Source organism: Ambystoma mexicanum, chromosome 12 (assembly GCF_040938575.1).
Source record: "Ambystoma mexicanum isolate Mex_15411 chromosome 12, UKY_AmexF1_1, whole genome shotgun sequence".
Classification (NCBI taxonomy): domain Eukaryota; kingdom Metazoa; phylum Chordata; class Amphibia; order Caudata; family Ambystomatidae; genus Ambystoma; species Ambystoma mexicanum.
This window is the reverse complement of record NC_090936.1, coordinates 448,643,931-449,220,646: the sequence shown is the minus strand read 5'-3', so window position 1 is coordinate 449,220,646 and position 576,716 is coordinate 448,643,931. Positions and strand designations below refer to the sequence as shown.

General features: G+C 46.9%; 1 protein-coding gene across 1 annotated transcript; it reads left to right on the top strand.

The window, feature by feature from the left end:
• Window positions 1–94,121: 94,121 nt before the first annotated feature.
• Window positions 94,122–545,784, top strand: ATP6V1E1 (ATPase H+ transporting V1 subunit E1). The gene is made up of 9 exons (XM_069628660.1): window positions 94,122–94,413; window positions 147,616–147,681; window positions 227,768–227,877; window positions 246,663–246,729; window positions 334,504–334,593; window positions 383,728–383,796; window positions 384,333–384,427; window positions 489,175–489,262; window positions 545,250–545,784. The coding sequence occupies exons 1-9, from the start codon at window positions 94,381–94,383 to the stop codon at window positions 545,310–545,312; spliced, it is 681 nt and encodes a 226-aa protein (XP_069484761.1). The 5' UTR covers window positions 94,122–94,380; the 3' UTR covers window positions 545,313–545,784.
• Window positions 545,785–576,716: the final 30,932 nt, after the last annotated feature.

The window sequence follows — 576,716 nt, the reverse complement described above, 5'->3', positions numbered from 1 at the left end:
AAGCTGCAATGGAACTACGCAGAGTATTAAAGCAAATGAAAATGCTACTAATAGATGAAGTGAGAATGGTCTCCAACCTAATGTTGGCCTTGATTCACCTCAGATTGCAAGAAGTACTTAAAACAAACTATGAAGAACTCTTTGCAGGAAAACACATTATAGTTTTCGGAGATCTTCTACAATTGACAGCAGTGAAAGGTGAACCTATCTTTAAAACCTTAGGACACAAACTCTGCCGTAAAACTGTTGGCAGCATAGGAAATGTCAACCTTTGGCAACATTTCCAATACAGAGAATTAACAGAAAACATGCAGCAATCTGCAGATCTCACTTATACCAACATCTTAAAAAGTATTAGAGTTGGTGTACTATCGCAAGAAGCACAGGCAATATGTAAAAACAGGCACATTCATGCACTTTATGTCGATAATGTATGTGCTACTGATGTTATGGAACAATTAGTGCACAAAAATGTCAATTGTATGGCCTTAATGCCAACTCTTGTAAGCTGTTTCAAATTCAATGAAACAATGTTAAATAAAGAAATGCAACCAATAATAGAAATTAGCGCCACAGACAAACTAGACGTACATGGTATGACACTACCCATGTGTGAGCAAGCCACAACAACACTAAATAGCTTAGAAAATTCAATCTCCAACACAGCTGGGTTGGAAAAAATATTAAAATTATCCTTAAATTGTAGAGTAATGCTTAAACGTAACCTTGATGTGGAGCAAGGGCTAGTTAATGGGGCACTGGGTACAGTTGTTGGCTTTCAATCATAACCACGTGACAACAACATTTGGTTTGTCAATATTCGCTGCGACAAACTTTCAGAAGTGAAAAGGATAGGGCGATCAACTGCTCGATTCCTTCTCTTCAAAGACATGTATGTACGTAGAGAACCATTTTTCTCTAACTCTTGCATATGCAGTCACCATTCATAAATCCCAAAGTCTTACCATAGACAAAGCATTGATAGATATAGGAAACACAGGGCCTCATTACACGGATGGCGGTAAGGATTTACCGGTACTGGTAAAATACCGGTACCGGTAAATCCTTACCGTCTTACTACGAGGTCCCTTTGCGGGTTGGGGGATTTAACGCCTGCTTTTTGCAGGTGTTAAAAACCAACCCGCAAAGGGACCCAGGGAGCTAATTATGGTACCACAATTTGCGGTACCGTAATTAGCGCCTTCCCCATTCCCATTAAGCCCTATGGGGCAAAAATGGGAATGGGGAAGGGCAATGGTGGAAGGGGGAAGTACCGCCCTGCCAACCTTGGAATCGGGCGGTAATTCCCCTTTCCGCCAAGGCGGTGCCGGTATTTTACTGGCATGAACCATGGCGCTAATAGTGCCATGTTTCTCCGCCATCCGTGTAATGAGGCCCACAGTCTTTAAAGAAGGCATGAGCTACGTAGCGCTATCACGCTTACGTACACTTGACGGTCTATTTCTAGTGAACTTTGATGCAAGTAAAGTGAACGCTGATATTCCTTGCATTTTAGAATACAATAGACTGCGTTCACTGTACACCCCACATCTGAAACAATATCCTGTTCCAGAAAAAGTAAAACATGGTAAAAGAAAACTAAATCAAACAGAAATGCAACAGAATCTGACAGCAAATCCTTCAAAGAAAACAAAAGAAGCTAAAGCTTCATCAATTACCACAAGCAAAGAAGAACCTGCTAGGGAAAGTAAACCAGGTACTTCTTCAAAGAAGGAACAAAAAGGCCAAAAAATGCACTCAGAAACAGAACTAGCTGGTCCATTCAAATTTTCAAATGAAAGTGGTGTAAGTTGCTATGCAAATGCAGCAATGAATATTCTATTTCAATTGCCACCAATTGTTAACAATATTTACTTACACAGTACCGACCAATTGTGTTTGCAAATGTTAGTCCTGCATAGAAATGCAACAAACAACCCTGACAACACGTACACTGTGCACGGAATAAGACAAGAATTGGACTACTGTGCTGGAATGGTGAGATTCACTATAAACACACAAGAAGATCCACAAGAATTTCTAATGTACTTACTACAAGTACTGGAAAACAAAAGCATACCTATAAATTAAATCTTCCAGATTTCATACATGTGGAATGTTCAATGTGATACAGGAAGAAATCCCAAATGAGCGATTTGTGTACGTATCCATACCTAATTGTGAATCCATTCCATTTCAGCAACTTGTACAGAATGCAAACCATGGCAGATTATGTACTATGTGCAATTCAGACAATCGCTCCACCTTACTGATACAAACACATAGTAACTACATAATACTTATGCTTCTACGTTATAATGCAGATGGTTCCAAAAACAACTGCAAGCTGATTGGATACACACACGGTCAAGTGTCACTTGGAAAGAAAACCTTTACAACAATAGGTATAATTTACCATGCAGGAGCTACAACCAATGCAGATCACTACACTGCATACATTAGAAAGAAATGTGGATGGTTGGAATGTAATGATAGTACCATTACTCTTATGCAGAGATTGCCAGCTAATCTTACAAATGCGTATTTAATCTTCTTAAAGCCAAAATTGAATAACTAATGTGTATTTCAACATTACCAAAAGAATTAAGAGAAAGACTACAAACCCAGCTATTTATTTAATTTTTGCAACAGGTTTAATTGACCAGGACCGGGAGTGCGCGCATAATGCTATGGGAGTCCCGGGCTCCAGAGGCAGCGCCGCGGGGTGACTGTGCCCCACTTTGGAGAATCATAAAGATGGTTCTCTCCCCTCCCCCAAATTTGGGAAGGACTTGTGCTGTTGGAGGGGTGTCGGTTGCTGGTCACCTGAACAGAAAAAAACTTTTCACTACAGCTACCACAATCCTTAGAGTCTAATTAGTTACACCTGCTATAGAAAACACAGCCTCCCTGATGATTATTTGAGATAAGAAAGCGCTTGGAGGAGAACAACTACAGACCACAGAACTGCAGCTGATGGTATGTAACCCTGTGAACACTGAGTACCTATTTTGCAGCAGAAGGGATCTAACCCTGTGAATACTTGTCCATTTTGGGATTTGACCCAGCTATTTATTTAATTTTTGCAACAGGTTTAATTGACCAGGACCGGGAGTGCGCGCCTAACCCTTCTTTATTTTTGCACAAAGACTATAAACAGTTAGAATACCCCAAAAGGTATCTAACTGCCCAAGAGTGTATAACGACGACACATATCAATGAATATCATAGATCCATAACCAAAAATTCACAGTTAGAATCCTCCAACAGGTATCTAACTGTTGTTACAAATAAGCAGCAAGGCACCAAACATAACAGTAATCAGAAAGAAGAAGGAAACACTCAAAGAAAACAAAGAAATAGTGTGTAGCATAGCAAATAAAGTTTTTTTTTTAATCTGACAAGGATTTTTTCCCCCAGACCCAAGGATTTCAGAAGCAAACACAGAAACTGAGCAAAATGCACAGTACACTGGTTTGTAAACTAAATATGAGGGTAAAAGAAAAAGCTAAACTGTCTATTATACAATGTAATAAGTCTTCATAAAATGCAAACATTAACATGCTTTTTTCTTTTATCACAGAAATTAAAAATGGATAGTTCCGCCAAGTACTAAAGTCATGTAAGACATATATGGATTCTGAACAAAGTAAACAGTAAGTATATTACTGTCATCTCATACATATGTGAATCTACATGTGTAATCTATGGCACTAGTAGGCTGCAGCGGCTGTAGCTCTGGCAGCCTGGCATATGCAAGATGAAAGCATGTTGATATAAGAAAAGCCCTGGCAGGAGAGCACACTAGGCAGACACTGCAAGTTGCAAGTATATTCATGTGAGAAAGCCCTGGCAGGAAAGCATACAAGGCATCAAGTTGAACAGTATGTAATATACAGTATTCAAGGAAGTCCTCAGAAGGACATATCAGGACTAGCAAAATGCTGTGGACACATTAAAGGAGAGAGAAAACATTGCAGGAGAGTACACCAGGTATTTTAATAAAATACAGACTAACAGTCAAGTTGATTTGAATACCAGTTGGGTTGTTGATCAAGAGAAACTTGGGGAACTGATATCTTTTACTTTACTTTAAAATATTTGTAACACGCCCCACAAGGCCCAGGGCTTAAGGGCACAGACAACAAGTAAACACTAGAGACAATCAAGACCGGCCTAAAAATCAAACATATCACACATGAACATACGGGACGGCACTCATACCGCCGTCCATCCATTACGATAGCATTATCTAAACAGCAATGTTTTCAATCTTTTCCTAAACACCACAGTGAAGCTTAGCTCCTGAGATCAAGCAGAATGGCATTCCAAGCTCTCGGTGCCACCAAAAAGAAAGCACCTTTCATTACATGGGTCAGTTTGCAGGCTGGGATTTTAAGTTGACTGTAGTTGTTGGATCTTAACGTCCTGCTACTCGATTTACACGCCAATGCCGCACTCAGATACAAAGGGCTAGACCCATTGAGACATTTATCAGCAATCACCAGCAAACGAAAGTTGGTTCTTGCCTCTATGGGTAGCCAGTGTAAATGAAACCTGGTCTCGGATATATGATCCCTTCTCTGCAAACCAGTGATTACTCTCACTGCACCATTCTGAATAATTTGCAGTTAAAAGTACATTCTTTTTTGGCCATGGCCACAAGCAGGCTACACCAATAGTCAATGTTTTAACCACTTATGGCTCTTACCACGGTTTCACAATTAACTTTTGAGATAAAAAGGACGAAGCTGCACTAGCAGCTTAATGTAATATGCAGTAGAGGAGACTAGGCAGCTCACCTGGGTCTTCATATTTAGTTTCTGGTCCAAGTACACCCCCAATGTCTTAACTTTTTCTTTTGTGGAGATACTGCATCCTGCTACTTGTAAGTGAGTGTAGTCATCTCCCAATTTGCAAATCTTCCCCTCAGTGCCAACCACCATCAGCTCTATTTTTTCGTTATTCAGTGCTAAGCCATTGTTAATCATCCATGACTGGATGGGTCCATATATTTTATTAATGGTTTCCTCATCATCTTAATGCTTACCAGTCGAGGTGATGACCCATTGCGTGTCATCAGCATAATTGGTAAAGGGCAACATTATTTTTCATCAATAGGCCAAAAAGTGGCACAGTAAAAATGTTATACAGTAAGGGAGAAAGACAAGCCCCCTGAGGCACACCATATGTCAAAAGTACAGGCTGAGCTTCAGCAATCTTACTACAGAATATAGCAAGGCTACCGGCAAAATGGCAAAAAGGAAAGAAGAGGGATCTTTCCGTCAGGGTACAACACAATCAAAAATATCTAAAATGTTGGAACCACTTAGTGAGGTTAATAATTCAATCTCTGAGATTAAGGGGTTTTTGTAGGACATAGAGATTATTGATGTAGTTTAAGATTCAAAACAAAGTCATAAAGTAAAAACAGGGGAGGAAGGGCAGGTACAGCCACTGTCTGCAGCTGGAAAAGGTCCCCAGATTGTAAGATCAAACTATGTTGTCTCATATGATAATGTAGACTTCATAGACTTTTGCGACCCTGACCCAATTCTAAAATAAAATTCTTCTGGTTTCCCAACAAGCCAGGCAAAAAAGGTGGATTTGTTGGCCCCTTTTGAAGTGTCGCACCTCCCGAGACAAGAGGGCAGTAAAAATTATGTTTTTCCCATTAAAAATACTTCTACAGTCTTGGGATCCGAAGGGGGGGACATTATCGAGGAATATAATGAAGCTCTAACTCTTAGCAAGCCTGGACCTGTATGCAAATTGACATCTAAAACTAGTTCCAAGGCTCCTGCAGTAATAACTCAGGGTTCTAGTTGTCTGACTCCCGGAAAGAATGGAAAGGGAAAGGTAACTCCAGATGGATGGAAACAAAGCTCAATTACAATTTCAACAGCAAATCGCTTTGACCCACTCCTAAAACCAACAGCTTCCATCAGCATGGCCCCCTCTAAAACAGGAATCCCTGCGCTTGGTGATGGCTTAACAGGAGAACCTAACTCTGGACAAGCTATTCAACGTAAAGGAAGGACGCAGTACAAACAGAAACGTAAGACTATAGTCCCGGTACAACAGAAGCACTTTGGGCCATTGCAGTGCACAGCAGGTATCCAGACTGAGTTTTTCCAGTTCCTGACTACAGTACCAATACTCCATGTAAAAGTTCTCACACAGATTCAATGGCTGAATCAGTAAGAGACACTGTGGCCACTAGAGTGGATAGTGTGATTAATTTGCTTAACACTCCAAATGTTGATGTAAACGTAACCTCATGGAACGGAGCAAGTCTACGACCATAAAACCCTCACAAAACACAGTTAGCAAGGCCCCGACAGGGAACCCGATGTCTATTAATAATTTATGTAAGGCTAGTTCCACAGGTAATCTGGTAGGAATGGCAAGGGCCTCTGATTTAACTCAGAGGAGGGCTCCTGAAATACAAACACAGGGTTACACAAGCCATGTTCAATAAAACTGATTACCCTTCCAATCATGGGGCAAAATGAGGGGTGATTATGCACACAGATTCCCCCCGACACCAGTCTCATGATACAAGGAAGGGTATTCCATTGACAGGTTCTAATTTGAAGCCAATACAGAATCCCATTCTTTGTGTCATAAATGTAGTGAAAGAGCACATTGAGGCAAGGGACAGTCGCCCTATTGTGGTCATGATTAATATACCAAGACTAATGGCTGAGCAGTTTGAATAACAAGAGAGCCTGAAAAACAAGTGTTCTCACTGGATTAGGCATGGGAAGGGATGCCTCTCGGTTTTGCATGATGACATTCAGTCTTGCTAGAGGGCTAACACACCAAACTCACAATGGGATCATATTAGAATGTATTTACGGTCTTGAGATTTGGTTGAGGGGTTGAGCATTGACCGAGGATTTCACTCCTCCAATGACACAAGAATTATATTACGATCGCCGGAATTCCTATGTTTAAGAGGCCCAATTACAACAAAAAATCAAGAGGTGCTGAATCACCATTCGGAAGCATTAAAATCTATAGCTCCATCTGTGAGCAATACTCAAAATTTTGAGATTGGCGAACTTGAAGATGTTGAGTGACTCAGTGTAGAAAGGAACCGCTATAAAGCGGATAATGGGACCATTAAGCTCCTATCCTGGAACATAGCGGGATTAAACAGAATGTTGTCAGACCCACTATAGGACTCATTTATAAGAGGTTTCAACATTATAGGCAACAGTTCCTGTTTCGTTCCAAGGGTTTTAGTCGTAATGTGTCCCAGCTATAATAAACCAGAAGGGCAGGCCCAGTGGATGGTCTCCTGTGATAGAAGGTAGTGCAACATGAGATGGGCCCCAGACCTTCAATCTTTAAGTATCACCACTGGAGAGGGGGAGGAAATTCTCCTAATGAACATCTATAATAGGCCCTGTAATCCTGAGGGAAAGAAGATCTTAACCCTTCTCAAGAACATTGTAGATCAAGATCATGAGTCTGGGCATACAGAAAAATTTATTTTGGTGGCAGGTGATCTGAATCTACAAATAGAACCCTTGGGTATCTTAGCGGGACTGTGGGAGGATCAGAATTTGGCCTGGGACATCCCAGAAGCAGTGGTAGCAGCCCCAGTGTACGCACCAGCTTGCAATTGAATCTGCCTGCCTTTTATCGAAGCTCAATTTAAGGGCATGCAATGGGAGAACCCTAGAGGACCAACCCACAAAGAAAACATTTGTGAGGCATAATGGGTCCTCTTTAATAGATTATATAAGGATCTCGGCAGCATATTGGGCGAGGGTGTTCTATTTTGAGGTACTAAATAGGACAGAAAGTGACCACTACCCAACAGCACTTTACCTTAGGGGAACAACGCCTTCTGCTTTGGGAGACCTGGGTGAATATGGGACACACCTAAACCAACCACTGGAAATAGTCAGTCATTCTTGCAAGTCCTTAGAATGGGCAAAAGTACTTGAAAAAGAGTTTAAACCTTCTCTTTATGCTGCCATAGTAGGGAACACTGTAGATATTTGTGACAGTGAGGCTAATGACACATTGATTAGAGAATCATATGAGAACCTAAACAGCAAAATACTTCCCTTTATCTCTACTACTATAGGCAATATAAGAACTAAATCAATCTATAAAGAGGATGGTTCGATTAGGACTGTTGTAAAGCCAAAAGAAAGGTTATTGATTGTGCTACAGCAAAGGAGGGGGTGAATAAAGTGGCCCTGTGATAGATACGGCTAGAGTACAAAAAACATATTCAAACAAAGAAAAAGGAACATGTGTCAGACAAATGGAAGGCCTTGTTTGATACCCTGCAGTCTAGAAATAATGTATTATTTTGGAAACTGGTTACAGACAAAGGATTACATGGCGATACAAAATTTGATTGCTGTAGTGCAGCAGAAAACTGGTGGCAGCATTTTTCGTCTCTTTGTGCCCACCGGAACTCAGCAGTAGTACAGCTTTTGCCACATGCTCCTGTGCCCGTTCATATGTCAGGCCATCTGAGTATTACCCTGGGGCAAATAGAAAGTGCTCTCTCTGCCCGAAACGTGGTAAATCCACATGCCCAGACCTCATTCCGGGGGACCTTTTTAGTGAAGAGGGAAAAATATGGGCACCTGTCCTTTGTAGAGTTTTTAACTGTATCATTAGGAGGTGTAGGATACCTGAGTCCTGGAGGAAGACCGAAAAAATCACACTGTACAAGAAGGGAGGACGGGATTAACTGGCAAACTCCCTTCCAACCTTACTCCTGGACAGGGCAGGCAAACTATTTGGGAAGGTTTTGTTGTCCTGGCTCCAGGACTAGGCCGATGATAACAATGTCATCACAGACCTTCAAGAGGGATTTAGGAGGAAAAAGGTTACGCTGGATCAATGTTTTGTGCTATATTTGTTGATCCAGAAATACATCGTATTGAATAAGATGAAATTCTACGCAGTATTTCTGGACCTCAAAACCGCTTTTGATTCAGTATCCCAGGAAAAATTGGGGAGCATCCTCACCCGCCGGAATGTCCCCTCTGATTTGATAGAAATGATTGGTCTATTGTACTCAGAAAATAGTGCCTCTCTCCATTATGGGGTGGGAGGGGGAATCAACAAAGCCATCCCTGGTTACTAAGGGGTTGAGGCAACGGTGTACCCTGGCCCCCATATTATTACCTTTTTATATTCAGGAGGTCATAGATGCTCTAGTGATGGGATGTTAGGATTGTCTGAAAATGTCCCCCAACAAATACCCTGAATTATTCTATGTAGATTATGCAGTTATTTTGTCTACTACACTGCAAGGCTCAAAGGCAGCCTTGGAAATATTTATCCAGAAATGTAGGGAGTTACAATTGGAGCTTAACATTGACAAAGTTTTGTTTTTCCGGCCCCAATTTGCAAAATATACCCCCCTGTTAGTAGTGGTGGATGGAACTCGATTGGCCCAAGTCAAATTCTTCCACTATCTCGGCATAAGGTTCCAAGATACGGAAGGGTGGGTAGAACAGGTGAAGGATTCTCTTATCACCCTGCAGAAACTTAGTGGGTCCTTTAAATCATTCCATATTAAACATGAAGGTGGAGCAATCTCACCCGACCTGAACCTATATGGAAAACAAGTGTTACCTGCAGTCCTCCATGGGGCTGAACTCTGGGGTCATGCCAATGTGAAAGAAATGATCACAAGGGAACATATGTTCATAAAAAAGTTGCTATTACTGCCCAATAGTGCTCCCTCCACTTTTGTGCTCATTGAACGTGACATTATCCCTGTGGCCATTCCGTTCAAATTTAAACCTGTAGTATTCTAGTTAAAACTGTGGTTGGAAGAAGGCCTAGAAAATGTACGGTCTGCATTGAGACATCTTGTGTCACTAGACGGCGGGAGCTCGATAGCATGGCTTCGTCATCTGAAAAACATCTTGGTGAATGTGATTTGTGGTCCAACCCTGAGAGTCAATGGGTAGGCGCCAAGAGAAGAATTAAAGTGGCCTTGGTCAATAAAGCTCAAGACGATCTACTGTACTCGGCCATGGATCAAAAAAAGGGGCCGGATTATCTTGAGCTTCCTCCCTTTGGCCATAAAGCCTATTTGGATTAGGTCTGGCCGGCTTTTGAAAGATTGCGATACGTACGCTTAAGACTTGCCACTTTACCTGTGGCATCTGTGACCCAATCATGGCACGTCTCTAACACTGCACAATGTCCTTTGTGTGTGAATTCAAAAGAATCAGTCTTACATTTTATGTTACTGTGTCAAAATTCCCTCCACCCTAGTTGACTGTATCTGAGGCCAGTATTACGAAAACTGGGAGTTTAGGATACCAAATCAGCACTGACTCTGCTAAAAGTGAGCCCAGACCCCTTTGTAGTGTTTGGGTGCGCAAGCTATATCCATAGCACATGGTATTTGGGTGGCAAATTAGCAGTTTTAAGCACATCTTATTCCCTGGCACAACATCAGACAAATGTTTTGGGAGTATACAACCCTTACTTAGAGGATTCCCCATTGTCTTAGAACATTGGTTTAACTGCACCCTGAGGCTGCGAGCATGCTCTCCCCAGTGGTATTATTGATTACCATTTAATATAAATCGGATTGTTCTATAGACTTATTTATTATTAACTTTGTATTAACTTCTTTTTTGTCTTATGTACCTGGATATATGTATCTGCTGCGTAGCCTTTTTTATGCTATTGTAAATGGATGGATGTAATTATTTTACTTGATGGTGCACGCCAAATAAAAGTATATTAACAAATAACAGAATATAGTGAATATAAAACAGAGTGAAAGAAGTGAAGATAAATCAAGGGGAAGGGAACAACCCTCTGGAGCAAGGAAATGTATACAGACTAACAGCCAAGTTATTTTGTATACCAGATGTGTTGTTTATCAAGATAAACTTAAGGAACTGATATTCTTGAATATAAAACAGAGTGAAGAGAAATGCATGGGCAGGGAATCACCCTCTGTAACAAAGATCTCTATCCTTCTGGAACTTTTGTGATAGAGTTACTTATTTCCTTCCTGAACATTTGTACACTACTAAAGGCAAAAGATTTTACCCTTGCAAGCCAAGAGTTTACTTTTGTTAGAATGTGAGGCCCAGAATAGTACTTTTTTTTCAAACCTTGCTTTATTCAGCTTGATAACACACAAGAGAGCATGCAAAGGCCCAACCAGGGCGAGCATTGACAATTGCAGTACAAATCAGTGGGTCACAACATTATACTTTAGTTCTACAGTTTTAAGCGTGGAAGGTGTGGCAGGACAGGAGGAACTTGAGCAATCGAGAGGACAAACCCTGGTAGATGTGGGAGAGTGGGAAGCCTGGGATGCAGCTTCAGAGTCTGTGCCAGCAGGTGCCATATAGGAGCGAAACCTCAGCCAGATGTTCCTGCGCCGAGAGTGTGTTGGTTGTTGGTAAGACCACGCCTCTTCAGTTTCTGAGGCCCAGGTCACTGCCCTGAGCCATTGCGTGTGTGAAGGTGGACCAGGGCGGAGCCAGCATTGTAAGATGCAGCGGACGGCAAGAAGCATACAGAGGCCAGCCAGCTTTTTGGAATCTCGACCCAAGTCCGGGAAGTCTTGGAAGAGACATAACAGTGGGGACGGGGTGATCACACAGTCTAGAATAGCAGCCATAGGGGCACATACCTCCTCCCAGTACTGCGCCAGTTTAGGACAGGACCAGAGCATGTGTATATATGTGGCGCTGTCGGTTCCGCACCTGGGATATCTGGGGGAATGGTCCTTCGACATGTGGTGTAATCGAATTGGGGTGAGATGTTATCTGTGCAGGTCTTTGTACTGGATCAATTTAAATCTGGAGTTAAAGGACACATTGTGAATGTGTGCGCACATATGGTTCCAGCATTCGTCAGTCATTTCCAGCTCTAAGTCCTCTGCCCATTTGTATTTCAATTTGTCAAAAGGGGGGATAGTTCTGGCTTGCAATAGGGCGTATAGTCTGGACACTTTTCCCCTGAAGGAATCAAAGTTACATAGCTCTGCAACAACTGGGTCATCGGGAGGTATCGTGGGGAAATCAGGGTAACAGACTTTGAGAACCTTTCGGAGGGAGGAGTATTGGAGCCACGCATACGGTTTCTGTCTAAGGGCAGGCGGGAGATCAGGCCACTCGATGAAGTTACCATTTTCAAAGGAGTCTCGGATAGTTTTGTGTGCTGTTACGGCCCATCGGTGTATGATGGATGGTGGTAAGCATGGGACCCGTGGGAGAAAGTTCCATAAAGGTAAATCACCATGGAACGGGTGGGGCACATTTAATAGTTTCCATATTTTAGAAAGGGCAAGAGAAGTGGTAACTACAGGGTCTAGTGACTCTAACAAGGTCGGCAGGGGAGAAAGGATCAATGAACGTACGTCTCGGTCGCTGATTGCCATCCTCTGTAGCCTAACATAGGGAGGGGGATCCTGTGTGTTAATCCAGTGGGAGGCAAACTGAGCCTGCACCACCAGCCAGTATTTAAAGAAATCCGGGGCATTGAGTCTCCCACCCTCCAGAGAGGTGGCCAAAGTTGTCCCAGAGTGCCACAAAAAGGTATTAATTGTTCGAGTTAACACTTGAAAGAAAGCGTCTCCTGGCCATAATGGTAGGTTGATAAACTTATATTATAGTTGGGGGAGTAGGACCATCTTTAGGATACCGATCCGGCCAGCCAAGGAAATCAGAAGTCTAGTCCAGCTGGAGGCTTTTTCAGTAAGTTTCGTAAGGTACTTCTGGTAGTTCTCCTCAAACAATGTCTCAGGGCGACGAGTCACTTCTATACCAAGGTAGATAAAGTTTGACTGGGACAACGTGAACCCCATTAGGTCTGGAGGGGGAAGTGTGCATTCTGTAAGCGGGAACAGGGTAGATTTGCCACAGTTCACCTTGAGCCCAGAGATGCGCCCAAAGTGAACAACATCCTCCAGTATCGGGGCAAGGTTGATAGAGGGGGATCGGATATAGAGCAGGGCGTCATCGGCATACAATGAGATGATATCCGCTTGGCCCGCTGTACGTAGCCCTCTGCGTGCGTGGCATTGGCACATCCTGTCAGCAAACGGCTCCATGGCTATGGCAAAGATTAAGGGAGAGAAGGGGCAGCCCTGCCTTGTGCCTCTGGCGACTCGGAACAGGGAGGAGCATCTGTCCTCGGTACGGACTCTGGCCACCGGGACGGAGTAAAGTAATAGAACCCAAGTGCAAAACATGGGTCCAAATTTACACTTTTCAAGGACCCAACACAGGTACCTCCATGACACAGAGTCGAAAGCTTTTTGCATATCCAGTGTTGCTGCCACTGCCTGCACGTTCGGGCTAATTCTACTGATAATATTAAATAGTCTCCTCAGGTTCAGGGAGGTGGAAATTCCCGGAATAAACCCTGCTTGATTGGGGTGAATGATATGTGGCATGAAGGGGGCTAAGCATGAGGCTAGCAACTTGGCAAAGTATTTTACGTCGCAATGAATTAGTGATAGAGGACGATATGAGCCACATTGGGTACGGGGCTTGCCAGGTTTGAGAAGGACCGTTAGTATAGCTTCCCAAAGAGAAGGAGGGAGCCTACCTACTTCGCAGGCCTCATCCCACAGAGTCATCAGGTGTGGAATTAGGAGCTGCTTAAAGCGTTTATAGTATTCTACTGGGAGGCCGTCAGAGCCAGGGGACTTGCCAGATAACAGTGAGTCGATGGCCTCTGAGAGTTCTTCAGTAGTGAACGGCCCCTCGAGGGAGCCATTAGTCTCATGGGAGAGGACCGAGAGGGGAAGACTATCCAGGAAGGTGTCAATCTCAGCTGTAGGAGTACTCTTTTCTTCAGAGTAGAGGGCCTCATAGAAAGCCAGGAACTCAGTGTTAATATCCTACAGGAGTGTGGCTAGTGTGCCTTCGGCTCTCCCTATAGCGGGGATGTTGGGAGAACCAAACTCACGACGGATGAGTCTGGATAAGATTCGGCCTGGTCGCTCACCCTCACCATATTATCTTGCGAGTTGGGGGTTGTCAAGAAATTTCACCTTGCGTTTCTGCGTGGGCTCAAAACGTATCGAGTTCCCCGCCCAAGGATGCCAGGATCTCAGGGGATTGAAGAAGAGCATATTGGGACTCAAGAGCAGCAAGGGTTGACTCGCTTTTTCGGATATTACTTCGGATCACTTTAAGGATACTGCATTCCTTAGAGTTGGCGATACCCCTAATGTAAGCTTTAAATGTCTCCCACAGGGTGGAATGTGTAGGAACCAAGTTAGTGTTGATTTCAAAGAAGTCTTCAATAGCCGTTTTAAGTTCTGAGGCAAAGACCGTGTCGAGTAGGGAATATGGTTTCATTTTCCACCCCGAGTTCTTTCATAGCCTGGGCCCCAGACGAGAGAGATAGTTACACGAGAGTGGTCAGAAAGGGTTCTAGGGAGGATCGACAGCTGTGAGACATTTCTCATCAGTATGTCCGATATCAGCCACCTGTCGATTCTAGAGTGTGAGTCGTGGACTGAGGAGTAGAAAGAGTATGTCCAAGACACGGGGAACAGCAGTCGCCATGCAGATATGATGGCCAGCCGGGGGAGGGATGACAAAATGGTGTAGCCTGCTCTAGAGAGTTGGCGGGGTCTGGAGCCCGACCTGTCCAGGACAACGTCTAGTATTGTGTTGAAGTCACACCCCCCCCACAGTATCGGAACCATCAGAAAGCTGGCTAATAGAGAGGCTAAGTGAAGGTAAAAATCCGGGTCATCTACATTGGGACCATAGACGTTCAATAACACCAGTACTTTATTTTGTAGAACACCATGGAGTAGTACGTATCTACCCAATGGGTCTGTCTGTGAGGATTTACAAGTAAATTTGAGGCTCCTATGGATCAAGGTCATAACCCTGCCACTCTGGCTAGAATAGTTGGTATAATATCTGTGGGGACCCCACCCCTTGGCAAATTTCTCACATTGTTCAGCGCATGATTGCGTTTCTTGAAGAAATAGGATTTTTACCCCATGGCGCTCAGCATGTAGTTATAGCTACCGCATTTTCTTATAATTACCCAGCTCCCGCACATTCCAGCTCATTAACATTACATTATCATCGACATTTAGAGTAGGGACACTGGATAGACTTTGGATTTCGGCGGGATAGCAAACAAGGGCCGAAGGCCCAGGGTGAGGGTGCAGGTCCCCTCTCAGTGTGTGACCGACCTGGCATTGATTTGAGCTCTGCCCTCTTTGTGAACATCAAGCCTTTTTTAACATAACACCCATCCCAATCCCCCCATCCACATCCCTACCCCAATCAGAGGGATGACAACCCCATTACCAAATAACCAGATCCAAACCAGTGGCATTAACGCCTGGGGGCCTGCATGCTGGTCTGGCGGCGATGCTCCGGGCTAGAGGTACGATAAGGATTGACAAGATGCATTGGAAACATTAACATGAAGATTTGATTGAGTCGTATGACAGGGAGATCAAAACATCATAAGGTCGGAGTAAGTTGTACGCATATAGATGACGGATGGATCTCCTACACCCATAGGTCAGGGTACACCCCTCATGAAGGCTTCCAAACTTGTAGCAAACGGAGACGGAGCGATGCAGCCATGAGAATTTAACCAGGGAAGTGCTCATCTATAAATTTGGAGACTTCCTCTGGAATCGTGAAAAAGAAAACCTGATTGGAGTGTTCAATTCGCAGCTTGGCAGGATATAGCATGGAGTATTTGACCTGCAGATCATGTAATCTTTTCTTAACTGCCAGGAAGGTTTTGCGTTCCTGCTGAACCACAACTGAGAAATCGGGATATAGGTGGATCCTGGAGGACCCCAGTAAAAGCTCTCCCTTGGCTCTCGTGGCCCTGAGAAGGGCCTCTCAATCTCGAAAGTTCAGAACCCTGGCTATAATGGGGCGCGCCGGGTCTGGGTTTCGCTGATAAAGCTCGATGGGCTCTTTCTATTGCGAACTGTGGTGAGAGCCTGGGTGAGTTAAGCAGTGAGAGTAGAGTGCGCTCTAGGTAGTCTTCCATAGGCTCTTTGATGCTATCCTCGGGGAACCCAATTATGCAGAGGTTATTGCGCCTAGAGCGCGACTCGGGGTCCTCATTCTTTTTGGCTGCCTCCAGCACCTGTCTGGACAACAAGGAAACCTCTGCCCGGAGTGCACCCAAGTCATCCTCTGTGACGCCAACCCTTGTCTCGATTTCAGCTACTCGGCTATCGGTTTTCTCAATGTGTGCTTTAATTGAGGATATGGAGCCCTTCATATCATCCAACGTGGAGTGGAGAGTGGTGAACCCTTCAAGGATATATTCCATCATTTTCTGTGTGTCTATGGAGTCCGAAGGAGTCGAGGTAGTGGGTGCAGGGTCCGTCTCCACCTCTGCTTGTCTAGACGGCGTCTTAGTGAACATATTGATGGAGCTCTGTCTTGCACCTGCCATTGTCTCTGCGTTACTGAGAAGATCTTTCTTCTGGCAACACAGCGTTTCCTGACAGATATTGACAGACCCTTAGTTTTGGTTTGAGGTAGTGTGAGGAGTCAGGAATGAAACTCGGACACATTTTAGCCATGATTTTGGTTAAAGACGTTTATTGAAAATAAAAGGGGTTGGGACAATGCCTCTCTGACCCTGCTCTAAGAGGAAGTTCCTTCCCTAAACCAAAAACGAAGGATCTGTCTGCGTCCGAACAACCAAAACAAAACAGTCCTGTGTCCAAAGTTATATTCTGACCCTCACACTACAAACTAAATTCTAAGGTGAATATGGAAATGTATTTAACCCTGGGTGGTTTCGAAAGTGTTCAAAAAAGAAGAACTAATGGCTCCTTCACAAAGGTTAATCAAGAATAAAGGTCCTTGTGCTCCAGAGGGTGGTTGCCTTACCCTGGATTCCTCTTTATTCTCTGATGCGTCCCAAACACCAGTTCCTTGTACTTTTCTTGGCCAACAACTACATTGATCTTGGCTAATGCAATCGCTTTTCCTTGTCTTGATGTTTCTTCTCAGGACCTCTTTATTCCACACAGTTGTAGTTGCCTGGTACTCGCCTGCCCGGAATTCTTGCACTCACACAGTTGTAGTTGCCTGGTGTCCCCGCTGTCTCTGGGTGGACTCACCGGCTCTTGTTGGCATTCCTGGATACTCCAACACACAGCCGATAAAGCGTTTTCATCTGCTTTCTTTCCGCGACTGCTTCCTCTTGGTTTTCCCGTCTTTCGCAGCCTTCACCCTGCGTGTCTGCTTCGTTCCAGGGTCCAGTAAGTGAAGCGCTGCTCTCTGTCACCTGCAAACACCCAGGAATCTCTTGCTGGTTCCTGGCACTCCTGCAGCGTGTCCTTCTTGCGCAGCAGATTCTTTCTCCTTCATTGGTGAGCCGCCTGGCTCCTCTGCACCACTTTCTGCCTCTCTGTTCCTCGAACCTCACAGAGAGGTGCAGCTCTCTCCCACCAGCAGCAGACCTCAACTCTCTACCTCTGCCATTTAAATATCTTGGGAACAGGTGTATGTGAGAAACGAATAGAGCAGTTGCTGCGCTTGTGTCCTCCTTCGCTCTGCATTGCTCGATTCCTCTTCCTCATACAAATATTTTGGTAATTCTGGGAAAGGAAATCCAGTTTTGACAATTGGTTTGAAAAACTTGGATAAACATTCTCAATGGTTTTAAACAGCAAATGCGCCCTGGATGATTGATAGGTGGAACTGGAGAGGGTGTTTCATAAGTCTCACAAGGCAGACCAAAGTTGGAAGGTTGGCCTATGGGTCTGAGGAAAGGGTTTTCCCTATTCTTCATAGGAGAAGGAGTAGATGTATGACAGTAGGCCATTAGAGTATTAGATGTGCGAGGGTTAATTTCAAGGAAAAATGGGGGATACCCTGTCTCATCTGCCAAGTCACCCTGTTAGACCAGAAACGACCCTATAGTATGTATAGTAGGTATATTATGTTAGCCAGAAACCAATCGCATCATGTGACAAACATCGCAATCGCAAAATCGTCAATGTAACCAGAGGGCATCCATTTTGTGAAATGTCAGCCATTCGCTTTTTTCTCCTTTCTGTCAAAACGCTTTGCAAAATGTATTCTATGCTTCGAAACTCACACACGGTGCAAGGCCACGGCCTGAATACTGAAAGACTAACACAGACAGGAATATCAAACGATAAAGAAATACATTGTTTTCCTCTCTCATGAAGTCCTTGAAGGCGAGCAGAAGCTGCATCTAATCAGCAGACCAGGTGCCGGCATGTCTTGTAAATGCTGTAGTAAAAGGCAGTTAAAGCATGAATGATATTCTTTTAGCAGTACTCCTTCGCGGAGACTGGTATTTTCTGCTTCAGAACTGTCTGACCCGACCCTTAGTTTCATGAATCGAAACACATAGATAACGTGCTAAGGAATATTTCTCTCCTACGAACATGATATCCTTGCTGAACAAAGAGCTCTATGTTCCCCATAACAGAGAGCTGTCTCTGCTACTATTGCTAGAATAACTATATTTAGACTGAATAGAGACTTGTCATAACGTGTCATAATTGTCATGATTGTCAATCACCGAACCCTAGCCTGAACGATACATTTATGGGAGGATTGATTTGCCTTCAAAAGATTGCATGTTATGTATATATATTGTTGCTTGACCGTTGCTCGCTCTCTTGCGTCTCACAAGGTCTGGGTACACACGTTGTGAGACGTTGAGACCCCAGTCGGCCGACTGAGAATACTTTGAAATAAACCAGACTTGTTTGGAAATCGAACCTCGTGTCTATGGTGTCACTAGTGTATATGGTTATTGTGCCTTAGTTTCCATATGCAGTCTTTATGGCCTAGCAACCCTTACTTTCATGAGGGTCATCTCCCCCTCAGTGATCCTCCCTCAAATAGCTACCCCCAGTGTTCTGATGAGAGAGCGTCTGCCTCACCCTGGCCACATTAGGGGAGGTTCCCCCCAAAGAAGTAGTGAAGACACTGCCAGATTCATCACAGTAGGGAAACACCTCTAAGAGCAGAAACAGAGAGCCATTTCCCCACCCCCTTTATTTAAAATAAAGGTTTATGATCAAAATCCTAAGTCTCTGTGTCTGTTTCTCATTCTTGGTTCCTCACATAGTGCTAATGCCTCCATTATGTCCGGCAGAGTTTTTTCCCAACCACTCAGACGGGGTGTTTTGTATTCTAGCCCCTAGTTCTAATGGCGTTTCAGCAGATTTTAGTCTAATCTCCCGGAACTTATAATGGTAGAAACCCTCAGTTTGTCCTACTCTGTGTAGTAGATCTTGTGTTATGTTATCAGAGATTATACATGATTCCCAGGAGATTAAGGGTCTCCTAGGACACCTGGAGTTCACCCCCTAACAAGGGAGCGAGATAACAAGTCTTTATCTCTTCACTCCAGAGCAACTGTTGAGCAAACCTCTCAACATTTTTAAATACATTTCCTAAGTCTTCCCCTTCCCGATAAGGCTGGAGAATCTCATGTTGTAAAATGGGTCTTAGCTGGGTAGGCGCAATTTTGTCCAAGCCTTCTTAGGATTTTATATCGCCTGGATTTGGTGGTTGACCAACTGGTCCAGTAATGCCTCCAGGGGATTCTATCAAAACGTACAACTTCCCCTTTCTCTATGCCCAACTACTCCTCACCTGAATCTCCGGTAGAGCTAGTAGAGTCGACCAATCCTGTCTTCTTCGGTATTTCTTTGATGCCTTCTTCTTTTTGGTTCTTTTTCGACGTAAATAAGGACGTGGCTCTCTGAGGCCACCTTGACCGGATGGGTACCAAATCCGGTGATCTCCCAGGAGCCAGTCCCAAAACTCCAGGGAAAAAGCCATTGGCAAAAAACCCTGTGTAGCGGATCTTCTCAATTGTGGGAAGGAGTATCCAATATGTTAACAGTGATTCTGCTGTGGTGACAAAGGGTCTGTAGGGGTAGTAGATATGCTGAAGAATGTCAAGCAATCAAGGACACGAACAGACTTGTAGTATGGAGAAACTACAAGATCCAGCATGCACCGCAGGAGGCAGACGCTGTTCGAAGAGAACTGTAATCCAAAAGTCACCGCAGAAGGCAGACGTAGTCTGGGGATACTGCAAGACTCGGCAGGTACCGCAGAAGGCAGGCGTTGCGTAGGACCAGCGGCTTTGTAGGAAACTACGGTACCAGGAGCTGCGGCACCGTAGTAATATCGCAGCAGTGACAGAGTTCACTGGTAAAGGAACTGGAAGCAGACAGAGCCTCAGAAAGGTGAAAAGGCAGAATAAAAAGGAATAATGAGAAAAAAGGTAGTAGATAAGGCAGAATCAGAAAGAAAGTAAAATACAAGTAAAGGAACAGAAAACCGAAGTAATGAGAAAAGAAACTCCCGTGAATTTACCAGAATAAACCGCTGATGAGTATACACCTGAAAGGGGTAGCACCGCGAGTGAATGCAGAAAGGGAGAAAAGGCTGAGGCAAGAAGGAGAAGGTAAGGTCTTCTGTGTGACAGAAAAACACGAGCAAAGGGGCAACGAACAAAGTTCGAAATTAACGATGATACAACGCACCGTTGTTACTGTGCGTGATGCGTATATACGCTCCGGACGCCATCTTGGAGGAAGGCTAGACTGTTAACTGGAGATAGAAGGCATCCATCTTAGGTGTATCTCCACCTATACCATAACTTCCATGGCTGGTGCATAACATTATGCCCCCTTCGATAATGGTTTAAATTCCAGTCGCTTCTGGTGATATATCCAGAAATACTGGATTTTCACAAAAGTGAAACCTAAAACCAAAGAGGAAACGGCCAAATTTTAGTACCACACAATATAAACTGCCTACACAGATCTCTTAATAGGAGGCTGTAAGTGGCAAAAGATATATTTGTGTACCTAAACTGATCTATTCCGACTTTAGATAAAAAAAAGTTAGTATCAGTCTAATAATCCTTTCTGCCTATTCCTTCCACTTTTGTGAAAATCCAGTATTTCTGGATATATCACCAGAAGCGACTGGAATTTAAACCATTAGGCGAACCGAATGGGGTTCGCAGGTATGTTCTTTTATGTGTGTTTTTCCTGAATTGTTGAAGTAAGACATAGGGGGGGCGGTGGATGCCAATGGAAAGGATATTTAGCACTTAAAAGCATATGTGCTAATAAGCAGGAATATGGGAATAACTGTATTCCTTTTTGAACCCTGCAGCCCTAAATGAAATTGGGGGGCTGCTTATGGGTATACGAAAATAGATTGATTTGGTCGGTTGAGGGTTTCGCTAAAAATAGCTGCATTAAAACGGTACAGATATGACTGGGGCTAAAGAGATATTCATTTGGACTTAAGAGACATTTTTGTTCTGATGTTCAATGTATGATCCTAATTGTTAGAGAGAGTTACTGATAGAAGGTTGACAGCAGCATGGTTTTAACTATGTTTTTATTGTACGTTTGTTTGTTTTTAGAATGTTGCTATTGTTCATCCAATCCTGATGAAGACACACCTAATATGTCGAGTCGAAACTATTAACCAACTGGGAAGCCTTTATTACAAAGAAGATTGATATTGTTAGGCACCAATAGTCGATATTTTATCTGGAATGAACTATTATCAACAATGTTAAGATGTTGTGATTCACTAACAACACAATGAAAAGAAGTAGATTAATGAAATGATTAGTTGTGGTAATTTCTTAGTACCTTTTAGACACTAAATTAGTGAATGAGTGTATGGATGCATGATTAGTAAAAAGATTTTTAAGAATTAATTAAATGTCAATGTTTCTATATGTTTTTTAGACAAATCTAAATAAAATTAATATAATGATTTGAGTTTCACATTCTTCTGCCCACCTTCTTTAGTCTCTCTCGTCCTCCTGGTACAATTCTGTTATATTATATGTTTCTACCTCTAGGTACCAGTGAAAGTTGAGGTTCCCACCTTGGGTTTGTTGGTTAAGTGCAGCAATTTGCTGTGTGGGGAACAGGGCCCTTTGGTCTTACTCCTTTGTGATTTTACAGAAGCTTTTTCCTCCCTGTATTGAGGTTCAGTCCACTCATTGCTGGACGGTGTTTGCCCTCCTTGGTACCCAGTTTGCATTATGTCTGCTTCTGATTCAGTGTCATTTAGTGAAGAACAGTTAGCAGAGGCCATTAAGATCCCTTCGTTTTTTGACAAACTGCAGTTAGATAACGTGACGGGGGACTATCTAAATATAACCAGTGATAGTATTCTACGTTTAAAGAAAAAGAAATTTAGAACGGAAATGCACAGTCACCTTCTAACAGAATATTTAAAGAAGAATATCATTCCTACGGGATTACTCGTTCGTAACGAGCTCTGCTTATTTGTGGATGACGCTGAATACAAAAATGCGTTCTCCGGCATAGGAACGAAATGTAGTAGGGACTCGATGTTACTTACTATAAACACAGCGCTAAAAAAGAGCATGGCTGTTGGGGAAGAGATTCAAAAAGCCGAATTGGCATTTAAGGCAGACAATACCATTTTGAATATTAAAGACAAGTTGGAACTAATTGAGAATAAAGTAACAGATTTCATTAAAATTACCACCTCCAAGAAGATGGAGAAATTGATTAAGGATGTGAAAAATTTCTCTAAAGAGGTGGCATATCCATATTTACATGTGGATTACCAAGGTCCAACTAATTGGAGCCATCCAGATAATACCTTGGGTACACCGATTCGAAGAAAAGTCACTTTTTCCGATACTTCATCGGAGGAAGGGGATGGTTACCAAAGAGGGAGGAGAGGGAATATGCAAAGGCAAAGAAACAGAGGGTTTCAAAGAGGAGGCAGAAGAGGGAGACAAAGTATGTTTTTTCCATATCCCCCCTACTTCTATCCACAAGGATTTGTCCCCTCAGGACCCATGCAAACTTATCCATCGCAAGAACTCCCTTTTCCTCCACCCCAAACAGGCCCTCCGCCCTTAGGAAACATATTCGAAACAAGAAGGCGAGCATACAGAAGGTAAATTCCCCCTCAGCTGTGTACAATTTGTCTGAAAAAATTTTGACCACCAAGGAAATATCCATATTAGAAAAAGGGTTTTCCTTCATTCCGATGAAGGACCCCAGCAAAATGGATGTGGAAACAGAGTTGAGGAGTTTCTTTCGTAAAATTAGACTTAAAGATTTTTTTGGCGATTCCCCCTCTGAATCTATTGAAACAGTGGCTAATACTCCGTTCAAACCACCATCCTCTTTCACTCCTTCTCTTAATATGATCTCTAAAGAAACTGCCACATTTGAAAAGGCAGTACTTCGAGACTTTAATGCCATCTATGAGAAAAAAGAGAAAAACAGGCGAGATACCCAATGCTTTAACTTCACCAAAGACGATTGGGTAGGATTAAAGAATTTACAATCAGACAGATCGGTTGTTATCAAGAAAGCTGATAAGGGAGGAGGAGTTGTAGTGTGGGATGCTGTTAAATATGACTGTGAGGTTATGAGACAATTGAATAACCAAGAAGTTTATGTTAAACTGCAGGGAGATCCCTCTCAGAGTATACTGAAAGAAATAGAAACTTTGGCTAAGGATGCTCTAGAAAGGGAAATCATCACTCAGAAGAATTCTATTTCCTTGTCCCAAAGAACGCCAGGACTCCCTTAATTTATATGCTGCCTAAAATTCATAAAAGCATGGCCGCACCGCCTGGTAGACCTATTGTCTCTCTTAGTGGGTCCATTCTTGAACCTATGGGGCAATATTTGGACCATTTTTTGAAACCTTTGGCGAAGAAAACTCCCGCCTACTTATCCGACTCCTCTGATGTTATTAGAATTGTGGAGGCATTTCCTTTCAATAGTAACCACGACATGCTTATTACCTTAGACGTGGAATCACTATATTCTAACATCCCCCAGGGGGACTCACTGGGGATTATGAATAGGTTTTTACAAACCAGGACCGACATTATTTCTGTCCCTAGTGAGTTCTTGGTTGAATTATTGGAAATTGCTCTCACCAGAAACTTCTTTAGATTTAAGAATGCATATTATATGCAGATTAAGGGGACGGCGATGGGGGCATCTTTTGCTCCCAACTATGCAACCCTTTACATGTGGGATTTCGAGGAATCTAATATTCTGATAGACTCGAACCCTTTCAGACCAGCTCTTAAATTATATAAGAGGTATATCGATGACATACTTATCATTTGGGACAGTAGTAGGGGAGGCTTTAACGCGTTCTTTTTATGGATTAACAACTTAAACCCCAATTTGAAGTTTGCGATTCAAACGAGCAATAAGGAGATTGCTTTTTTAGATCTCCTTATTAAGGTAGATACAAATGTTCTTGCAGTGGACCTTTACAGAAAGGAATCCGATAGGAATACAATACTGCACCACGAAAGCTTTCATGCCCAATCTTTGAAATCGAATATCCCTTATGGGCAGTTTCTGAGGGCCAGGAGAAACTGTACTAAAATAGAAGACTTTAATAAACAAGCTTCGATTATTGAAGAAAGGCTGGCTGAGAGAGGATACCCTAAAAGATTACTTAAACAGTCAAGAAAACGTGCTAGGTACCAGCATAGAGATGTCCTCTTAAAAAAGGATATCAAAGAAAGGAAGTTGGGGGGTGACCAACTAGTATGCGCCCTTACGTACAACACCCAACATAACAAAATTAAGAAGATCATATCCAACCATTGGCATTTACTTCAGCTTAATATGCTGAAATTTGCCAAACCCATTTATGCATTTAAGAGAGGCAGAAATATTAAGAACTGGGTCTCCAAAGCTGACAGAAATACGGCTCAAAATAGCCAACCGACCATCACTGCCACTTGGGGTATGTTGCCCGTTAAGGGACACTATCCATGTGGTAATTGCTCGAGTTGTGCCAGTACTTCTGCTACGGCCTCTATTAAGATTTATGAAAGAAACTGGGATTTGAGGCATCACACCACCTGCCTCAGCACCAATGTTATACATGTTATCATATGCCAGTGTAAAAAAGCTTACATTGGGAAGACGTCCAGAGCTGTTAAATTACGCATAAGTGAGCACAAATCTAAGATTAGAACGGGTCAGCAGAATGCTCCATTAACCACGCATTTTTTTTAACTGAGCCATAGGCCAGAAGATCTGAAATGGTGGACATTAGAGAAATTGTTGGGCACTGACGCGGCCAATACGGCCGCGCGCCTAGCGCAAAAAGAACAATGGTGGATATATCACACCAACAGTCTAGAGATGGGCCTGAATCAACGAGAAGAATGGAATTGATTTTCTTTTTGCCTTTCCCTCGTTTACCCTTGGGATTCCAATCGTTAGGAGTTCACTCTATTCCATCTTTTGTCCAGGATGAACGTCTGTTTTAGTCCTTCCTTTGTGTTTATGCCACCTTTTGGAAATAAAGAGGGGACTATGTTGGACGTTTTCCTGTCCTTCGGTTTCCTGATGCGCACAGCGTTGACATCACAGGCTGCGATTGCTGCAAATAAGGTAAGCGGGCTGTAAGTAGGTGTTGTTGTTTCTGGCCGTAGTGTTTATTTTAGCTACGGTTGACTGGATCTGTTTATTGCAAAACAAAAGAGTTGATGGCTGGAAGGTTTAGAATAAATCTTGACCTCTGGCATTGCTCTGGGCAACCCTCCAGACCATCGTTCTTCGCCTGCCAAGCCATTACAAAAGGGGAAAGACCATATGCAAATCAGGCTTGGTCCCACCCCCAAAGGGGTAGTCCAGCCCGAACTGCTAGCTCACATCCCTTTTGCACAAGACCACAAGCATCCCCAGACATGTTTCAGCCTTGTTGGGCGTCATCAGTGAGGAGTAGCTTGGGTCTCTAGGCCCAGCAGGCAAGGGACCCACATCTGGGCATACCCTTCCCACTCGGGGTGAGAATAGCAAAACAAAAGAGTTGATGGCTGGAAGGTTTAGAATAAATCTTGACCTCTGGCATTGCTCTGGGCAACCCTCCAGACCATCGTTCTTCACCTGCCAAGCCATTACAAAAGGGGAAAGACCATATGCAAATCAGGCTTGGTCCCACCCCCAAAGGGGTAGTCCAGCCCGAACTGCTAGCTCACATCCCTTTTGCACGAGACCACAAGCATCCCCAGACATGTTTCAGCCTTGTTGGGCGTCATCAGTGAGGAGTAGCTTGGGTCTCTAGGCCCAGCAGGCAAGGGACCCACGTCTGGGCATACCCTTCCCACTCGGGGTGACAATAGCAAAACAAAAGAGTTGATGGCTGGAAGGTTTAGAATAAATCTTGACCTCTGGCATTGCTCTGGGCAACCTTCCAGACCATTGTTCTTCGCCTGCCAAGCCATTACAAAAGGGGAAAGACCATATGCAAATCAGGCTTGGTCCCACCCCCAAAGGGGTAGTCCAGCCCGAACTGCTAGCTCACATCCCTTTTGCACGAGACCACAAGCATCCCCAGACATGTTTCAGCCTTGTTGGGCGTCATCAGTGAGGAGTAGCTTGGGTCTCTAGGCCCAGCAGGCAAGGGACCCACGTCTGGGCATACCCTTCCCACTCGGGGTGACAATAGCAAAACAAAAGAGTTGATGGCTGGAAGGTTTAGAATAAATCTTGACCTCTGGCATTGCTCTGGGCAACCCTCCAGACCATCGTTCTTTGCCTGCCAAGCCATTACAAAAGGGGAAAGACCATATGCAAATCAGGCTTGGTCCCACCCCCAAAGGGGTAGTCCAGCCCGAACTGCTAGCTCACATCCCTTTTGCACGAGACCAAAAGTATCCCCAGATATGTTTCAGCCTTGTTGGGCGTCATCAGTGAGGAGTAGCTTGGGTCTCTAGGCCCAGCGGGCAAGGGACCCACGTCTGGGCATACCCTTCCCACTCCGGGTGACAATAGCAAAACAAAAGAGTTGATGGCTGGAAGGTTTAGAATAAATCTTGACCTCTGGCATTGCTCTGGGCAACCCTCCAGACCATCGCTCTTCGCCTGCCAAGCCATTACAAAAGGGGAAAGACCATATGCAAATCAGGCTTGGTCCACCCCCAAGCCTAGAGACCCAAGCTACTCCTCACTGATGAGCCCCAACAAGGGCGAAACATGTTTGGGGATGCTTGTGGTCTTGTGCAGAAGGGATGTGGCCTAGCAGTTCGGGCTGGACTGCCCCTTTTGGGGTGGGGCCAAGCCTGATTTGCATATGGTCTTTCCCTTCTGTAATGGCTTGGCAGGCGAAGAACGGTGGTCTGGAGGGTTGCCCAGAGCATTGCCAGTGGTTAAGATTAATTCTAAACCTTCCAACCATCACCTCTTTGTTTTTGCTATGTCACCCCGAGTGGGACGGGTATGCCCAGACATGGGTCCCGTGCCTGCTGGGCCTAGAGACCCAAGCTACTCCTCACTGATGAGCCCCAACAAGGGTGAAACATGTTTGGGGATGCCTGTGGTCTCGTGCAGAAGGGATGTGGCCTAGCAGTTCGGGCTGGACTGCCCCTTTTGGGGTGGGGCCAAGCCTGATTTGCATATGGTCTTTCCCTTCTGTAATGGCTTGGCAGGCGAAGAACGGTGGTCTGGAGGGTTGCCCAGAGCATTGCCAGTGGTTAAGATTAATTCTAAACCTTCCAGCCATCACCTCTTTGTTTTTGCTATGTCACCCCGAGTGGGACGGGTATGCCCAGACGTGGGTCCCGTGCCTGCTGGGCCTAGTGACCCAAGCTACTCCTCACTGATGAGCCCCAACAGGGGCGAAACATGTTTGGGGATGCTTGTGGTCTCGTGCAGAAGGGATGTGGCCTAGCAGTTTGGGCTGGACTGCCCCTTTTGGGGTGGGGCCAAGCCTGATTTGCATATGGTCTTTCCCTTCTGTAATGGCTTGGCAGGCGAAGAACGGTGGTCTGGAGGGTTGCCCAGAGCATTGCCAGTGGTTAAGATTAATTCTAAACCTTCCAGCCATCACCTCTTTGTTTTTGCTGGATCTGTTTATTTACAGATTCCTGCATCAACGAATGCGCCCATCAGCGACAAGCTGTTTTTTCCTTTTCCCCTTCCGTGATTGCAAGCGCAAAAACAGCGTTGTGAGAAGGGAAACAAGTGCTCCTTCGTTTGGATAGTTACCATTACGAAGGTAAGAGGACTCAACACTAAGGAGATGGCGGGTTGCCTGTAGTAGCACACAGGTCGCATTTGAATTTCTCCGGTTCACAGAGGGTTCTATTTTTCTCCTAGATTGTTCCGTTTAAATTTGAGAAGAGTCATCTTTTCTTCCCGCCCAGCTGGACTAAGGAGCGGTAAAGTCTCCAGCGAAAACCAATGGGAAGCTGCGGAATAGGTAGAAAGGATTATTAGACTGATACTAACTTTTTTTTTATCTAAAGTCGGAATAGATCAGTTTAGGTACACAAATATATCTTTTGCCACTTACAGCCTCCTATTAAGAGATCTGTGTAGGCAGTTTATATTGTGTGGTACTAAAATTTGGCCGTTTCCTCTTTGGTTTTAGGTTTCACTTTTGTTAAAATCTCGTATTTCTGGATATATCACCAGAAGTGACTGGAATTTAAACCATTAGGCGAACCGAATGGGGTTCGCAGGTACGTTCTTTTATGTGTGTTTTTCCTGAATTGTTGAAGTAAGACAAAGGGGGGGCGGTGGATGCCAATGGAGAGGATATTTAGCACTTAAAAGCATATGTGCTAATAAGCAGGAATATGGGAATAACTGTATTTCTTTTTGAACCCTGCAGCCCTAAATGAAATTGGGGGGCTGCTTATGGGTATACGAAAATAGATTGATTTGGTCGGTTGAGGGTTTCGCTAAAATTAGCTGCATTAAAACGGTACAGATATGACCGGGGCTAAAGAGATATTCATTTGCACTTAAGAGACATTTTTGTTCTGATGTTCAATGTATGATCCTAATTGTTAGAGAGAGTTACTGATAGAAGGTTGACAGCAGCATGGTTTTAACTATGTTTTTATTGTACATTTGTTTGTTTTTAGAATGTTGCTATTGTTCATCCAATCCTGATGAAGACACACCTAATATGTCGAGTCGAAACTATTAACCAACTGGGAAGCCTTTATTACAAAGAAGATTGATATTGTTAGGCACCAATAGTCGATATTTTATCTGGAATGAACTATTATCACCAATGTTAAGATGATGTGATTCACTAACAACACAATGAAAAGAAGTAGATTAATGAAATGATTAGTTGTTGTAATTTCTTAGTACCTTTTAGACACTATATTAGTGAATGAGTGTATGGATGCATGATTAGTAAAAAGTTTTTTAAGAATTAATTAAATGTCAATGTTTCTATATGTTTATTAGACAAATCTAAATAAAATGAATATAATGATTTGAGTTTCACATTCTTCTGCCCACCTTCTTTAGTCTCTCTCGTCCTCCTGGTACAATTCTGTTATATTATATGTTTCTACCTCTAGGTACCAGTGAAAGTTGAGGTTCCCACCTTGGGTTTGTTTGTTGGATCTCAGCCAATGTTTTGTCCACAGACAGCACCGTTGTATCGCTAAAACCGATCTTGGGGAAGGAGCGAGGGTGATAGCCGTAGGTACACAAAAACGGACTCATACCGATAGAAGTGTGATAAGTATTGTTGTAAACAAATTCTGCCATGGGGATCAAAGAATCCCAATCGTCCTGTTCGTTATTACAGAAACAACTGAGGTATTCTTCAAGAGTGGCATTGAGTCTCTCCGTCTGTCCATTTGACTGCGGGTGATACCCTGACGACATTGCTCTATGAATTCCTAGCTCCTTACAAAGTATGGACCAGAACTTTGAAGTGAACTGAACGCCCCTATCAGAGATGATGACTCGAGGTAGTCCATGTAGCTTTACTATGTCTCTAAGAAACACTGAGGCAGTTTCTGCTGCCGAGGGTACTCCTTTCAGAGAAGAAAAATGGGCTTGTTTGGAAAACGAATCGTTTCCATTATTGCTGTCTTTCCCTGAGAAGAGGGAAGGTCCACAATAAAATCCATAGAGATGTTTTCCCAGGGGCGAGTGGGCAGCTCGGGTTGTTGTAGCAGACCGATAGGTTTCTGCCTAGATACATTAGCACTGGCACAAACAGAACCAGACCGGACATATGACTTAACGTCAGAATTTACCGAAGGCCACCAAAAACTTCGAGTAAGTAGGTCATGTGTGGCTTTCTGGCCTCTATGTCCAGCCAGTGGAAGATCATGGCATAAACTGAGTGCTTGTTCTTAAAGTTCTGGAGTGGGTAAAAAAAGAGCTGACTTGTAAAACCATAACCCTTCTATCTCTTGTAGATCCTTGGAGGTAGTTGTCTGTTTAGTGCAGGATTTATAACCTTCCTGTACCTTTTGGAGATAAAGATTGATCACGGCTATGAATCTTTGTTTGGGTAACAACTTCTCTTCATTGACCAACACAGTCCTCTCCTGTCCGGGCTCAGGCCAGCTTCTGGAAAGAGCATCAGCTACTCCGTTCAATGTACCTGGTATGTAGGTAATCTGGAAATCAAAAGTCGAAAAATAATAGGCCCAGCGGGCATGACGAGAGTTATGGCATTCCATCTGCTGAAGGACTCTTAGATTTCTATGGTCGGTACGTGTGAGGAATGGGTTGGTTGCTCCTTGTAAGAGGTGTCTCCACTCTTCACAAGCCCTTCTCATGGCCAACAACTCTCGCTCAAGTACAGAATAATTCCGCTCACAGATGGTAAGAGTTTGTGAGTAATAAGCGATAGGGTGTTCCTGTCCTTCCTTGTCTTCCTGTAAGAGTACAGCTCCCAGAGCGCCGCCGGAGGCATCAGTCTCAACTATGAAAGGCTTCGACTGGTCAGGTTGTATAAGAACAGGGGCTGTAGTAAACAGTTCCTTTAGTGTGGCAAATGCCTTCTGGGCCGCTGGATTCCAGAAAAAATGAACTCCCTTCTTAAGGAGTGAGGTAAGAGGTAACACTATCTCAGAGAAATGTGGAATAAAGCGGCGGTAGAAATTCGCCAGTCCGAGAAAGCGTTGAACCTCCTTGACAGATGATAGATCAGGCCATCTGAGAATGGCCTTAACCTTATCTGGATCCATCCGTATACCTGTAGATGAGATTATGAATCCAAGATAAGGTATCTCTGTAACCTCAAACGAACACTTCTCAGGTTTGGCGAACAGATCGTTCTCTCTTAGTCTACGAAGAACCTCTTTAACCTGAGTGCAGTGTTCATGTAGTGAATTGGAAAATACCAGGATATCATCCAGATACACTACAAAAGATATGTTGAGCAAGTCTGAAAATACTCGGTCCATGAATCTCTGGAACACCGCTGGGGCATTAACTAGACCAAAAGGCATTACACAATACTCAAACAACCCCAACGGTGTTCGAAAGGCGGTCTTCCATTCATCGCCATGACGTATCCTTAGCAAATGATAGGCTCCTCGTAAGTCAATCTTAGTGAAGATTTGTGAGTCCTTAACAGCTTCTAGGATATCCCTGATGAGGGGCATAGGGTATCTGTCCCGAACAGTAACACTGTTCAATCCACGGTAATCAATACAGGGGCGGAGTTCTTTGGCACCCTTTTTTGCTACAAAAAACAAAGATCCACCGCCTGATGACTTCGAACTTCTTATCAGTCCGTTGCTGAGGTTGGAATCGAGATATTCCTTAAGCACAGTCTGTTCCAGTTGGGATAATGGATACATCCTTCCAAATGGCAAGGGTACGTCTTCTTTAAGCTCGATGCTGCAGTCCTCGGGGCGATGAGGTGGGAGGAGTTTAGGCAGAACATTTTCGAATACGTCCTCGTATTCCTTGTATTGCACTGGAATAGTTGATATCGTCAACTGAGGTTGGGCTACCAGGTTGGCGGATTGTACCTCAGGGTGTGGTACCTTGATACAGTTGTTACCGCAGAATTCAGAATCAAAACTCAATCGGTTGGTACTCCAGTTGATGCACGGGTTGTGAAGTCTCAACCAAGGTATTCCTAGTATGAGAGGGAAGTGTGCTGCTCTAATCACATCAAAAACAACCTCTTCGTGGTGGTTACCCATTGCTACCTGCATGGGTAGTGTTTCCATGGTGATAGGTCCAGAGGATAAAGGACAGCCATCTACTCCCTCTACTGGTATTGCCTTCTTCCTGGGTTGGAGAGTGATCATATTGTTCTTAGCCCAGGAGATATCAATAAAGTTGCCTGCTGCTCCACAGTCCAACATGGCTAGGACCGAAATACAACTTCCTGTTGTTGTGGTTAATGATACTTGAAAAATCATTAAACTGTTATCCTCTACTCCCTTTCCAGATCCTGTGGGGTTGCAAGGACTTGTGCTACTCTCCCCGTTACCTCCCTTGCAGAGGGACGAGGTTGAGCGTTTCCCGAACGTCGGATTGGAATCTCAGTACAATCCTTCAATTGATGTTTGGGGGAACCACAGTACATACACAAGTTTAATTCTCGCCTGCGTCTTCTTTCGTCTGATGTCAAAGGTCCTCGAGTAGCACCGATCTGCATTGGTTCCTCAGTGGAGGATCTATCCTTTGGGGTTGAAGGAGGGTTATAGTTCAGCTGACCTCCTCGGACTCTCTTCCTCTCATGGCGTCTCTCATTTATTCTGTATTCGATCCGTAGAACCAGGGTTACTAGTTCCGCAAAAGTGTCTGGTCTGGCTACTCGAGCTAATTCGTCTTTTATCTCCTCTTGGAGACCTCTACGGAATATTGTCTGCTGAGCCGTATCCGGCCATCCAGCCAAGGTAGCCAACCCTTGGAATTGAGATACGGTGGATTGCACATCTTGATTTCCCTGTCTAACATCCAACAGTGCCTCATATGTTGAGTACTGGACTTCTGGCCTTTCAAACCGTGTCTGTAAATTGTGAACAAATAAGGCATAGTCGTTCACTGACGGATCGTCAGCCGTCACCAAAGGTGTTGCCCTTCTCAAGGCATTACCAGTCAGGTTGGAAATCAAGAACCCTACCCGGGCTCTTCCGGACTCGAAAGCTCTCTTTCTGAAAGAAAAGTATACTGAGCAAGAATCAAGGAAATCTTTTATACCTTTTGGGTTTCCGTCGTACTTGCGCATAGAAAAGGGCATTGCCGGTAATTCACCTCTTCCTTCATCCCTGATTGCGGCTTGATTACGCAATGCTTGGTTTTCAGCCTGGAGTGCTTGCATATCGACTCGTAGGCCTTGGATGGCATTACACATCTCCTGTATCTGTTCTGGAGTAGCCATTAGGGTTTTCTCTTGGCATTGTATACTGTCAAAACGTACAACTTCCCCTTTCTCTATGCCCAACTCCTCCTCACCTGAATCTCCGGTAGAGCTAGTAGAAGTCGACCAATCCTGTCTTCTTCGGTATTTCTTTGATTTCTTCTTCTTTTTGGTTCTTTTTTGACGTAAATAAGGACGTGGCTCCTCGGAGGCCACCTTGACCGGATGGGTACCAAATCCGTTGATCTCCCAGGAGCCAGTCCCAAAACTCCAGGGAAAAAGCTGTTGGCAAAAAACCCTGTGTAGCGGATCTTCTCAATTGTGGGAAGGAGTATCCAATATGTTAACAGTGATTCCGCTGTGGTGACAAAGGGTCTGTAGGGGTAGTAGATATGCTGAACAATGTCAAGCAATCAAGGACAAGAACAGACTTGTAGTATGGAGAAACTACAAGATCCAGCATGCACCGCAGGAGGCAGACGCTGTTCGAAGAGAACTGTAATCCAAAAGGCACCGCAGAAGGCAGACGTAGTCTGGGGATACTGCAAGACTCGGCAGGTACCGCAGAAGGCAGGCGGTGCGTAGGACCAGCGGCTTCGTAGGAAACTACGGTACCAGGAGCTGCGGCACCGTAGTAATATCGCAGCAGTGAGAGAGTTCGCTGGTAAAGGAACTGGAAGCAGACAGAGCCTCAGAAAGGCGAAAAGGCAGAATAAAAAGGAATAATGAGAAAAAAGGTAGTAGATAAGGCAGAATCAGAAAGAAAGTAAAATACAAGTAAAGGAACAGAAAACCGAAGAAATGAGAAAAGAAACTCCAGTGAACTTACCAGAATAAACCGTTGATGAGTATACACCTGAAAGGGGTAGCACCTGCGAGTGAATGCAGAAAGGGAGAAAAGGCTGAGGCAAGAAGGAGAAGGTAAGGTCTTCTGTGTGACAGAAAAACACGAGCAAAGGGGCAACGAACAAAGTTAGAAATTAACGATGATACAACGCACCGTTGTTACTGTGCGTGATGCGTATATATGCTCCGGACGCCATCTTGGAGGAAGGCTAGACCGATAACTGGAGATCGAAGGCATCCATCTTAGGTGTATCTCCACCTATACCATAACTTCCATGGCTGGTGCATAACAGATTCATCATGGGTAGATAGGGAAACTTAGTGGGAAAATCGGGTGGTCTCTTTCTTATGGGGTTCACCTTTCTCTTCCCCTCATTTTTTCTCACTGGACTTAGGGAGTTGTCTGAAGTTGAAACGTCCTCTCAAACCCCGGATCTTTTTTTTTCTTATTCTTTTTCAGATTCCTCTGACAGTTCTAATTAAGGTGAAAAAGGGGATTTCGGGGATTTGTTATAGCTCTTCTCGCTATTGAGAGGGGAGCTTGGTATCTCTACCGGAGTTCCTCATTTTTTATTCCCTTCTGACCCGTCTGAGGATTCACTCTGGGTCTTTGAATAACTGGAGGGTGAGTCAGAGCTTTTTATCGGTGGTGCTCCCATGTTTAATATTTTGGAGGTTTTGAGGGTAGATTCCTCTGGATTGTCTGCACTGTCTGAATCATCTGGTAGAGAGAAGTGTGAGGAATCCTGTGAAATCATCAGCCCGGATATGGAACTCCTCTCACATGGCCTGACCCTGGGGCGGTATTATGAGGGAGGATCAAATGGGGAGAGCCCCCTATCAAGGGAAGGTGATAACTCAATTTACACATGAATCTTCCCTTTGCCCTAAAGCTCTAATGACATATGGTAATGTGTAACCAAGAAATGTTAATCTACATAATGTTAATATAACATCTGCTGTTTCCTCTAACCATCAGTTGAAACAAAGTGAATTTGGGAAACCTAGAAACATTATGGACTTCAATGCCCAGAATGCCTATAGTTCTGGGACGAGGAAGAGGCGGGGTTGTGATGAGGATCACTGTTAATGTCAAACAGACTGAGCTGTCTACTTGTTTCAATTCTAAATAGCTGAGTGGGACATTTAAAGCCCAGCCATAGTTGACGAGCAGAGAAAGGAGAAGGAGAGCAGCAGAAGCAGAAGCAGAAGCTGAAGCGGAGGTCACGGCAGAGGTCACAGTCGGAGAAGAAGTCACAAAATTCAGCAGTATGCGCAGCGGGAAGCAGAGGCGTGGAAGAATGCTGAGGTGTGAGAAGCTCAGCAGAGAGGGAGAAGCGGTTGCAGTCAGAGAAGAAGTCACAAAATTCTGCAGTGTGCGCAGCCGGAAGAAGAGGTGTGGAAGAACGCGAGGTGCAAAAATCCCAGCAGAGAGGGTGAAGTGCTCCCGCATGACGGACAGCTGTCCCTGCAGACCGGCGTACCTGAAGAACCGGTGGAGCCTGGCGAACTCCTGGGAAGTGCCACGAGAGCAGCAGCAACCACTGGAGTACTGTCAGCAGCTCTGGCAAACCGGGGAGGGTCTGAAAGTGGCCCAAGGTCCTGCCTGCATTGAAGTCACACCGCAGCCCAGTGAAAACACCCAGAGATGCCGAAGGAAGCCTGTGAGTTTACCTAGAGAGAGAGGTAACCCTGAGGTACTCTACAAGGGACAAATACAATTTAAAGACAACTGTGAAATCCGACTAAGTAGAAAATGAGGGCCAACAGGGTACAGTTCTCCTCCCATGTGACATCAGTTTGGGGAAACCTGGAAACCACATTGTCATTGCTACAAGCAGAGAAACCATTGAAAGTTGTGTGAAGTTAAAACCATTCCTGGCAGGCGAGTAGACCAGGAAAGGAACAGTTACAATTGCTTTAAAAAAGAAAACTCTGTGGTTATAAAAAAAGTTGTGTGTGAAGTTGAAACCCATTCCTGGCAGGCTAGTAAACCAGGAAAAGAACTGTTTTTTTCAAGAAGAAAACTTTGCTATTCTGAAGGGTTTGTGTGTGAAGTTGAAACCATTCCTGGCAGGCGAGTAAACCAGGAAAGGAACAGTTGTCTTCAAGGAGAAATATTTATTGCTATAAAGAGTACTGAGAAAAGAAGATATTTACCTTATCATTTACTTTATCCTTTTGACAAACTATTGTGTAACAAGAGACATTTGCTGTGCATCTTGACAAGAATCCTATGGAAATAAGGGTTGTGACATTACTCCAAAGTAATCATTTTTGCAACTTGAAAGAACACTTTGTGGAAGAAACGGGTGCCTTGGTTTTGAACAGGATTTTTGTGGAAAAGTCATTTTTTTCTTTACCTATTTTAAAGAAGTGTTGGGTGAAAGAAACCTTTTTCATTGAAGTGAATAGAACATTGTTGAAACATAACTCTTGTAAATGTCGTCCTGAATTGATTCAGGAGAAGGGAATCAAACCCTAATCACAAGGATTGTTTTATGGAAAGTCTGAGTTTGACCTTTTGCACGTTTTGGTTAAACTAAAAATAATCATATTCACCTCATGCACTTTGATTGTATGCACTAGTGTCAGGGTGCGATACATTTGGACACAAAGTCATCTTTCTTTAGCTTTTAGTTTGTTAGGCAGGAACATTTTGGTTAGGATAGGGACAGAATAGGGACAGATAGGTGTTTACCCCATCCCCTTTTAATTTGAATCAACATTTTGAAAGTTGAAGAAAATACAACTTTGTGTCCGTCACTCATTTCTAACCCCTCACAGGAGGTAAAATTAGTTTTTTTTATTTTTTACCAACTTTCTTTTCTTCACATGGATTCAAGTTACAAACATATGTATGAGCAACAGTGTAGAGTGTTCATGTCATTGTTCTCCTTTTCCAATTCTCATCTCAGTCCTACACATGAGTTTTAACATTTATAACTCCCCACCACCCTGTGTGTACCATAGAACTAGTAACATATGTCCCCTTTCATCCCTCCCTCCCTCCAACTGGGCTGGTCCGTTGTCTACGCCATTAGTTGATGCAGATTCAGTTCGGGCGTTGTCGGCCTGTGTTAGCGATTACTGTGGGCCCGTTCAGGCTTCCGTCATTCCAGGAAGTTTTAGATCAAAATCGTTCTCATCAAGTTTGGTCTATGGAAATAGGCTTCCCTATCTTCTACAAAGTCTATGAATGGGGCCCATACTTCCCTGAATTTCAGGTATCTGTTGTCTTTTATGGCCCCCACCTTTTCCAATGCCAATATGTGCCATATTTTAACCCACCAGCATGCGACCACTGGGCTCCCGGGGTTTTTCCATCCCTGGGCCAGTGTTATTTTTGCTGCATTTAGTAGTTGCGTGATCAGGGTTGCATTGTTGCCTGTCTCTGCGTACACTCCTTCAACTGCAGTTCCCAACAATATTACCTTTGGGTCGTGTGGGAGTTGTCGTCCCGTGATTTCTCTTATGTGTCCCAATATTTCCTTCCAGTATATTTCAGCTTTAGGGCAGGTCCAGCACATGTGGTATAGGTCCCCTCTGTTACCACATTGACTCCAGCAATTGGGGGGGTATGCAGGGTTCATTTTGTTTAATCTGTGTGGGGTTAGGTACCATCTTGTGTGTAGCTTATATGAGGTTTCTTTAATTGTAGTGCATTTGGATGCTTTCTGAGCCCTCTTCCAGATTTGCCCCATTCCTCCTCCGTGATTGGGGTTCCCAAGTCTTTCTCCCAATTGTCTCTATATGAGATTTGATCTTCGATTTGTGCGTTGTCTAGCAACTTGTATATTCTTGTTATGGGTTTGTGGGTCTAGCCTTCCTGTAGGGTCAGCTCCAATCCTATGGGGGTCCTGGTGGCTGCTTCCTTAAGTCTTTCCTGTGAGATCCAGTGCCTAATTTGTATATACGTGCACCTATCTTTTTCCCCTATCCCTAATTTCTGCTTGCATTCCTCAAATTGTAATGGGGTTCCTTCCTGGTAAAATTATTTCAGGTGAATCGGGTGAGGTTGTCCCCAGTTTGCCCAGAATCTGTCTCGTCCACCCGGGGTGCAATCCTGATTATGTGCCATCGGTGTGAAGGGACCCAGTGCAGGCTCTATGTGACGTTTTCTGAGTGCTGTGTCCCATGCTTTTAGTGAGGTGCGGGTAGATTCTAGTAGGTGTCCCTCCACCCCTCTGGCTCCTGCTCGTAGGGCGTGCAAAGTCCCTAGTGGAATGGTGGTTTCTCCTTGTTCAATTCCCACCCATCCCTTGCTTGCATTTTCCCCCATCCATTTCAGCATAGGGGATATCTGGGCTGCTAGTGCGTATCTTTCTACATCGGGGAGTCCCAGTCCTCCCACTAAGTTTGGCCTAGTTAGGATCCCTTTTTGGATTCCGGGTTTCTTCCCATTCCATACAAAGGTTACTAAATCCTTTTGTAGTTTTCTACTCATTTTCGGGGGGATCTCTATCGGGAGGGAGCTAATGAAATACAAGAGGCGGGCTAAGAGGGTCATCTTGAGTGCACTTATTCGTGCGAAGCATGAGAGCTCCTGGGGATCCCACCTCGAGAGGTCCTCCTTCAATTGTTTCCATAGTGGTACTATGTTCTCCCCGTGTAGTTGTTTATATTCCTGTGTTAGTTGGACGCCCAGGTAGTCTATGGCCTTGGGTTCCCAGATCAGTGGATATTGTGTCGTCATTTCTTTGGGTATCTCCTCTTCCTCAGTTATGTTTAGAGCTTTGGATTTCCCGTAGTTAATTGTAAACCCTGATACCTTAGCAAATTCTCGTAGTCTTTCTAGGGTTTTGGGTAGTGATATGGCGGTGTTTCTCAAGAATACTAGGATATCGTCTGTGCATAGTGCTATTTTATGCTCTGTCCCGCCTGCTAGCACCCCTTTTATTTCTAGGTCCTGTCTTATAGTTTGTGCCACTGGTTCCATTGCCATTGCAAATATAAGGCCGGATAGCGGGCAGCCCTGTGGCATGCCTCTCCGAATTTGTATTGTTGTGGTGGGTCTGCCATTGACTATGAATGTTGTTGAGGGGAGTCTGTAGTTTGCCAAGACCATTCTTATGAAGGTAGGGTCGCAACCGTATTTTTCCAAGGTTAGCTTCTGGTACGCCCAGTCTAAGCTGTCGAATGCTCTACGTGAGTCCAAGGCCGCTATAGAGAATTTCTGTTTTGTTTTGTTCCCTACTTCTATGATGTCTACCGCCCGGCTGATGTTGTCCTGTGTGTCTCCCTACAATGAATCCCGCCTGGTCTTTGTGAATTATTTGGGGTAGGATCTTTGCCAACCTGGTTGCTAGGATCTTTGCATATAATTTGGCATTGCTATTAAGTAATGATATTGGCCTGTAGCTTGTGCAATCTGTGGGATCTTTCCCTAGTTTGAGGATTAGGACTGTGGTCGATTTGCCCATGTCTGGCGTAACTGCCCCAGTTTCTCTAATGTAGTTGAAAAGGTTTGTTAGCGGGCCCAGTAATTGGTTCCTGAAGGTTTTGTACTACCCATTCCCGAGTCCATCCGTCCCAGGTGTCTTATTGAGTGGTAAGTGTGTTATGGCATCGCTTATTTCTTGGGCCGTTATGGGGGCTTGGAGTTTCAGATTGTCTTCTTCCGTTATTTGGGGGAGAGCTATTTTGGCCATGTATTCTAGTTGGAGTTGTGGGGATAGTTCCTCTCTTTCGAGAAGGCCTAGGTGGAACTTTTCCATGATGTCCAACTTTTCATCCTCTGATGTGCTTGTCCCCCCTTTTGGGTTCCTAAGGCTCACTATGTAATTAAGGGTCTTTTGTTTGTTGAGTTTAGCTGCTACGAACCTGTTAGCTTTGCCTCTGTGTGCGTAGTATGACTGTTTAGTGCGTAGTAGGGATTGTGCTGTGTGATCTGCCATGTGGGTTTCTAGTTGGGCTCTCACTTTTCAAAGGTTTCGTACTGTTTTGGGTGTTTGTTTGGCCTTATGTTGTGTTTCTGCTTCCTTCAGTTCCAGCTCAAGTTTCTGTTTGAGTAGCTTTCTCTCCCATGTGTATGATGTAGTTTGTGATATGAATTCTCCCTGTATTACTGCTTTTCCTGCGTCCCATATCACCCCCCAGTTTGTCTCGCCGTTGGCGTTGTCCTGAAAATAGGTGTTCGGCGCTGTTTCCAAGTAGGCTCTAAGGGCGATATCCCTGAGTATGATCTCGTTCAGTTTCCAGGTTCTATTAGTACAGGGTGCCTCTTTTGTGGCAATCAATTTTAGTATGACTGGGGCGTGGTTGGTGATGTATTGTACTCCTATTTGTACATCTTCGATTTGTGGGATGAGTGTGGATGAGGTTAGGATCATATCTATCCTCGAGTAGCCCCTGTGAACTGGCGAGTAGTGAGTAAATTCTTTTTCCGTGCCATAGAAGAATCTCCATGTTTCTATTAAGTCCCTGAATAGTTTACCTAGCACTTGTCTGTTCCTGCCATCTGCCACAGTAGGGGGGGGTCTTATCTAGAGCAGGGTCCATTACGCAGTTAAAGTCTGCCCCTATTATTATTTGTCCCTCGCACCAAATACGCAGGTTCTGCAGGATTTCGCCCAGGAAGATGTCTGGTCAGTCATTCGGGGCGTATAGTGCTATTAGAGTTTATGTTTGATCATGCAGGGTCCCTTTCAAGAACAGGAACCTACCCTCTGTGTCTCTGTGTACGGCCTTTTTCTTAAATGGTAAGTTAGCGTTTAATAGGATTGCAAACCCTCTAGTTTTGTTCCCCCTTCTCTGAAAGCGAAGTACTGTTTAGGGAATGCCTTATGGGTCATGCGTTTCTCGTCTATCGTGAGCAGGTGTGTTTCTTGCAGGAACACTATTGCGGCTTAGAGTTCCGTCAGGCGTGTCAGTATACTGCATCGCTTCACTGGTGAGTTTAAGGTAAATGAGTTTTTAAAGGAGATCTGGTAGACAATCTTCTTAAACTAGGTTGTACTCCTAAGGAGCCTATGGGTGGTAGATCTCTCCCTGCGCTAGGTATAGACTTTGGGGAGTGTCAATTTGTGTCAATTGAGTCAACATCCCACTCCTGACATCATATGTAAGGGTGTCAAAGAAGGAGCTTGACACAAAGGTGGCATGATTTTGATTATAGAATTTTATTTTAGAAAATGGAAAAGCAGACTGTGCTATCCCTAACTTCCAGGAGGGGGTTGCCTGCCTCAAAACTAATATTAAAAGGGTCAGGATGTCCATCAAAGAATAAACCGCTGTCCTTTGTCAAATCCTACTTCTATACCTCACGCTATAAAACTAAACAATAAACTAACACAAACTTCCTTCTTTAAAGAAAGTAGCTCCTTTCTCCTGTTTCTGGATTGTTGCTTAACCACTGTGCTCCTTCAAAAATGAACATCAGGGGGAATTACAAATTTCTCCTGATTTGTAGGTTTCAAAACAGTTTTTACAAAATGTTTTCTCCAAGTGAGTGGCTCTCTTCTCCTGGTAGGATTCTGTACAAGATCCAAAAGAACCAGGGGGAATGACTCCATTCCCCTGGTATATCTTGATACAATGCACAACAAGGCCAGGGGGAATGACTCCCTTCCCCTGGCATCACCATCTTGACTTTTATTTCAGGACCAAGAGAATGCCTCGCTTCTCTTGGTCTGCTCTTGACACGCAAAGCCAGGGGGAATGGCTCCCTTCCCCTGGCATCTCTCTACTTCTGCTTTGTTACCAGGAGAATGACTCCCTTCTCCTGGTATTACTTGACATTTAGTGCTTTCAGACTGATACACATTTTGCCTTTGTAACTTTCTTTCAATAATGTCCCGAATCTTCTTAGGATTCCATGTCCGTCTCTTGTGACTAGTGGGCTTAACTCTTCCACTATGCTGAGGAAGATTTCCTCTCTGCTTTAATTCCTCTTTATTGGGGTCCCAGACCCTTCTTATATCACCAGTGGTTTCCTCTTCCTGTCATGATGCCTACCCCGAGGCATCCGGACCAAGCCCATCAGCCCCGGGAGCAGGCATCTAGACATTTAGTAAAACCTCAGCAGCCTAGGGGCTATCTGGGTTCAGTCCTGGCGCCTTAGGCGCCAGGCTCATAGTAGGAATCAGTCCTGGCGCATAAGGCGCCAGGCTCATAGTCATTACTTACCTCAGGACGACCATGCTGCAAATGACTCCAATCCTACATGAAGCCTGAAAGGGACTATTTTTCTACAGGGACTATTTTTTACTCGGGTGTGGTTCTAGGGACTTCTTACCTGGGACTACTTTTGAGGCTTTTTAAACCACGCCCGACCAGCAACACACGCTTTGCGTTATTCTGCATCCAGCAACGTAAACTCACCGTGCCTGCAGCCTGCATCCACTCTTCTGCCACGCCCGCCTCGAATCCGGAGCTCCTAAAACAAAGAGGAAAGAAAGGGACAAGGTTAGAAAACGAACTTATTTCTATTCGACGCCTGATTCTGGATCCATCTTGTCTCCGGACCTGTAAAGAACATCATTTCTGCACGCGCTGCACCTCCAGCTGCAGCGCCGCGCCATACTCACCAGTCTTCACAGCATCCTTCGGGTCGGCGCTGCCTCCATCATTTCTTCGCCGCACTTCGGCACCTAGGAGAGAAAAGAAAACCACAAGGTGAGCCGAGGGAACAAACAAATATAATTCTTACCACCATAGACTTACCTAATTTACCACCAAAGGCATCTTTTTGTGTCTCTCCATATTTTCACGTGCCTCATCTGTAAAGAGAGACAAAACAACACATTTTCCTCGTGCAAAATTTACCGGACAGCGCCGGGTAATACAGACTCTTACCTGAGCGCCACCAGCTGCCACAAGAGCATCTTTTCACAAGCCAGCTGCAAGACAAGAAAGGAAGGGGGGAACAAGAGTGAACATCGAACATATTGAACTCTATGAACTTAATACTTATTGGTCCTCACCAGGAACCTCAGAGTCGATACTCTCCGGAACTCTCCCGTGCCTTCAAACCAGTAAAGTAACTGGAATCGACGCGCCCCTGCAAATCCACGCAGGATGGAGAGCTCATCTTTCAAGAATATAAGGTGAGATTGCTGTGAGGGCATTTCGGAGGTGATTAGTTGGGGAGGACTGTGGGGGTGCCATCACTTGAATCCACAAGTGGCTAAATCCATCTCTCCACTTGCAGGAAAATATTTCTACGGGTTAAGCAGACAAGATTAGGAGGGCAGATCCAGTCAGTCATCGCTGCACTACGCATCACGTGGGTGGAGACCGCAGCTGTCCGGGTCCGACCGACGCCCCTGTGGGAGCCAGGTGAACGTAACACTTCCCCACTGTTTGTGATGGACTGGGACCCAGAACCTTCCCTTGGGGCCGGTGGGCTCTTCTTCCCCACTGCAATTGTGGACACAGTCCCAGACCCTTCTCTGGTGGCCAGTAGTCTCTTCTTCCCTACTGTGAGTGTGGACAGGGTCCCATACCCTTCCGTGGTGGCCAGTGTAATTATCTCTGCCAATGTCGTGAAGGCGGCTCCCTCTGATACTTGCTTGGTTTTGGTTCGGGTCCCAGACCAAAACCTTCCTTTCCTCCCCTTTTCGCTAGGCCTACTTGGTTCACTCTCCTGCCACGGCCCCAGCTCCAGGTTCTTTGGTCCCACTTGCCGGGCCAGTGCTGTAGGTGCTGTTGCAGGACCACGCGGTCCACCTTCTCAAGCTCGCGCCACTGTTTCGTAGCCTGCAGCCACGTTCCTGACCAGCTCCACACCACCAGCAAAGGATTCTCGCTGCCTGCTTCTCATCTTTTGCTTTCAGATTCCCCAGAGTGTTCTCTGCTCCACCTTTGATTCTCCCAGCTGGACTATCACCCATGCTGCTTACCTTCTCTGCTTGCACGCATCCAAGATGGTTCACTCCGCCCCTGACTCCTTCATCTGAGTTTATGTTGTTTTGGCGAACACTCCCCTGAAGAGCACTCTTTATAGCTCCTTGGGGCCACCTCTTCTCAGTGCTTGCACTGGGGTTGCCCTTTGCTTTTCGGGAAGATCTTCGTCTCAGTTGATGAAACTGACATGATGTTACATTTTACATCTTGGATAATCTTCTTCATCTCAGTTGGTGAAACTGACAAGATATTACAATAGCACATGGGTATGTCAGTCAGATGAGGTGTGTGAAAGGGTCCTAGAGGTTTTCGGGTATGTTTGGGTTTGGGTCTTGTACCATCTATCATCCAGGCGGTCGTCCTTATCCCCAATAGGGGTGTCCCCACCCCCACCCCCATGAGGTCCTCCAGCATTAAATGACCCCTAACGCGACGATCGAGTAGCAGCATCACTGTCATGCCCCGACCCCTTATATGGCACCCCTTATATCACCTGGGAAATCCCCTGGCGTCTTGGTCAATGCCGAAAGTGCGGCGGTCCTGTTCAGACTACAACTTCCAGCATTCTGTGTTAGTAGTTTAATCAGACACTATGGTCACATGAGGAGCACAGAACGTCTTCCAGTGTCCGTACGCGAGTAGTCTATTTATTGTTAACTCAAATACGGCTCGGGTGCTCCTTAACTGTGTAATTGTTGCCAGTTTCGTAGTGCTTTTGTATCCTGATACTTACGTCTTGATTCCTGTTTGCTTTCTCTTTCTACCCCTGACAAAGACTCACCTTTCAATCTTCATTATATTTTTGGGACGCTTTGCTGAATTTTCGAGGACATTTTTTCCTTGACATACGGGTGACCCCTCTGGACGCTCTCCTGATTACTTCGCTGGTCACTCCTCTATCTAACTCTGGGACGCTGTGCAGAAAGCTAAAGGACTGCCGTGGAAATATTTGTGGTTCACGCCCTCGTTCAGTGCTTCAACCTCTACTCTTCTATTGGGATCTCAGGACTTCCTCTGAGGATTTGTTACCTTGTTTTCACCTTGCTGTATCCTGTGGGGCCAAGTAGGTTTCGGGTCTTTTCCTTCACGGAGCAGGTAAGAGTGGGAAGCAAGGGGTGGTGGCTGTCAAGGTTGGTATCCTTGATCATTGTACTGAATTGCTGTTGTTGTCTTTTCCTCTAGCTCTGTTGCTGCTGCTCCTGCCTTTTCCCTCAAGCCCCTGGTCTGTCAGTTATACTATATTCCTGCAGACTGCGCTTTTGTGAGGAAAGTCTGGTTGCAATTAGCTCCAGACTAAGAGGGGATTGTATGGTAGAACTGTCTAGGTTTTGACAGATTAAGGAGCCTAATTACACGGCTGTGAACATGGATCTGGCACCGGATCCAGTGCAGGCACTCATGCAAGCTTTATCAGCCTTGCGCACTGATACGGCATCCGCCCATACGACTTTACATCAACGTACAACCACTACCTCCTGATGAGGAGTTCGGTGAGGCTGCAGCAGTTGCCAACCCTCCAGTACCCCAAGCTTCACCTCCTGCTCCGACTCCCGTTGTATTGCCTGGGCCTTTTCCTTTCGTCCCGCCAGAACGCTTTACGGGAGATCCTAAAGCCTATCGCACTTTTGTGAACCAGTGCCGTTTGCATTTTCTCTCTCGACCTCTGGCATTTCCAGATGCCACAACTAAGGCTGCTTTTGTTCTGTCCCATTTGGGTGGGACGCCAGCCGCCTGGGCTAACCCTCTGTTGGAGGCAGATGACCCGGTTTTGTATGATTTTGAGGCCCTGATCCAAGCCATGAACGCAGTGTTTGACATGAGACATAAGGCGCAGGCCTCTGATCTTGAGTTTCTTGCCATCACTCAGGGGAGAACAGACCTTGTAACCTATCTTGCCCGCTTTAACCAATTAGCGGTCGAAACCACGTGGCCAGAACAAAAGAAAGCTGCCATTTTCTACAAGGGTCTCTCAGACGAACTTAAAGATGCTTTGTCAGTAGTACCAGCAGTACCGTCCGTTTTTTTGGAACTGGTGGACCTAGTCTTACAGGTTGATGCCAGACATCGGCAGAGACGTGGAGAACCCTGGGTTCCGGATCTCCGCATCTCAGTTAAGTCGGACGCTGGTACTTCTAGCTCATCTGGGGAAGCAGAACCCATGCAAATAAGGGCTACCAGGGGACCCTTATCCAAGGCAGAACGGGAAAGACGCATGGTCAACAACCTCTGTTTCTATTGTGGCCAGGCAGGTAATTACATTTGTGTCTGCCCCAAAAGACCAGCTAAGTTGGCGGGAAACACCAAGACCCGTCCTTAACCCGAGCCTGCAGGACGAGTCAACAGCTAGAGGCCTCAGGAGACAACTATTCTGCCTCTCATATGTTCCTTTGTATGTGCTTTTCTGCTGCTGGTTCTGTGTCCTTTTCCAGCCCTGTCATGATTGATTCTGGTGCTAGCGGAAATGATATGGATGTACAATTGGCTAGTCACCATGGGTTGCCTATTTCCATCAAAGAGATTCCTGAGGAAGTACATGCCGTCAATGGTTCCCGCCTGGTTTCAGGTCAAGTAACAGAACAGACTGGGCCTCTTCGGATGTCAACTCCAGAAGGTAATTCCTAGTACATTACTTTTGATCTCATCTCAGCTCCTCAGTTTGGGATTATACTCGGCCTCTCTTGGTTGCAGACTCATAATCCTGTCATTGATTGGACACAGCAAACTGTGCACTTTTCTTCTGTGTTTTGCAGTCGGCGATGTTTTGATTCTCTGATCGCTTCCGAGCTCTCGCCTTGCTTAGCGATGGTTGCTAATGTTTCCTCGATCAGTGCCATATTGCAAAACCCCACCTCAGAACTACCTGTGGTATACAAAGAGTATATTGATGTATTTGACAAGAAACTATCTGAAAGCCTTCCTCCGCACCGGAGTTATGACTGCCCCATTGATTTGGTTCCTGGGGCAGTCATTCTGCATGGTCGGGTGTACTCCTTAACACAAAAAGAGGAGGACCATCTGCGAGAGTACGTAGACAAAGCTCTATGTCTGGGGCATATCCGGCCATCTCGGTCCCCTGCAGCGTCCCCGATCTTCTTTGTACTTACGAAAGAGGCGGACTAACGCCCTTGTGTGGACTACAGGGCTCTAAATAAAATTACTGTTAAAAACCAGTATCCGTTGCCTCTGATATCGAAACTGCTTGACAAGTTGACCTCATCCACCATCTTTAACAAGTGGGGACGAGTGGAAGACTGCATTTAAAACAAAATATGGTCTATATGAATACTGTGTAATGCCCTTCGGGCTCTGTAATGCCCCGGCCACTTTCCAACATTTCGTCAGAGACATGTTGGATTGTTATGTGGTGATATATCTGGATGATATCCTGATTTTTTCTGACACTTTGCACCAACACAGCCAGCATGTCTGCTCTGTTTTACAATGTCTCCGGGAACACTCCTTATATGCAAAGCTGCAGAAATGTGTTTTTCATGCATCATCAGTCGAATTCTTGGGATTCCAAATATCGGCGAAAGGGTGCATATGTGTGCTTCCAAAGTTCAGGCAGTGCTTGATTGGCCTGTCCCAACTTCTGTGAAAACCCTGCAATCCTCCCTGGGCTTTGTGAACTTTTATCACAGGTTTATTGTCTCGTTTTTGAAAATTGTGCCCCCCCTTACATGCCTTACCAGCCCTAATATTCAATTTTTGTTGAATTCTGATGCACAATTGGCTTTTCAAGCTCGAAGGAGGCTTTTACAACTGCTCCTGTTTTGCAACATCCCAACCCGTCTCTCCCATTTATTGTAGAGACTGACGCCTCTGCTATTGCAGTAGGGGCTATCCTCTCACAAATCTGCCCCTCTACACAGCAAATGCACCCAGTGGCGTTCTACTCTCGTAAATTATCATCTGCTGAACCCAATTATACAATAATGGACAGAGAGTTCTTGGCTATAAGGCTGCACGAGTCTCTTCCGACGCCAGCGTGCGTTCAAAGTTCCGGGATGCAACGATCCAGGAATCCGGGAAAGTAAGAGGGTGCACTACACAGCACACGAGTCCAGGAAGTAAGAAGGAAAGCAGAGGCACTAGGAATGGAGTTTAGAAGGGACACAATCAGGGAAAACAATACCGCAAGCTATGGAGCACACGTCTGGTCGCTACTTCACAATAGCATTGAGATGCGCGGAGCCGTGGGGGGTGTGGTCAATAAATAGAACACGCTACGTCCAACGTGTGGAGCGAGGAAGGTGTTTCACACTGGACGGCCATGTTGGGAGTACCAGGGAGTATAAGCCCCACTGAGACAAGGACCAGGAAGTCCAAAAGGGGTGCGTTCTGTAGGTCATGACAGCATGCCTCCTCCAAAGACCCGTTCCTCCAGGTTTGCCCGGGTGTATGAGGTGAAATTTTCTGAACAGTCGAGGGGTCTTGAGATTAGAAAGTGGTTCCCAGGTTCTTTCACTAGGAGGATATCCCTTCCATTCAACCAGGTATTGAAGCTGACCCCGTTTATACCTGGAATCTCATATTCTGGACACTTCATATTCCAGTTGGTTGTCGACCAGGAGAGGAGGGGGGTCTGCAGGATTTCCGGGAGGATTGGATGTAGGGTTTTAATAAGGACGTGTGAAACACTGGGTGAATTTTCTTCCAGGAGTCTGGTAGTTTGATCCGGTATGAGACTGGATTTATAATTTCTTTGATGGGAAATGGACCATAGTACCGAGGGGCCAATTTGTTTGGCCGTAGATGTCGGGGTAGTAATTTCGAGGACAACCAGACTTGATCACCAATTGCATAAGAAGGCCCTGGCATTCTTTTGGAATCCGCATACCTCTTAGTTTGTGTTCTGGCCTGCTCTAAGTTTTCTTTGGCCTCCCGATGTACGTTGATGAGGGTTTCGATCCAGGGGTCGACAGTAGGTACCGGCGTGGGATGAGGGAGAACAGAGGGTAGAACCGATGGATGGAAACCTTGGCTACAATAAAAGGGACTGGTCTTGAGTGCTGAATGATCGGAATTGTTGTAGGCGAAATCAGCCACGGGTATCAGGAGCGATCAGTCATCCTGAACCTTGGTGGCGACACATCAAAGATACTGTTCCAGGGTCTGATTAGCACGTTCTGTGGCCCCGTTGGTTTGGGGAAGATAACCTGATGAGAGGGCGCGTTGGATTCCCAAAATGCGACAAAGATGTTTCCAGAATTGTGAGACGTATTGAGGTCCTCGATCAGAAATGATCTTGGAAGGAAGTCCATGCAGACGGAATATGTGTTCCAGAAAGATTCCAGCAAGTTCGGACGAGGATGGTAACTTACACAGGGGTGTAAAATGAGCCATATGAGTGAACAAGTCAATGGTAACCATGATGGTTGTGTATCCTCGGGAAGCTGGTAATTCCACAATGAAGTCTGTAGCAATGAATTCCCATGGCCTTGTTGGCAGTGTAGGTTGCAGTAGAAGACCTGCCGGTCTCTTGTTATCATGTTTATTTTGACTACAGATAGCACAAACTTGGACGTACTGCTGTACGTCGGTCTTCATTCCAGGCCACCAAAACTGTCTTTGTATGAGGCGGAGGGTGTTGGTTATGCCACGATGTCCGGAGTGAAGGGTATCATGACAGAGGTTTATTATTCTTTGTTGTAATTTCTGTGTGGGAATGACCAGTGCATTGTCCTTAAATAAATATCCTTCCTTGACTCTTAGATTCCATTGATTCTTCCTTGTAATATCCTTCCAGAGATCAGAGGATTGGGTTTGCACTCGAATTTCTTCCAGGAGATTGACTGCTTGAGCTACAAAGATCGTGTGGGGAAACATCTTAGGGTAGGCTCTATCTTCAGTAGTTACATAGTCAGGACGTCGAGATAAGGCGTCAGCAATCAGGTTTTGTGATCTGGGAACATGAGTGATGTGGAACTGGTACTGGGCAAAGAAGTATGCCCAACGCGCCTGACGACTGTTCCTACACTGCAATGACTGTAGAATTTGAAGATTCCGATGGTCCGTGCGGACCTGAACTGGATGTCTAGCCCCCAGAAGTAGATGTCGCCATTCAGTGAAGGCTTGGCGGATAGCTAACAGTTCCTTTTCCAGGACGGAGTAGTGTGTCTCACTGGGAGTCAGGGTTCGTGAAAGGTAAGCAATGGGGTGTTCCAGTTTATCCTCAAATTCCTGCTTCAACACCGCTCCTATGGCGTGGTTAGAGGTATCCGTTTCCACTAGGAATGGTCGATTTATGTCGGGTTGGGCTAAGATGAGGGCTTGCGTAAACTCTGCCTTTAAACGTTGGAATGCCTTATCTTGCAGTGTAGACCAGATAAAGGGGGTGTCTTTCTTGAAGAGAGCAACGATCGGCTGAACGATCTCGGAAAAGGTGGATATGAACTTCCGGTAGAAATTGGCAAGCCCCAGGAAGGATTGAACTTCTTTCACAGATGTGGGAGCGGGGCATGCCAGTATGGCCTTTACCTTTGAAGGGTCCATACAAATTCCTTCTGGGCTAAGGATGAATCCTAGGTAGTGACTAGAAGTAACGTGAAACAAGCATTTTTTGGGTTTGGCTAAAGGTTTGTGTTCACGGAGTCGTTGCAATACTGCCTTTACATGTTCTTCATGCTTTAGAAGGTCCTTGGAAAAGATCAATATGTCGTCCAGATAGACAATGACGAAGAGGAATAACATGTCTGAGAACACCCTATCCATGAAACGTTGAAAAACTGCGGGGACATTAGCTAGTCCAAAGGGCATGACTAGATATTCATAGTGACCAAAGGGTGTTCTAAAAGCTATTTTCCATTTGTCTCCTTCCCGGACATGGATCAAATGGTAGGCACCCCGGAGATCCAACTTCGTGAATATTACGGCGCCTCTCACAGCTTCCAGGATATCCGAGATCAAGGGCAATGGGTACCGGTGTTTGAGGGTGCATTGATTTAAGCCACGATAGTCGAGGCAAGGTCTGAGTTCCTTGGTGTCCTTTTTGGGAACAAAGAACAACGCAGCACCCGCTGGAGATTTAGAAGGTCTTATGGTGCCATTTTCGGTTGGTATCCAGGTATTCTCGGAGGGCCTTCTTTTCAGGTTCGGAAAGGATGAACATTCTGCTGAAGGGAATCACTGCTGAGGGATCTGTATCTATGGCACAGTCTTCAGGTCTGTGAGGGGGTAAGGCCTGGACTATAGCAGTTGAAAATACTTCAGCATATCCTTGATATGCCTCAGGGACTTGTATGATATTGGAGACAATGAGTGGTGTTTGCTGGTCTCTTGGTGGTTCTTTAGGGGGTGTCAAGGAGGGATCCAGGAATAGACAGTGAGACATACAATACTCTGAGCCTAGGGATAGTGATACTGCTGTCCAGTTGATATACGGATTATGCTTCTGTAACCAGGGCATACCCAATACCATGGGGTAATGAGCTGACTTAATGATGTTGAATCTGATCCGCTCTTGATGATGGTTTATAGAAAGCTGAATCTCTTTAGTCTGCAGGCTTATGGGCCCTGAAGTGAGGGATCTTCCGTCGATTGCTTCCACCGGCTGCATGGTACTTCGTGTCTCGTATGGAATATGATGACCAACAACCCAAGCTTGATCAATGAAAATTCCCATAGCTCCGCAGTCTACCAAGACCAAGATGGAATAGGTCTTATTCTTGGAGGGCGATAGGAAGGCCTGCAGTATCACCAAATTGTTTTGTCCAGGAGAGTTCAAGGATGGAATTGATGTGGAGCAAACATCTCTCTCCCGAAGCTCTGCTCCATCTAGGATCAGGAGCTGGCGTTTCCCGAACGCCGAGCAGGGGCTAGAGGACACTCCCTAACCAAGTGTTTATCTGAGGCACAATACATGCACAACCCCGTATGGATCCTTCTCATCCTTTCTTGCGGGCACATAGGCCCACGGAAGGCTCCTATCTGCATGGGTTCTGGTTCAGTGGCTGAGCCTGGGTTTGTGTCCGTCTTGGTGGTACTCTCAAAGGGCACTTTTGGAGGATTTCGTCTGGATTTCTTCTTCTCTGCCTTCCTTTCCTGGATTCGAAAGTCTATTTGCATGGCAAGGTCCACTAGTGCCTGGAATGAGTTTGGGCGAGCCACTCGGGCCAACTCATCCTTAATCTCTGCATTCAGTCCTCTCCTGAAAAGGGTAAAACTCGCCTCAGGGGACCAATCAGATTCCTTGGCTAATTGCTTGAATCGGGTTACAAAGGTGAGCATATCCTGGGATCCCTGCTGGAAGTCTAACAGGCGTTCCTGGGCACTATAGACCTGCTCTGGGCGATCAAACATGGTTTTAAGGGCCTGTATGAACCCATCATAGTCATCTAGGAGGGTATCGCCGGAATTAACGAGGGGCGTAGCCCAGGTTAATGCATTTCCTGAAAGGTGAGAAATTATGAATCCCACTTTAGCTCTGGGAGTCGAAAAGTAGTAGGGCTTAAAGGTAAAGTGGACCAAACATGAATTCAGGAATCCACGAAGGGTTTTTGCCGACCCATCGTATTTGTCAACTATGCCGCCCAGCAACACACTTTCTTTTTTAGCAGAATCACGGGATAGAACCAATTGCTTAAGAGCAGCGTTTTCCACTTTGAGATTCTGAACCTCGGTTGATAGTTCTTGCATGCCACGCATCAGGTCCTGAACGGCCGCTTCCATGTCCATATCGAGTTCGGTCGGGTGGCGTCTCAAACTGTCAAGGAGTTCCCCCCTTCTCACCTGAGTCCGATCTTTGCTGGATTTCTTGGTCGATGCCTTCTTGTGGACGGATCGGGCCTTGAATAAGGCTGCACGAGTCTCTTCAGACTCCAGCGTGCGTTCAAAGTTCCGGGATGCAACAATCCAGGAATCCGGGAAAGTAAGAGGGTGCACTACACAGCACACGAGTCCAGGAAGTAAGAAGGAAAGGAGAGGGACTAGGAATGGAGTTTAGAGGGACAGAATCAGGGAAAACAATACCGCGAGCTACGGAGCACACATCTGGTCGCTACTTCGCAATAGCATTGAGATGCGTGGAGCCGCGGGGGCGTGGTCTATAAATAGAACACGCTACTTCTAACGTGTGGAGCGAGGAAGGTGTTTCACGCTGGACAGCCATGTTGGGAGTACCAGGGAGTGTAAGCCCCGCTGAGACAAGGACCAGGAAGTCCAAAAGGGGCACGTTCTGTAGGTCATGACATCTACAAGTCCTATCTCAAGCAAAATGCACTAATGCCCGGCAAATATATTGGCACCTCCTCTTCACAATGTTTGACTTCACTGTAACTTATCGCCCTGGTCCGCTACACGGAAAAGCAGATGCTTTGTCCCGAATTGGTATCGATTGCACCACTGAGAAACCGGTAACACAGATTTTACCATCTGGGTCAGTGGTCTGTGTATGTTCGGCCTCCTCGTCTCTTTTGGACCTGGTGCGACAGTGGGCCAAGGATCATGTTTCCTCTCTCGAGGGATTGGGGGCTACGCTTGTGTCAGGTCTTCCTTATGTTCATGGTCTGCTGTTTCTTCCGGACAATAAAACGAGAAGAATGGCTCTCGAATGGTTCCATGATTCTAAATTGGTGGCACACCCAGGTCGGACTAAAACTTATGAACTATTGCGTCGATGGTGTTGGTAGCCCGGGATGAAGAAGGAGACGGATCTGTACGTCTTCATGTGTGCCATCTGTACTCAGTGCAAACTTCAACCAGGGAAACCAGTAGGACTTTTGATGAATATGCCCTTGCCTCGGCACCCGTGGTACATTGTTACCCTTGATTTTGTGGTGGTCCTTCCTATGGTCCAGGGTATGTCGGTCATACTGGTGGTAGTGGACAAATTTACCAAGATGGCCCGGTTTATACCATGTCCAGGTGTTCCGACCGCTTCCCTGTTGACCTCCCTATTCTTTGACAACATAGTTTGATTTTTTGGACTTCCCACGGTGATGATATCTGATCGGGGGTGACAGTTTACATCACGCTTTTGGCGTGCATTAACCAACGCACTGGGCATCGATGCTCGTCTTTCCTCTGCTTATCACCCGCAAACAGATGGTCAGACAGAACATACTAATGCCACCATGGAACAGTACCTCCACTGTTTATGCCTACAACACGAGTCAAATTGGTTGTCTGTTTTAGGGGCTGCCAAGTTCGAATACAACAATTCTCGACATTTGTCGGTGGGTTGTTCCCCATTTTATGCTCTCTATGGCCTGCACCCAAGAATCCTTCCAGCTATTATTCCCTCTTTGGACCAAGTTCCTGCTACTAAAAATTTTAGGGATTCTCTACTTGCTATCCGTATATCTGTTCTTTGCCACCTCCAAGCCGCTCAGCGACGAACTAAAGAACAGGCGGACAGGCATCGCTCCCTGGCCCCTGTTTACACTCAGGGTGATCGAGTATGGTTGTCGACTAAACACCTTGCCATTCGGGGAAAGAAGAAGCTCTTGCCGTGTTATGTGGGTCCCTATGAGGTCTTGCAGTGCATCAATTCTTCTGTTGTTCGGTTACGTATCCCTTCTCATTGGTGTGTTCACCCTGTGTTTCATGTTTCTTTGCTCCGCTCTTTGGTTTCTGGTACCCGGCTCCCAATTACTCCGGCTCCACTGGTGGTGCAGGGGGAGGAAGAATATGAGGTGCACGCTATCCTGGACACCCGAGTGCGGAATGGGATATGTTCCTATTTGATCGATTGGAAAGGATAAGGTCCTGCGTTCTGGGTGGCGGAGCGCTTTGCGGGGGGCGTACTGTCATGCCCCGACCCCTTATGCGGCAACGACAGCGTATGGGCACCCCTTATATCACCTGGAAAATCCCCTGGCATCTTGGTGAATGCCGAAAGTGCGGCGGTCCTGTTCGGACTCCAACTTCCAGCATTCTGTGTTAGTAGTTGAATCAGACAATAAGGTCACGTGAGGAGCATGGAACGTCTTCCCGCGTCCGTACGCGAGTAGTCTATTTATTGTTAACTCAAATACGGCTCGGGTGCTCCGTAACTGTGTAATTGTTGCCAGTTTCGTAGTGCTTTTGTATCCTGATACTTACGTCTTAATTCCTGTTTTCAAATTCTTGGCCTGTTATCACGGACTATTCTCTTGGATTACCCTTTGGTTCTTGGTGCCCGGCTCCCTCGGACTGATTCCCCGGTTTCCACACACTGCATTGCTTACCTGGATTGCCCTCTTGCTTCGTGTTTGGTTACGTCGATACTTGGATTCCTGCACCTTGGTGTTGCAACTCCTGAAACCTTGTAAAGTACTTCCTGATTTCCGATTGGGCCATTTTGGTCTATCTGTGTTTCCCCTTCTTCAGTTTTCTTCTCTTTACCTTTCCCTTCTTACGTTTGCTTTCTCTTTCTACCCCTTGCAAAGACTCACTTACCTTTCAATCTTCATTATATTTTTGGGACGCTTTGATGAATTTTCGAGGACCTTTTTTCCTGGACATACGGGTGACCACTCTGGACGCTCTCCTGATTATTTCGCTGGTCACTCCTCCATCTAACTCTGGGACGCTGTGCAGAAAGCTTAAGGACTACCGTAGAAATATTTGTGGTTCACGCCATCGTTCAGTGCTTCAACCTCTACTCTTCTATTGGGATCTCGGGACTTCCTCTGAGGATTTGTTACCTTGTTTTCACCTTGCTGTATCCTGTGGGGCCAAGTAGGTTTCGCGTCTTTTCCTTCACAGAGCAGGTAAGAGTGGAAAGCAAGGGGTGGTGACTGTCAAGGTTGGTATCCTTGATCATTGTACTCAATTGCTGTTGTTGTCTTTTCCTCTAGCTCTGTTGCTGCTGCTCCTGCCTTTTCCCTCAAGCCCCTAGTCTGTCAGTTATACTATATTCCTGCAGACTGCGCTCTTGTGAGGAAAGTCTGGTTACAGTTAGATCCAGACTAAGAGGGGATTGTATGGTAGAACTGTCTAGGTTTTGACAATCACCTCCCTAGCCTCATGAGAAGGGGCATTCTCCCCTGGGGAGAAATGACGACACATAGTGAATCATCACAGTAAGCACATAGGCTTCATAGAAGTCAAACAAGAAGGCTCAACAGAAGCCTGAACTAAATCTTCATCAACATCCAAGTTCATGATCTCCATCCGAGCCAAAAACAAAAGCGCCTAATCTCTTTTATTTTCTTCTTAAACATTTCTTTGTGACTCCTTGAGACAGCCTATTCCCCCTAGACAGGTTTGTTGGTCGCCCACCAGATAAAGACAGCGTTACTGCTGACACAGAGGCTGACTGAGATTCTGTCAGAGTTGAAGGTGAAACTGGAATGTTCAATTGAACTCCTAAAACACCCACTTCCAATTCCTGCAAATCCACAATTGTAATAGGTAAGGAAGGTCTTGAGTATATGGTATATGGTTTGTCATAATCATTTTTTAAGAATCGGGGCGTGGCTAGGAGTCCATGCGGTAGGAGGCAGAGCTCAACAGCTCCTGAGTGATCCTGAACAATATCCGCATAAGCTGGCACAAACCGCTAAGAAAATACAGCCAAAACGAAGATAAAGGTGTCAGAGTACCCAAGGAACAGCTGGGGGACTGGCAGCCGATAACTGGCGAAGGAATTGCGCAGAAACCACGGATTGAAGAGTTCGCCCACCAAATCCAAAATGGTGGGCGTAAACTGCGGGTTCCACAGTGGAGAGCAGTCTCATTGACGGTCCTGAGGGCAGCCGAGGGGAAGAGGCGCTGCTAGAAGACGGGCCGCCACTGGCAGCAAGGCCGCAAGAACAGCTGGTGCTGCACGGTCCCGAAGAACGGAGGACCAGGAATCGGGCTGACGAGAGCAGCCACAGTGCCAGTGAGACCGCTGGTGCGGGGCACTGTACGGACCAGCGGAGCACTAGAGGAGAAGGTGCCAGAGTACAAGGCGACAAAGCTTCTGCCCGACGGGCTCCGCTGCGGGGAGCCATTCGCCCCAGAGCCGATTCGGCAGGCCGACTCAGGCAAAGCAACGAGTCACAGCACACACACACCGGGCTGTAGGAGATCAGCGGTTCCCCATCCACGGGAGGGGCAGACATTATTCTGGGAGGACCCTCCGGGCTTTGGCGGCCCGGGTCCTACCTGGGGGCCATGGTGTTGTGTGCAAGGCTGTGAGGATAATACACAGCAGCACTGTCTGCACGCAATGAACAAGCCCCGGAGGAGACACAGCAGGGACCCAAGTCTCCAGCCGTATCGCGAGGTTGCTGCGACACACTGAGGATCCCGGCCTGGTTCAGCGAGAAGAGAGGCGTTACTCAGGTGAGGCAAGGAAGCTGAGAGGAGACACAGCAACAGCAACAGGGGCCCGGACCCCCCAGAAGGGGTACGGCCAACATTGGGGTTGAAAGGTCACTGGGCAACCCCCCAGGCATGCCCAGAGGTAAATACAGGCAGCTAATAGTTAAAGATACAAACAAACAGGCACAAATGCTTAATTTAGGTGGGAGTGGGGAATATAACCCACAGAGGCCCAAATGCTGAGTTGCATGGGCCAGAGCTGGATACCACAGGACACACGCACATAACAGGCAAAACCTCAAGAGAACAAGGGGACCAGCGGCAGAGCACAACAGGGGTGGTGCCATCATATAAGAGCCACCCAGGAGGATTCGAAGGAGTGGCTGGAAATGGGTGACGTGGGAGAGCACAACCCACTATGAGACAATACTGGGCCCCAGAACCACTTGAGGGCTCGGAACGCCACAGCAGGAGGGCCTGACCCACCCGCCCGCGAGGAACAAAGGCTTACCAGACCGGAGACGTGGGAGAGCACCACCCATCCGCTGCCTACCAGAAGGGGGTCAGAGCAGAAGGGGGAAACCCAGGAAGGTGCTCAACAGAACCAAGCCAGTGAGTGGATCTGACATAGGACATCACACGGCAGACTCACTACCCAGAAGGGTCCATTGCTGGGCCTGCCAGGACGGACGCTAAGCAGGCAGTGCCGCCTAATTTATCAGGCTACAGCGGTCAGCATTCTGAGACCTCCTCCCCCCCAAGTGGGGCCAACGCCACAGAGGAAATAAGGACAGACAAATCCACACGAAGGAAGGAGACTGGCCCGCAGTGCTACGGCTGCACACATACAAGAGGGGCGGGGCACCCAAACGAGGGAAGGGCATCGAATATTAGGCTCTGAGAGAAATCAGCAGGCGCACAAAGGAAACCCAGGTAAGTCGCCTGACAAGGAGAAGCAGAGGAAGACAATATATAAAGCTACACAGAAAAGCATGCCAAGTAAATCAAAGAGGGGAAAAGGTAGACAAGTCAGCATTGATTCTTTCGCCAGGAAGCCAGACAAAAGCCAGCCCACATCATCGGCTGCAGCCATGACTTCACCTAGCTCCATGAGGCAGGGGGGAGACAATGGTGAGAGCTCGATTCTGGGAGCTATTGCAGCCTTGAAGGCAATACTGGAAACAAAGCTGGATACAGCTATAGCTGCCCTGAAGACGTCACTGGAACACAAGATCATGGTGATTGTGGGCCTACTCCGGCAAGGCGTGACGACCCTGGCGGACAGAATGGGCACAGCAGAACAGCAAGTTCAGCAAAACACCACTGATGTCGCGACCACCCAGGCCCAAATGACAGATGTGCTGACAGAAGATCCTGAAACGGAGGGCGGAGGACGCAGAAGGGAGGGCCCAAAGGAAGAACATTCGGATTGTTGGACTGCCGGAAGGTAAGGAGGGCGACGACCCCACGAGCTACATCGAGAACCTGTTGCTGTAGAAGATCGTGGTAGGTGTACTGTCCCAAGGCTGTGTGGTGGAGAGAGCCCACAAGGCCCGGACCAGGAGACCCCACCCCGAGAGCTATGATCGCAAAAATATTGAATTTAAAAGATCGGGAGAAAATATTGACATTTTCATGGGAAGGGGGAGTGATAACAAGAAACTCCTCCGGAATAACGATATACCCGGACTATACAGTGATGGTATAGAGGCAACGGGTGCGATATGGCCCCACCAAAGACCGCCTTAGAGCAGCGGGTATACTCTACATGCTGCTGTACCCAGAAAAACTTAACGTCATACGAGATGGCAGATCACACTTCTTTGAGACAACAGAGGAGGCCCACGCATGGATGGATCAACAGGGTATCCAGCAACAGAGACCCAGGAACGCCAATAACAATGAGGATAATCCGCCTTGCAGACAGCAGGAATGAGGCATGGATGGACTAACAGGGTATCCCGCAAGGGAGACCCGGGAATGCCGATATGATGCAAAAATACCCAGTGGGCAAGGAGAGTGAGACTGCCATGGAAAAGATGGTCCGACACCATATATACTACGTAAGCCAGATGGAATATAATTAAAGGAGCAACGAGTGATGGGAATGCTGCAGATGGCGACGACACGCAACCCCAAGACTTTCATTAGTCAGGATCCCAGTTTTAAGGCATCACGCTGCTGTGGGCTGGCCGCACCTTGGTGGGTGAAGAAAGAGAAGCAGAGGAGCCCAAGCAAGGGGAGGGAGGCTGGGCGTTTGTTTAATAGTTATGGTTAGTGAGTGGTTATTTAGGAAGAGTGAAGACACAAGTGCGGGAGGAAGCACCAAGCAACAGGAATGAAGCGCAAATGGCAGGCAAACAGACACATATCCCGAAGATGGCTACCGGGGAAGCACAACAAGGTGGCACACTCGCAACAAATCCAAACGTGTAAGACACAGCAAGGACGGGGAGGGTCAGACCCACCCCAAGAGGGAGAAATCAGCAGACGATGAAACAAGAATGCCCACCAGCAGACTCAAGCTGACAGGCAGGCTTATGAGAACAGATGGGCCACGGGACAATGCAACTAAATGGGCCAGGAAAAAGCGGTCATAGCCACCTGGAACGTCAGGGGACTGAACGCCTACGTCAAGAGGCTAAGGGTCTACGCCTGGCTGAATAGAGCAAGAGTACACATTGCTATACTGCAAGAAACACACTTAACGGCGGAAAAACTAATTAAGATAGCTAAGAAATGGGGAGGACAAATGTACAGCTCAACATACTCGAACTATGCCAGGGGAGTTCTGACATGGATAGCCCCGGGAGTTCCCTTCAAAGTAATAAGACAAGAGAGGGACATGGAAGTCAGAATGGTGATCGTACACAGAATGTTGGAGAACAAAGAGGTGTGCCTGATAAACATATACGCCCCCAACCACGACGCAACAGAGTTCTTTAAGACGATTACACCCCGGCTAGCCCCCTACAGAGGAACGTCATTCATATGGGCAGGAGACTTCAACTGCATGCTGAACCCACAGGTGGATAGATCCGACAGCAAGGAGAAGCAACCAGCTCTGCTGGCCAGGGCCCTCCAGAAGACTCTAGATTAGCTGGAATTGGAAGACGTCTGGAGGAAGGTACATGTCAACACCAGGGGATACACACACTCTATAGCGCCCCACACTGCACACACACCCGCATAGATTACTTATTTACGGGTAGGGAGTCCCTCTGGGAATTCAAGGGGATACATACTGAGGCAAGAATGCTATCCGACCACGCCCCGATAGTAGCAACATGGACATACACATACAGAGGAGCCCCCATACCCACCTGGAGACTGAGGGCGGAGGCACTGACAGATGAGGTCTTCCAAGAATATATTAGAGAGATGATAGAGGAATATTTTGACCATAATGTGGGGAGTGTGGACAGCACTGGCATGGTCTGGGAAGCTTTCAAGGTGGTGGTCAGAGGAGCGGCGATATGGAAGGCGGGTGGACTCAGGGGATCCATTATGGCTGATCTGGGGGAAATAGAAAAGGAGATAGAACGGGCAGAGGTACGGGCAGGGGAGAAGGGGGAAGAACCGGAGGAGCCTACTGCGCTGCGATTGCAGTGTTGCGCAATCTGGGAAAAACTGGGAAGATTAGACTATGAGAAGTATGTACAGAGACTACACGCTGAAGCAGACAAGCCTGGCAGACTCCTAGCCTGGCTCACTAAACAAGAGAACAGACACAAACCAATAACCGCAATCAGGGATGAGCGAGGTGAGGAAGTGAGGACCCAAGACGGGATTAATGGGGTGTTGTCGCGGTTCTATGAAGAACTGTACTCCAGGAAACAGGAGGTGGTAGCTTAAAATATAACTGATGCCCATGGTGAGATTCCCCTCCACAGGCTATCGAAGGAGCAGGTGCAGACATTGGATGCCCCCCTTCCGCTTGATGAACTGACCGCAGTGATAGCCGACCTCCAACAGGCAAATCCCCGGGACCGGATGTGTTGCTCTGGGAATTCTATAAGAAATACAAACACACCTTGGCCCCAAGGTTGCTAGAGATGTTTCAGGAGGCATGTGAGGAGGCAAGGTTGCCCAGAGCTTATCGGAATCGGTCATCATACCCATATTGAAACTTGGGAAGCCGCCTATCGAGTGTGGCTCCTACAGACTGATTTCCCTAATCAATCAGGACTCTAAAATCCTGACCGCAGCCCTAGCGAACCGACTCAAACGGGTCATATCCACGCTGGTGCACCCAGACCAAACGGCATATGTACCAGGGAGAAACACGACGTGGAATCTGCGCAGACTCCACCAGGTTATTGAGAGCATGAACCAAGAACAGGGGGAACGTGTGGTGGCATCACTAGACGCCATTTAGACATTTGATTCAGTGAATTGGGACTGGCTCTTGCCCATTTTGGGATAGGGGAGGGGTTCCTCTGCTGGATTCGGCTTCTTTACAGTGATCCCAGAGCAAGGGTGAAAACGGGTAGGCACCCTTCCGAGATGGGTGGAAGATTGGCAGGTGTACGAAGCAGGGATGTCCACTATCCCCGATGCTATGTATACTGGCTCTGGAGCCATTTGATGTTTTCCTCAGGGCAGAGTACGGGAACACAGGAATAGAAATAGACGGGGCGTAACACTTAATTTCGATATATGCAGACGACATACTCCTCTATGTTGGGAACCCAAGGGAAAACATGCCAGACCTGGCGGAAGCACTGGGGGCATTTGCCAGACTGTCGGGTATCCCGATCAATAAGGAGAAATCCTCGCTCTTCCACCTGGCAGGCTTGAGGGAGGCCGTCCCGACCAGTTACCGAGCCTAGGATTTACATGGACACTAACCAATTTCCACTACTTGGAAGTGGACATACACCACAGCACCACAGCAACGTACACGGCTAATACACAGGCGGTCATAGCCAAAATAGAAAAAGCTATAATGTTCTGGAAGACACTCCCACTGGGGATGATAGGAAGAGCAGCCCTATTGAAGATGACGGTCCTGCCCCGCTTACTGTATTACTTTACTAATATCCCATATAACATTCCCAGGCCCTTCTTTAGACGGCTACACACACTGGCAAGAGAGATCCTGTGCGGCGGGGACGAGGAACAGGATAGCGCTGAACACACTACGGAGAGATTATGAATGGGGGGGGATCAAGCTACCAGACTTTGAACGCTACTACCTGACCGGACAACTCCAATTCATTGTGAAATGGTTGGGGGATGACACATCTATAGGTACATTGCTCTTTCAGCCAGCAATACAACACTATTACCTGAGGGAACTCCCATGGATGGACGAGGCTCTAGCCAAACCACTCCCTACTATAGTTCAACTGGGCCTGACTCTGTGGAGGAGAGCGTGGAAGATACAAGGGACACAAGACCCCTACTCAAGAGAAATCCCCCTTGCAGGACTAGTCGACACTCACACGGCGTCCCTTACCATCTACCCCACGCAGTGGGAAGACAAAGGAGTGGCACAGACTGGAGATCTATGGAAAGAGGGACAGTGGGTGGATTTTCAGACCTTGATGGATGAACTAGGTGTACACAGAGGACAATTCCTATTGTACAATAATTTGATACAGAGGATCAAGAAGAGGTGGAGGACATTGTCGGGAGAAGGCGACAGTGAGGGAGTATTGGATACGTGGTAGGAAGTGTCGGAGGGAGGACACATGATATCCAGACTCTATGATCAGCTCCTGCGTAGCAATAATGAAAGGGCATTGCAAGCAAGAGCTAGATGGGAAGAGGAACTCCACAAGACCCTGACTGATGGGGAGTGGAGCAGGATACTTCAGTATGCCAGAAATGTCTCCAGAAATGCAAGATTCAAGCAAATGCAGCTGTACCTCATGCACAGGGCGTACTTCACACACAAGAGAATGTCATATATGGGACACAAACAAACCCGAAGCTGTCCACGTTGTGCGGCAGAACAGGCGGATATGATACATATGTTCTGGTCCTGCCCGGTGATACTCAACTTTTGGGACACAGTGAAAATGAAGGCGGAGGCAGGAGGGATCCAAATGCAAGCGTGGTCGCTGGAGTCTTACCTCCTGGGGCTGTTCCCGAGGGGTGGCAAACAACGGACACATATAGTGAAAATGAAAGACCTAATGTGTATTCTGGCGAAACGCCACATAGCGATGGAATGGAATTCGGTATAGGACGATTTTACCAACAAAAAATGGACGCAATGACCAAAGGTTCTAAAAATGCTACCACCAAAGGTTTGAACACCAAAAGTTCGAACCTTTGGTGGTAGCATTGTTAAAAGAAAATGGGGGCTGCAGGGGTGTCCTCCGCATTGCCCCGCTCACTATACTTCATGGTATAGTGAGCGGGGGTTGTGGGGAACACCCCCGCAGCCTTCTGTTTAAAAAAATAATAAACGGGGTTGCAGGGGTGTTCCCTGCATCGCCCCGCTCACTACACTTCATGATATAGTAAGCTGGGGTTGCGGGAGACACCGCCGCAGCCTTCAGTTTAAAAAGAAACCCCAAAAAAAAAAACGGGGCTGCAGGGGTGTTCCCCGCATCGCCCCGCTCACTATACTTTATTGTATAGTGAGCGGGGGCTGCAGGGGACACCCCCTGCAGCCTTCCGTTAAAACAAAAAAAGAAAAGAAGGACCCTGCGGCACCGGTTCCCGATCACGGAAGTGAAAGGGAACTGGCGCTGCAGGAACCCAGCGTGAAGATGAAGGTAAGTGGGGTTTTTTTTATGTTGGGAGTGTCGGTGGGGGTGTGCTGAGGGTGTAGGTGGGGGGGGTGTTATGGGTGTGTTGTGTGTGTGGGTGTGATTATGTATATGTGTTCGCATGAGAAAGGTGCAAACTTTTGGTAGTTTGCACCTTTCTCATGCAACCTTTCGCCCGCGGTAGTTTCAGCCCCGGGCAAATCACTTAGATTCTGGAATTCAAGCACAGGGCCATCAGCAGAAATGTGGTGGGCAGACCTGAAAAAATTAACAATAGCGGAAACATCAGTGTGGACCAGAGTAGTGCACAGGGTAGAGGAAGAGAGTGGGGCCAAACTATTTGCATGGAACTCTCTCATACAGGACCTGTTTAACAGCACGGAAGGGCAAGACACGACAGGCCCTAGTGGGCCGGAGGAGGACTGAACTCCCGGCGACAATGTGAGCGAGTCAACTCGGAAGGGGCTGTGGACAGGCCGCAAGGGGCCTAACGCGGGAGCCAGGGATGATCAATACTAACATGATGGACAGACAATGAGAGAGCCAAGCCTATGCGCCAAGGAGACAGAGGATAGAGTGTGGATCCCAACACAAAGTGCCAGTTGTAGTGTAATGTTTGTTGTTGTTGATGTTTGTTTGTTAAGTGTTGGAAATTAATAAAGAGTTTTTTTTAAAAGAATCCTTAATTTCTACCAGCATACCTGTGTGTGATTTAACCTCAAAACTGGCATTCCGTACATTCTGAGGAGGACTTGCAGCACGGGATTGAGGGCTGCCAATAGTGACCCCCTAAAGATGGGGAGAATAGTGGAGGTTAGTCACATCTTCTATCATAGAACTGATCGAAACTAGTCCGAGGTACCACAGGCAATAAGTGAATTCGGAGGACTATGCAGAGATGCTTACGAGTTCGGTGGGCTGTGCAGATCCTCTTGCAAAGTCTGAAAGAGCCATGGTGAAGCACTTAGATTCATGCTAGGAATATTTATTTCCCTTATTTCCCCTCTAAACTAATGCAAGCATAATAGCAAAGTATTTTGGATACGCGCCCCAGGTTAACGGATATACCAGCGAATTGCACATCCCACAGAGATCCAGCTTGCGCAGTAGGATCCAAAACAGGATTTAAAACCACAGTTACAGCGGCCTCTTCCATAGTACACAAACAAGGTCCAATGTCAGTTTGGAGAACGTGGTTGTACAACGTGAGCTTGCTGCTGGAAAAAAACCAGGGACAGGCACAGGGAGGAGTATCTTGCCTTCAACTCGACTAGGGGAGCAATGTGAAAGTGTTTGTTGGTCTGACGCTCACACAATACCAATAAGGTAGTCTTCACCAGACTTGCACAGTCAACACCACAGAGAACAACCGAAAATCAGTTACTGAATGTCACAGACCTCACAGGCGTCGCAAGACTGCAGGACTGCACTTCTGCCCTTCTGCACGTCCGTGCTGGCGCTTTGCGCCATGGCCCTCTTTATAAAGACACCGCTCCCCCAAAAATCTGTTAAAGCACCAGACTGCAGGCAAACAGTTCCATACAAATTGCTCCTCCAAGCTCCCAGGACAGACTGCAGCTCGACTGTACTTCTGCACCACGGCGCTCTTTATAAAGACATTCCTCCTTCAATCTGTCAAAGCACCAGACTGCAGGCAAACAGTTCTATACAACTTGCTCCTCCAAGCTCCCAGGACAGAGTGCAGCATGACTGCACGTCTGCCACTTCTATACCTGTTTTTAAGACCGCGTTGTAAACACTGACATTGTTCTGCTTAAATCTTTGCCTGAACACCCCCATCTGCAAACCCAGTCTTCCTTTTTAGTTTAAAATATGCCTTACGCTGTGTTTTCTTTTACAGTGATGGACCAGTCTTTTTCTTTTTTATTAGTGGTGTGCATTTTCTTAGTTTAATTAAAGATCCTATTTTTAGAGAACCTTGGTTGGATAGTCTTTTATTTTGGAACCAGAGTACTATTGTTGTATGGATCAGATCTATACCAGCTTGCACCCCTACTGAAGAGTATAGCCTGCCCATGGCCCATGTTACCAAAATAGGTTAAGTGGGTTTATCTGTCAGGCTGTGCCTGTTTCACCTTAATGATTAGGAGCACTGCTGTCTTAGTAGTAGTGTGGGGATCAGTAGGCGCTTTAGCCAATACTCATCCCTGTACTACTTCACAGCAGTAGACACATATATGAATTAGCTGAACATGTGTAAGCAAAAGCAGATTAAGAAGCACATCAATGGCAATTTGTAATATTGCAAACCATCAGAACAATAAAATAAAGCATCAAAATTGTACTGGAAAACAGAAGAACTCTAATAGTGAAAACTAGCCGCACCACCTGGCGTTGCACAAGTCTGTTGGCAACATGCACGTGGGGGTCTGCAATAGCCTTGTGTATGTTATATTGTCTCATAACTTCCTATTTTTGGAAAAATTGCAAAATCGCCTATATTGATAGCACAGGGCCAGACCCTGCTCCACCCATGGGCAGGGCAAATGGGTGGGGTTAGTCAGATATCAGTATTGCCAGTACACCCCAGACTGGTATGCCTACCTCACGCCAACATTTCAGACCACCAACTATTTTGGCGCTGGAGGCAAGAATCACAAAATTGGCAATCTGCCGAAATCACCTATACCGATAGCACAGGGCCGGACCTCGCTTCACCCCTGTGCAGGGCGCATCGGAGGAGTTGGTCAAATTTCACCATTGCCAGTACATCCCAGACTGGTATGCTGACCTTGTGTCCTAACTTCCTATTTTTGAATAAGTTGCAAAATCAGCAATCTCCCGAAATTGCCTATACTGAGAGCACAGGGCCGGACCCCACCCTGTGCAGGGTGAATGGGTGGGGTTGGTCAGATTTCACTATCGCCAGTAGACCCCAGGCTGGTATGCTGACCTCGGGCCAAACCTTCAGCCCATCAACTGTTGTGGGGCTGGAGCCAACAATCACAAAATGTGAAATCTCCTGAAATCGCACAAACTGATAGCACAGGGCCGGACCCTGCTCCACCCATGGGCAGGGCAAATGGGTGGGGTTGGCCAGATTTCAGTATTGCCGGTACACCCCAGACTGGTATGCTTACCTCACGCCAACATGTCATACCACTGACTGTTTTGGCTCTGGAGCCAAGAATCACAAAATTGGCAATCTCCCGAAATCACCTCTACCGATAGCACAGGGCCGGACCTCGCTTCACCCCTGTGCAGGGCGCATCGGAGGAGTTGGTCAAATTTCACCATTTCCAGTACACCCCAGACTGGTATGCTGACCTTGTGTCCTAACTTCCTATTTTTGAATAAGTCGCAAAATCAGCAATCTCCCGAAATCGCCTATACTGATAGCACAGGGCCGGACCCCACCCTGTGCAGGGTGAATGGGTGGGGTTGGTCAGATTTCACTATCGCCAGTAGACCCCAGGCGTGTATGCCGATCTCGGGCCAAACCTTCAGCCCACCAACTGTTGTGGGGCTGGAGCCAACATTCACAAAATCAGTAATCTCCCGAAATAGCACAAACTGATAGTACAGGGCCGGACCCCGTCCTGTGCTGGGCGAATGGGTGGGGTTGGTCAGATTTCACTATCGCCAGTAGACCCCAGGCTAGTATGATGACCTTGGGCCAATCCTTCAGCCCACCAACTGTTATGGGGCCAGAGCCACTCCGAAAATACAAACTTTCCCAAATATATATATATATATATAGATGTGGCGTTTAAAGTGTATTATCACCAAAATACCACAGGTTCTGTGTTCATTCATCGTCTGTTTTTTTTCGCTGCACTTTTTGCTGAAAATGTTTTGCTGAAAAAAATCATTGAATTTTGTTTTTTTTATTGGGGGGGTCCAATATTACTGAAATACTACTGCTAAAAGCCCAGAAGGAGAGAGACACAAAACACTGAAACCAATCTCTGAAACTAGCACCAGGAATTTATGGGAACCTAGAAACAAGAAAAAACGAATTCTGTGTCCAAGAACAAAATAAAAATAAAAGTTACTGGTCCTGATACTTACTTAAGAGGAGATTATTTGCCCAGCTGATTGTTGTAAGCAAATCACATGGTCAAGAAGATGTAAGGCTCTAGGAATGATCTGCTGTACCATGATCACTCTATTACGATTATGGAAATAGGCATCTTTGCCAGCAAAAAAACAAACTGATCGATATCTTGAAATCAGTCTCACCGCCAACACTGCAAAGCAGCAACACAAACAGAAAACAAACAACTACAACAACAGCAATTATGTGGTAAACCTCCAAATTAACGGTTATCATATAATGCAATTGTTGATGCCATGGCCGAGGTACAAGCTTTCGAACAGTGGAAAAGCATTCAGACATGCAAAGATCTGGCAGAAGCATTCACCAAAAATAATCAAAAGAAGTACTGGGAGTGTAATGAAATCCACGAACGTGTTTGACATATACCAAGAAGGCTCAAGAGTATGACAAGGTAAAAGAGGCTCCAGGGAATTGTGCCAACCCACTACACAATCATGCACAGCAAAGGCACCACTAATGTTACTAGAGAGAAGCCACCGTGCCACATTAACACCAAAGGTTAATTAAGTACTTACCTAGCCCAGAAAATAGTTTGGCAGGCATAATGACCAAAAAAAGACTTTGTAGTGACATGGCATCCAGAGGAAATCACCTGCCTCTGTTCTTTGGACTGTCCTAGTAGCACACAGGAAGAGGCAGGCATGATGTTAAGTCGTCATGCCATCAATGATGCAGAAAGAGGAGCTACAAAACTCTGTATGTTTGCACAAGACACACGTTTTTATTCTTGCTATAAGAAGGCAGTCATCCGAGTCTTACTTTGTGCCTACTTCAAAGTACATTATTTAATAGCATTTTATATTTACCACTATACGCCTAGAAGGATTTTGCATTACCCGATGCCCACACCTTATGTGGATCGGACTGAACAGGTTCTTTGTCAGGGAAAGTTCATATTTCATACTGGAATGCATTTACTGCAGAGACTGAAGGCCCCCTTTGGGCACTTAATTCTCTGGGAACTGTGGTAAGTCAGACTTGGGAGGTGGACAAGAAGTTGTGATTCTCAAATCTTCTTTATTAAGAAAGGAAAGAAGGCCTAACTTTTCCTAGTGCCTAACAAAGTCTTTTCCCTAGTGTATAACAGAAACTAATTTTAAAAAGGTGCTTGTCAGGATGTCTTACAATGAAAATCAGTCCTGTGTCAAAAGCCTAATTTACCCTAAGTCTGTCACTACCACTAACAAGAAAGGATCAACGTAAATTGTACCAGAACAAGTCTGGAAAGAGATTTGTTCTCAATCATATAAAGTCTTGGCAGATTTCTGACCCACACCCAAATGTCTATTGGAGGCCTTTCCATCTACACAGTTCAAAGTTCCCTACAAAAACTGTCTCTTTACTCAGTTCCCGCTCAAGCCACATGCTTAGTTCTACAGAGCTAAATTCCGATTTGGGGTTTTCTTCACATCTTGGGTTTTGTTTTCCGGTGCTCCGCCGTAGACCATTGTGATTCTCACCTGCTCTTGTAGCAGAGAACCAAAAATGTACGTTCAGGCAACTAGCAACCCATACAAAAGTTACTTGCCACCCGAATTCTATACATACAGACAACCCACCATTTCGTACTCGCCACAAATGAAATCTCATTAGCCTATGGCTAGTGGCGAGTGCACATTTTGCACCCTGCTTGCAGTATAGTATTTCTCATACATTCCAGAATTGTAGTATTCCTCAATCCCTCTAGGGATCTCTGGGCTTCCACCCCTGCTTGGAGTACTAACTCTCCTACCCCTGCTTAGGGTACTTTCTCTCTCACCATTGCTTGATGCTCTTTCTCTCTAACCTCTTCCCCTTGTCAGGCACGTTAAAGCCCTGTTGGCGAGAGCTGCCTTATGTAGATACCAGAGATCCTCAATTCTGCATGCCGTCGACATGGTGCAGTCTCTGGGCTCTGCCCACCAGTGGGACGTCTCTTCCTGCTGCTCAGTCTGTGGGAATTCCTTCTCCCTTTTTCTTTCTCTCACAAGTGTTTTAAACTCCAGGTTCTAACAGGATTGGATAACCTCCTGTCGTTGTTAGTTGGACGTTGTTGTTAGCATAATGGGGTCAGAAACCATATCAGCCATGTCTAAGGGGACTTGCATACAGTTATCAACTTTAATTCCTGTATAATTGATAAATAAATGGGACTTTTCAGATAAGGGAGTATGAATAAAACCCTGTTTGAGGATTCCTTGTCCTCCAAGGTGGGGTCACCCCACCAGTGATCCTCCTTGCCTGGTCCCCTAGGGGGTGTTAAGTGTAGCGGGTTCACCTCCCTGGTCCCAAAGAGGGTGGCCCTGCCTTGGGGAGAAGGGACAAGTTCCATGCAGGGTTCGAAATTAAAATTCAATGAGCAGGAGCTAAACCCGCTCCTGTGTGTCTTACTCATTTAGAGACATTTTTCCATTGCCAAAGGCTAGTGAAGAGTGATAATTTTGAGGCCTGAAAATATGGAAATGTTTGAGACACCATTGAATATATATACATTGATAGAATCCATTTTCTGGGCTGAAAATATATTTCAAATGAGATTTTAGAAAACTGCCCATAAATAACAATGTATATCGAAGATGTTATGACCTTCACTGATGACCATCCTAATTCACCAATCCTACTATTGGTACTTTCTGAGGACACAAGATCAGTACACATTTTTTTCTCACTAAAACTGTTAAAAACGTACAAATGCTAGCCTATTGACAATGTTATGACCGTGAATGATAGCGAGAGAAACAGAGTGCCAAATTGATTTTAAGAAATAGAGTATGCTCTCTTAGCAAATCCTTTGAGCAAGTGATATAACAGATATATGCCAATCAAAAGAGTAAAGGGAGACCAACAGTCCTACAGCATGCACTAAAAACGACTAGTTTGCAGTCATAGGCTTCAAATCAACCTAAATCAGTGGTCACTCACCTGCAGAGAGGCGTGCTTCTGGGGGCTGCCCTTATGCTCAGAGACTAAGCAGTGATTTCTTCTATTCCAGCAGGCTCTTAAAACCTAGCTCTTCTCGAGAGCCTTGCCCATCCACCTACAGTGAATGTACCCAGGTGGTGTTTTTATAGCATAATTCTGACACAATGGTTTGTTAGGAACTGCTGTTGCAACCCCTTTTATATCAGGCACGTTGGGAATTCTGTGTTTGTATACCCTATAATTAATTATATAACAAAACGTGACAATATTTGGAATCCACACTATTGAAACCAATTACAATTTTGATAAGTTACAATGTACAAGTAGTACCCTACTGGAATGTTCTCCTGCTGGTATGTTTGACAATCAAATGCCAAGCCATGCAAACCATTCTAGACCTTCACCAATGATACATTCCAACAGACATGCACACGCCTCTTCCACTTCTGGGCCACTACACAGATCACAACGCATCCTCCTCATACTGTACCCAATAACAAAAATGATCCATTAACATCATATGCCTTACATTCCTACCTACCACACACACCATACATTACATACAGCACATTCATGATTAAATGACCAAAACATGTTTTACATAGCAAATAAAATTCTTAAATGTGAGAGGTGCCACCTTTTACTGTGGCAGTGTAAAATCCAAAGGTCTTCGTCTGCACAAGCCTATCCTCTCCCGTTGGGTGATTCTCTCTTTGACCTATGTCACTGTAACCCAGGAATATCCTTGCAACACTAGAGTGGTTTATTCTTCATCTCACATAATACTACTTGACTGACAGATCAGTTTGCCTTTTTATTTTAGGTGTGTAAGCATTCTTAACCGACTCAGTCACAGTACATCTGGCCAATCAATTCATATTCCACCTTTCATCATCCTTTAGTAACATATCAGCAGGTTGCAATAACCCGACTACTTTTAAAGGTAGGGAATATCTTTTTCATGCTGGAATGGTTGCTTTTTTCTTTTTAGGTGTAAATCCTACCCACAAGCTGCTATGCCTATCACCTATGGATATTACATGAGATATTTCCTAGTTACAAATAGGAGAGCAGTGTGCAAAAATACTTAAACATCACATAGCATTTCTCAGTAAATGAGCCAATGTCGGGAATATCTTTATTGTGCTTAAAAATGTATTTTATTAGATTATAAAACATATACAATAAAAACAGATACTGATTTTTACAAGCTGTTATGAATCAATACAACTTGTACTTATAAGCGCCACTGTCTAGTTGCATTTAGAAAAGCACCATCCAAATATACATTTAAAAATAACATTCCATGTCTCAACACTCCACCTAAATGGTGCAGAATATCATGTTGTGCTGAACAGGCTTGTTTTATGAGGTGCTATATATTATACAACCAAAATAGGGATTCTAGCTATTCAATAAGCGTCAATATGACTAGCGGGATTTCAACAAGACGTGAAGCTATATTTATGAGAACAATATCTGCAAACACTATAAAAGTAACAATTTAACCTGCACATTCCTTTTAAAATAGGATTCATTTAATTATGGAAGACCAATAACTTGCATAAATCTAGATTAGCCTATGTCTAATAGGTAGCTGAGAATTAAAAGGGAGGAGGGTGAAGTGTTCAGATTTCTTAGTGCAATTGTGCTTCCATAGATCACAGCTGCTGACTCAGGCCCATAGGCATTAATATTAAAAGTGATGGCCGAACCCAGTGGCATTTGAAGGTGTTACATAAAAGCTCTGAAAGTGGGGAAGGCCGTACTTTTCCAAATGTTTAATCACAGCTCATTCTAACCTCTATAGACTACATTTTGACTATAGGGTTAAGAATGCCTTGACACCCCCTTAACTACATACTTTTGATATTTTATTTGCACTAGGTTACCTAGACCATTACCTCCAAAACCAGTCAATTTTTCATCCCATGAATTTCCATTCTGAATCAACTATATAAAGGGTTCTTATCCACCACTAATACGTAATGGGGAACTTTACTTCCCTGGTTAGTCGCTTGCTAAACTACATCTTCAAGTTTTCAGACGTCCTCTCCCTTCTCCCACAGACGTCATTTAGAGGTTGCCACGGGTCGCAAAAGCGACCCCTGAGGTCTACCCCTAAAAAAAAGAAGGAAAAAATAAAAATAATTTATGAAAGCTCCGGGGCTGGGCCCAGCACCATGTAGCTCTTTGTTTCTGGAGTGGCTGACTTTCTTGTTCAGGCTTCTTTTAAAAAAAACAGGGGCTTCCACAAGTGCACCACTTTGAGTCCTGACCGTAAATAAGAAAGAATAGGAATATCAAATCATTTCTCTTTCTGGAATTCTATACAATAATTGCTATACTCATTAAAGGCTTATTTCAGGCACACTTCAGGGGGTGAGTCACTGATTTAGTGTGTTCTTAAAGACCTCAAAGTCACAATGCAGACACAAAATTCCAAAAAGCATCTAGAGTAGAATAAGCATCCATTTGGGACTATGTATTTTGCTTTTTGCATGTTGCAGTTATAACATGTTTTTTTCTGCTGTCGACTCTGTTATGATCATCACAAGACATTCCATCTCAGTGTCCTAGGTCACTTGACAAAATCCTTGTGCCTAAAAGCTTGTGTACAGTGTGGAAATGTTTGACCATAGCACATCAAGTGACCCTTGATTTCATTGTGCCACAATTAAAACCTTGTTGTAATGTGTCTATCTTTCCTATCTGCATTGCATGCTGTTCAGGATGTTTGTTTTCATGTATGAGGTAACGAGTGCCCAGAGTACGGGATGCTGTGTGTGGTCAACCTCTGAAGCCTGAAAAGTAGATCCATGCAGGCTTGACATGTGGCAACTTTGCACCACACCTGCAAATGAACTGGCCTTCTGTTAAATCTATTACCAGTTTAATGGTATTACACTACTGAGTGTAATTTGCTTTCTGACTTTGAGAACATTCAGACATGCTCATTTTACTATAACCAGTAAGATAGCTATAGCCGGTAAGATAGCTCAGTGGGGTTAGAGCTTGCTGCAGCAATGTGTGTGTGTGACGGCTAGTTGCAGGCTCGAATCCTGGCAAGGCCAACTCAGCCTTGCATCCGCCTGAGGTTGATAAATGAGTACCAACACAGGTTAGGTGATATTGTATGTATATTCGTTCTATATAATGCGTGTAAGTGCTATATAATAACACATCATTATCATTTGGCTTTGCTTGTATTCACAGTAATTTGATAATATGGGCCTATACAGACTGATATTAGCCATACATATGGTGATCCATTCTTGTATGAAATGTATTCAAATTACAGTGATATCATACCCATATTTTTCAGTTCCAGGTGTTAATATCCCAGCAAAAATATGGCGATACAAAAATATCGCCATATTTTTGCGGCGATATTGACCCATGGACCCTGCGGGGGGACACCCCCGCATTATTTTAAAATGTGCGGGGGACACCCCCGCAACCCCTGCTCCCACAATTCATCCGCCCAAAAAATATCGCCTATGGCGAGACAAACGGCCATATGTACGGCGATATTTTTGGTGGGGATATTTTCTAGGGATACATATTTTTCGTAGTGTACTTAGGAACAATGCTATGTGATGCCACTTCCTGTTTTGTCAAGGGGTGAAAGCTTGTGTTCTGTCGGTTCCTGTGATGTCATTTCAGGGTGTGGTTAAATGACATCACTTCTTGTGATGTTATCAGAGGTCAATGGTCGTGTGATGTCACTTCTGCTACCCTGCCATTTTGGTGAAATGACGTCCCTGCCTTCTCCTCCCAATTATCTGTCACAGACTTTTGCAAAATGCCCCCTCTTCCCACATGACCTACATGTCATATTTGCTGCAAGCCTTTTTTTAATTGGCCAGACGTCGGCGACTTCCACAACGATGGCACGCTGGTTACCCAGCATTCACTTTCACAAATTGCTAATCTTTTCTTTGTGAAACGGACGTCCATGCTTCTGACAAAAACTCTCCATTTTGTGCATTGATATTCTTGAGGAATTCACGTGTTTGTTGCAGTCTGCGAGCTATCGTTAAGGCTTCATGTTAAGTAGGATTTTTTCTCTGCAGCAGGGGAATCGGACCTCTTCGCTATTGGTATTCAGTATTACTTTGCCACAAATTAATTCTTCTTTACATTCTTTGAACTGGCAAGTGGAAGCCAAGTCCATCAGATCTACCACAAAGCTATCCACAGATTCCTTATTTCCCTGAACTCTTGAATATAACTTGTATCAAAAAATATAAAACACTCACACAGGGATTGAAGCGACTGTCCAGAATTCGCAACACTTGCTCATACACGTCCTCATCCACTCCAGTTTCCGTTCTTTTTTTTTTATTGGTTTGTTCAACCTTTAAAAAGAAAAAAAAACAACAGAAAACAACAGAAAAACAAGACGAAACAACAGTTGATAAAGTCAGCCTTGTCATTTCCCTCCCTCCCTCCTCATATCTTAGTCTCATCTCCAGTTCGGAAAAACAAGCCTTTATACATTCTGGCCTTATTATTTGTCTCTAACACTTAAGTTAGTTCCTGTTCTTCCAACCTAGTTTTTAGGACCTGAAGAAAGTTTGTCAGAGAAAATAAGACTGCTCTATTAGATCCTTCAAAAAGAGCTTTCCACCACTCTTGCATACTCCTTGGACAGTAGTTGTTAATGACTGGAGCAAAGATAAGTCCTCTTTGATTCTCAAAGTCCGGGCATGACATAGTCAAATGTTTTAAGGTTTCTTTGGCAAGATTACAGAAACGGCACATAGGGTAAAGGTTTGCGTACTTTGGCCAAATACATATGCGCTCGTTTGTGCGGAATGCATTTAGTCTAAAGCGCTCTTACATGCTGGTTTGGCAGGTGAGTTAAATAAGCATGACGTTGGTTAAAGGCTTTGGCCTCACACAGAACTTCATGCATTATTTTAGATTTGGCTCTTAGATAGCAGTTCTTGATCCAATCCAATCACCAAATTTTCCTCTTGGCTGACTCTGGATTTTCTATTAACATTGTGGGAGTGATGTCATACTCTCCTAACAAGTCTTGACAAAGCCGATTCCATTTAGAAAGAATGGTATTGACTTTCGCAGAGTCAGGCATATGCAAGATTGAAAATTGTGGTGCTGGTGTCTCCAACATCGCTTTGTGATACAGGCTCAAAAGATTCCATGAGACTCTTGCATGTATTGAAGTTAGGCCTAGTTCATATCGTATACACACAGTTGCAGTACCCCTCAATAAGTGAAGGACTCGAGTCCAGAAGATGTTTTCTAGTGAGTTCCATAACTCACTCGAACAGCCAAATGCATTTTCGCCTCCATTGATTAAGCTAGGCACAACATTTTGTTGGAAAAACATGATAATAGGTTTTAGAGAGAATTTTCCATATTTGTTGTTAATCAAGCAGGCCTGACACGCCAGCTGCCGACACCTACTTTTCGCTGCTTCTCATGCCCAAGTATGTTGTATATTTTACAAGCTGAATTGGCTCCTTGCCAATATGCATGTTAAACTTCCGCCCCCTTCTATGTGGGCCTGATAGTTTCTCCAAAATCAGGATTTCAGATTTGTGACTGTTGATTTGCAGCCCATTCGATGTTATGTAAGTTTGTATAAGATTAATTTTACGCTGAAGACCTATCGGTGTCTGGTCTATTGGGAACAGGTCGTCAGCGTATACTAAATAGTCAATGGGCGATCCATGCATTTTAGGGTGGAACGTGTTGTTGCCGCAGAATACATCCTTTACGTCTGATATAAACAGGTTAAATATTGTTGCTGCCAATGGACAGCCCTGCTTCACGCCATTGAATGTCATGATTTTAGTTGACAGTGTGCCCTTCATGTCAAGGCGGACCCTTATGGACGTTTCCGTATGCAATTCCCGAATTGCGCCCATTAGGCTAGGCGGGCAGTTCCACTTGGCTAGCTTTCTCCACAATAGCTCTCTGTTAATTCTATCAAACGCCTGAGAAAGGTCTATCAGAGCCAGATAGATTCTTGAGTTAGATTTAATTGCCTCCATTTTTAAAGGTTCAGTAGGAGCAGATTTAGGCCGCAGCCAACCCCCCTTACAAATCCTGCTTGTCTCGGGTCTATATGATTGGAGTCTTTGGCCCACCTCAGGATTTTACATTGGAGAAGAGTGGCATAGATCTTCCCCACCACATCAAGAAGCGCTATGGGTCGATAGTTTTTAGGGTTGGTTCGGTCCCCCTTTTTAAAGATAGGGACCACAACAGCGCTTTTCCAAGAAGTGGGGGTAGAGCAGCTCTTGGTGATGCGATTGAATAAAGTGACACAAAAGTCTGCCCATAGTCCCGGGTTACGTTTGATTGTATAGTTCATTAAACCATCGGGGCCTGGGGCTCTGGATTCTCGCATACTTTTAATTACATGTAAGATGTCTTCTCTTTCGAATTCCAGGTCCCATTTAGTTATAGCCGGTGGGTCACAAGAAATTGTTAGTTCATCTTTACAGAATAGGGCTGAGTAAAACTCTACCCATGCTTTTTCGGTGACAGCATTGGCTTGTAGGGCATACTGTGGTGCCAAGCTGTTATTTATCAATTTCCAAAAGTCTTTTCCCTTCCATTTTTGCCAACATCTTCTCTGAATTGTTTTGCATCATGATGGATGCATGTGACTTAAACCAGTTCTTATACTTTTGCTTAATCACCCTTATGGTCTGTTTCATGATTTGATTTCGTTATATGGCCCTTTTATTTTCCTTAGTTCTTGTGTTATCGCTCTTTTTCGTTGTAGAACGGTCAAGTCGAATTTATGTTTTGGTTGTAATTCGACCTGATTCAATTTGGATCTTCGCTCTTCAAATTGAGCTAAGAGATGTTGATATTCTAGACCCTGTGTTTTCTGTGAGGTTTGCTGTTATATCCACTACTTTCGTGTCCAGGAGGTTTAGACGAATCCTGCTTGACCCTGTGCTTACCACGTAAGGCCAATTTACTTGAGCACAGTCAGCCTGTTTGTAAAATGTGAGTTGCACCATATAGTGGTCGCTGTAGGGCATTTGAAGAACGTTTAGTTGTTGCACTCTCTTGTGAAGGTTTTCTGTGACGAAGATGTAGTCAAGGACCGAGGTTTGATCCACTCTTCTCCATGTGGGCTGGGCTGGCGTATCTCCCACGGTGTTGCCGTTCAACATGTGCAGACCACATATGTCCATTTCTAAGCACCATTGAGCTGCTTTTTGTTCCAGATGACTTTTGTCATTCAGACAAACGATGTTTAAATCGCTGCATACGATCAAATCTAACAGATGTTCTTTTTCAAGGAGTTCATTGATTGCAGCTGTCACTCTTTCTAGAAATGACCAGGCGTTTCTTGCCCGATGATTCCAACAGACATTAATGATGTATAGTCGACCACCATTTATTTCATTGGACTGTGTTACACCGATTGTTGATAGCTGGATGAACGGTGACAGTTTCTGTGAATCAATGATCCTGAAGCCTGCAGCCCCTCTCACTGCCGTCAACAAACCGGCCATCGGTCTTCCCTTACTGTGACGTATCGCTGGGTTACATGCTATTTCAAAGCCTTCTAGAAGCGGACTTGTGCTTAACCATGTTTCTTGTAGACACAGAAGATCCAAGTTAATTGCCCATGATGTTTTAAACAGATGGTTAAAGCCTCTGGTATTCCAGGATGCCATTAGGCAAGAACTTCGCTTCTCTGAGGCCTGGCATTAATTGTTCGAACATCAAACAACAAGAGTAACAGGGGATACCAGGGATATCTCAATACTGTGACCTGACCTGGATAGAACACAAGAATACTTAACAAAGAAGGTCAGAGTACTCTCTGTGTTTATATAGTGAGCATCAATGCAACCTATCCGTCTCTAAGCGCCCATTAAATCATGGCAAGAAGATACAGTATACAGCAACGTGTCTTATTACAAACATTATGTTGGATAGAAACAAATTGAATTCAATCCAGTCGACACACCAACACTATTCGAAACCTTATTTAGAGTACCTGCCAACCAGGACCAATCGGTCACCCCATGGGTCGCATTGGTCGCATTGGTCTCCATCGTATCGACAACTCCGTGCTCCATTAACTGTAATCCTTATCAGCTCCCCCTTCAGAGTTTCTTCCGCTAACTCCGCCACATGTAATGATGGCTTTACTGAAGGTGTTGTCAATACAGCAGATGTTTTTAGTTCAGGCTGCTGAGACCAGACTTGACTTATCGCAAGGTCTGATGTGATGCCGAGATCGCCTTTAGACCGATGGAGGCGAGAACATTGGTTGCTCGTGTTATATCAAACCCCAATGACATCAACACCGGACCAGCATCGAGCAGTGCAACTACAATGAGTTTTGACTGCAGATGTAGGATGACAGCATCATTTTTCTTCTCATCAAAAAATTCTACAATTCTGAAGTCATCTGATTCAATTGCCCTTAAACTCGGAATCAGGTGACACAGCCAAAGTACATTGTGTCGATTTAAAATTAAATCGTCTGAGGATTCAATGTGTTCTAATATGAGCCGATGCAGGCTGTGATGACCTTGCTTCTGTAAATGTCCCTCTTTCTCGTTAGCAACGTGATGATTCATCTTCATCGGTTTCCGCCTATCAGGTTGCGTATTGAACTGGGATTTGGATGATGGAGACCTAGTGACCACTCTAGCTTCACTTAATAAGGCAGGCAAACCAAGGGGCGCTGCCTCGCCTTTCACTGGCAAGGTAGCCTGCACATCCCAATTGACTGTAGCATCCTTGCTGCACGACGATGCACTTAGAGTGCTCACCTTTGCCTCCAGCAGTTTTCTTTTGTTGTCCAAAGTTAGAAATCGTGGTCTCGGGACCACTTTTTCTGGGATTGGCCCAGTCGGCAGTTCGATCAGTTGACATATTCTTGACACGGTATTAGGGTTAACTGTGCCTTTTATCCCCTCCTTTGATGATAGCTGCCGCATCATTGAGGGCAACTTTGCAGCGCTTGATGCTGGGTTAGCCAACTGCTGGTCATTCGCAAGCTGGGGCAGTAATGATGATTGAATCACTTTTGGCACTGTAGTGGAAGCGGCCTCTTCTATTGGCCATTCTTTTTGGGCGAGCAGCTGGCTCGTAACTGGTTTCTTCAGTACACCCGACGCCAAATTATCCACTACCAACACATTGACAGCTAAAGGGTCATGAGTGGACATAATGGTCGTCTGTGCCTGGGCTGCACCTGTGCCACGGTCGCACAGCTCGTCGTCCTCATATATTGAAACATTCATCAGGGTGTCAGATACATCGCTAATGCAAGTGTAGGAGCCCTCCAGTTCCATAGCCACTTTTTTGGCACTTTGTGTCGTCTGCTTCCGTGCCAGTGGAATAGTTTTTGGTAGCACACCATTGACAGTTACATTCACAGTTTTAATATTCCGCAAGAATTTTCGCGAGTTATTGTTACCTCTCCTCGCTTTCCTTGCCGGTAAGTTTTTTGTCTTCTTTCCAGAGGCACCAGTTGCCTGTCCGTTAGGCTTACTTATCTTCTGTAAGTCTACAACAGATTTAAAGATGTCGTAGGTGACCATGGGTTTTCCCACAACATTTGTCGTTACTTGTGATAGTTCTTGTGGGCATGACTCTTGGAAAATACCAGCTGTTGATGACGGGGGCCTTTGCGGATTCTGTAAAGCTAGGTTGCCGACATCTTGGGCCTCTTTTACAGCTTTAGCAAAGCCACTAATGGTTTTGATTGGCTCGCTTCTTATGAAAGTTTGAGCCTTTGCAGTAAGCGGGCAACTGTCTTTGAATACGTCTGAAGAGGAAAGGCTAAGCTCAACATGAGGGCTCCTTTCAGGAAACATCCGGTCCTTTGTGGCAGCCACTGTCAGGATCTGCAGGTTGTTTGTGTTTTTTACGAGTTCCACATTGTCGATATGCGACCCTGTTGCACACACAGAATTGCTTATTGGGATCACACTATCAGATCTTGAAGGATACCCAGTCTTGTTCGACGAGGTCACAAGTTGGCACTTTATACAGTTTGTTATTGGTGTTTGAGCGCCATAAGCCTTGCTTTTATCATATAGTTTCAAGGCTTCCTTAGCAACCTCAGCCAAGAGTTTTTTTATCGGTATTAACATTTAAGACGTGGTCCATTAGGGCTGCATCAGTCTGGTCTACCTTCTTATTCATCTCTTGCGTAACAGCCTTATAGTCCAACATCTTCTTTTCGATGTTCGTTGAGTTATTTGTCAAAGTGGAAACCACAGTTGACAGGTCTTTAATGGTGTCATTAAGACTCTCGTACAGTTTGAGAAATGGAGCGATGGATATGCTCATAGATGACATTATCAAGGCCTGCAGGTCTTGCGTTTTTGGCACATTTCCCAGTGCAATAGACTCTGATTCTCTACAACGCACACTTCTTTTCGTCTGATCTTCGGATATGGTCGCTCCATAAATGAAGAGTCAGATGACGCATGGCCTACAAAAGCGTCGCTAGGTGATAAGTACATATCACAAATGTCTTGTTCCGTTTGCAAAGACTCCAGTGGGGGGGTCGAGTGAAGTAATGTGCTAAGCGAGGTCCTTTTGGCCTTTTTATTTTGGGAAAATCTGAGGCTAGGCGAGATACTTTCATCAAGTCTCCCGCGCTTGTTCTCACAACCAGCCCGAGTGGTTTGCGGCTTTGCCGGCGTAAGTAGAGACACAGGATCGTCGTGCTGCAACTCTTTTTCCAGAGCAGCTGTTGTATGTATAGCCAGTGTCGTACCTGTGTCCCCTTTAGGGGTTCTTTGCTTATTGATGCGAGTGAGGTCTGCTAGCAGTTTATTAACAACCTCTAATGAGTTTCTGCGCTCAATGCCATATGCTGTAGCAGAGGCGAGGGCCGGATAGGTGTTCCTTGAAGATTGCAGACATGGGTCGACTGCCACAGTCACTCGCTCCCTTGCGGTGTCTCCTGCAGGGCAACTAAACAGAGCATCCAGGTCCTCACTAAAGGCAGGGCAACATGCGGCTGTGATTGTGGACTCTTCAATAGTACCCATTGAGTCCACAGCACTAAAAAAGCAGCTTTGCGGCAACTCTTTACTAAAGACTGTTTCATGAGCCGAGCTCTGAAGATTGCATTTTTGGGTACCACAGTCACTTTTCTGACGACATAACTCACTTTGCTCTGCAGAGTTTGCTGACATGTAAACATTTTTCACATTCCCCTGATGGACACTATTTGTACTTGTGTCCGGAGTTGGACTCGCAGGTGCGAGCGAGCAGGTGACCGCCACCATCGTGTCGTTACAGCCAATAGGGTCGGCAGAGTCGGTAGGAGCCAAAGAGACCAAAGTAAGGCTCTTACTCGCACCTGCGAGTTCTGCCGCAACCGGCATCTCCGATTCACATGTCGAGGTCTCGTCGGGAGCCACAGCGAACAAATGTTCATAGTGTTTATCCTGTCCTGAGGTTGCGCAGATAGCAGCTTTGGAAGCAGGTAATGATTCATTAATGCTAAACCCAGTACAATCGTCCCCATTAGCACTTACTTGCTGTGAAAGAACAGGTGCTGCTATTGAGGAGGCAGGGGCTGTGGGAGACATCAGGACAGCCGACACAACCGCCTCAGTGCAGGAAGTATCTGAGCAGCCAGTAACGTAGCCATTTCCATGAGTTCGCACAGCCAGTGACGCAGCTTCGAGCCTTCGCTGCGCCCGTGTTTTGGAAAGTAGGACAGCCTTCTTCATAGTGGCTCAAAGGAAGACACGAGTCCACAGAGTCCACGAATTCCTCGGACTTCCTGAGACTCCTACGACTCAACGCCGACTCCGCGCCGCTCCACGGGGAGGTTGAGTCTTTGAGTCACAGAAACACCCACAATGTAGAAAGCAGTGTAAACAGACTGCTGCAGCACTCCACTCCATCCACTCCTACCAAGCTTGTTATTTTCCGTTCCTTTACTCTGTTGTTTGGGAAGAGAAGAAAAAATCGATTGGCCTTCCCTTCCCAAACAAAGGAATAATATTGCCTCTTGTCTTGAAGGGGGAAAGTTGTCAGCTCCAATGGCTACCAAATAGTTTGTAAAGTAATCTCGCCATTGTCACCAGGGAACAAGAGGTTTTCCTGGCGTTTGCAGGAAGCTAGAGGGAGGAGGGAAATTTTTAATTTCCGATACTCCTATAAAGCATTATTTTTAAATCCCAACACAAACCTGCCACTATATATATGATCTTTGCAGATTCAAAGATTTAGCAACAACATGGTACAAATGGCCAGGTCTGCTGATTTCCATTTTTGTTGATTCGAAAACAATTCTATCCACGCTCGTTCATTACCCAGTGTTTGAAAAATCATAGGTTTCAGCTGTCCTGTTGATATATGTGCAGTGGCTAGGATGCTACTGGTAGTCGGAAATCTTGCCTGGCGAACGGACAGTGGTTGGCTACCCACACACCTGCTGCAGGATAACAGTGGGAACAGATGTTCACAGCCACCACCTCACACCATTGAATTCAGCAGATGCACCAGCCCATGCAGGGGGCGCTACAGGGGCAGCTGGCATAGAAGGCCGCATATGTGGCCCTCCTGCGTTAGGCTCGCCTCCCCTCACCAGAGGGGGCCGGAAAGAGCGTGCCCCCCAGGGCCCATCCAGAAACAGCCAGGCCTGGGGAGGCACTTCAAATTCCTGGGCTGAGAGGGCCAGTTCTCTTTCCAGCCCAGGCACCAGCAGCCTCCCTCCCACCCAAACTGACATTGCATAAAATATGTAGAATGTGAAAGTTTTAACAAGGGTTAGTGACTAATTCTATTTTGTTTCTCAGTGTTTTTGGCAAAGTTTCTGATACAGTTTCAAGGGTTGATAACACACTCTATTTTGTTTCTAGGTGTTTCTGGCAACGTTTCTAATAATGTTTTTCTGTAGCAGGCAGAGTTACAAGGACGGTCCTAGAAAAGGAGGCATGCTGCGGTCTTGCCACGAGCTATAACCGCTGGCTGCATCAGCCAGGATGGAGTGAGATGGGCACTGATACCATTAGGGACGGTTGGGAGTCCTCAACAACTGATGCAGCGGCCTTGTTCGCTCCATTGAAATGAAATGGGAGTGAATGAACTGGCAGTCGTATACCAGGGTGGGCCGTTCACGCAAGAGCAGAAACCGAAGCGAGGACGCTCACCAGCTTTAAAAGTGGACTTATGTAACACGGGATTGGCAGAGCCACGCAGAAAAGGATTTTTGGGCCAGGCATACTTGTGGCCTGAGCAGCGCTATGACCGCCCGTTATGACTCCAAGAAAGTGACCATGTGTTTTTCAAATAAAATATAAAACAATCAGAAAAAGGTCTCGGTCTTATCTCATTATGTGTGGAACAATGTGTAGGATGTATTCCTGTGTTTGGGGGGCCACGGTAGAGATTAGCCCCGCCATGATACCTAGCCATCCTCCCCTGCATTACACGAGTTTGCCTACACCAGTGCTGTGCACTTACCGGATGAGCATGAGCAAAGGCTCCTTGGTAGACCCAACAAACCAACCTGTCATCATAGGTCAAACTTCTCTAGACGCAGCGGGAAGATGCACAAAATGTCTGCACTGCCCCAGGACACATCATAGAAGAAGAAACGTCCCAGCCATACCGAAATGCCCAATTCATCAGTACAGCAGAACAGTTTATTGGTTCACAAAACCAATTGTCCTTAGTCACACGGATTTGTATAGATCCAGTTAAAAGCCACAGTTCACAGATAGCGTGCCCTTGTTAGTTTACATTAATCCGTCACTCTGGAGAGGGTGGAGGATATATTGGCAGAGTATTCTGATCTCAAAATCCATCCACCGGTGTTCAATGTATCAGTAACATCCGTAGCCAACAATCGGGAAACCGTATGATTCTGCTGGTATCTCTCAACTCCCTGCAAAAAGTCACCCTTGCTTCTGGTAAAATCTAGCACTTCCTGTAAAATAAGGACTCCAGGCAAACAGGACTCCAACGGGAGTTTATTGATTAAGATAAACACGACAGCAGGCACTTTTCCGAGCAGCAGCCCCAGCTGACTCAGAAAACAACATAAGTCAGGCACATACAAGAACATTCTCAGAACCCTCTGAGCTCATAGTGGAGCTGATCTGTAAGAATGCACGCATCCCAGTTTAACCGAATGAACCCTTAACAAGCATATACGAATACATAACAGTGCTGTGCACTTTGCCCATCACAACACATCTCATCCCTTACAATTGAAACAGATTTACTTTACATAGTAGTCTTTAAACCAATTGGGTTTATTCTTAACTCTTCCTGACCTTGTTTCTGTTCCAAATTTTGTTTGATTATCATCATCAGAGTCTTCATTTGAAAACTGGTTGCTTCCCTTATCACCAAACCCTGCAAGATTGTAATTAGCTTCATTACACTTAAGATTTACATTCTCTTCAACACCAACTGGACATTTGACTATTTTGGACATCGACCAACACTCTCCTCCTTCCATAATAACCACATTGCCCCTTACAGCAGATATTTTTTTAGGACCAATATATCTGCTTTCCACACACTTGGGAACAAGTCTAGGATTTTTAATGAGCACCAGATCCCCCACTTTCCAGTTGTTAACCTTGGTCTTCTTGTCTTCATCAAACCTCTCTTTGCACACATCTTGTGCTTCCTAGATAAGCATCATAATCCTTTCACGGTCTATGTTGGCACTTTTTGCTAAGTCCAGCCAACCTGGACAAAGCTTTGTGCCAGGCTGTCTTCCTTTCAAAGACATGAATGGAGAAATCTTTGTAACTGAGTGTGGCGTAGTGCAACAGTTCCATATCATTGCTCTCAAAATACATGACCATTTCAAACCTTTCAAACCTGAGGCCATAGCAAGGTGTAAACCACCTTTCACAAACCTATTGGCTCTCGCCATAAGGCCATTAGCCCTGGGGTGATGCAAAGCTGTTTTAATGTGCTTAATGCAAAATCTCTTCAAAAAGGCAAGCATTCTCTCAGAACAACAAAATTGCACTCCATTATCAGTGACCAAATCTGCAGGGAAGCCCTCTCTGTGAAACACTTCTTCGAAAAATAACACCATTTCAGCAGTGGTTGCCTCACGCAAAGCCTCCCAATCAATCCATTTGGAATGATAATCTACTACCACTACAATATATTTATAATCATCACCAAGATTCTGTAATGGCCCTATCAAATCAATGGCAACCTTTTGCCAGGGTTCACTAGGCACTTTGACTGGAGTGATTGGCACTTCCCTAACAATCTGGGTCTTGTCGCTTCTCTCACACTCTCTACAACCTCTGACACACTTTTCAGCATCGCTATCAATCCCCGGCCACCAAAATGATTGTCGTAAGTACCTCTTCGTTCCCCCCATGCCTAGATGTCCCTGATGTGCTATGTTCACTAAATGAGATCTAACCCCGCTGGGGGGTACTATCCTGCTTCCTTTCCTGAGTTTGTACCTATCCTATGACAGACTTAGCTCATCTTTCACCCCAAAATATCTTTCAAACTCCCTTCCAACCACATTCCTGTGAGGCCATCCTTCTCTAGTCCACACCTTGACCTGTTTCAATACCGAGTCCTCCTCATCAGCACTTAGCCATTTCTCTTTATCAATGGCATCGTACTCAATCTCTGAGATACTAACATTTTGATATTCAGGCATCTCACCACTCTCACCATCTCCCACAGGCAACCTGGACAGGCAATCTGCCACCACATTCTCTTTTCCTGGAATGTAGCACACTCTGAAGTTATAGCCCATAAGTTCCACCATCCACCTTGAAATCCTAGGAGATCCTTTGGCCCACTCAGAACTGTTCATCAGTTGAACTAAGGGCTTGTGGTCAGCTCTGACAAGAAAAGATCGACCCCATAGAAAGAATTTAAAGTGTGAAATGGCCCATAAAACGGCCAAAGCCTCTCTTTCAATGACAGAATAATTCCTTTCTGCCCCTCTAAGTGGCCTTGACGCAAATGCAATGACATGTTCAACTTTACCTGAATCAAACTGAGTCAAGGCAGCCCCTAATCCTAGGGTACTTGCATCAACTGAAAGTAAAGTCTTCCTGCCTGATATAAACCCTCCTAATGACGGTGCCTTGACAATCCCTTCCTTGATCTGTAGAAATGCCTCCTGACACTCTTTGGACCACTCATACTTCACCCCTTCTTTAACAAATCTCTCAAAGGGGATGATATGGTTGCAAAGCCCCCCACAAATGTATGGTAATACTCCGCTAGTCCCATGAAAGAACGCAATTGGTCCTTGTCTTGGGGCTGGGGAGCATTACTAATACTTTCCACTTGGGAGAAATGCCTTCTTTAGAGATCCTATGGCCCAGGTACTCCACTTCCTTAACAGCTATCCTACATTTGTTCCTCTGAACTGTCAACCCCGCTTCTCTCAGTTTGCTTAAGACAGCTCTCAGTACCTTGTCATGCTCGGCCTCATCACTCGCAAATACCAAAATGTCATCTTGAAACACTGTTACATTTTTGAAACCCTTCAACACTTCCTCCATCACCCTTTGGAACACAGACGCAGCTGAAGCTAACCCAAACGGCATGCTATTGTATTTGAACGTGCCCTCAGGTTTGATGAAGGTGGTCCGGTGTTGTGACTCTCTAGAGAGGGGAACTTGGTGATAGGCAGCAGAAAGGTCGATGACCAAAAACACTTTGGGCTCACCAAGAGTGGAGAGTGTTCCTGAAATATTGGGCAAAGGATGCCTTTCTACTAATATATTATGATTGAGACTACGTAGGTCTACACACAACCTCAATTTCCCATTGTTTTTAGCCACAAGTACTATAGGTGACAACCACACGTGGCCGCCACAGGCTCAATCACACCTTTACAGACCAGATCATCCAGTTCACTGCGGAGCTGTGCTCTCATATTTAACGGCACATGCCTCACTTTATGAACAATAGGCTGAGCATCCTTCTTCAGTTTTATGTGATGCTCAAAATGTCTGAGCCTGCCCAAGTTTTCAGAGAAAACCTCTGGAAACTCCTTGGACCATACATCATCAACCTCAGCAATGGTGACGGGTTCAAGAGCACCGGCCTGCACCCTGACTCTCAGATTCCTTTGTTCCTCCCAACCTAATAGGGAGGCACCCTTCTTCGCAACTAGAATATTCGCCTTGCATTCTTTCCCTTTGTATACCACTCTTGCAGAGAATTGACCCAGAATTTCAATTGGGGACTCCCCATAACCACAGAGTTGAATGTCAGGTAGATTCAAAACTGTCTCATCTTTCTTCAGGGTTTTCTTCAAGGTGTCTTTTGATATGATGGTCCAAGGAGAACATGTGTCGACTTTCATCACTATTTCCTGTCCATCAATCATGAAAACATCCACTGGCCCTTTTTCTTCCCCTCCAATGGCCGATACTTCAAACACATGCCTGGGACTTGAGTCCTGTGTGGTGGACATTTCCTGTATATTGTAACCCAAACGAACACTTTCCTCGTTGCTGTCCCTGGATTCCAGAAGGTTTATCGATGAGCCCTTGCAGACATTGGCAAAATGTCTTCTGCCTCTGCACTTGAAACATTCAGCAAATTTCGCTGGGCAGGAAGGGTAATTTGACCCATGTCTGAGACTGCCACATCTGGTGCATCTCGTGCTCCACACTCCCTTCCTGTTCATGCTGACATTCGGTTTCCTCTTTTGATCAACTGCACACACTGCTTGAGAACCTTGTTTGTCAATTTTCAGTTCCTTAACATATTGTGACGTTTGCTCTATACTCCTGGCTACATCCACCGCCTCCTCCAACTTCATGTCTTTGGCTAGCAACTTTTCTTGAATTCTGAAATTATTCGTACACCTCACCAGTTGGTCCCTGATGAGCAAGTCAGTGAGAGGTTTGAATTCACAAGAGTGGCTTAGGGTTCTTAAAGAGGCAATATATGATTCCACTGACTCAGATGGTTCCTGCATGCGCTGAAAAAACTTGTGCCTCTCAAAAGTCACATTCTTTCTCGGCTCAAAATGATCCTCCAATTGTTTGAGGGCGAATGCATATTCATCCACCTCTCCGGCTTCAGCACCTTGATTTCTGTTTAGTCCATCAAACACAGTGCGCCCTTCTATTCCCAGATTATGAAGTAACAATGCCTTCTTACGTGCTGAACTGAATCTCTCTCCACCCATCGCCACCAAATAGTTTTCGAAAATGTCCTTCCACCTGTCCCACCTGATGGGGGGACGTCCAGGCTCATTCAGGAAAGGCACAGATGGGGGTATTGCTGCCGCCATGTCCCGACAGAAAAACTGTGCTATGTGCATAAAGCAACAGTGCAGAGAATGGAAGAATACTGGGAAGTAAAAGAGGCACCAATACCAATCCAAAAACAACTTCTGAATTATGAAAGGTGTAGACACGCTGTCAGAGTGATGAACATTGTGAAATAACACAGGAGAGCAGGAGCCTTTGATTGTCAGCGAAATTTTCCTGTAACTCAGTGTGAGCACGTCACAATGCACAATTCCCCACAGGCAAGGAGATTCCAATGAAGGAGTGTTGCCTAGCAACCCATTGAACAATGCCGGCCTGAAACGAAAGCTTCCTCCACACCAAAGGGACACGCCCCCTTCCACATGCAGTGCGCAAGCTCACAAGGCTGCAGGCGCGTGAATCAGTCAATGTTCGGTCTCGGGCTGGGCCGCAACAACGTTGCAAGCGCACGCTAAATTTGGGAAGCGCAGCGCGAAGGCAAACACGGCCCCCACCGTCCAGGGCACCCTCCTGACCTGGTCTTGATCCTGCTTCCGCCGGGCTCGTTCCGCTCTGCCTGCTGTCGCGTATGGAAGCAGGATGAGCAAGCAGTGATCCGATGCGGCCTCGGCAGGGGAGACGAAAGCGAGCCGGGTCGCACAACAATCCTCGTTGCCAATGTAAAATAAGGACTCCAGGCAAACAGGACTCCAACGGGAGTTTATTGATTAAGATAAACACGACAGCAGGCACTTTTCCGAGCAGCGGCCCCAACTGACTTAGAACACAACATAAGTCAGGCACATACAAGAACATTCTCAGAACCCTCTGAGCTCATAGTAGAGCTGCTCTGTAAGAATGCACGCATCACAGTTTAATCAAGTGAACCTTTAACAAGCATATACAAATACATACCAGTGCTGTGCACTTTGCCCATCACAACACTTCCCTTCACCTGCATTGAATACACTGAGCCGCAGAGAGCCAAGTGTTAGGGAGAATTCTCTCTAAGGGCTGAATTTCCTAACCTAGTGAGTCCCCCAGCAGCTTTGCTGGATTTCTGGAGTTTGTTTTTTTCCTCCTGCCAAGAGTGAGACTCTTTTCCTCCCACTCTTGGGGCCTCATTACACGTTGTGCGCTAAAAACCGCAAATTAGCGGCATGGCGCTATTAACGTGTCCGCCCTCGCAAGAGGGTGCTAATGGCGTACCATTACGAGTACGCAGACACGAGCATAGCACCATGCCGTTAATGACTGCTAAAGTCCCCAAAAAGTAATTTACCGCCTTCCGCGAAAGTGCAGATAGCACCTCCGCCCTCGCGCCATTAGCGGTCACCGCTATTAGCGGTGACTGTTAAATTGCGGAACCGGAAATAGCGTCATCGCACAGGAACGGGAAAGAGCACGGCGGCCATCTTTAAAAACACAATCCATTGCCATCCTCTGCACCCTGGACCTGTTTTGAGTTGGGAGCTGTGCAAATTCATCTGGAACACCTGCATCATGCCCAAGGCTTTGAAGAAAACCAGTGACAGGCAGCGCAAGGAAAAATATACCAATGAGGAATTGGTCATGTTAACACAGAACCTTGCAGAGCATGCAGAGGTAGTCTTTGCAAATGACATGCGCCGGCCAACCTTGCTGAAGAAAAAAGCCATCTGGGAGGAGGTAGCTCTCAAAGTCAGTGCTGTGGGCACCAGCACGCGCACTGTGCGCAAATGCAAGAAGAGGTGGGACGAACTCAGGCTGCGGGTGAGGGGCATCCTGGCTGAGAACCACCGCATTGCCAGTGCCGGTGGAGATGGCTCACCAATCCGGATGAAGGAATGGGAGGAGACATGCGCAAACATGATTGCCGTTGAATCCATTGAGGGAGTGGGCAGCATGGAGATCGGCGTGGGTACCACTTCAGATGGAGGTGAGTGTACACATGACAGGATGCGGTGTGAATGTACTGTTACCCCCATATGTGAGCACAGACTCCTCTCATGCATGGACACACATCAACACATGCATCCATCCCTCACCATGTCAGTGTCAGACCCAAGCACACACACATCCACACATCACCAGAGACAAGTCCCAAACACAACCATGCATGGATGAGGCACTGAACTGGCACATCACCTGTATCCACAACCACTGAGTCCCAATGGCCGCAACTGCATCATTCATGTAATCTTCATTAAGTAAATTGAATCGCAACCAATGACATCCCCCTTCTCGTCCCTGACATCACATACAGATGGGGAGGATGCCGCTGATGCATCAAAGGCACCATCTACATGCAAGAGGCCAAGGGCACAGGAGCCGGAGGATACCCCAACAACATCCAGGGGCAAGGGGCAAGCGGTGCCGCTAATAGCGGTGTGCCGGGTCGTGATCCACATGGGGATTTAACTTTACTGGTAATACATTACCGGTAACGTTAAATGCCTACCGCCATCCGTGTAATGAGGCCCTTGGACATGATTTATGGTATTCCTTTGACTGGTAATGTGTTTTATGGGCTATGGGGTCCTTTACTCCATAGGGTCTCATGTGTTTTTCCTATGTGTGTTACATAGCACCCTCCGTGCCGTAACACAGGGGTGTCATAGTGACACCCCACCATAGACTCCATACCCTGGGACCGACTACTGTCTCCCAGGGCATGTAAAGTCACCATTGGCTTTACTAGTTCCAAATTATTAACAGAAACCAGTACAAACCATCATATTGTGGACATACTGGTCGGGGCAATTTGATTGCCCCGGGGTCTGTTAGTCGAGGGGGCACGTCTCCGTCCTCCCTGATCGAGTTTTGGCTGGTGGCAGTGGAAACTACTTTTTATATTCGACCGCGAATATTTTCCTATGGGATTTTCCCATTGTTCGAGGCTACCAACTTTAATTATTTAATTCTCATAGCCTCGAACATACCGCCGGTTTATTTAATTAATATTAATTCTCTGGTTGGTATTTTTTGCCAAGACTCGATTCTAAAATGGCGTTTGTGTTCTCTTCTGTGACTCCAACCCAAGTCGAGCCCTTTGTTCCACTTTTTGGCTGGCTTCTCCACAGAAGCACCCAAAAGTGGTGCCACTCTGTCTGGGTACCACAGGGGGTGTGGGAGGGGGTTTAGGCACCCTGGACCGAGTTACCTTGGTAACTCAGGTCGCACTCTTGTGTGATTGGCCCAAGTGGTGAGCCGGCCGGCTCACCACTTAGCATGTTTGAGTGACAGCTAGGCTGAGTGAATGGGGGTTTTCTGCATAAAAGCAGGGCTATGGGGACTGGAACTTTAGAAGTCACCACAGGACCTGAGAATCCGACGAGGGAGAAGCTGAGCTGACCTACCACGACGACACCACCGGTGGAGCCCTGCAGAACCGACTCACTACTTCCCGACGACAGAGAAGATCTCCCGGCTGGAGAGGCTTCTTCCCCTGACTGGTGGGCACAACCAGTTTTCCCTTCTTTCTTCACACCCCAGCCCGGTTTGTGGTCGAACTGCCCGTGCCAAGCACCCCGGCAGCCGGATAGCCCCTCACCACTGAACCGCGAATCACTGGACCACTCCTTGTACCTGAGAAACTCTGCGGCTGGTTTCTTCCCTGGCAGTGCAACGGACTCCTGTCTTCCTCCACGACGAGATCCTCTCTTCCCCCGGATGAAGCACCGACTTGCACCCGCTGCCAGGAACAAATGCCCCCGCTGGAGCATTCTCACCACTTTAAGGTACCGTGTCCGCCAGGCCTCCCTTTCTAAAGATTGCTACAAGGTAATAATAACCCCTTAACCTTCTGAACTGGGCTGGCCGCCTTGACCCTCTAACTGGTCCCTTTCTGTGGTCCAACTCCTTTTTGAACCTTTACAAGACTTTTGTGCACTGCAACCGTGTGACCTTGGACACATTTCGTTTGGATCCTCTGAAAGTGGATCCGGCCTCCTGAACCCTAACTTCTTGTGGTGTTCTTGAAAAAGTGTTGGGATCTGTTTCAAATTGTTCTCTGCTTCTCTCCCTTTTTTTTAAACGAACTATTAGAGTGCCATCTACGTTAAGCGCTCACCGCTGTCTGAAAATAAGTGGGGCTTTACTTAAGACTTGTCTAATATTCTTTTAAGGGAGTGTATATCTTTTAGTGACCGTGTTTTTGAATTGCTTATTATTAGTGCCTGTGTGTTTTTCTAGATGTGGTTTTAAATAAATAATTATATCTCTTTTACACCAAGCCCTGGTCAGTGTTTACTTGTTCTATTGTGTACTCTTGACCTATTGTGAATACTCTGTATACTGCCTAACTCTTCTTGAGGGAAGTCTGACTGCTCAGCCACAGCTACCAAGTGAATCTGTGTGGTACAGACTGCTACCAAGTGGGTTTACCATAGCTCCCAACTCACACGCTTCTGGCGGGTGTCACCCGCCTTGTAAAAGGCTGACTCACCCGCCAAGCCTCCAGCACTCCCATTCATTTCAATGGGCGTCTCACCTGCCAAAAACAAAATCGGGTGATTTCACCCGCCTTTGCAACACAAATGGTTGAGAGCTATGGTTTACTGCCAAACACCTGTAGTCCTAAATCTTTTGCAGTGGTCCCAGAGGGAACTGCACAGGTTTCTGCCTAACACTAATGTTAGCTTATTCGTATTGCTGACTCGAGGTAATGCTACAAGAAAACCAGTTCGTCTACACTATTCAACCAACGGTGGGCTCTCTCATCATGAGAAGTACACCATAGTCAAGAAACTCGCGCGCTTTCAATAAAAAAATTGTCTGAAAATGATTCTTTGCGGAATAAGCAGGCGATACTTGAGAGTTACTGGGAGGGATTTCGAAAGGAAGACAGCATTTCCAGTAATTCACGGTAGAAGATTTGAAAGGCTGTCCAAATACTGTGTCCGCATTTCCATTTGATGGAAGACGGACTATTATGACATGCTGACTTCTTCATTCTCTCTGCCAGAGATATGTTGGCAGTGTGCTTGTTGGATACCAAGGCTTCGCCTGCTTATTACTCCAATGTAGCTGGTTGAAGTTTTAAGTGCGTTTAGGAATACATCTTGGTCCGCATTACATCGCTATGCCGTAACATGCTGGAGCGATGTCTTTCTTTTATCTCTACACTTATACAGCTCACTGATGATGCATAGGTCACGTGACGTTTAACGTAGGAGGAATGTCTTGCAGTCAGCTGACTGGCGGGGTTCAGTGACAGCTCGTGAAGGCAAACGATTCGCATCTTCCTGTGACCCCCATCGTCCTTCGTAGCGCTCCGAGTTCTTCGTCGACAAGTGATCATCCAACATTAACAGCTCCCACGCCACGTCCTCTACACCAGCCGTGTGACCCGCTCGAACAGTGACAACCTCGGACCTGCAAGCTTCAGTCAGACACCTTACCTCCAGCCCACCAGGGAAGCCACAATGGCCCTCAGCGATGCCGACGTGCAGAAGCAGGTATGGTACTGTTCGGCCTCTGCGCGGGCTAGCGTTTGCCAACCCCGTCTATGGATAGTACATTAACAGCAGCCCAACCACACTGCAGTCGCGTGTCCCCATCGCGAGCTATTAAGATTATACACGTCCGCTCAAAATAATATGTGGGTGTCACCGCCCCCTGAACAAAGCGCATCACGTCCCAAAATTGTTCACATCTACTGACTTTAATCGGACGAGCCTCTTCAAAAACAAACGATTCTAAAAAATATGCAATCGTTACCTTGTTGTCGTTTCTATAACAGTTATTCGTTGACCAATGGGAAGACCACCCTCAACCCATTTGGCATAATTGTTAGTTTCTGGAAAAGTGCGCGTGATAGAAATAATGTCTCCTTCTTTTTCCTACTACGGGGTCAGGTGACGGGAAGCACAGTGTTTCCAGATGTCCAAAAAAGGGGAACCACGCATGACTGGCTAATGTTGCATGCAAAGAACTCTCAAGTTTCCCCTTGCCTTGTGTGAGAAGGTCACCCAGTCCAGTTTTTTTCTCATCTTGAGTTGTGGAACTTGTAGTTTTTTACTTTACCATTTTAAGTTTAGGAACACTACAAGTCCAAGAATAGACAGGATTATACGGTCTTTTTTTCACCTCCCAGGTGGAAACTTGGAAGGTTTGCATCACATTATTATTCCAGGCACGTTGCAGCAATGAGCAATTCAAGCATGATTAAAATGCCAGAACGGTTGTAAGTCACAGCCAAATAATATTGTTAAAAAGTGTCGCAACGACCATTGGGCAAATGGGGCTTTAGCCGCCTCTGAAATTGTGGGTTATGTTGACTTAACCTGTCTCCCCCACATGGCTGTCAGCAGATCCAACAGGACACTGATGATAGACTGCTCCAAGGGCTCCGCTGTTAACAAAGCACCGGCAATCACGAATGTAAAGCATTTAATTGTTAGCAACTTAATTCGTATTTATACGTTTGAAATGGTTATGGCATGTTACCCCTTGCGTGTCAGGAGAGTGATGGGGAAAGTTGGGACTGGGCATGAGACTACTCTATTCTCACAGCAGTCCTTAATGTTTTGGTTTCAGACGTGAAGGGGAGAGATGGCAGCTTTTAATATTGAAGCTTCCCCAGAAAAGTCTATTTACAATGCTTAAATACGTTAGATGCCGTAACACAAGTATGTTTGCCCCTCCACCCATAGTCTCTGAAGTTAGCTCTTCTAATCATTTGAAGGGTTACCCGCTAACCCCCCTCCCCCGGAAATATTAGTCTAGTTGCACCCCTGGTGTTACATGTAGGAACCATCGCACACCACCCAGGGGATGACGCAGTGCACGAGGTTATCTTGTGAAGGGCATGCCTGTAACATATCGAAATGACAAAGTGAATTAACAAAAGAAGAAACTATCTGAAATGCTTCCAGCTTTTTTATTGCTGTAATGCAAATACTCTGATTCGGTTCCTTCGTATTATTTGAGCAACCTGTTTCCCCAAAGGTTACCATTTAAAAACATTGCAAAAATAAAGCTCACTGAAGCTATATCTAATTGCTTGTGGGTCATCTGATAACCCAGCAAGTTTTGGAAGTATAACGTGTCTTTTTGAAAATATCTTTTGTCCATTCAGGTCACCTAAAGAAGTAGTTGAGAGTATTACTTATAACAATTACTAAATTCACAGTAAATGGTGTTACATGTAATGTGCACATGTCCATATCCTAGATTTTAGTGGGTGCTTGAATGCGTGTTGTAAACCATGGGCAACAAGTTTGACTTTCTGAAGGACCAGAGAGCAAATGACCTACAACAAATGAAATATGAGCACCTCCTGTAGTTTTGTATTCAGAGAAATTGCCGAACTATTTACAAAGGGCGTCTGGTGAGCAACCTTAACACCAAAGTTAAAGATTGCAGAATATGAAAACTGGAGATTCGACCTGGGGCCCTGGAACTTTTAACTACTGGAGTACTCGTCCTAACTCGGTGGTTGAAAAATCTACTCTTTAAATCCTAACTAGTTAATACATCAAATCCATTAGTAGTTCATCAGAAGCAATAATCCAATGGGGGTTTCTCTTTCCTGTAGCTGAGTTGAATTTGTGTCTTTATTATATTTTTTGCCATTCAGTCAGTCTTTCGGTAGTTGCTCTATTCTACGTCTAACGCAACGTTCTTTGTGTGATTTCCCCGACCGTTTTTCTGCTTCTTGTTATGGAAATGTACTAGGCCTCCTTTGTGAAGTGTTTTTTAAGTTCCGCACGGGTGTCTCTCCATCTGTTGGAGGACACACAGGTTGTATTGACAGTAAACAGTCGCGTTACAGCGGATCTGCTGCACTCTGGTTTAGGATGGCGGGCAGTGCTGAGAACCAGGGCCATCTAGCTGAGGCTGCTAATACGAGTTCCAGCATCTGCAGGAAGCCTGCCGCTTCAGGTGGAAGCAAGAAGTTTTTTGTTGCAGGCTAAACATGATCGCTGGGGAGCGCCATCTTGTTAGCTTGGCAACACTTAATCTTAGTATGACTTTCATTGTTTGGTTGTAAAATTCACTTTCATCAAACACAGCCAAACTAGTTGTAAACAATAACGTACATTTCCAATACTTGGTTCAAACATCTATTTAGCGCACATCTTCATTTTGATTTGGCCAGTACACTGCTTCTCAATCTATGCATACATTGGTTTCCTTTAGCCTTCACTTCATGCATAAAATAAGTCTTCTTTCCATCTTCTCCACTTTTTCAGTTAAAATATTTTCGAACTTTAAGCCCTACTTTCAGAAATCTTATCTGTTACGTATGAACATGTTGAAGTATGCCTTTGGATGACATGCGGTTCGATCAGTTGCTACTTTGTTAAAATTGTATACCTGGCTAAACCCCACACTTTGCACTTTTCTTTATTGCCCTCTATCGTGTGGTCGACCACAATACTCCTTGCAGTGCAATGTTTTATTGCCTAGAAACTCTTGTTCTTTACTTTCGGAACTTTGATCCGTGTTCAAGATTATCTGTATCGCATGTTAACTGCTTAAAAAAAACGGCCTACATTTTTTCTTTCTGCCTAACCATGTCCGATCAATGGCATTTTTCTGGTAGCACCCTACCTCTGGAACATCTTACCAATGCAGATAAAACTGTGCATCATCAATTCTGGAAGGACTAGACGACGTTACTCTTCAAAGAACATCTTGTTGATTGATCACTGCACTCATTTCGACTCCCCCACCCTGCTAACCTCTCACCCTGCCTGTGACCCCATGAGTGCGCCCAGTATGTACAGTGCTTCTTTACTTCCCTGCTGGGATAGAGATTTATAATTCACATGCTAATGGACTGATGTAATCGGGGGTTGAAGAGTAAAAAACAAAAGTGTAAATATGTTCCCTCTGCCCCATCCCCTTATCAAGACCTCCCACCCAATTCAAACCCCTTACCTGGGTCCTTCCTTTCCTCCACTCCAGGACGCTATGTTTTACAACAGTGCTATCAATGATGAAGAAATCAAGAACTTGCATTTAAATGATTACCGTTACCCACACAGCATGCAGTCTGCCTTTCCCATTCACCCACCCATTCGTTCCTCTTGCATGACTTGCCCATGACCATACAGAGACGCTCCCCCTTCCCCCCCATCACCTGTAAAGTCTCTTGCTCTAAAGCATTGCAAAAGTAAATAATTGCAGAGCAGGGATTTTCAGTGCTTTGGCAATAGCACTCTATTCACAGTGCAGGAAATGAGCCAGAACAAGATGGAGCGGTGCTCAGAGGCTGACCAGTCCCCGAAGGGAGCACTAGAGGGACAGTCTACATAGCGGACTGCCCCTCTGGCCACCCAACCCCGGGGGGTGGCCAACACCTCGCCTCACCCTCTGAGGCGGAAGGGGCGTCCCCAGGCCCGACACATCCACTCTGGTGCTCTGGGGAATGCCCATAAGGCGAGGGCTGCAGTGGCTCTTTCACTTTTCCACAGCCCTTCTTGAGCAGTTCCGGTATGGCCGCACTTGAGCCAAAGCCATTCGAAGGGTACTGACTCCCCTGTAGGGACATTTGAGACTCCGTCACCTGAAGTCAGTGGTGCCGATATATACTGACTGGCAGTTCATAACCAGGAGCGCATGTCCGCTCTTTGCCAATGGCAAACAGAATGACACAGGTCGCCCTGGGAATTTACATTTTGTTTCACTGACTGTCTGGGACCGGCCCAATTTGTTTTGCTCCAATAAACTGTGATCCTTGTGTTTCCAAAACTTAACAACTCTTTCTTGCTGATTCATGGAATTATTTGCACCGAAAAACAGGGATTTGTGCGCCATTCTGCCCACAAATACCTGTTTAACAAATGGGGATTTGCAGGCAGAATGACGCTCAAATCCCCGTTTTTCAGCGCAAATAATTCCATGAATCAGGCAAGTCCTGGGGTTATTATATATGTAATGGAACCTGGTTTCCAGGCTTTGATCATCTTGTGAGGGTGTGGGGGGGGTGCACAGTGGGGGATCGCTCCATTATGGCAAAATACATCTTCCCGGAGCCCTGCCCTGTCCCCCAGGCCTAGGGGGTAATGCTGGACACTCCCAGATCTCGCGCTTCAACGCTGGGTCTGCTTTCAGAAGACTTGGCACAGTGCACTGCCTAGTCTGTTTATTGAAGCGCGGGTGTCTCACGTGTGTGTGCGATAGGTATGTTGAGTGCTGCCATATCCCCAAGGCCATGGGATAGCCAGAACACTACCCGCCAGATCTGTTTTGAAACAGTGTTACTGCACCCACAAGTAACCCAGAAGACCCAGACGGGAGACTGAATACAGACACATACAGTTTTGTACCTGTCCAACACTGGTATATATGTCCTGCAATTTACAGACATCTTTGTTAGGGTGAGTATTGTGATTAAGCAAGAATGAGAAGTGCAAGGGGCAGAGTGAGTGCCAGGAAGAGGCACTGAGAAACAGGGCAGCAATGCTCGGAATAAGTGCAGCACAGGGCAGTGCGGCTCTGGGTAAGTGCATAGGAAGGCAAGGGACTGTAGAGGCTACAGTTACAGCCCCTAAGTGCGTGGAGGGGCCGGAGGCAGTGCAGGGGTGACTGATCAAGAGGGAGCCTGGTACCCAGTGAGACATTGAGGGTAGCCAAGCAACCAGTCCGTGTGGCAGACAGGTAGGTCAGCGGGGGGGGGGACAGAGGGAGAAAGCGGAGGAGAAGAGGAACGTTTTGAGCTGCTTCGTGACCTTCAGGTGGTCCGGCTCAAGTTTGAGAGGGCACGGAGGCCATTCCAGTGAGAGGCACCTGCAGAGGAGGAAGATGTACCCCCTGCCCCCCCCCCCACTCTCTGCCTGGAGAAGCATCTGACCCTTAGACAGTTGGAGGTAGCTGAGCGAAAGGCTGGAGAAGGAAGGTATTTAGGAAGACATGGGACATGGCTTGCTTCTTTTTCAGTATTTTTTCACGTTAATGTTCTCACTCCTAGATGAGAACTTGTTGGCTCACAACAAATTGTCTAAAGGCACTTCACTGATACGATTGTCCTCGAAATGTAGGTCGCATCGTGGATTTCTTTGATTGCTCTGTGGATTGATACCCTGAAGGGGGTACTTCTGACGCAAATTTCGCTTCTGCTGTGTGCACAAGTATGTGATGTAAGCATTGCATCCTTGTTGATGCGACTGCTTTTGCGCTACATTCACATGTCGCCTTTTCCTTTGCGCGCCTTTAAGGACTTGCATTGCGTTGTAACACTTGTTTGATAGTCATAGCAAAGCTTTCATGCATCGTGTTTGTAATTAATTACACCATTTACTCATAAATACAGATAATGTGTATATTTTGTAGGTTGAAAGTACTATTATGTTTTTTTTTTTAAAGATATTGCTCCCACGTCACCATGTGTATGTTGGTGATCCCTGGCGAAGTCACTGCTACTTGTCGTTTCCTAGCTGCTGCGAGGTTCTAGCGAGGCAGTCGTGCCATTTGCTAGGCATGGCCAGCCTGCCTGCGTTAGTAAGGTGACATTAACTTATAGAATGGTTGCCCTTCCTATCAGTCGGGCAAAAATGTGTCTTACTGTAGAGTACATATATGCAGAAAAACATCACATGCTCCTTTAAAACCAGCAGTACCGTACGGTAATCCTCATTACTCCTGGTCTTACTCGTCATTTTCCCAGTACTTACCTGTGAGGTACATTACTTTTCCTCAGCAAAGCCCTTTTCACTTTTTATTCTTGCCTGGCCCCACCTCTTCCCTTCAGGGCATGATTTCCCTCCTCCTCTGACCATCTATAGTTATCAACTGCTTTAGAAGTCCCATCCGCCATATCCGTTGGGAGGAAGAGGGGGTCGGAAGTACTGGGCTGAGGAAGAGTAGGACTAGTAGTAATGAAGCTTGCTGGTAAGTAATCTGAGCTCTTAAACAGCGACTGATGGTGGGTACCGTTACTTTCCTCCTCTGGGAGGTTCCGCCAAAGGTGATGGATAGACTGGTTGTGGAATGGAAGGCCCAGCTCATTTCCAGGTACGTAAGGACAGCCGTTCTGATGTACAATTTAGCCCAGAGGAGTTCTTCAATGGGTGAAGATTTGGGGGTTGGGAGAAAGACGGAAGGCAGAACAATTTCTTGCAATTTGTGAAATGTTAAAACCATCTTTGGTTAAAAAAAAAGTACGGGTAGCAACTGAGGAACATTGCTTCCAGTCAAAATCACCAAGTACAGTGACTCACAGGCCAGAGCACTGATTTCCCAGTCTCCTAGCAGAAGTGACGGCCAATAAAAAGACTGCCTTGAGTGTCGGATATTTCAGAAGGACCCACCTCCCCAGGGAGGAGGGAGAATTGCATTGAAAAAGGAGGACATTACAAAGATTTAAGAACCAAGGGGCGATCCCAGGGTGGGAGACTCAACATAGTGACATGCATGGAAAGGGGAGAAACTCCTCAGTAGCTGAGCTGGCCTATTAAATCTTGCAGGTCAGAAGCATCACTCCCCTGGATTCTGAAAGAGCTGTTAGTGGCCCACTCCTCCCTGAGTCTAGAGACTGATAGACCCATTTTGAACCCTTCCTGGAGGAATTGGGGAGTGTACTTGCTCCTAGGGCCTGTGAAGATTGAGAAGCCCTGCGCCAAGCTCCTATCATAGGCCTTCAGAGTGGAGGGTCTTTTTTTCTTTTTGATGGAGCAAGCTACTACTTCGGAAAGACCCCTTACCTAAGCTTATTCCTCTCAATTTTCAGGTCCCAGGCCAATTTCTTCAGATTGGCCAACCCCCGGGGGAAAACAAGGGTTCTGGAATAATGGGGATGGGAAGCATTGGTGGTTAGCCAAGTCCAGGAGGAAGAGGAATTAACTCTTGGTGGGTCAAAAGGGAACCAATAGAATTACTTCCACCCTTGAGTCCCTGATTTTGAGCTGGAGCTTCGGAATCAGTGGGAGCAGAGGGAAGGCATAGAGGAGCCCCGAAGGCCAGATAATGGATGTTGCACTACACTCCAAGCCTCTGGGGAGGTGTTACTGGGAACTCTGGCATTTTAAGGAGGGGAAGGCTAACCGGTCTAAGGTTGACGACCCAAGGACACTGCAGATCATCTGAAAGACGTCCTCCTTCAACTCCCAGTTGGGCGAAGGAAAAACTCTGCAGGGCATGAGTGCCACTAAACTATCTTGTCCCTTGATGTGAACTGCTGACAGGCCCAGCAGGTTCGCTTCAGCCCAGGTCCCTGAACTCTGGGCCAGACTGCCTTAGGATTTCGAGCAAAAAGCCCCCTGAGGCCTTGATGGTGGTATCCGTCTGGAGGAGAACCGATTTTTCCCCGATTGCTGGAGGGCTCTGAAGGCTGCAGCCAGCTCCCTCCAGTTGTACGTGTGGGCTACCTCCTTTCCCAAGCAGTTCCTAGTATACTCGGCCCAGTACTACTGGCCCCCAGTCTGTCTTGCTGGCATTGGTGGTAACAATGGTCGATGGAAGCTGCTGCAAGGGAAAACCTCTACGGAGACTGGGCATTTGAAGCCCCCATTGTTGCCTTTGCTGGAGTGATGATCCCACAGGGATCTGGGCATCAAAGTCTAAAGAGTCTTCCTTCCAGAACCTGTGGCGGTGGATCAGCAGGTTCCACAATTACAACCAGGCCCAAGGGATAAGAAAGACTCAGGAGGCCATGTTGCCCTGCTCCTGAAGGAAGTCCTAACAGTGGCCTGAGGCTGGGACAACAATTATTTCAATGCAGTTTGTAACTTAAGTGCCCTGTCGACCGGCAATAGCACTTGCCATGGGGCTGTCCAAAACGTTGCCATATAAATTGAAGGTCCTCCGATGGTTGTAACTGTGACTTGGTCAAGTTGAGGATAAACCCCATGCTTTCTAGCATGGTGTCTTCACATACTGAACCACAAGGTCCTGAGATAGTGGTCTGAGGATCTATTGATCAGATGAATGGACCTATGGATACCCTGGAGATGGCGAGCCGTCACAATGGGTCCCATGACCTTGGTGAAAACCTGCAGAGCCAATCTTGTACAGAAGGGGCAAGGTGCTGAACCGGAATTGGTCTCTGCCCACAGTAAACCTCAGGACATGCTGGTGTGATCTCCAGATCAGAACATGGAAATCTGCATCCTGCAGGTCCAGAGAAACTAGAATGTCTTGTCTTGTACTAAGGGCATTATTCTTTGTTGACATTCCTACTTGAAATGTTGTGTTACATTGAGGTTCAGGTGTTTCAGCTCTGAGTGAACTTCCCACATTGCTTGGGCACCAGAAACCCAATGGAGTATACGCCCCCCCCTCTCTCCTTTGTGGGGACTCTCTTGATGATTCTCCTTGCCCGCAGCTCCCGGATCATCTGACACATTGCCTTCCTCTTGACACTGCCTCTGGGGAGTGGTGTCCAGATGATACCTGACTGGATTGGCAGGGATGAGAATGTTTTCGTGTAACTCCAGCAGACCACCCTGTTCACCCTGAAGTGCAGTAGGTGACCTCCAAACTCGCATAGCATCAGGACTTCTGATGTTTCGAAGGGGACAGGCACCGGTACTGCCACTTCTGTCCCGTAGTGGGCCCCCATCTCCCACCCCCCCACCCTCTTAATACTGGGTCTTGTCACCTGGGAACTTACAAGAGGCTTGGCGTTAAGGGAAGATCTGGGTCTGTGCTCCAACTTCTTCCTGAGCTTCCCTGCATGCTTTTCAGCCTTGAAGACACGATGGAGCCTATGGACATTGCTGCATCCTTTACACCATCATAGGCAAGGTCTGACAAAAACTCAACCTGGGTCATGACTGCTTGTAGAATCTGTAGCAGATCTGTTCCATCTTTGACCGCCTTTGTTGCCGATTTTGCCCCCCTTAAGGCTATCTCTGCTCTGTATGAAGAGTAGGTGGCTGATCTCAGAACTCTTATGCCTTCGTTAGCACTCAATCAACCTTCCTATTTGTGGGGTACTTTATGGCTTCTTCCAGTGCCATTGAAGACCTCCCCACCAGGCTAGGGAGGATCTCGTCAACTTGGATCATCTTTGGCATTGTTTTCTCCTTCCCCTTTAATGGGTAAACCTTGGCCAAGTATTTGGGACTGCTGTCTTATCTGTCTCTTTCCGCTCCCTGAAGAGTTCTTCTTCCGTTTCTGTGAGTAAGGGAAGCCCTACTCGCAGAATGTTTTTGAACTGAGGAGGAGGAGCCTTTGTGGTTCTGGAATCGGCCACTGCAGGCTCAGAATCTGGAAGCCTTGTGTAATGGGCCACCTGAATAAGTACATTGGCTACTGATTTCTTGTGTTGGTACTTGCCCCTTTCATCCTCACTATGGGCGGAAAGGTAGCCTCAGTATAGCTGCAAAAGGATTCTGTTTATACAGGATTAAGGGGAGACGCACCTGAGCTTGCTCCTGCTTCTAATCCCTTTAGGGTTTTCTTTTTTTTTCACTTTGTATTTATTGAATTTTTTAATAACAGCAATCACTTTGGTAAGCAACTGACAGAGGTCAAAGAACAATCCCGAGATGACAAGTAACATCCCACTACCCCCCGACCCCCACCCACTCCTCCCGATGTCCCCCCCCCCCCCCCCAACCAATGAGCTACATGGGAATCAACAAGATAAAGGAAATCAAAAGTGCACAAAAGGTAGAGCTAAGGCATAATACCAAGTGAGATTATATAACAACCCCTTTCTACCGGCAAGGTCCCCTGAAGACATTGAAAAACCTGCAGTACATTCAAAGGCCATCCACATCCTCTCATCCTCGCACCCCAGTTAGAGCCCCAGAGCTTAGAGCGTCAAGGCTTTACAGTCCTCACTTAATAGTACAATTGTCCAATCCTGTAAGAAAGAGACCATATTATCGTTGGCAATAGCTGCAAGTTTCTCGTACGTAAAAATTGCTAAAAGTTTGTTAAACCATTCTGCTTTCGTAGGGGCCTGAGGACTTTTCCATTTCTGAGCTAGGGCCATTCTTCCAGCCCTCAACATCGCTCCCGCCACCCTGGAAAAAGGCAATTCATCACACTCTGGCCTGGGGGTACCCAAAAGAATCTCCATAGGGTGAAGGGAAGGACACGTTCCCAGGATGTCCTTAATCCAGCTCAGCAACTCTGCCCAATAAACCTATATAACCGGACACTCCCACCACATGTGGAACCATGTTCCCCGACTAGCACAAGATCTAGAACACATAGGAGACACATTGGGAAACATTTTAGACAAAGTGATGGGAGCCCGGTGCCAAGAGTGGAGAATTTAGAAATTATGCTCGATGGCAGCTGTATATTTTATTTTAAAAATTTATTTATTGGCATTTGTGGTTAAGAGCGCTTTACATTTTTACTGGTCTGGGCCTTAATTCAGGGCACCTGACCGACTTATTACAGTCATGCCTTGTTCATAAAACAGAATAACAACATACATAAACAAACTTAACATTAACAGTCTCCTTGCGAATGGGTGTTTGGCGGTAGGCATTGTCGGGGAGGGTGGGTTTAGTGTCCACAGGGGAGCGGGGGGAGTTCTTCTCGGTGTAGTCCGGGGGTTGGGGGGTGTGGTTTCGAGTGTTCCTTGATTTCGTGATTAGCAGTGGGATGGATACCTGCGACATTCAGGGAGGTTTGTCATCGGGGGATCTGAACAGTTTGGTTAAGGTGTCTTTCCATGCCTCCAGTGCCATGCTCGAGTCTTCGGTAGATCTAGTTACACTGTCCTCCCAGGCTCTGGTTTCGGCATTCGCCCACCTTTCCAGTTCTCTGCGCCATGCTTTGTGGCTTGGTCCTGTGGGCTTTTTCCAGGCCATGGCGATGGTTCTTTTGGCCGTTATGCATAGCAGGTCCATTACCTTTACAGCGTGTTTCAGTTTGGCTGGCCTAGAGTAGCTGCCTAGGAGGCACTCAGCTGGGGTCCATTTGTATCTTGTGACTTCTGCTGCCTCACAGGTTTGCTGCACTTTCGACCAGAGGTTCTGTGCCTTGGTGCAGTTCCATAGCATGTGGATCAAGTCAGCCTCATCCGTCCCGCACCAGGTGCAGTGCATCTCAGTGGTCCTTTTGAACTTTGCCACCCTGCTCGGGGTCAAGTAGGTACGGTATAATACGTTGATTTGAATTAATCTAAATCTTTGGTTCCTGGAGACCTCTTTTGGGAAGGTCAATGCTCTGAGCCATTCGCTATCTGTCATTTCCTGTCCCATGTCTGTTTCCCAGCGGGTCTTTAATGCAGCACTGCGAGGATTAGGGATGTTTCTCAGAAGACTGTATATTTGAGATATCGGTTTTCCCCCTTCGCTCAAGTTATACAACAGTGTCAAGAAGGGGTCTTCTTCGGGTTCTTCCGGCCAGGTGGACCATCTTGTGCGGGCTATGTTGCGGAGCTTTTGATACCATAGGAATTGGCCGACCTGGATATCTTCTGCCGCCTGCAGCTCAGTGAATTCTCTAAATATGCCATCGGTGTATAGGTCGCCCCAAGTGTATATCCCTTTCTTTTCCCAGAGCCTGATATTGTATGGGTTGGTGTCTGTCTTGTCGAGCCCTGAGATGATTGGCACTTCTCGGGAGTATGGGTGTTTCAGGCGCAGGACCATCATGGCTCTGTGCCATATCTTCTTGCCTAGGGTCGCCAATAGTGGTGGTCTATGTGTCAGTTTCTGTGGGGCCCAAAGCCATTCTTTCAAGCGGATCGGGGCTATCATGGCCTGTAGCAGGGGTGTCTCAGACGTGGCTTCGTCCGCTAGCCATTTGGATACATGGCTCAGTTGGGCCGCCAGATAGTACTTTTCTAGATTTGGTAGTTGTATGCCACCTTGGTCGTACGGTAGGACTAGCGTGGATAAGGCTACCCGATGTCTGCCCTTTCCCCAGAGGAATTCCTTGATTATTTTATTGAGAAGCTGGAAGAAGGGGTTTTTGATGTAAAAGTGGACATTCTGGAATCCGTACAGAAATCTGGGTAGAATAATCATCTTGGCTATCGAGGCCCTCCCTAGCATGGACAATGGGAGCTTCGCCCAGAATCTTATGGATTTGCGTAGTGCTGGTACTTTGGCCTGTGTATTGTGTATGTGCATTAATTCTGGGGTATGCATTATTTGGATCCCTAGATAACGGAAGGAGGCAGTCTGCCATTCGATACCCACTTTGGGGAGATCATCGCTGTTTCTGTTTTTCAGTCCTGCCAGAGGGAACAAGCAGGATTTAGTTTTGCTAAACTTGATACCTGAATATCTGGTGAAATTGTCGAGCACCTCTAATATTGTCGGCACATTTAGGTGGGGATTGTTAACATACAACAGGACGTCATCCGCATATAATGAGATGATATGGTCTATTCCTGCTAGCCTGATCCCCGCATCAAAGAATTGCTGTCTGAAATAAATTGCTATAGGTTCCAATCCTAAGACGTAGAGCATGGGGGAGAGCGGGCAGCCCTGTCTAGTACCCCGCTGAATATCCCATTTTTCAGACACGTATTTCCCAGATTTCAGCCTGGCCTTAGGTTTGCTATACAGGATCTTGACCCATCTGATAAATCCTTGGCCGACTCCGAATCCCTCCAGAACTGCTATTAGCCATTCCCAGTATATGGAGTCGAACGCCTTAATGGCGTCTAAGGATAGTAGTGCTAGGTTTTCGTCGCAAGTGTTGGTCTGGGCTATGATGTGTTGGAGCCTGCGCAAATTTAGAGATGTATTGCGGCCGGGTATGAAGCCGTTTTGGTCCGGGTGTACTATTTCCCCTATCACTTTGGATAGTCGTTTTGCTAGGATCGTTGTTAATATTTTAACGTCGCAATTGAGCATAGCAAGTGGGCGGTAAGAGTCACATTTGTCAGGGGGTTTGTCAGGTTTGAGCATTGGGATCACTAGGGTCTCTGTCATACTGTCTGGGAGAACGCCTCTCTCATATGTTTCTGAGAAGACCTGGTATAGTAGTGGCGTTAGGGAGGGTTCGAATGTTTTATAAAACTCAGAGGGCAGTCCATCGCTTCCTGGGGTTTTGCATGTGGCTAGGGATTGTATAGCGTCTGCTATGTCTTCTAGTGTGATGTCAGAGCTCAGGGTATCGGATTGTGCTGGTGATAGCTTAGGTAAGCCTATTTCCTCTAGTGTATCTGCGATTTGTTCCGGTGGGATCTTGTCCACGTGGGAATATAAATTTGTGTAGTAATGTTTAAAAGCATCATTGATACTCTGTTGGGTCTTGTGTTCTATGCCATGCTCGTCCCTTAATGTCGTGGTTATCTGTTTGGGGTGTTCACGTTTACACAGCCAGGCCAATAACCGGCCCGGTTTGTCTGCTTCCGCGTGTGTTCTGTTGGTCCTGGCGCTAAAATCAAATTTTTCCAGTCTATTCCACGCGCCAGAGCAGGCATCTCTAAGGGTTCTGAGGTCATCTTCCCTTCCGGGGGTTTCTATTGGGGTGGCTTCTAATTTCTGGATCTCGCCTTCCTTCTGTTCGAGTTCAGTTCTTAATGCTTTTCTGATACCTCCCGCTTTCGCTATAACTTCCCCTCGGATTACTACTTTTAAGGCTTCCCAAACCACGCCGATATGTTCTACACTTCCTGTGTTTTCTGTTATGCAATTTTCTATGGATTCTTGCAGCTCCTCCCTGAAGGCTGGGTCCTTCAGGGCGTTAATAGGCATCCTCCACATGGGGATGGGTGGCCTGGGACTGTTGTGATGCCAGTCCATCAGGAGTGGGGAATGGTCCGAGATAGTTCTACCTAAATACTGCATGCCCCCTACTTGTGGCAGGTGATCTCTACTTATGAAGAGGTAGTCTAGCCTGGTGTGGAGTTTGTGGGGGGAGGAATAGTAAGAGTAGGCTCTCTCGTCTGGGTGCAATTCTCGCCATGCATCTGTCAGGTCTAATTCCTTGACCAGGGTGGCTAGGGACATGGTGGCTGTGGAGGGACCCTTCACTGGAGGCCAAGACCTGTCTAGCACGGAATCGTGGACACAATTGAAGTCGCCTCCCCACAAGAAGAAACCCTCTCTAAGTTGTACCATCTTAGCGTTCAGTGTTTTCAAGTGTGCAGGGATGTTGTTGTTGGGGAAATACGAGTTTACTATGCAGATCTCCCTTTGCTCGAGAATGCCCCAAACTATCAGGTATCTGCCCTCTGGGTCTTTTTCCTTACCAGTCAGTTGGAATGGTACTTGAGGGTTGATCCAGGTGTAAACCCCTCTGGCATATTTGGAGTAAGGTGCTCCGAAGCCCTGTCCTCCCCAGTGTTCCTGCAGCTTTGCATTGGTTTCCACGGTACAGTGTGTTTCCTGTAGTAGGGCAATGTCCACTCTTTTTCTTTGTAAGTAGGATTTTATCCGGTTTCTGCGAAGATAGGTGCCCAGGCCCCTCACATTCCAGGTTAATATTTTAATGTGCTCTGCCATCTTGGTATCGTCGGGGGGTTCGGGAGGCGTTTGCTTCTTTTGGGGTGCTTATGGGCTCGTCAAGGGCTTCGCCTACCCGCAGGTTCCAATCCTTCACGACCGCCTTTTCAGTCCGCCAGTTCGCTGATTGCATTTTGTTGTGTGGAGACGTAGTAACTGTTTTAACTGCCATTCTGTGGAATGGATTAACTAGGAAAAACAACAACAAGAAACTGCTCCCAGCAGTCGTTTCGAACTGACGACGCTCGGGGGCTCCTGGGCCTTCCAGGCCTATCCAGGTCTTTCGGCTCAGGCAGCGTGTGGGTTTTTTGCCCACACCTTCCCAGGTTGGGGGGGTCATCAGCGTTTCTGCGAGTGGGCCTCCGGTTTCCTGCCCAATCTTGGTATTTCCTTGGTGCGGCGGCGAATTTGGTCGTAATATTTAGGTGTACATGGGGCCTTCGTATGGTTTCATCTTTTGTTGTGTTCTAGGATTTCTTCAGTGTCGTCTGCGAGGTTATTGTGTTCGAGCCAAAGGTTTGCTGCTGCTGGAGTCTCTAAGAAAATGGCCTTTCCCTTGTATAGTATTTTGAGTCTTGCCGGGTATAGCAGCATATATTTGAGGTTCAATTTTCGCAATCTGGCCTTTATGGGAATGAAAGAGTTCCTTGTCCGTTGCACCGTAGGGGTATAGTCTGGGTACATGACTATTGATGCGTTGCTTCTTTTGATCTCCCCTCCCTCCCTCGAGAACCTCAGTATGGTCTCTCGGTCTCTGAAGTTCAATATTTTCGCAATCATTGGTCTAGGATAAGACCCGGGAGGTGGTCGCTTCTGGAGAGACCTGTGGGCCCGCTCTACTGAGAACCCTTGGGTGAGATTGCCCGCGCCTACTTCCTGCAACAGTAGTGTTTCTATGAACCCTGTGGGGTTTGAGCCCTCCATGTCTTCTGGAACTCCTAGAATTCGGACATTATTTCGGCGAGCCCGACCTTCCGCATCTTCTGACCGTGCTTCCAAACGGGCCACTGTTGATTCCAATTCACTAACTTTCGCTTTTAGTTCTTGTGTGGTCTCCGTATTGTCCTGTAGGGTGGCTTCCGTGGCAGTGACTCTTTCGGCCAAGTTGCGAGCATCTTGCCTTATTAGTTGTAGTTCTGTTTTTATTTCTCCTCTCATATCTTCGACTGTTGTTTTCAATGCTGCTATCGCCTGGAGGATCTGGGAGTCGTGGGAGTCCTCCGGCGGGGTTGGTGGCTCGGTCGCGGTGTCCGCTGCTTGTGGCGTCTGTGCTTTCGGACGGGCTGTGGTGAACGAGTCCATCGTTACGGCTCTGGACTTGTTTTTGGGGGGAGACATCTCTCCTCGCGGGGCGTCGTGTTGCCTCGGCAGCTTCAGTCGGTGGACTACTAATATGGGATCGAGCCGATTCAAGTCCCTCGGTGTCCCGATGCAGTGGGTAAGCAAAGGTTAGTATAGAGTGCCGTCCGTGACCTGTGCTAGGAGGGTGGTGAGGCCTTAAATGGGGCAGCCACTTCCGGATCGAGTGGTTCCACTGCTATTGCCAGGATTCTCTTGCTTGTGCCCCTAAGGTGTTCGTTCCACTACAGGGTTTGGCCTCTTTCCGCCACCCACGGGCCTCCGTTAGGGTTTTTCGGGTTGTGGTGGTGGGAGTCAACCGGGTCAGTCCCGTGTGATTTCTGCTCCGCTGGGCTCCCGAACTCGTGGGGGCAAATCTCCTTTGGGAGTGTTCCCTTCAGGTGGTGGGGACGGCGGGCCTTACCTAGTTCCCTAGTTCCCTCTTCCGGGGGCCTTCCGGGTATCGCCGTCTGTTGTCCGTCCTGGGTCGCCTCGGGCGTCCCCGTTTCCGCTTGCCTTGTGATGGCACCGCGGATGCCCGGGGGGAGGTGGGAAGTTGTGTTGTTCCACGGAGGCTTGTAATCCCGTCTCCGTCCCGTCACGTCTAGTGGGTCTCTCCGCTGCGGGCCGCCATCTTGGATGTCGCAGGGGGAGAGATTTCGGACGGTTCGTTAACCGCTTTATGGCAGCTGTATATAGCTTCCCCTTGAAAACAGACCGAAAAACAGAGCCCCATGTACGATCACCGAGAGTCGTGCCCATTCTCTCCTCCCATACATATTTAAACGCTTGCCTGCCCTCTAAATTGGCTGAAACCAGCACACTGTACATTTTGGAGATAGAGCTCTTTCTAGACCTGGCTTCCACAAAAACTCTTTCTAACGGAGTCAGCGGGCGGGAGAGCGGAGCCACCCAGTCCGCCCGAGTAAGAATGCCCTTAAGCCGGAGATGGTCAAAAATAGAAAAAGGACTTTCCGTCAGCACTTCTGATAATTGGGTGAAGTAGATACATATCCCTTGGGTAAACAATTGTGCTGCCCTCTCAACCCCATGGTCCGACCGAGACTGTGTCCCTCGAAAGCCTCTAGCCCCCAAATTAAGTGGGGGACCCCACAAAGAGGGCAAGGGGGAAGGCCAAGAAGAGATTTGCTGGTTGTCCCTACTTGGCTTCCATAGTTTCCAGAGCACTGACAGTATTGGGTGGGTCCTGGCAGCTACTGACTATGAGTTTTGGGGGGGGGGGGGCAGAGCAAATCCCTCACCTTATGAGGATGTACCTGGACATCCTCCACGTACGTCCAGTATGTCCTGAGGTCATCCTTAAATGCTCTAGCATCGCTCGCAACTGCGCTGCCTTGTAATACAGCCTGAAGTCCGGAAAGCCGAACCCTCCGAGCGTTTTTGGAAGGGTCAGAATATCAAATTTAATTCTAGCTTTCTTACCACCCCACACAAATCAGAGAATGCGCATTCATAGAGATGCAAAGAAGGAGTCCGGTATGATACAGGGGAGGGCGGAGAAAAGATAAAGAACTCTAGGAAGTACGTTCATCTTCACAGAGACCATACGCCCAAACCACGACCGTGTAAGGGGAGCCCATCTGACCAAATCATCAAAAATCTTAGCTTGCAGGGGAAGAAAATGTAACTCAAAAATCTTACCTAGATTCCTAGGTCGGTTGGTACACAGGTACCTTATACTGATACCCTCAATCCGCATACCAAACACTTCTGTCTAACCTATAATATCACGGTCCAGCTTAGTCAAGGGTATAATGCAAGATTTGGAAATATTGATTTTAAGCCCAGAGAACGCCCCCAAACCCTGAATCAGCCCTAATAACCGTGGGAGGGAGACATCAATTCTAGACAAATACACCAAAATGTCATCCGCGAAGAGAGACAATTTAAATTCATGGTGTCCGCACCGCACCCCGGCCACTCCCTCGTCAGCTCTAATCGCGGTGGCAAAGGACTCCATAGCCAGGGCATACAAAAGCGGGGAAAGAGGGCATCCCTGGCGCGTTCCTCTAGATAGCGAAAAGCCCAGGGAAGTGCAGCCATTAACCAGCACCCGTGCGGAAGGACCATTATACAGGGCTGAGACCACCCACAGAATTTGTCACCAAAACCCATCTTGCGGAGCACTTTCCCCATATATAGCCACTCACCGCAGTCAAATGCTTTTTCGGAGTCCAGCGAGAGGAGGTAAGCCTCTGACTCCTGCCTGGACACCTCATACATCAAGCCCAAGGTTTTCCTGATATTATCAGACCCCTGGCGTCCGGGGACAAAGCCCATCTGATCTCCATGAACTAAAGTGGGGAGAAATCTGGACAGTCTGTTCGCTAGGAGCTTAGCTAGTATTTTCACGTCGACGTTCAGAAGTGAGATGGGCCTGTAAGATTGACATAGCGAAGGGTCTTTCCCTTCCTTGGGAATAACTAGAATAAGGGCTGACATCATAGAGGGGGGGAGGCAGCCAGTCCAGGGCACCATTATACACCCTAGCCAGAAACGGGGCCAAAGTGGATCGATATGTTTTGTAAAAACAGACCGTAAACCCGTCGTCCCCTGGGGCAGTCCCATTCTTCAAAGAAGCAATAGCATCAGCCACTTCCTGAGAGGAGATGGGAAGCTTCAAAGAGGCCGAGTTCTCTCGTGTAAGACAAGGAAGTGGGAGTGAATCACAAAATCCGTCCACATCTGACCCATCTCCAGTATATTCAGAAGTATAAAGTTTTTCGATAATACAGTTTTAATTGCTCTGCAATTTGATTATCACCCGTCCATTTTTCACCCAACTGGTCAACAATAAGATTAACTCTCCTACTTTTACGAAGTTCCCTCAGCCTCCAGGCCAGAATCCTGTCTGCCTTTACCCCTTTCGCCATGTAACGTTGTTTCAGGAACGCTAGCTTTTTCTCCTTCTGTCCAGCAAGGAGGGTGGATAATTTCGCTCTGAGTTTTTGGAGTTGCTCGCGTTGGGCAGGACCCATCTGCAATTTCAACTTACCCCCAGGTTGTATAGCAAGGATCTGCTGCCTCAACTTGAGCTCCTCCCTAGCTCTGTCCCTCTTCCTCCTTGCTCCCATCTCCATTAGAACACCACTGATTGTAGCCTTGAACGCGTCCCACACACCTTTTTGATTTCAACCTCGCCAGTATCATTCAAGCAAAAATATTCAGTGATTGAGGCTAGAAGAGATTGACGCAATTCCTTATCCATTGACAAAGTGTCATTACATACCCATCGTGAATTGCTGTGGGCCATCGAGGGAACCCCAAGATAGATTCGAACTAGATCATGGGCAGACCATGGAATAGTCTCCACCTTAAAATCTGAGATGCAGTCGCAAATCGAGGAGTCTACCAGCACATAATCAATTCTTGAAAAGGATCGATGTATGGGGGAATAAAAAGTGTACAGAGGATCCAGGCCGCTACTATGGGGATGAGCATCGACTAAGCCCAATTCCTCATTTACTCTGCGGAAGGAGTCTGCAAACTTTACTTGGGATCTAAGTTCAGGACTTGGCCTGGCTGATTTCCTGTCTCTATCTGGGGAAAGAACCATGCTAAAATCCCCCCCGACTATTATCGCTCCTTCTGCAAATTCCCTAATTTTCCCCCCCATTTCCTGCCAAAAAACATCCTGGGCCTCGTTTGGGGCATAGACTCCCACAAAAGTGAGCAGACGACCCTTCACCTCCCCTTTCACCATAACAAAACGCCCTTCTGAGTCAGCCCTATGGGCCCTGGGGGAGAAATGCGCCTCCGGAGAGACCAAGAGCACAACCCCTTGCCTCTTAGATCCGTATGATGACCGGAACATATGCTGGATAGCCCTGGACTTGAAAGCAGGTTCCCTACCCCTCACCCAGTGGGACTCCTGTACAAAGAAAAAGTGAAGTTTTAGCCTGACAAACTCCCTCAAAACCAATGACCTCTTTGTTGGCGAATTCAAACCTCGCACATTTAGGGACCCCACCGACAGGGGATGGACAGAATCACCCATTAGAACAGCTAGATAACCCATTAGCCTCCTGTTGGAGGCCTTCCTGCGAGCCCTGCCCAAACCCTCTGTGCACACCCGTAGGCCATAGATAAACATGTTGAGTCCCACAATCATGAAAGCTCCAGACCTTCCCCTTCCCTCCCAACCTAACACGCCAACCCCCCCACCCCCCCATCCCAACCTTGGAGCGCCTGAAAGGACTGCGACATCCACCAGCCGAGCCTTCAGACCACCATGGATTGTCTCCACCTGGGCGACAAACCTCTCAAAAACTCAACATATCTGGAGCCCCCCGACTTCAGAGAGAAACAAAAAAAAGTACACAGCTAAATTCCAAGTCTCAAGCCTAGTCCCACAGACAGAAACTTATTCCAGGAGAAAATCATCATTTAAGCAATGAAAATTCTGCTTCTCATTCAAGTTTCTGGATGTCCCGGAGAGGGAGGCGTCATCTTTCTGTATTTTCTGTGACCCCGGACACGCCGCCGTCCCAGAAACCCTGAGGATTCTTTATGAGGACCTTTATTGGGCCCTACTTCGACTTTCTCCTGCTCCATGGGGGGGGGGGGTCGCTCAGCAACTCGCTCATCGCCTTCCGAATGTCAGATTCTGACGTAAGTGCATACTTATCACCATCAAGCTCAAAAGAAAGTGAGAACGGGTGCCTCCACCTGTAGCGCACACCTTTAACCTGTAGCCATTTCGTCGGTGGACCACAAAGTCTCTGGCGCGCCAGCGTGAATGCCGAAAGGTCCTGGTAGATGGATATCTTGGCACCTTTCCAATCAATCGGACCCCCACCCCCTGTGGGCCAATTCCAGGATCTTAGTTTTTTCGACGAAATAATGAAACTTCACCAAGATAGAGCGATGATTTCCCCTCCCCCCCCTGCGGCTTCTAGCTCTATGGGCTCTGTCGATGCTAGGGACAGTAGTATTTTCACCTCCACACAAAGAACTTATAATTTCCTTGACCTTCCGCACAATGTCTGCCTGCATCTCCCCCCTCCTGCTCTGGAACCCCAAAGAATCTCAAATTAGAGCATCGCTCTCGATTTTCTAAATCATCCAGCTTGAGCATAATCTTTTCCTCCCTTCTCTCCAGTTCCACCAGGCGCAAGTCAAACTGAGTCTCGAAAAGATCGGCGGATGTTTGGTTAGCCTCTAGGGCTTGGACGCGGTCTTCCACATCATCCACTTTCTTGTCAAGGGAATCCAGTCTCTTACCAATGTCCGCTCAAAAGCCTCGGATCTCCTCAAGTAAGGCCGCCATATTATGACTCGCATCTGAAGTTTCTGTTGTCTCAGGCTGGCTTGCTTCACGCATGGCGAAATCTATCTCCTGATGAGGCGATCTCTGGAACCTCTGCAATGCCTGCACTCCGTGCATCCAAGACCAGGTTAGTCACCAAGCTGAGAAACATGAGATCCTAGGGCTCCCGGGCAGAGTGGAAGAGGGCTCAACTATTCTCCTTCTCTTTCACCTCTCGGGGAACACTGCACACCTCCGATGAGTCGTCCCTACAAAGCCTCGGTTGCAGTAGCACACAGGCCCCCCTCAGCCCGCTACAGGCTGTTAAGAGTTTCAGGCAAACCAACCAAAGGAGGATGGGAAAGGGACCGGAGGAGAGCACAGGCCCCCTCCTCCTATAAGCAGGTTGGGGGAAGCTGACCAAGGAAGTCACTCTCGGCAAAAAAAAAAAAGGGAAACCCCCCCCCCCCCCCTCAGGGGAACAATGTCACGTGGCACCACTCAAGCAGGAGCCCCACCGTCCCTCTTGTAAGCACCATCTAGCAAGTAGAAAATTAGATAGGGAAGCCCTAGCCATTGGCACAGCGTGAAGGAGAGCGCTGGACAGGCCCCAGCAGAGTCCAAAGAAAACGTTCCCTTGATAGGTCTGTCCCCACCGGCATTTACAGATTCTGGCTCCCTGGAAAAACTCTGCTGCCACACACCATCGCTTCTCCCCGGGCCGTAGGTCTGCACTAGGGTGTCCAGTCCACACTCCGACTCACGGCGATGAGGTATAGGCTTCAGCAAACTGGCCCCCCAGGCCACAGTAGCGCCACAGCCGCAGGGGATCACAAACCCCCGTCCCGACAGTGGAGGCCAGGCAAGCCGCTCTCAAATCAGCAGCAGGCAAACCTCCTTCTGCAGTCCTCCACCCCGCGGCTTCCGCGCCCCTCCACTTAACGCCAAGCGGGAAGGGCAGGAAGGACCAACATGCCGACTGTCCCTACGGTACCAAATGTCTCTTTAGTGGGGGGGATAGGCCGCTTCTCCTATGTCCATGCGGGAATCCCCGCGACCGATGTCAGGAAGGAGCACAGACCGCACTCACAAGCCTGCGTCGCCTGCCGACCGAAAATCTCTAGGTCCGCAGGTCGACGCAGGATCCTCCGATGGGCTCCTCACACGATCTCGGGCCACAGCACGCCGAGGGGATCCTCTCCACTGGTGCGTGCTAGTGCTGGCGCTGCCCCTCCCCCCACCGACACTCTGGCGAGCTCGCCGCGGAGCTCCCCAGCCGGGACTGGGACAGCACTGTCTCCGCTCGCCGCCAAGGAGGCCTCGTACACCGGGTCCACGGCACCTCCGGACGCCGGAAAAAGGCTCAGGTGGCTCTCGAAGACTTCAGCACGCTGTGATGGGGGCCGGGGTTCGCTGCCAACAAACTGGGGGGGCTCAGATCTCCAGTTTAGGCGCCCCGATGTGGAGACTAGCTAAGAAACGTCTACATATCTCAGCGCCCCCTGGTAGCTCCTTTAGGGCTTTCTTGAAGATTTCCAGCAGTCTCTCTTCAGAGATCCTCTCCTATCTCCTCCTTTTATGGGATCTTGCAGGAGACGTGGAAGAGGGGGAGGGACACCTAGGCACGTGTAATTTTCTTTCTTTCTGTGTGTTTACCCATTAGCAGCTGTAAATGTACTGGAGACTTCTCAAACACCAGCATCCACAGAGGATAACTAGCGCCATTGCTGTTCTCCCTATGTTTTTATATGGAGACAGCCTGTCCTGGGGCCTAGAATGACGCACTCCAGTTGATTAGCAACCTGAGCCTGCCCCAGCCCAGGATGCCTCCGTGTGGCCCAGCAGCTGGCAAACTTTCCCCTCCAACCACTAACCTGTGTCCGACGAGGGATTGCCCTTGGCTTCTGGCAGTTCACTGAAGCGCTGCTCTGCAGTCTCTTGTCTCCCAACCATGGGAGGACCTGTTCAACTGGTGCCCAGTGCTCAACATGGGTCTCATAAGCTGATGAGCTGTGCAACAACTCAACTGGAGTTCCCTTGATCAGCAGGGCCTGTGGTGGGCAATGACCGCCGGGCAAGGTTCTTCCCACCCAGCAGGAGACTCCCGGTCCGCAGCCGTAAAGCGGGGGGTGGGCAGGGCCCTCGCTTGGCTAGGAAGGAATGTAGCAGAGAACTGCCAATATTTAAAAAGCCTACTGTGTAAAGAGGAAAAATGTAAAGCAGATCCTCCTTTTTTCTTTAAAATTCTTTTTATAAATGGGAGCTGTCAGACATTTCCTTTTTTCTGTGATGACCTGGTGACTGTGACTAATAGCTGGTGAGTACTGCTATTGTCCACGTGTTAGCGAGGACTTCACTATCCAACATTCTCAATGGTCATTGTGAGATGCAGAGCCTCCACATATAAGCTCTTTCCAACTATTCTGAGTCGTATATTTGGATCTGTTTCCTCTGGTACAGTGGGATTCGGTACATTCAGCCGATGTGAACCAGCGTGTTCGAATTAATATGTGGGTAAAATGCCAATCATTGAAAGAATGAAACAATCCTCCGGTGATGTGCCATTACCTCCACATCTCTCTTCCTTGTCCTAGTACTTCCTTCCAGGGACCTTCTTCCAAGCTCTTTTCCTTGTTGGGTCTGCTCCTCCTCTGGATGTTTAATCTCCGCTTTACCCATGAGGCTCCACTTTGTTTATTTTTCCTATTCCTGCCAGGAAGCGAAACAAGTTTCCTCTTTGTGCGGGGTACGGAAGGGCAACAGTTGGCCACCCTCGTGCATTCAGTCTCTTTGCAGGGCTTGGGGACCATAAGAACTTGAGGATGGCTGGTGGGTCCCCTCCGGGACGTTGTGGCCCAGTGGATGTGAGACTGATGCTATGGACATGGTGGGGATCAGCTCCCTGTATTGGCTGAGGTGGGAGCAGCCTGCATTGGCTTCTCAAAAAGGCCCAATAAGCTCTAGACATCTCTCCCATGGTGGGTTCCCAGGCCCACACCCGGGAAGAAGGTAAGTAAAAAATGAAATGGCAGCGCAATGTACTGGTTGTGGTGCAGCACAGAGATGCGTTAGGACGCATGAACGCAGTTGCTATGATGTTGTTGGGCAATGGCAGACGTCTTAGTGCGCCTAACTGTGTATATAAAGATGGCGTCTTGTGGTTGCCAGGCAACATTTGTGCATGCACTTTCATCATTTCTGACACAGAATGAGGACATTTTAAGAAAAGCGCAAACACCTGGAGCGGGAGAGACTTTTTTTTTTTTTCTCATCGAAACAAGTCGGGTCAAAGAGAGCTCTGTCTATTTATTCACATTTGTTGAGCGCGCAGCAGCCCAGGGGCATCGTGGCGCTAGACATTTTTTTCTTAGTTACAGAGATTGTTCATGGTTAACAGTTCAAGTAGTTCTTATCACTGGTTACAGACAATTTATATAGTTACATATAATGCTTCTTAGTTACAGTTAGATTGACTTTTGCATGTGCTGGATTGCATGTGCTGGAATGAGATTAACTGAAAAGGGTGGTTTTTAGTTTTTTATGGAAGGCGAGGAGGGAGTTTTCAGCTCTGATGTCAGCAGGTAGAGAGTTCCACGACTTGGCGGCTATGTAAGGGAAACTTAACCCTCCAGCTCTCGCTTTGTGTATGTGGGGGATGTTGATTTGGTTGGTATAGTGAGTCCTGACTGGTAGCGTGCATTTGTATTTGGTAATGGTGTCCGATAGATATGAGGGTGCAGTGCGGGTGAGGCATTTGTGGGTGAGAGTGAGGATTTTGAAAGTGATGCGTTCTTTTACTGGGAGCCAATGTGCTTCTTGTCTGGCGTGGGTAATGTGGTCTCTTTTAGGGATGCTGAGTGCTGCCCTTAGCGCATTGTTCTGGGTGATTTGGAGTTGGTTTATGTTTTTTGCCGATGTACCAGCTAGGAGGGCGTTATAATAGTCTAGTTTGGCACCAGTGGTTGCTCTTGCTATAGTTAGGCAGTTGGGTTTGGAAAGGTATGGCTTAATTGCATTTATAAGTTTAGTGGTGTGTGCTGAGGCAGAAGAGATGGCGCTGACCTGCTTTGTCATGGATAGTGTAGAGTCTATGTATACTCCTAGGGTCTTAACAGAGGTAGACACAGGGATGATGGTATTATCAAACTATGGTTTGTCTAATTTGGCTAGGTTGTTTTTAGACCTAGTATGATAATTTCGGTCTTATCTCCGTTGAGGTAGAGACCTTTGGCTGCCATCCAGGCCTGGATGGTGGAGTAGATTTTGTGGAGTGCTTCGGCATCTTTGAGTTATAGAGTGGTAGGAGTACCTGGGTATCGTCTGCGTAGTTGGTGTACGCGATACCCAAGGCGTCAAGATTATCGAAGAGGGGCTTCATAAACAGATTGTAAAGCATTGGTGCAGTGCATGATCCCTGTGGGACTCCACAGTGGATGGTGGTGGGGGCTGCGTTGGCAATGTTGGAGAAGACTTTCATGGCTCTACCCTCCAAGAAGGAAGTGACCCAGAGCGCTGCTTCTTTAGTGAAGTTGGCTGATTGGGTGAGGGGTGAGGTGCGAGGTGAGAGTCTTGTGGTCCACGAGATCGAACGCAGCCGAGAGATCTAGGAGTAGTAGGAGGGCTGGTTTCCCTGTGTCCATGATTTGTGTGATCTGATTTTTTTTAGATCTACTAAGGCAGTTTCAGTACCGTGTCCGATTGTCTCATTCCGAGGATGGAGTTATCTTCAAGGAATTGTTGGATTTGGCAATGGGCAGCTTTGTCCAACATCTTGAGGAGGAAGGGTGCAGTGGTTATTGGTCGGTAGTTATTCGTTTGGGTGGGGTCAAGTGTGGGTTTTTTGAGGAGTGGGCGAACCCAAGCCTCTTTGAGGCTCGCAGGGATGATGCCGGTTCTGAAAGAGGCATTGATGAAGGCTGTTAGTAGAGGGGCAAGGCTGTCGACGCAGTCCTTGATGAGCTTCGGAGGGCATATATCTCCTTTACACATTGAAGGTTTTAGGTTTTTGAGGATTTTGATGACTTCAGGCTCAGAGATGTCCCTAAAGGAGAAGAGCGGATTGTGGGGAGAAGGAGTGGATTGGGGCTGATTGATACCTGATGGAGTGGGTAGAGCATTGTGGTGGTCCTTAATTTTATTTTTGCAGAAGATTGATTTTATTCAGAATGGCAGCCTGGATACTAGCACACCATGCTTCATCTTTGATGATCTCATCTGGTGTGATAGGAGCTAAAGCTCTCCTCTTGAAATAATTTTATAAACATAAATTGAAGAAAGGCAAAATGACGGTCCCCTTCCTCCTTTTATTTTCTTCATCCACAATGTCATCATCCTTTTCTTCCAGCTTGTCTTCTGCTTCAAAGGATGATTATGATGACGGTGGTAAATACCTAAACTGAGAAGAGATGGAGAAGGCACTGGAACAGATTTACAAATCCATCGGTTTCTTGGAGGATTCAACAATGGGGCAGTCGCTGGACCCTGATGTTTGCTTGTACAAACCGATCCATAAGATTGGTCTCCCATTGATTTCAGACGTTCGGGTCCAGATTCTATGGCAGTGTGCATACCTGGAACACATTGCTATGCCAAGATTCATGTCAAAATTATACCCACTCAAAGGGAAGGATACCAGTGTCTGTAAAGGTGGATGATACCGTGGCCAGCCTAGTAGGACGATCCTCCATGTCCGCGGACAACATGACCTTCAAGGACTCTGGACAGAGAGAGAGACATGACCATGAATTAGTACTATGTCTGATCTGACCTGTCTCGAAGATCCAATACATATGGCTCCTATGCCACAGACACAGTGTTGGCTGGCTTTTGAAACCTCTGACAGTTGCTGGAGGATGGCACAGACTATGGACAGATATTGATGGACATTCAAAAACAGGTGGAGTTGATGATCGACCTGTTTTACAATGGGATCAGAGAAACCACAATTGCCACAGTTGCTACTGTCTCGGGAAGACGCTGCATGTGCATAAGGGATTGGAAGTCTGACGGTCCCAGAAGTCTACGGCCCTAAAGCTCCTGTTCAAAGGACATAAACTGTTTTAGGAAACCAAGGTACATAAGGTTTTCAAAGCAGACAAACATGCAGAAAAGTGAAAACCTCCTCCAGCGGTTCCCTGGGATCAAGACCATATAGGAAAATACGCTTGCTTAGGTCAAGAGGTGAGCAGAGGAAGTCTGGATTTAGAGGATAATCTAGGAAGCCCTGACAATTGCTGTCGGCCATTGGGAGGCATGTTGGTCTACTTTATGATAACATGGGCCCTATTGGTCTTAGATGCCGGGGCCTGCAGCATGCTGCATCTGCAGTACAGAATTAAATCGCCTCTGTCCCACTGGTATCGGTAACATTATGGACACATCTATCAACAGAAGTCCACCATCAAAAGAAGTCCACAAGAGAGAGGCTGTGCTAGTAGCTATACAAGCACTAGAGCACAAGAACGCAATGGTCCCGGAGCAACGAATGCAGAAGATATTCTGTTTTACTCCAGAATCCTCCTCCTCAAACTAGGATGGGACAAGTATGGGCTGATCATTGGCCCCAAAGTAGCTGAACAACTTTGTGAAGACCAGGACTTTCAAAATGGAGACACTACAAAGAATCGTTCAAGGCATTCAGAGAGGGGACTGGCTGGTGTTGCTAGATCTCCAGGATGCCTACTACCACATCCATATTTTCTGGATCCTACAGTGCTTCCTGAGATTAGCCGTGGGAGAAATGCACTTTCAGTTCGAATTCCTTCCTTTCGGCCCTGGTAGCGTCTCTGCTTCAGGTCTGGATTCAAGTTTACTCTTACTTGGACGATTGTCTGGCCAGGGCTGAGGACTGTCCTGGTTCGGATCTATGTGAAAAATCAGGATAAACAAAAGAACGAGGTGGAAAAGACGTGTGTGTGTGTGTGTGTGTGTGTGTGTGTGTGTGTTTTTTGCTAGATTACAAAAATGTTCTTCAGGGTATGAGCACTTTAAAAAAAATGTGGGGGGAGAACCCCCACTTCCCCCTACCTTAAGTTATACCCTTACCCTACCTGCATCTATTTTAATAAAAATGTGCAAGAATATGAAGAAAAATCTATCTTTACAGCCTTGTTGTGTTCTTTTTTTTTTTTTTTTTGGCTTTACCTCCTGCTACACCTACAGGAGGTTTGCTCGTCTCCAAACCGCTGTGGATTTCTAAATCAAAATTTCGAAGTCCCAACTAGTTCCTTCACAGTCCCTGCAGTTCATCGGGCCCAGTTCTGTAAGAGAGAAGAGAATTGGTCTACCGCTAAACAGTGCTTCCGTTCTGCAGTCCTTGCTACAATACATTCTCAGCAGGGAGTGTGTGACAGCTAGGGACCTGCTGACCCTCCAGGCAGGGAAACATGGCTTTCTGTGTTTTTGTGGTCCATGAGCCAGACATTATTGGTAAACTCTAATACGACACCTGCACTTCTTTTGGAACCCAGCGTTGGAGATTTAGGAATTCCAGATTCCAATCCATGGTTCCCTCAGGAAGGATCTTCTCTCTTGTGGTCCAACACATAACACCTACAGGAAGGAAGGAGTGGACTTTTCTCAGAACTGTTGCATCATTCTTACTACAGATGCCTGCCGCCTGGGTTGGGGGTCGACTCATGTGGGTCATGACCATCAGGGGAGGTGGTCTCTTGAGGAGCAGAAACGTTCATCCAATTGAAAAGAACCTGCAGACATTGGAAGCACATTTGTCTTCTTCAAAGATCTGCTTCAGAACCAGGCAGTAGTGGGATGGACAGTCAGTACCACCACTCTGTCCTATATAAACTGCCATCAGAGTGCTTTTTGAAGAATCCTGCGGACCCCTCACTGAAACCCTGCCTAAAGTCTCCTCCCAGGTGGCCAGGGGAAGGCAGACGCTTCCTGATCCCAACCCTGGGGTTGGTGTGCTGCGGGAGGATCACCTGGGTGGAGACACGGCCCAGAGTAGTAAGGAGATTCCGTGGGAAAAGACACAATATTCGTCCTGTGATAGGCAGATTCTTACCATTATACCAAAAGAGATTATGGCTTATTGTCATTTTAATGTCTCTCAACCTCCCTATTAAATCTAAGGTTGTGACATCAAAACACCCTACACGAAAATAGAGACTCGTTTTGGTGTCTAAAACCAAATGGCCTGCTCAATTCCAAGGGTACTCTACAAAGGATTGTGGAAATGTAACCTTCTTTAAACTATATTCATTATTATAAAGCTTAAAACACACATCCCCTTTCCTAAAATATGAAGGGAATTCAATCTGCCCTTATAAGTAATCAAGAATTGTAAAGAACTAACTGTTAGAACAATTTACATGTCTCAGAATCCTAGAGAAACTGAGACGAGGAAGAGGGCTGAAGAGGCATGTAGATATAGAATTCAGGCATTTAAGCCTAGTAGCCATTGCACGAGTCAAGCAATGGAAACTAATGGCTTACATCTGAAGTCAATTGTCAAACCTGTGGGGCATAAAGGGACCCAGCAGGCAAGCAGAGGGAAAAGGAGAAGAAGCTGGAGCAGGAGTTGGAAGGTTTGCTGTAGTAGTAGCAGAGGGGAAGCACGAGGCTGGCAATTCGTGAGGAAGTGGGAGCACGGAAGGAACGCCGGAACGTGGAGACAGCAGATTTCATCTGCAAGTTCTGAAAGGGTCCTGTGTTCCCAAAACCTGTATTGCAGAGGAAGACTTGCTGGAAGTGAGGTTTTCCCCAGATGAGCCAAGTTGCTTTGATTGCATAGGCAAGATAGTGCAGGAGCCCAAGGCCAGAAGTGGAAGGCAAGCCGAGGGTTTCAGGAGTGATTGAGACGCCCAGTTAAGGGGGCCGGACTGGAGAAACCTGTGCTGGAGAGGGGTGTGGGTCCTAAGGGAGCCCGAAGTAGTAGTAATAGCAGCATTCGAGAAAGTCGGGGAAGCAAAGCAGCCCGCAACCGCAGTGTCCCTGAAGCCGGTGAGTGAAGCATGGCGTTCAGGTTCACTTCATAAGCCTTGCCGGTAACTGTAACCAGCTCCGTAATTTGTGTAGTGTGTTAAGCGAGTAAAAGATGTGCGGCATCTTTAAACTGTTGATTAACAATGGAAATCTAGCACTTGTGTGTATTTATAAAGCTGGGTCATTCGTGTAAGAAGTAAAAACTACTCCATCCATTGTTTAACTTTTTCTGAATTACCAGAGTTGTCACGTGTCCTTAATTGAACAGAAGGAAAGCGTATTGAATACATCCAGAATGCTGAAGTCTTAATTGAAAGGGGGGGCGTGGCAACAGAGCCATGTAATAGGACGTGCTTCTACAGTGCTCCTGCAGATCCTGCACGATCCTGAGGAAAAGATGTGGTATATGTCAGATATGGCACTTTATTTCAACACTATGGAAGCATGAAACGGAGAACACGACGACAGCTGTTCCGTGGGAATCAGTAACGTAGTTTGCAAACGGTGAGCCGTTGAAAGGCGACAGAATCATATCGGCGGACAATCAAGATGGATGCGGAATGAGAACAAAGGAATACGCTGATGAGCCCAGACAACGAGAATGGAGGGGCCATATGGTGCAGTGAACTGTACAGGGCATCGGCCGGCTAACGTGGCAGGATCATTGCAGCAAGGAACAGTATGTGGATAAGCAGATCTGCGCCGTGCTGGCCAGTATAGAAGCCCCTGGCGAGACGACGAAGCGGACAAGCAGCCTAAGACCGAGAAGGGAAACTTACTGCGAACTCCGGGTTGCGCGGCTCTCATACTGAGGCTCCCGGCGCCGCAACACAGATATGTGTGAAGACAGACGGACTGAAGTGTGCCGGTAGTTGCATCACTCCTCGCTCGGCTCATTCTTTTTGACCTGTAGGAGAGAAGGAATAGACAAACAAGGGGCCGCTGGAAGGCTGACGCACGACAGGGGTGGTGGATCGAGTGCACGGACAAGATCCGCAGTGGAGACAACGGCCACGGAGACCGACGGAGGGAGGAGTCCAGGTGTTGACCCCACCCGCGAAGTGAACCTACTAAACTGGCCGCAAACGGGAAACAAAGTGGACAGGAGCTGCCTCCTGCTGAACTGTTAAGCAGGGCACCATCCGTGCCCGCGGTAAGGGGAGCGGGTGAGAACTCGGCCCCATTAGATCTGAAGTGGGATTCCGCTCCCCCACCCCCACCACAGCCCCAGTGATATTAATAGACGCTTTGTGCGCAGATAGACAATAATTGGTGATTGGGCCGTCTGGAGTGGGAGCTAACCCTGACTGCCACAAGTAGGCAGACCGCAGCACAGTGAGAGCCGGCGTGTTAACACGCGGGGACGGAGCAGGAAGGGAACTAGCCTACGTAGAACAGGTAAAAAAAAGAGGCGGGCGGACCGCAGTGGAAGCAGGCCTGCATTCAAGCACCTGATGGATGAACTCGGCACTGTTTATGGGGCTGGCATCTCCGCAAGCAAGACAGAACGGAAGTATTGGGGGCACGGCCTGGGTGCTTGCTGATGCAGAGCAATGTATTCTCTCAAGCTAAATAAACTGGAGTGCCAGCACTGTACTCTTGGACATTAGCACACAAATGAGAGTAAACATCGGAGGCCAAATAAAGCAGCACATAAAGAAGCCCAGCAAGGAGCAAAGGTCAGTGTAGTTGTGCAGGAGCGCACGGGTGCGTGACACTGAGGAGAGTTGCACTAGCGGCGACAGAGACATTTTAATGTTTACACAAGGGATACCAGAGAAGTGGGGCTGACAGAAGACTCTCGCCTCGAGAGGCCCTTCAGGAGACCAGTTGTCGAAGAAGACGCCTCAAAGCCAAACATGACCTGAGAATTGTGGTGCATGCGGAAAAGAAACGGAGGCCGCCCAGGGAGTACGGTGTTGCCAAGTCACAACGTGCCGCCGGTGCACCGCACCTCCCATAAAGACAGGAATGATCACAGCATTGGAAAATAAGATGGCGTCCAAGCCCAATAAGTCTAAACGATCCTCTAAGGATATTTTCTCAAAACCAGCACAGACAACGGAAGCTGGGAAAACGGTGCAAGAGGAACAGAACGCAGAAGACCCCAGACGGAGAGACCAACATATCCTTGAGGCCATTGTAGAGCTGAAAACATCCTTAGAATTCAAAATTGATGCTGTTAGTGTTGGCGTTCATCTCCTGAGACAAGATGTTAGAACATTAGCAGAGCGCACCGGTGTGCTTGGGAAAGAGGTGAAGGCTAACGCTGATAATTGCACCGCCAACTCTCAGGAAGTTTCCAAGCTACGACAGCAAGTTCAAAACTTAGAGAACAGAGCAGAAGAGGCAGAAGGGAGAGCACAAAGTAACAATGTACGCATTGTTGGGCTCCTGGAAGGTGAGAAAGGCTCAGACCCGACCAATTTAATTGAAAACATGTTGCTGCAGGAGATGGGTGCGGGGTCACTAACCCAAGGATTCACAGTAGAAAGAGCGCATAGGGCTCTGATGAGACCACCGCTTGGTTCCCCACCTCGACCAGTTTTTGCCAAAATATTGAACTATAAGGACAGGGATAGGATCCTGGAATATTTTCGGAAAGTGGGAATGATCAGCAGACCATCGGCGACCATCACGGCATACCCGGATTACACGTTCTTGGTACAAAGGCTGAAACTGCACTACATGTCGATCAAAAGGAGGTTGCGTGCAGCCAATCTTAAGTATATGCTGCTATATCCAGCAAAGCTGAAGGTCATACATAAAGACCGTGCTGTCTTTTTCGACACCCCAGAAGAGGTTACTAAATGGACGGATGCGCTGAACTTCCCATCAGAAGCAGATGATCCCACAAAGAGTGGAAGTGATAAGTGAATCCACGCTGTCTGCATAATGTACATTTGAAATGCTTGGAGACTATTGGATAATTAATATATTAATAATTTTGGAGTTAACAAACGATTGACGATATGCAGGAGCACCTGGGTCGGCTGCATGCAGGCGACGCAGAGAGCACGCTATCACCGCCAGTAGATTAGGTTTTTTGGGTACTAGTAGTGTAGTGTGTGCCCACTGCACTCTGAGTGCCGGCAGTAGAGACGGCGCAGGATCGTGATGTGGGAATGCCTGAGCTCCGTATTAGTAGCTGGGCAAATGTTTGGAACAGTTTGGGAACAGGAGGGAAGGGGAGTTGGGATAGTTTTGGGGGAGTTGGCCTTCAATCACATACCACTGGACGAGGGTGGAGGGAAGACCGGGAGGGCAGCAATAGGTGTGATCAAAGAAAATGGGTGACCTCAAACTAGTGACTTGGAATGTCACAGGGTTGAATAGTTACATAATGAGAAATGGAGTAATGACATGTTTGAAACGCCAAAAGATAGATATAGCCCTACTGCAGAAAACACACTTAACCAAAGACAGACAGGCGACCTTGGCACGAAAATGGGGAGGGGTGACCTTGGGTTCTACTTACTCAGCCTATGCCAGAGGAGTGTTGACATTGGTGGCGCTAAATGTCCCGCTCAAAGTGTTACAGACCTATCTGGATACGGATGGCAGCATGATTATATTGCGAGGGAGGGTGGAACATAGAGAAATATGCGTTATCAATACATATGCTCCGAACCATGACATGGCAGCATATTTCCGATCCTTTTACGCCAGGATAGGTCAGTACAGAGGCGGGGTGCTACTGTGGGGTGGAGATTTTAACTGTACGCTGAACCCATTATTAGGTGGATCAGATGTGAAATTTGTGCACTCAACACCTGCAGCGAAAGCATTGACTACACTAATACACACCTTCAAGTTGGACTTGTGGAGAATAATGTATGGACAGGACCGGGTGTACGCTCACTATAATGCCCCTACAAATCTATATACAAGGCTGGACTATGTGATGGTGGGTGGTGAATTGTTAGGGGAGTTCGTAGGTGCGGAATAGAACCCTCGCTTTATATTGGACCCAGCGCCTATGGTTGTCACATGGTAAGCTCTCCACCCAAGGGCCAGGATTCCAACATTGAGGTTCAGCGTTGAGGCACTCTGGGATACTGGGTTTCGGGAGCATCTAAGGAAAGAAGTGAAAGAGTATTTTCACCATAACACAGGCAGTGTCGGGTCAGCAGGTACACTGGGGGGGGGCTTTCAAAGTGGTAGTGAGGGGAGCAGCCATATCGCAGTCCAAAGGAATGCAAGATGTAATGTTACGGGAATTGCATGGTTCGGAGGATAGGCCGGAAATATAGCACAAACGGGGGAGAGGTCCCTGGAAGAGGCACAGGAAGTGACACAATTACAGCAGGAATGTCGGAAATACTGGGACAGGTTGAGCAATTTAAGTTACAGGAGATATATTGAGAGACTGCATGCACGAGTGAGAATAAACGAGAACCGATAAGAGTGGTAGCCGGGAGGGATGGAGAGTTGCAGGAGACACAGGAGGGAGTGAATAGATGCTTTTATGAATACTATAAGCAATTATATGAGGAAACCTCTGGTTGTGATGTAGTGGAAATAAAGGAAGCGCTGTTGGAGATTAGACTGCCCAAGTTGAGTGCAGAAGAACGAGGGGGATTGGAGGTTCCCATTACAGTAGAGGAATTGGAGTACATGATTAAGGAGCTGCCGAGGGGTCAAGTCCCAGGGGCAGATGGGCACCCTAGCAAATTTTCTAAAGAATATGAGACCGATATTCTACTACCACTGCTAGAAATGCTTAATGAGGTGTTGGAAATGGGCAGGCTGCCTGAATCTTTGAGGGAAACTGTGATAGTCCTCCTCCTGAAACCAAGCAAGCCAGATACTGACTGTGGCTCGTATAGACCTCTCTCGTTACTAAATCAAGACGGGAAGATACTTACAGCGGTGTTGGCACTCCGACTCAGGCCGATTATAGCGAAGCTCATACATTCAGACCAGACAGGATAGGTCCCATATAGGAATATAACTAGTAATTTGCGTAGATTGGATCATGTGATAGATTGCACCCATGGGAGATACGCGACAGCTCGTGGTGGCATCACTAGATGCAGTCAAGGCGTTTGATTCGGTCAGATGGCAGTGGCTGCTGACGGTGTTGGAAGAGTTTTATATGGGACCAACATATATTGAATGGGTGAAACTGCTATACAGCGAACCAGTGGCTAGGGTGAAAACAGTGCGATAATTTGAGAACAATGGCAGTTAAGTAAAGGTACAAGACAGGGGTGTCCGTGGTCTCCGATGCTATTCATATTGGCACTGGAGCCGCTAGCAATCTACCTGTGAGATGAGTATAGGGGCGCAGGGATAGCTACGCCAGAAGGACAGCATTTAATATCATTGTATGCAGATGATATGTTGTACCTGCAACATCCAGAGACCAATTTGAGGTTTATTTTAGATGTGATGGAACGCTATGCCGCTCTATCGGGTATAACGATTAATCCGCAAATGTCGATTATGTTCCTGTTAGGGGAATACATTGGCAGCGGAATTAGAACCATTTCGCTATCTTGAAATGAACATTTATCATGACCCTCAGTTGCAGCATACCCATAACACAGTAAAGGCACTGCCTGGGATTGAAAAGTCCGTATCCTGTTGGGCAAGATTACCATTATCTATGATGGGGAGGGCGGCGTTGCTGAAAATGGTGGTACTTCAAAGACTTCCCGTTTGCATAAGATATGTAGAGACTTTCTGTGGTGTAATTCTAGATGTAGGATAGCACTTTGGAAACTCCAACACATACGACCTAAAGCTACCAAACTTTGAGGTGTATTTTGTTGCTAGCCAGATGCAGTTTGTTGCCAAGTGGCTGTCAGATGAGCAAACACACGAGGCACGATTGTTACAAAAAACAGGGGAGAGGTTTTACTTGAAAGAAATTATTTGGATGGTGAACTCTCGCACGGTCCACTTGCCCAGATTGAAGAGATTGAGGTGGGTAATGTGGCGTAGAGCCTGTCAATTGATGGGAGATGTTGCACCATATTCCCAGCAGATCCTGCTGGTGGTATTGGAGGGAGCGAATGAACAGTTGTGGTCGAATGTAAGGAAATACTGGGAACCTAATGGAGTAATGACGGTCGGAGACTTGATCAAGGAGGGGGGTTCCTAAAGAGTTTGGGGTTTTGGTAGAAGAGGACAGAGTGCACCCAGGTCAACACCTGACACACTCCTGTCTACTACGGAGTCTCCGAAGCAGGTGGCCGGGGACTGAAGCGCAATTGCAACTAGATGAAACAATAGTCATTTTATGATGTGTCAGAGGGTGGACATGAAGTGTCGAGGATATATAAGTTGCTAATGTCCAAGTTGGGGAAGGAGCTGGGACAGACAAGGCGACAATGGGAAACCGATCTGAGAAAGGCAATGTCGGACGCAATGTGGAATAGAGCTATGGTGTACCACAAGAAGTTGTCTAGAAATTCTAGGCTCCAGCAGATCCACCTGTACATAAACCACAGAGCGTATTTAACCCTATACAGAATAGCAAGGTTTAGTCAAGTAGCGATATAAACTTGCCCAAAATGTGGAGAGGTGAATGCGGATTTGATTCATATGTTCTGGGCCTGGATAGAAGTGGGCAGGTTTTGGGGGGGAGGTGGCTCAAACATTAGCGAAAGCAAATATCATTCTGGATACTGGATCCCTACCTGACATGTTTACTGGGGGCTTTACAAGACCAAGAGGGCCAAACATGTAAGCAAACCTAAAGATCTAGCATATATATTAGCGAAGCGCCCAATAGTGATGGGGTGGAAGGCACAGTCAAGACCTCTGGTGCAGGTATGGTGGAAGGACCTTTTTAAAATGGACAAATGCAGAAACTGTAGTGTGGCAAGAAGCAGTGGACCGGACTGTGGATCAGTGGGAAGGAGTGGTGGAAGCTTGATGACAGTTGATTGAGGAGGTGGTCACCTCCATAGCAGAAGTAGGAGATTCGGTGCACAGTCCTGTAGAATGTATGGCAGTCATGTGAGTCACTGGAATATAATCAATGAAGGGTGGAATTAGGTGTGGTTAAGTAGGTCGGGGAGGGGGGGATTTGGGGGGACAAACAGACAATGATGGTAATGTACTACAGCGTATATATTCTGATGTGATATCTGTATGTTGTTGGATTATATCTATCTATATAAATGTAAATGTTCGTTTGTTCAAAATCTTAAATCTCTGAAAGTTCTTCACTGATTGCTTTGAAATTTTGACACAACGTTGCATTCGAATAGGCGTGTGTTTTTATATACCTACCATACATAGATGTCACACCTGTGACAGGCAAAAACATACCTTTTTTGAAAAACCGCGCCATCTGTTGGACGTAAAAGCGCCACACGCTGTACTAAATATTTCATGATTCCATTTCAATGTTTCCGTGGCTCAAATACTTGCCGAGGAAGCAGCAGAGCGACGTGCGGCCAGACTTCAGGATGCACGGTTGCGAGCACGGCGATCGCGTTCTGCAGCTTCAGATCTGCTTCATTCTCAACAGAATGAACGCGACAGGCTAAGAGTGGCTGAAAGACGTCAACGAGAAACAGCAGATCAGCGTCGCACACAACTCTGTGCTCAGCAATCACACAATTACAATCGCCTTGCATTCCGGTACAACCCAGCTGATGATTATAGTTTGAGCCGGCATGTTCTCATCGGCACCTTTACTGAAGTGTGTCCTTATTGCAAGGCTCTGAAATTTAATGGCGAAACAAAAGTGCCGCCGGAAAAATTAAACTGCCTCAACTTGGAGAACCCCTAGAGCCATTGTGAAATTAAACATATTAGAAACGTGCGCTTTCTCTTTTCTTTCTTTTCCATTTAACCAGACTGAGCCACAGCAACGCGTTCCCAGGGACAGCTAGTTGAAAATATAAATTGTTTCAACAAAAAAAAGTGAAAACTGCATCAAAGGAAGGTCCCATATGGCCAATTGTGTTTCCAAGTGAAGTCAGAAGCTGATTCCGTGATACTACACGGCATACAATTACATTCAACACTTTAAGGCTAAAAATCTACCTTAGAGTGGTCACGTGTGCCTAATTATGTTTTCACTTTGAAAACGTAACCTTGTACTATCCTGAATTTACATTCTTTATGTCAAGAAGTTATTATACTGAAGAGACGAACGAGCGCTCCCCACGCCAAGAGGTGATCCCTTTGTACAGTGAAACCAGTCTTGTTTAAACCCATTCACCTAATCTGTGAAGTTTCTAATAGTCCAGTGGCCTCACTAATGTGTGGCATTGTTACGTGAAGCTGAAGTGTGGCCCTAGGGCTTCTGGGTAATTACATGGACAGAAAAGGTGTGAGAAATCCAGGGAAGGGGAGCTGGGTGCTTGTAGAGAATATTCAGAAGTTAACCTTTAATGCTGAAGACTTATGAATCTGAAAGGAAGTCAGTCTTTTGGGTAGAGGCAGGTTATCCTTGCAGCAGTAGACAGACCGAATGGGCAAAGAGGCTCCCCTTTTTAGGCATTCACTAAAAAGAAGAGTGCCTTACCTACCTGAAGAGGTTGACGTGTCTTCTCAATACTTTATACTGATTGTATTCCTGTGGTAGTCAGACAGACAGAGGGAAAGAGGCTTCCACCTTGTAGAAAGCCATTAAGGGAAGAGTCCCTTGCCTATCTGAAGAGGTCCGACTTTGCCTGATCATTAAGAAGTACAAAGCAGTGGTAGAAGTATCTTAACTGTGGTGGTATATAAAGTTATCCGCGGATGTCATATTGAATAGGCTTGACGTGGTATACTGTGGAACAAAAGTGACAGTGCATAGTAATAACAGTAGAAGAGTGGTTGTTAAAAGGAAGCAGGAAGCAGCAACCAAAAGAGAAGCATCCTGACAAATATACCAAATGTACTGCAGAAGTTGTATCCTGTAGCAAAGTTGTAGTTGTAGCTGAAAAAGACCTAAAAGCAATTATTCTTTTGAAATGTGACAATCTTAAAGAAGGAGACAACTAGGATTACCATTGGTGCTATTTTCTTGGATTGAATTGAAAGGGGATCTTTTCAACTTAAAATTGTTACTGGTGGATTTTTGTTGAATGAACTTTTTAGACCTGGAACTGATCAGAACTGGTTCAAGACTTCTTTTTTTTTTTTTTTTGGAACATTTTGAAGCTGACTTTAAATCCTGGGGAAAAGGAGCTTACCCAGGACAGGAGAAGGTCATCCAAATATTGTTTGTTTTATGTTGCTTTATCATTTTCTTGAATGTTTGTTTAGAGCGAGGGCCAGTTTGCCCATGCTAGAGTGTTCCATTAGCCTTTAGACTAGGTAGGGAATTCCTCGGTACAGTGGGGCAAGCAAGGCTTTATTTGCAAACTTATCTTTTAATAAAATGTCTTATTTTGAAAAAACTACGAGCAGGTGTCAGCCTCTCATTACTGACCCCTCACAGGTGCGAGGTCCTGGTACTGGGGAATCTGGCAATGTCCATTGTTCACTGGGCAGAGACTCCTCGGTCTGCAAGTGATTCACATTGGGAATATGGACAATACAAGGGCAGACTGGGTCAGCCGGGTGTTCCCTGCAGCAGGTCCGATGAAATTCCAAAGCACGATAGTTTTGGAGATTTGCAAGAGATTCGGGAACCAAGGGTTATAGACCTGCTTGCATTTCCTCTAAATGTGCAGTTTATCAGGTTCTGCTCCACATTCCCAACATGGTTTGGGGGGACACACCTTTTAATGGTCTGGCCCTAGACCCTGGTTTATGCCTTCTCTCCAATTCCCATCATCCCACAGGTGATCAGAAAACTAAGGGAGAGCCAAGTCACGGCAATGTTGGTGGTGCCTTTCTGGCCCAGGATGGGTTGGTTCCTGGAGCTGATTGAGCTACAGTTGGATCCAATTTGGGATGGGATTTGAAAATTGAAAGGAGGGGATTGCAGAAGCTAGAACTCTTCTTTTAGGTAGCAGAGATAGTCCAGAGGGTGCATAGGTCTTCTTCACTTCAGTTATATGACCAGCACTGGGCCAACTTTGTGGCATTGAGTAGCAGGAACAATCTTTCGGCCTTGAAGTGTGGGATTCCAGTCATTCTACAATTCCTGCATGTAGGAGCTGTAAAGGGTCTTGCTTTGCGGTCCTTGCATGCATAGTGGGCTGCATTTAGGGAACAATTATCCAGGGAGTGTTGGGCTGGTATCAAGACTTCTTAAGAGCATAACGGTAAAAAGACCAGTGGAATCATCAAGTGACCCTCCTTGGGACTTACCTTTTAGTTTTGAATATGCTGCAGAGACCTCTCTTTGAGCCTATAGGGTCCATTGATTTTGAAATGCCCAACTTAAGGAAAAAAAAAACTTTGGGGTGCTTCTATGTAGGCCACCTTTTCTAAGGCCCACGAAGAGGCTCTCATCATGCTATGTGACTATTAATTTGTTGCCAAGGTATACTTCAGGTTCCACAGTTTGCAAGAGATGGCTTTACCAGCCTTCTTTCTGGAACCTCGTTCTCAGGAAAAAGAGGCTGTGCACTGTCTTGGTGTCAAGAGAGCAGTATTGGAACATCTTAACTGAATTTAGTCCGTTGAGAAAACGACCCTTGCTAGTTACCTTTTGGGGACTGGGGGAAGTAATCCGAAGGCATCCATAGCCACCATTAGTAGGTGGGTCAGGACGCTTCTCCTGATGACTTATGAAAAAACAGAGTAAAGTCCCAGGAGCCTGATTCAGGGGAGATCCACCAAAGGAGGGGGGAGAAGGGCACCTCTTAGGCCAACTCGTAGGGTGTCTATCTGCAGAACACTTGTAGGGCTGCCACTGGGTTGGTCCCAATACATTTACAAGGCACTATCAATTGAATGTGGAAGGTCCCAGGGTTACATCCTCAGGGGGTTGGAGTATTGCAGTCTGGAGTTCAATGAATCAGCACTTTCACTATGGTCTGAACGCACAATAAAACTGGTGATGGGCTGCTGATTAAAGCATATTTACTGTCTGGAGGGTTTCTTAAGGTCACTGGTCCCTTCCCCAGAGTGTTAGCTTTGGTACATCTCAAAGGTAAGCACTGGGATGAGGAATAAGGATGTGGAGCTGTGTGGATTACTTGCCGGCAATCTTCATTACTCCAGTGCTACTCTTCACGACCCAGTACGGATGTTCCTCCTTGCCCTCCCTGAATGGGGAAGGGGTCCTATGACAGAGTTTGAACAAAAACATTGGAGCCTTATGGGTAAAGAAAAGGTTATACCTTGGAAGGGCGGAGCCAACAAGAAAAGAGCTTGGAAGAAGGTTCCTGGAAGCAGGAGCAGTCTCTCAAAAGTAAGTACTGGGACAAGGAAGAATAATGGGGACAACCAGTAAGTAATCCAATCATCAAATCATTTACAATATGTTATTGTATTCCCTTTTTTTTTTTTTACTGTACTTTGGAGTCCTGCCAGTTCCATGTGTGTTGTAGTAGTGCTATGTGAAAATCGAAGTTTTTTCTTTTTTTTTTTTTTTTTTGGACTAATTGAATTTGTAAACTTTTTTTGTATTAAAAAATGTCTTCCCCTTTTTCTCTTTTCTTTTTTCCTTTTTTCTTTTGTTAAACTGAACGAACGTTTTTGAGTACTCAAAAGGATAATGTGCAGATTATTCCCACATCCCCTCTTTCTTGTCCCAGTCCTTACTATCTGAAGAACATCAGCCTTCACCCCAGACATTCTTGTAACACATTTCTAAACCATATTTTTGTATACCCTCCCCATCATTCACCCTCCAGTAGGTTACACGTCTGCCAAGGTCCCCAAGCCTTTTGTTTGTTTGGCTACACCACAGCCTTTTCATGGCAAAAGAGATGTGCTGGGCTCCCTCTCATCCCCCACCCCCCAATCTGCCTCCTCCTTGGTCAGTAGGTGGGCCTGCAGACTTGGATTCCTGCTGGGTGCATTGGAGTATCTCTGGACGGGCCAGCAGGATGCGTCTGTACGGCATGGTTTGTAGAGGCCGAAGTCTTGTGCGTTCCAGTGTGAGGGACGTCCATCCCTCCCACAGTAAGGACTGTAATGAAGAGTAGGATGGTATCCATACAAATTATCGAGGAAAAAAAACAAACTCACGAAAATGCTGAATAGGGCATTGAAGAAAAAAAATAATTCCGAAAATGTCGGGTCAAGGGGAGCGGGTTTGCAAGGGTGTCTCCCCTTGATCAACATCCCGGGACTTTGGGGGTTGCAGGGGTGTCCCTCACTTGCATAAAAAGGAAAGCTGGGACAAGTAAAGTAAAAAAGGAAAGGAGCCTCCAGCGCTGGTTCCCTTCTATGTGCGTGAGGGGAACCGGTGTCTGAGAGGGTTTGCGGAGGCGGCGGCACACTTCGCTGTGTGCCGCCAGAAGGTAAGGGGGTGGGGGGAGCGAGTTGTCTGAAATGTCTGTGGAGACAAAACCGGAAGTAACTTTAATCCTTTTCTCCCTCAGTCATTTTGGATTTGTACAAATCGTGGTAAACAGAGTAGGACTAGGTATTGTGTAGGTTTCTGGTAATTAATCTAAGCATTTTGCTCTAATGGAGTAGAATGTGTTAGTATACCCAGTCCTCTGTGTTTCAGGGTTAGCTACGGACTAACCTACAAATTATTTTCTAGGTAACCTTGAACCTGTTGTACTAATTAACTTCCTACCAGCTAATTTTCCAGATTTTCGAGGAGTTTGCTGCTCAGATGATTGTGCATGCTGTTCCTGATTCCATACACAGATTATGCGTTCCTTTTAGTATTTGTTGTATATTGCGAGATAGTGGTTATTGTTCTACTTTGTGGAAGCTTTTAAATATGAAATAATACAATATTTAAACACGTGACTCCCTCTGATAACAAAGCGCTGCCCTCTAGAGGATTTTTGTCCCTGATCTTGGTATATGGTTTCACCAAGAGTGTCCAATTTTATGATGAATTGTAATGTCTAAGAAATTAACCTCTGTGGTGCTCATGGAGTTAGTGAACCTAAGAGATCGGTGTTGCACATTGAGCCACTGTATTCATTTCTTTGCAGTGTCTAAAGGCCCCTTCTAGATGTCAAAAATGTCATCTATACATTTTAGCCAACTAATATGATCTTTAAACGGGTTGCTGCTTGCTTTCTTCAAACATGTTGACACACATGTTGCATACATTTAGAATCCCTGTATGCAAATACTGCTATGATGTTGGAGGACACCTCCAACTGACATGGTGTGTAGATGGCGTGACCCTGGACAAGACCTGCAAGTACCAATGTACCACAGAACTCTGGCTCCACCAGTGCTCCTTTTCATGGTAGAGGGCAGTAGCATTAGAGTAGCAATTCCTTAGGATCATGGAGATTTACTGCAGAGTTCAAAGCACCAGACTGCATGAGATCTCGGCAACGGGAGAAGTTGATCCCCACTTTGGCTGATGTGTTCCTGGTACAGGACCACACCTCTGCACTTCAGCAGGACAACCTTAGCAATGCAGGACTCTGAACTGGTTAGATACACTAGTTCAAGGGAGTGAGACACCATGCAAGGTCTGCTCCCTGATAAGTGAAGAGTAGAGGTTTGCCTTGTGAAGGATGGCTTGCATGCCGAGGGGTGCCTGGGGACTGCTGCAGAAACCTTCTTTGATATTCTTCAGAGACTTCTCTCCAGCTCCTCTCCTGATCCTAGAGAAATCTTGGGCTGAGAGGGGTCCGGGAGTCCAGCAAACCAACAGAAGGACCTGAAACGTCTAAGTTCTGGATGCCTGCTTGGGTACAGCCATCATGACTCGCGCAATGTTTGGGTTTGTGTATTGTAATTGCCTGCAGCCCCTACCCAGACCAAACCCCTTCCAGGCACACAACCTGCTTCCCATGCTCTGGACAGAGCCTGCAAAAAGAAATTGCCATATCTCACTTCTGCACTTGAAGACCACTACTAGGCGTGGGGCGTGGGGGTGAGTCAGCAATGCGAGGCGGACAACTTTTGAATGGTTGTTCAAAATATGCCATTTTATTGAATCCTATTGGTTATTAAATGCCTTACTATCCCTACTCTGATGAGAATTTCCCTGCCTAACAAGACTAAAGGGAAACCCTCTTAACACAGGATGTCTGTCTGGCCCTCACACTTAATCATCAAATACACAAAGAAAATATATGGCAATTCAAATAACATCAACAATTCTATTCACAGTTTCTTGATAAACGTTTAGTAACCTGGGTGAACTCCCTTGCCCAAGATTCAAGATAAATTCAGTTCCAATGTTCAACAAAAAGAAACGAGGAAATCAATGTAGATAGGACAGTCTCAATTCAGTTCTTGATATTTTAATGTCAAGGTAAAGTTGTGTTAATCAACGTTACAACAAGGCTTTTCTTCTTGGTGAAATAAGAACTTTTCACTTCATCAAAATGGCATCAATTTTATTCCCAGCCACAATGCCTTGCCACTACCTCCATTAATCCAAGAATACTTGCCACAGTTCAAAAGAAATAAGTCTGTCAATGTTAGTGAAACACAGTTCTTGGTTAACGCTTAGTTTACTATCTTGATAAGATTAGGAATCACAGTAGGTATCTGTCAGGATGACTTCATAGCACTTCTACTTCCACTTAAACAACTCCGTCTACAATGGTTTACCAGGAGAGCACACTCCTTTGCCTCATAGCACACTACTTCATTTGTGCTACTGAAGTCTCACATCTACTGACAACAAAATGCACCACCTCAGCTTCAGTACTTTGTGACTTCAAACAGATTAAGACAAGATTCAGTTTCAGATACTTCAACACCTTCAAATAGGCAAGGCACTCATCCTCTGTATATCCCTTTTCCAAAAAAGGCAGCCTCTCTTGTCCATCTGCAACAACAACTTCTAATTGCCTCTAGGACACGCTTCTCTCTTCCTTCTAGAGTCTGTCAATGTAGGTTGTATCAACTTCAAAGAATAGTTATAAGTAGCATGTTTCCCTTCCCCAACTTTGCTTTCATCCCTTTGCCATCTGTTAACCATAATAATTGCCACTTGGATTCAGGTAACGCTTGCACACTTGTGTCTAAAGCAATAAGGTCTCTTTTTGGCTCACTGAATGGTTTAAACAGTTCTCTGGCTTTGGTAAAGGCTGGTTTCAGTCTCAATTGGGTAATACTCTTGGCTTGGGCAATGCTTGCTCTTTCCAACTTCAAATACAATGTTTAAACACTTGACTTCTTTTTATGAGCAATTGTTGTTCGCGTGAATAAGGATTCAAAGTTCACTCTCCCCTTGAAAAGCGAAATTAGGCATGCACGGCTACTTCATAGGTTTTACAAGGTTTAAAGGCTTAACAATGACTTTCCGTAGCGTTTGCTCTTCACGTGAGTGAATGAGAAAATACCCAATCGCACGCGAGTACTACATTTAAATTGTTAAGAACTCCACGAACAACTTCAGCTGGCTCCTGCTTCTATGCGAGTGAATATTAAGCTGGATACTATTGCCGGCAGTCCTCACGCAAGGAATCAGAATCCCAGGTTTGACTCACTGGCTTCTGTGTTCCTTGCTCTGTGTTACACAACTTCCACTGCTTCTGGCTTAACTTGGGTCCCACACCCTTCCTCGCTGAAGGTGTCTCCGATCCGGCCACTCGATCAAGGAGCCCCTCTCTCTCCTGAGAGACACTGCTTTACTACAGCACCTCACCTCGGTCTCCAACATGCTTCTTGCACAGTGACCTCTGCAATTAGGCTCACATGGGGAAAGGCAGCTTTCTTGCATGCCTTCTGCTGCACAGACTCTGCACCTCACAGGTTGGAGAACAGGACCCTCACAGAACATCTGCTGCATCAATGTTCTGGTGTCCCTTTGGTTCTCCCGCTTCTGCCTGGATTGCCAACACTGCACCTTCTTCCTTCTACCCCTGCTACTACTCCAGCCGCAGTTCCAGTTCCTTCAAATTACCTGCACCTGAGGGGGCCTTTTATGCGTCTCAGGATCCTTCAGGTGTGGGACATTAGGATTAATTGCCTGACTACTACTTCAGCATAACTCTTCTGTCCCCTTTCTCGTCCCAGTACTTAAGGGTTTATGGGAATTGTAGTCCCCAACAACAAAGGTAATTCCTTTCAATAACTTCAGGGTTTTAAGGGTAGATTTATTTCCCTTAGAGACATTTAGGAATGACCCATTATAATTCGGTGTTACACACAAAGACAGTTTATTTAGAGTAACATTTCAAAAATTCCTTTCCTTTATACCTTTGGGAGTAAGGAGAATTTTTATCCTGAAGTACCTTACATGGCCTTTCTGTTGTTAAGGTCTATCCAGATTTGAAGGTATTTGTGCCCAGAGCCATAGATCGTATAGGTGGTTTAGATGCATCCTAATGACAATAATCCCATACCTGTTATGGCAAGTTTAAAAGGTTCTCCCAATTAAAGGACAAATACCACGTCTCATCCCATGGGATCTCCTCACCACCCTGGGCCTTGTCTCCTCCCAGGTGATCCTCCCACAGTACACCTCCCTCCCAAGGTCATGATCAGTAAGCGTCTGGCTTTCCCTGGCCACCTGCGAGGAGGCTTTAGGCAGGTATTCAGAGAGGGATCCGTAGGATTCACCACACAGGTCTAGAGTTAGAAGACTGGGTTTACACTACATGGCCAGCCATTTTGAGTACCATGTTGCACAAAAGGCTGCCATGGTGTAAAAAACGAAATGGTGCACACAAATTGCCCATAAACTGTTAAAAAGAAGGTACTGCTTGTTGGGCAGGAAGCTCAGTTACCACATGTGGAGGTAGCCCCTTGTTGTTGTTTTAGCTTTTCCTGGGTTTATGACTTGTTTCCTCCCTGCCATGCCTGATCCCAAGCTTGACAGTGTGGCTGTATGCTTTTGTGCTCTGCCTTAAAAGGCTTTGGGTCATTGAGACTCCTAAATTAGCGGTATTCCAAAAGTACCCCTTAGTCTCCCAGTGTCACAGGACAGGGGGCTGTATTTGGCCTAAAACCAGTTCTGGATGGCATATGGAGATGCCTGTCTGGGACAGTGAGGAGACATTCCTTTCGCGTGAGAGACTTCTCCATAATGCATAGGTGTGCTTGAAGGGATGGCCTGCCATTGGCTGACCACTCCTCTGTTAGAATTCATGCCTCTAAAGAAGTCTAGAAATAACCTCCTGTGGCGCTCCTTTCCACTGATCCTGTGGGGATAAATGGATCACAGCTCCTGCTCAAGGCCTCGTCTCCCTGAAGTTCCCGACTGTTCCTGCATCACTGGACGCAGATCGGGTGCCCCTTTGGTGCTAGGATCCTGAAGACCGTTTGAGCGAAACCAACCAGAGCATCTTCTCCACAGGACTCCATGCAAGCACTCCGGTTCACTCTTCTCTCTCTCTCTCTCTCTCTCTCCTGGAAAGCCCCAAAGGCTGTGCTGTCTCCAATCCTGTGACCGCACCACCGGCCTTGCCTTTCTCTGTGATCTGCCATGGCTGAATCCTCTCCATTGTGTGGTTCCTTCAACCTCTGCTCTTTGTTGGGGTCCCACCAAGCCGACCCCACTCTTCCTCCCCACCACCAAAAACAGGCAACTCCTTTGGCTGAGGATGACCTGGGAAATTGCATCTTTGGAAACTGCTGACCGCAGAAGTCTCACCTTTCTTCTCAAACCCTTGACCTGGGAACCTTGAATAACTGTCCTTCACAAGGTTTTGAGGATCCTTCTGCATTGCTGGAGTCCTGTGGTAGCTGAACAACATGCACAGTATTCACATCTGGAAACCTCCAACCGCATGTTGTGGAACTACTTACCCGGTCCCACGGTATTGCTCTCCTTACCCTCTGGCACTTCTGGTGGCATTTTTGTTAATTGTTTCTTCATCTCTCCGCCTCCTGTTATCTTCACAACTATTTGAGGGTATCCCTCCAATGAAACTCCTGGAACTACTCCATGGGGGCTCTTTCGCAGCAAGGTAATTCTTCCAGCAAAGGCAGTGCTTATTCGCACTGAAAGTGTTTACATTTCTGTTACTTTTTCAGGAATAACTTTTGACTCTAAAAAGAACTCTCATTCAGAAGTGATACTTGCTGCTTGTGACCTGTTTTGTTTTACTTAACTGTTAGTGTATTGTTTTTGTCTGCTTTTTCTTAAATATAAAAAGTATATTCTTTATACACACATAGTGTGTGGTACTTCTCATTTTCGGGATGTACTGTACATGTGAACCACACTAAACTACCTCCTTTGAGTTAGACCTGAGCTACTCTGCTATGATGTCCACCACTTGGAGAGCCTGGTGAGCTGATGGAAATCGCTAGTAGTTCCTGAATCAGGAAGACCTAACTAGGACCCAGACAACAGGGCCTTAGGACAATCTCATTGACACCACTGCCACTAGCCATCTCTGCCACAGTAGGTAGGTAGGTAGGTGGGTGGGTGTTGTGCTTTTAAAACAAAATATTTAAAGCTATGTATAAAGTAGCACTGTACACGAAGACAATTTCCTGGAGAAAAAGCCTTGCATTTGCTCCGTAAGATAGCTCAGCGGGTTGAGCGCTTGCTGCTGCAATCTATTTGTGATCTGTAGGTCGCAGGTTCGAATCGGCCAACTCAGCTTTTCAGCCTTCCGCTGTCGAAGGAGTACCAACTTTGGTTGGGTGATATTGTATGTATATATGTTCTGTGTAAAGCGTGTAGACATAAGCTCTATATAAATACCATCTCATTATTTGGGCTAAATTGCATACCCATAATCCCTTGCTGGTATGACTTGGCACCAGAGGTGAACTTCCAGCAATGGCTACTAGGCGGCATTGTAGAATGTGTGATTAGTCTCATATAGAATACCCTAATTCTATATTTTGGTTCTGATCACATTGAGGCACATAATTAAGGTGAGCTGACACTAAACAGGTGAAAGCAGCCTTTATATTTTCATAAACATTTTTGAATGTTACATAATAAGACTTTAAACATTAGCATTCATGCGTTACACTTATGTACCTAGCAGCATGTGCAAAACCAATGCATACTGTGAAGGCATCATGAAGCAAGACACAGACAACAGATTCAGAGTTCAAAATAAAACACTTTATTTACTTAAATGTCAGGATGGAAAAAGGCCTAACTTGCCCTATGTTAAGGTTGGATTTGCCTACCTAAAATGAAATTAAGGAAAGTCTAAGTCAAAGAGTTCAATTTAAGAATCTGTGTCAAATCTGTGTCATAACCCTATACCTGCCCTCACAACTAAATCTGTACAATGTGTAAGGATGTCAGCAACCAAAAGAAACAGTGTTCAACATAAAGTTCTGAGCAACTAAGAGAAACAGTGGTTTTAAAGTGATATCGTTTTAACCAATACTCTGGGTTCCCTTCCCCAATTTCCAAGTAACGCAGTTCAAACACAAAAGAACCTTGAGGCTCGGTCCTCAAGTCAGCAAATGTCTCAAAGATTCCCTTCCACAAAACTTAATTTTATTTCCACAAAATATATTCTTGTCTTTCCAAGTTACATGGACAGTTAACACATTAGTACAAAAAGAAGCCCACATACATATAAAAAGAAAGAACGTCAATTGTAAATCAACCACAAAAACCTTATTAAAAAGCACAATTTTGGCTATAAAAAGATGCACAGAATTACAAACTTGCAGCATGTTTCATACTTGGCTGCTAAGATTTAACAGCACCATGCGCTAGTATTAAGTTGGGGAACGAATGATACACGTCAGGGCATTGGTGCAATAGTGGCCAAGGAGAGCACATACTCGCAGCCTCTGACACTTAGTTGTCACTGACCATAGTACCAAGATAGTTTTTCAGACTCCTCTTTCTCACCAGCCATGCCCTATAAATAAAACATGCAGTTCCAAAGACCACATAGGGAATCGAGCATTCTCTCCGGTATCTGACAGCAGGGATTGCATGACGGATACCTGCGTTATTCAGGATGGGTCGCAGGTACATGCATCTTAAGTGGTGGGTCTTGTTGCAAATTAGTAAAAAGTGCTCAGTCTTTTCTGAGAAAACGCCACACATTGGGCAGAGGTCACCCTTGCCAGCTCTTGGTTACACAGTCTACTGGCAGAAACCCAAGCCTAAATCGAACATAGAGCGACTTCTCCATTGGTGAATGAATTGTATCCAGATAAACCTTGTATCCTCGTTCAGATATGGATTCAAGGTATACTGCTTCAAATTTCAATTTAGTGGAATCGACAATCGGGTCTTCGTACATTGACCTGTCTGCCCTAGCTCTCAGGATATTCAAGTCTCATACCTGGGGCCCTTGGGGCATATTGCATAAATCAGCCATATCCAACTGAAGGCGACAGGCCTTCACGTGAGCAAACCACTTTAAGCTTTTCCCCCTCAAGGTTCATGACCTCAGACAAGGCGTTCCTATATGTCTCTAGCCCCACACTAGCCCAGACCCTTGCCCAAAACAGAGTGTGATCCTAGCCGCTATCCTGACAATGTCAAGTTCTAGGTGGACCAATGCCGAGAGGGCTGACACGGGTAACAGTAATGGTTTCTTTAAGAATTTGTTTTCACAATTGGACAAGTCAGCAATATTAACATGGCCCACAATTCGGAGCCATACGTAGATCCCAGTATGGCTTGTTTGTGGAACCGTTTCAATGCGGGGGAAATTGCACCTCTACCGTGTTTAATAGAGGATAGAATTCTGCTGCAATATTTGGTCAAAGAAAGTGCTGACTTCCAGCCCCCTGTGTCCTCAAAACAAACTCAAAGGTAGTCGAAATGGCTAACTTGCTCAATAACAGCATCAGATCCGCTCAATCTTAATGTTCTCCTTTTAGTGCGTGGTGGCCTAAAGACCATCACTTTACATTTTTGAATGTTTAAAGACCACTTCAGCTCAAAATATTTGGTATGGAAAATAGACAGAACATGTCTCAGAGCCTGGGGCGTGGTGGACAGAAGGACTGCGTTGTCCGCATAAAAGAGCGCTGGATATTTATCTTCTCCCATCTTGGGGCAATCCTGGCACTCACTTAGCAAGGCATCAATCATGTCCTGGATAAAGACATTAAATAAAAAGGGTGCCAGGGTACAGCCCTGCCTTACTCCAACATTAACCCCAAAGTCCTCAGTCTGCTCCCCCCCAACTCCCCCCAGGCCATATCTGACAGTAGCTTTGTTGGCAGAATACAATGAACGTGTAATGGCCACCAAGCCTGTCTTGTCTTTGCAAAGTTCAGTTAATTCTGTTTTCAAATGTATATTTCTGTGGTTTGCAGCTTTCACACAATTTGGTGTTCAATACTCCTCTTTGGTTTAATTTTAAAGTTTCATTTTAAATTAAGCTTCAGTATACTTTTGTTTCGCTTGTTCTTTAAAGTTACATTCCCTTCAGAACTCAGAAAGCAGTGGCTTTAGTTGAATTTAAAGTTCTGTCCCCTTCTGGATTCAACATGTAATAGTTCTGTTTATTTTCAAAGCTTTTATTCAGTTCGGTATTCAATAGGTTTTGCCTGTGACTGACTTTTTATTCAATCCGCTGTGTTCACTTTAAAGGATTTGCCCAGCACTCTGAGACTTTCGAAAACGTGTTTTCTTAAACGCGCGACCACTCCGATATAAAGCATTCCTTAATAATCAAAAATTCGCGCACAGGGTTTCTCATTTGCCTAGAAACTCACCAGTCGCTTTAACAGTTCTTCCAGCAGCGCAGATCACAAAGCCTTCTGCTTTTGATGTCGGGGTCCCAGCTCCTCCTCCTCGGACACTCCTGTGTGGACTTCCACACAGGGGAACGATCACCTCGCACATAAGGGAACGGGATAGCCTTCCTGCACAGCTCTCTTCTCCACATTTAGTCTGCTCCATGAAGCTCCAGCTCCCAGGCCACGCTTCCACAGACTTCCTCTCTCTTCAGTCCTCAGCGTCTCAGTGTGCTGCATGCAGAGGACCTACCCGCAGCAGTAGTCCCCAGCTGTTCGTCCCTCCTCAGATTAGGTTCCATGCTGCTTGTACTGGCCTCCCTTCTGCTCCTCTTTGTTGCTTTCTCCTTCTCATTGTATACACCTGTGACCCTCAAACAGGTTGCAGTTGTGCTTTTCCAATTTGACTTGCCTGCCCAGGCTTAATGGGACATGTCCGACATTCCCAACACTTAACAGGAATCTTCTTTGTCCTAGTATCTTGTGTTTATTGCTCTCAGCTGCCTCTTCCTTGTCTCAGTATTGTCAAGTGTCACATGAAGGGAAATAAAGGGAATAACCCATAAAGGTCAGGGAAAGGTTAGGGTGATCGTCAATGGGAAAGCGGGCCACCATATGTTGTCTGGATTCACCCCGCTCCCAATCCTGAAGTACTCTCCACCCACGTGATCCTCCCTTGCTTCTCCACCCCCAGGGTTTGGATCCAAGAGCGATGGCCTTTCCCTGGTCTCCTGAGAAGCGGATCCTGGGGTCCTTGGAGTGAGCATACCCTCAGGTTTCTCACAGTACCCTGCCACCTTGTAAGAACATGCTTTCCCTGAGTGATATGAGATGTCTTGCTTATTTCAACATTACAAATGTCTTCTGGACATTGGCAAAAGTGTGAAATGTCAATAGTTGTTCTGTTGATTTTTTTTTTTCTTTTTTTTTTCTTCTTCTGTATTGTTCACTTTGTGACGTGATTTTTCTCAGCTTTTCCATTGATTTTTTTTTTTTTTTTTTTTTTTTTTTTAATGTTTTCATCCAATTTAGAAAGAGTATATTTTCTCTAACTAACTGATTAGATTTCATAAACAATAGTCTTCATCCATCCTTGAGGTATATGGGGGCTTATAAACCAGGAATGTTAAAGTATACGTGTTGTGAAAAGTTTATACAATGAGCGATGGCATGGAGTAATTGTTGGACCTCTTTCCTTGCAGATCAAGCATATGATGGCCTTCATCGAACAGGAGGCCAATGAAAAGGCTGAAGAAATTGATGCCAAGGTAACAGTTGCATTTGTTTTCAAGTGTACATAAAAAAGAGTGCAAACAGAAGAAAGGTATGTTCTTGCGCTCTTCATCCGCATTCTGGTCCACAATTCACTACCTGTGTATTTTGGTATTGTGGTGGATCAGAAGGAGTCAGACACATTGAGGACATGTTACCTTTCTTTAACGAAAATATAAGACCAAGGCCTACCTTTCTCTGTTGCAAGGGATTGCCTATATGAATTAACTAAAGGTGCTTGTCTGCCATCAGGAAGTCAAAATGTATAGGTTGTCCTCATTCCCAAACCCAAGTGAACCTGACCCTACCACTAATGTGAATAACTAACTCAAAATGGGCCAAGAGAATTTCTCTCTTCTCCTGGTTGTCTTTCGTCTTGCTTTCTTCCCAGCAGCTTTCTATTTAAGGCTATATTTTCTTTTTTTTTAAACGTGTATTTATTGGCAGAAGGTTAGGACAGGTACAGTACATATTATGCAGAAAGAGACAGTAATCACTATTGGCATACAGGCATTACAACGAGAGCAATTACAAGTAGCACAGAATGTGGGGGGGAGGACCATGGCATGGGGAGATCATGAAGTGTTCAGTTCCTGTGGAGAGTCGGGCAGCTCTGGCAGGGGGGTGGAGCGCCAGTCCACCTCGTCTCTGCTGTTCAGATAGCTGCAGAATTCAGTCCACACATTCTTGGGGCGGGATGGGGTGGGTAATGAGCCAATATACTCTTCTTCACATGTTTGTACCCAAGTAAGAGCCTTCAACCACATCTTTAGAGTCGGGGGAGATTGGCGCTTCCAACATTGTAATATACATCTTTGGGCAACGATAGTGCTCACATTTAAGAATTTTGACATTTTTTTTTCACCTTCCCCAGCCCAGACACCAAACAACAAGGCCAATGGGTTAGGGTCCACCGGGGATCCAACTATCTCTGAGAGCGCCTTCATCACATCCCGCCAAAACGTGCCTAGCGCGGCGCAGGACCAAAACATATGTATACAGTCCGCTTCTTCAGACGTTCATTTTGGGCATGCGTGGGTCAGGGTGTGAGAACATTTCGCAATTTTGAGCGGTGTGTAGTACAGTCTGTTGAGGAGTTTATATTGTATGCAGCGAAATCTAGCACTTGGAGAGACCTTGCGCGTATGTGCGCACATTTTGTTCCACATTTCATCGGTAATTTACCTCCCTAGCTCCCCAGCCCAGGCTTCAGGGATACGTCCTCTAGTTTCCCCAGCTGCATTTTGTACAGGGAGGATATAATTCCCCTACTTCTGCGGAGTTTGAGATGTACTGGAGCTCTGGGGAGTCCGGGGGCTCATTTGGGTAGGAGGGCCACATTCTACAGACTGCCGCCCTTAGCCTAAAGTATTGTAGTAGCTCCAGCGGTGAATTGGAGTGTTTGGGCCGCCACGTTAGGGGAGTAATGCATTTACAGTCCGGATATAGGTCGGTGAGTGCACGGTAGCCCAGGTTTCCCCAATGACGGATGAACTGCTGATCGTGTGTGGGAGAGAGCCCAGGAACTTGCCATATGGGAAGCCATTTGTAGTACGGGCGATGGTCCTGTTTTGAGTCGAGAATGGTATTCCACGCTCTAATAGTGGTGGCGACAGGATCCTCCGGGGCATTCGTCTGGTATGTATGGTGTAACACTAGGGTCATGATATTATTCCCTTCGCCAGCCAGTTTCTCCAATTTGACATGTGGGGGTGGGTTGCTGTGTTCGTACCAGTGTGTGGCATGTCGGGCCTGAGCCGCAATCCAGTACAGTGTAAGGTCAGGGGCTGCAAAACCACCTTTTTCGTAGGGTAAGGTCATATGTTGCCATTTTTTACGTATGGCCCCAGAGTGCCATAGAAATTGGGCACACGCCGAGTGGAGCCTCTTGAAATAGTGCTTCCCGGGCCACACCGGGACGTTAGCGAAAATGTAGAGGAGTTTGGGAACCACGATCATTTTTTATGAGGGATAGCCTGCCTGCGAGGGACAGCGGAAGATTGCGCCATTTGAGCATTTTGGACTCAGTAAGCTGTGCTGTGGTCTCATAATTCTCCGCCAGTAGAGAGGTTTTGGTTAGTGATACTTGCACGCCGAGGTATATGATACCACTTGGGGACCAGCGCAGGGGGAATTCACATGATGGCTGATGGGTCGCCTTGGTGAGAGGAAATATCTCTGACTTAGAGTAGTTAATGGTAAAGCCAGAGTACGTGCCAATTTTTGTTATGTCTCTGATGATTGGGTCTAGATATGTGGGAGGGTTTCTGACATACAGAAGCACATCATCAGCATATAGTGAGATGATTTCTGGTGCATCCTGTAGACGAATGCCCTTACGGGTGTGCTTATTTCGAACATGGTTCACCATAGGCTCGATAGCGAGCGCAAAAAGGATAGGGGAGAACGGACATCCCTGGCGCGCTCCTCTATGTAACGCGAAGGGAGAGGAGACACTGGAATTGACCAACACCCTGGCCATGGGTCCTGTATACAGGAGTTTTATGTAGGCGATCATATTAAGTCCAACATTCATTTTCTCCAACACGGCCCACATGTACTGCCAGGAGACCATGTCAAACGCCTTCAGGGCGTCCAGTGTGACTGCTACTGCGTCCGCTTCCGGGTCTATTCTGGCCATCACGTTGAATACACGGCGGATATTAAGCGCCGTGGAGCGGCCGGGGACGAATCCGTTTTGGTCTTCATGGACTAGGTGGGGCATGAATGGAAGGAACCTATTCGCTATTATTTTGGCAAATATCTTCATGTGAGTGTTTATAAGCGATAAGTGCCTGTAGGAACCGTATTCATCAGGGGGCTTGTCTGGTTTGGGGAGGATGGTGATCAGGGCTTCTCTCAAGGAGGGAGGGAGGGAGGGTGGATGACCGTAGTGATTCAGCCCAGACCCCGTAGAGTACGGGAGCCAGAATAGCAACATGCTCCTGGTAAAACTCAGATGTGAGCCCGTCTGGACCGGGGGCCTTGTTCTTGGGAAGGTCGGAGATTACCTGGACTATCTCATCTAGGGTGAATGGGGCATCTAGTTGTTCCTGGGGGATGAGGGTCATGGGGATGTTTTCTAATAAATCGTCCATGTCTTGGGCAGTGTGCTCCGGCTGAGGGCCGTATAGAGTGGCATGAAAGCGAGCAAAGATGTCAATGATGGATTGGTCGGACCAGTGTCGTGAGCCTTGTTCATCGAGAATGCTATCTATCCTAGTTCTGCCCCTCTCCGACCGGACTAGTTTAGCCAGGGTCCTCCCGGGTCTGCCCCCCTCTATCTCCTTAACCCATGCTTAAAAACTCTTTTCAAGATAGCTGGACTAATGAACATTCCCACCAAACATGCCAGTAGGTCCTTATATTGTTACAGCCTCTCCTACAGAGGGGGCTTACACCTGGATACATTTTAGAGAATATGTGGGGGGTGGCAGGGGGAAGGAAGGTTAGCTGCCATTTGAGCAAGAGTCTGCAATATATTGAACTGCTATGGTGGAGGGCCAGACCCTTGTAAATTGACCACCACACATCTTCTCCCTCATGTATGCCCAAGTCTCTATTCCATTATCCCTGTGTTTGTGGGGTCCCTAAGTGTCCCCTAAATAGTACAGCATTGTACAACTTGGAGATAAGACACTTCAAACCACTGTATGTGTTGAGGACCTGTTCAAATAATGTTAACTGGCGTTTCAATGTATCCTCCCATTATTGGTCTGTTAAGATCAGTTTTAAGTATAGTAGTGAGGGCATGGGAACCATCTGCAAGGCTTTGTATAGCTTGGTTATGCTTTGGAAATGTCCCTCCTTCCGGGTCTGCCCAGATCTAATTAACCCTGCCTCATAGTATGGCTGAAACCCTAGTGGGGGGGGGGGGGTGTGTCTATCATTTTGTCCCTAATTTGAGGGACCCATATACAGCTAGTAGAGGACGGCCATGTAGTGATACCTTCCGTCTCTTTTGATTGCCTCCATAAATGCTATAGTATCGATGGAACTGGATGTGTGCGTTTTATAATCTGCAAGAGTCTGTAAGGGACCCATAGCCATTTGCCCAGTGTGACTGGTGAAAATAGACTGTTTTCCAGACCCATCGATGATTTCTCATTATTCTCTCTCAAATGGTCTACTAGTTTTCAGAAGTCTGCAGCTAATTCCCTGACATCTGGGAATCCACCCCCCCCCCGCCATCCTTGGGCAAAATCGGTGTATTATATGCTATTTGTGGCCTTTTCCCTGAGCATGAGAACATAACAACATATCGAGTGTGTTCATTTCTTTGAAAAACAGGGCTGTTAATATTAACGGGGGAGAACTTGAAACAAAAACAATAATCTTGGCAACATTCTTTTTAAAAAAATATATATTTTTGATTTGGTTTTCAAATTTACAATACAGAAATCAAAATAAACAAAACAAATTTGTGTCCCTTCTACCACCTAACTCCCTGCCCTCCCGCCTCCGCCATCCTTCACCCTCCCACTCTCCCGTGTACACTGAATATTAATATTGTAATTAAAAAAATCAAAGAAGTCAGAATTAGCAGTTTTTGCGGACAATGCTGTTCCGTATAGACTCCATGAAGAAAGTTCAAAATCGGCACCCATTCCATTGAGAACTTACCTTGCTCCCCTTGGATTGTATATGTAATCCACTCTAACGATACAAAATTCCAGTTTATAATACCAGTCTTTTATATGTGGAGGATCCACCGACTTCCATTTCTGAGCTGTGACCAGTAGGGCAGCCAATTGAAGAAGATACAATGCTTTACTCTGATATTTTGGCCAATGTTCATTGTCCTGTTGTGCCAGGCCCAAAAGACTTTGTCCAAGAGATCTAATATATCCATTTTTATTGATGTAAAGCGGGCTCCCATGACAACGTGGTTGTAGACCATTTTTTTTGCAAATGTTTCCTGATTATGTTCCCGAGAGATTGGTAATTTGCTATGTACAGGTCTTCAAGCTTCCTCGTAACAATTTCACCCAGATTTTTAATACCATCAGTTTTTAGACATATTCCATGATTTTGTTGGAGCCAGTCCACCCTCAATGTATTTTCCATCCGGGGCAGGGCTACCAATTCGTTTACATTTATTTTAAAGCCGGACATCACTCCACACTCCTCTATGGTCGCAATAAGTTACAAAATGTTTGGTCTGTTTAATATTTATGATTTAATAAACATACAGCTTTTTGCTGTGTTTTTGTAACCCTTCCCCACGTGTGCGCGGGTTGTTTTTTCAGCGATGCAGGCTGTGTCAACTTTCTGGCACAGTTGAACAGCCCATCGCCATTGTTTACACACATCTATATTTCTGAAGACCACACACAGCGTCAAGGGGGATGTTCGACAGTCCCATGTCCTCTTGACAGGACCCGAAATTGTCCGGCAAGCCCGGATCTGACTCTGTGCGCAAAAGTTCACACATGCCGACGACCAAGTGTTGAAAGACGCACCGATGGCCCTCTTGCATTGCGATAAACAACAGTCGGAAGACACGCCGAAGACCACACAGAGCTCGAAGATTAGTGAGCTCATCAAAAAACCCATCCCGAACACACTACTAAAAGGTTGGATGTCGAAAAAATAACAAATCCTCAAAGACATTAAAAGAGGGCTCAAGTTTAGATACTATGACCCAGGGGGAGGGAACCATTTCAGGGGCTATGAGGCACAAAAAAAACCTGCACCTGAGCCAACGCCCACCCCTCCTGCCCCCTCTATTATCCCAAGTTCATCCCAATGGTCTGCAGATGACATATATAAGGTCAAGAGACGGATGTCTTCACTGGCCAACTTCTTTGACAACCACCCAGAGGTGTTGGTACACTGTGTGGAGTACCCTGAAAGTTTACTAACTAGTGGGGCCGCAGTTACACAGCCCCCCACCAAGAGAGCCCGCACAGACGGCACACAAGCACCCACCTCTCAGCAGGACCCAGGGCAGCTTGCTTATTATTAGTCAACACAGGACTTCCAGGATACTGGAACCTACACTGACTCTGAAGACCAAGGGCACATGGGGGATGTAGACCAGTTTTACGACGAGGACGTCATACAGTCACTGGATCATTCAGACCCACCAGTCGACAGTTGAATTCAATACAACGATCTGCTTCTAAAACTAGCAGAACATTTTAAGATGGATACGCAGGAGACACAGGTAGACAAGGGCCCTCATTACGACCCTGGCGGAGTGGGTTTACGCCAGCGTTATTCGCGGCGGACCCGTCCGCCCTACTACGAGTTCCCGTAGCGCCATGGAACGTTTTCCGCCTGGTTTTTCCGGGCGGAGAAATCCATGGCGCTACGGGACCTTGATGTTAATTACGCCACCGTATTTTGCGGTGGCGCAATTAACGCCTTCCCCACTCCCATTATACCCTATGGGGCAAGAATGGGAATGGGGAAGGGTAAAATGGGGAATGGGGATTTACCGCCCCGCCAAGGTCGGCATGGGGCGGAAAATCCGCCAACCTCCATGGCGCTATCGGCAGCTTTCCGCCGTGCTCCGCGGTGCATTTAGCACCGCGATTTCCGCCAGGGTCGTAATGAGGGCCAAGGACTTTGTTGAAAACATTTTGGGAGATAAAAAGTCTGCTACCCAATTCATTTCAATTCTCCAATCTGTACAGAGGCGAATTCAACCCTCTCTAGTGATTCCTACTATAACACTGGCTGTGAACCCGCGTATTGAAAGTCTTCTGGCCAGCTCCCTCTGGAAGCCGCTTTAGAGGGCAAAAACTCACAACGGGGGTCAGGGTACAACCAGGGTCAGAGATCATCCTGGGGCTCACCACAGGGACAGTCCTTGCAAGGTTTTCAAAGAGGCCAGAGAAGATCTTGCAGCAGGGGTAGATCCTCCTCTTCCAGAGGCGGCTCAACACACCCAAACAAGAACCACCCGCTACAGGTTCCCTCCCATGCCACTCCAGTAGGAGGCCGCATAACATACTTTACCCACGTATGGCAGGGAATCCCCTCCGACAAGTGGGTACTTTCAACCGTGGCGGGCGGTTATTGTTATAACTGCTACAGCAACCCGCCAACCATCCCCCGAGGCAAAGGACCATCTCCAAACAAGAACAGCGTATCTTATTGGAAGAGATGGCAGCGCTGCTAATGAAGGATGCCGTAGAAGTCATCCCTGCGAACCAGGTAAACAAGGGTATCTATTCAATGTACTTCCTTGTGCCGAAAAAAAATCTCACAATGCATCCTGTCTTGGATCTGCACCCTGCAAACACATATGTCAAGCCACAGAAATTCTGCACGACAACGCTACAGGAAGTAATCCCACTGCTAAAGCGGGGAGACTACATGGCAACCTTGGATATGAAAGATGCATACTTTCATATTTAATTGTTCCCAGCGCACAGAAGATTCTTCAGTTTCAAGATGGCAAACCAGCACTACCAATTCAAATCTGCTCCAAGGTATTCACCAAGGTACTGGCGGTGGTGGTGGCACACCTACGCAGGGAATCCATCCCAGTGGACCCTTACCTGGACGAGTGGCTGATCACAGGGGAGAATCCCCAAATTTGCAAGCAAAATACCCAAAGAACGATCAATCTACTTTTTCAATTGGGTTTTTCAATCAACAAGAAAAAGTCCAGCCTTCTCCCACCAAACAGTTCCTAGGAGTTGTCATAAAAACAGAGGGTCTAGTCTTTCCATCAAAGGAAAGAGTACAAAACATACTGCTGCAATTACCTCAGTATCTAGCTGGTCACCAGATAACCGTACGCAAAGCAATGCGTTTTGCTCGGGATGATGGCATCGTGCATTTACCTGGTCCCACACGCGCGATTGCGCATGCGCCCAATGCAAAGTGTTTGGCGAAACAGTGGTCTCAGGCAAGCGGTCAGTGGGATGATCTAGTGGTTGTTTCGCCAACCCTAGTACAAGCTCTACGCTGGTGGACAAAGGAGAATCTATTGAAGGGGAAAACCCTTCCACGACCCGGTGGTGCAAGCGGTTGTCACAACAGACGCATCTCTCACTGGGTGGGGGGCCCATCACCTTTATCTCACAGCACATGGTCTGTGGACTCAAATCACAGCACAGAACCACATCATCTTGCTGGAACTCCTAGCAGTGCTCAAAGCACTACAACCCTTCGAAGCACAACTGACAAATCAATCCGTACAAATTGTCAAAGACCTCACAAACTGCAATATTTTAGATAAACAAGCAGGGCGGCACACATTCTCTAAATCTATCCAGGCTAGCACAGAAAATATGTAAGTGTAGCATGGCTATTTGCACCCTGTGCTGTATCTCTTCCACAGCCTGTGGACATTCCATGTCGCTAATTTGCGTACCGGTTATGATAATAAGAACTATTTTGTGCAACCCGACTCTCCTTATACAACCACCCTTCCTGATGATCCATCTCAGTCCGTTCCACCCGCAGACTCCCACCACATTAACATATGTCTTCCATCCTCCTGCCCAACCAGCTCCCTCCAAAATAACTGTCCCGACTGCACCCACTGTTCCTGATGTACTGCTTCACTTTGTCTTACTAATTCAAATGTAAACTTCAACCAGCAGGGCCAACTTGCCCTAACCCTCTGCACTGACCCACCCCCCCCCCCAACCCAAGTATCCCCTTCTCTCCCACTGACCTTCCCCAACCAAGAGTCCCCTCCCCCCAGAACTCTTGTCCCCGAGCCATTTTCTCCACACTCCCCCTTACCCGTTGCCTCCATCCCACCCGTCATTGTGATCATTTCTTGCTTCCCCACCCCTATACATTACACAAGTGCTTCATCTCACTGCAAGCCATCTCCTCTCAAACTCAATCCTCCCCCATTCCAACCTCAGTCTCCCGACCGCCGTGTCGCCTTCTCATCACCATGAACTTTCAAACGCGGTGACGACGTGTCCAACCAGGTCCACACCTTCTGTGGTGATTTAAAAAAACCTGATTTCCCACCGTGTGAGACACCTGAAGGTGTCTCACCCGCTAGTCCCTGGGGATCTGGCATCCAGGTGGCTAGGACATGGCCGTCGCTTTTGGATCCAGTTGGGGGTGGACCAGTGCGGGAGGATCACCTGGGTTGAGGGGTCTTTGGTGAGTGGAAATGGAACACCGGATGGCGAGACGCGGTATCCCCTTCCCTGTAACACCTTTACCCCATCCTACTAAGTAGGATACTTAGGAATGCAACCCCTCCCCTTTCCAAACACGAACATTTCCTCACGGAAAGCTCACTACAAGAGGAAACTAACACCTGAGCCGTATACCTGACATGTCCCAATAAAATGGTCAGGCAGGGTCAGGCAATTACTGCTGACCATGACACACCCGACTTCCATTACACTTCCCCACACAGATAAAAGCTGCAGCTCAAAAGGACACTGATCAAGGCAAAGCACACGAGGAAGCAGCAGTACCAAGATGACAGTTTAATACAAGGCGAAAGACAGCAAAACCGAAGAGGATTGCAAGGAGGGAAGTGCCCTTGACATTTTCCACGAAAGACTGTTACTTTCATGAAACTTTGAGAACAGGAAATGTAAGACCAGGAATCAAGCCTGAAGAATCCTGCATTTTGTGTCTGAGGTACCCGGGCTCTCCCGCATCGATAGTCCAGGCGGGGAGAATAGTTTGCCGCTGTGGTACTGTCCTTGGCTCCTACAACAAAGAAGCACCAGTGAAGTCGGCACAGCCGGTGAGTTGGTGAGACTGATACCAGACTGGTCTGTGTTGAAGCCAAGGTTGCAAGCAGCAACATTGTATAGTGAAAATTGAAGAGAACGGTGTATGAAGTGTATGTGTTAAGCGATAAGAACACAAACACCCCTGATGCTAATGATGGAACTGTATCCTTGTGCTAGAAAGCCAGAGATTTCGCTAAGCTCGAGTGTACCGCCTTTTCCCATACTCAAAATGCGTGTAAGGGAGGCCAGCAGCCTGAACATCCTGACATATCATTTTGTAACATTGTTTACCACACTGTTTGTATTTAGAGGTAAGGATTGGCAATGGGTTTATTAGTATAGGCCCTTTTTATTTTGACAAGAACACTACTAGGACTGCGTTACATTTTGTATTAGATGGGCGTTTTTCAAACCCTTTTTTAAGTTCGATAAACACCCTTGAACTGTGGTCACTTGTGTCTGTCTTACTGTTGATACCATGCCTTTCTTACACCCGCTATAACCTTCATACTCCTACGTCCTGTCCCCTTTCCTCCATACTTTTGGACATTCCATCCATCGGGATGAGACCAGAGCACTTTTTTTAAGCATAAAAAAATACCTTTTTTTCCCCCCTCCTTCTTTTATTTTTACACGGGCCACCACACGTGACTGTAGCCCTGCCTTCATGAACTCCATCGGAGGGAGGAACTGATTCCTATTGTCCACATTACGTTGAAAAGGCTGGTCGGCCCCAAAAACAGGCCCCTCGGTACCAGCCCTTGTAAAGGTTGGTGTGCAAGAGGTGGTCAAAATAGCCGCCTCAGACCACCGGGGTTCGACCGCCATTTTGTTACTGCCTGTGGTGAACTGCGTCACAGCTGTCAGTAAGGCCATTGCCACAACAGGGGTATTGGCGGACTTTTTTCCATTTTAGCCCTGTGACGGGGAACCGCGGCAGAGCCAGTGCTAGCAGATCTAGAGCGCTTTTGCGACCCCTTAGTTTCTGCTGAAGAACTAGCCCTCAGTGAGGGAAACCTCGGCAGGGTCGGTACTCGAAAACTTAATGTGTTTGCCTTCCTCCTTTGCACCCTCAGCAGGATTGTTTTGTCCACAGGATTTTGTGTGGGAAGGCTTAGGGTCAACCCTGCCCCCGTAGCCAGAGCCCTATGAGGGGCCCCGTTGATCTTGCTGGTTTTAATTATATCCCCTAGTCTGGGATCCTCGTGGGTGGGGGGGTAGCAGTTAACCCAGGTGCTCTTAGTCGCTTTATTGGAAACCTCAAAACAAGTCTTGGTACGTTTAGTTCCAGACCTGGAAACCCCGGGAACTACCCCAGTGAAAACAGCTTCAGAAATGCTGGGGCTAACTTTAGCCCCCAGTAGGGGAACCTCTGACGATCCGGTCCTGGCAGCCCCCTTAACCCTTTAACTGCCATGGCTCACCCCCCGCCCTCCTAGTGCCAAGGTCTTTTTTTTTTTGGTGATTTCGGTATGTCGCCATTCAATGCCTTGTAACTTTTATGTTACATGAGATATCTTGGCCACATTTGGCCCCTTTTTTCCCACATATAGGGTGTCGTAAGGCCACCCAGGAATCCTAGGTTGCTGTAGGGGGGTGAGAGAAAATGACCAAAAAGGGCAAATATTTTGGGGTTTTTCCAAAAATGCAAATAAAATAATTTACAAAGAAGCCTGTGGTGTTTTCCTTGTAAGAGCTAGGAACAAATGGTTTGCTGGGCTGAATTCCCCAATTTCCTAGCTTTCATGAACAGGTGGAAATATTATTTTGATGTGGTTATCAACCGTTTTGTGAGAGGTAGGCGATTTTGGACATTTTTGCCAATTTGACATGCGTGGACGGAGTGGAAGAGAAGGGGAGGAAAGCCGAATTGGAGGACAGAAAGGCATACATGTCTGAAAAGTAGACAAAATTCCAAGTTTAGGAAGGGGTGATTTGCGCAGGTCAGGCGACAACTAGGTAGGAAAAAATTCCATAGTTTGGGGGAAAAAGCGGGAAAATGACCGAAAACAAGGTATGGGGTGGACATGGCCTGGTACGGCTATGGCTTCTATCTATTTTGAGAAAAACAATGCTCCGCTACATTCCCCCGACTCTTGCAGTTAGGAAATCGCACATTTTTTGTAGTGTTTCACAAAACAAGCAGGAGTTTTACGCTTACGGCCTGAACAGGTGTACTTAGCATGTGTAAATCAGGAAAACTAATGTGGTGAGGAAGGGCAAGCATACATTTTCTGAAAGAGCACAGGCAGACCTTTTCACGGGTAGGTGACTTGTGCAGGTTGCAAAAATGTATGGTGCCTAAAGCAGCGACTAAATGTAGGGCACATTTGGGAAATGAAAGGGTTGTGTGACAAAGGGCACCAGCAAATGGGTCGAAACCTTATGAAAACCATGCAAACACAACAAATGTTATACCTTCCCGCGTTCCCACAGGTGTCCCGACGAAAACGGTACCTCACATGTGTGGGTGCAGCTACCTGGGCGCCAAGGGGAAAGCCGAAAATGTGGCTAACCCCAAGTCTTTTCAGACAGCAGAATTTGTGGAATTCTGCTGAAGCGCACACCATACAGATATGGGCCTTGGGTGTCCAAGCCACCAAGGAAAACCATGTACCCCATGCATTTCCGAGATGAGGACACCCGTGGGAATCCGCAGATGTCTTAATTGCGCAATCCCACGGGTGTCCTCTTTTCGGAAATGCATAGGGCTCCCTGTTTTCCTTGCTGGCTTCGACACCCTAGGCCCAAATCTGTAGGTTGCCCACATGAACAAAATGTGCTGTGTGACGAAAGGCTTGGGGTTACCAGTGGGTTGGCCTTTTCACCCACACATGTGAGGTACTTTTTTTTTTTTTCTTTTGGGACACCTGTGGGAACGCGGGAAGGTATGCCATCTGTTTGCGACGTGTTTCGGTGAGTGGACAGAGGGAAATGTCTCTGAAATTGGCTGGATATAAACACAATTCTCAAACATTTCGCTCTAGCCACCCACCGAACCACGCCGCCAACAACACATGGCCTACCTTCCCGCGTCCCCACAGGTGCCCCGATGAAAACAGTACCTCATATGTTTGGGTGCACCTACCTTGGGGCAAAGGGGAATGCCTAAAACACGGCTAACACCAAGTCTTTTCGGACAGCTGAATGTCAGTCATTTTTCTGAAGCGCACACCTTACAGATATGGGCTGAGGGTGTCAAAGCCACCAAGGAAAACCGGGAACCCCATGCATTTCTGAGAGGACACCTGTGGGAATCCAAAGATGTCTGACTTGCACAAATCTCCCCAGAATGCATTACTCACAAGCCCCGCCAAAGACCCACACTGGAGAAGGGCGCCCAAGGCCAGGGACATTACTGCTGACTTTGCTGGAGCTCTGGCTGGCCTGTGTTACAGCTTCTCCCCACCAGGGCGTCCCGGCAGTGTGCCAATACCACCCCGAAGGGAAAAGCTGTAATGCAGCCCAGCCACAACTCCAGGACGGTTGAAGGTGATGTCCCCGGCCTTGGACATCCATGTACCATGTGGGTGTACCGTCCCCTAAGAACAGCAGCCGCTCCAGGGAGCACCGGCAGGATCCCCATTCCTCCCCGGAGGTGACCTCTATAACGTAGCACAGTCAGAGGTGCAGCCTGGGCTTGCAGACGGACAACCCACATGGGAGACATCCGCTTCCAGGGGAACACCAGTGTTCCGCTGGCATGGGGGGCAATTTGTGGCCTGCCCCTGCAATTGTGTCCCAGCCCACCAAAATATCTGCCCAGACGGCCTATTACCACCCACACCACCAACAATCCAGCCCCAGTCTCACCCACCCCACTGACAGTGGGCCCTAACCGTACAATAATAAAAAACAGTACTCGCATAACGTTGCAGCTGCTCATGTAGAAAAAGCTGTAAACAAAACAAAAAACATTTGTTACCTCCGGTCATCCCAGCAAAAACAAATCTACACTCGTACTTTCCAATCATGCCCCCCCTTGCAAGCCATCCCTGGGGAACCTCACCCCCCCAGTGAAAACACATTTGCCCCTTCCTAGGGGCAGAAATCTGCCCCCAGGGAGGGCTGCACGAGGTGCCCCCAACACTTCATTTGGGGTGTGGGGGAGAGGCCCACCCCAAAATGTCAGACAGGCCCCCCAATGGATGGGGCAGTAGAGTTTGGGCACCCTGGGGGCAGATTGGCACACCAATGTGCCCATCTGCGCCAAGGGAAGTTAAAAGAAAGAAATTGAAAATGGTAGGCTGCACTTTTGGGGGGCTGAGGGACACCCAAACCGCAGGAGAATTTTGTAATTTAAAGGGGGCTGCACCTCTCCACCCCATCCTAAACGGAGGGGCAGGCCATCTCATGTAGCCCTCCCCGGGGGCAGATAAGGGGGGCCCGTCATGCACTCCTCACTGGGGTCAGGTGTCCCTTCCTAGGAGCAGATATCTGCCCCCAGGGAGGGCTGCATGACATGACCCCCACTCCATTGTGGGTGGGGGGCGGCCCCACCCCGTCCCATTAGAAAATTCCCCGGCAGTTTGGGGTGTCCCACAGCCCCCCCGAAAATGCTGTCTACCATTTTCACTTTTTTCCTTTTGTTTACCCAACTCCCCTCGGCACAGATGGGCACAATAGTGCGCCATTCTGCCCCAGGGTGCCCAACACCTACTGCCCTACCCATTGGGGGGCCTGTCTGACATTTTGTAGTTGCCCTCTTCCCCCCCCTCACCCCAAATGGGAGGGGGGGCACCTCATGCAGGCCTCCCTGGGCCTCCGACGAACGGCTGCGTGAGGTACACCCCCCTCCACTTGGGATGGGGGGGGACACCAAAAAACGTGTGGTTAGCCTCCCAGTGGGTGGGGCAGTAAGGTTTGGGCACCCTGGGAGCAGATTGGCACACCAATGTGCCCATCTGCGCCAAGGCAAGTTTGGTAAACAAAGAAACAAATTCAAAATGGCAGGCTGCACTTTAGGAGGGCTGAGGGACATCCTAAACCTCAGGGGAATTTTCCACTGTAAAGGGGGTGGCCCTCTCTTACCCCCCCCCACACACCAAATGCATGGGGGGGGCATCTCAATCAGCCCTCACTGGGGGCGGATAAGAGGGGGGCATCTCATACAGCCCACCCTGGGGTCACCCATCTGCCCCTAGGGGTCTCCATGTCTGTGGCCCCATGCTTTGGGGCTTTGAGCGGGAAGGGGGACGCTTACCTAGTAAGCAGCCTCCCATTTTCCCCCCCCCCGCGTTGAAAACAAATCCCTGGTGGTCCAGTGTATTGCTGGCCACCGATCGAGCGCTCTGTGCCTGAACCGTGACCAGCAATGCTGTCACACAAGGTGTTGTTGGAAAGGGGAGAATCTCCCCTTTCCAACGACACCTGCCTTGATCTCCGGCTTGAAATACAGCCGGAGATCGAGGCAGAGCAAGGTGGACAGTCACCTTGTGTTTTTACCGCTGCCCCTGTGAAAATACTTTCAGTTTCATGTCGGTGTGCCTAACGCACGCCGACATGAAACTGAAGGTAATCCAGCCCCCGGGCAGTGAGGAGGGACCGCCCCCTCACATAACCCGGGGGTTGGATTACAGTTTTGTGCGATTCCCTGCTTTGCAGGTATCGCACAAAACAGTGTCTAAAAGGACGAGGTATCTCGTCCTTGGGAAAAGGAACCTTGGAGCAAACTCGGGTGTCCAGGTTAGATACCTTCGGGACACCTCAAGGACAACCCTTTTAAGAGCCACTAGATCCCCTCCAGGAACGAGAAGACCCTGGCCAGGGTGCCCTAAAAAGGAAGGAAATTACCGGACGCTTCCTTTTTTCTTTGATGAACTGCTGTAAATGTGGAGGAGGAATACGCTGGAACACCTCCTCCCAATGGACAAGCCGATGCTGCAGTGCACAGACAGAGAGGGAGTCGCAGTAGAAGCAAGAGTCCCACCGGTGTTCCAGGCCCAAACACTCCAGACATAGAGACGGCATAGATGAAAGAAAGAAGGCCGTGGAACCTGAGCAGAGATATGAAGGACAAGGGAACAAAAAGAAAACATTCCCTAAGATGCAAGTGCGTCCGACCACGTGAAGAAAAGGACTCGAGGGCTATTCGCGGGGTGGAGCTCAGGAAGGCGTGGCTACAGTCACATGCAGGGGCCCCACGTAAAAAATTAAAGGAGAGAAGTAATTTTTTGATGCTTAAAAAGTGCTCCCGTCCCGATGGACGGAATGTCCAAAAGTATGGAGGAAAGGGGACTATGGACTAGGAGTAAGGTAGTCACTACGGTGAGTAACTTTGTCAATTATTTAGCCAGGGAAAACATCATGTACTTAATATTGAGCTCCCTGCGTCGTCGTCTCGCTCATCATAGGTTTTCCGTTGACGTTGTACCTCCAGTGTGGAATCTGGGAAAATGTGCAACTTCGTGTTCCCCACTTCGTAGTAGCCCATCCTGTGGGACTCCTGCAAGATAGCAGCTATTTCCCTGAAATTCAAAATGTTTGCCACAATGACTCTTGGTGGTCCTCCAGGGGGTGGAGCCCTGCTCGGCACTCTGTGTCCCTTCACTCCCAAGGTATCAAGGATAAGCTGTTACACACTCAGCCCCTCCTCTCTCTCCAGGATCCCCACCAGCTGGATGTTGCAATGCCGAGATCGCCCTTCTGCATCTTGCGCACTGGATTCAAGTGTCCTAGTTGTACTACCAGGCTGGCCACCTTATTCTTGAGACGTTGCAGATAGTCCTCCACAGTCCTCAATCTCTGTTCCACTTCCGTGACTCTCACACACCTTCCGAAGGTCTTCCCTAACCAGGGATACATCCACCCCCACTCTCTTGGATGGACCGAACGAATGGGGTGGGGGATATGGAACGGATGGGATGGGGGATATGGAACGGATGGGATGGGGATATGGAACAGATGGACCGGACGGAGTACATGAGTGGATTGAATGGATGAACTAGATCGAACAGATGGAGTGGATGGAACGGATGGAGTGTATGGAACGGATGGAGTGTATGGAACGGATGGAACCGACGGAGTGGATTGAACGGATGGACTAAATAGAACAGATGGAATGGATGGAACACACAAAGTGGACGACAGATGGAGTGGAAGGAACACACAGAGTAGATGACAGGGATGGAACGGATAGAATGGATGAGGCGAACGAGCAGATTGAACAAATGGAAAGGATGAGTAGACTTAACGAATGTAACAGATTAAAAGGATGGAATAGATGGAACGGATCGACTGGATAGAACGGATGCAGTGGATGAAACGTATATAGTAGATGGGACGGAACAGATGGAGTTGATGAAACAATTGGAGTAGATAGGCACAGGTGGAGCGCATGGCACAGATGGAGCGCATGGCACAGATGGAGCGCATGGCACAGATGGAGCGGACTGAACACATCCAGTGGATGGAACAAGTGGAGTGGGTGGAACACATGGAGCGGATTGAATGAATAGGAAGGATAGAACGGATAGAACACATTAAACGGATGAGAAGGATGAAATGGGTGTACGGAATGGATGAAGTAGATCATGTGGATGAAGGGTCGAGTGGATGGAAGGGATAGAAGGACTATTGGATTAAATAAATGTAACAGACGAAATGGATGAACAGAGTAAATAAAACAGATAGAATAGATGGCACAGATGGAGTACTCAATCTCAAGTGCTTTACTGATAACCACCATATCACACTACCACACTTACTCTCTCCTATACACCACCACTCAACTAGAACACAGCGATACTATGACACATTCGGTATAGCTGTTCTCATACTAACACCCGCCACATACTCCTCATCATTCTAATTAAACACAGCTAGCACACACCGCTAGCTTATGCGTCTCCTCAGGCCTAATGCAGCCAGAAATCAGTCTGGTTGTCCACCCTCCAGAATTGAACACATATAACTGACCGCCCCAACACCACACCTACCGCTAAGAAGCAGCTATCATGCCACTGCCACACCGGCTGCACACATATCCGGTGCACCCACGAGATCTCTATCTCGTTCCCGAGGGCGTTCAACCTACCAGCGCTTTGAGATCATAGCAATGATACATAAGGCGCTATATAAATGCCAAATAACATAACTTCACTCAAGGCAAGTTCTCGTGGCTTCAATCGCTTCCATCTTTTGGTGGCCCTTCACCATTGCCGCAGTCAGTGGGTGACACGTCCCTAAACATATGTCTCTGTGTGCGCACCGTTCTCCTCCTTCCTATGCAGCACCGGATCAGGGGGAGCGGTCTCCCCCGCCAGGGTCTACAGATGTATCACTCCACTTCTTACTAGTGTTTCTCCCTAGTGTTCGCCCAGATTTAAGTTGAGCTCTCCTTCCGATTAGTCCTTGCTCCGCAATATCACTTCACACCCCCAGGACCTGGGCTATGGGCGGAATTACGTCCCCAGGTAGTCCACCACATTTTCAGGGGGTCCAGTCGAGGGTCCTGAGTGTGAGTGCCGCGTGGGCTATCCAGTTGTCAGTTAGCCCTTCTAACCAGATTAATCAGCACCTCCTCCTCCAGGGATCCTGTGGTGTCCGCTACCAACACTCTTTCTCTGCTGCGCCAGCCACTGCTGTAAATCGTCAGGGTGAAAGGCCATCCCCAGCAACCAGGACTCAGAGTGCAGAGGTGTTGTATCACTGCCCAACTTCCTGCGATGTTTACTTGTAGCCTGGGCCACAGTAAGTCTCCACCAGGGTCACAATCTGGGGGAAAGATCAAAGCCCGCTAGCTGCAGGTCCCAGACCCCTTCAATAGGCTCCCCACTGATGTGCTGTCCAATTCTCAGCTATATGGGCTCGCTGTCCATAAACCCTAGCTGCTCGCAAGGGTAGACGCTGCTCCCTTATCCCAGGTGTTCACTGTGTAGAGAGGGAGGGCCTCGGCGCAAGTTTCACTCTCCGTTGTCCATCTGTGTCAGGATGTACTATCCATCAATGCCATTGTGTTTATCATGGTGGCTCTCTCGTGTTATGCTGCAGCTCTGTATGGCCATGCCGCTCCAGTGCAGGTTCTTCTGCCGTACCTCCCTGTGCCAGAAGGGTGAAGTATTTGCATAGCTGAGGTTCCCCAGGGCCTCGCTCCTCTATGCCTTGTCAGCCGATGCCTCTTCCCACCACTCGTCGCTCGGTAGGGAATTGCTGCTGCACCCTTCCGGTGCCTGCCGCGGTTTCGGACGAAATGTCAGAATAAAAATTACTGACCCCACCAAAAGACCTAAAAAACACACCACGAAAAGTTCTAACAACCAAAAGTTTGAACTTTTTGTGGTATGTGTTTAGGTGTTTCGGTGGGGTCGGTATGGGGCTGAGGGGGGTGTCCCCCGCAACACCCCGCTCACTGCAATGAGCGGGCATTGCGGGGGATAGCCCCCTGCCAGAAGAGATGGGGGGGGGGAAGCCGGGGTTGCGGGGTTTCCCCCTTAACACCCTGCTAACTATACTATACAGTATAGTGAGCGGGGTGTTGAGGGGACACCCCCGCACCTCACCCGAGCAACAAACAAAAAAACCTGGGGGTGTCCTCCAACACCCTGCTCTCTATACTATACAGTCTAGTGAGCGGGGGCTGCAGGGGAAACCCCTGCAGCTGCCCAAAAAAAAAGAAAGGGAACCGGGGCTGCAGGGACACAGCGCGAAGGAAAGAAAGGTAAGTAGGGTGGTGGGGGTATTTTGGGGGTGTGGGGTGTATGTATGTATGGTTTTCTATTGGATGTTCGCATGGGGAAATGCACAAACATTTGTAGTGCGTACATTTCCCATGCAAACATTTCAGTCGCAGTTTTTTCCGTGACGGAAATATCACGCAGATCCCCCTGCTGCGTCAGTCACACGTCCTCTGGGATGCCGCTCTACACTGTTCCTCAGATGGAGCCCGCTGTTCTATTCTTCTGTGCCAAGTATGGTGCATTGATCCCTTCCCCCTGCCAGGGTTCGCTATCAGCAGGTCTGGCTTCTCCATTTCACTCCAGCGGTTTCAATCAGCTACGGTGGCCATCTTAATTCCTCGTACCGCGTCAGCAGTAATTGCTCGGTGCCGGGGCCAGAAACCTGCATACCTTGCCTCAGAGGTCCCGCCGACTGTGCCACCAAGGTTCCCCTAGCCGAGGTCGGTTCAGGGCTGCAGTTACTTCACAAGAAAAGTAGGATTTAACCAGGATCTTGAATGGCAGCCCGGTAGCTTCAGAGATCTACGTGCTCATGCTCTGGTTGCTGGCCACGCTCCCAATTCTGTTTACTTAATGTCTGACTTTCATACTTGGGACATTGAGAGTTGTCTCTCTTCCCGTTGCTTCGCCACGGTGGCCTTCCGCCTCTCTCATTCTCCCCAGTACCTTTTCTGATGCAGGGGAACCTTGCAGCGCTTGGCGTGCACTCGATACTTGGTGTCTCGTTCGTTCTTCTGTGCCTGCCTTCACCGGCGTAGTGTTCTCAGCTCCTCTGACTTAAGGTGCCGCCTACGGACGCAGGCTGCATTTAGCTAGTACGATTCTCTTCTCCAGTGTTCTCTACGTCGTTTATTGGAAGTCTCAGCCACCACAAAGTGACTGTGGTCATGCCACCACCTGCACAGGTCTTAGGTCCCCATTCGGGTAACTGTTCTCCCATTGCAGGATTCGTCGGCTGTCCGGCAACTCACTCAGACGTTCCATACCTTTCTAGAAGTCACAGGCTCTGCAACGTAGCTCTGCTCAGCCTCTCCAAGGCGTAATCACATAAGGGGGCTCCCCCTGCGTGCCATACTCTCTACCCTCACAAGAGTCACTCGTCCCAGTTAAATGCATGTCGCGTTTTAAAGAGACATCTCGTCTTTCTTGATATGGCTGTTTTATTGCCTGAAGCCAGATAGGATGACTGGTTGATCTTCACGGTAGGTTGTCCCATATAGGTTAATATGGTCTTGGGTCTAGGGAATTCCTCCTCCGAATGGGAGTACTTGTCCCCTAAGGGAGAGTCACTCCCATTGAGGTCCCACTGGCCCATACCCCTTGGGAGGGTCTTGTGGAGCGGGCTCACATCCCTAGTCTCCAAGAGGGTGGCTCACCCATGGGGAGAAGGGATGAATGCCCTTGATTGGTCACAGTATCCTCTAGGATTGGTCATCGATGATGCAAAAGTAAGAACTATTTGAACTTAAACTGCTATTGTGTTTGCAAAAACATGTGTATTTTGTTTTCCGAAATAAATAGAAAAATGTATGGACTGCAGTGAAAACTAAATATCTATTTAATATACAATTGTTCTACAGCTATAAATCCCAGGTTTTTTTTAAGGGATAACTACAATCTAAATAGGCATACATCATTATTTTCTGTGTGGTCAATTTTACAGCCATTCTCAGTATAGTGTCATTCAGATTATGTACCATTGCTGCCTTTAGTTGCCAACAGTAACATTTTAAAAGTGGACGAAAGCTCCAAAACTATATTTCTCCTTGTCTCTCATACTGTTCCTGAAGATCCATTGAGCTGCAGATATGTTACACCTCCTTTATTGCTTTACACGAATCGTGGCTACAACAGTCAATGTTGGGAGGAGGAAGACAGTTGTAATTTGTTTTGCTGTAATTTGGCGTACGGCATGCACTTTCAAAGTGACAATTTTGAGTGATAAAAATTATGCGGGGTTTGAAGTCCCTTGTAGCCCTATTTGATTAAAGTTCTATTTAGTCTGACAGTAGCTTTAGTCTGATATCCCAGATCTGTAAACTTAGATTCCTTGAGGGTGCTGCTTTAGATTACTGAATTGATTTCCTAGTTTGTTCTATAACTTTCCAATTTCTTTTGTTGGACTATATCATTCTCTTGAGTGTTCTATAACCGGTAGGATCTTGCTCAGGATACGTGATAAACTGACAGAACACAGGATTCGTATGCATACTTGAACATTGTGGTTTTTTTGTTTAAAAAAAGAAAGAAATTAAGACCTTCACTTTTACTGGCATTTTGCTTATTGATTCGGGGTACGTGGTGCATCCTTTAAAAGAGCTCAAATGGTTTAGCCCAGTTTAAGGTGCACTTTCTCATGCCATATTTGGAAATGACCTTTCTACTGAAACCTTCCAGTAGTCCTGCACCTTGTGATAACTATGCCTGAGACAACCCCGTTAACATCATGACTGAAGATGAACAGGTCACACAAAATGAGTGTGACTTGAGATAGTCTGTTGATCGTCCGAATCTGCCTGCGAACGAGGTCAGATTTGCCATTGCGGGAAACAATTTATCCAGTTCAAAGAACAATAGACCTGACCCTAGAACCTTCATCATTTGTAACATTTTCTGTGAAGACCATGACCTGTGGATTAATAGAACACACTTGTTAAATGTACTGCTTACAATTCCTCAACTATGTGTATTAACAATGGGAGAATGTTGAAATATATGATCACTCAGAAATCATGATGTCGACAGTCCACTGTTATTCCAGAGATACACTGGACCCGACTAAGCAATACATAACTAATCTGCATAGAATGGATGGGCTACATCACTGAGGAAGTTACATATTCTGTTGGCTTAAAGGAAAGTCGTAAACCATGGCCATCTGGTAGCGATCTGAAAATGCATCTCCAGAGCAGCTGGTAGGGTTGTACACAGTGACAGTATATGTGGTGAAAAATAAGTAGGATGAAAAGGGTGACTGGAACTTGCTCCCAGGGTTCCTTCCTGTGAAACCAGATGGTAGACCATGAACTCTCACAATAACATCTTGGAAAACCAGGGGACAGTGCCATTTTTTCAAAAAAGAGGGTTCACTGAAAAGGCACGGAGGCAGATGTATTCGTAGTACAGGAGAGTTTGCTCATGGACCACTTTATTTGGATGGCTATAATGTATTTTGTAATGTGGCCAGCAAGGGTGAAAAGGCCCGTCCTTTTGGCGGCCTAATGGTTGGTGTGGATCAATGTTTTCTAGCTTGCCAACTTGAGGTTGTGTGTGTGTGTGTGTGTGTGTGTGAAAAATGTGGTGGAGGTGAATATATACTCTTCTTACTTCGTGTAAAAGGCTGCCATGCTCCTGGAGGCAAGCACACGGAAAGCACTCATGAACTAATAATGACATTGCTGCTCAACTGGGCAGAACATGGTAATGGAGTATGGGTACTGCTTGGGGGCCCTTAATGCACACTGTAGACACTGCGTTTACCTAAGAGACCAGATCTGTTCAATCTATAAGTGCAATGGTGCAAAATCGCCTTAATGCTTGAGGTCGCAGTTGGTTGGGCTTGACTTATGATTGTGAAGTGACAATGTTTCAATGTTAAACGGTCGGACTGAAGGTGACATGCCTGGAAATTTCACTTGGCAATTGGGTGGTGGGTGGTCCACATTAGATTATCTTTTTGAGGGCCGTGATTTGGTGAAGTCTGTTGTCGGAAATGCAAGTTGGTGCTAATCAATATAATGATCACACCCCAATTCAACTAATGCTTGATAATAATAGCAGCAAAGTTGTAGACCATAAGACTGGAGATGCTGAGATTAATGGGGAGGTAACCGGATCTATTGGTCCGCTGGCACCATCTATGCCATGAGTGAATTTGTGTTAATATTTGGCGAGAATGAGTAGACCCAGTTAATGGGTATGTCTGCCAATGAGATTGAAAATTGGATTAAAACAATAACATTTGCTGTCTCTGTCCAGGGCAGTGCACACTGCACTTGTGATAGTGGAAGACCATAAGCATAATTTTGATGAGCAGATTTGCGATGCTAAGTGCCCATTAAGAATGAGATTGCGTGCCATTAGGCAATCTGATTTGGGCAATCTAAGTTTTGGGATGGAGGTCAAAAGACTCAAAAAGGAGCATTATGGTTGTGTAAAACACATTCTGAAGATTGCCTGATGGATGGCAAGAAATGGTGGCAATGCTGAATAGCTGGAACATCACCTGCATGTGGGCATTAATAAGGCGGAGAAGTGGCGAGGAGAAGTGGTCCTTCATGGTGTCAGTGAAATCTGTCAACAGTTGTTTTTGCTGAGAGGAAACAATAAGGCAGACAAGAGGGAGCGTGAGGAGCGCATTAACCCAATAAGTAGTAAAGTCTGGTGTGACCACATAGGTGCAATTCAATTGCTAAAGAGTAGGCACAATGTGACTGGCCTCCACACTCACAGTGGGATGATTTTCGATTGATATGGACATTGATCGAGACTTAATACTGGCAGAAATTGACAAGCTGAAGAGTTCCAAGGTGCCTGGCCCTAATGGACTCGAAAACAATGTCCAAACAAATGATGGGGAAGTGTGGGCTGATATCTTAATCCTCTTATATTGCACATTTTGGCAGGAAGGTATTATCCCCAATTCTTGGAAAGAGGCTGTTTTGGCCCCAGTTTTTAAAGAACTGTAGTCTCGACCCTATGAACAATAGGCTCCTCTCGATGCACTGTCAATGGCAAGGTTTTTGCTACTATGTTATTGAGGGAACTTAATAGTTGGGCGGAAGATATGAAAATATTAAGCCCTTTCCAGACTGGATTTCGTAGAGGTTCTTCGACCTCCCATAACCTATTAATTCTGAATCTACTAATGCAAGCGGTAAAGAAAAAGGTAAGCCTTCATGTGGTTATAAGTGGATTTCTGAGCCGCTTTCGATTCTGTAGATCACAATCTGTTGTGGCATAAACTTGACAACTGGGGTGGGGGGGTTACCACCGGCCCTGTTAAGAATGATTAAGCAATTTCATCAGGATACAAGCATGTGGGTGTCCAATTGAGTAGCATGGGGGTTGGAACATCTAACATTTCTACAGTTAAGGCTGTGTGCTTGCCCCCTTGCTTTTTAATTTGTATTTGGTGCGACCTGCGTGATAGGATAGCTATGGTTCACAATTGTCGCTTGAAGTTGGGCAACACCCACCTAGTGTGGCTGTCCTACACGGACGATGTTGTTTTGGCTAACCACACTTAAGTGGGATTAAGATCACTGCTGTGTGTATATTTCTGAGGCTTGTGGATCTGCTTAGAATCACAGGCTTTGCAAAGGCAGACATATAGACATCTAGTGGAAGTCGCAGAGGTTTGCACAGGAAGTTTTCGAGGTTTGAAAAAAAACGTCAAAAGGGGTGACTAATACTCTCTCTAGTGTGATGTGCCCTGTACTCATGATCACTCGCATCAAGGTCTCTCAGATTATTTTGTTCCGCCATCGTGTCAGAAATACGATTACGTTGTGTAATGTAGCATATATATTTTACAGGGCCTGCAGTTGTGGCCTGTAGTTATAGTTGAGTTGCTCAACTCGTAGAGCACCTTTTGGGCAGCTTATAATGTTGGCCCCTCGGAAGGATTCTGCAAAGTTTGGTGCGGTTACGTCAAGGTGGTGTGGGGGGTCAAAGTTATAGAGGGGTCCTAAACGTTTTGAAATCTTCATAGAACCAATGGAAAAAAAAATGTTGCTCGTGCCTACAGCTCAAACCGCTGGACGGATTCGCACCAAACATGCACGTGGAGTGGCGGTTTGGTCCTGAAAGCGTGCTTTTGCAAATTTGTTGTAAATCCGTCTAGTAGTTTAAAAAAAAAAAAAAAAAATTCCAAAAAGCAGGGGAAACAAATTAGTGATATCTGGGTCCGTTCCGCTAAGTCTTTTCCTGATTTGGAGTCCGCAAATACCCACTGGATCAATCGGAGAGCAGCGAGACGTTCGCGGACATCATACACACCTGTGATTGGTCAATTAAAAACATGAGGTGCGTCAAAACCTTTGAAACGGACGCCATGTTGGATTTGCGATCAGCGCCAGTAGAACGCAGACATAGTAATAAAAACACATTAAAAATCACAACATTGCACTTGTCAAACAAATGAAACAATCTCCTGGGTGATGAGGATGGTATGGGATATGGACATGAAAAGCTAAACATCTGGTTTATTTCGTCTCTGAAGTACACGAACATCTCAGATGCTCGGGGACATTCCTATGATGTTCGCAAACATCTTTGGGGGCATCCATGTGCATTTCTGCATTACAGGGTCAGTGAAAAGCAGTTTTTGGATGGCTTATAACTTTGTCGCCACTCAATGAAACTGCATAAACTTTTGCAATATAATTTTAGAGCTGGCACTGAATGGGTTTGCTAAGTTTGGTGCTGTTTTGCCAAGAGGGGGCAAAATTAGAGGGGGGGTCCCAAAATATTTGAAAGGCTTATAAATTTGGTGCCGTTTGACGAATCTGCACAACAGTTTTCAGAAAGATTATAGACCCAACCTTAAATGTTTGTGCAAAGTCTGAATGGATCTTGTCAATTGGGGGTTAAGTTATGACTTTTATTTGTACATAACATTTTGACACTTTTCAAAAAATTAAACCTGGACTGATTTGTGGCAAAACGCGTGCAAGGAGCATTGGCAAGGACTCGAAAGCATGGTTTTGCTAATGTTTCTGCGTTTTTTATTTTTTGAAAAGTGTCATAATGTAGGTACAAAAAATAGTGATATAACTTTGGTGACGGAGGTATGGCTTGTGGCCATGGGCAGTGGCCAGATTATCTGACCATGACCATGAGTTTAAAGATGGCCACCAGGGATTGGCTATGTGGTAATGTTTTTCAAAATCGGGGTAGGGTTGACTGCAGAAAAAAAATACTGCCTGTGTCTGCAGCCGCGGTGCTGGACAGGATTGCAGCAAACATTCGCGAGGAGCATCAGCAAGGACCTCAAAGCATGGGTTTGCAAATCTGACATGTTACTTTTTTGAAAGTGTCAATTGGGGGGCCTATTTGGGAATGTGGCATGGTCGAAGCCCATGCCCCATGGTTGGTGGAGTCTGGTCTTGGCTGCTAGCCATGAGCAGTAGCCATTGGTCACATTATGATGGTATATTGGACACTTAACTAGGATGCAAGGTAGGTGCAGTGGATAAACAGGGGTGGTTTGGTAGGGCTAGGTTCATGGTCGAGCCTCATGCCCTAGGCAATTCAACCATGACTTGCATGTGCTGCTGATAACGACACATATCAGTATGCGTTCAATAACTTATATACAGTGTTGTAGATACATGAAACATTTTCACTTGTAAAAACCTATGAAATTCAGTGCAAAAACTGTTAAAGGGACGTTATGGTTACAAGTAAAACCGAAAACCCCCAGGAATTCACCAGTTATGGTAAGCTAAGCAGATGTAACTCGCGCCACCACTGTGCACTGCTAAGACTAACACCCAGGACATCAAAGATGACATCACAAATGTCATTGATGACATCGCATATGAAACTAATTTTGATGAAAAGCCCCTACAAGGGATTGTGTTTATAATGTTGGTAACAAGATGTTGGGGGTGATTGTGAGACCTATCATGAACTACTTAATGTATTAAAGAATGTTCTTGCCTAAACAAAACATATTAAAATGTTGTTAATACAGGAACCTAATCGTACATACTGCTAGGCAATGGCTGCAGCGTATATCGTAGAAGTACAATATTTCGAATCTGGTAATTTTGGATAATAAAATAATGAATGCTACCTTTTCACAGTTTTGAGTAATGTTAAACATTAAATAAATAGCTAATAATTCAATACTTACTACACACTTCTGTTAGTACAAACATTTCATACAAAGACCCACAATATGTACAAATCAGAGGCGCACACACAGGGAAAGCAAAGTAAGGAAGAAAGAAACATCACCAGAAAATGTCAATAACATTAAAGTTCATTATCATGTATACAAATGAATTGTGTCTTTGAGGCCTGCTCTATTGCCACATGTATGTGCACCATGAGCTGAGACCAAACCCAGGGAAAGTACTTTAAGAACATAAGACAAGGTTAACGTCTAGATATATAGTACCTTTTTGAATTTCCATGTTCCGACTGTCAGTGAACAAAAACACCTGGCCTAGATATGTGATGTTATAAATGACATTTGTGATGTCATCTTTTAGTCTTAGTAGTGCACGGTGATGGCACGAGTTATTGTTGCTTAGCTTACCATACCTGGCGAATTTCTTGAATGTGAACAAGACTAAGTTCATGTACTTAAGCCAAGGGAAGGTTTGCAAACATACAATGGGCTTCATTATAAGTTTGCCGGTCCAGAAGCAAGGGTGCCGGTATGCTCACCGGCACCCTTGTTTCCAGGCCGGCAAACTGTTTGGCTGCCGTGGGCGCTGTGCCCGAGTGCAGTGGCCATGGTAGGCAAACTCTTAACGCAAGCACCGGCACTGTTGGCAACAGTGCCAGTGCTTGTGTCCCCCACTCCCATAGAGTCCTATGGATGGAGACTTACATTTTACTGGTGCCTGACTTCCTGGGCCGCCGGACTTGTAATCTCCTTGTGGCACCGAGAAGTCAGGCGCCGGTAAAATATTAAGAGTCTGGCGGCAATCCGCCGGACTCGTAATGAGGCCCAATGTCTTCACCGGCAGATTCAGTTCAACGGACTGACAACTACTGCTGTTTGGGCTTACCAGTCACTCCATCTAATGCCCTGCTTGAGGTGACCATGTTCAAGAAAAAGAAAGCATTAGTTCTAAGTAATATATGATTACAAATATATCTGGTCAGAGGGCAGGGCTTAGCTTGAAGGGAGTAATGCTGGTCTATAAGCAAGTCTATTGTCCTACCCTTCAGTATGGATTGGGCAGGCTACTCGCATTAGTGGTTAAAGTGTGGGGATGAAAATACCTAGGGAGGACGGGTTTTGTGGTAGAGTAGAGAAGAGACACAGCAATGGAGACAAATCAGTATGTTAAGAATCTATAGTAGGTTTGTAAGTGACTTTAACAGTATATAAACGGACATGTTTTGGAGCTATTGTCTTAATGCTATGTCTTTTTGCTTCAAGATCAGCATTATATAGATTCTAGGTACAAGTGGAAACTATGCTTACCTAAAATGTATAGACTGGCAGTTAAGCCCTACAAAATAATCTAGGTACTTGAAAAGAACTGCAAAGTTCTTGTTTATGTATATATGAATACAACAACCTATGCCTTGGTTGTTCTGAGGGTGTCATTGATAGGCTAAACATTGGTTTTGGTATTTTTTTAATGTAATTTATTATGTGTATATTTGTAAATAAGTTGTGCATTATTTTATTTTGATTTGTGAAAAGTTCATTGAACTGAAACACAATAAAATATATTTTTTTAAAGTGACCTTTTTTGGTGCTACGAAGACAGGGGAATTGATTGCTTTTCAAAGTTATTGCATGCTCACTGGCTGAGTTTGTAGTCGCAAATCCTTTGTTTGCATTCAATTTTTCTAATCTTTTTGTATGTACACGTTTATCATTCTTGCAGGTATCTGGCTAGTTGGACTAGGTCATTCATACGTGACAGACTTCTCTTCATGCCTTAAGCTTTTTCACTTGCTCCAAGAACTTTTTCTTAATCTCTTGGTTGATAGTCCGATTCTGACCTGGCAGAACTCAGCCCAGATGCTTTGGGCGGCAGCAGATCTTCAGCCTCAAATTGCTGTCCTTTTGAAACCACCTGTTCAGAAATACGGCCCTCTTATGGGGGCACATTATTCCGGTGTAAATCTTTCTAGCCCTCTGATCCGCTTCACATTTGTCAAATCTAAATTGATTGTATTATCTTCCCAAATGGTCATATCCAGATCTTTAGTTTTGCACAGGTGCATGAACTGGGACAATGTAAGCTTCTGCACTGCTCTCACTTTTTGTCAAAACACGACTACTGGTATTGTCAAAAATTTTAGTATGAAAGTATTGCTCACCACTGAAAATACAAATTGGTAAGTACCCGTTCATGAGGGGTTTTCTTCCGCTGCTGCCCACTGCATAAGTTACTAAAAATAGGATCTTCATTTCAGTTCCATGTGCACAGTCAAGTGGTTTTATTTGATTACAAATGGCAAAAGCAACACAAGAAATAAAACGAGCAATATATCAATATTGTCGTAAAACATAAAGCCCTAATTAAAACCTAGGTTTTAGATACCTGTTAAAATACATAGAATACGATTTTTAAGACGATATTTTCCTGCAATGCCAAGTTTTGTATAAGTAGGTTGCGACAGCAAAAGTCATCATTGAATACTTGGTTGATTTGCATAATTTTCCTGTCTTGCTAAGATGACCGATACCAAACAAGTTCGGTATAATCTTCAGGTTTGATCCTCTTTAGGCATTGTATAATGGACAAATAAAAAAATTACGGTTTCTTTTTTAACCTAATCTGTACAAGACCTTTAAGTCGGAGAATGCCTATACAGAAATTTTACATGCTGAGTTTGTCTGCACAAACTTAAATGTAATAAAGTTTGCTCTAATAACCTGCCATTTTATTATCATTCAAGCCTATACACATGCTAGAGAACACAATGAACACTTTCCATTGTATCCTTCCTCTTTCCTTTTGTAATTCTGCTTGAGCATATTAAGTTGTTCATATTTTCTGGGTTCTGCTACATATGTCTTGTCAAAACTGGTAACTGTCCACCCTACTAGATATTGAGTTCCTTCTAATATTTTTCAAGTTAGGGGTTTACCCTCAATGGCACCCAATGCAGTTAAGGCAGGCTCTAATTTGATACCTCTTAGATAAGGTGGGGGCTCTTCAGGAGACCCGAAGGAAGTCTCAGTCAGAATGTTTTTGGGAACCTGGCGATAGCCCCATGGCTCTGCACCAGAAACTGTAGCATCAAATTAATTGTCCTAGTTTCAATTTTCTTTATGCACAATTGGCTACCACCGAGTTACAACATGCAAGGTTAAGTTATCTGGTTTAACCTGCCTCCTCCATGAATTACTATGCATATATCTGCTTTCCAGACGGTCTTCTCACGCAAGCGCATGGATCTGGATGCCATTGAAAAATGATCTACGTCACTTTTTGCCTGCTGGCAAATAAACCATAGATTTAGTTTTGGGTAGATTTATCACTATGCCATTGTGCATGAATTAACTTATTAAACTTTCATAACTGTTCACATAACCCACTTGACTCTTTAAGATGGGGGGAAGGCGTTCTCTGCAAATAATATGCTTGTTTTATCCAAACCAAGTCCGGGAGTGTCTGCACTGTGTGCTGACACTTTCTGGCCAATTTACATAAACGGAATATATTTGGGGCAAAGGTAAATCCCTAGCGAACTCCCTTCTTTACTGGGAACCTGCCTGTGTGCATAAAGGCTGAACCTGGTCCCCCGAAGATACCAGGCTGTTATGCTTTTAGGTAGTTTGGGGGATCAGAAGAAGGATGCAGCCATTGTATATTTCCCTTTTCCCAATGAAGTATACCTTGGTTTCTGTTTCCCTCAGTCTTTGTGAATTTTGCATTCCTCTGTATTCTATTAACAGTTATGTTTTAGCAACTTGTTTTCCCCTCTTTTACCATTGGTACTGGAATGAGTTTCTCAGGATTTATGAGTCCCGTTCCCCCTTTTTACCTTTTGTACTCTGGAGTAACGTCCTCTGTACTTGTGTGTGGTATCTTTCTCGGTTTCTGCTTGCTTTGCGGGGCATTCTTACCATGTCTACCTCATAGGCCAGTAACTCCAGTTTCTGCCTTCTGGATGTTGCCTCATCTGCTCGGTTCAGGAGTTGCTTTCTCCCGAGGATAGTCTTGGCGTCATTGTGCGTACCGCTTGCCCACCACAATCCTTGCATGGTCACGCCACCACCGGGCTCATTGCTCGAGCGGCTCTGCACTTCTACTCTCATCATACGCTGGTCTCCCAGCATTTCTGTGTTTCTGGCTCTGCCGTCACAAAGCTGTTTTGAATTACACTGGCTCTGTGCTCCAAATTGGCTCCACCTCTCCCAGCCGTATTACGCACAGGGTGCGTTCCCCGTCTCGCTCGGCTCTGTTCTCTCCTCCCTTTTTAACATCCTCGGCACAGTCCATTCCGATGACAGTTTGATGATACGAGTTCATTTTCTCTTTATTAAAACCATGCAACGTACAACCTCTTGATGTCAGATAAGTCAATATAAGCCATCAAGTGCAGGGCATCAGGGAGTTCCTCACAGGAACGGGAGTCCTTGTCCCCAAAGGGAGAGTCTCTTCTGGTGAGGTCCCACTTGCCTCTACCCCTAGGGAAGGTGTTGTGGAACGTGCACACCTCCCTAGCCTCACAGGGGAGGGACTGCCTCTTGGGGAGAAGCGACGAATTCCCTTGATTCATCACAGTATCTGGATAAGTACTAAGGGTTCTCTTTAAAAGAAATGGCGTGGGGGGGGGGGAGGTTGTTGGCCAAAATGAAAATATGTCTAATGAAGTACGAAAAAAAATTAAGTTGGAACCGGACATTGAATAATTGAATTTACAAGAATGTGTTTGTGCAACACTTTATCTTCAAAGGCAGGACACTGTAACTGGCTTAGAAACCACTAACCAGAGCATCTTGTGAAGTATCTCTATTAAAGGCAAACGTTGTAAGTTAACTGTGCCTTTGCTTGGTTTGTTAACTGAACACTCAAGTTTACATCTTTCCTGCGATTTATGGTATAGTTTTGTACATTGTGAAGCTTTGAGTATCATGATCATCAGTCTAATGACTGTTCCATTCACTAACTCTCCTTTTAGACTTGCTTTACTTCTCCCACCCTCTTTCCATGCAGTGAGGCTGGATCATTTAAGAGTCTTGTAATTAAGTTGTTCTTTTGTCTTCTTCTTTTTATATAGTCTAAACTTCCATTGTGCTTGGAGACCGTAGAAAGCTGTCGTTCGTTGCTTTAGTAAACTCCTATATAAATGCTATCCTGACTGTTTGGGATCGCTGATTCTCGTTCTGCTGAAAAGCTTTGGAGGAACAAAGGGGGGGTCACAGTCTGCATCCCTGTTCGCTATACGTTGGTGTTTTTTCCTGCATTGTGTGTCCGGCTACATGCCTTGTAACTGATGCAGGAGCAGCAAGCATGTCCACCAACACACTTTGAGATGGCCCTGTGCCTTGGAAAGGTTGGGAGAGAGCCAGAGCCATTGGAACTTATTGTGGGAGTGCAAGAGAAACTGCTGTGAGGGGCTGTAATAAAGCAAATTTGTGAGTGAGAGCAAGATTAACACATGTAGGCTACTGCATACAAGGTTGAAAATGCTCAGGCAAGAAGGAAGGCACTCTGTTCCACAGTGCTGTAAATGGGCATAAACTAGAAAGCATCCTGTGAAAGTATCATTCGAAGGGATTGTGTCCTCCGACGTATTCCTTATCTTTGATAATTTGTGTCCAGCTAGCTGGCCTCGGAAATTTTTTCTCTGTAGAGGGCGCTGCGCGTCGACGTCCGCTGAGTCGATGTCCCTCGACAGCCACCGTATCAGCGCCGACGTCACCATGCCCATAAATAGCCACGTGCGGCGTCCGTTGCTCAGTTCCGTTTTTCCGCGCTTCGTGGGGCCTCGGAATATCGTTGCTCAGTTCAGTCAGATAAAACCCCTTATATTTACTCGAATACCAACTCGTTCTCGATGGCTTCTTCATCGGAACCGACGACTCCGCGGTCCGGCTTCAAAAAATGTTGAGACTGCGGTAAGAAAATGTCGATAACAGATCCACCCAGGATCTGCTTGTGGTGCTTGGGAGTCGAGCACCATTGTTCGGAGTGTGAGGACTCCATGACCATGACGGCGAAAGCCTTGAAGGAGTGCAAGGGGAAGCTCGAGAGAGGTAAGTCAGTCAAAACCTCCTCGAAAGTTTCTTTGGCCGAGGCATTCGTCTCCTCGCCGTCGAAAGCATTCCCATTCTAGGTCTCGAAGTAGCTCCCACCATTCGTCGAGATCTAGACACTCAAAGAAGAGACGTCGAAGATATCCCCTTCCTAGTCATCTTCTGCTTCCCCAGAAAGGGTCTCCTGCCCCACAAAACACAGCTCTCAGGCTGAGTGGGAGGAATTCAGGAAGAAAATGTTAAGCGTCTTCGCGAAAGCGGCCTCGACCCCCTCGAAGACAGCTGAAGGTGATACCCTGGGTGAAAAACCCAAAAAATCGAAACGCCGCAAGTTGCTGCACCCGGCGAAAGAGTCCACCCGAGAGTGCCACGGGCCATCGGGTAAGAAGGCACCATCTTCGACGCCGTCGTCAAAGATCCCTTCGACGCATGGATCGGCGCCATCAACGCTGTTGTCGAAGGGTTCTTCGACACATCGGTCGATCGAATCGCCGACATCGATGCCGATGAAAGAGAAAACCACGGCTACTTCACAGCCAACGGTGATTACCAAGAGCCTACGGCACGACACTGCGACCGTCGTCGACATCCTCGAGTAGGATCCCGATCCTCTAGAGTTCTTAGAGGCCTCTTCCAGTTTTCTCGATGCCTTTCTCGGCGCCTTCGAAGCCTGTCGCATCGGCGTTGACGACATCGACGTTTTCTCGTCCAATAATGACGAGTTTGGCTCCTTCTGCCTTAGAAATGGGTTGTACACCATTTCCGAGGTCAGAGTACCCCGGATTATCTTCAATCTATGAAGAAGGGGAGGATTCTGACCAGGAAACCTTCGGGTTGCAGAGGGCCACACTACCTGTTTCAGAGGATTTTACCTCTGAGGAAAGAAGGTTGAAAGACCTACAGGAATCATTACGTGAGGCAAGTGGGCTGGACACTTCCCCAGAAGTGGAATATGTCAAATCAGACCCAGGGGAACATGCCAAAACACCCTATAGAACCCTGATGGCAAGGATTATTGAATTTATGGGTTGGTCTGCGCCTTCACCTGTTTTTCAACAGGATGACCTGACAGACATACTAGACAAAGGTCCACAGGAGGATCCTGTGGTCCCCTTCCATGCAGCCTTGCAAAGGAAGATTTCATCTAATTGGGGAAACTCCTGAGGTTATCCCTGCAGTCAATTAAAGATTGTCAGCCAAGTATAGGGTAGCTGCTGCTGACCCTGAATACTTATCAAAACCCCCGACTCCAGAGAGCCTGGTGGTTCAAGCGGCAACCTCATCAAGCAGCAGATCTGCTTACCCTACTGTCCCACAGGATAGAGATGACAAAAGGTACGATGCTATGGCCAAAAAAGTATGTTCTGCTTGTAGTATGGCGTTGAAGTCCATCAACACCACCTGCATGCTCGCCAGGTTCAGTCGCACACTGTGGGAGTGCGCTTCATCAGCGGCTGACTGCATACCGGAAGGAGAGGAAAGGGAAGCCTTCCTTAACATCATCAAAGATGGCAAAGATGCCATGTGCGAGTCACTTCAAACTGGCATCGATTCCGCTGACAGTATCAGCAGGGCCATGGCGGCAAGTACGACAATCCGCAGGCATGCGTGGTTGCGAAAGTCTGGGTGTGCTCCAGAAGTACAGGCCAGACTTTTGAATATGCCCTTTGACGGCTCTTCTTTATTCGGTAAAAAGGCTGATGACAGTCTGGAAAAGTTGCAGACATCTAAAGCAGCGACAAAATCTTTAGCAGCTGCAATCCGCCAAACTCCTTTTCGCCCCTCAGGAACCTCTGGGAGAGGAAAGTCCTTTTGTTATTATTCCGCATTTGGGAAAGGCAGAGGACAGCCGGCTCAAAGAGGCCAAAGGAGATCCACCCGAGGTGGTGGACGGGTCAAAAGTGCTAAAGCCACAGCAGAAGCAGGTGCCTCTTTACCCTCGGCATCCGCATCAGCCGCCTCCAAACCACTCTGAGGTCTTTCCACACAAAACACATGTAGGGGGCAGGTTAACTCCCCATCTGACGGAATGACAGACTATTACGTCAGATGCTTGGGCATTTGAGACAGTTGCCCAGGGTTACTGCCTACCCTTTCTACACATCCCTCAGAGTCATCCACCGGGGCACAGCTCTCTAAAAGTTCCAGATCCGCTCCTCTTGCAGGAAATTATAGACCTGCTAGAGAAAGGTGCCATAGAACCGATACCTGTAGCGGACAGGAACAAGGGCTGGTACTCCCCCCTACTTTCTCATACCAAAGAAGGACAGAGGACTGAGACCCATCCTGGACTTACGAGTATTGAACAAGTTCCTCAGGAAGGACAAGTTCAAGATGATAACTCTCTCTCAGATCCTTCAGGCCCTCCAGCTCCAGGACTGGCTGGTATCTCTGGACCTTCAGGAGGCTTATTTCCATGTGCCAATCCATCTCAAACACAGGAAATACCTGAGGATCGCAATTGGCGACTCATTATCAATTTCGAGTTCTGCCATATGGGCTGACCTCCACCCGAGGGTCTTCACCAAGCTAATGTCGGTAGTGGCTGCGAGTCTAAGGAGGGAAGGGATCCACGTCTACCCCTACCTGGACGATTGCCTGATCAGAGCTGTATCTTCAGAACAAGCTCAGATCCAGTTAGATTATGTCTGCCACTTCCTTCACAAACTGGGCTTCTTTAAATTGAGGGAGAAGTTACAGATGATGCCATCGCAGAGACTCCAGTTCATTGGAGCGGTCCTGGACACTTCCCTGGGAAAAGCTTCGCCACCAGAGGTGAGGGCTCAAGATATTCTGAAGATGGTCAACAAGTTTCAAAATGCCCAACGTCTCCCAGCCTTTGACTTTTTGAGGTTGCTAGGCCTCATGGCATACTGCATCTTCCTTGTGCCAGAGGCTCGCCTGAGAATGAGATCTCTTCAGTGGGCACTGAGAACTCAGTGGTCGCAATTCTCAGGGAAAATGACAGATCTCCTCCGGATTCCGGACAAGGTAGCCCACGACCTTCAATGGTGGGCCTATCCAGAGAACATCTTAAAAGGAGAACTGTTTTGGCAACCATGGCCAGATATAACAGTAGTCACAGACGCCTCACTCACGGGGTGGGGGGCCCATGCCAACGACTTGAACATCAGCGGTCGTTGGTCTCCATCGGAGTCCAGACTACACATCAATCTATTAGAGCTGAGAGCAATCAGACTAGCGCTGAAAGCTTTCCTGCCATCAGTACAGGGGAGAAATGTCCTGATAATGACGGACAACACGGTGGCCATGCACTACCTCAACAAAAGAGGAGGCGTAGGGTCACTGCCACTGTGCAGAGGCAATGCAGCTCTGGTTTTGGGCAATTCAGGAAGGAATCTCTCTATCGGCAGTCCACCTAGCCGGAGAGAAGAACTTGACAGCGGACGCCCTGAGCAGGCAGAGCACAGTCTCCCACGAGTGGGAGCTAGCTCAGGAAGTCCTTCAAGAGATCTTCTCCCTTTGGGGAACCCCTCAGGTGGATATGTTCGCCACCAGCACCAACAGGAAGTGCGATCTGTTCTGTTCAAGGGAATTTCCCCTGAGAGGAGCTCTAGGGGACGCGTTCGTAGTGGACAGGGAGTTCACACTCCTTTACGCGTTTCCACTAGTCCCTGTTATTCCCCAACTGATCAGGAGTTTGAGAAGATTCCGGAAAACCATGATCCTAATTGCCCCGGACTGGGCCAGGAGAACGTGGTACCCGGACCTTCTAGATATGTCCAGCTGTCCTCCAATCCGACTTCCACTCAAAGAGAATCTTCTCTCACAGAAGGGAGGTCAGGTTCTCCATCCAGACATCAGAACCCTCAACCTTCACGCTTGGATTCTGAAAGGGTGAGGTACAAGGATTGGGACCTCCCTGATGACGTCATGGAGGTGTTGCTTTCGGCCAGAAGGCCAGCAACAAAGTCTTTATACCGCTGCCGTTGGAACACATTTTGCAGCTGGTGTAGAGAAGGGAATATCGACCATTTTTCATGTGGTACACCAACAGTGTTATCGTTTCTACTCTACTTGGCAAACTCAGGCCTTCAAGTTGGCACTGTAAAAGGCTATCTCGCAGCGCTTTCAATCTTCAAGCGCACTGTGGAGGAACCATCGCGTTTCAAACTACCTCTATTAATACAATTTCTCAAGGGATTAACTAATGTTTATCCTCCAAGACCATTCCAAGTTCCCTTATGGGACTTACATTTAGTCTTAAATTTCCTAATGGATACTCCATTCAAACCACTCCACTCTTGTTCGCTGAGATTTCTCACTCTTAAAACTGTCCTATTGGTAGCACTAACATCTGTTAGGAGGGTGAGCGAATTACAAGCTCTCTTGTAAACCCCCCCCCCCCATACAATTTTCCATAAGGGCAAAGTTGTCCTACAGGTGAAGCCTAATTTCCTCCCAAAGGTGGTTTCTGAATTTCATATCACTCAGAAAATTACCTTCTCTTTCTACCCTCCTCCCCATCCGGGGAAAGAGGAAGAAAGGCTACATAGGCTGGACCCAAGGCGAGCTCTGAGCTTTTACATCAGCAGACTGGCTAGGATTAGGCAAGCAGACCAACTGTTTGTAGGATACTCCGATCACAAGTTGGGACTACCCATAACAAAACAGACCATTTCCAGGTGAATTATTTTGGCCATTCTGGAATGTTACAAACTGGCAGGGAAAGAGCCACCCCAAAATATTAGGGCTCATTCAACCAGGGGTATCGCAGCCTCTTCGGCCCTCCAAAGAGGGGTACCGGTCCGAGACATATGTGCGGCTGCCACATGGTCGTCTGCACATACATTCACAAAATTTTACAACCTGGATTCCTCCACTAGCCAAGAGACCAGATTTGGCAAAGCCGTATTACATTCGGTTAATTCCTAAGGGATACATGACATTATTACTCCAACCTCCAATTACATGCCACTGCTATGGGTGTTTATCAAAGATAAGGAATATGTCGGAGGACACAATCCCTTCGAAGAACAAGTTACTTCTTACCTTGTAACGTTCTTTCGATGGGATGTTCCTCCGACGTATTCCTTATCGCCCCTCCCATCCATCCCCGCAGTAATACTTCCCTTGTGGTTGCAGTTTACGCTCCTTCAAGGTCAATAACCAATTAAGGCATGACTTATCTTATGCTACAAAACGGAACTGAGCAACGGACGCCGCGCGTGGCTATTTATGGGCATGGTGACGTCAGCGCCGATACGGTGGCTGTCGAGGGACATCGACTCGGCGTGCGTCGACGCGCAGCACCCTCTACAGAGAAAACATTTCCGAGGCCAGCAAGCTGGAGACGAATTATCAAAGATATCAAAGATAAGGAATACGTCGGAGGAACATCCCATCGAAAGAACGTTACAAGGTAAGCAGTAACTTGTTCTTCGAGCACATGGTTTTCAAGCACAAGGCGATTACAACATGTCAGTGAATAGAGGTCCATTCTTGGTTTAGCCCCTGCCTGAAACAGGGAACCGTTGACTTACAAAGAGACCCTCTTTCAGTTGTCTTTGCCTTTTGTAGTCTTTGGCAGGGGACCTCTTTTGGTGGCCCATTCTCTTTCTCTTTGCTCGATCAAGTCTTTTGTCTGTCCTCGTTTCTCCATTCATAATTGGAATATATATTCTGTCAATAATGCATCCTTCTGGATCTTGTTTAGGTCTCATGCCTCCAGCTGAGAGCTTTGGGGGAGCATCTATGGCCAATGACTGGAATAGGATGGAAGGGAGCCTGTGTCCATACCTTTTGCCATACGTTGTCATGTGCAGTAAACCAAATAGCTGGAAGCAATTAATTTCCTGTATGTAGCCTGGAAGTGCTTTAATTTTAACCCAAACTGCTACCAGGATCGGTTGTGTGACTTCTCAGGTCAACCAATGTACTTATGTGACATTAACTCTGTGTTTGAGCCTTTGTGCAACATTGTATAAGGTAACCTCTAGAAGACATTTAAAACGTTAAAATGTAATGGGTCATAAGTAATGCATGAATAGTTATAGACTGCATCTCATGCGAAAGTTAAAATTTGTTATCCATGTTCTCTCCTTGTTCCCAAAAGTTGCTCCTTTTGACTATTTTAGACCCAGCAACCCTTTTTTAAAAAATTTAAGTTCATGGTCATCAAATCTTTATTTCAATCCCTAATTGGGAACTTGATACTGGGTATGGTTGCTGTGGAAGGCTTGACTGTGGGAAGTTGTGGACTGGACCTCAACACGATATTTGGATTGCTCTACCATTATTTTTGTTTCACCCCTCCTAGGGTGTGCTCAGGAGCTGCTTGGTCTCTAGATGGCAGCATGGAGACCCATGTGGTCAGACCCTCAGTCCCATTAGATCATCACATATGTTGGGAGATTCTTCCTTTTGTGGGCAGGCTTCAAAATGTACACTCAAGGCTAGTTGGGGACTCTCCTGGCACGTAAGGGGTAGTGGTCTCTTCTCTCTGCATGTGGTTTTTTTGACTGACCCATCACTCAACCATGGCAGTACTTTCTCATGGAATCGATCCTCCAGCCTTATTCCTTTGAGGACGCTTGCTGGTTGTCAGTAGCTGAAGCTTTGGAGCCAAGTTTTCTTCATAGCCAGTATTGCCTTTCACACCTCTTGTGATATGTGGAATGCAGCAAATGGTTAATGCTTAGCGAAGAGGTGTCTGCCTGGAGCCTGTGGTTCACCGTTACCAAGAACCAAGCTTCTGTTATAACAGTTTGAATAACAAGGTCTCAATAACTGTCCAGGAAGCATTACGCTGTGTGCCATAAACTTTGTTTTTCACCCACGTTCTACCTTTTCAGGTTTTTGGGAACATCTGTACCTTCCCTTGGAATCTTGCAGTTCCATAGTCCCAGGATTCTTTGATGTGGAGTGGAAGTCCATTTTCCCTTTTTTTGCAACTTTCTGTTGATTTCAAGAGAACAAGTCAGTATCTCAATTCGTTTTTTTTTAATTGAACTTTACTCACCTGCGCAACGCCCGCTTTGAGAGCATTGGCCACCCCTTAAAGATACCAGTGCAGGGAGATTTCTTTTTTTCTTTCTCTCAGGAGTAGTTTTGTGTGTTTATTTTTTATTTTGTAACGCAAGCCACCTTCAATGGACCGTCATAGGGACACTTTCGGTTCCATTTTCTCTTTGCCTACCAACATTGTTTACAGGTCCATGAAACAGGCTGATGGTAATGAACTGTGTTTTTTCCATTTTTATTTTTAGTGGTGCACTACTGTGTACCATCTTTTTGTGCAATAGTGCCTTTTTGAGTACTGTTTACCCAAAATGGCTGCTCCTCGAGATACAAGCCCTGCCTTTTGTGCAATCTTGTTTTTTTGATGGTCTTCCTGCCTTCTGTGGCAAGAACACCATTGTAAGGTATGTGATGAATCCTATGGATCCCTCACTAAAACTCTGCCTGAAGTCTCCTCCCAGGTGGCCAGGTAGAGGCAGATGCTTCCTCGTTCTGACCTGGGGGGTGGTGTACTGCAGCAGGATCACCTGGGAGGAGACCAGGCGCAGGGCAGCAAGGAAATACAGTGGGATGAGACACAGTATGTTTCTCTGAAGTGGAAGAACCTTTTTACGGTACCAAGACCGGTAATGGCCTATTGTTCTAATATAGATGAACCACACATTAAGCCTGTTGATGTGGGTAAAGCCACAGTGACCTCTTTAAATACATCAATGTGGGGAAGACAGTTTGAGACTCCTAAATTTAAAAATCCCCTTACTCCCAAAGGTACAGTGAAAGAAAACCTATACATATTGGCTTAAACTGCCTTCTTCTTTTTAAAACAATTCTCGTAATGTTACCTTAAATGCTTTTAAGGGAAATTAATCTGCATTTAAAAATAGGAAGTTAACAAAACCTAAATTTTGTTGTTAGGGGCTACAAGTCCCATAATCCCGGAAGTACTGAGACGAGGAAGAGGGCTGAAGAGCAATGTTGCAGCAGTAGTGAGCCTGTTAAGCTTAATGATCCACACCTGAGGGAAGCGGAGGGGCTTAAAAGGCCCCCTCAGGTGCCGGCCATTCGATGGAACTTTGAAGTCAGTGCTCACAGCAGCAGATGCAGAGGACCGTGTTGGCAATCCACGAAGTGAGTGAACAGAAGGGACACAGTGACTTGAACCAAGCAGATTCCAGCTGCCTGTTCTGAGAGGGTCCTGTTCCCCCTAAATCTGAAATGCAGAGGTTGAGCAGCGGAAGGTGTGAAGGAAGACTGCTTTTCCCCATGTGAACTTGATTGCAGAGATTGCGCAGCAGGAAGCATGCCGAAGACCGTGGCTGAAGGGTGTTATGCAGCCGAGGGTCTCGGGAGCGAGAGGAGCCCCTTAACTGCGATGTGCTTGTCCAAAAGAAGCCAGAAGCAGCACAAGCTCTGCAGCACACCGAAGGGATCAAGACAGAAGCCAGTGAGTGTTACCGAGCATTCTGATACCTTGCACGAACAATGGCAGGCAACTGTATCGAAGCAGAAGCACTCACGTCGGAGTGAAAGCTATGAGAAACTGACCGTTGATTGTCAGACAATGGATAGTCTGAAAAATAGCACTCGCATATAACTAAATTCTATTCATTTCACTTGCGGAAGAGTCGGACGCTGTGAAACTCTTTGTGAATATTAAAACCTCTGAAAACGGAGGAAAGAATGGTTGCGTGTGTCCAAAAATTATTCTGAGGTGAAGATTACCCTAAGAATAATTTATGAAGTAGTTAAAAACAATTAAACACTGAAGTTAAGTGACTGAACATTAACTTTTCTGAGTTATGGATAACAAGCATTGCCCAATCTAAGAGTGGAACAAGTGTTACTCCAGTCAGAGGGAAATAAACCTTTTCCCAAAACCAAAGGATGGTGCAAGCATTGTCCTAGGCAAAAAAGGATACACACAGTACCCAAACCAAGAATGTGCGAGCATTGCCTTGAGCCAAAAGAGACTGACAAAAAGGTCTATGATTAAACTACTCTCGTTGGCAGGAAGCAAAGAGTCAAATGCAAGGTTGGGAAAAGGGAAGCTTGTTGCTTGGAATTGTTAGCTGAAATTTGTTATAACTCACATTGCCAAAGCCAAGAAGTGGAAAGGTAGAATTACAGCCTTAAGGGCATTTTGGTGGTTGTTGCAGAAAGACGAGAGTAGAAAAGAGGCTGCCCTTCTGGAAAGTGAAGGTCAGAAGAAGAGTGCCTTGCTTACTTGAGGTGCACTAAAGTGAATTTGGTATTTTCTGTAAAGTTGTGCAAAGTCACAAAGATACAAACTACTAAGCTGTGTTAATACTTGTGGTTGTCACTCAGTGTATTAAAAACTTCATAAGCACAGTTGAATGTGGAACACTATGGAGAGGGCACGTAGACTTGTATAGTGAATTTTGTTTAGCAAATGTTAACCTCATAAAGTTGTTCAGGTAAAGGCCGAGGTTATGTGAAGTCACCCTGACAAAGATATAAACAGTGACTCATAATATTATGAAGAGACTTAAGAAGTACTGCCCGAAGCTATTTCATTAACCTTACCAGAAGTTGCGTCTGAGCTTAACAAGGAACTGTTTTTCTTCTTTGACATAAGTTGTGGCAAAGCATTTTGGACTCTAATAAAATTGATGCAATTTGATGAAGTGCAAAGTCATTGGAAAAAGAAGAGGAACTTTTCTGTTGGTTGTACATTGGTTTACAAAACTTTCTTTTGACATAGTGAAGAACCCAAGAACCAAATTGAAACTTTATTGTGAACCCAGATTTCCTTGTTTCTTTTTGTTGAACATTGGAACTGAAACTAACTTCTGGGGAAGGGGATCTTGCCCAGGCTACCAAGAGAGACTGAATATATTAGAAGTACTATTACGGACATTGTTGTGAATTGCTATATATTTTCTTTGCATATTTATGCGCAAGAGAGTGCCAGATATCCCTTGTCAGAATGTTTCCTTTAGTTTTGGATAGGCAGGGAAATCCTTGTCAGTGTAGGGAGAGTGAGGCAGTTGTTGAAGCTTAAAATTTGATAAATCATCCAAAATTTGTCCGCCTCACATTTCTGACCCCTCACAGGTAATACACTTCCACGGGGTGCAGTCTAGGATTCCCGGTCAATGTTTTGTGTGACTGGAAATGGTTGAAACTGGCATTGGCTTGTCCCAATCCACATTTCCTTAGGGAAGGACTGTTGCTCTTCATATGTAAGGGAGCTGGATGTCCATGTCAGCTGCTACCTGTTGGAATCATATGGCTCCTTACTATTAGTTGGCTGGGGCCACACACCAGCCCTGGTTTTCAGTGGGTCTGAATTCTGGAGATCGCCCACTGGAACCAATATTCAGAATAAAAATGGTACTGCTGAGACCAGCAGAAGTACTGCTGCTGAGGGAACCAGCCTGGCCAAAGCCAGTCACTATTGCTCCTCTGGACCAGGGAAGATCTTAATCAGTGCCTTCTTCCTCTAGACTGGTGCCCGCCCCTCCCCCCCCAACCTATCCTGCTGTCGGACTTTTGAAGAGTCCCTTGAACATTCTGGGGCCTTACTCTACATTAGAAGAGGCATCAATGCTGCAACAGACAGTTGTTCCTAGAAGCCTGACACTTGACATATTCTTCACTTGTGGCCCCGTAACATAGTCGCCTTCAGCAACTGCCCTCTACCACCAAGATGCGTCTGTCTGGAGCCGTTGTTTCACCCCTACCAAGAACCAAGCCTGACTGGGGTTTCTTGGCAAACTCACAATGCCTGTGGTATTCTGGGTACAACGTCCTTTCGTCGCGGGATGTTTTTTCGCTGGGTTTTTTTACCGCAAATTTTTTTTCTAAAAAACTCATCGAATTTTTTTGAAAATGTGGGGGACTTGGGAAGGACCCCCCCCCCCCCCCCAAAAATTCAATGGGTTTTTTCTAGAAAAAAAATAGCGGTAAAAAACCCAGCGAAAAAACATCCCGCAATGAAATGACATGGAACCGTATTCTGGTGGTCAACCTTTCTTGTGGGACTAGCAGTGGTCTCCGTTCAAGGTTGTCTGTCCTGCCCAGATGGTGAATCTCTGGAATTGGATCTGCTTTGGGGGATAGGAACTGCTTTTAGTCCAACCCAGACCTGACAGACATCTGTCCCTAGACCTGTGACGCCCCCCCTCCACCCTGGACCACCTGTAGCTGGACCACAAGCCTGAGTAGTTTTTACTTGCCTAGTGCTGGCGGTATTGAGAATCAGGGTTCAGAGACGAAGTGTAATCGGCACTCGTGGTGCCCCCTCACCCCTATCGGAATTCAGTAGGTGTAAAGTCCAATCCCTAACACTACCGTTACCAGACGGTGGGGTCCTGGCTGCAAATTCCTCCCTGGGGACCCCTCATTGTGTAGCAGTTGTGTTCCTTGAGAAACACATTTTCTACAAAAGTATGCTTTTGAACCTTTGAAGAACTTGACTGGTACCTTTTGGCCAAGGGTTGCTGAAGAGGGACTTTGTGACTCCCTAAACCCCTATCCAGGTACTAAACTGTTAAGTAAAGTTCCAGTGATCTAAAGGAATCAATTATCTGACGTGGGAAAGAGTGCTTACTTTTAAGGGTAGCTGCCTTTATAGTTCCAAAGCATATTTCTTTTGTTTGTAGAACGTCTTTTCTTCCCTCCACTTTACTTAAACCAGTTGCTTTACATTATTATTTAGAACTGTGTGCAATTGTAAAGTACTATGTAGTCCCCCCCCCCCCTTATGGAACTGCTTTGTGTAGTATATAGTATCCTTGAGTTCTACCTGCATGTGCTTTTGACCTTCTAAATAATATATATTATCTGCATCTGTGTGGACTTGGATTACGTATCTATCTCTGTGTTTGTTAATTGTACTTGTATATGAAACCCCTTATCACCTAAGCCTTGGGCACCCCCGAACCAGAGAACAGTGGTGATTTTCAAAATCCCTCCTAATGTGGAGTCATGTCTTTCCCAAAACATGCTTTGTTTTAGGAGCAGGAACACTCCTGATTCTCAGCACAGGTGCTGTCAATGACTCCACATGTCCCATTAGCAATTGATACTGGGATAGATATTCTGTCATCTAGAGCTCATTGGCTGGGTCTGCTGTATTTTATAGTCTTAAGAAGGGTGCATATCTTCACGGAAATGTGTTGAGGGTTTTTCAGAACCTGCTGTGGTGAGGGGCTCTGAGAAACCATCTTAAAGGTGCAACCCAAGTCTTTGACCAAACTTTCAATGGTAAAATAGCTGAGCGTTTAGGCCTAGACTCGAGAGGAGGTAAGCTTGAGGTGACGTATAGTTAACAAGAGCAAAGTATTTTAAGGAACAGAGGTCCACACAGGTAAGTACATCATATACTATTTTATTAGACATGTAGACAATCAGTAAAATGAACATGATACTGATGAGTAAAATGAACTATAAAACCTAGATGTCTCGAAATGTGGGTTAATTCTACTTTATATCGCACTGTTTAGTAGGCACTGTACAATGTTAACGGCTTAAGTGCAAGAAGAAAAAGTTGGGAAGAGTTTCACAAGTCGTAGACAGGCTATTCATAAGCAACACAAGTAACACTTTAGACGTCTAGCCCTGGGTCTGGTATAGTTTATTCTCACAAACCAGTTTCTTCTCAAGTAAGTTCTTGCAAAAAGTCACTATAGCAAAGTCCCAGATAGGCCTCCAGCTTAGGGGGGAGGAGGGTAGTCTGCACCCTCAAGCTCTGGAGGACGGGGTAGACTACCAGTCCCTAAATGACCAAGGAGCTACACCGCCTTTGGCCTTATAAGGTAGCTAATTTAAATTTGCGTTAAGGGCTTTACAACTGATAGGTCTGGGGAGATAGGGGCACGTGAAGCAGTGTCTCGACCCCCTCCGACCTCCCCGAACCACTCAAGAATGACTTGAAACAATGATGGACAGAGAATTGGTGGGGACAACAAGGCTCACCATAGGCTTTACTGTGGGAGGTTCACAGTCTGTGTGTTCAAGGCTTCCAACGACTGTTCTGCCAGGCTCAGGCAGAGATACCAGGATCATCAGGTGAAGATGGCTTGAATGTGGTTCCAGCAGCACCGGAGGAACCATCCCCACCCACAGGAGCAGTAGACTGGAGTGGGCTTTGGTGTGGCCCAGGGCCAGGTCAGCAGGCCCTCTGGAGCAGCACGGTCTGACTTCAGGTTCCAGCAGGCCCTTCTTCGTGGTGAGAGATGGCAGTAGCAGGTTGGTGTGGTCTCAGCATAGCTCAGCGGATGGCATCAAAATATCCAACAGGAAGGGGCTGTGGCAAAGCTTCATTCCAGTTTAATTTTGGTGCAGGCCAAATGCAGACCTGGTTACGAGTCTGACCTTGGAACAGCCATTGTTGTAGAGCAGGATTTCTCACAAGCCTGCCCCACCCGTCCAGAGGAAGAATGCACATAGTTGTTGTTCCTAATTGAGTTAAAGACTGGCGGGACCAATGCTGGTTGCAGCAGCAGTCAACCAGTGTTCCTTCAAGTTTGACTATTTTGACTAGCTCCAGTTCCCCTCCCCGTTATTTAGTTTTAATATTTAGATGTCCGGCTAGGGCCATTCCTGCACACCTATGGAAGAGACCTGCAATATTCAAACAGGTGGAAGCTTCCCTATCGATCTTCCCACTAAAGTGTGGGTTCGGACCATACCATCACAAAACCCAATTTCATCCAGTTCTATCTCACTCTCACTCAGAAAAAGTGAATGCTTGTTTGGCAATTCCTGACCTGGAACGGTGGAACACTGTCAATAAGGAGACACCATTTATTTTTATTATTTATTTATTGTGTGACATAATTTACAAGCGATACACACAGAATGCACATCAAACCATTATACACATCAAAATCAAATTTTATACGGAATTCGTAAGATTCATAAAACATATCACATTGAACATATTTCCAAATAAAATCATTTTAGAACGAAGAGATTTCATACAAGGTCTCGGATCGATTAAAAAAAAAAAATGATCACATTAATTAACAATCTGTCGCTGGGAAACACTAGGAGTTGCCACCAAAAGGACTCCCCGTTCAACAATGGCCAAGAATGAAAATAAGATTTAAAAGTTTTGTCTTGGATGTGCAGCTAAGACCGGACATTCCACAATAAGATGTTTTAGGAACTTGCATTCAATTCTACAGCATCGACATAAACTCTCAGGTGGAGCCAATACCCTTGCACTCAACACCTCATTGGTAGAGAGTAGGTTCAGTTTTATGCCAACCAAAAAATTCTCATACCTGTTGAAACATGTTTTGTCAAGTATTTTTGGGGGAAATTGAAAGACTTGAAATCCAAAGAGAAATGGTTGAATATCTTATAATTAAACAGTTTATCCCTACTTTTAATCCAGTCATTTTCAAATGGGGATTTCTTAACGTTTCCTGGATTGCACTCCAATTTGTCCAACAATATTGTTCTATCGATAGCAGCATAACATACAGAGTTTACCCATACTTTAAGCACAGCACATTTACTTTCTGTGTTTAATACTTTCAACTGGGCGAAATTACTTGATGCTGGTGGAAATAAGATAGATCTTAAAAGAAGAATGCTCTTCCAATATATCTTAGTGGCCAATGATATAATAGCGAGAGGGGTACGAGTTGGAATAAATAAATAAAACTTTTCCAGATGAAGGACTAAGTCTTATCCATATCCACTCCCTCCTCCCGTACCCTCACCCCATAGGAGATTCTTGGGTCTAGGACTTGGTTATACATTTTGAGTGCTGGGAGTAAAGAAAAGCGCACATATTTTCTGTCCAACACACACAGTAGTGCTATTGCAGAAACTGCATCTACCTTCAAGGCTTTGTTAGCGAGCGTAATTGATCTATTTGATTTAACCAATACCCCAAGATACTTGAATTCCGTGACCACCACTAACTTTCGGTTGTCAATATACCTGCCAAAATTATGTCTACCTGATGAAGTCTTCCTACGATTGATTCCCAGAATTTTTGATTTGGGCACATTAATGTCCAAACCAAGTTCCCTAAAGATGCTTTGTGTCTGTGCCAAAGATTTGTGTAGGCCTATTGTAGTGTAATCCCTCAGTATGAGGTCATCAGCGTATAAGAGGTATTGTATTTTCATGGATCCCAGCCGGGGAGGATTAACCCCAATGCCTTCCAAGGCTTCCCTAATGCCAAAGGAAATGTAGGGTAAACGGGAAGGGCGCTAATACGCAGCCTTGCTGTAAGCCGCGATCCACCACAACCCATCCAGAGTACATACCCTTCCTGTCCAACCTAACCTTAATTCTTATATCCTTGTGCATAAGTTTGAGCAATTGAACCAAAGCCTCAGGACAACCCCATAGTCTGAGCATTCCCCAAAGCCTGGATCGATTGACAGTCGAAAGCTTTAGATACATCCAAAAAAGAAAAATATAATATGCGCTTGGCTTCAAAAGCCTGGTTTTTCAGGGGCTGTAATAAAAAGCAGTTCAGGGCTGTGCTGGTTCCTTTGCGGAACCCAGACTGATTTGGGTCCATCTTGTTAGCCTGATAGTCCATCTCTATAGTGCTCAAAGCATAAAGGGAGAACAAATCTTGTAAGAGGCGTCCAGCAAGGGAATTATAACAATGGCCTCTCTCCAAGTTACAGGACGCCTGGCTTGTCGGACCACATTAGAAAACGGCTGTAACAGCACTTCCGCCCATAAACACAGTGCTGATTTTAAAGTTACAATTGAGAGCCTGTAAGGTTACGGCGCATTTGAAGACTTAGCCCTCCCTATAGCCACCTCGATCCCTATAGCCACCTCGATGCCTTGCAAATAGATAACAAATAACGGCCAAACCTCCCTAATCGTGCAAATGCCCGGGGGCCGTGGCTAAGAGGCCATGGAGTAGGACGTGACTCCTCAATGGCTCCTGCAGATCCGTAATGATCCTACAAAATGACGGAGTTCAGATTGTGTGCTGGTGCTCGCAGACGAAAGAATGGATGCATGAAGGTGCTGGGCGCATTCAGGTGCAGATTGGAGGCTTGATGGGGAGAACGTTCACGGAACGGGCGAACGGCAAGATTGTATCCAGATTGAAAAATGGAAACAAGATGGCCGGCGTGAACAAAGGATTGATTTGGAATTGACAGTGATACGGAGGGTTGTGGAGCCGGGCTGAGGGCTAGTGTGCTCCAGTTGACAGCTTGGAAGCGGGCCTGCGGCCGATGACAAACAAAGAAGAGACTGTAACAAGGGTGTGCTGGTTGACGCAGCTTTCTGGGAGAATGTGAGCAGTGCTGCAGCTACGCGGATACAGCAGAGAGGGGCTGGTGCCCTGCAGGCGTACAGGGTAGTCTCAGCAAAAAGCTGACTGCAGAGCTGGGCAGTGAGTCCCCACAGGAGATGTGCGGCACCATTAGTAGACAGTGCCGTATATGCATGGGAACAACGAGAGATTCTGCCTAATATGTAAAGGGCAGTATGGTTACTAAAGCACTCCAGTGATAGTGAGCGCATCGTTGAGGCTTCAGGCTGCGTATGCAGAGGAGGAACTGATGACGCTGCGAGTCGACAGTGGGGACTAGGATCCTGAACGGCAGGTGCAGTAAGGTGAGAACCCCTTGCTTGTATGGGGCGCTGTCGCTTTCAAGGCCAAGGTCGCGGCCTAGCCAGCAGGCTGGAGCGGGATGCTTCATGAGGGGCCGGACCTGCTCACACCACTGAATATTCAGTCTAAGAAGGAACATTGCAGTGCAAGACACCCGATGGTAGTGACTGGGGGGGGTGCTGTAGGGGGTAGGAGCTAGATGGGTAGGCTCACAGTGCAAAAGTAGAAGGAGGCTGCAGTAGCGTTGACCACCTGGGAGGTCAACCCTGTACAAACACTGCCCCATTTGATACGCTGGGAAGGCAGAGGTGGATTGCAACGTGTACTGGGGACCTGAAGTGATACAGAGGAGCCTTGGTGTAGCAGAGTGCGCACCGCACTTGCAAGAAGACTGGCGAGAAGTCGGGCCGAAGAGGGCCTGCCCTGAATACAATAACTGTGCTGCTGACCAGACGGATTATGACTGGAAGGAGAGGGGGGGGGTAGGGGTGGCTGACAGTACTCCCGGGGGTATCTGCACTCTACCTCAGGCACAGGTTCGGAAAGCCACAAATTTAAGACAAACCTACGCTGGCGAAGGGGTGCCAGTCAAAACTGAACTAATGGCAGGCAAAGGCAATAAAGGAAAAGGCAAGCGGACTACTATGGAAGCCTTCACAAAGGGCCTGGATGGCGCAGTGGGGACACAGACAAGCATGGGGAAAAAGGACAAACCAAGAGTCAAAAGGATGACGTGGACCGCGGAAACCAGCTGATCCTAAATGCTATAGAAGCTTCGCAGGCCACTATAGAAGCAAAGATCAATGAGGTCAGGATTGACGTTGGCCTGTTATGGCAGGATGTCCGAGACTAGCGGAGCACGCATCCAAGCTGGAGAAGCAGGTGAAGGAAAACGTCACTGATAAGAAGTTGATGTCCAAGGAAGTAGACCTATTGAGACAAAAGGTGAAGCTGCTGGAGGACCGGGCAGAGGATGCAGTGAGACGGGTGCGGCGAAACAACAGAAGGATCCTCGGCCTGCTGGAAGGAATGGAGGGGGCCGACCCCCACCAATTATGTGGAAAATCTGTTGAATTTGGCTCCGGGGTTCACCATCGAACGAGCTCACCGCTCCTTGGTGAGAAAGCAGCCAACCGGTGCCCCGCCAAGGCCCATAATAGCGAAGGTCCTCAACTATAAGGACAGAGAAAAGATCCTAGCATTCTCCAGGAATGGGGGCGATATACAGGGGGCCTCTGCAAAGCTGGCTATATACCCAGACTACACCTTCCAGGTACAAAAAAGACCCGCACAATTCATCACCTCGGAAGTGAGACTAAAAAAGGTCGGAGTTAAATATATGCTAATATACCCTGCCAAGTTGAAAATAATTCACAACGGAAAGGCCTTGTTCTTTGAGACGCCATCAGGAGCACAAGACTGGATGGACCATGCTGAGATTCCACCACTCGAAGAGTGAACACAGGAGGGAGATAGGAATGGAATCTTCGCAGCTATGCAACGTCCGGAACAGCTTGTACAGCGAGAAGTTGGGCAACCTACCACGTCAGACTATAGTGAGACTATCTACATAAGAAAGTGATGATGACTCTGATGCCATGATGGGCAATTAAGTGCAGGTGTACCGAACACAAGACGCAAGAGAGACCACTTACCACCCCATATCCTTTTTTGTGTATACAAGGTGCGCTATTGTACCAACCTGCTGGGCACTAGAAGCCCTGGTTTACTGGATGTTCCGAGGAGCGGAAACTGGACGAGTCTAAGCATGCAGTGCATTGCTGGACATTTAAAGTTGGGGGAAGTTTTGTTATATATTCGGAAGGGAGGGGGCAGAGGACGTGGAAGGGGGGAGAAGGGGAGCCTGTTATAATAAAGAATATGCTACACACTGTCCACGGGGTATCAGGGAGCAGTCGTAAAACCACACTGGAAGGTTGGGGTAATAGCAGGTGATGGATGAAGGAATAAGAATTATGACATCGAATGTCTGAGGTTTCAATAACTATGTTAAACGGCTGAGGGTATTTGTGTACTTGAGAAGACAAAAGGTTGGGATAGCTCTGCTGCAGGAAACGCACCTGAATGCACAAAAACCTAAGAAATTGGGACGCTCTTAGGGGTGAGGGGGAGATAGTGGGATCTACATACTCCACTTACGCAAGAGGGGTCTTCATATGGGTAAACCCCACTATCCCATTCAGGAGACTGGGCACCAAGATGGATGATGAGGGGAAGATGGCTATATTACATGGCATGTTGGAAAATCGTGAGGTTTGCATAGTCAACACTTACATGCCCAATCATGATGCTACCATATTTTTCAGGTCACTGTACACGCGGCTCGGCCCCTATAGGGTGGGTACCGTTATATGGGGTGGCGACTTTAATTATACCCTGAATCCATCCCACTATTGATGGGTCTGACACGAAGCATAAAAAGCCAGCCCCACCAGTGAAGGTCCTGAGCACCCTCATACAATATTTTCAGCTGGTGGACGTTTGGAGGTCAATACACAGTGGTAGAGGGAATACTCATACTATTCCGCCCCTCATAAAGTCTACTCAAGGCTCGATTATTTGTTTACAGTGCAAGAATGCGTGGGGGAATTTGTAGTGGCTGAATTTCATGCTAGGGTCTTGTCGGACCATGCTCCCCTGTTGGTGTGAAGATTTCGCCCCCTCGATCGCCCATACCCACGTGGAGATTGAGAATCGAGTCACTACTAGATGAATCGTTTTTAGAACATATTAGAAAAACCACGGCCAATTTTTATGGAAATTAACCAAGGCAGCGTGAAACGGGTGGGCACTATTTGGGAAACCGATAAAGTGGTGATTAGAGGTGAAATGATGGCCACATCGGTGGCGTGGAGGTTGGGGGGAGAGGGGGGGAGTACAGAAAGCTATCATTAAAGACCTGAATGATGCGGAAGGGAGGTTGGTGGAAATGGACCTACGGGGGTGGGGGGGGGAAGAGTTAAAGAAGGCCAACAGGAAGAGGAGATTAGATTGCAGCAGTTGTGTATAACACACTGGGAAAGGCTGGGCAAATTTATTTATGCTAGATACCTAGAAAGAAGTTGGCGCAAGGGGATAAACCGGGGAGCATGTTAGCCTGGTTATATAAGGATAAGAAGGCAAGACCTCCAATACACACCATCCGGAATGCAGATCGAGATGAGGTTAACACACGAGAGGGTATAAACAAGGTTTTTTTCAGACTATTACAAGGAATTGTACCCTGATCCATGTAGGGCGAGAGATGAAGAGCACCCTAGACCTAATCACTCTGCCGAGAGTAGATGAACAGAAGAAGAGCAATCTGGAGGAGCCTGTTACCCCCGAGGAAGTCATAGCTACCATTAGAACATTGCCTTTGGGAAAAGCCCCTGGTACGGATGGGTTACCGGGGGAGTTTTATAAGGCTTATGTAGACACGTTGGCACCATTACTAGCCAGCCCCCCCCTCCCACCCCCTCCGAAAGAGCAGTGTGGTCACCCTTATTTAGTTATATTGGGAATAAAGGTATGGCGGAAGACAATTAGAATCATGGGAATGGGACACCCAATGTGGCTAGACACCTTTGGCAGCTGTGGTGTCGGATATGAATGGACACCGGAAGAGCGTGAGGACACACTTCGAGGCCAGTGGGATAGCGACGGTAGGGGATCTGAGAAACGATAAGAGATGGCTAGATTTTACAGAGCTGAGGGAGAACACAAGCATACACGAGGGCCAATTCCTGCTGCACAGGACTATATTATGTACAATAAAAGATAGATGGCCAGCCGTCTCAGAGGAGACTATTGGAAGTGAAGACATGGAAACACTCATAAATATCTCAGACGGGGGGCATGCTATTTCTAGAATCTATGAAGTATTGATTGATCGATCCTCAGGGGCACAATTGAAATGCAAGGGAAGGTGGGAGGAAGAATTGGGAAGAATGTTTGAGAATGAATGGAAAAGGATAGCTCTATACGACAACGTTTCTAGAAATGCCAGGCTACAGCTAATCCAATTGTACATTACACTAAGGGCATATCTCACACCTGCAGCTTTAGCTACATTTAAAGGAGCGAAGAGTCAAGTGTGTCCCAAATGCAATTAAGAAAATGCAGGTTTGATTCATATGTTTTCGGGTTGTCGGTGATACAGGCCTTCTGGGGAGGGCGGCGAGTAAAGTAGCTAGAGGGGGCATTACTTTGGATATCCAATCTCCTGATGCTCGCATGTTGGGCATAGTTAGGAGAAATGCAAAGCAGAAAACCCAGGCAAAGATGAAAGACCTTATTTACATATTAGCTAAACACAGCATAACAATGCGATGGAAAGCTACTACAGAGCCGAGCATTGAGAGATAATGGGTAGATCTGTGGAAGTGGTCGATGGCGGAAACGGTGGTGTGGGAAAAGGCACTGGGGGCACAAAGACAGGAACTGGGAATTGGACATTCTCCAATGGATTGTGTTGACTGTGACATTGTTTGATCAACTGATGGTGCTACCCAAGGCACATAAGAAGAAATTGTGGACAGTGGGTAGAATGAATAAAAGTTAGAAGAACAAACAGGCAATGCGAGGATGGGGTTGGGGAGTTAGAGGAACAGTATGAAGCAATATGAAACACATGATTATGTAACTATTGTTGGTTATTGTTTGTTTTGGTTATGGAAAACTAATAAAAACATTTTTTTTTTTTTTTTTTTTTAAATCAAATGGTGCAAATGCCCAATGTCGCCGGCGCCCCCACTCTGTCAGTACAAAGCACAGAGTAAAGGTCAGAGAAATCTTTTTCCCATGCGATCAGCTGATGTTGCAAGAGGACTTGGCCATTCCTCCCACGTATGAGTCTCCAACGATTGGTCGTGTCACAAGATGCCAATGCTGTTAGCATTACTTCTGCATCTTTTTGCAGCAATAGTGCACAATGGCCCTCGACCCAGTTTCTGTACTTTTGTTTGAGCCTTGCTATGGTAACATTTGGGCCTGACTTGCGTGTTTCCTTGATGCCCCCTTCAGCTTCATCTTCTTTGCATTTACCTGCGCATTAAACTTGTGGGCTGCCCTTTTATGTTTTTTTTATCCCTTCTAATATTCAAAAGGGGATCACAGACACTAGCGTCGTCTTCAAATGAGGTGAAAAGAAAAGGAGACACATGTCTACAAAAAGTCCCCCCAGTAAATCTTCATCGATCTTAGCATTAAATCTGGCCATATACTTAGGGCGCCAGATTATTGCATGGTTGCGCAGATTAATATCTACGGAGTCGACAATCTGATTAGAGTTTTCCACTGTAAGAATATCAACCAGGGAGACCCTGAGAAGTGAGTGATCATTACAAGTGTGCGGATCAACTCTAACATTTTGAATAGATGGAAGAATATGGGCAGAGACAAAAATGAAATCCAAAGTGGATTTATAAGAAGCATCTGGCCAAGTTTCATTAGGCGGTTTGTCAGTCAGTTTTCCCATTTAACAGGACAAGATTTAAGCTGGCCAAACATGAACTGAGAGCTATCCCTCTAGCTTGGGCAGAAAGCAAGAAACGCCTAGCTGTCTCGGGGTAATACTACCGAGGGTATAAGCATTCAGAATTAAAGTCGCCCATTAGAACAAAGCCAGCATTTGATAAAAGACCGTTTGCATCAAATACATTAATGATAGATGACATAAAATCAGTTACAGCAGTCGAGATGGGGTTAAAATAGATGTTCAAAACAATTAAAACATGTAAAAGTTCATTAGAGTGAACATCCCAGGATATATTGCAGCCCAAAATATCTGGGTGGTCCAAGCCTACATTTTCAACAGTAGAACCAACAGATAGGACAAGCACAAAGTAAACCTCCATAATGCCTGCCCTTCAACCCTTTCCTGGCAGGCTCAAACATAACAGTGAAACCGTCAACTAATGGTGTATCAAGATTAAAAGATTCTTGAATACAAATTAGATCGGCTTCTTTACAGTTCCCTATTCGAGCGAAGATGGCAAAAGCCTTGCGAGTTCCAGGACACTATTCTGACCGGTGAAACTATTCTGACCGGTGAATTTCAATGAGTACCCCTTTGTAAAGGGTTATGGTGGTGTAAAGAATTTATAATATGGGACCAGTCATATGTCACCTGGCGACTTGAGGTTTGATTGATGTGTTTTGCTCCACCAGTGGGAAGTGTATTTTCAAAGGCTCACAGTGGTTATGCTCAGATCCGTTATCTCTGCCCGATTAAGTCCCCTTGGATTATCTTGCGGCCAATCATACAACCACGCATACCTCCTATTCGACAAACATTCAGCCCCAGCCACAACTAGGTTATAAATAAGTTTAGAATAAAACCCGGGGGGGCGTTAGAGAGCCCTCGTAAATCCGGCCTAATCTCCGGCGGTCTCCGTGCTATGTAGCGGGAGCTGGCTATGGGACTTGATCCCCGATTGCAGTGTGCCCTGTGGGAAGTGCCTCCGGCCGGAGTGTGTGCGGGTATTGGAGCGAACAGTGGAGAAGTGCTGCGGTCGGCCTGGCGAGTGGACCGAGGTGGTGCCCTGCTCCCGACTCCTGTGTCGGGTTCGTGAGGAGAGGCGATGTGGCGCTCCGGCAGGAGAAGGTGGAGGTCCGGAGCCCACGGGCACTCGGAGGATAGCGCGGTCCCCGGTGTTGTGCCGGGCGGTGTGGAGCTGGTGTGCGGTCCGGATTCTTGGAGCTGCGGGCCTGGGTTTAGCTCGGGTGGGCGGCCCCTTTTGCCAGACCTGAGACGCCCGCCTGGTGAGTTGCTGGAGCGCCGTTGGCAGAGGAGGGGGAGGCGGCGCCTGGAGGAGGGAGCGGATCTGTGCTGGGGTGACGCGGCCCGTGGCTGGAGGACCTGCGCGGGAGGAGGCTGCCCTGATACGCTCGGTACACGCAACAAAGGTTGGAGGTCCCTTCGGCTGCAGAGCTGAGACGCGCTGTAGGCTGAGTAGTGTGGGTTCACCTTGCTGCTCTTACCAGATCCCTACCTAATAATAAGTTACAGACAACTTTGTGTGTATGGAAAATTTGTAGGCCGTAGGCATTTTATTTTTCTTACAGAAAATCCATTATAACAAAACATTACATATACATATGCTTTTGGGCACATTGTGTCCAGTTCCGAAGCCGCTCAAGGCTCCTTCTGAGTCTTTGTTATCCCTGAGCCTTCGTTCCTGGGCACATGCCGCCTACGACGTTTCTTGAACCGTGTACCGAAAGAGTACTCGGCGTTCTTTCCTCTTGCTTATTCCTTCTTTCCTTGGACCGTGTACCGAAAGAGTACTCGGCGTGCTTTCTTCCACTTTTGCACCATCTTGTACCGTGCACCGAAGGAGTACTCAGCGTCCTGGCTCCTGCCTGCACACCCCCACCTCTTCCGTTTCTTTTGCAGGGTGGGTTGGGTGGCAACGTTTTTTCTTTCCCTTCTCCAAGTACCAAGAGCCTACCCGAGAGAGGTGAGCTCTTACCTGGTTTGTGCCGCCTCTCCTTTTCCAGGCTTACTTATACCCCCCCCGGCCTTTTGTTCCTTCCTGGGGGCGGCCTGGTTACCCCCTGACCTCCTGTTGTTATATTTCGCACCTACCCAGGTGCTGCTTCCTGCCCTTCCTGGGCCTTTGTTTCTTGTGGCGCCATTCGGACGCCCCTCCCTACGCTTTCGCGCCGTTTTCCCCCCACCCCGCGCCTAAACTCCCAGACCCTCTATCGTTCCGCATTTCATGCGGCCTGGGGCCTGGGTCATAGGCTGAGTAGTGTGGTTCACCTTGCTGCTTACATATACATATGCTTTTGGGCACATTGTGTCCAGTTCCGAAGCCGCTCAAGGCTCCTTCTGAGTCTTTGTTATCCCTGAGCCTTCGTTCCTGGGCACATGCCGCCACACCTGAGTGGGTGTCCTTTACACCCACTCAAGTCCCCCCCAAAAGCCCCCTACCTACAGCCTCTTGCTTGGAGTGCCCTAAAAATGTTGTCGGAAAAAACCCCCATCCCAACCTTTGATAGGTGCACTCCATCTTGGTGGAACATGTCCATGTTGCTCCGGTGTAAACCATGTCTTATGAAATGTAGACCTGTACTCTTGCAGTACTTCTCTACTGATTTGTTTAACTTTTTCCTCGCTGTCTCGATCGCCTGTCTCTTTTGTGCCCCGTGCCAGATCCTTCTAGGTATTATCTCTGACATAAAAATCTCTGTCTTCCACCAGCTGCGAGCCAAGCTATGCAATGACTCGCAGATCTCTCTTTGCAATTTGCCCCTGTTCGTGCTCACCAGATCGTTCCCCCCTAAATGTATAACCAGGTACTCAGGGGTGGGGGGGGGTTCCCTGTAACCTATTAAGTCCGATAGCCTGTCGTGGATGTCCGCCCAGTGCATCCCCGGGAGGCCCCACCATGACGTGATTGTGTTCCTGAAATGTAATCCTTCATTCACCTCTTCCAGCCACCTGCCTGCCCGGGTCACAAAAGAGTGCCCCACTATCCAGGCCGATTTGTAGGGTCCGACCTCTGTGGAAACGGGGGAGATAAATATCATATCAGTTCCTCCCTTATGTATCTCTTAAAACATTGCGATTTCCATCCCCCAATTCTTTTCACCCCCTTCGTCCCCAGGCCCCCCGCCCACGCAGAGGTTGCTGCCCCTATCCGGAAGGAGTGTGTCCCAAACTCGGCTGGATCCCATCCCGCCTTTGCCACTGCCTGCTTCAATACCGCTTGAAACTGATACCTGCTGAGCGCGCGGCCGTCTCTATGTATCAATAGCTGCCCGTCGGTTTCTGGTCGCAGCTCTAAAAATTCCCTGGTGATGCATCTGGGACAGTGGTCCTTCTCTCTGATGCAATTGAGATCTATCGCTCTCCCCCTCCCTGCTTGGTCTGTCTTAGATTTCCTTAGCATTATTGACATACCTTTGTCGCCCATACTGATATCTTTCCTTGCCAGGCCGTCTCCTGCCATCGTATTCCTGGCCACCAGTTCCCCTATTCTGAAAGCCCAGTAGTACGTTAGCGCGAATGCTGCCCTGAACAGCGCAGTTTCGTATGTGCTGCTGCATATATTAGGTAGCACTTTCAGTAAAATTATGAACTTCCCAAAATTGACCGGCCTTCTGCTATCTGGCTTCTTCCCCTCTAGCTTCGCCCATCCCCTCATCGCATATTTTATCTTATCGCTGTCAGTCGGGTCCGGTATGCCCGCCACTTTTGCGGTATATGCCACCGCCGCCAGATGCGCTGCTGCCCAGCTTTTCTTTTTACCATTGGCAAATGCCCCTTCCAGGAATTCACAGATTCTTACCGTTGATATTTCATCCACCACTTTTACACCTCTTTCCAACAACACATCTTTTACCATCTTTGCGTACCGCTTACCCGTCTTGTATGTCAGGGCATTCCTGGTCAGCTTGTCGATGACCCTTTCTTTTTTCCACTCTTTTTCCACCACTTTTGAGTCGACCTTGAGGCCAACCGTGCTTTCCTTTCTAGTGCCTTCAACGGGACCCATGCCTTTCGTGGCGTGGGCGTCATTTCCTTGTCGGCGTCCGGTCTCTGCTCTCTGAATCTCTCCCACTGAAAACGAGAGATTGCATCAGCCACCACATTTTCCTCTCCTGCGATATGCCTCGCCCTTATGCATGTATTTAACATCAGGCTTTCCAATGTGATTGCCCTCATCAATTCCAACACTACACTGCATGATGCACTTCCCTTGTTTAACACATGTACTACCGCCATGTTGTCCGACCATACCGCCAACTCCTTATTGCTTAGCTCCTTCCCCCATGCACATAACGCGACCCATATCGGGAAGAGCTCTAGTAGCGTTATATTCTTTGTCCATTCCGCCACCTGCCATGATTCCGGCCACTCATCTGCACACCATTTTCTCCCCGGTATTGCTCCAAAACCAAAACCCCCGGCTGCGTCAGTGAATAACACTCTTCTACCATCCTCATTCACTGGCGAGCGCCATATCACTGTACCCCTGAAGTTCACCAAAAATTCAGCCCAGACTTCTAAGTCTCTCTTGATTCCTCCTCCTAGCCTGACCCTGTGGTGACCTATGGTAGCACCTCTTGTCTTCAGCTCGATCCTTCTCTGGAACACTTTTCCCTGCGAAGTTCAGTTTCCCTGCCAGTGCTTGTAACTCCTTCACGGTTGCCTTGTTTCTTCCTCGTAGCTCCTGTATTGTTTTGATTAGCTCCGTCACTTTGTCCTCTGGGATCCGACACCTCCCCTTGTTTGAGTCGATCTCTATACCTAGAAACTGGATCACCTGTGTTGGCCCCGTCGTTTTCTCATCTGCCAGAGGAATGCCCCACTCACTCGTTATTTCTACGAATTTGTCCAGTGTTGCCTTGCACATGTCTGCCCCTTTGGGGCCGACAAATAAAAAATCATCTAGGTAATGCACCATCATGGACTCCCTCATCTCTTGTGCCACTGCCCATTGTAAGAATGAACTCACCCTCTCGAAATATGCGCACGAGATGGCACAACCCATTGGGAGGCACTTGTCGATGAAGTATTCCCCCTCCCATTGCATACATAGCCATTTTTGTGATCCGCTGTTGACTGGCAACAGGCGAAATGCCGATTTAATGTCTGCTTTCGCCATCCATGCCCCTTCCCCTGCTTTTCTGACCAATTCCACTGCGTCTTCGAAATCTGAATACGTTACTGTTGCTTCGCCCAGCGCGATGCCGTCGTTCACTGAGGCCCCCGGGGGGTAGGATAGGTGATGTATCAACCTGTACTCCCCTTCTTCTTTCTTTGGCACCAGCCCTAGCGGAGAGCACAAGAATTCTACAAAGTGTAGGGCCAAGAATGGGCCCTCCACCCTCCCTAGTTCCACTTCCTTCATGATCTTCTTGGTCACTATCTCTGTTTTCCCTTGCTGATTTCAGATTCCTGGGAATGTCTCGCGCTCCTTGGCCGGTGAACGGGATGTTGAACCCCTCACTAAAGCCTCGCCTAATCTGTTCTGCCGCTTCTTGGTCGGGGTAATCTCGGAGCCACTTTTCCATTCTCTCGATCTTTACCGGCGTGGCCCCTTTCCTGTTCCCGTTCTTATTTCCGTGTCTCATCTCTTCTGCAGCTCGGAGCTGCGGCCCTTGTGCACTTGGAACTGCTGTGGTCTCCCCTGCGTTTCTCGCATTTGTGGCTGAATTTGCACTTCCAACCCCAGCTGCATGGTACCCCTTTTTCAAAGCTCCTGCATTGCCCTGGTTCTGTCCGAGACGTACCCGGGCTCCCACTGCCCCCCCCTTGTGTTGTTGGGGGCAGGCTGCTCTGCCATCCTCTCTGTGGCCTGAAATTTCCGCTCCGAAAACTCCGTTCCCTGTATCTGTCGTAACTGGAGTCGTATCTTCGGTTACTAGATCTGTAATCTGTCTTGTAATCGCTCTGCCAGTACTGCCTTCTCTGCTGACCGCCTGTATTCCGCTCCTTGGAATCCCATTTTTCTTTCAGCACATTAAAGATGTAAAGGTTGAAATTTTCTTCGTCCCAGCCCATGTCCGGGAAGCAGTCATCTCCTTTCGGAACTCGTGGTCGTACTCTAGCCATGCGTCCCCCCCAAACGCTGCGTGGACCTTCAGCACCCTCTGTTGATGAGCAACTAACGCTACCCCATCCTCCGGGAATTTCTGTAATATGATTGTCGACATTATGGTAAAGGCCGACATCCAATTATCGAAGTTCCCAACTACTGGCCCCTTTTTGAGTAAACTCTTTTCATCCTCTCATGTCTTCGACTGCCACATTCATCCCCCTTTTTTGACAATCTAATAATGTAAATATATCGATCAACTCCTTTCTCCAAATGTTTTCTTTTACTTTGTCATTTATGTACCAAGCCATCGCTTTCATTGACCTGCCCTGTGCATCTTTACCCATGGTTGGCCTGCCATACTTCGTCATGAGCGGTGCCCCGTTCTCTACCGTTACCGCCGTTGTTGTTGCCCCTGCCCCTATGTTTGGGCCTACCGTCGTGCTTTGCAGCGTCGCTACAATTGGCGCTCCTTGTGGCACTGGGACTACTGGTGTCCCTTGTGGTGTCGGGACCGGAACTTCCTTGGGCTCAACTGGTGCCTCCTGTGGGGTAGGGACCGGGGCCTCTTTGGGTTCTATCCCTGCCCCCCCTACCCCGCTCCGCTTTTCCTTGCTCACCACTCCTTTCCACTTTACCCAAGCTTTTAGATGATCCCTTTCTTCATCCTCACTGCTGGTTTCCTCTGACGAATTACCCAACCATTCTTCCTTGCTCTTCTTCCCCCGTCTGCTTTTCCTGTCGTTGGTTCTGGGCGACTTACCCGAAACCGTGATGCAATTTTTTAACATCTTTACTATTTTATTCCCAACATTATTATTCACAGTACCTTTCTTTTTATCTTTTCTCTTTTTCTTGACCATCGTCTCCGTCTCCTCCTCCGTTCTCCCTGTCTCCGTTCTCCCCCTCTTCTGTCCTTGTGGCACTTCTTCCTCGCCCTCACTGCTGCTGTGTTCGATGAACAGTAGGGGTGATGCTGCCTTCGCCCTTTCTTCTTTCTGCATTACTTCCAGCACCCATTGGGCTCCATACTCCTTCTCCGCTTTTCTTGCCCAATCTGAGAATTCCCGGGCCCTCTTCGCTCTCCCATCCGCCATCTTTCTCGTCTGAATTCTGCCGGTTCTGGCAACTGCAACGACTCTCCCTCTCGCTCGCTCCGGTGATGTCTCGGTTGTCGCGTTAGTCTCAAGCGACGAACGCTGTATAAAATGCGTGCACCCGCAAGAGCTCCGCTTATTGAAGGGTCGAAAGCGCGTGAGCCCGCAAGAGCAAACGTTCTTTTCTTTCCCTTCTCCAGGTACCAAGAGCCTACCTGAGAGAGGTGAGCTCTTAACCTGGTTTGTGCCGCCTCTCCTTTTCAAGGCTTACTTATACCCCCCCCGGCCTTTTGTTCCTTCCTGGGGGCGGCCGGGTTACCCCCTGACCTCCTGTTATATTTTGCACCTACCCAGGTGCTGCTTCCTGCCCTTCCTGGGCCTTTGTTTCTTGTGGCGCCATTCGGACGCCCCTCCCTACGCTTTCGCGCCGTTTTCCCCCCACCCCGCGCCTAAACTCCCAGACCCTCTATCGTTCCGCATTTCATGCGGCCGGGGCCTGGGTCATACTCGGCGCTGTGCATACTTCAGCAGCGTATCGGGCCTGGGGACGGCGTTCGGCCCGGTGCTTGTATAGCAGCACCCGACTTGAGGACAGGACCCGCAGGCGAACTGGTGGGGGTGCCATACCTGCCTAACCTCCGAAATTTTTCCGGAGACTCCGGAATTTCAAGCATTTCTCCGGGTCTCCGGAAAAGTTCCTTGAATCTCAGGAATTTTGAGATTCTTTCGCGGTCCCGTCATATTCTCCACCTGATTGGCTGCCGCGGTAGCCAATCAGGTGGAGAATATGACGGGACCCGGCGTGAAATGTTCGTGCCCACTGCCTGCACCACTATAATAATAGTGCTTTCAATCCATATCATTGGATTGAAACAACATTATTTCTGCTGCGGCGCCGCCTTCATTTTGCTTACTACAGCATTGAATGAATGATTTTCAGTGCTATTTTAATGACGGCGCTGCCGAAATAATGCTGCGTTCAATGCAATGACATGGATGGAAAGCACTATTATTTCGGCGGCAGCGCCGCCTTCATTTTGCTTAAAATAGCACTGAAAATCATTCATGCAATGCTATAGTAAGCACACTGAGGGCGCCGCCGCAGCAATAATAGTGCTTTCAATCCAATGACATTTTGCTTAAAATAGCATTGAATGAATTATTTTCAATACTATAGTAAGCAAACTGAAGGCTACACCAACCAAGTTTACCTTTTTGACAGATGGGCGGAGCGTGTGGGCGGAGCTGTGTGCAAATGGGCGGAGTCTTAAATCTCAGGAATTTTGATTTTCAAATGTAGGCAGGTATGGGAGGTGCGCAGCAACCGAGCCTCTGTGTTTATTGGGCAGTTGATTTCTCACATACCCCGGAGGATATTTAGATCACCTAAAGCTAATTCATTGAGATTGTGTTTGTTACGTGGAAGGCTGGCACTGTTTCACTCCACCGCGCTCTCCCCCTGAGACCCGCACTGATCCTAGTCCTGGAGCAAACTGGGAAGGGATGCAGTGTGTCCATCGCCACTGAAACCTTCTTTATTGGGTTATAGAGATTTGCAACAGCTCGTACACCAGCAATTTTTACAGAGTAGGAACAATTTCAAACTTGCCAAGTGCACTTTTGGGAGGTGTGGGGCGAGTTTGTTGGGCTCTTCGGCTGGCCGCATTCCGGTTTCTCTAATCCGTGGAAAGGGTGAGGGGCGGCCTGTCGGGGGTGCACTGGATCTCTTCTGAACCACGGCCTGCCATCTGGGCCCCTGCTTGTTTTCTGTGCACTCTCAAGCGTTGATATTTCGGCGACAGTCCGCCTGGCTGGTGTGAATGGTTTATGCCTAGCTGAAGGGCTCTGCAGTGACTGTTTCTTTGGTGGCGGCTGGGCAGGGGACCTCCGGCGGATCTGTGGGACTGTGCTGGTGTTGAGGGGGGGGGGGGGCCTGAACCCGCTCCCTGCTAGGAGGAGGAGTGGCACCATCTAGGTGGGCCGGTCCTGAACACAGAGTGCCCGGGCTCCGCCGCTTTGCTCATCATGTCCAAATGTAGTAAAGGCGGTAAACAACAGTCAAGGCTCTGCTTCGAGACACCCGGTCAGGTTAAAGGCAGCGGACCGGTGGAAGATTCGGCTGCTCCCCGGACTTCGGGGATGGATTCGGACCCTGCGGCCGCCTTTCAAGATATTAAAGGCATGGTCCTGCAGCTGCAGTCCGGGATCCAATCGTTGGGTGGGAAGATGGGAAGCTTGATACGTTGACTTGTAAGGTGGACGTATGCAGGTCCGCTTGGATAAACATGGTGATCGGCTGGATGAGGCGGAGGGGCGGATCTCCATGGTAGAGGACACGACAGCATCAATTTCGAGTGAAATGCCTGGAGTCAGGAAAGCTCTTAAAGAGCTTAGGGAGAAACTGGATGATCTTGAATCCAGGTCAAGAAGAAACAATGTTCGGATTGTAGGCCTGTCCGAATCGGGAGACCAGGGAAACATGGAAAAACTGGTGGAAGAAATACTGCGAGAAGCTCTGGGATCGGAGGGTTTCTCCCAATACTGTGTGGTGGAAAGGGCGCACAGGGTGCTGAGCGGGAGGAAACCGGTTCCAGGGGCGCCGCCGCGCCCGGTGATCGCCCGTCTGCTGAACTATCGGGACCAGGATACTGTACTTTGGAAAACCAGAGAGAAGGGGACGGTCTCATACAAGGGCGACGCCATTACATTTTTTCCAGACTTTTCTGACCAGGTGCAGGCAAGCAGGAGAACATTCCTGGATGTTAAGAAGAGGCTCCGAGACAGGAATATTAAATATGCAATGTTGTTCCCTGCTAGGTTGCGGATTGAACACGACGGCAAGGCACTGTTTTTTCAAACACCTGATGAGGCTGCTTCTTTCCTTGATATGCTGCCGCGAGCCACTAGATCACAAGGGAACAATGAATGATTTGCAGTCGGGTTACGCTCAGACCATGATAAGCGGCCATCTCCATTTGTGCTTAGATTTGTGTACTAATTGGGAGATGAAACATTTATAGCACTGCTGTGGAGGGTCGGGCTTGTAGCTACCCCTTGAGCGAAAGCAGAAGCTATGTTTCTTAGGGTGGTGATTGAGTTTCATAGTTGGGGTACTTTGGGTGGGTGGGTTGGTGTTTCTGGTTGGGTAAGGGGGATGAAGGGAGGTTGTGGATGGGGAAATCGGCGACAGGTTAGGGGGTTGTTGGCAGGGGTGGGAGAGGGCGTTAAAGAGGGCTCGGATAGAAGGTGCAGCAAGGCAGTGGATACGGGAACACTTATTGTGAGAGGTAACCGGGAGGTCCAGGGCACATGCTTCTTTGATGGCAGCTCTTAATCTCATGTCATGGAACGTCAGGTGTCTTAACTGCCCACCTAAATGCCGGAAGGTTTTGCAATATCTAAGGCGACATCAGATGGGAGTGGCTTTCCAGCAAGAGACCCATCTAACGGATGAGAACGAGTCTAGATTTGGTAAGAGCTGGGGGTGCCACAGGTATTTTTCCTCATACTCCATGGGGGTGGCCATTATAATACACAGTTCGGTGGGATTTCGACTGACCAGGGTCCTGAAGGATCAGGAGGGCCAGGCACTGATAGTGCAGGGGGTCATCCAGGGGAAACCATATACACTGATCTGCTATTATGGGCCTAATACAGACACAATGGACTCGTTGCAGTGGGTGGAGAGGCAGCTGGGGGATATTTCGGAGTGGGAAATCCTGTGGGCCGGTGACTTTAACAAGGTCCTGGATGTGACCCAGGATTGCACAGGCGGTGGTCGACACTCGGGCATGAAGAGCTCGGGGAAAATACGGGGTATGCTGGAGGTGTGGGGGGTTGGGGGACCCATGGCGAGTGAGACACCCGGGGGTCCGTAGCTTTACACATTTCTCCGCTCCACATAGTTCTGTGGCACGGTTGGACTTTATTTTAGTATCTTGGGACAAGTCCAGGGGGCTGAAATCTTAGTTCGTACCCTGTCCGACCATGCTCCGGTTCTGGTGTCCATCCATGTACAAGGGCGGGCGGGGGCACGGCCTCCTTGGCAGTTTAGAAGCGAGGAGCTCACAGATGCTGTTTTCAGGGAGGAATTGTCGGCTGCTATAGACACATACTTTGCAGATAATGAGGGTTCAGTAGACTCGGTAGGCGTCCTGTGGGAAGGGTATAAGTGCGTGATACGGTGGGTGTGCATAGCTAAGGAATCTGGGATTATAAGGCGGATATGGAGGGAATTGGCTGACAAAGAGGAGGAGGTGCGCCTTTTCCAAGAGGCAGCCCCCGCTCCTATGAGGCACCAAAAGGGGGAAATCGTGCAGAAACTCCAGGAATTTCATGATCTGTCTCAGAGGGAGGTTAAATCTGTGGGACAGAGTAGCCTCTCGACAGTTTGGAGAAGGGCAGGCCCCGGGGCAGTCGCTCGCCAGTGCTGTCCAGGCACGCAAGAAGGCGAATAGAGTTGTAGCCATCACTGATGAAGAGGGGAGGGATTGTTTTGAAGACGAGAAAATGGCCCTTGCATTTTATAAATTCTATAGCTGTTTGTACTCATCTCATTCGCTGGCCACTCAGGCGGGGATAGAAGCTTACTTGGACGACGTGGGATTATATTGGTGCTCCGATGAGTAAAGGAAATGGTTGAATAGGCCACTGACTTTGGAAGAGGTAACTGGGGCCATTAAATCGCTGAAGGGAGGGAAATCTCTGGGTCCGGACGGCTTTACAGCCGAATTTTATAAGTGCTTTGCAGGTAAATTGGCGCCAGATCTATTGTGGGTCTATCAGCATGCGGTATCTGAGGGGTGTCTCCCTGAGTCCCTACGGGAGGCGGTGGTGGTTGTGGTGTTCAAATCTGGGAAACCCGCCGGCGATTGTTCCTCATATCGCCCGATTTCATTGCTCAGTCTTGATAATAAAATATTGGCCAAAGTGCTGGCCGACAGGCTGGCGCCGCTGATGTCTGTGATGGTCAGGGCCGATCAAGCAGGATTTATCCCGGGACGCTCCACGTCATTCGGGTTGCGAAGAATGTTTGGCCTGATGGCAGCGCTGCCCAAGGATGAGCCGGTGATAGCGGCCCTTTTGTATGCTAATAAAGCGTTCGATTCTGTAGAGTGGCCGTTTCTCTTTTTGGTTCTGAGGAGGTTAGGGCTGGAGAGCCTGTTTATTTCCTTTATATCCCTGCTATATAAAGATCCAGTTGCTAGAATTAAGGTGAATGGGCTGACTACTGAACCTATATTGCTTGCGCGTGGGACACGCCAGGGGTGCCCGCTGTCCCCTCTGCTGTTCGCCCTGGCGATAGAGCCCTGGGCGGAGCGGATGAGGGACATGCGCATACACCGAGGTGTTCAGCTCTATACTCACCCGGTGGTAATTTCACTATACGCGCATGATATGGTCTTGTTCATTCATCAACCGGAGACCAATTTGGACCCGATTTATGCTATTCGGGGAGTTATCGGGGCTAACAGTCAATGCTAGCAAATCGGTTATTTTCCCGTTGACGGCGGCGACCCAATTTTCCGATAACTGGGGGTTTCTGTGGGAACTGGTTAGTACCAGATATCTGGGAATTGTAATAGCAAGGGAGGAAGGGGTGGTTTACCATAGGAATTATCTGGAAGCGCTGGAATCGGCCAAGACGGCACTGCTCATGTGGGGCTCACTCCGGCTTAATCTATACGGTAGGATTTCGGTGATCAAGATGGCCATCCTCCCTAAGTTTCTTTGTGTTCCTGAATGCTTCTATTCCGGTGCCTAAGAAATTCTTCTGGGATATTCGGGCGGCGGTACAGAATTTTATCTGGGCGGGTAAACAGGTTCGTGTTTCCTGGAGACAGTTGGTGGCGCGGGTCCGGGAGGGAGGACTTGCTCTGCCAAATTTTTAACTATATTCTACAGTGGCGCAGGCTAGTTTTCTGCGATATTGGTTCGGAATGGCGGCGGAGCGGTGGCATGTGGAAATACAGAGGGTGCTTGCGTCCCCCGCCTTACTGGGGGTGGTTATCCTTCTGGCACCGAGCCAACCGGGCACGCCCCGGGATATGGTCGCTCTAACATGCAGGTCCTGGACCCGAAAACTAAGGGGGAGGTAATATACTCGCCGGAGCTACCGGTCATATACATTCCGGGTAGCCCCCTGACTAGTGAAACCAGTTACGTTCCTTTGATGAAGAGGTTAGGAGTACACAAATTCGGGGACCTGTTTCCAAGTGGACGGTTTATAACTATTGACCAGCTGAAGGAGAAGGGGGTGCTCTCTGCGTTAGACACCTTTCTGTACTTTAGGCTGCGGATGGTGCTGAAGCAGCTATTTCCGTTGTTCGCTGTACAATACTGTATAACTGGTATGTTGGATAAGCTGATACGGGGGGAGGTGGGGCACCGGGTGATATCTGAACTGTATGCGGCGGCTGTCCAGAGTGGGATGGGGGCCGTGACCACGTCACAGGAGCGGCGGGAGCTGGATAGGGAGATATCTGGGGCCGTATGGAGCTATTGCTGTGAAATGACTAGAAAGGGGGCGGTATGTGCTAGATTTAAATTGATTCACTAAGTTTTTACATCAGTACTTTTACTCTCCTGTTCAATTGAATAAATACTTTCCCCAGCGGTCTGATGCCTGTGTCAGGTGTGGGTCGCCCTCTGCTGGGTTTTTACATGTGGCATGGGAATGCGTAAAGTTACAACGGTACTGGACTCATATCTTTGGTGTGATCGGGGGCATAGTGGGGAGACAGATTGACCTGGATCCTGTGGTGGCCCTACTGGGGTATACCAACTTGCTACCCGCTGGGACCAGGAAGCTGGTGGGTCTTCTCCTGATACTGGCGAAACGAAGAGTGGCTATAGAATGGGGCGGGGAAAGCAGTCATAAGGTGGCCCAGTGGGAAAAAGACATATTGTACTGTTATGATATGGACTCTAGGTGGTGTGTGATGCAACCTCAGCGAGGAAGGGACCGCAGGATGTGGGACATATATACTTAAAATCTTCTTCGACAATTGACGGTGGTGAATGCCGGACTTTCCTCGCCTTAGACCGCTTGTACAGTGCTCTTCCCGGGGGAGGTGGCTCTGGCTGCGCGGGCGGGAGAGCGGGAGCACCTGAGAGAGTGGGGGAGGTACACCAAGTTGGGTGTTCTGCTGAGATACGGGTGCCCGGGGTGGCCTCTGGGATCTTATGGACCTGTGGTTCGAACTGTATTGCTGCCATGTCATTTTAATCTGCTGGTTGTCAGCCTCTCATTCTATTGCTGTACCTTCAGGTAGTAAGGGGAGGGTGACGGGGTGTGTTGGATTGTTATCTGAAATGTTAATAAAGAAAGTGTAAAAAATAAAAAAAATAAAGTTTAGAATAAAACCCAATTTTAACAGAATCAACGTGTCTAAAATCCATAAATAATATTCTAGCAATTTTAGGCTGGCTATTTGTCCAAACAAGGCTAAAATGTATTGACAGTTTAAAGGAAAATACTCTTTAACCCTAAAGGTGCAAGATAAACCTAATTAACTCAGGTCTTCCCCCTCATTCAGCATCGAGCCCGATGTTCCAGGGACTAGGGCATCCTCAAGAACCTCACCCTTCACTGGCAATCAAAATTTAGAGCCCCCGCCCCGTGGCCCCCTAGGCAGTCTACTTTGCTCTTTTGAAAGGTCACCCAGCCCTACAGGTTGCACACCTTTTTTTTTTCCTTCTCTCCTTCATGGTTAAGAAGCCAAGGAATCCCAGAGTCACTTGCGGGGCAGACCTTGCTAGTGGTTCAAACTATTTTGCAGTAGGCTGCAATATCAATGGGGCATAATTGACAGATACATGAGGATGAAGTGTCCCCTGATTAACATCACCCAAAACCGTATGGTGGACCAGAGAACCTCCTTCCACAGGCAAAACCACTCCAAGAGCCTCCACATTGGATTCAGTAGAATAGTCGGAGAAGAGGCATTTAGGCCCTCGTCAATTGATTATGTACTTTTGGGTTTAAGATGGGTTATAATTAACGACTTTTTTTATTGACCTCCTGTTGAGAAGAGATCAACGGAGCAGAAGTTTCAGGCCACATCTGTGAGCAAGCCCTTCTTAAACTTATCGATCATCGTGGGTATCAAGGCCTGAGAACGGGAGGCAAAAATGCCTGTCTAGGAGCTCTGAGTCATCATTAAATATCTCAGTTTGTGCCTTTTTTAATTGAACGCAAAAATATAAGTGAACCTTTCTTGTTTATCGGGAGTAACAAGACAGATTGTTTGCCGTTTTTGGCTTTCTTTTTGCGACCAACTTCCACCGGTGCTGCAGATTTAACAGCAGCAACCGGGTTAGGAGAAAAAACGACCCTGCCCACTGCCTCTAGAGACAGAGGGGGAGAGATATTTAGAGCTGGCAAAAGCTGAGAATCGATAACCTTCTTAAAACTAGTCTGCATACCTTTGGCTGCCACCCCAACTGGGCTGCTGCCTTTGCACTCCTTATCCGAGTATGCAGTGCAGTCCACCCAAGATGTTTGAGCAGCCACAAAAACTGAATTTATAGCCATGGGGGGCACCCCGTCATCAGAGAGGATTTTTTCACATTACACCAGGGGTGCTGAGCGCCAAAATAAAACCTTCAATAAATTCATTTTTACAAGCAGATCCTTCAGTGTGGAACGTACTTCTCTCAGTTCACACATGTTCAAATCATGTCCCCGGTACATAGTGTCCTGAATTCTAGATAAAACAGGAAAAGAATAAACATCAGCCCCTTGATCCTCTTGGACCTCTTAATCATATCTAGTAGTTATAGGCAATTTGGGGCCAAAGGCCGGCTTCTCAGCAAAGCTTGGTGATGAGCAATGTTTTGACAGTGGACCAGACTGATTAAAGAAGTTATGAGCCTATGACAAGATTGGTGATCCATGACAAATTGTATGGTGTTCTACAGCCTCGCTAACACAGGTCACCTAGTGCAAATGGGAAGTTTTGAAGAGTTTTATCTCCTCCATGGCCCTCACTCGGAAGGGGAACCTGGGAGAGACTGCGAGACTTGTCCACCCAAAGATAGGCACACTCTTTTAGATAATTCTGATGAGACCACCAGGGCCAGGATAGATGCATCAGAAACAACATTGGAGCCTACTTGATCTATTAAGTCTTCAGGGTCCACATGAGTTAAAGAAACTGACCCGTCTGCATTCTTCACAGTATTGGTATCTTCCACATCAGAATAGGCCCCTGTGTGTTCCTCTTTTGTATCCAATTTGCTCCCTTAATTTGCCACTACGCAGACCCAACATGATGGGTCACATGCAGAGCTGCAAGGAAGAAATCGGAACTAACAGTTAACAATACCTTTATTCGTTAAAATAAGACACCTGGCTAAGGAAAGAAGTGCGATCCAGTCAGAAGAATGTAGCACCACCCGCCATACCACGTCAGACCACTTGATCCGCTTCACTTAACCGCTCAGCGTACCGCGGTCAGCTGGGGTTTTGTAATGGGAAGCAGCGCTTCATTCCGACAGAACACGCCTTCTTCCAAGGCAATGGAAGAAACACTCAAGCTTTCAGCGAGCACGACGCTGAACAGCAGGCAGCTAATAACGACAGCATACCACTTGATCTGCTCCACGTAAGGACACAATGAGCAGCTATTGTACTGAGGAACTGCCATTTTGAGTTTGGTACTTGAAAAGGCATAATTGATGCAAATAATAAGGTGCTCGGATATGTACTGGAAAACTGTTCACTTCCACCAGCTTGTTCAGTGCACATCACAAAAATTACTTGGTTGTTATTTACAGAAAAATAAGAGACACAAACTGTCCTTGCAGCACTCCCCTTAAGGTCTTGTGCTACACTGTTAAAATAAAGGTGGAAAACAAAGGTCAATGAAATCCATGCACTCTTAGCCATAGAGACATAGCAGTGCATCTCATATCTAACGGATCCAGACAGTAAGCAAATATGCTCAGTGGCTTATTTGAAGTCTGTTGAAGTAGATTTTACTTCTCGAGTTAAATTCTCTCCACCTGTGAGTCATACAGCGCTTTTTGCTGGACCATTTATTTATTTATTTTATTTATTTTTCAACTTCTTCCCCTACGTGAGTGGGAATTTTTTTTTTTTTCTCCACACTCTCTTGTTCTTTTTCTCTGACCTTGGGAACCCTTTATTACTACTTTTTGGCATGTTGTTTTGGAGTCGTGCTTTCTTCCATCTTTTCTAGCAACCAATCCCACCCCCCCCCCCCCCATCCCCCTAGTCCTTTGTCCTTCGGGACGCCTGAGAGAAACCAGTTCTGACTGAGAGGCTGGCTGTACCCATTGGACAGCCATCCCCAAGTTTGAATGGTGCATTGGATGTGATTGATGGGCTCAGCCAGTGTTCCTGCATACATCGTGAGGTCCTGGAGCAGAAACTCTGAGTCGACCACTGGAACAGGAGTAAATGAAGAATAAGCCCGAGGTAAGAAGACGCCAGCCACTTAAAGCGGTATCCAGTGATGTTAACGAATAATTATTTTTTACAAATAACATTTTTAACGAAACTTTAATACTAATTATATTATATAGGGGTGGGGTAAGGGATTACAAATGGTGGGGGCGGGTTGGAATGGGGTTATAATCATAGCAAAACAGGAACTTAGGGGAGAACCCCCTGCCCAAATAAAGAAAATAAAGATTCCGTTTTTTTTTAGTTTTTTAAGTTTTGGTAAATAATATTTTGTTAACATTTTTCGTTAACATCACATGGAACCACTTACAGCGACTGCCAGAGCCCGCTGATTAACCTCTGCTGTCCCGACTGCCACTTCTGAGTGACAGGGAAGATCCGGACACAGTGACTTCCTCCCTTGGACTGGTGGGCCTAACGAGTCCCAAGACTAACTACATTTTGCGCCATCGCTGGAAGAGTTGTGACCGCCACGGCCTGCAATTCACCAATACCCGGGGTCCTGTGCCACTTTGCGCTGCATCGTCGCCTGAAGAACGAATCTGCTTAGAACTTTGTGGGCTTCCTTCTTGACCTGCAGAGACTCGACCCAGCTCCTCAAAGTACCCTCACACGAGACTAGGACAGAGAAGAGTATCGCTGAAACATTTGCCCTTCAACCGAGCCTGGAAAAGGCTCCAACAAGCCAGAACCGAGAAGATCCTTTGCTGGGCATCCATCTGCATGAGAGCTGTCGCCAGATCCATCAAAGTTCCCTTCTTCTGTCGCCAAGCCTGAGAAACCTGTGACCGGGTCAGCTGTCAACTCACCGCTGGAACCGTCCTACAGCAACAACGTTTTCATTTGAAGGTACTGTCCTGCTCCCTGTAAAACTTACTTGGACCTTTGCTTGCTGATCCTGTATTCCTGGGGACTGCAGATAGCTGTACTTTCCATTCAGAGCTCCCACAGAGATGCATTGGGGTGGACAACCCATTGTACTCTCTCCTGCCTTAGGACACTGATCCTTGAGGCAACTCCACAAGGAAACCCCTAGGCTTCCTTGACTTGAAAAAACCTAACTTTACCTACCTGCAAACCCAGAAGAGATACTGCTGGACTTATCCACCTTTGAACCCTGAACACTGTATACTGCCTATCCTGCTCAACTCCTAACCTCTGGTGGCCTAGTGCCCCTCTGAACATTGTGAGAGTCCCATAAAATAGGGTTGGACTCTTTAAGATAGGTTGGAACAAAGTTATGAAAAGTTATCATAAGTTGGAAAAATGTGCACATATGGTTCAGATGGTTTTACTAAGATAATTGTTACTGTATAAGTTATTCTGAACGTTACTACACCAATGCTCTATTACCTTAAGAATCTGGCAGTTGTGTTCTTCGTGTTACTGTGTTTAGTACGCATTTACCTTGATATTGAACACTGTGGCTTATTTTATATAATTTACTATTTTTATATAGCTTTAAGGGTATATGTGTTTTCTTGAATAATGAGTGTATGCTCAGAGATCTTTGTACCTTCCTACAGCCCTCCTCCCCTCTTAGAGGAAGCCCGGCTGCTCAGCCATTCTATCAAACCTTTGTGTTGTTCAGGCCACACCTAAGAGTTGGAACCCTGTACATCCAATGTGGGCTTTTCTAAGTTCTGTCACAGACAGTAACATATGTAAAACTCCCTAAACAAGTCTGTGGAGGAAAGTTGCAAAAAGACTTTCCTAACAGAAGGGTTTACTTTCCCTTAATCAACTTGGCTCCAAATGCAATCCGCCAAACCATAAAATCAACAGGTCATATTGCCACAAGGTCAGAACCTCAGAGAAATTAACCCTTCTTCTTCTGTGACACTTGGAAAACTGAAAAAGTATCTTTTTAATTTGTTTTCACCATTATGAAGTCATCGATAATAATTTATATTTAAAGTAGAAGCCCCCCTCGGACTGCCAAAGCAATCCAGAGAAAATTAAAAGGCTTACAAAACTGTTTTTGAAATGTCATTAATCACTCATTTTGTGTGGACAAGGACGTGGGTGGGCAAGTACAGATATGTTTAGTGCCAGGGGACAGAAATTCATGACTGGGATAGTTGGTAAAGAGAAATGACGGTGGGAATGATATGTATGCGAGTGTACAGGAGCTGGATTGAGCCAAGATACGGTTATTTGGCAAAAAAGAAGCAACCAGGCAATTCGGCAGGTAATTGATTTACAGTGATTCTGCTTCCCAAATGGGTTGCAGAGGTGATAGGTTTGTTGAGAAAGTACTGTTGTGATTGATGTGGGGTAGAATTTCTCCCCATTTAGCGGATGTGAACATGCAACCAGTTCTACCTCCACCTTTGTGTGAGCAAGTAACGCCTTTTTGATGTGCTGCTGCTTCCTATTTGAGGGGCGGTGTTTGTGTTTTTTGGGAAACAAGAACATATTGTAAAAATATTTATTCTCAAAGTATCTTTTTTTTTACATCAATAGTGATTCACATTTTTTGTATTGGTATTCTTTAACACAGAGGCTTTCTACCTTTTTGTTACAACTTGCTTTAGTGCAGTGATCCCCAACGTGTAGCTCGGGAGCAACATGTTGCTCACGGCACCGTAAATTGTTGCTCGCCAGTTGTTTTGGGCCATGGTGTCTACGCCTAGAAGGAGGGGCTGAATGGATGAGACCTCAGTAGCATTAGAGCCAGGACAGAGTCCTGGACTGTGCAAGAATGTTGGCCAATGAGCCTGCTGTGGTTCCAATTGGCTTATTTTTGTAGATGCAACATTTGAGTTTGTTGCCACCACGCAAATTATTTTTCAGTAAATGATCTTACTTATTAAAGCATTGTCGTTGTTAAAACCCTGTCATCTTCAAATACTTTGCCCAGCTGATGCATTAATGAGCCAAATAATTGAACCTTGTTTGTGTGCTGGAGGAAATGGTCCTATTCTATTCCTTTGTATAGATAGCAGGAGCATAATGGACAAATACCTGGCACACATACCCAACTTTCCTTTATTCATAATTTGCATGCACTGCTTTTTGTAAAAGTCACGTTTGTGTTTGTTCGATGCCAACATTGTCATTGTTTGATGCTCTCTCAATCTGGCACTTAGAGAATGGGCCGATAAGGCAAATGCATGACACATTTTTCATTATTAATTTGCCCTATGTTCAATTCCAATTAAGTTACTGTTAATACGTTTAAATTAACAAGCCAATGGGCCTCATTACGACCCTGCCGGTCCGGTTAGAACAGTGGCAGTAAAAACGCCACTGTTCTTTCTGGACCGGCTGATTCAGAGTCCTGCAGGCCGGAGGTGTCACTCCCGCCAGGTCTGAACGCCACCCGCCTGCAGGTGCAAATGGAAACACCGGCTCCGTCATAGACGGAACCAGTGTTTCCATTGTCCCCATCCCCATGGAGTCCTCTGGGACTCCATGGGAATGGGGACTTCGAGAATTCTGCCTCCGGAATTCCCGGGTCATCGGGGTCGTAATGCCCCAGTGATTCCAGGAATCACAGAGGCGGAATGGTAATACGGGTCTGGCGGTAGCCTGCTGGTTTTTTCGGCACGGTTACCGCCGGACTCGTAATGAGGCCAATGAATCCAAATGCCCAGCTAACACCAACACACCCCTCTATAAAGTGGTCGTCCAATGCTCAATGTTTTTACCAATGTTTGCCACTATGTTTTGTGTAAAATCCCTTCGGTGCAGAGATGAGAGGTTCCAAATCCTTTAGAAAATTATTTTATTGCTAACCTCTTTTTCACCAAAGTAATAGGCCCCAGGGTCTTTAGAATGCACTATTTGCCGCCATTACATGAAAAAAAGGATATTTTTTTTTTTTTTTTTACTCAAAATTTATTTAAATTTGATTCCTTCATTAAGTTAGCAACATTTAAACACATGTATCGTATTTCATAAAATTCCTATAGAACAATCTCAAAATGAAAAGGCAGCTTTAACTAATTCAAAGATGTTACATATAAAAACCTGATGAACGACAAATGAATATAAAATGACTCCCATTTTGCAGGCACACTGTGTTTCCTCCTGCACTCCTACATTTATTGAGGGATGGGTACATTTAAACGTACCAATAGCATCAGCTTCCTGCATTCTGGGGATCTTATTTCACATATTTCTTCTTGCCGTCTTCTATGTGTATGTAAGTTTGCATATAAGCTAAAGAAGGCAGCTTATGCATATTTTGGACATCTGCCTCTCTCCCCAACGGACAAACTCTTGCTTTAAGAAATACTTTGCATCGACCTAATGTGCCAAATGTAGTTATATCCCACTCCCCCCTATCTAAATGGACAGTGCCTTAAAACCCCTGTCCATCCCCAAGCACCACAAGTGTTTTTCATTTTTTTTTTTTTTTTTTTTTTTAAACCAGAGGAGGCCTCAATGATTTGCTTTTAATAAATAAGTAAACATTCTTAACTGGCCCGACACCTTTGAACTAACACCTCAAATTCAGCTCATAAGGCGCTACCAGGTGTACCTTGAGGCCGAACTGGTAATGGCACAGGAATTAATTTTGCAACTCCTCCTGGACATTACAGTTTGAACCTCCCCAGATGTTCCTGCCATAAAATATCAGGAGCAGACCTGTGCCTTATATACCTCGAGGCACTTGTCCAATCTGAATGCCCCAAGCTCGAAATAATAATGTAAATAGCCCTTTGATCCTTAATGATTCCCTTTTAGCTGTCTCCTTAAAATTATTGACCTAAACAGCGCTATCTGAGAAGAGTAGGCTCAAATAAAAATGAGTACCTCTTCATCTCTACATTCATTTAAACACCAGCTACAAGACTTCACCCTTTTCCAGAACACCATCATATTTGTTTTTATTATATTTAATTTCAAACTATAGTTACCAAAATAGTCATTTGTGTATAGCAGGCCCTGTTGGAGACCTGCTGTCTCCAAGTCCAAAATAGCAGTGTCATCAGCATAAAGAAGCATGCTATAAAATGTCCCCTTCAGAGAGGGTGGATTCACTTTCCTAAGAGAAGTACTATAGTCAAAGTCTTAAAGGAATAAATAGGGCCCAACTGACATCCCTGCTTCACCTTTACTGGTGGGGAAAAACAATGTATAATTGCCCTATCTTGTATATTGGACTGACACAGCGATGTCTGCGTATCACATTTGGATAAGATTTAATAAACCATTAAGGACCCCAATACAATTTAAATGATGCCACAATATGATTCCATCAATCGAATTAAATGCTTTCTCCAAATCTGAAAAAGGGCACAAATAATCTTCCCCCCTTAACCTTACCATATTTCTCTTTGCTCAGAGTGAAGCAGTGGTCCACACACGTAAGCCCTCCCCTGAAACTCATCTGGGAGGGCTTCAAGATATTGTTACTTTGAGCCCACATCTCCAGTCTGAGCGACAAACATTTGGAGAATATCTTACTGGCAATTTTTAGACTATAACCATGGGGGGCTGGTGATGTCCTTCAAAAAAGCTTCCATTATTTCTTAATACATTATTTTTTGTGTTTCTTTTGAAACTATAAATCTGACCAGCTGTGTGCACCACTCATTAAATCATGTATCATTTTTCATTTCGAGATTCTACATTCTGCATCGAACCATGGGGCATTCCTTTATAACCTGGACCTCCTGAACTGGGAGACGCTGTTTGCCAATATTTCAGTCCCGGATAGTTTTAACCAAAGACTCAAACAAAACAACTCTTCTGTATGTGGCCTTTGATCTGTTTAACAGTTTTGAGAGAATATCTTAATTTCTTGTGAATTAGTCATTCTTTCCAATGCTTCCTTGTTGAGCGTAGGCATCGCCAACCAGCCCCTCTGGCTGTTGGACATCATCTTTGTGGTGCCTACACCCCTGACCATTGGAAAACTAACTCAAGAGGATAGTAATCCCTCTGTTCAATCAGAAATGCAAACGTTCATAACATTCCTGAAGAAAAAAACAGTCCATAATACAGCAATCAATGACTGAGGAACGGTCCTGTATGCTTAGGAATGCACCATTTGCCACTAAAGGTTCCAGAAAATCCCTGGCAGAATCTCAAAGCACACCTGAACATCAGTGCTTCATTTGTGGCCAATTTTACTGTCCAAACATTTGCACTACATTTCTTAGAAATATTTTGCTCAAGAACCTGAAGCCCTGTCAATGTTTATTTAGTCAGACTATATTTTTGAACAACTTGACTGGTCGCAACTCAATTTCCTCAACATTTCCTATAAACAACCACTTAATGTCAAAATAAGTGAAAGGCATTGTAAATGTATTTTTGCTAAAATTGCACATGCTCTAGATAACTTGTACTGCAAGTTAAAATGTTCTATTAGCAGTCTTTAGTTTATTGAATTTGTAATTTGTGTTAGTCATTTTTCCACCAACTCAGCACTGATATGTTCTGTCGAAAAATTGATGTTGCTTACCATTTAATTTGATAGACACATTTTGCTCATTGCGCACAAAAGGTTGGGGACCCCTGCTTTAGTGTAATAACTTGCCCAAATGTTAGTAGTAAACAATATTTCTGGAAAGCTTTTAATTTGGAAAAAACGTTGCATCTGCCTGAAAACATTCTTGCGTATTCCTTTTATATACTGGCTGTTGAAGAAAAGGTACATACCCTTTATATCACAAAGGTAAGCGCTTCAGATGAGCCTACTCTTTCTGGTTAAACGGAGACACCAGGTCACAGATTAGACATACAAGGGAGATGACTGTGAAACAGTAAATGCCTAATTTCTTGTCTCCAGACTAGTACTCCTCCTGGTTAGTTGGAAGCAACTTTCTGGCTTGTTCCTTATAGCCTGAAACTGGTGATGTGCATACAATAAAGTAGATTGTTTCAACCCTGCTGTCTTCATTTTCTAGTAGTTTGAAAGATCATCCCAAATATTCCATTTAAACTGAAAAGAAGCAGTCCCAATCTAATGTCAGCAGGTTTCTATTAGTTTGGAGGGGTTAATAGATATTGTCATCATTGTAAATGTTGCTTTTTGTATATTTTTATATAAATGGCATTTTCATGTATTAATGTGGTATCACTGTAGACTGATAGACTTTCACAAACCTGTACCAAGAAGTACATGCAACCTTATGTTAAAGTTTACGCTGTACCCTACAAAGTCAACATCTTCTGGATTTGCATATGTTGTGAGCTTTCTGTATTAACTTTCCATCCCTAGGCAGAAGAAGAATTCAACATTGAAAAGGGTCGACTTGTGCAGACTCAACGGTTGAAAATCATGGAGTATTATGAGAAGAAGGAAAAGCAGATAGAACAGCAGAAGAAAATGTAAGTGAAGTTCACCTGGGCTACTTATTCTCCGGTGCTATAAAAGGTGCCTTTTGTTAGTTATGTAGAGTACGTTACTTTTACTGACCTATGCACCAAGGAATATCTTCTTCGATCTACCTGGCATCTGGAACACCATGTTTGCAATCCTACTTTCAGATAAGAATTTGGGATAAAGGTTTTTTACCCCCCATTTTGAGAACGTGGAAGTAAAAATAGAATCTCCTTCCCGAATGTTGTATTTTTAGGCAAATGAAAAATATATTTTAGTACTTTAAAAAAAAAGCTTGCTATTTTCTTTTTTTTTTTAAATAGCCAAATGGCAATTCATGTAAATGATCATTTGTAACATAACTCAGAGGAAGTCTCCGCATCCGTTGGCACTAACACAGAAAAAGTTGTTGTTCTGAACACATCACATGAACAGTGCAGGCAGGATACCACACCCTATTGTTCCTTGGCAGTATTAGCTTGGCTTTAGTGAGTTCAAAGCCAAGTGTATGCAGGTACACTACCAGGTACCTGGAGCCCTCGTTAAGGTACATGGAACATGCTGTCTTGCCAATAGCTGAAGCTCCGGTAAGACTTTGACTCCCAATTATATTTTCAGAGTTAATGACTATGTAACACACCCCCATCTGTTACTGTTGCTCAGGGTGTCCAGTGCTCTAACCTCTTAGTATCGCATCATTGCAGGGTTGAGCATTGGGGTATTCTTCGGGTGTGGAATTTCTTTTAATTTTACTTGTCCATGGGACAAAGTGTTTGAAAAATGTCCTTGTTAAAAAAAAAAGAAATTACACAACTAAAAGCAGAGCATGTGCTGTTGACAAACATGATGCACAACCTCGTTTGGATAAATATATTTAAAACCTTAACCAGTTAATTGTTTCTCCATGAAAACAATTTGATTGTGTATTACCAAACAGCAAAGCTGCTGATGTTCAGAATCCCACATTGTTTTTGAGTTTATAATCAAATTGAACGGTCATCCTTTCATTAACACACTCAGCCACTTATCACAAGGTCCTAACCAAACCTAGATTAAGATGCATTTAAAATGTTGTATCCTGTAGCTTTCCAAGGAAAAAGTCTGATGCTACTTTTAGTATGGTCTAAAACATCAGAAAGATTTACCAAAACGGGTCTGCTGTATAACAAAGTAGTTTGATGGGGGGAGGAGGGGGGGGAACATTTGAGAATTACAAATACCAATTGCTGTGTGAATGGTCAATGTGTTCTCTTTGCTAGATGGACAGGATCCGTTTAACACCTGTGATACACTTGAAAGAAGTATGCTTTAGCTGCGGCAGCAACCACCCTCTGGCAGCGGGTTGCACCTGAACACAGGCACTGTCAATCTAACACGTCTTGGTACATATAAATGTTTGTGCAAAGACAATCTGCTCTGATTGCACCACACATCACACTTGGATGTGGATGTGCCGACGTTCATAAGCTCATGCAATGTGTTGTCAATTATACGATGCAACTGTACACCAGTAGAAGGAACTGAGACACGTGGATATGTTGACTTTCTGAAGATAAGAGATGCGTCTTAACCCAAAGATATCTCACTCCACATCATCCAGGGCCTTACTTGGAAGAGCACAGTCTGCTCTTCGAGACAGTGGCTTCTCATGCCTGCCCACTTGTATCATTATGTTGCCCTTCTGAAAGATGCATCATAGCCATCGAGATATGCTGATAAACCGAATGAGCCTTACAGCCTGTTCCATATGCATGTTGCCACCCCAAGAGCTCGTATTTTCGCCCTTGTGTCTGCTTGTGAGAGAAGGCAATTTTTTATAATACCCACGTAATTCACAAATTCTTGGTTGACCTGACCACAAGGCAAAGAAACGATGGGGATAAGTTCATGCACCAGAAAAATATCTGCACTGCTGGAGTACATTTGGTTTAGTTTCTCGGGTTGGGGGTGGTAGAACATCTGTTTGGGTTCCGAAGGCTTATAAAGTTTGTAGGCGAGAGCCCCTCGGAAGAACATGCTGCAGGAAGAAGTCCCATATAGCGGTCACATTTCTAGCTATCTAAATTGCTGGAAGCTGATTAGCTCATGCTTGCAGCCTACAAGAGCGTGCCCATTCCATTATGGCGTAACTGAGAGCACGTTTCATAAAATAACTGCATTCTCATCCAAGTGAGTAGCTTGTGTTCTTCCCTTTGATGTTTCCAGTTCCAGTACTGCAGCCAGGCTTGCATCTTAATTAACTGCACTTCTCGAACATGTCTGGCCTCTTTGAATTTTGGGTACAGTGTATTATTATTTTTCACATTTAATGAAGTGTCCACAATCTGTACATAGCATTAACAGCAGACAGATTCAAATGTTGACCTCCACACCACAATCATATAATTTTCCATCGTTACTAAATAGAGGTCCTGGTTTTGGGTGAATAGTCGAGATGTATCCACGATGGCCTGGTGGCAGCTGATACCGTTTGTAGTGTGTGTTTTTTAAAAAAACGAACATGTTATCATGTACTTTTGCTTTTTCCCACATAATCCAATTAGAGTACCATATAGTCTAAAACAGCCGTGCCATCTAAAACAGCCGTGCCACTAGATTTTTGCCTGTCCTTTGGCCATTTTGTAGTTTGGCCTCCTTCCTGCCCTTTTCAACACACTTTCCACAATAGTTTTGACACATGCAAGCTTCACCTTCAGCTTCACATATGCACAATGCCAATTAACTGATTTGATGCTCACAACACATATATCAATTTAAATCCTAACTGTACACATCTCACATCAGGTTTCACATTCTTAGATGAAATAAACATGCCATGTGCTGCATTTTCAACAGTGCAAGTTGGCCTATTGCTGTTTGACTTAATAATCAATCTGTCTGGATTAACAGATTCACTCACAGAATAAATGTGTTCTTCAATACCAGGTTAAATGTCACCTTAGGGTGGTCCTTTAGGGGTCTTTCTGGCCCCTTGATATATCCGTACTTGGTTGGAGCGGAGCACTTCAGTTTGTTAGCAGTCAACGCTCCCACCATGGTTGGCAGCGACATCTTGTTTTTCAGGAGGCCTGCTGGAAAGGCATGATTTTTTTAATGACCGGTGCTCTGCGTTCCATACAGCTATATTGGCAAGCGTCTACCATTATTTGTTAGGTTTGAACCGTCCTGGCCTTGTTGCTCATCAAACAAGCCATTGTGGATTGCAAGAATATTGTCAATCAATGCTGCTAAGTTCAGCTTTACAAAACACATTTCATATGTGCCAGGGCATCCTGAAAAGATGAATAGAAAAATACAATCCCTTTCTTGTTCTGTTGGCCACACCTCTTGAAATCGATGTACCATTGTATGCGAGGTGCCACAGAAAACTGAAAACAAAAATAAACTACTTTCCACCTGGGCGTGTTGCTACTTGCAGCACTGCCACTTAGTGGACACATCAGCAAATGGCAAGTGCTGATGGGGGCTCCTGTGAAAGACAGTGCGTCAGTTATCCTTCCCAACTTGCCGTGCATAAAGTAATTTGGCCCCCTTCCCCTTCTGTTCCCCCATGTGCACACAGGTACACTATTTCTCACTTGCCAGGAGTCCGTTAAAACTAGCCAATGGCTACTGGCGAGTGCACATTTGGTGGCTGGCTGTAGAAACCAGGATCCTTGATACTTTCAATCTGATTATGCCCCTCAAGTTACGGGACTGGAGCACTGGTTCCTTGGTTCCATCTGGCTGCTTTAGGAGTCGTCGGACACTGGCAGAGGTTTGCCTCATAAGATTGGTCTTGTCAACATGCAGCAGCAGGCCTTCTACAAGATATTATTTGGCTCGCCATCGTCTTGGGTCCAGGGTAGTCTGGCAGAATATCCCCCTATTACCCTGATTAGACTTCAATAAGGTAAGGCTGCAAACTCCCAAATTAAGTAGAAAAACCTAGGAACTACAGAAATGCTTAGCTTCTAGTTACAGCCTCCCCAGAAGAGTGAGGTTTCCAGAAGCCATAACCATATGGCAACAGCCTGTCCCATTTTTCCACAGGGAACAAAGATTCGTTTTAAAACTCTACTGGATTTCAACGCTATGGTGCCTTCTAGAGCATCCTTTGGGATACATGTAATTGTGTCCCATTAGTATTCTTAACTGGTAAATATTTGCTAGCAACCAGGGAAGGTCACACAACTAACAGTGCAAGGCATTGGAAAAACCATGCTTGCACATCAATTTCTAATGACAGCAGCGACTGCTTTACTGTTGTCTTGCAAGACCAGAAAACCAGCAACCTACATCTATCTGGAGCTGACTGCACTAGCCTGACTCGCCCTCCAGACCCCTGACATGTATAGGTCATTGATCACCTCACTGAATCGAAACATATTCTGGAATCTATCACTAAGTCTCCCGGCAGAAGCATCCCACCAACACAATACATCCTTTCATTTCTTTTTAGTTCTTTCTCTGTGCCCACTGCCAGTTACCACATCTTCTGACGACTTGGTGCCTAGCGAATCTGTTGAGGAGCCTAGGCACCGCTCCCATTGTGACGACATCCTTGCTATTTGTGCAGTCCATTGTCCTTGGTAGACGTAGTCAGTTGATGTGATCACATGGGCCAAAAAGTCCCTGGCCTGGATTCCTGCTGAACAGCATTTTTGCAGATATACTTTCTCTGCATGCTCTCGTCTGCTGGAAATAAGCTGTGGCAAAGCACAATTATTATGCATCAGAACCTCAGTCTGCTGGAAGGAAAGAAAATCATCTAAGAGTTCTACTCACACAAAGTCACTAAGGGTGTGTGGCCTAGATTTGTGTTTTATTAAGATATTCATTGATGCATTTTCTTTGATTTAGTTCTTCTGCCAGAAAGGTTACTCACTCAGGGAACAGTTTCTTTCGGACTCCCTGGCATTAAGACACTTTGCGCCTCAAGAGATGCATTTTATAGTTTGGTCCTGATTGAAGTTGTAGATAGAGACTTCTGGGGAAGGGAGGTGCAGGAAAGGTTGGTAAAGCTCTGGGCCTCTTGTCAGAGCTACTGTTTACTTTTGAATGTACAGTGAAGAAGATTCGGCCCTGGAATATAGTGTCACCTATCTCTGCTACTCCTAAAAAGTTTGTCTTCAGTCCCTCCGTTAGCTCCTTCTCCTTTTTGTTTTTGTTTTGTGCAGTAGGTAAATACTGTTCTGTCCCAGACTAGAAACATAGAATGTACGCATTTCTTTCTAGGGCACAGTCCTTGGTTATGCCCAATGAACTGCATGTGAAGTCTGTATTGTCATGAGCTCAGTGGGTAAAGTTTACAAGCGGAGCTCACCAACGGGAGACGCAGTGACCCTCCTGAAAGAGTAAAGAAAGCACCCACTCCTCTAAATCAGTAGTAGTGATAAACAAGGCCATCCCCTTTGTTCCTCACCCAACTTCAAACCTTCTGCCACTCTCCGTTTGGGTTTGTTGCTACCCATCTAATCCCACCCACTCCCTCTCGCATCCTCTTGGTCCATCTGCTCCTTCTCTTATCTGGACATCCTTCCCGACTGCATTTCAAATGATGCCCCAGTAGCACTCATGGGTGACCTTAACCTCCCCAGAATCACTCCCACCCACAAACATGTACTCCAATCCTTCTCCTTGGACCACTCGCCTATCTCACTCCACCATATACTCCCTCTTAAGGAAATTCTTGAACTAGTGGGGGGTTGGGAGGATAGGATAACATTGAACCTCACTAATGACCCCTCCCTGTGTAACCGCTCCCATCATCCACTTTAGCATATCAATTTTCCTCCCTCACTTCCTCCCTTCCAAATCTCTTCTGTCTTGAAACATTAATTAAAACCAGACTCCAGGATACCCTACATAGTCAGTCTTTGCCTCCCTCTTTCTTGCTCCCGCCCAGGCCTCTGCTATTTAAGTGCTTTTTCAGATTTTAACGTAGCACTTGACTCTCACTTTCATCATCACTGTCCCTCTTGTATATTGACCCCTCCCCCTACTCTTTGCCACCAACCCTAGATCACCCCTTGGATAGTTTCTTCAAAATAGACCTGCAGTGCCACCTAAGCAGATGGCACAAGGACCATATACCCAGTCTATTCCTAATTTATGAGAATGCCCTACTCTCCTTCACCTCGGTTCTTGACTCGGTCAAGACTACTTTCTTAGTTCTTTGATCTCACCTAGTGTATTCTCAAAGCCATGCTGGTTCCTCTTCGCTGTCGTGGTATTTCCTGTTCTCTTGCCACAAATCACTTCTTTAAAATTGGAAACATTTGTGACTGCCTCGCTCCCTCCTATCCCTCTCTACCCGCTCCTTCCTTCCAACAACTTATCACAACCACTGTCTTCTCTCTCCACCCCTTGGTGAATTCACATCTCTCATAAGGAATGTTAACCCCCTCCTGTGCCACCACTGACACGCTCTTCCCAGTTACTGTCAAGATAATACACCTCACACCTGCTCTTATCTCTCCTCCCCTACAACATCTCGCTCTCCTTAGGAATCCTTCCTGCCTGTTGCATGGCAGCAACTGTCCAACCAATCTTTTAAGAATCCCTCTTCTGACCCAACTCCCCTCCAATTATTGACCTGTGTCTCTCCTCGATCAACACTCTAAAATCCTCATGTCTTTAATGTGTGAGCCTATCTGGACACACTACTATCTGAAGGGTCTCCTATGATGCAGATTTCTCAGCCAGCATTCTACTGCTCAGCCCACACAAGTTTTAAACTTTCTGATCTCTGTTCACCATTATAAACTATTACCTTAATCTTACTGGACCTTTCAGTGCCCTTCATTATGTTGGATCATTCCTTTCTCTTTGTTCTTTTGCTAACCTTTCAATCCAGGTCCCTGCCCTTGCCTGGGTTGTCTCAGTCCGACCTTTCTCATCAGTCCCTTGCCTTCACTTAGAACCCTGCCACTTTTGATCCATCTTCCCTCCCAGTTGATGTCCTTCAAGGCTATATCCTTGGCCCCTTAATCTTCACCCTCTCCACCTCAACCCTTGGCCAACTGATGTTCTCCAACCAATTTTCTGTGGAGGATGCACAAATCTACTTCCTTACCTGTTGCTCATGCCCTCTCTGCCTGTTGCTCTCGCTACAAACAGTAACTGGATATCACTTTTAATGTCTTGTCTGTCACTTCTCCAAGACCACTCCACTGCGTCCCCAAACCCCCCCTTACCCCTCCATCGCCCAATCCTTCCTTCACCCATCTAATTTCCACCTGATGTGGCAGAAACAGCCATGACCAATGCATTTCAGACAGGGATGATCTCTATAGTCCATATTGAATACACACTTAATGTGATCCTTGCTCTGCCCGATCTATTACAATCATCAATTGTAGTCATTGGTATTACAATAGACAATTAACTCCTACCTTACCTCATATGAAGTGGAGCAAAGGACTGCATAATTAATAATGAGAACACGTATTATGTAGTATACCATAAATAAAACTGTCCTCAAAATCACCTAATTAGCAAACAGAGGGTAACGTATGCAGTGAATAGCATGAAGCTTCAATAAAAAAAGATTGTTGTACCTTCTCCTCATAATCACATGTGCCAAACTACAGCATCACAGCTGTGAAGAACATTACTATAAGAGGCACAAAAATATACAAATGCTAATTCTAATAGACCAATTTGCCTCCTTGGAATGGCAAAATACTAGACAAATGGCATAACTGTAACTTAGAGGTCCAAAACTTTTGTCTAGAAACTTAACACAAGCATGTAGTTGTCCTTCCAGAATTGGTGGTGCAGAGAACTGCAACCGAAAAGGGCTGCTACAAAGTAGCGAGTATCTTAAATATAACCATTTCGTGTGGCACTTGGGTCAGTTTCCCATGGTGATATCACAGCGTGATAACGTGACATCACCATGTTGCACGTCATCAGGCAGCATATGCGTGTTAGCCTGACGTTACAAAACCAACATTAAAATGCAAGTACCCAGAGATATACACAAATAATTCCTGTCCATCCCTGAAAAATGTAAATCTTATTTTTTTAAATAAAAAATACTACAAGGATATCAAGCATCAAAAATATGTAAATAGAAAAAAAACATTGTCAACCAAATACCATATTTATATGAACCCTTACAATCCCTAACCAGAAGACCCTTGGAGATCAAGAGGGGGTCCATGGATTGTGGGCTGTGCATATTGCTTGCCGACAACCTTGGGTTCCACCAACGACCCAGCAGTGCAGGAGGAACACGAGACCCTTGGGAAGTCTGATTTATTATTTTGCGATTCCCAGGTTAAAGGTCTGAGCCAGGGGAACTAATAGGCGAAGAAGCTGTTTTTTTGCAGTAGTCAGGGATGCAGGGTTACTCTATAATCCTTGGGGACAGGATTCGGCTGCGGAGGATGGAATTGGGTTCAGAAGACCGCAAGGAACAGCAAATATTGAACAAAAGTTTGAAAAATCACATGGGCCCCAGGAGGTGAGTTTGGCATTGAGGTTGCAGGATTACAGGCAGCACAGGGCCCTGCAGCTTCACACACTGGGAAGATGGAACCATGGGGCTTCCCTGATGTCGTGGGATGAGGATACTTTGGTTGGTTCGGCAAAGAGTCTTGATAGTTCCCACTTATAGATCTGGCAATAAAGTCAGTCAGGAGCTCCAGATTCAGACAGACCAGGCCTTCGAGCAGGAGCAGTTATCCAATTGTTCCCACCGCAACAGGGGGGAAGGAGCACCACAGTCCGTTCCTTCCAGTCTTCTGGAAATACAGAGTTTTGCTGTCTGATTTGGTGGAGCGTCAAAGGATGCTGGTGAAGAGCTTTGGTCCTTCCTCGCAGCAGGCATTCTGTGCTAGCCGTACAGATTTCCAATGATAAATAAGGCGATTGAGTAAAGAGGCCTGCAACGCCCCCCACACCCTCACTCCCACCAGCAGGCTGTGTGTAAACGCAGTACCCAATCGTACACCAAGTCCAATTTAAAAAAAAGTGGTGGTCTGCCAGTAGCAGACTGTTTCTCCAAATACACCCTGCACTCAGGAAGGGCTCTCGCGCAAAGGAATGAATCCACAATATCAGTCAGGAACCACCATTTGCCAGGCAGAATTGGTTTCAGGGTGACTACAGATGGTCACCTCCGCCCGCCTTCACAAAGCAGGGCTCGAAATTAAGATTTTATAAGCATTCACCAGTGACCAGGAGCTACCAATGAGGAACAAAGACCTAGTGCATAGCGTTCCACAAATCCAACTTCCACTTAAGACGCAAATATAACATTTTGTCCCTTATTTATGACCTCTTATGCTTTAAATGTTAGATGTGTACTAAGGTGCATTTACAAATTGTCCCAAACACACAGTTATATTCATATAAGTGTACCCGTTCGGCATCTGTTGGCTTGAGGCGCCAAAAATAGCTACTGATAGCTGTTGGTATCAAGCTAACCAGGCTCTTGTAGGCTATAGGCAGGATCTAAACAGCTCCCACCTTCCCTCAATTTCGAACCCTGCAAAGGTGGACAAGTCGGGTTTTTGAAGCAAATAAAGACAATCTCCATTTTGTGGAACAGAGGAGCGGGACAAAAAGGACCCAGACAGGTCAAATGGGTTCAACCTTGGGGAATCATTTTACACAGAAAAAAAAGCCATCGCCGCCCAACCACATGACTAACAGAGAAGGGGTACCTTTGCTGGGATACTTTTGGGGTACCTCTGCCTTAGGAGTCATGAGGGTTTTAAGGCAGAGCACAAAAAATGAACTTATGCTCTTTCAGGCTTCTGATTAAGCATGGCTGGGAGGGAAAATACCGCTAGAGTCCCTTTTTAAACTTCACATGATTGTTTCAAGATCCATGCCAGAACTTGCTTGCCCTGACTTGGATGACATTATCTTCCACTACTATCCTCTGCACCTACTGCTCTTTAGTACGCTTTCCAACTTCATTCCCGACCATGCACTTCATCTTGCTTCCATGCCTTCTCTCTCCTTTGAGGGGTCAGAAATGAAAGCTGGACACAAAGTTGTCATGTTTTTGGTTAAAGACTTTTATTTGAATGGAAATGGGTTGGGAAAATACCTCTCAGACTGTAACGCTCACCTGGTATCCACGGGGACGTCACACAGCCTGTTCTAACCTCTTACGACCTCGAACCCTTCCCTGGAGTCTACTCGACTGGAGACTGGGCCTGAAACATAGGATTGGTAGACTTTAACTCCCTATTGTCTCTGTGTGCTTGAACCCCTTCTTCCCCGGGGTCCAACCCTTCCCTTTGATCCACAGCTCACCTAGTATTCTTGGAAAGTGTGCTCTCCGTCCTGCTTTCAGCACAGGGGCGCGTTGATTGATGCAGGCTCGTTGCTGCCTAGTTACTTCACTGGCAAGAGTCCGACAGGTAAGTATAATGAGTCTTTTGAACAGTTCTCTAACTTCGCTCCTTTCCTTCCTTAGATGACGGCCGGCGTCCGGGGATGGTGACCTGCTGCTGAGATGAGTAGCGCTGAAGGTGAGTGAGAGCGCGATGCGACCCTTTAATATTTGTATTGAACTGAGTTCTTTTTCTGTGTCTTTTAGGTGCCGCAACGTTTTCAGTGTGGATGTCGGTTATGAAGAAGAAATGCGGTGAGTAAGCGCAGTATGCGGCGCCTCTAGACGTTTCCACGCTAACCTGGAGTGTCTTTTCCCTCTTGCAGATGGATGAGAAGTTCCGGAGACAGAGTTCCCCCAGAGTGGCTGGGATTCAGGTAAGCGTTTGAAGCTCGTACAGTCTTTAAAAATAAGCGAACATTTGCTGAATGCTTACTAATGCCTTTTTTCTGTTCTTTTCCCTTTTCCTTAGGAAGCGGCGGGCCGGGATGGGAATGACACCGTGGACGATGCCAGCAGAACAGAAGAAGCGATGAATGATGGGCAGAAGACCCGCAAGGTAAGGCTGTTCCTAACGGTGTTCTTTTTCTTGCAGGAGCTGAGCGCAGAAGAAAGATGCAGGCCTACCGGAGACCGATCCGAACACGGTGAGTGTCACGCTGCAGGTGCAAAAAACGCAAAGCATGTTTCTCAGCCTGGGTGTGGCTTAAATAGTCTCTGGGTATCCCAGGTGTCTCTGGGCTGAACCACACCCAAAAGACTAGACTGCAGATGCAGTTCTGGGAACCGAAATATGTGGGGGCACCCATCTTGTCCCCATCAATGCACTACAAGTCCAATCCCCAATGATATCCTATGGGAGTGAGTGAGTCTGGTGCCACAAGCGCCAAGTCTGACTCCAAGTGGGTCTTTGGAGGGATGGAGAGGCCCTTGAGGGCCACGAAGGTGATCGTGGCCTGGCTCCAGCCTGACATCTTGGAGGGCTGGGGACATGAGGGGCGGGAATCATGACACCGACCCTATTTTAAAGAGGAGTTTCCCTACCTAAAAACAAAGGATCTGTCTATCAGGAGGTCAATAACTGAAAAGCCGTCATTGTGGCCAAAACATCCATTCCTGACCCTCACACTACAAGCAAAACACTAAAGTGAGAAAGGAAATGTCTTCAACCTGATATTGCCAAAAAAGTGTTCATAAATGAAAGTTAGAACAGCTCCAACAAAAAGGTTCTCCAAGGTGAAAAGACCTTGGATGCAGAGGGTGGTTCCCTTCCCCTGGATTCTTAAATGCGATGGCAATGTCTATTTACTAACGGCTCCTTTGTGTCTCTCCTTGAAACACAATACTCCTGTTAGGCAACAAGTTGTGCTCTAGCATCTTGAAGTGTCTCACATGCTCGATGGAATTACCAATAATGATCTTGGATCCAAATAACCAGACAGACTCTAAGAATATGGCAAAGTACTACTTTATTGTCAGCTCAAATGAAGTAGGGCAATCTGGTGAACAACGAAATGTAGTCCACACACTCACACTTCAACTTTGATTACACAAAGGTTTTATACCCCCAACATGCATCATCTATGACATCATCCTACATGGCAAACTTAAAAACCTATAGAAGGGAGGGGCTGGTTAAGGGGACATATATACCGATCACGGGATGCCCCTCATCTACTAGACATGCGTTGATTCACCTCTTAATACGTATAATACAGATTATTGCACAACAGAAACGGGTTGGCCTGATCAACATTGTATAGCATGTTGCTACATAGACCGTGTGATTGGTTGGCATGTTCTCCCAGCCTTGGGCTTTCGGCTTGCTAGCAGCATGTAAGATAAACAAAACTCTGGTGCACGAACAGCATCAGACTGCTACCCACTTGCCCAATTAGTTCATCTCTCATTGGTCAGGTCCCAAGCCAATGCTTCTCCTTTGTAGTTGACCTTGCAGCCTGTTCTCTGTTCTGGGACTTGTAGGTACACCATTATCTTTGTCTAGAGATTAATAAATAGCCCTTGTTTTCAACTTCTGGATTACTTGTGAAGAGACCATGATTTTGTCCATTTCAACCTTTTTATTTAATGCTATTTGATTCAGTTAAACTGGGTGTCATTACTCCTCTTGGCCCCTAGAGACTTGGTTGCTCAACCTCACAGAAGCTTTCTGCATCCTTGGCTGTCCAGTACTTGGCACTTTCAGATGTTTTCGTCTTTGCTTAATTTGTCTGTCTTTCAGGTAGCTTGATTGGTTTCAACACAAGTCCGGCATCCTTGAGGAGGACCATCTGTGGTTCGGGTAGCACCTCAAAACCTCCCTCCTTGCTTCTGCCTTCTCTCCTCCTCTCCCTTGATGAATTCCTGGCTGAAACTGTACTGGTTACCTGGCCACCCCCTGATCTCGGGCCCAGGTCCCCTCCCCCACCAGTTACAAACCTGCACTGCCTCCCTGGCAACCCCTGCACTTGGACTATTTTCTGTATCCTTTTAGTCCCCCCTCCAGCACTTGACACCTGATGTCTGCACTTACCCTTGCATTTGCCACCAGCTGGCCCTACTTCTCTTATTGTTTTATTTATGCTATTACCCCTTGTACTGCACTGTCCCCTCCCACGCCGCACTTTTCCCCTTCCCCTGCAATTGTTCGATCGGAATGACACTCGGCCTAGTAGGATTGCTGTCCGTTCCCCCTCCCTTTCCGCGTCGCACCTTGAAACACTTATGTATAGGCGCCTTATAAATGCCTTATCATATCATATCCATCTCTTTCTCATGGCTGCTTCAGTCACGTTCTATTTTCTTCTGCAGCAAGGTTCTGTGTCATCTACCTTGCGTTTCTGCATATGTACATTCACTTAATCTCTTCTCACTTATTTCTTTGGTGCGTATGATTTCTTCATATTTGATTAAATGTCTATCTTGTTACTTCGTTTACATCTTCATTCTTTAAATATTTGCATATCGTTTCACTGCGTCTTTGTGTCTTTCCTTAATGATGTCACTCTGCCCTCGTCAGATTTCACTGATAGCTCTTTGATGTCCACTGGTGTGTGCAGACATCCTTCCACCCTTCCGTTGCGATGGCATATTCGCTATGGTTGTCTTAAGAGAATATTGTCTCTCATACACTGGATGCGGTATTGGGACAATACCTGGTGTTCCACATAGGGCTCTTCTCCTGCTGTTCCAATATGATGGAGGTGAGAGGGTGTAAGCTAGGGATGATGTGTCCATCTGCTCCTCTACAAAGTTCTGTAACAGTCTTTCTTTAACATAAGATTCTCCTTTGGCTAACAAACGCTGTCCTTTAACATTTCTTGTAGTTTTGCAAATCTTCTGCTATACTCCCCTGCCAGGACTCTTTATGCACTTCCAACTGCCTGGTGTACTCTCCTGCCAGGACTACTCTCATAGTTTCAATTGCTTGGTATACAGGGCACTGGACTGGCTGACCGCTTTCCTCACTAACTGCCCTTCCCAGCTGCAATTGGGCCCTTTCTCCTCCTCCACCACCCTCTCTCTATGGTGTCCCCCAGGGCTCTATCCGATCGCCTTGGCTCTTCAATATCTATCTTGCCCCTCTTGCTCATTTTATCTCCTGCTTCTATCCTCATTTCCAGTGCTATGCTGATGACACACAGCTTTCCTTCCAACTTCCCTCTACTTCCTACAATCCTTCCTCTCTCATCCCTGACTGTCTGTCCGCCATTCGGGCATGGTGTTCAACGAGCGATCTCTGTCTCAATGTCAGTAAGACGGAGACCCTCCTCATCGGAAGACCTGTGCCCTCTTTTCCTCCTACCCTTTGGCCACCCTCTTGGGGCCCTCTACCCTCACCATTTTATGAGACCAAAATCCTCATGGTCATCTTAGATTACGCCCTCTCCTTCACCCCCCACATATGGACCTTACCAAAAAAATCCCACTTCCAGCTCCACCTCCTCAGAGGCATTCTTCCTTTCTCACCTTCCCCCAGAAGCTCAATGTCTCCAGAGCTCTGGTCCTTTCCAGGTTGGACTACTGCAACAGCCTCTTTCTCATTCTCCCGCTCTCCGCTCTTTGCCCCCTTCAGCTAATCCAGAATAAGGCTGCAAGATTTATCTTTGGCCCCAAGCCCAGGGACTGTATCTCTTAGCCTTAAAATCTCGACAATGGCTCCCGGTGGCTGCAAGTCTACAATTAAAGACCCTCTGCATCATCCACACGGCCTTCTGGGGCTTGGGCCACGCTATCTCCAACTTTCCCTCTTTAAATGCTCCCCAGCTCGAGCCCTACGCTCCTCTAATTCCAACTCTGACTGTCAAACGCTTCTCTAAGCAGAGAGTGAGGGGCAGATCTCTCTCTGCGGCTGGTGCCTCCCTTTGGAACAGCCTCCCTGGCCTCTCAGATTTGAGTCGGACCTCCTTAAGTTCAGGAAACTGCTCAAAACTCTGCTCTTCTCTACCTCTTTCCCCTTCCTTGCTAATCACCCCTCTGCCGCTGTGACCGGTGACCTGATGATACTCCTGAACCTCACAGGCTCTTGGGCCCTTCCTTCCAGTCATTACCAGCCCCCTCAACCCCCCCCCCCCCCCCACTGTGTTGCCCTGCGGGCCCCTGCCTGGTTGCTCCACATGCCACCCTTGAGAGCTGTCTGTACTAGCATTTAGCCTGAGGTGCTCCTCGTGTCCCCCTTTGGCACGTCCCTCTTGGGCCCCCCTCCAGCACTTCTCCACTCCTCTGCTCCCCTGCCCATCCCCTGCACTTCTCATCTATGTACTTGCGCGGCCAAATGCCACAAGGCCTAGTAGCACCACAACTGTAAATCTAATATTGTTGCTTTTTGTTTCTTGCCACTGTTATCATTTCCCCTGTTCCCTTCCCATTTAGCCTGGTGGCGCTTTTAAACACAATTCTGTTGTATAAAGCGCATTACAAATGATCAATAAATAATCTCCCTTGCCAGGGCGTCTCTTGTGTTTCAATTCCCTGGTTTCCTTATCTTGCCAGGACTACTTATGTGTTTTCCCGGTTCCTCTGTATCACAAACTGCATATACCGTTCTCGACTCGGTATATGTGTCTGCTTTAATGTTAGTTCAAACTTTGGGGTTTTGATCTGTACTTTGCCTTTTCTTCTTTCAAACAATCTTCTTGTGGTTTTTGTAGTAGCAATCTCATAACATTCAAATTGATGTTGGCGCGGTCGCTGGAATGCTTAGGGTCCCCACTTGCTTTGGGCTGACTCATCAGTACTCTCCAGTGTGTCTGGTCCCGTTCGCACATCTGCGGCGTGGCTCTGCCACTCGCTTCTCACTCTGGAGTGTGCAGACATCCTTCAGGCTTCCTTCGCGGCTCCGCCGTCACACGCCGTCTTCACTTCAGGTGCCGGTAAGGAGAACGCTGCCTCTTTGAGGTGCCAAGTGCCTAGGATCTCTCTCTGGCGGCTCCCGGCGTCTTCATGGCACGTCCTGGACACGCACTGCAGCGCTCCTGTCTCAGGACTACACTGCTCTGCCACACCGATTTGTGTCTCCCGTGTTCGAGAGCCTCTGCAGAGGAACCAACGTCTTCTCCATGAACTTGCACAGTCCGTAGTGTGGTTGCCATCTTTAAATTTCCTGCGCACAGGTGGTTTTGTGGATCAACTGGTCTGCACATTGAGCTTCAGGCTCCTGTTCCCTTGTATCAACTCCTTCATCCTCCTTGTATCAGTACTTGGGAGTACGCAGTACTTGTCTCGCACATATGGCCAGAGCATCCTGCAGCGGGGCATTTCGGCAACCACACGCAGGCCCCTGCAGAAGGTGTGTTTATGTTCATTTATTTTTTATTTAAATGTGTGTATGGATGCATGTATGCTTGTGTTTTGAGTAAGTGTATGGTGATGGGTGCTTGTATGAATGATCGTGATTGCTGTGTGAATGATGTGTGCGCGTGTGGAAGGAGGGTTGTACAACAAAGGCATTTTAAAAATGCCTTTGTTGCACATTACTCCTAGTCACCTGTCAAAATCGACTCTCCTTCTGAGGTGCTCTGGAGACCAGGGGAGAGGGATGATATTTTCTTTACTGGATATCTATCATAGATGTCCAGTCAAAAATACCATGCTTTCCCCCTTGGCCCCCCAAGGCGCCAATTGCAAACTGTTTGGCTTTTTACCCATTTTATTTTTAAGTATGCTCTAAAATGCAACATTTTAACCCATTATTTAAAAAAATTCACGGGTAGAAATCCCCCCGCAGACCCCCGTTGATTGGTTCATGTTCCCTCGCTGCGCTCGGTCGCTATGGCATTTTTGTGGGAAATATTTATGCGCCTCCAATTCACCAGCACCCACTGGCCCTCGAACTGTGTTGGGAACGGGGTGGTGGGACCCCAGGGACTGTGTTGGGAGCAGAATGGGTGGGAGCACTGAGATAGTGGTGGGAGCAGGGTGGGGAGAGCCCACGGTCTGTGATGCTGTGGAGAGAGCCCAGGGACTGTAGGAATGAGATGAGGGAGACCAGTGACTTTGATGGGAGCAGGTGGGGGAGCCCAGGGACTATACTGGGAGTATGGTGTGGTGACGGCGCGCAATAGTTCATAGCCATTTGTACATATTGTCCATTTGGCATTTTTGGGGGGGGCCCGGTCTACCCAAATTTTGCTCAGGTGGGCCCAGGCCAAAAAAGATTGAAGACCACTGATTTAAGTGTTTATGGGAATTGGAGTCCATGGTTGTCATTGGACATATACAGTATAGGGATAGTCTTTTCCAGTGGTTTTACATGAGAGAGCAGTTTCACAAAGTTTACCAGAAGCAAAAAAGGTGTTAATGGAGCTTTTATTCTTCAGGTCATAGCTGGGGAGTTGACCCAAACAATATTGGGAAGAAGTTTCTTCTTAAACAGAATCAACATGGATAACAAGGTTAAGAGTACATCACCACTTAATTGATCACATTGTCCAAAATCAAAATCCCTACGTGCTCTCCCATTCCCCACACCCCCTTATTCTCCCTAATCATGACCTTGCGATTCCGATCCCAAAACTACCTGCTCACCCGAATTTACAACAGGTAAACATTTTAAGTATACGTGGTTCGTGGTAGAACTGTTCCTGGGAGCTACGGTGAGTAACTTTAATATCTGCTCAGAGAGAGTCATCCTCCAAAAGTTCTGTCTGTTTTTCCCCAGCTGTAACCAATTTAAATGGGCCGGTATTACTTAGTTATTTCCGACAACTAGAGCGCCACTTTGGTTTCCAGGTTCTAGTAGTCTCTATTACTCTTGTTGTCCTCCTCGTCCCAGTACTTCCTATTGGTTTTATTGGGGGAAACCCCCAATGGACGGATATTGGGTTTGCTGTAGTGTTGTATTATATTACAACATACCATATGAGTTTGTGGTATAATAGGAGAATTACCAGGTTTTAGGACCAAGGGGGAATGCCATTTCTCCTCTGACAAGGCACCCTTTCCTCCATGTGGTTTGTCTCCCCCTCCATGATCTTTTCTCAAATAACCACACAGAGTTTGGGTCAGAGGGCATCCGCCTCACCCTGGCCATTTGAGGGGAGGTTCTCCCCATGGAAGCAGTGATGTTATTGCCAGATTCATTAAATCATGAAGAAGCTTATGTGGTTCAACACAACCCTGAGTTGTGGCTGTACTAAAACTACCAGGGGCTTTTGATCCACAGAACTGGACTTCTGAGGTGGGACACCAAGCTATACTTTTCAATTGGATTGAAGACCGATTGCACTAACGTGGGTGGCCTCATGTGTTCTGTGACTGGCAGATTTTGTTGATGAAACAAAAATATGTGGGCCAACACTACATTAAGTGATGGGGTTTGCTGTAAGGGAACCTGCCGAAGGATGCAATGCTATGGTATGGGGATTACTTCTCAATTCGTTAGTCACCTTAAATCTATGATCTTACACCGATGTATGTAGTACTGTGGACCATTTGAGCTATACCTTGCTTTTACACCATTGCATCTGAGTGTTTAATATTTGCATGCGTGTAAACTGTTCTACCTACTCATTTGTTTTCAAACTTCACCACCTTATGGTTTGTACCATTTGGGTCACGTAATAAGCTATATACTTATTTCCTTCATTTATTTTCAGTAGTTGTAACAGTTTGTGTCACTGATGGTTGATTTTAACCAATGAAAGAAAAGTATTAAAAAGGACCCCCAGCGGGTTGTAGTCTTCCTTCTTTCCTTCTATTGAGACCGCTTAGCAATGGCAAATCCAGCTATGTTTCAGTCAGACATGTTTCCAAGCCTATCCTTACTTTACCTATTTTTGCATGCATATAAAACCAGATTTAGATCATGTATAATCTAGTGCTTCCAGATTCTGAGTTTGCTACAAACCATGCTTTTGGTGCCAGTGTATTTGTTGTATTCATTTATTTTTTCGTAATGTGTGTGAACTGTGGTTCACATTATAGAAGCTGATTCTTGTTTTCCATATGATTTTTCAGTCAGATGTCCAACTTGATGAATCAGGCACGTTTGAAAGTCCTGAAGGCCAGGGACGACCTTATCAATGTGAGTATGAACTGCCGATTAGTGAAGTAAGACATCTGTTTTAATTGCAAAGTCGAAGGGGCAGCTGGTTATTGTTGCCAGAAAGCAATGCAAAAAAGACTTAACCTCTGGCATTCTAGAAACGTATACCAATATGATAGTTGGTAAAATTGTTCACTGGAGTACCTTTTTTATTTTTTGGCCAGTAAATGTATAGGTTGAATTGTGTTAATTAGCATTTTCATGGCACAGAAATTGCACTGGTGTGGCCTCTTATCGTCTCAGTTTAGGGCCAGAGTTGTGCTCCAAATGCTCAGGGCTCTGATAATGGTAGACTGTGAAATTCACCAAAAACAACTGGGTTTTTGATACAGATAAGGGGGTTTCCATACTAGGCATGGTGCTGCTGACTAGAGTCTGTTGGTTGGGTACTGAAAGTCACATCACCAGTTTGACTTTCTGTTAGCCATTCAGTGATTGTTGGTTTCTGATTTCTAGGCACATGGGTACCTGAAGGGTAGAACTATGGGTGGAGGTGTCCCAAAAGTTGCATCTTTAAAATCCTCCTATTGGAATGTTTGCTTTCATGTCAGAACTAAACGTTGATGTATTTGCCCCAAAGCTTTGTGAGGAGCGGGCGTATAGGCCAACTTGAGTGCTTTGTTTGGTTTGGTGAAAATCTATTCAATAAAAAATGAATGTATCAACTATTTCAATTAAGACATCGTTAAGATTTCATTTATAAAATATTTAATCAGAATAAATGGTAGCAATAAAAAAAGCCAAATATACTGTTTTCATTTCAACTTAATCATGTCTTAATTAAAACTGTTGATACATCTGTATTGTTTAATTTTGAAGCAATTGGGGGGGAAAACAATCCAAATCATTGTTAGCATTTTGAGTTTGTATGTTTCAACAGTTAAATCCACGATGTGCATATTAAACTGCAAAGCTTACATTTGATTGGCAAATGAAAAGTAATTCAATTTGATTGGTCAGGCTTTGATCGTGGATCACCACCACAGATTGGGGGTATTTTTCGATTGGCTGATAAGCCCATGAACATTTTAAAACACTAGCCACATTTGATCAGCAGCACCAACAAATCTATCTCCACAGAAAGGAAGGTTGAATTGGCAATACCTCTGGGCAGCATACATTCCCAGTACTTAGTAGTTAAAAGTTCAGAAATATGTCCCCAAATTAGTGCTTGAAGGAACTTCAGATTAACAATAAAAAGTAGTGCACACTGATATTTTGCCTTGTTTGTAGAGTTTGCCAATGATTGTTTTTAATGTTTGCCTAAAAAGGAACTGTTTTGCAACTGTCCTTTCAAGAGTTGGGGGGCGCAGAATAAAATACTTTGACTAAGAATGTTAAACAAAAAAAGAAAGTATTGCATATTCACCCCTTCCTAAATTGTAGTCTACAAGTGCCAGAGTACAAAATAAGATCAGACTCCACAATCTGGTTTGGGTTTTGCAATTGTACTTTCACAACTCGAATAGACATGCATAAAACTCTGTGAAATGGCAACTTGTCGATCTGTGCCTCTGAGAGGCTGGAAGGATTAGCCCAGAGTCAGACACATGCGAGAGTAAGAACTAGGGGTTGGAGCAAGACCGTGAGCTAGGGTGCAAAAGAGGGAGGGTTCAAAGAGTCTGGGGGAGTGTGAGAGCTTGGGTGTGTATTAGGCTGTAAAGACAGGGGAAACTTGGGTGATAAAGGGGATGTGTGGGAGACCAAGGTTGAGTGAGAACAAGGGTTCTGCTGGTAGAGGGTGCATGAATGTGGATTGCTGAAAGGGTGAGATGAACTCATGTAGAGAGAGAGAGAGAGAGAGATATATATGAGAGATATATATGAGAGATATATATGAGAGCACAGGAGAGAGAGGTAGGCGGTGGAAGAGCTTCATAAATAGCGAGAGCATGGAGGAGAGAGAAAGGGAAGGCGTCCGTTAGAGGGAGCGAGAAAGGAGTAGTATGGTAGAGCGAATGAGAAAGAGGATGTGATACAGAGGGGGGGGCTTGGTAGAGGTTATTAATGGGAAGTGTGCACCTTGATGTGGTGCTCGTGGCAACTACACACAGTGGACTTCTGCAACCACATGTGGGGGTGGTATCAATGTCAAGACATCAGCATGAGCTCATTGAAGAGACTCTCGGAAAGGAAAGACAGGCTTGCTCAGATTACTGTGCTGCCCTAGAGATGAACTTTGCAGATATGTGACATGTTACTACGCTGATGATTGGCACACACATTTCAAAACAACCCATAATTGGTAGATGGTGGCACAGGGTATCTGAAAAGAACAAATGGTATTTAGGCCCTGCCAGCCATATTGTCTCAGTTTACAATACCCTTGCTTCTCTTATCCCTAGCAATTGTCTGCCTTATGGTGTTGCCACTACCAAATGTGCCAAAACCAAAAAGGGCCACGTAGCAGCTATCTTGGGCATGTTTTTGCTCCAAGGTGAGGGAGGATATGCCCCAGCGTGGTAGTTTATTCCTTTTTGCAAACACAATTGAGAGTTTCTTTGCTAGATACACATAGCCTGGACCAGTAAAGTGCACTGTAAACCGGAACAAGAGTTGGCAGAGCCAACTGTGTTGGCTTTTGTGTAGGCATGGGCAATGTATGCATTTGGCAGGCACTGCTAAAATGTTACCACCTGACACGAAAATGACAACAGCTGGGAATAGTGGAATTATCTGGGCATGTTATATCAGTGCCTGGCCAATGCACACGCCGAAACTGTTGGTCTTGTCAGTGCCTGTTTTTAATAGATCTTCAGTGCAAAGAACAGACCTAAATCAAGTGACTGAAGGTACACTTTAAGGCATTTCTTTTATTTTCATTACAGTGAAGTTATTCACTCCCCACAGACTGCTTTAAAATAATTCTGGCAGACTAAGTTTTGATATTACTGCTACAGGGACATTCTGGTTAAGCATATCCAGTGAAGACCACTTTTGTTGAAAGGACATTATGTATGCAACACAATCTAATCAAAGTGGCAAATGTATTTCCTTCAATTAATATTTTTATTTTAGTATTGGCCGTAGTCACTGATTTGTTAAAAACTTGCAAAAACCATTTAGTTTGCTTATGTTATTGATTTTAACTCGCGCTCGCTATTTATTGAACACTAAGTCCACTAAGTCTGAGTTATTTATAATTAGTTTATACTTTGAATTAGTTATTAAATTTAAGTCAAGAGCAAGTCAGACTTACTACTGGAAATTAATTTGGGAATACTCTTCCCCCCGCCCCCCATTCAAATTCAGGCATTGAACTTCAGCTGCTAAAACATGCAATGAGCATTTTGTTGAGCAAAGCATATCCTGTGATCCCTGATTTTTAAAGCTGCTCTGATTCACCTGTATTTATTGTGTACTGTTAAAACATGTACTAAAGCGTTTTTAAAAAAAACACCAGTCTTTTGTCTGTTTGGTGTCATGTTATGGTGTGCACGTTTTTCTTTCTGCAGATCTGGAAAAGTTACCAACCATTGAATTCAATTGGAAAACCACAGCTTCCATTGTATCCGATGGGCAAATGTATTGTTAGCAAAGAGGCAGCCTTTGCAGCTGAAAATACATTACTTGCTGCTTTTGGAAGCAGCGTTGCGAGGGTGACTGCAGGATGGATAAATGGGTGAGAATCGGAGGATGTTTTGGATGCGTTTATTGGTGAGAGAGAAGGTGGAAGAATAGGGAGTGAGCGGGTGAGTGCTTGATAGATCATTGAATTAATCGGTGAGGGTGTGTGCTGGAGTGGTGAGTGAGGTGTGTGTGTGTATCTGTGAAAAGAGAGTGCCTGTGAGTGTTGGTGACTGAGTGGGTGAGTGTTTGCTGGATGTATAGATGGATTGAGTAAGAGGCTATGCAGGGTATAAAATTCTAATTTGGTGCACACACTGCACAAGAGCAGTTTGTGCCACACTGCGAGGGCAGGTCCTGCCTCTGGATGCTATCATATGAGATTGGCAGTTTCTCTGCCTTAATAGGCGCATAGAATAGACTGAATAGACGTCAGCAAATGCATTAGCGGAGGAAAACCAGTGTTTCCTTCATCCTCCTTGTCCCCCGCCCCCTGCTCTTCTCCCATTGGGCCTCGTGCCCTGACCAATCTTGCCTGGGCCTCCCTGCCTGGGAGGTGTTACAATGGGCAAAGTGTACAAATAGAGGGCTAATCCCAGCTCCCTTTCGTCTGTGCGGGGCCACCTTGCTGAAACAATGGCAACCTGCACTGAAGAGTGTCCTAGTTCGTTAGGGGGCCACGTTGCGGCAAGGTCTGAGGCAAACTGGTAAAAATCTTTCACTGTATTCAGAAGCTGCTCTGTGGCAAGTGTGACTATTTGTAAATAACTCTGTTGTGGCTGTTGGAACGCATCGCTTGCTACTGCTATTGAGCAGTGATACTGGTGGCTACGTGAGCTTGCTGCCCTCTGGTTTGGCAGCTCTCTTGATGGCTGTAATGCTGGGATGGCTGGAGTTGTTGGCTGAATGGCTGTACTGGGTTGACTTGCGGGTGGTCTGCCCACATATTGGTTGTATGTTGTGGTGATCTGAAAGGCAAAGAAACAAACTGGCCAGCATTGGTTTCTGGAGGTATGGAGTGGTCCACAGTGGTTCTGTTGATACTCCTGCAGGATTTTAGGAAGGGGACAACTGGTGGCCCTCCCAACTGAGCTCTTCCCCCTATGGGGTCCATGAATGGCTCTAGTATCCACCCTGGTTGGCCTCCCACGCCAGACTGAGAGAGGTCTCCATCCATTCAGATTACTGACCTTGTCAAAGTACATGGTGACATTTTAAGAATACTATTCAAAGCGGTTACACAGTCGGACCACACAATGGCTACGGCCTATGAAGCTTTTTTTTAGTGACGGTAAGCAAAGATAAATTCTACCCTTTCTATGCATTTTCATATGCATGATGACTGGCACTTGTGACAGGGCCATGGACTTGGCCCTGTCAGGGAAGGCAATGGAGATCCCGGCCAACCTAGTGTAGGAGGCCTACCAGGATGTATGCAAGAGCCTGTCGTTCCCCAGAGGCGGGGGAGGGAGTTGGGAGGACACACCAGCCCCTGATCCCGCCTCCTGCCCCCCCCAATTGTTCTCTGATGATTGATCTTGGTACGGATGTCTGTCTCCCAATGCCTTGAACCCTCAGTGCTGTCCGGAGTTCTCTTTTTATTTCTGGACCGCAAGTACCAACATGTCATTCAGCATTGCCCTGAGAACTGCAGAAAGAGGACGCTGACATGTGCACCTGCAAAAAGCAGACACCGCTGCTTACCAACACTCCAGCAAAGCAGACCGACCAGCGAACACTGGCGGCGACAAACTGAGATTGATTCAAATGCTGTGTGCAGAAAGGGGGCCATGGAACCAATGGAGTGGTTGGCGAGGCTAGAAGAAGTTAATCGTTGGTATGAAATACCTGGAGGATAGAAAGAGAGTGAAAGGTGTTGTGTGAGGTTGGAAGGTGAGGAGGTGGACTTAAGGGACCAGGATAAGGACAGAAGGTGGAGGGAGTGCTAAAGAGTCAGTGGAGGGTTGGAGGTAGAAGGAAGTTGTTAGTGAAGGAGGGAGGGAATAAAATAGAAAGCTTAGTGTGAGAATACCAGAGGGATAAAAGAGGGAAATGGTGGTAGGAGAAGGGGGTGGGGGATGGAGAGGGGGTGCGTTGAAAGGAAAAGGAATGAAAAGACTGGAGCTAGTAGAACGGCACGAGAGAGGGAGGAAACGGTGAGAGAGAAGGGAGGAGAGCAGAGAGGAGTGAGCATGCAGGCAAGATCTGGAAAAAGCAGCTAAAGGGGGAGTGTTTAACATACCCGTGCCATTAAGGACCCTACTGAGACCATTTTTGGGATAATAAAAATAGATTACACTTAGGAATTCCCAGACGGGCAGTCAGATAAGGCCTTGGCCTTTAGGCCTCCCTGATGCAGAAGAGCTCATTTAGACAGGGGGTTACTGAGGTATAGAATCCACGCTATCCTTTGGTGCTAGGGAGGCCTGGGTTGGGGTGGCGGGAGGGTGTGGGCAAGCCAGAAAAGCCCCTTAGCGTAGTCCACCTACAGTCTTATGGAGTTGGAAAACCCCAGTTTAAAGTATTGATGTTAATAAAGATCCTTGAATCATCCATGAGATTATTAAGGCTGTGTGATGAATCTTGAGTTATTGCTCTGCTTTAGATGGGAGTGGGAAACCCCTTCCCATGAGGCCGCTACCCGTTAGTCACCCTTGGGGTGGTACTCAGCAGGAGGATCTCGTGGGGAGGGAGGGCCCCATTGAGAGTAGTGACGATTCTGGGAAAACGCAGTACCCCTTTGACCCTCCCACCTTCCCTCAAAAACCCTACAATTCCACACTATTAATGCCCCCATGTATTTTAGCAGTATATCCCAAGTAAGAACTACTGGGGCGAGGACGAGGCCAGGAGTAATGAAGATCACTGACAAAGAAAACACGCTCTAGTCATTTCAATGATCCTATTGGTCAGCTGTCATTCAGAAGCAGAGGGAGAAGAGCATAATGGCGTCTTTGGTTTCAGCTCGGCATGGGACGAGAGCTTGGTAAGCTACGCGCAGAGAAGCAGATGTCCAGGCGGGCGGCGCACTCACGAGAGGCCCGTGAAGCAGAAGGCAGACCGGAGAAGAGGAAAGATGCTAGCCAGCGACTGAGGGTGCTGGAGGGCAGAGAATCAACTGCAGAACTGCAGAGGAGACGGGCAGAAAAGCCGCCAGAGATCCTGGGAGACCTGCAAACAACCGGAGGGTGATGGCCAAGACCCTGCAGGTACTAGGGTGGCTAATCCCAGGGTTGCGGAGACCCAGGGGGTGCATGAGGCCCGAAGCGAAGCACAGAAGGAATCTTCACCAGGAGAGAGTAACTGGGTGAAGGGGGTCTGGGACCCATATTGGAAAAGCATATCCCAAACAGTAATAAAGAGGAATGCCAAGTTTGCATATACCAGTGGTACTCAGACTTTGGCAGGGGAGTAAACCGAGGCTGTGGGTTGAAGAGAAGTTGGACAAAGAGAACTGTGAGAGTAACCAAGTGAAGCGGGTCTGGGACCCATACTGGGCAGATGCACCCCAAACAGTAATGGAGACAAAGCTTGCATGTACACGTGACACTGAGACCTTGGGTGTGGGCCCGGGGGGGCAGATAGACCAGGCAGGATAGTGGTCGAAGAAGAGGCGTGGGTGTTAGTACTGAGGACAGGGTGTGGGATCCGTAGCAATTGAGGGAAGATCATCGTGTATTCTTCCTTGTTGCAGTACCTTGGAGCCGGGTCTGCTCAAAGGATCGGGTACCGTCAAGACTGCTTGGAAAAGGTGTCCAGGCTATTCTTCCTTGTTGCAGGGCCTGGGAGTCAGGTCTGCCAATTAAAGAGGAGGACCTTAAGACAGATCATTTTGGATAACGCTTGGAAAGACTATGAGGAAGGGAATCAACCCCTTGAGTCTTGTGGTACCTTTGGTTTGCTTTTCTACACTTTTTGGAACTTGTATTTGGAGCTACAAAGCTGGGCTGCAGGTTGACAGCCAAGAGACATCTCTTTTCACCTTATGTTAAGTTTATAGCTAGAGTGGGTGTGTTGGGTTGCTTGCGCCTAGCCCTTTGGTTTAAAGCAAGAGTTCCTACATCTGAGGTTTTGTAAAAAATAGTGTTTTATTGGTTCTGGACCAAAATGGATTAAAATAGTTTTGAAGGTTCCAACATAATCTGTTTGGAGGCACGTGCAATTGTTTTGCCCTCACCCAGGCTTTTTCAAGGCACAGTTACAGTGACAATGCGTGCAATACAATATTGTGCATGTTATTCATATGGTACACTCCTGTGCATATTTCACACATTATGTAAAATATGCACAGGAGTGTACTATATGAATAACATGCACAATATTGTATTGCACACATTGTCACTGTAACTGTACCTTGAAAAAGCCCAGGTAAGGGAAAAACAATTGCACGCCCCTCCAAATGGAGTAGGTTCGCACCTTCTAAAACGGGACCTTCAAAACAATTTAAATTAATTTTAGTTCAGAACCTCTGATGTAGGAACTCTTGCCTTAAACCAAAGGTCTAGGTGCAAGCGACCCAACACATCCACGCTAGCTACTGACTGACTGACTGACTGACTAGTGGATATCAGTCAGTGCTGGGCTCTGCTGCTAGGCCAGACCACTATATAAATGAGTCGAAAAGAAATACAGAATAGACGCTCATCTATTAAATAACTGGAGGTAGGCGTTCTGAATATTATCCACTATCAGCATATCACTTATGTTAAGTTTAGCTTGTGAGGCATAGATTAGGATTTGGACATGGGACGACAAACTTTGCTTTGGACATTCTGACAGACAGTTTTATTCGTTTTGTTGAGGCAGGGAAACCCCTCTTAGAGGTAGGTTTAGTTAGGAGTTCCTCTAACTCCCTCCCGGTTTTTGTTATTAATAAAAGTCTTTGCCCAACAACATGCCACCCTTGTGTCTGAGTCTTACTCCTACACCCTCACATATGCTGTAGGAAGTGGGATACTGCCCTGTTGACACAATCTTGGGGACCCTGAACCTAACCAGAACCTTTTCTAGCCCCATTATATCCAACTTTGAAAAAGGGTGGACTCAAGTCCTTTTTACTACTAGCGAATTGAGCATGCTAGAAAGTAAAGGAAGCTGGTCTAGACCCTCTTCAAGCAGCTGTGACCCTCAGGGCTATCGCCAATATAAAACCTTCAATCCATCCTGTACCCCGAAATGACCAATGGAGTTAGTTCTCTCCAGTAGTGGGTGGCATAGTAAGACCTCTGACCCCACTATCCAACATCCGGATTAGAAACCGATGATTACTCCTATGGAAGCAGTAATAGGTTGGGGACTCACTTTCACATCTTTAACCCCCAAATCCATTTATTTGATTAGGAAGAATGTGAAGGGAAATGGTTCCAAACTGCTGACTCCCTTTGACAGATCCCTGGGAGAGAGAAGGTAATACTCTTTAGACCTTCGAGTCCATGTCTCTACGTATCTAGTCACCTATTCAAACCTAAAGCAGAAGAAAGGCCTAAGAATACTACCCCGCTTGTCCTGTAATGAAAATCTCCAAGTCATTATTAGAATTTTTTTTTTAACAACCCTATTAAGATTCGGGGGGAGGTTTAGTCAGGTATTTGACTTATGAAGTCTCAATTGAAGGTACTCAAACGAGAGGGAACATCCGAGAGAACACCTCCCATGAGTTTAGGACCCAAGACAAATTCTACTGTCATTCAGAGTGGGAGGCTGAGCTGGATTCTAACTTTGAGTATTATCAGGCCAAGGACAAGTCCTTATGATAAAATGCCAACCTTCCCATTTCCCTAACATCTACAGAAAGTTTCTGACTCCTGAGTTTAGAGTATGAAGAGGTTGTGAACTCTCTCCCACCTTTAAAAAGCCTGAAACATCCCCGGCCATCAGCAGCAATGCCTCTGCGATGACACATGCTGGAGAAAGCTACATGGGATCAGATTGTCTCTTCCCAATGGTAACAGCTTTGTAGGGACCCGTGACGATCTCATGTAGGGACCCCGAACAAGTTGGAAAACCTATCCCCCTCGAGGTCCATGATCTACTGACACACGGGGCCCTGCACAATGTCGTCTCAATTCCATTGGGTAAGGAGGACATTTTTCAGCAGCCTGGTGCTCATAACCCATCGAGTCAGGACAGTCTGTCATACCTTCCCATCTATCCAAGAGATTAGGACTGTAACAGAAGTAGCACCCCAGCCAAACTCTGTTCCCAACCTAGGTGAAACGGTTTCCCCGCTTTAGGGAGATAATTTGAGATCTAGCTCTTCCAATAGACCCACTGGAAGATGGGGAGAGGTACTGCAATCAAGAAACTGGTACAAACGGTCTTCTAGTATAGAGGGCGATGATGAGTATTATAGGGAGAAAGGGGAAACTTTGAAACCACACAGGGGAATGGAACACGTACGGCAACCCCTGAATAAAACCGTTTTGTCCAATACCCTCACTATAGAAAATCGGGGGGGATCATATAGTCTCTTGCCCCATTATCAAAAACCCTTGACCAGATTTGTTTCTCTTGCGGAGAGTATAGGCACCCAGCGAGACATACCTTGAATATCTTGCCTCCTAGTTTATCATCAGACCGAGAAAGAAGACCCTATGGGTGATGTAAGTCCCAATAAAATCAGGGAAGCCCAAGAAAATAGTCCTGACATATTTTTCACCACCATTCTTTGTACAGTGTCCTCCACCCTAAACCCAGACTTTGAAGTCAGAGACCGTTCTGTTGAAAAAGAAAAAAAGATGCCAGAAAAGGGAAAAACACATGTCTATTACGAGCCAGAGTAACTTCGAATGGATTGTCACGCACGTATTCCTCATCTTTTATATATTGGCAAATCTGCTTGCAGCTTCAGAAACTTTTTTTCATAGTATCGGATGCGTCGTCTAGTAGTGTCCCTTGATGGCCTCCGTCCTGTCCTCAGTCGTGACGTTGGCATTGGTGCAAGTAGCTCATGCTGCGCCCATTGCCTCGGTTCCTTTTTTCCACATGCTCAGTACACTTGGGACGGCTCATTGAATCAGCAATTTTTCTCACTGCATATTGTGTTTCGAATTTTTCCATGATGTCTACACCAAAGACCGGTTTTAAAGTGTGCTCCGTTTGTGGCGCTAAAATGTCCATTACGGACCAAAACGGATCTGCCTTTTGTGCTTGGGTGTGGACCATAAAGTCGACGACTGCGCTTCCTGTCAGTCAATGACAGTGAAGGCCTTGAGGTAATGGAAGGGAAAGCTAGCCGCAGATAGGCCCATTTCTAAATCCCTTCTAAAAGGAGGTCGTCTGATGAATCCAGGTAAGTTTCCCCTGTGAAGAAGCGCTCTAAACACTTGAAGCGCTTGAGATCCTTGTCTCTCCATTCGTCCTCTTCACACAAAAATATGAAGAAAGAACACCATTGTTCGCAGTCTTCTTAGGCCTACTCCTCACCTGACCAACAAGTTAACTTTCCCAGAAAGTGGGCGTCTGCAGCAGACTGGGATACATTTTGTCTCCACATGCTGGATGTGTTCCAGAAGGCGACTCTAATCGCACCTTCCTAAGAGCCCAAGAATGCTTCAGACCCCACCGCGTCTGGTGAGACTGGCAGGGGGTCTTCTGAGACCACTACTCGCGTGCCGAAGAGCCCGAGCATTGTCTCCTCAACATTAGTTGAAGGATTCTTTGTCTCTACACAAGTCGAAGCCAAAGTCATCCTCCTCGACTCATGTAAAGCAGCGGGCACTTGATCCATCTAAGCCAGTGTTGCCGTTGAAGCCATTGAAGCTATCGATGCCCTCTGCACCCTTGATACCCTCGGAGTTCTCAAAGCCTTCGATCGATTTATCAAAGAATTTTAAGCCCTTACCCAAGGCTGACTTTTTTTGGAACCATGGTGTTGATTTTTGAGGAAGAAGAGGAGGAGGAAGACCGATGTGCATTTTGTTTTTGAGTTTGGTACTCCTAATGTGCAAGATGAGTTGATCTCAGGAGTCCAGGATGCAGAATCTTGTGGACACATTGAGGGATGCTTGTGGCTTGGACACCTCACTAGAAACTGATTTTGCCACTCCAGATTCTTCTGGTCATTCAGACCCTTGATATATATCTGTAAAGGGTGAAGTCACAGAGTACCTAGGTTGAGGAAAACCTGTGGCACTCGTAGAGAAAGATGATCTCACGGACATCTTGGACAAGGGAGCCTTTGTTTTTTTTTAACCAACTTTATTTTCATTTTTAACTTAAGACAATGGTTGAGCTTTCGTTACAACATGTGTTAAGAACATTGTTATCAACATGTACCTTTTATTCAACACCCTTGAACTTTCTTGTAGGGTCTAGTATTGTCTTCATACTTTGCCCCCTCCTTTCCTTTTATTAATTGAACCAATCAAAACCGTGGTTGTAACCAGAACAATTCCAAGACGCAACCCCTCGCCATATCTTCTGCTGCCTTTATCTGATATGGATGTTTCTAAGAGCCCGGGGTTTAAAGTATTGATGCTCCCACTCCCCCACATAGTCGTGGAGTAGGTCCTATATGGCCAAGAATTTCAGATATGACCCTGATTTTGTGGCGCAGATGTTTTCCATTGCCATAACTCCCCACACTTTCACCCACCACCATGGAGTTGTAGGGCCCTCCACTGTCTTCCATCGTTGGGCCACTGTCATCCTTGCTGCAGCCAGAAGGTGGGTTAGGAGGGCCGCTCTGTTTCCTGAGGCTGCATAGTTCCCTTCTGCCACTGCCCCCAGCAGAATGACTTTCGGGGACCATGGTAGGTCTGCGCCTGTTATGTCCCTGATCAGGCTCAGTATTTCTTTCCAGAATATTTTTATCCTTGGGCACCACCACATATGGAACATGTCTTCTCTTTCTCCACACTGACGCCAGCATTCTGGGGGGTTCGTGGGGATCATTCTGTGTATTCTACTTGGGGGTAAGTACCAGCGGTAACATAGTTTGTATGCTGATTCTTTAATTGCAGTGGATTTGGATAATTTGTGCGACCTCCTCCAGATTTGACTCCATTCTTCTTGCGTAATCTCCTCTCCTATGTCCCCGCTCCCAATCTTTCATGTACTGGAGGGAGTTGTCTGTTTGCGCCTTTTCCAGTAGCTTGTATAGTCTAGTGATCCCTTTTTCATGTGTCCCCTCCCGTATTGTCAGTTCTAGGCCTCCCGGGGGTCGTAACCCTGCTCTTTTTACCTCTGGGTGTGAGATCCAGTGACGCAATTGAATATATTTGAATCTGTGGTTTTCGACGAGGCCGAATCTGTTTACATCCTTCGAAGGTGAGTGGGGCGTCGTCCTGATACATGTCTTGTAGGGACAATGTGTCTGCTCCGTTCCAGCCTTCCCAGAATCTTTTGTGAAGGCCAGGTGAGAAATCTGGATTATGCGTGATAGGGGATAGTGGGCCCAGACCTAGTTTGACGCCCCTGCTATGGATAGCCTTATCCCAGCTGTGTAGGGTCGTTTTAGTGGCTGCTAATAGGATACCTCCTGTGTCGCTTGCTTTTGTTTTTAGGAATGGTAGCTTACTCAAAGGGATATCTGTTGCAGTCTGTTCTATTTTCCCCCAACCTGGAAGAGGGTCTTTAACCGCCCATTTCAATGCTGGTGCTAATTGGGCTGCTAACACGTATCTCCCCATATCCAGGACTCCTAGCCCCCCCAAGTAGTGTGGGCCGCATCAGGATCCTTTTTTGGATCCTCGGCTTCTTATTTCCCCAGATGAATTTAAACACCGCCTTTTGGAGTTCTAGGATCTGTTTTGGGGGGATGTCCACTGGGGTTGAGCTTACTACATACAGTACCTTGGGTAGCAAGGTCATTTTTATCGCGGCTATTCTAGCAAACCAGGACAATTCCTGGGCATCCCATCTCTGCAGGTCTTCCTGCAGGCGCTTCCATAGAGGTGTAATGTTTGCCTTGAGCAGATTCTTGACGGTTCTAGTGATATGGATTCCTAGGTATTCGAGGGACTGTTTTTCCCATTTCAGGGGATAATGTTCCTTCAGGAGAGCTATGTCCTCACTACCTTCGGTTATATTCAACGTTTTGGATTTTGAATAGTTTATTGTGAACCCTGATGTCTTTTCGAACTTCTGCAGTTCTCTGATTATTCTGGGTAATGTGTGTCTTGAGTCTGCCATATAAAGCATATCATCTGCGTAGAGGGCTATCTTGTTTTGAATCTCCCCTGTGCGCACCCCTCTAATTCCCGGGTCTTCCCTAATTCTGCAGGCAAATGGTTCCATTGCCATGGCAAATCTGAGCGGGGATAGAGGGCACCCCTGCTGAGTACCCCTCCGGATATTGATTCTTTCGGAGGTGTAGCCATTTACCATTAGTTGCGTAGATGGATGCTGGTAATTTGCCAGAACCATCTTGGTGAATATCGGTCCACAGCCAAAACCCTCCAATATCAGTTTTAGGTACCTCCAGTCTATGCTGTCGAATGCTCGTGTGGCATCTAATGCGGCAATCGAGAATTTTTGGCCCTGCCTGTCCCCCCAGTCTATTATGTTAATTACGCGCCGGACATTATCCTGAATATGTCTCCCCCTTATTAAACCTGCCTGGTCTGCGTGTATTATCTCGGGCAGTACTGCTGCCAATCGATTCGCCAGTATTTTCGCATACAGTTTTGCATCTGTGTTGAGGAGAGCTATGGGGCGGTAACTGGTGCATTCTACTGGGTCTTTCCCAGGTTTTAGGGGTAATATCGTGGTCGAGTGTCCCATATCCTTTGAAACTGCTCCCCTATCCCTGATTAGATTGAAGAGGGGAGTGAGGGGGGGTTGCCAATTGTGTCTGGAATATTTTGTAAAACCCATTCCCTAGTCCGTCGGGGCCTGGTGCCTTTCCCCTGGGTAGTGCTGCCATCGCATCACACACTTCCTGTATTGTGATGGGGTCCCCCAATTTTTCTTTTTGTTCCGATATCTGTGCCAATTTTACGGCTGACCAATATGACTCTTGTTCTGCTGCATTCAGGTTCTCGCTAATCAGCAATTTTTTATGAAAATGGACCATCGTTTCTAGTTTATCCTCTTCTCCCGTCTGCAGTTCCCCTCTATTTCTTAGCCGGGTGATATAATTACGCGCCTTCTGTTTGCGTAGTTTGGCTGCCAAGAATTTGCTCGCTTTCCCCCCGTGTATGTAATATGATTGTTTCGTGTTTAGCAGTATTTGCGCTGTTCTATCTGCGGTATGGTTTTCTAGTTTGGCTCTGGCCTTTTTAAGGTCTCGCCAAGCTCTGGGCGTCTGCCGGGTCTTATGGAGCTTTTCAGCGTTTTTAACCTCTTCTTCCAATTTGCGCGTTATAAGGGCTCGCTCCCTATAGTATTGCCTTGCTTGTGCTATGAATTCCCCCCTAATTACCGCTTTCCCCGCATCCCACACCATCCTCCAGTCCACCTCTCTGTTGTCATTTTCAAGGAAATAGTTCCCTATGGCTTCTTCCATATGTGCCCTTAGTACAATATCCCTCAGGATTGTTTCATTTAGCCTCCATTGTGGTCGGGGTCTATGTATTGTCCCTTGCAGTTCTATGTAGGTCACGACTGGGGCGTGATCAGAGAGGTATTGGACTCCCAATTTCTATTTTTTTGACATAGGGGATCAATGTAGAGGACACCAGAATCATGTCTATTCTAGAGTGACCCCTGTGCACTGATGAGTAGTGTGTGTATTCTCGGGTGTCTGGGTGGAAAAATCGCCACGTTTCTATCACATCCAAATCTATGAAAGGCTTTCCAAGGATCTGTCTGTTTCGCTGATCTGCTGCGGTTGGGGGGAGTGTTTTATCTAATTGCGGGTCCATTACACAATTAAAATCCCCTCCTATTATCACTCGGCCTTCGCACCATCCTCCCAATTTCTGGAGTAATTTAGGGATGTACTGGTCCTGTTTTTCATTGGGGGCGTAGAGTGCTAGTATTGTATACAATTGACCATTAACAGAACCCTTTACCCCCAGGTATCTGCCTTCCTGATCCTTCAGTGTTTGTTGTTTGCGAAAGTCTAAGCCTCTGCTACATAAGATTGCCACCCCTTTTGTTTTTGTTTGGCTTGAGGCAAAAAACTGAGGAGGGTATGTTCTGCATCCTTTTTTCATCTTTCTGGAGCAGATGCGTCTCCTGTAGGATCGCTATCTTTGATTGCATGGCTTCCAATCTACCTAAAATTGAACGCCTTTTAGCGGGGGAGTTTAACCCCTGGGCATTAATCGAGACAATGTTCACTTCTTCCATTGCTCCCAAGGTGGAGATTGTCTGCCTGAGGGTTCCTATGTTCTCGTTCGCTATAGCTTACTCTGCCTGTTCTTGCTTCCGTTTCATACAATCGTGGAGCTGGCTCCTTTTTCTTCCCGGACTTTTGGTTCCCTGCTTTCCTGTCCTTCGTTCCAGTTCCCTCCCTTTCCCACCCCCTTCCCAATCCTGGGGATGCTTGAGGCCTGGGCTCCCAAGGGGCCCCCCGCTGGTCACCGCGGGCCTAGGGCCTCCGACCCTTCCCCAGTTCACAATAGTCAGGAATTGTATTACCTGACCCTGCTTCCAAGAGTTATGACCTCCTACCTCCATGCAGGCAGTTCCATTCAGCCGTGCTGTTTGCTCACATTTGGTTAGCACTTTACTCGTTATCCGCGTAATGGGCCAGGACTGGATCTGTTGGGCCTCTCCGTTCCCGGTCATGAGCCGGCTGTAAGCTTCCGGGTCTTCCTCTCCTCCCTCGTCTTTGCTTTCGCTCCGTTGACCATTCCCATGGTTTGCTTGACGGGCCGTTCATGTGTGGACGTGGGCGCACAGGCACCTCTGGTTGCTCATCCTCCAGGTGCAGCAACGCCAGGCCCTCTGCGCAATTACCGATTATCCTCTGTTTTCCTTCCCATGTAAACGACAGGCCAAACGGGTACGTCCATCTACATCGGATTTGCTGTGTTTGTAGGGCCTTCGTAACCGGGTGCATTAGCCTTCTTTTGTGGAGAGTAATCAGGGCCAGGTCCTGGTACAACTGTATACAGGACCCATTAATCGTAAGGTCTCCCGTTTGTTCCTGCTGCGCGTAGCACCTCCTCTTTCAGACCATACGATGTCATTGCTATCAGGACATCTCTGGGTCTCGACCCCGGTTCGTTGCGTATTGGGCCCACGCGGTGTATCCTGTCGAAGCCGATCGACTCCGGTTGGACATCCGCAAGCAGGCTGCTGAAGCAGAGTTGCATGGTATCTTTTAGTCCTTGTCCTGCACCGATTCCGCCAGGCCCTTGACCCTAATATTGGATCTCCTTGAGCGATTTTCCAGATCCTCCGCCTGGAGTTCTAAGTTGTTTGTTGCGGTCGCCAACTGGTCCAGTAGCAGGCTATTTTGGTTTGTTTCTTCCGTGACATTCGAGAGGCCCCTTTCGACTATGTCCACTCTTTCACCCATCTCCGCCATTTCTTTATTGACCTCCTGGAGGGATGATTTCAGGTCCTCCCTTAATTGTTCCATTTGATTCTGGAAGGCTTTGGTCATTCTGGCCTCCATGCCTTTCAAGCAGTTTAAGAGTTTGTTCTTGTCTGTTGCCATTATGCTAGTTGGGAGGTCCTTTACTGCAGGGGTCGGCTCCGGAGGCGGGGACGGTGATTCTGCGTGTGTTTGTCACCTCTGCCGCCAGCACTTCTCAATTTGCCCTTCCTGGGGTCTCACTGGGAATTTTGCTCTGGATGTGCCCCTTTTGGATCTGGCGCCCGGCATCTGAGTTGCTCTGCATGGATGTTGCTCCTGCGTCGCCGGGTGCCCAGTACCTCGCTCCTATAACTGTATATTGCTGGAATGTGCTGTGTTCTTCCACGTATCTAGAACACGGGGCTTGCCCTCTGCCGTTGTTCACTCCTGGTTGTTTTTAGGCAGGCACACGCCCTGGGAGTGAACCCAGGGGCCACCACCTACTTTTCGGGGTAATATGCCACTGCCCCTCTGTCTGTCCGTACTGTTTATGCAGGCCCTGTGTTGTAGTTATTCTCTTCTGGGTGCTTATTGTTAGGCGGAATTCCGATGGCACACTGTTGGCAGACTGGATAGTAGAGATGGGGCAGATTATCGCAGGTGCAAGGTGTGCAGTGCTAAGTCTCATTTGCCTGTCATGACTCCGGCCTTCCTCCCAGACCCCCAACGGCTTGGGAGTACTCCGGGGAGCGTGGTATACTGATAACCACAGGTCTTGATTTCCAGGGTGGTTTCAGGAGGGGGGGAGGGATGGACCAAACCCCTCATCCCTGTCGGTTGTTTGTACTCACGGTTGAGCCCTCAGGGGCCTGGGGGGTCCGTAGCAGAGTCACCAGGGTGGCAGCTTCTGGCAGGTCGTGTGATGGACTGGGGTTGTGCTCTGAGGGGGGGGTGGCGGGATAGATCAGCGTGGAGTTTGGTCACAAGGGTGTGGTGCGTTCACCGCCACTGGGGAGGGCTGATTTCGCCAGATTTTGTCTCCCTATGAGGTTTCCCCAGGTAGCAACCTCCAGATGGTTAGCCCCACAGGGGGCTGCAGTGGGTGAGTGGGGGCCCCGGGGGCGCTCCCGCGTCGGCCCAGGCCTGTGTGGGGGTAGTTGCCCTTATGGTAGCTCGGGGGCCTCCACACTTCCCCCGGTGGTATGTCCTGTCGGGGGCCTTTAGTGCATCAAAGGGGGCCCAGGCGCGCTCCCGCGTCGGCCCGGGCCTGTGTAGAGGCAGTTGCAGGCCACAGCACCTTTGTGGTGGTGTAGGAGGACTCCTCGTGGAGATTCTGTGCCAATTAATGTGCATAGGGATCCCCCCACGTTTAGGGTTACAGTGTATGATATGTGCCAGGTGCCTCCTGCTAGATGCGGATGCAGGTGGGCTCTCACTCCTTACTCGTGCCCTGATGGGTGCTGGATGTCGCTGGCGGCGTGCTGTGCCTTCTGCCTGCCGGGTGCGTGCTCCTTTGCTCCTCTCTGTAAGCCGCCCACACCCTTATCAGGCCCTCCCAGCCCTGTCTAGTGCCTGCTGGGTGTGAGGAGCAGTCCGTGCCTGGGGACCGCGGGCCGCTGCAAATGCCCAAGGGAGCCTTTGTTGCCCTTTCACACGGCATTGAGAACCAGGGTGTCAGAGAACTGGTTAAAACCAGATACAACTCCAGTAGTCAACAAGGATCTGGCCCAAAAATGTAGGCTTTCCTCAATAGATCAAGGTTTTCTATCTAAACACCCTACCTCTGAAAGCTCAGTGGTGCAGTCAGCCAGTTCGACTTCTAGGGCTGCAGCCTTCCTGACTATACCCCAGACAGGGATAATAAAAGGTTTGATGCTTTAGGGGAGAGGGTGTTTTCCCCAGGCAGTATGGCTCTGAAGGCCATTAATGCGACTTGTGCTTTAGCCAAGTACACTCCCACTTTGTTGGATGTAATGGCCTTAGCCGTAGAACATATCCCTGAAGGGAAGGCGAGAGATGGGTTTCTAAACATGGTACAGCATGGAAAAGATGCTATGTGCCAGTCTCTCCAGTGTGGGCTAGACTCTGTAAGCAGAGCAGTGGTGGAAAGTACTGTTGCCAGGAGATTAGCTTGGCTGAGGAAGTCTGGTTTTGCACCGGATGTTCAAGCAAGGCTTTTAAACATGCCTTGTGACGCCACCCAACTTTTTGCCTCCAAGGCTGATGAGAGCGTAGAAAGATTACGGCCGTCCAAAGCGGCAGCTAAGTCACCGGGAGCAGCGATACGTCAGCCTCAACAGACACATGGGTCTTCCCACAGTTCAAGAGGTCGTCCTTTTTGTTTCTACTCCTCAATTGGAAGAGGCCAGTTTGCGCTGAGGGGTCAGATGAGGGCTACCTGTGATTCACAAGAGCAAGCAGGAAAAACTCCTCTCAGCTGCTGCTTCTATGACCGCTGCAACAGCAAAAACCTCAAAACCCCTTTGAGCCCTCAGTTCACTGTGGTGGGAGGCAGGCTGACTCAGCATGTGGCGAGTTGGTCGGGCATAATCTCAGATGCTTGGGCACTGGAAACAGTGACTCACAGCTACTGCCTCCCTTTTTTAAGAAGATCCCCAGATTGTCCTCCAGGAGCACAAGCCTTGAAAGATCCGGATCCGCTCTTCATACAGGAGATCTTCACCCTGTTGGAGAAAGGTGCAAAAGTCTGTACCTGTAACAGAGAGGAATCAAAGTTGGTACTCTCATTATTGTCTGATCCCCCAAGAAGGACGGAGGACTGCGCCCCATCTTGGACTTGATACACTTGAACGAGTTCCTCAGGAAGGACACGTTAAAGATGGTTACTTTTTCGCAGATCCTTCAGGTCTTTCGACTTCAGGATTGGTTGGTGTCACTGGACCTTCAGGATGCTTACTTTCATGTGCCAATCCATCCCAAACACAGTACCTGAGGTTCGCCATTGGCAGTTCTCATCAGTTTTGGGTTCTGCCATCTGGCTCACCTCTGCCTCGAGGGTTTTCACCAAGCTCATGGCAGTGGTGGGAGCAAGTCTAAGGAGGAAAGGGATTCCCATTTACCCCAACCTGTACGATTGGCTGATCAGAGCTTGTTCTCCTGAACAGGCTCGGCCATCTCAGTCATACTTGCCACTTCCTCCACAATCTGGGCTTCTCCCTGAATTTCAAGAAGTCCCACTTCTCACCATCTCAGAAGCTTCAGTTTATTGGATTCGTCCTCTGGGAAAGCCAGTTGAGGGCTCAACATCTTTCGCAGATGGTCCAAAAGTTTCAAAATGCCCTGTATCGTCTGGCTTTTGACTTTCTAAGGTTGCTTGTCTCATGGCATCCTGCATTTTCCTGGTGCCAGAATCCCGTTTGAGAAGGAGGTCCCTTCAGTGGGTCCTCAGATCACAGTGGTCACAGTTCACCAGCAGAATGACAAACCACCTCCAGGCCCTGAACAAGGTCGCACAGGATCTCCTGTGGTGGGCCTGTTGGGAGAACATGATCAAAGAACATTTTTGGCAACCATGGCCGGAGATGACATTTGTGACCAATCCTTCCTCACAGGGTAGGGAGCCCACATTAACAGCCTTTCAATCAGTGGTCATTGGTCTCTGTCAGTACATTTTAGAGCTGAGAGCAATCGGACTAGCGCTGATGGCTTTTCTGCCTTCTGTGCGCGGGAAGCCTGTCCTGATAATGATGGACAACACAGTGGCCATGTACTACCTCAACACAAAAGTGTGTCTAGGGTCAATACCTCTGTGCAGAGAAGCAATGCAGCTCTCACATTGGGCACTAGAAGAAGGAATCTCTCCGATGGCAGTTCTCCTAGCCAGAGAAGAAAACATATTGGCTGACACTCTGATTAGGCAGAGCACTGTCCCCAGCGAGTGTGATTTGGCTCAGGAAGACCTTTTTATAGATCTTAAAGATTTAGAGGAATCCCGCAGGTGGATCTTTTTTCGCCTCCACTGTCAACAGGAAGTGCAACCTATTCTGCTCCACAGAATTTTGTGGTTCCGTGTGTTAAAATCACAGCAAAAATGCCTGTGGTTACAATCCATCGCTGTGCTTTTGCCGCGGTCCATGTAAAGGATGCGAGGGACACCCCCGGACCCATTATACCATTTAAGGAGAGCGGGGGACACCTCCGCAACTCCTGCTCCCCTTAAATGGTATAATGGGGTACACCTTTACCAGGTCAAACCATGATTTTCTTTTTACTGGTGACATTTTTTCCGCGATTCTATCACTGCATACCAATTTCGTCGAGGAGCTCTATGGGACGCGTTTGTAGTGGACTGGTAATTTCCAATTCTGTACACGTTCCCACCAGTCAGTCATTCCCCATGTCATCTGGAGGTTGAGTAAGTTAAGGAAATCCATGATCCGGATTGGGCCAGGAGAACGTGGTACCCATAACTTCTAGATATGACCATCTTCCCTCAAATTAGTCTTCCCCAAATAGAGGACTTGCTCTCGCAAGAGGGGGGTCTCCTCCTTCATCCAGAAATCAGTACTCTGAACCTTCACCCCCTGGTTTCTGAGAGGATAAGATACAAAGATTGAGTATTGATCCTTTTCATGCAAAACCCCTTCTGTGTCATCATTTTTGCTTCATCTGGCCCATCTGGAGCTCCAGGTTTCCACAGTAAATGGTTATTTGCCACCGCTTTCTATTTTTAAGCGTTCACCGGGTCAGGATTCCTATTTCAAAGTCCCTATAGTCAGTTCTTAAAAGGACTAACAAACATCTTTACCCCGGCTCCATTTATTGTACCGGTATGGAACTTAACAAAGTTAAGGTATCTAATGGGAGCACCCTTTGAACCCTTACATTCTTGTTCACACAGAATGTTAACGCGTTAGCCGATTTTTCTGACTCCAATTACAGCAGCCCACAGAGTCAGTGAGCTTCAAGTTCTTTCTACTAACCCACCCTTTACTACCTTTTTTGAAGCATAAGGTGGTTTTGAGGGTATGTCCTTTTCTCTTACTGAAGGTGGTATCGGAGTTCCATTTAGCTCAAAAGATTGTTGCCTGTTTTGTATCCACCTCTCATCGCTCTGAAGAGGAGAGATTGCATTGTTTAGACCCTAAGAGGGCCTTGAGCTTCTATATTTCTCGAATGTCAAAAGCTCGGGCAAGATGACCAGCTCTTTGTGAGCTAGGTCACAAACTGGGACAAGCTGTCACCAAACAAGCCATCTTTTGCTAGCTAATTTTAAGCATTTCGGAATGCTATACCTTGGCAGGCAAAGATTTGCTCGACGGTCTTAAGAGCTCATTTCACCCGAGGCTACTTCTTTGGCTCTTCAGAGAGGGGTGCCTGTACAGGACATTTTGTAGTGCGGCAACTTGGTCCTCTGCACACTTTCAGTAAATACTATTGCCTGAAGTCTGTCGTGTCAGGAGGCAAAATTTGGCAAAGCTGTGCTTCACAGCATTAATCGGCAATACATTCTCTCCCACCTCATTCAACAAACTGCTTTGGGAGTCAATCAAAGATGAGGAATACATGGGAGCACACAATCCATTCGAAAAACAAATTACTTACCCCTGGTAATGTTCTTTCGACTGGATGTTCCTCCCACTTATTTCTCATTGCCCTCCCATCCTACCCCTCTGTCTTGGTGAGAAGTTCTTTATTTTTACACCTTCCTCTCTTTCAACGCCTGCGTTCCTTTAAAACAGCTGAGCAATGGGAGGAATAAACTAGAACTGAGGCTACGGGCGCAGCGCGAGCTACTCATAAGAGCGTTGACATCACGGCCGAGGACAGGACGCACAGCGCCAGATATTATGAAAAATGTTTCCAAAGCTGCAAGCAGAAGTACTAATATATCAAAGATGAGGACTACGTGGGAGGAATATCCAGACAAAAGAGCATTACCAGGGGCAGGTAATTTGTTCATCTATAGGGTACTGGCCACTATTCAAGAGAAAAAGATCTGGGCGGACCAAGATAGTTGAAGCAAGGGTTGTTCCATCAATCACTACTTTCTGCCCAAAAGCTGTAATGGAGTCTTCCAAAAAGAAGTGCACCGTGTACACAGCCATACCGAGACCTACGCATGGGCCAGAATACTTGTGATCATTCTGGGAAAAGAAGAATGGCTCACGGTAGCCGTATTCCCCAACTGACAGGCCCAGTTAGTGCTAGGAAGTGACTTGCCCCACTTCAGTCAATGGGTCTCCCACATGGTCCAATTTGGGGTACAAATGAAACCAGAAAGGTGTCCGGCTATAACCAACAAAACCATCTTCTGGGGAAAGACCATAGTCTCCGTTATCAGCTTTAGAAGGGGAAACCACTATCCTAAAGGATGGTGACGAACCCTGAATTATCGCCACTGCTTTAGATGGGGAAGCCCCTTCCCAAGAGGCCAAGGAGGTGAGGCTGCTACCCGATAGTCCCCCTGAGGGTGCACACAAACACACACGCACGCACACACACACACACACCTTTTGAAAGATCGTATTGGCCAGCTGTCATTTCAAAGCAGAGCGGAAGAGAACAATGGCGTCTTCGGTTTCGGCTCGGCATGGACCAGCAGAGCAGAGAAGCAGACGGTGTCCGGGAGAGAGGTGCACACAAGGGGGGGTGGGGGGGGCATGAAGCGGAAGGCAAACCGGAGAAGAGGAAAGATGCCTGCCGAGGGCGCTGAAGTGCAGAGGAGATGCACGGAAGACCGGGGGAAGGCCCCGGTGAGCCAGAAAAGCTGCTGGATCCTGGGAGACCCGTGAACAACCAGCGGGTGACAGCCGAGACTCTGCATGTACTAGGGTGGCTAGTCCCAGGGTTGGGGAGACCCAGAGGGTGCATGAGGCCCGAAACAAAGCACAGAGGAATTTTCACCGGAACAGAGTAACCAAGTGAAAGGGGGTCTGGGACCCATACTGAGGAAATGCACCCCGAACACTAATAGGGACAAAGTTTGCATGTACAAGTGACACTCGGAGAAATTGGCAGGAGAGTAAGCCAAGGCTGTGCATGGAAAGGGAGAATGACAGAGTGAATGAGAGTGAGAATGTCGAGTACCCTACTTAGCAGTGGACCAGAAGGGGAGGCGGGGGGGATTACTGAGAACAGGACCTAGGACCCTCATCGCAGTAGCTGGGAGCCGGGTCTGCTCACAAAGGGTCTGGGACTCACAAGACGGCTTGGAAAAGGTGTCCAGGCTATTCTTCCTTGTTGCAGATTCTGGGAAGTCCGGTCTGTCAGGTGAAGACGAGGACCTATCTTGACAATTAAAGACACAGACAATTTGGATAAAGCTTGGAAAGATCGGGGGGGGGGGGAATCAACCCCTTGAGTCTTGTGGAACTTTTGGTTGCTTTTCTACACCTTTTGGAACTTTATTTGGAACTACAAAGCTGGGCTGCAGGTTTACGGCCAAGAGACATTTCCCTTTTCACCATATGTTAGTTTAGCTTGTGAGGGATAGATTAGGATTTGGACACCGGATGGCAAGCTTTACTTTGGACATTCTGACGCACACAGTTTCATTAGTACGTTTTGTTGAGGCAGGGAAACCCCTCTTGGAGGTAGGGTTAGTTAGGATTTGCTCCAAGGCCCACCTACCCACCCCCGTTTTCTGGTAGTAATACGTCTTTGCCAATCAACATGCAACCCATGTGTCTGAGTCGTACTCCTACACCCTCACAGCTGTCAGTGACGCGCTCTAATTATAGTACTCATTTCCTCAATTACAGAGTTTAACGTAATGTTGCTGAGATTTGCATACACATGTATGCTTTCTCTATCCACACACGTCTAGTGCTTGATGTATATTTTATCCCTTGATTCCAAACTTAACCCTAATCACAGCTCTGGATATTCAATTGTACTACCAGTGTACACCACTGGGGACATGCTCTGTGGACATGTATTAGATGGTTGCTATATTATAAACAGAGCATCAATAGATTGTTTCTCTCATAATAAGTACATTTTGTGAAGTATGGCCTAGTTCATTAGAGGACCACTTAATACCCTGCTTATCGTTTGGTCTACAACTGCAGTTATCCCTTGCCACTGACTGCTAGCTGATGCTGATAGGAGTTGTAGACCAGAATAACTGGAGTTTGAAAGTTTGCGTAAAACTTGCCTAGTTGCATTGTACAAAAATCAGGCTTGATGCAGTGTAGAGACTTGACCTAATCACACATATTCTAACGGGATCGAAGTGAGAATTTTAGGAGCAGGAGCTAAAAGTAGATTCTGAGTATAAGGCATTACCTAGAAAGCAGGAGTCCTCTCCAGGGAGCGAGGAGCTAATACCTCGAGAGTTGCCTTTGTGAATAGAGCAGTACTATTATAAACATTGCATATTTCAAACCAAGCCAGGCCGCTCCTAAGGATGCAGACAAGTCTTTTAAACCCTCCATCACTTCGCTGGTATTTGCTTAACATGCCACTATCACCAAGGTGCCCTACTCTACTGCCCTGATGATCCCCAGTGAGGGTGACACATGTGCAGCTGTATGCATCCTTGCGAGTTGTCTGCCTTGGCTTGATCATGCTGTGTATCAAATAGCACTGCCCTTTCTATAGACATTTTCCTGAAGCAAAGGCTTGTCTTTTGAGCTAATTTGTATACCCACAATGCATTGCCCATTATTAGTTAGCCCTAGGTGGGGGGAATTCAGTAGGCCACGCTAGTTGTGGTGGACCAGGGACGTCTGACGTTAGCCATAACCCAGTCAAGGTAGTGTGGATGAGTAGTCAAGGCTTAGTCTCAGTAAAGTGTGAGAGTGTTCTAAGGCCACAGGTCCACACAGGGCCAAACTTAATTATTCAAGTTAGACAGCTAATGTAAAGGTTAGGAGAGTTTTCCTAAAGTCCCACTTGGAGGTAAGACTCTAGTAAGCTACCCCAGTGGTTTGTAGATCCCCCCCCCACTCTTAGTATCAGTTTTTCTGATGTTTGTTAATCTGCTTAGAATCACATGCTGTGCATAGGTCCGACATCCAGTGGTCACTGCGGAGTATTGCATTTTGTTTTTCGTAGTCGAAAAGGGGACGTCGACCAGGCGTGTCTGTAACACTATCCCTATAGTGACGTGCGTTGTACCCACAATCCCTCACGCGTCGAGGTCCCTCAGATTGTTTTTTTTTCCACCCAGCTTATGGTCGCCTTACGCGGAGCTCCTAGAGAGACATTGCAAAACACTTACTACGGACCTCGGTCCTTAATTTATACTTATTGTTAAAGATCCCTCCCCTCGACGTTAGCTGTGAAGCTGTTTCTCCGCCGAGCAAGTTTTCGACGGAGGGGAAGAGACGGAGGAGATCCTTCGGCGCTGCCGAACACGTGGCCAGGCCTCGCCGGCCAACATACAGTAGGGAGAGTAGGGGTTCGAACTTTTATCTTCTCGTCGAGAATGTCTTTCTTTCTCCCCTATCTTTCCCTTGGGGTTGTTATCACCAGTTTTTATTGCCTCAGCTATGGAGAGGACACCTTTTAAGTTTTGCCCACGCTGTAGGGGCAAATTTACTTGGAAGGACAAACACAAGCTCTGTAATCGTTGCTTGCCCCTCGATCATAAAGAAGACAGCTGCGCGGCCTGTAAGCTCTTGAAACCAAGAACTCTTAAAGAACGGAAAGTTAAGAGGTGGGCGGACTACGCTATGACGAAGTCAATTTCCTCACCCGCCGCCACTGTTACAGAAAGTGACGAGGAGGGTGATAACTCGACGTCAGTTACGGAAGTCATTAACCCCCAGAAGGAGCGCTTGCGCTCCTCGACGTCCGTCCCCGGCCCCGACGGGCTCGGTTCACGCCCTGCTTATGGGGATGAACACCCCGGCGACAAGGACGCACATAGACCCCATAGGCCTAAGCACACAACCCACGGCTCTTCTTCGTCGAGGACAAAGGATCCATCAGCGCCGAAGGGGACGCAGGGCACTCCGGCGTCTACCTCAGACCGTAAGGGTCTCAAGCCCCACTCGCAAACGCAGCCGCGACCAGCGATTGGGCTTTCATCTAACACGGGTGCTACCTCAAAAACATCCGACGTAACGCTCCATAGAGCGGCCGTCGAGAAACAACGCGTAACGCAGGCAACGTCGACTCCAGAACCCTCTACTGACGAACTCGTTGTCGAGAGCCTGGCGAGAATTGTTTCCGAAGACAAACGTAAGCGGACGACGAAACAGACGTCGAATACCGCACCAAAAGATATAGAAACGCCGAAAAAGCACAAGAGTAGCCAGGAACTGCCCCCTTCATCTAAGGGCACTTCTGAACTACCGGAGGGCTTTTCTGAGGGCGACGGAAACCTTTCGTCGACGTTGTGGGAGCGTTCTAAGAGTTTGGAAGGTGAAAACACTGATGTCCCCCCTATAGACTATTCAGGGGTTCCCCATGAGACCCTTGAAAGACTCCATTCTTGTATGGAAAAAATGGAAAGGTTTTTGGGTAGCCAAAACCCACCCACACCCAAAAGACCAAGAGAATGGACCCAAAATGACCCTAGGGTCAAGATTCCTAGGCTGTTTCCCCCTTCTACAGAAGCATATGACCTCACTGAAGAGGAGCAATACCTCCAGGAAGATGAGGAGTGTTTGGGTGGAGAGGAAGAACAGGAGGAAGAGGGGTTTGAAGAAGACCCTTACACTAGTGCAGGAGCTTTTGAAGAAGATACAGCTACCTCACAGCCCTGGCAATCCCCATCAGTGCAGCCTTGGCAATCCCCATCAGTGCACTCAGACCCTGATGTCTTTCACCCTTCTCCTCCCAAGGACTCACCTATTGGAAACACCTCCCCCATAGATGACCAACCTTCACTTAATGCACTATTGCGCAAGGCAGCAGCGCATTTTGAAATAGACACAGGGGAGACTCTTCCGGACAAAGACTTTGTAGAAAAAGTTATTAAAGAAAAAGCCCCCGTTAGTCAGTCTATTCCGCTCCTGGCTTCTATAAGAAGAAGAATAACTCCTTCCCTTTCCAATCCGGCCTTAGTCAGAGGGGTCAACCCTCGGATAGAAAAGCTCTTCAGCCCTTCGTCCTCTGACCCTTTGTACATCAGGGGACATTCTATTCCGGACTCCCTTGTAGTTACTAATACAAGAAAAAGAGCGGGGGTACCACTATCCACTAGTGAGGCACCACCTGACAAAGAGGGCAAGAAGCTCTATGCACTTGGGAAGAGAATCACGACCTCCGCCGCCTTCTCAACTAGGATTGCAAATAACAATTCCCTACTAGCTAGCTACGCAGATGCACAGTGGAGCAAGCTGCGCAGCGAAGCAGAGGACGCACCAGAACCCCTGCGTTTACGCCTGCTAGCTATAATCTCAGAGGGAACTCTTGTAAACCAGGGCATCGTAAAGAACTCCTTAGATGCCGCAGAGACGGCTGGCCGTTCCCTGGTTCAGGGAATACTTCTCAAACGCCATGTCTGGCTGCGCAGTTCGGGATTTAAGCCGGAAACCCAGGCTTCCCTGATAAATAAGCCCATAGAACAAACACATCTGTTTGGGAAAGCAGTTGATGAGGCCCTAGAACATGCGAAGAAAGAGTTTGATACCATCAAGACTCTTGACCAAATTTCTAGGCCACCTAACAGACGCAGCTATGGCAATAGACGCTCCTTTCGTGGCCAATGCCAGCAGCAATTTTACTCTGCTACCAACTAGCCCTCTAACCAAAGCACCCAATTCAGTCAAAGAGGCCAACGTCGTGGCAAAGGAAGAGGTCGCGGCTCCAGCCCCAAAGGTCCCACGCCCAATACCAACAAATGACCCGAAGATTCGGGTCCCCTCCCATGCTTCACCGGTCGGGGGCCGGCTAACATCGTTCCTTTCAGCATGGGAGGGAATAACGTCAGACCGCTGGGTATTATCCACCATAGCCCACGGATACTGCATCGAATTCAACGGTTCCCCGAAATACAGACCCCCACGGAACCGACGCATGACACCGGAACACCTCACTATTCTTCTTCAAGAAGTAGAAGAGCTACTGAAAAAAGAAGCTATAGAGGCTGTCCCCCTATCTCAGGTAACAGAAGGTATTTATTCAGTGTACTTCCTTGTACCCAAAAAGGATTTAACCATGCGCCCTGTATTAGATCTGCGCCCAGCGAACAAGTTTGTCAAACCCCAAAAGTTTCGTATGGTGACCTTGCAGGAAGTAATCCCACTGTTATCACAGGGGGATTACATGACAACACTAGACATGAAAGATGCATACTTTGATATTTTAATGTTGCCAGCGCACAGAAAATACCTCAGGTTCAAGATAGAGAACAAACACTACCAGTTCAGAGTATTACCCTTCGGGATAGCATCTGCACCAAGGGTATTCACGAAAGTACTGGCAGTGGCAGCGGCCCACCTGCGCAGGTTATCCATCCCGGTATACCCTTACCTCGACGACTGGCTCATAACAGGGGATTCTTACGAAACATGCTTCTCCAATACCCAAAAGACCGTAGACCTTTTGTCCCAACTGGGCTTCTCCACCAACGAAAAGAAGTCCAGCTTAGACCCCAGCCAAATCAAACAATTCCTAGGGGCTCTAATTCGAACAAAGAACGGCCTCGTCTTCCCCTCCAACGAGAGGGTCCAAAACATGCTGTTTCAGATCCCCTATTATGTGGCAGGTCGAGAGATGACGGTACGCAAAGCAATGCGCTTGCTAGGGATGATGGCGTCATGTATTTATTTGGTACCTCACGCGCGCTTGCGCATGCGCCCAATGCAAGAGTGGCTTTACAGCCAGTGGTGTCAGGCCAGCGGACAATGGGACGATCTAGTGGTGGTCTTGCAGGCCTTGGTTCTCTCGCTATGGTGGTGGACAAAGGAAAACCTGTTATTAGGGAAAACTTTTGCCACACCCGCAGTGGAAGCCACTCTAACCACAGACGCATCCCTTACAGGATGGGGGGCTCACCTATCCCATCAGACTGCTCACGGAATGTGGACTCCGAGCTTAGCATCCAAGCATATAAACCTGCTGGAACTACTAGCGGTGTTCAAAGCACTGAAAGCCTTTCAGGAACACTTACAAGGAAAGACAGTGATGGTCCTCACAGACAGCACCACAGCCATGTACTACCTCAACAAGCAAGGGGGCACTCACTCTCCATGACTGTCCAAGCTGTCCCAGAATATATGGAAGTGGGCTCTCAAACACAACATGTTCCTACTATCACAACATGTACCAGGGGAACTCAATCTGCTAGCAGACAAACTCAGCAGAGACTTCCCCTGCCCAAAGAGTACGAATGGCAATTGCACGAAGACATCGTCTTAGACGTCTTCACGCAATGGGGATTCCCGGAAATAGACCTGTTCGCAACCCTGGAGAACTCATAATGCCAAAGTTACGCCTCCAGGTACCCCCAGAACCAGTCCAAGGGGAACGGTCTGTCGAGTCAATGGTCAGGGAAATTTGTTTACGCCTTTCCCCCGACTCCCCTCCTCAACAAAGTGGTGCACAAGATGCACCAGGAGCAGGTTACCATGATACTAGTGGCCCCAATGTGGGCCCGGCAGCCATGGTTCGCTCACTTGATGGAGATGGCCCTATCTCCCCCAATGAAACTTCCCTGCCCGTACAACATGCTGTCACAAGACAAGGGCAGGACACTGCATCCATGCCCTCAGACCATGAATTTAGCAGCCTGGCTCCTGAGATCATAGAATTTGGACATTTACATCTCCCACAGAGATGTATGGACATCCTCAGGGAAGCCAGCAAACCTAATACTCGCCACTGCTATTCTAGCAAGTGGAAAAGATTTGTCATCTGGTGTAGAGGTAAGAACATCAACCCGGTTGACTGCTCTGCCACTAACATTATTCTGTACTTGACCCATTTACTGGATTCAGGTCTAGTGTTTAATTCCATTAAAGTCCACCTAGCGGCACTTTCTGCATACACCACTTCCCAACTTAAAGTGTCGTGGTGGAAAATACCAGTTATCAAGGCCTTCATGGAGGGGGTAAAGAGAATACACCCTCCGATAGCTAACCCAGCTCCCGGATGGGACTTAAACGTGGTACTTTCTAGACTCATGGGCACTCCTTTCGAACCCATGCACAAGGCAACTCTTAAATACCTCACTCTTAAGACTGCTTTCCTAATAGCTATCACCTCCATTAGGAGAGTAAGTGAACTACAGGCTCTTTCTGTACTAGACCCCTTTGTAACAGTTCACAAGGATAAGGTGGTTCTACGCACACACCCAAGGTTTGCACCAAAATTCATCTCGAAATTTCATGTAAACCAGTCTATAGAACTACCAACGTTCTTTCAAAACCCTTCCAGCTTGGGAGAAAAAAGTCTGCATACACTAGATGTACGCAGAGCTGTCATGTTCTACATGGAAAGAACCAGAACACTGAGAAAGACTAATCAGTTCTTTGTCTCGGTGGCAGCAGGAAGAGAAGGAGATGCAGTTTCTAAGTCCACTATATCTAGATGGATTGTACAATGCATCACTCTCTGTTACACTCTTGCTAAGAGAGAACTACCCTTCAAGCCAAGAGCACATTCCACTCGAGGCACTGGGGCTTCCATAGCATTCATTGCAAATGTTCCCCTTAAGTCCATCTGCAAAGCGGCTACCTGGAGGTCTGTGCACACCTTTACTAAACACTACTGTCTAGATGCACACTCTAGATCTGACTCCCAGGTGGGACAGGCGGTATTAAATCTTTTCTCTACTGTTCCTTCTCATAACCCACCGCCAACTCCGGGTACTGCTCGCTAGTCTATGCACAGCATGTGATTCTAAGCAGATTAACAAACATAAGAAGACAATGCATTACTTACCGTAAAAGCATTTCTGATGGTTGTATCTGCTTAGATTCACATGCGCCCGCCCTTCCTCCCCGCTCGGATGGAAGGAACATAGACATACTTTCCTATATTTCTCTCTTTTCTGTACTCACTCACGTCTAGAAGGCTCCCTCAGGGCAGAAAAATACAAACAGAGGGACCTCGACGCGTGAGGGATTGTGGGTACAACGCACGTCACTATAGGGATAGTGTTACAGACACGCCTTGTCGACGTCCCCTTTTCGACTACGAAAAACAAAATGCAATACTCCGCAGTGACCACTGGATGTCGGACCTATGCACAGCATGTGAATCTAAGCAGATACAACCATCAGAAATGCTTTTACGGTAAGTAATGCACTGTCATACTACTCAGAGACCTTGGTAGAGTGGCAGAGCAGTCACGCTTATCCTATGAGGAAGATGTGAGCTATAGGTAAGTACACTGAAGCTAGTTAGTAATGCACATCAAAGAAACACTTACACATACATTCATATTAAAATATAGATTTATATTTACACAAGAGTCACTGTTAAATACTTAGCACAATAAACCAACACACATAGGTATACTTACTTTCAAAAGGCCACTTCGAATGGATTGTGTCCTGCCATGTATTCCTCATCTTATATCTTTGTTTCCAGCTTCAGCTGCTTAGGAAAACCTTTTTCTCTCTCGGCAGAGGGCGCTGTGCGTCGAGACGGTTAACTCGATGCCCCTCGAGGGCCTCCATCTTGGCTGACGTCATCGTCGAGTACGTATACTACGCTCTAAGGAACTCATGGTGGCAACAGTAAAGACACACAAGTGATCACATTTCAAGGGTGTTTATTAAACTGTAGAATGGGTTAGAAAAACACAAATCTAAACCTAAATCTAGGATGGGAGCAGGCTACGACCATAAAATTATAATAAAGCCGTCCTAGTGGCGTCTTGTCAAATAAAAAGGGCCTATACTAAAATAACCTATTGCCAATCCTTACAACTAAGTTACAAAATAGTGTGGGATAATGTTCTCAAGAAAAGAAAGAAGTGTTCACCAAATGATAAGTCAGGATGGTATGGCTGGGTCTCCTTTCCCCACGTTTTTAGCACGGTACAAGGCATTAACTTTGAGCCCAGTAAACTCCTGGGCCTCGCCAGCACGAGGTTGGAGTTACTTCCAACGATGCCAGGACCTTTCAGGGCCAAGTCTCTTTCCAGCAGAAGTCTCTTGCCTTAGAAGGTCAGCTGTACCAAAACAATAAACAAAACCAAAAGTTCCTTTGTCAATCTTTTCACGTTGGACGACTGCTCTTTGCCTTTTGGATCTCCCTCCGCCGGGCTCTGATCGTTCTTGCAACGCTCGCTTCCCTCAATCGGTTTCACTACGGCCTTCGACTCAAAAACATATCACTTAACGGTCTTGCTGTCCTTTTCACCAACTATCCATTGTGGACATCCCTCAGCCTGGTTCACGCTTATCGTCATAATGGCCCTCATTACAAGCTTACTGGTCCGGAAACAACAGTGCCGGTAAGCTTACCAGCACCGTTGTTTCCGGGCCGGCAAACTACTAGTTTGCTGCCGGGTGCCGTACCGCCTGCCAGGACAGACCTGGCGGGCGGAACGGCACCCGGCCGCAAACTTTCACAGAAGCACTGGCACCGTTCTTAACAGTGCCTGTGCTTCCATGGTCCCCATTCTCATTGAGTCCTATGGGACTCAAATTGGAATGGGGATTTACAATAACTGGCGCCTGACTTACTGGACCGCCGGGGTTGTAATGCCCCAGTGTTTCCGGCAAGTCAGGTGCCGGTAAATCATTACGGGTCCGGCGGCTACCTGCCGGTTTTACCGGCACTCTTTCCGCCGGACTCGTAATGAGGACCAATGTCTTGTCACTAGTTACTCTAAATTCACGGGTATCCCTCGGTTGGGTTCGCACTTGCCACAGTTTCACTAGACCCCTCAGGTTCTCTTCTTTCCTAAGTCCAGGTCTCCGCCCCAGTCAGGCTTCACATCACATGATGTTCTCGGGGTGTTATTGGTCACCCTATTTCGTAGGCATCCCTCAGTCCGGTTCACATTTGCCAATTCTCACAACTCACTTGGTGTTCACCATGTGTCAGAATTTCGACTGTACGATGGATTTTACTTGATTGTCGTATGACCACTTTGACACTACACACAGCTTCCCTTAAGGCCCCTTGGTCTTTGTAGTTTCGTTAGCAAGGAATACCATATCGAGTCCTTCGAATGAGCACCCACGTGGCGCCAGAAAACTCTGTCTGGTTCCAAAATAACTCACAGAAGACCTCTGTCTATTATCTTTTGTATATACAATGTTGCTACTGCAACCTTGGGCTCACCACAGTCCGGTTCCCTATCACTTGCTTCCGACTCACCGGCTGGGTTGAACTCATTGGCGTTTCCTTTTGTCGTTGTAGTCCAGGACGGTACCACGATGAGAACCATTTCCCCCTGCCCTGGCAATCGGTGCGGGAGGGTTCCACATACCGCAGACATCCGATACGTCACTCGCCAGCTGCGACTCCAGGTCTTCCGTTTGCTTTCATGGAGGCTTTGCAGGTCTGGGTTGAAAAGGGCAAGGTCAATTCCCTCCTGGTTGCCCTTTTTAGATCTCTCCGCCTTTCTCCTCCTCTTGAACTGCTGGTCTGGAATAACTGCATCCTCGTGCGTTTGGCCTTGCTCGGAGTGTGCTTTCGTGCTCCTCCTTTTATCCTTGTGGGGAAGGAAAAGGGCCGTCAGGTGTTCATAGTTATGGTTAATTGCCTAACTCTGCCTGACCCTTGCGTTGGGACATTTCAGGTAAACGGCCCTGGTCTTGGTCCGTTGTCTCAGTGTAGGAAAGTGTTTGTGTTGGAAAAGGGGGGCTGGGGTAGAACTTTTGAGTATCCTACGAGGTAGGATGGGGAAAAGGTGTTATAAGGAAGGGGGTACCGCGTCTCACCCGTCGGCGTCCCACTTTCACTCCCCGAGGACCCCTCGTCTAGGTGATCCTCTCGCAATGGTCCACCCCCAGGAAGAGCGGGATCCAATAGCGATGGCCGTGTCCTGGTCACCTGGATGACAGAACCCCAGGGACTAGCAAGTGAGACACCTTCAGGTTTCTCAATGCGCAGTGCCTTTTGGCTACAGTTCAATTTTTCCACGAATGCTATTGCTTAGAGAATTAGGACGTGCTTCAGTTTTCTACGAAAACGTTTGGAGAATGGCCTCGTCTTCAGCTCTGAATACTCCGAAGACCGCCTTCAAAAAGTGGCTAAAATGCGGCACCAAAATGTCCATCACGGACCCGCATAAAATTGGCATCTGGTGCCTGGGCATCGAAAATGTAACTGCCGACTGTTGATCCTGTCAATCGATGACAGGTAAGGCCTTAAAAGAGCATAAAGCTAAACTATCAGTGAGTAGGATTGTTCCCAAATCCCCGTCCACTCCTTTGAAATCTGGGTCATCCCACGAGTCGAGAGTTTCTTCTCATTAAAAAAAAAAGGTCAAAAAAATAATCCCACTCGAGGAGCAGACACTCCTCGTCATCAAAAAAATCAAAAAGGCGGCATAGGTCACCTTCTTCCTGCGATGAAAGGAGCATATTCGCCCCGACTAAATCCTCCTTCAAAGATGACTGGGAACTCTTTAGTAAGAAAATGTTTAAAATCTTCGAGGAACGGGCTTCTTCCTCCTCAAAAGATAAGAAAAGTGGACATGCTATGGTCAATGACAGGTAAAAGGCCAAGGCAAAATCGTGCGTGCCCTCGAGCCCGGGTCATAAGCCTAAGACTTCTCGAGAGTCTTCGAGTACTCGATGAGGCGAGAAATCTTACAGTCGAGGGCGAAGTCCCTCAAAACAAAATTGTATGGTCAAATCGTCGATTCCATCGATGCCACTGTCTGACGTCGACGCAGATACAAAAAACATTGACGCCGACCGTACATTCATCGATGCCTTTGCCTCAAAGTCAGGAAATTGTTTTTAAACTTCTACCTAAAAAGAACTTTTCAGGTCCTTGACTTCAATATATGAGGGCTATGAAACATCCGATGAAACTCCTCCATGTGATCTTCAATTGGATACCCCTAGTATTCATAAGAAAACTAATCTCCCTGAATGATTCATTTCACAAGAGACCAGGTTTAGGGAGCTACATGACGCCCTACAGACAGCTAGTGGGGTAAACACCTATCCAGAGCTAGATTTTGGGAAACCGGACGCGGCTGATCATGCGGATGCATCATACAGAAGCCTAATGTCCAGAGTGTTAGAATTCCTAGGCTGGAGTAGACCAGCTCGTTCATATGAGCAAGACAACTATACAGATATATTGGACAGGGGTCCTCAATATGTCCCGGGAGGATAGCTCAGCGGCAACGTGCTCGCCTTATAAACAGGACGGCCCGAAGCAACACAGGTTCGATCGCCGGGTCCGCGCTTAGAAACCTCTGGGTATTAAGCGCGTTATAAATACGCAACTAAGCCATATTCTGGTAACGGCGCCTCGATGTCGCCGGGCTGTGTGAGTGTTTTAAAATGCAAAAAATAAAATACTACCATTTCATGTGGCACTCCAAAAAAGGGTTGCAGCAAACTAGGATGCTCCAGAGTCCAGCCCTGCAGTAAGTACACATCTGACAAAAAAATACAGGCCATCCAGTAGTGAGCCTGGCTACCTGTTAATACATCCAACTTCGGAACGTCTAGTAGTGTAAGCAGCTACATCTGCCTCTAAGCAGGCTGCATACCCAACCATACCCCTGATGGGGACAATAAGCGCATTGACTCATGTGAAAAAGTATTTTCGGCTAGCAGCATGGCTTTAAAGTCTGCTAATTCTATATGTGCCCTTGCAAAGTTCACATTAACCCTGTGGGACTGCATAGCAATGGTGGCTGATCGCATCCCTGAAGGTGAGGAAAGAGATGGCTTCATGAACCTGATAAGGGATGACAAGGAGGCCATGTGTGAGTCTCTGCAATCAGGTCTGGACACTGCTGACATCATCAGCAGGGCCATGGCGGCAAGCACTGTCATCCGCAGATTTGCGTGGTTGAGGAAGTCCGGATTTGCACCGGGTGTACAATCCAGACTCCTTAACATGCCCTTTGACGGCTCCCATTTATTTGGTAATAAGGCTGATGAAAGCCTTGAAAAGTGCAGACCTCAAAGGTGGCAGACAAGTCCTTAGGTGCCGCCATCAGGCAGCCACAGACTTATCACCCAGGTGGATAATCTTGGAGGGGTAGGTGTTTTTGCTACTACTCCTTAGTTGGAAGAGCGAGAGGACAGGCTGGTCAAAGAGTACAAAGAAGATTCCCTTGTGGTGGATGAGGGAGAGGAGCAGTCTTAACCATTAGCTGCTGCTTCAGCCGCTTCAAAACCACTGAGGTCTTAACTCACGACACCCCAGTGGCAGGCACACTGTCCTAGCATTTAAAAGAATGGCGAGGTATTCCTTTGGATGCATTGGCACTAGAAACAGTAGCCTAGGGTTACTGTCTCCCCTTTATACAGAGACGTCTGGGTCATCCACCAGGAAGCCATTCACTAAATGTTCCAGATCCATTCCTGTTGCTGGAAATGTTGACCCTGCTAGAGAAAGGTACTATAGAACCAGTACCTCTGATGGAGCAGAACAGAGGATGGTATTGACCCTATTACTAATCCCCGAGAAGGACGGAGGACTGAGACCCATCTTAGACTTGAGATACTTGAACAAGTTCCTCAGGAAGGACAAGTTCAAGATGGTCACGCTTTCTCCGATCCCTCAGGCCCTCCAGCTCCAGGATTTGATGCCATCATTGGACCTTCAGGATGCTTACTTTAATGTGCCAATCCATCACAAGCACAAGAAGTATCTGAGGTTCGCCGTTGGCGGTTCTCATTTTCAGTTTCGAGTTCTGGCATTCGGGCTGACCTCCGCCCTGAGGATTTTCACCAAGTTGATGGCGGTGGTGGCAGCAAGTCTCAGGAGAGGGGGGGGAAGAGTTTCACATCTACCCCAAACTGGACAATTGGCTGATGAGGGCACGTTCGCCCGAAAGAGCCCAGGAACATCTCTGCATCACCTGCCACTCCCTTCACAGACTGGTCTTTTCCCTCCATTACAAGAAGTCCCACATGATACCATCTCAGAGACTCCAGTTCATTGGATTAGTCCTGGATGCTTCCTTTGGAAAAGCCTCGCCACACGAGGTGAGAGCTCAACACATTTTGCAGATGGTCACCAAGTTTCCGAGTGCCCAGCGTCTTCCATCCTTTGACTTTTTGAGGTTGCTCGGCCTCATGGCATCCTGCATTTTTCTGGTGTCAAAGACCCGCCTGTGAATGAGATCCCTTCAGTGGGCCCTTAGGACTCAATGGTACCAATTCTCAGGCAGGATGTAAGGTCTCCTTCAGGTTCCGAGCAGAGTCGCAGAGGACCTTCTGTGGTGGGCCTGCGAGAAAAACCTTCTGAAAGGATAACCTTTTTGACAGCAATGGCCAGAGATAACGGTAGTGATGGATGCCTCACTCACAGGGTGGGGAGCACACGCCAACGATCTGACAATAGGCGATCGTTGGTCTCCATCGGAGTCCAAACTACACATCAACCTTTTGGAGCTGAGGGAAATCTGACTAGTGCTGAAGGCCTTTCTGCCCTCTGTACGGGGAAATAATGTCCTGTAAATTACGGACACAACCGCGGCCATGTACTACCTCAACAAGAGAGGAGGCGTAGTGTCACTACCACTGTGCAGAGAGAATCAATGCAGCTCTAGTTCTGGGCAATTCAAGAAGGAATCTCTCAATTTGCCGGAGAGGAGAACACAGCAGCGGACGCTCTGAGCAGGCAGAGCATAGTCTCTGTTGAGTGGGAACTAGCTCAGGAAGTCCTTCAAGAGATCTTCACCCTTTAGGGAACCCCTGAAGTGGTTCTGTTCATGGCCATTGTCAACCGGAAGTGCAAACTGTTCTGCTCAAGGGAATTTTGCCCAAGAGAAGCTCTAGGAGATGCGTTCGTAGTGGACTGGGGGTTTTCACTCCATTACGCGTTTCCTCCAGCCCCTGTCATTCTGCACTTGATCAGGAGGTTGAGTAAGTTCGGGAAATCCATGATCTGAATTGCCCCGGATTGGGCCAGGAGGACATGGTACCCAGACCTTCTGGACATGTCCATCTTCCCTCCAATACGTCTTCCACAAAGAGAGGACCTTCTCTCGTGAAAGGAGGCTTGGGTTCTCCATCCAGAGGTCAAGACACTCGACCTTTACCAGGGTTTCAGAGAGGCTGAGATGCAAGGATTGGGACCTCCTGGATGACGTAATGGAGATTTTGCTTTCTGCCAGAAGGCCAGCAACAAAATCCTTATACCGCTGCCGTTGGAGTTCTGCAGCTGGTGTTGGGAGAAAGATGTGGACCCTTTTCAATGTGTTACACCTCCAGTGTTATCCTTACTGCTGCATATGGAAAATTTGGGGCTCTATATTGGAACAGTCAAGGGTTATCTAGCAGCGCTTTCCATATTCGAGCGCACCTCGGAGGAGACATCCTACTTCAAAATACCTTATTAATAACTCAATTTCTTAAAGGACACACAAATGTGTTTCCTTCTACACCATTCCAAATACCAACTTGGGACCTTAATTTGGTTTTAACCTTTTTGACGTGTGCTCATTTCGAGCCACTCCATTCCTGTCCTTTAACCTCATCCCACAGGGTGAGTGAGTTGCAGGCCTTATCCTGTAACACACTTTTCTACCTAAGATTGTATCAGATTACCATTTAGCAAAGAAAATGGTGCTTCTGGCCTTCTATCCTCCTCATCCTGGCAAGGAAGAGGAAGGATTTCATAGACTCGATCCGAGGAGAGCTCTAAGCTGTTATGATTCAAGAATGGCAAAGTTACGACAGCACAACCAACTTTTCATTGGTTATACAGGACACAAACTAGGTCTGTCAGTTACCAAACAAACTCTATCCAGATGGATCATACTGGCTATTCCGGAGTGCTACAGGCTAGCTGGGAAGGATCCCCCAGAAGGCTTAAGGGCTCATTCCACTAGGGGCATGGCAACTTCCTCTGCCCTTCAGTGGAGGGTTCAGATAAAGGATATCTGCGAGGCAGCTACCTTGTCCACCATCCACACGTTTACAAAATATTATTATTGTTTGCACACCTCTAACAATGGGGGAAGATTTGGGAAGGCAGTTCTATGCTCTGTTCTTGACAAACATTAAGTCTCAAATTCTTACTCCCTCCTCCAAAATAACCCAATACTGCTTTGGGAGTCTATCATAAGATGAGGAATACAATCCATTTGAAAGGCAAGTTAATTAACCCTGGTAACGTTCTTTCGACTGGATGTTCCTCCGACGTATTCCTCATCACCCTCCCAACCTACCCCACTGTAGCATTTCCGAGCTTTAGACCTTGCACTCTTTTAAGGTCTGATAAATTAAAGGCACTTATTAAGGGCGGTATGAGTGGTGAAAAAACAGAACTGAAGCTAAAGGGTTCTGCGCATGGTATAATGTACTCGACGATGACATCGGCTGAGATGGAGGCCCTTGAGGGACATAGAGTCGACAGTCTCGACGCACAGCGCCCTCTGCTGAGAGGGAATATTTTTTTCCGAAGCGGCTGAAGCTGGAACCAAAGATATCATAAGATGAGGAATATGTGGGAGGAACATCCAGTCGAAAGAACATTAACAGGGTTAATTTAAATTGTTCTTCTTAGTTGGTAGTTGCTGAACGCAGACAGGTGGAACGTACTATTGGTAATAACGCGCATCCACAAAGTAATATGGTAATTGCATTTTAATCCGCATAAACATATTTTTGGGAAGGAAAATAGTTGGTTAGTGTTATCCTAGCAGAGCTTCAGGTTCTAGAGGCGGTTTCCCTGCACAGCAAGTCTTTTAAAGTCCAAAATGCAACCAAAGCTAAAAGGGAGGTCGTAGAGGCTTACAATCTTGAAAAGCAGCAGAAGTCAAAGGTTCCTGTGGATACTTTCTAGTCTATAGGAAGGAAGATAAAAGAAGACTTAACCAATGCTGGAGACACTGTTAAAGGACTCGCTAAAGGGACACAAGCAGCGGCTTGAGTCTGAGGTAAGAGGGGGTTGTCCTGTGGACACCTCTACGTGCACTCCAACGTTCTGGAGCGACTTTTTGGAATAAGGTAAGCAATACCTTTTTCCCACAGTACCTTGGGTTAGAAGAAAACCTTTGTGGTGGATACTCTGCATTGTTGCAGCTCTGGACCCGACCCCCAGATTCCTTGGTCTGAAAAAAGGCAGAACAAAGGACCACAGTCTCTGGGGAGGATCTCTGGCATGGATTTCATCAACTTCTTTGATCACTGCAGTTTTGTCGCGTTTTCTGCAGCACCATCAAAGGACGCGATTCGCCCGGTCGATCTTCCATTCCTGCGGTCCCACACTCTGATGAGGGGGTCTTGATGAGTTGTATTGGGTCTCTGGAGTGTTCTTTGAGGCTCAGCAAGCACTTGGACGGAGTTGGCCTTTCCACAATGACGCACTCGAAATGGGCAGCAGGTTTCCTGGTTTTGGGGTTCAGCAGCTCTGGAAACTCAGGACCTTGGGAGATGGCTCAAATCAAAGTCTGTCTTGGGACTGGTTGTTCACACCAGTCAAAGGGACGGAATCGTCCTCTTCGTAGTTTCTCTGTCACACAGAAAACGGGGTCAGGACAGCAGGGGTCACTTCAGTGTTGCACAGGGTCTGCAGGCGTCTCTAGTAGTCTTTGGTTACTTCAGCTTCCTGTGGTTGACTTGCTTTTCCCTCCAAGAGCCTCACCTTTTTATACAGTTCCAGCACACACTCCTCTGCAATCTCTCTCAGCAATTTACAGAAAGGAGCATTTGGCTGTCCAATCAGGACAGCTATAGCCCCATTGAGAGCTAGTTCTGTTCAGGCACTCTGGCAGAGGGGGGTGGAAAACTCCTCCCCCACTTCCTGCCTGGCAGGGACACCCAAGGATTCTTGCCAAAGGCAAAATACGCACATACATGCCTCCCCCTCCCAATATGGTAGAAGAAGGTCTAACAAAAATCCATGCTAGCAATGGTGAAAAAAGAAGGGAGGCCCAAAGTTGATACTTGGGTGCCGCTATTGTGCACTTTCCGGGCTACGGACATAGCCCGTGGAAGAAAAATCAGACTACAGTTGGTAGAACATGTTGACTGCCACCAGCTATAACTAGTAGATTTTCTGTCACTTAAAAGTCACAGGAGCAGAGAGAAAGGGGGATACTAGGTATCCCTTTGGCACTCCACATAAGGTGGTGTGTGCCAGTATCTCATATTATAACGTTTTAGGAGAGCTACTAAGTATCTCTCTATTCTCAAGAACTGTAGTTAATCCAGGATAAAGAAAAGAATCTCAAAGGAGGACCCTAGGGGTCCCCAACAACACTGCCCATAAGGAGCTGTGTGCTGCAATGATAGAATACAGATGCTTTTAAGAGCTGATTAGGAAAATAAACTCCATAGTATAGGTAAGATCCAAAGAAAAGAGTTGAAAGAGACAGAGCCCACAAGAATGATTGAGTGGAAAAAGGCTCCACTCGTTCAGGATTTCAGAAAAAGGTCTAGCAACAAGTGCTGGGGGTCTCGCTAGGAGAGGGGATGAAGCATAACCATGATTATTCTCCCTAACATTACAAAAATAGTTATTTTAATAGGGTTTGAAAAACGCACTTTAAAGATGAAAATTACAGGTTCAAATTGCAATCAAAAACCTATATTACACATATTCACTTTCAGTATGACATCACTTACAAGTAGTAAACAGATAAGTAATAAAATGCAAGAAAATAAGACCGAATAGAAGTCCAACCTCAGTTATCTCTTTCTTAAGAAGTGCAGTGCAGCCCTAAGATGTATGGGGTCTAGTGCCCAAATGTCACAGGTTCCAGTTAGTTTCTCCATGGAAGGTATTTCTGAAAGGATGCAGTGGGCTGTGTTGATCAAGAGTTCAAAAAGATTTCAAAGTATTTCAAAGTAGAGTAAGAATTACACTAAAATAAAGTAAGTATTATTCTGTCCTAGTCCCAAGGTTAGCTCTAGGGGTAGCATCCTGGACCCAGGTTTGATGCCTAAAGGTCAAGCCAGAGGTAGTTTTGGTGAGAGGCCCAGGGATCATGGGTGCAAGGATTACTTCTGGCGTCTGGACAGCTTCCCAGTGGAGGTCCAAAACTAAGACAAATGAAGACCTCTGCTGGAAAGACCCATCTTGGGACACCTCACAGGATGGTGAAGACTGGTTCCAGCCATGGTCACCACGATCAGACAGCAACAGGTGATCCTACAGTGACAAACCCAAAAGCGGGTCTAGCACATCCTTCTTTGAAGATGGGAATCTGATAAATTTGGAGCAGGCTACTTAATGCACAGGCGGAGGACCCACCAGCATGCACTGTTAACACTTACACCCAGGTCATCAAAGAGGACATCACAAATGTCATTGATCATATCACTGATGGCATCGCATATTTGGGCCACTTGTTTTTGTTCACTGACATATGTATGCCAGGCAGTTTAGTTTACTGATAGTGAAAATATGAAAATTGAAAAGGTGGTTATATATGTAGACATTAACCTATTTGTATGTTTTTAAAGCACTTTCCTTAGGGCTTGCTTTCAGCTCATGGTGCACATATATTCAGCAATAAGCAGGCTTCAAACGCACACTTCTCTTGTGTACATAATGATGAACTTTAATATTATTGACTTTTTATAGTGATGTTTCTTTTTTGCTTACTTTAATTTCCCTGTATGTGCCTCTAATTTGTACAGTGTGCATATTAATATTTACTGTTTCTACTAACAAAATTATGTAGTAAGTCTTGAATTATTACTTTTTATTCAGTGTTCAACATTACTAAAAACGTTTGTAGTATTCATGATTATAGTAGCCAAAACTGCCAAATTAAACGGGTGCATGCTGCAGCCATTACCTATGTGTATGTATCATTAGGTTCCTGGATTAACAACACTCCAATATAACATTTTGTTTACATGAGTACATTATTGTTTCCTTATCACCCATGACCTTTTGCTACCAACATTGTAAACACAACCCCTTGTAGAAACTTTGCATCATAATATGTGATGTCATCTTTGATGTTCTGGGTGTTCGTGTTGGCAGTGCACGCTGGTGGTGCAAGTTATGTTTGTTTACTATAAATGGCGAATTTGGTTTTACTTGTAACCATAACGTTCCTTGAACAACTTTGTTTCACTGAATTTCATGTGTCTTTACCAGTGCACCCTTATTTGCTATAACTTTCTAATATCGTACTTGGCCCCAATCTAGAAGCTTTTTCGGTAGATGTATAAAGTTTGAAGTTAAAACTGTGCCATGCCCCACCTCATAGCAACATTAACACGACTATACACTTTTTGCAGCTTTTTCCACTGTTTTTGTGTTCGCTGACGTCATCGTAGACTTTCCAGACAGTGTCACGTGACCGTGCGCGTGGCATGATGACGTGTTCACGACGAGTCCGCGATTCGCTAATGCAACAGTTCGAAACTGCATTTTTAGCTGATCTAGGAAGTTTCAAGCTAAAAATGTACCCTTGTACAGCTCCTACACCTATTCCTACTTGTTTTGCAATCTAGGACAGAGCACATGCTTGAAAGAATATTAGCACAACTGCGATTTATCTTCAAAAATTGCATCAGCTATTGTCATCCCTCCTCCCCTGGAGCCACCACCCCTGCCACCAGGAAGATACAAGTTGGAGGGCCTAGAGAAGGGGAAAAAGCGCAGTAATGCAGAAAACAATGAGGAAGAGGAAATGCTAACCCCTAGCATCCAGAGAGAATCATGGGTGTGGCAGTTCTTTACCACGTTGGGGGTGTATCAAAGACTAAGGCTACCAAGGGGAAATGCACTGAGTGACTCTGTCACGGACAACCTTGGCAGTACCTCTACGGGACCACCTTCATGCGCCGCCACACCAAATCCAACCACTGGAATGCTCCGAGTCAGAAAGGCTGTTCCTTTCTCAGGAAGTAGTAGGCAGTCTTCCTCTGTCTCATCTTCCTTAACCAATACTGCCACCACACAGGCTACTTCTGTGGGGCAGAACATCCCACCAGCTACCTTGCAAGCCATAAAAGAGGCTGTTGATCCATATCTTTCCGAGACAACAGTACTCTGTATATACTTCAACACACCACTCTGCAGGGGGGGGGATCAGTTTCAAAGTGCTTTCAAGGCTATAATCAATAGGGCATGAGAAACACTGCCCCCCACCTTAGATTTAACGCACGGCCCACATCTTCCCCTGTCCACCTACCCCTCCATATCTGTGGTTGGTGTACCTTCCCTGATTTCCCTCCCCCATCTTACTTCCTAACCTCTCCTCCAAAAAAAGAAAACTAAAATTCTAAATCAAAAAACCCCAAAAGGTTCCTTTACCTTTCACAGTTAAAAAAATAGAAGGAAAGAAAAATAAGCTTATAAACCCCATCTACTTTACATTTTTCAGTAAAGTAGTTAGACTCAATTAGATTCTCCAACATTCCCATTAGCATTTTATACTATACTAATGGAAATAATGGACAATTGTATACTAGAGATAAAGAAAAAAATACAAACAGTTTTCTGTCCCAAATACTTTTCTCTAGCATACAATAAGGAACATATTCCATGGTCCTTTTTGACTATCCAAGGTCTCTGCACACCCCTCTCCACGTCATGTATCATAAAACTGATTGCACGTGCACATCATCGCAAAAGACAGCCCTTCTACCCTTTTAGTACCCTTTTTACTGTTATGTTTGTAACACTCCCTCATTGCCTGCTTTGAAACAGTCACACATATATCCACCAATCAGTTAAAAAGTCCGCATATAACCGTATGGACAGATGAAACTTCCACACACCAACTGCTACTTACAAATGTTCTACAAATCTTTTTCATGTGCATTTCCCTTGCTTTTCCCAAAGAATTGTACACACTGCTGCTATAAATGCACATATGCATTGTACAGTAAAAGAAGTGCATGAATGGAAAGGGGAGTAGGGATTACCTAGTGCTAATAGGAGCACCAGAAGGAAAGTGCCAAGACATGCCAATGTGGGAGGCCACTAGCTCCATGCTGTGGCAGGAGGCACAAGGGTGTGGTACACAACCACCAGGCGGTAGACCCGCAAGGGCAGTGCTGAAGAAGGGGGGGGGTGTAGGTGTATTGGTGTCGACTAGATATATGGGGCAGGTTAAGGAAGAGGCTGTTGGCAGTAGTCAAGCCTACAAAGGACCAGGGACAAAGGACCAGGGCTCTACAGATGTTTAGCTTCCGGGGAAAGGTGAGGAATGGTACACTGCCTGTAAGGAGGTTAAGCTGAAAGCATGGGCTTTCTTTACAAGCTCCAAAATGTAAGGAGTAAAGGAAGGAAAAGACTTAAAGATGACCCCAAAGTTTGTGGCCTCACATGATGGTGAGAGTAGAGTCCCCAAAGAAAGCAGCCAGAGGGTAGGAGAAAAACAGGGCACAGGCGTTACAATAAGAAAGATCTCAGTTTTACTGGCATTAAGACAGAGATTGTTAGCCGCACACAATGCCTTGATGGCGGTCAGACAATCGGGGATAAAAAACGAGGAGAAGAAATTAGTTCAGGGAAGTTTACGGAAAGCTGTGTGTCATTAACATAGCACTGGAAATGAGAAATGAAGGACATCAGGTGAGCCAGAGGGAAGAAATAGATATGGAAGAACCACAATTGTAGGATAAAACCTTGGAGTACGTACAACACACCTTCAAATACCAAAACTCACCCAGAACAAGAGTACTTTTTGGCAGTTTTTTAAAAACCTACTGGGCAGATTTACACCAATTTTACAATTTCCTCACATTTCGGGGACCCCTTCTGTAAATCCCCCCCCCCCCCCTGCCCCACCCCTCCCCTCCTCCAGATGAAACCACACCAAACTTCTCAGGTGGCCATATACTTTATTTTTTTTGTAGATTCGTCCAGGGAGGGCAAGGTTATGAGCTGCACAAAAAGTTCTCTTTCTAGGAGTTGAGCAACTTGACCATAACTACAGGGTTGCTACCGCAGGCACTTTAATATTAATCTCATTGGGTTATGTCCCATTGCCAGAAGGAATATTCCTACTCTATATTTCTATCCCTGTCTCCTCTTTGTGGACCTAGACTGCTATCTCTAGGCGAGTCAAGGCATGCTGAATGGAAGCTGGTATGTCGTAGTTTAGAAGGGTGACCACAAACCCAGAACACGGGGCTCAGAGAATCTGCCTTAATTATTGGTGACCGCATTGACATCCAGTGAGCATCCTTAGTCCATACTTATTGCTGTGACTAAAACCCCATCAGAATCTCAGCGCAGGAGTTCTAATTCCCCAGAAAGATTAAACTGGTTCAGGCCATCATTAAATTGCTTTGTTTGCCATGAAAGCAAACGCGCCACGAGAGCTGTACAAAGCATGAAAGATAAAGGGCAGTGGCCGAAGCAAAAACAAATTGTTGGCAGCAACTAAGATATCATAGCGAGTAAGATGGGACCGCAAGAATATGGAACATAGGAATGACAGGGTGAGAATGTCACTGCCATCTTGACCGCTACAAAGTGAACCTGAAAGTCCAGCTTCCTTACCAGATTTGTATCGGAGTGCTGGAAAGGGAACACCTGGAACTTGAAAGACACCGGTTAAAAGCCTACATGGCAGACCTAGATTGTCCAAGCTCTTCAGCTGGTGCCTCAGAAATTCGAACTTAAGGCAGCACAAGGTTGTGAGAATCTTGGAAAAGATTTTGTTGTAGAGTTTGCTATTGGTTCCGATAACGTACCCTGGTAATCCAGGTTGGATATGGTATGCTGTGCACAAAGTAAATGAGTTAAGAGCTGCCTAGTCCATTAGTCACTTACATGAAAGCAGAAGTGAGCTAACTCTAGAGTGAACAAAATAAAGCTGCATGATGGAAGCACCAGCATGAAGGTTTTAGAAAGCTCCAATTTGTATCCGTGATGTTTTTGGGATACCCGTAAGAGAACCCACGTTTGGATACTTGAATGAATGGCGCAATGAGGAATTTGAATGGGTGATTTTGGGGATCAAAGTGTATACCTTTTGATATGCTTTTAGAACGGTGTTGGTACTGTTGGGCCCTTGCGCACTGAAGAAAGAATGCCAGATGGTCTTAACCATGGGGCGTACAGGCTATCAGCTTTTTTCGTTTAACTCAAGAAGGAGACCAAGGCCTTTCTACTTAAGTAGTCCTGTTTCCTTGAATGTCTAAAATGGTCACCAGGATGTGTTCATTAAGATTCCAGTTAACTACTTATGAATTTCTGCGAAGTGTCATGAAAAATAGTTGAAGAACAACATTACCCATAAGGATGCAAGGAGTGCCCTTTGGAAAATACAAAGCTTCCATGGTAATAACTCTGCCCTAGACAAATTAGGTTAGTAAATGCTGTTGAGCTTCAAGGTGAAAAAGGTCGATTTTGTCTCCTAACCTTTGATTAATTCAAATAACAGGACCCAGATTAGTATTGAAAATCTTTACTTTTGGGATATATTCCCATGTTCATTACTTCAAATGTTATAGAGATGAAAGCCCTTTTGCTAGTAGACTGCTGAACTCTTTGCACCTTTTTGTTTAGAGCACCTCATCAACCTGCAGTATTGCTAATATTTTACTTTAGTTCTTAGCCTGTGTGATGAAGCAGCAAGTACTTTTTTAATGGCAATGGGCACCTGATGCTGTGAGCAGAACCACTGGTCAATGAAAGAGAAGATGGTTCATAAAAAGGTGTTGTGTTGGAGAGCGAGGAGCCAGAAAGCAAGGTGAGATTGTGAGTTTGATGAGGTTAGTCTGGGGCCAGAACACAATAAGCAGAGACCAGCAGGTAGTTGGAGAAATCTTGTGGAGAGACAGTGATGGTACAGAGAAGCTGGGGTGTTGAGTGCAGAAGAATGCAGATACAGTAATGGACACCAGGCCATGTTTGCTGTACAGTGTAAAGGACTTATGGTGGAAACAGTAAAGACAGACACAAGTGATCGAAATTGTACGATCGGATCGAAAACAAAAGGTCCGACCGCACAAAAAGCCTGAAAAATGCTACTACCAAAGGTCCGATCAGCAAAAGTTCAAACCTTTGGTGGTAGCATTGTAGGTAGGTATATATAAAAAAAAAAAGACTGCAGGGGTGTCCCCTGTAACACCTCACTCATTATACTTTACGGTATAGTGAGCGGGGGCTGCAGGGGAAACCCCTGCAGCCCCAGTTAGAAAAAAGAAAAGGACCCTGCGGTGGCAGTTCCCGATCACGCATGTGAAGGGGAACTGGCACCGCAGGGAGACAGCGTGAAGAGAAGGTAAGTAAGGTTTGTTTATGTTGGGGGTGTGGGTGGGGGATGTGTTGAGGGTGTGGGTGGTGGGTGTGTTGTGGGTGGGGGTGTGGGTATGTAGGGGTTTTGTACGTGTGTTCGCATGGGAAATGTACAAACCATTTGTGGTTTGTACATTTCACATGCAAACTTTTCGGCCGTGGTAAAATCAGCCACGGTCGAATCACGTAGATCCTCCTGAGTGAGCCCTCAAGGTTAAGTCTTATTCTTACTGTATATCTACATGAAGAGAGGCCAACATAGATGGGAGCGATTTTGGTTCTCCCCAACTTTCGAGTTTTGACCATAAACGGTCTTGATTAACCAAATCAAATGTGCTGGCAAGATCCATCCATGCACCATATAACACTGGTTCCCCCTTGATACCAGATTTTTCACTTGGGTTAGCCAGAATTATACCATTTAATGATGTGGAAAGGCCTTTACGAAATCGGATCTGATGTTTTGACAAGATATTATTTTGCTTTGCACAGACTGCTAACTCCCTCAACATGAGGCTAGCAAAAAGTTTACTTTCCACATATAAGAGGGTGATTGGTCGATAGTTTGTTGGAACCGTTCGGCCCCCCCCTCTTGTAAATGGGAATAATAATGGATGCCTTCCAAGACGCGGGGGGGTGTGATCTTTTCTCCAACATTCCATTGAACAGCTGCATTAATACCCCTGCCCACAGGTTGACGTTACCTTTTTAGAACTTGTTGGGTTAGCCCATTTGGTCCCGCCGCTCGGAAGGATGATGACTATTTTTATCAGATCTGCCACATCACTCTGAGAAATCCAAAGACCAAGGGATATCTGAGATCTTATAGCTTAATGTCTCTCTTGGCTGTTTATATTGAAGGAACAGATGTTTTAGCCAATGAGTTTCTGAGACTGTTTGTTTGATTATTTGTGACTTCTCAGCTGAGTTAATAGCCCAAAGATTGCATGAGGTGTTATCACATAGGGCCTTGAGCATCATCTCTGTCTTTTTGCAGGCCATTGATTTTATGTTGCCTTGACCAATTTTTGTAGTCGCTCTTAATAGTGTTAACTCTTTTAGTTAGTTGTTCGTTATCTAAAGTTTTCCCCCCCTTATAGATCTTATGATGTTGCGCATTTCTCTTTTTTGGCCCAGGTTGCTTTATCAAACATATGTGAATGCAGTGTCTGCCTATGTTGTCTCATGCTAAACAGGAGATCTATAGACAACAGAAAATTATGAAAGGACAGGGGACCACATCTTTGTTTTAAGTTGGTGACTGGCTAAGTGTTGACGTAGAAAGTCTATTTTCTTACTAAGCTGCCAGTATACTACTGCCTCAAGACGTCTATGATCACTTGATCCACCGTCCTTTATTTCAAAGTGTGTACACCTCCAGTAATAAGGGAGATGGGAAGATGTAATATATGGCAGAGGTTATACTCCCTCCCCACCGCCCCGCCCCCGACTACACGTCACTGCAGGGCGAGAGCCTCTTCTATGGAACCTCATGTTCCATTCTAAGATAAAGGATACCCACCTTCTACCCTTTGCAGTAGCATTTTTGGTTTTCGACCCATCTTCCCTTGCCAGGGTGGTAACACATTGCGAGTTTAGGTCTCCAGCTGCTAAAACCAGTGTCCCTGGGTGATCCAGATTTACTTGAGTCAAAAGATCAGCCAGTGACTCCATAAAGATTTTGAGGTGTGTATAGGCGAGGTTCCAGTTAAGATTTATGGCGATCCATTTTTTTAAACCCTCATCGGATCTTAGTCAGCATTGCCGCTTGAATCCCCTCATGTCGACTAGGGACTAATTCAGCCTCCCTTATTAAAGCGGTTTTACAGACTATCATCATACATCCTGACGGTCTACCCCTCCCCGGGGTGGTGGCACGCTGATGTAAAATGTTAAGCCCTTCTAGTTGGAGTGGATTTACTAACCACGTTTCCTGAAAAAACACCAGATCATTTCCCCCAAGAATCTCTTCCCTCATTGACAGGGTTTTGAAGGAACTAGAACCCTGTGTGTTGCAACTCACAAATCTCAGCTTTCCCCATCTAGAGAGTCTCCTGACCCATGCCTAACCTTTGAAAGACCTGGGTTAGAATCTCAGATAGCATTGACCAAACCTTTTTTTGTGGTTCGGCCTGATCCGCCAAACACCCAATCTTGGTCTCCACTTCTGGGTTTCCTGTGGTATTAGGGCCCTTGTTTGTATTAGTGCCCCCACCCAGATCGTGAGAACCCTTTCTTTCAATCAAGTCTGGTTGTGGTGGTGCAGTGTAAACCTCCAGACCCTGTAACTGCAGAGACCTTGTGGCTGTCAAAATTGCCTTAGCCCCCACTTTAGATTTAAACCCAACCTCTGCCATCAAGGGTGTTTGAGGGTGTGGAACCTTTACATATTCAAGATCTGATGAAAACAAATACAAGTCTGGGATTTTCTTCAAATATGCCAAAATTGTCCCTCTATTCAGGGATTTGAAATTTGTAATAGGCTTTTTACATTTTAGCCAGAGTCTTAGAACGGCATATGGAGCAATTTCCTCAATGTGTGGCATTGGTTCTTGACTTCTAGGCATATCGTCCACCAGTTCAGTCCCATATACACTTAATTTGACTTTTGGCCTTCCTTCTGCTTATCCGTGTAGGTGTCTGATACATTCCCTGACTTTTTAGACACTGGTTCAGGTTGAATTTCCTGAGACTGGTCACTGACTGATTTTTTTTTACATTTTTTTTTTAATTTTTCTATTTGCACTCTCTGGTCATACCTCTCTTTGTCCTAATTTCCCCATCAAAAGAATTGGGGCCAATTTCAACATTTGAGGTTGCTGTGCTGAGGGGAGCTCGCTCAGTTTGTTTAATGGGAAACCGTCGGGTTTCTCACAACAGTCAGCAGAAGCCAGTGTTCTGGTACAGTGGAGAGACTAGCACAAGCAGGTCCTGTTAAGAGCAGAGCATTGGAAGAATGCAGGGGACGCCCATCTCCAAACCAACACGGAAGAAGCAAGCAGTGGAGAAAGCTGGAAATGTTCCGCCTGAGTGAGACTAGAGACTGCAAGACTGGGCATGGGAGTGAAGAGCTCCTGGAGGAAGAGTTGGCCCTTGAAGCCTGAGTAAATTCAAGATCCCAAAGATGAATTGAGGAAATCCATTCTGTAAGATGGAGAAATGCTTGAAGGGAGCTTTGGTTCCAAAGCCATCAACTAAAGGACTGCTAAATAAGACTGCCAGGATGCGTTGAACTAAATGGTGTTCCCTTTGTGCTCCCAATGGCTGCCTTGTGATAAAACATAAATGTCCAAAACTTAAGTTAACCTTAAGTTAACTTAACCTTTGACTTTGTAATTTAAGGACTGATCTATTTGCGATCTGCTGGGTGCTAAAACACTCAATGCAAAGACATGAACTGAGAGAGCATCATCCTTACTCATACCTCAGTGACTCAATGGCAAGGTAAAGATGGAATACTGTCCTTAAAGCAGTTATTTAAAAATGTCTATGCATCCAGCAATTTCTTTTGACATTCAATTTGATAAATGCTTCTTAATAGTGTTTTACATCAGGTGTTTAGGCGGATTGTTTACTATTTTGTCCCACTATATGCAGTGTAAGAAGTGGTGAGAATATAAGGTTTCTCATGGTAGGAGTAAAATAATTTAAGGAGTAAGGGTGGATAGCAACTCACATATTGATGCATATCTTTGCCGAGTATTTGAATAATGCACTAAACAGATGAATATTAGATCTGTGGAGCATGCATTAGGAGAAACTACATGGCCAGAATTAGCTATCTAAATATGTTAGGTAAATAAAGAATTGAAGAAAGCGGTTAGGGTACTAGTTAATTGCTGGGCAATTAGGGGGTATGCGATGTGGCACATATGATTAACTGCTCTCCATTTATCTTTAGGTCAGTGTGTGCTTACCTAAAGCAAATTGATCATGAGAAGCTTGGTTTTAACAAAAGAATATAAATGAAGATGTCCCGTTGACTATGCAAATCATTAAAAAAATATTTTTTGAACATGCTCTTCAAAACCTGCTTTCATGCAGTTGCCATTGATCATTTATAATGGTCGTTTTGTGACCCTAAAAGGGAATGGGTGTGCCGTCAAAACAAGTTGATACATTTGATTTTTGTATATTTTTCAGTGCATTTGTGTTTTGATTTTAATGTGGATGTTACAGCTTTGAAGTTTTGTATCAATGAGTACATATTGATACTTAAGACAGCGATCATCCTGGGTACGCCATCGACCCTAAAAAAAACAGTCCCAAATATTCGGCCTTCAACATAGACCATAATATTATTACAGTGGCTAAGGAGATAAAAACCCTGGACTTCTACCTGGATTCTACTCTCTCCTTCAACAAACAGGTTAACGCAATGGCCTCGGCCACGGCATATACCTGCAAACTGATTAGAGCAGGCAAAGCTTTCCTGTCTAATACTAGTTGTATCACCCTTGCCAGAGCACTTACCTTGTCAAAGCTTGACTACTGCAACACCTTGTACATAGGGGCTAGCAAACAAACTAAGAAAATCCAATTCTTGCAAAACAATGCTCTTAGAGCAGCACTTGGAATTGCTAGGAGAGAACACATCCCCGAGACGAGAAGAGCTAACAATTGGCTTTCCACACATGATAAAATTAAACTAAAAGTTGCCTCCCTCACACATAAATGCCTGAACAATGCGGCACCCCGTTACCTGTAAAATAGAATTAATAGGAAACCTGCGACAAGAACTAGACTATCCAATACGAATTGCCTCTTTGGTCCCTAAATTAAGTTATCTAGAGAAGAAGGTAGCAGTTTCCAGGTCAAGGCAGCCCAATTGTGTTACTCGCTACCCTGCCCACTAAGAGTAGATCATTCATACCAAAACTTCAGTCGGAACATATTAATTTGGCTTAAAGACGCTGACCTCTAGGTCGGCCTATGACACCCCAGACTAAATGGCCTACCATCCTGTGAATATTCTAGTTACTAGTCTTATTACTGACTGTCTCCCATAACCTCCTGTACCTGCTCTCTGCTCTTAGTCTTCAAATGTATGTATATATCCTGTATGTATATAATGTGCCGGTGTGTATATATCCTGTATGTTTATAATGTGCCTGTGTGTATCTAAATTGCATTATGTAAGTGTAAATGTTTCTGTGTAACTAAGCTGTGAGTAATCTTATGCAATGCGCCCTGATACCTACGGGTCTGGTGCGCAATACAAGTAATAAAACAAACAAACAAACACCTCCAGGAACAATGTAGACCACAAAAACTTCCAAATAATATGGTTAAGAGTGAAGTCTCAATCTTTATCTTAATGAGGTTTTAGCCTCTTAGCTGCCGTATGATCACATGAAAGTTCCAATGATTGACCAAAAGCAAACCGTTCACAAACCTTCACTTCCAAGTCTATCTCTATACTAATGCAACATAACAGACTACTATCTTGATTTCCTCAGGGTTTACAACTGGTCAGACTTCCTAACTAGTCCCTCTGCTCCATTTCGGGTCCCTCCAGGTCTTTGGCTTTAAATAGTATTTCGAATGGATTGTGTCCTCAAATGTATTCCTCATCTTTAATATCTCCTTCTAGCGCCAGCTGCTTCGGAATTTTATTTCTCCCAGTAGAAGGCACCACGCGTCATCGCCGACTCGTGCCCCTCAATGGCCTGCGTCCACCTCGAGTACAATGTCACCGTCTGTATAAATGGCACGCATTGCGCGCGCTACTTCAGTTCCATTTTTCCGCTGTACAGTTTGCATTCGGACCAGTTCATTGGATTGTCGTTTCAATCGTTATTATTAAAAAAATGTTGACTCCAAAAAACTGGGTTCAAGAAATGCAGAGCCTGTGGGGTCAGGATGTCCATCACTGACCCTCACTATATTTGTCTCTGGTGTCTCCGGCTCGAGCTCAATACTGAAGACTGCGGTTCTGTCAGTCCATGATGGGGAATGCGCTAAAGGAGAAGGGGAAACTTGCTTCGGGTAGGCCCTTAGCTAAATCCCCATCGACAACTCCTTTGAAGAAGAGATCTTCTGATGTGAGGGGTGTTCGCCACCGCAGAAACGCTCCACTCCGCTCATCATCCTCAGCTTCTCGTAAGAAGTCCAATAGAATGCGTTGTAGGTCTAGTTCAACGTTTGCCAACTCTTCTCCCTAACGCAAAGTATCTTGCCCAGGTAAGTCTGCCTCTAAGGCCGAGTGGGAGGATTTTCGCCTTCAGATGTTAAAGCTTTTTGAGAAGGTGGCTTCTCCTGCCCCTATCCAAAGAGCAGAAGGCCCATGAACCCATAACCTTTTAAGGCAAAGAAGGCATCAGTCAAGGTTTCAGCTTGCGCGGCCTAGTACCCAGACTCAAAACCTTCGATCTCTCATCTGACCCTACTTATCATGCAGAGGACTCTTACAGGTCACTTATTAATAGAGTGACTGAGTATCTAGGAGGGGAAGGCCTGCCACTGTTTATCAGCCAGATGACCTTACTGGTATTCCAGATGAAGGTCTGCAAAAAAGCCCTATCTTACCTTTTCACACTGCTTTAAAGAGCAAGTTAATGGCTAATTGGGAAGCCCCAGAAAGCAACCCTGCAGTGAGTAAGAACCTCACTAGGAAATGCAAGGCATGCAGTGTGGATCTGGACTTTTTGTCCAAGCATCAAACTCATGAAAGTCTGGTACTGCAGGCTGTTGCTTCTTCAAGGGCTGCCGCCTATCCGACTATTCCGCCTGACAGGGATGACAAAAAATTTGATACGCTGGCCAAGAGTGTTTTCTCTGCCAGTAGCATGGCGCTAAAGTCTATCGATTTATACTTTTGAAATTGCCAAATTTACATTCACTTTATGGGATGTTATAGTTATGGTGGCGGAACAAATCCCAGAAGGTGAGAAAAGGGATGGTGTACTAAATATTATTAAGGATGGTAAGGAGGCCCTTTGCAAGTCTCTGCAGTCTGGCCTTGATTCTGACGACAGTGTTAACAGCGCTATGGCTGCTAGTACTGTTTCACGCATGTTTGCATGGCTGTGTAAGCCTGACTTTGCAACTGATGTTCATTCCAGATTATTGAACATGCCTTTTCGACGGTTCCCATCTGTTCGGAAGCAAATCGTGTTTACATTTGGAAAAACCTCAGTCATCCAAAGCAGCAGCAAAATTGCATGGCGCAGCAATAAGGCAACCACAAAAGCGGAGCCCCCCACCCCCTTTCGATATTGTACATCTTTCTGAAGGGCAATGAGTCAGGCCATCCAAAGGGAACAGTTAAGATTTCCCTGAGGTGGACAAGGTCGTGATGTAAAGACCGCATAAGCGGCAAAGTTCTTGCCATTAGCTGCCACCACAGTTACCCTAAAACCTATCTGAGGCCTTAGTCCCCAGGACTGGTGTGGGGGGCAGGATCCCTCATCATTTGGAAGAATGGGGGGCATTACCTCTGATGCTTGGGCCTTGCTAACAGTAGCTCATGGTTACTGCTTGTCTCGCTTAAAAAGGCCTCCAGATCATCCACCAGCGAGCCACTCCCTCAAGGTTCCCATCTGTTCCTGCTGCTGGAAGTTTCCATCCTGCTGGAGAAAGGTGCCATAGAGCCGGTAGCTATAGCAGAAAGGAACCGGGGGTGGTACTCCCCATACTTGTTGATCCCCCAAGAAAGACAGAGAATTGAGACCCATTTTAGATTTGAGATACTTGAACAAGTTCTTCAGGAAGGACAAGTTGAAAATGGTTACTCTTTCGCAGATCTTTCAGGCCCTCTAGCTCCAGGATTGGATGGTATCATTGGACCTTCAAGATGCTTACTTGTATGTGTCTATTCATCACAAGCACAAGAAGTACCTGAGGTTTGCCATTGGCAGTTCTCCCTTTCAGTTTCGGGTTCTGCCATTCGGGCTCGGTTCCACCTGAGGGTTTTCACCAAGTTGATGGCGGTAGTGGCAGCAAATCTAAAGAGGGGAGTAATTTGCATCTACCCCTACCTAGAAGGTTGACTGATCAGGGCACGTTCCCCCGAACAGGTCCCACATGATACCTTCTCAAAAACTTCAATTCATTGGACCGATCTTGGATGCTTCCTCAGGGAAAGTCACCCGAAGGTGAGGGCTCCACACGTTCGACAGATAGTCAGCCTTTAGTATATTTTGAGGTTGGTCGTCCTCATGGCATCTAGCATTTTCCTAGTGCAATAGGCTCGTCTGAATAGAAGGTCTCTCCAGTGGGCAATCAGCTCCCAGTGGTCTCAGTTCTACAGCAGAATGACCGACCTACTTCAGGTCCCGAGCAAGGTCGTGCAGGATCTCCTGTGGTGGGCCTGCAAGGAGAACGTACTAAAGGGGGAAACTTTCTGGCAACCATGACCTGAGATAATGGTAGTTACAGATGCTTCCCTGGCTGTTTGGGGAGCCCACGCCAACGATCGCCGATTGTCAGGTCTCCATCGGAGTCCAAACTACATATCAACCTTTTGGAGCTGAGGGCAATCGGACTAACACTGATTGCCTTTCTGCCTTCTGTACGGGGGAAGAATGTCCTGATGATGACAGACCACAAAGTGGCCATGTACTACCTCAACAAAAGGAGGTGGAGGGTCACTACAACTGCGTAGAGAGGCAACGCAGCTCTGGTTTTGGGTACTGCAAGAAGGAATCTCTCTCACAGCCATTCACCTTACTGGAGAGGGTTGCCGGAGAGGAGAACACGGCAGCGTACACTCTGAGTCTCCCAGTGGGAAATGGCTCAGGAAGTCCTTCAAGAGATGTTTGACCTTTGGAGAACCCCTGAAGTGGATCTGTTCGCATCCAGTGTCAACAGAAAGGGCGACCTGTTCTGCTTCAGTAAATTTCCTCAGAGGAGCTCTGGGAGACACGTTCGTAGTGGACTGGGAGTTTCTACTCCTGTATGCGTTTACTCAAGTCCCCGTCATTCCTCGCATCATCAGGAGGCTGATGAAGTTTGGGAAAACCATGATCCCGATTGCTCCGGATTAGGCCAGGAGGATGTGATCCCGAACCTTCTGGACATATCCATCTGCCTTCCATTTAGTTTTTCTCCAAAGTGAGGAGCTACTCTCGCAAGAGTGAGATCTCATTCTCCATCCAGTGATTAGGACGCTCAACCTTCACGCCTGGTTATTGAAAGGCTGATATACAAGGATTGGGACCTTCAGGATGATGTAATGGAAGTTTGTTTTTGGCTAGAAGACCAGCAACAAAGTCTCTGTACTGCTGCCGTTGGAATACATTTTGCAGCTGGTGCAGAGCTACAAATGCGGTGCTGTCTTTTTTGTATGATTTGGACCATCAGGGACTTCAGATTGCTTCTGTAAAAGGCTATCTAGCAGCGCTTTCTATTTTTAAGCGCACGCCAGAGCAGTGATTCTATTTTAAGATCCCTATTGTAGTCCAATTTCTGAAGGGACTTAGTAATATGTTCCCACCAGTCCCTTTCATTGTACCAGTGTGGGTTCCTTTTGAGCCATTACATTCAAGTCCTCTAAGGATGTTAAACCTCAAAGCTGTTTTCTTAACAGAAATTACATTGGCAGGTAGAGTCAGTGAATTACAGGCTCTTACATGTACTCCTCCTTTGACCACATTTTACAAGGTGGAGGTTGTTTTGAGGATCCGTCCTACCTTTATACCTAAGGTGGTTTCTGAATTTCACCCAACTCAAATGGTTGTACTTACTACCCGCCACTGCATCCCACCAAGGAGGAAGAGGGGCTACATCGTCTTGATCCTAGGAGGGCTTTGAGTTTTTACATCTCCAGATTGGCTAAACTGAGACAAAACAACCAACTTTTTGTGGGTTGCGCTGGTCATATATCAGGACTAGCTGTGACCAAGCAAAACCTGTCCTGCTGGATTGTACTATGTATACCAGAATGTTATTGGCCGGACTCTGCATCGCGACAGGAGGCACATTCTGGGAAGGCTGTTTTACACAGCGTTACTGACAGATTCTTGTTCCCACCTCCTACATCATACTGCTTTGGAAGTGTATCAAAGATGAGGATTACGTGGGAGGACACAATCCATTTCAAGACCAAATTACTTACCCCCTAGTAATACTCTTTCGATTGGATGTTCCTCGCATGTGTTACTCATCGCCCCTCAGTAGAATTTCTGTTTATTACACCTTCCTCTCGTTTACCATCTGGTCTTTTTGACTTCGCAAATGTCTGTGCTTTTGAAGAGAGCAAAAACTAGAACTGAAGTAACGGGCGCAGTGTGTGCTATATGTACAGTTTAGCCTTGTTTGCCATACCTTGTACATTACCTGTAACTGATAATGTTCTAAACTTTCTGTATTGTCCACCTACAGACCATGTTGTATTATATTGTTATGTTGTAATCAATTCAAGCGCCTGGATGCCCCAGTGCCAGGCGGCGCTATACAAATAAACTAAACAGACAGTGACGTTGTACTCGAGGTGGACAGAGGTGGTTGGGGATGCACGTCCCCCTCTACTGGGGAAAAAACATTTTCTGAAACTGGTGCTGGAAGGCGATATCAAAGATGAGGAATACATGGGCGGAACATCCAATTGAAGGAACATTACCAGGGGTAAGCAATTTGTTCTCCCCCGTCCCAGTCATTCACTGTCCTTTTCAGAGAGCCAAAATTCTCCTTCCCTCTTGCGACGGGCTTCTGTCTTTCCCTAGGTCTATTGCTGGTGGAAAACCTTTGGCTCTACTTTTTGAACTCCATAAGGATTTGAGGGGCTGGTGTACCCTCTTGTCAGCCTTCCTCCTATAGGGCTTCTAGGGCTTAGCTGCTCTCTGCCACTCCTTCCAGCCTCTCCAGGCTTTCACTGCCTACTTCCAGGCAGCAGCCCTTTCAGTCTTCTCTCTCCAGCAGTTTCACCTTGTAACAAGGGAGTATTGGCAGGCATGTCTGCTTTCTCCGGGTCTCAGACACAGAGTGAACTTTCCCAGCCCCTTTAACACCCATAAGCCGTGGGCTATTGATTAAGGCTGACTTGGATTAGTTCTTCCTCCTGGGCACTTGTATTCTCTTCTGGGATTGGCATTGCTCTTGTGAGTCTTTCCATCATTTTCTGATTGTTTGAGGACATTGATTGGTTAACGAAGTAACGGCTCCTATTAGTGCTCTTCTTCTGGATGCATTGTTTTCCCAAGTTTGGGTGCTGATCGGCAAGTGCCCCCCTACTTGTTTATATATTCCGGTTTGCGGGCTGGGCTGCTCCCTTATGATGTATTCTGCGATATGGCATTCTAGTAAGACTGCACAAAGAGAGAGACGGAGGCAGATTGATTCTGCGAAGAACTCTCATCACCTTCTGGGTGCACATCTGGTACTGGTCTGGTCAGTTTTATCCTCCGTCTCGGTCCCTCGCCCAACTTGACACACAGCTTTCAAGTATGAGTGCTAACCCAATAAAGTAAAGCAAGTGTACAAGTGCAGTAAGAGAAAGGTCACTAATCCACAATCCAGATTACAAACTCTCAGAAATAACATGTTTTCGTAGGCTTATTTAAAATCTGCATTGTTTTTGTGCACTTTTGGTTGAAATCGACCAATTCCATATACACATAAACATACATGTGTATATGCGGGAATGAGGAGGCATGAGGGTGCCCATCATTTAAACAAAAAGAAAGAAAAGTGTTCACGTCCACCAAAAGTGCACTAACAAACTTTTGCTCCATGTGCCTCGTGCAGTGGGGGTAGAGGGAGATGGAGGATGCTGGGCCACCAGACTGATGGTGACGAATGGCCCTAGAGACCTGGCTTGTTGAGTCAGTCACCAAGGACATTGCAAGAACTCGGATTCTTAGGTACTCACCTATAAAACCTAATTGCAGTTTACTTAACTGCACGGCAGATACATTATTTTTGCTTGTTTGCTTTGAGAACATTAGCTTGTTGAATGTTCTGGGTGTTGCACTGTGCCTTTGCCCACCCTAGTCTGTTCTTGTGAATCTGCCTTGAATGCTTGGCCACAGTTTTGTGTCTGCAAGAGTTAGGTGGTCTTGCGGCAGACCCAGTTGCGTCTATCATGCCCTGGACACACTGCTGACCAAAACCCTCCTAACTCGTCCATGAAACCCTCCATTTGTGATGTCGCCCACTCCAATTTAGGACAAGAGCAAGTGTATGAGGTCTCATGGCACTCTCAGAAAAGAAACTGAACCTGCTGAGCTGCTCTGTTTTTCTTCTGTATGTATTTCCTGGGCCGCTTCTAAAAGCAACCACCCAGAAAATTCCACCCAGAGAAGACTGCATACTGTGCCAGAACCTGCCTGCAGCAGCCCAGAAGCATGACGTTGCGAGGAGCAGGAATGTGAAGGCCCGTGGGTGGGGCGGTAGAGGATTGGTAAGGGGGGGATTGTAGAGGGACCATACTTGCTGTGTGCAGAGAGTGGGGCGTGCTAGTGAAGACGTGGTAGAGTATGGGGTGGGGAAACTTTATGAAGTGTTAAAGGTGTGTGAAATCCCCAATGCGAAACAAAATGGAGGACTGGACCAGGTGTGGGAGGGAGTGGAGACACATGCCATGGTGTCCGGGGATGCAACCCACCCCATGGGCAGCTGAATCTACCCTGTTAAAGGCCACTCCAAGACGATCTAAAAAGTACACATTTTTTTTCCTTTTTTTTTTCTTTCTTTCCTAGTATTTTCTTTTTTTTTAGTGGTTCCAACTGCAGGCTAAACACCCCAAACCCTTCTGTCTTGACTTTGATCTCGCTGGCCTCCCTTTAATTCCTACAAATCATTTCTGCAGCAATAGGTGTTTATAGGAACTTCAATTGAAACCCTTTTTCCTCAGAATGCAGCAGTTGGCAGTCGTGTACATGGGCAGCTTCTCAGTTCCCAAGACGGATCTAGTTTAATATGTTTTTAACTGTTGGCTGATCAACCTTTGTGAGAAAGCTGCTGTTTTGAAATTTTACCTTCTTTCCTTTGATTCAGCCTGCCAGTTCAGTTTATTGAATGCCCTTTCTTCTAAGCACCCCTAAATTAATTTTTCTAAAGTAAAGGAAGATCTCTGCACCGACCCTTCTTTTTTGCCTGTAGTTCTATTCGATTTTCACGTTAACCAGATGGTCAATCTTCTACATTTTTTCAATCTCCTTCAACTTCTATGCAAATGATTGTATATAATGCCTCTTGGAGTACTCTTTTTACACTAACCTTTTTCAAAATTGCAGATTTGACCTTGAGATCATGGGTCCTTTAAGGCCACTAATACCCTGCAGGATAATTTCCTGCATTCTTGATCTACTATCAGTGATTAAATGTAACAAGATGTCAGGAATTTTGCAATCTATTAGTGTGAAATATTAGGTGCAAGATATAGCCGTAAGGTTTAATTGCTCACAGTACTGATTGTTGTTCCCTCCCCCGTCCTTACTTCCTACCTTTTGAACTCCCCATGGGCCCCTGTCTAAGCACCCACCAGCCAAGAACACCAGCCTATTGCAATGAGGCCTATTACACTAGCCTACTGCTGCCAGCGACCCAAGACTACTCCAGAATGATCTAACTCACTCCAACACAGGACACACACCAGCTAAGTCACCCACACATGACAAGTAAATAACTCCCCGTCGCCCCTACATATATCACACTACACAATGCTACACCTCTACCATCAGTGCATATACCACAGTCCAGAAAAATGCATCCTCATACCATGGGCACCCTATGATCCCCTTTGTTCACTGAGACTACTTAAAAACTGTTAAGATCGATTTCTCAAATCTGGCCTGGTGGACAGATTTCAGGAGGCCACTTTAGTTCTAGTGAATAGAGGAACTCTGAGAGGTTAGCCAAACTTTATCAAGGTAAGCATGGAGAGTGATCAAGGCTTAGTCTCAGGAGCGAGTGTGGTCCGGGATCCACAATGAGTCCACCCAATGAAGAATACTTCTTATAGGCCCAAAACACACTAGAAAAATGAATCAAGCAGGTAATATTACACAATACTCGTTATCAATCATATACAGTCCCCTTAAGTTTGTAGAAATGCATACAATTCACTTAAAACGCCTGAAAGGGAGGCAACTAATGATGCAGTAAGGAAAACCAATCCACAAGAATAATACCCTAACTTTATAAATCCAATCCCTATGTTGAATGATGCCTTGTTCCCAAAAGTGACAATGTTCCTTCTCGGGAGAGGGGACAAAGGTAGGAAAGGTTCTTGTGGTGGTGAAAAATGTTCCAGGAGACTTCTCAACAATATTATGGGTAAGTAAAATGCTTTTACTATCTTATATAACAGCTTTTAGAACAAACGTTTAAAAAGCAAAGAAATGGAATAAACAAAAGTTTATGCTAAGGTTCATTACCGGGGAGACAGGTGGATGCAAGTATAGCGATTATTCACCAGCCTGACTGATTTTCCCAAGTGACTAGCCAGGTCGACTGGGAGTCGTTGGAGGTAGGTGTCCCTGCTGATTTATCCAGCAGAAGATGCCCAGAAGCTGGGGCTGCAAGGAAGATCCCAGTCGAGTCCAGGAGCTGAGTGCAACCCTTTCTGATGAAGAAATGCAGGACACACCGATGCAGACTTCTTCAGGACACGTTACCAAACCGAGGAAAGCTGGTTCCAGCAAACAGTCCCCTCAAACTGGCGACAGCAGGAGTCTCTCCATTTGTGGTCCAAGTCCTTCCCATGCAGAATCCTTTAATGCTGGGAAGCTGAAACTTGGCAGGAAGGCAACTTGTAGTACAAACTGGTGACCACCAAAGTTCCTGATCAAAACGTGGAATGGTGATGCTCCTGGCACGGGTGCCCAAAACAGAGCAGGTCGGTCAACCAGGTGTTCCAGGGATGATTGCAAAGGCTCCTGGCGGCTGGATCTTGAGAAGGCATACAGACTTGTTGGTCCCACCAGTCCAAGGGTCGAAGCACCGCAGACGGCCTTTATCCAATCTGGTAGTCCAGCAGGGCTTCACCAGGCCAATTGCAGGAGACGTTGCCAGATCTCTTCAGGAGTCGTCCACAAGTCTTCAGTTGTCTGCACTTCTACACAGGATACTTGGCTTCTCCAGCACTGATCTGAAGAAATGGCTGCAGAAGTCCTCTTCTGATCCTAAATCTTGGCTGGAAGCAAGTGCAAGCACACCAGTGGTAAGGATCTGCACCATTCAAACAGCCAGCAGTGGTCCAATCGGGGACCACTGTGGATTTCACTCATGCATGCGCTCCAGACTCTCTGGCACCATACAATGATTGTGGAATGGGACCAGACTGTTCCACCCAGGTCTTGGGTCTGCACACACGTGGCAGGTACTGTTGGGCAAGATTGTATGTAGTAACCCTGTGGGAGACTACACCAGCCTTGTCCTATTGGCAATAGGTAACCCAACCTTTGGTATAGGCCTGTACTACACAAGTTGGTAGAGTGACTGAGCAGTCAGGCTTATCTCAAGAGGAGTCACTTGAGCTGTAGTGTGGTAAAATAGAGATTCACAGTGACGGGTATTCAAATAACACTTATACTCCAGGTTTCCTGATTAAAAATAATTATTCATTAATTTAAGTCAGTTTTAAAATAAGCCTTCTTCAGAAGGGGCAATATGCAGCAATAAAATATACTTCAAAAATACACTCCTTCAGTCCAGTTAAGTAAGTAGATACCCTTTTGGGATGTCACACAAACACTTCCTACACCCTGAGGTGACTTAAATTGCTAGGAGACTGTCGACATTAATATATCACTTTTTACACTTAAATGCACTACTGAAGTTATGGCAAAAGGAAAAGGTTAGGGAAGGAAACGAAAGTGAACACGTTTCTCCAAACAGTTAAGCACTTTACAATCCCCCAATGAAATATAGGCTAACCCTTTACCAGCTATACAAGTAAATTATGTATGACTTACTGAGGGACAGGTAAACACAAAGTCAAAGGGTAAGAAGAGTCTGCAGGGAGCCAGGACAGCCAATGTCAATTGAGCAAAGTCTAGGGGCGCTCAGGCACTTCTTGAAGATGGAACAAAAGTCTTGCATAATGTTAAAGAGTTTTGTGGTAAAAAGAATCACTGTTGGGCCACAATTAGGGAGGATTGTGAGAAGCAAAGACGCAAGCAAAGGGAAGCAAATGCAAGTCTCCAGTGAGAGCAAGCTACACGCCACCAGAGGTAAGTACCCCTAGTTATACAGTACCTTGAGTCTGAAGAAAGGGATCCAGCTGGCTTCTGTTCATGTTGTAGTCCTGCAGATCCTGTTGTTCCTGGGCCTCAGTCGTGGGGACAAGAGTGAGGACGTCTAGGGACTCCTGCACTACGATTTGAAGGTCGGCAGCAGCAATGGACTTACTCCAGATCAGCAGCACTTTGCGGTTTCAGTTACCGGCAAATAGCACCACTGCGGTTCTTGGACCCCTTGTGGGCTCCCCTTGCTTCTGGGGTACAGCACTCTGTCGAGGTGGCTCAGGCTTTGGTCGTCCTGCTTCGAGGGAGTCCTTAGGATCTTTCTGGAGCTTGGGCCCGGATTAAAAGCGATGCACTCGTTCCTGGTGCTCCTGTCCCCTGGCACTCGGTGCCAGCTGCAGCAATGGAAGTACAGTCCGCAGAGTGAGGGGCTTCAGTAGAGGTTGTCTTGGGGGTCAATTGATCCCACCAACCCAAGGGGAGAAGTCGTCCTTTCCGGGCTTCTCTTGTCGATGTCGAAATAGGAGCTTCATCACTGCAGCAAGGCTTCACCAGGTAAACCAACGGTCCAGGAGGTGCAGCAAGCTTCTCTTCCAGTTTCTTTCTTCGGTTCCTTAATCGAGTGGTCGACTCTGCCTTTCTTGCTGCAAAATACCTCGCCTTTTATGCAAGTTTCTCCCATTCATTCACAGCCTAGCTGTCACTCTCACAGCAGGGTGGCTGTCCTCCGAGGACAGCCAGCCAGCCAATCCCCTTTGGGGGCATTCCTGTAACCATGGAGACTAAGCCCAGGGAGTTTCGGGAACCTCCCTTGCTTCCTACCCTGCCAGACACCCAGCTGGAGCCAGAGGTGGGCTTCACCAGTGAATTCCACCAAAGACAAAACGAACAAAGGGGCCAAATTTGGTTTGACGCACAGAGTAAATCTCAAGAAGGACCTTACAAACAAGAAATGGTAACAAAAAAAAAGACCAGGGCATTTTGACAAAATGGGCACCCATGTGTGCAATACTGCAGCTGAGGATTCAGCCTGCGGTAAAAACTCACAATGGTAGGAAAATTAAACCACTACCACTGCCACAGCCATTAACTGCAGTAAGGGTAACATCAAAAATGAATGTTACATGAGAAGGTAGACAAAGGGGATACTAAGTAACCCCACAGCACTCCACATAAAATGGTGTGTGCTGGGTCTACAAAGATAAAAAAAAAAAGGAAGTAAAGTCAATTTCACTTTACTACTCTTGGAAGCAATAGTTTATCCAAGAGAAGGTTTTTAAACCTTAAGAGAAATCCAAAGGACTTCTCTGTGACACTGCACTGAGGGTGCTTGTGTGTCACAATACAAAACGATGATGCCTATGGAGTTTGCCAGACTCCGAAACCAAAAGAAACACAAAGACCAAAACAGATAAAAATACTTGAGTGAGAAAAAGGTCTCTCACTCCAGGATAAAAATGTAAAGTCCTAAAGTCCAGCAAAAGAGCTGGGGGTCTCTAAGGTAGAAGGGAATTAACACAGAAATGAGAATTGTCCTTGAACACGTACTAGCCCGGAAAATAGCAGCTTTCATGGGCACATGCATGGCCATATAAGGGATTTCCTGACCTAAGAAGGCCATAAAACAATATGGCCAAAGGACAAGCGAAAAATCTAGTAGCACAGACATTTTAGGGCACTAGCCACGTTTAGTAGCCAGACTCAGTAAACTCAAATGTGCACACAAAAAATACTGCAAAAGTGGTAAAAAAGATTTGCAACAGCTACATCATAGTCAGACGCGTAACCAAAAATCCCCAGTGTAAAAGTCTAGGGTGAAGCAAAATTATCCCCACTGCACTGCATTGTAAGATGCTCTGTGCACCGTTAAAAAGTTACCCAAACAGGTAAAAAGTCAGACAAAATGGAAACTAGGTTTCCCAGTACTGATGGTCTGAAGCACTGGTCAGTTTCCCCATGACAAAATGAGCAAAAGGCCAGGGAAGTGAAGCCAAAGGCTGTAACAAGTCAGGACGGGGTTCAAAAACAAAAGCCAAAAATGTGGGGGTCCAGAGGACATGGAGGGGAAAGTTCCCTAAAAATGAGATCTTTCCTACCAGAAACAAACACACACTCGGTACCTGGATACTTACGAACTGCACACTTCAACACACCAGCAAAGCTTTTTTGCCTTTTCCTCTTCTAGCCACTGAATAATTTACCCCCCAGGTCACTTTTCTAGGTCTGCCAGAGCACTAAGTGACCTTGCAAATTTTAGTGGATGGTCTGAAAAGCCAGAGGTGTTTCACAACCTAGTCGCCGGGGATCGCATACTCGGGTGGCCAGGAAAGGCCTTTGCTTTTGGATCCTGACCCTGGGGGTGGACAGGCGAGGGAGGGATCACCTGGGAAGAGGGTTCTGGGGGAGTGCGGGAGAAACATCGATGCTCCCATAATTCCTCCCCACTTTACACTGACAACACTACTGAGCCGAGGAATATGAGTAATGAGGCAAAGAAGATTACCTTTCATGACTTGTAATGGCTCTGTCCCTTTAATGAGATCAGACCGAGTCCGGCACGTAATCCCAACTAAACATACCTGCCACTTGTTAACACTCCCTATCAAGATAAAAGGTGGTGCGCACAAGCACACTCTGAGCGAGGCTGGCTACAAGAAGGAGCTGCTTTTTCGGATTTGATACGATCCAGGCTGTTGAAGTTGGAAGGCCAAGGGGCTGATCTGCATTTGCGGAGAACAAGCGAGAGCCAGGCGAGGATTCCATACTTTCGGAAAGCCATAAGCGTTCCAAGACTGAAACTGATTGAGACAGAAGGATATACCTTCAAAGTGCTTCAACGCGGCCCGCTTCCCTCCCGGGTGATCAATGTTGCAGTGGAGCAGAGGAGGTATTGGTAACGCCCTTGACTGCTACATGAAAGGCTTTGAAGAAAGAAAGCTAATTAACACGATTGGTGAGTTATCGAAAGCAACAAAAGGCCCGGTTTTGTTCAAAGCAAATGAAAATGTCGCAAGAGTTGAAGGTTACACGTGTGCCCATAAACGCGTAATGGAAAAGACAATGGCTCAACTGTGATGAGAGGTTATAAAGTAACAGAGTGGTCCTGCAAGAAGTAATCTCACATTCGAAAATCTCTGTAAAGTGTTTGAAGTTGTGATAAAGCAGAACAAGAAAGTAACCGTGACCCTGAATGAACGTTTGAGTGAAAAGAAAAATATATGAACTTAAAAAGAAGCCAAGAGGGCAAAGTAAAGAAATGATAATTCCAAGAAACTACAAGTACCAAGAAGCATTGCTGTTGAGAGTTGATAAAGATTGTTAAGTTGGTTGAAGTGGTCATGCAGAGGTCTATGTAAAATCCTTGCAGTTTCGAAAGTCTTTGACAGTGAAAGTAAAATAAGATAGAAATTGTATGGAACAAAACTTGGAGAAGGGAATCCCCATAAAGAAGATGAGACAGGCTCGATCCCGGCAGAAGGAAGCCTGTAGTGAACTGTGGTAAAAGTACAAGTTAAGAGTTGAACTATGCATTTGTGACAGAACTGTGCCAACCACCTATCCTTTTAAGAAACCCCTAAGACCCTGTGACTCTGAACGTAGGGAAGGAAGTTGTTACCTAAGCCATTCTGACATTTCTTTTTAAACACTATTTTTCCTTTGTATATCCCTGTTACACATTTGTCATTTGAGAAGGAAGGCAAGGTTCGTTTTTTTTTTTAGTATAGGCCTTTTTATTTATTTTTTACTAGACTGGCTTGGACTTGTTTGTTATTGGTTTAATGGTCGAGACTACTCCCATTCTAGAGTTGGGGCCAGTTAGGAATTCTCCCAACCGTATCAAATACAAAATAGCTTTGTGAAACTTGCATCTATTGTGTCTGTGTCTGGTGTTGATACCATACCTTCCTTACAATGGGATATAAATACAAGTATTTGTATTTATTTGAAGAACAGGAATATCGATTGCAATCAGAAATGGCTTGCAACAGCACATTTACAGATGGTGGAGGCATTCCCACAAAGGGGGCCTGTACAATAGCACAAATATGAGAACAAGTGGTGAGCCAGTTTGAGGGTGTAAAAAAGTGGGACATATACCACCCTTTTGTGTGCCTCATGGCATGGAGGGGCTGAGAATTATTTTCTAACATGAAAAGGGTGGGTTGGTAGGAAAGGCCTGCTGATGAAGGCCCTTTTAAAACTTTGAATTTACTTTTGAATATAATCGCGAGAAGGCTCATGAGTGGCCAAGACTTTTACAAAAGACAATTTTGGTGTGGCTGAACTTGTCTTGGGGAAGGGAACACTGCAGCTGGCACTATTCGTTTGGTACTTGGATTTGTGTTACTTGGAACTTGGGGGGTGGAGGGAACCCCGAGCACTGGTGAAAACTACATTATTCTAAGTTCAAGAGAGGTAACTTTGAGACTTTCGCTAGAACTGTTTCATTCTTGAGGAAGGGAGCTTGAAAGGAAGCTGAGATCTGGAAGAGACTCCGAACTTTGTGTTGGGCACTGTTTCTTTTGGTTGCTGACATCCCTACACATTGTGTAGATTAGCTGTGAGGGCAAGTATAGGTTTTGGACGCAGACCGATTCTTCAGTTGAACTCTTTGACTCAGACTTTCCTTCGTTTTATTTAGGTAGGGAAATCCCACCTTAGCATAGGGCAAGTTGGGCCTTTTTCCATCCTGACATTTACCGTTAATAAAACTATTTGTTTTGAATTCTGAATCTGTTGTCTTTGTTGTTCATGATGCCTTCACATAGCCCACTACCTTATTGGTAGCTATTGGGGTAATGATGTAGTTTTTAAGTCATGCTGTCAACCATTTTGTTTTTGGCCCATTCATTTGTCTTGAGAAACGACAAGTCGTCCCTACAATGGCTGTTGTGCCTGCATAGTCCCGCTCTGAGCCCAGCCCTGCACCCTATATTGTGGTTTGGACTTGGTTAGACCAATCCTAAGACAACCCATTACACACACTGTGTGGGTGGACATTAATGTTTGGTAGTTTATGGGCCACCTTCATTAGCTGGCCTCCAAAACCGTTATTTAAGTATTCTGGTGTGTGATGAGAGGGCTGGCTTAACGCATCCCATGAGTGTATGCGTTTATCTAGAGTTTATCTTTATCTCGGGAGGATAGCTCAGGGGCAACATGCTCTCCTTGGAAGCAAGACGGCACGGAGCACCAAAGGTTCGATCCCCGGGTCTGTGCTTAGAAACCTCTGGGTATTAAGTGTGTTAAATAACCTATCATATCATATATCATAGAAGAGGCCCTGATCCCATCTTTGTTTGGTTGAAATTTTGCTCAAGTTCTGTTAACCTCTGCAGGTTACTTTACCTGTTTGATGGTTTTTTGACAAACTGCTGCTGCACCTTTGGGACCAAGATTGGCCTCCTGACTGGGCTTGTATCCCATACCCATAAGCTCCAGTTTTGATTTTTGGCTGCTGGATGTCCTTCCTCTGCTGTCTTCCTTATCCTATTCCTGTTCCCCACATTGGGACTTTTGTGCTGGGCATAACTTTGCGCAGTGTTACTCCATTGATACAAGAAGCGGACGTCGCCCAGCAGGGAATTGGGCCACCAATACCCTGTCTTTCCTGCGCATTTGGGCTGTCCTTTGACACCTTTACTTGAGATTTTTTAAGGAGCCTTTTCTGCTGGTTGGCTGCCTTTGTTCTTCAAGGCACTGGAACCTGCCAACTCGGGTTTGTCCCTCTTCCTGGAGCCATCTTTGCTGTTGTTTTTACTCCTGGTTGGTGGGCCCCACTCCAAGGTAGGCTGATTGTTCTTCTTTACGGTTTTCCGAGTCATCGTTGATCTGAGGTTCAAGTCGCTGTGTGACTGGATCCTGTGAACCACCCTGCAAATTATCTTGTACTGTACTCTTTGGGCTGTTTTGCCATTCCTGAGCTTCTTTTCCAGGAAACATCACTGTGAATACTTGGGCCCTGGATTCCTGGCTTAGCCAAGATACTTAACCCTCTTGGACATCTGTGGTCCATAACCAAGAGTTTCTGCAGTGCCCTTCCACTGCGTTTTGCCCTTCAGTTACATTGGCCCGAATCTAGTTGTGCTTCTCTTCATGGGGCTTCTAGGTCTCAAACCTGCCACTGGAGCTTTTCAAGATTCTGTTCTGTGGTCCATGGGGTTGGTTGCTGTCTAATTCACAGATAAGGAGAACTAGCTTGTAACTCCCTTTTAATCGTGGCTGTCTACTGGCATTGTCTCATTGATTCTCATATGCAACTTTTGAACTTATTTGAAACATTCCAAACTGGAACTTAACTGCATTTGGACAGTTTCCCTGGGTCCCAGTCAGGTCCATGGAGTTTTAGGCCCAATACTAGAATATTAGCAAGTACTACTGATTTTCTGTATTTTTTAAGTCTTGCTTTACGATCCTGTCTGGGGAAGGACTTCTGTAAATGTGCTAGATGCGAAGAAGGCATGGTATCAAGTAGTAGACACACAGACACAATAGATGCAAGTTTCGAAAACCTTCATTTGGTATTTTAGTTGGGTTGGTAGAATTCCTAACTGGCCTTAACTCTAGAATGCTTGTAGTCTCGACCATTAAATAAACAACAAAACATATGCAAGTCAGTCTAGTAAAAAAAAAATAAAGACATATGCTAAAAATAAACTACTAAAAAATTACCTTGCCATCCTTCTAACAATGACAGGCAATGCAAAAGGAAAATAGTGTCTAAAAAGAAATATCAGACTGGCTTAAGTAACAACACCCTTACCCACATTTAGCCCCACAGGATCTTGAGTTTCTTAAAAAGGATAGGTAGATGGCACAGTTCTATCAGTCTTGCATACTTTGGCTTACTGGTACAATTCAACAGTTCATGCTTGGGCTTCAAGCTTCTGGTAGTTCAATCACTTCCTTAGGCTTCATCTGCCTTGTCATAAACACATTTCCACTTTTACTTTGCCACAATTGGTATCCAGTCATAATGTCGAATACAATAATTTCGAAAGTCAAAATGTCGAAAACATTTAGTCGAAAATAAAAATGTCGAATTACAAAAATGTCGAATTTTTTTCGATTTTTTTTTCGAATTAATGTTTAAATAATTAATTATAGTTTATAAAACATTTTTTAAAATGGTTAAAGGTATATCCATGGTGGGTGGGGGGATGGGGAGGAGGGGGGGGGGGGTTGGGGTAGGGGTTTGGGATGGGGTTTTTAATAATTAATTATTTAATTAATGTTTTATTAAATACTTTTTTAAAAAAAATTAAAGGTATATCCATGGGGGGTGTTGGGGGGGATGGGGAGGAGTGGAGGGTTGGGGTAGGGTTTTGGGATGGGGGGTTTGGGGGGGGACCCCCCCAATAAAAAACGTTAGTATGTGTGACATTATACATAGTTATTTTAACATTGGTTTTTCGATTTTTTTTTTTCGACATTTTATTTTCGAAATAATGACTTTTTCTATTATATGTATGTGTTTTCGACATTTTTGAATTCGACATTTTTGAATTCGACATTTTTGTAATTCGACATTATTTTTTCGATATTATGACTATAAACCGCCACAATTCTTCACAGGCTTCCCTCTGCCGGGCTTAAGACTGTCTAGTCCCCTCAAGGGGTTCTCTTCCCCACGTTTTGTCTCGGGTGTCTTTGCACTGTCGAAGAATTTCGAAACTGCAAGGTTTTTGTGTAGACCTCTGCATGACCTCTTCGACCTCTCTTTTAAACAATTCCACATACAGTTCACAATTTTCCTTATCTTGGAATACACCAATGCCTCTTGGTACTTGTAGTTTCTTATCAAAGTTCATACACTTTGCCCTCTGGGCCTCTTTGAAAACTTCATATGCAACACCAATACTTATTGGTATTTCTCTCTTTGCTTTGCCCCATTAGCCTCTTTCAAAGTTCATATACCTTGCTTTTCACTTATTCTACTTTCTTTTGTGCTCGCTGTTACTTTCTTGCCTTTGATTCCCATTTGAATACATTTCAACTCGGAACATTTAAGAGACTTTCGAATGTGCGACTTCGCCTCGCAGGACCCTCTGTTACTTTGTATCCTTTCCTTTTACAATTCAGCAATTGTCTTTTCCATTACACATGTTATCGGCACACGTACAACCTTCAACTTTTGAGTTAGTTACTTTCGGCTCTTAACACAAACCGGGCTTTTGTTGCTCTTGGTAACTCATGGGTTGTGTTAATTGGTCTTCTTTCATCAACGCACTTCATGCAGCAGTCAAGGCTGTTGCCAATGCCTCCTCTGTTCCTCCCTAACTGTGCCATTCACCCGGGAGGGTCGCGGGCCGTTTTAAAGTACCTTGAAGGTTTCTTTCTTCTGCTCACTCGGTTTCAATCTTGGAATGCTTACGGCAAGTGTGGAATTCCCGCCTGCTCTTTCTCGTTCTAGGCATCTGCCGATCAGCCCCTTAGCCATCCAACCTCCATACTGTGGTTCGCATCAGCCCCCGAAGAGTGGTTCCTTCTCGTACCCAGCCTTGTTTAAAGTGTGCCTGTGCGTGCACCTTTTATCCTGGCAGGGAGTATTAACTAGTGGCAGGTGTTTATAGATGGGATTACATGCCAGAATCTGCCTGGCCTCATTACAGGGACAGCGCCATTGCGAGTCAGTAGGGGTAATCTTTCCAGCCTCGTTCCTCATCTTCCTCGGCTCAGTAGTGTTGTCAATGTAAAGTGGGGAGGAATTATGGGAGTTGTAGTATCCCATGAAATAAGCAGGGATAGTGGTTAGATGGGATGTGGAAAAAGGGGATAAACAATTCAAATGGATTGTGTCCTCCAACGTATTCCTCATCTTAGATGTATTCCATCCAGCTTTAGCTGCTTAGGACATTTTTTCTTGGTAGAGGGCGCCGTGCGTCGATGTCGTCGAGTCGATGGTCCCTCGAAGGCCTCCGTCGAAGGTGACATCCTCGGGTATACAAGTAGTGTGCGTGGCGCCCGTTGGCCTCAGTTCTGTTTTACTCCTACGTCCCGTCTCCTTTCCTCCATACTTATGGGACATCTCTCCGTCCTGTGGGACGGGACCGGAGCACTTTGTAAAAAGCATCCAAATTTTTTTCAAAAATGTGTCCCTCCTCTCTTTCCTGGGCGGGGCCTGGCACGCGGCCGTAACCCCGCCCTCCTTGGCTCCGCCCCACGCATCGCCCATCAGTCCTTTTCTCCGCACGATCGGGGCCGGACGCACTTGCATCCTCGGAAGACTTTCTTCCCTTTTTCCCTCTCTGGCTCTCGCTAGCGTTCGTTTACTAGTCTGTCTATGTCTTTTTAAACTAGATTTTCCAGACTGTTCATCGTGTCACCGTCGCTTCGCGAGGGTGGATCCCCATCCTCTTTGTTTAGAGTGTTTGGGTCCGGAACACCATTGGGACTCCTGTTTTTACTGTGACTCCCTTTCGGTCCAGGCACTTCAACGTCGGTTGGAGCGGTGGGAGGAGGTGTTCGGACGGACTCCTCCTTCGCATTTTCAGGCATTCATCGACGAGAAGAAAAAACGCCCGGTAAGTTCTTTACTTTTCAGAGCACCCCGGCTGGGGGATATCTTTCCGGGTTCCTCTCGAGCTGGGAGGGGCGTTGATCGCTCTGTTACCGGGGTTCGCCCTGAGGTGCCTGTCGGGCCTAATAATTCTACCAGAGTTTTCAGTGTCCACCGGAGTACGCTCCGAGGCCCCTCCTGTGGGGGCTGTTTGTAGACCCAGTTCTACTGAGTCGTGGGGTACCGGAGCTTGCTCTGCCTCAAAGACAACCGGGGTGCGCCCGTGCCGATAAGGCTTCTACCGGGCCTAGGTCCGAGGTCTCTCGTACAGAGGCTAAGGATACCAACAGTTCTGAGGGGCCGTGCAAGGCCCTGTCGGTGAAAGCGCACCGTTCCCGCTCTTGTGGTGACACCAGTTCTGTTGAGGGGGCAAAGAAGAAAGTTTCTTCTTTAACCGGCAGTGCCGAAGCCCTTCCTTCGAAGGCTCTGTTGGCGGTTGGTATGTCGCAGAAACATTCCAGGCCTCGTACCGGTTCTGCCGAGGTTCCTTACGTTGAGGTTAAAATTAAGACCCCTGACCCATCGACGGGGACCCCTGCCTCACTTCCTCACGTGCCGCAGTTCCCCCTCAGATGAGGACAAAATGGCAGCCGTTCCCTCCACGACCACGGCGGCCATTTTAGGTACCACTCCTACAACTACGCCATCGGCCCCTGGTGTAGGGTTTGGTCCTTCGGGTGAACCTAAGGTCCCTTGGGCGCATCCTTACCGGCCGGTTTATGATTGGAATGCCCGGATGCCTCTTCCGCACAATGTTTCGTTGCCCGCGGGGGCGGCGCCCTTGATTTATGTGGATTCGTCGGTGGAGGGGCCGGTGTGGCACCCTTCTCCGTTACGTCCCTGGATTTGTCCACCTCATGAGAGGCCTCCTCAGGTTCCGAAACAATCTCCTGGGGACTCTTTTTTTCGGTAAATTTCAAGCGCTTATTCGCACCGACCCAATGAGGGAATATTTCAAAGGTCTTTTCAAGGAGATATGTCCACCCGTGCCTCCAGCTCCACCCGTTCCGACAGTGGTCCCGCCGGTGCCTCCCTTGCCCGTGGTTGCCTCCCCCTGCGCTTCCGCCTGTGCCACCATTGTCTCCAGTGGACAAGGCAGTGCCTGACACAGCTCAGCAGGATCCTGACCTATCAGATGACCCTCAAGGCGATCAGGACAACGAGGACCTTCCCCGCTCTATCAGAGCTTTCCATGACCGGGTGCTGGACATGAGTTTCTTAGATGTTCCGGTGCCTGAGGCACCTGCTCCGCAGGAGGGCGTGCTTTCTGGGGCGTTCACCTTGTCTCCTCTGGAGCGTACCGGCCTGTTCTTGCAGAAGGACGTTCTGGCTGAGGTCCGAAGAGTTTGGGAAAAGCCACACTCGGGACTTTTTGTCAATAAAAAGATTGGCGCGAGGTACAGGCTGCATTCTTCGGAAGAAGTGGCCTTGTCATCTTGTCCGCCTCCCTCCTCCACAGTGGTGGCTGCGGCAACGTTGCAATCCAGGCCTGCAGCATCCTCCTCTGCGACGGCTACTCAGGTCTTGGGAAAGGAGGACAAGCTCCTGGACTCCCTAGGGAGGAAAATCTTTGCCAATTCGGCCTCACAGCTCAGGCAGGCCAATGCAGAATTGATTTTGGCGGGAGCTAACATGCGGATGTGGAGAGGTCTGTCGGAGTTTGGGGAGCACATTCCGGTCGAGAAGTTGGAGGATTTCAGAGGAGGCCTTTCGGATGCCCAGGGTCTTGGCCCAGGATCTCCTGGAGGCTGCGGCTCATCACGTAGACACCTCGGCTTGGGGTCTGATGCTTGGGGTTGATACCTCGCAGTAAGCGTGGCTGCATGCCACTAAGTTCTCGAAGGAGGTGTAAGACAAGGTTCTGGACCTTCCATTTGATGGTAAGGAGCTTTTTCACTCTTCTACTGATGTAGAGCTCACCAAAACCAAAGATAGCACTCAGACGGCTAATTCATTGTCTGTTATGGTTAAAGCTCCCGTCGACCTTCCTCTGGTTTTAGGGGCTTCCTCGACTGCAAATATCACAGAGTGGATACTGCTGCGGGGAATAACCGCTGTAGACCATAGCGTACGCGGTTTTTCTCCAGCTATTCAGCCTCCTCATCAGGTTCAGGTGGCACCGATACCGATAAGCCTGCCAAATGAGGGTTTTCCGTGCTCGCATGAGACCCCGTGGGAGGACGCATTGCGTCTCATTGGGAGGCGTGGCAGGCCATCACAGAAGACAGATGGGTCTCGTCAGTCGCTCGAGCGGGCTTCCGCTTACCTTTACCCTCTACCCCACCCCTCAACCCTCCTTTTCAGCTGTCGGGCTCACCCTCCCTCAAGGCCGAGGTTCAGAAACTTCTGCACCTCAGAGCTGTAGAACCCGTTCCCCTTGGGGAGCGAGGGGAGGGCTTCTACTCCCGGCTGTTTACAGCGCCCAAACCCAACCAGGCTGGCCTGCGCACCATCCTAGACCTTTCGCAGTTCAATCTTTTCCTACCCCAAGAGAAATTCAAGATGATCACGCCCGGCCAGATTCGCTCCTCTTTGCAGATGGGCGATTGGCTCAGCGTGGTGGATCTTCAGGATGCGTACATGCATATCCTGATTTGGAATCCACACAGGAGATACCTCCGCTTCTCTTTGGGAGAAGAGCACTTCCAGTTTCGGGTGCTTCCTTTTGGCCTCAGTTCGGCGCCCTGTGTCTTCACGAAGATGATGTCGGTGATTGCGGCGGTGATTATCTTCGTCTCCAGGGTATCCACGTGTATCCCTATTTGGACGACTGGCTCCTACGCAGCCCTTGTCCGTTGGCAGCAGCGGACAACCTCCAGTCTCTCCTTCAACTCCTGTCCCATCTTGGGCTGTCGGTGAACTGGCGGAAATCCTCCATGACGGTCTCACAGGACCTGACTTTCCTGGGTTTTCGTTGGAACACGATCGACTGCCGAGTGTATCTGACCGGGGACAGAATGGCGGATCTGTTGGCCACGTGTCAGATGTTTGCGCAGTCGGAGAGCATGTCGGCCTGGTGGTTCCAGAGGCTTCTGGGCCTCATGGCCTCGTGTGTACTGGCTCTTCCTCTTGCTCGTCTCAAAATGAGACGGACCCAGATGACTCTTCGGAGTTCCTGGCGTCAGGCTGTGGACCCGGATTCCAAGCTGATAATGATTCCGTATTCCATGAGAGTGGACCTGGACTGGTGGTCATCTCTCAGCAACCTGTCAGTGGGTGCGGGGTTCCAGGACCCAGCGCCCATGGTGACGATCACGACAGACTCCTCCCTTTTGGGCTGGGGTGCAACGTAAGATCTTCTTCAGGTCTCGGACCTCTGGTCACCTCAGGACAAGCTCCTGCAAATAAATCATTTGGAGCTTCTGGTGATTTTTCTGGCGCTCAAGGCGTTCAGACCTCTCATTGTCAACAAGGTGGTCCGCATAAGAACGAACAATGTGGTATCAATGTATTACATAAACAAGCAAGGGAGAACGAAGTCTCCCCCTCTCGTGGACCTGTCCATCCAGATTTGGGAGTGGGCCGTGCTTCATGGGGTCTGGCTGCTTGCAGTGCACATCCCGGGCCAGCTGAATGTCACTGCGGATGCCCTCAGCCGGATGAGTGGTCAGCTACGAGTGGGAGTTTAAGGCAGAAATCCTCTCATGGATTTTCTCGCGTTGGGGCACACCGGAGGTGGGCCTCTTCGCCACGGCGGTAAACAAGAAGCTTCCTCAGTACGCCTCCAGAGGGGGGCTGGGAGTCTCCTCTCTGGGGGACGCACTCGAGATTCCATGGCACATCATGAGAACTTACGCCTTCCTGCTTCTTCCCCTAGTTCATCGAACAATTTGGAAGGTGAAGAGCTCTGTCAACTGTCCTCTTCTACTGATAGCTCTGTGGTGGCCGGCCAGGTTTTGGTTCTCAGAACTTCAACACCCGTCGGTGTGTCCGCCGATCAGGTTACCAGTAACTCCTGATCTTCTTCACCAAGGGGAACAGCAGGTGTGGCACCCCTCCCCACAATCACTCAACTTGGCGGCATGGTGCCTGAGTTCACGTCTCTAGAGCATTTGGGTTTGCGGATAACATGCGCATTATCCAGGCAGCCAGGAAACCCTCGACCAGATCCCAATACAAGAGTAAATGGCTCAGGTTCTGTCATTGGTGTTTGGAGAAAGAATTGGACCCGAGGGTGGCAACGATTGACACAGTGCTGTCCTTCGTATCCTCCCTAGCAGAGTCGGGGGTTCATGTTCTGTCTTGCAGGACTTATCTCTCGGTGATTTCCGCTTACCTCTCTACAGACCGGTGTTCTTATTCTTTAACTAACCTGGTGGTGAAGAGACATTTTGCTGGCTTGACACCCATCTACCCTCCGGTTCGTAGTCTGCACCCGCCTTGGGACCTAAATCTAGTCCTGACGGCGCTGTGCCATAAATCCTTTGAGCCAATGGCTACGGTTGACCTCAAGTATGTGTCCTAGAAAGTGTCCTTTCTGGTAGCCGTTACGTCAGCGAGGAGAGTGAGTGAGCTCCAGGCATTGTCGGTGGAGTATCCTTTCTTGGTCTTTCACAAGGACAAGGTAGTCCTTAGGACGAACTCAGCTTTCCTACCAAAGGTAGTGACCGAATTCCATCTGAATCAGTTGATTTCCCTTCCAGTCTTTTTTCTGAACTCTGCCTCTGAGGTGGAAAGGGTTCTACACTGCCTGGATGTCCGAAGAGCTCTTAGGTTCTACCTGGACAGGACTTCCGAGCTTCGGAGCTCTTCCCCAACTGTTTGTGACCTTCGGTAAGCCTCAAGGCAGGCCAGCGTCTAAGGCATCTATTTCCAGATGGATTACCGCCTGTATCACGGAATCTTTCACCGTCCAAAAGCTGAAACCTCCTAAAGGTATCCATGCACACCAGGTGCGAGGCAAGGCAGCCGCGGTTGCTTTTCAGAAGTATGTTCCCTGGGAGTCCATCGCTAAAGCGGCTACTTGGGCCTGCCCATCTGCTTTCTGTAAGCATTACTGCCTCGATATGAGCTCTAGAGCTGACGCTCAGTTCAGTCAGGCTGTGCTGAAGATCCTGTTTCAGTAAGGGGTATTTCCATCCACCCATAGTTCCTGTAAGGAGTGCTTGGGAATCTCCCATAAGTATGGAGGAAAGGGGACGGGACGTAGGAGTATTACCAGGTTACTCACCGTAGTGACCACCTTACTCCTAGTCCCCTTTCCTCCATACGCCCGCCCGCTGTCCCCTCTAATAAGGTTCCTCAGTTATTGCTAATGGGTCTTTGACCCTGCGATAGAAAATGACTGATGGGCGATGCGCGGGGCAGAGAAAAGGTGGGCGGGGTTACGGCCGCGTGCCGGGCCCTGCGCAGGAAAGAGAGGAGGGACAAATTTTTGAAAAAAATTTGAATGCTTTTTACAAAGTGCTCTGGTCCCGTCCCATAAGTATGGAGGAAAGGGGACTATGGACTAGGAGTAAGGTGGTCACTACGGTGAGTAACCTGGTAATTCCGCAGTACGTGATGCTTCGGAGACTCGGCGTGCCTCGAGTAGTTCTGTGATGCAGTAAATAACTGAAGATATTCGATATGTCCTCGTCGTCGACCCCGACTATGACCCCGCGATCTGGATTCAAAAAGTGTAAATCCTGCCGTTCGAAAAAGTCCATCACGGACCCGCACCGGGAATGTCTGTGGTGCCTCGGGGAAGGCCACGACATGGAGGCCTGTACGAAGTGTCAGGCGATGACGGGGAAGGCCTTGCGAGAGAGGAAGGGAAAACTGCAGGTAGGTCGTAAACCCAACCGAAAAGCCTCTAGCGTCGAGGTCCCGTGAGGAGAAATCTCCTCGACGCGAAAGGCATCGGTCTAGGTCCCGAAGCGATTCTCATCTCTCTTAGTCTTTGACGAAAAAGTCCAAGAAAAGATGCCACCTCGTCCTCGGACGAATCCCCAAAAAGGATGAAATGCCCCACAAAACATTCTTCCTCCGAAGAGTGGGACGCATTCAGGGTAAAAATGATGGAGGTGTTTGAAAAAGCTAAGCCTCGGTCCGCGCCTTCTCCGGATGCCGGCCGGGAGCCTTATCGTCCCGACACTCGCACGCCCTCGAGCCTGGGTGATCGAAGGAGGAAGGATCGGGAACCTTCCAGGACGCCGAGCGAAAAAGACCAGTCGAGTCGACCGTTCGAGGTCACTGACGCTGTCTGAAACCTGACGCACCTTAAAGGGCCAGTCTCCGAAGAGCGCCTCGACGCCAGCTCCGTCGACGATCACTATTTCGTCAGCGCCATCGATGCCTTTGTCGACGTCGACCCCGAAGCCCTCTGCGCCAAATATTCCAAAGGCTCCAGTTCAGCCAGCTCAGCCAGAAGCTGTAAAAATAACAGCAAAAGAGAAGGCTGTAATGCCTTCAGGTTCCACTGATGCACCTCTCCCAGAAAAGGTTTTTAAACCTCTTCCAAGGAAATAATTTTTCAAATCCTTAACTTCAATTTTTGAAGTGCAGGAGCGGTCTGATGAGGAGAATGTTCCTTCTAGACTGGAATATGGCACCCCAAATGTCCCAGAATGCCTGATTTCTGAGGAAAGCAGAATTAGGGACCTGGTGGAAACCTTGCATAATGCAAGTGGTATTGATACTTCGCCTGAAACAGATTTTGGCAGGCCAGAACCAGGGGAACATGCCAGTCCCTCATACCGTCAACTAATGACAAAGGTGGTCGAATATTTAGGATGGTCTAGACCACCAACACAGTTCATCCAGGATGATCTGACTAAGATATTGGATCATGGTCCCACCGAAAATCCGATTTTACCCTTCCATGTAGCCTTGCAAAATAGGGTGGCCAGAAATTGGCAGACTCCGGATTCTATTCCTCCGGTGAATAAATCCCTTAATTCAAAATACCGCCCTTCCAGTAGCGACCCCGGCTATCTGTCTAAACACCCTACTCCCGAGATTCTGGTGGTCCAGGCAGCCACAGCTTCAAATAAGGTGGCGTACCCTTCTATCCCTCTGGATAGGGATGACAAGCGTGTGGATGGTTGGGCACGCAAGGTATTTTCTGCTGGGAGTATGGCGTTAAAATCGGCCAACTCCACATGTGCCTTGGCAAAGTTTTTGTACACTCTGTGGGAGTGCATTGCAATGATGGCGGAGCACATACCAGAAGGGGATGAAAGGGAAGGATTCCTAGCCATTGTTAAAGATGGAAAGGAAACCAGGAATCCTTTCAGTCTGATTGGACACTGCAGATAGTGTGAGCAGGTTTTTGGGCACTAGCACAGTAATGCGCAGATTTGCCTGGTTACGGAAGTCGGATTTCGCACCAGACGTGCAAAACCGTCTTCTGAACATGCCCTTTGACGGGTCTCGCCTTTTTGGCAACACAGCTGACGAGAGCCTTGAGAGGTTGCAGACCTCAAAAGCAGCTGCCAAGTCTTTAGGAGCTGCTACTAGACAACCTCAGCCTTTTCGTGTGTCAGGACAATCTTGGAGGGGGCAATCCTATCGTTACTACTCCTCATATGGAAAGGCGAGAGGAATGGCCAGTCAAAGGGGCCAGAGAAAGGCCACTCGTGGTGGATGAGGAAAACATGCAAAGCCAGCTCCAGCTGCAGCCTCTTTGCCATCAGTGGCCGCAGTGACCGCCACAAAACCACTTTGAGGACTTGCATCACAAGACACCTGTGGGATGCAGGCTGTCACAGCATCTGCAAGAATGGCGAGCCATTACTTCAGATGCTTGGGCTCTTGGAATAAAAGCCCAAGGTTACTGCCTTCCTTTTCTAACGCAACCTCAAAACAATCCACCAGGGAGGCACCCTTTGAAGTTTTCAGACCCGCTCCTACAGCAGGAAGTTCTAACACTGCTGGAGAAAGGTGCTATAGAGCCAGTACCTGTAGCGGAGAGGAACAGGGGATGGTACTCCCCGTATTTTTTGATTCCCAAAAAGGACGGAGGACTGTGACCCATCTTGGACTTAAGAAGCTTGAACAAGTTCCTCAGGAAGGACAAGTTCAAGATGGTCACTCTTTCTCAGATCCTTCAGGGCCTTCACCTTAGGGATTGGTTGGTGTCATTGGACCTCCAGGATGCTTATTTGCATGTGCCAATTCATCTCGAGCACAGAAAATACCTGAGGTTCGTAGTTGGCTACTCACACTATGAGTTTTGAATCCTGCCATTCGGATTGACTTTCGTTCCGAGGGTCTTCACCAAGTTAATGGTAGTGGTGGCAGTGCCCCTCAGGAGAGGGGGGATTCACATCTACCCCTACCTGGACGATTGGTTGACCAGGGCACGTTCTGCCGAACAAGCACTGGATCATCTGAAGGTCACCTCCCACATCCACCACAGACTGGGCTTCTCCCTCAATTTCAAGAAGTCACAAATGACACCTTCCCAACAGCTCCAGTACATAGGGGCTGTATTGGACACATCATTGGGAAAGAGCACGCCTCCCAAGTCGAGGGCTCAAGACATTCTTCAGATGGTTTCCAAATTCCAAAATGCCCGAAATCTCCAGGCCTAGGACTTCTTAAGGTTGCTCGGCCTCATGGCATCCTGCATCTTCCTAGTGCCAGAGGCACACCTGAGGGTGGGATCCCTTCAATGGGCTCTAAAGACTCAATGGTCCCAGTTCTCAGGCCAAATGACAGATTTTCTTCAGATTCTGAACAAGGTTCGGCAGGATCTTCTGTGGTGGACTTGCACAGAGAATATCCTAAAAGGAGAACAGTTTTGGCAACCATGGCCGGAGATTACAGTAGTGACGGACGCCTCACTCATGGGGTGGGGAGCTCATGCCAACAATCTGATGATCAGCGGTCATTGGTCTCCATCGGAGTCCAAACTACACATCAACCTTTTAGAGCTGAGTGCAATCAGACTAGCGCTGAAGGCTTTTCTGCCATCTGTCAGAGGAAAAAATGTCCTGATAATGACAGACAACACAGTGGCCATGCATTATCTAAACAAGAGGTGGTGTAGGGTTATTACCTCTGTGCAGAGAGGCAATGCGGCTCTGGTATTGGGCAATTCAAGAAGGAATCTCTTTAACGGCAGTTCATCTAGCCGGGGAGGAGAATGATGGCGGACGCTTTGAGCAGGCATAGCACAGTGTACCACGAGTGGGAACTGGCTAAGGAAGTCCTTCAAGAGATCTTCGCCCTTTGGGGAACCCCTCAAGTAGACTTGTTTGCGACCAGAATCAACTGGAAGTGCAAAAGGTATTGCTCAAGGGAATTTCCCCCGAGAGGGGCCATAGGGGCGCGTTTGTAATGGAGTGGAACTTCCCACTATTAGTCGCGTTCCCTCTGATTCCCGTCATTCCTCAGGTCATCAGGAGATTGAGGCAGTTTGGAAACCGCATGATCCCAATTGCCCCAGATTGGGCCAGGAGAACGTGGTACCGGGACCTTCTAGACATGTCCATCTGTCCCCCGTTACGTCTTCCTCAGAGAGAGGACCTTCTCACAAATGGAGGGCCAGGTTCTCCATCCAGAGGTCAAAACTCTCAACCTTCATGATTGGTATCTGAAAGACTGAGATACAAGGATTGGGACCTTCCAGGTGACGTCATGGAGGTGTTGCTTTCGGCAAGAAGGCCTGCAACAAAATCTCTATACCGTTGCCGTAGGAAAAAGTATTGCAACTGGTGCAGAGAAAAGAATGTTGATCCTTTTCTGTGTTCCATTCCAGAAGTGTTGTCCTTCCTCTTGTCCCTAGCACATAGAGGTCTAAATGTTGGGACCATTATAGGGCATCTTGCAGCGCTTTCCATTTTCAAGCGCTCTTCGGAAGAATGCTCCTTTTTCAAAATGTCTTTAATAGTACAATTCTTAAAGGGACTCGCCAATGTGTTTCCTCCTCATCCCTTCCAAGTACCAATTTGGGATCTTAATCTGGTTCTACAATTCTTAATGTGTGCCCCTTTTAAACCCCTGCACACTTGTCCCTTAAGATTACTAACATTGAAAACCGCATGCCTAGTTGCTTTAACATCTGCAAGAAGAGTGAGCGAATTGCAGGCACTGTCTTCTGGGCCACCCTATACGGTGTTCCATAGGGACAGAGTGGTATTAAGGGTTAAACCCTTATTTTTACCAAAAGTTGTGTCGGATTTTCATTTGAATCAGAAAATTGTTCTATCCGCATTCTACCCTTCACCTCATGCACAGGTTGAACCAGAGAAGAACTCTAAGCTTTTACATTTCCAGGCTTTCCAAGCTTAGAGTGGATAATCAACTTTTCATTGGCTACACCGGAAGGAAATTGGTTCAATCGGTGTCAAAACAAACCATATCACGTTGGATTGTGCTTTGCATTTCAGAATGCTACAGATTGGCGGGAAAAGACCCACCAGAAGATTTAAGGGCCCATTCCACCAGAGGCATTGCCTCTTCGACAGCCCTTCAAAGAGGTGTTCCTATAAAATCCATTTGTGAAGCAGCAACTTGGTCATCGCTGCACACTTTCAAAATTCTATAGTCTGGATGCTTCCCAGTCTAAGGGCTTGCTTTTGATAAAGCAGTGCTATATTCCACCATATAATGGTATAAAAAATCTCCTTCCTCCTCCAGAGAGTTTTCTATACTACTCTAAGATGAGGAATACATTGGAGGACACAATCCATTCGAAGAACAAGTTACTCACCAACTGGTAACGTTCTTTCGATTGGATGTTCCTCCAACATATTCCTCATCGCCCTCCGATCCTACTCCTCTGCAGATTTTCCGGGTTATTGCCATTTCAACTCTCGCAAGGTTGATACATGACTACCGACACAATCTTCACAGTAACGTAAGAGGGGGAAAAACAGAACTGAGGCCAACGGGCGCCGCACAAGCTACTTGTATACCCAGTGGCGTCACCCTCGAAGGAGGCCTTCGAGGGACCATCGACTCTACGACATCGATGCACGGCTCCCTCTGCCGAGCAAAATGTCTGAAGCAGCTAAAGCTTGATGGAATACATCGAAGATGAGGAATACGTTGGAGGAACATCCTATCGAAAGAATGTTACCAGTTGGTAAGTAACTTGTTCATCTCACCATTGGGTGCTTCTCCCCCACTCCCCAAGGACCCCCTACCCAGGTAATACTCCATTGCTTGTCCACCCCCAGGGTCGGGATCCAAAAGCAATGGCTTTCCCTGGCCACCGGAGTAAAAGATCCCCGGGGACTAGGTTGTGAAACGCCCTCTGGTTTTTCACATAGAGGAATTACTGCGACTGTTGGCATATGGCTTCCTGATAATGATTGCATTAATGTGTGTTTTTTATTGTCTTGACTGTTTCTTTCTTCCCACCCTTTAGCGCATTGTGCTTATCACCAGGTAGTGGGCAACATATGTAGTGTAGGAGTGTGTTTGGGCCTAATTAACTATGTGTTTTCATACATTATATTTTACTGTGTTATGGTTTAACCTAATATACACATCATTTATTACGTTAATGTTTCATTATACTGGAGTTGGGTGTTTTCTTTGATTAACTTTGTGGAAGAAATGTACTTCACCTCATCATTCCAAAACTCCCTCCCCCCCTGACGGAAGCATGACTGTTCTGCCACCAAAGGGTTGTGCAAAGAATCTACGTGATCAATATGAACTCGGAGTATATCTGCTCCACCTGTGCCTACATCTCTCATCAGCCCTAAAAAGGTAAATTCAAGGAACCTGCCAGGCTCCCCGCTGTAGGACAGTGCAGAGAACCACCTGCAACCAAGGATCTTTGGCTCCACTTCTGCTGCTAGTGTCCAATCTTTGTTGCACAGTATTGCTTTCATTGAAGGATTTACCTTGTGTATCTGGATTTCAGTATGTCCTCCTGCTAAATAGTGACTTCCATTTGGGATTCTGACAGGAGGGTCTTGCAGTAAATCTACCCAGATGCCTTTGACTGATCTAGTTAATAAAGTATCACTACCCAGTATAACGAGTAGGAGACCTGGGGAGAAAGAGTCCAAAGTTTGCTCGTCCCCAAGTATGCATTTAGGATTTCTGTGTAACACTCAAATGTATGCTTGAAAGTGCTGTAGGGGAAGGTGAGCAGAGTGGGAGAAGGGAAGGATGTGAGCTTGTTCAAGAAACCGATGGTATAAGAAATGACAAGGTGTTTCTACTATTAGGCAGACTATAGTGATGATGACAATATTATACAAACCCTTGCCATATCTGTACACAACTAGTATATCCTTTCATAACCTTACCCTGACATTTTCTTTGACACTCTTCCTGTGCCCCCTTATCCTTTCACCTCTTCTCCTTCCACATCCCATCTATCCCAGCTTGGCCTCCATAGCTGCAAGGCTGGGTCCATCCCTGCAATTGTCCCCTATCCTTGCCTGTACTCTAAATCCCTGTACTTGCATCACTTTATCTTTGAATGTGCCCCTCTCACAGCATCCAAGAACCCCCTCCACTTCCTTGTCCTTGCAAAACCCCAACTAGCCCCTTTCAAATAATTAGAAACTATTATATTGTGATGCCGTTTCTTCTTAGGTTGTGATCATTTTAATCCATAGTAAACATTTTACAGATTTTGCTTTCAATATAACACGGGACAAGTCAGCTTGTTGATAGGAGTTAATGTTCTCAAGTGGTGTAATTATAAGTTGGACTTGAAAAAGGCCTCCCAGTTGGAAAATAATCCATTATGCAAATGCAAGCGACTTCAGAACTTTTTTTTAATGCAGGCAAATCATTTGTGGTGCATGGGAACAAAAATGTAAATGCTTTTCAGTGCCAGGGACAACATTCCCTTGGATAGAGCTGGCATGTTCTCCAACTACATTCACTGTTTTAACCTCTTTGCACAGGAAATTGAATTCTCTCTGGGACTCTGAGCACCAAATTGGGACTGAGACACCAGCTTTGTTTATCTTAATTTGCTGTCTTTGTTTTTATCCTTGCAGGATTTGCTGACTGAAGCTAAACAAAGACTGAGTAAAGTGGCGAAGGATGGTACCAGGTACCAGGTACTATTGGATGGCTTGGTTATGCAGGTATGTTCACGTTGAGTTGTTTAACAAAGACATGAGACCTCACAAATAGTTTACATATAGGGCATGTCATGTAGCCTCCAACAGCTGCAAGGAGACTGATAATGTAGCTGGAGGATTATGAATAGCTGCTACATTCTTTAGAACGTGTGCCATTCCTGAAGGTAATAATGCAGTTAAAAATTAAAATCCATTGTAGAACATGAGACCACAAGTCATGCAACTGGGCGCCATGGACCCCAAAAGAAGCCAACTGTCGCTCTAATTTACTTGATTAGGACCCTATTGACTAACCGAATAAATTGAGAGGGAAAGTGTGCCAAGTTAATTCAACCTTAAAAGGGCCTGCCTGAATTATTTGAGATGTTATTGGCCAAGGCATGTATCATTGCATCTATATGTGCCTTGACGGTTATGCTAATTGGACATGTTTTGCTGTATCAATGTTCCTATTTTATGTCACAAACTGCTTTTCAGATAGTGTAATATGTGTGCTCTTTGTAATTAAAAATGCTAACTTTCCTACTTAACTTCTTTATCTTGTTGGGTTTTGTAATAAATACAAGGTGGATGCAGCATGGACTTATTTCAAAAGAATTATGGGACATTAATCACCTTATGATATTCTACCTTTTTATCAAAAGGTATTTGAAATATTATCAAAGATTGCATCTTTAAATGCAACTAAGATGTATCTGTTGCAAATTAATCATTTGTTTGTGTAAAGTGTAGTTTAAAAACAACTTCATGACATTTGCAGGACTGTAAAATGTTCTAGATGATACACAGCATGATTGCTAGGACAGAAAGAAGGTGAAGTGTCTTGGTAGAAAACCACCTTCTCCCTGGTTTCCAGTGGCACTGAATGCCAAATGAATATCATCACTTGGGAAATGAAAAAGGATCTTGCATCATCTACCTTCAGATAATGATTTTACTGTTACAAAAACAGTGTGCTCTGCATCTTGCATGTATGTTTACATGCAAAGCCAATGTTTACTCTTCATCCATTAAGTCCATATCTGATACAATCTAGGGCGCTGCTTTCCCCGTTGACCCTTAAATAAAAAATCTCTTCCTTTTTAGGGAGAATATTTTAGTCCCTGTGTTTAGGGCTCGATATGTCAATCTACTTTACTTACAGAGAGCCTCTACTCTCCAAATTGAATGTCAGCCATCAGGGCAAACGCCATAGAAAGGAGCAGGATGGTTTACAGGGACAATATACCTACTCAAAAGTCAGAGTTAGGGAAGGTCAACGTGCTTTGTAACTATCGTATGTTGCACTTCTTTATAAAGAATATGTTTTAATAGTTTACCTCTGAACAAATAATTTAGTTGGACAGTCTTTCAAACAGTCTGTGCCAACAGGGTTGCAAACGTTTTCAAATGTTCTGTCAAGAAATCCTTTAGAGAGGCTTGCATATCTCTCTAGGGCAAAATCCATTCAACTGATATTCACAGAAAGTTTTTACTATGCAACCCGTGCTACAATTGGTTCAGCAGGATGAAGTGACTTCTTTGTTGAATCCACTGGCCCAATGTTGTGGGGAAGATGCATGATCTGCAGCTGGAGTCCCGAATGGGAGAGTGGAAGGAAGACCTTGGAGAGCATGAGGGATTCAATAGGTTGTTCAGTCACCAAAGATGCATCACAGCTTGTCTGGAGGCAATGTCTGCAAAATTCACGGCTCTGCAACAGAGATGTAGGGTGGTTAAAAAAAAGTATTTAACAGGTTGGACCTTGTCCTGTCAAAACTATCAAGGACAGTGTTGTAATCCTTGCACTTGTTTTCACCACCCAGTAGGAGCAGGAGTGAACATAACCAGCCTGGGACCTCTTGAAATGCTGGTTTGGGAAGGTCATGTCCAATTGTGAAAACTCTTCTATATTGCTGGAGGGTTTCCACAGCCTGCTGGCGAGGGGTGTGAAGATGCCTATCTTTAGTGGGAGACAATAGGGTGGCAACTAATTTTCAATGGGTAATTGAAAGGAGTGTGTGCGGGGCAGGAACTGGAGTTCCGGCACTGAAGGAAGAAGGCTGTGTGAGCCACGCTGCAGTACCAACATTCGAAGCAACCGTGAGTTTCTAGTAATTCACGTGTGTGAACTAAAGTGAAAGGGGCCCCTAGGGGACCCTGACGTCTATGGAAACAAGGCGAGTCACCACACACGATAGATACGCCAGACACAAGGTTGTATTCCCAAAGCTAGGGTTTATTGGAAAGCAAGTCTCATTTGGCCAACTCGGTCTCACGCCCCGCGACGTGTATCTCTAGACCTCGAAGGACGCAAGAGTGAATTACGTACATCAGTTACATATATACAAAATGCATATCAAACAATCAGCTATGACATGTTTAACACCCCCCTTTATTGGGTTTCTTTGAACTTGGTGTGATGATGGACATCTCTGACTACTATGACAGCTTCAAACATCTATTCTAGTAACAATTTGCAATTTGTGAGTGCGAAGGCATCTTTCAGTTGTTGAATAGAACACAGCGCTTCTGTTCTTGGAAGCGAGCTACATACGTGGGGGGGGAAGAGTTGCATTCCGGACCTTGCTATCTATTCGGTGCTATTCGTGTCCTGGCAGCCGACACGCTCTAGCGGGCTCAGCAAAGGGGGGCCGTAAGAAAAGCATAATTCAAGCCTTTAGCTGTATTATTCTAACATATTCTACCATATAACGAGACTGGCTGGCAGCTGCGAAATGATTAAATGCCCTGCAGCTCTGTTTCAAGGCTACATTCGGGAGGGAGCTGGGCATTCTTCCTGGCGCTGCCTACGTTTGTGTTCCAACAAACTCTTGTTATCCTCTCGGCCCTGCGGCCTTGTCCTTTTCACATACAGACAACAATGTTTTACAGTCGAGCAGTGTAAGCGGAAAATATACTGCGAAGCAATAGGAACAGAAAGCAATGAGCAATGGTTAGAAAACAAAATGGCGATTCTTGTTACATCAAAATGGCCGTTCATTGGCAAACTCGAAAAAACCTATATTCTGTCATATCGTGCATGAGACGGTTGGCCCACGGCCACCAAAATGCGTTTTCGGTCACAAAGTAGAGGTATCCATTTTTCTAGACTGACAAAAGCATTTCCTGAAATACCTTGTATCGGAGTGGTCGCGTGTGGCAAGGTACACATTTTCATTGGTCTCTGAGCATTTAATTGCTCATTTAAAGTGAAACAAACTATACTTGTCCATTATCTAACGGAGGGAAATACTTTATCGGAGTCGTTGCGTGAGGCAAGGAACACGTTTCAAAGGTCTCCGAACATTGAACTATTCAACAAACAATTATTGAAACACAGGATGAAGGGGAAAATGCACCCTAAACCAAAGATTTAATTATTGAATACTGAATTGAATTAAAACTTTGCTACTAAGCACATTTAAGTGCTAAAATGAATATAATTCTAAACCAACCAGAGTATGCTGAACTATATAATATGATTTGAAAGCAACAGGCAACCAAAAGACACTGAAGCCTAATTTTCAGTGACATTTTCAATATGTGTGAAAGCTACACAATTATCCAAACTGTGACAACATTTAACTAAACTGTGAAAAGCAAAGGCATTTGGTGTTTCCTTTTGAAGTGAACCCTGAGCTTTGACAAAGAACATTTTACTTCAAGGATGTTTGAATTATGTGACTTGGAACTTGGGGAAGGGCACCCTGAGTCCTAACTTGGTGAAGGAGACCCCAAGACCTGAAAAGACCATTGTATTCTAACTCTAAGAAAAGGGAATTTTGAGACTTTGTTATACTGTTTTATACTTGGAGAAGGGAGCTGGAAGAAGCTCAAGACTTTTTGTTAAACACTGGTTTTCTTTTTGGTTGTTGACATCCCTACACATTGTATGATTATAGTTGTGAGTGCAAGCATAGGTTTTGGACACAGACAGATTCCCATGTTGGACTCTTTGACTCAGACTTTCCTTAGTTTTATTTAGGTGGGGAAATCACCCCTTGACATGAAGCTGGTTGGACCTTTTGCCATCCTGACATTTAGGTTAATAAAACGGATTGTATTTAATCTGGAATCTGTTGTCTGCGTCCTTCTTCATGATGCCTTCACAAGTTCCACAAGGTGACATATCAATTCAAACTCAAAAGCTAGAAGACACTCCTTGTGACCAGGGCTGGACTGCCTTGTCCTGGATTAAGTCAGGAATACTTTGAGCAAAGTTCAAGTTTAAGAAAGTTCTGTGCAATAACAAAGTTCAATTCAGCGTAGCCAAAGCTCTTTTCCATCCAATAGATCCTTCCACTTGGCAAAGTGAATGTCTTTCTTCCACAGGCGTGTTCACAACTCAGAACAACTGTTAATCTTCCACAGTCTCTTGCTTGGCAAAGCAAGTCTCTTCCTCAAAACACAAGTTCATAACATAGGATAAATGTTCTTCCTCAAAGGTCAAGCCGTTATTAGAACATCATCCGTCTTCTTGAAAAGAAACTCTTCAGTCAGGATAGCTTAATAATCGTTCTTCTTCAAAGGAAACACTTCTGAAATGCAGCAGTTCAACCAGACAAGATGATAGATTTAACAATTATTTTCCAACACACCTCTTTACCACAACCACAGTACTTTAAATAATCATCTTCTTTCCTGGTATACTAGCCTGCCAGGACTAATTACTATTGGTCACTTTCCTGGTTTACTCGCCTGCCAGGATAAAACTACTACTGCATTTGTATACTCTGTGGTAATGCTTGTTCCAAAATTCTCCACACCAGAATTCTAAGTGAGGAGGTTTATTTATTTATGATATGTATAAAACACCCAAACCCTGGGATATCACAGCATTTGTTAAATATGCAATTTGTTTACAGACAAAATACTTATTCATGCTTTATTGAAGAGCCAGGTTTTTACACTTTTTTTTAATACATGATACGATTGCTCGTTTCTGATGGTCATAGGGAGGGAGTTCCAGAGGGTGGGTGCGGTGACCCCAAAGCTACAGCCACCCGCCCTTTTCTTTCTAAAGCGCAGGTTGACTAAGGAAATACTGGCATGGTACATCTGAGAACTCCACCTGAGTGTTTCTGGGTGAGTGTGTCGTTGAGGTAGGTGGGTGCTTCTTTATAGATGCATTTGCGCGTGAGGGAGAGAGTTTCGAACTCGATACGTGCTTTTACTGGCAGCCAGTATACCTCTCTTCTGATGGCAGAGATATGATCAACACGCTTGAGCCCCAGTACCGCTCGCAGTGCTTTGTTCTCCAGTAGCTGCAGTTTGGCTAAATTAGTGGTAGAGGTGCTCATGAGGAGCGCGTTGCTGTAATCCAGTTTTGATCGGATTCGTGCAAGTGTGATTCAGTTTGCTGGAGTCAGGAATTGTCTGCTCAGTGAGATGAGCCGTGTGGTATAGGCGGTGGATGATGACAGCGCATTTGTGTTTTGACATTGTTAGCTCAGTTTCATGATCTACTCCCAAGGTTTTTACATGTTTCAGGACAGGGATGTTTGCACCATCTATGCAGCTGGAGGAGAAGGAAGGGTCCAGGTTTTTTAGGCAGTAGTGAGAGCCGACAAGGAGGAGCTAGGTTTTCTCATTGTTCAAGCACAGATTGTGCGTGGCCATCCAGTTTTGTTTGGTACTGTAAACTGAGTTGATAGTATTGGTGTCTTGGGAAAAGTTACTTGTGATGGGAATCAGTATTTGGGTGTCATCCGAAAAGTTGATGTAGATGACATGCAAGGATTCCAGGAGGTCGAAGAGGTGTTTGGTGTTAGGTGTTGTAGAGTGTGGGTGAGAGGTAGAATCCCTGTGGCACACCAAGGGGATGGGGGGACTAAAATAGGGTCGGCGACTGCTTCCCCAATGAACACTCTAGTGGTCCGGTCGCTGAGGAAGGAGTGTATCCAGGCAGTGGCATCTGGAGAGAAGGGGAAATGCTGCCTGAGATGCTGGCAGAGTGTGCTGTGGTCAACTAAGTCCAAGGCAGCGGATAATTCTAGAAGTAAAAGTATGCCAAGATGGCCGGAGTCCCTGATGAGGTCCATTTGGTTTTTTAGTTCCTGTAATGCTGTTTCTGTGCTGTGTTTTGGACGGAAGCCTGATTGTCTCTTTCCAAGCAGGTGGTTGAGCTCTAGAAAGTGCTGCACTTGTGTGTAGGACATCCGGTCGAGAATCTTGAGAAAAAAGGACTGTAGTGATTGGCCGGTAGTTGGTAGGTATGGTTGGGTTAAGGGTGGGTTTTTTAAGAAGTGGTGATCCAGGCTGCTTTGATGTTGGGTAGGACTTAATCGGTCACAAAGGAGGCATTGACGAAGTTCATAATAATAGGAGCTAGGGTGGGTCACCTTTGCAGTCGGACGGTTTTGAAGCGAGGATGGCGGCAAGCACTTCCTCTAGTGAGACTTTGTTAAACTTGAAAGGGGCAATGCTGGCAGGGTTGGCCTTAGGTGGGAGTTTGGGGGGAGATGGCATTGGTTGCCTTGTTGGCCATATTGGCTTTCTTGGAGCTGATTTTAACTCTCAGGGTGGTCATTTTGTGAGCTGGCACGTCTTGGATAGTGGTACACAAGAATTTGTCTGCCAGGGCGGGAGGTGTGGTGGGAATAGGGGTCTCTAGCTCTCTTAAGATGACAAAGAGCTCTTTGGTGTTGGAGCGTGCGTTATTTATGTGCTCATTAAAAATGTTGTCTTTGGTGGTGATGACAGCGGTTTATTTGCCTATGGCAGTGGTGAGGGCGATACCGGCAGAGGGCTTCTTTTTGTAGAGGTGCTCTTTTGTTTCGGCACAAGGATATGAGGTCATTCCGGAGTTTAGGAGTTTTATCCAGGCTGGGGCCGTCTTTTGTCCATGGTGGTAAGCAGACAGTCATGATAATCATTAGCAATTTCAGTAGGCTTAATGTTAATGCTCAGGAGACCTGATTCCAGTGTGGCTGTCAGGCTGGGCTTAAGGGCCTCATGTGACAGTTTACTTGTGTTTCTCACTGTTATGGAATTCAGCTTGTGAGTCAGGGTGGCTGTGTGGGCAGAGGTGGCAAGATTGAATAGGATGAGGAAGTGATGTTAGGAGCCAATCAAGTATGGGTCCTTTGGTGTGGGTGGGGGAGTCTACTATTTGGCTGAAGCTCATAACTTCGAGGGAAAGAGTGAGAGCAGTTGCTTTAGTATCAGCCATGTCCTTAAATCCCAGGTTGATATTGTCTAGGATAATGCATTTAGTTGCAGGTTTAAGGAATGGTGTGATCAGAATGGGGATATCCAGGTTAGGGTGACTGGCTTTGAGTTAACTATAGATGAGTATGTTGATAGTGGTCTTCGGGTTGGTTGATAGTTTTGGTAGGAGCATTTCGTAGCCCGGAGTGGTGGGGATGGGGCAAGCTCGGAGTTGAAGTGAGGATTTGGTGATGACCGCCACTCCACCGCCTATGGTATTAAGGCGATCAGCCTTGTAGATGGTGTAGATTGGTGTGATGGCCAGGGAGAGGATAGGGCCTGAGGCATCATGGCAAGGAAGTCGAGCTGGTGTTCGGGTATAAGGCCATGAATATCTATGGCATGGGATCCCAATGATTGAACATTTAGCAGGGCATCTTTGAGGCAGTTAGGTTGTTCAGGATGGGGTTGTTTTCTGGCTAGTTGTGGTTCCCTGGTGGGTGAGGGAGAGAGGTGTTTTGCAAGGGGCATTGTGACCTTTGTACTCTTGTTTGTCATTTGTTGGTGGCAGTGTGGGTGTGAGTGGATGTTCTAGCTCGAAGTCTCACCAGCTGAGGGTCACCCAAGTAGGGTTGTGTTACACCTTGATGAGAGAGGGTGGGGGAGAAGTCTGGCTGTGCAACAGGAGGGCTATTCTACTTCTAAGTCTCACACATCGAGAGACACACAGGCAAGGTTGGGTTAATCCAAGGTGTGTAGGAAGCAGGTATGCTGGATGAGTGTGTGCTGTGTTTGAGTGGGGGCAGGAATGGTGTGGGCAAGGGGAGTAGAGATGTGCTGTGGTAGTTTGGGATGTCTGAATGGTAGTTGGGGGTTGAGGTTAAATTGGTGGTCTCGGCTGTTACCAGACAGGTTATAAATGGGTGCATAGTTTACCAAGTTGTCATTCGCAAGTGTAGAGGTGGTGTGAGGGTATTTAGCGGGAGCAGTGCGCAGGATAACTGAGCGTAGATATGAGGCAGGTGTGCAGTGAGTGTCTGGGCTCAGTTTCTATACTGATGGGGGACAGGCAGTTGTCCGTGATGGTAACTAGGTGATGTAGGCAATGATCTGGCAGTGCAACAAGATTTCTACAACTCTCAGGCAAGCTCGCAGTATCCGTGTTTACTGCAGTCGCTAAATATCATGGTGAGCAGGTGATGGGAGCAGCATTGATTGTCGTGGAGTTGAGGTCAGTACCAAGGTCTCCTTTGAGGGCAATTGGGCATAAGGGAAAGAATTTCACTGTATTCCCGACTTTAGGCATAACAATTGTGTTAGAGACAGTTTGCAGGCACGTTACAGAGGCAGCACTGGTGCAATAAAGCATGTGGGTATCCATTCAACAGGACAAGAGGCTCTCGAGCGTCCCCATACGTTAAGTCGCAGCATGAATGCAAACATTTTACAGGAGCCAAGTCAATGGCGTGTTGACATGCAAGCAAGTTGTTTTTGGCAAAATCATACATGTGTCAGGACAGTGAGGGAGCACATAGCTATGTCAGCATTGAAATCAACTTGGCAGGCGGGCGTGCAAAAAACATTACATGCAAGTCTGTTATTGGTGGGTGACGCCAGGCATTTGTTTTCAGCAGAGTTCGTATTGGTAGGCACACAAATGGGTGAACAGACACCAGCAGCATTGTCATGATGCCTACCCCCGGGCATCCGGATCGAGTCCATCAGCCCCGGGAGCAGGCATCCAGATACTCATTAAAACCCCAACAGCCCCGGCTGGGGGCTGTTTGGATTCAGGCTCATCATAGAAATCAGTCCTGGCGCCATAGGCGCCATGCTCATAGACTTTACTTACCTTATGCAGACCATGCTGCAAATGTGTCCAAGCCAATGTGAGGCCTGGATGGGACTATTTTTTACTCGGGTGTGGTTCTGGGGAACTTCTTACCTGGGACTACTTTGCAGGCTATTTAAACCACGCCCGAACAGCAGCTCATGCTTCGTGTTATTCTGCATCCAGCAGCGTAACGCTCACCGTGTCTGCAAGTCAGCATCCAGTCTTCTGCCACGCCCGTCTCGAATCCGGAGCTCCTAGACAAAAGGAAAATAAAGGAGAAGAGGTTAGATCACGGACATTATTTGATTTCTTACCTGATTCCGGACCCAGCACATCTCCGAGCCTGGAAAGGACATTATTTCAGCACGCGTCGCTTCGCCAGCAGCAGCGCCGCGTTATACTCACCAGTCCACTGCATCTTTCAACTCGGCGCTGCCTCCATCATTTTCTTCGTCGAAACCCAGCACTTGGGGAGAAAACAAAAGGAATAACAAGGTGAGCCAAAAAAACCGACAAAGACAATCTCTTTGCCACCATAGGCTTACCTGCTTTACCACCGGAGGTATTATCCTTTAATTCGCCGCATCTTTCTATGCCGCACCTATAAAGGGAGAGAAAACAGCAAGTTAAACTCATGCAACTTTTACCGGACAGTGTTTGGTAATATAGACTCTTACCTGAACGCCATCAGCTGCCTCCAAGCAATATTCTTTTGGACCCAGCTGCAACATAACGAGGGAATGGAACAAGAGTGAACATCGGACATATTGAACTCTTTGAACTTTATAGACACTGGAGTCAATATTCCTCCGGAACTCCTCCAGTACCTTCAAACCAGTGAAGTAACTGGTATCTACGCATCCCTGCATGCCATGCAGGATGGAGAGCTCATCATTTAAAAACATAAGGTGAGGTTACCAAGAGGGGATATCGGAGGTGATTAGTGGGGAGAACGAGAACAGTTGGGGGGAGGGGGGCATCACTAAAGTCCACGGGTGGCTAAATCCCTTTCTCCACTTGCAGGAGAATACTTCTACGAGTCCAGCAGACAAGATTAGGCGGGCCAGTCCAGACTGTCGTCTCTTCACTACGCATCACGTTGGTGGAGACCGCAGCTGTCCGGGTCCGATCGACGCCCCTGTGGGAACCAGGTGAGCGTAACAAGCATAGGGACAGGGCATTTAGGCTGCCGGGCCTTTCATGACATGAGAGTCCAGGACGACCATACATTTGGGCGTGGGCATAGTCATGGTTGCTAGCTCAGCATACCGATTCTCAACAATAACTGATTCTCTTGATAATCTTTTGACTCTTAACAAAATGGGTTACAGCTCTTCCCAAATTGGTAGTGTTTCTGTATTTTTCTTTTATTGCCTTTTGTCTGTAGGCAATGCAGTTTACATTTCTCTCCCCCTTGGTCTCTCATACAAGGAGGGCTTTGCTCCTGCAGCCTTAGTTTTATGTTTGTGCAACCTCGTGGATGCTGGCAATGCGGGTTACAATTGTCCCCTAAATGAAATCCCTTGTTAGGAAAGTTCTGCCCAGTTTGCAATGATATCACTCTGCTGCGGGTTACAGTCGCCCCCAACCCCTCCAAGTGGTATACTGTATCAGTAGGGTTTCAAACTTGCCTTAATATCTCTCTTCTCCAGCATTGGATCTTTCATGGATGCTGTGAATAATATTCTCTGTCGTCAGGCTGGGAATCCCTGGTTACTTTGACTTAGTAATTATCCTATGGAAAAACGACACCTTGAGTGTCCCATCAACATCATTGTGGGCGCTGTTTGGACAGCCAAATACCCCTTTCTGTAAATTGCTGAGAGAGATTGCAGAGGAGTGTGTGCTGGAACTGTATAAAAGGTGAGGCTTCTGGAGTGAAAAGCAAGTCGACCACTGGCAGCTGACGTAACTGAAGAAGACGACCAGAGATGCCTGCAGACTCTTTGCAACACCGTCAAGCGACCATTGCTGTCCTAATCTCGTTTTCTGTGCAACAGAGGTGCTCCAAAGAGGACGATTCCTTCCCTTTGGCTGGTGGGAACAACCAGTCTCAAGACGAACTTTAAATTGAGCCATCTCCCGAGGTCATTGGAGTTTCCAGAGCTGCAAAACACCAATACCGGGAGACTTGCTGCCCATTTCGAGTGCATCGTTGTGGAAAGGCTGAATCCGTCCACATCTTTGCTGAGCCCTTAAGGACACTCAAGAGATCCGATCCAAATCTCCCAGACCCCCTCAACTCACCCAGACCCCCTCATCAGAGCGGGGGACTGCAGGAAGCGAAGGTAGAATGAACGGGCTATCGGTGTCCTTTGATGCTGCAGAAAAGACGCCAAAACCGCAAAGTGAACCAGGAAGTTTTTGAAAGTCGCCACCCAGGTCCTCACTCGGGACTGCTGCTTAGAGATCCCGTCCATTGACCTGCCTTCAGTCATCAGACCAAGGAATCTGGAGGTCGGGGCCAGAGCTGCAACATCGCAGAGCATCCAGCACAAAGATTTTCTTCTAACCTAAGGTACTGCGGAGAAAAGGATATTGCTTACCTGATTCCAGAAGTCACCCCAGAGAGTTAGAGTGAACGTAGAGGTATCCAGGGTAACTCAAGCCGCTGCTTGTCTCTTCGAGTCCTATTTAGGGTCTCCATCATTAGTTATTAACTTGCTGCTGCTAAAAGACTAGAGACTTGAAGAAATTCACAAGAACTCCTCGTATTCTGCTACTGGTCAAGACTTTGAGACCTCTGCAAACTGCTTTTAGCTAGGGTTGCGTTTTTGGACCTAAAAGACTTGCTGTGCTAAGAACCCTCTTTAGAACCTTGAACCAGATTAGTGTTAGGCTAACTAACCCTTTTCCTTCCTTTTAAGTTACTTTCTTATGTTTTTGCAGAGTAAATGTCTTACCATAAATCTGCTAAGAACCGCATGTGTGTGTAATTACTGATTTAATACGATGGCATTGTCTTTTCCCTTTCTAATGTTGCAACAAATGTAACTGTGAACAAACACAAAAATGAGTGTCAGTTGAAGTATATTATAAACGTATTCCGAAGTGTTTTAGTGTAAACGTATGAGGTATTTATAGTGATTCTGGTGTAAAAATCATAAATATACAAGTGCTTCTTTGATGTGCATTTCTAACGAGGTTCAGTGTACTTACCTACAGCTCACATCTTCCTCTTAAGATAAGCCTGACTGCTCGGTCACTCTATCAAGGTCCTGAGTTAGTACAGGCTGATGCTAAGAGTTGGGGGGATCTACTACCCGCTGAGATAGTTTACTAAAGTCTTACTATCAGTAGGACTTTAGGAAAACTCCCCTAACACAGCCATCTCCTTCCATGTGATCCTCTCTCATGTTAACACCTCCAGGCTTAGGATCAGGTAGCGGCTGCCTTTCACTGGTCAAATGGGAGGAGACTTTAGGCTGGGGTTTAGTGATGACTCTGCAGGTTTCGTCACAATAGACCAGGGAAGATTTGTCAAAATGAACCAGGGAAGTGGCTGTTTATTTATGAAAAGCATCAGTTGCTGCAAAGCACCATGGAAGCACATGCAATATTTTGGTGCCGGGACAACCTATTCTCCACAAAATTAAAGCTAAAATACTGCTGGACTGATTGCACTAAACCACCAAATGGCACATCTGCATGGTTTTGTGCCCAGCTTGTTTTCAGTTTGAAACCAATTCATCCAGCAGTTTAGGCTATGTGCCTGTTCAATGAATGCACATGTTCACCTATAGGAAAAACCATGCAAACAGATAAAATCATTATTTTTTCCAACACTTTCAAATGTTTACACCGTCGCATTTCCGGATTAGGTAGGACCCTGGTTAGAAAACGTCATTGCCAAAATGTTGTTGCTAATAACTTGACGTATCTGCAAGCCATTTTCTGAAGTCTATTGATCTTGGGTTTCCCTTAACTATACAGCAACTCTTGTCGTCCGATAATATAAATATATTTTACATTTTATTTTGTATTGCATCAAAATAAAGACTCAAATAGTTACTTCAAGATATGCAATCATAGCAAGTATGTAGGAATAACACAGGCAATAAAGACTGATATTTCATCTCATGCCAAGAAAGGGAATATATTGGACTATCCTAATGAGAGAACAATGCCTATATGGTTCTTAAAAGCAAGTGAGTATAAATTAAAACCGCGTGGGAAACAAGCCTGAAGGGTCAACAAAGGCAGATTCACAGTAGTGGGTGTTGGGAGGGATTTTCAGAACCAGCTCTGGCGTGTGGTTTTGAGAGGCCAACATAGTGGGTGAGCAAGGGCGTTTCACGCTAACTAGACACTCACTGGGTAGTGTAGACTGAGCAGTATGGCTTAAACATAAGAGATTAGGGGTTTGTTATGTAGGTATGATTAACACACCCTGAAGTATTGAAGTTACACACAGTTGCATAAAAAATATACTTTTTTCTGGGACTAAACACATGCAGGTAACGGTCAAGGATAGTACAAAAACACACAATTCTCTACACATGTAGACCATTTGTTTCCCCTATGTTGGGACTACACAACACTTTATAATTGTGCACTGTTGAAAGCAATAATGCAAAGCAAGAACACGCTGGTTTAAAGTGAAAGAGAGAAAAATTAAGCAAATAAAAACGCTATGGCTTACAACTATTGGGCAGTCACCCTAAGATAAGCTTAAACATTCCTGCCATAGCCAGATAAGTCCAGTCCCAATGAGGTTAGGAAGTCACAAATTAGCCACTTCAACAAGACTTGGCCAAAGCCAATAGGTGTTTTTTTAAAGAGTTTAAAAGCACACTTTCTAGAAAACTCCAAATTCCAAGTCACTGAGGGGTTCCCAGGAAGAACTTGCCATAACTTTACTGCACACGTTCCGCTAAGGGCTAGGGATTGGACCTTAATCATGGATCGCCTTACATTGTTCCAGTAAATGCCATCCCCTGGGTGGAATGTAGAGTGGGACCAGATGGTACCTCCCCCCTTTTCAACCCCTTGAAGTCGCTCGAAGCACTGACTGGGAATCCAGCATGTGGTACTGAAAATGTCATTGCTGTAAAAAAGACGGTGCATGGTAGTGCACTGGAAAAAGAAATGTGCACATCTACAATTTACCAATAAATTTGCTGAGTAAAAAGTCAAAGGGACTCGATGTTCTTGTAACGCTCCACTGAAGGTGGCTTGTGTTAGAAAGTAAAAACAGGAAAATGCAAATGGAGAAAAATTCTCCACGCACGGCTGACCAGTGCTCCCCCAAAAATGTGAGTTGAGCAGATGGGAGGGCGGCAGAAGGCCTCACTCTCCCAAAAACAGCCAGGATACAAAGTCATTGTCAAGCTGGGGATTCCTTTGAAATCAAAGAAGGGAAAACTGCAAAAAGCAATACCTCTCCTAACACTGGGCTGATCTAGGGATCCCAGTACACCTCGCAGAATAATTCTCAAGAATATAATTACAACTGGTTATAGTAATAATGCTATGTTCTACGGGCAAGAATGAACTGAAGTGATATTTTAACAAAATGTATACAAAATCACTGCTACCACCTAAAATGTTACTTTCTGTTCCACATATTCTAGGGCCTCCATGTAGTACCCATGAAAAATGTGTTGGTCCAGCTAGGTATATTTTAAACTCTTCAAGAGTTCATGAAGCTTACAATGGTTTTTCCCATAGGAATCAATGGGACAAACCCCATAGGCATGCTGACATGTGGAAAAGTTGTTACAATGTCTGCTTTTACACCACAGTTGCAGCAGGTGGGGAGCCCATGGGACCCCTAACGCTCAGTCGTAATTGAGCAGGCCAGAAAGAGACCGTTGCAGTGGGGAGCACAAAAGGCGACTCCAGACAATGGAGATCAAAGGTAGAAGAGTGCTCCTGGGCCCTCGAGACTACCTGATAATAGCACTAAATGTGGAATCTGCACCCCATGAACCAGGTACAGGTCATGTTTCTGGCTCCTCTGAGTTTGTCCCCAGAATGGCAGATGCACAGGTGAGTTTGGTTGTCTAGTTTAAGCCTGGCAAGTGGCGGTTGCCGGCTCCGAGTGGTTGTAGCTGAAACCTATGACCTAGTTAAGACCCAAACTAGGCCCAAGAAAGACACTTGGAGAGCCGACCCACATTGCACTTAAGCCAGGAGGTTGTTCCCAGGGATGCAGCGCCACAGCCGAGGAAGAATCTAAGAACAGCCAGTCCAAACAGTTAGGAAGATAACAAAAGCAAAGGAAAAGCACTAGATGATATTCCACCATCAAGGAGAAGCAAGATGCATACCACAAAGGAGCCATGGCCCGCTCAGTATAGCCAAACCTGGGTCCTCTGCAACCGCCCATATTCACAGAAGCTTTCAGTTAAGGATCAGGGTAGGATCTGAGGAATGCACATGGTCTTCCACTGATAACATTTGAGGCCCCCCACACACAGGTTTTGCAGCCAGCCAATCTGGCTGACCTAAAATACCTAACATACAGGCATACTCGCAGTATGTGGATTGGGGTGTCTGGGGGAATTTTGACCAGCTGGTACTGATCCAACCCTAAACTGAGGGTGACTTTGAGGGCTCTGGTTGGGTCTTCATAGGCACAACTACCCATTGGTCCATGCCTGGTGGTCCACATCAATGCTATAGCAAACGGAACAGGGCTTAAGAAAATACATTAGTACCCCAATTGCTACCCTATTGGTGTGTTTGGCTACTGTTACAAATGGCCTCAATAAGTCACTGTTGGGTAGGTTAAACCCACACCCCTCCTACCCCCCTGAGTTTTTGCTGGACTTGGGCTATTGGATGTTTTGGACTGATTCTCCTGAGTGTGTGGGAACCTTTTCCCACACTCGCTCATTCTTTTATTCTAACATTGGGAACCCTAATTATCTCTGTGATTCTTTTTTTTTATAGAGTTATACTTTCCTCCATGTTTTGTGGCATCTAAATTGTATTATTATGGCACTTAGCATTTTCTGTCCAGTGTTGCTGGGGAGCTCCTTGAGCTTCCATTTTTATTGTACCTGGGTTAACGCACGTTACCAGAGCAGGGGGGACTCCCTTGTGTCCCTCCTGTATTTTATTTTGTGAGATCAGCAAACCCACCTTATTTGGAGAGCTGAGAGGAAACATCGTCTCCCTTTTCTCACTGTTTCAGTAACTTTTAGTTACTGTTACAAGTTCATCTGATGGGCTTTGTGTGTAGGTTTGTCGCAGGCTGCCATCGCAGCTGTGACTAGGGACACTAGGGTCATCATTGCCTAAAATGGTGGCTGTATTTTTTTTAAGCCCTGTTAATGATGACTTGTTCTTACTTGAGCCCTCTTCTACCTGCCTGCGTGGGGAAGTATTGATAAGTCTTTTGTCTTTGGCGGCTTCACTTGGAAGGCCTGCCAAGACTCTCCCAGAGTACCTGAAAGTATAGGAAGTGGTCGAGGTAACCTCCCCATGTCTTTGTCCTTCAGTGTGCTTGCCTGGTACCTGTTTGTGCTGGGAGGTTGGCTGTCACCGTTGGACAGCCACCCCCTAAATTTGAATGAATGCATACGTGATTGGTGGGCTCAGCCAGTTTTCGTGCATGAAAGGGGAGGGTCCTGAAGCAGAAACTCAGTCGACCACTGGAATTGAAGATCCGAAGGACATTTGCAGCCACCTGCAGTGACCGCCAGAGCCGTCTGAGTAACTGCTGCAGTCCTGACCTCAACTTCTGTGCGACAGGGAAGCCCCAAAGCGGACGACTTCCTCCCTTGGACTGTTGGGCCTAGCCAGTCCCAAGACTAACTGCATTTTGCACCCTCCCTGGAAGAGCGGCGACCTCCACAGTCCGCAATTCACCAATACCCGAGGTATTGTGCATTTTGACGTGCAACATCAACCGAAGCGCAGTTTCGCCTGAAACTTTGCACGCATCCTCCTGGAAATCCGGAGACTGGACCCCGCTCCTGAAAGTCCCCTCATCCGAGACCAGGACCGAGAACCAGAGCAAAGTCTACCGCACAACAACCGTCCTTCAACCGAGCCTCGCAATAAAGGGCCTTGCAAAAAAAAGGCATCAACAAGCCTGTGCTGGAAAGATCTTCTGCTGGGTGCAAGTTCTTTTCTTCAGTCGCCACGATGAAGAAGCCCACAACCATCCTGCTGCACAAGCTTCTTAACTGATACGGTACTGTTCAGCCCCTAGTATATACCTGCGGCCTGCTTTGTTGTTTCTGTGCTTCATAGGGTTGCAGTTAAACTGTTAATTACATCCCCTCTCGGGCCTACATTGAGCTACGTCTGGGTGGACAACCCATTGTGCCCTTTACCATAGAAATCTTCTGCTGCTTATCTGTAAACCTGAAGAACTCTTCATAGACTGTCTTGTTTGATGCTTACCTGCTTTCCCTTTGTTGCTCTTGGTCACTGGACCCCCAGCAACCCCCCTCGACTCTGTGAGACTCACTTAGAATAGGGTTGGATTTCCTAAGATTGGGTTAAGCAGGGGTTAACTAACGTATACAAGTTGGTCTACAGTTTACATACCTGTTTCAGAAGTTTCTACCACTTTTTTACTTTAAAAGTGTTCTAAAGTATATTTTATACTTTCGATTTTGCATATATATTCTGTGTTTAATGCTACCGTGTGATAGCACTTACCTTACTTAAAAGTTACAAGCTTTAGTGTATATAAAATAAATGCTTATTTGTAAATAACTGCTAGTGTTTCCTTAAACTAAATGTATGCTCTAAGCACCGTGTGCCTCACTACAGCCCTCATCTCTTCTAGAACAAGTCTGGCTGCTCAGCCATAGCTACCAAGCCTTTGGGTAGTTGAGGCTAAACATAAGGGGTGTCTCCCTGTTCATCCAAGGTAGGTAGGTGTTCTAAAATCTGATCAGAGAACATTTTTAAAACCACTTAACAGCCACAGACCAAAGGGAGCGCATTTAGGGTGCTCTGATGCAATTTTAAATCAGCCTGAGAAAACTGGGGCGCTTGAAGCAATGGGAGTCCCTACAGCTCTAGACCACCATCTTAGCCCAATCATCCCTAACCCATAGGTGTCCCCAATACACTCTATGGTTACCTTTTATTGACTAGGTTTTTTCTTATGGTGAGGGTGAAACCTAAAGGATGTGACTGTTCGATCTATCACCCTCTGGAACTTTCTAAGAGATACTTTTGGTCTGTTTTGACTGTCACCAGGTTTCTCTGTCGCTCCACTTCCGCGCACTCTCATTGTCTCAATCTCTCCCTTTTTATCACTTCTATCTTCTGTCTGTCATTTTCCTAGTCTTCCTCTCTACCTGTACCTCTTTACTTCTCTTCTTCCCACTCCACCTCTCCATTACCCCTCTCCTCCTCCTCACTCTTCCACTTTCACACTGACTTTCCCCATCCTCTTCTCTTTTACTACCTAGAGCCCTCTCCTCTCTCAATGACCCCTGTCTGCTCCTATCTCCTGATTTTGCACATTCCTTGTGTCTCTCTCCACCATCTTTCCCTTCTCTCCACCCTCACGACCACTGATTCTACTACCACCTTTCTCTCAATTTCCCTGCTCTCCTAAACACTCTCTGCCACTTACTCTTGCAGCCTTCTTAAATCCCTGTACACTTCGCGCCCCTCTCGGTTTCTCACTTTGTCGCTCACATTTACACACGCCTCTCGCTAGACTACACACAACTGGCACCAATCTCCTACACACAATACTTTGCCTGCACTCTCTCGGAACAATGCCACAGTCGCCACGGCACTCCACCCATATATCCGCCCTCTGCCTGGCCTCTTGGTCCACCACCACTCCACCTGACCTCACCTGAACACCTTGCAATCTCCTTATTGCTGGCTGGGCTTTTGTAGCCCTCCCTTGCTCCTTGAAACACTCCTCTTTGCTTCCATTGGTCCTCCTGGTCACAGCTCCCCATGGCCAATCCCTGGCTGAGCTCTCACTCTCGGAGTTGGGAATTGCCCTGGGAGGCTTCAAGAAATGTTAGCCATGCCTGTTTTTTCTAATCTTCATTTGTGGTATGACGGCCTTGTGCTCATTGTTCTAGTTTTCCTGTTAGCTTCCTTCCTTTGCTCGTGAGTGTTGTTGCCCCGGGTTTGGGGAGGTTTTCTGTGTCTCCTGTGGTCCCTTCTCCCAATCCATTAATTTTCTGTTTCTACACCATTCCCCTGGGGTTGGTGGGTCGATTGTTGAGTGAAAACTCCCTGCCCGTTCTATGTCTGTTCTGGATTTCATTCCTCTGGTTCCATTCTGGGTTTTGCTTGGTTGTGCCCAGTTGCATTCTGGGTTTTGTGGTTTGGAAAAAGGACAGAGTACCCTAGCTAGAAGAGGCTGACCAGCATTCTAGATGGGGGGGGGGGAGCACTACCAGCAGTCGTATACTATGCACACTCTGGGTGGGGAGTGGCTGGGGCTCGGTAGGACCAACTCTGGTATAATCCACTGGTAAATAACCCAATATTATGGGGCCTGAGGCCAAGTGGTTTCCCTAAATGTTGCCTTTTTAAACGATGAATAAGCATGCACTTGGTCATGCACAGGTAAATACAGAGGCTCAATTTAAGAATGCCATGGAAAACTACACATATATGAAGTCTATTGGGCCAACAGAAGTATTTTCAGTACACATACTACATGATGTGACCAGTGTGTGTATATGTATTTTTTTTTTTTTTAAAGCATTCGGTTAAATACAATCCACCCATACTACTCACATGAGGCCAATAGCTGGTTATAGGAACTGCACATACAGTCTGAGGGGCAGGACAAAGGAACGTTAGAGCCAACAAAAAATTGATTTCACATGCCACACAAACTCAATATTCCTAACCCACTAATTGCACATCATAATATAGATGATACAAATGGAAATGATACATTAAATATATATATATAGGCCCAGAGAGAGAACAGAACTTCAGCAACCATAACCAAAGAGCACCAATAGGCTGGATTTCATTATACTCTCAGTACCAGGCACAAAGACTCATTGCACTCCTAGAAAATACAATGATAGAATAGTAGCCGCAAGTAAAAAAGAAAATAAAATGTAATCCGGCATCTCCATTAACAGGAGAGCAAAGCAGAATTTTAAAAATATGGCTAGAATCTGCAGCACTAGTTGAAAAGTCACTTGAGGAGCAGTTTGAGGAAAGTGCTCAAAGTTCCATATGAAATGCAAAATAAAGTCAATTGGCAAATCTGCAATTGTGTTGAGAAGCGAATGAGTACATCCTATTTCTACAGCAAAACAAGAGGTGATGGCTGGAAGGTTTAGAATGAATCTTACCCTCTGGCATTGCTCTGCGTAACCCTCCAGACCATCCTTCACCTGCCAAGCCATTACAAAAGGGGAAGATCATATGCAAATCAAGCTTAATCCCAGCCCAAACTGCTTGGTCACATCGCTTCTGCACAAGACCACAAGCATCCCCAGACATGTTTCGCCTTCATTGGGCATCATCAGTGAGGAGTAGCTTGGGTCTCCTATTTATACCTCACAGGTTCGGCAGCCAAGCTCAAGGGGCACAGGAGAAGACTCCCTTAAAGAAATCGGGACCAGGTTCGAGACCTGTCAGCCCCAGGAAGATGTGACTTGGCAAGATTCAGAACCAATGTAAACTAATGGGAAAACGTGGTTGAAGCGGATCTATAGAGATCTAGGACAACTGGGAACCTGCAGGGCAAGCATCAAGAATAGCCCACCAGCCCTGTGCCTTGAGGCAAGTACTCCTCTTCATTCCTCCAGCATCCTTTTGATTTGAGATTTAAGGGATCCATTCACCCTTAAAAGGAATAACAAAGGTGGCTCAATGAGGATGGAAGTACCAGGCCAAGTAAGTTCTGTCAGCTCGTAAGGACAAAGGAAGGAAACCCACCAGCAAAGATGGTCCCATAAGGAAGACTATGGTAGGGATGACCCAGATGAGGAAAGGTATTGGGTTCAGGTGACTGCAGCTTCCAACAACAAGCTGGTAGACCAAGATATTACAAACAGAAAGCAGTTGTAAAATGGCCCAGAAAATGTGCCTAGCACAGGAATCCTGATCCAGCAACGAGGAAGGCCAAGGAGAGGACAAGAACACCCAAGGTGGACGTTCAGCAGCTGAAAATCAAAATCTGAGCGAAGACCAAGGCATAGCGTGCAACCCTAATGCCAGATCAGGACCTAAACATGAAGCAGTGGCCTCTTCACTGCGAAAATACTTCTTCATAAGTAAACGCGCTGCACTTCTGAAAATTCAGGTGGAGTGTGTCTATGAATAGGGTCTCCCCTAGATATCCCACACACAAAGGGGCTGCCCAGAGCCATCCCTCTAATCATAAAGGGATTCGAACAAAGGATTTGGTAGCCAGCCAATCAGGTTGGCCCCAAAAACCGCCATACCGGAAATCCCACACAGTTTTGTGTATTGTCGTGTCTAAACCAGTCCAAACCGTAATAGAAGCTGCATGGCTCATCTCAAAGTGCCAACGCCCATTTTAGACCTGCCACATGGCTTCCTCAAACAAAGGAATGACCATGAAACAAAACGGCCGAGATCAGGACCTAAAAAAGTACATTAGGGAGATTCCAAGATGGCTGCCGCACCTTGAGGATGTGCATGCAGTGTGCTGTGTCTATGACGGTGAGAATTAAGGCAGCAGCCCCTCGCCCCCCCAACCTCATCATTGACAGGTGGATCTAGCTCAGTGAGACCCCAGGCACGGCGACGCATCGTCATCGCAGCAGTGTGGCGACCGCAATGCGGAAATGCTGGCCCTCGTAAGGGCGTGGCCAGCAAGATCGAGAGGCTGCCCGGGAAGCTGCTACAACCAGACTTTCCCCCATCTCCGGGGCTCTCTCAAACAGTAGGTGCATGTCGAAGTGGGGGTTCAGGGCTCACAAACATCTGCATGTCAACAAGGCGTCGCCCACCCTCAGAGTTCGGGTGATCCTGATAGCCGCGACTGCCCTACCCCTGTACGGAAAAGCCCTCCGTCACCCCGGGAACCCCTCATACAGATCCAGCATAGTGGAGGAGCCGCACAAGCAAACCACTCAGACCTAGCTCCATTAACATAAAGTACAACTGAAGGGTCTGCGTCCGGTAGAAAAGACACCTGCTATTGAACTGGTATGATTTCTGGTCGACCTCGAAAGAGGAAACGCACCAGGTGCCTTCTTGCTCACTGTTGTTGTGGGCTGGCTTATTCTACAAGTGTGGAGTGATTCCCCAGTTTCTACAGACCTTCTACATAATATATAGGGGTCAGGCGGCATAGTATCCAGTTCATCACATGCCGAGAGTTAGATTACCCAGGCTGGGAGCATGAAAACCACTCAAACCACGATAAACCTGCTACAAAGACTCTGTGCATTTGGCCAGGGAACAACTACAACTGGAAATAAAGCCACAGCTGATCCCGGCGAAGACATCAGTGCCGTTGATGCAGAAATGGCTGCTTCCAAGGAAGACTTAGCAACGAGCTTCCAGGAATTCCAGGGCAAGTTTCTGGCTTCATTCTATGCGCAGTTTACTTCCTTGACTGCCGAAATAAGGCAATCATTATCCGATTTCAGCAAAGCCATAACTTCCCTTGGCGAGCGGGTAGATGCAAATGGGCGGGCGATCCAGACACTGACACAGGAAAGCAAACCATCCGATATCGCTGTAGAGGATTTGCCCAGGCTAACGAGCAACCTCGAAATACAGTGCGAGGACCTTGAGAACAGATCCAGACATTCTAATGTATGGATAAAAATCTTCCGGAATCAATCTTGGACTCCGATTTGAAGGACACTTTGACTCACATTTATGCAGATTTAATTGCAGGGAACAAGACGGTCATGGTGCCGCTTGATCGGATTTACAGAACAGGCCCGAAAAGGAATGACCCAGGAGCTCGCCCACGTAATGTCTTGGCTGCGTGCTCGTCATTCCCACAAAAGGAACAGATTCTTAGGAAGGCACAGTATTCGTCTTCAATTACCTTAATGGGAATGAGATACAACTCTTTCAAGAGCTCTCGCAGATTACCCTCCAAAAACGCTGGGAGATGCCACTGGTGGTAAGAACATTACAGTTGCGAGGAATTAAATATAAATGGACTTTCCCTTTTGGTTTGTTTAAGAGATGCACATTTCTTTGGCTGATAGATACAAACTCGAAGATACCTGGTAATATTACAAGCAAATGCGGTAGGGAAGGTAGCTGGGGTATTGATAGCATTGGGACCTGGTCCACACATTAAAGTCCTTGGAACAAAACCCCACAAAGAGGGTCGTTATATTGTCACAATTTTGGCACTCTGCCAAAAGAAAGTAACCGTGGCTTTGATGTATGCTCCTAACACAGGTCGGGAAGGTTTTTTTTTGTAAAATCAACTCTTACGCTATTGGAAGCTTTTAGTGAGGGGGAAATAATTATTCTAGGGGATTTTAATATGGCCTGGGACCTTGCTCGGGACCAGAGTGCAATAACCAGTTTCTAGCAACCTCTGCCTCAAAACTCCTAAAGCAAAAATGTGCAAGCTTAACCATGGTAGATGTTTGGCCAACCCTTATGGGCACCTCTTATCATAGACCTGAACATAGCTGGAGGGGGATTCACAGGTTATGGGCATGGCGATTTCCCTCCGAAATTATGGGGGATTCAGTGTTGAGAGACAAAATCGAAGCGAAGATGGAGGAATTCCTTTGGTTAAATCCGATGCAAGAGACCCCTGTAAATGTGACATGGGATGCATTTAAAGTGTCTATTCACTGAGTCTTAATAGCAGAAGCTGCTACTAGATGTAAACAAAAAATAGCACTAGAAATGGAGCTGGAGGAAGAGCTACAACGGGTAAGGGGGGAAAAATGGAAACAAATGTGGGCCCCTCCCTTCAAAAAGTTTACAGAACTGTGCTGGGCAAGCTAAACCTACTTGAAGCGAAAAAGGGAGAAAAATCTTTAATATATCTCAGGCAAAACTATTTTGTAAAAGCAAATTGGGCAGACTGCTTGTTAGCTAGACAATTACGCCAAAGAACGGCATCAGACTATCCAGATGATTCAATCATACTTGGGTGAAAAGGTTACGGAAACCCCACAAATTGTCGCTCAGTTTCATAAATGTTACTCAAATCTCTATCGGTCAGAGTCCCCTTACCTGGGAGCTCAGGGTACAAACCAAGATGCAGTTACCCTTCCCCCGATAGCCCTGGAGGATGGGGGATCGCCTTGAGATGGATATCGCCTAAAAAGAAATATTTAAGGTTATAAATGCTCTTCCCCTGAATAAATCACCTGGCCCAGATGAATTTCCTGCTGGGTTTTATAGGACCTATCGGGGGACGGGGGGAGTTGACAACAAAACTCGCTTATATAACTTGTTTATACAGTCAAATAGCATGTCCCATTCTATGGAAGAGGCAAAGATTGTGTTACCAAAGCCGGTAAAAGACCCTAGTAAGTGTTGATATTACTTATCGCCCCATGGCCCTCATAAATGTGGACGCTAAAATGTATTACAAAATATTGTCTAATAGGATAGAGGATCTACTCCCCACATACACCTAGAACAATCGGGTTTCTACAATCGGCAAATGCATGCTATTGGTATGATCTCAAAGCGCCGCTAGGTTGAACGCGTGTTAGTATGAGAACAGTTATAACGAATGTGTCATAGTATCGCTGTGTTATAGTTGAGTGGTGGTGTGTAGAGAAGAGTAAGCGTGGTAGTGTGATATGGCGGTTTTCAGTAAGGCTGTTGCATCCACTCTATCTGTTGCATCCACTATATCCGTTGCATCCACTTTATCCCTCGCATCCCATCCACTTTATCGCTTGCATCCGTTACACTGATTGCATCCAATTTATTTGCTTCATCTGTTTCATCCACTGCATTCGTTCTGTTCAGTTTATTCGTTTTAATTTACACTGGCAGTTTTAGTTTACCATTTTTCTCGATCGGGTCTTGATGCTGGATTGTTGTTTTTGATTCAGCAATCTTGGGTTATTGTTTATTGTCGCTGTTTATAATGTTTGTGGTAAGAGTCGATTTTTAGGGGCAGAGCCATGTTTTCAGTAATTTGCGGAAAGACATGAGGTCTTCGGTGAGTCGGATGTGGGGTGGAAGTGAGTTCCACAGAGTGGGAGTCAGGGCTGAGAAAGATGATCCACCTAACCTAATTGAGTTGGTTTTTGGTATCACTAGGAGGTGGGCAGAGCTTGATCTTAGAGTGCGTGGTGGATGGTAGGGTCTTCGTTTATCCTGAAGATATTGAGGTCCGGTTTTGTGCATTGCTTGGTGCAGGATGCATAAGGTTTTGAAAGTCACCTTCGAAGGGATTGTGTCCTCCGACGTATTCCTTATCTTAGATAGAAATCCTTCAGCTTTGCTGGCCTCGGAAAATTTTTTCGCCAGAGGGCGCTGCGCGTCGATGATCGCCGAGTCGATGACCCTCGACGGCCTCCGTGCCGACGTCGACGTCATCCTGCCTATAAAGGCCGCGCGCAGCGTCCGTTGCTCAGTTCCGTTTTTCCGCGCTTCGTTGTGCCTCGGAACACCGTTGCTCAGTTCTCGTCAAGATAACGTATATAATAACTACTATTTACCTCGATATCGATGGCATCCTCCTCCGACCCGACGACCCCTCGGTCCGGTTTCAAAAAGTGCCGAGACTGCGGGAAGAAAATGTCGTTGACGGACCCTCACAGGGTCTGTTTGTGGTGTCTGGGAATCACGCACCAGAGTTCGGAGTGTGAGGAATGCCTTTCCATGACGGCGAAAGCCTTGAAGGAGCGTAGGGGGAAGCTCGAGAGAGGTAGGTCAACTTTAACTTCCTCGAAAGCTTCTTCGGTAGAGTCGAGACGTTCGTCTCCTCACCATAAAAAACACTCTCGATCTAGATCACGAAGTGGCTCCCACCACTCGTCGACATCGAGACACTCGAAGAAGAGACGTAGGAGATCCCCTTCGTCATCTTCGTCGAGTTCTCCTGAGAGAGTTCATTGCCCCACAAAACGCAGCTCGCAAGCTGAGTGGGAGGAATTCAGGAAAAAGATGCTAAGCGTCTTCGAGAAAGCGGCCTCGTCCCCCTCGAAGACAGCTGAGGGTGATACCCCGGGTAAAAAACCCAAAAAATCTAAACGCCGCGAGTCGCAGTACCCGGCGGAAAAGTCAACCCGAAAGCGCCTCGAGCCATCGGGAGATAAAGCATCATCGACGCCATCGTCGAAAACTCCTTCGAAACAGAGGTCGGCGCCATCGACGCCGTTGTCGAAGGATTCATCGGCGCATCAGTCGATCGAGTCGACGCCGACGTCGACGCCGATATCGACGCCGGTGAAGGAAAGAACCACGGCTACTCCACAGCCAACGGTTAGACAAAAGACCTCCGACTCGACGCCGAGAACGTCGACGTCGTTCTCGAGCAAGACTCCGATCCTTTCGAGTTCTTCGAGGCCTAGTACACATTTCTCGACGCTTTTCACGGCGCCTTCGAGTACTTTCACGTCGGTGTCGACGACATCGACGTTTTCAAGGCCTGTGATGATGGCTCCTTCTGCATTGGAAATGGGGTTTATACCATTCCAAAAACCAATGTATCCCCCTTTAACCTCGATTTTTGAGGAAAGGGAGGATTCAGACCAAGATATTGATTTACAGAGGACCACATCACCAGAGCCAGAGACTTTCGCCTCTGAGGAAGGAAGATTAAAAAATCTTCAGGATGCACTTCAGGAAGCTAGTGGCTTGGACACTTCTCCTGAAGCAGAATTTATCAAACCAGACCCAGGAGAACATGCGGAGACTCCATATAGAGCTCTGATGTCTAGAATCATAGAATTTATGGGTTGGTCTGCACCTTCTCCTGCCTTTCAGCAGGATGACCTCACTGACATACTGGACAAGGGCCCACAGGAGGATCCTGTGGTTCCATTTCACTCTGCTCTACAGAGAAGGATTTTGACAAACTGGGAAACGCCAGAAATTATCCCGGCAGTAAATAAAAAACTGTCAACAAAATACAGGGTGGCTAGTTCTGACCCTGAATATTTGTCAAAACACCCTACTCCTGAGAGCTTGGTTGTACAGGCTGCAACCTCATCAGGCAGCACATCTGCATACCCCACTGCTCCGCAGGATAGGGATGACAAAAAGTATGATGCCATGGCTAAGAAGGTTTTTTCTGCCTGTAGCATGGCGTTAAAGTCTATTAACGCGACCTGTACGCTCGCTAGGTTCAGCCACACCCTTTGGGAGTGCGCTTCATCAGCGGCTGACTGCCTCCAAGAAGGAGAGGAAAGGGACGCATTTTTAAACATCATCAGGGATGGTAAAGATGCGATGTGCGAGACCCTACAAACTGGCCTAGATTCTGCTGACAGTATCAGCAGGGCCATGGCGGCAAGTACCACAATCCGCAGGCATGCGTGGTTGAGGAAGTCTGGTTTTGCCTCTGACGTGCAGACCAGGCTTTTGAATATGCCCTTTGACGGTTCTACCCTCTTTGGAAAGAAGGCGGATGACAGTTTGGAGAAACTGCAAACGTCCAAGGCAGCAGCCAAGTCATTGGGAGCTGCTATCCGTCAGAATACCTTTCGTCCTTCGGGATCATCGTGGAGAGGACGGTCCTTTCGTTACTATTCCTCATATGGAAGGGGCAGGGGACGACCGGCTCAAAGAGGCCAAGGAAGATTTACCCGTGGTGGACGGGGTAGGGGAAAGAAAGCCGCACCCGCAGGAGCAGGAGCCACTTTACCTTCGGCAACTGCATCAGCCGCTTCAAAACCACTCTGAGGTCTCCCCTCACAGAACACCAGTAGGGGGCAGGTTAACTCACCATCTGACGGAATGGCAGGCTATTACGTCAGATGCTTGGGCTCTGGAGACAGTGGCCCAAGGTTACTGCCTGCCCTTCCTACATATCCCTCAGAGTCATCCACCGGGGAACAACCCTTTGAAGCTTCCAGATCCGCTCCTCTTGCAGGAGGTTTTAGACCTGCTAGAGAAAGGTGCCATAGAACTGGTACCTGTAGCGGAAAGGAACAAGGGTTGGTACTCCCCCTACTTCATAATACCGAAGAAGGACGGAGGACTGAGACCCATCTTAGACTTACGGGAATTGAACAAATTCCTCCGAAAGGACAAGTTCAAGATGGTGACTCTCTCTCAGATCCTTCAGGCCCTCCAGCTTCAGGACTGGTTGGTATCTCTAGACCTCCAGGACGCTTATTTCCATGTGCCGATCCATCCCAGGCACAGGAGATACCTGAGGTTCGCAATTGGCAGCTCTCATTATCAATTTCGAGTTCTGCCATTTGGGCTAACCTCCGCCCCGAGGGTCTTTACCAAGCTAATGTCGGTTGTGGCTGCAAGTCTAAGGAGGGAAGGGATTCATGTCTACCCTTACCTAGACGATTGGTTGATCAGAGCTGTATCTTCGGAACAGGCTCAGAGACAACTAGATTATGTTTGCCACTTCCTTCACAAGCTGGGCTTCTCCCTCAATTTAAAGAAGTCACAGATGATACCATCACAGAGACTCCAATTCATTGGAGCAGTCCTGGACACTTCCCTGGGAAAAGCCTTGCCACCAGAGGTGAGGGCTCGAGATATTCTGCAGATGGTCATCAGATTTCAGAATGCCCAATATCTCCCAGCCTACGACTTTCTGAGGTTGCTAGGCCTCATGGCATCCTGCATATTCCTCGTGCCGGAGGCTCGCCTGAGAATGAGATCCCTCCAGTGGGCACTGAGAACTCAGTGGTCACAGTTCTCAGGAAGGATGACAGATCTCCTTCGGATCCCGGTCAAAGTAGCCCGAGACCTTCAGTGGTGGGCCTGTCGGGAGAACATCCTGAAAGGAGAAATGTTTTGGCAACCATGGCCGGAGATAACAGTAGTCACGGATGCCTCACTCACGGGGTGGGGAGCTCACGCCAACGACTTGACCATCAGCGGTCGTTGGTCTCCATCGGAGTCCAGACTACATATCAACCTGTTGGAGCTGAGAGCCATCAGACTAGCGCTGAAGGCTTTTCTGCCGTCTGTACGGGGAAGAAACGTCCTAATAATGACGGACAATACAGTGGCCATGCACTACCTCAACAAAAGAGGAGGCGTAGGCTCACTACCACTGTGCAGAGAGGCGATGCAGCTCTGGTTTTGGGCAATTCAGGAAGGAATCTCTCTATCGGCAATTCACCTAGCCGGAGAGAAGAACTTGACAGCGGACGCTCTGAGCAGACAGAGCACAGTCTCTCACGAGTGGGAGATAGCTCAGGAAGTCCTTCAAGAGATCTTCGCCCTTTGGGGAACCCCTCAAGTGGATCTGTTCGCCACCAGTATCAACAGGAAGTGCGACAGATTTTGCTCAAGGGAATTTCCCCCGAGAGGAGCTCTAGGAGATGCGTTCGTAGTGGACTGGGAGTTCCCACTTCTGTACGCGTTCCCTCCGGTCCCTGTCATTCCTCAAATGATCAGGAGGTTGAGAAGGTTTCGGAAGACCATGATCCTAATTGCCCCGGATTGGGCCAGGAGAACGTGGTACCCGGACCTTCTAGACATGTCCATCTGCCCTCCAATTCGACTGCCATACAGAGAGGATCTTCTCTCGCAGAAGGAAGGTCAGGTTCTCCATCCAGCCATCAAGACCCTCAACCTTCACGCTTGGTGTCTGAAAGGTTGAGGTACAAGGATTGGGACCTTCCGGATGATGTTATGGAGGTGTTGCTTTCGGCCAGAAGGCCGGCAACTAAAACTCTATACCGCTGCCGTTGGAACAAATTTTGCAGCTGGTGCAGAGAAAAGAATATTGAACCCTTTTCTTGTGGTACACCTATGGTGTTGTCATTCTTACTTTACCTGGCTAATTCAGGCCTACAGGTTGGCACAATTAAGGGCTATCTCGCAGCGCTATCAATCTTTAAGCGCACTGCAGAGGAGCCTTCATACTTCAAAATTCCATTGGTAATACAATACCTAAAAGGATTAACTAATGTTTATCCCCCGAAACCTTTTCAAGTTCCCTTATGGGATTTAAACCTAATTTTAAACTTCCTAAAGGGTGCCCCTTTTGAACCACTACACTCTTGTTCATTGAAGCTTCTCACCCTCAAAACTGTTTTGCTAATAGCATTGACATCTGCTAGAAGGGTTAGCGAGTTGCAAGCCTTATCGTGTAAACCTCCACATACAATCTTTTACAAGGACAAAGTTGTTCTTCAGGTGAAGCCTAACTTCCTCCCGAAGGTAGTCTCGGAGTTTCACATCACTCAGAAGATTATATTACCTTCTTTCTACCCTCCTCCTCATCCGGGGAAGGAGGAAGAGAGACTGCACAGGCTGGACCCTAAGCGAGCCTTGAGCTTCTATATCAGCAGATTGGCTAAGATCAGACAAGCAGACCAACTCTTTGTAGGTTATGCAGGACATAAGTTGGGCCTTCCAATAACAAAACAAACCATCTCCAGATGGATTATTTTAGCCATTCTGGAGTGCTACAAATTGGCAGGAAAGGAGCCTCCTCAAAATCTAAGGGCTCATTCTACCAGGGGTATCGCAACATCCTCAGCCCTTCAAAGAGGGGTGCCAATTCGAGATATATGTGCGGCTGCCACATGGTCGTCCGCACATACATTTACCAAATTCTATAGCCTGGATTCCTCCTCTAGTCAAGAAACTAGATTCGGCAAGGCTGTGTTACACTCTGTCCATTCTGGAAGGGTAACATAACTTTTATTACTCCCGCCTCCAGTCACAATACCACTGCTATGGGAGTCTATCTAAGATAAGGAATACGTCGGAGGACACAATCCCTTCGAAGAACTAGTTACTCTTACCTTGTAACGTTCTTTCGATGGGATGTTCCTCCGACGTATTCCTTATCGACCCTCCCATCCATCCCCGCAGTATGACTTCCTGTGGGTTTGCAGCCTATGCTCCTTCAAGGTGATTAGTCTAATCCAAAAACATTACTGGGGACTACAAAACGGAACTGAGCAACGGACGCTGCGCGCGGCCTTTATAGGCAGGATGACGTCGACGTCGGCACGGAGGCCGTCGAGGGTCATCGACTCGGCGATCATCGACGCGCAGCGCCCTCTGGCGAAAAAATTTTCCGAGGCCAGCAAAGCTGAAGGATTTCTATCTAAGATAAGGAATACGTCGGAGGAACATCCCATCGAAAGAACGTTACAAGGTAAGAGTAACTAGTTCATTCGGCCTACCGGGAGCTAGGGCAGGGTTTTGAGAGGTGGGGAGGTGTGGTCTCTTGGGCTAAGTGCTAGTAGCAGTTTGGCTGCAGCATTTGGTGCTCGTCGTAGTTTAGTCAGGTGGTACGCATGGACTCTGAGATAGAGGGAGTTAGCATAGTCTAGTCTTGACATTACAGTTGATTGGACCGCAGTGAGTCTGTTGGGAAAAGAGAAGTATGAAAAAATACACCTAAGAATTTTCAGGTGGTAGTGCAGGACTTAGAGACGTTGTTGACTTGGAGCGAGAGGGTTAGGTCAGAGTCGTGAGTGCATCCAAGGTTTTTTACTGAGGTTGAGGTTGTCGGGGAAATTTCCCATGGCAGATGGCCAGGGAAGAGGGTGCGGAAGAAGTTCTGTGTTGCCACATACCATGATTTCAGTTTTGGAGGCGTTTAAAGGAGGTGGTTTTTGGTCATATAGTGATCAATGTCAAGGAGGCAGGCAGCAAGGTCTGGTTGGCATCTGGGTTTTGAGTTGAGGAGTTTTAGGATTAGTTGGGTGTCGTCGGCTTAGTTGTAGCAGAGGATATTGTGCGAGCTGATTATTCGTGGGAGGGTGGACATATAGAGGTTGAACAGGAGGGCTGATGGGCACGCTCCTTGTGGAACTCGGGTATTGACTGTTCGGGCGGCGGAAGTGAAGGAGATTAGGGTTATTTGGTTCCTATTGTTGAGAAAGGATGCTATCCACTTGAGAGCGTTTCCACAGATTCCTAGGGAGTGGAGGCAGCCGAGGAGGATTGAGTGGTTGATTGTGTCGAAGGCGGCGGATAGGTCAAGAAGGATTAGTGCAGCGCATCCTGCAGAGTCTGCAGTGTTTTTAAGGTCATCCCAGATTGAGGTTAGGGTGGTTTCGGTTCTGTGTCGGGGTCTGAAACCTGATTGGGCTGGGTCTAGGAGATTGTTGGCTTCGACACAGGCATTTAGTTGGGAGTAAGCGGTTCGGTCGATGAGTTTAGCAAGGAACCTGGTGTTTGAGATGGGGCGGTAGTTTTTTGGGTCGTGAGGGTCGGGTTTTTTTTTAGAAGAGGCTCGACATGAGCAGTTTTGAACGCATCAGGAAAAATTCCTGAGGATAGGGAGTTATGATGGTTCTTGCGTGTTCTCCTGCGCAGGTAGATGTGAACATTTCTTTGAGGGTTGAGGATGGGCTGGGGTGTAGCGGGGAGGCAGATGGTTTGCGGGCGGAGAGAAGTTTGAGAAATTGGTCGGTTGATATTGGAGTGAAGGAGTCGAAAATCGGGTGGGTTGTAGTTGCAGGTGGTGGGTTGGCAGGTGGGGTGGGTGGATTGTGTGGTGGGTGCAAGAGGGCCAGTTTGTTAAGAGAATTTGTTCTTTCGAGAGCAGTGGTGTAGAAGTGGAGAGAGATTGAGTCGCACAGTGTTTGAGAGGGGCTGGATTGGGTGGTGGTACATGATGGTTTGGTGAATTCAGAGATGATTTTGTGGAGTTCTTTGCTGGGGTTTTCACAGTTCAGGATTCAGGAGTTGTAATGGGCTTTTTTTGCTTTCCGGATTTCAGCTTTGTAGTGGCGATGGTGCTGGGCTAAGGTGGATCTGCTCAGGGTGGTTTTGTCTTTCCGCCATTTACGTTCGAGGGATTTATATAATTGTTTTGTGGTCTTCAGTTCTGGTGTAAACCATCTTGGAAAGTGGCCACGGCGAGCGGATGATTTGCAAGTGGGGGTGAGCAGGATTAATGAGGTATTGATCCATGAGTCAAAGGCTTTCGGAGGTCAAGTGTTCATTGCGTGGGCAGGTAGGGGGAGGAGACTGAAGGAGCGCGTCAGCTAGGTCGGGAAGGATTTTTAGTTTTTTCCAGCATTAGCGTAGATTTGGAGGTTCTAGTTGGGGTATGAGGAGGGGGGGCGGGTGAGCGAATGGTGAAAGAGAGAATAAGTGGTCGGACCAGATGATGGGGGTGGGGGGTTTAGATGTATCTGGTCGTGGGAGCTGAAGATGGCATCAAGGGTGTGTCCTTTATCGTGGGTTGGTCCGTTTATGTGGGTATGGAGGTTAATTGCATCTAGGCAGTCGACCAGAGAGTGGGTCATAGGGTTGGTGGGGATGTCAAGCCAGATATTGAAATCTCCTAGAAGGGTGAGGGTGGGATGGTTTAATTGGATGGTGGCTATCGAGTTGCAGAGGTTGTTTGAGAATTGTCTGTCGTAGCCAGGAGGTCTGTAGATGATTAGGAAGCTGTGGGAGAACGAAGGGGGGAGGGATAGTTTTACGAGAAGCGATTCGCAGGAAGGGATGGCTGGCAGGCTGTCGTAGATTGAGGCGGAGAAGTGTGACTTGAAGGTGATGCTGCTCCTCCTCCTCCTCCTTTAGAGGGTCGGTTTACTGGGATGAGGGAGTAGTCTGGGGCAAGGCTTCATTGGCGATGGGGGCAAAGTCATCGGAGAACCAGGTTTCCGTGATAAAGACTAGGTCGGGTTTGTCAGAGGCAAGGAGGTCATAGATGCTGGGTCTGTTTTTTGCTACAGATCGGGCATTGAAAAGGATGCATCTTCGGTACTGGAGGATATGGGGGTTGCAGAGGTGGAGGATGGAAGGGGGAGGAGCAGTGGGTCGGGTGGAGGCGGGTGAGGGGAGAGAATGGCAGCGGGGGTGGTCGATGGGAAGAGTAGGCGGGTGGTTGAGGTGGTGGGGGAGGTGTTGGACATGTCTGTGGGGTTGGTTGGCTTTGGGTCAGCAGACTTGAAGGTGGGGTGTAGGGGGTTAGGAGTTTCGGTTGTTGTTGAGAATTCAAGGGAGAGGGGTTTCAGGTAGGGTGAGGCGGGGCGGGAGGGTGGTAATGATAGAGAGTGGGAGATTGAGGTGGTCGGTCGTGACAGGAGTGGTGAGGAGCAATCGAGGGAGACAGGTACATTTTTCTTCATGGCTTCTGTTGCGGTTGGTGTGGGAGAGGGTAGGGGGCGGTCAGAGTGTGAGAGGGATGTGGCTACTGTTCTTGCCAGGGCGATACGTGCAGTTTTTAGGGAGGGGAAGCTTGGGGTCGGAGGAGGATGTTGGTGGGGGTTGAGGGGAAGGGCGGGGGGTGGTTGCGAGGCTGGTTGTGCCTGAGCAGCTGGTGGGGCAGATGGTTGGCGGGGCCGGGATGCAGGCATGATGATAGTGGGCTGGTGAGTGGAGGGGATGGGAGGAACAGGGGTCTTAGGATGGTTGGCTCGCCATCGGGCTCCTCTGGCTTGGTGTTTGGATAAGGGATGGGGTGGGGATGAGTTGGATGGGATGGGTCTTCTGGCTTGAGAGTTGGGCGGTGAGTGGTCTGGGAACGTGGTGGTGGTGGGTGGGTTTGTTCGGGATAGGTTTGTTCGGGATAGGTTTGTTCGGGATAGGTTTGTTCGGGATAGGTTTGTTCGGGATAGGTTTGTTCGGGATGGTTGGTTCTTCTGTTTTGGGAGTTGGATAGGGTGTAGTCTGAGGATGTGGTGGAGGGCGGGATGGTTTGGGGAGGGGGGATGGGAAGTAGGGCGAGAGGGAAAGGAGGCGGGCGCAAACGGGTCTCCTTTCGGCAGACATTGGTGGGTTGGGTGGACTCATGGCGAGGTTAAGTTTGAACTGTATTACAGTTGGCATAGGATAATTTTGTTCACACATTCCAAGTTCAACTATACCACCGGATGTTCATTGTTCACACTTTCTATGTTTACCTGTACTACAGTTAGGGATAGTTTCTAGGTTCAGCGCAAACCACTCCCAAGATATTATTCACTCTTTCTAAAGTTTACCTATACCAGAGTTAAGGACAGTCTCTAAGTTCAACTATACCACAGGATGATATTATTCACACTTTTATTCATACATTCTAAATCGAATTGGACCGCAGTTATGCTATTAGGTACACTCTCTAAATTGAACTAGACTACAGTTAATAGAGAAGGTTGAAAAAAAGGGTAATGCAGCTGTCTTATTTTCTCTTGATGCAGAAAAGGCCTTCTACTGGGTCGAGTGGTCATTTCTCTTTCGGACTCTGGCGAGGATGGGCTCCAGCCTAAAATGTATAGAAAAAAAGGGGTGAACTATGAACAACCGTCTGCTCGTCTACTGATTAATGGCCAACTTTCTCCTCCAATTGCACTTCAACGTGGGGCTAAACAAGGCTGTCCTATGTCACAGCTACTATACGTGATCTGTCCTGAGCCGTTCCTTGCCAGGGTACGACAGACGGAGGATTACAAGGGATTCATTTTGGAGGGGCATCTCATAAAATGATGCCCTATGCAGACGATATGTTGCTCCTCATAGCTGATCTGGTAAATACACTATCTGCAGTAGAACAAGAGCTAAAGAGGTATGGGTCGTGGTAGGTTTAAAAATTAGTGAACAACAAGCAAATGGACCTTGGCAAGAGAGGTTGGAAAACTGTTACCATATACTATTCGTACACAAGATAAATTTAAAAGGACACATGATAAAAACAATACTGTTTACCATAAAAAACACATTAAATCTCAAATTTGACATCAATTTAGTTCCACCATACATACACATTTTCATTCATACACATCTAATGTCAATCATAACATACATCCAGGGACTCACTAATGAGACCCACTTAAAAAACACAAGCAGTATTTAAATTTGTCACACACAGCCAAGACTAATGGTGTGTGTATCTGTTAAATCGCACAGAAGGCTTATTAACAAATTCAAGTCTACATATGTTTCGGTCGGTATAGACGGCTTTTCCAATTGGCCTAGTAATTACTCCGACCTTCTTCAGGACATGGGAGGGGCGTGGATGTCGCCTCGCCCTTACAACATAGTCAGATGGAAGATGTCTTCAAACCACAAGTTCTAAAAAACACTACAGCAAACAATAAACTAATTACCAACCAACCTCTTCTTATTTTATAAGCGGCACCTATAAATTGTGCATATAAATCTTGCGTGATTATATAAGTCTGCACTTACCTCCAGACAATGTTCATGGAGGAAAAAACGTACTGTGGAATGGATCCTGGCGTGCTCAACAAGAATATTTCAAATGTGGAGACGCCTAGGGGAAGGTAGAGACACATAGCAAATAATAAACTCCCTTCCCTGTATGATTTGAGTTAAGCCACCTAACACATCTAACGGTGCTCGTTTTGCCCACATGGATCTTACTTGTTCATATGGAAACTTCTTCTCGGCTAACAGTGTAGCCCGGTGTCCACCTCTCGTAGTGGCCCTACTTGATTGTCACACAGATGCAGCCAAAGTGCATGCATTGAGTCAGTAGAGCTGTGCTGAAAATTAATACACAACCATCAGAGGAATAGGAGTTCCTACTCCCCCTTGTCTAATGTACCTACAGTGTCCCAAGGCAAACGCACATAAATGCTGTATGTCAACGCAACACTTACTTGCAGTGTCGGCGATCTCAGATGACAAGTGGCCGGAATGTCCCACGCTTCTCGGACTGCTTTGGTCACCAATTTCTTTAAAAAAAATACATACCGAATCTCGCAGGGAGGTCACCCTCAATGTTCCTCTCAGTTCTAGGGAGAATAAACAAATCTGTCATCCCCTTTGACACCATTGCTAATTTGCACGGTAGCCATATTCATACTTCACACAAGCGCCCCGCCTCCTCGGGATGCCTAACTTGCCAAAATAGTATCTTGACACCCATCATGTTGCCAAATATGGGTCCACATGTGGGGGCTAGAGACACTGCCAGCGTCTCATGCTGTCTTACTTGTCCATTCCATTCACATTAGCGGAACATAGCAGACTTTGCAAATAATTAGAGGCACTCTCATGCTAGCGTGATCCCAGGATCTATCTCGCGCCATGTATGTAGGGTTGGCCCCGTCACAAAAATGATTACTTGAGCTGACAAATACAGACACACCGGGAAAGTGCTCATATTGCGTCCTGTACTCTTGTTGTGGCCGCACAGCATGGTGCACTCTATACGCATCCCGCATGAGTTACTTACCCGCCGTCTCCTGGCGTGCTGCATCCGTCTCTACGATGCTAAGTCCAGCGAGGGGCGGCAAGGAATCAGCTCAGGTCTATGCCTGGCTGAAAACACCATTGCATATCAATGGATAAAGAAATAGAACTGGTGTCTCCAGGGGAGGAGACACATTTTCCTCCTAGGCGCTATTGTAAATAAAGTAGCGTACGCTTATTTAATACTCTGTCTGCAGAGACTTGGGTGGATTTTCTGGTCACATTTAAATGTCCAGTGTTACTTCTTGATAGAGTATGAATTCTCGACCCTGCTCTTTTCTCCTTTGTAATTCTCCAGTCATCTGCCCATATTGTCCTTTTGTCTAACATTGGGTTTCTACAAAAGGTTTCCATAGATATACCCAAGTTTAAGAGATAATTTTCACAATCTTTCTGCATTGCTTAAGAGCCCATTCATCTCCACCCTCCTCTCTGCTCTTGTAATTCAAATTGTGGAGGGCACTCCTCTAGGATTGTTTTTCTAAAAAAAGAGTTTATCACATTGAATCTTGGCCTGTAGAGTAGTTAGGCCTAACTCATGGGGAATCCCTGCCACAGGGACCTCTTGTGACAGTTGTAAAATTCTCTTCCAAAAATAGACTTCCAGGCCGTCCCCCGCTTCTCGTATTCCTGGACAAGCTTCAGCTCCAAATATAAGCACTCGTGTTACTTTTTGCTTATAGTTGTTCAGGATGGGTAGCAATCAACATTTTCCAAAACTTCTATCTAGTGCTCTTCCTTGCGCAGTCAGTTGTCAAACTTTTTTCCAGGTTCTCTACCCAAGGCCTCTCTCCTTTGTAAGTATTTACAATTACTCCCAGATATTTGAATTCTTTAACTGGATACAGACGTTTCCCGTCTAACACCCAGCTTTCCTTTAGTCTTTTCCCTCTTCTCAACCCACCAAACACCATAATCTCAGATTTGGCGGCATTGATTTTTAGATAGTTTCTGTCTACATATTTCTGTAGAATGTTACATTTTCTTTGCAATCCGATCTTAGTCATCTCCAGGAGGACCAAGTTCTCTGCATGTAAGAGCCAGCCAACTTCTGTTACATCCATTGATTTGAGGAGGAAAAGTTGTTTAGTCTTTCAGCACCTCTTTCATGTCTTCAATAAAAAAAATTAAACAGGGTTGCGGCTAGAGGGCATCCTTATTTCAGCCCTATTGACATGTCGATCTTCTGTGTTAAGTTCCCTTGTTTGTCGAGTTTGACCTGCATACTTGTGTTTGAATATAGCTCTTGGATAACTTCTATGCTATCGAATGCCTGTCTCGGGTCAATACTGGCCATGTTTTTTGTATATAGAACGCGATTTGAGAAAGTTTAAGATCAATAGATTTAGGCTGCAACCATCTTCTTCCACGAACCCCGTTTGTCCAAGGATTTTGTTTCTTTAATCCACTTTTTTAGCCACTTTAGGATGATCATTGCAAACATTTTCCCTACCACATCCAGCAGGGTGATTGGCCTGTAATGAATGGGTGACTGTCTGTTCCCCTGCTTGAAAATGGGTAAAACTATTGCTGACTTCCAGGATTCAGGTATTTTGCATTTCTCAAAAATCCTAATGAATAGGATTTCACAAAATTCCGCTCATTGTTCGGGAGCCTCTTTCATAATCTCATTAGAAACCCCATAAGGTCCGGGAGCCCTGGACCGGCTAGCGTTGTTTATCAGCCGCAGGATTTCTTCTCTCTTGCTTGATATGTTCCAGCTTTCTGATTTTAAATTTGTCTTTCTCAGTCAGTTTAGATATCCTGTTGGGTTTCTCGAATAGCTTCCTGAAGTGCGCCACCCAGACATCCTTTGATATTGGGTTTAATAGATGTGAGTCTACAGAATCTCCTTTTTCTTCATTAGATGACAAAAGTTCCTGCTATTCAGGTTTGCAAGGGCCCTCGGCATGCTTTCTGCATCTCTCTGAAGTGTCGTTTTTCTGAAATTTTAACTAATTTCTATACCTTTGCCTTCTTTTCCTTTATAAGCTCTTTCTTGTTTTTTTACTTTGATTTACTTAAGTCTCATAGTTCTTTCCGCTAATAGATTCTTCTGTGCTATTATCTCCTTATTGTAGATGTGTACATGCTTAAATTTAGGCTTCAGTATTCCCTTTCTTGATTCTCTGAATGCTAGTAACGTCCGGCTATACTCCATTTTGTTCGGTTCCTCTATCAGCCTGTCTCTTAGATCTGTCGATATTTCTGGGATGTCGTGTGGTTTAATACGTAGACTATTCATCCTTCTCTCTATCTCTAGTTTATATTTCCATCTCTGTTGGTTTCCACAGGTCGATCCCTTTAATGTTACTATAAGTGGGTGGTGATCACTGTGCTTCGTCCTCTCCATCACCATACTTAAAACCTCAGAGAGGAGATTTCTTGAGACGAAACAATAGTCAAGGGTATTCCCGTTTGACCATGTCGCAGCCACCGGGATTTCGAGGGGAGTGGGTCCTCCGTATTCCATATCTATGACAGTAATCACCACAGCTGTGCTGCTTCGGAAAATCTTTCTGCGTCGATGACGTCGATACACCGCCCTCGATGACCTCCTCCGACGGCCGACGTCACTGGATGTTATAAGTAGGACGCACGACGCCCGTAGCCTCAGTTCTGTTTTTTCTGCGAACGTGTTTGCTTCGGGAATCTCGGCACGCCTTGACTCTTTGGAGTTTGGTGTTTCTCGGTTCTTCGAACCTGTTCGTTTTGTGAAGTTTCTTCTTCATGAAGGATGTCTACCTCGTCTTCCACCCCACGTCCAGGATTTAAGAAGTGCGGGGACTGTGGGTCCAAGCTGTCGTTTACGGACTCGCACGACACCTGCCTCTGGTGCCTCGGGGAGGCCCATGACACGGATGACTGTGTCGACTGCCAGTTGCTCACGTCTAAAGCCTTGCGGGAGCGCAAGAAGTTGTTATCGGTAGGTAAGGTGTCTAAGCCACGGAAGTCGAGGTCTACGGGGCTTTCGACGGACGATTCGAGAGGCGACTATCCGCGTCGCCGTCGGAAGTGCAGTGGGTCTCGGTCCCGGAGTCGGTCCCACCACTCCTCTGCCTCTTCGAGGCACTCCCGGAAGCGCCAGCATTGGTCGCCTTCCCCCTCCTCTTCCGAGGACTCCGCCCGTCGGCGGGTCGCTTACCCTACCAAGCAGGCGACGCCGGAGGAATGGGCTTCCTTCGGGAAGAAAATGTTAGCGATTCTCGAATCGCAGGGCACCGGTCCGTCCGCGCCTCTGAGTGGGGTCGGTCGTGATCGGTCGAGAGACACCGCTCGCATGCCTTCGGGCTCGGGTGGTCGGCATGATTCGCGGGAGAGGTCCCGCTCGGACAAGGGGAATCGTTCTCGTCATGCCCGGTCCAGGTCCCAGTCCTCGACGCACTCAAGACCATGTGAACCCGTGTTGTCTTCGAGGAAGACGTTGACGCCGGTGGCGCCTAGGTCGTCGACTGACTCTTTCGAGGCCCCGCCTCCGGAGAAGTCGTCGGCGCCATCGGCGCCCAGGCTGTCGAAGGACACGCTCGGGGCTCCGGCCTCGAGGCCTGTGTCGACGCCATCAATGCTGTCGGCGCCGCGTTCGGCGTCAATGCCGATTCACTCGACGCCTTTCGAGGCTGTGTCGACGGGTACCCCAGGGCTCGGTTGAACCCCCTAGAAAGGCTCTGGCCAAGGTCAAGCATGGCTTTGGTTCACATTCTGTGCCTTCTTACCGCCATCTTGAGTTTATTTCAGAGGTGGATGAGTGCTCTGATGATGGCATGGTTCCTAATACGGTGCCAGATGAGATTCTCTTGGGCCATAGCCAATTTGAGGACCTGAGGCAGTCCCTGCACGATGCTAGGGGGCTGGACACCTCTCCGGAGGTGAAGTTTTGTAGGCCTGAGCCTGGCACTCATGCCGACTCCTCGTACCGGTGCCTTATGTCGAGGGTCACCGAGTACTTGGGATGGACTGCTCCCCTGGGGGCATTACTTCAGGATGACCTTACGGATATCCTCGACCTTGGTCCACCAACTGACCCGGTACTGCCGTTTCATATGGCTCTACAGAGGAGGTTGGCGGTGGCTTGGACTGCTCCGGAGAGTCTCCCGGCAGTGGGCAAGTCTTTGCCGTGAAAATACTGCCCAGCCAGTAGCGACCCCTGCTACTTGTCCAAGCACCCCACTCCGGAGATTTTGGTGGTGCAGGCGGCTACGGCCCCGGCAAAGCAGGCGTCGTATCCTACCATCCCTCCTGATGGGGACGACAAGCGTTTTGACTGCTGGGCAAAGAAAGTATTTTCTTCAGGGGGTATGGCGCTTCAGGCGGCCAACTCCGTTTGTGCCTTGTCACGTTTCACGCACACTCTGTGGAACTGTTTCCTTAGCGGCTGAACATATTCCCGAAGGGGACGAAAGGGATGGTTTCCTTGCCATGGATCAGGATGGCAAGGATGCCATGTGTGAGGCCGTTCAGTCGGGTTTGGACATGGCAGATTGCGTCAGCCGGTCCATGGCGGCGAGCACCATGATACGCAGGTTTGCGTGGTTGCGGAAGTCGAGGTTTGCTCCTGATGTGCAGGCCCGGCTCCTCAACATGCCCTTTGATGGGGAACATCTTTTTTGGCAGCAAGGCTGACGAGAGCCTCGAGAGGTTGCAGACCTCAAAAGCTGCAGCAAAGTCGTTGGGCGCTGCAGTTCGTCAACCTCCGCCTTTTCGTCCTAGGGGACAGCAATGGAGGGGAGGTTCCTTTCGTTATTACTCATCCTTTGGTAAAGCGAGAGGAGCTGCCAGTCAAAGGGGCCACCGTAGGAGTGCCATAGGTGGAAAACAAGGTACTCGAGGTGCCAAGGCCGCTCGGGCTGTTGCCTCTTTGCCCTCAGGCAACGCCGCAGCCGCTCAGTCATGAGGCCATGTCCCATGGTTCGCCGGTTGGGGGAAGGCTGGCACAGCATCTGGCAGAGTGGCGCGCCATTACTTCAGATGTGTGGGTTCTGGAGATCATAACCCATGGTTACTGTCTTCCTTTCCGGCAGAGGCCTCAAGACAATCCACCTGGGAACCTCTCTTTGAAGAGTCCGGATCCGCTCCTTGCGCAGGAAATTCAATCCCTGCTGGAGAAAGGCGCCATAGAACTGGTGCCTGTAGCGGAGAGGAACAAGGGATGGTATTCCCCTTATTTTTTGATTTCCAAGAGACAGGAATTGAGACCCATCATGGACTTGCGCGGTTTGATCAAACTCCTCAGGAAGGACAAGTTCAATGGTTACTCTCTCTCAAGTCCTCCAGGCCCTTCAACTTCAGGACTGGTTGGTGTCTCTCGACCTCAAGGACGCTTATTTTCATGTGCCGATACATCCAAAGCACAAGTAGTACCTGAGGTTCGCGGTTGGCGACGCGCACTTTCAGTTTCGGGTCCTGCCGTTCGGATTGTCCTCCGCCCACTAGGGTCTTCACCAAGCTCATGGTAGTGGTGGCAGCGCACCTCAGGAATGGCGGGGATTCACATCTACCCCTACCTGGACGATTGGTTGATCAGGGCGCGCTCTCCCGAACAAGTCCTGGATCATCTGTCAGTCACCTGCCACTCCCTCCACAAGCAGGGCTTCTCCCTCAACTTAAAGAAGTCCCATTTGACAACAAATCAGAGGCTCCAGTACATCGGAGCAGTGCTCGACACATCCCTGGGGCAGTGTTTTCCTCCCCAGGTGAGGGCTCATCACATTCAGCTGATGGTGCATAAGTTTCAGCTTGCCCAGAGTCTCCCAGCGTTCGAGTTCTTGAGATTGCTCTGCCTCATGGCATCCTGCATTCTTCTCGTGCCAGAGGCCAGGTTGCGGATGAGATCTTTGCAATGGGCACTCAAGCTCCAGTGGTCTCAGTCCTCCGGCAGGATGTCGGACCCTGTTCTGGTGCCGTCCTCGGTCGCCCAGGACCTTCTGTGGTGGGCCGTCGAAGACTATCTGATGAAGGGGGCTCCATTTTGGCTACCCTGGCCAGAGGTGACGATCGTGACAGACGCATCCCTCACGGGATGGGGAGCTCATGCCAACAAGTTGACAGTCAGCGGTCGTTGGTCTCCATCGGAGTCCAGACTCCATATCAGTCTGTTGGAGCTGAGGGCCGTCAGGCTAGCCCTGAGGGATTTTCTGCCGACTGTGCAAAGGAAGAATGTCCTGATCCTGACGGACAACACGGTGGCCATGCACTACCTCAACAAAAGGGGGGGGCAGGGTCACTTCCTCTGTGCAGGGAGGCGATGCAGCTCTGGTTCTGGGCTATCCAGCAGGAAGTTTCGATCTCAGCAGTTCATCTGGCCGGAGACGAAAACGAGACGGCGGACGCTCTGAGCAGGCAGAGCGCGATCTCTCACGAGTGGGAGTTGGCTCAGGAGGTTCTCCTGGAGATATTTGCCCTTTGGGGGACCCCTCAAGTGGATCTCTTCGCCTCCAGTGTCAACTGGAAGTGCGAGAGGTTCTGCTCACGGGAATATCCTTCGAAAGGAGCCTTAGGAGATGCGTTTGTGGTGGAGTGGTCATTCCCACTACTGTACGAGTTCTCTCCAGTCCCCGTCATCCCGCAAGTACTGCGGAGGTTACGGAGGTTCAGTTCCCGGTTGATCCTCATTGCTCCGGCGTGGGCCTGGAGGATGTGGTACCCGGACCTTCTCGACTTGTCCATCTGCCCTCCATGTCGTCTTCCCTGCTGAGACGATCTGCTCTCACGGGAGGGGGGGTCAGGTTCTCCATCCAGAGGTCAGATCCCTCAACCTTCACGCTTGGTTTCTGAAAGGTTGAGGTATAAGGATTGGGACCTCCCTGAAGACGTGATGTAGGTGTTGCTCTCGGCCAGACGGCCGGCAACAAAGTCCCTGTACCGTTGGCGTAAGTTCTGCGACTGGTGCAGGGTTAAGAATGTGGATCTTTTGCATGTGACATTCCCATGGTTCTGTCTTTTTTGCTTTCTTTGGCCCACAGGGGCCTTCAAGTGGGTACCATTAAAGGTTACCTGGCGGCGCTGTCCATATTTAAGCGCTCGTCTGAAGAGTGTTCCTATTTTAAAATTCCTTTAATTTCTCAGTTTCTGAAAGGGCTCACTAATGTGTTCCCTCCGTCACTTTTCCAGGTGCCCGGTTGGGATTTGAACCTTGTTCTCAAGTTTCTGATGGGTGCTCCGATTGAGCCTTTGCATTCATGCCCTTTGAGACTTAACTCTTAAAACTGTATTTTTGGTTGCGGTCACTTCCGCTCGCAGAGTGAGTGAGTTACAGGCACTTTCAGTTAAGCCACCCTTCACTGTGTTTCATAAGGACAGGGTTTTCCTTCGAGTTCGTGCTTCCTTTCTTCCGAAGGTGGTGTCGGAATTTCATTTAGGCCAGAAGGTTGTTCTTCTGGCGTTTTATCCTCCTCCAAATCCTGGTAAGGAAGAGGACAGGCTCCATAGGTTTGATCCTAGGAGAGCGTTAAGCTTTTATATTTCACGCATGTCCCAGGTCAGAGTGGACGATCAACTCTTCATTGGTTACGCTGGAAAGCATTTGGGACAAGCTGTGACGAAACAGACTTTGTCTCGCTGGATTATTTTGGCTATCTCTGAGTGTTACCGCTTGGCGGGTTAGGACCCACCGGTCGGCTTACGGGCCCATTCTACCAGGGGTATGGCTGCCTCTACTGCCCTGCAGAGGGGTGTTCCTATTAACATCTTGTAACGCTCACCTGGTTCCCACGGGGGCGCTGGTCTAGTCTGGATTGCTGTGGCCTCTTCTAGCGTGATGCGCAGGACCCGGAACACCGATTGGACAGGACCTCCAAATTGTGCTTGCCTGGCCCGTAGGAATATCCTTCTGCAGATGAGAAAGGGGATTAACAGTCTGCAGAATAGTGTGCTAGCTCCCCCTTTCCCCCTTCGTCCCTCTCTAACTTCCTCCAAACCCCGGTTTAAGCGCACCTTATGGTTTGGAAGGATGAACTCTCCATCCTGCTTCTGGTGCAGGGGCGCGTGTTCGTCCAGTTATTTCACTGGTTTTCAGAATGGCGCTGGCAAAATCCACTTGACTTTCCTGAGCGATGCGCCGTAAGTATGAAAGTTCAAAGTTCAAGTGAGGCCCCCTTTATGTTGTCTTTCTAACCTGTGATCTGTCCTTTATTTCAGGTGCAGAATGAAGGCGATGCGTCGAGGGGTTAAACTGCCGAGGTGAGTAGTGATGAGGACAATCCCTCTAAATGTCCTTATCATTCCCTAGAAATGTCTCTTGTCCTTTCCCCATAGGGTCCGGGGTACGGTACCTGCCAACGGGGCGGCGCTGACCCGAAATGTGGAAGAAAAGCCGGTAAGTATTATGGCTGTTAATCAGGCTTTCCTTCTGTGTTCCTTCTGCTCACCTTTTGTTTCTTCCTCTCTCCCTTAGGTGCAGAGATGTAGCGTCCGATGCTGACAGCCGCGATGGAGCCGGGAGATGTCTCGAGGACAGGTGAGTGAAGCGTGGCGCTGCAGCGAGCAACGCGATGCTTTTAAATGGAAGTCTTTCTTCAGGGATGCTGGCGAGAAGATTCCGGATGCAGGTAAGAAGTTTGAAATAGTCCTTGGTTTTCACCTTTCTCTTCTCTTCCTTCCTTGCAGGTCTTCCAGGTTCGAGGCGGGCGTGGCTGGAGTCCAGGAGCAGGAGCAGACACGGTGAGCGTTAAGCTGCAGGAAGCAGAACAACGCGAACCATGAGCTGCTGTCTGGGCGTGGCTTAAATAGCCTCCAAAGAAGTCCCAGGTATGTATCCTTCCACAACTAGGTATGTATCCTTCCCTGGCCACGCCCAAGTGAAAAAATAGTCCCTATGAAAAAATAGTCCCTTTCAGGTCTCAGGGAGGCCTGAAGCGTGCAGCATGGTCTGCATCAGGTAAGTGCACAAAACACCTCCCTTTATGAGCCTGGCGCCTATGGCGCCAGGACTGATGTCCAACATGAGCCTGGCGCCAGGACTGAGTCCAAAGAGCCCCTATAAGGGGCCGCTGGGCTTTTACCCGAGGGCATGATGCCTGCTTCCGGGGGTGCTGGGCCTGGCCTGGTGCTCCGGGGGTAGGCATCATGACACATCTGTGATGCAGCCACCTGGGCTTCGGTACATACTTTTGTACGTCACTACTCCCTCGATTCCATCCGGGGGCAGGATCTGGCCTTTGGCAAGGCGGTCCTTTACTTGGCAATTTGATTGGGCATTCTAAATTTCAGTTTTCTAAATTATTTTCCCACCTCCTTGCATTGCTACTGCTTTGGGAGTCTGTCATAGATATGGAATACGTCGGAGGACCCAATTCCCCTCGAAGAACAAGTTACTCTCTTACCTGGTAACGTTCTTTCGATGGGATGGTCCGACGACGTATTCCATATCGCACCCTCCCTGCCTTCCCCGCTACAGAATTTCTTGTGCGATTGCAGCTTACGTTTCCGCAAGGCTTTGTGTGGTCAGACTGGCAGAAGACTGGTGCCACACGTTCTGGGGAAAAAACTGCAACTGAGGCTACGGGCGTCGTGCGTCCTACTTATAACATCCAGTGACGTCGGCCATCGGAGGAGGTCCTCGAGGGCGGCGTATCGACGTCATCGACGCAGGATGCAGACGCCGAAAGATTTTCCAAAGCAGCACAGCTGTGGTGATTACTGTCATAGATATGGAATACGTCATCGGACCATCCCATCGAAAGAACATTACCAGGTAAGAGAGTAACTTGTTCATCTCCCTTGATATTTCCATTTAGGAGATACAGGTCTCATAACTTTATTTCCTCCATCCAATCTTCACACTGTCGATTTTTCAAGTTCCTTTTTCCACTTCTCTTTGGATTAATGTATCCTTTCTCTTCTAGGCAGTTTGAATTTAGGTCTCCACATATCACTATTCGAAGATTTGGATGATCTTCCAAATTCTGATCAATCATGTCCATGGCTATCTCAACAAGTGTACCATTTTCTTGAACTTCCGGATTCCAATATAGATTCATAAGTAAATCCTCCTCTGTCTTTTTTTCTGTTTGTTTTTGGATCTTGATCATCTGGATATATGGATTTTCATTACTTGCACCATCTCGAGGTTGCGTCCATTTTTAGCAGTACCAATAAACCAGAGGATGGTCTTCCCCGGATGCCTCTCTTGGCCGGGTTTAAATAGGCACTATATGCATCCAAGATGGGGGCTCTTTTAACCAGGTTCCCTGGAGGCAGATTATGTCCAGACCAAGAAGCTTTGGGAGCAATTGGTTAAATAGCTGTCCGGAGCACCGGGTGTTCCAGCTCCCAATTTTCCAATCTCCACATTGCTTCTTCTTTTGGCTCTAATCATGGGTTTTAGTGGAAAGAGCTGCTGCTAACCAACTCCAGGAAGTATGCGGGCTGGTCAAATTGGTGTTGCACTTTTCTGTTCCTATTTTCATTTTCTCTTCTTTAGATTCTTTACATTGGTCTGTTATTTTGATGTTTTGTAAGGGATGTGTCTCCTTCCTTGTTTGTGCCAGTTGGTCACTTATCTCCTTCTTTGGTTTACCTTGGGGTGGAGTTTTCTCCTGTTTTTTGTTTAACTGCATTTGTACTTTGTCTCTGGGGGATGGGAAAGAATTCTATATAACTTATAAGTGTAATAAAGGATATGGCAACCAATCAGCCAAAGACTGTGGTCATGGCACATTTTGGCATATCATGGCTTAGGCCTACTTTATTCAAGTTGGCCTCTCGGCATAAGATCATGCTTCTTGCATTTTAGAAAACTTCAGATGCCTGGTACTAATACAGAGGAAGTGGTTACCTGGGTAAAGCCGAAGGTGATACGCCTTGACCAAAATCAAAGTCTCAGGGGAGGGGGGGGGGGATTCTGGATCGGCCAGAACATATTTTCTACTGGACATCTGACTTTTTTCGAAACCCTAGAATCCTAAAAGCCTCCTTTCAATGCCTTAGTTGGGACAATCTCTTCTTGATACAGTGCATCTTAAACAGCCCAATACCATTATTAAAATTTCGCTTTAGAGCAAAGTCCTGTTTACCACTCAGAGTGGGGAAAATATTTCTGGAAACATGGTTGTGTAGTGTTGTGACAGTCTCCATCCCCCTGAACACAAGGAAGATCAACCGTCCTAACCGACCCGTTGTCTACCAAGCAAACACTTTTAAGCCCTAAAACTGCCCATTCCACTCCACTTTATCCTTACTAACAATCCGGGGAGAATGAATGCTTAGATTTAAAAACTCGGTTCAATCTTCAATTTGCCTCAGTTCAAGGTACGAGTCCAGTCAAGTGCACAAGAGTTCCGTCATTCCCACAAATTCCTTATATGCAAGTTATTAGCACACTTCTTTAAAGGTAAGTTCCATATACTCACACTTCAAGGAAAGCTACAGACAACAGCACCTGCCGCAGCTGAAGGGGAGTCTCCAATTATGTCTAGCTGTCCTTATGGAGCATTTTATCTTAATTCTCGCAGGTTTACGATGGGGCATTGCAGGTCTCCTATGGCTATTTGTCTCTGACTTGAGAGTTAAGCCTTTGATATAAGGTCTTAAGAGCAGGCAAACCATTTTTCTGCTGCTCTTGCAGATGTTTGTGACCAAGTGCAGTACTCACAGCCAGTGAGAGTAGGATATATAGTCCTATTTTTATTTTTTTACATCTGATGTCATTTTAAACTGTCCCAGAGACATTCTTTCTATAATAAACTGCTATTGTTTGCAGTACTCCTCTTCGTAGTCCGCCAATTTCTGTGGGAAAACTCTGAACGTTTTTCTTTTTCTTTATATTTTCTTTTGGCTTAATATTCACTTAACTCAAGAAGCAAACCTCTAGAATTTCTACAAGTCTCAGACCATTATTTGTAGTCTGTCTTAATTATTTTTAATCTGCTTTACACTTTAAGGATATGTATAGATCTGCTGCCTTTTTTTAAAAAACTCTCACAGGCTCTTTCCTTATTCAATATAATCTAGTTGTAGGCCCCATGCTGTTTTAGCGAGGAAGTGCATTTAATTTGGTGAGATTAATTCTTTCCATCTTTTTCTCATAGGGCCTCTACCAACTGCTGGAAACCAAAGTGGTGATACGGTGTCGCAAGCAAGATCTGTCATTGGTTAAGGTAATCTTGATCTTTTGATGTTTTGATAGATCTGAAAAGTATCCCAGACCATGTGTTCCTTCACCAATGTGTAGTTTTGATAGACCGGCTGCTAAATTATGTTTCCTTAAATTCAACTCGAGCCATCATTTCACTACTCCTTCCCACACATGAGGAAACAATAAAATGCCAGTGCTACTTTTATTAGTAAATGTGTGTGGTTTTCTTTAACTTTTTTCCTTCTGTCAGATCAAATGTGTCATGCAATGTCTAGTACTTTGCAGGGCATAACACCATGGTTCAGAGCAAGCATTTCTTGATGGCACCATGGTTTTATGTAACTAGGCACAGGAACTGTTCGAATGGTAGAAACACAGGGCTGTGATTGTGGGAAACCTAGCAGCTTGTGCCCCCATTTCCAGGGGTACAGTCAAACTGTAAAACTTTTCGCCTGGATGCCCCACCCAGCCCTGTTGAACGGGCCACTACTTAAAGAACCTCTGTCCTGTGTGGCTTATGATTACAAAAAAATTCACAAGGTTTTGTTTTTGTTTCAGGCAGCGGTACAGAAGTGTATCCCAGCCTACAAAAGTTCAACGAAAAAAGATATTGAGGTCATCCTTGACCAGGACAACTTCCTGTCCCATGAAATGTAAGTTTCTAATAATCTATACATCTTTTAGTTTCTAGTTAAGTTATCACCTTTTCCGTCTAATGCATGGCAATCTTAGCTTTTTCCATGTGGTCACCTGGAAAGACATGGATCCGTAGCATGTTGTGCAGCAACATTTCAATTTTCAAAAAACGTATGGGGCGCTTGCAACAGAATATATGTGTCTTGTGACACAGGCATGGTATCCAGAGAGATGACAGACAACAGATGTGAAGTTTCAAACAATTATCAGGATGGTGTAACGCCTAACTTGCCCTATAACTATAGTGGGATTTTCCCTGTCTGAAGAAACTAAGGAAAGTCTGTGTCTAGAAGTCCAAAGCAAAAGGTCTGTCTGTGTCAAAACCTATGCTTGCCCTCACAACTATAACTAAACATGGTGTGGGAATCTTTTTAACCAAATTAAGTGTTCAAAATAAAGTCTAAGCTGCTTTCAGCTTGAGTTATTCTTGGGTTCCCTATCCCAAGTTCAATACAGTTCCAATAGTGGTTTACATCAATAGTGTTCTATCAAGGTGTTCTCCAAGTTCCAATGTATCGCAGTTCACACAGAGATGTCTGGGAATTCCCTTCCCCAAGACAGCATTCTCTAGTTGTCGGAATATCAGGGTTCGCTTCCCCAAGACTTCAACATAACACTCAAGCTGCTTTCATCTGCTCAATGTTCAAAAGAAAATGGGTCCACTTGACCCGCCTTCTGGCTTGCTTCACCAATTGTTTCACAGTTCTTTATAGCACGTTAAGAATGTTCTTTGCTTGTCACTTTTTAGGGTTTCATGGTCTAGGCGCAGTTGTAAGACCACACGGTCCACCTATCGCAGGTCATGCAACCAGCAACCCTATACATTTCCTTGGCTTCACTCCTGATGTCTAAGTTTCACAGTAGGAGACTTTTTGGTCTACGCGCAGTTGTCAAACCACACAGTCCACCCATCACAGGTCGCGCAACCATACGTCTCCCCAAAGCAGTTGGGCCCCTCAAAGGCTCTTCTGCATCGGGTCTTTACTTTCCATGCTTGTATTCCTTGTAATACTCATTTGCACATATTCTTGCCTTATCATATACTTGTGACTTTGCCTCACATTTTCAGTCATAATACTTAAACTGTCTTTCTCATTTTTGCAGTTATAATGTTCAAATAACTTTTCAATTCTTCACATGGTTTTAGTTGTGTTCACCCTGCGTTTTGCTGGCAATGTGCCATTCGATATGTCTATTTGACTTTAAATGTTCATTCACCATTCAACACACTGTGGTTTACTCGATTTAGCAGTTTTCTTTTTGTTTGGTATTCAATATAATTAGCACTGGTGTGTGCTCGTGTTCCGTTGATTATTAGCGCTCCCCTCAGAGCGCTCTGGGTCCCCAGTGTCCTCGGTCACTTAGTGGTTCTTCGTGGCTCCTCACGGCGGTTTCCACTGCTCCCGCTTGTCTTCCCCGGATCTAGAGAACAACCACGGCACGGCTCCACACACGCCGGCTTCTCTGCTCTGAACGCGGTTTGTGTCCTCTCTGGTCTTGGCAGCTTCTGCAGCTCTAGCTGCACCCTGGCTTGGGCGCATGTGTCTTTTCTCTTTCCTATGCTGTACTGCCGCGCAAGCTGCCTGCCTCCCAGTGTGAAGGCTCCCAGTCCTGCAAAGCCCTCCTTGCAGGTCTCCCGGGATTATTACCGGTGTCTCGACGTTCTGGTCTTGTCCCAACAGGATGGATTGTCTCCTCACTCACTTCGCAAAATGTTGGGGTCTGCTTTTTATACTCTTAACTTCTATTAACGGGCTGCAGGTGCAGGGGTTTAGACTCAATTGCCCATGAAGACTGAGGGAGGGTAGCGTAGGTCTGTGTTAGGAAGGGGGGAGTACCATGTCTCGCCTTCAGGCACCCAATCCCCAAGGACCCTCTACCCAGGTGATACACCCTCGCTTGTCCACCCCCAAGGATCCAAAAGTGATGGCCCTTCCCTAGCCACCTGAGCAGAGGATCCCTGGGGAGTAGTTGTGAGATACCTTCAGGTTTCTCACAGCCTCCTGTGTAGGACTTCACTTGGGCGTGCTCCCCACCCCAACCACCATTCATTTTCTCTCCCAGACAGCATCACAAATTATACCTAAACATTTTTTGGGGCCGGACCTCACCTTCCTATGCCTCCATAGAAGGCATTTTGGGTTTGATGTTGTGCGTCGTGAGGCATATACTCTGCTGCAGATCTGCAATATTTATGCCTGGAGTGCCTTGGTGTGCCCCACATCGGAGTGTTCTGTGTATTTTGCAATGCTCTCTCTGCTAGAGTTCTTTACATGCAGATTTGGAGATGGTGTACTATTTTCCTTCATGAGGTTTGAGGAACCTCTGTGCACAAAATTGGGTAAATAAAGCCTCCTATTCCCAGGGTCCTGAATGCCAGTTGGCTGGAAACGAGTGCTTCACTTCCATCCTATGCCACATGCTGATTTTTACCAGGGCTCGCATCCATATGCTTAGTGGCCGAACACCAGCCAGAAGACCAAGGGCAGAGAGTCAATTAATGGGACTTGTCGCAGGAGCCTTTGTAAATGGCCTGTCACTAGCCAGAAGGCAGAGAGCTCATCTTGTTGCGTGACCAGTGGTACACCAGGCCTCTGTACGAGACAAGATGGCTTTCTGAAGCCTTTACCTGCTTTTTCAAGCTCTGCCGGAGGGTGCCAAATACCCCTGGTCAGTAGCCCTTCTAAAGGAATTCACCTCCTACGCACCCTACAAGGAGGTGCTGACGCACAATCCTCACCCCAGCGGCGGAGAGCACTTCACTGCAGAAAAAATCTTCAGCAGGGCAGAATGTGCAGATGGACCGCAGCAAATTCATAGATTACTGTCGTCTGAAAGGGAGGTTCCTCCGTGCCCTCCTCTCCTACCCTGCATAATTTTTAGTCCCTGTGGGTGTTTTTGCCTCCCTGTCTACAGAAGAAATTGTTTACTTTATATAATATATTTTCAAATGAGGAATTGCTGGTTAACTGCTAGAGTGGCTGTGAACTCTAGATCATTTCCAGCTGGAACATATACCAACAATTGGCTGATGGACTCCCTTACTATTGGACCTTAATTTCCCAACAGTCCAGCACTGTTGCCCATATGCTCAAAAGGCCCCATTAAATGGAATATATTTTACAGCGGCGTGCACATAGAGCTTTCAAGCAGAAAATGTTCCCTGGTTTGGTTCCCCATGTTAAAAACGTCGGACTATCCAATTCTATTTTAAGGACATTCTGAGTGATGCCAATAATGCAGGCTCTTCCTCGTCCTCCTTCGCCGTCTCCTGATGCCCAGTCCACCATCCCTGGCGCTTTTGCTGCTACCACCGCCGAGGCCAGCGCTACCAATTGTGCCAGTACTATGTTAGCTACCACAACCTCAGACCCCAGCTCCTGGTCACTCTTTTCAGGACAGACCCAGATTTGTGGTACTTGAATGTGGAGGTCAGGAAATACCTCAGCTAGTCCATTTAGCCTTTCCATGAAAAGATCTTGGTATTCATGGCATTTAGGTAATAAAAACACATCTGTAGGCTCACAGCAGAGACTGAGGGGCTAGCGGAAATTCTGTCAATGAGAACAGAAAAATGGAGGGTGCCTCCAGTCCTATGCCCTCAATGGCTTGATTATTTTGGTAAATGCCACAATAAGTAGTAGGATGCTTGGCCTAAAAGAGGTATCCAGTGAAAATATTACCAACAAAAAATATTTGGTGAAAATACCTCTGCACTGAAAGTCGGCAAGCGAATAATGGTCAAGAAATGCAGCTGAAAAGGATGCAAAAATACAGAGTTAAAGAGGGTTTAGTGGGCTTGTGATTACCTGGCTAGGAATGGTGTTGGGGGTAAGGATAGGAGTTTGGGTTAGAGTACAGATTTTGGTTAGAATTAAGGTAAACGTTAGTCATCGTGGTTTTGAGAGTGCTGATGATGGGATAGACCGTGTTGGTGTTATGGTTGGCTAGGAGTTGTAGAGTAATGGTTTGGCTAAGTGTTAAAGCTAGGGAGTGTGAGAAACCTAAAGGCGTCTCACTTGCTAGTCCCCGGGGGATCTGTCATCTAGGTGGCCAAGACACAACCATCGCTATTGGATCCAGTTCCTGGGGGTGGACCAGTGCAGGAGGATCACCTGGTTGAGGGGTCTTCAGGGATTGGAAGTGGGACACTGAAGGGTGAGACACGGTATCCCCTTTCCTGTAACACCTTTTGAACTTTGTATTTGTGAAAAGGATCTGAGCCCGGCTGAGGGGGGTCCAGGGAGAGACGCCCAAATCACATAGTGATGAGAAGAAAAGAACTTTGTTTTTTGTTTTGTACATTAGGCTCTCCAAATGAAGAGACTTTGATGGAAAAGAGACTTGAACACAGAAGTCCCTGATTCTGAACTTAGAATTGTGTCCTCGTGTCAAGGAAGCCATAGTGTGCGCTTTGCTTGAGTGAACCACCTTTCCCCCTGCTGAAAACGTGGGTAAGGGAGGCCAACGGCCCAAGTATCCTGACTTATCATTTGTGAACACTTCTTTTTTTTCATGAACTTCACCCCACACTATTTGTAATTTAGTAGTAAGGATTGACAATAGTCTTTTCTTAGTATAGGCCCTTTTATGTTGACCAGACTCCACTAGGACTGCCTTCTTTATTATTTGATGGTCATAGCTTGATCCCATCTGTAGATTTAGGTTTAGATTGGCTATTTTCACCCTCTTGCAGAAGTTCAATAAACACCCTTGAACTGTAGTCACGTGTGTCTGTCTTACTTCAATACCATTCCTTCCTTACAGGAGGCTGCAAAGAGCTGGTGATGTTGACATTGGGTAGAGGCTAGGATAAATCTAGGAGTTTGAATAGAGTGAGCTTTAGGGTAAGTTTTACAGTTGCGGTTAGTACAAGGCTATGGTTAGGATTAGAGGAAGGGGTTGGGTGATAGCAGGGCCTATCGGATTTGTGGCAAGCTGGTGATGGGGTTGGCATTAGGTTCACTGTTTATTTTCTATTTGTTTGGTGTTTTGGATTGAGTACCATGTAAATAAAATGCTTTATTGCACTGGTGTTTGGTATGGGTTTAGGTTAGACTAATGGTTCTAATTAGAGTTGGTGTTAGGAATGGCGTTTGTAATGTTTGTAATAGCTTCATTGTTCTTCTTGAAGTGGGTCTGCGTCTAATAGGCTGTAATTGCAAAACATTTCTAACTATTTAATTCGTCTCGGGAGGATAGCTCACTGGCAATGTGCTCGCCTTGGAAGCAAGACAACACGGAGCAACACAGGTTCGATCCCCGGGTCCGCGCTTAGAAACCTCTGGGTATTAAGCACGTTATAAATAACCTATATCATACCAATCTCCAAACCACTCTGTTTCCATCTTGTATGTATTGGTCCCTTTACACATTTCTCCTGAACAGAATTGATGTTAGAATGTTGTACTTGAACTGTTAGAAAAATAATGAATACATGTAAATTCTTTGAATAAAGATGTCACTTGAGCGTCTTAAAAAAAAAAAAAAAAAAAAAAGGAATGGATTTAGGGTGATGTGGGAGGTTTTATAAGAGGTTTGGCCCATTCTAAGGGTTACCGCCTTGTACTTTTGTGCATTTAAACATGGCTTTTTTTTGTTGACCTTATTTCTGACTACATTTTTTGGATTTTATTTTTTTATTGTGCTTTAGTTCAAATAAAACTTTGCACAATGTTTCCACATAAACTAGAAGAAGAAAGAAAAATTCGAAGATACACTTCATCCATTCAAAAGAAAAAAGGTGAACAATTAATTGCAAAATGAACAAATTAAAATTTAGTTTCAACAGCTTGAATCTTGAGCATTTCACTTAAGTTCCATGAGCATCAATAGCATTTAAAAATTGGACAAGGGAGACCACCAGGGGGCACAGGCAAGATGGAAGCCTGAATGCCAGCCTTCTCAGGAACCCACAAGTAATGGCGGTCTAGCTGCGTTCTGCCGAGCCCTCGAGCAGTTGCAAGACGCCACCCAAAAGCAGTGAAGGACCAGCTTGCCTCCGGTCCAATCCCTACGAAAATCGGTGCAGGATTGCACAAGAATCGCCCGATTGAGTGGCGCCCGGAGGCCTGACAGCCGCGAAGCGGGAAACCTGCGTGCCAACACAGCGCTACACAGCAGGAGGAGTGGGGGGTGATCACTTTTTAGGGCCCCTGCGACCGGCGAGAGCCGCGCAGTGTGCGCTTCCAAACACCCCCCACACACAACGCCAGAGAGCTGCCAGCCAGCGGACCCGAGGAAAGCAGCACCGAATCGAAGGGAAAAGGATCCCTCCAACACCATCTACGACGGCGGTATTACGGAGGCGGACCCAATTGTGCTGCACTGTGGCTCTTGCACAAACAATACAACCCGGTAAGGAGTGGATCCGGGAGGGGAAGCCATTCACCATAGCACTTGAAGAGCCTCTCACACCACTGAGCCCCCCCCCTCTTCCTATTCTCCCCAAGGCCCAGCCATACCCGCTGCAACTCTGTCAGTGAGCACGCGCATAGTGGACTGGGCCACAGAGCGTGACCCGGCACTATGCGGTAAGGGGGAGTGGAGGCTCTCATAACCCGCAGCTCCTGAAATAGACCCCTGTGAGAATATGTTAAGAATGCATGCACACAAGCTTCTGTAACCATGACAACATCTTCGTGTATGGTTCCAGAATGTTGATGAGACCATACACGAAGATGTTAATGAAAAGAAGTTGGCCTCCTCGGGGGTTTCTCCAATTAAACTAAAGATCCCGATCTATACTTGAGACTTGTGGCGTAATCTGTATAGATGGAATACATAACAATTGGCGACGAGGAGTTGTTTTCATGGAGAGAGCCCCCGGGCACAGCGTGAGGATTTTGGTACACGAGATGAACATTGATGCCGTATGTCACCAGAAGCTGTGATAGTGCTGAAACCTATGAGGGGAATATGCTAACAAGTAAGGAGGTGAGCGGCGCAACGGAAAAAAAAAAAAAAAATCGGAAACTGTGAATGCTAATACTTACTAGGAACGGCATTATACGGACGCTGCGCGAGAGCGGACCAACCGTCTAGTGCATTAGAGAAAAGGACCTCAGTGCGTGCTATGCGTGCCGCCATTTTAATGCAACATTAAGGGTGAAGGAATCACGCGACAAAGTAGAAAGCAATATAGTGCACGCCGAGTGTGTGCGGAAGGAGCGGTTTACAGTGGAAGTTCACACGAAGAGAGAGGGTGATATTATATGTTAAAAAAAAAAAAACATTTTTTTGGGCAATTGGACTGGTTTAAAATATATGTGCAAGAGTGGATGAATTAATAATTCTAAATAAAAATAAAAAAAAAAAAGTACAGCCAGTGAAGTGTCAAACTGGATATAATATTGTCAGGAAAGGATTTCTTTGCATACCAGTGTATCATGCAGACCATATCTGCCCCAGTGAAGTTTTTGCCATTGCCTGGTAATCCAAATTGTCCATGGGAACAGTGGCAAGATAATTTCCAAGTGTATCTGAGGGCAATAGGAGGCTCGAGGTACAGTGATGATCAGAAGGAGGCTACACTTCTAAATTGCATTGGTGCAGAGGCACTAAGAGTTTTCAGGACATTACCTGAATTGGAACATGATGAAGTGAATTGGGAAGAATCTTCGAGTGGAGCTAGGAAATATGACACAGCGATTGCCAAACTTAGCAAACATTTTGGAAATAAAACTAATATTGTACTGGAAAGATACAGATTTTTCACGAGGAAACAAAGTAAGGGAGAAAGCATAGACTCATATTTGGCTGCACTAAGGGGATTGATGGCTACCTGTGCCTTCACAGGGGTAGCGGATGAATATTTGAGGGATCAGATGGTGTTGCATGTGGCAGATCCTTGTATTCAACAATGTTTGTGGCAGGCAAAGAACCCCACATTGGACAAGACAATTGAGATAGCCAGGTCAATCGAACTAGGTGAAAAATGCATGAAGGAAGTCCAAAACAAATTGGAGAATGTAGAAATCAAATCGGTTCAAGACATGGAGGATGGGCAGCATGACATCCAGGAAGACGAACTGATTGCCATGGTTAAGAGATTGGTCAGGTCAGAGACAAATAATGGTCCAAGGCAAGAAAGAGCAGGCATGTTCAAACAACATACTAGATGTTCAAATTGTGGATGGTATAAACATGCCAACGCAGAAAAAGACTGTCCGGCTATGTCAACGGAATGTTTCAGATGTGGACATGTAGGACATTTTGGAAAAATGTGTCGCAACAATAGAGGAAGAGGTAGATTTAACAGCCGGTTTGGAAGAAATACTGGACGATACAACGATACAATAGAGGCAGAGGTGCAGCAATGACGAGTATAAAGGCGTTGGAGGAAATGGGTGGTTCGTTAGTACGTTCGGAGTGTAAGGGCCATAAAAACACAATTGGAACTTGTTGAAGTCATTGGAGCTGCACAGTGAGGCCTAGAAAATTATAATCCGCGACGAAACACGGCCGCTACGTGTAATCACAAGCCTCCAACGACCCTGCAGCCACAGAGCCGGTCTCCTGCACACGAGGCATCTTAATAGGGAATCACCAAACTAAGGAGGCCACTAAGCGCACACTGAGCCCAGAGGCACCCCCACCCCTCTCACAACAGGAGGGGTGGTGATCAGAAGCAGACAGCTGGGGTCTGAGAGGCAAAAACAGAATAAAGTGTGTGTTATGAACTCCGTGACAAGGTTCCAAGTGCACACAAACGCTCCCCTGAACAGCCCCTATGGACGGAAGAGCTGAATCAACTCAATTGAAACACTGAATCTACAGGGGCTTGCCTGACCTTATAGGGGGGTTGGTGTCAAGGAGGCCCCAGGTAAAGCAAGCTTCAATCAAACGGCAGCACTCCCACAGGGTCTTTAAACCCCAATTGAGGACAGGGGCAACGCTGAACCACACAACCCCGACGCATCTCTAGGTGAGCGAAGCCTGAGCAAAAAAAGCAACCCTCCAAAACCTAAGCCCAGACGATACTTGGAAGACAGGCCCGGTCTACACTGTCCAGGCTCGCCTCACGCTCCCCTCGCCCCAGCGAAAATAAACATTGCTACTGAGAACTGTAGGAGCCCAGCCTCCATTCGACGCGCGCTATACTACATAATGTAAGAGGCTGACGCCCCAAAGACCCCAGCCCATTCAGCAACCAGCCGGGTGCGCATGAAGGGTACACTCAAACCAAACACGGCCCAGAAGCTCCAAGTTCATAAGAGAAGGCGGCGATATAGCAGCCTCCCAGTCACAAGAAGTCTCTCTCATCCCAGGGGGAGACCACAAAGCCTCCACCAAAGCGGACGTTCGACTACTGCTCTGAGAAATCCAGACCCTAAGTGACAACTTGACCGCTACAGTTAATGCGCTACAAGAGAGGGTACTTAAGGTGGAGGATAAAGTTGAAGCGCTGGAGAACTACCAGCAATCTGCAGAAATCATGGAAATGAAAATAGAAGGTAGACTACAGGATCTGGAGCAAAGGAATTTTTATCTAGCGGCGAATGTTGATGACCTAGAAAACCGAGAAAGAAGGTCAAATATTCTAATTCAAGGACTGAGAGAGGCCCCAGGTGAAACTACAGCAATGTTGGAAAGAAGGGTGAATGCATTGGTGAACTTTCTTTACCACGCCTCTGATTCCCGAGTTGGAGTTAGACAGAGTCCACCAGGCGAGCGGCCCGCCAGATGGGCCAGATGGGCCGAGATCGGTGTTAGGACTCCAAAGTGAAGATCTGTCGATCTGTCCGCCGCTACCCTCGCCCAAAGACGAGCATGCCACCCCCTGACCACCTGGCTGCGTGAAGATGGTATAAGATACAGGTGGGGCCACCCCTTCTCGCTTTCTTTTGACTACCCCCGCCCAAAGACGAGCATGCCACCCCCTGACCACCTGGCTGCGTGAAGATGGTATAAGATACAGGTGGGGCCACCCCTTCTCGCTTTCTTTTGACTATGCGGATGAGGAATACAGGGCAGTTTCTGCAGAGGAAACAATGCAAGTGCTGACAGGATTACGAGAAAGAATCGGCACTGTAGAAGGGGAGGAAATGCCATCTTCCTCAGAGCCCTCACGAAAACCGCTGGGACCAGAATCGAGGAGAGGGCGATCAAAAGGGTTGAGAAAATACAAAAGGCTAAATCCCTCTTAAGGATGAATAAGATGACTCAAACGTAGTGAATGCACAAAGACCCGAAGAGTGGAGAAGAGAAATCGAAAGAAGTTGACAAGTCGCTAAATTGAGTTAACAATGCAAACAGACGCTCAAGAAAGATCCCAACGCAACATCCTCTCCCACTCCGCACTCCGACAAACACATCCTGCTGGGCTGGACAGCTACCCGAGGTGTCAAGAGCCAAACGGACCCCCTCTACGGTCAAGCACTTTAACATTTAAAAAGTTTGGGTTCAGAAGGAGACACCCGTAGTGTGGCCCTATGCTATGCGCAAGGGCATCTCCAAAGTTAAAAACACTCTTTCTAATTATTTTTCTTATCTTTATCTTTTCACTCAGAGGGGAGAAAGAAAGGGGGGGAATCTCGAGACATATGGGGAGAAATTGTTGCGAAGGAAGTGGGCACTGAGAAAGACGCACCTTTTGACATACTCGGTTACCCGCAAACCAGCTGGACTTTTATTGTTCAAACACCAGAATATAAGCAGTAGAGAAACAGGTGGTACACCGACATGTGGAGACAGAGTGTAAGGCAAGAAAGCCGCACCAAGTGATAGTGCTATACCTCTACAATGGTGGCTGACGATATATTGGTGGGATCTCTGAACGTTAAAGGCCTTGGCTCGCTGCTGAAAAGGGCAATGCTGACAAGGCTGTTCCAACAATCTAAGCTAGACCTCCTATTCATTCAAGAGACCTATAAACATAAATAGGAATTCCCTCTACGGGGAAGACAAGTGGGAGGAGCGCTATGGGCCTCAGGACCAGACAAGAAAGGGGGAGTGGGCATCCTATATCGCAAATCGCTGGAACTCTCTGTGTCACGAACATACAGGGATCCCAGCAGAAGATTTCTATTTTAGCATGACACCATCAGAACAAAACCAGTTACTCTATGCGCAGTGTACACCCCTAAAACCCAACAATTGAGTTTTTGTAAAGATCTCCTTGCATTGTTAGATGAGGAGAGAGCAGGCTCCTTGATCTGTGGCGGTGATTTTAACCAGATCATGGACCCCGCACTAGATTGGAAGTCATACAGGGAAGGAGCAGTCCCCCCCCCCCCTAGGGACACGGGAGGGTTCCGGACTTCAGTAAACAAACACTTGCTAATAGACGCTTGGAGAACCGGCCATCCCCAGCAAAAATCCTACACTTTCTTTTCCCCTCCTCATAGCACTTTTACCCGTATAGACCACTTTCTCCTGGAAGGAGACCTAGAGCATCTCCTGAGAAGTGATGACATAGAACCGGTGGGGTGGTCAGACCATGACATAACGGTAGACCTAGACCTGGGTCCCAATAGACAAATAGAGAGGTGCTGGCTATTTAATGACCTGCTCTTTCGTGACATATTATTTAGAGAGTCTCTGGACTCAGAAATAAGAGTTCTTCGAGAGAAATGACACCAGGGATCTCCCTGGCAGTACAGTATGGGAAGCTGCTAAGGCAACGATAAGAGGCCTCATGATAATCCAGTGCACCTCAGTTAAAAGGATCAGATTGCTTGGAGAAACCCAACCTAAAAAATTAATTAGTGAAAAAGAGGCCGCACTAAAATCAAATGCAGCGGGAGTGAAGGAAACATTATTGGAAATCAGGGAACTGAGACAAGAATTGAAAGAAATCTGGCAAGGGAAAGCACTGGCCCACCTTAGATTTGTCAAGCAAAAGTATTATGAGAAAGGCGACAAAGACGATACGCTCCTTGCCTCTAGGCTAAGAAAGCAAAGAGCGGACCGAGCAGTGTACAAAATGAATTCCCCAACAGGAGCTACTCTCACTAACCCAAAAGACCTTGCAGGCCGCGTTGCCCAATTCTATGAACAGCTATACACTTCGGATTGTCATCCAACCCCTGAGAGCAGGACACATTTTTATGGCAAAAATCTCCTTCCCTCGAATACAGCCCGCAGAGAGCGAAAAGCTAAACGCCCCAATAACAAGAGAAGAACTAGACCAGGCCATTTCAAACCTGAAGGCTGGCTCTGCCCCAGGCCAGGATGGCTTCACTCCGGCTTTCTACAAGAGACTAAAAGGTGCCCTCACCACATTCCTGACCCTATTATTTAACAACATCATATTGACAGGTCAAGCCCCACCCTCGTTTACCGATGCTAGAATAATAGTGATCCTGAATAAACTTGAGTGCGGCTCATATAGGCCCATTTCGCTACTAAATGTAGATGCCAAGATATATGCCAGTATCCTGGCCAAGAGACTAAGCACGGTCCATCCGCATTTAATCCACAGTGACCAAGTGGGGTATGTGTAAGGCAGACAAGGTTCCGACAATGTCTGTAAAACACTGGACCTGATGGCTGTGGTGGACCTGTGTGATGCGGATCCCACTTTCTTCTCGGTTGACGCAGAAAAAGCGTTTGACCGGGTGGAGTGGAGCTTTATTAATCAAATCCTTGAAAAAACAAGTCTGGAGCTGAATTGGATCCAGGGGGTGCAAGCACTCTACAAAAACACAAATGCAAAGGTAGTTGTTAATGGCATAGCATCCCCGTCATTCAAACTTACCAGAGGCACCAGATAGGGCTGCCCCCTTTCGCCGCTGGACTTTGTCCTGGTTATGGAACCCCTAGCCCAGATGATCCGAAATGACATTTCTATAACCGGCCTTCAGAAATTTGGCAAAGAATATAAGCTAGCCCTTTATGCAGACGATGTCCTGGTTTATTTAACACACGCCTCCCAATCCATCCCAGGGCTCCTGACCAGACTGGATCGGGCACTCTCAGGGTTCCGTATCAACCGAAATAAGATAGTAGCCCTATCCCTTAAAAATGGTGCAGTACAACCAGATTCCAACCCAGAGCGCTGGGGCCTTAAAGTAATGCAGAACGACTTTAAATATCTGGGAATAACCATTACAAAACAGTTAGGAGACCTATACCAAGCAAATCATAAACCAATGTGGGCACGCATTCAACGCGACACAAAGTTGAGCAGGGCTATGCCTGTCCTGGGTGGGTAGGTTTACGGCAGTCAAGATGAATGTCTTACTGCGTCTCCTTTTTTTTAAATTCCAATCCCTCCCAATAACATTGCCAGATGCGTTCCTGATAGAAGTCAAAAAGACATTGCTTGCATTTCTATTGGGAAGAAAGAAGCAGCGCATAGCATATAATAGTTAATCCTCCCCAAAGAGAACAGCGGCCTAGCCTATCCCGACTTTCAGGAATATTTCACAGGAAAATCTTGCATATTCCTGATGAGATGAATAAGACCACAAAGCCTCCACGGTCAGTCGCCAGTCATCCCTAAACATTTTTCTTTTCATAGCTTCTGGATTTTCCCTCAATTCCCCCTCAGAGGATCCAATACGCTCCAACAGTACAATTCTAAACAAATTGACTGATTAAACCGAGGATGCATTCATAATTTTTATGGAAATTCTCGTACATGGAATATTGTGGTGGGGAAAGAAATTTGTGTAGAACCAGTAGCTGTCTCTGCTGAAATCGGGCATTGAGGGAATTCAGATTTAATTTGTGTCTCAAAATTGCTCCTGGTATATGACTCGGGAGTCCCAACATTTTTCCATACCATGGCTTGGATTACATCCAAGGTAGATCCAAGATTAACCGATGCAATATCCAGGCCATGTAATAGAATAGGCTCAATCTTCCCTTTATAATACTTTGACAGGGAGAACGGAAAATCTGCATAGTTTCCTATAGATGATCTTCATGTGGGACAACGGGATATCATTTTTTCTTTCATCATGTTTGTCCCCATATTAATGGAGAATGCATTGGTTAAGTGGTAGCCACGATATTGTATAGAAGCCACCTTTTCAACCCGCCCAATACCCAGGGACCACCACATTGTTTTGGGTTTCCTATTGTTTGAAAACACCACCCCTTAGATTTGTGTCCATTAACCTTTTAGATTGTTTTTAAGGGTATACTTAAAGACTTCCAGCTTCTCTTGGAGGCCCAGCGGAGTCCTGTCAAAGATGATAATATTGTCGGGGAAGGCCAGCCAATGAAGCTGTAGATGGCCCAGATTGACCAGAACCACTTGTTGGGTTGCCCACGGTTTTTGAATATCTCTCAGGTAAAGATTAAAGCGAGTCACTGCCAAAGTGCACCCCTGTCTCAGCCCTATGTTCATCAAAATAGGTCTCAATACCGACCCTTCCTTGGTAAAGCAAACCCTCAACCTGGAGTTTTTTTTCGTGTCTTAGAGTTTTGTATTTTAGAGTTGAAGCAATGGGGATAAGTCTTTTTAGTGCCCAATCTTTTCCCGAATTAAATATTTTCCACGGCTCTGATAAGTGTATCCAAGGGTCTATTGTATGGGCAGAGAGTATCTCTGCCCCGAATCATATCTTGTTCAGACCATCATGGTCTTTCCGAAATAGGTAGCCAGTAAGTCTAAAATATGATTTATGATCCCAATGACATCTCAAACCTGTACTGTCCACCTCTATCTGGACCGGCATAGGTTAGCGTTTATGGGTCGATACCAAAATGTTCCAGGTGAAGTGGATTAGCCAGTGATCGCTGATTCTCAGATCCCTAATGCCCAGATTACTACTATGCTGTTTGATGGATGAAGTGATAAAAAGTGATCTATCCATGAGTATGAGTCATATATATGCCAGGTGTAAATATGTTTGTCCTTTTTACCCTCCAGCTGTTGCAAATCCCAATTGAACATAAACCTGTCCCACTTTATGCCCCCCGTTAAATTGATAGAGCTATTGAGTGGACAACTCGAAAGCAAGTTGTAGCCCAGACCTAAAGCGCAATGTGCATTGAAGTCACCCCCAACGATCATGTAATGTTGGTGCCCCAGCGTCAACCAATAATCAAATGCCTCTGCCAAACGGGCATGGAACACTTCAATTGACTCTCTTGCTGGGTACCAATTTAAGTTTACCAATAAAACCTCAATTGCTGTATCTTGAAAAATAACCTGAACTGCCAATATTCCCTCCTCCGCCCGCCACATGTTGGCTATACAGAGTTTAGGTTGTTGTCTATAGCAATTTCCATACCACCACTAGGTCTGCCTTTGGCCCCAACCAAAACAGGAACAGAAAAAGTGCAATATCCCTCCAGTATAAACTTGCCCCATGTACATAGTCTCCTGGATAAAGAATATGTTAAATGCCTGTAGTTGTGCCTGCGCATTCCCGGCGTGTATAAAGTTTCTCAAGCCACAAACATTCCATGAAGCACACCTAATCTCGGGAAGGCTAGAGTTGGTTAAGTTCTGTGGACAATTGAGCAAAGGTTTTAATGTCAGACTCCACCCACAACCAATCCTGTCCTGCTGTTACTTAATGGACGGAATTTCGGATTGAATAGATGTCAAAACGTGTGTAGTCAATCCATCAATGCTTGTAGGCTGTACAGGCTGCGTCAAGGGTGGGGCCAAGAACACTTTAGCTGCCTCTTCAGATTCAAAGTTAATAAACTTGTAACCCAGAGTTTGGAATATATCCCTCTGACACCAAACCAGTTTCGCCACTAAGTAACAATGAAAGTGGGACACCATACGATTGTTATTAGCCAATCCAATGACAAAGATGCACCAATCCAATGACAAATGCACCTAACTACGCTATACAATCCCCGACCCCCACGAGTGTGTGTAAAGCCACTTTGGGAACAGATAAAACTCTGCTACTCAACATCGCTGTCCCTCATATGTTACCTTCAACGCACTTGGTGGACAGGAACCTATATCTAAGGGTGTCCTGTGACCCATCTATCCCCCCAGCACCTTTCTGCCGCCAGCGAGAGGTAATGCCACATGGGCCGCTCCTATGCCTCAGCATGCGCACCCCACCCCTGGAAGTACTCTCATACGAACACCAGCTCACACCGCAGCACTCACCCCAGCAGCAAGGCTTTTCGTAACTATACGTAGCCAGTTAGCCAAGTGCAGACAGGCTACCTTGCCACTTCAGGATGACTACACAACCCCGCACAACACTCGCCGTTCTGGCGCCGAGCCCATCACTAGTAAAACTTGCTTGCAGCTCCCGATACGGGAACTACACTACCCACAATGCTAAGCCCAACAAAACCAATGCTCTCCCCCAACAGTTCTCTCACAGCCCAGCAGCGGGCGACTGCATCCCCCTCCACACCGTATAGTAGCCGCAGCCACGGCCAGAACAACAAACCGCTCCAACAACAACGAACCTTGCAAAATTGCTTACATGCCTGGCCCAGACACAAAGGGCTGCATCGCTCACAGCTCTTCCAGTCCCTTTCAGCCACGCTGCTCCACTCCCCCCCCCACGACACGGAATCATCTGCGAACGCCTGTGCCGACTGCATACAGGAATCGGAGACTCTGCTCCTGCTTCCACAGCATTCCCCCCACAACTACACCTCCAAAGCTACTCACAGAAATTCCACCCTTCGCACACGCGCGCCTCTTTTATACACATTGCCGTCAATCCACTTCCTCTTTCCAAGAGCTAGCCCCTCTGAAAATGAATGAAAGCACAGTACTACCCAGGCTCCAAAACGTCAAGCAGGACTTTGCACAATTGATCACTATCAATCCCGGTGTAACTCTCCAACTGGCACAAAAAGCCTCAAAGGAACATTCTAAGCATGCTAAACTCCTCCTTCATGTCTCAAATAGCTCCGCAGAGGACACCCCTAAACTATATCTAGCCACATCACTCCCTCTCATTACTCCTCTACCTCAACTCATCCACACCCACAGTAACCTTAATCCACCAACAAACGCAACCAAGGATTGAACTCCACCAGCCTGCATAATAATCCTCTACCTAGACAACGGACACATAGCTCACCTCCACGCACAGCTAATTCCCTGCAAAACACAAGCCTTGGCCCTCTCGCCCCCAGCATAGCCGCTTTCCCCCTCATGACTTGTGTCCTCGTTAATGCACGCTCACTGCCAGCCCGTGCACTTGACATTCACAACCTTCTCACTAAACACCACCTTGACACCCTAGCCATCACAGAAACGTGGCTTCATGATGCATGCAGCGCAGCACTATCCCTAGCCATGCCTACAGGTTACACTATCTTCAGGAATGACAGACCCACATTGATAGGAGGTGGTGTCACGCTGGTAGCCAGAGAAGCACTTCCCTTGAAACGGTGCAACACATCCATCAAAGGCAATTCTGACCTCTTAACGCTCAAATTTACACCTTCACCCACCTGCTCCATCACCATCCACCTTATCTACCGGCCACCCGGCCTCATTCAAAACTTAGTCAAGCCTCCTTCATAGTCTCCAGGATAATGTAAAAGCCTCTTCCAAAATCATCCTACTAGGGGACCTCAATCTAGGCCTATTTGACCCTCGCGACCCGCAAGCAACATCTCTATCTGATGCCCTTGACACTCTAGGCTTCTACCAGCGTAGGACCAAGCCTACCCACTGCAAAGGACACGCGTTAGATTGGATCGCCGACCATAATTGCCAGGTCAACACCAGCACCACGACCCCATGTCCTTGGTCAGATCACTACATAGTTCACTTCTCCATCCCACAACCCACTAAACCTAAAACCATACCTATCCCACTACCGCCAGCCATGACAAGTTCACGGAAGCTAACCAGAGAAAACATCCTGCCCCTGCTAAACACCCCTGCCCTCAAGCCCCCCTTCGAATCCAACCCCAAATCAATAGTGCACGCTTACACTTTCATCCTTTCCAATGCAGTGAACACCATAGCCCGCCTAGCCTATCACAAATACAAAAAGGTCAGACACTCTAACTCTTGGTTTACTTCCAACCTACTTGATCTGCGCTCCCAGAAATGACAAGCCCAGCTAACATGGCTAAAGGAACCGACCAACGCTCTCAAAAATGACTTCAGCAAAATAGCCAGACTCTATAAAATCTGCCACCATCGCAGTGAAATCTAACTCATTTTTTTATTTGCATTTAATCTATTTAGATTTTTACAAAGACGTTTTGATCCTGTTGGTAAGTATATTAGTGTTTTGACTGTGCGTTCTCTGCATGGACCAAGAAAGAAAAGTTCTGCATGTGAATAGACTTCAGAAGGGGACATAATATCTTCATCTTCTAACTAGAAAGGCTAGTCCGGTTGAGGTTGAGTGGCCTTCTCCAAGGCGATGTTTAGAAGTTTGGTCGCTGCTATTAGCCATCTAGTTTGGGCTCCTGTAATAAGGCGGTTCCACCAAGTGTTTTCGTCGTCGACGTAAGAGTTTATGAACAGGGGGCCGAGGAAATCTTTTCTTTCTTGGTCCATTGTCGGACAAATCATCAAGAGGTGCCTAATTGATTCTGTAGATTGAGGGTCTTTGCAGAGTCTGCATGCTTTTTGATCGGACGCTGTTCGAATTGCTAAGATTTCTTGAGTAGGTAGCAGGTTTAGGTGGGCTTTCAATAAGGTTTTCATTAAAAGTTTACTTGGGTATTTTGTGCAATACCTCATACGCTCTTTAAGTTTGTTGTAGACCGGTGGCAGATTGACTAGTAGTTTGTTCGAAACTGCTTTCTCATTTGTTTTTATCCAGTCTAGCCATTCCATTTTCGATTTTATTCTTAGTGGATTTTGAATTAGTTCATCTTCAGAACAAGATATCTCTTGCAGTATGAGCTTTTGTGTAAGAACCCAGTCGTTTAGGAATTTGTTGCTTCCTTTTGCGATTTCCACAGCAATCGTGTGGTATATTTCTAGGCTCTCAGGATTCTGGATTTTTCTGAAGAGTTGGATGGTACTCTGGGCCACACTGCCTCTAGGGAAAGTAGACCTAGTTCTCGTCTTATTGCTGCAACGGCAGTAGATTTGGGTAGGCCTAGTACTGCTCTCCAGATATAGCCTTCCAATTTAGGCCACAAAGTGGATTGAATATCAGGTGTTGCATCTATGCCGTAAGTTAGTGATGGAATTACTTTTGACTTGTAGAACTGAATAGTCGGAAGTAGGCTGTATTTTCCGTATTTTCTGTCCACTGCACGTAGTTGAGAAGTTAGGTTTTTGGTCTTTGACCATAAGGTTTGCTGCATGCTCAATCCTTTTTTAGTGCTGTCGATTTCAACTCCGAGATACTTGAATGTCGAGACAATTTCGATTTTCGACTGGTCTAGATACCACTGTAGGGTCTCTTTCTTTTTGTTCCCCTGCTTCTGGAGAATCAATATTTTTGTTTTTGATTTGTTGATCTCCAGATTGTTCACCTTGGTGTATTGGGCCAGATTGTCGAAATCTAACTCTTTCAACTCAAGAATTAGCAATGCAAATTCTGATGTAAAGGAAATCTTTAATATCTTCAGAGAACTTGAAGCTCCTGCCCCACTGCCCACTTCACTCACCAAAGATGGCTTGTGGTGCTCATGTATCCTGGCAGCATTACTAGGTAAAATTGGTACTTTAAACGCAAAGATTTTCCTTCAACAAGCCCTATTCAACACCCACCCTATAGCTACCAATATCAGCTACACCCCTCGCCCCATCCGCCCCACAGTTTTCCTTCAGAGATCTCTCTGAAAGTGAAGTCCTTAAATTGATTAAAAGTTTAAAACCTTCCAAATGTAAAGGCGACTTCTGCCCAGCAACTCATCAAAAACTGCGCTGACGAGCTAGCCCCAGTCATCACTGCCTTCATAAATGCATCCTTCGCTAATAGTACCATCCCAGCCAGCTTCAAAGAAGCATGGGTCCTCCCTCCCCCAAAAAATAAAACACCCTTGACCCGGCAATTCCATCAAATTATAGGCCAATCACCACAGTCCCCTTCCTATCAATAATCTTAGACCATTCAACCTATCTGCAGGTTCAGCGTTTCCTGGTAGACCACCCAATTCTAGGGATGCATCAATCTGCCTTCCGCCCAGCCCATAGGACTGAATCTTCCCTTCTCGACTTGCAGAATCAACTTGACGACATCAGTGACAAAGGAAATTCTGCCTTGCTCCTCCTCCTAGACCAAACTGTGACATTCGACTTGGTCAACCATCAAATCCTTTGTCACTCCCTCAACACCCATGCCGATTTCTCCCCACCTGCCACTGCCTGGATTGCATCCTTTCTGGAAGGTAGGGTCATGAGGGTCTTCTCAGAGATTGCACATACTTTGCCTTCTCCGATTACCTGCGGCGTACCACAGGGGTCTTGTATCACCCCAACCCTCTACAATATCTTCACCAGGCCTCTCTTCAACATCCTTGATTCATTAGTGATAGCCTACATCAACTATACCGATGGCACTCAAATTTTGATCCCTCTATCGGGCAACTACACAGCAGACTCCACATCCCTCAACATCTACTCGGCCATAGAGGCATGGATGGCAGCTAATCACCCAAATGCCCTTGACAAACAGTACTCTGCCTTCAAGATTGATAATTGCACTATTTCCGTCTCATCAACCGTGAAGACCTCTGGGGTCTACCTTGACGCCTCACTTACCATGTCAGGCAAGTAAGCACCATTGCTTCCTCAGCAGCCTATTCCACCAAGATCCTTAACGCAGCCAGACTCTTCCTCCCTAAAATAAACTGCCTCACAATCACCTGCGCTATCGTTGGCTCTAAGATAGACTAATGTAATGTCCTCTTCACAGGCACCTCAGCGACAAATATAGAAAGATTACAAGTGGTCCAAAACAGTGCCTTCAGAGTGGCTTTCCACATTCCAAAAAGAGAACACATCTCCAAAGCTAGAAGAGAAGCACATTGGCTCCCCATCCAGGAGCGCATTAGATTTAAAACTCTCTCCAACACAGCTCACCCGTACCTCACACACCGAATCACCAAGGCACACCCTTCCAGACCCACCAGGTCTCCCTACACTGACCGCCTAGTCGTGCCGAAAGTCAAGAGATGCAAAGCAGGAGGTTCAAGCTTCCCTTACCTTGCTGCGAAATTTCGGAACGAGCCCCCCCACCCCCTCAGGGCTCAAATCATACTGTATCTTTCGCAAAGCTTTCAAAAGCCAGCTCTTCTCCTAAGCTGCAACCCCTCCCACTCATCCCACAGACCTGTAAATAGTATCTGCACTCTGCTCACCAACATGCATGATATTATTTATTTTCTATGTAACTGATCTATTGTTCTCATTACTGACGTAATCTGCTAACTGTATGACAAACTACGCTTCCTTGACTTGTACCTGCAACAGCGCCTCAATGCCTCCGGGTTGTTTATGCGCTTTATAAATGAAATTAATACATTCCATGTCTCCTGTGTGCAGTGTTTGAAGGGTAGGAATCAAAGTGAACTCCTCAAGAACCTTTGACTTATTCAGGCTTACCAGACCATGCCTCTCTTTGTTCACCGCCCAGCCCAGTGTCCTGGGCAAAGAGCTGGATGTGATATTACAGGGTCTTGCCTGATCCCCATTGATTAAAGGGACAGTGGTTTGAGCAGGAAGTATCTCCAAACTTGCATGGGAAAAGCCTTGCATAGAGGCTAAAATATCCACTGTAAGGTCAGAGGTCATTTGGAAGAGATGTTAACTTGTTGTCCTGTAAAGGACACCCCCTGAGATTTCCTGTTGGAGAGTGAATCCTTCTGGGTAGTGTCCATTGACTTAGAAGCCCAGAGGGAGGTCAATTTGGATTGTTGGCCTCGAACTAGAGCTTCAATCTGCTTCTGAGGGATGGTGGGAAGCAGGTCCATAGAAACAGCAGCTTCGATCGGTCGAACATAGTTTGCCTCCATGTTCTCCATAATGATGGGGTCTGTGCCCATCTCTCAGCACCTCATCATTTGGGTTCCGCCCTGTCCTTCAACTTCTGTCACCTGATAAACCGCGAGTCATCTGTCACCTGATAAACCTTCTTTTTGCCTAGATAGCCCCCTCCTCCTGTGAGTTCACTGTAGCCTGCACATTTAAATCAATAATGGCATCGACTGTTGACGCTTGATTCACATGTTTCCTAGAGGTGTTAGTGGATCTGCCTTATTGGAGGCTGGTTCTTTGGTTTTTTTTTCCCTGTGCAGCCCTCTTTTTTTTTTTTTTTTTTTTTTTTTTCTTTTTTTTTTCTTCTTCTCTGTTGTATAAATAATGGAGAAGAGTTGGCCTCTCTGCCTCAAATATTTTCTTCCACGGAACTGCCCGCTGATCCCGATACTACGGTCGCCGTTCTCTGGGGCATTCTTTGTCATCTGGTAAATGTCATTTTTTCAACTTGGGAGAGCTTACCACCGTAGCCTCTACCTCGTTAACTTGCCATCGTCTTCTCCCGATGTGACCTCCCCCGACAGATCCCCGGTGGCACAAAACTTGGGTGAGCGTGGCATGCATTTTACTAGTGGTGACGGAGAATCTGCCGTTCGACCCCTGTGGCTCAGTGAGATCTCCCATACCAGTAGACAGCCTTGTATTACTTGGTGTTAGCATATTACCCTTCGTTGCCCCCCCCACCACATGTTTGTGAAAGCAGCAAAGATGCTCTGCATCATGCAACTCTTAAAATGTGCCCTCTTAGGAAGCCTTCTGCGAATTATAGTTTCTCATTCAGCCCATTCAGAATAACAGCAGTAGCTCTAACAGCCATAGAGACCAGTTCTTCTCCATACAAAGCAGTTAGTTCCTTGTTTACATCTGTTGACAGTTGGCCCGATCTCTTCCCTCGTGTTGCAGCCAGTGAAACACTGTGGGGCAGGCGGGGGGTGATTTTATTCCAAACGTCACCCGTGGGTGATGTTAGACCCCAGGAGTCTGGGAGTTGATGCGTTACTGGTTGCAGCGAGAAAGACCGGCTCGATGTCTGAGACGCAGGCTTGACGTGAGTAGTTGAGTCTTGTGAAGCAAAGCTTGCATCACATCCTGACCGAAGTTCCAAATCCGTAATGTCCTTAGGAGTAGCTCTGGATTGAAACATCCAATTCGTATTGTGAGCCTCCTTGTTATGTGAGCTGGCCCACTCTGGGGCCTTCTCCCTCTGATCAGACATTAAGTTGCATTGCCCATGAGCGAGGCCTTCTTTGGACCCCCTTGTCTCATTAAACATGAATGCATGAAGTTGGCGTAAAGACGAATGAATTGATTTTGCTCTCCGCAAATCCGGAGGTGCTGAATGAGGACATACAAGATTAGACACAGAGGTTGACGAGGTAGAGACTGGCAATACCATATGAAAACAAACCTGCTAGTATCGAATGCAATGATTCCTGTGAAATGAGCCTCCTAGCTGTAAATTTAGTGTAGATAAGTGGGTCTGATAGTCCACATTTAATCCAGACGCTGTTTGACCGTTCCTTGATAGGCCATTACGGGGTGATAAATGGGAGGGATCAATTGCCTCAGCCGTCACCATCGAGTTGAAGCCCTCGGGTATACCGTCTTCCGAGGTGGGATTTGTGTAGTTCAATTCATCCACCCTCTCAGAACAATGTACCCCCTCCACCCATGATTGCGAACTCCTTGCAGTCATTGATCTAGGTATTATTGAAGGTGACGTCATAATGATGCTCTTTGTTGAGGCGGGCATCCCATCTTTCTCAGATGCCCCGAACGGAGTTTGCGCTTGGACATGTTGTTGAAAGCCAAAACTTCACTTGGAGTCGGTAGTGATTGTTTGAAGCTGGAATATTTAGAAAATAAAACCAATCTAGCAGACTCAAAGGACCAATATCCCACAGTTGTCAGCTAACCACCCAAGACGTGTGCTCCGGGACAAGATGTGAAACCCTCTCAACTATAACTGATCGGAGCCTCTCCTCCGCTTTAAGTTCAGGTACTAAAATGATGGTACGTGGTACTCCAACTAAACCCTCTCATCGGATAGAGAGCTCAAAGGCACCCACGCCCGCAGTCACTCGAGAATGTGATGCTTTGTCCTTAGGAGCCAGTGGCGTCTCTGCAGTGGTTTCCTTTACCCAGCTGCAGCCTACTATTTACTAGAGAGCTCAAAGGGCTGCCTTGCCCCCAGTCACTCTCCGATCTTTAGTTGTTGTGCAGTGACGTGGCTAATGACACAATGCCCCTAGTGCACGCGCGTGTAGCTTTTTTTTTTCCCCCTCTTTCCTCTTTTCTTCCCCAGAGGGCTTAACGTTCAGACGCTCCGAACTACCTTGCAGTCCAACTAAGCCGTCAAGGTAAGCCACCTGGCAGGGAGACCGAGTATGAACTGTCTATCACAATGGCTAGCTCGATAATGGAAGAAGAAAAAAGAAAAGTTCAACCCAGCTGCACTGAGAACCCCCACAGATAGGTGCGGACAGTCTTAGCCGGAGACTTGCTTAAAGTTTTCGGATGGGTCCGCAGCGATCCACGAATAGCAAGAGTATAGCCAGGTAGAACCGCCAAATACTCTGCCACACTCTCCACCTCGCTGCGCTCACAGCAGGGGATTTTAGCACAGCACGTGCGAGAAAGAGCAGACAGACTTCTGTTTTCGGGTGCATCACTAGTCAGTAGGTAGTAGCACAATATTGTTGCACTTTGAACAGGTTGACAGACCAAACACACTGTCGCACTCTCTAAATTTTTAAACCACTTTTTGCAGACTTTTTTTTTTTTTTCCTCACAGGACTACATTTTCCATATAGAACCCTCAAGACCTCTCTGCAGTTGGCCATTATAATTTTTGATACAGGTAGAACTCTCCTCCCTTTTTCTTTTTTGGTTTTTGGTGTCAATCATCTCTTGCTCCCTCCGGCAAGGATAAAATGAATGAGGGTTAAGGTATGAAAATGTATGCCAAACAGTGCCCGGCAGCTAAGGCAGATGACTGTGTACTCTATTATGTTAGCTTGCAACATCAGCTTATGGAACGACGTAGTGGAGTTTGTGGGTGATTTTTCAAATGAGCGAAAAGAACAATTCTTCAATTTCTTATGTACCTGAGCTTGGATCACTGTATAAGGGCTTTGCTTTGAGGCACGAAGCTCATTTAAGAGGCTGTCTAGAAAATATTCCACCTACCTTTCAGCATCCTCCATTTGGTCTGCCCCTCGATAAGTGAGTTAACGAAAGGAAAAAACAAATCCCACCATGGCCAAATCGTTAAGCAATTATAATAATGTATGCCAGGCCTGTTTTGTCTCAGAAAGACAATGGGGATAAGTTGCCTGGGAAATCGGAGGCTTTCAGGTAAGGGCAGAGACCAACAGAATTCCCCAGTTGGGCACTGGCCATGAAGCAGCAAAACTGATTAAATTGTTCCTTTAAAACCCCCCGCCCCAGCACACCCCACCTCCTCCCACACTTCGCCTGCCGAAAAACAAAAGGGCACTTATTGTCCCAACACCCAGGGAGGGGACAGAATTTCCTCACACCTGTTAGCTTGGCAAATGATGACAGAGGAAAAATAATTTGGCAGTCTGAAACCAAGACTAGAATTGCATTTGAGCTAGGAGATTGCTTCAATTCTTCAGATGCCGCTGATTGGGGGTTCCCCGCTGCTAAGGGCTTCACTCGGGCTCTACTCTTGCTTCTTTGTGATGCCAAAGAAAAACAAAGAAAAGTTGAGGATGGTCTTGAACCTCTTGAAGTTCAACAAGTTTCATATAGTGAAAGGCTCAAGATGTTCACACTCCGCTGTTCAGGGGAGGCAGAGTAGGTGCAAGCTGGATCTTAGTTTTATTTCGTGCACATACATACACATTGGGTATCCTCATCACTGGTTCTTCAGATTTGCCACCCTAAATCAGTTACTCAGTTCCTATTGCTTCCCTTTGGCCGCAGCTCGGTTTCCAGGTATTAACTAGGGTGATGTTGGCAGCTGCAGTGCTGCTCCGACACATAGGGTGTCTGGTTGATTCTAGCCTCTTCCCTGTAAACAGTTTTCTGATCCAAACATTTGGCCTATACTTGGTGTTTGCACTGGGGTTTCAGAGAATTACAAGAAATCGCAATTGATTTCCAGTAGATAGCTATAGATTGGAATTCTATGGGACATCAACCTTGTCAGAGCCTTCAGGATACAAGAGGTCTCCCCCCCCCCCCCCAGATAAGCAGTTTGACACTTATTCTAGAGTTCATCTTTAGCGGATACTGAAACTCAGAACTGTGTATGTTCTTTTGGCCCCTCTTGCAAGTCTTCACATTAGAGAGAAGCAGATGCAGCATTGATTCATTGGTCTCAGAAAACACAGCCTCGGTCTTTAGATGTACAGTCACACGTGGCCTCCCATGGTGGATGGACAATCGGAACCTCAATAATGGGGTTAATTACTTTACTCTGTACCTATCCATTGCCATAGAATCTTCCCTTACAGGGTGCGATGCAGCATTGGGAGACCTCTACCTTCACGGCCGGTGGGGTCCTCTGGACAAGGGCTTTCATATAAATATGGTACATCTCAAAGTAATCTGTTAGCTGTGAAGGCTTTCTTCCTCTTCTTTGCCTACAGTGTTCTGATGCCTATAGACAATATGACAGCAAACATTTACTTTAACGAGGGTTGGGAGTGTGCCAGATCGTCCCTGTTGTCCTTAAGTTAATGACATCTAGCAGTGCTACATTCTCCACAGCATTTTTCCAACAGCCGCTAACCTCAGAGGGGAACTCTGTCCATGCATATTAACCTCAGCAGATGAGATCAAGCGCCAAACAAATTACAAAATCCCTGTCACTGTTCTGCAACTTTCTTTGAAGGGGTGGGGCTTTGTTTGCTACTTAGTCCAAAAGGAAAGTGTCAACTCCAAGTGACTTGGAGAAGTCAAGGTCTGGTCACTGCGGGAGGCATTCCAACCTCTTGCTCTGTAGTCCAAAAGGGGGGGCCAGCTCCAATGCAGCAGGACCCGCCACCTCATTATGGTAGCACCTCCATAGCCCAAAATAATTTGCTTTTTGGATCTGGTACAAATGGTATCAGAGCTCTCTGACAGTGAAGCTCCTATGATGGGGAAATGGGGGTGGGGGTGTGTTCTCCATCTATCTACCCTGTCTTTGTTAGGAAGTTGAAACTGGCTGGAGCCTTTGGACTCGCTACGGTTATCAGGAAATGTATGAAGGTGTCGAGAGATTTTCAGTTCTCCATTTGCCACCAAATGGACTAGATTCTGCCGTTGGTACATTGCAAGTCATCCTCAGAAGAGGGTGCACTTTCATTCATTACACCTAGTGGATTCAGGCATCAAATTAGACTCCTGTACGACATAGCTGTACGACATAGCTTTCTTGGATTTCAGCCTACCCGAATTATGGGCTTGTGCTGTTTTCTGTCAAATCAAATTGTGAAGAGGCACTTCAACAGTGAAGTGACTTCGGTCAAGATCCCACATGCTTCATGCGTTTCAATGTTGTTAGGGAGTTTTACTAAAGTCCACCTGTGGTAGGGCTTCAGAAGACTCACTCCTATGAGTACAGGGGTCCAGCTCTTAGGTTTGGCCTGGACTATCCAAAAGGTTTGGTAGCTATGGTCGAGGAGCCAGGCTTAGGAGGGAGAAGGGCTGTAGGTGAGTTCAAAGACCTTTATACATGCTTCTAGTCAAAGAAACACCTGCACACTGTAGTTATATAAAAAATATGCTTATTTATTATATATACTAAGGCAATGTTAATATCAATATGCAATTCAGGTAAGTACAAGTAGCTCACAAAGATAGATATTTACTGTAGGTATTTGCTGTTGTAATTTTCAATAGTGACTTTTAGATGAATAACAGGTAACTAGCTTCAGGTTAGTAGATCATTAGATCAAACAACATTTACTGGAAAGAACAATACTGGTAGGTAAATGATTTTGTGTAGGCCTTAACTGAAGTCCAGCCATATCTGGGGAATGAGGGTCTCAAAGGTCTGAGGGGGGCACTAGGGGACGAGTGACCCATGGGCGGCAGAACAAAGGAAGACAAACACTGTCAAAGTTAGACGTTCTCGGAAGATGCTTTTCATAGCAGTTAAGTAATGGAAATTGATTGAGTATTCAGAGGGGCTAGGTAAGCCACCTGAAGGACTTCAACCCCAAGAGCAAATGTCCTAAACCCTGGAAAAACACAGTTGGGCCCTCCACCCCAACGTGACTCAAGAAGCTCTGGAGGAGCGTGGGACTCGCAGCAACTCCGGTACGCACCTGAGAGGGAGACAGTACTTTCTTTAGCGAAGAACAACAAGGACACTGGTGGGTCCCCAAGGTAAGACGACAGCGGTTCAGGTCTCTGTTATTGGCAGCTGAAGGAAGAACTTTTGATGGGTTCAGACGGTCAGACTTGGTCACAGGGATGCCCAGCAGACTGTCTTTGCGGCATCAGGTTGTGGAGGCTCGACGCAGACTTCTTAGCAGCGACGGTTGTCTCCTGGCAGACTTTCTTCCTTCACTCGGTGCACAACCCAGCTGAGGGGACTTATATGATCAGGATGGAGTCTCTGTAAGCCCAGACAGATGCCCATGAGTTTTCAGCTGGGACCGAACTTGGCGAGACGATGCACTGCAGCAGTGCCAGAAGTTCGAGGGTGTTCTGAGGTTGCGGGCCTGGAAGTTTGCAGCTCGTCGTTGTCAGGTCTGTTTTCTGTGATGTACTCAGGAGCTGTTGAACCCCACAGTCCCTCTAAGGTGTTGCGCCCCCCAACCAGGTTTTCAAAACGGCTGGGCCCGGAACACCCCCAAGGGAAAGGGGGCGTGGATAAAATACCAAACCGATCAGATTCCTGGCCTTGACTCTGGAGGATATCTGCATGGGGACGAGAAAGAATAACAAGTTAATTTATACATTCTCAGTTATCTATCCCCCCCTCTCTTCTTCCCCATGGAATGTCAAACTATACCTGAATTCCCTCTTCAACAGCTAAGAGGGTTTGTGCAAGAAAAGTCTTTGGTTGAATATCTTCTTATCAAACGTTTTCAAGGAAACTCTTTTTACTGCTTGCTGCTTTTCCGCAAGGGAATGTTTCCTTACTTTATTCTGGTTTAAAAGGTTTTCTTAAAAATGAACAACTGTATTCTTTTCCGCACGGGAATGTACACTAACTTTATTCTGCTTTTTAAATTAAGTTTTAAAATGAACAATTGCTTCACATTTCAAACATTACCTCAGCAATTTCTGATTCTCAATTCTGGTTTGTAGAGTTCACAGAACTAAACCGCTAAACCATGTCTTTAACTTGTTCCTTCGAATTAGATCAGTGTTGTAATACTGCCCGCACAAACCACGCTTTAAAAACTATTAAGGTCAATGAAAATGAAAACAATTCCTGCATGCATGCAGTACACAAGGACTTCCTTTAGAGGGCCCTTAGACCCATTCGCTTCAAGTCCTGTCACCGCGCATGCCGCGCTTACCAGTCTCTGGCTGTTGGAAACTCAGAGCCCTTGTGCCAGCTGCTGTGCTGTCCTCGCGCAGGTAGACAACGAAACGTAATAGCAGGCGTGCCCGACACGCTCGGGCTGCGACACAGGTTCATAGCATGGATGCCTCTCGCTCTCTCTGATGTTCGCCGCACTGATAGTTGTGTGCCGCTCAAACACTCGCTGCTTCAAGTTGAAAGCTCCTTTACATTAAACTTCTTTTAGACTCCTTTGAATGACATTCTCATTCATGTAAAAACTCACTATTTACACTACTTAGAAACTACAGGTAAATATACTGAATACGTGTATGAACTTAACTGCCTTCAGTCGCTGCAGCTGGTTTCTCCTTCACTGTATTACTTCTTCCTGACTCCGGATTCCCTCCTTGAGTTCTTCCTGAAATTTCAAAACGCCACATCTTGCTGTTGGGGTTCAAGGGCCTAACTTTTAAGAGCTTAATTAAACATGACCGGCCACCTGAGCTAAGACTAATGAAAGGCAGTTTAGAATATTGGTCTCTGAGCCTTTATTCTCAGCGGCCAATCAGTGTTGTAAGAAAACCATAGTATCAACAGTAAGACAGACACAAGTGATCACAGTTCAAGAGAGTTTATTGACTGACAAAGGGTTTGAAAAACGCCTATCTAATCCTAAATCTACCAATCGGAGCAAGCTACGACCATCGAATAATAACGCAGTCCTAGTGGTGTCTTGTCAAAATAAAAAGGGGCTATACTAATAAACAATCCTTACCTCTAAATGCAACAAAATGTAAAAGGGGTATGAAATGGAAAAAGGAAGTGTCCAAAAGAATATGTCAGAATGGTAGAGCAATAAAGTTCCCTTCCCCAGGTTTTCAGCACGGGGTAAGGTAGAGCACTCGGGCTCTATAGCACACTCTGGCTTCTCTTGGCATGAGAAGGCAGTCTCTAAGGCACGGCGGGCCCTTCTAAGACAGTCTCTTAACAGCACAGTCTCTCTCTCTCTCGAAGAAAGTCTTGTTCAACAAAAAGATCTAAGAACTTAAAGTTCTCTTCCTTTTGCTTGTAGCACACATCGGGTGGATCATCCACCCTGGGGTCTCCCTCAGCCAGCCTCAGCCTCCCTTCGCTTTCGAATACACCGTAGGTCCCCTTCATTCGGGCTCAGACCTTCCTTTCACTTATCGTATTGTCCTTTAACTTGAGTAACTTCAATACCATGTTTGTCACTGTTGTAGGCTCTCCTCAACCGGGTGCAAGCCTATCTTTCATTCTCTTAGGTATTTCTTGGGATAGAAGACTTTCGATTATGCTAGGGATTTTTCTTAGACCCTTGCAGGACCACTTCGATCTTTCTCTCCAATCTCAAATGTTCTATTTGCAGTATACTTTTCTGGCAGAGATCTTTTGACTGGGCTACATGGTGCTGGACCACTCTATCATGTAGAAAAGGAAGTCTTTCTTCCTGTATCCCCATTGTTCCACTTTCATCTGGATTACCTCACTCGCGGTTTCGCCAATCTTATCACTGACACTCTTGCCGCTGGCAACTTTTGTTCAACAGAGCTCGATCTTGCACAAGTTCTCTCAACTCACTGGCTGTCTGGAGATAAGTCTCCCTCGCCATGCCACAGCCTCTATCTCGCTCTGAATCAGCATCTTGGTTTCATGTTTTTCTCCGGTCTCTCAAGGCTTCTTATTATGCACTCTGGCTTTCCGGGTCTTCTGTGTTCCTCACTTCTCCCCAAAAGTTCTTAGGCTTCTCCCTCCGTCAGGTTCAGACCCCTCCTTAATGTTTTACACACACGTCACCCTCAGCCGGGCTCGGACCGCTCTGTTTTCACAAAGAACCAATTTTGGACTTCCAGTCCCAGAATGCACTGTTGTATTTTGCTCCCACTTCACATCTCCCGAACACTGCATTCCGTGGCTTTGGGAGCTGCAGGAGTTTTAATGGGGATGTGTATTGAGGTCAGGGTCTCACCGCCTGCCCCTCAGAGACCTGGGCTCACCTGCATGGCCCAGGGGAGGAGCTCTGTTGTGGTACTGCCAGGAGACCCCAGCGGCTCCTGGTTTTGCCTCCTAGAGGTATAGTTCCCTCTCTACACTGCAGCCTCCCCTGTGTTCAAAGGTCCAGTGTCTGGCCGGTTTCCTCCTACAGGTCTCCCAGGGTCGCTGCAGCTCACTTGGTTTTCTCTGCACCTTCCAGCATCCCCAGCTCGCTCAACGTGCTGTTTCTGGCTGCTGCTTTTATACTTGCAGCTAGAGTTGATTGGAGTCAGGTGTGGGTAGTTGGCCTTTCTTGCCTGACTGCCTGACCTCATTATCGGGACAACATGGAGACTGCCCATAGGAATCATTGCCCATGGATTCCTATGGGTAATCCTCATGACTCCCATCTGCCTCTTCTTCACCCCAGTCCTTGTATATTTCAATACGGGAACAGGATTATGGGAATTGTGGTGGTGTACAAAAAAAGAATAAAAATCTGGATTTTTGTCAGGAAAAGGGGTTTGAATGTAGGGTTGTTGAAAAGTGAGTTTTGAGAAAAAGGGGGTAAAACTCATGTTCGAATTTAGTGATGGTCTTCGTTTTCCCAGATGGTTTCGCCTTTTCCTTACAGAAAGGTGCTGGGGTATGATGGGACTCTGTTTACAATATCCCATGACAACTGAGCGGATGTCGAGTAGGGGTTTATCATAACGGGAGGAATACCATGTCTAGCCCAAGGGTGTGTCTCCCATAGTCCCCAAGGTTCCCCCTACCCAGGTGATCCTCCCTTGCTCGTCCGCCCCCCCCAGGGTTGGGATCCAAGAGCGATGGCCCTCTCCAGGCTACCTGAACAAAGGATCCCCGGGAATAACCTGGGAGAAACGCCTCGGGTTTCTCACAGTGTGCAGAGTCTCTTCCTCCATCTTGGCTAGCAATAACTTCCCTACTCTGAGCACATGAGTTAAGGCCTAAACCAAAGACAAAAAGGAAAATTCAGTAAAAGGGTTTATGTATCCAAAAATCCACAGGTAAGACTTATGCCCTTCTGCACCTGACAGTCGTGGGATTGCTCAAACTGTAGTAGCTGGTCTCAAGACTAATTATGACCACCAATCCTACAGAGGAAGTAGTTCAGCCTGCATCTTCCCCGTTGCACAGAAGAGAAGGCTGCAGATTTCACTCAATCAGCTATGGCAGTCACTGGGGGTGTCTGCAGGCTTCCTCCCTCCTTCGGAATGGATCTTCCAGTGGTCGACTCTGGCGGCTTCATCAAGACCCTTGCATTATATACAGGAACCCAGCCAATCTGCATGCATTCTACATTCAAACTTTGGGTGGTGATCAAGAGCTCCCCCACCCATGTTGGCAGAAGAAGGCTCAAGTAAGTACAAGTCACTGTGATTTGGCGTAAAAAGAAGACGGGCACCATTTTAGGTCAATGGTGACCCCATGTCTCCCTTACCGCAGCTGTGAATATAGCCTGCAATGTAAGTTTCGCAAAATCGGTACAAAATCATCCACTGCCACCAGTGACTCATAAAACTTGTCACTGTAACTAGAAAGTTACAGAAGGAGTGAGAAAAGGGATACCATGTATACCCTCAGCCCTCCACATAAGGTGAGCTGGGATGATCTCACAAACGAAAACATAGGTAGGATAAAAAAGTGTCCTCCTATCCTGGTACCCTCATATTAGCACAGGAAAATAAAAGAAAACCAAAGTGGGAAGCTCAAGGAGCTTCAACCAACACTGCACAGAAGGTGCTGTCTGCTGCAATAGTAAAATACTGATGCCACAAAAAAGATGGCGGGAAGCAGACTCCATCAAGAATAACCAAAAAGGGTTCCCAGAGTCACAGAAAAAGAATTAATGAATGAGTGAGGTAAAAGGTTCCCACTCACTCAGGAGAATTGGACAAAAATCCAATAGTCCAGCAAAGAAAGATCACTGCAACCGCACATTTACTTTCCAGACGCCTTGCTGGCCTTACAGCCGTCAGATCGTCAACACGAGCCAACCGAAAAGTGAGCGGTGAAAAGGACGCCGCCGCTTTAAGTGCTTTGATCCCGAGGATTCCCCTTTCCATGACGTGAAAGTCACATGACATCCAGCAGGGGATATCAGCTGATCCAAGTCGCCCTTGCGGTGTAAGCCCTGTGGCAGAAGGGCTGTGTGAGCTGCTGTGTAGCTGTGGCGGCTAGACTGTCTTTTGTCTCTTTGAACTCTCTGGATTAACGTGGCTGAATTGAAAGGCGGAAGCTGACCCTCCTCTTCTCCTCTTTTCCAGCCGTCAGCTCGTCAACACGAGCCAACCGAAAAGCGAGCGGTGAAAAGGACGCCACCGCTTTAAGTGCTTTGATCCCGAGGATTCCCCTTGACATCCAACAGGGGATATCAGCTGATCCAAGCCGCCCTTGCGGCGTAAACCCTGTGGCAGAAGGGCTGTGTGAACTGCTGTTTGGCGGCTTTGGCGATCAGCGATCCGTGAAACTAACGCTGTGAGCGCTGTCTGGTGATTGCTGAAGAGCACAGGTAAGAAGTAAAGGAATGGCTGAGGTGGGTCCTCAAACACGATCGAAACTAAAGACTTGTGCACAGGCTGTAGACAAAATTGTGGCTCTAGATGGCAAAACGATCACCAAAAAGTGTGAGCTTGAGGGGTATAATTGGTCGACCCAAAAACAACAAAACGACATAGTGGAAAATGGGGCACACACCACTCTATCTGTCCAGGCATTACAATCTTCAAGCACAAATGCCTCTCTGTTTCCTTCACTAGCTAAACTCACTAGTATATACCTTGCTCGAATTTCGTCTGAATGTGCCCCAATACAACGAGTTGAGGTAGAAGGGAAAAGTATATCAGACATCACCCCCAAGGGTGACAAGTCAAATAATGACAGTTGTAAGGAAATCACCGGGAACAGTGAAATCGCGAAGGAGGACGGCGAAATCAATGCCAAAAGTAATTCACACTTAAACAAAACCAGCGTGTGCTGCTTAGAAGTAAATACAATTGAAATCTCACAAAACATATCAAATGATAATGCGATTGAAATTAATACAGTGGTTTTTGATTCTCCATTTGACGTAACAGACCTTGAGTTGTTGCAACTCGAAGTTCCAGTTGGAACGTGTGAAGAAAGCTCAATGAGATTTGTTTACCCGCCCACAGAAAGAAGGAAAAAAATGACGTGGGAGTAAGAAAGATGCTAAACAAAACAATAGCAAATCCAGGGCAAATATGTTACAAAATGCCCGTTTCTATCAAGAAACAAGGTCCAAACAAAGACCTGACTGACAAAGTAAACGGAAATAGGGCAACCATGGAATCAAGGCTTGTGAAGGGTCCAGCAAGTCCGAGCAAAAGTAAAAATGGTCAAAATAACAACGAAATTATGAAGGCAAATGACCAAAAGCAGTTCAGTACCTTTGACTTTGCAGGTCGCGAAGCACGGCTAACAGAACGACTAAAAGCCGATTTTGAAGCGATGAAGCACAAATTGGCTGAAAGCTTTACCGACAAACACAAATCTAAAGACAGCCAAACACAAATCTAAAGACAGCCAACCATGTACAGAGTCTCTTCAAAATGCTGCAAAGAACGGAGAACGTCTAAATATACAAACAACTCCTGCAGTACACGGCAGATCAGGGTGTCGTGACTTCAACACTGAAAGACCAAGGTTCAAAAACCACTTCCATGGCAGTCCGGAAAATGCACCTAATGACAAGCTGCATGATTCTCAGGAAAAAAGGAACTGTATAAGAAATCCTTTACAGCCAATGGTAAGCTGCTCAACGCCAGCCGTGATGACCTCTTCAGTTGATGGCAGTCCATTGTCGCCGATGATCAAAGAAGCTCCAAATCAAGATAGACTCGACAGGGAAAGAGAGAGAAACAATTTAAAATGACACGATGCAGAAAACGAATCATCACTAAAATCCAATTTGTCTACAGCGGCAGCCATACAAATTCATAACAAAGTACTCGCCGCAATGTCCATGGCACTAATTCCATTCATCAAACTATATGAATCTCTTCACGACGAACTACAAAACAATAATGCGCTACTTAGTCATTTAAATGAAAAAATTTACAAAATGGAAAGTGCAAATGCAGAATTCAAACAACAATTCGAAAATGAAGTGTCTAAAACTTGGACCCGGCACATTGAGCTAAGCACACAGCTTAGGAGTGATCACATGGAAAAAAGTTCCCTACTGAATTCTTTAAGGTGCAGCTTAATGCAGGGTCCTTTGCATCCCAAAAATGTGCCTCAAGTCTCTGCGAGCCTGATGGAATCGGATAAGAGCATGGCAATTCTGCCCTCTGACGGCAGCAATGGTGGCAAAAAACCCATATCATCAAACAATAAAAATGATACCACAGAATTGCAGAGCCAATTGATCGAAAAGCAAGACCAAAGTACTCAAAATAACGCCTACTCACCAACTGACGAACTGGAAAAGGGTCAGGAGTGAGGTAGCGACTTGCCACTGGCTGAGTTAATCATTTCTGAGGAGCCACCATCATTGCAGAAAATAAAAAACGTGACTATTGGCGAAGTACATGCCGAAAAATCTTCGGCACTTCCTCATGGGTCGACTGACAGACTAACTTATGGAATCTTTGGAGGTGCAGCAAAAAACATCATAAGTGATCCCAAATCAGCTGAACCGAATTTGGTGAAGCGGTGCCCAGCTAAAAAAAAAAAACTGAAAAAAAGAAAAATCTTGAGGTAGCAAAAAAACATTCTAGTGGCTCGCGAAAGTTCATACGAAATCTGCCTACCCCAGTCAAACAAAGTCTCTTTGTAAGAGATAAACAGGTTAATCAAAAAGGACTGGAAAAGGAGAAAGCTTTAAATAAAAATAACAGGAGTAACAGATAAACCTGACACGACTAATCCCAAAAAAAGAATGAGACTAGATTCAGATAATGTTTCCATCCAATCTATACAATCTTCGGTGGATCTCTGTAATCTTTCAACTTATTCTGATGATTTCGAAGACGAAATGATGGCTGATTCCGAGGAGTCAGATGAAACATGTCAGGCAGTTACGAAGGAGCCAAATGAAGGAGCCGCAAAGCGATTCTTGATGCAACCAAATGCGCAATTAACAAAAAAAATGAGTCTAGAGGAAAACGAGAAAACACAAAAAACCCAAATAGCTTACCAAATTCTGAGGTCAGCCAAGAGCGCGACAGAGTGATAAAACTTCATGTTTTATTAAATCCAAAACTCACACGAGCACAATCTCAGATCAAATCATTTGCTGCTGAAAAACGCAAATATATTGCAACAAAAGATCTGCAGGGCAGAATACGGATTGAAAACATATTCCATGAGGAAAATGACGTAAATCTGAACAGAAGCAATGTCATCCGATTACTGCATTCAGTGCCAATATTGAGAACTGTTACAACAAATGACATTGGAATAGTGGAATATGTTTCAGAAGAACGTGGAGATCAAGTTCTCTTGCATATAAATTCAAAAGCTGTACGAAAGACCCTCATGGCGGCAAAAGATGAACTCTTGTTCATGGGCTTCGAGATTTCGGATGAAGAGCTACCTTTCTCTAAAAATTATAGAGGCACAAGCAATAATGCAAAAGAGTCCTTAGAACAGCACCGGGATACCTTGAGAAAACATGAAAGCCAGACGGCCAGGTCCATCGCAAAAAAGTCATGTGGAAACAAGGCAAATAAATCATTAGCTAGACATCAACGACCGCGAAGGGCTGGTCACACTGATTTCATGGAACACGCGAGGTTTCCAACACCTATTTGAAGACTTCCCAGTTGATTTGTCTGAAAACTTTTTAATCTGCTTACAGGAGACATGGTTACAAAGCCCGCCTGTAAAGGATGGGTACCTGACTCTGCTCAATCCAGCAGAAAAAAACGCTCGGTCGCCCACAATCTGGATTAATTACTATGGTGAAACATGGAACTACATGGGAAGTTTGCGAAACCGAAAATCCAAACAGCTTTGTACAGGCAACTTTAATTCGAAAATCAAACGGTGAACTTACCGATTCAAAATATCTGCTCGCAATAAACCTGTATTGGAACCCAGTGAAGATTACAACTGAGAATTTCATCCAAACAATAACACACATAATTGATAAAAATCAGATCACAGATCACAAAGCTACGAATTATCCAGACTGATCGAAGTGACCATGACATCTTGGAATTGTCATGGCCTCTAAGTCAGAAAACAGAAGCAGCGTTCTGCAAACAATCAGTTGAAGTGAATCAAGGGCGAAATCGGTTACGCCTAAAAGAAAACCAAATAAAAGTCCTAACAGAGGAGTATCGAATCCTACCAAATAAAATTGCAAATTCGATAAACTATGTCACCCTATTGCCCTATCAACAGACGAACAATCCCATGTTTCAAAACAGGAAATTACACAAGCATGATTGGAGCAGACTAGTAAATGATCAGAAGAAACTGCTCAACAAAGAAATAAGGAAGCTAAAGCAGAACATGGGAGTGAACGCCGCCCGACAAATCAAACAACAACGACAAAAATACCGTAATTGGCACAAATCGTTCGCCTGCGTAAGAGATCAAGAACGTGGCGAGTTGATGTTATCTTTGATTCAATCGAATAAGGCAAGAGAGATTTGGCGCATTTTAAACAACAATAACGCAAATCAAACAGACATGCTTGCCAATGGAGTTTCTGAGGGAGCCTGGCAACAACATTTTACAGGAGTCTTTAAACAACCACAACAAAGCCCATTAACAGACATGAATAGTGAGCTAACGCGTTGGGAAGTTGCAGAAACCAAGGAAGATATACAACATGCAATCTCTAAGCTAAAAAACTCAAGAGCAGCAGGGCCTGACGGCATCTCGAACGTAATGTTAAAAGCACATAAAGCGGAATGGTCCATCTTCATCGCTAACCTGTTTGACAGAATCGCATACCAAAAATCACTCCCAGCATCCTGGACCGAGGCGATTGTCGTGCCAGTATTCAAGAAGGGGGAGCGGTCTGACCCAGTCAATTATCGGCCAATCGCCCTTCAAGATACAATTGGAAAAATAATGGCTACGTTTCTCCAACAAAAATTAACAACATGGGCAACCAACAAAGGAATCATGGATTGCTGTCAGACCGGGTTTACTAGTTTAGTTTGTTTATTTATAAAGCGCGTCCGAACCCTCAGGTAACTGGGCGCATAATCATGTGCACAGCAGAGTTACAAATCGTTACAAAACATCATAATACAAGAGACAGCATACAAAACATCATAATGCAGCAGACAGAGCATACATTGGTTCAGGGTCTGAATGTTTACATACAAAAGTAGAATATATCGATAAGAGTATGTACAGAGAGTAGGCACACAATAGTTGCAGTGGCGAGTGAGGACCGGGTTACAGATTGGTCCTGAAAAGACTGTAGATAGGGTAAGCATTGCTGATTGCATTACAATTATATTGCAGAAAGGAGGCGGCGGCTGGCCGGTCGAGTCGGTGAGAGTCAAGATGTCTAGGCTAGTAGCCATGATTTAACCATAGCTCTGAAAGGCCAGAATGCGGATACTGATCTAATTGTAGGAGGGAGGGTGTTCCAATATTGTGCTGCGAGCACTGGGAAACTGGAGCCTCCTGCTGTTTTTAGGTTATAGCTGGGGATCTTTAGTTGGTGCAGGTAAGGAGTTCTGGTGGGTCTAATGGGGCGGTGTCTAGAGAATTTGTCTGAAAGGTAGCGTGGGGCAGTACGTGACAGGCACTTGTGGGTGATGACCAGGGTTCTTAGCTTAATTCTGTCGCGGATCGGGAGCCAGTGGACTTCTTTGCTAACCGTGGATATGTGCGCCTTGCATGGGAGGTTGAGGGCACATCTTAGTGCATTATTTTGCAGGATCTGGAGCCTGTTCAAGTTTTTAGTGGTAGTGCCTAAGTAGAGTGTGTTACAATAGTCTAATTTGGACAATATCAGTGCTCTAGATAGGGTGAGGCAGCTAGAGGTGAAGAGAAAAGGCCTGCAGGCATTAATCAATTTGTTGGTGTAAGAGGTAGTAGAGATGGTAGAGTGTATTTGTTTCTTTAGAGACAAGGTAGAGTCGAGGTATACACCTAGAGATTTGACCTCTTTGGATACTTTTATGATGTTGCCATCAATGATAAAGGATTGGTACCTTTGGTCCAGTTTATTGAGGCGAGCTTGGGAGCCTACGATAAGCAATTCTGTCTTATCGTCGTTTAGGCAAAGACTGTGTGTAGCCATCCAGGCTTGGATTTCTAGGTAGATGTCATTAAGTTTAGCAACATCTTCTTCATAGCTACCAGTGAGCGTGATGAGGACCTGGGTGTCGTCGGCATAATTAGTGTAACTGACACCCAGATCGTCAAGACGGTCAAATAGGAGCTTTGTGAAGATGTAGTAAAGAGTGGGAGAAATGCAGGAGCCTTGGGGCACTCCACAAGTGATTGGGATAGGGTCAGCAGCCGCAGTGCGGGCGAAGACTCTAGTCGACCTGTCCGAGAGAAATGACTGGATCCACTTCGTGGCATTCTGAGAGAATGCAGCAGCCGAGGAGAGGTGTTGAGTAAGGATCTGGTGGTCAACCAGATCAAATGCAGCAGAGAGATCCAACAAAAGCAAGATGGCCAGTTTGCCCTTGTCTTTGGCGTCATCCATTTGGATTTTTAGATCCAAGAGGGCCGTTTCCGTCCCGTGCCTTGGTCTGAAGCCGGATTGCCGCAGGCCTACAAGGTTGTTGTCTTCCAAATGTTGTTGTATTTGGAGATAGGCTACCCTATCCAAGATTTTGAGAAGAAATGGGACTGTGGTGATGGGCCTATAATTAGTGGGGATGTTGGGATCTAGGTTATTTTTTTTGAGCAGGGGTAGGACCCACGCTTCTTTAAGGTTGTTGGGGACCACTGAGTTTTTGAAGGAGGAGTTGATCAGAGAGGTGATGAGAGGGGCTAGCTTATTAGCTCCGTCTTTGATGACAGATGCGGGGCAAATGTCACCTTTGCAGCTGGATGGTTTGAGACTAGCGATTATCTTGATTACTTCCTCTTCTGAGACTGGTGAGAAGTGGAAGGAGGTGCAATTAGGGGTGGTGTGGTTAATTTTGCTGCTGGGGTTCTGCTTGGAGGCAAGGCTAGCTTTTTTTGCTTCTATCTTGGTTTGTAGGAGGGCACTTTTGTTAGCGAGGGCGAGCTGGATATTGTTACACCAGGCCTTGTCTTTGATGCAGTCCTCTGTAGGAGGCAGTGGTGATTCAAGTTCTTTTAGTATCGAAAAGAGTTCTTTAGTGCTGGGTTTGGCATTTGTTTTCTCAAGTTGTAGATCTCTTTTTAGCATTTAAGATGGCAGATTTGTAGGTGGAGGCAGCTGACGCGAATTTGTCTTTCGTGGAGAGAGAAGGGGCTTTTCTCCAGCTAGTTTCTGCAGTTCTTTTGATATTGCGGAGAGCTTTTAGTTCTGCTGAGAACCATTTGTTGGAATGGACAATAGGTTTGGCTTTTCGTTGTTTGAGGGGAGCAATCTGGTTGAGGGCTAGTTCTAAGGTATTGTTATATAGGTCTACTATGTCTGCAGGGTTGTTATTTAGCGTTGGTAAGTTAATTTTACTGATAGGTGCGAGGAGAGGTTTGAGGTTCTCTATAGTGATGTTGCGGTTATTTCTGGAGATTATTTGAGGTAGCTTAGTGGGTTGTGCGGTGGATGGTGAGGATCTAGGTAAAGAGAAGGTAATAAGGTGATGGTCGGTCCAAGCACAGGGGGTGATGTCCGTCAGTGAGAGGTTGCAGTTGGCATCTGCAAGCCAATCCAGGGATCTTCCTTTTGAATGTGTAGGTTGATTAATGTGTTGGGTGAAGCCTAGATGTGTGATCGTGTCATTAAGGGAAGTGGCCTGGTTATCATTGGGGTCATTGAGTCCCAAGTTGAAATCTCCCAGGATGATGATTTGGGATCTCGGTTTCAGATTGGTGGTGAGTAGGAGAGAGATATCCTCTTCAAAGGTGGAGGGGGGTCTGTATATAATATGGAGCAGGATGGTTTGTGTGTCAGATAATGGGTGTTTGATGGATAAAAGTTCGGCTGAAGGTAGGGTTGTGCAAGTTACTTCTCTAATGTTTAGGTTGGATTTCGCAATAATTGCTATTCCTCCTCCTATTCCATTTTTTCTGTCAGCTCGGATGAGGTTGTAGTTATCCGGAGTGGCTAGAGCTATAGTGGGACCAGCTGCAGGGTGGAGCCATGTCTCCGTGATAGCGATAAAGTCTAGGTGGTTGGTGGAGATAATGTCGGCGATATCAGTAGCGTGGGCTACCAAAGAGCGAGCATTGATGAGAGCTCCCTTGATGGAGGTCTGTGGAGAGTTGGCTTTGGTGTGTGGTGGCGAATGAAGTATAGCTGGGTTGTGACTCGGTGGGAGGTCAGTGAGTGAGGTAGGCTGCTTGGGGTACTTAGTATGATTGAAAAGCGTTCTGGTGAGTTTTGTATCAAGAATAGTGCGATAGCTGAGTCTATCGTTTCTAATCATGGTCGGTGGGGGCTATGTTCATGAGCGTGGTGGTAGGTGCAGCAAGGCGAGAACCTAGTCTAGTGTTTCTAAGGGGTGTGGGACAGGGTATGCAGGGTGAGGGTGGGCGGGCAAATTTGTAAAGTGGTGGGGGTAGTGTGGGTGCGGTTCTGAGGTGAGATATTCTGGAGCAACGGGAGGAGGGTAGCCATAGTTATAGTGGCGCCTCTAAATGTAGCCATTGTGGATGACTTGGCTCTAAAGATGGGGGCAATGTGGTTCATGGGTTATTAGCAAGGGTAGTTTGTGTACTCAATTAACTTATGTGTAGACACTGGATAGGCACTACAGTAGTGAATTATCGTAGTAGCTATAGGTAAGGCACCACACAAAAGCAGATGTGGTCTATTAGTGACCATAGGGCGCAACACAAATCAGGCGTGGTCTATTAGTGACCATAGGCACAAGACAAATCAGGTGTGGTCTATTAGCGACCATAAGGCACGACACAAAACAGGTGTGGTCTATTAGCGACCAAAAGGCACAGCATAAGTCAAATGTGGTCTATTAGTGACCCTGGGGTGCAGCACATGCTACAGTGTGGCGGCATCTGGGTCAAGAATAGCACCTAGGCTGAGTTAGGCAGCGCCTGGGTTCGGGTGGGATACTGGAGCCAATAGGCCGTGAAGGGGAAATTGAGTTCTGGGTTGTACCTGGAACTACAATACTAGAGTGTCAAGTGCGAAGAGAGTACTGGCGTGTTGGAGCGCAAAACTATAAGGCATAAGCTGACAGGTAAGACTGCTAGGGTGCAATTACCTGTGGCAGAGCAATCATGTTGCCAGAATCTAGAGTGCAGTTGGGAGAGGCATATGGCCTACCTTGCGTCTTGCATGGCACGCGGGCCTCGATCATTTAGCCTGCTGCTTCTGTAGAGGGTGGAGGGAGCTCCTACTTCTCCCTGATGCAGTTGGAGGTGCTTTCGGTTGTGGGGGCTCCAGCACCGCAGCTCGGTTCGGTTGGAGGGGGCATGTAGGTTAGGAGTAGCGCTCACATGCGCCAGACAGGGGCAAAACGGGGCCTTTTCCTGGCCTTCGCTGGCCCGCCGGCTTTCCGGCTGCCGGCGGAAGTTGTGGGCTGAAATAAGGCTCGATGTTGCCTAGCAACGTAGCTGCTACCAAGCCTCGTTATGGGCCCGTGCAGCGCCCGACATTTTCTTTTCTTATCGATGCGGGAATCATCTGATTCAGCCTCTGGCTGATTAAAGGAACAGATAGGAGGGCTCGGGGCAGCAATATGGTGCAGGGCAAGGCAGATCTCACCCTGATTGATTTGTCTGCTGGGCGGGTCCTCGTGGTGCGATGCTGAGCTGGTGGGTATTCTGGCAGTTGGTGGGGGCTCCTGCCCTCTCCACCTCGCTGGGGACAATGAGTGGGCTCGGGCAAAACAGGGCCTTTTCCTGGCCTTCGCCGGGCCGCCGGCTTTCCGCCTGCTGGCAGAAGTTGTGGGCTGAAATAAGGCTTGATGTTGCCTAGCAACGTAGCTGCTACCAAGCCTCGTTATGGGCCCGTGCATCGCCCGACATTTTCTTTTCTTATCGATGCGGGAATCATCTGATTCAGCCTCCGGCTGATTAAAGGAACAGATGGGAGGGCTCGGGGCAGCAATATGGTGCAGGGCAAGGCAGATCTCACCCTGATTGATTTGTCTGCTGGGCGGGTCCTCGTGGTGCGATGCTGAGCTGGTGGGTATGCTGGCAGTTTGTGGGGGCTCCTGCCCTCTCCACCTCGCTGGGGACAACTAGAGGAGTCGGGACGGAGATTAATCTAACCATAGTTAACCTACTGAAACTAGAAGCCTTGTCAAAAAGCACAAACCTATTTCTTGCCTTTGTAGATATGCAACAGGCTTTCGATACCGTCAATCGTGATCTTTTATGGAAAAAACTCAAAAACTGGGGATGCCCAGAAAATATTTTACATCCGATAATGGCCTTCCACTCCAAAACATGAATTCGAGTAAGGACAAATGGAAAGGGTGAACTAACTGAAGCAATAGCTACGAACAGAGGGGTGAAACAAGGTTGCCCGCTAGCTGCAGTCCTGTTTAAACTATTCATTGCTGACATCCCGGATGCATTAACAACAATACACCGCTTTTCTCCAAAAATAAATGGTCATCAAATCTGGTGCATAACCTATGCAGACAACTTGGTTTTGTTTGACAAAACCCAAATAGGGCTACAGCCACTAATATTAGGCCTGCAACAATACATGGAGAAAAACGACCTAAGAATCAATGTAAAAAAGACAAAAATCATGAAGTTTGGACCAGCAAAAGGAAAAAGAAACCGAGACTTTATTTGGAGAATAGATAGCGAATTTCAGTGACTGTTTAAATTTTTTCGTTATCTAGGAGTTTTAATAAACAAGTCAATTCGAGAAAACAATTGGGCACTAAACCTGTTGCAACGAATGAAAACGTTCGCTCTACAAGGAGCTCGAATACATACCTTGTATGGAAAGTTCAGCTTAATTCCAGTGCAGCAGTTTTATGTGCAAAAGGTAGTCCCAGGAATCACATATGGCTCAGAAACAGGATGGAATATGGACCATAAAATCTGGGCCAAACTAGAGGGAATTTTCTGGCGACGAGTGTTAAGACTACCAAACTATATCTCAATCATTGCAATAAGGTATGAATTGGCGTTAGAAGAATTATACGGCTGCATCGTCTGGAAATCCCCAGCGATGCTACGAAAAATGCAAATCGCAAATCCAGAACCTGTATACAAGTTATTAGCGCCTAGAGATAACTTGGAATACACAGGACTACTTAAGAGCTGGACGCAAAAGCTCAGAGGTTCTAAAAGCGAGTGACATCAAGCTTGAAACATTGCTAGACCAGCCTCAAATCGCAAAGAAAAAGATAAAACAATGGTTCTGGAACCAAAATTTGTCCAAATATGAAGATCTTGCGTCTGCCCTGAACCACAGTCTAGTAATGAACAAATTAGATAATTTGCCTCAATACTTGCAAAAATGTCCTTCACGACGTCATCGAAATGGATCCCTGAGACTACGTCTAAATGCCGTAAAGACAAAACAAATGTTAGTGGCACGTCATATTGAAAAATCAGATGACAACTGCTGCAGATTCTGTAAGACCAACATAGAATCACTCAAACATCTAATAACAGAATGCCCAGAACTTAAGACCCTGAGGTCAATCCACCTAAGCAAATTTGCGCCTATAAATAACAACATGGATGAAGGGTGGTTAAGAATCTTGGGTGGAAGTTCAATTCATCTGACGTGCTCAGTAATAAACTTTGTGGAAGCCTGTTTGGACACTGAAACTTAAGTCTGGGCTTTATGAACTGTATTTGGAAGATGCTTGTTTTCTTAAAGGTTTGATTAAAAAAAATGTTTGTGATAAAAGTTTGATTCAAACTAAAAATTACAATAAAAAAAAAAATGCTGGGGGACTCGCCAAGTGTGGAGGGAGAATTACACATACGATGGAAATTCTACCTAACAAATGTCATCAACCATCTTTTTCTAAGCCATTTGAACTGTAGGCCTCAAAGGTTTTTTAGCTGGTTTTGCTTTACTTTTTTTGTTTTTGTGTGCAGGTTACATTGGTTTACTGAACTAATTGTTTAATACTATAAGTTCATCACACTGCAAATGTAACCTTAACTCGCAAAAACGCACTGCTTCAGAACAATTGCTTTAAATATTAGGTAGCTCACACCCATGCTTTAGATAGAGCGAGTCTTGTGGGGGTAGCGGTGGAGTCGGAAGTTATATTTGTAGTGTGATTGCCTTTGTATAGCAGAATTAGGTAATCTGGTACCCTAACAATGGCATTTTCAGCGTTTGCAGAATTAATCTTTTTCTAGGTTCATGTTGTGTGTGTGTAGGTGTGTAATCTGTAGGTAATTTGCCAACATGACGTTTTTTTAGACAAAATGAGAATGCGCTGCAATGAAACACTCAACCAAATTTGGACTAACGGGAACAGGCAAGGGAAGAAAATGAGGTGCTGGTGGAGGAATACAAAGGGGAGTAGGAAAAAAGCAAGATGTAGGCAAGTGGGACGTAAAGCAGAATCAGACCACTCCATTGAAAATGGCAATACAAACGAGATCTAACAAGAACGAATGGCCAGAATCTGTTTTTGAAACACAAGTTAGTAAAAGATGAGCCTGATGTTCCAACACTGGTACAAAGGTGCCTCCCATTTGTACTACAGTGTAGCGGTGATTTACTGGAAACAAAAATCCTATACCTTTAAATTTTACATAAAAATTAGATTCTCTAAATTATTTCACAAAGTTCCACATATGAACACAAAGGGAAAATTGAGTGTTTTATGAGTGTGTGTGATGTGAAAAAATACAGTTTTGCAAGAATTAGAAAGTCGTGACATCAAAGAACATACAAATCCAAGAATGGACAACATTGATTTTGACTTGACCACTAACCGTAGCTTTAAACCTAAATATATGCCCCAGGTACAATTAATGAGTTTCTCCATTTGAAAAAAAATGTTTTCGGAGACCTTGAACATATAGGTTGGCATGACATCAAATATGACCAATGATTTTGACATTGTTATTAAACCATCAGATAAAGGGGAAGTGTTGTATGGGGAGAAGGGATTATGTTGAGGCAGATGAGGTTTTGTGGTATCTATAAAAGGTTAAAATTGGGTCCAATGTTGTTTAACACACAATTGACCCAACAATTGGATATGTGGTTGAATAGGAGTTTCATCGCCAAAGATTAATGCTTTTTTGAGAGTTACATTTCCTGCAAAACCGACTCTAGAACCACTGCCCAAAATACACACATGTATTCATTATCCCCCTGGAATACCTTTTGTGAGCTAAATTGACTCAATCATAGAATGTCTTTCATAGGGCAAGACCTTATTTGGCATGCTGTTTAGTCTCTTAATCTCTTTCTTGCCGAATGATTCATCACTGCTTTGTTTCCCCCCTTCTCCACTGGGGGTGGGGGGCAGTCCAATAGACCTAATTCTATGGATTTTGTGAGCTGGGCACAAATAATCTTGAAAAAGACTATGCTAGAAGGATTTATATGTGCCCCTTTTAAGAAACAAGGGCATAATACAATGTACTGGGTAAATATGAAATATGTATATATGTTATGTCCTGATTTTTACTGGCCGCCTGCACAGTTTTGTCATGGGGAAACTGATCAGTCCTTCAGACTATCACTACTGGGAAACGGTTCTCTTTTGTCTTTGACTTTATACCTGTTTGGGTAACCTTTTTAACAGTACACACAGCATTTTACAATGCAGTGCAGATAGGATAGTTTTGTATCACCCTAGACTTTTACAATGGGGATTTTTTGTTACTTTTATATGTGCCTAAGGACTAGCTGGTGGCAGCAATGACATTTGTGCAGTATTTGTAGTGTGCACAATCGCGTTTACAGCATCTGGCTACTAAACGTGGCTAATGCCCTAAAACTGGCATGCCACAAGATATTTTGCTTGTACTTTAGCCATATTGTCTTCTGGCCTTCTTCCTGCCTTCTCAAGTCAGGAAATCCCGTATATGATCATGCATTCACCCAGGAAAGCTGCTGCTTTCGCAGACTAGTGCATGCTATTTGTATGTGGACCCAGGAGGTGGGTGGGACTGTTGGGTCCCATTCCACAACCATGCTGCCAGAGAGTCTGGAGTGCATGCATGAGTGAAATCCACAGTGGACCCTGATTGGACCACTGTTTGCTGTTTGAATGATGCAGGTCTTTACCATTGGTGGGCTTGCACTTGCTTCCACCCAAGATTTGGGCTAAGAGGAGGACTCCTGCAGCCATTTATTCAGATCCGCGTCGGAGACAAGTATCCTGGTAGAAGAGCAGACTACTGAAGACTTGTGGACAATGTTAGGGAGAATTCTCAGAAATGTGCTACTTCCCTCCACCTTATCCCCCAGCAACTTTGCTGGATTTTGAGGACTTTTTTTTAACCTGAAGAGAGTGACACTTTTTCCCACTCTCGCATGTATTTTAATGTGATTTTGAACTGTTTCTTTCGGTTGTGGAGTCTGACAAACTCCATAGGCATCATCTTTTACATTGTGTCACGCAGCACCTTCAGTGCAGTGGCACAGGGAAGTCTTTCAGATTTCCCAAAGGTTTAAATACCTTCTCTGGTATAAACTACAGTTTCCCAGAGCAGTAAAGTAAAATTGACTTTCCTTCTATTTGTAACTTTCTAGACCCAGCACACACTATCTTACAATAGGGTTCTGGAGAGTTACCTAGTATCCCCTTTGACTAGCTTCTCATGCAACATTTTTTATGTTAACTTTTTCTCACTGATTGGCTGGTGGCAGTGGTTTGGTTTTTACTACTGTGGTGTGCATTTACTGCGGGCTGCGTTCGCGGCTGCAGTAAAGCACCCAACGGTGCAATTTTTGCCAAAATGGCCCCAGTCTTCTTTTTTCGCCATTTCTTTGTGGAAAGGTCCTTCTTGAGATTTACTCTGCGCGCCAAACCAGGTTTGGTCCCACTGTTCGCTTTGCCTTTGGCGGAATTCACGAGTGAAGCCCGCCTCTGGCTCCAGGGTGTCTGGTTTAGGCAGGAAGTAAGGGAGGTTCCTGAAACTCCCTCCGCTTAGTCTCCTAGGAGACCCAAATGCACTCTTTAGTGATTGGCCGGCTGACTGTCCGGCAAGGGAAGGCACCCTGCTGGGTCACTGACGGCTTGGCTGGAATGAACGTTAGAGAACTGAATAAAAGGCAAGGGTTTTGGCTTGGAAGGTAGAGTCGACCACTGGATGAAGGAACCGAAGAAGAACTTGACGAGGACGCCTCCTGCAACTCCTGGACCGTTGGTTTGCCCGTTGAAGCCCTGCTGCTGTGCTGAAACTCCAAAATTCGTATTGACCGAGAAGCCCCTGCAAGGACGACTTCTCCCCTTGAGTTGGTGGGACCAATCAACTCCAAAGTAAGCCACCTTCTCAGAGCTGGTTGAATTTCCACAGAGCTGCTGCTGGAAACCGTATAGACAGGGAGAGGAACACCAGATTGTGTGCGTTGCTTTTAAGCTCCTCCGGACTCCCAGGAAGCAACTGACCAAGCCTGAGCCCCCTCAACAGAGTGCAGAACCCCAGAAGCAGGGAAAGTCCATCACCACAGCCAGGAACCACAGTGTTGCTATTTGCGGTAGTCCTGAGGAGCTGAAACACTGATGTGCCACTTGTTGGAAAGATTGCCGGTTGCGAGCGGTGACAGTCCCCTTGCAGTGCAGGAGTCCCCAGAAGTCCTCCCTCTTGTCCCCACGACTGAGGCCAAGGAACAGGGAGATCTGCAGAGCTGCACATGAACAGAAGTCATCCTCTGCACATTTTCTTCAATACAAATGTACTGTAAAGTCTGAGAGAACTTGCCTCTTGTTGTAGTGTTGCTTGCATCTTCCACCTTTCACAAGTGTAACAGCTTATGGCCCATTTGATTCTTCTTTCTTCAAAGACTTCTAAAAACATTGTGCAAAAACGTTGTCTACTTGCCTGCAAAGAAGGACTTCAGCTCAGATAGTCTTTTGCCTATTGACTTTGGCTTAGCCTTTTTCACTGAATGACTCTTCTTGGAGGACCTAAAAGTGTTTGCCTGCTTAAGAATATTTGTGGTCTCTTGTATGTTCTAAATAACCTTTTCCTTTTACCAAATTCGACAGTATTCTAAATGCCAACAGTAAGCTAGTAATGTCCCCAGCACCCTAGCTATTGACGTCACCTGAGGGTGTAGGTAGTCGGAGGGCCATCCCAAAAGGGTCTTTAATGATTTAGAAACTAAGAGTGTACAGTTACTTTTTATATTGCTCCCTTCTGAAGAAGGCTTATTCTAACTGACTGATAAATTAATAATTGTTTATTCAAGAAAGCTTGGGTGTACGTTTATTTGAATACTTGCCACTGTGATTCTCTGTGTAACTCCCCTACAGCTCACATTGACCCCTCTTGAGATAGGCATGGCTGCTCAACACGCTGCGAAAACTGTGTAGTACAAGCTTATACCAAAGGTTGGGTTTCCTATACCTGTAGTCAGAGTTGTGTGTAGTGCACCCAAAGGGTACTGCATAAAAACCTTGCCTAACAGACAACACCTGAAAGAAGCCTGGAAACCCCTCCTGCATTTGGCTCTTGGACAGGTAGGACCAACCATTCTCAACGTTTTCTTGAGATACAGCCTCCTGGAGCCTTCAGAATCCTACCTGCACCACCCTGTGCACTGACCAGCTTTGTTTTGGGCTTTCTTGCCTGAAGCGTTGCTGTTCCCATTTTCATCTGGAACTTCGGTGGTGGCCAACGCGTGCTACTGGTCACCTTCCTGCCAAGTTTCAGCTTACCAATATCAAGGGATCCTGCATGGGGAAGGACTTCTTTGACCGCTCCTGGAGAGACACCTGCTGCCGCCTGTGTGCGGTGACTGTCACTGGAACCAGCCTTCCTCTGTCTGGTAGAGTGTCCTGAAGAAGCCTGCATCAGTGCCTGCTGCATTTCTTCATTAGAAAAGGTTGCTCTGCGCTCCTGGACCCGTCCGGAATCTGCCTTACAACTGCAGCTCCTCGGCATCTTCTACTACGGGAAAACCTACCTCCAGTGACTTCAAGTCAACCTACTTAATCACTTGGGAACATCGCAAACAGGGTGGTGAGTAATAGCAATACTTGCAGCCACCCGGCCTCCCTTAGAATAAACATTCCTTCTCTTTTTAAACAGATGTTCTAAAAGATAGAAAAAGCATCTTACTTACCTGAAGTAATGTTGAAGTCTTCTGGAACATTTTTCACCACCACAAGAACCTTTGTCCCCTCTCCTGAGAAGGAACTTTGTGAGTTTTGGGCACAGGGCCCCATTCAATTTAGGGATTGGATATATAAAGTTAGGGTATTTATTCTTGTGAACTGGGGTTTTCCTCACTGCATCATTGCCTAACTAGGTGTTTGTGAATTTCTCTCTCTCTATATACATAATAGAAATATAGGCTTGTGGAATCTGCTTGGATCACATGCTGTGCAACAGGCTGACATCTAGTGGAAGCTGCAGATTATTACAGTTGTTGTTTTTGAAACTCGAAAAGGGACGTCAACAGGGCGTGCCAGTAATACTATCCCTAGTGTGACGTCCACTGTACCCATGATCCCTCACGCGTCTAGGTCCCTCGGATTGTTTTTTTCCACCATTCTAGACGGAAGCGTATAGCGGAGTTCCTTTCGACGTAAAGCCATTGACTATTTACAATTAGCGATAGTAATTCTTTCTATCCTTTCTCCGACCTGCGAAACACCACGCCGGTGGAGACAGAGAAACTGCCCATGCAAAGACTACAGCGACGGACCGTTCCGCCTTGGAAGGCCACCCTGGGCCTCGGCCCATACAGTAGGGAGAGAGGGGGGGAGGCCATTTTAGGATGCATATACTCCCCTTACTACACTTTGTTCGCCCAGCTGCCATAACCTATAATTATGGAAAATACACCTTTTAAATTCTGCCCCAAGTGTAATCGCAAATTCTCGTGGTTAGACAAACACTTAGTTTGTAACTTGTGTCTCCCAAGAGACCACGTCGAAACGTCTTTTCGAGCGTGCAGGCTCTTCAAGCCAAAGACGTCAAAGGACCGCTCCACAAAACGCTGGGCCCACTACGCCAGGCAGCTCAAGGCCATGGAGGTAGGTGGTGCCTTTAGCAATGGCAGGGGCGGTGGAGTAGCTCCAGCTACTCAAGCGCAGGCCCCCGACCCCGTAGGACAGGCCGGCGGCCATGTTGTGGGGACTACACCCGGCGGCGGTAGCGCTACAAAGACGCACACACCACTAAACACATAAGCCCAGGTTGAGGCTCGACACATGGGTCGAGTGATCGACAACGTTCGGCACCCAGGGAAAGGTCCGCTGAGTCCCGGTCCTCTGGGCAATCTCGCTTGATTGCCACATGACAGGGCCCAATCGTCGAAAGACGGTAAGGGTGTCTTTCGCAAAACTCCCTCCGAAGGTCGATCGTCCGCGGACAATGCCTCAGCCCTACCTGCATCTGAAATTCAATGTCAGATAAGGTGGCAGGCCCCAAAAAGTCAGTACAATACTCCTCTGGACCGCAGGGGGATGGGGGGGACATCACAAAAAGACCTCAACAAATCCTCATAGGGACAAGAGCCCTCTTAGGGAAAAAACACCTCAGAAGGAAAAGCCTAAACAATCCAGGCCCATAGAAAAACCTAGAGAATCTAGGCCTACGGTGGTACCTTCCACAGATGAGGATTTAGGACTTTTCCCCTCAATCTGTGGTAATCCCAAGTTCCAAAGGATGGTCTTCACAAGATATTGACAGAGTGGTGAGAAGAATGACCTATATGGCCAATTTTTTCGAAAAGAACCCCGATTACCTTCAGATCTTCAACTCCACTCCCCCACCACAGCTCCATCTGGTTCTCAGGCCTCTGCCTTACCTACTCAACCCCCTTCTAAGAGGTCTTGTTCAAATGTTCCTTTACAAAGTACAGTCATAGATCTCTATGACCCTTTATCGGACCAAGAAGATCTCTACTTTGTAGCGGCAGCTGACCCTCTGTTTATTGATGAAGATACAGAAGACCCTTATTATGGGGATGACGAGGACCAAGAGGCAGACCAAGAAGCCAATATGTACTCTATAGATTCCCCTCTTAACTAAGACACTCCAGTTGTCGAATCTCCAATTGTATTGCCAATGTAATTTCTATGCCTACCATTGTTACTGGGCCATGTGTTGCCAATGTCATTTCTATGCCTACCACTGCTACTGGGCCATGTATTGCGAATAATGATACTGTACCTAGAACCCTCGCCAATACCACTAAATCCTGTATTACTACTACTACTACCCTGCCTAGCAGTCCCAATGCTGACACTACCGACGCCCCTTTGCTATGTGCCCTGATTAAGGCTCGCTCCATACGGCACATGCCCTAGATGGGCACGACCTAATCATTAGCAACAACCTTGACCTTCTCTTCCTCAGTGAGACCTGGCTCAATGCCACATCAGGCCCAGCCCTTACCCTTACCATCCCAGCCAGCTGCGTGATTTACAGACCAGACTGCTCCTCTCAGAAAGGTGGCGGGGTAGCTGTCCTCGCCAAAGAGAACCTCTCTATCAGAGAAATGCAGGGGGACCTTGGCCATTATTCTGACTACCTTCTGCTCAAGCTGAAGCTCTCTCGTAACTACACTATGGCCTTCCATGTGGTATGCCGCCCCCCGGCCCTACCACTGACTTTCAAGAAGCCCTGACTCACTCACTCTCGGACAACCTAAACAAATCTTCCAAAGTCCTACTCCTAGGTGATCTCAACTTGGGGCTCAATGACCCTAGTGACTCCCATGCCACTGCCCTCATGAAAGCACTCACCACCATAGGGTTGTCGCAAGACATCTCGGGGCCCACCCACTCAAAAGGCTGTACGCTAGATTGGGTCTCCCACCATAACTGCACCATCCTTGTCAGAGATATCACGCCTGTTGCATGGTCCGATCACCTATGCATCCGATTTGACATCACCACCTCTAATGGGCCCCCCCAAACTGACCGTCCCTCTCCCTGCTGCATTAACCAGAAGCTCTCGCCAGCTCACGTAGGAGAACCTCACCCAACACTTCCAGGTTCCTGCATTACTGCTCTTTCTCCAATGACCCAGAGGTACTTGCCAACGCCTTTAAAGCGACCATCACCGTGGCTATTGACGCTGTAGCTCCCCTCACCTTTAAAGGAATAGTGCGCTGCACAATATTATTTGCTAAAACGATGGGCAATAGCCTAAAACATAGTTTAAACATATTTTGAATGAAAGTTCCTATGTAAACACTTTGAGCAAAAAAGGCTCAAAGCGTTTACATGGGAGCATCTATTTTGCCATTTCAGGCAGCCTCCTCAGCTCTTCCCTGGCGGCACTAAACCAGCAGTAAAAGCCCCCTACTGGGAGCTTTTGCTTACTGCACCCAGAGCAGAGCTGAGGAGGCTGCCTTCACTTTCATTTTACGTTTTTGGTGCCCCCCAAGCCCAGGGAAGCACAGAAAACATAAAATGAAGGCAAAAAGCAGAGGCGCAGCAATTACAAAAACCACGGAAATCATAAATGCAACAACGTTGTTATTCTGACTGCAGCGGCTTTCACGTGGAGTCTCCTGGGCTCCCCAACCCTGAGGGAGCCCAGGAGACTCCAAGCGAAAGCCGCCGCAGTCAGAATAACAATGTTGTATTTGTAAATACCGCAGCATTTACAAGTACAACAACGTTTTATTTCTCACTGCGGCGGCTTTCGCTTGGAGTCTCCTTGACTCCCTCAGGTTTGGGGGAGCCCAGGAGACTCCACGCGAAAGCTGCTGCAGTGAGAAACACTGCAGCATTTTGAAACACAACCGCGTTGTCTGCCTGCAGCAGCTTTCACTTTAGGGGGAGCCCGAGAGACTCAAAGTGATAGCCAAGGCAGGCAGAAACACAACGCGGTTGTATTAAAAAACACTGCAGTTTTTCTTTCTAAGTTTCTCGGGCTCCTCCGGCTCAGAGGAGCGCAAGAAACTTAGAGAGAAAACCGCAGCGTTTTCAAATACAACAACGTTGTATTTATGTTTGCGTTAGCTTCAGCTTGGAGCTCCAAGCTGAAGCTACCGCAAACATAAATACGTTTTAAAAGCTGCAGTTTTCTTTCTAAGTTTTCCGGGCTCCTCCAGCCTGGAAAACTTAAGGAAAAAAAGCAGCTAGTAATTAAGAAATAAGAATTTACCGAGATGCAGCTTTCCTGCCTGCTGTCTCTGGTCTCCGTCCTCCAGCACCATTGAAGCAAAAGCCACCCAGTGGTACCTTTTGTTTATTACAGCTAGCTGGTTTTTGCTTCATTAGTACCGCAAGGGCAAGCACAGGAGGCATCCATTCCACAAAATGGATACCTCCTTGTGCTTCCCACTTTTATGTTTGAGCTTCATTTGCTCAATACTTTACATAGGGACTTTTTAAAAAAAAAATGTTTAGATATATTTTTGGTTATTGGCCATCTTTTTTGCCAATAATATTTTTGAGCGCACTATTCCTTTAAAAAAGCCAAAAAGGTGAAGCACGCCAATGCCTGGTATACCCAAGAGCTATCTCAGTTAAGATCCAAAAAAAAGTAGGACTAACTACCTGGAAAAACAATCCAAATGACACCACCAAAGCTGCCTTCAAGGCCATCTCCATTGAATATAAAACCACCATCATCAAGGCCAAAGCCTCTTCATTTAACACCAGAATAACCAATGCCAAATCTGGCAGCAAAGAAATGTTCTCCATTTTCAGAGAGCTTTGAGACTCCACCCCCCCCCCCCCACACTCCCCACCCTCTTAAAAGACACAGCCTGGTGCAACTCTATTCAATCTGCCATGCTGGCGAAGCTGGACACCCTACATGGGAAGATCCTTGCCCACCAACAGGCACTATCGAACCTGATAGCTAAGAGCCATTGCTGCCCTTCGCCTGCCACCAACACCACGCCTTCCCCATTTTTTAATTCAAGGACATGAGTATAGCAGAAGTCACTGCCCTCCTTGATTCCATTAAACCCTCCAACTGCAAAGGGGACGCCTGCCCAGCTAAGGTCATCAAGGACTGTGCCCCCTAATCACTGCCTTCAATAACGCCGCTTTCCAATCCGCCCATGTCCCTACCGGACTCAAGGAAGCCTGGGTTCGCCCGCTCCTAAAAAAATAAAATAAATAAATAAACCTTCCCTAGACCCATTGATCCCGGGGAATTACAGGCCCCTTACCACTGTCCCCTTTCTACTAAAAATACTGGCAAGGCAGCCTACCTACAAGTACAAAAATTCCTGGAGGACAACCGCCTTCTTGATCTCCGGCAATCAGGCTTCCGGCCGCGGCATGGTACCGAAACGGCCCTCCTTGATATTAAAAACCAGGTGGATGACATAAGAGATGCAGGCAAACCTGCACTACTTCTCCTTCTGGACCTATCCACTGCCTTTGATTTGGAGGACCATAAGACCCTCTGCCACCATCTCTCCACCGCAGCGAATTTCTCCCCTAGTGCATGTAAATGATCACCTCCTTCCTGCAAGTTAGAGCAATGAAGGTTTTCCTGACCTCGCATCCGCCGACCCAAGCATCATCCAATGCGACGTCCCACAAGGGTCATGCATTGCACCTACTCTCTACAATCTCTTCACGAGGCCCCTGTTCAAAATACTGGATGCACTGGGCATCTCATACACGAACTATGCTGATGATACCCAGGTGCTCATCCCCCTCTCGGGCAATTACCTGTCTGACCTGAACACCCTCGACACATCTACTCGACGATCCAATCCTGTATGGCGGAAAACTGGCTATGTCTCAACAGTGAGAAAACCGAACTTCTGCTGATCAGATCCCCTTCCACCCTGGGCAAACTGGACAAGCAATACAGCTCCTTCATCGTGGACAACATCCCCATCACTGTCTCTCCAGCAGTTAAGACCCTTGGGGTCTACCTTGATCCCACCCTTACCATGACCAGGCAGGTTAATGCCATTGCATCAACCTCAGCCTATCACTCCAAACTTCTTAATGCAGTGAGACCATTCTTGTCCCAACAAAATTGCCTCACCATCGCCAGAGCAATGATAGGATCAAGATTGGACTATTGCAATGCCCTTCTTATAGGGACCTCCAGCAAAAATCTTGCTAAACTATAGCTGGTCCAAAACAGCACCCTCGGGGCAGCCACAGGCGTATCTCGCAGGGACCACATCTCACGGCTCAGAAGACATGTCCACTGGCTCCCCGTTTAAGAAAGAAAAATCTTCAAAACCCTTGCTCTGACTCACAAGTGCCTCCACGACCTAGCCCCCCTTACCTTGCCCATAGGTTCTCCAAACCCGCTGCTTCCAGGCCTTCTAGATCCGCATGGTCCACGTTAATCGGACCCAGAACGCGCAGAGCACGCGCTGGTGGTTCCAGCTTCCCTACCCTGGCTGCCACCACCTGGAACACCATTCCAACCTACATCAGGCAAATTGACTCCCATGCTGCATTTTGCAAGGCCATTAAAACCAGCCTGTTTGTGTGACCTTCCTGTTCCTTCAGTCACGCTCTGTGTGACTAAGTATCTATTTATGTAATCATGTACCGTAATCTATGAATGTCTTCGCTGTGCGGCTTCACTTTAACCCTTAAGTAAGCCACCTTATTCTCCATGTCCACAGCGCCTCGATGCCTGTGGGCTGTAGTGTGCTCTACAAATACAAATAAATAAAATAAAGATGATCAATCCCTCCTCAATGAAGTACTAGCCAATGCGGCTGAGCACTTTCAGATTGACACCCAGGAGGTACAGGAGGGTAAAGACTTTGCAGAACAAATCCTTGGGGACAAAAAGACAGTGGCCCAGTTTATCCTGCTACTGAAATCCGTGCAGCGCAGAATACAACCATCTTTAGAACCCCTAATCTCACACTGGTCGTAAACCCACGTGTAGAGAAATTATTCAGACCCGCACCTTCAGACCCATTATATATTAGAGGGCAACTGAAACCAGACTCCTTAGTTGTGACTACAACTAGAAAAAGAGCAGGCACACCCCTTGCTTGCTCCGAGGCTCCACCCAATCAGGAGATCAAAAGGATTTACGCCATGGGCAGAAAGGTTGCCTCCTCTGCGGCCTATCAGACCAGAATAGCGAACAATGCAACTCTCTTGGCTAGTTACAACTGCCACAAGTGGGAGGAAATGTCTGCTTTACTTTCGTCTGCCCCAAAGCCACTCAAATCCCAACTACCACAGGTGGCTGCAGATGGGAGGGCAGTGTCTAGCTGTGTCCTTAAAACCAATTTTGACGCGGTGGACAATGCCGGAAGAGTCATTGCGCAAGGGACCGTTATTAAAAGGCATGCATGGCGGTGCCAGTCAGGTTTTAGACCGGAAACGCAGGTCACTCTAATAAACATGCCGGTTGAACCTAACGTGCTCTTCGGTAAGGCCGTAGAAGACGCCCTTAAAATAGCAAAGGACCAGTATGACGCTCTTAAATGTTTAGGTCAACTCACTTACAAGCTTTCCGGACAGAGGGGTAACGGAAATTTTTGCCGTTTTCGAGGCCAAAACTCTCAACGAGGATCCAGCTACAATCAAGTTCAGGGTTCCTCCTGGGGAAATAATCAAGGCCAATCCTCCCAGGGCTATCCCAGAGGACAACGCAGAGGTTGTGGGCAGGGCAGAGGCCCTGCTCGAGGTGGCACACCACCTCAGAGCAAGAGACATTCCGCTCCAGGTGCCCTCCCATGCTTCTTAAGTAGGAGGATGCATTTCCATCTTCACCCACGCATGGGAGGGATCACCTCAGACAGATGGGTGCTGTCCACAGTAGCAGGCTGATACTGTGTAGAATGACTCCAACATCCCCACAACCACCCCTCACGACAGAAGATCCACTCAGAAGAACACCAGCGTATCCTTCTCGAAGAGATAGCCACACTTCTATTAAAGGACGCCATCAAAGTCGTCCCGGCCAACCAGGTAAACGGGGGTATTTATTCAACTTACATCCTTGTGCCAAAGAAAGATCTAAACAATGCGCCCCGTATTAGATTTGCGCCCTGCAAACAAGTATGTCAAGCCACAAAAGTTCTGCATGGCTACGCTACAAGAGGTAATCCCTCTACTAAAAAGGGGGATTATATGGCAATACTGGATCTGAAAGATGCCTTTTTTTATATTTCAATGTTCCCAGCGCACAGAAGATTCTTGCATTTCAAGATGGCAAACCAGCACTACCAATTCAAGGTGCTGCCCTTCGGAATAGCCTTGACTCCAAGAGTATTCACAAAGGTACTGGCGGTGGTGGCAGCGCACCTGCGCAGGGAGGCAATCCCGGTGTACCCTTACCTGGACGACTGGCTCATTACAGGGGAATCACCCCTGATTTGCAGACAAAACATTCAGGGAACAATCAACCTCCTCTTTCAATTGGGCTTCTCCATCAATGCGAAAAAGTCTAGCCTAGTGCCAAGCACTTCAAAACAGTGCCCCGGAGCTGTCTTAAACACAGAGTAGGGGTTGGTCTTTCCATCAGAGGAAAGAGTAAAAAAATGTGTTACTGCAAATACCACATTATCAGACCGGCCGCCAGATAAGGGTGCGCAAAGCTATGCGTTTAATAGGCATGATGGCATCTTGCATTTACCTGGTGCCTCACACGCGCATGCGACCCTCGCAGGAGTGGTTGGCGAAACAGTGGTCTCATGTAAGTGAAGTGGTCAGTGGGACGATCTAGTGGTTGTTTCGCCAACACTTGTACAAAATCTTCGCTGGTAGACAAGAGAAAATCTAACTAAAGGAAAACCTTTCTACGATCCAGAGGTACAGGCGGTTGTCACGACAGACGCCTCATTGGCAGGGTGGGGGGCTCACTACCTTCACCACACAGCTTAGGGTCTGTGGTCTCGCACTGTAGCTCAGAACCACATCAATCTGCGGGAACTTATGGCAATATTCAAAGCCTTTCAGGCATTCGAACCCCATTTAAAAAACCTATCTGTGCAGATCATAACAGACAGCACTACAGCAATGTTTTATATCCATAAACAGGGGGGTACACGTTCTCCAAATCTGTCCAGACTTGGACAGCAAATTTGGAAATGGGCACTCAAATGGAAGATGTTGCTGCTGTCACATGTTTCAGGGGAACTCGACTCTCTAGCAGACTCGTTAAGCAGAGATCCCCTACCAGAGGAACACGAGTGGCGCCTACACAAAGGAGTCGTAGAACACCTCTTCTCTCAATGGGATTTCCCAACTATAGACTTATTCCCCACAACCGAAAACAGTCAATGCCAAGACTTCGCGTCCAGGTTCCCCCAGCCAGGCTCCGAGGGGACCACCATATGGATGAACTGGTCAGGGAAATCTGCTTACGCTCCCCGCGCCCCCCCCCCACACCACCCCCAAACACCTCTCATGAGGAAAGTGGTGAACAAAATACACAAGCAACCGATGACGCTTATCCTAGTTGCTCCTATGTGGGCAAGACAACCATGGTATCCACATCTGCGCAAACTGACGATGTGCGATGCCACCAAACTCCCGTGCCAGTACAACCTACTCACCCAGCACGAGGGACTTTCAGTGCACCTGCACTCATGAACTTGGCAGCATGGCTCCTGAGGTCATAGAGTTCGGACATCTCAACCTGCCACAGAGATACATGGATATCTTGAAAGAATCAAGAAAAACAAACACTAGGCACTTTTACTTTGACAAATGGAGAAGATTCGTAATTTGGTGCCAGGCTAAACTGATCAAACCCATAGAATGTACTCCATCCCACATTCTAACTTATATGCTACATTTGCTAGATGCAGGGTTAGTATTTAACTCCCTAAAGGTTCACCTGGCGGCTTTGTCAGCCTACACTTCCTCTCATAATAAGGTCTCATGGTGGAAAGTACTGGTCATCAAAGCATTTATGGAAGGAGTAAAGAGACTCCACCCTCCAATTTCTAACCCGCCGCCAGGTTGGGACCTCAATGTGGTACTCGCTAAGCTCATGGGACCCCCTTTCCAGCCTATCCACAAGTCTAGTCTCAAACACCTTAATTATAAAACTGCCTTTTAAGTGGCTATCACTTCCATAAGAAGGCTTAGTGAAATCCAAGCATTGTCAGTACAGGATCATTTCTTTGTTGTACACTAAGACAAGCTGGTTTTACGTACTCGCCCTAGGTTCTTACCTAAATTCATCTCCAACTTTCATGTAAACCAGTCAATTGAGCTACTGTCTTTCTTCCAGGAACCCAACAGGTCAGCTGAGGTACAACTCCACTAGATGTGAGGAGAGTGGTCCTCTACTACGTAGACAAGACCAGACCGCTAAGAAAAACAGATCAATTGTTTGTCTCCATTGCGCCAGGCAGAGAAGGTGACAGCATTTCTAAGAATGCCATCTCTAGGTGGATAGTCCTATGTGTCAAACTGTGCTATTCCCTGTCAGATAAAACACTGCCTTTTACGCCCAGAGCTCACTCCACAAGAGGTACTGGAGCCACTCTGGCTTTCATTGCAAATGTCCCCTAAAACAGTATTTGCAAGGCAGCTACATGGAGCTCTGTACATACTTTCACTCAGCACTACTGCATTGACACCCATGCCAAGACAGATAAACAAGTGGGACAAGCGGTTCTAAGATATTTATTAGCTCATGAACCTTCTCACATCCCTCCTCCTCCTCCTCCTTCTTCCACTGCTTGCTAATCTATGCACAGCATGTGATCTAAGCAGATTCCACAAGCCTCAGAAGGGATACATTACTCACCGTTGTATTTCTGATGCTTGTATCTGCTTAGATTCACATGCGACCCACCCTTCCTCCCCTCGGAGAGAAGGTGCATGGATGCCTATGAGCTTGTCTGATATGTATCTGCTTGGATACAACTTTACTGACGCTACACCTCATGTCAGAAAAATAACAATCTAAGTGACCTAGACGTGTGAGGGATCATGGGTAGAGTGGACGTCACACTAGGGATAGTATTACTGGCACGCCCTGTCGCCGTCCCTTTTCGCGTTTCGAAAACAACAACTTTAATACTCTGCAGCTTCCACTAGATGTCGGCCTATGCACAGCATGTGAATCTAAGCAGATACAAGCATCAGAAATATGATTACGGTGAGTAATGTATTATATATATATTTTAGTTGTGTGATCCTAATACCTGCTTGATTAATTTTTCTAGTGTGTTTTGGGCCTATAATAGAGTATTTTTGTACTTGCCTGTCAAGCAAAATCATTCTGTGCTTCATTGTGTGTACTCATTGTGGACCCATGTCCACGCTCACTCCTGAGTCTAAGGCTTGATCACTCTCCACGCTTACCTTGATTGGGTTTAGCTAAACTCAGAGTTCCCCTGTTGACTAGAACTAGGGTGGCCTCCTGAAATCTGTCTGCTAGGCCAGATTTTTAGAAACCATCTTCACACAATGACCATATGCTGCTCAAAACATGGGTGGGCATAGTTAAAGTGGACTTTCTTGAATTTCAGGGTGTTGCTGCGTTAAATCTGATCACCTTAACTCTCTCAAGATGTCAACTGAATTTTAAGGGTTTTCTTATACTATAGTTTCTTTGGGGCCCACTAGCTGTGGCCAAAGCCTTCACCACTGTATATGTTGCACCAGCACGTTTCTTTTGTATCCCACTTGCCATGGCCATTTGGCACAAAGACTTATTGCCCCTGCCTAGTAGACTGGATCACTGCAGGTATAAACACATTTTTCTTCAGCATGCAATCTGGCATGTATTCACATGCTCATGAATATTCCCCGTTGTCAGGCTGGGAATCCTCGATAAAAGGAAAAACAATTTAACTTTCACTTTTAAATTGTATTTCTCCTCTAAACCAATCACTGTCCTTTGGGTCATACTGCCCCCATCCAATGACAGTCCTCTCTTGCTCGGCTTCATGTACACTTTTATAACTCGCCAGCACCCTTTTTTCTTTTTAAAAGCAGATTACATGCAATTGTGCTGCCATTTTGTGATCAGGGAACAAAGGCTTGTATCTTGCAGGTCCCCATTAAAAGAGCAACCTATTTTAAAAAGTCCACTGAGACTCTCAAACAAGGCGATGTTTACCTGGCCTGCAAGGGCTCAGGTGTGTGCTAAGTATGGTTGTGATCTTTCTGTGGCTACAGGTGTAGGAAGTTCATGGTAGCCATGACCAGATATATCTGGATGAAAGATTGGGTGTCTTGTATTAACTCTGGATACCACATTCTGTGCGTTTGCCGGAAAGGAAGCAAGGGAATGTTTGAATATGCAGAGCATTTCTTAATGAGTGGCCGCCAGACGTTTTAATGGTGCATGCATTGTACCAATTCGAAGCCCAGCGTACATCCAGCAGCCAAATGTGCTAAAAATACATATTTCTTTGCATAATCTTTGCCAGGTACTAAGACACATTGCAGAACACCTGTAGGATGAAGTTTCCTGAAGCATTTGCTTGGACTCTACAATCTGAAGGCAAAGTGCTGCTCGGCTTCTGACAAACCAGCCTTCTTTCCCCACAACCAGATGCAACTACATTGGTTCTCCCTTCTCATGATTCAGCAGAAGACACTGCTGGTTAACCCATGTTTTTATTGAATAGCACTTGTTGGTCCCTGTGCTGCTCCAACTCATGTAGAGTACTCCACATGTTCAGCAATGGACTGGTGGTAGTCAGTCTCCTGTGACATACAACTACCAAAGATAATACCTCTGTTGAATTGCTAGGTCAATGTCTGTATCGCATTGCACCCCCACTCCCTCTACAAGACTGAAAGCGCAGCAACTGAAGTAGACGCACCATTCCCCAGCATCAGTTCCAACCCTTACCACATCACCAACTGCATCCAAGGTCCTTCAATCTACTACCTTGACTGCATTTTGCCACCTGCATACATTGTTTCTTCATTGCTGAACTGCAACTTTGACCACTTCTTTAACCATAACTGTTGGCACAGAGTTTCATTTTGGGGTTTCTCCTCCCCAACTTCCTGGGCCCTCTAAACTTTTTGCTAGCTTACCTGTTTATTTTTCCATCTTCCTTTTTGCGGCCACAGAGACTTTTACTGAAGTTCTCCTACCGACTACTGATGCAAGCCTTTTTCTGGTGTGCGGTTTTTAGAAGCCCATATAGCTACCATGGGAGGATTACTGTTGGAGTCCCCATTTTGGTCCCAGGGTGACCATCGCCCTTTAAAGGTGGGGGAAGTAGGCAGGTATCAGCTGGAATCTCTAGTTTTGGCTACATCAAGACTGTAGTCACTTTAACCACAATAAAAGCCCAATGCACCGTTTCGGTAGCCCCTGAAGTACTAATATATTTGCTTTGAGCTTTGCTCCTAGCCATTTTGTTTTGGGTCACGCTTTTCACTGTGAACCACGAGACACAGCCAAATTGGCAGTTTTGTTGACGTGGGCTCAGCTTGAGTCCACAAAAGCACATTTGATTGCGAGTTAAACTGGGGTAGACTAGTACTACAACTTCTAGACTTTCCAATTTACGTCCAGTGGGATGACAGACTGTTTGGTTGTTTCTAGGGATATATGATTGGTTATTTATAACACGCTTAATACCCAGAGATTTCTAAGCGCGGACCCGGGGATCGAACCTGTGTTGATCTGTCTTCTAGCTTCCAAGGCGAGGCCATTGCCCCTGGGCTATCCTCCCGAGTGCCTTGCTGCGAAAACCATTGTGTGCTTGTCTTTTGTGCAGTTGGTGGGCTTGCTTAGGCCACCCATTGAGGTAATCTAGTGGTAGTGGGAGACCCTGTACATTCCTGGGTGATCATTATCTGAACTCCTGAAAGGCTACTGTTGAAGATGGGCTGCTGCTGAATACCCTGGCATGGCCATACTGCCTCAACTCTTATTACTCTGTCCCATTTGTTGATCCTTTATTCATCTGGAAACTTCCTGCATTGTGAGCTAAAGCCTCCTCTCCTCAGAGTCCCCAATCACAGCTAGCCAGACCCAGCATTCCTGTGCCAAATGTTTCACATTCATCGCCTTGAATGCTTTTCCCAGAGACCCTGTACCTGTGATTGGATCCTTCTGCAGGGGACACATAGGTCCCGAAAGTCATGGATTTCGAGGTCAGTCCCCTATGCCTACAAACATTAAAATTACATTTCCTGCAGTGGGCTTTGTATTCACCTTTCACAAACCTGCCTGGCCTGCCAGTTCTCAAACTCTGGAATGGGACTCTTCTTGGGGGGGGGGTCTCTCTTAAGGCTGGAGGCCTTTTCTGCTGCACCCGTGGGGTAAAAGGAGATCTTACCTTACTTACTCCTATAACCACTGAAAACCTTGGATACTTGGACCCACCGTTTCCCTTGGGGGATCTTTTACAAACACTTCAAACGCCCCCGAAGACTCAGAAGGGTACTTACCCGAACTGAGACTGCTTTCCTGAAGTCCTATTGGCCCTGGAGTATTTATAACAAAGATGGGAATTTCTGAAAGTACTAGTGATTAATTACAACTTTTAATATAATGAATCACCACAGTTCCCTTTACACTATATAAAGTGATAGTGTTACAGTAGGCATCGACTTGTTTCTAAATATGAAGTGGAACCAATTCAGTTTACTGTATTGTGTTGGCTCTTTGGGCCAGTTTCCTAAAACATGTGTACAAAAGTGTTAAGGTTAAACCAACAAAAACATACAACCATCAAAAATAACAACATAAAGGTAACATAATAAACTTTAACACATTCAAACAAAATTATATTAAAATCAAATATATAATATATCATTTTCAGAATATATGATTACGTGATTATTGATTTTGATTGTTGTAAGTGCATGTAATCTAAAAGCGAGTATCGCGTGTCAGTCGTGTGTGTTGTAAGATCGTTTGGCGCACGCGTTGTACAAGCGTTTTGCGTGCGCATCGTAGGTGCCTGTATTGTAGGAGCGAAAGTCGAAGGAGCACATGTCGTACCCTCGATGCTTTGCTCATGTGAGTCGGGAGGTGAACTTTCAGCGATGTCTACGGGTGGTACTGTAGCATGTGTGACTTGACTCAAATTACTTATTCGTTCACATTTCAGGTAGAAGTATTTTTTTTCCAAGGCGTTTTAAACCCACCATAAGTTTGCTTGCATTTCATAAACATGCTTCAACCACAAAGCTGTCAGACTACACTTTAGTGATATTCCCCATAATGGTGAAAAAGGTATACAGTTGTCTGCAGCTTTGAGAACCATGTGTCTTGGGTTGATTAAGCAAAGCTACATATAAAATAGCACTGCCTAGCAAGAAAAAGGTAATTTTCTGAAGCAAAGGCTTGCATTTGGGCCAATTTACATACCCACAATGCTTTGCTCGTGTGGCTTTGGAGGTGAACGTCCAGCGATGGCTACTATGTAGCTGTGGCATCTGTGACTTGCCTCATGACATATCATAGGGCAGCGGTTGCTGCCCTATATTTAAGGTGAAACCATTGTACATAGACTTTGCACAAAATTCTACTGCTAATAACGCTTGACTGATTGGATGGATTTGGAGGGCAATTTCCCAAACAAAGCTTGTTAAAAGAAGTTTGTTGACTGGTTTGGGGTAAATCCGTCCAGTAGTTTAAAAAATATTCGAAGTCGAGGGGGTGCCCACAGCCCTCAAAAACATTTAGAAATGAAAACCTGCCTTTTTTTTTACTGGATGCAATTGATGCCTATATAATAATACCTAGAGAAGCTGAAAAAACGAAAAGTACTCAAAAAAACTATTTGGAGGAGGAAAAACTATGCAATCGAATTAGGCTACAGGTGGGGAGGGGAAAGAGAACATCATGTGAAGTTGGGGTATTCTGGGGAGCCAGTTAGAAAATGTTCAGCTTATTGGGGGATTTCCACAGCAATAATGCAAGACCTGCACAGAAAAACTGCATCACACAAACCGAAGAGTGGTAAGGGGTAATGGAAGAATGGCAAGGAGGGCAAAAGCAATTGAGGAGAGTGGAGAGACCAAGGAAAGAGGAGGGTGCTCATGGCGAGTGCCTGTGAGGATGGGGAAGCATTTTAGATTTACACGCGTTATCGGGGGAATCTCACTAGAATACACTGTGGAAAAAGGTTTAAGTCACTTACCTGTAACTATTGTTCTCCAGCATGGGTCTGGCATGCTCATGAATAGTCCCAGTCGTCAGGCTGGGAATCCTCGGTAAAAGCAAAAGCAGTTTCACTTTCACACTGTATTTCTCTTCTAAACCAATGACCGTCCTCTCCCTAAGCCCCGCCTATGGCAGCCATCTTCAGATTTGGTAAGCATGTAAAGCGGCAGTATGACCAAGATGAGCCGTAGAGGGGCCGGAGGAAGGGTTCGCTTGTGAATCCATGCCAGACCCATTATGAGAACAATAGTTGCAGGTAAGCAACTTAAACCTTCTCCAGCATGGTGTCTGGCATGGATTTGCATGCTCATGAATAACAAAGGAGTCTGCAATGGCGTTCTTGACTCCCGCCAGGTGGAGAAGGATGAGGAACATCCCCTGTTCGACGGCCCAGTGCCACAAGTCCTGAGCTTCATTGGAGAGCGCCGGGGATCAAGTGCCCCCCCCTGCTTTCTGATGTAGAACATGGTGGAGGTGTTGTCCATGAAGATCCTTACCACTTTGCCTTTCAGAGACGGTAGGAATGACTTGAGGGCCCAGAACACTGCCCATAGCTCCACGATGTTGATATGCAGATCCTTCTCCTCCAGAAGTCACAGGCCTCTGGTGTGCAGACGTCCACTGTGTGCTCACTAACCGTCCAGGGAGGCGTCTGTGGTGACCGTCTACTGGCATGGGGGGGGTTTTGAAATCCCGTGCCTTGGGAGATGTCGATGCGGACCCCCCCACCACCATCGGAACTCCTTGTTGAGGGATCTTGTCCGTGAAACTTCCAGACCCTTTTATCCGACGGGCATCCATGAATTCTTGTAGGGGTCGTATCTGCAACCTGGAGAGACAGTGGCAGTCTTCGCTGACGACAGTCGTTGAACCTTTCCTTGAAAGGCTGCTATCCTCTCCTCCGAGGGCAATGCCAGGCAAGATACTGTGTTGATTCTGGAGCCAAGGAACAGCGCGTTCTGTGATGGCGTTAAGCAGGACTTTGGATAGTTGATAGAGAATCCCAGATCCGTCAAGTCAGACGGTCGACGTCCTGTGTTTGTCGGCTAGGCCACGCGAGCAGGCTCCTATCACCCAATCGTCCAGGTACGGGTATACATGTATACCCTGCAGACCTAGATGGGCCGCCACTGGTGCCAGGCATTTTGTGAACACTCTTGGGGCCGACTTTCAACCAAATGGTAGGGCCTTGAACTGGTAGAGCTGGCCCTGCACCACGAAACAGACATTTCCGATGTTTCTTGTGAATGGGGACGTGGAAATGGGCATCCTAAAGGTCCAACGACGTCAAGAAATCCCCTTCTTCCAGTTGGTCGAGCATGTGATGCAACACCACCATCCTGAACTTTTGGGACTTATTTGTTCAGACGTCTTAGATCCAGGATGGGTCTCCAGCCCCCGTCTTCTTTCTGACTAGAAATGATCTGGAATAGACTCCAGAGCCCTGGAGCCGTTGGGGAACTAACTCCCATCGCCCCTTTCCGTAGCATGGCTCGTACCTCTTCCAGAAGTTGAGGCATGTGCTGCTCCTGCGGTGGAACCAGTGGAATACGAGGACACCTGCGTTGGAATGACAAGGTGTGCATCTGGGCGAGAGCGTCAAGCACCCATCTGTCTGTGGTGATCTTCCTCCACTTGCTGACAAACTTCGTCAGCTGACCTCCCACCGGGGTGCACGAGTCGGGGTCCGACGTCTTAGCCAGTTCAGGCTTGCATGGGCGACGGCGTCCTGCCCTGTGGGTGACGGCGACACTGTCCTCCGCCACCATAGGCCTGGGGGCCTGGGAGCAGCCTCTGTGCTTTTTGCATTGAGGATCGGTAAGGCTTTCTGTAAGACGTGGAGAAAGGAACAAGTTACTTACCTGTAACTATTGTTCTCCAGAATAGGTCTGGCACATGCTCATGAATATTCCCCGTCGTCAGGCCGGGAATCCTTGGTAAAAGAAAAAACAGTTTCACTTTCACTTACAAAACTGTCTTTCTCCTCTAAAACAATAACTGCACTCTGGGTCATAGTAGCCCTAGCCGATGACTGCCCTCTCCCTAAGCCCATCCTCTGGCAGCTATCTTCAGATTTGGTATCACGTACAGTGGCAGTATGACCAAGAAGAGCCGCAGAGGGACAGGAGGGAGGGTTTGCATGTGAATCCATGTCAGACTCATGGTGGAGAACAATAGTTACAGTTAAGTAACTTGCTCCTTCTCCAGCATGGGGTCTGGCATGGATTCACATATTCATGAATAAAGAATACATAGCAATACAACATTACACAACCACGCAAGGTGGCAAGGCTCAACAGAAGAAAATACTCTTACCTCCGTAACAGGTTCACCTTCAAGCAAACAGGTTGCGTAGCACTGCTTGGCCGACCCTGGACTCCTCTCTGTAATCCCCGTCGATGCAGTAGAATCTTGTGAAGGTGTGCGTGGAACTCCACATAGCAGCCCTGCAGATGTCCAGCAGGGGCACACCAGGCAGAAACGCCGCTGTTGCAGCGATCGCTCTGGTGTAATGGGCTCTCGAACAGCCGGGCAGCGGTGGGTTGGCCAACCGACGACAGTGTGCGATACAGCCGGAGAGCCACCTGGAGATGGGAGCCTTGGACAAAGCCTTCCAATGGCTCACAGGAGCAAAGTTCATGAACAGTTGAGACAGGTTCCGAAAACTCTTTGTGTGTGCAATGTAGAACTTCAGAGCACGAGCAACGTCCAGCGAGTGCAAGGTCCTTTCAGCCGGTGACGAAGGTTTCGGAAAGAACACAGGCAACACCAAAGGCTCGTTGAGGTGGAATTCCAATGGGACCTTTGGCATGAAGGACGGGTGCGCCTGCAGCACCACCCTCGCTTCGTGGAAAAGTCAGATATGGCTGTTTGCAGGATAGGGCCTGGATCTAACCCACCCTCCTGGCAGAGGTGATGGCCACGAGAAAAGCATTTTTCAATGAGAGGAACTTGAGAGGGGTCTGATGCATAGGTACGAAGGGGGCCCCCCACCCCCATGAATCTCGTCAGCACCATGTTGAGTTCCCACGCCGGGGCAGGAGCCTTCACCGGCGGGAAAGATCGAAACAGTCCTTTGAGGAACTCCTTGACGAGACGATGGGACCAAAGAGAAGATTGTCCTGGAGACCTGGTGTAGTGGGAGATAGCCGCCAGATGCTCCCTGATAGAGGTGTGCACCAGCCCCACCCTGGCCAAGGACAAGTATGGAAGAATCTGCAGGGCCGCGACCCTCGGAGGGTTGACCTTCTGCGCGACCGGCACTATGTAGCAAAACGCTTCCACTTGTGCCCATAGCACTTAAGAGTCTGACCCTCTGGCCTTGGCAAGGACCTCCCTGCAGTCTGCCAGCAACGCGTATCCTCCAAACTCTAGGGCTGCAGGAGCCAAGCTCTCAGGTTCAGCGATCCCGGGTCGTGATGCAGAATTGCGCCTCCTTCTCTGGTGAGCAGAGCCGCGACCACCAGCAGCTTGACCGGAGGCAACGTTGACAGGCTGAGAAGGTCTGGGTACCAAGTCTGCCTCGGCCACGCTGGGGCGACAAGTATCATCCTGCATCGGCACTGTTTGAGTTGATTGACGACTCCCAGCAGGAGAGGCAACGGAGGGAACGCGTATAGGAACAGGCCTTCTCATGGGAAGAACGCGTCCCCCATGCTCCTCGGCTGGTGGAACCTGCTGGCGAATTTCTGGCATTTGTAGTTTGCCGCCACAAACAGATCGATCTGGGGTCTGCCCCACTTGAGAAAGATGAGGTCCACCTGATCTTGCCGAAGTTTCCACTCGTGGCAGGAGCACAGCTCCCTGCTGAGGGAGTAGGCAATGGTGATTTATTTTTAAATGTTTTTATTGGCATTTATAAGTATACAGAAAAGCTGTTTAGCAACTGCTTTGGATTGCATCATCTTATATATGTATTGTGTGCCAATTAAACTCCAGTAAAACAATAACGAATAAACAAACAAAATAACAACATTGACTGTCCCACCATTTACTAGCACCTCGTGTTCCATGTTTCCAGGTTAGGGGCTCAGGTCCGAAGCCAGTTCTCTGCGTTGACCCACTCAGGGCAGCGACATAGTGACGCATATGGGAATAATGGATTGGTCTCTGCGCTCTGTTCCCTTTTGGCGTCCAAGGGGGTTTAGATTCAAGGAGGTTTATAGTTCGTCGAAAAAATCATGTCTCTCAGGAGGGCCCTCCAGGCCTCTAGTGTGTTGCTCGCTCCGTCGCCTCCCCGGCTGTTCCCCTCCTCCCAAGCTCTGGTTTCGGCCGTGGTCCACCTCTCCATCTCCTTAATCCAGGGCTCATATCTGGGGCCTGCTGGCGATTTCCAGGCCATGGCAATCGTCCTCTTAGTTAACACACAAGCCATGTCCATAAGCTTTGCCAGGTGCCTGATTTTACTCAGCCTCGGGTAAGTGCCCAGTAGGCACTCCTTGGGTGTCCAGCCATATGTCTCCATCCCAGCATTCCTGCAGGTTTGTTCAGCGGCCTGCCAGAGTTTCTGAGATTTGGGTCAGCCCAGAACATGTGGATCATGTCCGCCAGGTCAGAGGAGCACCAAGGGCATCTTGGGTCGGCTGTGTTATTAAACGTGGATATCCTGTGTGGGGTCATATAAGTTCTGTAAAGTACGTTCAGTTGGATCAGTCTGAACCTGGCATTCCTAGATACCTCCTTTGGGTATGCCAGGGCCCTCAACCATTCGCCCTCTGTGATTTCAGTCCCCAAGTCGGTCTCCCATTTCTCTTTCAGCCGTGCACTCCTTGGGTTGGGCCTGTTGTTTATTTGGGTGTATAGCCGTGATGTTGGCTTCCAGCCGTCGCCGAGGTCGTATATTTCCCGCAGAAGGGGGTGTGTCTCTGGTTCTTCAGGCCATTTGTCCCAATTCTCCTTGGCTACATGCTTCACTTTTTGGTACCAAAGGAATTGGCCTGGTGGAAGTCCGTCCCTTTCTCGCAGTGATTCAAAGTCCCTGAAGAGTCCCTCGGAGAACATGTCTCCCCATGTGTAGAGGCCGTAACTCTCCCAGCACCTCAGTGTTGATAGGTCACTGGGGGTTTTGCGAACGTCCGCCAGCATGGGGATATCGGGTGCCTATGAGTGTTGTAGTCCGACTATGGATCTAACCCTGTTCCATACTTGTCTCCCCACATCTAGTATCATGGGTGGGTTGGATGGTCCAACTCGCGTGTTCCATATTAACTCTTTGGGGTGCAACGGTGAGGTTAATTGGGAGAGAAGATTCAACTCAGCTGTAGGTTTGTCTGAAAGCCATTTTGCTAGATGTGTCGATTGAGCCGCCAAGTAGTATCTCTGGAAATTGTCATGATCACTGCTTCCAAGGAGCCAGGACCAGCCCAACGTCCTTGGAAGCAGGCCCCTAATCCTAAGCCTAGGCACCAGCCGGTCCCTACTGGGACCTTTTGGACCTTGTCCTGGCGCCAGTGGCACCAGGATAGTTCACAGTATCCGTTTAACGTCAAAGTCTATTAATCAGTTCAAAAGAGAGTTGGTTGTCCAATCAGGATTTATTTTTAAAGAGCAAATGCCCAACGCGTTTCGAGAAAAAAATGTTCTCTTCATCAGGGGCTGAAACCTTAGACTGACTTAATCGTTCTATTTGTAACGAGTGGCGCCTTCATTTTGTAGGAACCGCGCACAGATTGATATTACTGCCTTCCATTGACATCAATATGACACCTCAACCTTTCTGAGCTTCAGATGCTAGCGATTTCGGTTTAACTAAGTCCACAGATTTTTCTCCTACCCCTACCCACTCCAAACCACAATGCTTCATTAGCAATCTTTGCCTCTTTTTGTTACACTATAGGGGATTCAGACAGCTACACCTTGTTGGGATGACACACTTATGCAACAACTTGACCCAGTTCATCCTTTAATGTAACATACGGTATGTCTTTTACACCTTTTACACTGATTACACCTAGGGGTATGTATAACTGTTCTTTTTATAAATTTATAAATTACAATTGTCTGATAGAATGATGACACTGCTAAAATGATACTAACTCTAGCTCCTTGTTGCTTTATAACTAGATTGTGGACTCGTATAGTGGGTGAGCCACTTCCTGCTTTAAAAATGCATATGATGATTGGATAATTTACTGTCTCTGTACAATTAGTCTATGTTATTATCATGTAAACTGAAATTATTATTATTTTGTATATATTTCTCTAGAGTTACTGTGATTGACACAACGAACAACAACAGCCCCTGATGAAGAGAACATTTTTTTCTCGAAACGCGTTGGGCATTTGCTCTTTAAAAATAAATCCTGATTGGACAACCAACTCTCTTTTGAACTGATTAATAGACTTTGACGTTAAACGGATACTGTGAACTATTTTGTTGCTCAATTGTATCTTATTTTGAATTACTATGTTGTTACATCTAACTTTCAATTGATTTACTCTATGTACTCCTATTGCCCTCTTGGGAATATACCTTCATTCAGCTTGTTTAAGCGATTAATAGAGTGCAGGGGACGGGAGTTCCCTATTAGGGTTCTTTTTTGGTCTTTGTGTAATTGTACAACCCATATGCCAGGGTTGATATTTTTTCTCCCCTGCACCTTGAATTTTTCTTAAATAGATTCCTCTATTCCATAATAGAGCACCATATGTGTATTTAAATCCGATACATTCTGAGTGTCAGGTGTTTACCCTCCAGTTTGCCAGTGGCACCAGGCTCATCAAAGCCATCGGTCCCGGCACTGGAAGCGCCGGGCTCATACTATATGTGAAGATGCTTGGGTGGACTTACCTGCAGCAGACCATGCTGCTTACTTACCAGCTACATAGGAATCCTCTGTAAGCCGGAACTATTTTCTTACCTGGGTGGGGCAAGCTCCACGCCCTGGATACAACACTGGAACTCTTCTGGAACAGGAACTCTTTTCTTACCTTGGCGGGGCCGTGGAGGAAGACGCCTCATCACTCCTAGGCTATTTAAACTACACCCGATTGATGAAGCGTGCTTCGCGTTATTCTGCATCTGCAGCAGAACGCTCACCGAGTCTGTTCCAGCTTTTCTTCTTCCGATCCTGTACCTGCAAGAACAATACTTACCATTCCAGTATCCAGTCTTCAGCAGCGCCTGTAAAAGACAAGAAACAACAGGTTAGCACGACGACTTCACATGCAACGCATTCCTTACCTGGTCCATCGGCAGCGACCATTTCTTCACGCTGCACCTCCGCCTATGGAGACAAAAGCATAGTTATTACTCACCGGCAATCCGCGAATTCCGGATGTTTTCAACACTGCAACCCAGCATCTGAAAGACAAAAGAAGAGACATTAGACAGGTATTTACTTACGCCCATCGCGCTCTCCACAATAGAGCGCCTGCAACTACTCCGGCGTTTTCATCACCTCTTCAGCACGAACTCACAGCTGTGAAGGAAAGAGACAGTTAAAGCGCTTGCATATACTCACGCATTTCCAAGCGCTTCTTTCCAAGGCTCTGGCTCCAGCTTTGGCTCTCTTCATACCATCTTCTAACGCTAGAGCCCTGCAAAACAAATAGAACAAAGCATATTTCCGAGCCCTGTTCAATACTTACGTGTCCACGCACCTAAAGACTATATGGACTAAAAGGTGTCCGGAAACTCACCGCTCGTGCTGTTAACGGCGGTTGCGATCCTCTGATGTTAAGAGGCCTACGTTTCACCCAGTGAAGGAACTGGCAACGGCACCCTGCACCAGACGCAGATGGAGAGCCCAGCATTCACCTATCTAAGGTGAGCACGTTTACCTGGGGGCTCTACGGAGAAGCTAGACGAGAGAGAGAGAGAGAGAGAGAGGACACTCAATTGCCCAGATCTTTAACCCCATATATTCTTTCATCTGCAGAAATCTCACCCTTCGAGTTCGACACACAGTGCGAAGAGGCTCAGCCCCAGAAGCCAATCGAGTCCTGCACATCACTTTTCGAGTCACAGACTCCTTCCTGCCTAGACCAGCGCCTCCGTGGGAATCAGGTGAGCGTTACAGAAATCGGGAAGCTGGATGCCACCCTCGGTGCAGGTAAGTGTAAGGACACTTAGTGTGAGTCTGTGTCTGGCTCGTACCCAGAGAAAGTCCCTGATCAGGGATTCCAGCTTCCTGAAGAAGGGTGGGGGAATGTAGTATGCCACATTGGTGAAGTAGTAGAGGAACCTGGGGAGTATTATCATTTTGGATATTGCAGCTCTACCCATCATGGAGAGCGGGAGCTTCGACCAGAATTTTATGGATCTACGTACTCCACTCATTGCAGCCTCCGTGTTGGACTCATGGGTGGATAGTGGTGTGTGTGTGTGTGATAGTAAGGCCTAGATATCCACCTGCCAACGTATCCCGATCTCAGGAAGCTCTTCCACAGGCTTCCCCCTTAGACTTGCAAGTGGGAACGAGCATGACTTCTGTCTGCTAAATTTTATCCCCGAGTATTTCGCAAAATTATCCAGGACATCCAGTACTATTGGGGCATTCTTCAGGGGGTCTCGCAGATATAGGAGGACATCGTCTGCGTATAAAGAAATAATATTATCCGACCCACCAGTGTTAATGCCAGCGTCAAAAAACTGCTTCCTGAAGTAGATTGCCACTGGTTCCAAACCCAGGATATATAGCATTGGTGACAGCAGGCATCCTTGCCTGGTACCCCTCTGAATAGACCAGGCTTCTGACAGCATGGCTCCCGTTTTTACTCTTGCTACCGGGTTGTTGTAGAGCACCTTGATCCAACGGATGAAATGTTCTCCGAGCCCAAACTCCCTCAGAGTTTCAATCAGCCATTCCCAATAAATTGAATCAAAGGCTTTTATGGCATCAAGTGAGAGTACTGCTAGGTCTTCCTTGCATTCGGTTGTTTGTGGTGTTATATGTTGGAGCCTCCTGAGGTTGGCAGTAGTGTTTCGTCCCGGAACGAATCCATTTTGATCTTCGTGCACCAGAGATCCAATCACCCTCGAGAGCCTCTTAGCCAATATGGTGGTTAATATTTTGCTGTCGTAGTTCAGGAGCGCCAGTGGACGATATGAGTCACACTTGTCGGCTGGTTTACCTGGCTTGAGCATTGGGACTATAAGGGTCTCTCTCATGGTATTAGGAAGAGTTCCAGACTCGTATGCCTCCATATATATTGCGTGTAATACAGGGGACAAAATCTCCTCATAGGCCTTGTAAAATTCCGGAGTAAGACCATCAGTCCCGGGGGACTTGCATGTGGGAAGGGATCTGATCGCATCTGAGATGTCCTCAACCGTGATGGCCTCTCCCAGCGTATCCCGTTGTTCCTGATTCATCCTGGATAGTCCTACTTCGGCCAGCGTGTCTCTTATATCTGCCAAAGGAATCTCATTCCTGTGGGCATATAGCTCTGTATAGAAGTCCGTGAAAACATCATTAATCTCCTGTTGTGTCCTGTGGGTTATATCATTCCTATCTTTGATCTCCTTGAGGGCTGGTCTCAGGTGTTCCTTCCTGCATAGCCATGCGAGTATTCTACCCGGCTTATCTGCTTCCTTGTGGGCCTTCAGGGTGCGTACAGAGAAGTCGAACTTTGAGAGTCTTTCCCATGCAACCCTGCAGTTTTCTCTGATCGTTTTCAGTTCTGGTTCCTTCTCGGTGGCCGATGGGCTGCCGCTTTCGAGGTGTCTGATTTTCTCCTCTGCTGTCTCCAGTTCTCTTCTCAACTGCCTCCTGATCCCGCCTGCTTCAGCAATTATCTCTCCCCTTGATACTACTTTCATCGCCTCCCAGAGTGTGCTCCATTTCCCGACTGATCCCTTATTGATCCTTAAATATTCTTCTAGCTTTTCACCTACGGTTTCCTTAAATGTGGGGTCGGTTAGGGTGTCTACTGGCATGCGCCACATCGGGATAGGTGGCCGAGGGCCCTTGAAGCAGAGCTGTAACAGTAAAGGGGAGTGATCCGAGGTGGATCTGCCCATATAATCTGCCGATTCGACTTGCAGGGTTAACTCGTTGGCGATGAAAAAGTAATCTATCCTGGTGTGGAGGTTGTGGGGAGCCGAGTAGAATGAATATGATCTGTCGGAGGGGTGAAGATCTCTCCAAATGTCAGTTAAGTGTAGGTCTGCAACCATCCTAGAGAGGGACCCTGAGGAAACGTTGTTAGGTATACGTCGCGTTGCGGATCTATCTAATTCGACATTCATGACGGAGTTGAAGTCTCCTCCCCATATAAAAGTATATTCTCTATAATGCAACAGTCTGGCACATAGCTCCTTGATGTGAGAGGGTATGTTGTGTTGAGGGAAGTATGAGTTTACTATGCACAGAGGGGAGTTCTCAAGCAGGCCCCACACTATCACGTGCCTGCCTTCTTTGTCCAATTCTACCCCCATTTGGTGAAACGGTGTTTCCGGACTCACCCACGTATAGACTCCTCTTGCATACCTCGAGTAGGATGCGCCGTTGCCCTGGCCCCCCCAGTAGCTTACCATCTTGTCTGTGGCTTCTGTGGTGAGGTGTGTTTCTTGAAGGAGGGCCAGTGATACCCTTTTTCTCTTCAGGTACGAGTATATTCGGTTTCTCCGTATATAGGTTCCCATCCCTCTAACATTCCATGTGATTAACTTGAGTCTTGCTGCCATTGCATGAGTGGGTTCCTTATAATGGGGAGCACCCCCCCTCCTACCGGGTTATGTGCGTCGAAACATATGTCATATATTGTTCTGCTTGTATAGGATAGGCAGCCCCTGCCTCCGGTCCAATGTCCAAGCCAGTCCGGCCATTGATCATCTGAGATAGGACAGTCGAAACAATAACAACTTGGAAAAAGTAACTGTAACTAACGCACCCAGCTTCTGTCATCGGGGTGCAGTGCTCGGGCGCTCTCGCGCTGTCTGACCCAATCCTAGTATCTGGCGCGAGTGGTTGCGTGCAGGCAGCTGGCCTGCACTGGTCATCGGCGGGTCCGTGGTTTGTCCATGTGCAGGAGGTCAGGTGAGCCCTGCAGTCATTTAGCATTCTCATGTCGTAGTTTTGCTTCAGTGGTAGTGTAGCTTCGTTCTGATTTAAGGTATAATATAAGGGCAATGAGTGCCCTAGCTGGGACACCGAGCGATCATCCTTGGCTATTTTTATTATGTTTCTCAGGCGTGGGTTCCATGGGGACCTCAGCCAGGTTGTTATGTTCCATCCACATGGTAGCTGCTTCTGGTGACTCTAAGAATATCGCACGCCCTTTGTAGATTACCTTCAATCGTGAAGGGTACAGCAGCATGTATTTTAGGTTTAGTCTCCTCAGCCTGGCCTTGATCGGGACAAAGGAATTCCTTGCTCTCTGCACCGATTGAGTATAATCGGGGTATATGGTGATTTTTGAATTGCCCCGCTGTATCTCTCCTCCCTCTCTCTCGAGAATTTCAGAATCACCTCGCGGTCACGAAAATTGAGAACCTTCGCTATAATGGGACGAGGATAGGATCCAGGGGGGGCCTCTTCTGAAGAGATCTGTGAGCCCTCTCTATGGCGAAGCCCTGTGAGAGGTTCGCTGCCCCTATTTCCTGCTGTATTAAGGATTCCACATAGGTTGTCGGATCCATGGTCTCCGTCACCTATGGTATACCTAGAATCCTAATATTATTTCGTCTGGCCCGACCCTCTGCCTCCTCAGACCTCGCCTCCAGGAAGCTCACTTTGCGTTTGAGGTCTACAACCTCCGTCTTTAGGGCCGTCGTATCATCTGAAATGTCCTTCTGGGAGGATTCAATAATGGTGACACGCTCCGTTAGGTTGCGGGCATCTTGCCGTATGAGCTGGATATCGGCCTTAACCTCACCTATTTTCGTGTCAATGAATGTTCTCAGGGATGCGATCGCCTCTAGCAGCTGGTTATGCCTGACCTCATCTTCGGGGCCATCGTGTGTTGCTGAGCCTTTTGGAGTGGATTGGGCAGTAGGGTGAGGCTTGGCTGTTATGAAAGGGTCCAAAGTGGCATTCTTGGCTTTGTTCCTTGCAGCGGCCATCTCTACTTCGCCTGGTCCCGTTGGATAATGCGAAATGTCTGTAGCTCTCCTTCAGAGAAGTAGAGTGTGTGACCTCTTACAGTTTGTCACAACCCAGTGTACGACAGTGCAGTTCTGCCACTCAGTGATGGTCTGGACCCTGAGGTATGGTGGCGCCTTGTGTCAGTGACATAAATGGCGTTTAGGTCTGCGACCATGCCCCTTCTGTAGTGGTCTGTGATGTTGGGGGGCCTCCTTGGGGGCTCTTGAAATAACACTGTCCAGGCAGTGTATTATATGGTCGGAGCACTGGGGGGGGGGCTGCGTGACGTGGCTCTGCGGTGTCCAATTGATTGATTTGCCCCCTATGGGGTGGCCGTACTCCTTGGCTGCGGTGGGTTTTCTTGGCGGGCAGAAAGCGCTGATAATGGGACCTATGCATGCACCAAGGAAGGATTCCACCACATTAGCACTATTGTGTGTAGGGGAGACGTGGTTGGGAGGACCTGGATGTGCCCATTACATGCAGATAGTGTCTTGGGGCCGTGGCAATGGGCAGATGGCTGGCTACCCCGGCCCCTCCAATGTAGGAGGCTCTGTGTCAGGGAGCGGCTGCTCGGCTCCCCAGTTCTGAGCTGACCGTCCGCGAGTGCCGTGGATGGGCTCCGATGTTCCGGTACTGTGGCGAAGGGCAGTTGGCTGGCGACCCGGCCCCGCCAATGGAGGAAGCTCTGTGACGGGGAGCGACTGCTCGGCTCCCCGATGCTGAAGTGACTGTGTAGGACTGTCTTAGATGATCTCCAGTGTTCTGGTGTTGTGGCGATAAGCAGATGGCCGACGACCACCAGTGCCGCCGATGGAGAAAGCTCTGTTTTCGGGGAGCAACTCCACGATGCTGAAGTGACCATCGGGGAGTGCCGAGAATGGTCTTGATGGGTTCCGCCACAATCCGCTCCCGCACCACCCACCTAGCACGGAGCAGCGTCTCCCCCCGACAGGCACACCGGACACCCGGCTCGTAGATCAGGGGGGGGAATCACCAAGTGCTTTGATCACACACTGTCCCCCGGGTATGGATCACCGCCGTTCCTCAGCGTGCAGGCGGGGCGCGTGTGTCGTAGTGGAGGTGCTGCCGCTGATATGATCCCCAGTCCAGTTACCTCGGTGTGTGCCAGCCGCACATTGGCTCCTCGCCGCGCGGCAGCGTCGGCCCTCGGCCGTTATCCAGGACGCTCGGGCCGTGGGGGGAGGGGCACCCCCCGGTTCCGAATGGTGGTCTTGTGGGCTCCGCCCTGTACCCCCAAAAAGGGAGCATCTGCAGGAGACACGCGGGGCTTGCCCGGCTCCGGAGTCGCTGGCTCACGGCGCTGATATGTGCCTCCAGTCCGTTAGCACGAAGCGGCCGCCATCTTGTGCGCCTCGCATGGGGAGGAGGGGCAGCCGGGCCGGATCGCGGCAGAGGCTTCTCGGGCTCCGATTTTTGTCAGGGTGAGGAGGAAAGCACAGCTCCTCGCCTCGGTCGCCGGTAGATCACGGTGTGGATAGTATATATGGGCTGGAAGCGCCCAGAAAGGATCAGACTGCTGTGGCTTAGCCGGAGCTCAGGGAACCTGCGTCCTCACTCCTCGGACATCAGGCCACGCCTCCTCGGCAATGGTGATATGGACTCCGCCAGGTGAAAGTGGATGAGGAACATCTGTTGGTCGATGGCCCAGTGCCACAAGTCCTGCGCCTCTCTGGAGAGCTCTGGGGATCAGGTGCCCCCCTGCTTCCTGATGTAGAACACCGTGTTGGCGGTGTCCGTGAATATCCTCACCACTCTGCCCTTCAGGGACGGAAGGAATGACTTGAGAGCTGAGAGCACAGCCCGCAGCTCCAGGATATTGTTGTGGATATTCTTCTCCTCCAGGAGTCACAGGCCTCTGGCATGCAGACGTCCGGTGTGGGCTCCCCAGCCCTCCAGGGAAGCATCTGTGGTGACCGTCTCCTGGTATGGAGGGTTTTGAAACCCTTTGCCCTGGACGTGGATGCCCCACCACCTTTACGCCCGACGGAAACTCCTTGTTAAGAGGGATCTTGTCTGCAAAGCCTCGGGACACTTGTATCCAGCGAGCATCCAGGAACTCCTGAAGAGGTTGCATCCGTAACCTGCAGAGTTGCATAAGGTAGATACATGACGACATTATGCCGAGCAGTAACTTGATGGTCCTCACCGTGGCGGCCTTCAGTGACAACAGCCGGTGTACATTCCCCAGTATGGGCGCTAACCTCTCTCCAGAGGGTGACTCCAGGCAGGAGACCGCGTTGAGCTTGGCTCCCAAGAACCGTGCATTCTGTGATGAGTCAAGCAGGACTTTGGATAATTGACAGAGAACCCCAGATCGGTCAGCAGCCTGATGGCCTTCTCTGTGTTTTCGACAGCTACTTCCCTTGACTTGGCCCGGATGAGCCAGTCGTCAAGGTACGGGTACACGTGTATTCCCTGTAGACTTGGATGGGCTGCCACTGGTGCCAGGCACTTCATAAACACCCTGGGTGCCGACTTGAGGCCGAAAGGGGGGGGCCTTTAATTGGTACCGTCTTGCCTGTATTATGAAGCGCAAGAACTTCCGATGCTTCCTGTGAATAGGGACGTGGAAGTATGTGTCCTCCAGATCCAGCAACGTCAAGAAGTCTCCTTCCTCCAGTTGGCCGAGTACGTACTGCAACGTGACCATCCTGAATTTTTGGGACTTTAGGTACTTGAGACGCCACAGGTCTAGAATGGACCTCCAGCCCCCAATCTTCTTTACTAAAATGTATCTGGAGTAGACTCCGGAGCCCTGAGTCATCTTGGAACTAGCTGTATCGCCCCCTTTCGTAGCATGGCCCGTACCTCCTGCAGAAGCTGAGGTATGTGCTGCTCCTGCCGGGCCAGCGGAGGGATCCGCAGACACTCTTGCTGAAACTCCAGGTTATGTCCAGCACCCATCTGTCAGTGGAGATGATCTTCCACTCACTGATGAAATACGCCAGCCAGCCTCCCACCGGGGTGCATGGGTGGGGGCCCGACATCCTGGCCGGTTCAGTCCTGCTTTGGCACCTGCATTGCACCTTGGAAGCGACAACAGCGCTGGCTACCTCCACCAAAAGCCTTGGAACGGCCTCTGTAGGCCTCCTGGGTCGTGGACCGGGAGGGTTGACGGTATGACGAGGAACCTCCACCAAAACCCTTTATCGATCTGCTGGACTTTCTGCCGGAGGCACGAAAGGAAGGGCGGTGCTGCTGAAGAGTTCCCCGGGCACGAGCCGTCTCTGTATCAGTCTTGATGGCCTGTAATGACTCATCAACGGTCTTCCCGAAGAGGTTGTTCCCATCAACGGGCATGTCCAGTACCCTCGTTTGGACCTCCTGGCAGAAATTGGTGGCCTTCAGCCAGCCTCGACGACTGAGGCAGACACTGTTCCCCATCTGTCGATGTCCAGGGCCACTGTGATGGCATGGTCCGACGCCACCTCCCCTTCCTGGAGGAGGGAGATCGCCTCCACCCGTTTGTCACAGGCAGGAAATCCAGAATCCGGGCCAGTTTGTACCACAGTTCCCCGTTGTACCTGGCCAGGATCGCCAGTGCGTTGGCCGCCTTGACAGTCCATGCTGCGGTGTAGATGACCCTTCTCCCCATGGCGTTCAACTTCTTCCCCTCGCTGTCCGGAGGGATGGAGGACGAAGACCAGGGGTTAAATTATCTCTTCCTCGCAGCCGCCGATACCACCAAGTCCGTTGACGGTTGCAACCATAGGCACCTGGGTGCGGACTACGGCACCCATTATTTTTCTCTAGCCTATCCCTTCCGACACCCACGTGTACAGGGTTGAGAGGATGTCCAGCGATACATCTCTAGGAGTTGGGGTGGTAGGCCTACTAGGCCAGCACCATCAGCATTTCTGTCGTCGTCCCCGTCAGCATTTCTGCCGTCATTGTCCCTCACGTCCGTGTGGATGGCGTATATAGAACTCCTGGTCTTCCTCGTCCGAGGAAGAAACATTTGTTCCTTAGAGTGCGACTTGCCCTGAGGACTCCTCAACTCCTCCCCCCCAACCCCCTTTTTTTGCATCCTGATGGGTCGGATCGGGCTTAGCTCCGGCATCCTCTTTTCCAGTGTCCTCTCCTCTCCACGGCCTGGCCTCCCTCCGCTGGGGCAGGAGGAGCTGGATCAATGGCTGGAGACTGAGGCAGATGGTGAGGTTGATGGCGCCCTGCCCATTGCGGGACCCGCTTGCATTGTGACCCCAACAGAAATGGACTTGCGGTGCTTGGTCTTGTCCTGGGCCCTCATGGATAGGGCGCCCTCAAAGGACTTAGAAGCCCGCTCCTCGGACGGGCTGGTCCTGGGTCACGGCTTGGGGCACGGCGTAGAGGCCTTGGCGCTGAGCCACACCGCAAGTCTACTGTGACAATCTTTCATGGTTCTCTTGGTGAACCCGAGGCAGATCTTGCAATCTCCTTCTCGGTGGTCCGGATGGAGACGGAGGCACTGAAGGTGTTTGCTCTCCACAAACATGTTCCGCAATGTGCAGCTGGAACAGAGCTTGAAAAGAGAGCTTTACTCTTTCTTCACTTCCGTCATGGTCTGGAGTGCGGAGTAGGGCCGATGGACTTCTGGAACTTTCAATGAAAACTTGATGATCCTTACCCATGAGGGGCACTGAAATTCACTAATAAACGCATCCCTGCTTGTCGGTTGATGGAGAGAAAGAGTACAGAGGCAAAGAAGGAAAACTCTGCCATGCGCCGCCATCGTCCTCGTGGACTTTATGCATGGACTCTTGACCGTCGTCCGTGGACGTCGCCTCCATAGTTTGAGCGGCGACCTGAGACTGTTTCGGGGCCACCTCGCACCCCCTTTTTTGCCTCCCCGAGAGTTCTGAACCAGGACCTGGGCGGTACCTTTACCCCGTCTGGAGAGCCTGCAGTCTTTGCCAAGGCCTCTGTGGCGGTGTCGCGCCGTGGGGGCAGGGACAGTTTCTGAGCTGCGGGAGACACCCTTGTAGGATCAGCGCCCGTAGCTGCCGTGGTAGTAGTAGCCATCGACAAAGTCGCCGACAAGGATTGTGTGCCGGTTGAGCCTGCTTGGGCTGCGCAGCCTTCTTCTCCTCTGTCCTTGGTTTATCGGATTTCTCCTGTAGCTTCGCTGGGGTGGACGACTTCCTTTTGAAGAGGAGCTCGACGGTAGGCTGGCAATGGAGGCAGAAGGTGATGCTGAATGCGCCCTATCCAACTTGGGACCCGCATCAGCGGCGAACCCGGTGGACTCGGACATGTGGATCTTAGCCTTATCTTGGGCACCCACGGATGGGGTGACCTCACAGGACTTAGACCGTTCCTCTGACCGGCCAGTCCTGGACGAGGTATGACCCTGCTCGAAGCACGGGTCAGAGGCCTTGTTTGAGTTGAGCCATGCCGCCAGCCTACTATGCCTGTCTTTATTGTCTTTTTAGCGAAAACTAAGCATATCTCACACTCTACCTCCTTCTGGTCCGGGTGTAGGCAGCAGAGGCATTGTAGGTGTTTGTCTTCCACAAACACATTCCGTAGCCCGCATTTGGTACAGGGCCTCAAGTGGGACCTTCACTCCTCCTCCGACATGGTCGGAGGGCACGAAGTAGGCCCAAGATGGCCTTCTAGAACCTTCGCCGTTAAGGGGCGCGGAACTTCACCGACAACAGATCCCCGTTGCCGGCAGATAAGGAAAAGAGCACCCAGGCTCTTTGCAACAAAAAATTAACTTTTCTCATCGAAAATCTCGAAAAAAAACATACAAATAGCTCGGAGAGCAAACTCTAGGGCTCCCAACACTGAGGCCTGCAGTAAAAATCTGAAGATGGCTGCCAGAGGTGGGGCCTATGGTGACCCGCTCTGGGCGAAAGACTATAGTGTACTGTTGGGGGGCACCCTGTCCTGGGAGTATTGGGAATCCCCAGGGACACATAGCACCGAATACATTGTCATAGACCCTAGATGTGGAATAATGTGAAAAATTGTTTTCTGTGAAGCATGAGTACAAGCAACCAAGCTCTGATAAGGTTGCAATAGAAAAGTTGAAGGTTGGCAGCGACCAAGATGGCCGCTTGCTAAGGGAGCTCCACCAACCTCAGGTGGAGCGTGCCCTGAAGCATCCTTTTCGGTGGATGAAGTGTTTCCCGGGCAACATCCTGATGTGCCGGAGACCCCGCTGAGTGTGTGAATGGGGTTCTGGCCGGAAGAGCAGCAGGCACTGCAGAGCTGTGCTGAGAGGCCTGCGGTTTTTGTAACAGGCTGCATGGCCGACTGGTAGAACCTGGCTGGTGGCGTCGGGTGGGGCGCTGTGCTCGCCAGCCGCCTTAGCCAGAGGTGTGGAGACCCGATGCACCCATAGTAGGGGACGTGTTTCCAGACCGCCAAACAGGTCGGCACTGCCCAGCGCCCGGCTTATGGGAAGAGTGGAGGCTGGCCTTGGTAATGCCGGGGACTGCAGGGCTGCCGGAGACAAAGGCTGGTGGGTGAACAACTCCCCCCGGGATTGGTGACTGTGGCCCGGGCAAAGTATACTGTTGGGGACTTGCTGGGAGCGGAGTGCTGGGGAATTCACGCTTTACCTCCGGGTCCCCCTTAGGGTGAAGAGCACCGCTCGGCATCCTGATCCCCCTGCCTGATACCCGGTGGGTGCCTTTGCAGGCCCCCAATTGGTAGGAAGCAGATGGGGGTGGGGGGGTTGATGCTGAGGATAACCCACAAGGAGACCCCCACTGGACTTGTCTGCCTGTTCTTTGCTCTCCGCTCCACCTGCAGTGGGGGGTCTGGTGGCCACAAGCTTTGGAGCCGGGAGATGTGGTCTTGGAACGGCCATGTAGTGGTGGCTTGTCCTTTTGTGAGAGACAGATAGCACTGAGAGAGGAGTGTCCCTTGGCCCCGGCTGAGCATCACTTCTGACCCCCTCCCACCCCTCACCTTGTGCTGGGGCCTGATTAAGAGCAGACAGCTGTGCTGCGGACTGCCTGGGCAGATATGGGTCTGGGGCCCTTGATTCCCACCATGCTGGTTCAGCAAGGTAATTGCTTCCTGACACCTCAGGAGCCTGGCACCAGGAAGACTATCACCACTTGGCAGTGATTTGGGCCTCTCCGTGGAGGCGCGGGACACTGGCATCTACCTGCATGTGTCCCTGTAAGACACAGAAGAAGCTGAGGTCGGTGACATCCCTATGGTCCCCAGTAGCTGAGCTGGAAGTGGCTAGTTACTCCGGTAAACCACCTGGTGAGACAATGGCAGCCGCAAAAGAGGTGGGTGCTGTGGAGTCGTCCCTTACGAAAGAACAAACTGTTGGAGTGTATGGCCACCCTGCAGGAGAAGCTCTCAACCTCAGTCAGAAAGGAGATTGCGTCTGCGAAGGAGGGGCTCCAGTCGTCTCTGGATGCGCTCTCAAAGGACCTGAAGCAAATAAGCACGAGAGTGGGGGTGCAGAGAAGTCCATAAACTCTCTCCAGGAAGATGTCATTCATTTGTAGAGGGAACTTGCTGGAACTAAGCAGGGAATGGAAGAGCGGATCTCCACCATTGAAGATCTGGAGAATAGGCATCGGAGAGGATCCAGGGTCTTGAAGAATCAACGGAAGGAACGGGCATGAAGGCAAGGGTTTTCCACTTTATCAAAGGCACTTTCCCCAGCATCTCTGCAGATCCCATCGTCCTTGATACAGTGCACAGGGTTGGACTTCTCCGGAAGGGCCCGCAGTGTCAACCCAGAGACACTCATGAAATTACACGCGTTCACTGTCAAGTTGGAGCTCCGGAGGACCTCTAAGTCAATTGGGGAGATTTCCTATGGCACATAAACTTCTCATCTTCCAGGACTTAGCAACTCTTTCGCTCCAGAAGCGTCTGGCGTTCAGGTCGGTGACTGGGAAACTCCGGCAGGAGCAGATACAATATCGATTGGACGTTTCCCTTTGACCTGCTCTTTATGGGGTGGGGAAGCAGTGGTACTGTGCGGCTCTGGATGAAGCAGCTAGGGTCTTGGGGATCTCACTAGAGCAGCCTAAAGAGGATGGCAATGAGATTAGATGGAGGCGCGTGCTGGGCAGGAGGCTGAAGGGGAAGGGGGTGCGGTACAGGGCCCCATGGGATGAATGACGATTTTAGCAGGAGAGAATGTTAGATGAATGGGTCTCTTGCCCGCTGTTGGTTTGGAATTTGAACTTTGGATGGGTTTGTGGGACAGGCTTGTCTGATTGGGAAAAGTGGTTCCTGGTGGGGCACATCTGCCTCTACAGACCTGGATATGGCTTGAGTATGTTGTTCATGTTTATTCTTGTTGGTATGTTAAATTGGAGGTGGCATTGACATGTAAGGTGCCTCATGGTACAAGCAGGGGAAGAGTCTCAACCAGAGTTCTACTGTGACACAGTTTGGGGCAGCCCGTAGGCGCTGTGTCTCAACTCTCTCTCTCTCGCTCTCTCGAATTAAGATGTCTGACACACAATGTTAGGGGGCTGAACTCCACCAGGAAACGTAGTGTAGTGATACACAGACTGAAGCGTTCTCAGATTGATATCACATTTATCCAGGAACGCACTTGAACAGATCAGACGTGGTTAGGTTGTGCACCAGGGAGTTCCTGCAGCAGTTCTTTTCCACACACCGTCCCAAAAAATAAGGAGTTGGTATTCTTATTGGGTAGACCGACTTTCTCCAAATTAAGGGATGAAATATGATGGGGAGGGGCGCTTTCTCTTTGTTACTGGTCTTTTGGGGGGGTTCTCGCGCCACTCTGGCGTCCTTATTTAGGCCAAAAGCGGGGTAGAATGACTTCCTTCTCACAGTGCTGGGTGAGCTGTTGGTGTACTCCACGGGCCATATTGTTCGAGGGGGGAATTTTTACTTGCCCATGGAACCCAACTCGGATGAGTCTTAAAGGGATTATTGGGGATATGCACGTCCCTCTGCTGTCCTTCTTAAGCAGTTTGCAGATCAGCATCTGGTTGAATCTTGGCGCCATTTACATCCAAATTTGATGGACTCTACCTTCTTTTCATACACTCACCGCATATATTCGATAATGGATGAAATTTGGGTGGGCAAAGTTTTTATCTCTATGGTGGCCAACATTGGCATGGGCACTATCAATTTCTCGGACCATGCTCAAATCCACATGAGTCTGACTTTACCACCCAGCGAAGAAGGATGTAAATGTTGGAAGCTCAATCAAGCGTTGCTGAACAACCCCCATTGTTCGGGAGGAGATTAGTATGGCAATTGCTGAGTTCTTTCAGATAACCCTGCGGGCCACATCCCAGAGATCACTCAATGAGATGCATTCAAGACCTATAAAAGGGGGTGTCTTTATTTTACAGGCGGCTGGGTTTAATGAGTACAGAAAAAAAGCAAGCTGCCTCGCTTGCTCAGGAGCTGAAGAGTAGAGAGACTGCTAGAGGGAAACAGACTCACTCAAGGCCTTTCGCACCTTGGCAGATTAAATACAAGTTAATATTCTTGAGAGTTTGAGGGCGGATTTTAGTATCATGCTGGCCAAGCAAAAAATACTTTGAAGAAGGCAACCGAGCGGGAAAGATCCTTGCTTGGAAGCTCAAGCAGAGAATTAATTTGGGGAAGATAGCTGGCATCAGGGATTTTACAGGCAAGATGCTATGTAATAACCGAGAACTGTTGGGGGAGTTTGATACCTTTCATAAAAAGCTTAATACTTCCGACCACCCGAACCAGGCATCTGTACAGGAATTTCTGGGCCAATACCCCTTGCTTAGACTCTCAGCAGATTAGCGCGTCCTCCTTGGAAGTGAGATCAACAAGGAGGAAATCCTGCAGGCAATCTCATCCCGAGTGTGGGGAGGGCCCCCGAGCTGGTTGGCCTAACACCCTTTTTTTAAAACGTTCTGCGGGAGTCTCTTGGAACCACTGCACATGCTCTTTAATGGGATGTTCTTGCAGGCTGTTTCCACTTCGACCATGGGCCAGGCTAGGATATCCCTCATTGCAAAGTCAAACAAGGATCCGGCTTTGTGCACTTCATACAGACCCATCGCCGTACTGAACACTGAAATTAAAATCTATGCAAAACCCTTGGCTTTGAGGTACGAGAAGGTAATGCCATTTCTGGTGTGGGAGGACCAGGTGAAAATTGTAAGGGGTCGTCAGGGGTCGGACATCTTCCAGAAAATCACTAACCTCATAGACATGGCTCATCGCATGGGCCCCCCGGCTATATTACTGGACCTTAATCCCAAAAGGCGTTTGACTTTGTTGAGTGGCCTTTTCTCTGAGAAGTCCTGTATAATCTGGGTGATGGCTTTAAGGGGGTGTTCTCTCTACTCATGCCCGATGGCACGGATTGCCACTAATGGTAGGCTCTTGCAGGGATTCACACTCCAGAGGCACCAGGCAGGGGTGCTCCCTCTCACCTCTCCTGTATGTGCTGGCAGTGGAACCGCTTGCAGTTCAAATTAGAGCAGAGGAGCACATACAGGGCATCCTGTATAGGGGGGATGCTCACAGATCGCTCTCTTTGAGGATGACGTGATCTTGACCCTGCCGAGGGCTGAATCCTTGGTCCCCGAGGTTCTGGATGCTTTCAGGTATCTGGGTTGAAGGTGAACCTAGGCCAAGGGTAAGATGCTGAATATTTCATGTAGAACAGAGACGCTGTGTTTTGAAGCATGCAGCTGCCTTCATTTGGGCATCTGGGAAGCTTAAATACTGAGGGGTGTATTTTAGCTCCCCTTACCCCCCTCGCCCCCCCCCCCATCCCCCAGTGTGGGGACCTGTTCCAAGCTAACTTCCCTACTCTATTCTACACCTTTAAGACTTACTTGCTATCATTGGGGATGAAGGCCATCTCTTGTTTTGGGATTATCTTGGAGATCAAAATTAATAGTTTGCCACGGCTGTTGTACCATTTTCAGGCATTCCCAGTCGTGGTTCCGGACAGTAATCTGGTGGCGCTGTAGAGAGAGATCATGAGCTATGTTTGGAAGGGGGGAAAGCCGAATCGCAAAAGCCACTCTCTTTAGGCCCAGGCATAGAATGGTTATGGCACACCCGGAAATACATGGATATTACTGTGCAGCTCAGGTAAGGGTCATACACGACTGGATTAATCCCTTCACGTCTAAAGGTTGGTGTCAGCTGGAGGAGAACGTGGCAGGTAATCATGGCTGCCTAAAGGGGATAGGCCGCAGAGTGTCTACGAATTGCCTGCTACAGGGGTGACTATGCTAGTCTGGGATTGGGTGACTGCAAGTCTGGGACTCAGTGGCGGTGCGCCTGGGACTCTCCTCGTTCCCTTTGCTGCTCACTCTGGTTCACTACAAACCCAATTTCCTTCCAGCTTTTGATAAGATTGCATTTATTTTCTAGCTGGAGGGCTGGGGGCTGCGAATTTCTTGCACATATGTTTGATAATTGCCAAATTCTGTCTTTCGATTCCTGCAAGAACACTTTTGGGGTGAAGGAGAGGGACATGTTCCAGTTTTGGCAGCTGCAACACTGTGCGATGTAACCTAGCATCAGGCAAGCTGCCACTGGGACACTTACGGAATGTGAAAAGCTTATATTCTCGCTTGCTACCTGCAGGGGACTTGTGGCCAAACTTTACTCTTGCTTGGGCAGAGAGCAAGGGGTTTCTTTCCCATCATGTGTGCGTGGCATGAGGATCTTGGCTTGACCTCTTCCCCAGAGAATTGGAGGCGAAGTTAGAGGGGGTTGACCAGGTCTACGAGGAGTGTCCAATATGCAGAGCGTGTATTGAGGTTCTTGGCACAAGGATATCCAACACCTGATAGGATGCGGCACATAGGGATAGGGAATGACAGTGGGCTGTGCTGGAGGGGCTTTGGGGGCACGGGAACATACATACATATATGGTGGTGCTGTCCTAAACTCACACAATACTGTCCTTATGTATTGACCACGCTTAACAGTGTAGTGGGTTCATCGTTGCTGCTGGACCAGAGCGTCTGCCTGCTAGGGATTGTCTGGGGGGGTAGCAGATGGGGCGTAGAATCTCAACATTTGTCTGGTACATACAATGCTCATCGCAGCAAGGCCCTCAATAGCTTTCTGCTGGAGGACCTCCAAGCTGCCACTGTAGATGACTGGTGGGCACGCATGTGGGCAATGATGGCGTTGGAAAAGGTGGCTTACTGCTCCGATAATGAGGTGAAGGCCTTTTTTCAGAGGTGGGGAGAGTTTTTGGCATATGCATGGACTCATAAAAGAGACTATACATGCCCCTCAAGATGGAGTGCGATGGGTCTGCTTGAAGACCTATTGGAGTGGGCCACGACCCCAAGGTTTAACTGAACTGTTGGGACTCATCTTTAAAAATGTCTTACTTTTTCTTCTTAATTCTTGTGCCAACTGCGTGTGGGTATGTCACTTAGTACCTCTGAGTTATGTCTTTGTAGTTACAATTTTTCTTTATTTGATGCTTCTTGCAAGGCCTCCCACTCAAGTGGGAGTTCAAATGTAGCTGCAACTGTTGCAATGTTTGTTTTACAATTTAAAAAATACCAATAAAGAAGATTTCAATCAAAAAATAAAATAAGGTTGTAATAGAAAGTTTGAACCTAATTAACCCCAACAGTGCTTTCATAAAGTGTTACGAACCTCGAACACACCCACCACCAATTGTGCAAAAATGTGCCTCCTCCATGAGACCTGCTTCTGCAGGCTAAAGAATTGTATTTGAGCCTGAACTGCTTACCTACTACTGGTAAGCAATTTACTGGCCTACTCATTATTCTGTGCCCCCAGAAAACATTGCCACACTTCTGCAAGTGTTCCCCATTATGCCTCCTACAGTGTCTTTCCTAACTCCATATGACACTCCTCCATGAATGCCCTGTGATTCCTGTGTATACCGGTGTTTAAGAAGTATTTATGATGAATAACCCTCTGTCCACTTGTGATTGGAAATTGGGATAAACATATATTCTAGTTCTCAGAACTGGAAACGCAGTATACCTGTCTCTTCCCAAGGTTGTATATTCTCTTGGTAGTGCACAGGGCCACGTTTTCATGCAAAGCCACCACTTTTTCTACCTTTGCTTCTATTATGGTGAATATGGTTTCCAATCTCCGTACATGGCGGGAGGTGGAAAAACTGCAGGAGGTATATTTGATGACATGATTGTTGTACTAAACTGAATAAACAGATTTATTTTTGAAAAAATGGTTTCCAATCGCCTATCTTGCTCTCCATAATTATACACTTATTAAAGAATGCCAGCCAGTACTTCTTAGAGCATCCTAATCGGTGCTGCTTGATAATATTTTAACACAACTGTGAAAGCCATGCTCTCTCTTCTCATTTAAAATGCTGGTTTTCTCTTTTGAAGTGCCGGAAACATGCATTGCAGGGCTTGTCTTGGACTCGCGCAACATGAAGTCCATTATGTTGGGAAGCGCTTGAAATGTATACAGTTGCCTCAGTAAGATATTCATTTTGGGATTTTAATCCTTCTTAATCTTGAGATAGCAGCATTTTGCCAACCATGCATCTTTTCTCAAAGTTGCCCAAGTTCAGTTAAGTAATTTGAACCTCTAGTTTTTTAATATATTGCTCGGCCTACTGGAGAAAGTTAGCCTTTGGCAAGTAGACACTTCTTGCAAGAGTGTCCTGTTCAAGACTGTCTTTTGCAGATTAACTTTTAACACAATGCCACTCTTAACTGGTCGAGCTAAACTCCAACCCAGACATCTACCTTTCCTGATTTGACAATGTCAGCAAAAATTGCAAGTTTGTGTCTCTTCATACCAAATCCCATTTTAAATCTTCAACAACCCTGATGCAAGACATGGGAAATCCCAGTCTAGTGCTACCCAGTAAGAACTCTGCCGGTAATAAGAATCAGTTTAATTGCATCATAGTCCGAAATACTGCATAGTTTGCCAGAATCACATTAATGAGCCCAGTACAGCTTCCGGGCTCTGGAGTCCAGTGTTCGAGAGCCACAACAATCACCAGGTTTTCAGGATAGCCACTGACTGTGTAGTGCGGTTTTCTGATTTCTTCAAAAGTATGTTTGTGTGGATTTTTTTTTTAAAGTTTTTATTACATTTTTTAAACAAACAATAAAACCAAACAAACAGTGCATGTTCAACAGTTTCATTACACTTTTTAAATTCCCTAACCACTACCCCACCCCCCTTGCGAGTCTATCATCTTGAGCCATCAGATTCCACACCCTGTGGTTCGGTCTCCTCCTCAACAGGTTCAGTCGGGTCATCTAATGACCCAAACAATCCGGCTATCGGTGATCTTGCCATGCTATGGTTTTGGCTTCTGCCCATTTTTGCAGGTCTTTCCACCACCCCTCTATCCTCGGCATATGGCAGGACTTCCATCCCATGGCAATCCTTCTCTTTGCAAGCACATAAGCAAGGTCCCTTAGTTTGCTTACATGCCTGAGTTTCCGTGGTCTGGGGGAACCCCCCCCCCCAGCAGGCAGGCCCATACCATGTCCACTACTATCTTGACCCCTCTTCCTTCTAGTTTCTCTTTTACACCCCTCCAGAACCTCTCTATGATCAGGCAAGACCAAAACATGTGCACCATGCCTGCGTTCTCTTCGTCGCACTTGGGGCATGCTTGCCGACCTGCGTTATCGAACCTAGATATCCTCCAAGGCATCATATAAGCCCTGTGTGTTATGTAAAGCTGTATCTGTTTCAGTCTCGTGTTTCTAGACACCTTCTTATGATACCTTTGCACCCGTTCCCACATCCCATCTCCCATTTGGGCCCCAACCTCCGTTTCCCAGTCCAGTCTCAGCTGTGTGACCTCCTTCCCCAGTTTAGACATCAACATCTCGTGTAGTCTGGAGACCTCATGGCCCCCCTCAGCTATATCATATATAACGTCTATGGTGGCGTCCAGTTCTTCCGCCAACACAGTTTTGGGCCACATTCTCTTAATCCTCTGTACCATTCTGTGGTACGTGATGTACTGGCCTTTGTGCAACCCAGCCTCCTCCCGCAGCCCCTCAAAGGTAACACAAGAGCCCCCCTGCCAAATATCCCCCATCGTTACCACCCCAGCCGGCTCCAAGTGGGTCCGGAGTATCAGTCGCAGCTGAGCGTCTGCCCCTGTCAATACCACCAATGGCATCTGCGGCGAGCATGGGGACGGGTTCCCCATCAATTGGCATGCCCTGCGCCACACCTTCCACCCTGGCTGCATTATTTTAGGGTGCCCCACCATCTCCGCCCTGGGTGCCCACATAACTTCTTTCAAATAAAAGGGTGCACAATCCTGCCCAAACAGCCTAAATTCGGAGGTCTCTTCATCAGATAGCCATTTGGCAACATATTGCAACTGGCTCGCCACATAGTACACCTCGTAATTGGGCAGCTTTATACCCCCTTTGTCATGGAAGTTCTGGAGCTTCCATAACGCCACTCTGTTTCGCGTGCCATGCCACAGAAAGTCCCTACACATGCTATTCAGTTTGGCAAAAAACCCCTTAGGGATCAGATGCAGAATATTCCCGAAGTAATGTAGGAGCCTTGGCAGGACCACCATCTTTAGCATCGCTCCCCGCCCCATCATCGCCCAAGGCAGCTTTGCCCAAAACCGCATGCATTTCTCAATTTATTTGGATTGCCACCTCTGTATTACACCTATGCTCCTCCCCCACGGTGTGATATATATCTATCCCCAGGTACTGAAAAGTACTAACCGCCCACGGTACCTGTAAGACCTGTAACCTCTCTGTTGGAACCCCTGTATACTCCCCCAACGGGAACAGACTAGACTTCTGGGGGTTCACCGCTATGCCTGATAGCACCGAGTATCTCCCAAGCACTTCCAAAATGTACTGGAGGTTCTCCTCCGGATACCGCACATACAGCAACATGTCGTCCCCATATAGGGAGACCAAGTGCCGCTCCCCGTTCACCTCGATGCCTATGGTGTCGTATTGCTGCCTCAAATAGATCGCTAGAGGCTCCAGAGCCAGAATGTAGAGCATAGGGGACCACGGGCATCCTTGTCTAGTACCCCTACTAAGCTGCCACCTCTGATATCACAGATCCCGTCTTTACTCTGGCCAGCGGTTCACTATACAAAATCTCCGCCCATCTTACATAGCCAGGCCCCAACCCATAGTGTTTCAGGGCCTCTTGACGGAGTCCAAGGCCTTGATCGCATCCAGGGACAAGATTGCCATTTCCTCCTCACTTCCGCTGCCAAAATCAATGATCCTCTGAAGTCGCCTATGATTGTTGGTGATGTTTCTATGGGGGACATAGCCCATTTGATCCGGATGTATTAATTTACCAATGACCTTTTTCAGTCTATTCGCCAAGACCGCAGTTAATATCTTGCCGTCTTGGTTCAACATTGACACAGGTCTGAAGGAACCACAGCTGTGCCCTGGTTTATTTGGTTTAGGGAGAGGTACTATAACAGCCTTTCTCAGTGACTCCGGCAGGCGGCCCGTCTCAAACGCCTCATTTATCATCTCTAGCAGCGGGGGGAGGACCTCTTCTATATATACCTTGTAAAATTCACCTGGGAGCCCGTCTGTCCCCGGGGTCTTACTAGTAGGCAACTGCCTCACCACCTCCCCCAGTTCTTCCAGGGTAATCGGGGAGTCCAATTCCTCCCTTTCCTCCTCACTTATCTTGGGCAGCCCCATATCCTCAAGCGTTTCTTCCATCATTGCCCGGCTACTTTCCCCGTCTTCCCCGTATAGCACTTTATAATAGTCCACAAACGCTTGATTAACCCCCTCCTGGGTGTCCTCTACGCTACCATCTTCCCTCTCTATAGCTCTGATTGTGGCTCTAGGGGTCTTGCTCTTATATAACCACGCCAAAAGCCTCCCCGGTTTGTCACCTCCCGCATGCTGTCTCTCTATGTACCTTTTATAGTTAAGGTTGCACAACCTCTCCCAGTAATCCGCACATTTTTGCTGCAGCTTAAGTATCAAATCTAGTTTCTCCGCTGTATCGTCGCCGGCTTTTAAGGCCTCTTCCAATTTTGCTTCCGTCTCCCTCAGTTCTGTTGAAACCCCACCCTGTAGGCCCTTGGATTTTGCCATGGCCGCCCCCTCATAACCACTTTAAAGGCCTCTCATAGTGTCCCCGCCGAGTCCACACTCCCAGTATTGGTTTCAAAATAATTTACTATCTCCTCCCGTAAATCTTCTCTAAAGAAGGGGTCTCTCAACGCCTCCGCTCGTAGGCGCCACGTCGGGATCCTCGCCCTCGGGGGGCAATATTGCCACGCAAGAATCAGGGGCGAGTGGTCCGAGAGGACCTTTGCCCTGTACGCTGTGCTCAATTTCCGCTATCATTTCTGGTGATGCGAAGACATAGTCTAGCCTTGTTGATAACTGCTGTGGGGCCGAGTAATGCGAATATTGCCTTTCCCCAGGGTGCCATACTCTCCATGCATCTTCCAACCCAAAGTCATCAAGCAGTGTCTGTAGCATCCTGGCTGCAGGGGCCGGTCTATCCAATTTCCCATCCGATCTATCCACCCTCGGGTTCAATACACAGTTGAAGTCCCCTCCCCAGATCACTGCGCTTCCCACACACACGCTCAGGTTCGCACTCAGTGTCCTAATGTACGCCGCCGTGTTCTGGTTTGGGGCGTACGTGTTAACAATACTCATCTCCCTATTCTCTACCAATCCCCTCAGCATAACCATCCTCCCGTCTGTCTCAGGCACCACTAGCAACCGCTGAAACAGGACATGTGGCGACACCCATATAAGTACTCCTCTTGCGTAGGCCGAGTACGAAGAGCCCAACAGCACCCCCTTCCACTTTACCGCAATCGTGTCCATCTTCTCACGTGTAAGGTGGGTTTCCTGTAGCAATGCAATATCTATTTTCTGCCTGTGCAAATACAGCATAACCTTGTTCCTTTTTAAATAGCTATTAAGCCCCCGCACATTCCATGTGAGTATTTTAAGGTCCTCCATGGCCCGGTATGATCCCATTTCCTCCCCCCCCAGGTGCAGTGTAACCTTGAGTTCCATTCCAATCTATATAGGCTCGCATCCCCTTCTAAAACCCTGTTAACCAAAAACACATCGATCTTCCCACTCCCTCCCCCCCGCCTCCCAACCCTTCCCCAACACTCCCCCCCCCCCCCCCCCCAACTGTTGCCCAGCTCCATCCCTGGATCTCAGGCTCCCCCGCATCTAGCTCTTTCCGGCTTTTGCCTGTACTCGAAGCTCCGCCGGGTGAGGCCGCCCTAGTGGCCAACCTACTATAACTACAACTACAATTCGGGGGGGGGTAGGGTGCTACCGCCCTGCCGCTCCGATAGCACATCAAAGAACTACACATTGCTAAACAGTTTAAATATATGTAACCGCCACTATATTCAAGTCCGTCAAGTTTCTCACAATCCGTAATATGTTATCGGATATCAGCCTCCTACAGCCAGGTCCATCGTTCTCAGCCTTCGCCTAGGATGTTCGCTCGCCGCCATAGCAAAATGCATACCTTATCTGAGTCACTTTTCACGTCCATTTTGTGTCTCCTCCGTGTCTTGATCCGGGCAGCCCTGCAGATCCAACCACGTTGTCGCTTCTTCCGGAGTGTCAAAGTGCATTTTGCCCTTATACACGACCTTCAATTTCGCAGGGTACAGCAGCATATATGTTATCCCAGCCGCCCGCAGCCTCCTTTTGATGGTTACATAGCTGTACCGCTGCCTCTGGACCAGCATAGTGTAATCCGGGTATGCCGTGATAGTGCTCGATGCCCTCTCGATTGTTCCACCTTTCCGAAAATACTCCAATATTTTTTCCCGGTCTTTATAGTTCAGTATCTTGGCAATTATCGCTCGTGGAGGGGCCCCCGGTCTCGGCTTCCGCATGAGGGCTCTGTGTGCACGCTCGACCCAAAATCCTTGTGAGAGTGTACCGGCCCCGATTCCTTGTAGGAGTAAGTTCTCGATATAATCAGTCGGGCCCTGACCCTCCTCGCCTTCCGGCAGACCCACCACACGAATGTTGTTTCTCCTCGCTCTCCCTTCTGCTTCTTCTGCTCGAGACTCCAAGTTGGCCACCTGTTGCTTGAGGATCTCTTTTGTATTGTTGGCACCAGTGTCCGTATTAGATTTCACCGCGCCCTCCAGGCTGCTTGTGCGTTCCGCCAGTCCCCTGACATCCTGTCTCAGCAGGGAGACTTCGATGCCCACTGCTTCAATTTTAGCCTCCTGGGAAGTACGTAGGTCCATCATCGCAACCCCCCAAGATTCCTTCAGCTCCGTAATGGCTTCCAAAATCTGATGATTATCAGCCGCTGTCGCACCCTCAGCCTGTGCCATCGAGCCTTTGGTTGAGGTGGCCGAAGGAGACAGTTGTGCTTTTGCAAAAATGTCCATCGTGGGTTGTTTGGTCTTGTTCTTGCCCACGGCCTCTCGCGCCGCCATTTTCTGGTTACCGTTGGGTCTCCCTATCACGATTCAGCGACCAAGTGTCTCCCCAGCTGCAATTTCCGCTCTTTAACGACTGTCGCGGTGGTCTCCAGGCAGTCGCAACCTCCACCTCCTCTCGCCGCTGCTAGTTCAACGCCGAGCGAGTGCTTGTCGTGCTGGTCGTGGTGCGGCCTGCATTTTCACACCTCTGCTGCCCTCGGGCCCCTGCCGTTCGGGCCGGCACCCAAGCTTTCACGACTCAAGACCTACGGCCCCCGGGGGTTTTTGTATGCCGCCTTCACCTCGCCATTGTCGTTCTTTCCCCGTGGCCGCCGCCTCTATTCGTCCTCTTCGGGTACCCGGGTTTCGTTTCTTTTGTTGTTGGTCATCTTGTGTGACAATGGACCGAGCCGCCGCCGTCGTTCGTTGAGCAATTCCTCCAGACTCCCGCTTATGATTTTTCTCGATCTTTATACAATGAGCGAAGCATCCATTCCCATGCGTGTGTGATCTATTCTGGAACCAGTGGCGCACTTTTAAAGGTAGTTCCGGATCTCCACGGAAAGCACGTCCTACTCCATGGCTGCTCAAGCCACACCCAGTATGTTTGTGTGGATATACTGAAAAACTGGGTGATTTGGCCCTCAATGACTTGAAATTGAGATCAAACCTGTGGAGTTATTTAATTGGAAGAGGCCATTCAATGCATTGCAAGGCTTTTTTTGGCATTGAGCGAGTTAACTGACTGAATCATCCCATATCTTGTAATGTCTTGAAAATGTGGCAGTCACTGACCATGATTTGCAACCTGCCTTGCTTCATATTCAGACAAGCCACCTTTGCTCTCTCTGGCATTGAGGTACAATTCCTATTTTGGGGTATTCTAGGGTCACTTTGTAGGGCCACTCAGCTTTTTGCTTTTTTTCCCTCATTTTTTTCTTGCTCACTTTAAAAACGAAATGTTTAATAAAAAATAATTGAGATGCCTTTTGTAGCCCTTTTTACCTTGTTTGTGGTATTGGGTCACCCCTAATGTGCCCAGTCTCAGGCACCCCCTTTTTGCTCTAATGTGATTACATCACACTTTGTTTTAAGAGGTAGGTTGGTAGCAGCAGTACTTTGGCTTCACTAGGGCTGCAAGCCATTTTATCGCATTGGTAGCCCAATGTCCCTTTTTCGTAGGCATTTGGGCACCAGTGGATTTAGCCTTGCTTGCAGCCATTTTGTTTTCTAGGGCTCTTTGTTCGAGGCAACCACAAGGTGGCCTTCAATGGTCATTCCGACCATGTGGGCTCTTTGTGAGCCAAAGAGTTCCACCAATTTTCATGTGTGCATTGTTATTATTTGTAATGCTATGCCGTACAGGAGCCAAATGAATGTGTTGTTGGTGTAGTGATATTTAGAATATTTTGCTTTTGGCTAAAATGTCTGCTACCATTTTTCTGCAATATTCTACCTATAAGTGTTAGATGCAGACCATCGCATATAACAAGGGTGGGTTGTCTTTTGGACACTGTACATCTTTGTTCAGGTTCTGGTCACCATTGCCTGCTTGGTTGGTTGTGTGGTACGCTTGCCCCTTCAACCCCCTGCCCTGGTAACTAAAGTTTGGTGTGGTAGTTGACCCACATTTAGGCAGAGGGGTTCGGATGGTCCTTTCAGACCTACTTCTGGACATTCTTTGACTAACTCATTGTGCCGTTTACTCAGGAGAGGTTTGCGTATTAGAAATAACTCCACGCCAGAGATTTTGGATGCCGATTTTAAAAGGACTGGTCAACGACCAAGGAAATGTGGTTATTGCGAACGTTGGAAAATCTAAAAGACCATAGCCGAGAGATTCACTCCAGAATAAAGTCCTTGCCTGGTTACGGTCCAAAGCTGGAGACAGCTGTATTAGAACTCAGGATGTTAGACTTCTGCGGAGGATCCAAATTAAGGAATAGTCCTCCATGAATGACTTGTACTGTGTCGCGATTGGTTGTGGCCATAGAAATCTTCCCTCTTTTGAGCTGTTGCAATAATCTGGAAACAGACTTCCACCACGAGTATAAGAATTGTCACTGACTGAATTGTTTTGTATTTCCGATGTTCTATTACAATTGATTTGTTTGTTTGTTGTATATTTTGTAGTGGTCTGAGGCCGATAGGCGAATTGGCCCTTGATAAAAATTCAAACAAAAAAACAAAAAATTACTAGTTTTATAATATACTGGATATCTTTTTAATGCTGTGTATTATACCCCCAGGTACTTTTTTGACCCGATAGATTTCTATGCATGTCTTAATAAAGTATATATTTTTTCAGTATATCAGTGTAGTGCATTTTCTTGATGTGTGGACTAATTGTAGCTTTGCGTCCGCCTGCTACCCCATACCTGAGAGCTAAGCCACTTAGCCCACATTACCTACCTTTTAAGAGGTTTTTCTTCCCATTCTTCTGGGGGTACTAATGTTGTTTTTTTATATCCTGCTCTCAGCCATTTTGTGTTTGAAATCTTTCCTTTTTCTAGGTGACCATGGGGTAGCCTTAAAATGGCCCTTCTGTCCTGTGGGCTCTTTGCGAGCCCATCCTGGCAGCCTCCATATTGTTCCTAACTGGTTTAGGTCAATATAGATCTCTGCAGTATCCCTCACTTCCTGTGGAGGTGGCTAAGGGGCACTTCCACTCGCCACATGTTACCATTTGTCCATAGCGTTTTTTTAAAACAAAACTATTTTTATTAAACATTACACTACACCCCTCCACCGACCACAATCCCTATGCACCCAACTCTGTGTGTGTATTCATCCAATCCAGCTGCTTCTTTGTCTATATTTCAGCCTTCCAGAGTTGACATGTCCAGAATACTAATGTTTTGCGGACACCATTGTAACATAGAATCACTCTTTAAATATTCCAACATTTCCCCCCCAATCAGCCCTAAATTTCTCTACATCCCCTTGAATCCTGTATGTTATCCATTCCATTGAAAGAACCTCCCACAGTTTATGTATCCATTGCGTAATCGTCGGGGAATCAGAGCTTTTTTCAGAAGTTTAGGGGTTTGGCGCGATTCCGGGGCTAACAAACCAAACTTCCTCCCATTGAAATATTACATATTGCTGGGTAAATGTGCTCCGTATGCACTTTAACCTCCTCCCAAAACCCCTAAATCTTTGGACAATCACACCAAATATGTCTCCAGTTTCCTTCCCCATTGCAACTCCTCCAACAATTTTGCGACACAGCCGAGTACATTCTATACATCCTTTGAGGAGTATAATGCCATTGGGTCATCATTTTGTACCACCTCTCTGTCCATAGCCCTTTTAGTGAGTGACTGGCTGGTCCTTGGCCAGCCCCTGTTGCACTCCCTTGCTGCTTTGTTCCTACGACTTGGAGGTGGCAGATCTTCTGACCTGGTAGAGGAGTTTTTCTGCAGATTCCTGCCTCTTTTGCTATTTTTAAAGCTCTCACTTGACAGAAATTGTTTAGTGCAGCGGCTTGGACATAACCCACTTTGGGTTTTATGCCACGTGAGGGCCAGTCCAGTACAGACTTCTTGAAAACAAAATCCCTGGTTACACCCCACATCTGCTGGGCTTATCTCTCTACTCAAACTGTTTTCAGGGCTCCTTACTGTCGCATCCCACAGTTTAGTGCCAGCATCCTTTGCTTGGCTGGGGGTCCCTGCAGGAGTTCAGAGGGGTGCCCATCATTCATCACTCTGTCAGATCTTCTGTTTGGGGCGTTCAAAGGTACCTCCAGATGTTGTTCCTGTCCTGGAACAGTTGCTGCTGCCTTATTCTGTTTGTCAAGTTGCTGAGAGCGATATTCATGGGTTCCAAGGACTTGCTTGCATCCTGCTTGCAAATTCTCTGATGTGGGTCCAGGGCCTGTGAAGAGCCTTCTAGGGTCAAAATTGGAATTCATGGAACAGGCGCTGGAAGTAACTCCTGGCTGTCAGAGGTTTCCACTGACCAGGAGAGACTCATTGTGATTAGGAGCTACTGCAGTCAAGTCTCATGAATGGAGTGCCTGGAAGATAGTTGAAAATGGTTGAACATATTGAACCTCTTTACATTGCTGTGTGTTGTACGCTATTGTTAACTGATTTCTGTTGAATCTTCAGTCTCTGGCCATTTTGCTTTACATGTTCTTACTTTGGATATTCTCTTCAAATTGCTTTCCCTTTCCTTTACATTTTTTTTTCTTCAGTTTGTCAATCCTACTACTACTACCTCTGATTTAGTCCTCACCCATCTTTGCCACTACATCATAACTCTGCCACTTTTGTTACTGTAGTAATCTGTCACTGTCTCTTAACTGCCTCATTTGTATTTCTGCTAACAGCTCTTTTTTCTGTGGTGTAACCTGGCTCACTCTTTCTGCTGCAGAATGAGTCACTAATGCATAGCAGGCAACAAATCTAATTTCCAAATGAAAAACTATAGCTATGTGTCCAGTAAATTTGACCATTCATTCTTTTCATGTCTTCGAGAGATTCACTAATGTGCCTTTATATGCAAATTCCTAGGCACATAGCATTGTCAGATAGGTATATTTGTGTTCCATTATTTGACTTGGGGAGCCAAAAGTAGCTGTTAGTGTCAAGCTAACCAGGCTTTTGTAGGTTTTATCCAGGAGCTAAATAGCTCCCAGCAATTTTTAACCCTGGCCTCTGTTCCTTTTCTGAGTTGCTGGGATCATCATCATTGGTGTGGGGTTAAAGTGCCTGGCAATTGAATCCTGAAACCCACACCTGTTTAAAAGGGCCATTTACTTACTGGGTTGCTGGAGCTGTTTTTACTGAAACTACAGATGCAAGCACTTACCTTTGGATCCAGGGAGGTTGATTATTCACGATAGTCCCACTCAGATGTCCATCTGGTCTGGGTAGAGATTCCTTGGACGCAACTCTTTACTGCAATTCCCATAGAGTTCTGTTTGGGGTCCTCCTGTTCTGCAACTTCTTCTGTGGCTGTGGGGTGCATCTTCCAACCTCCTGGAACATTTATTTTGGGTCTCCATGGGACTTCCATGGGGTTGCCAGTCGCAGAATACACAGGTGAGGTAGATCAGACTTAACTCTGTTACAGCTGGTGGCCGTTTATCATCTCCCATTAATTCCTATAAACCTTTGGCCCTGCTTTTGAACTCTGCAGAACTGATTCTGGGGTACTTACTTGCCTCTGGGCATTTTCCCTGGGTCCCTCTAGGGGATCCAGTGGGCTCCTTACCAAGACTTATTATTTTTAGAACTATCTTTGATTTTTAAGACTACATTTCTGCAATGGGATTGCATTTTTGACATTGTCACTAATCTTAGTAACTGTATTTTTCCCTGAACTGTAAAAAGGTTGTGGTTTCTAAAATGTTCAGTCATTTTTGAAGTTATTTAACTTTGGTTTTAAGTTGTTTTCTGTGTCCTTAGGCTTTGATACATTTTCAGGTGTGTATATGCATTTATTTTAATATTATTCCCTAGAGGATCCTAATGATTGTGGATCATTATATAGGCCTTTGAGTTTTTTCTTTTTTCCTGCTGGTAAAATTGTTTCGTCGTTTGCCCAATACGATACCATATGCATTGCGGGCTGGCAACCAGGTCTCGGGCCTTGAAATATACTAGGGTTGGGTTGTGTCTTTAGTACACTGTACATTATTGTGCACAACCTAGGGTACTTACCTGCTTGCTAGGTTTTATGCTTCCCTGGTGGTCTCCCCACCCCACTTGTTTTATGTTTGGCGCTCGCTTCTGGTAGAGGGACCACAGATAGACACTAGTTAGGAGAATCGTTGTGTAGACATTACTATGTTTATTCTATACTTGGTATCTTTGTAATAATGTGTGTTATTACCTAGGTACTTATTTGAACTGATAGGTTTATATGTGTGATTTTATGAAAGTATAGCTTTTTCAGTATATCGTTGTGGTGTATTTCCTAGTGATGTGTGGAGACTAACTGTACCTTTTGTGTCGCCCTACTTGAGAGTTCAGCCTTGTAGCTCTAACCACGTTGCCTACTCGGAGGCTTGGCTTTCCTTTTTTGTCAAGTGTTAGCCTTCCCCTCCCTAGGGTTAAGGGCAGTAGGCATTCTCAGCATGGGATTGTACAAAAGCTTCCTTTACAATGCAATTGTCATCAATATACTTGGTGTGAAAACCATAATAACCAAGACATACTTTACATGCATTACAAAATAAAAGATATAAAACATGTTATGAAAATGTAAGAACATTTCTGCATAAAAAAGGGAGTAGAACTAGTGAGCATAATTTTAAAAGCATATCATCCAGACTTTAAGATTCCCCAATTCATGGCAAATGCAGATCTTCATTTGTACATTTGTCGCTTTGCATCTACATAATTTGAATTTAACATTGCAATGCACTTTTCAAGGTGGACAATTGTTGAGGCTTTCAAATATGCTTTCCCCATTGACTGCTCTTTCTCACCTGGTCGCACCTTAAACAAAAAATGCTCCATCGCTTTAGTGGTAGCAGAGTGAAGGAGATGAGATCATTCACATGTCTTTACCCACTCATTAGAAGGTTGATCTGGGGTTTGGGAGTCATTAAGTGGGGTTAATCTACTTCCTGCATATGATTTAACAATGTGTAGCTTCTCATCTTGGAGTTGTCCTCCAATCTGTATGATGAACAGCTAAATGGAGGACCTCCTGGAGCCTTGATGTTTTCATGGGATGACTTGAACGTGCTTTCTTGATTATTTTCATTTAACATCTATGATTACAATATTTTCTAATTCTCTTTCTAGTGCCGGAGGTGTGGAGATGTTCAACTTTGATGGTAAAATTAAGGTGTCTAATACACTGGAGACCAGACTGGACCTCATAGCTCAGCAGGTGAGTGTATAACAAGTGGATAGAAGGTACTATGTCAGTCTGGTCTATGATCTTGCTTCTGTATCTTCCCAAATGAGCGTCTTTTCTTCTGAAAGTTGTCTGTGTACAGCTTGACATCCAACTCAAAATACTTAATGTTCTGTACAATCGTGGCATTGATAAAAAGGTTTTGAACCATTACGCTCATATTTCAAACTGCTGAGGCCAGTGGTAGGGTTTGAGGAGAGGAATGGCTTTTGCCACACGTCCCACTCTCCCCCCTCCTCATTCATCTTGCTTATCAGACATGGTACTCTGGCTGCATTGCAGACCTCTGATGCTGATGCCCCAGCAATAGAGACATTTTGCTGACGGTTTATTACATTTCTGGATGCCAAACCACTTTTTGTAGGCTATGCATGTAATGTTGTGGTTTCTATGCTTAGTTTAAAAAGAAAAGTGTCCTTATCCTGGATACCAATCTGTCACTACGATAACTAATTGATGTGCCAACAAATCTACAAGTCTTGCTTAAGAATACTGTGAAGAAGGCTGCGTCCAAGCTAGACTATGCAATAGGGTTGCATCTTGGCCTCCTGCAAATGTGCTGAGTAGATTGTCTGAGGTGTTGCAGCTACTTTCATGCTTACATTTAGAAGTTCTATCACCTCCACTCTTCACACTGCCCATGGAAGTTTGTAGTTTCAGGCCTAATGCACAGCTCACCATGTATTCTACAAATGGTGTCCTCCCGCCCTGATTCAGAAATACCAGCTCCTCCTCACTTTACACCTACTCCCACTCTGTGATCTGATTCATGTGGGTGGGATTCCAATCTTTGTAATGCACGCAACCAGCTTGTGAAATGTGCTACCACATTAAGGGCCTAATTCACAGAAGCTTTTTATAATGGCAAAACCCCATTGGAGAACGCTCTAAATTAGGCCCCAAGTGCAGTACTGATCACTTTCTTATCAAATACTCCACCTGACGTTGCAGTCCCTTCCAGATTGGGCTCACTTTCAATGACTACATTATATACCGCTATGCAGCACAACGTGAACATTCAGTAACCAGAAGCTACATCAAATACTGAAAGATTGCCTCGCTTAAGAAGCTTGAATATTATTGCGTCTTTTTCAGGTACTGTCTGCCTTAGATGTCTGTGGATGTTTTGTGAAAGGGCAAAATTGACAGATGAAAAAAAGTTCCTCACAGTCGAAAGTGATAGAGAGAGGCACAATTAAGTGTTTTAGATAGGCAAAGAGATCTTTGTATATGTCGGTATGAGATTAAAAGCCAGTGTGGACAACCGGATAAAAAGAATGGCTCTCAAAGGAAAATAAAAAGGCCATCAAGACTCTACCATGCTCAATGTAATTTTTTACTACTCCACTGGCTCATTTTGCTTTACCTTGATTTTGTATGTTTACAGGTAGCATTCTTTTATTTTGACAATGTCAAAAGCAAATGGAATAAATAAAATACAGTACAATTCAACAAGAGCTGTAAATAACTTAAAGAATTAAACAAGCCTGTTAACCAAAGTATACATTTCATAATCACAATTCTTAAGGCAATAGCAATAATACAATAAAACACTCTCCTAAAACCACATCAAAAATCTCATGTTCGCACGGGCCATCACCAGGTCTCTTGGTCTTGCAGCATTATAGGAGGAGGGTGCACATGGCAAGCAAGAAGGGGAGAAGCGACCCCACCGTCGAAACTGAGCGGAGGACCCCCGGGTCCCTTCCACCAAAGATGACGTCAAGGATATATTACAGGAAATAAAGGCCCTGAGGGGGGACATTCAAGCCTCCGTCTCGGATCTCAGAGGCAGGGTAGGGGTGTTGGAGGAAAAATTCGAAGTGCTGGAGAGCAATCACATTAATGTCGACCCCTTCAAAATGAAGTATGGGGCTAGAGTGGCCGACATGGAGCTGCGGTAGGAAGAATTTTGATTATAGGGGAAGAACGATTTGAGTGTTTGGCCTGAAAGCAGAAAGGAGAAACCCCTAATGATGTCCATTAGAAGGGATTGCGAACTCCCTTTTTGCGTATGTTGGTATGAAGGAGGTAGAGATTGAAAGGGCCCATCAGGGTTGTATGGTGAGAGCTAAAGGGCCGAAGTCCATGGTAGCAAAGTTCCTCCGATATGAAAACAAAGCTGAGTTGCTGGAAAAGGCCAAATGCTTGCAGAACTTTCAATTTGAGTGGGACACCATACAGATAAACCAGGAACTATTGAACCTCACCCTGTCCCCATGTAGGGACTGTCGCCCCTTGGTGGCATGACTCTCGGAGAGGGGCCTTCGGTATAGATGGACTTATCCATTAGCCATGGTCTGGTCTTTGATGTTAATGGAGTTGACTACTGGGTGGCCATGGGGTCCGAGGCGCAACAGGTTCTGAAACACCTTTCAGAGGGAGAAAAGATGGGCAATCAGCAGTCAGAGGAAGCGGGTGCAATGAGAAGGGATGGATGCAACGTGAAAGAGTTCCCAGAGGGAGGAAGTACGAAAGGCTGAACACCCCTTTGCCGGGGAAGTGATACTGACGTTGACTTGAGATGTTCTATAGTTTATGGTGGGGTGTATTGTTGGGCATAAGGGCATTGCTGCTTGTGGCTAGGGCTGTGGGGTACAAGGTTTGGTTGCATCATTGCAGGGTCTTTACATGCGCGACAGTGCGGGTGGGAGTGAGGTTTGCATGTTGGTCAATTTCTGAATGGGCGTCTCAGTTTGTTTGGAGGGGTTGTGTTTGGAGGGGTTGTGTTTGGAGGGGTGGGGGGAAAGGGGAGAGTATGGATTTCAAGGGGTTTGGAAACAGTTGCTTGTTACGCAGATTTGATTAGTGGGGATGAGGGGCCTTCTGGTTGTATATGGAAGAGGGCAGGTGGAGTGATTGTCCCTTGGTAGGAACGTTACAAGAGGCCGATCTCTATATTGTGGGAAGTGGCAAAGGTGACTTGGAGAGGGCTGCTCATCATGGAAGGGTATAGTAAGAAGAGCGAGAGGTCACTATTGGAGGATAGATTACGGGTTCAAATCACTTCGTTGGAAGAGAAGATACAGACGGAACCTCGAGAGAAATGACGTCATTGGGAAAGTTAGGAAAAACTATGGAAAGGGGATAAAGCGGATGCACTCCTGGCAGCGTGTCAGATGGGTCAGAGGGCAGATAGATGGGTGGAGGGGGGTCTTTGATGCCCTGGGTACGCTGGCCACAGACTCTCTGGAAATTGCTGACCGCTTTGCAACATTTTAGGAGTGGCTGTATAGCCCTGAGGATGAGCCGAGCATGGAGGGTGTCGGGGATATTTGGTGGAGACCTCCCTCCCCCAGCTGGCACTTAGTGAAGCAGAGGTGCTGGATGCCTCAATTCCACAGTAGGAAATTATCTTGGCCATTAGGCAGACGTAGGCGGGCAAGGCCCGGGGGAGGATGGCTATTCTATGGGTTTTTACAAGTCGTTTGTAGAATTTGTGGTCCCTCCATTATTCAATTTTGGTATGCAGACGGGGAAGGCCCCCAGATATTTTTGTCAGGGGTTGATCTTTGTACTGCTTAAGGAGGGGAAGGACCCTCGTCGGTGTGCATTTTACCGTCCCATTTCTCTCCTTAACATCGATGCCAAGCTAGTCACCAAGGTTCTGGCTTCTAGATATGAGGGGCTGATGCCCTGGCTGTTCCATTCTGACCAGGTGGGGTTCATCATGGGGCAGCTGGGAGCAGACACGCTGTGGAAGGCGTTACATCTTATGGACGAAGCTAGGTGAAAGGGGGGGGCGGGAGGGGTTATCCAACCCTTTTGGCCTTGGATGCAGAAAAGGCCTTCAAGAGGGTTTATTGGGCCTTTCTATATGCGGTTCTACAGAAATATGGTTTGGGACCAAATCTTCTCAATGTTATCCGAGCGGTGTACACAGAACCCAGGGCCAGGGTAGCGGTTAATGGTAGGTTTTCACACAAGTGTTGCCTTGAGAGGGGAACCAGACATCTCTGGAGTCATTGGCTGAGCGGCAGCGGCGTGCCCCTCGGCTGGAGGGGATAGTAGTGGGGACAGAGTTCATGTTGGGGATGTACACCAATGGCATTCTTTTACACCTAAGAAACCTACAGGTTTGGGTCCTGGCGGCCTTGGAAGTGATGGCTCGCTCGCAGGGTACAAGGTTAATTCGGGAAAATCCATTTTGTTTCTGTTTTAATGTGGACTCTGGGAGGGATGCAGCGGGTCTCACACCTGGCGATTGTGGTGTAGTCAGATGAGATTCAGTATTTAGGAGTGATTCTCACAAGGTACCTTGAGGAGCTGTCTGACACTAATTATCCACCACTGTTAAGGAGATTGTATTGCAACATGCGAAAGTGGAGCGGGCAAACCATTTCTTGGATGGGTCGGCTCAATACCTTAAAGATTAATTTTCTCCCTAGGATATAATCCGTTTTAAATATTCCCAGTGGTGGTGCCAGAGGGGGTATTTCTTGAAGCAAAGGGCTAGATACTGCGCCTCCTTTGTCATTAGAAGAAGCTACAGGTAGCCTACAATAGGCTGGTGTTGCACAAGGATAAGGGAGCGGGTGGGGTTTCCGGATTTTAAGTTATATTATAAGGCAGCCCAGCTGAGGGTGTTGGTTCCCCACTAGCGAGAGGACAGGGACAACCAGTGGGTTTACCTAAAGAACCTCCATTTGAGACCGGCAATAGTGGGGCAGTGGTTGTGGAACCCAAGGGAAAAGGTCCTACGAAGGATAAGGGAACACCCCGGACTGGGGGTGATTTGGAACATTTGGAGGCGAGGCCCAGGGATGTGGGGGGTTCACTATATGGCCCTCGCCACAGTGCCACATGTGGGCCCCGGTGATTAGGGACGAAATCACGAAAGAGTTGGTTTGAAGCCGAGTGGCGCAATTATGGAGAGGAGGGGGAAGTTCATTACCATACAGGAATTCGAAGAGGCATTGCAAATTGGGAGACTTGCAGTGTTCCCATTCCTTCCGTAAAGTGGGTTTTGACAGCAGAGAAATGGAAGGGATTTGTCCAGAGGGAGCTTGGGCAGACAGAACAGATTTTTAATATGCAACGAGGTATGAACGGGCTAATTTCCTTGCTTTATGCGCCCCTAGTAGAGGCTACTAATGGTGACACTAACAGGCTTTGGGCCAAATGGGAGAGGGACCTGCGGCCTGAGGTGATTGAACAGCTCAGGAGAACGTTCAAGACTTCTATAGCCTGCCAATACAAATTGCATGGGGTGAAACTGCTTAATCGCTGGTAATATGACCCTGTTCGGCTCTCCAAAATGTTCCCAGGTGTGAACCCTCTGTTGGCATGCTTGTTGGTAAAGTACCACATATTGGCACTTGGTCTTGCAGCAAGGTGCAGGTGTTTTGGTCGGAGGTGCTGGGGTGGATAATAAGCATAGACTGGATAGAACGACACCCCAACCCTATTTTGGTGCGCTTTGGTTTGGAAGAAGTGGATTGTGCTTGGGAAGCCATGTCACACATGGTGCATTTCGTCCTAGTGGCAGCTCGAGCGTGCCTCGCTACACATTGGAAGAGAGAAACTGCCAAGAATGACAGAATGGTGGACCAAAGCTGGGGAGATTTATTTGATGTAAAATATCACTGTGGCTCTTCATGGTGGGGCCGGGAGGGGTGTGGGCTTTGAAGGGGAATGGTCAGGAATCCACTCAGACCCAGGAGTTCTAATGATATAGGGAGGGGGCATGAGGCCGTTGTCATCAGACACGTGAGTGGTTGGGATGAATGTTTTTCACGTCGGTCCCCCCCCCCCCCCCTCGTCGCTCAGAGGGCACTCTGGTGTACTTGGGGGGGGGGGGGGGGGCGGGGAGGGTGCTCCCACTTCATACATTTTATGTGGCAATCTATGTTGTTGAAACTTTTTTAATGGATGAAGTTGTGGGGTTTATCCATCCAGTTGGAGGGGGGTAGAGGAGGGGTAGGGCATATTTCTTTGCTTTCAATATATTATATGTATGTCCTGTTCTTGTTTGCGGTGTTAAAAATGTAATTTCAAAAAAATCTCAGTCTAAACTGTGCATAAGAGTGATGCTTTGATCCTTCTGTAAATCCATTATGAACATGGTTCTGCCTCACATATTTTTAGGAGCCTGGATCATAAGAATAGGGCTCGTTTTATGCAGGACAATAAAGCCGAACCTTTAACCACTTAACTGCCATGCCCCCCACCAGTGCCAAGGTCTTTTTTGGTGATTTCGGTATTTCCCCATTCAATGCCTTCAAACGTTTTCTCTTTCATTAACCCCTTAAGTGCCACGGATGAGGTATCTCGTCCTTGGCAACACAGAGGTAATCCCAAGGACGAGATGCCTCACCCTTGACAGTTAAGGGGTGTTTCTGCCATTAAAAGATAGCATAAAGCTGGTCAGCATTGCCGAAGACCTGACTTCATTAGAATAGGGATGAGTTTAATTTTCTTAATCTTGTGGTAGTTTGGGCAAAAAAGCAAGTGGCATGAATCTTCACATACTGCCCCACATCGTGGCCAACTCAAGTCGCCCTGGTTGGACCAAACTGAGGCCACGGCCCTTATAGGTAGTTTATTTAGCATGGCTTTAGTAACAAGACACCATTCGTTGAAGGAATTAGTCCCCACGAGGTGTTCCTGAATATTAGTCTTAGAGAAGTACATAAAAATGATTTGATAGTAACTGTAGTTCTCTGTATTCTCTTTATCCTTCAATAACAACGCTAAACTGTCTTTTTAGAGCCGCTACACATGACTTGGCCATGGCCATTATGTTATAAAGTGAGTCGGTGCAGTTATCTTTACCATATGGTGCTTAATCTGCAAGTGCCACGGTATCTCCATCTCATGAGGATGTTCTAGGCATGCTCTAAAAATGCAAATTGTCAATACTGCATTCAAGTTGTTCCAGAGTCGAAACCAATAACAAATGGGCATAATTGGGGGAGGAGTGGCCGGCGAGCGACGGATGCAGCAGTAAGGCTCTGTAGCGCCCACTCCAGGCTAGATAAATCCTGTTCTCGAGCACTTCTGCCGTGCAGACACGTCTCACAGGGTATTGGAACACCCCGGGTGCCTGGATTAAGCAGTGGTGGGTAGTGAGCTGATCAGAGTCTCTTCCGCCAGATCGAGAAACGACAGCGTGGTGTGGAATCAGCGCAGGCATCAAGGTGTCCATCAGTGTGTATATAGTGAGAGCCGGCGAACCCAGGAATACTTGAGATTCGGGAGCTGTCTGCAGGGATTTGCTGTGCTTCACGCCATACCGGAGGGGCGCCAGTGAACCGAGGCGACGGCCGGTGAGGAGTAGAGGAGACCCGTCTGCTATCGGTAGGAGGCAAGGAGCAGCCTCAGTGCCCAGCAGGGCGGACAACAGACGGTAGGCAGGCAGTTGGATCAGCAGCCAGGCCCCCTGCGATATCCAGAAGTAGGCACATTGCCAGGTAATGGAGCCAATACTGGAGACTGGAGGGGACAGTGCGTGGGATGTAGACTGTGAGCGGCCCTGACACCGTACTGGACTTTTTGATTGCTGGTTTGCAACGTGCGCTACAACTTGCGGAGGAGCTGGACACTGCAAAGGAGGCGCATATAGCTGCCGCCTGGGTGTGTTACTGGGTGTTGGGGAGAATTCTCTGAAAAGGCTAATTTCCCAAACCTAGTGAGTCCGCCAGCAGCTTTGCTGGATTTTTGGGGTTTATTTTTTTCTCCTGCTAAGAGTGAGACTCTTTTACTCCCACTCTTAGGCATGATTTGAGGTGTTCCTTTATCTTTCCATGTGTTTTATGGGCTATGGGGTCTTTTACTCCATAGGGTCTCATGTGTTTTTGATGTGGGTTACACAGCACCCTCCGTGCCGTAACCCAGGGGTGTCGTAGCGACCCCCCAACATAGACTCCATACCCTGGGACTGACTACTGTCTCCCAGGGCATGTAAAGTCCCCATTGACTTTACTAGTCCCAAATTATGAACAGAAACCAGTACAAGCCATCATATTGTGGACCTACTGGTCGGGGCAATTCGATTGCCCCGGGGTCTGTTGTTCGAGGGGGCACGTCTCCGTCCCCCCCTGATCGAGTTTTGGCTGGTGGCAGTGGATACTACTTTTTATATTCGACCGCGAATATATCTCTATGGGATTTTCCCATTGTTCGAGGCTACCAACTTTAATTATTTCATTCTTATAGCCTCGAACATACCGCCGGTTTATTTATTTAATATTAATTCACCGGTTGGTATTTTTTGCCGGAACTCTATTCTAAAATGGCGTGTGTTCTCTTTTGTGACGCCAACCCAAGTCGAGCCCTTTGTTCCACTTTTTGGCAGGCTTCTCCACAGAAGCCTCCAAAAGTGGTGCCACTCTGGCTGGGTACCACAGGGGGTGTGGGAGGGGGTTTAGGCACCCTGGACTGAGTTACCTTGGTAACTTAAGTCGCACTCTTGTGTGATTGGCCCAAGTGGTGAGCCGGCCGGCTCACCACTTAGCATGTTTGGTTGACAGCTAGGCTGAATGAATGGGGGTTTGCTGCAAAAAGAAGGGCTTTGGGGACTGGAACTTCAGAAGTCGCCACAGGACCTAAGAATCAGAGGAGGGAGAAGCTGAGCCGACCTGCAACGACGACACCACCGGTGGAGCCCTGCTGAACCGTCTCACCACTTTTCCCGACGACAGAGGAGATCTCCAGTCCGGAGAGTCTTCTTCCTTTGACTGGTGGGGATAACCAGTTTTGCCTTCTTTTCACCTTCCTGGAGCATCTCGTGGCCGCCTTGCCCGTGCCAAGCACCCCGGCAACCGGAACACCACGGCTTACCACTACCGCAAAGAGAAGGGTAGTACCTTTTAACCGAAGAACTCCGCGGCTGGTTTCTTCCCTGGCAGTGCAACGACCTTCATCTTTCCTCCACGGCGAGATCTCCTCTTCCTCTGGACGAAACACCGACTTGCACCCGCTGCCAGGAACAACTGCCCCCGCTGGAGCTTCCTTCACACTTAAGGTACTGTGTCCCACCTGGCTTCCCTTGCGACAGATCGTTCGGGGTGACAGTAAAGCCTCGACTTTCTAACCTGGGCTGGCCTGGGACAACCTAGCTAACTTTTCCTGACTTTAATTTCATCCTTTTTGTGCGAACTGTCTACAAGACTCTTTGGGCATAACCCCACTGTGTGAACCTGGACCCCTTCTGTTTGCTCTCTCCAAGAGTGGGCCTTGCAATTGACCTCCTTGCTATCCAGTAGAACTCTGCCTATCCTGCCTTACTGTGGTTCTTTTAAAAGTATTGAACTTGTGTGCTTCCATAACTCTGCCTTTTCCCTCCCTTTTTTATAACTTATTAGAGTGCCATCTCATGTTAAGCACTCACCTCTGTCTGAAAATAAGTGGTGTTTCTCACGAAGACTTGTCTAATAAGTAATTAGTGTTGTATATATATGATAGTGACTGTGTGCTGAATTTACTTACCTTTTTTTGCTAGTGTAAATTGCAAGTGTCTCTAAATAAATAATTATATACTTTTACACCAAAGCTCTGGTCCGTGTTTGCTTGTGCTACTGTGTCTCTGTACCTATTGTGTATACTCTATATACTGCCTAACTCTTCTTGAGGGAAGTCTGACTGCTCAGCCACAGCTACCAAGTGAATCTGTGTGGTACAGACTGCTACCAAGTGGGTTTACTGCCAAACACCTGTAGTCTTAAATCTTTTGCAGTGGTCCCTAAGGGAACTGCACAGGTTTCTGCCTAACACTGGGTTAGCAGCCCACCCTCTGGCAAAAGAGATCTGCTGTGGAGGAGGAATGCAGAGGGTTGAGGAGTGCCATGCACTAATGCACGTGGAGTGCGTCGGCCCGAGAAGCTATCCAGCCTACCAACGTGCTAGCCAGAAATGTGCGCACCAGGGGCAGGAACCGCCCCAGCAGGGACAGAGAGAGCTTGCGTTTGGAATGTGGCAGACTGACGTGCCGACAGGCTGCCGGACTCATAGCTGGACGTTTAGCAGCAGGAATTTGAGAGGGGAACGGCAGCCCTGCAGCAAGACTTGAGAAGTGGGTTGCAATTGCCCCACTCATCCCTGCAGCGGAGGTAGATGGAGGACTGAGGGTGATGACCCCACCTGAGGTTTTTGTACAATATATAGCAGGTCAACGGAGTGCAAGCTATGGATAAGGGTGCATGGCTGCAATGTTGATCTTGAGAGGTGTGCAGAGGGATGCATAGCGGGGAGAGCTCCGGATACTAGGGGGGCTGCACAAGAAGTCGCAGTCAGAAGAATCGGAGAGGGAGTGCCGGGGTCGGCTGTCGGGCGTGAAGAGCCCGGTGCTACAGTCGCACCACTCCGCACAAGAAACATCTGGGGCACATCGAGGGGGTCACACAGGCAAGGTGCCTCCCGGAGCTGCGAGAAAGGGAGAAATTTTCCACCCCCCCCCTGTGGTGAGGGGTGTCGGGGTGCTGTCTGGATGGAAGAGGAAATCTGAGACGCACAGGCGGGCCACCTAGGACATGGCTAGCTCAGCTGACCAGGGTCACCAACATCCTACTGCATGCCCCAATGGAGGACACCATGGTGATGGGCCAGCAGAGGATAGAGCATGATGCCGCCTCAAAACAGAAGCCAGTCAAATCAGTGAGCGGAGAAAGCAATGGAGTGGCGGCAGGCATGTAGGCGGGGAGGAGTCACACTAGAAGGCTTAATGGCAGCAGTACAGGAGTCCAGAATGTCCCTGGAAGGAAAGATACAGTAGGTTGGTGTTGACTTTAGGTGGAGCAGCGGGTGAGCACCGTTGAAGATGAGCTGGCCATGCTCAAGAAATAGGTACAAGCTCTCATAGGAGCGACAAGGGAGCTGGAGGCCAAAGCAGAGGACTCTGAGGGACGGTCTCACCAGAACAATATCCACCTTATGGGGTCCCTGAACGAGAGGAGGGGGCCGAGGTATATGTAGAAATGTTCATCCTGGACATGGCCTGCTTAAGAGGTCTGTCAAAGCTTTTTACGGTAAAGCGGGTGCATAGTGCCGGGCAGGCCCCCGCCACCAGGAAGGCGGCCCAGGGCGATTGTGGTACAATTGCTTTACTTCAGGGAATGGGACACAATACTGCAAGCGGCACGTAAAGTTGACCACTTTGAGATTGATGCTGCCAAGTTACTAATTTTCCCGGACCACACACAGGAGGTACAGAAGCAGAGGAACTAGTTTTATTTGATTCACTGTAGGGTAAGGGATCGACGATGTAGCCTTTTTTTTTTTTTTTTTTTTTACCTCACCGCAGGAAGCATGGGAATGGCTGGAAAAATGGACACCTAAGGCAGCGCTACGAGGGGCCGGGGGACATCGCCCTGCAGGGAACGGACGCAGTTTGGTGGAAGACTGGAAGGAGACGGCTGAAGCAGTCGAGTTAAATATATTACCCAGTGAAGATCTTGGCGGGACTCCCACTGGCTAACGTAAGAAGATGCAAACAAAGTGAAGCAGTCGGAGCAGGCAGGAGCCTAGCCCATCCTGAAAACCGGGACCCCACGGACCACACCTGAAGAAAGGTGTGGGATGGGGGGCCATCTCGGTTGGTACAGGTTTCGAGTCGGGAGGGAGGGAGGGAAGGGGGGAATGGGGTGGTGAGTGAGGCAAATGGGTTCGGGGGTTGGGGTGAGTGGGTAGACAAAGGGATGTGGGGAGTTTGGGGGAGGGGGAATTACATGTTGGGAAAGGTTGTCCCCGGACCTGCGGCTACGAAAAGGCAAGTTCTCCAGCATTGGATCTTTCATAGATTCACCTGCTTGAATATTCCCGGTAATCAGTCTGGGAATCCTTGGTAATTTAAATAATAATATAAAACGTCTTCCTTAGGAAGAAAGATACACCCACAGTGCCGTATGGGGCATGTGTAGCCCTTCATTTGTGGAGTCCCTCCACCTCCTTCGGTCCTTTTTGGCCCCAACCAATGAGGTGGTAGGGCTTAGGCTCCACCGCAGTCAGCCATCTTCAGATTTTTCACTGTCTACTGAACAGCGGAATCCTCTTCTGCTCGCTGAGCAAATTAGTTTTTTCTGTACTAATTCTAGACATTTTAGTCATACTTTAAGTTTTTTTAGCTTCACTATCAATGGGGGCTCGGATTTCCACGCTTTGCCACCTAAAAAAGTCATGTTTTTAGGCTGCCTACTCACATCACGACTTAGACTCAAGTAAAAGCTGTCAAAGAGAAGACCTCCCTTTTCAGGGACTGCTCCAGGTGTGGTGAAAATATCGACTTCATCAGAGACCTCCCACCAACTCTGAATGTATTATCTTTATCCACATGATATTCAGTCATGTAAATTGTCAAACCTTTTCCAAGAAAAGACTGGAGGACAGGCATAGAAGACTACTACTTCTCCTGGAGAGCAGACAAATGTCATCTGATGAGGAATCCAGCAAAACTGCACCTTCAACTTCCTCCAGGCACCCTGAGAAGCAGCTCCAGGGAGGAGAGCTTCAGTGGACAGAGCAGACTCTCTGCCGTCCAAGGGCAAGATGAGGAGTGGGAAATCCTCAACTGAACCTGTATCTAAAGGTCTGCTGGAAGGAGAACTACACAAAGATAAAAGTTCCTCCTTTTCTACCCCTTCGTTGGCAAAACGGCTGTCCACGGGGACACCGTCCACGACTAAACCAACCTCGCCATCCACTAAAACTGTCTCGTCGACGGATAAACAGTCTACCACCGTCAAAGCAGCACCTCGTCGACAAAGACATTGTCGTTGACAAAACAACCGTCGTCTAAGCACCCGTCCACGAATGGCACTGGCGAGAAGCACCCGTCGACGAAGGACCCCTCCTCATCGACAGAAAACTGTCAACGTGCCCGCAAGGGCAGGACAAAACATTGTCGATTCACCCAACACCGCCAGATGTCATCGAGTCTTTTCCACAGCCAGAGGAAGCAGTAACCGTTAATACACCACATCTAGATGTGTTAGAAAGTGCTATCCCTCTATCGCCTATAACGGAGATGAACAAACTGCCTGACATCATATTGCAGGAGGAGTTCTCAGAGGGGGAGGAACAACGGCCAGTACAACCTAAAGAGCACAGTCCACAGTGGCAACCAGTAATGCAAGACGTGGCAGAACCTTTCGACCCTACTTTACTACAGTCGGTGCGCAGAATTATGGACTAATTGCAAAGGGGACAAAGTGCAAGTCTCCTTTAAGCGAACCTTCACGAAGCACATCACCGGTGCACCACACTGGAAGCAGGTCTCCTACAGATCATACTCCACATCAATCACTGTCGCCTCAGTGATCGTCACCATATTCGCGTTATGGCGGATCACACAGGTATCAAAAAAGAAAACTCCATCTCCTCAAAGGTCTTCACCTCAAAGATCCAAAGTGCGTAGCGCGCCTTTAATTGCTACAGCCGCAGAATGTCCAGACGACATTGTAGACGACACTGGGGAACCTGATGATCCATTTAGGGAGTTTTCCGACCCCAAAAGTCATGACGACGAGCTGGAAGATGGTGAGCTGCCTCAGGACACCCTGACATAGACCCAGACAATTGGGATTCTGTTGTCATCGAGAAGCAGAAGAAACGTGACTCACGGGGGATCCTCCCCTCCGGACGATATCATATCTTTTCACTCCATCATGGCAAAGTCAGCAGAGATCTTCAAAATACATGTCACCACAGAGGAGAAACAATCAGTCCTCTATGAGCACAGAGACAAAAGACGCTGCACTATCACCACAATAACAATACTAGAGACTATTTGGGACAAAGGTGAGAAAATCTTGGCCACTTCTTTCTAATCCAGCTCTGGTAGCTAGATCGGAGAAAAAGTACAAAACCCTCGACTCAGCTACATTATGTCTCAGAGTCCAGCCTAAACCCGACTCCATCACGGTGGCAGCAAGGAAAAGACTGCAAAACCGGGCCTCTCCTCTCACGGCTCTGCCCGATAAGGAGGGACGTAAACTAGAAGTGATGGGGTGTAAGGTCTGAACGGCGGCATCGTTGACGGTGCAGGCCAGTAACGCCATGGCCATGATGGCACGGCTGGATAGAGAATTATGGCTTTGTATCTACCGTCTCACTAAACGCCTCCCAGAAGCCATTATCACAGACAGCGAAGCGATCTCGGACTACATGATCGACACCTCTGTGGACACTGCCCACTGCGGTTTGACAGATGGCACATGGCACAGTATTGAGACGCCATGCCTGTATGAAGGCAACAAGTTTCAGGACAGAGGTCCAGGCTCAGATCCTAGACATGCCATTTGATGGGCAAGACTTATTTGGCAAGAAAATAGATGATAATTAGAAAGGCATCTAAGCCGACACGGACACCGCTTATGGCGGTTAGCTCTTTAAAGGACAAGGACGACTGTTTTTTTCGCTCCTTTCGAGGTGCCAGCTCCAAGTGCAGTTTATACGGCAGGTCGTTCCAGGATCAAGCGCCCTCTTCAACCTCATTCCAATCAGGATGTAGATACCAACAAGGTTCCACCAGATACCAGAACCAGGGTGGCAAAAGGGGTTCGAGCCAGGGCAGGTACCAGACCAAGAAGAACTGACTCATACTCGGCGCACTTTCCACATCGCAACCCAGTGGGAGGACGCGTCTCACTGCACCTCAATCATTGGTACACCATAACATCGAACAAATGGGTGCTTCAAGTAATAAGAGGGAAATATTATAGACTTTCTTCAACGGCCACCACCTGGCCCACTGCCAAGAAAAACATCCTCCGGTTGCAACAGCTAAGGGTAGAAGCCACCAAGCTTTTACAAAAGGCCGCCATAGAGCAGGTACCACCTCTACAACGGGGGAATGGATTCTATTCACACTTTTTTCTAGTGAAAAAGAAAAATGGCCTGTGGCGCCCAATACTAGATCTACAGTCCCTCAACAAGTTTGTCATCTAAAATTCAAGAAGACCTCCCTTCAACTTGTCCTTCCATGGCTCACGAAGGGTAAATTCTTCGCAACCCTAGACTTTGAGGATGCATACTTCCATGTACCCATCCATCCATCCCACAGACAGTACTTCCGGTTCACTGTTGGTGACCAACATATCCTGTTCAAAGTACTTCCTTTCGGGCTAAGCTCTGCACAAAGTGTGGTTACGAAATGCCTGGCCCCAGTGGCCGCTCAACTCAGGCGCTCTGGGGTACAGGTTTTTCCATACCTAGACGACTGGCTAGTGAAAGGAAGCTCCCTGGAAACAGCGTAAGAGGCAGTCGGAAGAACAACCCTACTCCAAGACCTTGGGCTCTCGATCAACAAGGAAAAATGGTCGCCTCCGTCCACACAGACAGCAGTCTTTCTAGGAGTAGATCTGGACACTGAGTTCCCAGGGTTCGTACCTCTCCGGACAGAGTGACCACAACGCAAAACCTTATTGCATGGTTCAAAGAGAGAACAAACTCCACTGTCAGGCAATAAAAGTCCCTCCTGGGCATGATGTCCTCCTGTATTTTCCTCATACCAAATTGCAGACTGAAGATGAGACCGCTTCAGGAGGAGCTGGACAGCCAGTGGCTACAACACAGCGGATTCTGTGAGGAAATTGAGCATCTCGGTCCAAATTTCCACAAGGCCCTCGAATGGTGGTCCAAACAATCCGAACTTCTACTGGGGTTTCTCTTTCAGCTACCCAAGTCCACTCTACTCTTGAGAGCGGGCGATTCGCTCTGGGGCTGGGGGTCCCATCTGTGCATTCTACAAGCAAGCAGGATATGGTCGTCGGAATCCCATCTGCACATAAATGTGCTGGAACTCTGGTCCATTCGGTGGGCACTAAAGTCCTTTGTACCAGTAATTTCCAGACAAATGGTGACAGTGCAGACAGACAACACCATGTCAATGCACTACACAAACAGGGCGGCACTAGGTCCAACATCCTCTCGATTGAAGCTCAACAACTCTAGAACTGGGCAATACACCACAAGATAAACATGAAGGCAGAAAGTCTCCCCGGCAAGGACAATGTGTTGGCAGACAAACTCATCTGGCAATTCCTTCAATCCCACAAATGGGTGGGAGATCAACGACCGCAACCTGAACAAATTATTCCTCCGGTGAGAAATGGCCACCACAGACCTGTTCGCAACCCATGTAAACAAAAAGTGCGATCAGTTTGCTTCCAGGTACCCGGAGAGATACTCCTTGGGGGATGTTTTCTCCATACAATGGAAGGGGAAATTCCTTTACGGGTTACCTCCAGACACCTTTGATCCCGCGGGTGCTGCGCAGGATGAACAAGCAACCCTGCACAATGATACTGATAGAACCAATGTGAGCACGCCAGATTTGGTACCCTGCGCTCCATCAACTAGCACTGGTGAAGTCATCTCACCTCCAGCCTCACCCGCACCTATTGTCACATCACAGGGTCGAGTAGCTTCAGCACAACCCGGCCAGTTTATCCCTCCAGACCTGGCTCCTCAGTAGCTAAAGTTCCACGACCTTGTTCTCGATCCTGAATACTGTGGCATTCTCTCGAGCCGCCAGGGCTCCGTCCACCAGACGAACATATACTACATAACGGAAACGGTTCAGATCTTGGTATTTGGAAGCTGGCACAGATCCCCTCTTGGCATCTGCAGAACACATTTTACCTTACCTTCTACATCTAGCAAGAAGCGGTTTGGCAATTTCTTCCATCAAGGTCCATCTCTCGGCCATCTCTGCTTATACCACCTGGCCTCATCAACTCTCTAGTTGCACACCCGGCGATCAAAGCTTTCATTAAAGGGCTTATGCGTTCTTTTCCCATACAAAGGAAAATTGCTCCCGCTTGGAGTCTTAACACCGTCTTGCCACGGTAATGAGAGCACCCTATGAACCAATTCACAGGTGTGACACAAAGTTCTTATTGTAGAAAACGGCCTTCTTGGTGGCTATAACCTCAGCCAGGCGTATTGGGGAACTACAAACACTGTCCACTGAGTCACCGTTCACAAATTTTAACAGGGACTGGGTCATTCTGCACCCTCGCCCTAAAGCGGAAAGAATTTTTGCCTACTTTCTTTGGCAACCACACAACTGCAGCGGAACAGACTCTACATTCACTAGATGTGGCAAGGACATTTAAGTTGTACATTGAAAGAACAAAATATTTCGGGACTTCAACTAGACTTTCCGTCACCTTTGCAGGACGAACCAAGGGTCAATGCATATCAAAACAAAGTCTGGCACGTTGGGTTTCCAGTTGCATTACTCACTGTCACGAAATCAGAAATAACCCTTTGCCAGCCACGCCCACGGCGCACTCCACCAGAGCGAGGGCGGCCTCAACAGAGTGAGGGCGGCCTCAACAGAGTTCCAGGCAGGAGTGTCTTTGAAGGACATATGCCGGGCAGCCGCGTGAGGCACTCTCCACATGTTTGCCCAGCAATACTGCTTGGAAGAAGACAGCAGAAGGGAATCGGTGGTAGGACAAGCAGTGCTTCAACACTAATTCACTTAAGGTAGGAGCAGCCCTTTGTTTCTTAACTTTTACTCTTGCTTGTTCCCACCGTGTAATTGCATGTATTTTCTGGTAGCCTTACTTTGTACGCTATAAGTATGTTACACGTGCTATATTTCTCCATCATGGGGTCTGGCATGGATTCACATGCTCATGAATATTGCCTGTCGGGCTGGTAATCCTCATGAAAGAAAAAACAGTTTCACTTTCGTTTATAAACTGTGTTTCTCCTATAAACCAATCACTGAGCTCTGGGTCATGCTGCCCCCCCCCAGCCAATGATTGCCCTCGCTGTAAGCTCCACCTCTGGCAGCCATCTTCAGATTTTTACCGCACATTCAAGTGTTGGGAGTCCTCGTGTTTCGCTCTTAGAGCTTTATGCGTTTTCATGCTTTTTTGGCTAGGAAAACCCTGTTTTTGTTCAATCGAGCCAGTGTGCTCCATAGTTTATTCATCCAATTAACAGAGATCTGTTTTTCGGCATCTTTCATCACCCCTCGAGGGCAAAATCGTTGAGTGTTTTCTTCTTGGAAGTTTCCAGAAGGCTATTAGGCCCACACTGCGCAGGATCATGTCGGAGAAGAAGGATGGGGCTTCCCTCTTCAAGCTTTGCACCAGCTGCGGTTTGCGGAAATGTCTTCACGGACGACAAGCATTCCCATTGCCTTTGTCTTCACCCGTCACACAAGGAAGAAGATTGCGAGATCTGCCGTGGCTTTTCCAAGCGCACGATGAAGGATCGGCACATCTGACTGGCGGTGTGGCTCAAATCCAGGGCCTCTACCCTGTGTGGTCCACAGGGGCATGCCTCATCTGGATCCGGCCAGCCAGAACGGGCTTCTAAGTCCTTTGAGGGCTCTCCATCCGTGGGGGGCACAAGAAAAGGCCAAGCACTGTGAGCCCGCTTCTGTCAGGGTCGCCGCGCAAGGGAGCCCTCGTGACGGTCCGGGCGCGTTCATAGTCTCCATCGGCCTCACGCTCCAGTCATCGCTCCAGTTCTTAATCAAAGAGAAAGTCAGCTACCCAGGGGAAGCTGCGAGAGAAGTCAGAGAAGGCCAAGCAGGACAAGGTGTCCAACCTGCCAGTTAAGGCCCAGGTGATCTAGGCCAAATCGTTGTCCTCTATCGAGATGGTTGCGGCTGCCCTCTCAAAGGAGAAAGGCGTTGACCTGGAGTGTACCCCGGTGGCGGTCAGAGTGGCTCTTCCTTCCAGGTGGGAGGCTTTGTCCAAACCAGTGGAAAAGACTCCGGAGAAGAGGATGCTGGACCTTAGGCCGACCCCTCAGGACCCAAAGGGGGGTGGGGGGCACATGGAGGCGCTCCAGGGCACGGATTTTTCTTCGTCCAACGGGGAAGACCTAGTTTCCGAACACACCATCCCGGAGGAGGGTGGTGACGAGGATGACCAGAACGTCGAGGAGATGGCCACCGGAGGCGGCAGCGACGATGACTAGGATGACGCTGTCAGCGGGGCCGACGACATAGGCACTGGGCCCAGCGACCCTGACCCTGTCCCCCAGGCTCCTCCCAGAGATCTGTTGCATGATATTCTCTCAACCCTCCACACACTGGTGTCAGAGATTCAGAAGAGGATGCCGACGGCATCTCCTGCGACGACCCCATTGACACTGGGGCCACCACTGCCGAAGAAAAGGAGCAGACACCCTACGCCTAGCTTCCACCGTCGCTGCTCCTTCCCACTCCCCCCCGCGATACGGGGACGGACACGACGACGGACACAGAAGACAACGGCGGCGGAATCTCTCTGCCACTAAGGGCCTCTCCGCCAGACTGAGTGGGATCATTCCACTCCATGATTGCCTGTGCATCGGAACTCTTCCAGCTCACCCTGGAAGAGAAGGAGGGTTTCATGTATCGGCGCAGGCAGGTGAAAAGGAAGACAATTCTGTTGGTAACGCTCCTGGATGACGTCTGGGATGAGGGACTGGCGCTGCTGAAGAACCCTGACCTCAGCCCCGGCGAAGAGGGACCGGCTAGAAAACAAATACTGGGTGCTGGAATCTGCACCCACAACCGTCGCCGGACTTGGTCTCTGCTGCGGCTAGGAAGAAGTCGTCCAACCGATCGTTGTCAACCTGTCCCCCTGGACGGCGAGTGGAAGAAATTGGACGCCGTGGGACGGAAGGTAATTTGCTCAGCGGCAACGATGGTCAAGGCGGCCAACACCTTAGCGATCCTAGCCAGGTATGACCCGGAGCTATGGTACAATATGGCTCAGATCCTGGATTTCCTACAGACAAGAGGTCCAGATGAGGATTCTGGACATGCTGTTCGACAGAGTATCTTTTCGGCAAGGCCGTCGATGAATGGATCTCTTCAGGCCATCAAGACCGACACATAGACGGCCCGTGCCCTGGGAACTCTGCAACAGCACGGTCTGTCCTTTCGTCCCTTAGGAGGGAAGTCGGGTAGGTCTTCGAAGAGTTTCAGTGGTGGATCGTCCTCTTACCACCAACCCTCCCGTTCCACAACCCAGGAAGCCTATAGGGGTCGTTCCAAGGCCTTGGAAGGTGGCTGCCGTCGTCGTCCAGGCTTCCAGGGCGGCATGCCAGCCTCCAAGCAGGACTGAACCAGCCAGGACGTCGGGCTCCTGCACCCCGCTGGGAGGGCCGGCTGGCTAACTTCGTCAGCGTGTGGGGAAACATATCCACCGATCGATGGGTGCTGAACGCTCTTGCCCACGGACACACTTTGGAGTTCCAGCAAGTGTCCGCGAATACCGACAGGAACAACACATCCCTCAGCTGCTGCTGGAGGTTCAGGCAATGTTTAGAAAAGGGCTGATAGAGTTGGTTCCAAAGGGGGTCCGGAGTTTACTCAAGATACTTTCTAGTAAGAAAGAGGACTGGGGGCTGGTGGCCCATTCTCGACCTACGACGACTCAACAAGTACATCAAGTCCCAGAAGTTCAGGATCGTCATGTTGCAGCAAGTGCTCGGCCAACTGGAGGAGGGAGACTTTTTGTCATGGTTGGATCTAGAGGACGCATACTTCCACGTCCCCATTCACGTAAAACATTGCAAGTTCCTGTACTTTGTCGTACAAGGCTCTTCCCTTCAGACTGAAGTCGGCACCCAGAGTCTTTACAAAAAGCCTGGCTCCGGTGGCGGACCATTTCAGACTACAGGGAATTCAGGTGTACCCATACCTCAACAACTGGCTCATTCGGGCCAAGTCAAAGGACATTGCTGTCGATCACATGGAGAGGAACGTCCGGCTGCTGATGGATCTGGGGTTTTCAGTGAACTGTTCAAAATCCTGCTTGACTCCATCGCAGAACGCTCTGTTCCTGGAGTCCAGGCTCAACAGAGTATCCTGCCTAGCAGCCCAGTCGGAGGAGAGGATAGCGGCTATTTTGGGCAAGGTGCAACGGCTGTTAGCACTGAAGATTGTCACGTTGAGGACCATCAAGTCGCTGCTCGGCATGATGTCATCCTGTATCTACCTGGTCTGACTCTGCAGGATGCGGATGCGACCGCTCCAGGAATTCCTGAACACCCGTTGGATTCAGGTGTCTTGAAGCTTCAAGGACAGGATTGTGCTCGACGAGGAGTTCCGTCGGGCGATAAGGTGGTGGGGCGTGCGCTCCAGCATCCCCGGAGGCATAGACTTCCAGAGCCCCCATACCAGGAGATGGTCACACCCGACGCTTCCCTGGAGCAGTGGGGAGCACACACTGGATGTCTCCATGCCAGCGGCCTGTGGCTGCCGGAGGAGAAGGCGCTGCACATTAACGTCCTGGAACTACAGTCTGTTTTTTGAGCCCTCAAGTCATTCCTTCCGTCGCTCAAGGGCAAAGTGGTGAGGGTCTTCACGGACAATACACCACAATGTTTTACATCTGGATGGAGGGGGGCACCAGATCCCCAGCGCTCTGCAGAGGGGCACAGGAGTTGTGGCACTGGGCCATAACCCAGGGGATGTTCCTCATTCCTTTTCACCTCGGGAGCCAAAAGAACTGTTGCTGACTGCCTCAGCAGGGAGCTCCTCTTGCCACGAGTGGGAGCTTCGGCAGGATCAAGTGGACAACCTTTTCATGAGGTCCCCAGATCGATCCGTTTGTGTCGGCGATGAACACCAAGTTCCGGAGGTTTGCCAGCAATGGGGGGGGGGGGGGGAATGGGACGCATTCTCCTTCATTTGGGAAGGCATGTTCCTGTACGTGTTCCCTCTGTTGGCTCTGCTACCAAGAGTCATCAGTCAACTCAGACGGTACCAGTGCAGGACGATCTCGTCACGCCAGCGTGGCTTCTGGTACCCAGACTTTTTCAGCATGTCAGCGTCCCCTCCACTCAAGCTACCAGTGGTTGTGGATCTTCTCTCCAGGGAACGAGGCACAATCCTGCACCACGATCCTGGATCGCTGTACCTGAAGGGCTGGCTCCTGCAGCATTAGAGTTTGGTGGTTACGAGCTGCCTGCGGACTGCAGGGAAGTCCTTGCCAAGGCCAGGGCATCGTTGACTCTCAATTGTTACAGACACAAATGGTAGTGTTTTGCGACTTGGTGCCGGTTGCAGAAGATTAACCCTCTGAGAGTCACAGCCCCCCAAGTTCTTCCGTACTTGTTGTTGGTTAAGTCGTGGCTGCCGCAAGCCTCCATCAAGGTGCATCTGGCGGCTATCTCCCGCTACACCAGGTCTCCGGGACGGTCTTCTCTTTGGTTGCACCGTCTAGTGAAGGATTTCATCAAAGGACTGTCCCATTCGTTCCCGCCGCTGAAGGCTCCTGCCCCGGTGTGGGAACTCAACGTGGTGCTGACTAGGCTCATGGGGGCCCATTCGAGCCGATGCATCTCGAGCCGATGCATCGAGCTCTGCTTAAGTTCCTGTCTTGGAAGACTACTTTCCTCGTGGCCGTCACCTCTGCCAGGAGGGTAGGTGAGATCCAGGCCCTGTCCTGCAAGCAGCCTTACTTAACTTTCCACGAGACGAGGGTGGTGCTTCATACGCACCCCTCCTTCATCCCCAAGGTCCGTTCGGAATTTCATCTCAACGAGGCCTTGGTGTTACCTGTGTTTTTTCCGAAGCCTTTGTCGCCAGCTGAAAGGACTTGGCACTCGCTGGATGTGGCTCGAGCGCTGAAGTTTTTTGTGGCCCGCGCAAAGAGTTTCCAGAAGACTCCTCTGCTTTTTGTGAACTTTGGTTCTGTGAACCATGGGAAGGCCTTGTCCAAGGCTTCCATCTCCAGGTGGCTCTCCGGCTGCATCACTCATTGTCACCAGTTGGCAAACCAACCGCTGCCTGGCCATCCGATAGCCCATTCTTCCAGAGTGATCGCTGCTACGACGGCGTTCCTGTCTGGTGTGCCCCTGCTGGACATCTGCAGGGCTGCTACGTGGAGGCCTACGCACACCTTCACGAAATTCTACTGCGTCGACAGGGATTCCAGGGAGGAGTCCAGAGTCGGCCAAGCAGTGCTAGGCAACTTGTTTGCTTGAAGGTGAGCCTGGTGAGGAGGTAAGAGTAATTGCTTCTGTTGAGCATTGCCACCTCCCGTGGTTGTATATGTATGTACTGCTATGTGAATCCATGCCAGACCCCATGCTGGAGAACAACAGTTTCAGGTAAGTAACTTGTTCCATATAGCGCATACACATACAGGTGCAACTTTCCGGCTATCCGATATGTTTGGTATTAATTAACTGCTTGGTAATCTATTCAAGCATGTCAATATATGAAAGGTCCAATGCTGGAGAAGTCTTCGTTACTTACCTTTTAACTGTATTTCTCCAGCATTGATATCTTTCATAGATTTGTATGCCCCCGCATTCCTCTCTCTCCAGTCAGTCATCAGTTACTAGCCTTCACGGTTCAAAATCTGAAGATGGCTGACTGTGGTGGAGCCTAAGCGCTGCCACCTCATTGATTGGGGCCTAAAAGGACCAAAGGAGGTGGAGGGAATCCACACATGAAGGGACTGCACAGGCCCTATGGGGCTCTATGGGTGTAGCTTTCTTCCTAAGGAAGATGTTTTATATTATTTTAATTATTTAAATTACAGAGGATTCCCAGTCTGACGATGGGGAATATTCAAGCATGTGAATCTATGAAAGATACCAATGCTGGAGAAATACAGTTACAGGTAAGTAAACGTTATGGTGTAGGGCCCTGCAGGTACAGGGGAGGGAGACAGACCCAACTTAATTTGCTGCACTGGCGCAGGCCACCTTAGAGTAGGCACATGGAATGTTGCTGGGCAGTAGCGGAAAGCGGCTGCGGGTTGGGCAATAGCTGAAGCGGCACGCCATTCAGCTGGCACTACAACAGGAAATTCACCTGCAGGGGGCAAAGTTGAAAATATTGGAATCTAAATGGGGAGAAGGTGTTTGGCTCCTCTTATTCCACATTTTCCAGAGGGGTACTGATAAGGGTGGCTCTGGGTGTCCCCCACAGGTTGAGCGGATGGTAGGGGATACGGAGGGGAGGATTTGGCGGTGAAGATGAAGGCCCACCAGAAGGCCCAGGACTCACTTTGACAGTTTGACCGCAGCCGCTACATGGCGAGAATACCCAGGAGGGGGATAAAGCAGGCTGGCTACTAGCATGGCTAATAAAGCAGGAACGGCCCGAGATAGCGATCACCCAAATACAAGACCCGGCGGGCGATCTGGTGTCCTCGCAATGGGGCATAAATGAGGTATTGCAGGGATGATATAAGCGGCTGTACTCGACCGAAGGAACCTAATCTGATTTGGAAGCCTCGGATTTGCTAGATCTTGTGCGACTGCCCAGGCTGGAGGGGGAAGCCAGGGAAGGGTTGGAGGGACCCATACAAGAATGCAAGATGGTGTGCGATAAAAAATATGCAGATTAATAAAACTCTGGGGAGCAATGGGTTCCTGGTGGAGTTCTACCAGGAATTTGCAGATGTTTTGGCCCCCCACCTGAAAAGGGTATATGACAATGCACTCCACAAGGGCTAGAAACAATAAGAGGGATGATAATCCTCGTGCTCCTTACGAAGGATAAGGAACCGACACATTTTGCCTCCTACAGGCCGATTTCTTTGTTGAACTTGGATGTGAAGATCCTGGGGAAGCTGTTGGCATCTAGGTTAGCCAAGGTAGCCTCCAATCTGCTGAACCCGGACCAGTGCGGGCTCATTGGAGGGAGGGATACTAGCATGAACTTGCGTTGTTTGCACCACGTATTGGATCTAGTCAAAGATTCAAAGAGGGAGGTGGCTCTGGCTGCATTGGGCGCAGTCAAAGCGTTCAAATCACTCGAGTGTCCATGGTTGTTCAAAGTATTAGAGGCCTATGGCTTTGAGAGTGAGATATTGAAGTGGCTGCATTTGTTGTATAATAGCCTGACGACCAGGATCAAGACAGGCAGGTGGGTGTCGCTGGGGTGGACACTAGAGCGAGGCACATGACAAGGTTGCCCGGTTACCCCGATATTTTTCTCGCTGGCACTTGAACCGTGGCTGGGTTTTTTCGAACATACCTCCCGCAACCGGCCTCATGGTGGGTAGTGTGGCCCATAATATCTCGCTCTATGAAGACAACATTTTGCTATTTTCATTGGTTCTAATGGACCTTCAAATTTGGCCAAAAGCTGACCAGATTGCCCTCAAACCTGCACTTTATTGGGTACGACTTTGGTCTACCCAGAGTTTAGTTCCTTATGGTGATGCTTTAAGGATTTTTTTCACAATTGGAAGGTGCTAAAAGTTGTTGTTGGGTAGTCCATGTGAAGCAACTGTTATCAAGGCTGAATGCTATATCCTTTTGGGATAATCCCTCTGAGTGTGCAAGAACCTCAAAAGTGGAACTTAAAGCAATTGCAAAGAGAGAAGCTATGGGAAAACTAGAACTAATGAGGCTCTCACTAAAGAATGTTTCTGAATTTTTGCCCTGTAATAAGTTGGAAAAATGTAAAGATATTTTAGATGAAATTCATCCACCTTATGAACAGTCCTTATATATTCGCTTTAGTTTAGGAATCTTTTATATAGCATGGTATACCCGTTTGTGGTCAACTTTGAGATCTGGTGAATGTCCCCTGTATCGACTAGCAAATGAAACAGTGACCCATTTTATGTTAATTTGCCCTATCTCATTAGACGTAAGGCGTCGGTACCTAAAAGGTTTGATTGATTGATTCAAGGATAAGTAACCTACAAGAAGCTATGCAGTTTTTAACTTGTGGAGTGGAAAGTGGTGTTTGCCTCTGGTAGATATGTGCACACCGCACATGGATACTAAGAAAGTTGACTGGTAATATTGAACTCAATAATAATGAAGTACTGTGAGGCAGTGGGGGCTCTCCTCATAGGGGGTAATATTACTTTGTAAGATAATATCTGCATGATGATCTGATTTTAATCGTTACATGTGTTTTTAAGATTTTTTGTGTTTGAAATTATTTAAAAATTATAGATTCTATGTGTATATCCTTATTTTAAAATGTGTACGCTAGAAATGATTGTGATGAATTGTGCTTAAGGTCTTAACCGAAAAAAGCATTTGAAACAAAACGTTTTGCTATACATGGCCCACCCTCTCGAAAACATGCCGATCATCCTGGAAATATTAGATACCTTCCGAAAGCTGTCAGGATTCTAAATTAATAGAGAGAAATCACTTCAGTTTCCATTAGCGGGCATGCAAACAAAGGACAGTGAACCTGTCTCAAACTGGGAAGGGGAATCCTTTAAGTATCTGGGGATTCAGGTTTTTTTTGCCTCATTGAAGAAACATTTGTTTATAACACGGAGGAGGGGAGCTCTTTGCAAAATGGTCATTCTCCGTAGGCTGTTATACTTTTTCACGAATATCCCATACACCATTAAAGTGCTTTTTAGAATGTTGGACAGGACATTGGGGGGGGAATTGTTATGGAATGCAGGATGATGCTGCATGGCCATGCAAACGCAACGGTGTAGACGTGAGGAGTGTACAAAAATAGTTAATCCTTTAGGCCTTAGACAACTCTGATCAATTAAAAACCACAGGTAAGTAACATCACTATTTTATTATATATATATATATATATTTTTCTGAGGCTTGTTCTGCTTAGATTACATGCTCTGCATATTCAGACATCTAGTGATAGTCGCACAGTATTGCAAGATTTGGTTTGAAAGTCGAAAACGGACATCGACAGGGTGTTAATAATACTATCCCTAGTGTGACGCGTACTGTACCCATGGTCCTTCACGCATCAAGGTCCCTCTGATTGTTTCTTTCCGCCATTGTGGTCGGTCGGTCGCAAGTTGCAGAGTTCCTTTCCAGGCTGATGCCTTTGACTAGTTAGTTTATTTGGAGACTTCTGTTTCTTTCTTTTACTGCCTGCTTTTGCCGCAGCATCATCCAACTGCTCGACGGCCCTCGGTGAACGGCTCCACTGTCGATGACGCCTGACTGACTCGACGACCAGACACTGCATTTACGGGCCTCTTAGGGCCTCAGCCCTTACAGTAGGGAGAGTGGGGAGGGCAGGGGGGTCTCATGTAGCTACTCCTTTTTAGAGAATGCATATTCTGCCACTCCTATTTCCCTTTTGTCGCAAAAGTACACTTTCCGTTTATTATGGAAAAAAACACCTTTTAAACGTTGCACTACCTGCCATAGGAATTCCGGTAGAAGGACACACACCGAGTTTGCAATTGTTGTCTCCCTAGGGACCTCCCAGAAAAGCTTTGCAAGTCCTGCAAACTTTTCCGTCCGAAAACCACCAGACCAAATGCGGGGCTGTCCACGCCATGCAGGCCGAAGCCTCCATCGACATGACGGGGGGAATCCAGCGAGGGCAGTATCGGTGTCCTTAGTGATGCCAAAGGCGACCAGGGTTTGTCGGAACCTCATGTGTGGGGCCAGACTCAACTAAGAAGGCCTGCGGCTCTGTGACGGTGATAACACCCGGCAGCCATAGCATACACACATCCAAACAGACCAAGCACATAGCCCAAGGCCGACATTCGACAAAATCATCGACCATTGAAGCCCACGCAGGTGTCCGTGGAAAAAGCCTCTAAATCTTCCCTGTCCTCTGGGCCATCGCTTACGCCTTCACCTCGCGACAGGCCTCTGAAACTGGCCTCCAAGGTCAGTTTGGACATCCCGCACAAAAAAGCACAGCTTTTGCACGCTGAAAAACAGGCGGCAAAAGGCGCTTCAGCGTCCCCCCAAACATATGCTGAAAATGCAGGAACTGATTAAAAAAACATGTGCCGCTATCCTTTTAAAGACAAGGTCACCGAAAAAAGCAACATCTTCGATGCCTTTGTCTCTCCAGACCTGTAGTTTCCAGGTTATTGGTTCCTCCTCCCTTGTAGATACACTCACAGGGACTATGCATTACAAAGATCAGACACCCTCCCAAATCACCTCTACCCCTTCAGGCTTCCCACCCTCCTATGAGTGGACCCCTGAACAGTTCAATATTATGAAGAGGATGTCATGCATTGTTGACTTCATGGAGAGGCACCCAGAAGAATTGATTTCCCTTAGAGACACCTCCCAGTGAGGTGCTGCAAAACATCAACCCCCTGCCAAAAAAAACACGTCTTGACCCACAACCAAGCACTTCCACCGTAGGCCCCAAGGCCTCCATTTATCAAGACCCCTCTCAGGACGTGTATGCATCGATCCCTCAGGGTCGCAATAACCCAGCTCTCAGGAAGATCAATACAGTCAGGACCAGTACTACAATGTCAACGATGATCTGTGTCATCCAGTCGCCTGACCACCAAGTTCAGCCTGTAGCCAATTCACCTGTAGATAATCAGCTCCAATACATGAACTGCTGCTGAAGCCTGCCCAACATTTCAGTATTGACACCCAAGAGGCAAAAGGAGACCAGGACTTTGTGAGGACATTCTTGGTGACAAGAAGTCTGCCACTCCGTTTATTCCACCATTACAATCTCTACAAAGACGTATATAGCCCTCCTTACTTAAACAGAACCTCACAAGGGCGGTTAACCCTAGAACTTAAAATGTATTCAGACCAGCGCCAACAGACCACAGCTAAAACCTGACTTGCTTGTCGTCACAACTACTAGGAAGAGGGCTGGCACTCGTCTGGCGTCTGCTGAAGCCCCGCCAGACAAAGAAAGTAAGAAAATCTACACTTTCGGAAGAAAGGTTGCATCCTCAGCGGCAGATCAGGATAGAATTGCAAATATGTCTACCCTCCTAGCTAGTTTTGGCTGCCATAGGTGGGATGACTTGGAACACCAGGTTGAATCAGTTCATAAACCCCTAAAATCACAACTACTAAGCACCATTTCAGAGGGCAAGCAGATATCTGACTGCATCCTCAAACAATATAGATGCAGCAGACAATGCGGGCCGCATCATCGCAGAAGGCACACTTATGCCATGCCTGGCTTAGACAGTCCGGTTTTAAATTAGAGACACAGGCCACCCTCCTTAACATGCCGGTGGAACCTAATGTCCTCTTCGGCAAGGCCGTCGAAGATGCCCTCAAGAGCACAAAGGAAGAGTATGATACTCTCAAGTCCCTCGGCCAACTAACCAACAAAGCCTACGTCCGACGGGGTTCCTCAAACATCAGAAGGTTTCGGGGTCAGGGCTTGCAACGCTCTTCCAGATACAATCAGGGCGGACCATCTTCAACTTGCATGACCACGCTTCAAGAGGTAATCCAACCACTTAAAACAGGGGGATTACATGGCAACATTGCATATGAAAGATGCATACTTTCATATTTCAATGCTCCCTGAGCACAGAAAATACCTGCGATTCAAAATAGCGGGAGTTCACTACCAGTTCAAGGTGCTCCCCTTTGGCATCGCCTCAGCCCCAAGAGTATTCACAAAGGTGCTTGCAGTAGTGTCAGCACACCTCTGCAGAGAGTCAATCCCTGTGTACCCTTATCTGGATGACTGGCTAATCACTGGGGAGTCTCCTCAAATTTGCAGACAAAACACCCAAAGAACGATAAACCTTCTTTTCCATTTGGGTTTCTTCATCAACGACAAAAAAATAGTCTAGTTCCCATCCAAATCAAACAATTTTGAGTACAAAACATGTTGCAAGTACCTCATCACAAGGCCAGTCAAAAGATAACTGTACGCAAGGCAATTTGCTTGCTTGGAATAATGGCCTCATCCATTCACTTAGTGCATCACGCGTGCCTGTGCATGCACCTAATGCAGGAGTGGTTAGCCAAACAATGGTCTCAGACAAGCGGTCAGTGGGATGATCTAGTGTTTGTTTCGCTAACCCTGGTACAGGCTCTTCGGTGGTGGTCCAGGGACAACCTGCTAAAAGGAAAACCCTTTTGTGTTCCTCCAGCACGTGACCCTAACTACAGACGCCTCACTCGCCGGATTGGGGGTCAGAGGGGGGGGGCTCAATTCCTCCAGTTAACACACTCTACAGGCTAAAAACACTTCAACTTCCTAGAACTTCTGGCAGTTCTTCTAGCCTTTCAGCAACATCTTTCAGACCAAACTGTGCAAGTCCTCATAGACGGCACAGCTGCCATGCTCTACGTAAACAAGCATGGAGGCGCACACTCTACAAGTCTGTCCAGGTTATCCCAAAGAATATGGCAATGGGTACTCAAGCGGAACATGTTCCTAACCTCTCAATACGTTCCAGGGGCACTCTAATGCTCTGGCAGACAATGTAAGCAGATACCCTCTACCAGAAGAACACGAGTGGAAACTCAACAGAGATATCCTAAATGGAATCTTCTCCCAATGGGGTCCTAACTCATTAGACTTGTCACCACAAGCCTAAACGTGCAATACTTTCTAGGCTAGATTACTGTAATGCTCTTTACATCGGCGCCAACAAAGACATTATCCAGAGGATACAAATCTTCCAAAATAATGCATTAAGATGCGCTCTAGGTGTGAACAGAAGAGTACACATCCCTGCGACCATACGCCAAAACAACTGGCTCTCGACTCATAACAAAATCCTTCTAAAAACGGCATCCCTTACCACAAAGCACTAAATAACGCTGCCCCAGCTATCTTGCAGATAGACTACACAGAAGAACATCCATCAGACCCATGAGAGCCAGCAACGCCAGTTGCCTTACTGTACCAAGGTTCAGACTCCCCAAGGCTGGCGGTAGTAGCTTTCCCGTGAAAGCAGCCAAACTCTGGAACTCCCTGCCACACCTCCTTAGAGAAGATCAACCTTACTTGAACTTTAGACATAATTACATTAACCTACTCAAATCCAATGACCCTTAGGACTGATTTTTGTATTTTATGCTTAGGATGAATCTGTATATTCCACTAAATATATTGTAATACCTGTTTACTATGTTTATGTACCCTACCTGTTTACAATCTGTATATATGTCTTACCCTGACCCTACCCTGTAACTCTGTAAGCTTTGCATTGTCTTGCTGCTGCGCCCTGATACCTTCGGATCTGGTGCGCATTAGAAATAAATAAACAAACACGCAATGCCCAGAATTGCGTCCAAGTTTCCCCAACCCGGGTCCAAAGGGAATGCCCTGTGGATGAACTGGTCAGGGAAATTTGCTAACGCTTTTCCTCCGACACCACTCCTCAGCAGGATAGTGCACAAGATGCACCAGGAACAAGCTACTCTAATCATGGTTGCTCCTATGTGGACGAGACAACCTTGGTTTCCACACCTGCTCAAACTGGTGATGTGCAACCCAATCAAGCTCCTGTGCCCTTACAACATGCTAACACCACAAGGGAACATCTCTCCACCCTTGTCCTCAATCTATGTACTTAGCAGCCTGGCTCCTGAAGTCATAGAGTTTGGCACTTAAATCTTCCACAGCAGTGTATGGATATCCTAAAGGAGGCACAGAAACCCAACACCAGACACTGCCATTTCAACAAGTGGAAGAGATTTGTGATATGTGCAGGTCACAAACCATACACCTAATCGAATGTTCCCCAGCTAACATTCTACATTACATGCTTTACCTATTGGACTCCGGCCTAGTGTTCACTTCCATCAAAGTACACTTGGCGGCTCGGTCAGCTTACATCACTTCACAGAAAGTGTCCTGGTGGAAAGTTCCTGCCATTAAAGCATTCAAGGAAGGGGTAAAGAGGCTATACCCTCCACCGTGTTGGGATCTTAATATCGTGCTCTAAAAACTCATGAGTCCGCCCTTTGAGCCTATGCCCAAGGCCAGCCTAAAACATTTAACATACAAAAGTGCGTTTCTAGTAGCTATCACCTCGATAAGACGAGCCAGTGAGCTACAAGCTTTGTCCGTACAAGACCCTTTCTTCATAATCTACAAAGACAAAGTTGTTCTCAGAACACATCCTAGGTTTCACCTAAATTCATTTCAAAGTTCCATGTTAATCAATCCATAGAACTTCTTCTACTTTCTTTCAAAATCCAACTAACTCAGCTGAAAGAGGCCTCCATACACTTGATGTACGTGGAGCGGTCTTGTACTGTGAACAAAACTAAACCCATAAGGAAAACAGACCAACTCTTTGTTTCCATAGCACCTCGGAGAGAGGTCACCATATACCAAAGAACGTCATCTCCAAATGGATATTCTGGTGCATACAGCTCTGCTATTCCCTGTCCAAAAGAGTTTTACCTTACACTCCCAGGGCTCACTCTACCAGAGGTACTGGAGCTACTTTAGCCTTCAATGCAAACGTCCTACATGGAGTTCCATTCATACCTTCACACAGCATTATTGCATTGACACTCACTCTAAAGCATATTCACAGGTGGGACTAGCGGTTCTAAAACAATTTGCTGCTGTACCTTCTCACATCCTACCACCTTCTCCAGATACTGCTCACTAATCTAATCTATGCAGAGCATGTGATCTAAGCAGATCCACAAGCCTCAGAAGGGATACATTACTCACTGTAATCATATTTCTGATGCTTGTATCTGCTTAGATTCACATGCACCCACCTTTCCTCCCCTTCTGGAGTCGAAGGCGCATACATGTTTTCTGGTCTATTACTGTTTCTGCTACACTCTCGCGCTACACTTCATGCAACCTCATGTCAGAAACAATCTGAGGGACCTCGACACATGAAGGACCATGGATACAGTACATGTCACACTAGGGATAGTATTCCTGTCGACGTCCATTTTTGACATTTGAAAACAAACCTTGTAATATTCTGCGATTACCACTAGATGTCAGACAATGCTGCGCATGTGGCTCTAAGCAAATACAAGGATCAGAAATATGATTACGGTGAGTAATGTATCCCATTTCTGAGGCTTGTGGATCTGCTCAGAATCACATGCTTTGCATACGCCGACATCTAGTGGTAGGTGTGGAATATTGCATGACTTGTTTTCAAAGTTGGAAAAGGGCTGTCGTCGACCTGGTGTGTTTGCAATACTATCTCTAGTTTGATGTGTACTGTACTCATGGTCCTTTACACGTCGAGGTCACTCAGATTGTTTTTTTTCCTGACATTGTGGTCGATCAATTCTATGCAGAGTCCATCGCTTTCACTACTTTAATATTAATAGTTACGTTACTTATATATTTATCGCTCCTTTCGACTGACGCAACCTTGACACACGTTCGTCAAGGAACATTCACCATCCATCGGCTGCAGAGTTTCATTGAATTCATCAACAGCTCGAGGATAGGTTTCAGCGTACACCAGGCTTCAGTCTTGCAATAGGGAAGGTGGAGGGACTGATTTTTTACATTTCTCTTAGAGAATGCATTCTTCCGCTTTCATTTTCTGCTACATTTGTCTTGCTGCCTTTAACAAACATGGAAAGAACTCAATTTAAATTCTGTGCATCCTGGAACAGGAAATATCCGTGGAAGGACACTTATCGAGTGTGTAACCCCTGCGTTCCTCGTGATCATCCAGAAGGGCGTTGTGCGTCGTGTAAGCTCTTTAAGCCCAAGGTGCTCAAGGAGAGACGTACCAAACGGTGGGCGGCCTACGCTATAATGGCTGAGTCTTAAACTCCCAATGGCACCTTTGAATCAGATTTAGGCCAAGGCAGCGACTGCTCCGTTTCGGCTCCTGATGGCGTTTTAGAGGAGTACACTAACTCCTGCGTGTCGGCCGCAGCCCGAAAGGCAGGTGCAGAGCTCTGTTATTGGAAAAACTCCTTGCGACAGACACACATACACGCAAACATTGTAAACACACATCCCTCATCCGATCTTCGACTGCTGAAGAAAAGCCGCACGGCAGCGGAAGGCACTTCCAGGCCTACCGATTCCACCTGCCATAAGCCCGCTGCACTTCTGCTCTCGTGTCCAGCGCATGGCAGTGTTAAAGACAAATGGGCGTCGCTTTTCATGCAATCTAACCCTTTGATATAACATGTTTCCTGTTCGTCTAATCAGTCCTCAAAATCACTAAAATAGGTTATTTCAAAAAGAAAACGCACAAACTTCCGGAAACACTTTATCTTCGACTCCAGTTACCAGTTCTTCAGTAACACCCTCTAGACTATCACAAAATGCCCCAGAATATACTAAGGTCACTTCTCCCTTGTCTAAATCATTGCAAAAGATAAGGTAAAGTGTAGACCTAGAAGCTATTGTGTTTACACTTCGTGAAGGCATTGTGAAGCAAGATACAGACAACGGATTCAAATTTCAAACACAAGATCTTTTTTTATCTCAAATGTCAGGATGGTGTATAGTACGAGTCAGTAAGTTCAACTTAAGTCTGTCTGTATCCAAAACCTATACTTATCCTCACAACTAAAGCTAAACAATGTGCAGAGATGTCAGTAACATTAAGAACAGTGTTATACTAATGTTCTGAGTTTCTTCCAGCTCATGACTTGTTCTTGGCTCCCTTCCCCAAGTTCAAGACCGTTCCAACAAAATGGCCTTGGGTCCCCTTCCCCAAGCTCAACACAGTTTCACTCAAAAAGTCTTGGTGTTCCTTTCCCAAAATAGGCAGCTCTTCTGGCTTTAAATTCACAGTCAGATTAACGAGCTTAGTTTGCATTTTCTTTCTGTGACTTGAACCATCTTAGGCCGGCCAGCCTCAGCCTCTTGACTTCCCGTGGTTTACTTCAAGGAAGGGTTCCTTGGTCTAGGCGCAGTTGTCGGACCATATGATCTACCCATCACAGGTTGTGCAATCCATTACCCTTGGCACTTTACAACCGTTCATTCTTTCTGACAGGACTTCCTTGACAACACAAGGTTCCTTTCTCCATCTGTGTCATAAGTTGACATATGCTTCTGGTTCACTTTAACAGCGTTTTGCCTTTACCAACATGTGACTCTCACACACTTTCCTTTGTAGTATTTCTCTGAGTTACCACCTTGCTTTCACACTATCCAGTAGTGTTTTGCTTTTTGCTTGTTTCACATTGTTTTCAAATGCTTTCTCTTTAAATTCATCTTGTTCATAAATGCACATCACTTTCTGCTTCATTTTGTTATGGAATAGAGTTGAGAGGTGGTGGAACTATTGTGTGCGATGTAGGCCGGGGAAGGGGTGGGGATAGGCCGGAGAAGGGGCAGAGGGGAGTGTGGGGAGCAGACAGTCATGACTTGATGTGAAATGTGATGTACATGTTTATGCAAGTCTGTAAGTTACTATGTTTATATAAAATAATAAAAACTGTTTAAATAAAGAATCACTTTCTGCTTAATTCGTGCAATATTCTCATATATTTTCCTCAGTTCAGCATCCAAAACTCATTACGTGCTTAGCAACTGGTTCGGTTTTCAATAGTTCACGTTTGGTCTCCAGACCCATTTATCATTTACTCATGCTTTACTGGCATCCGCTGTTACCCACACTGTGCCCCTGGAGCGTCCTGGACGGGTGCTCTGGTTTCGCTCTCGGGTTGTTGCTGGCTTCTCTCTCACTCCCCGGGACCTCCGGCAAGCAGCGCTCACTCGTTTCCTCCAGACCTTCCTGCAGCGGTCGGGGAAGTCTGTGATCCCCACTCCCAACAGGGAGCAAACGGCATTGGGCACTGCACAGCTTCAGACCCATTTGGCAGCCCGCTCAGGCCTCAGCATCTTCCTGGCTTCTCTGCAGTAGTCAGTGTCCTTTTCACTGGCCCATATTCTGCTTGCTCCTCCTCAGATTGCTGCACTCTCCTGCACAGCTGGTTCTCTCCTCTGCTGCTCCTTTCTCCTCTTATACCACTGCAACCATTTTAACAGGTTGCAGGTGTGAGTTATTAACTCCAATTGCCTGACCATAGTTATTGGGACATGCCTGACCCTCGCAAGTGTCCTCGGACCTCTTCCTTGTCTCAATACCAGAGTGGTGAAAGGACAAGTTAGTGTGTACTACTGGTCGCCTCTTCCCAGTACTAAGGTGATATGAATGAGGGGAAGTGATTGGTAACAGCCTGTAAAGGCAGCGGAGGGTAGGATGTATTCTGACCGGTTGTAGATTTTATTTCAGGGGTTATATGCGTGTCTTGTCTATCCAAATAAGGGGGGCGGGGGGGGGTTTCCTTATTTTCTTCCTTGTCCTTCTATTGGAATGATCTATCGGGGGTCTATTTTCCCAGGGAGAAAGGGAGGGAGGTTGACAATACCCTATGAAGGCTTCAGGGACGGATGGTTCATCATGAAATGGAAACTGGGAACACTGCGTCTCACTTGTGGATATCCTCCACCCAGTCCCCAAAGACACTTCACCCAGGTGATCCTCCCTCGCATCTCCACCCCCCAGGGTCAGAATCCAAAAGCAATGTCCTTTCCCTGGACACCTGAGAAGAGGATCAAAGGGAGTAGATGTGAGAGTGACCTCAGGTTTCTCACAGCTTCCAGAAACTCCCAAAACAGGTACATGGACCAGGGAACGTTTTGAAGACACAAGAATAAGGTTGCATCCTTTGTAACATTTATGGACAAATATACTGTAAAGCAAACGCTTAAGATTTCACATTAGGGGAACCACCCGCTAAATCTCCTAGGGTACACATATCTTGCACATCTCCAAGACATAGTGTCATCGATGTCTCTGAGCAGTCATAACAAGACTTATCCCAAGATTATCAAAGCCATTTTCAAGATCAAGACATCAGTCAAGACCAGGGTGACTATGACATGGGAAACTGGTATGATGACCCTAATGATCTTACCAGCTATGAACAAGACGACCTGAATAACGCGGGCATATCTATTTTACCGTCTGTAGAAATTACTGCCGAACCTGGACATACATCCCCTCTTGACAACCAGCGTCTTTTTAAATTATCTACTTGCAAGTCCAAAAAACTGCAGAGGAGACAGATTTTGTGGATGACATTTTAAATGTAAAGAAAGCAGTCAGTCAGTCCATACCTCTCCTTCACTCAATTAAAAATAGAATTGCCCCATCTTTAAGTACACTGTCTCTTACACATGCAGTTAATGCTAGAGTAGAGAACATTTTTAAGCCCGCTCCTTCAGACCCCCTTTAATATGAGGGGTCATGCCAAACCAGATTCACTTGTTACCACAAAACGAAAAAAGGCTGTATTAACTAAGTAAAAAAAAAAAATAACCACATCTGGTGCTTTCTGTACGCATATAGCAAATAATACAACATTGCTCCCCATTATTACATTGCCCAGTGGGATGTGTTACAAAGCCAACTAGTTTCAGTCCCAGAACCTATTAAGTCTCAAATACTTAAAGCTGTTAGATGGAAAACAGGTATCCCAAAATATCCTTAAACACCCTAGACAATGCTGAAACCACAGGCTGAATTCTAGCTAAGGGTACCTTGCTCAAACGCCATTTATGGCTTCGCAATTCTGACTTTAAGCCGTGGACTCGAGCAAACCTCACCAAGATGCCTATAGGGGACTCTGTCCTCTCTGGTAAGGCCATAGATGACACACTGGAAACAGCAAAAAAATGAATAGGAAACCTTCAAATCACTAAGGCAGATCTCCAACAGACCCTATGTTCAAAGTAGAGGTTTGAAAACCTGCCATTCTTTTCGAATCCAATGATTTGCAAAGACAACTCATCAGGGTTTGGCACAAGCTCATCCCCATGGTACACCTCACAGGGACAGTCTTCCACCTTTCAAACCTCCCAAAATCAAGGGTTTCGACAAGGCAAAGGCCGGGCCGGAGTGCAACTACTAGAGGCTCCACTGCCCCCTCCGGTAAATGACTTACACATTCAGGTACCCTCCCATGCTTGACTAGTAGGGGGTTGCCTCACCCTTTCCTCGCACACATGGGAGGGTATGACATCAGACAAGAACAAGTGGAGTTTAGCAAAAGTAACCAAAAGGTATTCAATAGAATTCCTCGAAAGGCCTTGCCACTATTCGCCAAGATCAAAAACAATGTCGCGAAAACATCATTTGATTCTACAAGCAGAGATACTGAAACTGCTGGAAAAGGGAGCAATAGAGCTGGTTCCATTTCTAGAGATAAATGAGGGTATTTATTCCGTTTCCATCCTTGTCCCCAAAAAGCACTTAACCATGTGCTATGTGGTAGATCTGTGTCCTGCCAACGCATATGTCAAGCCATATAAATTCAGGATGACAAAGCTGCAGGAAGTATTTCTGCTTCCAAAGCAAGGGGATTACATGGCAACATTGGACATGAAGATGCACACTTTCATATTTTAATGTTGCCAGCGCACAGAAAATACCGAAGGGTCAAGTAGGACAAATTTACTACCAATTCCCTTCAGCATATTCTCAGCGCCAAGGGTATTCACAAAAGTACTTGCAATGATGGCAGCACACATGCGCAGACAGTCAATTCCAGTATACCATTATCTAGACGGGCTGATAACAGGAGACACACCATAAGCGTGTCGTCACAACGCCCAATAAACAATCAATTTGCTGTTTCAATTGGGGTTCTCAATCAAAGAGAACAAATCAAGTCTTGTTCGCAATCAAGTAAAACCATTTCTTTGAGCGTTAGTTCGAACAGAAGACGCCTTAGTCTTAGCCTCCAATGAGAGGGTCCAAAACATGCTATTTCAGCTTCCACAGCGTGTGGACAGAAGCATTAATGTGGATAGGGTTAAACCAGCACTACTTATGTTTCTCGATCTAACTGCAGCATTTGACTTTATCGATTACTCTCGATTGGTTGCTAGATTGGTCAATCAGGCACACTGTTCCCAGCTAGCTTCGCAGCGGATTGCATCCTTTCTTGGTCCTAGACATGCACGAGTGGCAGTGGATAATGCTAGTTCCACCCCTGCACTTGTCACCTGTGGGGGTGCCTCAGGGCTCCAGTATCTCGCCCCCATATTATTAAATGTATACACCATGCCCCTTCTTACTCTTCTTGAAGAGCTGAGTGTCCAGTTTACCAACTATGCTGATGACACCCAGGTCCTAATTGAATTATCAGGGACACTAAAGCCATCAATCCCATTTATCAAACCATTCAGGTTTGGATGGCAACCAACTCACTCGCCCTGAATGCTGAAAAAACAGAACTTTTGATTATTCCTTCCGGGAATAAACTTTTAAAAAACTAGGCCCGCACTATGATAGTTTTATCATAGCTGATGAGAGAAAATTATTAAAGTTGCCAGATCAGTTAAGACCTTGGGTATCACATTGGATGCCGAACTCACTATGAAGCCACAGGTTGCCCAGGTTAAAGCTATATGTAGCTATGTGATCAAATTGCTCGATCATATTCGACCGTACATCTCCATACAAAACAGGTATTTGCTTGCCACGGCACTGGTCAACTCACGTCTTGACTACGGTAACAGCTTGTTGGCTGGCACTACAAAAGGTAATTTTCACACGTTGTAAGTTGCACAGAATAACGCTGTCAGAGCTGTTTGGTCTCTCTCATAGAGATCATGTTTCAGTGGCCAGGCAAACTTCACTGGCTGCCGGTGAAATAGCGTGTTACACATAAGATCCTCTCACTGACCTATAAGTGCTGTAATACTGATGCCCCTCAGTACTTGTCCAATCGGTTATCCTCTTGCAGAGCGGGTCATTCACTGGTTCCTACGATCTCTCTAAACTTGCACAACCTAGATTTAAACTATCTGGCTTTGGCGGTACTATGTTTGATGTACAGGCCCTCCTTGCATGGAATGGGCTTCCCACACACTTGAGGCAGGCCAACTGCATTGCTGATTTTAGGAAGGGAGTGAAAACTCATTTGTTTAAGCTTGATCCTGACTAACTACACAATCAACCTTCTTCGTGTTCCTTGGGATCCTTTGTTGTTTTGTTATGTCTTTTTTTGTGCTCTCTGAGGCCTTTGGGAGATTTAGAGTGTTACAAAAAGTCAATCAAGTCAAATGAGCAAACAAACATATCAACCTAGGGGGTCTAACCTCTCGCCCTGGCTTTTCAACCAATACCTGGCAACTCTCGCCTACTGCATTTCCATTTTCTGCTCAATTGTCCAGTGCTATGCTGATGACACCCAACTCATTTTCAGGCCGCCTTCACCCACCTCCTCTCCTTCCCTCATCTCTGAATGCCTAATCGCCATTCAAAATTGTTGTGCTGCCAATGATCTTTGTTTAAATGCCAACAAGACTGAGATCCTCCTCATTGGTACACTCTCTCCATCCTTTCCCCTCACTCTCTGGCGGGCCTCCCTTGGCCCTCTTCCTGCCCCTACCTGTGAAGCTAAGAACCTCAGGGTCATCTTTGACTCCACACTTTCCTTCTCCGCACACATCTCTGACGTCTCTAAAGTGTCAAACTTCTTACTGCACTTCCTTAGAGGTACTCTTCCTTTTCTCGCCTTCCCTCAGAAGCTCCCTGTCTCCCAAGCTCTGATTCTCTCTAGGTTGGACTACTGTAACAGCCTCTTTCTAAATCTACCTGCCTCCACTCTCCGCCCTTTACAACTAATCCAGAATAGGACTGCAAGACTTGTCCTTTACCTCAAGCCCTGGGATCATATCTCTCCAGCTCTGAAATCCCTTCATTGGCTCCCAGTGGATTCAAGGATTAAATTTAAAACACTCTGCATTGTCCACAAGGCTTTCTGGGGCCTGCGTCCAAAATACCTTCAACTATCCCTCTGTAAATACCTCCCTTCTCGAGCCCTTCGCTCTTCTACCTCGAACGCCCTTAGGGTCAGTCGCTTTTCAGAGAAACGAGCTGGGGGGTAGATCTCGGTCTTTGGCTTGGGCCTCCCTTTGGAACTGCCTCCCTGCCACTTTGAAACTTGAGGAGAACCATCTATGGTTCTGGAAGCTCCTCAAGACCTTCCTCTTCGCTTCTGCCGTTCCCCCGCTTCTCCCCTGCTGATCTGCTTTCTCTCTCAGCACTGTGTACCTGGCCACCCTCTGTCCTTCGGGCCCATGTACCTGCTCACCCTGCCACCCTTCTGCACTGCCTCCGGGCCCCCCCTTGCACTGTCAGTCCCCCACCCACTCTTCTTCTGCACTTATCAGATACACCATATCTGACTAACCTAGCACTTTGCTACTTACCGGCTGCACTACCACTGTCTATCACCGTTATTTATTTATTTATTTGACTTATTTATTTTGTTCTCGCCTATGCTCTGCACTTTCCAATTTCTCTCACCTTCCATGCCCTTCCCCATGCACGTGCGTGTTCTCAATGTCACTGGGCCTAGTAAGATCGTTGTTTTTGTTTCTCCCCTGTTCCCCTCCCTTCGCCTGGTCGCGCTCTGAAACACCTTGTGTAGGAGCGCGATATAAATAAAATATCATACATTCTAGAGCATCTAGTCGTTTTCTAAACTCTACATGCTTTCTAATGACAGCTAAAAGGGAAAATGGTTCTAGTCCTACCAGACACCACGACAGCCATGTTCTATATAAACAAACAGGGCGGACACTCTCCGTCTGTCCGTATTAGCTCAGAACATCTGGCTTTGGGCACTAAAGCACAACGCATTCCTCCTGTCACATGTTCCAGGGGAACACAACTCTCTGGCAAATGTGCTAAGCAGAAACATACTTATTTATTTGAGCACTTATATAGCGCACAAAACCCATAGGTATATAGGTGCTTAAAACTTAATAGATTGGTTACAAGCATGGCATTCAGCTTAATCAGTGACGAGGTTACAGAGTAGGGTAAAATGCAAACATGTGGGACTTCCACAGAACTTAGTCTTGAAATATGGTGTGAAAAAAGATTATTCATCCTTTAGATTAGCATGTATCTTGTTTGAACAACAGAGTATTTAGATTTTTATGGAAGGACCATAGGGAAGTGTCCATTCTTGGTGGTGGAGGCAGGGTGTTCCAAAGTTGGCCGGCAACCACCGGGAAGCTAGAACCGCCGGCTTTCTGTCTCCTGAATCTTGGTGTGGAAATGAGGCTAGTGCAGGAGGAGCGGGCGGGTCTGTTGGATTGGGTTTTTGCAATTTAATTGCCAAGGTATGCTGGGGTGTTGTTCGACAGGCATTTATGGGTCAGTGAGAGGACTTTGAATTTAATTCTACCTCCTACTGGGAGCCAATGAATGTTGCGTCTGGTAGATGAGATGTACTCATGCTTGGGTATGTCTAGTGCAGCTCTGATAGCATTATTTTGCACGACTTGCAGTCTACAAATGTTTCTGGCGTTTGAGCCTGCTAAGAGTGAGTTGCAGTAGTCTATCCTCGAGAGGTTGAGTGCTCTAGCCAGGGTGATGCAATTGTCAGATCAGAGGAAAGGTCTGCTAGCTCTAATTAGTTTGGCAGTATATGCCAATGAGGAGACAATGGCATTGGCATGTCTTGTTAAGGTCAGTGTTGAGTCAATGTAGACCCCTAATGTTTTTTGTTTCTTTTTATTTTAACACTTACCCCCCTACCTGGTCGAGGTTTGTCAGTTTGAGTGCTTCCATAGACCTGACTTGAGGTATGTGAGTAGCTGCCGCCTTACTTTATTGTCATCGCTTCTGCGATATTATCAGCTGATTAAAACTATATTTCGAATGGATTGTGCCCTCCCACGTATTCCTCATCTTAGATATATACCCTTACCTCAGCTTGCTGCTTCGGAAAAAAAATGTATCCTTTCCACCAGAGGGCGCTCTCCTCGAGGCCACGGCGTCGATGTCCCTCGGCGGCACCCGTCGAACACCGACGTCATCGTCTGTATAGGAGCCTCGAGCGTGCCCGCTGGCTTCAGTTCCGTTTTTCCGTTAGCTTCGCTTCGGATCGTTTCAAACAGCGCTTCAATCTCTTGTGAAGAAAAAGCTATTTCGTCTTCTTCAAACCCTTCCATGCCGAAGACGGGATTTAAAAAATGTCTGAAGTGTGGAAAGAACATGTCTCTGACTGATCCACACAAAAATTGTCTTTGGTGCCTCGGTTCACACCACCGAATTGAAGACTGTGGTTTGTGCCAGTCGATGACCCATAAAGCCTTGAAAGAGCGCAGAGGTAAACGCGATGGGGGAGGGTTCATTGAAGTCTACTTCGAAAGGGAAAGACTCGGCCGAGTCTTCAAAAAAGTATCGTAAAAAGCATAGGTCGAGGAGTAGATCGAGAGTTTTCTTCTTCGTCATCCAAAAAAGACAAAGAAAAGACGGCATCGATCTCCCTCATCCTCCTCGACGTCTTTGGAGGAGGTGATAGCATGCCCATCAAAGCATGACTCCCCGAGTAAATGGGAAGCCTTTTGAGTTACCATGCTAAAAACTTTTGAGAACGAGGCCCAGACCCCCTCAAAAAATGGCTAAAGAAGACCATGCCCCTACTCACGAAAAACGTGACAGAGGGAGGTCCAAAACAAGGAAAGCTGATAAAAAGTCATCTAGGGTGTCATCGAGGGACTCTTCTCGATCACATCATGAAAAAGACCCTTCGGTGCATAAATCGAAGGTAGAGGGAAACAAAATGGCTTCAAAACATCATACGCCATCGAAGTCGACATCGACGCCATCAAAGACTTCGAAGGCCCTCGAGTCGAAAATTCCTGCGAAGGAAACTACGGCGCGCGTTCACATTCGATAACTTCGAAAGCTCCTTCGACAGTTTCCGCAACCCCCTCGACGATTACATCGAGGTCATCGAAGGTTCGACGTCGAAGGATGTGGTTATGACATCGGCACCATCAACGTTTACATTGACGCCCAAGCCTTTTATAAGGGAAAAACCTACATTACCAGAAAAGGTTTTTCAACCTGAGAATAGACATGATTTTTTCAGGACCATGTCATCTATCTATGGGGGAGAATCATCAGAAGAGGAAGAAGTCACCTCTGCTGGTGTTAAATTTGGCACAAGATCTGTTCCAGAGGAATTAATTAATCCTCAATCAAAAATTGAAGATCTACAGGAATGTTTGCAGACTGCAAGTGCTCTGGACACTTCTGCAGAGTACGAATTTGACAAGCCAGACCCATCAGAGCAGGCTGATGCGGACTACAGAAAACTCATGCATAGAGTTACAGAATTTATGGGGTGGGGGTAGAAGTTCACCAGTCTGTCAAGATGATGACATGACCGATATACTATCAAGAACTCCTTAACAAGACCCCATTCTCCCTTTTCACATTGCCTTGCAGAGAAGGGTTAGTTCTGCATGGGAACACCCTGAAGCCATCCTGGCAGTTTATACAAAATGTGTGTCTAAATATAGACCCTGCAATTCTGTTCCAACTCCAGAAAGTCTGGTAGTACAAGCAGCCACTTCCACAAGAAATGCTGCATATCCTACAATCCCTCCAGATAGGGACGATAAAAAGGTGGATGCATGGTCTAGGAAGATTTTTACATCCGGGAGTATGGCTTTGAAGTCTACTAATGTAACCTGTACCTTGGCAAGGTTCACTTATACCCTGTGGGACTGCATGTCAGCGGCAGCTGAACACATCCCAGAAGGTGAAGAGCGTGATGGTTTTCTAGCCATAATAAGGGATGGAAAGCAGGCTTCGGGAGAATGCCTTCAATCAGGTTTGGACACAGGTCCATGGCAACTAGCTAAGTGCTACGTAGATTTGCGTGGCTAAGAAAGTCTGGTTTTGCACCGGATGTGCAATCCAGGCTTCTTAATATGCCTTTTGGCGGCTCGAGGTTGTTTGGCAGCAAGGCGGATGAAAGTTTGGAGAAGCTGCACACCTCCAAAGCAAGGCTAAATCTCTCAGTGCCGCCATAAGACAACCTCAGCAACGCCCCTACACAGGCTTATCTTCCTGGAGGGGTGCCCTTTTCGTTATTATTCCTCAATTGGAAAAGGAAGAGGACAGGCCAGTCAAAGAGGTCAAAGAAAATGTCCTCGGGGGCGAGTAAAAGGTGCTAGATCTGCCCCAGCAGCGGCATCTGTCCCTTCAGCCGCTGCTGCAGCTGCCGCAAAACCACTCTGAGGTTTTGACCCACAAGACCCCAGTTGGAGGCAGGATCTCACATCTGGAAGAATGGCAGGGCATTACTTCAGATGCTTGGGCACTGGAAACAGTATCCCAAGGTTACTGCCTTCCTTTTCTAAAGAAACCTCAGAATCACCCCCCGGGATACAACTCTGTCAAACATCCGGATCCGCTCCTGTTGCAGGAAGTCTTAACACTGCTATAGAAAGGTGCAATAGAACATGTACCTGTAGCGGAGAGGAATAAGGGTTGGTATACCCCGTATATCCTCATCCCAAAGAAGGACGGAGGACTGAGACCCATCTTGGACTTGAGAAACTTGAACAAGTTCCTAAGGAAGGACAAGTTCAAGATGGTCATACTTTCTCAGATCCTTCAGGCTCTCCAACTCCAGGATCGGTTGGCATCATTGGACCTTCAGGATGCTTACTTTCATGTGCCAATCCATCTCGAGCACAGAAAAGTACCTAACGTTTGCGATTGGCAAGTCTCACTATCAGTTTCGAGTTCTGCCATTCGGGTTAACCTCCGCCCCAAGAGTTTTCACCAAGTTGATGGCGGTGGTGGCAGCGAGTCTCAGGAGAGGGGGTATTCTTGTCTACCCCTATCTGGACGATTGGATGATCAGAGCACGCTCCCCAGAGGAGCAAGCCCAGGATCATCTGTCCAAGACTTGTCACTTCCTTCACAAACTAGGGTTTTCTCTGAATTTAAAAAAGTCAAACACGATACCATCACAGACACTCCAGTTTATTGGAGCAGTCCTGGATACTTGCTCGGTCAAAGCCTCGCCTCCCGAAGAGAGAACTCGCCACATTCTGCAGATGGTAACAAGATTCCAGAATGCCCAGCATCTTCCAGCCTTCAATTTTCTCAGGTTGCTCGGTCTGATGGCATCCCACATTTTTCTGGTGCCAGAAGCCAGATTGAGAATAAGATCCCTTCAATGGGCTCTCAGAACTTAAGGGTCTCAATTCTCAGGGGAAATGTCAGATCTGTTGCAGGTTTCAGCCGAAGTAGCACAGGATCTACAATGGTGGCCTTGCAGACATCATATTCTCAGAGGAGAATCTTTTTGGCAACCATGGCCGGAGATAACAGTTGTGACGGATACCTCACTCACGGGGTGGGGAGCCCATACCAACGATCTGACAATCAGCGGTCGTTGGTCTCCATCGGATTCCAAACTTCATATCAACCTTTTGGAGTTGAGGGCAATCAGACTAGCGCTGAAGGCCTTCCTGCCCTCTGTACGGGGAAAGAATGTCCCAATAATGACGGACAACACAGTGGCCATTTACTACCTCAACAAGAGAGGAGGAGTGGGGTCACTGCCGCTGTGCAGAGAGGCGATGCAACTCTGGCTCTGGGCAATACAAGAAGGATCTCTCATTCGGCAATTCATCTAGCCGGAGAGCAAAACACAGCAGCGGACACTCTGTGCAGGCAGAGTACAGTCTCCCACGAGTGGGAACTAGCTCAGGAAGTCCTTCAAGAAATCTTCACCCTTTGGGGAACCCCGCAGGTGGATCTGTTCGCGACTAGTGTCAACAGGAAGTGCAAACTGTACTGCTCAAGGGAATTTCCCCCGAGAGGAGCTCTAGGAGACGCATTCGTAGTGGAATGGGAGTTTCCTCTTCTGTATGCGTTTCCTCCAGTCCCTGTGATCCCTCAGGTAATAAGGAGGTTGAGAAAGTTCAGGAAAACCATGATCCTAATTGCCCCGGATTGGGCGCAGGAGAACGTGGTACCCGGACCTTCTGGACATGTCCATCTGCCCTCCAATACGTCTTTCAAGAAGAGGGGATCTTCTCTCGCGAGAGGAAGGTCATGTTCTCCATCTGGAGGTCAACACACTCAACCTTCACGCATTGCTTCCGAGGGGTTGAAAATACAAGGATTGGGATCTTCCAGAGGACGTAATGGAGATTTTGCTTTCGGCCAGAAGGCCAGCAACCAAATCTCTGTATCGGTGTTGTTGGAATAAGGTCAGTAACTGGTGCAGAGAAAAGAATGTGGACCCATTTCAATGTAATATCCCCACAATTTTATCTTTTCTGTTACATTTAGCTAATCTGGGGCTCCAGGTTGGTACGATAAAAGGATACTTAGCAGTGCTATCCATTTTCAAGCGCTCTTCAGAAGAAGAATCTTACTTCAACATATCTTTTTAATAATTCAATTCTTGAAAGGGTTAAACAATGTATTTCCACCAATACCTTTCCAGGTTCCAGTGTGAGATTTCAACTTAGTTCTAAAATTTCTCACATGTATTCCATTTGATCCTTTACACTCTTGTCCGCTAAGGCTCCTTACTTTGAAATCAATACTACTTGTTGCATTGACATCAGCCCGCAGGGTAAGTGAGTTGCAGGCGCTCTCTAGCGGTCCTCCTCGCGCTATCTTTGATAAGGACAAAGTAGTTCTTAGATTTAAGCCATCTTTTTTGCCAAAAATTGTTTCGGACTTTCATCTGTCACAAAAAATAACTGTACCTACTTTTTACCCTCCTCCTCATGCAAGCAAAGAAGAGGAGCGGCTACATAGACTAGATCCCAGAAGAGCTCTTAGTTTCTACATTTCAAGATTGGCAAAAATATGTCGGTGTGATCAACTTTTTGTGGGGTACACTGGACGCAAATTGGGACTGGAGGTAACTAAACAAACATTATCTCGATGGATAATTTTGGCTATAACGGAATGTTATAGATTGTCTGGGAAAGAACCACCTGATGGATTGAGAGCTCATTCAACCAGGGGCATGGCAACTTCGACAGCACTAAAAAGGGGTGTCCCTGTACATTTGTGCAGCAGCCACATGGTCATCCATGCATACCTTTATAAAACATTATGCTCTGGACTCGACTTCTTCTCGATAAAGTCCGTTTGCTAAATCTGTACTCCATTCTGTACACGATTAGAAAAAGTCTGTACTCCCACCTCCGAGACATAACTGCTTTGGGAGTCTATCTAAGATGAGGAATACGTGGGAGGACACAATCCATTCGAAGAACAAGTTACTTACCAACTGTAAGGTTCTTTCTATTGGATGTTCCTCCCACGTATTCCTCATCGACCCTCCCAACCAACCCCACAGTACAGTTTACATGTATTACACTCCAAGTTCTTTTAAGGCTTGGGTCAAAAGAGGCACGCCATTAATCAAAAACAATTGACTACAAAATACGAAAAAACTGAACTGAAGCCAGCGGGCGCGCTCGAGGCTCTTATACAGACGATGACGTCAGTGTTCGACGGGTGCCGCCGAGGGACATCGACTCCGCGGCCTTGAGGAGAGCGCCCTGTGGTGGAAACGAGAATATTTTTTTCCAAAGCAGCAAGCTGAAGGTAAGTATATATATCTAAGATGAGGAATACGTGGGAGGAATATCCAATCGAAAGAACGTTACAGTTGGTAAGTAACTTGTTCATCTGTACGTACTTGCCACCTGTAACATAGGATTGGCACAACGTTTGTATATGTAGAGTTTTCACCCTGTTGGTATGAAGAGTGATATGTAATAGCAGCTGGCTCCATGTACCTACTTATTATGACCAGCGTGTATGTAACATGTGGCTGGCACCATGTATTTGCTCACTGACCAAGACCCTGCATATATATGTCTTTCTGCCGCCATGAAACAAGTGGCTGGCACCATATACATACCATCTGACTATGACCTTGCATGCATATGTATGTAGTTGCTGCCATGCAACATGTGGCTGGCACCATGTATCTGCCCACTAACTATAACCTGGTATGTGTATATCATGCTCCCGCCACCTAACATATGGTCGGCACCATGTACTTACCGCTTTTGTTTTCATTTTGTAACTGTAAGCACTTTTGTTTTCTATCTCTGTAAACCTTCAAGTAAAGCGCCTTGGTACCTCTGGGTTTGGGCGCTATATAAGAACATTAAATAAATAAATAGTATTGCCATCAGGGTTGAAAGATTTATATTGTTGTGATAGGTTTAGTTTTGACTTGCTACCTATGATGAGTAATTTAGTCTTCTCATCACTCAGAAATAGTTTATTTTGTGCCAGCCACGCTTGGATAATGATGTAGATTTTGTTGATGTTGTCCGAGTCAGTATCGTAGAAGCCTGTAATAGGGAGGAGTATTTGGGTGTCGTCTGCATAATTTGTAGATGAGACACCCATTTTGTACAATTTGTTGAAGAGAAGTTTGGTGAAGGCATTATATAGTGTGGGTGATGAACATGAGTCTGGTGGCACACCACATGACACTAGGGCAGGGGTAGCAGCTGAGGAAGCAGAGAAAACACTCCTGGTACGGTTGGAAAGAAATTATTCGATCCAATGTATGGCTTCTGGGGAGAAGTGAGCAGCCGTTTCAAGATGATGGCAAAGGATTTTGTGGTTGACCAAATCGAATGCTGCAGACAGGTCAAGCAGCAGCAGGAGGAGGATGCATAGGTGACCTTTGACCCTGATCTGATCAATTTGTGTTTTTAGATCCAGAAGTGCTGTTTCTGTTCTGTGACCTGGGCGGAAGCCAAATTGCCGAAGGCCTAGGAGATTGTTTGAATCTGTTGATAGGTTACTCGGTCTAGAAATTTTAGAAGGAATGGTACCGTGGTGATGGGTCGGAAGTTGGCTTTTTTTTGGCAACAGTAATACCCAGGCTTCTTTTAAGTCGTCCGGTACTTTGCATGAGGCAAAAGAGCTATTGATAAGTGAGGTAATGAAGGGGGCCAGTTCGTGAGCACACTCTTTAATGAAGGTGGGAGGACAAATGTCCCCTTTGCATCTTGAGGGTTTGAGTCCTTTCATAATTGACGGTTTCTGAGATAGTCAGAGGAGTGAAGGCGAATTTGTGAGTATTATGCAGTCTCATGACAGGGACATCATCGGGGGTGTGGTCCTGGTTAAGTAACGCTTTTTTAGTTTAATTTTTATTTTGAAGGAGGATGCTCTTGTCCTCCAGGGCATTTTGGACATTAGAGCACCATTGCTGATCCTTAATGCAGTGGTCAGGGTAGGGGCAGGCAATTCTAGCTCATGAAGTATGGTAATGAGTTCCCTGGAGCTAGATTGGGCGTTCTGGATTCTTAAATTATAGGAGTTTCCTTTTGGCTTTAACTTCCAACAGAGCATGAATGGCAGTTGTACACAGATATCATAAACCACATATTCTCAAACTGGGGTCATCCAGACATAATCTCTTCGCAACACAAGAGAACGCACAATGCTCAGACTACGCATCCAGGTATTCTTAAAGAGGGTCCAAGGGCAACATACTGTGGATGAATTGATTCGGGGAGATTTTTGTATGCTTTCCCCCAGCACCTCTTCTCACTAAGATTATCCACAAGATTTACCAGGAACAAGTCAAACTTATCCTGATGGTGCCAATGTGTGCAGGTCAGCCATGGATCCCACACCTGCTCAACATGTCACTTTACCCTCCAGTTAAGTTACCATACCCTTACAATATGCTCTCCCAGCATCTGGGGACAACACTACATCTGTGTCCTCAAACCCTCAACTTAGCAGCTTGGCTCCTGAAGTCATAGAGTTCGGACACTTAAACCTACCCCAAAGGTGTATGGACATCCTTAGAGGCACGTAAACCCAACAGAAGATACTGCTATTTCAACAAGGGAAAACACTTTGTCTTTTGGTGCAAAACACGCAGCATCAATCACATTGACTGGTCACCTTCACATATTTTTCTCTATCTGCTTTACCTCCTAGAATCACGATTAGTCTTTAATTTACTCAACGTCCATCTAGCTGCTCTTTCTGCATACACCACCTCTCAAAGTAAAGTGCCATGGTGGAAGGTTCCAGTGATTAAAATCTTTATGGTGGGGGTTAAAAGATCCAACTCCCGAATGGGATTAAATGCTGTCCTTACTAAAACTCATGGGTCCCCCTTTTTGAGCCAATGCATAAAGCCAATCTTAAGCACCTCGCAAGACTGCTTTTCTCGTGGGCATTACATCAATAATGAGAGTCAGTGAACTATAGCTCTCTGTCCAAGAGCTTTTATTATCATTCTCAAAGACAAAATAGTGTTACGCACACATCCATGCATCTCTCTTAAATATATCTCAAATCGGTCTATAGAACTTCCAGCTTTCAAAACCTAACAAATTTAGCAGAGGGAAGCCTCCATACATTAAATGTTAGGAGAGCTGTGATGTACTACTTAAACAAAACCAGTTGGGAAAACAGATCAGCTCTTTGTTTCCATAGCCACAGGAAGCGATGGGGATCCTGTCTCTAAGACAGTCATTTCAAAATGGATTGTCAAATGCATCCAGATATGTTCTTCTCTTTCAAAGACAACTTTACCTTTCATGCCCAGAGCACACTCCATTCGACGCACATGGGCTACTCTAGCCTTTATTGCAAATCCCTTAGATGCCATTTGCAAGACAGCTACTTAGAGTTCAGTTCACACAACATTACTGCTTAGATACTCATTCTAAAGGTGGCTCACAACTGGGTCAAGCGATCTTGACATCTATTTTGTCGCTGTACCTTCAAACAACCCACCACCTTCTCCAGGTACTGCTCGCTAGTCTATTCAAACCATATGATTCTTATAGGATCCACAAGCCTCAGAAGGCATACATTACTTACTGTAATCGTATTTCTGATGCTTGTATCTGCTTAGATTCACATGTGCCCACCCTTCCCCCCCTCTTGGGTTTCAAGGCACATAGACCACTTGCACCTTTCTTCACTTACCCATAATACCCAAAATGTGCAGTTAGTGGGGCAGGAGCCCTTGACAAACTCTTATTTTCAGATTTTCATCCATATCGATCCAGCAAGTCAAAGTTATTAGCAATAAAAAAAATTGGGGGGAGGGAGGAGTGGCTACTTTTTAATTTTTGAAAATCCTGACAGCCTCTGCTGCAAAGCACCATGGTTGATATCACTATAATTTTGGGAGATGGGACACCCCTTCTCTGTCAAATATTTTTCAAAAGGCTGGACCCAATAACCCCAGACGTCCCCCAGAAAGAGTCAACTTCTTGCCCAAGTTGTTTCGTACCTGTTCCAATTCCATCCAGTGGTTTTCGCTGTGTGCTGGAGCCAAAATGTGACTTTTTCTTGTATGAGAAAATGAATGGGGACTAGGCCGAAACTGCGTTCTTTTCCAGTCTGGCGGGAGTGGGTGCGGGGGGATACAATTTTGTTTTAAAACTTTCAGCCAAATCCGTTGCATGAGTCAAAAGTTATTTGCAATACATTTTTTGGGTTTCCTATGGTACTCGATACTCAACTTAACAATAGTGCGACGACTAATATAACCACCTTTTAGGTGCTCTGCTAAGAGCACTAATACTTTATTTTGAAAGACAGTTAGAACTACGTTTCAAGTTACTGTAGTATAGTAAAGCAAAGTGACTAAAGAAATAGAGCCTGGTAAGTAATCAAGAATTTCAGAACTAATACGTTGGTTAGTAAAATGTCATGCAAAACCTTAGAACTATGGTTTGAACGGTTACCAGTCAAATGGTCGAAAACATTTGGTCGACAGACAATTTGGTCGACACCATTTGGTCGAATGCCAAATGGTCGAAAATTTTTTTTTTTTACCCATTTTTTGGTTTTTTTGGGGGGGTCCCCCCCACCCCCCCCCCCCCCCCCCACCCCCCTTTTTTTTTTTTTTTTTTTTTTTTCCCACACGAAAACCCACAAAACACATATATATAAAAAAAAAAAAAATTTGACCATTTGGCATTCGACCAAATGGTGTCGACCAAATTGCAGTCGACCAGTTTGTCGTCGACCAGTTGACTGGACACCGGTTTGAACGTTAAAAAGTCCTCCCCCTAGCTAGAAAAGAAGGGGCCCAGTGCCCTTAGAATCACAGAACCCAATAAGTCCTTTAGGAGACTAGGAGTATTTTAGCAATTTTTCTGATCCTGTTGGACCAGTCCACAGCGTTTGACCCCATCAACCATGCCATCCTGTGTCATCGGCTGGAGCAGGTGTGGGTTACAGGCAGGGTCCTAAAGTGGTTGAGGTTGTTCCTTTCCGAACGGACCCAAAACATTATCACTCCGCCATTTAGATCATATTCTTCTGTTTGATTCTGTGGGGACTGTTCCCCCACCTACTTTTAAATGTTTACATTTGCCCTTTAGCCACCTTGATACAGGATCATGGGCATTGTTACTTTGCCTATGCATAGGACACCCACCTTAGTCAAAGAGTGGATCAAAACTTGAATGCAACTGCCTCACGGTTGTGAGTGTTTAGCAGCCATTGGCATCTGGGTGAACAAAAATTGGTAAATCTTAATGGAGAGAAAACCGAGGTCCTAGTAGTTGGCCCTCGTGCTTCTCAGTCCCTCTGGACTATGGATTTTTGGCTCTGTTCTCTGGGCTCACTTACTTCTCCAGTGGACTCTGTTTAGAACTTGGGGGTTAAAATAGCAGCTTCTTGTCCCCGGATCTTCAGGTCAGCGCCAGATGCAGCTCAGGCTTTTTCATGCTAAGACCTTTCCTTTATCTGGTGATCTCTATGGGCCATCCAGCTCAAAGTGCCAAGATACCAAGAAACCAAGTAAAATGTACGTAACATAACAAGCAGTTGTAAGTGTTTCAAAGTTCAGGAAAAACAAGAGGAAAGTCTTTAAAAGACGCTCTCCCAATCCAACGACCTTGGGGGAGACCCAAGGGAAAATACCAAGCCAGAACATTACCATTCAGGGATCAATGAGGTAGAGATGGGGGATAGGGCTTGGTTTACATGGTATTCACCGTCAGCATTTTGCAAACTCTTCTGCATGGACACCAGCAGTGAAGTGGATGCTAGGTTCTAACAAGCGATTCTCCAAGGCGTATTTGATAGTGGTCGAATCTTCACGCTATAAGAAAATGCTTGGTAGTCTCCCATAAAGCATGGAGTAAAATGGATGGGACATAAGAGTAAGGAAATGTAACTCACTATAGTGACTACTGTACCCCTAGTCCATAGTCCCCTTTCTTTTATACATCCCTTCCTCCAGCCCCCTTATAAAGTTACCATAAAATGTGATCCCGTGTAACGTGCGGAAACGGCGCCTGGTGAGTGGAGTGGGCATGTGTCTGGGCACGCTCGGCATGCATGGACTCAGCACCCAAATTAAAATTTGGGGGACATTTTTTGTTTGCTGTGCAAATGGACCGTTTGCATCCCCATGGGACGAACAACTTATATAGTATGGAGGAAAGGGGATAATGGCGTAGGAGTAGCTACCAGGGTGAGTGATTTTTCCTTTGTCATCGGATTTGTCAACTTGGGCACAAAACCACATTTGAAGATGCATAGAGACCAATCCTTTTTAAATTGCACGTTACACCCTACAACATGGGCTCTTTGCTGCTGCTTGACTGGACACAGACCACACTGATTAGCAAAAAATGGCAGCTTTCAGTAATGTGTGTCCAGGCCACTGGACCCGATTTACATATACAACTTTATGCAGGTGGTGTGTGATTGCCTTCCTCTCCTCCCTCAGGACACATGCTCTGCGAGCCAATTCCAGCATTGCCTTAGCCTTACCTCTCCCATTGACTAAGACCCACAATATGCTATATTTTAGGGGACACAAAGGAGAGTAGTTTTTTGTTTTCATTTCCTGTAATAAGTGTATACATTGTTGTTGAAACCTTGCATTTAATGTGATGAGTTCACCATAAGTGTTTACAACTAGTTATCTCTGCCATGGAGTGACAGCCAGCACTTGCAGTTTATTTAAGGATTATGTAGATTGCTTCTTACTGAATTATTCTGTGATGCTCATTTTACAAACTGTTAAACTCTTTGGCTTGAACACATCATGCACTCAGCATTAAGCCTAGACAACTACCCTGAGATTACCATTCTCAGCTGCAATTTTACAGGCCTAAAAGCCCAGAGCATACAAAGTGAACGGGATATTTGCGACCCAAACCAGACTCTTTGAAAAGTAGCGCTTACCCCAGCAATTGGCAGCTTGCAACATATCTTGCCAGATTTCAGAAAGTGCTGGCGTTTTTTAAATTTGAGGATTATTCAGTACACCAATCTTCCTGCCTTTTCCTGGTAAATAAACAAGGCCTTTTGAGAAGCCTTTCTTTACCTTCAGATGGAATATGTCTTACAAACAATAGAGTTATCATGACAAGGGAAAAAAAGCACAGGTCATTGCTTCTCAGCTACTGCACGGTGTGGGAAATAGTTGTGTTTTTAAACTTTTATTTATTTATTATTTGTTTTGCATGCTCTGCACACTGATTCAGAAAATAAAATGACAGTACATGAAGAGCAGCAGCCAGGTGGGTACACAAGCACAGTGTGCAGCAGCAGGCTGACTGTCAATGTATTGACCACGGGCTGGCTGCAACAAATGCTCTTGCTGAGCCTGCAACTATGGATAGACACAGGGTGGGTTGTAGAATAATGGAAAAAAGTAAACCATGGCAACGCACACCTTTTCATAAACTCTTTACGGTCTTAAAACGGCAGTGTGTATGAGCAAGACAGGGACATAAGACCATCCTGCTTTCGCTGTATGTGGGACAAAGTCTACAAAAAACATGCCTGCCCCGCACAACGAAGAACAGTTGGCAACTTTAGGTACCAAATCTATCAAACATTGAGAGCCTGTGTTAGAGGACGAGACCATATGGTACTGACTGTTTAACTGGAATGACTTTGGTACGCGATAATTAAGGATGTGATTTTTTTTTGTGCTTGTAAAACCCCATCATTGATAACTAAAGTATCAATAGCAGCACTGTAAAAACTCTACTCAACTGTGTGTGTCCCTGTACCCTTTCTCACTTTCCACCAGACTTCTGTGCTCCTTCTGTTCTCTTCTCCCTCTGCTTGCTATTCTTTCTATTCTCCAATGTAATCTATTCCATCATGTGCTCTCGTACAGTATTCTTTCTCCAGTTCTCGCTAATCCTCACTCATTCCCTTATGTTCATTCACACTGTTGTTCACTTATCCTCACATTATAGATCCAAATCCCTTCAGCACCCTCCTTAATCTCCTTCCCTACTTGCTAATTCAATAATCACACTAATGCATTTATTTGTGCACACTTCCTCCCATTATATACCCTTAAGCATTTGTATTCATCTATTTTTCAAAACCTCTTATTCATCACTCAAGCACCATACCCTTGCTCATTGATTGATCAATCCTCATTCATCTGCACCCTCCACTCTTTATTTTTCTCTCAACGTTTCTCCATCTCCTTAAGTGTGTATGTATATATGAAATCCAAAATCTTTTCACCATACAAAAGCCAACACTATTGTCTTTGTCAATGCTTGTTTATTAGTAAAGCGGATTCCTCTATAACCCAAATTATGTACTTGTGCTCCAAACAGATGATGCCAGACATCCGGGCGGCATTGTTTGGAACCAACGCCAACAGGAAGTTCTTGGATTAATCTTAAGATACATTGGTTGCCTGGACCTGTACTATGGCTGCATGAGTAATGAGGATCAGAAGAGTGAAAGAAGAGATGGAGATGAGTCTTTTGACATTATTGAAAAAAAATGACGTTTGATGTACTGTATCCAGTTTTTTGTAGAGGATGCAAGCTGTCTTTTGTACTTCATACATAGGCAGCTTGTCATGGTGCCTCTCCCTTCTTCTGGATGCTAACGTTTCCAGATAATTCGCAATGGGAAAGGCAACAGTGTGCTATTTTATTTAGCCAACCGTGTCCCATCCTCATGTTAAGTGATGTATATTTACATGGTGTGGTCTACTGCTTTGTCCTCCTCATTGTTGAACCCACATGTGCATTCCAGGCTAGGTTTTGCTAGTATGTATATGTGGAAAGAACCTTGCCCAGCTGGTCATGGTCCAATGCAATGTTCAATTATTTATTTAAATAAAAGTTAAGTGGGTCCAAATTTTGTCTTCATTGTTTTTACTCATTTGTCTGAGCTTTTTCAGTGAGGGTCCACATGATTGTGGTTGGACTATGCAAGAAAGAAACTCATTTCAGTTGCTTCTGTCCTTGGGAATCCAGACAGATCCTCTTATTTGTGGCTCTATCACATTTCCAATCCATGTTGTGCTGTCAAAAGCATTAACATTTATAAATTGTTTGCTTGTTAGGCGCTCGTACAATAAGAGTGGACTGTTTCAAAACGCCCACAGGGAGGGAGAGTGGGAAATACTTAACAACTTTATAACACAGTATTTAAGAACAGAGGGGTTAGAGGAAGGGGGGGGAAACCTACTATGCCTTGTGAGTATTCAGAATGTGCAATTGCAGAAAGGAAGAGGGGGTAAGTGCTGGGAAGTCTGAGCCTGTGGGTGAGCCAAGGACGAAGTGCTAGAAAGTTGAGTGCTATGTGGCCTGTGCTGCAGGAGGTGTAAGTGCGAGTCTCCAGAGCAGAGGGTGTGCGGATGCAAAGTGCTGTGGAAATATAGGCGCTGGGAAGAATTGGTGTGGGAGGTTAAGGCCTCGAAAATGCATAAGGGCCAAGGACACAGATTCAGCAACTGTGAGATTAGCAGAGGAGAGAAGGAGGAGGAAAAGAGGAGTCTTGAGGAGCTTCTGGAATTTGAGAAGATTCTGCTCAAGTCGCAGGGGTAGGGTATTCCAAAGAAGGGAGCCCTCAGAGGAAAGTGAGCAACTCCCTGCCCTCTGTTTAGCAAAACGCTTTACACACAGAGTTGGTGCCAGAGGAGCAAAGTGGTCTATAAGGAGTGTATTTAGTAAGAAAGTTGAAGATGGCGTGGTCCCTGTGCCCAGACAGCCTTGTGGATGATGCAGAGGGATTTTAATTTAATCTGTGCAGCAACCGGGAGCCAGCAAAGACTTTTTAGCTCAGGAGAGATGCAGTCCCTGGGCTTAAGGCCAAGCATAAGTCTCGCTGCACTATTCTGGATAAGCTGGAGAGGTCGCAGAGTGGAAGAAGGATGATCCAGGAGGAGGCTGTTAAAGTAGTCAAGTCTGGAAAGTACAAGGGCTTGAGTGACATTGAGCCTGTGATGGAAATGAGGAAAGGTAGAATTCCTTTGAGAAGGAAAAGCAGATAGTTGGACTTCCTGACATAGTTGGACTTCTTGGCAATGTCCTGAGTGTGAGGGAGGAGTCGAAGATGACTCCAAGGTTTCTGCCTTCAGTTGAAGGTGCAGTGGGGACAGCCCAAGGAGGAAGACCAGAGTGAAGGGAAGAAGGAGGGAGCAGGAGTCCCAATGGGAAGGATCTCCATTTTACAGGCCTTGAGGCAGAGATCGTTGGAGGCGCACCAGGACTGGATGGCAGATAGGCAGTCGGGATGATGGCGGGTGCTAGAGGGTCAGCAGGGAGTCTGAAGAAGAGCTATGTGTCGTCTGTATAACATTGGAAATTGGAGGAGATGAGGCATGCAAAGAGCGAAAAGTAAATATTAAAGAGGCAGGGGGAGAGTATAGAGCCCTGAGGGACACCACAGGTGGTGATGGAAGTAGGAGAGGAGAAAGGGCCCAGGATGACTTGGGAAGAGCGGTTAGTGAGGAATGAAGACAGCTAATCCTGTGCCCTTTCCGAGATACCAAGTGTATCATGGAGTCTTTGTATGAGGATGGAATGGTTAACTGTGTCAAATGCAGAGAAGAGATCAAGAAGAATGAGGACAGCTGGGGAGTCCAGAGATGCAAGCAGTTCTTCACGGGTGTTCAGAAGAGCAGTTTCTGTGCCTCTGGATGCTCAGAATCCAGATTGATGGTTGTGGAGGCCTCAAACAAGTTCAGTGCGAGTTAAGATGGGGCAAGGCCAGCTTCTCAAGTAGCTTCCCCAATAAGGGGGTGATGGAGATAGGGCGATAGCTGGCAGGGCAGTTGGGGTCGGAGGAAGGCTTTTTCAGGAGTGGGCGCACAAGGCAGTGCTTAAGGGGAGGGGAAATATGCAGTGATAAAGGAGTGATTGCAGAAATCGGCGAGAGCAGGGACAAGAGAGCCAATGTTTTCCTTGATGGTCCTGGATGAGCAAGGGGACACCTGTTTAGAAGAGACCTTCATGGAGCGGACAACTCTGGTAACTTCTTCAGGTGTGACAGAGAAGGAAGAAAAGGGGGTAGGAGGAGGGAAGGGGGGGTGTGGTGGATGGAGAGTGGTCTGGGTTGTGAGGGAGTGAAGAAGGGGTGGTCAGATTGTCCTGGGTTTTGGTGGCAAAGTGTGAGGCCAGTGCATTGCATAGGGCCTGGGAAGGAGAAGGGGAGTAGACTGCGGAGGGGTTGGCTTGTTCCCTGCAGATTTTGAAAAGTGCAGCCGTGTTATTGGATACGCTGGAGACCCGTGCCTGAATGTGGGCTTTTTTCATGGCACAAATGGCAAATCTGTATTGCCTTTGGAGTAGGCGGCAGACCAGTTTGTCAGAGGAGGAGCCTGAGGTTTGCCATTTCCATTCTGCTGCCCTGCACTTTCGTTTCACAGCTGCAAGTTCGGTGTCGTACCAAGTGTTGCGCTTTGAGGCAGGTTTCAGACGGATCCTCATGACTGGGGCAAGAATGTCAAGAGTGCTGGTGGTGGAAAGATGGAGGTTGCTGAGGGCAGGGTTGGGTGGCAGTGGGGGGGGTTGAAGATGGGAGGCAAAGGTAGCCGCAATCACTCGTTTCATGGGGCGGGTGTTAGTGAACGAGGTTGGTGCGACTTTTGGGGGAGCGGTCAGGGGGCCAATGGGGCCCAGAGGGGAGAAGAGAGTGGTCTGACCTGGAGAGAGGGGTCACTAGTGGGGGTAGAGAGAGGTTAGAGTGTATGAGGGCATCCAGTGTGTGTCCAGCCGTGTGGGTTGGCCCCCAAAGGGAGAATGGAGAGGGAGAGGGAGGAGCAGAGGTCAGTGAATATGGTGGATTCCGAGCCAGGGGAGTCAAGTTGAATGTTGAAATCACCCAGGAGAAGGTTAGAGGTGGAAGATAGTAAAGAAGAGCAGAAGTGAGCCCATTTAGGAGGAATAGGGAGGAGGTGCCTGGAGGCTGGTAGATGGTACAAATAGTCAGGGTGGAAGTGGGAGAGGTGACCAGCTTGCAAACCAGGCTTTCAAAAGAGGACTAGGCCTGAGTAGGTAAGATGGAAGAAAGAACCCACTTAGGGTACGATTAAGGCAACGCCCCCTTCCCCCGGTGCAGTGAGGTCGAGGCTTGGAGATGATCTTGAAGCTGTCAGGGAGGAGGGAGTCAAAGGCAGTGACTGAGCTGGCATAGAACCAATTCTCAGTAAGAGCGAGAATGTTGAGGTCAATGTCTTAAAGAAGGAGACAGATGTCAGAGGAGTGTTTGTTGGCTGATCGGGGGTGTTATCACCAGGTGGAGGTGGTCAGCGCTTTTGAAGGATGGGGTACAGGGGCGTGGTGCATCATTCAGAGGAGGGGGGGATATATATAAAGGAAGGTAGTTAATGAGAGAGGGGAAGATGCTGTCAAAAAGGTGGTCGGGTTGTGGACCCTGAACCAGAATGGTGCCAGTGTGATGGACATTAACAAAGCAACGAGAGGAATCTAAACCAGCCAAGAAGACTTCCCACTTGATGCCACTGTTAATGGAGGAGTGTGAGGGTATCTTCTTGTGCTTTTTCCTGCCAGTCTTGGCGAGAGATGGGGGGGGGGGAATAGGTGATAGTGTAGCAGTTAGAGAATATGGGAGAGATAGAGAGCCATGGGAGGGCAGAGGTTTTGGCCAACAATGAGGGAGGTGGCCAGCAAGGCACAGTTCTAGCTAAACTCACTAGGGGGCCTAGTAGATTGAATCGGAGAGGAAACACACCCCAAATTAAAATGCAGATGGTGCACAGGTAAAGCAAAACACTCAAATTCGATTTAAAAGCGCACCCCGAATTCGACTTTAAATGAAGGAGGCACAACACAAGTGAGAGATAAAATGCATTGCAAGGAATGAAGTTAGTTAGGCGTCGATGGAGGAGGTGAAAAGCACTGACTATGCCTCAAGAGTTAGTTATGGAGGTCAGCCACACTCGGGGATCTTGGGTGGCCTTAGAACCAGTAGCAATGGAGGAGTCAAGGGATTTGTATTTGTTTTATTTGTAACGTGCACCTTCAGGCCCAGAGGCATCTGGGCGCAACTTTAGACATGGTTACATATGCATACATATATTCAGCTATTAAGACAGTGCAAGTATACAAGGCATACAGTAATATACATTTCGAAGGGATTGTGTCCTCCGACGTATTCCTTATCTATGATATTTGTATCTCCAGCTTGCTGGCCTCGGAAAAATATTTTCCCAGTAGAGGGCGCTGTGCGTCGACGTCCGTCGAGTAGGTGTTCCTTGACAGCCACCGTATCGACGCCAACGTCATCATGCCTATAAATGGCCACGCGCAGCGTCCGTTGCTCAGTTCCGTTTTTCCGCGCTTCGTGTGCCTCGGAATACCGTTGCTCAGTTCGTCAGTCGATATATATTCATATTTCCTCGAGAAAACCGACTCGTATTCGATGGCTTCCTCCTCCGACCCGACGACTCCTCGGTCTGGTTTCAAAAAATGCCGAGACTGTGGGAAGAAAATGTCGTTGACGGATCCTCACAGGATCTGTTTGTGGTGTCTGGGAATCGAACAGGAGTGTGAGGAATGCCTATCCATGACGGCGAAAGCCTTGAAGGAGCGTAAGGGGAAGCTCGAGAGAGGTAAGTCCGTTTTAACTTCCTCGAAAGTTTCCACGGTAGAGTCGAGACATTCGTCTCCTCACCGTTGAAAGCATTCTTGGTCTAGGTCTCGAAGTGGCTCCCACCACTCGTCGAGGTCTAGACACTCGAAAAAGAGATGAAGAAGATCCCCTTTATCGTCGTCTTCTAGTTCCCCTGAAAGAGTAAATTACCCCACACAACACAGCTCTCAAGCTGAGTGGGAGGAATTCAGAAAAAAGATGCTAAGCGTCTTCGAGAAAGCGGCCTCGACCCCCTCGAAGACAGCTGAGGGTGATACCCCGGGTGAAAAGCCCAAAAAATCTAAACGCTGCGAGTCGAAGCACCCGACGAAAGAGTCGACCCGAAAGCACCATGAGCCATCGGGAAGTAAAGCATCTTCGACACCATCGTCGAAAGCCCCTTCGAAGCATAGATCGGCGCCATCATCGAAGGGTTCTTCGACGCATCCGTCGATCGAGTCGACGCCGACATCGACGCCGATAAAAGAAAAACCCACGGCTACTCCACAGCCAACGGTTACACCGAGAGCCTCCGACACGATGTCGAGAACGTCGTCGACATCCTCGAGCAGGATTCCGATCCTCTCGAGTTCTTCGAGGCCTCTTCCAGTTTTCTCGACGCCTTTGCCGGCGCCGTCGAAGATTTTTACATCGGCGTCGACATCGACCTTTTCAAGGCCACTGATGATGGCTCCCTCTGCCTTAGAGATGGGTTTTATACCATTTCACAGACCAGAGCATCCCCCCTTAACTTCAATTTTTGAAGAAAGGGAAGATTCTGATCAAGAAAGGCCTTATGGGCTGCAGAGAGCCACATTACCTGAACCAAAGACTTTTGACTCTGAAGAAAGAAGGTTAAAAGACCTTCAGGATGCATTACAGGAAGCAAGTGGCCTAGACACTTCCCCAGAAGTGGATTTTGTCAAACCAGACCCAGGGGAACACGCTGATACCCCTTATAGAACCCTAATGTCAAGAATTATGGAATTCATGGGTTGGTCTGCACCTTCACCTGTTTTTCAACAGGATGACCTCACAGATATTCTGGATAAAGGACCACAGGAGGATCCTGTGGTTCCATTTCATTCTGCTTTACAAAGAAAGATTTTAACTAACTGGGAAACTCCTGAAGTTGTCCCTGCGGTTAACAAGAAGTTGTCAGCGAAATATAGGGTATCTGATGCTGACCCTGAATACCTATCTAAGCACCCTACTCCAGAGAGTCTGGTGGTCCAGGCTGCAACTTCATCAGGCAGTACATCTGCATACCCCACTGCTCCTCAGGATAGGGATGATAATAAATATGATGCCATGGCTAAGAAAGTCTTCTCGGCCTGTAGCATGGCTTTAAAATCTATTAATGCAACTTGTACGCTCGCTAGGTTCAGCCACACTCTTTGGTAGTGTGCTTCATCAGCGGCTAACTGCCTCCAGGAAGGAGAAGAAAGGGACGCATTTTTAAATATCATCAGAGATGGTAAAGATGCAATGTGTGAGTCCCTTCAAACTGGCATTGATTCTGCTGACAGTATCAGCAGGGCCATGGCGGCAAGTACCACAATCCGCAGGCATGCGTGGTTGAGAAAGTCCGGCTTTGCTTCTGACGTACAGGCCAGACTTTTAAATATGCCCTTTGACGGCTCTTCCCTATTTGGTAAAAAGGCGGATGACAGTTTGGAAAAACTACAAACATCAAAAGCAGCAGCCAAGTCACTAGGAGCTGCAATCCGCCAAACTAATTTTCGTCCCTCAGGATCCTCTTGGAGAGGAAGGTCCTTTCGCTATTATTCCTCATATGGAAGAGGCAGAGGACGGCCGGCTCAAAGAGGCCAAGGAAAATGTACCCGTGGTGGACGGGGTAAAGGAAAGAAAGCCACATCAGCAGGAGCAGGAGCCGCTTTACCTTTGGCAACTGCATCAGCCGCTCCCAAACCACTCTGAGGTCTCCCATCACAAGACACCTGTAGGGGGCAGGTTAACTCACCATCTGACGGAATGGCAGGCAATTACGTCAGATGCTTGGGCATTGGAGACAGTTGCCCAAGGTTACTGCCTGCCTTTTCTACGCATCCCTCAGAGCCATCCACCGGGGAACAGCTCTCTGAAAGTGCCGGATCCGCTCCTCTTGCAGGAAATTGTAGACCTGCTAGAGAAAGGTGCCATAGAACCGGTACCTGTAGCGGACAGGAACAAGGGCTGGTACTCCCCCTACTTTCTCATACCAAAGAAAGACGGAGGACTGAGACCCATCCTGGACTTACGAGAATTGAACAAGTTCCTCAGGAAGGACAAGTTCAAGATGGTAACTCTCCCTCAGATCCTTCAGGCCCTCCAGCTTCAGGACTGGTTGGTATCTCTGGACCTTCAGGATGCTTATTTCCATGTGCCAATCCATCCCAAGCACAGGAAGTACCTGAGGTTCGCAATTGGCAACTCTCATTATCAATTTTGAGTTCTGCCATTTGGGCTGACCTCCGCCCGAGGGTCTCCACCAAGCTAATGTCGGTTGTGGCTGCAAGTCTAAGGAGGGAAGGGATTCACGTCTACCCCTACCTGGACGACTGGTTGATCAGAGCAGTTTCTTCGGAACAAGCTCGGATCCAACTAGATTATGTATGCCACTCCCTTCACAAGCTGGGCTTCTCCCTCAATTTAAAGAAGTCACAGATTATACCATCTCAGAGACTCCAGTTCATTGGAGCAGTCCTGGACACGTCCCTGGGAAAAGCCTCGCCACCAGAGGTGAGGGCTCAAGATATTCTGCAGATGGTCACCAGGTTTCAAAATGCCCAACGTCTCCCAGCCTACGACTTTTTGAGGTTGCTAGGCCTCATGGCATCCTGCATATCCCTTGTGCCAGAGGCTCGCCTGAGAATGAGATCCCTTCAGTGGGCACTGAGGACTCAGTGGTCACAATTCTCAGGGAGGATGACAGATCTCCTCCGGATTCCGGACAAGGTAGCCCACGACCTTCAATGGTGGGCCTCTCCAGAGAACCTCTTGAAAGGAGAACTGTTTTGGCAACCATGGCCAGAGATAACAGTAGTCACAGACGCCTCACTTACGGGGTGGGGAGCCCATGCCAACGACTTGACCATCAGCGGTCGTTGGTCTCCATCGGAGTCCAGACTACACATCAACCTGTTGGAGCTGAGAGCCATCAGACTGGCACTGAAGGCTTTTCTGCCGTCTGTACGGGGGAGAAACGTCCTGATAATGAAGGACAATACAGTGGCCATGCACTACCTCAACAAAAGAGGAGGAGTAGGGTCACTGCCCTTGTGCAGAGAGGCGATACAGCTCTGGTTTTGGGCAATTCAGGAAGGAATCTCTCTATCGGCAATTCACCTAGCCGGAGAGAAGAACTTGACAGCGGACGCTCTGAGCAGGCAGAAGAGTCTCCCACGAATGGGAGATAGCTCAGGAAGTCCTTCAAGAGATCTTCGCCCTTTGGGGAACCCCTCAAGTGGATCTGTTTGCCACCAGTATCAACAGGAAGTGCGACAGATTTTGCTCAAGGGAATGTCCCCCGAGAGGAGCTCTAGGAGACGCGTTCGTAGTGGACTGGGAGTTCCCACTTCTGTACGCGTTTCCTCCGGTCCCTGTCATTCCTCAAATGATCAGGAGGTTGAGATTTCGGAAGACCATGATCCTAATTGCCCCGAATTGGGCCAGGAGAACGTGGTACCCGGACCTTCTGGACATGTCCATCCATCCTCCAATTCGTCTACCGTACAGAGAGGATCTTCTCTCGCAGAAGGAAGGTCAGGTTCTCCATCCAGCCATCAAGACCCTCAACCTTCACGCTTGGTATCTGAAAGGTTGAGGTACAAGGATTGGGACCTTCCAGATGACGTCATGGAGGTGTTGCTTTCGGCCAGAAGGCCAGCAACTAAAACTCTATACCGCTGCTGTTAGAATAAATTCTGCAGCTGGTGCAGAGAAAAGAATATCAAACCCTTTTCATGTGGTACACCTACGGTGTTATCCTTCTTACTTTATTTGGCAAATTCAGGCCTTCAAGTTGGCACTATTAAGGGCTACCTCGCAGCGCTATCGATCTTTAAGCGCACTGCAGAGGAGCCATCGTATTTCAAAATTCCATTGGTAATACAATACCTGAAAGGTCTAACTAATGTTTACCCTCCAAGACCATTCCAAGTTCCCTTATGGGACTTAAATCTAGTTTTAAACTTCCTAAAGGGTGCTCCTTTTGAACCACTCCACTCTTGCTCATTGAAGTTTCTCACCCTCATAACTGTTTTATTGGTAGCATTAACATCTGCTAGAAGGGTTAGCGAGATACAAGCCCTATCTTGTAAACCTCCTCATACAATTTTTCACAAGGACAAAGTCGTTCTACAGGTGAAGCCTAACTTCCTCCCAAAGGTAGTTTCTGAATTTCACATTACTCAGAAGATTACTTTACCTTCATTCTATCCTCCTCCCCATCCGGCGAAAGAGGAAGAGAGACTACACAGGCTGGACCCTAAGCGAGCCTTGAGTTTTTATATCCGTAGACTTGCTAAAATTAGACAAGCAGACCAACTCTTTGTAGGTTACGCAGGACATAAGTTGGGATTACCAATAACCAAACAAACCATCTCCAGATGGATTATTTTAGCCATTCTGGAATGCTACAAACTGGCAGGGAAGGAGCCCCCTCAAAATCTAAGGGCTCATTCGACCAGGGGTATCGCAGCATCCTCAGCTCTTCAAAGAGGGGTACCAATTAGAGACATATGTGCGGCTGCCACATGGTCGTCCGCACATACCTTTACCAAATTTTATAGCCTGGATTCCTCCTCTAGTCAGGAGACTAGATTTGGCAAAGCTGTGTTACACTCTGTTCATTCTTAAAGAGTAATATGGCATCTCTTACTCCCGCCTCCAATCACATACCACTGCTATGGGAGTGTATCATAGATAAGGAATACGTCGGAGGACACAATCCCTTCGAAGAACAAGTTACTTCTTACCATGTAACGTTCTTTCGATGGGATGTTCCTCCGACGTATTCCTTATCGCCCCTCCCATCCATCCCCGCAGTAACATTTCCCTTGTGGTTGCAGTTTACGCTCCTTCAAGGGTAGTAACCATTCATGCAATAACTACTTTACTCTACAAAACGGAACTGAGCAACGGACGCTGCGCGTGGCCATTTATAGGCATGATGACGTCGGCGTTGATACGGTGGCTGTCGAGGAACACCTACTCGACGGACGTCGACGCACAGCGTCCTCTACTGGGGAAAAAAATTTCCGAGGCCAGCAAGCTGGAGATACAAATATCATAGATAAGGAATACGTCGGAGGAACATCCCATCGAAAGAACGTTACAAGGTAACAAGTAACTTGTTCATTTACAACGCGGAGGTTAGGGCAGGTGTATTCCTGGGACAGGCTTCCAGGAGCATAAGAGGTCTGGGTTTCAGGGCTGGTTGAAGAGCCAGGGTTTCGTTTTGGATTTGAAGGCACTAAAACATTCTTCAGATCTGATGGTAAGGGGGAGGGCATTCCAGAGTTTGGAAGCTAAGACGGGGAAGCTAGATCCACCTGCTTTTTGTAGTTTGAACCTGGGGATGGTTAGACAGTGGGTCTGGGCAGTTATTTGAGGGGGAGGGTAGGCGCGTGGCGGGATAGCCGGCTGCAGAGGTACGGGGGGGGATTGGTTGGCTAGGCATTTGTGGGTAAGACCTAAGGCTTTCAATGAAATTCTCTGTTTGACCGGTAGCCAATGTAGGTTGGATCTAGATTCCGAGATATGGTGGTTTCGCGGTATGTTTAAGGCCGCTCTGACGGCGTTATTCTGGGCGATTTGCAGTTTGTTTATGTTCTCTTGGCTAGTTCCTAGATAAAGGGCGCTCCCGTAGTCGATTTTGGCCATGATGAGAGTTCTGGCCAATGTGACCGTATTTGGGGTTGTCAGAAATGGCCTGCAAGCTGCAATGAGTTTGCAGGTGTATGCGGAGGCCGATCTGACTGCATTAGTTTGTCGGGATAGGGTGGCGTCAAGGTAGACGCCTGAAGTTTTGGTGTCTTTCGAGACTTGGATGGTGTTGCCATCAATTATAAATGATTGGTAGGACGGCTTAAGTTTACTAAGACATTGCGTAGTGCCCAAGATGAGGAGCTCAGTCTTGTCATCGTTGAGGCATAATTGGTGTTGTGCCATCCAGGCTTGGATCACCAGGTAGACCTCGTTCAGGGCCTTTGTGTCAGCCAAATAGTCTCCACTGATAGGAATGAGTATCTGGGTGTCGTCAGCGTAATTCGTCAGATTAATCAGGGGGACGGATCATAGTTCGAGATGTAAATCTGTGGCTCTCCAGGCCCGGGGAGGAGCCTTAGGGTAGGGAACATTGTGATTGTTAAAATATAAAGAGGCAGGTTATTACTTGTATTTTTAAAGGTTTCTGTTGTGTGGACCACATTTAAAATAGCTACTCTACTTCAGGCATGACCCGTCTGTGGATGCTGTCACCACATTTGGGAAGAATACTGGAAGAGCACAAATCTACACCATGAAAAACATGTGCTTGGGAACTACTTAATGTGTTATCAGCCAACATGGAGGCTTCCGCATAGCTTGGGTCCAAAGAACCAAGCTATGCCGTCTAGTGTTTTGGGTGTGGCAGCCTAGGGACTACTTTACCTGGACTATTTTGTTGGGGTTATTTAAACCACACCCGAGCAAGACAACACGGTTCGCGTTACTTTGCAGCTTGCAACGTGATGCTCACCGTGTCCAGCTATTCCCTCGAACTTCGGAGAAGCAGAACCTGCAAGGAGACAAAAGGAACATCATTAGCAGCAGCATCTTACCTGCAGTCTTCATGTTTAGCCACTTGCAGCTTCTGAGAACAGCTTCCTCGAATCTGCACCCCTCCCGGACAGAATGACCTGAAAGAGGAAGATGGAGGCAACATTAAACAAAGCAGTAGAGACATTTGCAAGTTACGAACTGCTCAAAAGGCTTACCTGGCTGGTCGCCTCTCGGCTGGCACCACTCCGGACATTCCACTCGCGCTGAAGAACACTGTGACCTACAAGAAAGAAAAACACAGGTTAGCAAAGACAAGACTTTGCAGCGCTGCGCATAGCGCTTACTTACCGCCTTATAGCGCTCTTAATACGCCATCATTTACCAAGGGAGAAAAAAGACATTTTTAAACAAAGAAAGGCATGCAGGATAGCAACAAAACTACTAAAGAACAGCAGTAAGACCTACCTGAACAATATCAAATGGGCCGGCTTCAGTGAAGTAACTGGACCGCACACGCCCATGAAAGACAAAGCGCCGCTGCAAAGAAGGCAGGACGGAGAGCACGCCTAACTCTACCACAAGGTGAAGAGAGGGTCCCAGAGGGGCTGAAATCGTACAGGGGTGGAGGGAGGATAATTACCGCGGTCGGACAGCCTTGAACACAGTCCTCCTGTGTTTTCAGACAGAACCTTCCCCGCAGACCACATCTGGGCAAAGCTGAGAAGCATACCAGCAAGTAACCTGGCTGGGTGGCGTCCCTGTGGATACCAGGTGAGCGTAACAGAAGGTGACCAAATACATAGGTTGCCAAGTAGAGCAGGATAACCACCTCCATAATATTGATAGCCTCCAGACTCTTCGTCATAACCACTAGGAGCCATCAACAGTGTGGCATGGCAAAGCGGCTTCCTATTATGCCAATTCCAAAGTTCTGAGACAGCCAAAGAAGCAGCATGAACAATAGGTTTACAATAGCATGTGTGAAAAACATGTTGATAAATCCACTCCAGCCTGTCCCCAGACCAATAAGCCTTGGATGCTATGGGGCCCCTAACCGAATGATCCCCAAAAATGCAATAAAACAATTCCAGCTTAGTACAAACTCATCTAACCCACCTAGCCAAGGAGGGAACAGACACCGGACAATGAGCTTTCTCCAGCATGGGGTCTGGCATGGATTCACATGCTCATGAATATTCCCCGTCAGGCTGGGAATCGTCAGTAAAGAAAAAATCAGTATCAGTTTCGTTTCTGAACTGTCTTTCTTAGTAGTAACCAATCACTGGTCTCTGGGTCATACTGCCCCCAGCCAATGACTGCCCTCTCCCTAAGCCCCTCCCCTGGCAGCCACCCTCAGATTTTTACCGCACGTTCAAGTATTGGAGTCCTTGTGCTATAGCTCTCGAGCTTTTACTGCGTTTTCGCGCTTTTTTTCAAAGAGATTTTCTAATTTTTCGGTTAAATCGAGCCTCAAGCTCCACCGTTCTACTCCGATCAACGGGGACCCGTTTCGGAATTTTCTACGCCCCTCAAGGGTGAAGTTTTCATTGAGTTACGCTTCTTGGAGGATTCCAGAAGTTCTGAGGCCTACCATGGATATGGCCCAGGACAAGGGAAGCTCAACGCCCGGATCCAAGCTGTTCAGGAACTGCCCTGGATGCGGGTCAGAATGTTTTCAAGGAGGACGAGCATTTGAGATGTCTCTACTGCCTTCATGAGGACAAGACGCACGTGGCGAAGGACTGTGCATTCTGCAAGAACCTATCGGAACGGACCATGAGGGATTGTCGTACCCGCATCGCCAGCTGGCTGGAGAAGGGCCCAGCAGGTGAGAAGAAAAGGTCCGAGTGGTCTTCGAAGTCCTGTGAGGGCACCCTGGCGACGGGGGCCCAACAGAAGGCTAAGCACCGCAAGTCCGCGGGCACCGGGAGCGCCGAACGGTCGGGCTCTTCGGCTGCCAGACAAGGCGCGCCTTCCCCGGCACCATCAACCATGAGCCAACGCTCTGGTTCGGGGAAGAGGAAATCCGAGAACCCGGGTAAGCTTCTGGAGAGGCCCAGGTCGATCTCGAAGGATTTAGCCAAGGGGGAGCGAGGCGGTGACCCTCCCCCCATGGTGAAGGCCTCAAGCGCGCCCAAGGTGGTGAAGGCCTTGATTCAACCAGCTAAGGCCTCTATCGAGGGAGTCGCTGCGACCCTGGCGAAGCCTGTGGAGGCTACACCAGTGGAGGCGACCTCGGGGCCCAGAGTTTCCCTGCCACCGCGGAGGGAATCCTCTTTCCAGCCCATCGACGAGACCCCCGTGAAAACCCCAGTGGAAAAAGGGGGGGGGGGGCGGTGGCCATTACGGACACAGATTCAGCCTCTGAAGAGGAGCTGGTGGAAACCGTGAAGAACCTCATTGAGAGGTTCGAGAAGGTACGATCCCACGGGAGGGATCCCGAAGAGGTGGTCGAAGAAAGCGACGGTGGTGCCGACGAGGCCCCAGTGGAGGAGCAGCCTTCCCTCCCGTCGCAGCCATTGCCCGAGCCTCAAGACAACTTGGCGGCCATTTTGATGGCAATCCAAACCTTATGCACGGAGATAAGGACGAGATTACCACGAACCCCGGCGGACGATCCAGAACCGGGCCCGTCGGGAAGCCCTCCGAACAAGCGGAGGAGAATTCATCCCTCCCCGCCCTTCATGCCCCCACGACCCGTGGAGCCCTCATCCCCCTCACCCGATCCTAGGGATGACACAGCGATGGATACGGGGACGGATGACAGTGGTGACGACGGGACGGACCTTCCATCACCACTCGCTCGGGCTTCCCCGCCCGACGAAATTGGCTCCTTTCACGCCATGATCGCCAGGGCATCCAGGCTCTTCCAACTCTGCCCCGAGGAACAGAAGAAGGAGGGTTTCCTCTATCAACAGCGAGAGGCCAAGAGAAAGACGGTCCTCGCGGTACCGTTACTCGACGATATCTGGGACGAGGGATTTGCGATCCTGAAGAACCCGTCCACGACGCCTGCCAAGAGGGACGAGAAGTACCGGGTCCCTGACGCCGCCCCTTTGTGCCTCAGGGCTCAACCTACGCCGGATTCGGTCGTCTCAGCGGCGGCCAAGAAGAAGGTGGCGGGGGCGACAGCCCCAACCTCTACTTCCCCACCAGACGGCGAGGGTAAGAAATTGGACGCCATGGGGCGACGGGTCATCTCGTCGGCGGTGACGACAATTAAGGTGGCCAATGCCTTAGTGATTGTGGCCCGTTACGACAGGGAGCTGTGGTACAAGATAGTTTCCCAACTGGACTTCCTACCAGAGGACAAGAGGGCCGAGGCCCTGGAGATTCTGCAGGAAGGTGAGGTGGCGTCAGACCACGCCATAACGGTGGCAACGGACATTGCTGACACCGGTTTTCGCCAGTTAGGCAACGGTGTTTGCCTTCAACGTGGCTGGCTCAAGGCGACAGACTTCCATCAGGACGTGCAGACCAGGGTTTTGGACATGCCGTTCGACAGCAACAACCTGTTTGGGAAAACGGTGGATGAGTCGCTTCAGGCCATCAAGGCCGACACAGACACGGAGACGGCCCGAGCCCTGGGAGTCCTTCAGCAACCACAGCCCTTTCGGAGCGCCAGAGGCAGACAGGGGGCCTCCAAGGGATCAGGTGGTGGCTCCTCTACGTACCGCCAGGCGGCCTGCTCTTCGTCCCAGGAGGCTTACAGGGGTCGCGGCAAGCAAGGAGGATCTCAGCGTCGTTGGCAAGGCCACCTCCAAGCAAGATTGAACCGGCTGTAGCGTCAGGCCCCCACCGAAGCACCCCGGTGGGAGGCCGGCTGGCAAAGTTCGTCAGCGTGTGGGAGTCCATCTCCGCCGACCGTTGGGTGCTGGAAGCCCTGGCCCACGGGCGCACACTCGAATTCCAAAAGAAGTGTCCCCGCATTCTTCCCGTGGCCAGGAAGGAAAATTGCGTCCCTCAACTGCTGTTGGAGGTAAAGGCGATGCTCAAGAAAGGTGCCATCGATACTCAAGATACTTCCTCGTCAGAAAGAAGACAGGCGGTTGGCGCCCCATCCTGGACCTACGTTGGTTGAACAAATACATCAAGGCACAGAAGTTCAGGATGGTCACTCTCCAGCACGTGCTGGTACAGCTGGAGGAGGGCGACTTCCTATCGTCGTTGGACTTGGAGGATGCTTACTTCCACATCCCCATCCTAAAAGGACACCGAAAGTTCCTCAGATTCGTAGTTCAAGGACGCCACTACCAATTCAGAGCTCTGCCATTCAGATTGAAGTCGGCACCCAGGGTGTTCACCAAGTGCCTAGCACCAGTGGTGGCGCGGCTGCGCCTGCAGGGGATCCACGTCTACCCCTACCTGGACGACTGGCTCATCCGTGCAAGGACAAGAGAACTCGCCGTCGAGCACACGGCGGAGACCGTCCGCTTACTCACGGAGCTGGGTTTCTCCATCTACCCGAAATCCCATTTGGTTCCGTCGCAGGTGGCGCTGTTTCTGGGAGCGAAGCTCGATACAGTGGAACGATTGGCGTCTCAGTTGGAGGAAAGGACGAAGGCCATTTTAGGCAAGGTGCAGCGCCTGCTGGCCATGGACGTGGCTAGGGTGAGATCCATCAAGTCCCTCCTCGGTATGATGTCCTCATGCATCTATCTAGTGCGCCTATGCAGGCTACGGATGCGTCCTCTACAGGATTTCCTCGACGCCTGCTGGATGCAAGCGGCGGGCAGCTTCGAAGACAAGATCCCGCTCAACGAGGTTTTCAGTTGAGCGATCCAGTGGTGGGGCACCCGTGCACACCTCACGGTGGGAACGGACTTCCAGACCCTGGCACACCAGGAGACGGTGATGACAGACGCCTCCCTGGAGGAATGGGGTGCACACACCGGAGATATCCACGCAAGAGGCCTTTGGCTCCCGGAGGAGAGGTCTCTCCACATCAACATCTTGGAGCTCCGTGCCGTGTTCTGGGCGCTCAAGTCGTTCCTCCCGTCCCTCAAGGGCAAGGTCGTGAGGATCTTCACCGACAACACCACCACGATGTTCTACATCCCGAAGCAGGGAGGCACCAGATCCCCAGCCCTATCCAAGGAAGCCCAGGATCTGTGGCACTGGGCCATCGCCCAGGGGATGTTTCTGGTTCCCTTCCATCTGGCAGGAATAAAAAACACCATCACCGACTCACTCAGCAGGGAGCTGCGCTCGTGCCACGAGTGGGAACTACGCCAGGATCAAGTGGATCAGCTCTTCCAACGATGGGGCGAACCCCAGATCGACCTGTTCGCGACGGCGACAAACTCCAAGTGCCAGAGGTTTGCCAGCAGGTTCCCCCAGCCGAGGAGCATGGGCAATGCTTTCTCATTCCCCTGGGACGGCCTGTTCCTGTATGCGTTTCCTCCATTGCTGCTGCTTCTTCCAGCTCAAGAGGTCCCAGTGCAGGATGATCCTTGTCGCACCGGCGTGGCTGAGACAGATCTGGTTCCCGGACCTTCTGGACCTCTCAGCGTCCCCACCAGTCAAGGTGTCGACGGACGCAGATCTTCTCTCCAGAGAGGGAGGCGTCATTCTTCATCACAACCCGGAGTTGCTGAACTTGCAGGCCTGGCTCCTGGTGCCGTGCACAGAAGGTCAACCCTCTACGGATTACGGCACCTCAAGTGCTACCATACCTACTGTCGCTGACCAAAGCTGGACTAGCTCGTGCTTCCATCAAGATACATCTGGCAGCGATCTCCTGATACATCAGAACTTCAGGACGGCCGTCCTTGTGGTCTCAAGGGACTGTTCCGATCGTTCCCGCCGGTGAAGGCTCCAGCCCCGGCGGGGTGCTGACCAGGCTCATGGGGCCACCTTTCGAGCCTTTGCATTCGGCTCCGTTAAAGTTCCTGTCATGGAAGACAGTGTTCCTTGTGGCCATCACCTCTGCACGATGCGTGGGAGAGATTCAGGCCCTATCCTGCAAGCCTCCATACTTGACTTTACACGATATGAGGGTGGTGCTGAGGACGCACCCCTCTTTCATGCCCAAGGTGCCGTCGGACTTCCATCTTAACGAGCCCTTGGTGTTGCCAGTTTTCTTTCCGTCGCCTTCGTCGCCGGCCGAGAGGACTTTGCACTCGCTGGATGTAGCTAGAGCGCTTAAGTTCTACGTGGACCGAACAAAGAGTTTTCGGAAGACATCACAGCTGTTTGTGAACTTTGGACCTGTGATCCAAGGGAAGGCTCTCTGGAAGGCTTCCATTTCCAGATGGCTCTCCGGCTGCATCATGCACTGTCATCGGTTGGCCAACCGACCGTTGCCCAGCCGTCCGAGAGCCCATTCGACCAGAGCGATCACTGCTACTACGGCTTTCTTGTCTGGTGTGCCCCTGCTGGACATCTGCAGGGCTGCTACGTGGAGGCCGACGCACACCTTCACGAGATTCTACTGCGTTGACCGGGATTCCAGGGAGGAGTCCAGAGTCGGCCAAGCAGTGCTACGCAACCTGTTCGCCTGAAGGTGGGCCTGGTGAGGAGGTAAGAGTTGCTCAATGTTGAGTTTATGTAATGCTTAATGTTGAGCCTTTTGCCACCTCTCGTGGTTGTGCATGTGTGTACTGCTATGTACTCTTATGTTCATGAGCATGTGAATCCATGCCAGACCCCATGCTGGAGAAGGAACAAGTTACTTACATGTAACTGTTGTTCTCCAGCATGGGTCTGGCATGGATTTACATGCGAACCCTCCCTCCTTCCCCTCTGCGGCCACTTGGCTTACTGCCACTTTACGTGCTACCAAATCTGAGGATGGCTGCCAGGGGAGAGGCTTAGGGAGCTTAGGGAGCGGGCAGTCATTGGCTGGGGGCAGTATGACCCAGAGACCAGTGATTGGTTACTACTAAGAAAGACAGTTCAGAAACGAAACTGATATCGATTTTTTTTCTTTACCGAGGATTCCCAGCCTGACGACGGGGAATATTCATGAGCATGTTAATCCATGCCAGACCCATGCTGGAGAACAACAGTTACAGGTAAGTAACTTGTTCCTTACGAAAAGAAAGAAACAATTGATCATAGTACATGCTCAAGTCTGCTATCCGGTTCCATAATCCTTCAGAAATTGCACCACAGACGTTGAAGGACTGTCATGAAAATTAGGGAATACAATCCACAAAGATCCTGTTATAGTGCAGTTGAAGATTTTAAAACAAACCTCACATGACTATCAGAAATATCCAGTGCCCTCTAATGTGGGACCCTCATAAATTAGACACATTATCATAACTAACTTTGCAGACCACTCCTGTAAAGATAATGCAGCATTATCTTGCCAATCACGAAATATAGTAAGTCCCACACTGTGAAATGACTAACCCTAAAGAACCTGCACACCAGTGGATGGGAACCCACATGCCACTTAACCTGTCAACTTGTGTAAGGAAGAGATTGCTGATCTATACAGATTAACCCTACAATGTGCAGCGGGACCACCTAGGAAGTTTGCAACCTGGAAAAAATGTGTCGGGAATGGATCAAAATTCTGTTCACACAAACAAGTCTTATGAATGAGCTCGGACGCTGACTCAAAGACTCACTGAGGCCCATCTGCCTCTGACACCAGCCACGCCACCAACTGAAGAGACCCAGACTGAATCAATGGTTTCAGGTCTGTGGCATGATTCAGACGTAGACCTTCAAATACTGGCAGCAGCACTGGAAAATTGTGTGCCATTGTCGGAGCCATTGGTAACTATGTTTGAGCCGCAAAACACAGTGGGATATGCACCAGAGCGGCACCTTGCAACTGAGTATGCAGTAGGATATGCAGTCGATGTAAATTCAGAAAAGAATAATATATGTATTTTCCCTGCATCTGAAAGAAACCTTCTGGGGACAATGTGCAAGGATATGGCCTCCAGCAGAATTATCTGGGAAGCTTTGCATTGATGTGAGAGTCAAACACATCTGTCTGGATTCCAAGATGGGGGCATTGGGGAGAGGACGTGTCTGAACGTCGCTCCGTCCCCCCATCCAGGCCGCAACAAACATGCACCTCATTTAGCAGGAAACTCTCACCGTAGCATTCGGAGGTGGAGGGGCATGGGACCCGGGGGGAAAAAGAGGAACTTGGGTGCCCCCAGCAGTTCCAGCCCCCGGGATGCGCATAGAGCGGACGTGGACCACAAATGCGGGGAGAGAGCCTGAGGAGCCCAGGATGCCGGAGTGGGACACCCTAGGAGTGAGGGTCGGCGCAGTCATGTGGCTTCCCCCAGCGGGCGAGCCGTGGTCGAGGCGAAGGACCGTCGTGGGACCGGGAACCAGGAGAGTTCCAGACCCGGAATACCGCGGGACCGGAGGAGGAGCCTGGTGCCCCACACACGGAGGCTGGGAGCGGCCCTCCCCCCAGCGCAGCACGACACCCAGAGCACTGGAGCGGCCCCGCTCTGCAGCGAACCGGACCGCGAAGAACAGCAGCAGGAAGGCGGATCGGATCGTGACCGCCCACCGAGAATTCTCAGATACGCGGCCCGGGGGTGGGAGGGAGCGGTGTCCAGGGCCCCACAACTGCCAATCACATGCAATAGGCCCTGGAGGCCTGAAACATATGGTGGGGCAGCCCCTCCACCCCCTGGTGCTGCCAAAGAGGGCCTCAGAGCCCCACAGAGACACAGGTGCAGTAAACGCCCACACTCCTACCATAAGTAAGGGAACCTGCACAGATCAGCTAAATCAAGGAGAGAGGAGCCTCCAATCCAACAAGGCTCTCCCAGCGCCGACCCTCCCCAACCAACAATCTGCAGGCAAGATCCTGGCACTCCCCACCACCCCACCCCCAAAAAGAAGGGGCACAGCGCGCCCCCACTAGCACGGGGCAAGCATGCCAAAGTTACACGACCACCAAGCTGCATAAGACCCCCCCCCTCTCAGTGAAAGGACAGAGCAGCATGGGACACCCGGATATAACTAAAAAAGCTAGGGCGACCCTCCCCCCCCCCAAGGGATACGAGAACCCGGAGAAGGGGATAACCAGAGAAGGAGGCGTACCCTCCCCAGAACACAGAGGCCCTACCACAGTAGGAGAAGCCCGCAAGGGGACAGGAAGTGAACCTGGGGCCAAGAAAATGTAAGACTTAGAATAGCACCTATGCCAAAATCCAGGGGGAGGTCAGCCCAATCCACGCAACAAAGCTCCCAGAAGAAGCAGGAACAGAGCCTACCACAAATCTGGGCTCCAGAACAATCTATGCCCTCAACCTCTACAAGAAAAAGAACCCAGGAAGGTCAACACCTGAAAACATCCACGGAAACCCCTGACCCCGAAATGGCGACTAAGGAGGACATGAAAAAGTGGTTTGGGGAATTCCAAACTCAGTTCATGGCTACAATGGAGACCCAATTCGAGTCCATGAAAAACGACATGAGGAAGGCGGTACAAGAATTAAGAACGGACATCTCAAGCCTGGGGGAGAGGACGGACACCCTGGAGAAAATCACCAAAAATCTAGACGAAGAGACAACAATATGCTGAGGTCCAGGAACAACTGCTAAGACTGACCCACCACCTTGAAATACAGTGCGAGGATCTCGAAAATCGTTCCCGAAGATCGAACATAAGGATTAAAAACATGGCAGAAACAGTGGAGGACCGAGACCTGAAAGAGGCAGTCCAACAGGTATTCAAGTAGATCCTAGACGCTAATCAACAGGAAGAGGTGCCCATAGACCGGGTACACTGGGTTGGCCCGAAGCATGCAGGAGAACCAGGAGGCCAAGAGATGTGCTAGTGGCCTCTCATCATATCCCCAAAAAGAGCAGATCCTGAGGAAAGCTCGGACAATGGACCACATCAGAATGAATGGGGTGGAGGTGCAGCTGTATCGGGACCTAGCACAGATCACGCTACAGAAACGCAGAGACATGGGCCCAGTAGTAAGATTCCTAACGACAAAGCAAGTAAGATATAAATGGACATTCCCCTTCGGGCTGTTTACATGGGAGGAAAAACAAAGAAGGGTGACGACCTGTGAGGAAGGGATGCAAATACTGGGCATACACGACCAAGAGGAAGAACCTCTAAGAAGGAGGAGAGACAGCCAAACCCGGAATAGGTCGGAATGGCATAGAAAGAACCAGGAAAGACAAGGGAAGGGCCCACAGTCCACGGAAAGTTAACAACAAGGAGAGGCGCCAGCGGAAACAACCAATAGTAATCCGGTATGACCAATCGCTCCAACCCGGAAAAGCAAAATACAGTGAAGGAGAGTATTCCAGTAACAAAGGTGCAGAGAAGGGGGAGGAGGGCATCCGGAACACCTCTTGGAATCTAAGGGTTTTAGTATACCCTACAAGTTATCCCTGAGAATGTCGGGCCTGGCGCGTACGGCGCAACGCCTGAGCGATCATAGGAACCAGAGCCCATCTCAGGGCATTTTTGGGGCGGTGGGGGGAAAGGGGGCAAGTTGGGGGTTGCCTTACACGGGGGGGGGACACCGGAAACCATTCTGATACTCGGGGAAGCTCCAAGATACATACCCAGAGACTCACTGTCCGGAAACATGATGGGAACTAAAATCTTAACATGCAACGTCGGAGGCCTCAACTCCCCAGTCAAAAGGAAAAGAGTGGAGCACTTCCTAAAACAAGAAAAATACAACATTATCATGCTTCAAGAAACACATATTAGAACACAAGATAGGGCAAAGGTCCACCTGAAAGGGTACAATCAAATAATACAAGCAAACGCTCAAGACAAAAAGGCAGGGGTCCTAATAGCATTCAAGGATTCCTTAAAAGTTCAGATCCTTCAAACAGAGGCAGACAAACGGGGGATATATTTACTACTAAACACGAAAATAGAAGGGTCCCCCCCTAACGCTAGTGGTACTATATGCCCCAAGCACGGGACAAGAGGGATTTATTAAAGACACATTGGGAAAACTAGAAACATTTGCCAGGGGAGGAGACCTGAACATAGCGTGGGACCCTAAGCTCAACAGATCTGCCCCCAGACAACAGGGGCAATGCTCCCCCTCAAATGCCATGAAACAGAAAATGACCAACCTGGCATTGGGGGATATTTGGAGACACATTAACTCTAATCGACAAGGCTTCACACACTACTCCCATGCCCACCAAACAATGTTGAGAATAGATTACTTCTGGGCCACGACAGGCATCCTGGGGAAAACGCAGAAGGCAGACATTCGCTCTATCTCACTCTCTGACCATGCCCCCCTTGCAGTTGAGATAATGCTTACCCCACGTGCCCTGGTCTGTGGAAATGGCGACTCCCAGAGGAGATAGTCAGAGACCCGGTAATGGGGAACTCCATTCGAGAACAAATTACTGAATACCTTACAATTAACAACCTCCCAGACATTTCAATGGAAACTCAATGGGAGGCTCTAAAGGCGGTCACGAGGGGTCACATAATCACATTAAAAGCCCAGAGGGAGAAACTCAACCTCCAATGGGAGGGGGAGCTGGAGGCAGAAATTGGCAAAATCCACACAGAAATATTACAGAAACCTACTAGCAACTACAAAGAGCCCTGAGACATGTTCAAGGCCAATTAGAATCCATATGCACAAAAAAAGCAGAAAGGCACCTACTCGGGCTGAACCATTGGTATTACATCAAGGCTAATAGAGCAGACAGGCTACTGGCCAGACAGCCCAAGGCGAAAAATCAAGATAGGACAGTAATGGCGCTGCAGGATGAGAAAGGGAACAGAAAGACCCAGACGATGGAAATTTGGGCCATATTTGAGCAATTTTACCGGTGATTGTACTCGTCAGACCACCCAGATGAGAATCTCCAAAAGTCATATGTAGAAGGGGTAACACTTCCAGTACTAACGGATGAAGAGAGGCACATGCTAGATAAGGACATAACTCAAGAAGAGGTCATCAGAGTCATTAAAGATCTACCAAGGAATAAGGCTCCTGGACCGGACGTCTATAGCACCCAATTTTATAAAACATACAGCGATATATTAGCACCGGCCCTCACAGAGCTATTTAATATATTCAAAGACAAAGCCAATATCACCCCATCGATGAATGAGGCAAAAATGTTAGTAATACAGAAACAGGGAAAAGATCCAGAACTCCCAACATCATATCGCCCTATAGCACTGATAAATCTGGACGCTAAGTTGTACACCAAAATCCTAGCTACTAGACTCACGCAAAAATACTCCCGAAGTTAGACTGCCAGGACCAGCCGGGTTTTGGCCCCCGTTAGACAAACGCACGACAATATCAGGAGGGTCCTCCACATTGTGGAAAAAATAGGAATAAAGCAAACCCCAGTGATAATATTGGCCTTGGACGCCGAAAAGGCGTTTGACCGAGTTGAATGGTCTCTTCTATTCCACACACTGAGGAGAATGGGGTTGGGGGAATCCTTCATCAAAATGATAAAAGCCAACTGCAACTCACCCAACATCAGAGTAGCAGTAAATGGTGCCCTATCCGAGAAGATTCAAATCGAGAGAGGGACGAAACAGGGATGCCTCTTATCCCCCTTATTATACTCAATTTTGTTGGAGCCCCTACTCTCGCAGATTAGAAACAACGAGGAAATAAAGGGCATAGAAATGGGAGGCACTAACCACAAAATAGCAGCATATGCAGACGACATGCTAGTGATGCTGGGCGACCCAGATAATTCTCTCTCACTTCTCATGCAAGAAATAGAAACATTCGGCTCCCTTTCACGGCTTAAGATAAACACGCAGAAATCAGAGATAATGATACTGGCGGGAGATACCGAGCAAATGCAATCTGTCGCAGCGGCCCACCAACTAAAAGTGTCTCAACAGGGAGTCAAATGCCTGGGAATTACCCTGACGCATAACATAAACAACGATACTCCCAAAACTACCCTCAGCTACTACGACAAATAAAAAGGGACCTGGAGAAGTGGAATCCATTAGCTATAACCTGGTGGGGGCGGATCACGGTGATCAAGATGACCATCCTTCCTAAACTCATGTACCTATTCCAAGCCCTGCCAATAAGACCCCCTCCTAATTTCTTGAAATCCCTAACAAAAGCGGTCAAGGAATACATATGGTGAGGGAAACCAAGAGAGTATCTAACACGGTCCTCACCGCCTCCAGAAAAGACTGGGGCTGTGCTCTACCACACTTGAAAAAAATATTATGATGCAGCCCAATTGTGGGTCCTGAAAGAATGGATACCGGAAAACTCCCAGAAACTGTGGGCAGCAAAAAACAGAGCAGTGGCAACCACCCCCACGAGACACATGCTATGGGTGGGGAAAAAACAGACACCCCAATCTACAAATAAGCGAAATAATGCAGATGGCACTGGAAATATGGGACAGAGATACACAGAAGGGCATTTTAACTAAAAACCCTGCACCTTTTATGCCCCTATTCAAAAACCCTGAATTTCCACCAGGACTCGAAAAAAAGGCCTTCCAAAAGTGGGAGGATGCAGGCTGCAAAATGGTTGGGGACATGTACCAGGGAGAACACATAAAATCATTTGAAGAGTGTACCTCATTACTGAAACTCTATGCAAATGATAATTACAAATATGACCAGCTTTGCCATTGGCTTGATACGCCCATAATAAGGGAAGCGGCCACGAGAGATCTAACCCCATTCGAAAAATACTTCATGACAAATGACGGAACAAGAAAGTTTTTCAAACACGTACAAAATCATAAACATACTTGAGGAGGTAGTAACATGGCAATACATGAAGAGATGGGAAAAGACCTTAAAAAAAATCGATCCCCAGGGAATGGTGGAAATACACCTGGGAGTCGATACCCAAACTCACGAAGGCGATACACTCCAAAGAAATGTGGATGAAAATCCTCATGCAATGGCACTATTCACCAGAAAGATTACATACGATGTTCCGGGGAGTACCCAAGGAATGCTGGAGGGCATGTGGGGGGGAAAGAAACTGGCGTCACATATGGTGGGACTGCCCAAACCAACAATACTGGAGGGAGGCTAAGGCCCACATGAAGTCAATGTTCCCAGACATGGGAGACCCGGAGGAAGAAGTATGGCTATGTGGGATATGGGACCCGGAAGACAGAACCCTCACTAAATCCCAGAAGAGAAACTTTATGGGCCTCCTGATTGGAGTGTGGTTAGAAATAGCCCAGATATGGAAGCAGAAACACCCGCCAATGGCACTGGACTGGATAAGGAGACTATGGTCCCATATCACGATGGAGCACATAACCTACAATCTCCAAGGGAACCACCAAAAATTCAGAGACGATTGGGCTATAACCTTGGAAAATGTACAAAGTAACTATATGGAACAGTGGTGTCTGCACAAAATAAAGATACTGGACATGTTCAGCTAAACGCAACTACAGACACTTCGGAACACGGAGTAGTAATGTGGTCTAACCCGGTGGTGGGGGGAGGGGTTCAGAGAAGGGGGGAAGTTTACAAGTTCTTTGTTGTAAAATCAATAAAAATACCTTAAAATAAAACAACACATCTGTCTGAAATGGGTTAATACAGTGACTGAAGTTCCAGGACACCCCTCTATGGAGATGTAGGTTGCTCCTGCGTACACACTGTCTGACGCACCCGTCCATGACCAGATTATGGGTCCTTGGAAGGTAGTCTGCCCCGACCTTGATCTGAAACCGGAGAAGTAAGTCCCTAAATTAATGCCAGATCTGACAGACTTTTTCGATTTCATGCACCTAGCTTGTTTGTTATAATCAATCTTCTGCTGGACAACACAACAGCGGCTTAAGCATTGAGAGCAATGCTTGGCAAACGTTTGCACCACAAAGGACCCTCTCTGAAGCCGTTAAATGCCTAAGAGACTACTTCAGAACACTGGCAACAAGAGAGCCACTTGTGCAGATCATGGTACTTCTGCCTGCAGTGCTCTCTGGACCAACGCCGTTTTGCTGCCCAGAGCAAGAAGCTGGGGAAACGGTGGAAGATTATATTGCTGCTCTAAGGCACCTAACTCGCTCTTGTAACAATAAAATTCGAGAAGAGCTTTGGTCAGGAGATGGCCACCATCCTTGTAGGCCATTAAAATTGTCAAAAGGGTGGAATAAACCTTGGCATGTGAGGTCCACCTAAATAATGGTACAGACAATGGTGCCCAGCATGAGGTCCTAAATGTGGACAGGCTTGCCGAGAGCAGGGTAAGGTTACGCGCAGGTTTGGCACCAATAGCATGCTGAGGAACCGGCTACTCCCCCCGACTGGGGAAAAAGATTTGCTTCAGGTATAGCCGCAAGTGCCATCTGGAGAGTGACCGCATATGACCAGACAGGAAAGAGACATGCTAGAGATGGGGGCACTTTGCAAACTGCTTTAGCAACTTTGGTGGGATGCCCCCACAACTGGGTAAAGATGGTCAACGAAGGCTTGACTGCAGCCTTAACGACAACTATGATTACACAAGTGCAGCTACAGATAGATGTGAGGAGGCAAATGAGACTGACTGTGATGGGATGATAAACTGGATTGGGATCCAGACGATGGCCGATTTTGTGGGCAAACCTTACCCCTCGTCAAGACCAGTCTGGGAAGAGACACTGGAGAGTAGGGCATACAAAAAACTGTTTCCTCAGATGTTGACACGGGAGAGGACAGAAGGGATTACAGCAATCCGACAATACTGTGTGCTCACAGTAGGTCCGTGCCCAGGCGTGTTACCCTAAATAATAAAGATACGTTCAAAATCGAGTAAGATAATGTTTGGCCAATATTACATAAACAATCATTTTATTAATTCATAACTAAAAGCAGTAGAAAACAGAACACAAAAGGCCATTGCATTTTGGATATGTAGCTATATTTCATCTGGCCCGTCTGTTTCCTAACATCAAAGAAACACTCTGCTATGAAGTGAAGCCAGAGAGCTGCTGAGCTGTAAACGTTAAGTGCCAGGAGAACACAAGTTGCACGAACAAACCAAAGCAGTAAATAAAACGGTGAGACTGGCGAGCACACTCTGACACCAGAGCGGGTGATCCGGGAGAGCACAACATGGACAGAAAAGAGTTGTTGGGATACTTCCCTGTATGCTTAGCTTTAAAGGGTCGGAAGGACCACTGGAAGGTATATGTGATGAAGGAAGGGGAGTCGCTGTTGGGATGGAATGTGAAAAAGATGATCCATATATGGTAAGACTCTAATGCCATCAATCAGGTTTTGTATGTTGATGCCCCTAACAAATCTGCAAAGGTGCTGAAAGCCTTCCCATCTGTATTTTGTGAATCCATTGGGAAGCTTAAAAGGTTTGAGCACCACATAGTGATGAAGAATAATGCTGCACCTGTGTGTCAAAGCTATGTTCTGTGCCAATGGCCCGAAGGGATTCTATGAATAAGACGTTGGAGAAGTTATGTGAAAGGGGAATCATTTAGGTGAATGCAATGAAGTGGGTGTGCCCTAACGGTGGGGGGGGAGTTGAATGTGGATCTGAGACCACTTAACTGATGTGTGGTGGTGGAATGACACTAGTTACCCAAGATGGGAGTAACGTTCTGATTAATAGGGGAAAGTAAAGTGTTCATAAAACTAGATTTGGTGTCCACTTACTATCAGATTAAATTGCATTGAGAGTCACGTTCCCACCCGCATTCATATTGCATGAGGGTGCCTTTCAGTACAAAAGAATGTTTGGGCTGATATTTGTTTTGCCAGTTTTCCCAAAGGACATCAATAGTTAACATTGCTTTCAGGATGATATCCTGATTAAGCAGAAGGTCCCCTGGAGAATATGACTTAGCCTTCAAGAGTGTTAAACATAATGGGAAATCCTTCTTCAAGGTAAGCACTGTAGAATACTTAGTTAATACATGTCTGCCAACGGTGTAATGCCCAAAAAGGAGCTAGTAGATAGCATACAAAATATAGCGCCTCCATTAACAAAAAAGAGTCAAAATCATTTGTGGGGTGGATGATAGAATTTTACCAAAGGTTTGTTGGAAACTTTGCGGATGAAGGATATGACATGAAGAGGCTGATGAAGAACTAAACAGAATTTTATGGGGACTAAAGTGTGTGAGGGAGTTGGGTGGAATAAAAGAGAGGATCTCTCAATTCCACTAGGGCAGTTTGATACCAGGTGCAAAACTATTATAACAGCAGATGGTAGTGATGTGGGTGTAGGGGCAATACTGTCCCAGAAAAGCACTGATTGGTGTGAAGTGGTGATAGCACATGCATCAAGGGCCCTGGCAAGTATAGTGATTTGAAAGGTTTGTAGAACATGGGCAGACCAATGATGGTATCACTGAAAAGCAGAGGAGGTACTGGGAGGTGAGAGACAAATTGAGTGTGGAGGGTGGGTTGCTGTACTGATCGGGCAAAGTGGTTCTACCAGAAGGGTTCACGGTAAGAATAATAACCCTAGTGCATAGTGGGCACATTGGCATTTCGAGGACTAAGGCCCAACTATTAATGGCCAGGGTTTGATTTTGCCATCACTTGATGGTGGATTGGAATTTGAGGAGTCTAGAAACACCCTAATGGGAATGGCAGAACCCGTGGCAATACTTACATTACCCAAAGATGTGTGTGGGAAGGGGGGTCTTGCCATGGAAATCCTTGGCCTGGTGGTGAGGGTTGCTTCATCATTGTATTGTTTGACCTCCAACGACCTGGAATACAGATCTAAGATAACAGTGGGGAAAACACTAATATCTTCATCAAGTTTTTTAAAAAAAGACCTTTGCACGGGAGGGTTACCAAGCAAAGTGTATCTGCTGTTAACTGATCCCAATTCGGAAGTGGGGCTGTAGAATGGTTTTGGACACGGTGCACAAAAAGGAGCTCCATATACCACACTGAATCAAACGGAACATTAGAAAGATTGAACAATGGTCATGGAAGCCAAATGCCTGGCGGGTGCATGGATAGAGAACAGAAATGACACAGTGATGAAAACTGTGTTGTGGTTACACTTATACCCTCATTCTGGAGCAGGGGCTACCCCCTTTTGAACTCATGAGGGGAGGGTCACACAAGGGTTGCCTTGAATGTGTAGGGCTAGAAAGATGTATGTCAACACTGAGGCAGTAGAGGGAAGGATCAGCGATGTGCCGTTGAAGTCTTAAGTTGTGCCATGATTGCAATAGGGTTGTCAAACATATGAGTGGGCGAATATGTGAGGGTGAAGAAAGTTGTGATAAAATGTAAGGGCTAAGTGTTATTTTGAGATCGTGTGTGTTTGGAAAAGGTTCTGAGGAGCACTGTGCACACTGAGGGTGAGAAAGTGTGGAATTTGGGCAGGGTGGTGAAAGTCTGATCTATGATATCCACCCTCCAGGGAGAATAGGAAAGTGTGTGGGGAGTCCTCTTTACGGCTTAGCCAACCAGCATTGGAGGGGCCTTGCACTAAACACAACCCTTTCACTGTGATATCCTCCAGAATGCTAAGGGCTCTGGGCTTGGGGGAGTGGGGGGGAGAGGGAGAGGTTGACAGTTGAGAAGAGGGGACAACCTGGAGGTGCTGGTGTAAGGGCTTTGTTGCTGTTACTTTTGACAAACGTAAATCATCTTAATCATCCTGTGATGTCATTCAGAACGCTACTTTCTCTGTTGCACATAGATTGGAACACTTTGGTAAACATCTTTTAAGATCCAAAGAAGCATGACATTCTCCTTGTTTTGACCTCTCAACAAGGCAATGATAGTAGATAATGAACTTGTTGAGGTTTCCTTTCACACTACAAAGTTATTGCTTACTTAGAGATAAATCCTCATGCACAAAGACACCTTACCCCTTAGGCAGTAAATATGACATTCCTGATAAAACAGCTGAGCTCCTGGGGAGAGTTTGATATGTACTAACCATTGGATCCAAACTGAAACCCTTTACTGTTTGAAGGACTTGCAGGTCCTGAGAAATAAAATACCACCTTATTATGTAATGCCGAGTCCTTTTCTCCCTTCAAAAGCAAAGATGAACCTGGGAAGATCTACTCTGGGTGACATTAACTCAAGCACCACCTCCTCTAGAGTTGCTGAAAGGATTGTTCACATTGAGGGATGATTTTCAGCTCGGAAGGCTGGAATGCTGGTTTGTGATAATGCAGTCTGAAAGGAGGCTGAAAATCTGGAGACCGTGTTGGACCAGGCTCTCTGTCATGTCCAGCCCTGGGAGAAACTTGTGGGGTAAATTGTGCTTGAGCAAAGCCTACACTTTGTCCTATGAATTAAAGGTATTATAACGTACCTCCAGAATGTTTTAACAAATCCTTGTCTATCTGTAGAAGTGGAATCCTTTGCCTCCGTGAGACACCTTAGGTTGGGAATGAGCTTTATCAGAATGCCCTTGCACTTTCATGGGACACTGACCCCTCAGTGTTCCTTGCTGATGTTACTAGGACCAAGAGAGTACTCCAAGAACTTAGCCTTCTCAATAAAGTGAAGGATCTTTAACAAAGGACCAGCTACATTA

Excerpts from the sequence above, each read along its gene's own strand:
- ATP6V1E1 (XM_069628660.1), top strand. The coding sequence starts at position 94,381 with ATGGCCCTCAGCGATGCCGACGTGCAGAAGCAG. Across the intron at positions 94,414-147,615 it reads ATGCCGACGTGCAGAAGCAG|ATCAAGCATATGATGGCCTT; the intron begins GTATGGTACTGT and ends CTTTCCTTGCAG. Across the intron at positions 227,878-246,662 it reads ATAGAACAGCAGAAGAAAAT|TCAGATGTCCAACTTGATGA; the intron begins GTAAGTGAAGTT and ends ATGATTTTTCAG.